This window comes from Lynx rufus, unplaced genomic scaffold (genome assembly GCF_022079265.1).
Source record: "Lynx rufus isolate CCGP_SWC_20201006 ecotype Redwood Valley unplaced genomic scaffold, mLynRuf1.p SCAF_14, whole genome shotgun sequence".
Lineage (NCBI taxonomy): Eukaryota > Metazoa > Chordata > Mammalia > Carnivora > Felidae > Lynx > Lynx rufus.
In genome coordinates, this window is record NW_025814828.1 from 32,606,659 (window position 1) to 33,183,374 (window position 576,716).

Sequence of the window (576,716 nt, forward strand, 5' to 3'; positions counted from 1 at the left end):
AGCTATGTATCCTGAGGCAAGGGAAACAAAAGCAAAAATAAACTATTGGGACTACATCAAAATAAAAAGCTTCTGTACAGCAAAGGGAGCAATCAACAAAATAAAAGGTAGATTATGGAATGGGAGAAGGTACTTGCAAATGACATATCCAATAAAAGGTTAGTATCGAAAATATATAAAGAACTGATACAACTCAACACCCAAAAAAACAAATAAGCCAATTAAAAATGGACAGAGGATGTGAACAGACATCTCTTCAAAGAAGACATCCAGATGGCCAAGCGACACATGAAAACATGCTCAACATCACTCATCATCAGGGAAATGCAAAACAAAACCACAATGAGCTATCACCACACCTGTCAGAATGGCAGAAATAAAAAACAAGAAACAACATGTGTTGGTGACAATGTGGAGAAAAAAGAACCCTCTTGCAACGCTGGTATACAAGCTGGTATAGCCACTGTGGAAAATGGTATGGAGGTTCCACAAAAAATTAAAAATAGAATTACCATATGATCCAGTAATCCACTACTGGGTATTTACCCCCAAAATACAAAACCCCTACTTCAGAGGGATACATGCACCATTATGTTTATAGCAGCATTATTTACAATTGCCAAACATGGAAACAGCCTAAGTGGCCACTGGTAGATAAATGGATAAAGAAGATGCAGCATATATATATATATATATATATATATATATATATATATATATATATAAAAGGGAATATTACTCAGCGTAAAAAAGAATAAAATCTTTCCATTTTATGAAAGTCTTTCCATTTTATGAAATCTTTCCATTCCATGAAACCATACGATTGGATCTAGAGGGTATAATGCTAAGTGAAATAAGCCAGTCAGAGAAAGACATATACCATATGATCTCACTCATATGAGGAATTTAAGAAATGAAACAAAAAAGCAAAGGGGAAAAAAGAGAAGCAAACTAAGAAACAGACACTTAACTATAGAGAACAAGCTGATGGTTACCAAAAGGGAGATGGAGGGGGTGGGTCAAAGACAGGATGGGGAGGGGCGCCTGGGTGGCGCAGTCGGTTAAGCGTCCGACTTCAGCCAGGTCACGATCTCGCGGTCCGGGAGTTCGAGCCCCGCGTCAGGCTCTGGGCTGATGGCTCAGAGCCTGGAGCCTGTTTCCGATTCTGTGTCTCCCTCTCTCTCTGCCCCTCCCCCGTTCATGCTCTGTCTCTCTCTGTCCCAAAAATAAATAAACGTTGAAAAAAAAATTAAAAAAAAAAAGACAGGATGGGGATTAAAAAGTACACTTATCATGATGAAAAAAATAAATAAAATAAAAATAAAAGTTCTTATTTTTAAAAAAGGATCTAATTTGGGGGATAATTTATTATACACAAATAGATAACCAAAACAGTGGTTAGGGATTTTTTTTAAAGTTCTCATCTTTTATAAATATATACTGAAATATTTACAGATAGGAAAATCATAAATCACATGGTTCAGAAACATCTGATCATCTGAGTCAACCTGGACTTCAAACAATACTAAGATGGCCGAGGCTAGGGAGTAAATTTCAGGAAGAAACTTTCCTTTTGCTTGTCTCAAACTGCCATCTTTGGTCAACTCATAGTGAAGGACAGATACGGAATTCACACCCAGGGCTGCTGACTCTAAAGCTTCTGCTTTTAACAACCCTTAGGCTATTTTGCTACTATTTTGTAAACTCTATGTCTGGATAAAAACTGCTAGAGAAAAATCCAGTGATAGTAAGGTGAATGCCTTATCTTTTGGCCTCAGTTCAGTAATATACAAGATACTTTTGGCAGTGTAGACAGGCAGGGGGTAACCTTTCTTCCAGCCAAACAAGTTGCTTTATATTAAGAGAAGATGTTTATATTCTTCAGTGACTCAAGCAAGGAAGTCCTCTCTCTTTATCCTGGATTGCATTTAACCTCTGGACACTCTGTCAACTAACAACCTTGGCATTTTAAAAGGATTATAATCTTTCTAACCTCTGCTCTCACAGGTTTTTTTGTTTGTTTGTTTTTGTTTTTAGTAATTCCCTTGAAGATAAATTAGCACTCTTTTAAGCATTTAATCTTTTTCCTTTCAGCAATTTCTGTTGGGGGCACATGTGAACATTTTTGTTTTATTTTCCCATAAATGTCGCATAACCTGTCAGATGTTCATTCCTGAGACATGGAATTGCTACATTTTAGACTATCTGGACTTCTCCATCTACCCTCAAAAAGGGTTATGTGATGTTGACTACTTCAGGCCATGGAGCTGATGCTTAACAAGGTTCAAAGGTGACAATCTTCTACAACCTGATGGGCTAGATATCTTCAGGGAAACAAAGAGAGAGGTAAAGAGAAGAATATAAATGATCCCTGACTTCCTGAGTTTGGCCAATGATCTGAACAGGATGACTCTGAGGGTAGGTGGTAAGCGGGTCATGGCCTTAGTGGTATGCTTTTTAGCTTCTGAGAAGGCTTCTTACCCCTACCTCACAAATGAAAGGATCACATAATACATTCCCATCAACTAAAAATAACATGTTTGACACATAGAAGGTAAAGTGCTTGGGCATCTTTTCTTTATTAAAAGCAATATTTGATTAAAAAAAGGTGTGAGTACTTTTTCTGTAACAGTGGGGCCAATGAAAGTTCATAATGAAGAGACAGGATTTCTAACATAAACTTTTTTGGCATAAGGCAGCATTTCTCATATTGCGTATTTGGGAAACATTTGGTCTGAGATACATTTATCTTTTAAAAAATTTTATGATCAATTAAGCCTGGAAAACACTTATATCATGACTCATTTCTTAGATATTTGCAATGCATAATATCGTATTATGGCTCTAAAAACTATTGCAATTCAAAAGGCAAGCTAAGTAACATTAGGTAGGAGACTACTTTTGCTCCAGAAGATAGAAAGGACCTTTTGCCTTTGGTAATTTCTGGATATTATGTTGAAGTGATAAACGGCGCATACTCTTTACAACCTAAGCACAGGAAATCATAACAAATGAAATTCATGTAAGAAAAATGCAAAATTTTATTTAAAAAAATTCCCAGAGTAGTGGTGGAAATTCCAGGGAAATCAAACTGGGATTTAAAGCAAGTTGAAAAAAGATATCCAGAAGAACGTTTTATAAGCAAATTGACAAGTAAATATGATCCAAATAGGGAAAACGGCAAAGTATAGGTTAGAAAAGGTCATGTACAGGGGCGCCTGGGTGGCTCAGTCAGTTAAGCGTCTGACTTCAGCTCAGGTCATGATCTTGTGGTTCGTGGGTTCATGCCCTGCATCGGGCTCTGTGCTGACAGCTCAGAGCCTGGAGACTGCTTCAGATTCTGTGTCTTCCGCTCTCTCTCTCTCTCTCTGCCTCTCACCCACTCATACTCTTGCTCTCTCTCTCTCTCTCAAAAATAAAAAAAATAAACATTAAAAAATTTAAAAAAAGAAAGAAAAGGTCATGTATAATCCAAAAATGAGATTTTTTTCATTGCCCTGTATTTTTTTGGAAATAAACAATTTTCTTAGCTTCTATCATGACTACTTAAATGCTTATCTGAAGGTCCCCAACACAGTAAGTTTGTACCAGAATATAAAGCAATTAACTGTTTCTCTCACTGATAAAGTCTTGCTTCCAAAAATACGTAAGTTAAATTAAACAATGTGCTTGGTGAAATATTTGATTCACATAGTGGGCTAAGGTGTTATCTTGTTGCAAATAATTATTAGAGTTTGCAGACCAGCATTTTAAGTAGCATTGTCCTGGATGATATAAAATATATGAACACAAAGATACAGGCTTGAAATTTAGACAAGTCCACTGTTTTTGTTTTTGTTTTTTTTTTTTTTTAGTTTGTATTTTTGAGAGAGAGAGAGAGAGAGAGGGACAGAGAGCACACATGCATGAGTGGGGGAGGGACAGAGAGTGAGAGAGAGAATCCCAAGCAGGATCTGTGCTGTCAGCACAGAGCTCCATGTTTGCCTCAATCCCACACACTTGTGAGATCATGACCTGAGCTGAAATTAAGAATCAGATGCTTAAATCCTGAAAAAGAAAACCAAAGATGGAGGCATCACAATTCCAGACTTCAAGCTGTATTACAAGGCTGTAATCATCAAGACAGTATGGTACTGGCACAAAAACAGACACTTAGATCAATGGAAGAGAGAACCCAGAAATGGACCCACAAACATATGGCCAACTAATCTTTGACAAAGCAGGAAAGAATAGCCAATGGAAGAAAGACAGTCTCTTCAGCAAATGGTGCTGGGAAAACTGGACAGCAACATGAAGAATGAACCTGGACCATTTTCTTACACCATACACAAAAATTAACTCAAAATGGATAAAAGACCTAAATGTAAGATAGGAAGTCATCAAAATCCTAGAGAAGAAAACAGGCAACAAGCTCTTTGACCTCAGCTGCAGCAGAGTCTTACTTGACATGTCACCAGAGGCAAGGGAAACAAAAGCAAAAATGAACTATTGGGGCTCATCAAAATAAATTGCTTCTGCACAGTGAAGGAAACAATCAGCAAAACTAAAAGTCAACTGATGGAATGGGAGAAGATATTTGCAAATGACATACCAAATAAAGGGTTAGTATCCAAAATCTATAAAGAACTTATCAAACACAACACCCAAAAACCAAATAATCCAGTGAAGAAATGGGCAAAAGACATGAATAGACACTAATCCAAAGAAGACATCTACATGGCCAATCGACACATGAAAAGATGCTCAACATCACTCATCATCAGGGAAATACAAATCAAAACCACAATGAGATACCACCTCACACCTGTCAGAGTTGCTAAAATAAACAACTCAGGCAACAACAGATATTGGCAAAGATGAAAAGAAAGGGGAACACTTTTGCACTGATAGTGGGAATGCAAACTGGTGGAGCTACTCTGGAAAACAGTATGGAAGTTCCTCAAAAAATTAAAAATAGAACTACCCTACAACCCAGCAATTGTACTACTAGGTATTTATCCAAAGGATATAAAAATACTGATTTGAAGGGACACATGCATCCCAATGTTTATAGCAGCACTATTGACAATAGCCTAAGTACAGAAAGAGCCCAAATAAATGCCCATCGAATGATGAATAAAGATGTGGCATATATATATACAATGGAATATTATTTGACAATCAAAAATAATGAAATCTTGCCATTTGCAACAATGTGAATGGAACTAGAGTGTATTATGCTAAGCGAAGTAAGTCAGTCAGAGAAAGACAAATATCATATGATTTCATTCATATGTGGAATTTAAGATACAAAACAGAATAAACATAAGGGAAGGGAAGCAAAAATAATATAAAAGCAGAGAGGGAGACAAACCATAAGAGACTCCTAAAAACAGAGAACAAACTGAGGGTTGCTGGCAGGGTGTTGGGTGGGAGGGAAGGGCTAAAGGGGTGAGGGGCATTAAGGAGAACACTGGTTGGGATGAGCACTGGGTGTTATATGTAGGTGATGAGTCACTAAATTCTATCCCTGAAAAAAATATATTGTGATTAAAAAATAAACATTAAAAAACAAAAATAAATAAATATAAACATAAATACATTAAAAAAAAAGAGTCTGATGCTTAACTGAATGAGCCACCCAGGTGCCCCTAGGCAAATACACTGTAAGTAAAATAATTCAGGTTACAGAAAAGCATGGTGCCATTTTTGAAAAATTTGTGCACGTGGTGTGTTTGTGTGTACATGTGTGCATGCATGGAATGCTGACTACAAGAATGAGCTTCAGGGGCGCCTGGGTGGCTCAGTCGGTTAAGTGTCCAACTTCGGCACAGGTCATGATCTCGCGGTCCATGAGTTCGAGCCCCGCGTCGGGCTCTGTGCTGACCGCTCAGAGCCTGGAGCCTGTTTCCGATTCTGTGTCTCCCTCTCTCTCTGACCCTCCCCCATTCATGCTCTGTCTCTCTCTGTCTCAAAAATAAATAAACGTTAAAAAATTTTTGAAAAAAAAAAAAGAATGAGCTTCAAAATAATAACTATGGTTAGTTTGGGGTGGTAGGATTTCAGGAGATTTTAGCATTTTATAATTTATTATACTGTTTGTATGTTTTCTACAACCATGCATCATTGCCCTCAGTATACCAGAAACTGCAAGGAATCCTTGAAATGTGGAAATTAGATGGAACAAAACAAAAGATGGAAATCACAACCCAAAATGCCCAGGATAGGAGTGCTAGAATAGCTGCTCCGCTTTCAGAGGTAGCAAATATCATGAATAACAGGAAGCCTGGAGTAAATGAAGAGAGTGATTAGTTGGGTACTACAGGAGGAACACATACTGTTGCCCATAGCCTCTTCCTACTCTCAATGCTTTGCAGTAGCAATTGAAGCAAAAGCTTTTAGATGAATGCAGTAAGTGTGGAAGCTCAAGCCAGGCGGTTGGGGACAGTGCCCACAGCCCACACCCAGGAAGAACAAGAAGCATTCAAACCCAGAAAACCAGCACTACACCAAAAATATGAGCGGACTCTCTCCAAATTCACTACCAGCTGGAGTACTAGCTGCCCCAACCCTGGCCCTATCAAGCTTTCTAAATTTGCACAGTAGAATGTCTAACAAGGAATCTCAAAACCAAACATAAGCACACAACAAAGAAACAACATCAAATACTTAAAGACTTAGTAAAAAGTGAATTATAAAAAGAGTTATATTGGAGGCAGTCCAAGATGGCAGTGTAGGAAGACCCTGAATTCAGCTCCTCCCATTGACACATTGAATCTACACCTAAACATAAAGCAAGTGCTCCACAAGTAGAACGAGGGCTGACTGAATACCTTCTGCACAGCAAATAGAGGAACCAGGCAGAGAAGAGTGGGAGAAAAGGCAACATAGTAACAATGGGAACCTCATCCCCAAAGTGATGCTATTACTGAGGCACCTGTGTACAGACTTGCCTGCCCTGGGACACAGCAAAATAATAGCAGTTTAAAGGGTAACTAGACCATAAATGAATGATATCCATTTACTAACCCTAGAGCATTTGCCAAATGGTGGAGGAGCTGTTGAAATTCTCTCTGAGGTTGGAGGCGCTGGCAAGTTCCAATGTTTATGCTTCATCTTCGCCTTGACAAGTGTTATGGAAGCAGGCTCCAGGCACTCTAGCCAGCCTGCTAGGGCCACCCTAGTAAGCCCCAAGTCCCTAGCTCACACCAACTCCAGCTGTCCCCCAAAGGCAACCCTCTGCCCATGCCAGCTCCCCCGCTCCCGCCATCCCACCAAGGCGACTCCAGTACTGCATGCTCCAGGACTCCCCTGTACAGTGTCGACCAAGCCATTTCACCAAGACTATCCCAGCACAAAATGCACTGGGACACCCCCAGCCCACACCCACTCCAGCTCCAGCCATTCCGCCAAGGCAGTCAGGCAGGGCATACTCTGGGACAACTGTAACAAAAGACAAAGATGGCATTACATGAGGATAAAAGGGTAAATTCCAGAAGAGGATATAAAATTCATAAATAATTATGCACCTAACACAGAAGGACCTAAATACATAAAACAAATATTAACAGACATAAAGGAAGACAGTGACAGCAATACAATAACAGAAGGGGCCTTTAACACCCCACTTACATCAATGGATAGATCATCCACACAGAAAATCAGTAAGGAAATACTGGCTTTAAGTGACACATTAGAGCAGGTAGATTTAATAGATACATACAGAACATGTCATTCAAAAACTATGGAACACATATTCTTTTCAAGTGCACATGTAACATTCCCCAGAATAGATCACATGTTAGGCCACAAAACAAGTCTCAATAAATTTAAGTAGATTGAAAGTATTTTAACACTTCTCCTGACCACAATGATATGAAACTAGAAATCAGGTACAAAAAGATAACCGAAAAAACACAAAAGCATGGGGACTAAACAATATGTTACTAAACAATCAATGGGTCGATGAAGAAGTCAAAAAATACTTTGAGACAAATGAAATCAGAAGCACAACTTTCCAAAACCTATGGGATGCAGCAAAAGCAGTTTTAAGAGGGAAGTTCACAGTGATACAGGTCTATCTCATGAAAGAATAATCCCAAATAAATATATAGCTTTGTACCTAAAGGAACTAGAAAAATAATAAGTTAGTAGGCTAACTTCCTTAGTTAGTATTAAAGAAATAATGAAGATCACAGTGGAAATAAGGGAAATGGACATTAATAAAACAATAGAAAAGATCAATGAAACTAAAAGCTGGTTCTTTGAAAAGATAAACAAAATCGATAAGCCTCTATCCAGACTCACCAAGAAAAAAGAGAGAGGGGAGAAACAAATGAAATCAGAAATAAGACAGAGTTATAACTGATACTACAGAAATACAAAGATCATAAGAGATTACTATGGGGGCACCTGGATGGCTCAGTTGGTTAACCATCTGACTTGGGCTCAGGTCATGATCTCACGGTTTGTGGGTTCAAGCCCGCATCGGGCTCTGTGCTGACAGCTCAGACCCTGGAGCCTGCTTCAGATTCTGTGTCTCCCTCTCTCTCTGCCCCTCTCCCATTCGTGCTCGCTTTCTCTCTCTTCCTCTTAAGAATAAACATTAAAAAATTTAAAAAAATAAGAGGTTACTATGAACAATTATATGTGAACAAATGGGAAAATCTAGAAGAAATGGGTAAATTCCTAGAAACACACAACCTTCCAAGACTGAATCATGAAGTAGTAAAAAATCTGAATAGATTACACATAATGAAACTGAATAAGCAATCTAAAAACTTTCTTAAAAAACAAATGCTCAGGACCATATCTCTTCACAGGTGAATTATACCAAACATTTAAAGAAGAGTTAGTATCTATCAAATTATTCCAAATAATTGAAGAGGAAAAAAATGCTTCCATACCCATTTTACAAGGCCAACATTACCCCAACACTAAACTCAGATAAAGACATCACAAAAAAGAAAATTACAGGCCAATATCCCTGATGAACATAGCTGCAAAAATCCTCAACAAAATATTAGCAACCTGAGTTCAAAAATACTTTAAAAAGATAATATGCTGTAATCAAGTGGGAACTATTCCAGGATGCAAGGATGATCTAACATCCATAAATCAGTAAATATGATATACTATGTTACAAAATGAATTATCAAAATTATATAATCAATTCAAGAGATTCAGAAAAAGCATTTGACAAAATTCAGATTTAATTTACAATAAAAATTCTCTACAATGTGGGTATAGAGGGACTAGGCCTCAACATAATAAAGGCCATATAAGCTAGGCCAGCTAACATCATGCTTAATGGTAAAAAGCTGAAAGCTCTCTCCTAAGATTAGCAACAACACAAGGAAGCCCACGATCACCACTTTTCTTCAGCATAGTATTAGAAAGCCTAGCCAGAGCATTTAGGCAAGAAAAGTAAAATTAAAGGCATTCAAACCAAAAAGGAAGAAGTAAAACTCACTATTTGCAGACTATGCGATATTATATAGAGAAAACCACCAAAAGAAAGATCCACCAAATAATTGTTGGAATTAATAAAGGAATTCAGTAAAGTTGCAGCACTCCCAGTCAATATACAAACATCTGTTGCATTTCTATACAGTAACAACAAATAGTCATAAAGAAAAATTAAAAGACCATCTCATGGGGCACCTGGGTGGCTCAGTCAGTTGAGCGTCAGACTTTGGCTCAGGTCGTGAACTCGCAGTTTGTGAGTTTGAGCCCCACATCGGGCTTGCTGCTGTAGCACAGAGCCTGCTTTAGATCTTTGGTCCCCCTCTCTCTCTGCCCCTTCTCTGTTTGTGCTCATTCTGTCAAAAATAAATAAATCTTTAAAAAAACCACACACACACACAATCTCAGTTACAATTCCATCAAAAGGAACAAAACCTAGGAATTAATTTAACCATGGAGATAAACTACCTGTACACTGAAAACTGTAAGACACGGATGTAAGAAATTGAAGAAGGTAAAAATGGAAAAATATTCCATGCTCATGTACTGCAAGTAACATTTCCATAGTACTTGAAATAATCTATAAATTCAATACAACCCCTATCAATATTCCAATGGCATTTTTCACAGAAACAGATAAACAATCACAAAATTTGTATTGAACCACAAAAGACCTAAAATAGCCAAAGCAATCTTCAGAGAGAAGACCAAAGCTGGAGGCATCACCCTCTTCAATTTGAGACTATACTGCAAAGCTATAGTAATTAAAACTGTATGATACTGGCATAAAAACAGACACATAGCTTAATGAGCACAGAAGTAAGTCCACACAGATATGGTCAATTAACTTATAACAAGGAAGCCAAGAATATACAATGGGGAAAGGACAGTCTCTTCAATAAATGGTGCTGGGAAAACTGGACAGCTACATACAAAAGAATGAAGCTACAACAGCATCTTACACCATATACAAAAATCAACTAAAAATGGATTAAACCTTGAATGTAAGATTTAAAACCATAATACTCATAGAAGAAAACATAGGTGGTAAGCTCCTTGACATCATCTTGGTGATGATTTTTTTGGATTTGACACCAAAAGCAAAGGAAAAATGTAGAAACAAACAAGTAGGACTACATCAAACTACAAAACACAGCAAAGGAAGCAATCAACCAAATGATAAGGCAACCTACCCAATGGGAGAAAATATTTGTAAATCACGTATCTGATAAGGGGTTAATATCCAAAATATACACAGAACTAATGCAACTAAAAAGCAAAAAACCAAACAATCTGATTTTAAAATGGGCAGAGGATCAGAATAGACATTTTCCCAAAGACAACATACAGATGGCCAGCAGGCATGTGAAAATATGCTCTATAAAACTAATCATCAGGGAAATGCAAATTAAAACCATAATGAGATATTCCCTCATGTTTGTTAGAATGGCTGTTATCATAAAGACAAAAAATAAGTTTGGTGAAGACAGAGAAAAGGGAATTCTCGTGCCACCAATCCTGTTGGTAGGAAGGTAAACTGGTGCAGCCACTAAGGAAAACAGTATGGAGGTTCTCAAAAAATTAAAAATAGAACTACCAATGATCCAGCAATTCCACTTCTGGGTATTTCTTCAAAGAAAATGAAAATAGAAGCTTGAAAAAAATATCTGCACTCATGTTTACTGTAGCATTTATAATAACCAAGATATGGAAAGAACCTAAGTGTCCATCAATGGATAAATGGGTAAAGAAAATATGATACACACACACAGACACACACACACACAGTGGAATGTTATTTAGCCAAAAAAAGAAAAAAGTTCTGTCATTTGTGACAACATGGATGGACTGTGAGGACATTATGCTAAGTGAAATAAGTCAGACAGAGAAAGACAAATCCCATATGATATCACTTGTATGTGGAATCTTAAAACACACACACACACACACACACACACACACACACACACATAAGCTCATAGATACGGAGAACAGATTGGTGATTTCCAGAGGTGGGGGATAGGGGATGGGCAAAATGGGTGAAGAGGGCCAAAAGTTACAAACTTCTAATTATAAAATAAATAAGTCATGGGGATATAATGTACAACATGAGGACAATAGTTAATAATACTGTATTGAGTATTTGAAAGCTGCAAAGGAGATCTTAAAAGATCCCATCACAAGAAAACAAATTTTTAATTATGTATGGTGATGGCGGTTAACTAGACATCTTACTAACCGTTAACTTACTGGGGTGATCATTTAGTAATATATACAAACATTGAATCCTTATGTTTGTATACCTCAAAATAATATAATGTTATGTCTATTAATTATATTTCAATAAAAAATTACAAAATGCAAGTAATAGCACATCTTTGGCTTGTTACAGAAATGCCATAAGGAAAACACCTAGATTATTGCCTGGTATATAAGAGATACCCAAATAAATATTTATTCTTGTTATTGATGTATTCTACTTTCTAAGAATTTATAGTCTAGTTATGGAGATGAGACTTTAAATAGCAAATCAAAGGTTGAAAAGGAGTTTAAGATAACAAGAGAAGAGATAGTATAGTGTATACTATTATAAATAAGTATGGATTATAAATTTTCTGAGAGTCAGAGAAAGCATAAACCTCAGGCCACAGTGTCCACATAAGGCTTTCCAAATGTGTGATGCTCCATAGCTATTATTTTTTTATGGACTCTAGACTTCTCTTTCTCCAGTTTCTGCCATCAGGTCCTTTGCATGGGTCTCAGGTTAAGGCCCAGCACATAGTATGTGCTCAGTAAGTGTTAATGCCTCTCAGGGCAGACGTAAATCTATCAAAGTAATTTCATTCGGTTTGATTTACTAAATATCTGTGCAAGCTGAAGTTAAAAAGGGCAGCCGTTTACCAACCTGGGGGAAATCCAGCAACACAGATTACACACATTAATTACCACTCTGCAAAGCTCTCTCTGGCTTTGATCCACTACCAAATGTGTCGGTTTTTGAAATGTTCATTAATAGAACACACATATGATCATGGCTTCGTTATGGCTCCACTTACATTGGTGCAAGCTGACACGGACATGGTAGGGGAGTAACAGTGAACTTGCACAAGTAAGTTTATAACCCACCCGAAATCAGAAAACTGCAGTGGGGCACCTTTTCATAGTTCACCAATGTAGTCAGTGGGTTTATTAGCTCATAAACTGGGAATGAATGTACAGAGGCTGTCAAATTGGTGCCAATTTTACACAACTCCAATTAATTTTCAAACCATAATGACTAGAAAAAATGAGAGTATGATGAAGTAATCGAGGGAAGAGAGAACAGGACTTCTCTTCCTCCCTTTTAAATGGGATTAATATGGGTTGTATAAGGTTTATGTGTCTCATATAACAGAAGTTTTACAGATGGGGGAGGAAGGGAGACTGCTCTGATAGACTGATGTCCACAACAAGTAGCACAAGAGAAGCGTCCTCAGAGTAGAGTCGTGGCCTATTTCCCCCAGGTTGGTAAACGGCTGCCCTTTTTAACTTCAACTTGCACAGATGTTTAGTAAATCAAACCAAGTGAAATTACTTTGATAGATTTATGTCTGCCCTGAGAGGCATTAACACTTACTGAGCACCTACTATGTGCTGGGCCTTAACCTGAGACACAAGTGATCAAAGCTGAGCAAGGTACAATCCCTGTCCCTGAAGCACTCACCATATAATAAGGGCCACCACCAAGAGAATAACCAAGGACACTGTGGTAACACCTATGAGAAGAGCACATTCAACTATATGAGGATGCCAATTAGGACATTCTAAGGATTGGCAAGTAAGGACGCCATGCTAGAAACCAACGGGCAACAGGCACCTCATATTCTAAAGAGAGCCACAAAACAAATGGAGAGACCTTCTGTCACCTCAGTGTTCTTCAAGGATTGCTTCCTGCACTGGGAACATAATGGACAAAGGTTTGATGGTAAAAAACAACAATGTCTGATATTTATATCAGAGCCAGGGAGTGAGAGAATATTAGGGTTCTTGGCTACAAACAACAGGACCCTCTCCAGATTGTTTTAGGAAAAGAGATTTATTAAAGGAGATAAGGCAGATTATAGATTCCTTGAGGTGGCTAGAGAATCAGGCTTGGAGGTTACACAGCTAGCAACTCATCTGCTGACAGGCAACACTTGCACGGAGACCTCTGCCAACTCGAGGTTCCATTGTCAGGCAAGGCCATTCTGTACTCCTCTTCCTTCCTTACAAAGCTCTCTTCCTAATTGGCCTTGCTTGACTGCATCTCATTGATAGGAGCTAATCTTGGGACACTGTAGTCACAATGGAAGCCAGAAAAGTGAGCTCTGGTTTCTGGCCTGAATCAGTGGGAAATCACCAACATATAGAAATAGTGTTCAAAAAATATCAAGTGTCCACAAAGACAGCCACTCCAGAGGGGTTTTTTTTTTTATGTTTGTTTTTAACTTTCAATGGTGAGATGTGACTAGCACTACTAAAGAGTGAAAATTTCTGCTGAAAATATCTCTAACAAACATACATCTCTTGGTGCATCTGGGTGGCTCAGTCGGTTAAGCAATCCAACTTTGGCTCAGGTCATGATCTCAAAGTTCATGGGTTCGAGCCCCATTTCGGGCTCTGGGCTGACAGCTCATCACCTGGAGGCTGCTTCAGATTTTGTGTCTCCCTCTCTCTCTGCTCCTCCCCCTACTCATGTTCTGTCTCTCTCGAAAATAACTAAACACTAAAAAAATTTAAATATACACCTCTTTGGTTTATATCACCTGCTTTTAATTACTGAGCAATTGCCACTGACAATCATTATAAGCCAGTCAGGAAGGAAATTATTGTGAGACAAAATTCATATTTTCCCTAAAATTAAAAAGAGAGGGGAATATAAAACTGGCAGTATACATATAATTATATTTTATTTATTATTATTATTATTATTATTATTATTATTATTATTAGAGAGAGTACAAGTGAGGGAGAGGGGCAGAGAATCCTTTTAAGTTTATTTATTTGAGAGAGAGTGTACACATGCAAGGGAGGGGAGGGAGAGAAGAGTAAGGGGGGGAGAAGCAGAGAGACAGAAGGAGAGAGAGAGAATCCCAAGCAGGCTCTGCACTGTCAGCACAAAACCAGATGTGGGTCTCGAACTCACAAATGTGAGATCATGACCTGAGTTGAAGTCAAGAGTCAGATGCCTAACTAACTGAGCCACCCAAGTGCCCCATGGGAGACAGAATCTTAAGCAGGTTCCACACTCAGTGAAGAACCCAATGCAGGGCTCGATCCCATGACCCTGGGTGGAATCATGACCGGAGACAAAATCGAGAGTTGGGTGTCCGACAAAACTGAGCCACCCAGGTACCCCCACATGTAAATATATTAATGCCAACTTACCACCTTAGATGAAACCGAGCAAAACAAGGAAACGCTAAAAGAAATTCTTCAGAGGAAGTGTTGAGGCTGTTTTGTTCTAAGGTCTTTTGGATCTTGCCAGAGTGTAGTCCCTGGGAGTGTACAGCCATTGAGGAAGGGGCTGAGGGTTGTTCTAGTTCTAATTCCCACTTTCCTCACATTCTTGGGTATTTAAAATGTTTCCATAGAAAACTGTGGTCATCTGTTAGGTGGAAGGGTTTCATCTGATTTGAGAGAAAGGTAAATTTTACTGCTAGCAAAGCCATCTAAATGTTAAAGAAGAAGGGTGGACAGCAGACCAGAGCCTCTGTTCAGTAATCCATGAAGAGTGTGTTTGTGAGTGGGATTTGGGGGCCTCCATCCAAAACCTTGTTTGGTCATTTTGTGTATTTTGACTTTTCATTGAAGTAGAGCATACATACAGAAAAAGGCACATACACAGCTCACTGAATTTTATGAAATAAATATCCATGAAACCAGTACCCAGATCAAGATTAAAAACATTACCTTCAGGCAGGCTTCATGAATGCTGACTTGTGCAGTTGCATGGGACCCATACCTACAAGGTCTCTGCACTTGATTTAATGCTCTACTGCAGCTGTCTTGAAATTCTTAGTAATTTTTAGCAAGGGTCCTATATTTTTCTTTTGTACTGGGTCCTGCAAATTATATAGCTGGTCCTGCTCACCAGCATCCCAGAGCCCCCCATCCTCATGCCTTTTACTAGTCACTAACCCTCCCTGTCACTGTTTTCAGATCCTGCTTTTCCACTTTATGTAAAAGAAACAATACAATGTGTGCTCTTTTGTGACTGACTCCATTTATGAAGCATTATGTTTTTCAAATGTTCTCACGTATTGTGTGTAGTTGTAGGTCATTTATTCTCATTGCCATATCATGTTGCATTGTGTGGATATACAATTTATTTATACATTCTACTGGTGATGGGCATTTGGGTAGTTGCCAGTCTGGGGATATTTCCTATAGTAGCACTGCTGTTCTTGTATATGTATTTGCTTATTTGTTCATGGTTTTAAACTAGGAAAATTTAATGTTAGGTATAGCACTTAAAAATATCTTTATGTATGCTTTTAGGCTGCCAGTTTTGGTAAAAGTATCCACGTTTAAATTAGAGAAGTAAATATTTGCTCAAAACAGTAAGATATCTGGTATACTCTGGACACAGTTTAAGATACGATACACACTGTAAGAGAATATTTGTGCACTACAACCACAGCAGACACAAAATTTTCCAGTTTTATCCTCTCAATTTATTTTTGCTATGTACACATCTTTTAATGAAAATATGAGTGATATTATGCAGCCATAAGAAAGGATGAAACTGTGCCATTTGTGACAACATGGATGGACCTAGAGGGTATTATGCTAAGTGAAATAAGTCAGACTGAGAGTGAAAAATACCATACGATTCCACTCATATGTGGAACCTAAAAAAATGAATAAACAAACAACAAAACGAAGAGCCAGATTTAAATACAAAGAAGAAAATGATGGTTGCTCAACAAATGGTGTTGGGAAAACTGGACAGCCACATGCGAAAGAATGGAACTGGACTACTTTCTTTCACAATACACAAAAATAAACTCAAAATGGATTAAAGACATAAATGTGAAACCTGAAACCATAAAAATCCTTGAAGACAGCACAGGCGGTAATCTCTCTGATATCACCTGTAGCAACATTTTTCTAGATGTGTCTCCTGAGGCAAGGGAAACAAAAGCAAAAATAAACTATTGGGACTACATCAAGATAAAAAGTTTCCGCACAGCGAAGGAAACAATCAACAAAACTAAAAGGTAGATTATGGAATGGGAGAAGGTATTTGCAAATGACATATCCAATAAAAGGTTAGTATCCAAAATATATAAAGAACTGATACAACTCAACACCCAAAAAACAAATAAGCCAATTAAAAATGGGCAGAAGACACAAATAGATACTTCTCCAAAAAAGACATCCAGATGGCCAAAAGACACATGGAAAGATGCTCAACATCACTCACCATCGGGGAAACACATTTCAAAACTACAATGCAATATTACCTCACATGTGTCAGAATGGCTACAATAAAACACACAAGGGACAACAAGTGTTGGTGAGGATGTGGAGAAAAAGGAACCCTTTTACACTGCTGGTGGGAATGCAACTGGTGCAATGTGACTGGTGCAGTCACAACGGAAAACAGTATGGAGGTTCCTCAAAAAGTTAAAAACAGAACTACCCTATGACCCAGAAATTGTGCTACTAGGTATTTACCCAAAGAATACAAAAATACTACTTCAAAGGTATACATGTACCCCTATGTTTATAGCAGCATTATCTACAATAGTCAAATTATGGGAAGAGCCCTAGTGTTCATTGACTGATGAGTGGATACACACACACACACACACACACACACACACAGGAATATCACTCAGCCATAAAAAGAATGAAATATTACCATTTGCAGTGATGTGGATGGAGCTAGAGAGTATTATGTTAAGCAAAACAAGTCAATTAGAGAAAGACAAATACCATATGATTTCACTCATGTGGAATTTAAGAAACAAAACAAATGAGCAAAGGGGGAAGAAAAAGAGACAGGCAAACCAAGAAACAGACTCTTAACTATAGAGACTACGGTACCTGATGGTTACCAGAGAGGAGGTGGGTGGCAAGATGGGGGAAATAGGGGATGGGGATTAAAGAGTACAATTATCATGATGAAAGAAAGAAAGAAAGAAAGAAAGAAAGAAAGAAAGAAAGAAAGAAAGAAAGAAAGAAAGGGAGGGAAGGAGGGAGGGAGAGAGGGAGGAAGGGAGGAAGGAAGGAAGGAAGGAAGGAAGGAAGGAAGGAAGAAAAAGAAAGAAAGAAAGAGAAAGAAAGAAAGAAAGAAAGAAAGAAAGAAAGAAAGAAAGAAAGAAGGGAGGGAGGAAAAAAAAACAAGAAAAAATGATGGTTGTCAGATGGAAGGAGGTCGGGTATGGCCAAAATGGGTGCAGAGGAGTGGGAGATACAGGCCTCCAGTTATGGAATGAATAAGTCACGGGACTAAAAGACACAGAATAAGGAATATAGTCAATGGTATTCTAATAGCATTGTATGGTGACAGATTGTAGCTACATAGTGCTGAGCATAGCATAATATATACACTTGTCAAATCACCATGTTGTACACCTGAATAACATTGCGTGCCAACTACATTCAAGTAAAAAATATAAAATATTTTTAAGTTAAAATTTAAAAAAATATGACATACACCTAAGCATGGAATTGCTGGGTGATAGGGCACGTGCATATTCAGCTGTAGTAGACATTACCAAGTTGTCTTCCAAACTAATTATACAAAAGTGCACCCCCAGCAGCAGCCTTTGCAGTTCACCTCCTCGCTGGGCCTTGTTTTAAGTCCTATGCTATGATGACATCTGCTGGTGGTTAGTGTGACCCTCTCACACCAAAGCTGTTAGATGTAGGAAATAACAGTTCTTTTTAAGATGTGAAGATTTTACCTTTCCCACCCTAGATCCAGTTGAATGCATTCATTTTTATGTTTCATGTTATGCATCTAGAGGGGAAAACTCAAGGGTATAAAGAATATGTATTAAACATGCACAGAACTTTCTACAACAGAGCCGCTATAGCACCAAGACCCATGGCGAGGGTCAGAAGAGGTTAACATAGGATTATAGTTAGATATTGTGCCCTTCAAATTTTGATCTTACCAAATTTTCCATGTTAAAATGTACTCAAGTGCTATTGGTAATTCATCAGATGTGTAACATATTTGGAGAAAGCCCGTTTACTAGGAATAGAGTAGTTGTTGAGGACTGCATGTTGAATAATATAAATATGTCCCCTTCCCTCTGGGAGCTTACTATCTAGCTGGCAGAGAACTATACAAGTTCTACTTAAAAGTGTGACCACTATTAAGATAGGTCCACATATTATTGGTTAAAGATGTACACTTAAGTTAGACTGCTGGGGTTTGGAGTCTGACCCCATGCTTAATAGCTTAATGGTATAAAGCAAGTTTTTTTAAACTACTTTGTATTTCAGCTTCTTCATATATAAATGGGGGATAATAACAGAACAGACCTCATAATGATTTTGTGAAGATTCAATGAGTGTAAATGTACTTAGCATTAGTGACCAACACATAAGTGCCATTTGAGATTATTGCCATTATCATCGTGTTTAGGGAAGTGTAGGGTTAGGGAAAGTTAGAAGAGGACAAAGACTGTATTTGAAAAAAAAAAGAGGGACGCCTGGGTGGCTCAGTCAGTTAAACCTCTGACTTCTGCTCAGGTCATGATCTCACGGCTCGTGAGTTCAAGCCCTGTGTCAGGCTCTGTGCTGACAGCTCAGAGCCTGGAGCCTGCTTCAGATTCTGTGTCTCCCTCTCTCTCTGCCCCTCCCCTGCTCGCTAGCTCACTCTCTCTCTCTGTCTCAAAAATAAATAAAAACAGTAAAAAAAAAAGTTTAACAACAACAACAACAACAAAAAAAAAAGAAATGAAGACTGCATTTGAATGTCTAGGTCAGGTAGGCTTGGGTTAAAAAGAGGGAAGAAGACAATTTCCTTGATCAAGTAATGTATATGAAACTTAACTAATTGCAAGCATTAGTGAAGGAATGGAACTCTGCATACCTTCTTAGTTCTATCTCTGTTCAAGTTATCCATTGCTGCATAACAAATCATCCTAAAACTTACTAGCTGAAGACAACAATTCATGCAGACCCTCATGGTTCTATGTGTTGATTCTGCTTAGCTGGACGTGTCTCACTTAGAGCCTCTTGTTTGGTCGGAATCAGATGCTGGCTAAGGCAAGAGTTTTCAGAAGGCTCTATTGGGAGGGATGTCAGAGATGTTGCACTCACAAAACTGGCAGTTGCTGTTTGGCTGTTGACAGGGAACATAACTAAGTCTCTTGACTAGAGCATCTACAAGTCCTCTACATGGCTTGAGTTTCTCACAGAATGGCAACGGGGTCCAGAGAGAAGGGTTTCCCCAAAGTGAGCATTCCAAGGGCCCAGGTAGAAGTTGCCAGGCTTCTGAGACCTACCTACAGGCCTTAAGTCCCAGAATGCCACTTCTACTATATTCCATTAGTTAAACAGAGCCAGCCCAGAGTCAGTGTGGGATGTGACTGCACAAGGCCAGGAATACTAGGAGGTGCATCATTGGGGGCCATCTTGTAAACTTGCTACCATTAGCAGGAATTCCTACACTGGAGGTGAAGTCAGAGTCACAGGCTGTAACTCAGACCCTATCAACTAGCTAATCACTCTGGGACTTGCCTTTCTCATTTGCAAGTTAAAGGGACTAGACCAGATGACCATTAGTATCCCTTATAACCCTATGATTCTCCATGTATTTCTCAGTCACTAAGTATCTTTTTATCCTAAGCCCCTTTTGTTTTTAGTCCATTTAATAACACTCACCATTTAATGAGGATGTTGTTTATTAGATGCTATTTGTAGAAGCCTACAAAATTTTGCAGAAGCAATTAGTAATTGGAATCAAATATGTTCTTTTTTTTTAAAGCATTTTTTACATGTTTATTTATGAGAGAGAGAGAGAGAGAGAGAAAGAGCGAGCAAGCAGGGGAGGGGCAGAGAGAGAGGGAGACACAAAATCTGTATCAGGCTCCAGGCTTCTGAGCTGTTAGCATAGAGCCTGATGCAGGGCTTGAACTCACCAACCGTGAGTTCATGACCGGAGCCAAATTTGGCTGCTTAACCAACTGAGCCACCCAGGTACCCCATCAAATATGTTTTTTATGGAAACCTCCAAACCACCTATTTTTTGTGTGCAGCCCTACTGTCTTATGCTACTAAAATTAAAAATTGTGTCAGATAAATGGTAGATAAATTGGCAGGGGACTCCTCAATTTTTATCATCATAATTAATTTTAAACTTTCACATGCATGCCTGAATCACTGATTCTCAGAATTCTGAGTGAGTTCCAACATTAGAGTGTGGCTGTTTATATTTTAAGTTTAAACTAACAAAATCAACATTTATCAGAAACATAAACAGGACTAGAACATAGCATTACGTAACTGTCTGCCAAAAAGTGCCATTTTTACAGAGAGTAGTATTTTCACTATTGAATGAATTGAGTTCATCATGTGCCAGTGGGGTGCCTCTGGAACTTGTTTCTCTTTATTCTGCCACCTCAGGTTCCCAACTTTTTGCCCCAAGGTTTGATTCACTTCTTTGGATGCAAGAGGCAGCCTGTGGATCTTCTGTAACCAAAGAAATCACTTCATGCTCAGCTTCTTGCCATTTTATGGACAGAAGACTACAGGTGTTCCTTTGAGGTCTGGCTACAATGTTCATCAAAAAAAAAATTTTCCCTTTACTGATGTCACAGCCTCAGAGCTGGAAACAATGAAAAGTTGGGTTTGTTTCCAGAATGCTTCTCTTAGACCAGACAGATACCATTATCATCACCTTCTTGTTTCCTTTCTCCTGTTGGGTAAACCCACTATACAGTCTCTACACAGAGATGTTTTTACTTCTCATAATGTCAGTGTCCTGAATCACATGTGCTGAGACTAGTTTAGATTCTGCCATGAAACTTTTCTAACGTTGTCCCTGTCTCCTTAGAATCTTATTTTGTAAGTTATTTTTTTTATTTAAAAAATGTGTATTTATTTATTTTTGAGAGACAGAGCACGAGCAGGAGAGGGGCAGAGAGAGAGAGGCAGACACCGAAACTGAAGCAGGCTCCAGGCCCTGAGCTGTCAGCACAGAGCCCAACGCGGGGCTCGAACTCACCAACCGCGAGATCACAAGCTGAGCTGAAGTCAGACGCTTAACTGACTGAGCCACCCAGGTGCCCCTATAAGGAAGTTATTTACAAATTTTGCTGTTACCACTTTCAAAGAAAACCTGTGTTACAGTAGTTTTTGGTTTGTTCGTTTGTTTGTTTGTTTAAACCAAATAAACTTTAGTTCAATTTAGTAAATGAGTGAGACTTGCAGGACTGCCAATCAGTAAACTAATTTCTCTAATACGGTATAATTTGGAATGCCTGCAACATTTCAGTCTACTTTCCTATTCCTAAATTGGGATGTGAAATTAAGGGCTAACGTATAAATCTTCCAGGATTTTAGACATCTTATTAAGAGAGAAGTTGCCTTCCTTTGCCTTCTGAACCATTTGCATAAAGGTACAACATATCCTGTGAGCCTCCTCACCAGTGCTCGCTCTCTCTCTCTCTCTCTTTCTCTCTCATACACACACACACACACACACACACACACACACACACACACACCACTAATGTATAATTTCAAGTTCCTGCCACCACTTTCAAACTCATTTGAAAAATTAAACTATTTTAGACACTCAGAAGTCCTTGATTATGACTATGGTTTATTATTTATAAACTAATACATACATGTTCATTTACCTGAAACAAAACAACAAATGGAACACCTGACTACCAAAATTTACTAACTCCAGAGACAATGTCAACTTCAGGGAGAAAGTTGGATGACTTCTCCAACTCACACCCAAAATTGACAGAAATAACTTCATCCTGATTATCGCCCTCAGGCTATTTAGAGCAAGCTGAGCCATTTGTAACGCTTAAAAATCCTACAAGCGTATTCTACCATCCATTAGTTCTGTTTTTATGATCAAAGAAATTTAAATGCAATGCTATAAACTTCGGAAGGGCAATTGTAAAATGAAATTTACATGTGGCAGTGAAGCTAAAGAAGTTAATGTCTAATATTTCATTGTGTTTGAGCAAAATCATCTTCTAATTTAGTTCAAAGTTCCATTCTTAGTGAAAGAACATTATCAACAATAAACAAATGCAGTTTACATTTCAAAGTGACTTTTTTACATGTAATTCTTATGTTTAAGTGGCCTCATTTTCACAGAAACAATAGAGGATGAAAAAACAAGCACTGATCTTGAAGGCCTCAATTAGACTCTAAGCACTGCCACACTTTGGCGGAGTGATTGTGGGCAAGTTCATCTCTCTGAGTCTGTTTTGTCACCTGCACACTGAGAGCATTGGACTGGTATGTTAGGTAGGACGTAAGTTATCTCTTTCTCTCATGTAGATGTCTAGGTACAAGCATCAGCGGGTAGTGTGGTAACAGGGCCCCAGAAGCCTCCCATCTTGCTATTCCCTTTGTAAGGCAATGTCCTCGCCTACATGGTCCACTACCATCTCTGCATTCCACCCAGCAGATAAAGGGAATTGGAAAGGGGAGAAAACTTATTACTTCAGTTCACATCCCATTGGTCAGAACTTAGTTACCTGGCCCAATTAGCTGCAAGAGATACATGGCATACAAGTGTTTGTACTGGGTAGCCTCGTGCCCAGGTAAATACTGAACTTCTATGAAGTGCAAAGAAGAGATAGAAAAAATATTGGGGGACAATTGGCAATGTTTACTTACCACAATAAGATAGCCTTTGAAGTCTCATCTAGGGCTACACTTCTTAGGTTCTAAGCTGTGATTTTTAGAGTCTTTGGATTTGTAAATTCTGCTCTTAGGAGATAGTTTATGAACTAATTAGGAAATAAAGATATGCTACTAACAGATGAAAAGTGGTATTTTATAAGAATATCAGCAGAGGGGCGCCTGGGTGGCGCAGTCGGTTAAGCGTCCGACTTCAGCCAGGTCACGATCTCGCGGTCCGTGAGTTCGAGCCCCGTGTCAGGCTCTGGGCTGATGGCTCGGAGCCTGGAGCCTGTTTCCGATTCTGTGTCTCCCTCTCTCTCTGCCCCTCCCCCGTTCATGCTCTGTCTCTCTCTGTCCCAAAAAAAAAAAAAAAAAAAAAAAAAAAAAGAATATCAGCAGACTTCCCACTGATATACATTGAGAAGACATGCCAGGCTTTCCCTCAAATGGTCACTGATGTGTACATTGAGCTACATGGATTTTCCAATACTTAAAGTATTCTGACTTACAAAAGAATTCCATATGATTCAACCTTAATATATTCATATGCTTCATGTAGAAGGAGTATGCCAAACACCTAAGGATAATTCTAAAATAACTGCCAATCATAGTTAAATAAGGTATGACTATTTCAAGAAAAATTTAAAAACTGGGTTCTTCATAGTATAGTTAACCCCTGAACAACATAGGTTTGAACTTCATGGATCCACTTATGCACGGATTTTTTTTTCTATAAATATATTGGAAAAATTTTTGGAGATTTGCGACAATTTGTAAAATCTCTCAGACAAACCATGTGTTAGGGACATATCAAAAATTCATAAAAAGGTAGGTTTACCAGGAATGCACTAAATATAGATATTAGTCTATTTTATCATTTACTATCATAAAATATATAAATTATAAAAAATGAACATTTATTGAATCTTATGCACACTTACAGAACATACATGGCACCATTTGCAGTTGAGGGAAATGGAAACAAATGTAAAGATGCAATATTAAATCATAACTGCATAAAAGTAACTGTAGTACAAATTGTACTACTGTAACAGTGTCACAGCCACCTCCTGTCGCTATTGTCATGAGCTCAAGTGTTGCGAGTATTCACTTAAAACACCATGAGCTATTAACTGTCTCCATGTGAGCAGTTTATCTCTCCAGTAAATTGTGTATCACGGCAAAAAGTGGCCTCTTGTGGTTCTCATGTATTTTTCATCATGTTTAATGCAATACCTCAAACCTTGAATAACAGCATGGGATCCATACAAGGTGGCACTAGTGATGCTGGAAGTGTTCCCAAGAAGCAGAGAAAAGCTATGACATTCCAACAAGTTGAATTGCTTGATATATACTGTAAATTGAGGTTGGCAGCAGCAGGTGCCCATTCTTTCAAGATAAATGAATCCAGCAGAAGGATCATTGTAAAAATAAAAAAGGAAATTTGTGAAGCCATGACTGCAGCAATGCCAGCAGGTGTGAAAACCCTGCGCTTTTTGCAAAATATCTCTATCTTGTATTGAAATGTAGCTTTTATGTAGGTACAGGGTTGCTGTAGGAAAGGCATACCTATGGATTCTAATAGGATTTGGGAAAAAACAAAGTCATTATACAACAACTTAAAGCAAAAGGAAGGTGAAGGATCTAAAGCTGGAGAATTTCATGCCAGCAACGGATGGTTTGATAATTTTAGAAAGGGGTTTGGCTTAAAAAACAATGTCAGGATAAGGGGCGTCCGGTGGCTCAGTTGGTTAAAAAATGTCAAGACAAGAGAGGAGAAGCAGCTTTTGCCGACAAAGAGGCAGCAGATGAGTTCCCAAACACCATGAAGAAAATTATTAAGGAGAAAGACTATCTGCCTGAATAGGTTTTTAAACAGACAAAAGTGCCCTATGCTAGAAAAAAAAATGCTTTATTAGTAAGGAAATGAGCACCAGGATTTAAGGCAGGAAGAGATAGGCTAACTACTGTTTTGTGCAAATGCAGTTATGATCAGGAGTGTCCTTATTTATAAAGCTTCTAACCCCGGAACCTTGAAGGGAAAGATGAACACTGGCTGCTAGTCTTCTACTTGTACAACAAGAAGGACTGGACAATGAGAACGCTTTTTGTAGACTGGTTCCATCAGTGCTTGCCCCTGAGGTCAGGAAGTACCCAGCCTGTAAGAGATTGCCATTTAAAGTTCTTTTGAGGGGCGCCTGGGTGGCGCAGTTGGTTAAGCGGCCGACTTCAGCCAGGTCACGATCTCGCGGTCCGTGAGTTCGAGCCCTGCGTCAGGCTCTGGGCTGATGGCTCAGAGCCTGGAGCCTGTTTCTGATTCTGTGTCTCCCTCTCTCTCTGCCCCTCCCCCCGTTCATGCTCTGTCTCTCTCTGTCTCAAAAATAAATAAACGTTAAAAAAAAATTTAAAAAAAAAAATAAAGTTCTTTTGATATTGGACAATGGCCCCGGTCACCCAAAACCCCATGAGTTTGACACCAATGGTGTCAAAATGGTCTGCTTGCCCCCAAACGCAACATCTCTAATTCAGCCTCTGGATCAGGGGGTCACAAGGACACTTACGGCTCATTGCACACATACACCACGGGAAGGATCGTCAACACTATGGTAGAGAACTCCAAACATCTTGAAGAATTCCACTACTGAAGATGCCATTGTTATGAGAGGAAAAGCCATGAAAACCATCCAGCCCAAGACAATAAATTCCTGCTCAAGAGAACTGTGTTCAGTGTTTTGCATGACTTTATAGGATTTATACAGAGCCAGTCAAGGAAATCATGAAAGAGATCGTGTCTATAACAAAAATGGTGGGGAGTAAAGGGTTTCAAGGTTTGGAACTTGGAGAAATTCAAGACCTAACAGACATCACCCCAGAGGAATTAACAGAAGACGACTTGCAGGACATGAGTGCTTCCAAACCAGACAATGCCAGACAACGAGGAAGAAATGTAGAGGTAATGGTGCCAGGACACAAATCGATGCTAGACAGTCTGGCAGAAGGGTTTCAATTATTCAAGACTGCTTTTGACTTCTTTTCTGACATGGACCCTTGTGTGTGTCCACACAAAAAGAACAAACCTTTTAGAGTCTCTAAAAGAAAAGAAGTGAGCTTCATTCGAGTCCAAGTTAGGGCAGCCGTCCGAGATACACAATCCTCACAAAGAAAAGAGTGCTTCGGGGAAGGCACACTTGGTGTAGGGTTATGTACTTTTCCTACGTAAAAAGTTACAAATCACCATAACATAAGACAGTCCAGAAAGTTATAGACCTTACTTTAAGCTTTTAGTATGAGCAGATCTGTATGACTTCAGTCTCATTAGCACCAGGGAGGTTTTACTCTTCTCTTTATGTTTGGAATGTTCTCTTGTAGGTCATTTGTCAACAAATCAGACCTACAATGTGTGCTCAAGGCAGAAAGAGCACCCACGCTCTGATGTTTTGCTAAATCATTCTGACCTTGGTAAATGTTAAAATATACTTCCATGAGACCCCATGAGCAGGACCCACAAACATTAAATGTTGAAAATTTCCTTTATTTTATCATATGATATAGGTACTTGTTTTGGAAAGCAAAATTACAAAAGGGAACACTGAAAGAAGGATTGGTGTCATACAGAAACAGTTTTGGAGACACGAAAAAGAAAAAAAAATGTCAGAAATTACGATGTGTTTCTGTAAACTTACACTGGGTGTGCCTGTGTCTCCTGCCTTCTCTTGCACCTCCTCCCTCTTTCTGCCTCTGCCACCCCTGAGACAGCAAGACCAACCCCTCCTTCTCCTCAGCCTGCTCAACACGGAGACCGGGATGAAGATCTTTACAGTGATCCACTTCCACTTAACGGATAGTAAATAATCACCATGCTGGGCACGCCTGGGTGGCTCAGTCGGTTGAGTGTCTGACTTTGGCTCAGGTCATGATCTTGCAGTTAGTGAGTTCAAGCCCCGCGTCGGGCTCTGTGCTGACAGCTTGGAGCCTGCAGTCTGCTTTGGATTCTGTGTCTCCCTCTCTGTACCCCTTCCCTACTCATGCTCTGTCTCTCTCTCTCTGTCTCTCAAAGATGAATAAACGTTAAAAAAATTAAAAAAAATCACCATGCTGTACAGTTAATAAACTTAGCTGTTGCATATGTGTCTTCTTGTGAAAATCTAATAACTGTACCACAAGAAAAGTATGTTTTTGTCATCATCATGATCTAAGCATTCATCATATAGAACACTGTGTGCGACAGTTGGAAGTGGACAACCTATCCTTCCATAGGCATATGGTGAGTGGTATTTAATATAAAAAGAATAGTGTGTTACTTTTCCTACTGTTTTATAACTTTGCTTTCAAAGAGTTATATTACCATACAGTATGCCTCCCCTCATAATTGGAGAAACTGTATCAGCCTATCATCACAGGAGGATTTTTTAAAATGTAACAATGTTTCCAATACTGTATCATGAATATGACTATAATACTGTACTGCATGCCATAACATTTTATAATGATTCACTCATTAGTGTATAGGCTAGGCTACCATAAGGCAATCCTATCAATTACACTAGGCTTCAAGGGAAACAAAAGCAAAAATGAACTACTGGGACCTCATCAAAATAAAAAGCTTCTGCACAGCGAAGGAAACAATCAGAAAAACTAAAAGGCAACTGACAGAATGGGAGAAGATATTTGCAAATGACATAGCAGATAAAGGGTTAGTATCCAAAATCTATAAAGAACTTCTCAAACTCAACATCCAAAAAACAAATCATCCAGTGAAAAAATAGGCAAAAGACATGAATAGACACTTTTCCAAAGAAGACATCCAGATGGCCAACTGACACATGAAAAAATGCCCAACATCACTCATCATCAGGAAATACAAATCAAAACTACAATGAGATACCATCTTACACCTGTCAGAAGAGCTAACAGTAACAAGTCAGGCAACAACAGATGTTGGCAAGGATGCAGACAAAGAGGCTCTCTTTTGCATGTTGGTGGGAATGCCAGCTGGTGCAGCCACTCTGGAAAACGGAATTCAGGTTCTTCAAAAAAACTAAAAATAGAACTACACTACGACCCAGCAATGGCACTAGTAGGCATTTATCCATGGGATACAGGTGTGCTGTTTTGAAGGGACACATGCACCCCCATGTTTATAGCAGCCCTATCAACAAGAGCCAAAGTATGGAAAGAGCTCAAATGTCCATCGCTGGATGAATGGATAAAGAAGATGTGGTATATGTATACAATGGAATATTACTCGGCAATCAAAAAGAATGAAATCTTGCCATTTGCAACTACGTGGATGGAACTGGAGGGTGTTATGCTAAGTGAAATTAGTCAGAGAAAGACAAATATCATAGAACTTCACTCATATGAGGACTTTAAGAGACAAAACAGATGAACATAAGGGAAGGGAAACAAAAATAATATAAAAACAGGGAGGGGAACAAAACAAAAGAGACTCATAAATATAGAGAACAAACCGAGGGTTGCTGGAGGGGTGGTGGGAGGGGGGATGGGCTAAATGGGTAAAGGGCAGTAAGGAATCTACTGAAATCATTGCTTCACTATATGCTAACTAATTTGGATGTAAATTTTAAAAAATAAAAAATAAAGTTAAATAAAAAAAAAAAGTCTGTAACATTCTGACAAGTGAAAACATTTCCAGATCACCACAACATGATAACTGCCTCACAATGACTGGTTACAACCATGTGTGAAATTCAATACTTAAAAAAAAATTTAGAGAAATTTCTTGTATTATTTCAAATAAAATCAAGTGGATTAAAAAAAACTACACTGGGGCGCCTGGGTGGCGCAGTCAGTTAAGCCTCCGACTTCAGCCAGGTCACGATCTCGCGGTCCGTGAGTTCGAGCCCCGCGTCGGGCTCTGGGCTGATGGCTCAGAGCCTGGAGCCTGTTTCCGATTCTGTGTCTCCCTCTCTCTCTGCCCCTCCCCCGTTCATGCTCTGTCTCTCTCTGTCCCAAAAATAAATAAACGTTGAAAAAAAAAATTAAAAATAAATAAATAAATAAATAAAACTACACTAGGCTACTGTAAAGCAATTGTTTTGCTGCTTCATTATCAGTATATGAATGATATACCCATAAACAAATATGAATTTCTTTTTCACATTATCTTTTCATTTTTGATGTCTAGTGCTAGTAATAACATCTAGCATAACCTTATGGTATTGAAAAATACATTTTTCTCTTATTTTCTTTTTTTTTTTTTTTAATTTTTTTTTTCAACGTTTATTTATTTTTGGGACAGAGAGAGACAGAGCATGAACGGGGGAGGGGCAGAGAGAGAGGGAGACACAGAATCGGAAACAGGCTCCAGGCTCTGAGCCATCAGCCCAGAGCCCGACGCGGGGCTCGAACTCCCGGACCGCGAGATCGTGACCTGGCTGAAGTCGGACGCTTAACCGACTGCGCCACCCAGGCGCCCCTCTCTTATTTTCTTAATAACATTTTCTTTTCTGTAGCTTACTTTATGGTAAGGATATGATATATGTGTTAAGCAACCATTTATGTTTTCTGTAAGGCTTCTGGTCAACAGTAGGCTATTAGCAGTTAAGTTTTGGGGGGGTCAAAAGTTATGCACAGTTTGGGGTGCATGAATGGCTCAGTCAGTTAAGCGTCTGACTCTTGATTTTGGCTCAGGTCATGATCTCACTGTCATGAGATTGAGCCCCCTATCGGGCTCTGCGCTGACAGTGTGGAGCCTACTTGGGATTCTCTCTCTCTCTCTGCCCCTCCCCTGCTCATTCTCCCTCTGCCTCAATAAATAAATAAACTTAAAAAAACAAGTTTTACACATATTTTTAACTATGCAGAGGGTTAGTGCTCCTAACCCCCCACGTTGTTGAAAGGTCAGTTGTATTTTTTTTTTCACCGACCCGTAATATTAAGACTCACTTTTATATAGCTCTTGTGTACTTGGGATGGAAATATGAAACTCTTAAGAACCAGTCTTCCTGGAATATATTTATGACTGGGCCAGTATTGCAAGATACTGGTCTTCTTAATATTTACAAAGGGGACCTAGAAATTCTTGGGTTTTTTTTTTCTTTTGACATAGCAAATATAAAAGAAATTTGAGCAAGCACTTCATCACCTCCATGTTTACTGGTATGAAGTCTGCAGTTTTATTTTTCCAATAAGAAAGGGAAAGCACAGCCCATGACCTTTTGCTGACTGCAGTGCATTGTTCTTTAGAGCCGTTTCTCATGGAACTTCCGATTTACATGAAATGATCTCTTAGCAACAATCACTCATCCAGAGTAAGACACTCTTTTTTTAATTTTTTTTTTTGTTTATTTATTTTGAGAGAGAGATAGAGCAAATGGGGGAGGGGAAGAGAGACAAGGAGAGAGAGAATCCCACACCGGTACTGCGCTGTCTCCACAGAGCCCAATGCAGGGCTTAAACCTATGAACCCTGAGATTATGACCTGAGCCGAAACTAAGAGGTCGATACTTAACAGACTGAACCACCCAGGCGCTCCATCTAAGTGCAACAAAGTTTTCATCTTTGAAACAGATCAGTTTGCCTTTCCAGTTATAAATACAAAAATTTTAAATGCACATTTAAAGGTCCCATGGTATTATGTGATTTAACAAAGAGTTCTCAGTTTTAAAGATACATAATGAAATATTTGTGGATAAAATGATATGATATCTCAGTTTCTTCAAAATAATAAGGGAGGAAGGGGAGAAATAATGCCATGAACTAATAATTGTTGAAGATGGAAGACAGGAACTAGGGAATTTATGGTAATATTCTACTTTTATGCACAATTGAAATTGACCATAATCAAGGAATAATTGTTTCCTCCTATCCCCCCACAGCACATATAGATAGAACAAAACATACTATTTCATGCAGGTATAGTGTCATCACAAAGTATTGCCAAAACAACTTTAAATGTTTATATTTATTGTTAAGGTCCTTATAGAGCACTGTTCTAAGGTCATAAATCTTATTTAAAATAAGTAATATAACTTGAGAATAAAATCTGCTTAGTTCTCCCGCACATTTATACACCTCATAAGAAATGAGTTTCTAGTATTTGTACCATTTTTTATAGATTACAGAACTTTCCCTGGTAGCCTTTTAAAATATTTATATACCACCATTGTTGGATAACTTAACATTGAGAAAATATTTTTCTACTCCTGACAAAAACAACAATACATAAATCTTTCCTTGTATGCAAAAATTACCTTAGACATTTGAAGAAAATAGAAGAGTGTGTACTTTTATTTTTATGTATAAGAAACATATGGTTATGCTTTTGGGGGAATTATTGATTGACAATATGAAAAATTATTTAAATTTAACTTCCAAAATTAACTTTACTCAAAACAATTCCCTTTGGCAATTAAGACTTCAAAAGCTGATGAGAGGCAATGATTTGACGTCCCACTTAAAAATGGAACTTTATGGGGCACCTGGGTGGCTCAGTCGGTTGGGCGGCCGACTTCAGCTCAGGTCATGATCTCACGGTCTGTGGGTTCGGACCCTGTGTCGGGGTCTGTGCTGGCAGCTCAGAGCCTGGAGCCTGCTTCAGATTCTGTGTCTCCCTCCCTCTCTGCCCCTCCCCTGCTTGCTGTCCAACTCTGTCTCTCTCTCAGATAATAAAAAAAAAACATTAAAAAAATTTAAAAAAATTAAAAAATGTAACTTTACAAGTTATTACCTTAAACAACAAATGTATCGTGTAGGTCATGGCTACTTAAACCATTTCCCAGTTTTACAAAGCAACAATTTTATTCCATACGGCACCACTGACTAAAAAAGTTAGCATTGAATTTGGAAACAATGAAATATGATTTGAAACTTGTCTCCTAACATGGAAGAGTCTAGAAAGTGTATTTTGTTTCTAATCTGTGAGCATAATTAAGGGATCCAACTGGTAAAATGTGAACCATGACTTCAGACTCTATGCAGCTTTTCTCCCATCTATTCTCTCCTCAGAGACAATATAGTTCAGGGTCCTCAATCACTACCACCACCCTTTTCTCCCTCCCTTCCTCTCCCCTAACACATGTTATCATGTGACATTTTCCTGCACAACCCCAGACCCAAAGTTTAAATTCTATGACACAGTTTGATGGTGATTACTGAAGAGAGTGCGGGCAGTTAATACCAAGGGTTTGGTATATGATCCGATAATGTGACTCATTTCCAGCATGTGGGCCCAGAGACTGACGGCTACTTTCATACATGTCCTCAATGACCTCATTCTCTACATACTTTTCATAGCCTTTTATCACATTTGCAAAAAGGTATGTATTATTAATCACTTTCATCAGGACATAGCAACATAACATATGAAAAACTACACACTATCCAACCAGTATTCCAGATGATATTAATGGCACCAAATTGATGTTTTACCCTATTTTGTACTTTTCTCTCTTTATTGACTTTAAAAGCCCGATCATGCCCGAAACCTCCTTTACTTGTCTCAGTAATCTTCTACCCATGAGTTCATCTAATGGTTTATTCAAGTCATGAATATTTTGAAGCTGCACACTCTCCTGGGAAAATATGTCCTTCACATTTCCTGTCTACTATGTAAAGTATGCATTGCTCTCTTTAATCTGAACGAAACTATCTTTTCTAAGCTTCCAAGGGTGACTCTTCACTCCATAATTTGAAAAACAAAGAAGCCTAGTTAATTTTCTCTATACACATTCAGGTTTCATGAGCTTCAATCCTGCACTCATGTTAGGGTCTATCTTTGAAGCGTTCTTACTTAGAAAACCTACTCAGTAAAGTTCTCCAGCCATTCAATTATACAAACTGCTGTCGCTGAAGGTGTTTCCAGCACTGCTAACAGTCTACTTGGTCTGTGATCAAAACTAAACAAGGAAATGTATGCGGAAAAAAAAATCAGTGTGCACAGACTCACTCTGCGTGCGGCTGCAGCCCCAGGTGAGTGCTTTCTCTGCCCCAGAAACATCCCCACGTGCTATAACCACCTTCACCTACCTGTTCAAGGGTGATGCAGCCATCTGGGGACACAGGGAGAAGAAGAAAAATAAATCAGTGTGGATTTCTGTTGGGTGCCAGGACATGTGGAAGTTTACATTTTGAGAGAGATGTTGCTTTGCCCCGACCAACACCAAGTCCAGAGCATATGATTTCATTCATTAGTCAGTTGGTTTGTCCATTTGTTAAATAATTCATTTGTTAAAAATCTAATATTTATTGAGCTGCTACTGTGTGTCATGCCCTGCTCTGGGTGTTGTTGAAACAATGGTGACCTTGCCTTCATGGCATTTATGGTATAGGTGGTTATAAGTATTTCTCTTTCTGAAAGAGAATTTAATTGGCTAGCACTCATGTATATTAGAGGGCTGTCTGTTAGAGGGCTGTTAAAAAATGCATAGCCAATTAATGAGGAAGAGGAAGAGAGGGAGCAAGGTTTACTTAGTATTAGTAGCAGAGATATCCATACATCGCTAAACTTCACGTCCAAAAGAGTTTTAGGTGTAAGAATACTCATGAGGACAAAAGAGTCACTTTTCTCTGAGTCCATACTCATAATTTTACTGTGTTTAAGGACTCCTTTAAAAAAATTTTTTTTTAACATTTATTTTTGAGAGACCAGGAGAGACAGAGCATGAGCAGGGGAGGGGCAGAGAGAGAGAGGGAGACACAGAATCTGAAACAGGCTCCAGGCTCTGAGCTGTTAGCACAGAGCCCGACTCGGGGCTCCAATTCACAAACTGCTAGACCATGACCTGAGCTAAAGTCAGATGCTTAACTGCCTGAGCCACCCAGACACCCCTAGGGATTCCTTCTTAAACTAAAACAAGATTCAAATCCACTACCCCTGCCCACACACACAGAATAAAGAGTAATGGTTGTCATAAGAAGGTCCATAATAAGGAAAATTTCCTAGTAAAGAATAATGTTTTGTTTTAGGGTTCCCTCAAGTACACCCTTGAAACAAAGATTTGATTCCAAGTAGTTTGTTTTTGAGATAACACCAAGAAACAATAGGAGAATAAAGAAGTAAGGCGGGGAAGGGAAAAAGTCTAATACAGTGAGTTCATGAGCACATTGCTGCTGTAGGCAACTGGGACTCAATCCTAATGAGGAGTCTCAGAGAGACTATGAACTATGCACCTAAGAATTATCCCTCCCATGACAAAGAACCTGGAGTATTTATGTACCAACTACAGTTCTTTCTTGTATGAGGGTAGTTCCTATGGGCATTAAATACTCCCCAGCCCTTCTGATCTGCCATACATGAACTGAGCCCATTCCTGGGGACAGAGAAATCTCTAAGGCAGAGAGCATAAAGAACTATCTTCAGATGACTTCAGGGTACGCCTGGGTATATGGGCAGTTGCCAGCAACAAATTTTAAAATAGATTTGTATTTTCTTAATTACAAGAGTATTTATGTATTAATGAAAATAGCAGTCCCTTGTGAGCCATTATATGTCATCAGACAAAGCTCTACCAAGGACTACAACCCAAAGGTTAGGACAACTGTCCTATATAGCTTGACAAACACATGTTATAAGAAAGTAGAAATATTTTTCTTCTTAAAAAATCATAAAGGAAAAAATCATATTGCATACTTATTTCTTTAGAAGATAATCCTATTCTTTGAGCCATTTTTGAAACCAATCTCTGCTTTCGAGGGTGTAAAATAAGATGTGGCACCTTTATGCAGGGCAGCCCCTACCACCAAGATTTTTGCTATTCACCATTCTCCTGTAGTGCTTCTTCCACACTCCTCTTTGGGTGAAACTGATCATTTGATAAGCAGTAGGAGGTCACTGGAGCCATTGCTAATCTAGAACTCTCCACAAGAAAGCTACCATCTCTGGCCAAATGTAACCGAAGAATAATCTGAAGTCCTTCCAGAATAGAAAGTACAACTGCAGTATGGGATACTTGAACTGCATGTGCTCAATCACAAAATAACTGCCAGGAGAGTATTAAGGACCAGTGATGATCTCCACTGCTCCTTGAGCTCATTTCTGCAAGAATTGAGCTTGAGTGTAATGGGAGCTAGTAAATGCTGAGAGCAGGCCATAAAATTTTTTTGCCATTTCACCCCCAAGCCTCACTCCTAGACTAAAAACGGACAGTGGGCACTTGTGAGCCATATTTCAAGTGTGGGTTTAGGTAATCCAAGTGGTAGGTATATGCACTAGGCAATTATTTGAGACCTATTACGCGCACTAAACAGTTTACAGGGGGAAGAGGGAAGAAAATATTGTCGAGACCTCACAAAATTACATTCTTGTTGAAAATAAGCATATACAGGGGCGTGTGGGTGGCTCTGTCAGTTAAGCATCTGACTCTTGATTTTGGCTCAGGTCATGATCTCATGTTTCATGGGATTGAGCCCCACATCGGGCTCCATGTTGGGCATGGAGACTGCTTGGTATTTTCTCTCTCCCTTTCTCTCTGCCCCTCCCCCACTCGCTCGCGTGTGCTCTCTCTCTCAAAAAAAAAAAAAAAGAAAAGAAAAGAAAAGAAAAGAAAAGAAGCATTCACAAAGATTCACAAATAGCAATGGTTATTAGCTCAACTGACCAAGGAACAACAGGTTGGGAACAGGGGGCTAAACAACTTTCTAGAAAACTAGTTTTAGTTCTACAAGGAAAGGCAATCCAAATCTCTTCTCTACCCTGACAATAAAATATCAATCTTCCCAAATGAAGGGTGGAAAGCCACTCCATACACAGAAATGGCCACCTATCAAACATGAACAGAGTACTGAAATCAAGAGTAACACAAAAGGGTGATGTTCTAGCCAGCACATGAGAGAAGAGCCCACATAACCTAAACTTCCCTCATCCCACCCATGGCCAAAGGCTTGGCAGCCCCCTCTGAGGAAAAGTATCCTTCATTCTCAAACTAGAGCCTTTCATGAGTTTTAAAAACTTACACTCATTTTCTAGTAGAAACTGAGCAAAGAGAGACTATTCTATGTGGCTGAATAGGAGAGACCTGCCTTGCTGAAGGTTAGGACAGTCCCAAGAAAGCTGGGGCAGGGGGCGTGTGGTGTTCCTGCGCTACTCTATGGAATCACAGCAGCTTTTCCCTGCCTGTGTCTGTACCTGTCTGTTCTCACATTACTTACGCTGGGAGAGGCCTCACGGAAGTCTATGGCCCAGTGCCCTGTTTATACCCCATTTATGAAAGGGGTGGCTCAGGTCACTAAGGGTACAGTTGAAACTCAGATCTGGTTCTAATCCAGCTTCCATGTCATCTTGGGCAAGTAATTTATAATCTAGGTTTCAGTTTCCTCATGCTGGAAAATCATAAAGAAACAATTCCTACCTCACAGAACTGTGAGCATTAGTGAGAATACAAAAATGTAAAAAACAATCCAAATCTCTCTGGCTTGTCAAGCACATTTTTTGTTCTTATCAAAGTCCAGGGCAGTTTGGTGGTCAAGGTGATGGGGAAATACTGTCCACATGTCATTCAAAGACTCAGGCTCCTTCCATACTGTGTATATGTCACAATCTCAGATCTTTTCCTCTTCTCGATTAAGCCAAAGGATTGTGCAGAGGGCTGTTATTAAACTACACCTGATGATGGCACATGCCATTTCCCCCCATATTCCATTAGCCAAAACTCAGAACAAGGCTCAACATTATTATATGGGAAGCTAGGCCATAAAGTCCAGTTATGTGGCCAAAAGAAAAAGGAAATGGGGTTTGATAAACATAGTTTCTGCCACCATAAATTTGTCTATTTTGGGATACTGTAAAGTATTAGAAATGTAGTTAGCTACAAATGTAAAGTTTATGCTTTAGTCATCTGAGTTCTATGTCTAATAATTGGTTTCAAAATCAGATTGGAAGATACAGTGGTTATTTTTGAGTACCCTAAAAATGAATGGAAAGGACTGTTCAAATTAGAGAGCTTTTTCTTTGGGGGTGAAAGCTTGAGCCTACAAGATATTGGAAACCATGCTCCCCACCACGTGGAAGAACCTAGTACAGAAAATTAGGCTTCTAGGCATAGAGAAACATAGACGAAAGTTGCAATAGGAAGAGAAGATTCTGGTGGTGATTCCTAGATTTGGTGATCCCCAAGGCTTATAGGAGATACCTCAGTGCCTTTCCACCAACTTCTCCTTTGTGCTTATGTTGGATTTATTTAGGACACTTGCAGCAACAGCATTCCTAAGAAAGACTAGCACGTTAACAAGAACAGATTGATAATATCAAATACTGGAAAAGATTTGGAGCAAATAAAATAGTTTTATGCTACCTGTGGGGGTGTAAACTGACACTACCACTTGAAGAACTGGTAACACGTCCTGAAGCTGTATCCTATGACCTAGCAATTCTAACCCTAAGTATATACCCAACAAAAATGTATGAATAGCTTCATCAAAAGTTAAATACAATGTTATTCTTAACATTCCCCAATTGGAAACAATCCAAATATCAATAATAGCATGATAGATCAATAAATGTTCATTGGTATATGAGTGGATAAAGAAATTATGGAGTGTGAAAAAATATATTCACACAGCTTTAAAAAGGAGATCCTGCTATTTGCATCAACATGGATGAATCTGGGGGACATATATTAAGTGAAATAATTCAGACACAGAAAGAAAAATAATGCATGATGTCACTTACGTGTGGAATCTCAAAAAGTCAAATACATAGAAGCAGAGAGTAGAACTGTGGTTGCCAGGGGTGGGGAGGTGGGGGACACGGGGAGACGTTGGTCAAACGTTACAAAGTTGTACTTATGTAGGATGAATAAGTCTAGAATCTAATGCACAGCATGGGGGACTATAGTTAAAAATATTCTTTTACATACTGAAAATGTTCTGACAGAGAGTAGATATTAAGTGCTCCCACCACACACACACAGACACACGCACACATACACGTGAACGCACACGCACAGGCGCACGCACACACACGCACAAACACACAGGAACTGTGAGGAGATGGATATGTTCATTAGCTTGACTGTAATAATCATTTCACTATGTATAAGTATGTCAAAACATCATGTTGTACAGCGTAAGCATATATATCCTTTTTATTTCAAAACTTTACAAATGTTTTAAAAAATTCTATAAAGAAAAATACAGAGGTTTTAAAGGAATAAAGATGTGAAATCTATCCCCCTCCAAGAAACTAACTTGTCGCATCTTCATAATCAATGAGAACGAAAAAACTATTGCTATGTACTACAACATGGATGAATTCCACAAACGTGCCATGAGTGAATGAAGCCAGACACACAAGAAAGGAAACACTGTATAATTCCATTTACGTGATGTTCAAAAACATGATAAACTAGTCTATGCTTTTAGGAGAAAGCTTTGTAGTGGGCATTCTGCTGAGCCACTCACATTTGCCTTTGAGACTAAAACGCTTACTCCTCAGAGCTGCCAGGCTGCGGGGCTGACCACCCTCAGCGGCCAGCCCTCTCTAGGAGTTAATCTCCCTAGACCAGAGAAAGCTCTTTTTCTTCAGGTCATGCTTTCTTTATGTTAGTGCACATCCAGTGATGTTTTACGTGAATGTACTAAGGTCCAGTTCACCGGGGCAATTTGGGGCAACTCTGCAGAGCCATCTCAGCTTCGAAGTACTCTGCGGGGGCAGCGAAGGTCTGTACTGTGACTGCACTGCGGCCCACCTCCTCCCTCTGTCCAATGCTGTTTCTTTCACTCCCCACATAAGCTTGATTGAAAAATCACTTCCTAATAAAGTTCTGGTGAGAATTCGCCATCTCAGAGTCTGTTTCCCGGGAAGGGGACCTGCAATATGATTACTCATTGCACCCATCCTAGGCCACCAGCTATGCTGAGCCTTCCTGCTGCCCACCCCGGGCTCAGGGGGAGGACACAGATGTCATGAAATGATGGAGAGGCCTGCTGAGCTCACGGGCACGCCCACCTTACCCATCCCCAGGTGAGTGGGAAGTGAAATAAGACATGGGCTTCTGGGGTATTGGAAATGTTCCAGTTTGAGATCTGCTTAATGGTTGCACGAGTATATCTATTTTGTGAAATATGTACTGAGCTTTGCACTTTTGTTTTTTTAATGTGTATTTATTTTTGAGAGAGAGGATGAATGAATGGATGAATGAATGAATGAATGAATGAATATGAGAGGAAGAGGGGCAGAGAGAGAAGGAGACAGAATCTGAAGCAGGCTTCAGGCTCTGAGCTGTCAGCACAGAGCCCAACACAGGGCTCGAACTCACGAACCGTGAGATCATGATCTGAGCCGAAGTCGGATGCTTAACCGACTCAGCCACCCATGCGCCCCTGCACATATGTTTGTGTACCTTTCTGTATGTATGTTTTATTTCAGTAAAAAGTGAGGAAAAATTAGACCCAAGAGGAAGAAAAAAACCTGAAACAAAACTATAATCCCAAGTTTACTACTCAGAAATGAAGACACTGAGCGAATGAAGGTTATTCAGCTAAATACAGTTGATTTCTTGTCCTTTGCAGTAGTTATATTCTACAAAGTCTCTGTAAACACTAAATTAGTGGACATTAAGCCATCGCTTCTAGAGGATATACAAGGTTAAATTGCTGCAAGTCTCTTTGGCCACAATATTTTTTGTCAAGGAGACAATACAAAACCTTGTTTTCTGTGTATTACTGTTTAAACATAACTTATTTTAACATATGCCATTGATTCACTAATATTGTACTCACAGTTAATAGCTCTGTAACTAATTCCTGATGAAGTTTATATAACACATGTATTCTCTGTAAGGCACATCACAGCCTTCTTGCACTTAGGAACACTAGATAGTCCTTCAGCACTACATTTGGGGGCCACTTTAACCAGCTAAATCACCAAAAAACCCACAAACAAGACAAAAAATTGGTGTAAAATAGACCATGAAAAGAACACTTGTTTTCAGTATGAAAGCTGAATCAAGAAGGCAGAGTGGGGGTTCCGGTTCAAGATGGCAATGTAGGAAGACCCTGAAACTCACCTTCTCCACAGAACACACCAAATTACACTTATTAACAAAATTCCTCCTGAAGAAGAAGTGAGGGCTGACTGAAAAGATACTGAATAACCAAAGACAGAGAGAATGGCAAGAGAATAATAAGAAAGATGAAGAAATGGTAACAAAGGGAACCCCCACCCCCAAAACACTGTGAATAGCAATGGGAATAGTACTGAGGGACCAGGAACAGATCCCTTTGTCCTTGGGTACAGAAAAAAACCTTCAGTTTAAAGGGACAACTAGGATATAAAATAGACAATTCTACAACTCTGCCAAGTGGCAGAGGAGCTATGGGAAAGCTCTCCAGGTCAGAGGGATTGGAGAACCACACAGTTTACATTCCCACCCCACCTTCCCTCCCAGCCTAGACGGGAGCAGAGTCTGGACGCCAAAAAGGGCTGAGCCAGTTGTCTCAATGACCTTGCAACTTCAGTGAGCTCAGGGTTTACAAGCCCACACCTGCCCTAGACATGCTGGGACACAGAAAAAAAAGCCATGGTTTAAAAGGGCTGAAGAAGGGAAGGAATGTTCGCTCCCCCTCCTCCTCAAAAGCTCAGACCAGAGCAGGGTCTGGCTCACAGTGAGCTTGTGACCTCAGTGAGCCCAGGATCCACAAGCCCACACCAGCTGCCCTGTGATGTTAGGGCATATAAAACAAGCTGTGAGTGTGTGTGTGTGTGTGTGTGTGTGTGTGTGTGTGCGTGCGCATGTGTGTGTATGTTTTAGCTTTTACTTTCATTTCTTTTACTTTTAAAAATTTGTCTTATTTTGCTTTTATTTTTTTCATTTTTCTTTTGTTTTTCCTCATTCTCCTTCCTCATCTTTTATTATTTTCTTTTTTCTTTTATTATTATTTTTCCTTATTCTCTCTGTAAAAAGACAAGGTTTAAAACAGTAATTAGCATACACAGCCAAAGCTCCAGCTAGCCAGCAAAAGTCGCCAATCACACACAGTCTGCATGGGGGACACCATATACAAGACCACTCCCTCAACTTTAGGAGAAGTAGCTGTTCCACATAACCCATAGAAATAAAACCCAGAAAATCAAGCAAAACAGAGAGACAGAGGAATATGCTGCAAAAAAAGAACAAAAAGAAAACTCAGAAAAAAACTAAATGAAACAAAGATAAGCAATATCCCTGACAAAGAATTTAAAGTAATGATCGTAAAGATACTCACCAAGCTGGAAAAAGAATGGAAGAACTCAGACCTTCAATAAAGAGAAAATATTAAAAAGAACCAATAAAAGTTGAATGACATAACAACTGAAAGAAAAAAAAACACACTACAGGGAATCAAAAGTAGATTAAAGGATGCAGAAGAATGGATCAGCACTCTAGAAGCAGATAAGGTAATGGAAAGCCTACAAGCTGAACAGCAAAAAGAGAAAAGAATTTTTAAAAATGAGGATTAAGAGATGTCTTGGACAGTATTAAGCAAACAAACAATCCCATTGTAGGGGTACCAGAAGAAGAATAAAGAGAATGGTGTACAAAACTTATCTGAAGAAGTAATAGCTTTAAAACTTCCCTAACCCGGGGAAGGAAACAGACATTCAAGTAAAAGAAGCTCAAGAGTTCCAAACAAGATGACCATGAGGACCTCACCATGGCACATAAAATGTCAGAGATTAACATAAAAAGAGAATCTCAAAGCACTAAGAAAGAAAAATGTTGCCTACAAGGGGAAAATAAGATTATCAGCAGATTTTTCAGCAGAAACTTGGCAAGCCAGAAGGGAGTGGCATGATATATTCAAAGTGCTGAAAGGTAAAATCTTCAGCCAAGAATTCTCTATCCAGCAAGGCTACCATTCAGAAGAGGAGGACAGATAAAAAGTTTCCAAGGCAAACGAAAACGAAAGGAGTTCATGACCACTAAGCCAGCCCTAAAGAGATATTAGGGGGGACTCTTTGAGTGGAAAGGAAGATCACAAATGAGAGTATGATAAGTAAAAAACCACAAAAGCAGTAAAAATAAATATTTCTGAAAAAATCAGTCAAGGGATCCATAAAATAAAAGGATGGAAAATATGACACCATATACCTAAGACAAGGGTGGGGGAAAGGAGTCAAGAATGGGTTTAAAGTTAAGCAACCATCAACTTAATACAGACTGCTATATGCCGAAGATATTATATATAAACCTAATAGCAGCCACAAATCAAAAACCAGTCATAAATGTGCAAAGAATAAAGAGAAAAGAACCCAAGTTATCACTAAATAGAGCCATGAGGGGTGAGAGGGAGGGGAGGGCGGGTGATGGGTATTGAGGAGGGCACCTTTTGGGATGAGCTCTGGGTGTTGTATGGAAACCAATTTGACAATAAATTTCATATATTGAAAAAAAATAAAAATAAATAAAGCCATGAAATAGAGGAAGATAAGAAAGAATCAGAGAAAATCTAAAGAAACAACCACAAAATAAGAATGACATGGCAATAAATACATATATACCAGTAATTGCTTTTTAATTTTTTTGATGTTTATTTATTTTTGAGAGACAAACAGAGCATGAATGGAGGAGCAGAGAGAGAGGGAGACAGAATCCGAAGCAGGCTCCAGGCTCTGAGCTGTTAGCCCACATGTGGGGCTTGAATTCACAAACTGTGAAATCATGACCCGAGCTGAAGTCGGATGCTCAACCAATTGAGCCACACAGGTGCCCCTCAATAATTACTTAGAATGTAAATGGTCTAGGGGCGCCTGGGTGGCGCAGTCGGTTAAGCGTCCGACTTCAGCTAGGTCACGATCTCGCGGTCCGTGAGTTCGAGCCCCGCGTCAGGCTCTGGGCTGATGGCTCAGAGCCTGGAGCCTGTTTCCGATTCTGTGTCTCCCTCTCTCTCTGCCCCTCCCCCGTTCATGCTCTGTCTCTCTCTGTCCCAAAAAATAAATAAATAAACGTTGGGAAAAAAAAAATTAAAAAAAAAAAAAGAATGTAAATGGTCTAAATGTTCCAATCAAAAGACACAGGGTGACAGGAGAAAAACCAAGACCCTTGTATATGCTGCCTACAGGAGACTCATTTAAGACCAAAGACACCTGGAGATTGAAAGTGAGAAATATTTATCATGCAAATGGATGTCAGAAGAAAGCCAAGGTAGTAATACTTATACCAGAAAAAATACACTTTAAAAACAAAGATTGTAACAAAAGACAAAGATGAACATTACATAATAATAAAGGGAACATTTCAACAAAAGGATATGATTGTAAATATTTATGCACCCAACATGGGAGTACCCTAATATATAAATCAGTTAATAACAAACATAAAAGAAATAATCAGTAGTAACACAGTAACAGTAGGGGACTTTATACTCCACTTACCTTGATGGACATATCATCCAAACAGAAAATCAACAAGGAAATAGTGGCTTTAAATGACACACTGGACCAGATGGATTTAACATACATATTCAGAACATTCCACCTAAAACAGCAGAATACACATTCTTTTCAAGTGCACATGGAACATTCTCCAGAACAGACCACATGTTAGGTCACAAAACAAGTCACAACAAGTTCAAAAAGACCAAAGTCATACCATGCATCCTTTCTGACCATAATTGTATGAAACTAGAAATCAACCACAAGAAAAAATCTGAAAAGAGCACAAATACATGGAGATTAAATAACATACTACTCAAGAATGAATGGATCATTCATTCAAGAAATCAAAGAAGAAATCAACAAGTACATGGAAACAAACGAAAATGAAAATACAATGGTCCAAAATCTTTGGGATATAGCAAAAGTGGTTCTAAGAAGGAAGTTCATAGCAATACAGGTCTACCTTAAGAAACAAGAAAAATTTCGGGGCGCCTGGGTGGCGCAGTCGGGTCACGATCTCGCAGTCCGGGAGTTCGAGCCCCGTGTCAGGCTCTGGGCTGATGGCTCAGAGCCTGGAGCCTGTTTCCGATTCTGTGTCTCCCTCTCTCTCTGCCCCTCCCCCGTTCATGCTCTGTCTCTCTCTGTCCCAAAAATAAATAAACGTTGAAAAAAAAAATTAAAAAAAAAAAAAGAAAAAAAAAAAGAAACAAGAAAAATTTCAAATAAACAACCTAACCTTATACCTAAAGAAGCCAGAAAAAGAAAAACAAAGCCCCAAACCAGAAGAAAGAACATAGTAAGTATTAGAGCAAAAACAAATGATATCAAAACTAAAATAGAAGAGATCAGTGATACCAGAGGGTGGTTCTTTGAAAAAAATCAATAAAATTGAGAATCCTCTAGCCAGATGTGTTGTGTGTACACACACACACACACACACACACACACACACACATAAACACACACGAAGGAATACAGTTTAGCTTAAAAAAAGAATGAAATCTTACCATTTGCAATGACATAGATGGAGCTAGATTGTCATGCTAAGTGAAATAAATCAGAGAAAGACAAATACCATATTATCTTCCTCATATGTGGAATTTAAGAAACAAAACAAATGAACAAAGGGTAAAAAAGAAAGAGACACAAATCAAGAAACAGACTCTTAATTATAGAGAACAAATTGATGGGAGCACCTGGGTGGTTTAGTCAGTTAAGCATCCGACCCTTGATTTCAGCTCAGGTCATGATCTTGTGGTAGTGGGATCAAGCCCCACATCGGGCTCCATGTGCTGACAGCATCTGCTTGGGATCCTCTCTCTTCCTCTCTGTCTGCCCCTCCCCTGCTTGTCCTCTCTCTCTCAAAATAAATAAACATTTAAAAAACGAGAGAACTTAACGGTTAGCAGATGGGAAGTGGGTGGGTGGGGATGGGTTAAATAGGTAATAGGGGTTAAGGAGTGCACTTGTGGTAATGAGCACCAAGTGATATATGGGATTGTGGGATCACTATATTGTACACCTGAAATTAATATAATACTGTATGTTAACCAATTAGAATTAAAATAAAGACTTAAAAAATTAAAGATGAGTTAATACCTATCCAAGCTATCCTCCAAAAAATAGAAGAATGAGGAAAGCTTCCAAGTACATTCTACAAGGCCAGCATTATCCTGATACCAAAACCAGACAAAGCCACCACAAAATAAGAAAACTACAGGCCAATATCCTTGATGAACATAGATGCAAAGTTATTCAACAAAATATTAGCAAACTGCATATAACATTACATTAAAAAGATCATTCACCATGATAAAGTGGGATTTATTCCTGGGATACAAGGGTGGTTCAATATTTGCAAATCAATCAACATCATACACCACTTCAATAAAACAAAGGATAAAAATCATATGATCATCTTAATAGGTGCAGAAAAAGCATCTGATAAGATTCATCAATGATTTATGATAAAAACTCTAAAAAAATGGGGTTAGAGGGAATATACCTCAACATAATAAAGGCCATCCATGAAAAACCCATAGCTAACATCATCCCCAATGGTGAAAAACTGAGAACTTTCCCTCTAAGGTCAGGAACAAGACAAGGATGTCCACTGATTCCATTTTTATTTAACCTATTACTAGAAATCCTATCCACAGCAATCAGAAAATAAATATAAATACGAGGCATCTGTATTGGTAAAGAAGTTAAGCCATCACTAGTCATAGATAACATGATACTGTACATAGACAATCCTAACAATTCCACCAAAAAACTACTAGAAGTAATAAATGAATTCAGTAAAGTGGTAGGATACAAAATTAATACCCATAAATGGGTAGTGATTCTATTTACTAAAAATGAAGTCTCAGAAAGAGAAACTTAGAAAACAACATCATTTACAGTTGCACCAAAAAGAATAAAATACCTAGGAAAAAACTTAGCCAAAGAGGTTAAAGACCTGTACTCTGGAAACTATGAAACACTGATAAAAGAAATTGAAGATGACACAAACAAATGGAAAGCTATTCCATACTCATGGATTGAAAAAATCAATATTGTCAAAATGTCTATATTACCCAAAGCAATCTATAGATTCAATGCAATTCCTATCAAAATACAACAGCATTTTTTTTTTTTTTGCCAAACTAGAAACATACTACAATTTGTATGGAGCCACAAAAGACCCCGAATAACCAAAGCAATCCTGAGAAAGAACAAAGCTAGAGGTATCACAATCCCAGATTTCAAGATATACAACAAAGCAGTAGTAATCAAAACAGAATAGTACTGTCACAAAAATAGACACATAGATTAAAGGAAAACCCCCAAATAAACCCACATATATATGGTCAATTAATCTATGATGAAGGAGGCAAGAATATACAATGGTGAAAAGACAGTCTCTTCAATAGATGGTGCTGGGAAAACTGGACAGCTACATGTAAAAGAATGAAACTGGACTACTTTTGAAGACCATACATGAAAATAAATTCAAAATGGATTAAAGACCTAAAACCATAGAAATCCTAGAAGGGAACATAGGTAGTAATTCCTTTGACATCAGCCATAGCGACATTTTTCTAGATACAAAACATTTTTCTAGAAACAGAAACAAAATCAAACTATTGGGACTACACCAAAAGAAAAAGCTTTTTCACAGCAAAGGAAACAACCTACAAAACAAAAAGACAACATACTGAATGGGAGAAGATAATTGCAAATGGTATTTCTGATAAGGGGTTAATAATTGAAGTATATAAAGAACTTATACAACTCAACAACAAAAAACCCCAATCTCATTAATAAATGAGCAGAGTACCTGAATAGACATTTTTCCAAAGAAGACACAGATTGCCAACAGATACATGAAAAGATGCTCAACATTACTAATCGCCAAGGATGTACAAGTCAAAACTACAAAGTTATATCACCTCATGCCTGTTAAGCTAAAATCAAGAAGACAAGAAACAAGTGGTGAGGATGTGGAGAAAAAGGAACACTTGTGCACTGTTGACAGGAGTGTAAATTTGTACAGCCACTTGTAAAACAGTATGGAGATTCCTCAGAAAATTAAAAATGCCATATGATTCTATTCATAAATGGAATCTTAAAAAAATGAATAAGGAAACTAAAAGCAGAATCAGAACTATAAATACAGAGAACAAACTGATGGTTGCCAAAGAAGAGAGGGGTGTGGTTTGGGCAAAATAAGTCAGGGGAGAGGGAGATACAGGCCACTAGTTATGGAATGAATAAGTCAAGGGAATGAAAAGCAGAGCATGAGAAATATACTCAATGATACTCTAATAGTGATATAACAGGTCAGATGGTAGCTATACTTGGGGTGAACATAATAGCATAATGTATAGACTTGTCAAATTACTAAATTGTACACCTGAAACTAATGGAACATTGTATGTCAACTATACTCAAAAATGGATAGATAGATAGATAGATAGATAGATAAATGGAATTCTGTAGTGGATATTCAGGAATGCAACTGACAAATGTAACCTCTGCTTACACTGCTTTGTATTAGTTAGAAGAGACTTATTATTCCCATTGATTGGTTTCATAATAAATTCATTTTATTAATCCAGAAAAGAAGAAGGCAGAGTGGGCATGTGAACTTGAGCACATCAAATTTTTTGCCACTCTGCATCTGTGAATCCTATAAAAGTGTCAAAAGTATTTAAGGTTATAAATTTTACTGAACAGTTAAATTCACAAATGATAGAATCTGTGAAAAATAAGGATCCACTGCTATTTGCAGAATTGGACTTCATATCCCGAGACAGATACCATAAAAGACAACTCTAAATGTTTCTAATGTGTTTTTTACCTTTAGAAAATGCTTAAAAGGAAAAAAAACCCACATAAAAATCCTCAATACAGCAAAATTTTATTTCATCTACGCATTTTCTATAATAAAGAGATTCGAAGATCAGTGCCTTTTAAGAAGCTCTTAGTACTTTAAAAACTATCCCTTTGAGAGAAAGACTGCTGTATGTATTGGTTATTTAGTGCTTCTGTAATAAATTAACACAAACTTCGTAACTTAAAAACAATGCAAATTTCTAACCACATGACCCAGTGATTCCACAAAGAAAACAAAAACACTAATTCAAAAACATATATGTACTTCTATGTCTATTGCAGCATTATTTACAACGGCCAAGACATGGAAACAAGTGCAGTTCCACTGACAGATGAATGGATAAAGAAGATGCATAAAAAGAAGTGGTATATATACATAATAGAATACTGCACAGCCATAAAAAATAAAAAGAATAAAGAGAGCTTGTCATTTGTGACAACATGGATGGACAAGAGGGTATTATGCTAAGTGAAATAAGAGAAAAACATATACCATGTAATTTCACTTATATGTGGAATCTAAAAATAACACAAACCGACTCTGAAATACAGAGAACAGATTGGTGGTTGCCAGAGGGGAGATGAGTGGGAGGATGGGTGAAACAGATAAACGCAATTAATAGGTACAAACATCCAGTTATAAAATAAAGAAGTCATAGAGATGCAAAGTGCACCATAGGGAATATAGTCATTAACACTGTAATAATGTTTTATGGTAACAGATGGGTAATTACACTTACATGGTGAGCACTGAGTATAGAATTATTGAATCAATATGTTGTACACCTGAAACTAATGTAATACAGAGGTGCGTGGGTGGGTCAGGTGGTTGAGCGTCTGACTCTTGATTTTGGTTCAAGTCATGATCCCAGGGTCATGGAATCAAGCCCATGTTGGGCGTCACACTGAGTATGGAGCCTGCTTAAGGTTCTGTCACCTTCTGCCCTTCTCCCCTGCTTGTTTGTGCTCCCTCTAAAATAAAATAATTATTTTTAAAAACAAAAAACAGGGGCACCTGGGTGGCTCAGTCGGTTGAGCTTCTGACTTCAGCTCAGGTCATGATCTCACGGTCTGTGAGTTCAAGCCCCACGTCGGGCTCTCTGCTGACAGCTCAGAGCCTGGAGCCTGCTTCGGATTCTGTGTCTCCCTCTCTCTCTCTGCCCCTCCCCTGCTCATGCTCTGTCTCTCTCTCTCTGTCAAAAATAAATAAACATTAAAAAAAACTGAAAACCAAAAACCAAAAACCAAAAAACAGGGGTGCCTGGATGGCTCAGTTGGTTAAGTGGCCAACTCTTGATTTTGGCCTAGGTCATGATCTTACAGTCATGGGATTGAGCCCTGCATCAGGCTCTGTGTTCAGAGCACAGAGCCTACTTGGGATAGTCTCTTTCCCTCTCTGCCCCTCCCACACTTGTTCTCTCTCTCAAAATAAATAAATAAACAAACATTTTTATTTTTAAAAAAGCACAAATATCTGTTTTAGTTCTATAGGTCAGAAGTCTGACACAGGTCTCACTGGTTAAAATCAAGGTGTAGGCAGGGCTTAACACCTTCTGGAGGCCTCTGGGTAAAATCTATTTCTTTGCCTTTTCTAACTTCTAGAGGCTGCCCAAATTCCTTGGCTTCCAGGCTTCTTCTTCAATCTTCAAAGTCATCAATGCTTCATCTATGTGACTATTCTTCTTTCATAATTGTATCTTCATCTGACCATAACTGGGAAAATTTCTCCCTTTTTAAGGACTCAAGTGATAATATTTGGCCCACCCGTATAATTAATACAATCTCCCTATTTCAAAGCTCTTAATTTAATCATATACGCAAAATCCTTTTTGTCATATAAACTGACATACTCACAAATTCCAGGGATTGGGGTGTAGACATCTTTGGGAGGTTATTATTCTGTCTACCACGTGCTACTTTATAAAAGACACTAACTTGACACAACCTGTAAGGAACTAAAGCCAAATAACTTGAACTTAAGCAGGTATTTTTTTCTTTGCAAGTATCATAGAAGGTTATGGTGCTACTTGAAGCTTAGTGTTTTCATGGTAATTGGGTCATGGAAACTACATAAAGTTAAACTTTTGCTCTCTGACAAAGTTTTATTAAAGCATTTACTGAAGTGAATTGGAACCTGAAAATGACTAACAGCCATTATATGTTTACAGCTGAGAGTAATCAAATTTTGGCTACTATCATTCTGTGCAGGAGGACTACATAAGTAAAAGAACTAGGTATGAAACTCTTACATTTTGGGGAGTTGTCTTAGGCAATTTTGCTGCAGGGAAAGCTATCTAACAAACAACTTTGAAATGTCATTCACACAGGTCTACAGAATTTTTTTTTTTAATTTTTTTTTCAATGTTTATTTATTTTTGGGACAGAGAGAGACAGAGCATGAACGGGGGAGGGGCAGAGAGAGAGGGAGACACAGAATCAGAAACAGGCTCCAGGCTCTGAGCCATCAGCCCAGAGCCTGACGCAGGGCTCGAACTCACGGACCGCGAGATCGTGACCTGGCTGAAGTCGGACGCATAACCGACTGAGCCACCCAGGCGCCCCTACAGAATTATTTTTGAAGGATTCAGCTGGTACTTGCTAGGCCTGGCTGTGGATTGACTTTGGTTGTGTTGGGTTCATGTCCACTCTACACGTCTCCTCATTCTTCAAGATGCCCAGGATATGCTCTTCAAGTGGTGGATTCAAGAAACATAAGAGGCCAAGTCCAAACATGTAAACACATTTACATTTTTTGGTCAAATTTGGCAAACCTTATGTCTTCTTACATAGCATTAACCAAAACAAATGACATGAGACACTCAAAATTATGAGTTAGGAAAGTATGCGGGCAGGGAAGGAAGAAATAATTGTGAGTAAATAATATAAACTGCCATAAGGGAAAAGAGAGTACAACAGAGTTTCAGGAGTGACATGGAAAAGGTAAATGGTAAAATTCTAGTCTCAGTCCATCTTGGGTCTCCAAATCTGTACCATGCCTAAACTGACTTATGGCTTCGATGATTCCAGTGACTGACAGCAACATCAATAAATCACTCATACTGGGAAATTAAGCAATTAATAGAGATGAGAATTCAGATTTTAAAAGCCAGTGACAGCTTTGTTCATACCACAAACCTAGTTTGAACAAATCAAGTGATTTTCCAAAAAGGCACTTGAAAATGTGAGTGTTGTTAGACTTCCATCTAGTGGCCACCAAGAGCCATTGTTCAAGATGGATGATGAGTAAAGAATGTCAAAGATAAATAAATGAATAAATAAATAGGTAAATATCAAGAATGGGGGGGGGTGCATTTTGAAGATTGCAGCAGAGTAGGAGAAGGACCCAAGGCTCGTATCATCACATTGATGAGGTGTAGGGGGTAATGGTGGGGTGGTCCAGAGCCAACAGCCAAGAAAGAATTCTTGAAGATGTCCTTGGTGCAAAAAGGTGATTTTATTAAAGCACGGGGACAGGACCTATGGGCAGAAAGAGCAGCACTGGGGTTTGAACCCTTCAGGTTGGGAGGGGGTCAGGGATAGAGTAAGTCTCTAAGGAATTTTGGAAGCAAGTTTTCTAGGACCTTGAGAGGCTAGGTGCTTTTAGGAAAACATCATTTATTACCATTTAGTAAAACATCAGTCATGAGACCCTTCAGATGTATATCAGGGGTCATAAGCTTGGAGTATGATTGCCAGCATATATCTTGGGGGAGTTGAGATAAAGGAAGTTTCCAAAGGAATTTTTATATGTTAAAGTAGACTTCCAGGATCTTCGGGGGTCAGGATCATGTTAAGCCAAGATTCTCTTTTGCCCCTAGCAAAGTGTCATCATCGAGGCAGCTGAGCTCCTAGAGGAAGGTCACACTGCCTGTTTCAAGGACTAGTCAAATGGGCTGTAGGCAGTAAGGGAATTTACTTTTTCATTTGCCTTAGTTTCCCACATCACCATGGCAAGCAGTTACACCCCTTTCCTCTGTTCTTAGGTAGCCAAGAGCATCCGAGGAATATCACACATATCTCAGTATCCCACCCGGGGGAGGGGGGGCGGGGTGCTGCTGTTAGCCTGTACTTTTCCCTCAGCTTGCCCCACACTCCCTCATCAGCATGAACACAACTAGATAACTATCAAATCATCATAAATACCCCAGAAATCGACCTGAAGACTGACAGAACAAACTCCACAACTAAAGAGAAAGAAGAAGTAACATCAAAGAAAGTAGGAAGTGCAGAAACATGGTTTAGGGGAGAAACAGATTGCAGGTGCTGCAGAGGGGAGGGAGTTGTGGTTGGGGAGAAGCGCAAGAGAGAGAGGAGCACACAGCAAAGGCACAAGGACAACGCCACTGGCTTGGAAAATGAGAGGGGCTGCATTTTTTGAGTTCTTGCAACCAGGGCCTAAAGCCTAGAGTTTTAAAGGTCAGTGGGCTTCCTGGAATAGAACCTGGAGGGCACTGCACTGCTCCTGGAGAGAAGGCAGGCAAACAACCTGGAGGCAGACAGTGTGGAAACAGTAATCTGAAAAATGCCTGGGACACAAAGAAGGGAAATTATTTGCTCTTCTTGGAGCATGACCCTGGGGGGCAGCATTCATAGAGACATCTCTCCAGGAAGAGGGAGCTGGCTGGTGCCATTTCCTGCCCCAACCCCCCAGCCATAAACACAGAGCCACCTGGGGGAAGCAGTGCAGCCCTGCCGCTGGCTGCCTAACTTGCTTACACTAAGCCCCACCCACTGTGCTCTGGCAGGATTGCCCTTCTCAGTCAAGCTTGCCTCAGGCCCAGCATGGTGGGCCACTTCCCCAGAAGGCAAGCACAGATCCCTACCCACACCATGTCACCTGACCAGAGAATTCTTCAGGGCCTCAGATCTGGTGGAGTTGGTGTTAAGTCTCATTTCACGAGCAAACCAAAGCACACCTACTTAAAACTCACGACATTCAGGCCAGGGGCCAAAAACTACTCACAGAAGGCAGGGAGAACCTGCAGATGACTGGCTTGAAGGACACAACAGCCAAAACACCACAGCATAGTGCATGCAGCACACACTGGAGACACTCCCTAAAGAATCATGCTCTGCACACTACAGAACTTCTTTTGTCTTGAGGCCATTATTTTCAGGAGCAGGATATATAACTGGCTTTTCTAACACAGAGAAGAAGGCAGAAACTTAGAAAAAATGCCAAGACAGAGGAATTTATCACAAATGAAAGAACAAGATTAGGTTATGGCCAAAGATCTAAGCAAAAGAGATATACGTAACATACCTGATGGAGAATTTAAAGCAACAATCGTAAGGATACTCACTGGGCCTGAGAAATAGAGGACATCGATGAAACCTTTACTACAGAGATAAAAGAGTTAAAAAGAGACCTTTACTACAGAGATGAAGAACACAATAAATGAGATTGGAAACAGGTTTGATGCTATAAAAAGCAGGCTGGAAGAAGTAGAGGAAAGAATTAGGGACCTAGAAGAAAGTATAAGAACCACATGATCCTCTCAATAGATGCAGAAAAAGCATTTGACAAAGTACAACATGCATTCATGATAAAATCCCTCAAGAAAGTAGGCTTAGAGGGAACATACCTCAACATAATAAGGGCTATATATGAAAAGCCCACAGCTAATATCATCCTCAATGGGGAAAAACTAAGAGCTTTTTCTATAAGGTCAGGAACAAGACAAGGATGTCCACTCTCCCCCTATTACTTAACATAGTACTGGAAGCCCTAGCCTCAGCAATCAGAAAACAAAGAGATATAAAATATATCCAAATCAGTAAGGAAGAAGTCAAACTTTCACTATTTAAAGATGACAAGATACTCTATATAGAAAACCCAAGAGACCACCAAAAAACTACTAGAACTAATGAGCAAATTCCATAAAGTTGCAGGATACAAAATCAATGAACAGAAATCTGTTGCACTTCTATACACCAACAATGAAGCAGCAGAAACAGAAATTAAGGAAACAATCCCATTTACAATTGCACCAAAAGCATTAAGATACCTAGGAATAAACCTAACCAAAGAGGTAAAAGACCTGCACTCTGAAAACTATAAAGTACTGATGAAAGAAACTGTAGATGACACAAAGAATTGGAAAGACATTTAATGCTCATGGATTGAAAGAACAAATATTGTTAAAATGTCTATACTAACTACCCAAAACAATCTACACATTTAATGCAATCCCTATCAAAATACCAATAGAATTTTTCACAAAGCTGGAACAAATAATCCTAAAACTTATATGGAACCACAAAAGCCCCTAAAAAGCCAAAGGAACCTTGAAAAAGCAAAGCAAAGCTGGAGGCATCATAATTGCAGACCTCAAGTTACATTACAAAGCAGTAGCGATCACAACAGTATGGTACTGGCACAAAAAGAGAGAAATCAATGAAACAGAATAGAAAACCCAGAAATGAACCCACAACTATATGGCCAATTAGTCTTCAACAAAGCAGGAAAGAATATCCAATGGGAAAAAGATGCTCTCTTCAACAAATGGTGTCAGGAAAATTGTACAGCTACATGCAAAAGAATGAAACTATACCACTTTCTTATACCAAACACAAAAATAAATTCCAAATGGATTAAAGAACTAAATGTGAGGCCATAAACCATAAAACCCTAGAGAAGAACACAGGAAGTAACCTATTTGACATTGGCTGTAGCCACCTTGTTCTAGTTATGTCTCCTGAGGCAAGGGAAACAAAAGCAAAAATAAACTATTGTGACCATCAAAATAAAAAGCTCCTGCACAGTGAAGGGAACAATCAACAAAACTAAAGGGCAACCTATGGAAGAGGAGGAGATATTTGCAAATGACATATCTGATAAAGGGTTGGTATCCAAAATATATAAAGAACTTATAAAACCCAACACCCAAAAAACAAATAATCCAATTAAAATATGGGCAGAAGGCACAAATAGACATTTTTCCCAAGAAGACATACAGATGACCAACAGACACATGAAAAGATGTTCAACATCACTCATCATCAAGGAAATGCAAATGAAAACTACAGTGAGATACCACCTCACACCTGTCAAATGGTGAAAATCAACAACACAAGAAACGACAGGTTTTGGCAAGGATGCAGAGAAAGGGGAACGCTTGTGCACTTTTGGTGTGAATGCAAACTTGTGTAGTCACTGTGGAAAACAGTATGGAGGCTCCTCAAAAAGTTAAAAATAGAACTAACCTCTGATCCAGTAATTACACTATTTACAGAATACACAAATACTAATTTAGGGGTGCCTGGGTGGCTCAGTCGGTTAAGTGTCAGAATTTGTCTCAGGTCATGATCTTGTGGTTCTTGAGTTCAAGCCCCACATTGGGTTTTCTGCTGTCAGTGCGGAGCATGCTTCAGATCCTCTGTCAGCCTCCCTCTCTGCCCCTCCTCCACTCTCTCGCTCTCTCAAAAATAAATAAAAACATTAAAAAATGCTAACGTAAAGGGATACATGCACCTCAATGTTTACAGCAGCATATCTACAATAGCCAAATTATGGAAATAGCCCAAGTGTCCATCAAGTGATGAATGGATAAAGAAGAAATGGTACATATATACAACAGAATATTAGCCATAAATAAGAATGAAATCTTGCCATTTGCAGCAACATGGATGGAGCTAAAGAGTATTACGCTAAGTGAAATAAGTCAGTCAGAGAAAGACAAATACCAAGTGATTTCACTTGTGGAATTTAAGAAGCAAACCAAAGGAACAAAGAAAAAAAGAGATAAGCCAAAAAACAGACTCTTAATTATAAAGAACAACGTGATGGTTACCAGAGGGGAAGTGGGGGGGGGATGGATTGAATAGGTGATAGGAGTGAAGGAGTACACTTGTGATAAGCACCAGGTGATGTATGGAAGTGCTGAATCACTATATTACACATCTGAAACTAATATTACACTGTATGTTAACTATACTGGGATTAAATAAAAACTTAAAAAAAATAAATATCTAGAACGTCTGTGGCGTGCAAGTCCAATTCAATGCATGTTAAGGACAGTATTTATAGACGAGGAATTGTTTCTTAAGGGTTTCTGTCCTCCACACTATACCTAGAACAGAGCCTCACAAACAGAAATTAATGAGAATTTGTTGGTGGATTTCATTCAGACAAGTTCCTTTTCCCTTATGGAACATAAAACCCTTTTTTGTGAATGCCTTTTTCATCTTTTCATAGTCTTGGGTGGTAGATAAGAAGCCATCATCATGCAAATTTGCTTCCTTCAATATTGCCCAAACATGAAAATAATAACTTTTCATGACAAATGACCTGTATAGTCACTACTCTGAATTTGATCTCCATCATATAGCCTGCTTCTTGGCTGATACACTGTTCCTTTTTTCAAATAACAGCCCTATTATAACTATATGACACATAATTTTTAAATGTGTACAATTCAATGTTTTTTTTTTTTTCAACGTTTATTTATTTTTGGGACAGAGAGAGACAGAGCATGAATGGGGGAGGGGCAGAGAGAGAAGGAGACACAGAATCGGAAACAGGCTCCAGGCTCTGAGCCATCAGCCCAGAGCCTGACGCGGGGCTCGAACTCACGGACCGCGAGATCGTGACCTGGCTGAAGTCGGACGCTTAACCGACTGCGCCACCCAGGCGCCCCATACAATTCAATGTTTTTAGTATATTCCCAGAGTAGTGCAACCATGACGACTATATAATTTCAAAACATTTTCACGTCTTCAAAAGAGGCCATGTACCCATGTGTACCCAGTAGAAGTCACTCCCCATTCCTCTTCCCTCCAGCCCCTGGAAAATACTAGTCTACTTTCTTTTTCCATGGATTTGTCTATTCTGGCATTTCATATAAGGGGAACCATACTGTATGCAGCTTTTGGTGATAGGCTTCTTTCATTTCAGCATGTTTCCAAGGTTTATCCTTACTGATGCACGTATCAGTACTTTGTTCAATTTTTTTTGTTGTTGAGTAATATTCCATAGTATGGATATACCACATTTTGTTTATCTATTCATCAGCTGATGGGCAATTGGGTTGTTTTCCGTTTTTGGTTTTTATGAATAATGCTGGCAGAACATTTGTGTACAACAGTTTGGAGGGACATAGGTTTTCAGTTCTCTTGGGATATAAACCTAGGAGTGGAATTGCTGAGTCATGTGGTAACATATGTAACATTTTGAGGGACTGCCAGCTGTTTTCTAAGTTTCACACAATTTTACAATCCCACTGGCAAGGTATGAGAGTTCCAATTTCTCCACATCCTCATCAACACTTGTTGTTGTCTATCTTTTTTATTATTGCCATCCTAGTGTGGGTGAAGAGGTTTCTCATTGTGGTTTTGACTGAATTTTCCTGGGGGCTATTAATGTTAAACATCATTTAATGTGATTATGGGCCATTTGCGTGTCTTCTTTGAATACATGTGTATCCAAACCCTCTGCTCATTTTTATTGGGTTATTTGATTTCCATTGCTTAGTTGTGAGTTTTCTCCCATTCTCTGCATTGTCTTTTCCTTATCTTTTGAAGCACAAAAGTTTTTATTTTTTTAAAGTTCTTTTTCTTTTAATTTTTTTTAATGTTTATTTATTTGAGAGACAGAGACAGAGTGCAAGCGGGGGAGGGGTAGAGAGCCAGAAGGAGACACAGAATCTGAAAAAGGCTCCAGACTCTGAACTGCCAGCACAGAGCCCAATGCAAGGCTCAAACAAACTGTGAGATCATGACCTGAGCTGAAGTTGGACACTTACTCGGTGTCCCAAAGTACAAAAGCCTTTAATTTTGCTGTAGTCCTATTTTTTACTTCAGTTTCTTATGTTTTGGGAGTCATATGTAAGAAACCAGTGCCTAGCCCAAGGCTATAAAGATTTACTCCTATCTTTTCTGTAAGTTTTATAGCGCTACCTCTTACATTTAAGTCTATAATCCATTTATAAGTTATTTTTTTGCATATGGTGTGAGGTAGGTGTCAGTCTATTTTTTTGAATGCAGCCATCATTTGTTACCCACTGAATGGTCTTGGGCAACCTTGTCAAAAACCAATTGACCATAAATGCATAGTTTTATTTCTGGGTCCTCAATTCTATTCCATTGATTTACATTTCTACTCTTAGACTAGTACTACACAGTCTTTATTAACATAGCCTTGTAGTAAGTTTTGAAATCAGGAAGTGTGAGTCCTCCAACTTTGTCCTTTCTCATTACCATATGAATTTTAAGTGTGGTTTAATTTTTTCAAAGAAAAATAAATAATAATAAAAACCCAAACGAATTGGGTGTTTTTTGTTTTTTTAGAGATGTGTTGAATCTTTTTTTTTTTTTAATTTTTTTTTCAACGTTTATTTATTTTTTTTGGGACAGAGAGAGACAGAGCATGAACGGGGGAGGGGCAGAGAGAGAGGGAGACACAGAATCGGAAACAGGCTCCAGGCTCGGAGCCATCAGCCCAGAGCCTGACGCGGGGCTCGAACTCACGGACCGCGAGATCATGACCTGGCTGAAGTCGGACGCTTAACCGACTGCGCCACCCAGGCGCCCCAAGATGTGTTGAATCTTTAGATTGCTTTGAAGATTTCCATCTGATTCTGGGTCATGAATATTGAATAAAGGAGTGCAAGAAAGTAAATGTTTCTTAATGCACGACCCCAGGTATTCTAGGAGTATAAATAATGTGCACAATATACAGGTATGACTGGATATGTCGGTATTTGATATATATGAGTTATTTGTTGTATAAACTCATGCTGAAGCTGTATTTTTAAGAATTTATATGAGATAGTCAGGGTTGAGAATAAACTGGTAAAATTAAAAAGATGACAGCAGGATTCATTTTGACTATGGAATAAATAACATTGATGATGGCAGGTAAGTTGTCATGTTAACAATATTAAGTCTTCTGATCCAGGAACATGGAGTGTCTTTACATTTATTCAGGTCTCATGCAGTTTCTTGCAACAATGTTTTGTAGTTTTCTGTGTACAATCTTGCAATTCTTTTGTCAATTTATTTCTTAGTATTTTCTTCTTTTTGATGCTATTGAGAATGGAATTGTTTTCTCAATTTAACTTTCAGAGTGTTCATTACTGGTGTTTAAAAACACAAATGAGGGTGGCTCAGTTGGTTAAGCGTCTGGCTCTTGGTTTTGGCTCAGTTCGTGGTCTCATAGTCCGTGAGATTGAGTCCCACATCAGGTTCCATGGCAACAGTGCGGAGCTTGCTTGGGATTCTGTCTCCCTCTCCCTCTCCCTCTGCCCCTCCCCTGCTCATTCTTTCTCTCTCTTTCTCTCAATAAATAAATAAACTTAAAAAAACACAATTGATTTTTGTGTATTGATTTTGTATCCTAAAACCTTGCTGAACTTGTTTATTAATTTTATAAATTTTGTTGTGGAATCCTTAGGGATTTCTATATGTAATGTGCAAATAGAAATAGTTTTACTTCTTCCTTTCCTATTTGAATGCCTTTTATTTCTTTTGCTTGCCTAATTTACTTGGCTAGAAACTCCAGTACAATGTTGAAGAGATGTGGTGAGATCAGATATCTTTGTCTTGTTCCTAATCTTAGAGGAAAAATTTCATTTCTGACCCCAAGTATGATGTTAGTTGTAGGTTTTTGTATATGTCTCTTTTAGGATTAGGAAGTTTCCTTCTAATCTTAGTTTGTTAGCTATTTTTATCATAAGAATATGATGGATCTTCTCAAATTCTTTTCCTGCATTTGAGATGTTGTTTTTGTCCTTTATTCTATTAACAAATAGTATATTGCATTGATTTATCGTCATATGCTGAAACAGCACTGCAAGCCTTAAATAAATACCACTTGGTTGTGGTATATAATCATTTGTATATGTTGCTGAATTCAGTTTGCTAATATTTTGTTCATAATTTTTACAGCTGTTCCTTAGCACTATTTGTGGTTTTCTTGTCTCGTTTTGATACTGTAACATTTAAAATTTTCCACTTTCCCTAGGTTGTTCTCTTGCTAAATAAATAGTTCTCCATTTTTCCTCAAATCACGCCATTTTCTGGATCTCTAGTTACTCACTAAAGAGAAAGAGAGTGAAACTAAGAATGAAGGAGAGACTGAAAGTAAAGAAAGGCAAACGTACTCTCAGCTATGATGGGCACATATGATTAATCTCTAAGTAATTTTGACTTGTTAACTAAATTCTGTGGCCTTATCACAGGTCTTAAGACAGTTGAATTGAACTCTCTAGAGCTCTCTGGACTCCATTTTGTCAAAAGAGAACAAAGTGACTCTGTCCTACACACACGCATTCACGCGTGCCAGCGCTAAACCACGACTATGACCACCACCATCACCACCATACCTCTTTTAAACTCATACTCTGTGCCAAACTTGGCCTGAGAAGAAACCAACATTCCACCTCTATAGAGTAGTAGCACTTATCTATTCTTTTTCACTTTTTAAATATAAATATGTAGTTACTCTCCAGTGAGAGGGCCAGCGCAGAGCCCAGTGAAATCATGTTGATAATTCTCCTCTCTCTCTCTCTGAACACTGTGACACAGATAAAAACAAATTTTAAAAAAATATCAAGGAAAATCTAGAAAGGAGTATTCTTATTCAAGGGCAATTTTAGCCTGCTTGTTGGATATCTATCTTGTTTCCTAGGGGTAGGAAGTTAGGAAGGCAACTGACAAAAAGAACATTTGATTTTGAATTGGCTCTTCTTGTTCAGTCACTTGGTTCTAGGCATACAGGTACAAGTCATTCAAAGGACAAAGCCTTGGGTAGCCACCTTAATTTACCCTGGCCAGGAACCTATCAAGAAGCCTCATTCTGCCCCATGGCTTTGATCCAGTATCCTTCGGCACCATACAGTATAAAGAGATTTCTCATCTAGACCTATATTCCAAATGACCAGCCCACCCACAGACCCCATAGCTGACCTGCTGGCCTCTCCATAGGGCCAATGCCTAATAAGAGTAGACATGCTTTACCCTTGCTTTATTCAAAGTTCTCAACATTTTGGTTTTGTCTCAGGCTACAAAATATTTCCTGACTTGTGACAAACTCTTTCTTACTTCTGCCTAATTGGACTTATCTTGTTCTTCATTCTTTTGGATTTTTTTTTCAACGTTTATTTATTTTTGGGACAGAGAGAGACAGAGCATGAACGGGGGAGGGGCAGATAGAGAGGGAGACACAGAATCGGAAACAGGCTCCAGGCTCTGAGCCATCAGCCCACAGCCCGATGCGGGGCTCGAACTCACGGACCGCGAGATCGTGACCTGGCTGAAGTCGGACGCTTAACCGACTGCGCCACCCAGGCGCCCCTCTTTTGGATTTTTAAGGTGGGAAGTTAGATAATTTATTTGAGACTTTTACTCTTTCCTAAAACAGGCATTTAGTGCTATAAATTTCCATCTAAGCATTGGTTTTAGCTGCATCTCAAAAATGTTGATATGCTGTGCTTTACTTACGTGGAGTTCCAAATAATTTTTAATACTTCCTGGTCTCTTTCAGTTATGGACTGTTCAGAAGTATATGTCTTAGTTTTCAAATATTTGGGGATTTTTTTAAGATACCTTCGTGATTTCTAGTTTAATTCTATTGTGGTCAGAGAACATATCTTGCATGATTTGAATCCACTTAAGTTTATTGAGACTTGTTGTATGGCCCAGAGTATGGTCTGTCTTGGTAAATGCTCCATGTGCACTCAAAAATAATATGCTCCTAAAGAATAAGTTTCTAAAGATTCCTTTCTTTTATGTCTCTATGATTTTTCTAAACATGAACATTATTTCTTCTTTTCGTTTCTTTTTTCCCTGACTATAACAAGTCAGAACTATAACAAGTAAACCCCACCAGTTGCCTACAGAGAGTAGAACTGTGTGTTTTTTGAGCTATGTGAATGCATTAATTATTTGAAAAATAAGCATATTTTTAAAAAGTAAAGAGTGGTAATTGAATAATGGGAGTGGACTAAACTCAAAGGCAATTATGTACACATACACAAGCCAGAATGAATATAGTTAGCGAACCAGAGGTCGTGAAGAATGCTTGGAAGATAGAAACAGGAGTTGCTTTCAGACTGATAACACCAGAGAAGCTAAAATACCTGCAGTAGAAAGTCAAGCACACTCAAAGAAGGCTCAAGAACAGAATCAAGGACCAGCAGAGGTCCTGGGTGGACTATGAGATTAAAGAGCTGATCTCTGAACAACAGATCTTCCCCCCACCCCCCCTACCCCCACTCTGACCTTCATCCAACCTTGCATTGGACAAAGCCACAGTGGCAAATGAACCACTTTGACTTCTTTAAACTACACTCCCATGACAGTGAGTTACTTGAACAGAAAGGGAAACCAAGTTAGCATAGGCGTTAGACAACTGAAGACCTGCAAAGCAGAAATGAAACAAAACAAAAGAATACTTCTACCTAGAAGAAAGATCTATCTACCCAAGCCTTTTGGTGTCAGAGAAATGCCATGCTTGGGCATTGGGGATAGTATCTATCCTACCTGTAAGCTCCATGACATCTACTCCCACAGGAGAAGACCACTCCCTGGTTGACATGCTCAATCCTCCCTATTCATAGGAGAAACTTGTTAGTGAAATGGACATCATGACTGTAAATCAGACCCATGCTAATTACCTAGGCTAATAAAATAAGTCATTTATTGCTAAATATGAATGTGCAAAGTTTGAAGTATTTCAAGAAAGTAAAAGAGATGATGACAAACACATGTATTTATATTTTACAAGAAATAGAAATTTACCAAAAAAGTTCAAATTCATATTCTTAGAATTTTGCAAGACAGTGGGTTTATAAAATAAGAACATGCTGCAATAGAAGGAATTGGAGAACAAAATTAAGTATTTGGGAAATAGAGATATTATCGCAAAATTAAAAGCTTAAACGCCAGGTGCTCAGTGCAGGGTGTCCCTGCCTCACATAGGCGCCAACTGAACCTGGAACAGAGCATGCGCGGCCCCGCCCCACCCCTTATCCCCCTTCCCCCAAACCGGAAACTCGCCCCCGTTTCCTGTAACGGATCCCAGCTCCGGTCCTGTCCCAGAGCTGCTGCCGCGTCCGAGCCCAACGGACGCTGCCTAGAGGTCTCCGCTGCCACTGAGTGCCTCTGGCTCCTCTCGCCATTCAAGCTGGGCAATTTTCGAGGCCGCCGTCGCCGCCTTGGGCCTTGCCGCTGCCCAATCCGGAGTCCTCACTTCGAAGTCACCTTCACCCTCGTCTTGGTGCCAGCGCCGCCAGCCATGGCCACTCCGCTGTTCTCTCAAGTGCGCCAGAACTACCACCTGCAGTGCGAGGCCGCCATCAACAGCCAGATCAACCTGGAGCTCTACGCCTCCTACGTGTACCTGTCCATGGCTTTCTATTTCAACCGCGCCGACGTGGCCCTGGAGAATTTCTCCAAGTTCTTCCTGCGCCAGTCCCACGAGGAGAAGAAGCGTGTCGAGAAGCTGATGCAGCTGCAGAACCAGCGTGGGGGCCGCATCCACCTCCACAACATCATGAAGCCTAACCGCGACAACTGGGAGAGCGGCCTGAAGGCCATGGAGTGCGCCTTTCATCTGGGGAAGACCGTGAACCAGAGCCTGCTCGACCTGCACCAGCTGGCCACCGTCAAGAACGACGCCCATCTGTGCAGCTTCCTGGAGACCAACTACCTGCATGAGCAAGTCAAGGTCATCAAAGAGCTGGGGGGCTACATCACCAGCCTGCGCAAGATGGGGGCCCTGGAAGATGGCTTGGCAGAGTACCTCTTTGACAAGCTCACCCTGGGCAACAGCGACAAGCACTGAGTTGGGACTGCCTTCCCATAGCCACAGGGTGCATGGTTGACTTCCCCTGGTCACCATGCCGAGCATGCATTTTGCAGGATTGCACTTGCAAAACGTTCCAGTTTTTTTTCTTCCAGTTTTGCCATAAATAAATGAAGTTATTTGGTTTCAATAAAGTTATTTGGTTCCTAAATAAATAAAGGTCTCTGGTTCATTCGTGTGTGCAAAACCCTAACCTTTTAAATTTTAAAACAGGTATCCAGGAGTCCCTCCACCCACCCATGCCTCATCCACATACAGCTCAGGATTTCCATAGATGAAAGAAGAAGTTATTCCATGGGACCACGGAAAATGCAAAATTAATCTTCCCATTCTAAACTATAGGCAGATGGGAGTTGGGTGGTGTGAGGTGGGGCCCTGGTGAATGTGGGTGGGTGTGCATGGGAAATTACAAGAAAAAAAAAAAAGATGGTGTAGAATTCATCATAGTGGTTTCCTCTAAGGAAGAACTGAAGAATGCGATAAGGCAGGGATTAAAGGGAATCTTCAACATTACACGAAGACTTTTTATTTACTAAAATACGCAAACAAAATAAAATAAAATAAAATAAAATACGCAAACATTAATGTTTGAGCTTCTGGGTGGGAACATGGGGGTCTTAGAAGCAGGTATGACAGAGCATCGTTTTTGACAAGCTCACCCTGGGCAACAATGATAATATAATTGAGCCTTTAGGCTCACTTTCCCATAGACATGGGAGTGACCTCCTAGGTCACCATGCTGGACACGCATAGTGCCCTTACAAAATATTCAAATGCAGTTTTCTCCTTCAATTGTACACTTTCTTCTCTCCGAGTAATAAGGTACCAAAAAACCCCACGCTACCTGATTAGAAGAGCTGAACAATATCAGGTCAAGGCTAAGGTCAAATTTGTGATATTGAATATGAAGTAGAATAAATCCCCCTAAATGTTAAGCCAGTGAGTCTGGCTGCTTTGAGGAATACAGAGGGTGAGGGAGAGTTGAAGCTGGGAGGCCAGTCAGGAGACATTGTCACCAGTCCGATGAGAGACACTGGTGGTTGAACAGGAGAGGAAGCTGAAGAAAAGGTGACTGAGACAAATTCTAGTTGCATCTGGATGATGCAACAAGATTTGCTTATGGACCAGAGGTAAATGAGAAATGGGAGAAATTATCTAGGTTCTGCTATTTGTACTTGAACACCTGACTTGATGGTAATGCTATTTATTAATCTGAGGATGTTTGCTGGGGAACATGAGGGGTGGGGAAGGCATGTCATGTAAAACCTGAGATGCCTATTAGATATGCAAGTGGAACTGCCATGCAGGGGGTCAGAAGAATGAATCTGGAGCTCAGGTGGGATGTCAGGTTTGGAAATACATAGGTGACATCAGCTACAGATGGTGTTGAGGTCATGGGACCAGATAAGCTCACCAGAAACAAGAGCATAGAGAATGTGGCACAGGCAGCCCCATGCCCAGTGCAGCTACCATTAGAGGATGGGTTGAGATGTTCAAACATCCAGAGGGCTGCTGGTCCCACCCTGACCATTACCTCATTCCACACTGTGACCATCTGTGCCCATTCCAAGTGTCCCCAAATCAGCCTGTTCCTAACCTCAGAGTGGCCTTTGGTTTCTGCTTTCAAGATGTAGTGAGAAGTTAGCCTATTATCTTGTCTTCATGGCTATGGGTAGAAAGAAATTATCTCTTAGTAAAAAGATTTTCCAATGAAGTGAAAAAGCTGCTAAGCTCTCCCCTTTTATAAACTCTTCCCTCTCGCAGTATACTCTGTTTGACCAAATGAAATCTGTGTTCATGTAAACCTTAAAGTTGTCCATGTCTTGAAAAAAAACACTCAAAACATTTTGTTTCTTCTATACTAGTGTAGTTTACAAAGATCAACATTAAAAATGTATATGCATTGTATATGATATTCAAAGATACATGGGTAGCTTGAGTCTCCTTAAAGCTAACAGATTGCTGTGAAGTTTTAGTAAAAAATGAACAAGTTTAGCTAATCAGTAATATCCTTTCACATTTTCCCATGATTGTGTTTTAACATTATCTTAAAAATGAAGATTATGGCCCTTCCAGTTTTGTTTCCAGAAAATGTTATTACCTCTTTTATTTTTGCTAGTCAAACTTGATCTTTCTCTGCTTGGTTTGAAGTTGTCTGCTCCCCCTGACATTGCCTGAGGGGTGTGTGTGTGTGTGTGTGTGTGTACATATACATATATATACACATAAATACATATGTATATACTTATATGTACATATATAACTGTTCTCTTCTAGATATGAGGAAGCATAGAGTGAGTATCAATATATGAGTTTTCAAAACTGGAAATTGACTGGGGATCTTTTCTACTTTCCGGTTTTGGAGAAGCAGTTGGTATAGTGGTTTCTTAACCTCACACTGCCTGGGTTCACATCCCGGCCTAGCCACTTACTAAATTGGGTGAATGTGGACATGTAATTTAACTTTTCTGTGCCTCCGTTTCCTCCCATGTAAAAGAGGGATAATAAAAGCATCAACCCCATCGGTTGCTGAGAAGATTAAATGAGTGAATATGTTTAAATGTTTCCAACAGTGGCTGGCACACAGAGTACACATAAGCCATCATTTATCACCACCACCTTCATCCACCTCTAAGTTCTTGGTGGTGTTCCTTTGGGGAGATGAGTCCACATCTGTACTTTGCCACTGGGGGTCGCTCTTGCATTTCAACCAACTGTGTCATTCTGAATACCGAGAAGGAAAAATCCTTGGTAGCTGCTTGGCTGTCAGGTGCCACCAGGAGTCAGGAGGGTAGATTGCTGTTTTCAGGCCCCAAAGTCAGGCCCAAGCCTGGAGGGGGGGTTGCTGTTTCAATCAGCCTTCCCTTTAAATCGCCCCCTAGAACATTTTTTGCGTATTCTTCCCAAACCCAGGTTGCCTGAGCCTCCTCTTTCCAATTTAACTAACATTCCACTCTTCAGAGATGGGAAAGAAAGGATGAAGTGCTAATCCTGATTCCACCATCATCTGGATATTTGAACCTGAAATGGAGTGGAATGGGTGGACTGGAAAAGGAGAATGGGCAAAAGGGCTACTAATAGCACAACAACTAAAATTGAAAAATCACTTTAGCACATAGGTGCTCAAACTTTGCTGCACATTAGAACTGTCTGCGGAGTGTTTAGAACTCTCAACATCCAGTCCACATCCCAGGCCAAATGTATCAGTCTCTGGGGCAGGACCTAGACATCCCAGGCATGAAAAACAGGGCAAACACCTTGCTACCCAAAGTGTGGTCCTCTGCCCAGCACGTCACTGTCATCTGAGAGCTTGTTAGAAATTCAAAATCTTAAGCCCTACCCCAGGCCTACTGAATCACAATCTAATTTTGGTGGGATGGGTTAAATAGGTGATGGCAATTAAGGAGGGCACTTGTTGTGATGAGCACTGGGTGCCATATGGAAGTGTTGAATCGCTACATTGTACGCCTGAACCTAATACAACAGTGTGTGTTCACTAACTGAAATTTAAGTAAAAACTAAAAAAAAAGAATCTACATTTTAAAGACCCCAGATGATGTATATGCACACTGAATTTTGAATAGCATTCTTGGCATTCATTTTGGAATCACCTGGGGAGCTGGAAGGTAATTCTGATGCATGGGTTTAAACAACTTACTGGGCCACACCCTCCAGTAAGTAGTGGACCAAGCACAATAAAAATGTACGCTAACATCAATTATTGAATCAACAATCATTGACCACACGCGTGCATGCACACATACATGCACATACAATTTTACCCAAATCTGCTCTTCTATCATTAACTGGTTTGTTTCAGAGTGTGGGTTGGCAAACTACAGCCTATAAGCCAAATCTGGCCCCTATGTGTTTTTACAAAGTCTTATTAGAACAGAGCTGCACCCATTCAATTATCTATTGTCAATGGCTGCATTTGCACTACAACAATACAGTCAGTAGTTGTAACAAAGACCATATGGCCTGCAAAGCCTAAAACGTTTACAGAAAATCTTCACCAGCCCATGTCTGATAGTAACTTGCCACAGGCCCTGGATTCATCTAAATCTGCCAGATATGTTAAACCTTTCACCTGCCTCTATGCATCTATGCATTTGTCGTTTTCTGTTTCCTTTTATTTTCTCTCACTTTCAATAAATATTCTAGAATGCTTTGGGTAGATACAATATTTTACAGTGTTACAAGTATTGCAATTGTCACCTTCCAGACTGACATCTTTGTGTATTTCAGCAAGTCAGCCTGTGTCCTTCCTGTGTCTTGAGTTTTGCTAGTCCCTCAATAAGCCTTTGTTAATTGAGGGCCATCAGTCATCCCGCTTCTGGGAGCATCAGAGTGGAACAATGCCTGACCAGCCTTTTTGACTGATTCTCCACAATCACATATTCATCACAGAGACTGCTTAAAGTGTACTCAGTTTTAAGTTATTGCAATCTATTCCAATCATCTTTCTTACTGTGAGGCATTTAAATTTCATTAATATGCAAAACTACTGCCTTGCCTAAGGAGGAATAGACTCCTTCCCTTTTATCTGTATTTCAGCATTTAGTTTTTGTAGTGTTGTGTTTGGTTTATAACTTATTATATGTGATATTAACTATGCCACACGCAACAAGGAGGTTTACTCTTTTTTTCTGTGGGATAATTCTCTGTGCATGATTTTCTTTCCTCCCAAAAGTTGAATTCTTCTATAAAGTTTATGGAGAAGTGAATAAAATATATTTTATATCTATAAATTATAAGATAAACCTAAATTAAAACATTCTAGGAAAGGAGCATCCATATTACTTGTGAATTTTTTGGCCAAACAGCCATTCTTTCAACAAATTATATTGAATTCGGTGATGTGTCCTGCACTATGCTTGGCACTAAGAATATAAGGTGACAACACATAGAAGTATGCTGGAAAAGACAGATACATAAGCAGATACCTTCAATCTATTTGGGTGAAATCTAAAAGAGGAGGAAACACAGAGCACTATGTGAGTTCAGGAGAGGAAAGAAGTCTAGATTTTACCTGGGAGAAAGGAAACTCACTGTGGAAGTGACACTGAGTCTTGAAAGATGAACTGGAGTTTTTCAAGTAGACAAAGGAGGAAAGGGTACGTCAGCTCTGTTCATTTGCTGCAAAGGAGCCAAGACAGAGGAAAAGGTTACAGATTCAGGAGTGTAAGGGGATACAGTTAATAAAAAAAGATCTAGACGAGGAAAAGAGAAGTGGTAGATTTACCTTACACAGGAGGAGGGACAGGTTTTTCTTTTAGGAAACTCTATAAAAACTCTTCTCTCAAAAGTAATCACTGACTTTGTAATTAATATCACCTTTGGTCTTTTTTCAGCACTTGTCTTGCTTAATCACTGTAACAATTAGCAGTGTTGACTAGTCCTTCCTTCCCTGCCTTCTCTTTTCATAATTTACTTAAGATCTATCTGTAAAAAAATATACAGACCTAACCACTGTTGGGGAGGGAAATTTTTCTTCTACTCTTCTAGTTTCAGTGGCTGGTCAAACAATTAAAATGACATAAGACAGATTAACAAGAGAAAAATAAATTTAATTTCATACCAATGGGACCTCCAAATATTCAAGGCTCAAAATGCAGCCAGATAATTGGGATTTATATAAAATATCAGAAAGAAGGAGGTCAGGAGTCTCGAAATAGAAAGAGGAGGAAGGCCGTTCACAGAAAGGCAAAGGAGATGTTTGGAAAACAAAGGTCACCCTGTTAGGCAGATAAATTTCTTAGGTTAAGAGGTATAGCTAGTAATATAGCTCTTTTCCTAGTACAGACAGGCAATGGAGTTAGAGGGGGAAGAGGTAAAGAGCTTTTCCTGAATCTGCTGGGTTTTGACTGCCTTTAGCACAAAATAATCCGTATACCAAAGAGGCATATTTTGGGATGAAAGATTCTGTTCCTCTTCCCCTCCTTTTTAGATTCTGCTATTGACCTTTTCAACTTTTATTTTATATACACTCCCCCTTGAGTTCAGACATATCCAGGGACAATATTGTTATCTCTCTCTCTCTCTTTCTCAGTCTATCTCTCCTCCCATATTCTTTTCTTGACTACGAGACTTGCACAGTTATATGTGAAACATCTCCCTATGGATGTTCCCAGAAGACTCAGACTCAACAAGTCCCCCAATGAACTCACTGTCCCTTCTCCAAACTCTCCCTAGATTTGCCAGACCTTCCCATAGTCTTACAGGTAATAAATTTCAGAGTCACCCTAGATTTCTGGCTCTTAGTCTGAACATATATTCCTCTCCTACCCAACAGCCCCCATCTTTTTAGGCTGTAATCATCTATGACCTAATAATTTCCCTAATCTCTGAACCTGTCAGGGTTCTTGGTGGCAAATCGGAAAATCTGATTCTGCCTAATAAAAACAGAAAAGACATTTGTTAGAAGGATGTCTAGAACATATTGGGAAGGATGTAGAACTTTACCCCGAAAATTGGAAGCATCATAGTATTAAAAAAAAAAAAACAGCAAAATTCAACGAGTAAATGTGAAGATCTAATTGGCTTATGAATTGATTCATGAATTGGGTAGCACCCCATCTTCAAGTAGAGGGGAGCTCCAAAGGGCTACAGAAAGGGAAAGGTTTTTAATGACAAGGAAGTCATAAACAGGAAAAAAAAGGAATATTTTGGGTGACAAAAGAAAAGGGTCTTAGTAGGTCAATGACCTTATCTTCCTTTGGGAGATGGAGAGGGCCCACGTGACAGATTACCTTATTGGTACTGACCAGGAAATTTCTGACTGATTAAGACTACATTTCTGAGGGAGGCTCAAAGTGTAGTTAAATTAGGTTTTAAGACTTGGTGTGGTGACTTGGCCTGTAGTTTTCTTTTTAACAGAAAGTGGAGCTTTGTCAACAGGAAAGGTGCTCAGACATTGGACTGCCCAAAATGATAACATGTAACATATAGTTCTTCTAACCCTCTTTTAGTAGATGCTGTTGGTGATTGGCCCAGATCAACTTGACCAGCCAGGACACCCAAACCTCCAGCTGTTTGTGAGTACTGCAGCTAACAGCATATACCTGTGATCCTCTCAGAAAGATTGGCCTTGACTAACTGGGGAAGCCAAGGACAGAGGCATAAAAGTTTGGACCCTTTGCCCTGTCTCTACAGTGAGATTTATACTCCAGAATCTGTCTTGTATCAAGCCAAGGTCAGATTTTACCTGAGATTATCCTTGCTTGGTTCTTCCTTGGCCCTATTCTTCTTTCTTTACTCCTGTACAGATTTCTCCTGAGTGTACTCCTCCAATAAATCCCTGTCTTAGGTTCTGTTTCCAGAGACCCCAACCCAAGATCTACCCTTAAACAGAGCTGATCACCTGTTCTCTTTTGTGTTACCAAAACTCCAACTTGATTTCTTTTTAATGGCACTTACTATGGTGTCTGACTTTTTCCACATGTGTTTATCTTTCAATACAGTAGGGGCCAAGGGCAGGCTACCCCAAGATGGGCCACTTTGGCATGAAGATTATTTTGAGTCACAAGCAATCAAAACCAGAAGATTTAGGAAAAGCTCTTTTACCTCCCCCTCAACTGCCTAAATGTACCAGGATATTCTTCTTTACCTAAGAAACTTACCTACATATTAGGGCAACTTTTGCTTTCCAAATACCTCCTCTCACCTTCCTGCTAATGGTCTTCCTCTCCCATGCATCTGAGATGCTTACCCCTCTTCCTTAGCTTAGGATGTCATATAAGCCTCATGTTGCCCATCTTTGGAATTTCATGTCTATGTGGATTCTCCATATATACAAAACTAAATTTTATTTTCTCCTGTTAATCTAGCCCATGTCAATTTGATCCTTGGTCCAGTTAGAAGGACAGAAGAAATTTCTTCCTCCCCAAAAACAGATTAGGGAATCCTTGAGTGCAGGAAATGCGTGTATTTTTTTCTCTCCTTAAGCTCTAGAATATATGTAATGGGAACTTTTAAAAATGGTTAGTCAGGTGAAACTAATTCATAATAAAGGCCAGATCACAGTGGATTAAAGAATGGATAGAAGTGAGATTGTGGAGACCATAAACATAGTGGTAGGCTATTCTTCGCAATGTCTAAATGTGCCTTGAAATGTCGTTAGTGGCTTACCTATTTCATCCCCCTACTAGATTATGGATAGTAGAGCAAAAACAAGTTTTTAGTAACTAGTTTCAGGCCAAAAGGATTTCTTACAAGACATAAAGCTCATGGAATCTAGTTAATTTCCCAAATGGGTTAAATATATTATTTCTTTCCTTCTTTGCTAGTTTCATTAATAGCTATTCAGAAAGGGTTCAGGTTTAAAATTTGACTTGGCAATTTGTTCCTTTCAAATGTCTGAAGATAAGACTGTGTAGCCAGGACGAAGGATTTCACACGCCCTTTTAGCATTTTTGAAGCCTATATTCCTTATCACTCAACTATTTTGCACAATCATTTCATATTTAGCAAATGATTCCCATTTTGTTACCATGTTGCCTCATTTATAGGAGTCTGTGTGTGGTGGGTATAGGAAAGTCATAAAGTTTACTGAGCATCCATTATGCAGAGAATACTCTTCTATCAATTGTTGGGGTCTAGAAGGGTGATAAAAAAAGAACAGAAAGAGTCTCTATGTTGAAGAAACTTAAGCTTATTAGAATTATGGCATACATAGCTTAGGATCACTTACAGAGGACTTTATCAACCAGTTTCAAGTTAATTAATAATTAATATTGAGCCTGTAGGGTTCAAGAGAGAATAGACTGATGAGATGATAAGCACCAAGTCAATCAAGAAAGGAAGTTTTTTTTGGAGAGAAATTACCTTCAAGTGTGCTGATGAGCCTCATTAAAAAAAAAAACAAAACTTTCTCAATATTCCTGTGTAGTCCCTGCTTTCCTTCTCATTTCTACTCTATAATCTCAAGACCTGATTCTGACCGTACTATACACAAACACTGGAACAAATTGAGTGTGTGGTGAATAGTCTGTATTTCAGGTTGGGAGTCTCACTGAGCTGCTGCCGCTTGCTGAGATGCCACGGGTCCACATTCTAGCCCTCATGTTTATTAATTCATGAATTTCTTCTTCTCACTAAACCCAAAGGTGAACAGGTATTACATGAGGGATTGGGAACCTTTTTCTGTAAGGTTGGGAACCTTTTTCTGTACATATTTTACAATTTATAGTCTTTGTCACAACTAGTCAACTCTGCTATTGTAGTGTGAAAGCAGCCACAGACAATATGTAAATGATGGATGTGGCTATTTTCCAATAAAATCTTTTTTTATGAAAACAAGCACCTGGTCAGAATTGTCACACAGGTTGTTGTCTGCCAGTTCCTGCTACATAAAACAGACTCACACCAATAATATTTCCGAAAGTCATTAATCACCTGCAGATAGGACTCACATATAACTAAGACAGATTACCTGCATAAAACATCAGAAATTAGCCACTGGGGCACCTGGGTCACTCAGGCATCCGACTCTTGGTTTCAGTTCAGGTCATCTCACAGTTCGTGGGTTCAAGCCCCATGTCAGGCTCTGCACTGAGAGTGTGGAGCCTGCTTGGGATTCTCTCTCTCTCTCTCTCTCTCTCTCTCTCTCTCTCTCTCTGCCCCACCCACACTTGTTCTCTTTTTCACTCTCTCTCTCAAAAATAAACAAACTTAAAAAGAAATTAGCCACTAATGTAACTAAACTACAAATTAGAAGGTTTCTTATTAAGCAATGGATCAGATAAATGGCATTGTTTTCTTGGTTTATATTCTCCCAGAAGTGACCTGAGAAAATGGTTTAAATGCAAGTATCTATTTAGCAGATAATCCCTGGGAATATCGGAAGGAAGTAAAGAAGTAAAACAGGGAAGAGAAGGAAGCCAGTAAAATTTGCACTGACAAACAAGATAACTAAGTACAACTACAGCATGCCTCAGCTTTATCCCAATCATCAGGCAAGGAAGCTGGGATATTTATCTAGCAACTGTGTCAGCCATTAGGTGAGGGTTGCTTCTGGGAAGGAGGAGGGGAGAAAGGGCCCCAGTGTCTAGAGAGAGACTTCAGGCAAAGCTGGAAGTTGAGTAGCATATATGGACACACTAAATGTCAAGTGTGTTATGAGTGGGACACCAACAGCATCTGCTACACCTGCTTTCTTCTAAATCATATTCATAATAAGGTAATATGAATTAATGAGTTAATTTTCTATTATAGGAATTTTTCTGAATAAATAGAATTGCTACTATAGAAACCAACCACCCCTGCCCTCCATGGTACTGGATAGGTATTAATGTATATTTTAAATAGCTAACCTCTGTTCTGAAATATTCCTCATCAGGCAACCATATTTATATAATCTTAACATGTAACATTTTAAAATCGTCATGATTATGGCTTATTTTTATTGGTGTATATTTTAATAGTTTTTTTTTTTTGAGAATTAGAAAAACACAGGGCTTGCTGACCAGAAGTGGACCACCACTTGCCCCACTCTCATTTGGCCTTGGTCTATGTGGTTCAGTGCGGTATGTCTACTGTGCTTCTATCTTTACTGTTAGAGGACACCAAAGGATGGCCCGTGGAAAAGGAGAAAGAGGATTAACAGAAGAAGAAAACTGGGCAATAATGCAAGGAAATGAGTACCTAGGAGTATCAGAAGCTGAGGGGTTGGACAGAAGTAGGGTGAGCAATAATCATTGCAGCCTATGGGAAAAAGATAAAAACAGACCTTTTCTGAGTCTTAAAATATATACATAATTTTATTTACAATCAGTGATAACAATAGCGATGGTGATGGGAGATTTGAGGGTATTCATTTTCTGTATCCATGGTTTGGGTTTTTGGTTTCTCTCTATTGCCCTTTACCAGAGACCTTTTTCTTTCTTTTGGTTTAGGGTGCTTGAGCTTATAGTTCCACATAGAAGGACTAGCTGTTTCTGATGATACACACACACACACACACACACACACACACACACACACACACACACATATATATATGTTACATATGTAACATATTTCAGGAGGACCCAAATAAATCCATGGTCACAACTCACAGCTGAATGCAAGGATAAGGAGTATTTGTCAGGTCATGTGGACCCTTAGGGGTTAACCAGGGAGAATTACTCTGGGGGCAACTAAGGAAAACTAGAGTGGATATGTACTCTCTGGGTCCACACCCCTGTTTTGAAACACAACCCTATAAAAGAAGGAGCTCCCTCATGCTGGCATATTCAGAGCAAAATAACTCTGCCTTGAAGCCAGCCAGCAGCAGTATAAGCCAATCAGTTGAGAGCACAGGTTTTGGCATCATACAGACCTGAAGCAGACTCCTCAGTTACTTAGCTCCACTGCATGGTATATTCATCCAGACATAAATAGCAATGCCTCACTGAGTATACCATGAAGAACCCACTATTATAAAAGTATTTGAGGGCAATGTAGACTTTCTTAAGATTCCATGGTAGAGATCAAAAGGGAATTTACATTATGCTACCCAATGCAATCAAATTTAAAAATTCTATTTAAGATTTACATTCTTTCAAGTCCCTTCTTAATCCTCCTGTTACAATGATTTTCTTTCTGTCCTGCCTCCATACAACGCCCACTGTCATTGGCTCCACATTCCTCATTCTCACCCCTACTTATTTTTTCTTCCATCTTGCTATGGAGTTGAGCGCCCTTCCAGCTTTCCAGCTCAGCAATCCAAAGGGTTCTCCAGTTAACAGGATTCATCCTCCTTAGAAGGCAAGTGGGACTATGTGTTACTAGTGGCAAGGTGTGGGGGGCATTATTTCTTATGTGTCATTTTTCTATAAAAGACTTTTCCTTCATAGGTATTTTTTTTCTGTGTTTCCATTTCATTAACTGAGAAAGAAACATGGGAGCACCACCTCCAGCTTCTTGTTCCCTTGCTCACTCCTCTCCAAGGGTGAAGGAGTAACTTTTCTGATTAGGGACACTAGGAAAAGGGGCATGGTAGATGTGTGTGGCAGCCATGGAAGTGTGCCACTCAGATCACCCTTCAAGAAAGAACTTGCTAGGGGGCGCCTGGGTGGCTCAGTCAGTTGAGGGTCAACTTCAGCTCAGGTCATAATCTCATGGTTTGTGGGTTCGAGCCCCACATTGGGCTTTGTGCTGACAGCCTGGAGCCTGCTTCAGATTCTTTGTCTCTCTTTCTGCCCCTGCCCTGTTTGTGCACCCTCTCTCAAAAATAAATAAACATCTAAAAGAAAGAAGGAAAGAACTTCTGAAACAGTTGCAAAAATGAAGTTAGTTGACAGCCCCCAGATTCTGAAGGCTATGCTTTTGGGCAGCCCCAACCAATGACCAAACATAGCAGGAATGCTAAGTCCTGACCATTTCTGTCCAATGTGAAACTCCTTTAACAGGTAGAGTTTGCTCTGGGGCTCCCTAACGGGTTGACTGACATTTTGTCAAATCTTCATTGAGATCCCAGGCTCCTCCCGCCCAATTCTGCTTCTTCCCCATTTTATCATTCATAGGATTTATAGCCAAGTTCTAAAAGCTTTTTGCATTTCTGTGTCTCAGAGTCGGCCTCCCAGAAGATCCAACTAACACAAGGTGGCTCTACAGTTCCTTTCCTCCCTCTCTCTCTCTCTCTCACTCATTCATTCAATTTGAGCAAAGGACTCATACACTCTTACAAACTCCATGTGCTGGATTCCCTAGGGAATGATTTCCCCCTGCAAGTGGAGAGTTGAATTCTTGAATGTGCTGTTAAGGAAGAGGTTTCAGTGGACCCATTATGGCCACACATTCAGTTTCATTCTATAATTCAATCTTAAAGTGACAAAGCTGACATTTTTAACTTCATCTGTTTGATTCTTGTGTCTTATGTCTCAATTAGTTTTTGACACAAGAAGGAAACAAAAAAAAGCTGATTTATTTATCTCAACTCTAGTACAAATAGAAAAAAATTCTTACATGTAATTTGGAACACTTGAATGATTTTCTGGAGGCCACATAGGGTATTCCTTCTGCTCTTTTGTAATAAATTCACTTTAAAAAATTCATCAAAGGCATGATCTTAAAAAGTGATGAATATTTAGCAGAGTGACAGACAAAATTTGATTAAGAAACTATTCCAAGAGTCACTTTTGTAGACAGACCTATTACTCCCTTAAGGATCTGACAATATAAAAATAGAATATCTGGACTATGAGAATGAGGCTTTCCTAGAATTGGTGTGTGTGTGTATGTGTATGTGGGTGTGTGTTTGTGTGTGTGTGTGTGTGTGTGTGTGTGTGTGTGTGTGTGTGTATGATATATGAACAATGGGGAAACTATTTGGTCCTATAGAGATTGTTCAGAAAGGGGCTTTAGCAGACAGACTTTAAGGGTGCTAGTCTTCTCATAATCACTACCTTTGGGACTACCCTGCATATAGCCTTTGCTAACATGTTGGTCTAGGCAGCCAAGGTTGTGCTGTTGCACCTCCATCTTCCCTGTAAGATGCCTAGCCCATTTTGCCTCAGTGCCTATCTGTAGAATCACTCACCTGGTGTCCCACCATTGCCCCTCAGCTCACCCAGAAGACTGTCTGCAGCTTCAGTGAACAGTTACTTGTTCTCATCATACTCACCAGAGACTTCTTAACTTGAGTGTCTATATTTTCCTGACTAAGGGCGTTCTCTGGCTACAGGAATGTGCTATGTCCACTTGTAAGCAGGCCAGAAGTACCAGGAAATGTAATGCCCTAGGAGGGACTCCCCATTAATAAAGGACAGAAATTGGTGGGTACATCCCCAATTTCCTCACTCTCTTGGAGGGGCAGTTCTGTAGTATGATCCATAGAGTCTCTCAGAGAGTACCCAGTAGAATTGAGTTCCATAGCAATAACCCACTTATTAACAAATCTATTACTGATTTTCCCTCTTTTCCCTCTCTCTGTTTCCTGGTATCACCCTGAAAATAACCTACTTCTACACAAACCCTTTTCTCAGGATCTACTTTTGGGAGAACTTAAACTAAGACACCACCCCTGGTCCTATCAGATTTTCTTCAGGAGATAAAAAAAATGAGTCAGTGAAAAACAGAAAGAAGCAGACATATGTAGTACAGATGAGTCAAAGAAATTATGGAGTTTTATGGTGAAGAGGTAGGAACTCTTATGTCTGTTTCCAAAAGGCCTAAATACAGAACCCATCACTAGTTACAAGTCCCGTGAGACCCAGTCCCATGTCCCATGAGCTTTCCTGCTGCTAGTTTATGTATGCTTCTGTTTCCTTGCAAGCTAAATAGACTTCACTTCACCAGAAGGCCATATGAATTCAAGCTTGTTCCAAATATGTCTCTTCGTATCAGATTATTTTCATTTGTAATGGAGAAACTGGGGCAGCTGGCAGGTTCATCACGAATGACAGTCCTTCTTAACCATAACATTCTAAAATGTGAGAGAAGCCCTGGTCCCCGTAGCAACTCATTATTAAATGATTTTGAAGTTTGGAAGGTAGGCCTGGAAACATTTCTGTAGAGAAGTACTTGGTTCATTTTATTTGATTCTTGTTAGTTTCCAAACAGGCCCTAAAGAGGATGGAATGTCTATTTGAAGGCCCATGGTCCCATATGATTTTACCTTTTTACACAGTCTGGTGATCACTAAATAAGAATATTTCTGGGGTACCTGGTTGGCTCCATTGGTTAAGCATCTGACTTTGGCTCAGGTCATGATCTCACGGTTTGTAGGTTTGAGCCCCTTGTGGGGCTCTATGCTGACAGCTTGGAGCCTGGAGCCTGCTTCAGATTCTGTGTCTCTGTTTCTCTCTCCCTCTCTCCCTCCCCCTGTCTCTCTAAAAAATAAATAAACATTAAAAAATTTTAAAAGAATATTTCTGTCAGGGCACCTGGGTGGCTCAGTTGGGTAAGCCTCCAACTCTTGATTTGGACTCAGGTCATGATATCACAGTTCGTGGGATTGAGCCTTGTGTTGGGTTCTGTGCTGGGTGTGGAGCTTATTTGGTATTCTCTCTCTCCCTCTCTCTTTCTGCTCCTCTCCCACTTGTGCTCTCTCTCTCTCTCTCAAAAAAAAAAAAAAAAGAACAAAGAAAAGAAAAGAAGCATTCACAAAGATTCACAAATAGCAATGGTTATTAGCTGAACTGACCAAGGAACAATAGGCTGGGAACAGGGGGCTATATAACTTTCTAGAAAACTAGTTTTAGTTATACAAGGAAAGACAATCCAAATCTCTTCTCAACCCTGACCAAAAAATATCAACCTTCCCAAATGAAGGATTGAGAACCACCTCCATACACAGAAATGGCCATCTATCAAACAGAAGCACCGTACTGAAATCAAGAGTAACGCAAAAGTGTGATGTTCTAACCAGCACATGGGAGGAGAGTCTGCACAACCTAAAGTCTCTCATCCCACCCATGGCCAATGCCTAAACCTGGACTGGATCTAGGAGAAAAAAAAGAAATGCCTGAAAGTCATTATTGTGATGATTGGTAAAAATTGAGAAGGACTGTATATTATATGATAAATAACACTGTATTGTTAAAAAACAAAATTCAATAAGTAAATTTGAAGATCTAATTGGCTTTATTAAATGCTTAATAAATAGGGCAGAATTCCATCTAGCAAGTAGAGCAAAACTCTGAGGAACTGTACAAAAAGGAAGATTTTTACAGGAAGGAGGGTGAGGCAATGAAGTTACTACCCAAAGAAAAGGTTTATCCCAGGCAAGGTAGCTTTGTCTTAGGAGGAAGAACAGGTGACCCTATCATGCAGATTACCTTACCAGTTTGGGTGGTTGGAGAAGGCCAATGTTTAGAACCAAGATCTAATTTATTTGACCCAGAGAGTCAAGAGAACACAACTCAAGTATATAAAACATCACCACATCTGACAGAATAACTCATTGATGCAGAAAATTCCTGACCTGCCAGTTAAAACTACATTTCTGAGGGAAGGTGAAATTGCAATTAGAGTAGGTATTAAGCCCCGATTTGGTGACTTGGACTAAATGGCACCATTTTAGGTCTGTGGCTTTCTTTTTAACAGTACTAATGTTAAGTTTCCTGAATTTGATATTTATGCTATGGTTTTATAAGAGAATTTCCTTGTCCTTAGGATACATATGGTGAAGTAAGCTGCATCCATCTGCCTCTTCAACCTGAAATAATTCAGCGTGTGTGTGTGTGTGTGTGTGTGTGTGTGTGTGTACATACACTGTAGGAGAGAAAGAAATTTTCTTCTGCCCTTCTAGTTTCTTTGGCTGGTATGGTTAAACTGAAATAAGACAGATTAACAGAAGAAAAATAAAAAAGAGTTTAATAACATGTACACCTCCTATATACATGGGAGAGATTCAAGAAAACTGAGTAACTCTCCAAAGTGGCTTAAGCCACACCACCTTAAATACCATCTCCTGCTAAAGTCAAAAGAAGATATTGGGGAAGGGGGAAGTTAGTTACAGAAGTTACCAAGCAAAGACGCATAATCAAGGGTAAAAGTTATTATGCAAATTTAGGTCATTGCCTTGTCCATTGAAAAGAGTTTCTAGAGACTGAGACCCCCTTTTACTAGTACAGAGAGGGAGACACACTTACAAATGGAGATTTCCCATATGTATACAAATGTCTCTTACAAAAGGGCAACATCTGCTAGGTTTTCTAAGATTCTCCTGTGTTAGCAGTTTCTTCTTTCTTTCTTTATGTTATTTTATTTTTTAATTAGAGAGAGAGAGAGAGAGAGAGAGAGCGAGTGAGCACGCCAATGGGGGACAGGGGCAGAGGGAGGGAGAGGGAGGGAGAGGGAGGAAGAGAGAGGGAGAGAGAGGGAGGAAGAGAGAGGGAGAGAGAGGGAGAGAGAGAGATTAAATCTTAAGCAGGCTCCACGCTCAGTGCAGAAACCAGCACAGGGCTCAATCCCATGACCCTGGGGTCATGACCTGAGTTGAAATCAAGAGTCATACACTAACCAACTGAGCCAGCCAGGTACCCTGTGTAGTTTCTTAAAAATAATTAGCCCAACTAAATTCTTAGCTTTTAATAATCACTCTAATGTAAATGGAATAAATGTTCCAATCAATAGATACAGGGTATCAGAATGTATTAAAAAAACCCAAGAGCCATCTATATGCTGCCTATAAGAGACTTATTTTAGATATAACTACACCTGCATATTGAAAGTAAGGGGATGGAGAACCATCTATTATGCTAATGGAGGTCAAAAGAAAGCCAGAGCAGCCATACTTATATCAGACAAACTAGATTTTAAGCCAAAGATTGTAACAAGAGATGAAGAAGGATATTATGTCATAATTAAGGGGTTTATCCATCAAGAAGATCTCACAATTGTAAATATTTATGCCCCCAACTTGAAAGAACCCAAACATATAAATCAATTAATAACAAACATAAATAAACTCACTGATAAAAATACAATAAGAAGAGACTTTAACAGCCCACTTACAGCAATGGACGGATCATCTAAGCAGAAAATCAACAAGGAAACAATGGCTTTGAATGACACGCTGGACCAGATGGACTTAAAAGATATGTTCAAAACACTTCATCCTAAATCAGCAGAATAAGCATTCTTTTTGAGTACACACGGAACATTCTCCAAAATAGATCACATACTGGGTCAAAAATCAGCCCTCAACAGGTACACAAAGATTGAGATCATACTATGCATTTTTTCAGAACACAATGCTATGAAATGAAATCAACCACAAAAAAAAGTTTGGAAAGCCCTCAAATACATGGAGGTTAAAGAACATCCTACTAGAAAATAAGTGGGTTAACCAGGAAATTAAAGAAAAAAAAATAAAAAACACATGGAAGCAAATGAAAATGAAAACATGATAGTCCACACCCTTTGGGATGCAGCAAAGGCAATCCTAAGAAGAAAGTACATATTATTCAGGCCTATCTCAAGAAGCAAGAAAGGTCCCAAGTACACAATCTAACCTTACACTTTCTAAAGGAGCTAGAAAAGGAGCAGAAAAAAAAGCCCAAATCCAGCAGAAGAAGGGATATAATAAATATTAGAAAAGAAATAAATGATATAGAAACAACAACAACAAAAACCTCAGAACAGGCCAATGAAACTAAAAGCCGTTTTTTTGCTAAGAATAAACAACACTGATAACTCCCCTAGCCAGACTTCTCAAAAAGAAAAGAGAGGGGACCCAAATAGATAAAATCACAAATGAAAGAAGAGAGATCATAACCAACACCACAGAAATGCAAACAATTATGAGAATAGTATGAAAAATTATGTATCAACAAACTGGGCAATCTGGGAGAAAAGGACAAATTCCTAGAAACTCACAACTATCAAAACTGAAACGGAAAGAAATAGAAAGTTTTAACAGGCCCATAACAAGCAAAGAAATTGAATCAGTAATCAAAACTCTCCCAACAAACCATAGTCCTGGGCCACATGGCTTCCCAAGGGAATGCTACCAGACATTTAAAGAAGAGTTAATACCTATTCTTCTCAAACTGTTCCAAAAAAATAGAAATGGAAGGAAAGTTTCCCAACTCATTCTATAAAGCAAGCCTTACCTTGATTCCAAAACCAAAGACCCCACTAAAAAGGAGAACTACTGACCAATTTCCCTAAGGAATATGGATGCAAAAACTCTCAACAAGACACTAGCCAACCGGATCCAAAAAGACATTAAAAGAATTATTCACCATGATCAAGTGGGATTTATTCCTGGGATGCAGGGCTGGTTCAATATTTGCAAGTCAATCAATGTGATACACCACATTAATAAAAGAAAGGATAAGAACTATATGATCCTTTCAATAGGTGCAGAACAAGCATTTGACAAAATACAGCATCTTTTCTTGATAAAAGGCCTCAAGAAAGTAGGGATGGAAGGAACATACCTCAACATCATAAAAGCCATATATGAAAGACCTATAACTAATGTCATCCTCCATGGGAAAAACTTAGAGCTTTCCCTCTAAGGTCAGAAACATGACAGGGAAGTCCACTATCACCACTATTGTTCAAAATAGTACTGGAAGTGCAAGCCTCAGCAATCAGACAACAAAAAGAAATAAAAGGCAACCAAATCAGCAAGGAAGAAGTCAAACTTTCACTCTTTGCAGATGACATGATACTTTACATGGAAAAACCAAAAGACTTCACCAAAAAACTGCTACAACTGATACACAGAATATAAAATCAACATATAGAAATTGGTTGTATCTGTATACACCAATAATGAAGTAGCAGAAAGAGAAATCAAGGAAGCAATCCCATTTACAATTGCACCAAAAAACCGTAAGATACTTAGGGATAAACCTAACCAAAGAGGTAGAAGATCTGTATGCTGAAAAATATAGAAAGCTTATGAAAGAAATTGAAGAAGACACAAAGAAATGGAAAAACTTTCCATGCTCATAGATTAGAAGAAAAAACATTCTTTAAATGTCTATCCAAAACAATCTACACATTCAAAGCAACCCCTATCAAAAGAACACCAGCATTCTGCATAAAGCCAGAACAAACAATCCTAACATTTGTATGGAACCAGAAAAGACTCTGAATAGCCAAAATAATGTTGAAAAAGGAAATCAAATCTGGAGGCACCACAATCCTGGACTTCAAGCTATATTACAAAGCTGTAATCATTAAGACAGTATGGTACTGGCACAAAAACAGACACATACATCAGTGGAACAGAAGAGAAAGCCCAGAAACGGACCCACAGATGTACAGCCAACTAATCTTTGACAGCAGGAACGAATATCCAATGAAGAAAAGATAGTCTCTTTAGCAAATGGCGCTGGGAAAACTGGACAGTGACATGCAGAAGAATGAAACTGGACCACTTTCTTACACAATACACAAAAATAAACTCAAAATGGATGAAAGGCCTAAATGTAAGACAGGAAACCATTAAAATCCTAGAGGAGAAAGCAGGCATCAACCTCTTTGACCTCAACCACAGCAATTTCTTACTAGACATGTCTCCAGAGGCAAGGGAAATAAAAGCAAACATGAACTATTGGGACCTCATAAAAATAAAAAGCTTCTGCACTGCAAAGGAAACAACAAAACTAAAAGTCAACTGACAGAATGGGAGAAGCTTTTTGCAAAAGACATATCAGATAAAGGATTAGTATCCAAAATCTATAAAGAACTTATCAAACTCAACACTCTAAAGAACAATCCAGTGAAGAAATGGGCAGAAAACATGATAGATACTTTTAGAAAGAAGACATCCTGGTGGCTAACAGACACATGAAAAGATGCTCAACATCACTCATCAGGGAAATACAAATCACAACCACAGTGAGATAACCACCTCATAGCTGTCAAAATGGCTAAAAGTAACAATACAAGAAAGAACAGGTATTGGCAAGGACGCAGAGAACGGGAATACCTTTGCACTGTTGGTGGGAATGCAATATAATATACTGTGCAATATATTATAGATGGGTGATGGGTACTAAGGAAGGCATTTGTTAATATGAGCAATGGGTGTTGTATATAAGTGATGAATCAATGAATTCTGCTCCTGAAACCAATATTGTACCATATATTAACTAACTAGAATTTAAATAAAAACTTTGAAAAAGAAAAAGGAGGGGCGCCTGGGTGGCTCAGTCGGTTAAGCGTCCGACTTCAGCTCAGGTCACGATCTCACAGTCCATGAGTTCGAGCCCCACGTCGGGCTCTGGGCTGATGGCTCAGAGCATGGAGCCTGCTTCCAGTTTTGTGCTCCCTCTCTCTCTGCCCCTCCCCCATTCATGCTCTGTCTCTCTGTCTCAAAAATAAATAAACGTTAAAAAAATTTAAAAAAAAAAGAAAAAGAAAAAGGAATAATTAGCCTAAAATAATCCTTATGGCTAAGAGATTTTTAGGGGGTGGCAAATTCTGCTCCTCTACAGTACATACACATACAAGCACATGTGGAAAAATGTTAACAATTGATATATCTAGGTACAAGGTAAAGGTAAGCAGTAATTTGTGTTTTATATGCGATTTTTCTGTAAGTTTTAAATTATTTCTCAGTAAAAAATTTTAAAATACCAATTTACCTTTTATTTTATTAAAAACATAGAAGTTTTAAATTTTATTTTATATCCAGTATAGTTGGCACACAGTGTTATATTAATTTCAGGTGTATAATATAGTGATTCAACAATTCTATACATTACTCAGCGTTCATCACTATAAGGGTACTCTTAATCCCTTTCACCTATTTCACACATCCTCCAACTTACCTCCCGTATGGCAACCACCAGCTTGTTCCCTATGGTTAAGAGTCTGTTTTTTGGTTTCTCTCTCTCTTGTCTTCTTAAATTCTACATATGAGTGAAATCATATGGTATTTGTTTTCTCTGACTTATTTCTCTTAGCATAATGCCCTCGCTAGCTCCATCCATGTTGTTGCAAATGGCAAGATTTCATTCTTTTTTATGGCTAATATTCCATTTAAATACCCTAATGTCACTGTGCAGTGGAAAGAGAATGGGTCTGAGGAAACTTAGCTCCATGAAAAGTAACTGAGCATTGTGAAATAAAGTCCCTAAATCATTCCAAGACTCAGTTTTCTATAAAATAATTGAGCTGGTCTAGACAATCTCCAGGATGACTTCTTGTTCTCATATTTTGCAGGACTTTTCTTCCCACATCTTTACTCTAAAAACACAAAGTCATAAACTATTTTTCAAGTGTATCTATTCTTTATTGATTCATTTAAATATAGCAGCCTTCTTCCTGAGAGCAAAACCACGAACCGGCAACAATGACCAGTTTCAATATAAATGTCTGGAAATGCAATTTAATGCATTTTAGAATAGAATTGCTCTAATAGGAACTATAATTAATTCAGAGGCATTCTCATAGAGTAATACTAGGTTTTTGGTATAGGTTCATTTCACCCTTAGAGTCAAAAGAACACAATTCAAGTGCATAAAACATCAGCACATCTGACACATTTTAATAGGGGAGATGCAATTTATATCCCACATAAATTAAAAAATGGCAGGAAAAATAATGAATAGTTTCATCAACAGATTATGACATTATCTGCTGACAATATTATCTGACTTGTAGTGATGCAATATAAGCCCGACAGCTAGCTGTAAGAATAATGAATCTGAGCAAAAATTGATTGTGAAATGTTCTTGGCTTAAACCTGGAATCACCATCCTGCTGACCTAAGAGAAATCTATGCAGTAAATCGCTTCAGGAGGCCTAAGGATCCAGAAAACTCTGCTTCTAAAGGGTAAAGCATCATTTTCATTTGGAGACCTACTTTCAGGTACTAAATTAAATTTTAGATGGCCTCAGCTTTTTCCTGTCTCTCAAAGACCCAACTCACAAATTTGTCATGTCTCTAGTTTCTGAAAGCTGGCAATGGTAGTCTTTTGTCAGATGAATTCCAAGGCTCGTTCAGCTTGGTTAGTTAATTACAGTCATTATCATGAAAAATACTAGGTCACATTAGTTCCATTTTTTGCTGAAGAGAGTAATGTGTGAATGTTCAGCCTGGTCATTTTGTATTCAGCAACTAACACTGGCTTTTATTGCTTGGCTGTGACATTGGTCGAGGTCAACAGCAAAGCAATGAGCAGGCAGGATAGAGTAACTTATGTCAGGAATGTGACAACTGTACAATGTTACAGCATGTTTTTTGCTTCAACACAATTGCACTGAGCTACTGCCCCATCCCCAACCCAGTCATCTTGGAAAAATGACTTGGTTTCTTTGTCCCTAAAATATTCTCTCTGTGAAATGGGGATACGACTTTATTTCTTGAAAAACAATGACTGAGCTATCTTCTTAGAACAACAAAGAGTTCCCACTTCAAAACGAATTGTGCATCTGGAAATGTAGGACCTTCCTTTTGTTCCTTCCCAAAGCTTCACTGAAACAACAGGAAAGGGAATTTTTCAAAGCAAGAAACCTGAAAGGATAAGTACAATAGGAGATAAGACAAGAGCAATAAAATTTGGAAATTGGAAAGCAGTCAATGACCTATGAAACCTGAGAAATCTGAATCCTAAACTGGCAGCAGGGAAAGCTGAGAACCAAAACGATTTATCTAGGAGCACTTTGAAAAGGCTAGGAATTGGTGATAATAGCTAATCCTGGAAGTTGGAGTATAGGTGGGACTGACTGCAGGAGGACTGCATGAAATTCTTTTTATTAAGCATTTTGAGTCCAGATCCTCTTCCCTATATGTAGCACTTGATTGCCCTGTCTGCATTCGGGCAGAAACTGGGGGTTGGTGGTGATTGGAGAGGACAGGATAGGCCACTCCTGGACTGGGGAACACCAAGTAAAGTTCAGGTCAGGAGTACTGCATGAAAAATAGGAGAATAAGTAAACATTTATAGACTGAATTTGATATGCCACTTCTCCCAGCTCTCTTAACTCCACACAGACTCTGCAGCAGTGGCAGCCAAACTTGTGCCTTCCAGGCAGGTTATTGGCTAATCCTTCTTTGTGGATCTAGACATCAGATGTCACCCAAGGGAATATGCCAATCATGTTACCACATTACTGTGTCACCCATTCTCAACAAAGACTACCTACTCCCATAGAATTTCCAGTTAGCCTTTTAGTACTTCATTCTTAAGTACGAACAGACAAATGGAAGAGAGTGATGTTCTGAGGAAAGCCTCTAACTTGAAAGACCTAGGACAAGTAAAACAAAACAAACATACAAAAAGAAAAGGGAGTGTGGGGGTGGGGGAAACTGAATTTGTAAGAAGAAAACTTTAAAGAAGAGAATTTTGTTAGTATTTTCAAAGAGAAGAGAATACTACATCCATGAAATAAGAAGGAGGTGCTAGTAAAAGAAACATTCAGAGAACTAAGAAAAAAGAATTTTAGAAATGAAAATTATGATAGAGAAATTAAAAGTTTGGAATACAGGGGCGCCTGGGTGGCTCAGTCGATTAAGCGTACGACTTTGGCTCAGGTCATGATCTCACAGTCCGTGAGCTCCAGCCCCGCGTCGGGCCCTGTGCTGACAGCTCAGAGCCTGGAGCCTGTTTCAGATTCTGTGTCTCCCTCTCTCTCTGACCCTCCCCCATTCATGCTCTGTCTCTCCCTGTCCCAAAAATAAATAAACGTTGAAAAAAAAATTAAAAGGCTTATCAAGTGCCCAGAAACTTTTATAAAAAATAGACCTACATCAAGGCATATCATAACTAATTTTCAGAACCCTAAGGACAGAGATGATCCTACTTGCTTCCAGAGAGAATAAACTGTTCATATTCAAAAGGCCAGAGATTAGAATGACTTCAGACCTCTCAACAACAGCCCAGTAGCTAGAAGGCAATGGGGAAATGTCTTCGAGATTCCAAAGGAAAATTATTCCTAAGCTAGAATTCTATTTAATTATCAATGAAGTGTCAGAGTAGAATGAAAATATCTTTGTACAAGCTAAGTCCCCCAAATTTACCTCTTTTATATCCTTTCCTAGGAACCTACTAGATGATGACTTTCAACAAAATGAGGAAATAAATCAAGGAAAAGGGAAATAAGGAAACTAGGAAATAGTGGGTGCAACTAAGGAAGCCACAGAAATTCACAGGCTAAAGGGTAAGGGGAGATCATAGAATAGCAATCATGTACCAGGAGTAGAGACCCAGCAGTCCAAATTAGAGGTGGTTAGAAGAATTTAGAGAGGTTATTCAAGATGTTGAAATGGAGGGGACACTGGATGTATCAAAAGTGTTAAGAAGAGATTTAGACAACTAATGGAGAGGTCAGGTTTGAGTTGGTAATAAGAATGCAGAAAATTAAGCAAGCAAACAGTGGCCATCATTAACTCCAGATAGAATAAAAAGTTGTAAAAATGGAAAAATAACCATAGTATTGTATGGGGCTCAGTTGTGAACAGCATTTACACAGTCAAAGAAAACACTTAATACTGAACTCACCCTAATTATGCTGTAACTGTATGAAGGTGGTAGAATAATGGGTGCATGTATGTGGTGGGTACTGGAAGGGTGAAACTGAGCTAAATCCTCATCTTGAGTCATGGAAAATCAATACATAACGCTAAAAACTTAAAACAGAGAAAGCAAAAAGCAAGTTATTTAAAGATATCAAACTAATTAGCTAAAATAATTAAAAACTGTTGCCGTTGGAAGGGGAAATAGGAAAAGGATTTGACTTTTCATACTCTGCAAATATAGCTTTGATATAAATGAAAACTAATTTATAAGAGAGAAAGGGGACATCAATAAGAATAATAATAATTAAAGCACATCAAATATGTTTAAGTTTATCCCAAAAAAACTCATTATTTTAAAAGTTGGAAAATAAAGGTAAAGAACTAAGCATCTATCTTGCTTTTACTATATACACTGTATGTCAAAGTAACCAAATAGTTGATGAGGGAAAATTTATGTTTTTAGAAGTATTCCAGCAATAAATGAAGAAGGAACAACAGAGTTGGAATATGATCATTTTGTGACCCTGATGATATAATGAATCTGGAAAGTGACCATCTGTGTCTGCTAACTGCATAAAAAAACAAGAAAATCAGACATTATGAACCTCATGATGGAAGTACACAACCCGCTTACAAATTATTCTTGCCGAAAATTAAAATTGAGCAAACTAAACCCCTAGAGAAATTTGAACACTGATGATATAAAGGAATTGTTATTTAAGCATGTAAATGATATTGAAGTGTTTTTTTTTTTATTTTTAAAATATAATTTATTGACAAATCGGTTTCCATACAACACCCAGTGCTCATCTCAACAAGTGCCCTCCTCAATGCCCATCACCCACTTTTCCCTCTCCCCCACCCTCCATCCCTAAAAACAAATAATCCAGTTGAGGTGTTTTTTATAAATGTTCTTATGTTTTAGTAGAGGGGTTCTTTTTTTTTAAATTTTTTAAGTTTCTTTATTTTGAGAGAGACAGAGACAGTGTGAGTAGAGGAGGGGCAGAGAGAGGGAGAGAATCCCAAGCAGGCTGTGCATCATCAGCACAGAGCCCAATGCAGGGCTCAAACTCACAAAACCGTGAGATCATGACCTGAGCCAAAACCAAGAGTCAGACGCTTAACTGACTGAGCCACCCAAGTGCCCCTAATAGAGGGCTTCTTAAACTTGATTGTACATCAGTATAAATGAGAAGCTAATTTAAAAACAGATTGCTTAGCCCCCATCCCCAGAGTTTCTGATCTGGTAGATCTTTGCTAGTGCCTGAGAATGTGCATTTCTGACTAGTTCCCATGTGATGCTGAAGCTGCTGATATGGGGACCACAAATTGAGAACTGCTGTTTTAGACATACATTCTGAAGTGTTTACAGATGCAACTATATGATGTTGGAAATGTGTTTCAAAATTATCTGGGAGGGAAAGAAAGGAGTAGGTAGAGGGTAATATATTAAAAAGATTAACCATGAATTGGTCATTGTGAAAAATGGAAGATTAAAACATGGAGGTTTATTATACTTTTCTCTCTGCTTTTGCATATGTTGGAAATTTTCTATTATAAAAAAATGTTTTAAAGGAAAGAAGGTAGAAAGGTAAAAAGACAACAAAATGAAATAAACTAAATAAAGCAAAATGTTTACAAGGATTTTCTCTGAGTACTTTCAGGTTTCTATAGAGCGACCATGTATTACTTTTGTCTTCAGAAAAACTAACAAAATTTATTCATGCTTTAAAAATGTCACCAGTCTGATATACTAATAGAATAAATAAAGGAGAGTTCAGCAAGGTTTCTGGACACATGGGCAACACACAAAAATCAACTGCATTCTTACATTCCAGCAACAAAGAGTCAGGGTAATTTCCAAAAAGGACTATCAATATTACCAACGAAAATATAAAGCTCCTTGGAAGGGATAAATCTAACAAAAGTTGTTCAAAAATTCTATGCCAAAAAATTTTAAATTATTGAAAGGCAATAAAGGTCTAAGTAAATGGAGAGAAAATTTATATATAGCAAGATAAGAACACAGTATTTTAAAGATATCTACTCCCCCATATTTATCAATAAACTCTATGCAATTCCAATCAATATTTCAACTGCACTTTTATGCTGATTTTAAAATTAATATGGAAGAACAAAGGACCAAGAAAGATTCTGAAGAAAAAAACTAAAAAGAACTTGCTTTACCAGACATCAAGACTTATTAGAAAGTTATAGTATCTAGTAAACAGTAGTATTGATTCACAAATAAACAGACAAATGGAACTGAATAGAAAGTTCAGAAATAAATCTGTGTGTTTTACAGAAACTTTATATATGACGGAGGTGGTATTGCAGTTTAGTGGGAAAAGGGTAAGTGGTTTAATAAATGGCATGGGGCAGTTGGTTAGTGATAGAGAAAAAACTGAATCCATACCTCACATCATATACCAAAAACGATTTCAGTAGATTGTGGTATTTAAAAGTGAAAAAGCAAAAGTTTAAACTTTTAGAAGGAAATTAGAAGATAATCTTTAAAATTGTTTTATGATTGGAGGTAGAAAATGGTTTTTAAATAAGTATCAACCATAATGGAAAAGACTGATAAAGTTTAATTACATTGAAATTAAAAATGTCTATGCATCAAAAGACACCACAAAACACTGACAAGACAGGCTGTGAGAAGGTTTTTATAGCACATATGACTAACAGGATTAGGTATCAGAATATATTAAAAGTTGCTACAAATAAATAAAAGAAAGACAAACAGCCCAAACAAAAATGGGCCAAAGATATGAACAAGCAATTCATAGACTAGGAAAATTCATTGACCAATGAATAGAGTAAAAAAGCAATAATCTAGGAGACAAATATTAAAGCAACCACAAGATACCATTATATATCTATTATATTGACAAAAAAGTTTGATGATGCCATGGGTTAAGTATATAAATCAATGCAACCTCTCAGTGCTGGTAGGGATTGTAAATTGCCTCAACCATTTTGGTTTAAAATTTGGCAATATCTAGTAAAATGTATGATCTTATGACCTAGCAATTCTGATCTTAGGTATACTCCCAAAAGAAACTCTCATACACAGAAATGAGTAGACGTTTACAGGGTGGTTTTTGTAGGAAAAGGAGCAAAACAGTTCTAATATTCATAGTGTAAACTGGATAAGTATATTGTGGTATAGCATGGTCATACAATGTAATACTATACAATGAAAGTTAATGAATTGGCGCTACATGTATCAATAGAGATCTCAAAGGCCTATGTTGATCCAAAAGTCAGTTACAGAGGAAATATACAGTATGATATCATTTGTATATAGTTTATCAACAATCAAAAATGTATATATACACACACATGTAAATTATACATAAGACATAAAGTATAAAGATACTAATGGAAATAATAAATACCAAATTTAGGGTTCTCACAACCTTTAGAGGGGGAAAAGACAATGACTAATAAGGATATAGTTTTAAAATCATCCAATTAAAAATAATAGTAAGGGAACGATTATAACATTATTTTCAAAGTCTTATCACTGATTATATACATGAAGGATTCAGGGAGTTTTAATGAAGTGACAAGGCCACCAACTGCTAGCCTGAGTAAATTGTAAAAAGCCATCACTAGCACCCTATCAAACAAAATAATGAAAGTTACTATTCAATTATTGCTAGCAATAAGAAAGATGATGATTCCTCCTTCAAACAACTTAGAGCAAAGCTGGTTGCACCTCTTCTACCAAAGGCTATTTCCATCTCTTGGCTTGTGCTATTTTTAAGCATCTATCAGGTCTTGAGCAATTTCTATGTATCTCTTTGGCAGCAGTCCCAACATCCAAATTAGCAACTAGATGTATGAATAACCAAGCAAGATAACAAATCGCCATGCGTTTTGAAGCTCAGCCCCATTTGTCCAAAGGGAAAGTAAAACCCAACCCACTAACAATAACAAAAATTTTTCTGTACCATAGCTTAGTTGTGCTGTCATTTATAGAGTTACATAATTTTCATATCAAGATTTCACAATAGGCCTTTGCTTTTAGAAGTGAGAGAGTAAGGCAGTGTAGTAAAAATTATTTAACTGAACTACTTAACTTCTGCTGTGACATATATTATGATAAACCACTCTGCCAACGAAGGGGAAAAATATGTCCCATCTTGGCTTACAAAAAGTAATAAAATACTAGATAAACAATAATAGAGGAATGCAGCCACTAAAAGTTATACTTTTAAATAAGTGCTTTTAATAAAAAATACAGTAATTTCACAGTTTTCTTAAAGTCAAGACACCCTGTGTGAAGGCATAAAAAATTATAAAAGGAGATATGTGAAAATATTATATATTTCTAGATGTTGGGTTATGGGTTATAGTTTTCAAATTTTCTACCATCAGCACATACTGCTTTTCTAAATGAAAAAATATTTTTACTAAGAATTCAATATTATAATGTATGTAAATGTTTAAAGGATACGCTTTCGGGGCGCCTGGGTGGCGCAGTCGGTTGAGCGTCCGACTTCAACCAGGTCACGATCTCGCGGTCCGTGAGTTCGAGCCCCGCGTCAGGCTCTGGGCTGATGGCTCAGAGCCTGGAGCCTGTTTCCGATTCTGTGTCTCCCTCTCTCTCTGCCCCTCCCCCGTTCATGCTCTGTCTCTCTTTGTCCCCAAAATAAATAAACTTTGAAACAAAAAAAAATTTAAAAAAAAAAAGGATACGCTTTCAATTCTAATTACTAAGTTATTAATATGAATGATTGAATATTGCAATATAAAACATCATTTGCATGTCTTGCTAATTTTTGTTTCAATATGTTAAGTATTCTATTCCAATCAGAAGTGATAGTTTTTCCATTTTACAAAATCATCTCTTTAACAAATGTTTTCTTTTCTGAACTGTGCTTTCTCCACATGTCACAAATACTCCTTAGTCATTTACCTGTGCATTTATAACTAATTATAGAGGCTCTCAATCTTTGCTGCTTATTGGAATCCCGCTGGGAATTCTTAAAAATTCCAATGTTCATGCCACACCCCTGACACATTAAATCAGAATTTATGTGGGTGGGAACCCAGGTGTCAGCATTTTGTAAAGCTTTATGGTGATTCCAACGTGCAGCTAGTGAATTAAAGTCTTATTACTCAAAATGGCCCATAAACCAGAAGCATCAGCATTACCTAAGAACTTATTAGAAGTACAGAACCTTAGGCCCCACCCCAAACTTACTAATTAGAATCTGCATTTTAACAAGATCCTTAGATTATTCACATAATGTTAAAAGTTGAGAAGTGCTGTTCTAGAGTCCTCAAATGAATGACTGAGGTTAGTAAGTCCAAGGTCACGAGTGTGACCTTTAGTTGCAAACCTTTAGTTTGTCTACGTCGGAAGTAGGTACGCAGTCACTAGTTTAATATTTATATTTTCTGATTTTAAGATCATGTGTACAGATAGTCTTTTGTGTCCATGAGTAGATGTATGTTTGTAACGACCTCCCAAAGTTAAGGAAGCCCTCAGTAAAAGTTAGCTAGTTATTATTATTATTCCTGCCTTCAAGTGGGCAATCTCCCTGACTAGAATGTCCATTTCCCTCCTTCCTCCCCTGGCAAAGGACAACATAGCATTCAAGTACCAATTCACTGTGGAGCCTCACCCTAACTATCCTCAGGTGAGGAGTCCCTCCTGCACGTGGCCTTCTGTGATAATTCATCTACTGTGAGACTGTGGTTGCTCTTACCCTGTGTGCTCTTACAGGAGAGGGACCACAAGTCCTTGAATTCCTAGGCCCTCCATAAATACATACATAATGAATCAATAATTGAAAGAGAGAATCATCTCCCCTCATGGAGATTTGCCAAGTGCATGGTAGAGGTTTTATTCAGGCAGAATAGAAAACCACTAGAAAGCATATGGGTTTCAAACTGATTGGGTTATGAGATGGATTTTATATGAAGCATTTACTATTTAAAGGAAAAATTTTAAATAATGCATTCTTTAAAGCCTTCTATAGACTCTTATTTCATATATATGGCTTCCAAGGAAAATTTCTTATTACAAGAATTGGACTTTTATCTGTTCTTGTGCATTAATTAATCTACTCATTCATTCAACAGTAAATCATTTTAAACATCTACTCTAAGGTATTATATGTTTTAAGGGCCTATATAAGGGCATAACACCATGAATGTATCACACCTTAGTAGGATTAAGTAGAAACAGCATCATATTATAATATCTTACAATAGGAGATGATGTATATTGTGCAATTAGGCAAAATAGCCTACACTTGCCATAGAGAGCATAATGATGCCTTTTTATGGGTTCTTCTGTGTCCCCACTTTAACTCTGGTGTGCTTTCAACAGCCAGGCTAACACCTGCCCCTCTTCTTCAGGAGGAGGACTCCCCTCAGGCTATTGGAAATGCTTTGCAATGATTGTGGATGTGGAAGTATGAAAACACAGCTTCTACACTTCAGGTTGGGACAACTACTAAAAAGTGTAACTTACACTCCAGAGCTCCCTCATGAAAACAGGTTGAAGCTACCTTTCATGTAATTTGACCTCAAATGGCACCCTTACTTAGCTTTTTCTCTTTTCCCTTTATACTTCTCATTATTGGTGCCTTTCTTCAGCTCCTCTCCTCCATACCACATCCTGCCATAGGAGCATGTCCTTAATAAATCACTTGTATGCAAATCTTCTTCTCAGGGTCTGCTTCACAGGATCATGACCTAAGGCAGATTTTGATACTGTATTTCTATATAAATATATAAACACAAAGAATTTTACACACTAAGCACCCTTTAACCTGTATTTTATTTTGCCTTTATCAACTATAGTCATTTATGTTTTTTATACATCTGTATTTCCTGCTGGGTTAAGGGGACCTTAAGAAGGGGAAATGTTTTATTCCCTTTGTGTTCCCTGTTCCCTTCCCTCCCCATCACCACATCTCATAGACAACTCATATATAATATAAACTAACTAACGTTTGTATTTTTTCAAACCACATAGGATACACATACATTTTATAAACATGTACATTAATTAAGAATAGTCAAAAAACTTAAACCATATGTTATTAACGGGGTTTTTTTTTCTAGGCAGGGAGAACATATATTTAAACACCTTATAACTTAAAAATAACCAAGTGAATTTTTTTAAATGAATTCATCATCAAAAGGATTTTAAAGTAAGAAATGGTAAAAATAATTACATCACTACAGAATCTCTCTCTTGGACCATTTTATGATTAATGACTACTAAAATTATTCAAATATAATCTGACACAGATTTTTCAAAAAGTCATCATTAGAAATAAAAGAAGCGATAAAAGGTTTCATCAAGTCTCTTGTGCCATCCAAACCAGTCCTACCCAATTCCTTTTCTGTTTCCCTAATATCCTTCAGCTAAGCCCCATTTGGACACTTACATGCAAAATTCTCACAGCAGGCAAATGAGCTTCACAACCTGGTTGGCCTGCAAAATGCCCCTTCTCATCACTTCCCAGCAATGACAGTCCCCAGAATAAGGGTAGCAGACCTTCCTAAGTCTGTTTGCTTTAACTCAGTTACCTGCAATGCCTTAGAATGTTCTTCTGATCAGGCACTTGTACAGTGGATTTTAGAAGACATCTTACTAGAGATAAAATTGATCTCCACCTTCAACCAATTTCCATGCAAATTAGGCTTGGCTAACCATATAGCCTGAAAAAAAAAAGCAGTTGCAGAAATTCCAAAGACCTAAAGTATGTTTCATCACCTGTCACAGGTGGTAAAGAAAAGTCATTTTTCCATAAGCTTCCCCATGCCTGAGTTGCTGCCTCATGCCAGCTCTTTACAAAAGTCAATTGTTTCAATGTGGCTGTTGCTGTTTTACTTCTTAGGTAAATCTACTTCATTTATTGTTATGGTTGGCCCTTATTGTCAAAAATCCATCCAGTGTTGGTGGAGAACATATCTCCTAGCATTAAAGCATGTGAATAGAGGTGTGACATTCTAAACAAATGCCAAAAATGACAGTGCCTCTGTGCCAGAGAAAAGTGTTTCTTGGTTTCTTTCAAGAATCACCCAAATCAGAACTGGTTGGGAGGGCTTGTTAAAAATGCAAATTCCTAGGACCCACTGAATGAACCCACATTTCTGGAGATAGAACCCTCCTTTTTATGGAGCTCTATCGGACCATCACCGACTGGCCCAGGAATGAGTCCATGACTTAAACAGAGCCATTCAAAGCTACCCCTTAGAATTTTATATTTGGTGCCCCTGGAATGGAAGGTCCATAAGGAGCAGGAATTTTGTTTTGTTCTCTGATGTATCTTTAGCACTTCAAATAGTGTTGATCACACAGTAGGAGCTTATTAAATTGGATACAGTAAATATCAGTTTCCCTTTGATGGTGAACATTGTGAATGGTGAAGCTACCATATTCCCCTACATTTGAAAGAAGGTTAGGATAAAGACAGAATGAGACTGTCCTAGAAATACTCAAGTCCATAATTCTAGTTGCCCCTGAGGCCTAGCTATCTCCCTGTTCTTCTCTTGGTTTTGTGAACCAATAAGTTGCTTGAATTTATTGTCCAAATTTGCTTGATTTGGGTTTTTGTCACCAACACCAAAAGTATTCTAATAAACACAGCCAGGATTTCAGAGTCTCTTATTTGTAAATTATTTTATTATATTGTACCACACTTTGGCAGAAACCAACTTCTGAAATTTTTAAAAATCTGAGATACAAAGAGGCTATTAAGAATACTTGTCTAGCGGCATAGGAGGACGCTGGGCTCACCGCGAGTCCTGCTGATCACTTAGATTCCACCTACACCTGCCTAAATAACCCAGAAAACCACCAGAGGATTAGCAGAACGGAGTCTCCGGAGCCAAGCGCAGATGAGAGGCCCACGGAAGAGGGTAGGAAGGGAGGCGAGGTGGTGCATGCTCCACGGACTGGCGGGAGGGAGCCGGGGCAGAAGGGCGGCCCGCCGGCCAAGCAGAGCCCCCGAGTCTGGCTTGCAAAAGCGGAGGGGCCGGACGGAGTGTGTTCCGACAGCAAGCAGGACTTAACATCTGGGAGGTTATAAGCTAACAGCTCTGCTCGGAGAACGGGAGGGCTGGAGGACAACTGGAGGGAGAGCTGTTGAGCCCCTGACGAAAGAGCTCAGCTTGGCGGGGAACAAAGGCGCTCGCCAGCGCCATCTCCCTCGCCCATCCCCCAGCCAAAATCCCAAAGGGAACCAGTTCCTGCCAGGGAACTTGCTTGCACCACGCAAACACCCAAAGCTGTGCTTCTGCGGATCCATCCCTCCGGTGGCGGGTCTGACTCCCTCCCGGTGCTGCAGAGCCCCTCCCGAAGCGGATCACCGAAGGATAAGCGAGCTGAGCCTGCCCCTCCCGCCCCTGTGCACCTTGCCTATCCACCCCAGCTAATATGCCAGATCCCCAGCACCACAAGCCTGGCAGTGTGCAAGTAGCCCAGACGGGCCACACCACCCCACAGTGAATCCCGCTCTTAGGAGAGGGGAAGAGAAGGCACACACCAGTCTGACTGTGGCCCCAGCGGTGGGCTAGGGGAAAACATCAGCTCTGACTGCGGCCCCACCCACCAACACAAGTTATTCAAGACAGCACAGGGGAAGTGCCATGCAGTCCTGCACCACTCCAGGGACTATCCAAAATGATGAAACAGAAGAATTCCCCTCAGAAAAATGTCCAGGAAATAACAACAGCTAACGAACTGATCAAAAATGATTTAAACAATATAACAGAAAGTGAATTTAGAATAAAAGTCATAAAATTAATCACTGAAAACAGTATAAAGGACAGCAGAGAATCTCTTGCTACAGAGATCAAGGGACTAAGGAACAGACAGGAGGAGCTAAAAAATGCTATCAATGAACTGCAAAATAAAATGGAGACAACTATGGCTCGGATTGAAGAGGCAGAGGAGAGAATAGGTGAACTAGAAGATAAAATTATGGAAAAAGAAGAAGCTGAGAAAAAGAGAGATAAAAAAAAAAATCCAGGAGTATGAGGGGAAAATTAGAGAACTAAGTGATGCACTAAAGAGAAATAATATACGCATAATTGGTATTCCAGAGGAGGAAGAGAGAGGGAAAGGTGCTGAAGGTATACTTGAAGAAATCATAGCTGAGAACTTCCCGGATCTGGGGAAGGAAAAAGGCATTGAAATCCAAGAGGCACAGAGAACTCCCTTCAGACGTAACTAGAATCGATCTTCTGTACGACATATCATAGTGAAACTGGCAAAATACAAGGATAAAGAGAAAATTCTGAAAGCAGCTAGAGATAAACGTGCTCTAACATATAAAGGGAGACCTATAAGACTCATGACCGATCTCTCTACTGAAACTTGGCAGGCCAGAAAGGAATGGCAGGAGATCTTCAATGTGATGAACAGAAAAAAATATGCAGTCGAGAATCCTTTATCCAGCAAGTTTGTCATTTAGAATAGAAGGAGAGATAAAGGTCTTCCCAAACAAACAAAAACTGAAGGAATTCGCCACCACTAAACCAGCCCTACAAGAGATCCTAAGGGGGATCCTGTGAGACAAATTACCAGAGACATCAAGAGAAGCATGAAACCTATAGACATCACAATGACTCTAAACCCGTATCTTTCAATAATAACACTGAATGTAAATGGACTAAATGCACCACCCAAAAGACATAGGGTATCAGAATGGATAAAAAAACAAGACCTATCTATTTGCTGTCTACAAGAGACTCATTTTAGACCTGAGGACACCTTCAGATTGAGAGTGAGGGGATGGAGAACTATTTATCATGCCACTGGAAGTCAAAAGAAAGCTGGAGTAGCCATACTTATATCAGACAAACTAGACTTTCAATTAAAGGCTGTAACAAGAAATGAAGAAGGGCATCATATAATAATCACAGTGTCTATCCATCAGGAAGAGCTAACAAATATAAATGTCTATGTGCCGAATACAGGAGCCCCCAAATATATAAAACAATTACTCACAAACATAAGCAACCTTATTGATAAGAATGTGGTAATTGCAGGGGACTTTAACACTCCACTTACAGCAATGGATAGATCATCTAGACACACGGTCAATAAAGAAACAAGGGCCCTGAATGATACATTGGATCAGATGGACTTGACAGATATATTTAGAACTCTGCATCCCAAAGCAAAAGAATATACTTTTTTCTCGAGTGCACATGGAACATTTTCTAAGATAGATCACATACTGGGTCAGAAAACAGCCCTTCATAAGTATACAAGAATTGAAATCATACAACACATACTTTCAGACCACAATGCTATGAAGCTTGAAATCAACCACAGGAAAAAGTCTAGAAAACTTCCAAAAGCATGGAGGTTAAAGAACACCCTACTAAAGAATGAATGGGTCAACCAGGCAATTAGAGAAGAAATCAAAAAATATATGGAAACAAACGAAAATGAAAATACAACAATCCAAATGCTTTGGGATGCAGCGAAGGCAGTCCTGAGAGGAAAATACATTACAATCCAGGCCTATCTCAACAAACAAGAAAAATCCCAAATACAAAATATAACAGCACACCTAAAGGAAATAGAAGCAGAACAGCAAAGACAGCCTAAACCCAGCAGAAGAGAAATAATAAAGATCAGAGCAGAAATAATATAGAATCTAAAAAAACTGTAGAGCAGATCAACGAAACCAAGAGTTGGTTTTTTCAAAAAATAAACAAAATTGATAAACCTCTAGCCAGGCTTCTCAAAAAGAAAAGGGAGATGACCCAAATAGATAAAATCATGAATGAAAATGGAATCATTATGACCAATCCCTCAGAGATACAAGCAATTATCAGGGAATACTATGAAAAATTATATGCCAACAAACTGGACAACCTGGAAGAAATGGACAAATTCCTAAACACCCACATGCTTCCAAAACTCAATCAGGAGGAAATAGAAAGCTTGAACAGACCCATAACCAGCGAAGAAATGGAATCAGTCATCAAAAATCTCCTAACAAATAAGAGTCCAGGACCAGATGGCTTCCCAGGGGAGTTCTACCAGACGTTTAAAGCAGAGATAATACCTATCCTCCTCAAGCTATTCCAAAAAATACAAAGGGAAGGAAAACTTCCAGACTCATTCTATGAAGCCAGTATTACTTTGATTCCTAAACCAGACAGAGACCCAGTAAAAAAAGAGAACTACAGGCCAATATCCCTGATGAATGTGGATGCAAAAATTCTCAATAAGATACTAGCAAATCGAATTCAACAGCATATATAAAGAATTATTCACCATGATCAAGTGGGATTCATTCCTGGGATGCAGGGCTGGTTCAACATTCGCAAATCAATCAACGTGATACATCACATGAATAAAAGAAAAGAGAAGAACCATATGATCATGTCAATCGATGCAGAAAAGGCCTTTGACAAAATTCAGCAACTTTCTTAATAAAAACCCTCGAGAAAGTCGGGATAGAAGGAACATACTTAAACAGCATCAAAGCCATTTATGTAAGGCCCACAGCTAACATCATCCTCAATGGGGAAAAACTGAGAGCTTTTTCCCTGAGATCAGGAACACGACAGGGATGTCCACTCTCACCGCTGTTGTTTAACATAGTGTTGGAAGTGCTAGCATCAGCAATCAGACAACAAAAGGAAATCAAAGGCATAAAAATTGGCAAAGATGAAGTTAAGCTTTCACTTTTTGCAGATGACATGATATTATACATGGAAAATCCGATAGACTCCACCAGAAGTCTGCCAGAACTGATACATGAATTTAGCAAAGTTGCAGGATACAAAATCAATGTACAGAAATCAGTTGCATTCTTACACACTAATAATGAAGCAACAGAAAGACAAATAAAGAAACTGATCCCATTCACAATTGCACCAAGAAGCATAAAATACCTAGGAATAAATCTAACCAAAGATGTACAAGATCTGTATGCTGAAGACTATAGAAAGCTTATGAAGGAAATTGAAGAAGATATAAAGAAATGGAAAAACATTCCGTGCTCATGGATTGGAAGAATAAATATTGTCAAAATGTCAATACTACCCAAAGCTATCTACACATTCAATGCAATCCCAATCAAAATTGCACCAGCATTCTTCTCGAAACTAGAACAAGCAATCCTAAAATTCATATGGAACCACAAAAGGCCCCGAATAGACAAAGTAATTTTGAAAAAGAAGACCAAAGCAGGAGGCATCACAATCCCAGGCTTTAGCCTCTACTACAAAGCTGTAATCATCAAGACAGCATGGTATTGGCACAAAAACAGACACATAGACCAATGGAATAGAATAGAAACCCCAGAACTAGACCCACAAACGTATGGCCAACTCATCTTTGACAAAGCAGGAAAGAACATCCAATGGAAAAAAGACAGTCTCTTTAACAAATGGTGCTGGGAGAACTGGACAGCAATATGCAGAAGACTGAAACTAGACCACTTTCTCACACCATTCACAAAAATAAACTCAAAATGGATAAGGGACCTGAATGTGAGACAGGAAACCATCAAAACCCTAGAGGAGAAAGCAGGAAAAGACCTCTCTGACCTCAGCCGTAGCAATTTCTTACTTGACACATCCCCAAAGGCAAGGGAATTAAAAGGAAAAATGAACTACTGGGACCTTATGAAGATAAAAAGCTTCTGCACAGCAAAGGAAACAACCAACAAAACTAAAAGGCAACCAACGGAATGGGAAAAGATATTTGCAAATGACATATTGGACAAAGGGCTAGTATCCAAAATCTATAAAGAGCTCACCAAACTCCACACCTGAAAAACAAATAACCCAGTGAAGAAATGGGCAGAAAACATGAATAGACACTTATCTAAAGAAGACATCCAGATGGCCAACAGGCACATTGAAAAGATGCTCAACATCGCTCCTCATCAGGGAAACACAAATCAAAACCACACTTAGATATCACCTCACCCCAATCAGAGTGGCCAAAATGAACAAATCAGGAGACTATAGATGCTGGCGAGGATGTGGAGAAACAGGAATCCTCTTGCACTGTTGGTGGGAATGCAAATTGGTGCAGCCAGTCTGGAAAACAGTGTGGAGGTTCCTCAAAAATTTAAAAATAGACCTCCCCTATGACCCAGCAATAGCACTGCTAGGAATTTACCCAAGGGACACAGGAGTACTGATGCATGGGGCACTTGTACCCCAATGTTTATAGCAGCACTCTCAACAATAGCCAAATTGTGGAAAGAGCCTACATGTCTATCAACTGATGAATGGATAAAGAAATTGTGGTTTATATACACAATGGAGTACTACGTGGCAAAGAGAAAGAATGAAATATGGCCCTTTGTAGCAACGTGGATGGAACTGGAGAGTGTGATGCTAAGTGAAATAAGCCATACAGAGAAAGACAGATACCATATGGTTTCACTCTTATGTGGATCCTGAGAAACTTAACAGAAACCCATGGGGGAGGGGAAGGAAAAAAAAGAGGTTAGAGTGGAAGAGAGCCAAAGCATAAGAGACTCTTAAAAACTGAGAACTGAGGGTTGATGGGGGATGGGAGGGAGGGGGGGTGGGTGATGGGTATTGAGGAGGGCACCTTTTGGGATGAGCACTGGGTGTTGTATGGAAACCAATTTGACAATAAACTTCATATATTGGAAAAAAAAATAGAATACTTGTCTAAGTTACATGCTAGTGTGTCGCAAAACCAGAACTAAATTTATATTGATCCTTCCTTCCTGGTGAAAAAGAATATAGAGATAAAACTTGGAAGAGATTGAGAGCTTTGAACTATTTTTACCTCTCCTGCTTTCCAATTAGCTTAACATTACAGCATAACTGACTCAGTGATCAGGGAAATTTTCAGCCACCAGGTACTTTCAGAAATCTCATTCTACTAAAGATAGAATATCTGATCATTCTTGTCTACTCCTGGTGGAGGAGTAGACAACTGTTTCCAACTGTCAATGGAAAGTGAGGGTAACAAGGGGACTGCTCCTTTTGATTTAATTCTAAAGAACTAGAAATTGATGGTGATGTAGAAGTGTTAGAGATCCGAAGAATATTGTTATCTTGTTGTCTTAGAAACTGCCTGACTTAGACCTTGGATATATCTGGATACAAATTTGGGAAGCAAGGATTTCAAAATTCTCACAGAAAAAAAGAGAAATAAACTCTCCTATAGTTGTGCTATAGGCATGGAGGTGAAAGATTAAAAAGAGTTTGGGATGTTTTGTTTGGCCAACATCCTTTACCTTGTGCTTAGAATTAAACACCTTAATTTCCACTGGAGAATCACTTCTCTTCCACTCCCAGAACATGTAATTTGGTCCCACACATGAGCATATGACTAGTGTGACCAATCAGGTTTGTTCTGGAATGGGCATGTGACCCATATCAAGCCAAAGAGAGTTAAAATTTTATTTGAAATTTATTAAGTTTGCTAACCTGTAGAACTGAAGCCTGTCTCCACTGTCAACTGGAAGCTATTTTGTCAGCACAAGGAAAGAGCCTGCCTAAGAATGAATCCAACCTAGGGGGTATAGTGCAGGGAAGTATGTGAGAAGAAAGAGGGAGACAGAGAAAGAGAGAGAAACACACACACACACAGAAATTAACATCACTATTTTAACATTTGGTTCTAGCCATGGCAGGATATTTTGGTTAAAACCCTTTGGTTAAAAGGATATTTGGTTAAAACCCTTTCATTGAAATTCAAGTAGAGAGGTTAAATTGGGTCCTGTCTAATACAGAATGAGTATCTAAAGAAACCAATGCAGTTACATAGGGAATTTTCTGAGCAACAAAAATTTTTTTAAATATAAAAACAAGATAAAGGAACTAACCAAATACAAATAAGTAGGAGTATCATGAAGCCTTAAGAATGGCATTAGCAGGGCACTTGGGTGGCTCAGTTGGTTAAGTGTCCAACTCTTGAATTTGGTTCAGGTCATGATCTCATGGTTTGTGGGTTTGAGCCCCATGTCAGGCTCTGTGCTGACTGCAAGGAGCCTGCTTGGGATTCTCTCTACCTCTTCCCTGCTCACGGGCACGCTATCTCAAAATAAATAAATAAACTTAAAAAAATAATGGCATTAGGAAGACACAGACAATTTAGGCTCACTAAGTAAACACACAAAAAGAAGACATGATTCTTTTTTAAAAATTATTTTCTCAGTAAGAAGATATAGGAAATTACAGGTGTATTCATTGGGTCATAACAGATGATAGAAGGAAAGCCCAAACTATTTCACTTCTATTATTTTCCATCGAAGAAAATTATTTTCAAATTGAAAAGGTTAGGACAACAAAGATCAGGAGAAAATACACACTCTAAACACTTATAGAGATTCAAGGTTATGCCCGTCTGAAAACAACTTTGACTGATTTGAGCAGAGAAGTGATTTATTAACAGGAGGTTGGGTAGCTCCTAGAAACTCTGGGAGGGGTAGAAAGCCGGACACAGAGACTAAGGGCCAGAGACATTGACCTAAATGACCCCAAAGAATAGCCTGTTGAAGATTCAGCTGTCCCCATCACTGTGCAGTGGATACTAAAGCTTCTGCCACAACTACAATGATAGTGGACATTACATGCTACGACTAGAACCCTGTCTCTCCTGTCCTGGGAACTCTGTCTTGATACAACTATACTTTCCACCTGAGACGTATCTCATAGCCACAGATTTTTGAGCATCCTTGGCTTCAATTCAAAGACTGAATGCACTGACAAATGTATCTGATTAGCAAAATGTAGTTTTATACTCACGTTCTCAGTGCAAAGAATGCTGGAGAAAATCTGAATCTGAATATGGCATTTTTAATTCTACAGGAGGACGTAGGTTCTGCCTCTCACTCAAACTCATGAAGTGTGGATTCCTCAAACAGAGGTTGAAATTCAACTCATGTGCAGCCAAAACAACTGGCAATACCCTCCACAGACCAGAGTTAGTTTGTTTGCTTTGAGGGGTTGATTCTTAAGGATTATTGACAATGGGAATTCCCAGGAGAACCAGAAGAATTTGGAAACCACTTTTTATGAATAATAATTGAGGGAATTGGCAAACTTTAGTCTGAAGAATGATCCATTTCCTATAGTACTGTGAATACTAAGATGACAGCATCACTTTTTCCAGGAATGTTGTCTAGTCCAAACCTCAGGTGCCCCACCCACCCAACTCTTCCATATTGGTCTGTTGCTAGAATTTTCCTAGGAGATAAAACTGGGATAATTAATTGGAGCTTGCTCATTACAGATAAGAATATTTTAACAGATGTCAATGTCCTCTCATGGCCTAACTCTAGATTCACAATAAGCTGCATTTCCAGGGAAATACTTGTAAAAAGGCCAGAGGATCATAGCTCCTAGCAGAGACTAATATATTGTAATGTATGGGCATATAGACCATATAACCATATAGGCTATATGGAGCCTACAATAGCATCCTTTCTCCCTTTACTCCTTAGTAATAAAACCCTAGTTTTATGTACAGTGGCAATACACCCGACTAAAAGACTATGTTCCAGTCATCCTTAAGTTAGAGAGGGCAATATAACTGAGTTCTGGACAATTAGAAGGAAGGAAAAATATCCTGTGGGATTTCAAAAAGAGCACCTTCAAAGGGCTAACTCAGCTTAGAAGAACAACATTTTGCCCTCCCTCAATTCATTCTCTTGCTGCAAGCTTGGAATTTAGACTTTGTGGCTGGAATTACAGTAGCCATCCTCAGCCATAAAGCGTCTCAGAAAATGAAAGCCATGTACTAAATACAGAACAGAAAGACAAAAGCACACCAGGCCCTTGGTGTCATTGTGATGTTATCTTATTACTCCTGCCTCTGTGCCTTGGGCTTTTTTTTTATTGTGGTTAAAAAACATGTAACAGGAAATCTATTCTCTTAAACTTTTAAAGTACAGCACAATACTGTTAACTATAAGCACAATGTTGTGTAACAGATCTCTAGAAATCTTCCATCTTGCATGACTGAAATTATACCCTTTGAACAACATCTCCCCATCTCCCTCCCTCCCAACTTGAGCCCCTGGCAATCACTGTCTACTTTCAATGAGTTCCACTACTTTAGATACCTCACATAGGTGGAATCACATAGTACTTGTGCTTCTGTGACTAGCTTATTTCACTTAGCATCATTACCTCATGGTTCATTCATACTGTAGCATATGGCAGGATTTACTTACTTTTAATGGTTGAATACTCCACTGTATTTATATATGATATTTTCTTTATCCATTCATCCCTGGAAGCACATTTAGGTTGTTTTCACCTCCTAACTATTGTGAATAATGTTGCAATGAATGTGGAAGTACAAATATCTCATTGAGATCCTAATTTCAATTCTTTTGGATAAATACCCAGAAGTTGACTTCCTGGATCATATGGTAGTTCTATTTTTAATTTTTTGAGAAATGCCATATTGTTCTTCATACAGTGGCACCATTTTACATTCCCACCAGGAGTGTGCAAGGGTTCCAATTTCTCCTGTTCCTAACAGGTGTGAAGTGGTATCTCGTGATTTTGATTTACATTTCCCTAATTATTAGTGATGTTGGGCATCTTTTTATATACCTGTTGGCCAGTCTTCTTTGGAGAAAGGTCTGTTCAAGTCCTTTGCCCATTTTTAAATTGGGTGTTTTATTTTGCTATTGAGTTGTAAGTGTTCTTTATGTATTTTGGATATTAACCCATTATCTGATATATGGTTGGCAAATATTCTCTCCCAATCTATAAGTCACCTTTTCATTCTGTTTTTTGTTTCCTTCACAGGTTTCCTGTGCAAAAACTTTTTTTTTAATTTTAGTCAACATACAGTGCAATGTTGGTTTCAGGAGTAGAATTCAGTGATTCATCACTTACATACAACATCCAGTGCTCATCACAATAAGCGCTCTTCTTAATACCCATCACCCATCTAGCCCATCTCCCACCCACCTCCTTCTATCAACCTTAAGTTTGCTATCATTAAGAGTCTCTTGTAGTTTGTTTCCCTCTCTCCTCTTCCACCCCTTCCCATGTATTCATCTGTTTTGTTTCTTAAATTCCACATATGAGTGAAATCATACAGTATTTGTCTGTCTGATTGACTTATTTCATTTAGAATATATTCTAGCTTCACCCACGTTGTTGCAAATGGCAAGATTTCATTCTTTTTGATGGCTGAGTAATATTCCATCATATATATATGTATACATATATATGGGTATATGTATATGTATATCACATCTTTATCCATTCAGCAGTCAGTGGACATTTGGACTCTCTCCATAGTTTGGCTATTGTTGACAGTATATGCAGAAACTTTTTTTTAAATATTTATTTTGAGGGGGGAGGGGCAGAGAGGGAGGGAAAGAGAGAATCCCAAGCAGGCTCCCTGCTGTCAGCACAGAGCCTGACGCAGGGCTTGATACCACAGTTGTGAGATCATGACCTGAGCCGAAATCAAGAGTCACTTAACCAACTGAGCCCCCACAGGCTGTGTGTGCAGACCCTCTGTACAGAAACTTTTTAGTTTGATGTAGACCCAAAGCTTTTGTTGCCTGTGCTTTTGGTGTCATATTCAAGAAGTCATGGCCAAGACCAATGTCAGAAAGCTTTTCTCCTAGGTTTGCTTCTAGGAGTTTTTATAGTTTCAGGACTTAAAGCCCTTAATCTATTTTGAGTTGGTGTCTGTGTGTTTTGCAAGACAAGTGTCACATTTCATTCTTTTACATGTGGATATTCAGTTTTCCCAAGACCATTTATTGAAGAGACTATCATTTACCCATTGCGTATTCTTGGCACACCTGTCAAAGACCATTTGACTATATATGCATGGGCTTATTTCTGAACTCTGTATTCTGATCCATTGCTCTATATCTCTGTCCTTAGATCAGACCATATTGATTTTTGATTACTCTAGTGTTGTGATATGTGTTGAAATCACTAAGCGTGAGGCCTTTAGCTTTGTCTTTCTTTCTCAAGATTGTTTTGGCTATTCAAGGCCCTTTGTGGTTCCATATGAATTTCAGGATTATTTTTTCTATTTCTGTAAAAAAATGCCATTGGCGTTTGATGGGATTTCATTAAATCTGTAGATTACTTTGGGTACTATGGATATTTTAACAATGATTGTCTTATGATCCGTGAACATAGGGTGTCTTTTCATTTATTTGCATATTCTCTAATTTCTTTCAGGAGTATTTGTAGTTTTCAGTGCAAAAATCTTTTGCCTCCTTAGGTAAGTTTCTTCCTAAGTATTTTATCCTTTTGATGCTATTGTAAATAAGGATGTTTTCTTAATTTCCCTTTTGGATTATTCATTGTTAGTGTAGAGAAATCCAACTAATTTTTGTATGTTGATTCTTTATTCTGCAACTTTACTGAATTCACTTACTAGTTCTAAAGCTTTTTTGTGGAAACTTCAGGCTTTCTACATATAAAATCATGTTATTTGTGAACAGAGATAATTTTACCTTTTCTCTCATTTGGATTCCTTTTATTTCTTTTTCTTGCCTAATTGTTTTGGCTAAGACTTCCAGTACAATGTTGAACAGAAGTGGCAACAATGGGCATTCTTGTCTTATTCTTGATCTTAAAGGAAAACATTTCAATTGCTTACCATTGAGTATAATGTTTGCTGTGGGCTTTTCATAAATAGCCTTTAATATGTTGAGGTGAATTTCTTCTACACTTAGTTTGTTGACAGTCCTTTCTATCATGAAAGGGTGTTGCTTTCTGTAAAATGCTTTTTTCTTCATATATTGATATAATCATGAAATTTTGATCCTTTCTTCTGTTAATAAGGTGTATCACATTTATTGATTTGGGTATATTGAACCATCCTTGCACCCCAGGGATAAATCCCACTTGATCATGGTGTACGATCTTTTTAATGTGATGTTGAATTCAATTTGCCAGTATTTTGTTGAGAATTTTATATCTATGTTCATTGGCCTGTATTTTTCTTCTCTGGTAGTGTCTTTCTGGCTTTGTTTCCAGGGGTAATGCTGGCCTCATAAAATGAATTTGGAAATATTTTCTCCTCTTCATGTTTTTTGAGGAGTTTGAGAAAGATTGGCATCATTTGTTCTTTAAATGGCAGAATTTACCTATGAAGCCATCTGGTCCTGGGATTTTCTTCGTTTGTGGATCCATTCAGATTTTCTATTTCTTCATGATTCCATTTGGGTAGGCTATATGTTTCTAGAAATTTATCCATTTCTTCCACGTTATCCAATTTCTTGGCATACACTTGTTCTTAGAAGTTTCACGACCCATTTTATTTCTGTGGCATCAGTTGTAATGTCTTCTCTTTCATTTCTGATTTTATTTATTTGAGTCCTCTCTCTTTCTTAGTCTAAAGGTTTGTCAATTTTGTTGTTCTTTTCAAAAACCCAACTCTTTTATTCTTTTTTTTCTATTCTCTTTTTTTTTTTTTGAGAGACAGAGCAGGGGAGGGGCAGAGAGAGAGGGGGACAGAATGTCTGAAGCAGCAGGCTCTGCACTGTCAACACAGAGCCTGATGCAAGGCTTGAACTCACAAACCATGAAATCATGACCTGAGCTGAAGTCAGACGCTTAACCAACTGAGCTACCCAGGTGCCCCTGCTCTAATCTTTATGATTTCCTTCCTTCCGATATCTCTGGGCTTAGTTCATTCTTTTTCTAGTTCCTTGAGGTGTAAAGTTAGAGTTTTTATTTGAGATTCATCTTTTTTAAGGTGGGCAGTTTTTGCTTCCCTATTTGTACTGCTTTTATTGTATCCCATAGTTTTAGTGTTTTATGCTTTTACTTTGATTTGTATCAAAATATTTTCTAATTTACATTTTGTTTTCTTTGACCTATTGTTTGTTCAAGAATGTGTTATTTAATGTCCACATATTTGTCAATTTTCCAGTTTTTCTTATGCTACTGACTTCTAGTTTTATTCCATTGTGGTTGGAAAAGATACTTGGAGTGATTTCAATTTTCTTAAATTTGTTAAAACTTGTTTTGTGACCTAGCATGTGATCTATCCTGGAGATTGTTCCATTTGTACTTGAGAAGAATGTTTATCCTGTTACTGTTGAGTGGAATGTTCTATGTATGTCTGTTAGGGCCATTTAGCCTATAATGTTGTCAAGTTCTGCATTTCTCATTTATCTTCTGCCTGGATGTTCTATACATTATTGAAAATGAGATATTGAAATCTACTCTTACTACTGTGTTGCTGTCAACTTCTCCCTTCAGTTCTGTCAATGTTTGCTTCATATATTTATATCCTTTCTTCTTGGATGCATATATAATTCTTATATCTTCCTGAAATTGGCCACTTTATGGTTATATATTGTTGTCTCTTGCAACACTATTTTACTTGAAGTCTATGTTATCTGGTATAAGTATGGACACCCCTGCTGTCTTTTGGTTACCATTTGCATGAAATATCCTTTTTCATCTTTTTACTTTCAGCTTATATGTGTCCTTAAATCTAAAACGAGTCTTGTAGACAGCATGCAATTGAATTTTTAAAAATCCATTCAGTCACTCTGTTTTCTTGAAGATTTTAATCCAATTACACTTAAAGTAATTATTAATAGGCAATAACTTGTTGCCATTTAAAAAAATTAGAATCTCACTTGTTGTTTTGTCCCTCTTCTCCTCTTTTGCTATCTCCGTTTGTATTTCTTTGACTTTTTTCCGTAGTAGCATCATTTCTCATATTCTTTTGTGTGCTTCTTAAAGGTATTTTCTTTGTGGTTACCATAAGGCTTACCAAGAACACCGTATAGTTAAAACAATCTACTATAAGATGACAGCAACTCAACTGCAATCAAATACAACAACGTTATACTTTTACTTCTTCCCCACCATACACTTGGTTATTGATGTAACAAATTACATTTTATATTGCATATCCATTAGTATATTTTATAGTTTTTATACTTCATATTTTAACTTCCATACCAGAGTTAAAAGTGATTCACACATTGCCATTTCAGTATTACAGTATGCTTTACTTGTCTGTATATTTAACAGTGAGCTTATATTTTCCTATGCTTTTGTGTCGCTGTTTTGCATCTTTTCAACTTGAAGGTCTCCCTTTAACATTTCTCATAAGGCAGTTCTAGTGGTGATGAACTCCCTCAGCTTCTGTTTATCTGGGAAATTCATTTAATTTTAAATGGTGGTGTGGCAAAAAAAAAAAAAAAAAAGGGAACATTTTGCCAGATAGAGTATTCTTGTTTGGCAGCTTTTTCTTTCAGCACTTTGAATATATTATTGCACTCCTGGACTGCAAGGTTTCTGCTGAGAAACCCACTGATATTCTTATAGGGTTCCCTTGCATGTGATGAGCCACTTTTTTTCTTGCTGCTTTCAAAACTTTGTCTTTGACTTTTGATAATCTCATTATAATGTATCTTAGTTTGAAATCCTTTAGTTTCCTCTTATTTTGTATCTTTTGGGCTTCCTGAATTTGGAAGTTCATTTTCTTACCCATTATTTGTGAAGTTTTCAGTCATTATATCTTGAAATAAGCTCTCTGCCCTTTTCTCTCTCTCTCTCTCTTCTCCTCCTAGGACTCTAGTAAAACACAGATTGGTCCTTTTTTTGATGTCCTGTAATTTCTTTAGGTTTTCGTCACCTTTTTTTTTTTCTCATTTGACTGGATAATTTCAAATAATCTTTTCTTCAAATTTGCAAGTTCTTTCTTATGCTTGTTCATGTCTGGTGTTGAATCTAAGGAACTTTTCAATTCAATTATTGCATTCTTCGGATTCAAAATTTTTGTTTGTTTTTATATTTTCTCTTTGTTGAACTTCTCATTTTGTTCATTCATGATTTTCCTGAGATCCTTGACCATCCTTATGACAGCTGTTTTGAATTCTTTGGCACGTAATTCATATACCTTTGTTTCTTTAGGGTCAGTTCCTGGAGATATGTTTTGTTCCTTTGGGCCGTTTTCCCTTGTTTCTTTATGTTCCTTATAACTTTGTGTTGGTATTTGCACATTTGAAAAAATAGTCAACTCTCCCATTCCTTACAGACTGACTTCATAACAGAGAAATACCTTCACCAATCAGCTGAGCTAGAGATTCTGGGGGCCTCTAATCCCCTTTTTTTTTTTGTGATGGTGTTTTCTTGGATTTGTGCATGTAGATTCCTAGAGAGATTTTTTTTTCCAGGAGCTTGTAATCTATTGCTCCCTCTGGTGTATATCTTCTATACTGTTGGTCCTCTGAAGCAGCAGCATGTTGCCCAGCTCTTTTTTTGTTCTCTGCAGCCCCAAGGCATCTAGAGTATGTATGCCAGTTCCTGTCTGTTTTCGGAGACAAGTGAGACGGAAATGCCAGAATGTCACATGCATACTCCACTCCACTCTCTCCAACTGAGGGAGAGGCCACCAAACTATATTAGCCTTTGTCTGCTGGGCCATGGGCCTTCTCGAACAGCAGCATGCCACACAGTTCCTTTTTGTTCATAGTGGCCCTGAGGCATCTAGTGTATGCTGGGCCCATCCACACTCTGAGATAGGCAAGGTAGAAGCCAGTCCCTCAGGGAGCCCCCCAAAATCCAGAATGGTGGAGACATGTTCCAGTCTTCTCTTCCCCCACTAAAAGAGAGGCTGCTGAGTTATGTCATCTCTGTCTATTGTACTGTAGTTCCCTAGGGCTTTAGCATGCTCCAGCTCATTTTTGTTCTCAGCAACCTCCAGGCACCTAGACTATGCCAGTTTCCCATCAGTGTTCCAAGACAGGTGAAACAGAAGCCAGTCCCTTGGGCAGGCTCCTAAAAGTCAGAACGTTGGATGTATGGTTTAGTCTTCTCTTTCACTTCCTAGGTAAACCTGGAGCTAGGAGTTTGCTGCATATTGCATGGCACTGTGCCAGGGAGAGGGGCTGTGGCCAGAGCGCACCACAAATGCTCCTATGGACTTCAGTGTCACTGGTTTCATGCCTGTCCTTGGGTGCAAAAACCTCTTAACTGGCTTTCTGAGTTCTTACACGGGGAATTGGTTCATATATTGTTGTGGAATCTATTTCCCTGGGAGGGAGGAAGGTCTGGGGCTTCTATTCTAGTATCTTATTGACATCACTCTGTATCTGTGAGTCTTTTAATAGGTGAGAGAAATTACTGTGCCTAAGTTTTAACATATTTTTCTTCTTAAGCAGCTAAATCTAATCCTAATGGATGCAGATAGATGCCTACTTTAGGTGGTAGGTAATATTATACAAAGTCTTAAAGCTTTATAAACATAGGATGATATAAATCTAAGATTCAAAGTATTTTTCTTCTCACAAATATTTTATGAAAAAGAAGTTTAAAAGAACAATGAAAATACATAAAAGTGCAGTTCTCAGGAAAGCAAATCCTCCTCTTTGATTTATTTTCGTTTTTACCCATAGGAAAACAATGGTTCTCATGCTGTTTTGGTTAATTAGGAAGAAAAGAACAGACATCCAGATGTTAATCCCTTAGCCAGCCTCAAACTCCACATTTTTTTGTGGGGGGGGGGGTCTGGATACTTAGTCTGCACCACAAACCAGAGTGAGCTTATACTAGACAAATGGCTTCATTTTATTTATAGTTAATCATTTGGTAAATGAAATAAAGCCCTTATAAGAGATAATAGACCTCAGATTTAAAAATAAATATTGAGACTAGATAAATATCTCTGCTTTTTCATGACATTTATCTGGCAGCAAGAACCTATTAGACTGTCATGATGTTCTATTCCATTGACTGATCTTCGGGCTCCCTTTTATAGAAGGCCAATCTTTTGGATGCTTTTACACTCATCATTTATATGTACTTACCTACTTATCTCTCCTGAATCCACTAGTATTCTATATCTGAATTCCAATTTTGTATGTCCCAGGCAAAACACAAAATCCAAATGCACAGTGGTTTTGACAAAAAGAGGCTAGGTGTCACCATCTGAATAAAAACCAATTTTACCGAGCAGTGGTGGCCTAGAGATTCAGTTATGTGAAGGTTCTAGTTGTGAATTTCAAGTAACTATGGTGAGCTACTTACCTGCATGTTAAATACAGAGATAACATTGACAACTTTCTGAAACATCTTAATTGAAAGAGAAAATATAATTAAGAGACTGAATAGACTTACTTTTTTCTTTTTTCATTAAGTTTGGGTTGTACAACTTCTAGCCAAGAATAAACACAATTTCTCTGTCAGTCTTTTCCAAAGTAGTTCAAATAACCAAAGCAACCAAAGACATCTTAGGGTTGTTTCAAAGTTGTGAGAGTTTGGGGAAGTAGGGAGAAAGTTTGGAAAGCTTCCATTGTACTTAAAAGATTGAAAACCAATGAGTCAAACATCCCCCTCATACAGCGCCCGCTTATCCTCCTTTGCACATCTGTTCTCCTCCATGGCTTTATGTCATATGTTTTTACTTTCCTGCCTACTCTTAGCCCTGCAGAACCAGATAGCTTTCAAAAAGATTAATTTTATTCTGTCTTATGCATCAGCAACAAAATTTGTCAACTTGAATCTTTATTATTAGCAATCACATCAAAGCTGAAAAAACACAGCATGATTTCTTTTTCTACCTTAGAAGTTGAATTTGTCACACTAAAAAAAAAAGAAATCTTTAGGCTTCTAAATGGAACATGTTTGACTTAGGAATCATTGAGAAAGAATAGGCAGCAGAACAAATAAACAAACAAACCCTCCCCCAGCAACTCTTTTCTAAGGAGAATCAACTTAGAAAAAGAGGAAGATACAAGAGGTTAGGTGGTAATCAGGCAGCAGGAACCCACTTCTTGAAGCAACTGCATGCAGAATAATAATGATTTTGGACAAATGCTAACATTTATTCAGAGCTAGACATCAAGATAAACCCTTTATAGGCATTATCCTAACCATCCTATGAGACAGATTCTCTTATTGTCACCAACTTATAGATAAGAGAACTGATGGTAAGGAAAGTTAAATTACTTTCTCAAAGTCACACAGTAAGATTTGGTGGAGCAGGAATTTGACATCAGGTCTCATTTCAACACCTCCACTCATTCATTGCTGAAGAGCTGTTCTCAGTCAGTTCTTGTTCTCAACCATTCCCCCAAACATGACTTCTAACAACCTTTCTAAACATTTTTCTTGCTTCCCTCCCTGCCTACCCAACTTCTCTAAACAAGTCAAAGCAAACTACTTTAAATTATCAAAAACGCCAATTAGTCCAGACTCCTTTCTTTTGTAAGTGACAGACACCCACTTGAACAAAAGGGACATATGGGATCCCATAACTAAACAGTTCTTCAGGTGAAGCCAGGCATAGGTGTACCAACAGTGTCATTAGGTCACACTTTTTATCTATGGCCCACTTTTTATCTACTGCTTTCCTCAGTGTGGCTTTAGGCTCAGCCTGCATTCTCCTTGCATTCATAGCATGGCCACAAGCAGCTGTAAATTTAATCCTGCTTTGGCAATCCCAGCTTTCCTGATGGTTCTAGTCTCTCATAACTGCTTCTCTGTGGGCAGGTCTGGGATATATGCTCACCCTTGGGGACACGGGAATGGCTTAGCTCCCTTCAAACTACATGTTATGGGAATGAGGAATGGCTGTTTCTCAAAGTAAACTCAAGATATTAAGGTATCATTGATAAAAGAAGGGAATGGAAGCTGGGTTGGCAAGCACAACAGACCTTGCTCTGAAGTCTAGCTGCATGCCTTTTCCCATATTTTCACTATATGAACCCATTTCCAAAGCTTACTCTCCACCTCTCTAATAAGACTGAAAGCCATACTCAAAAGTTTTAAAACTGAATTAGCCACTGGTCTCCTTCTCATACCTCATATCTGTTCTACTACCTATATCCTTTGACCTGGTGTATAGCACCTCCACTGGCCCAATTGGCCAGAGCAGAAACCAGCCATAATCACTGATTTTCTTTCATTTTTCTTCCTTACTCCCATATCCAGTCAGTCACCAAAGCCTGTAAATCCTACCTGCTTAATATCTCATGACTCCTTCTAAGTCTCTCCATCCTTCCTGCAACTGACCTAGCTCAGATTTCCTCATTTCTTGACTATTCGGCTTATCATTCTGATAAATCTTCCATTTTTCAAATATAGCCTATAAATTCCTAGAAAAAAAATCTTTCTTTTTTTAAAACTGTTTTTATGTTTGTTTATTTTTGAGAGTACGCACATGAGAGCGGGGGAGGGGCAGAGAAAGAGGGAGACAGAGGATCAGAAGCAGGCTCTGTGCTGGGCTCAAACTCACAAACTGTGAGATCACGACCTGAGCCAAAGTCAGATGCTTAACCAACTGAGCCACCCAGGCACCCCAAAAATTGATCTTTCTAAAGCACAGATATGATCCCATCACTCCTCCTTCCAATCATTCAGTGACTCCCTATTGTATGACTGCCATGGTCCCCAGTTTCCTCATTGTTAGAGGAAAGGATTAAATTGATGATTTCTTGGATCTTTTCAGCTTCACTATTCTGTTCACCTTTGCTAACCCAAAGCACTTAGCTTTCTTTGGCTATCTGGTAATGGATTTTTCTGCCTTTTGGACTATAGGCTGGGACCCCAGTTCTTTCTGGATATCACTCCTAATTATATCTCATGAGAATGCTGGGCCAAGTTATATTGAGAAGTCATTTCACATTGAGGACAACTGGAAAAGTGTGAGCATGAGCATTCCAGAGTCATAATCAGTATCAATTATCTAAGACATATCTGATCTTTTAACTACCACTTCTGCGTTCATGCAAATGTTTAGCAATTTTATCAGAGAAAAACTCTATATTTCTAACATCAGAACTTCTTTCAACAATAAGAACTATAGATGTAGAAGTAGAAATATTTTTTATCACAAGACAAAAAGCAGGAGTATTAATTAATTCATTATTCATTACCAGGTCATATTTGACACCTGTTGAACTATACCACCATAGGGGTTCTCAATCACTCCTCTCCTCCTAATCCTGAATATTAGAGGAAACCTTAAAAATGACTACATGTAGGAAACTGTTAAAATTTTCAAGTTAAAAAATTTACTCTGGCCAAAGGAACACCCCTATCTTCACTTGCCAATTTAAGGTAACTCTACAGAGATTCATCAGTTTAAAATAGAAGCATTTGTGTTTTAGTACTGCCCTGCACAGCAATAATTGATTATAGTGCATTCTAATCACATATCCACACACATACATTATAGTACCCAAAGGTATAATTGACACATATTTTTCTCATATCCAGTAAGGTAGGGTGTACATTATTACTTGTTCTTGACCAATGTGACTGATCACACTGGGCTGTCCCTCCTTCAGATAGAGTGATAGGTGACAGTTTACTTACTTGTGCCTGGTTCCTAATCTGCCATTACATTGTGTACTGGCAATCATGTTTGACATACAATAGCTAAAAAATGCTTAAAATGGATAATGCTGGATGTAGAGAAAAAGAGACAAGAAAGAAAATCAAATCTCATGTTAAAAATGCACATTTTTTAGGGCTGCTTGTAAGAGGAGCACTATCGAGAAATTGATCAAGAAAGCAGACAGCAAAGCTTAGCCATGAATTAGGGATTGGTGGAAGTTTTTGACATTAAGAAGGGTATCACAGACATCAATAAATACTTACTGTGCAAATATTGTGTGCCAGGCATTAATCTAGGTGCTGGGGATAAAGCAGGGAACAGAGACAGAAATTCTTGTCCTTCTGGGGATTACATTCTAGTAGAGGGAGAGATACAAGAAACAACATAAATCAGTAAATATATAGTTAGTAGATACTAATGGTTGGGGCAAAGGGCTGTAATTTACATGATAAGTTATAGGGGTGCCTGGGTGGCTTAGCTGGTTAAGGGTTGACTTTGGCTCAGGTCATGATCTCAAGGTTTTTGAGTTCCAGTCCCACACAGGGCTCTCTGCTGTGAGCACAGAGCCTAATTTGTATATTCTCTCTCTCTCTCTCTCTCTCTCTGCCCCTCTCCTGCTCATGCCCTACCTCTCTCTCAAAAATAAATCAACATTAAAAAATTTTAAATAATAAGTTGCAGAAGACTTCATTAACAGAGAGGTGAAGGGGCAAGTATATCTTTTGAAGAGAATTCCAGGAAAAGAAAACTGCAAAGAAAACTTTCAAAGTTTAGACTCGTACTAGTTAGTAGGTTTGAGGGCTATCAAGGCAGCCAATGTGGCTGGAACTGAAGGAGCAAGGGGAAGAAGAATTAAGAGGGTAAGTCAGAGAAGTAACAAGGGCCAGATGGCAGTGGACCTTTTGGGCTGTCATACAGGCTCTGGAGTTTACTTTGAGGGACAGGTACAACATTGACATCAATCAGAAGATAGGATCTGACTTATATTATTCCAGCTGCTATTCTGAGAAGGGGCTCTAGGGGGCAAAAGAACAGAAGCAGAAGTCTCTAAGGTTTAGGTAGCTGAAAAATCAGAGATGCATTTCCAAAGAGAAAGTAGTATAATGACTAGACATAGCACTGACTCAGCTATCTAAACCATTTCCATGATGCACCCTTTGAGCAAAAGTTTGGAAAACTTTCTGAAATTTTTTTTAATGTTAATTTATTTTTGGGACAGACAGAGAGAGACAGAGAGCGAGCAGGGGAGGGGCAGAGAGGAGACACAGAATCTGAAGCAGGCTGCAGGCTCCGAGCCGTCAGCACAGCTGACAGGGCTCGAGCCCACGAACCCCGAGATCATGACCTGAGCCAAGGTTGGCTGCTCAACCAACTGAGCCACCTAAGCACCCCATCTGAAAGTGTTTTTAAGGTGGTTTATACCCTAAGATGTACTAAACCTTAAGTGTTGAGATCTGACAGTTATAAAATTACTGATGTTTTTTCATATTCACCCTTAGATGACAATGATTTGCATAAGATAAACCCTTTGATTTTAATATTTTATTTCTGGATAGTTCTGCATCATTTTTATGTGATTTCCTTGACAAACCCACAAAAACTATTTTTCCATCCAGAGTTTTGCATAATCTGAATAAGGAAATCCTGAGGAAGCACTAGGAACTGGGCAACTCAGCAAGATCACAGAAACCATGTGTTGGGAGCTGCTCGTCAGCAAATGCTGCCAGAGATTCTGTAAAGATCAGGACAAATCTCGCAGATGAGGGCAAAATAATTGTCTTTGGCAAGATTTTGTATAGGCTGCATATTTCTTTGTGGGGTCACCGCTACTTCTAAAGAACCCAACTCAAATTATTATTTTGGGACACAATTTTCTGTGTGCCTGAATATTTCCTGTCTCCCTGTCCAGAGTTCCCCCAAATATTCCTCTCCCCAACTATCTGCTGCCCTGTTGCATGAGCACTATTGATTACAGGGGACTTTATGGTATTAGACAATGGGAAGCTAGCAAGATACTCTGGTTACCATTGCCGCATAACAAATTACCCTAAAACTTGGCAGCTTAAAACAACTATTTTATTTTGCTCCTACTATTGTGGGCCAGGAATTCTGGAAGGGCTTGGGATGGTGGTTCTCATGGAGCTTCTGTCATCTGAAGGTTCAACTAGACTGCACATCCAAGGTAGCTCACTCACCTTGGGTGGCTGGCAACCCAAGAACCTGTAAGTGGCCTCTTCATGTTATCTGCGCTTCCTCACAACATGGCAGCCTCAGAATAGTCAGATTCTAACAAGGCAGTTCAAGGCTCCAAATATGAGTGCTCCAACATAGAAGATGGAAGCTGCATCTTTTTTTTTTTTCAGCTTTGGATGTCATGTAGTATAGTTTCCATCACATTCTGTGGGTTATAAGCCCACTCAGATTCAAGAAGAGGGGGCACATACCCTACCTCCTAATGAAAGGAATGGCAGGGTCACATTGCGGAGGAGCACATGGCAGAGGAGATGTTGCTAAGGGCCATATCTGGAAGATGTAATCTCCCACACAGAGTTAGTAAAACCAGATTGTGTGAAGTCACTGGAAAGTGTACTGGCCACCAGACTGTGGAGAGACAAAGAAAGGAGGTAGAAACTGCAGAATGTTTACATTCTTACATTCATAACAGCAAAAAGGAGCCAAGAAAACAATGGGTAAACTTTCAATAAAGGCTTCATTCTGCATTCTACACTCCAGGTTACTTTGCTATGATGCTCTCATAGTAATTCGTTTACCATTTCACAAACTATTATTGGGTGCCCACTACATGTGCCAAGGACTATTGTAGACTCTTGGTGCATATGAGTAAATCAATGTAACAAAAAGCTGTATGCTCATGGAGAGTGTTTTCTAGTGGAGTCATGATATGAAAATAAAAACTACTGCTTACAAATTAAGTAAGTGGCAATTGGAGGCAAGGCCTCGTGTGGCCTAAAGAGATAGCTCTACCCTGAAGGATGCCCTGGACTGAAGTTTTGCCAGGTACAACAGACCAAGTGGTGAGGTCTTTGGGAAAGACATTTGTAGGTAAAAGGGTTAATGTGTCCTGTGAGTTTAAGAGGACTTCCGGATGCCACTAGCTTCCTGCTTCTCCCAAATCATGCTGTTTCACATCCATCTTGTGACCTTTGTTCTACTTGTTGGCATCACTGTCCAAACACCTAGGAACCCCAACACTTCACCCCACCCTGTAAACACACCCGTTGTCATGTACTTTGGAGTTCCATACAGACACCCTGTATTTTTCATGTGATTTGCTAATACATTAAGGCAGGTAAGAATGTGCCAGTCCTAAGACCAGACCTAAAGAAGTCTTGCATGTTTTCACTTGTGCTCTTGCCCCGGTGCCACTGCCATGTAGGCATGCTGGGGTTGGCTGGAGGATGAGAGACATGTGAACTAGACAGAGCCCAGTTACACCAATCACCCCAGGCAACAGCCAGCCCGCCCCCAGACACATGAACGAGCCCAGCCAAAATCCCAGATGCATGAGCAATGAACTTATTGTTACAGGCTGTAAGAGCTTGTGGTTGCTTGCCATGCAGCATTTTGGGGCAACAGAGGAGGTGATGCAACTGGGAAAAGGCAGAGCTCCCTCTCGTGGAGGCCTGCTTACAGTTTTATTTTGAAGTCAGGCGGCACGAATCCCTGCCATTGCTGCCGGGATGTATAAAAGGATAATCAAAGTCAAAGTTAACAGAGTTGCCTCTAGATTCATGACAAGGGGGAAGCGTGGAGAAATGAAGTGGAATAAGGCTTCATTTCTGCCTGTGAAGGTTTTCATTTTATGTCTCCTTGTCTGAAGGAACAAAAGTCACTCCTAAATGCTTCCTACGCCTGAGGGATGAGGAAGAAGCCCCACGGAGAAACTGAACATTCCAGTTGCTTCTTTGATACCTTTAACTCAGCAAGCTCCCTGCCTAAAAGTGGACTTAGCTTTTTTATTGTTATAATTAAAAATAAAACCTGTTGGGGCGCCTGGGTGGCTCAGTGGGTTAAGTAGCCCACTTTGGCTTAGGTCATGATCTTTCGGTTCGGGAGTTCAAGACTTGAGTCGGGCTCTGTGCTGACAGCTCAGAGCCTGGAGCCTGCTTCCGATTCTGTGTCTCCCTCTCTCGCTGCCCCTCCCCTGCTCATGCTCTGTCTCTCAAAAATGAATACACGGTAAAAAAATTTTTTTAAATAAATAAAAATAAACCTGTTTTGGCAGCGTTTTACAGGATGGATGGAGGCCATACCATCCACTGTGTGGACGCGTCAGTCCTGGCAGTAATCCTGGCACACAGAGCTCCTTTTCCAGAATGCATCAAGCAAGGACAGAGGGGCAGGCCATTTAATCTCTGCTTCCAGATCATTGTGACAATTAGCACTTTTGAGGAAAAAATTGCCTCCAAACAAAAACTGGCCTTTCAAGTAAGTTGCTCTCCCCACAAAGTGTCGGGAACGTTTCTACCAGTACCAGGAGACACTTATTCTTTTGTGTCCTGCACAGTCCCTATCCAAATGCAAATACCCCTGGGAGAGGAAACCTTTGGCCTTCACTTGTCAACACTTTGGGAAAGGAAGATTTTAAAACAGCTGAGCAAAAGAAAGGCAACTTGTTTGTGTAAGTGCTCATCTTCTTTCTCAGCGGACCACAAGCTCCAAGAGGCCTAGGACCATCTCTACTTTGTTTATCCATCTATTTCCACAGTCCAGGACACATAGGAGACCCTCAATGACGCCTGGTGGAAGGAGAGCAGGAGGGAAGAAACACAGGGAGGAAAGGAGGAAAGAGGTACCTAAGAACACGCAGAAAAGGGTGAAAAGGCCTAATTCAAATTCTCCCGCAGCATTTGCCTTTATATTACCTAGTTACTGATGCTTACTATGCATGCATGGGAAGGAGGGGTCTCTAGAGTAGGAGAAAGACAGAACCCCCTCTCTCTTACCTTAGCCTGGTGTGGGTCTTTGCATTTTTACTCCTGTACGCTCCGAGAAAGGCCACGCGACAACCAAGGCCAAAGGGGTTTTCCTATGGGGGCCTTCCACCGATTCCAGCTTGAAACGTGATGGCCCCAGCCTTTGGGATTGAAACATTCAGAATGAGAACTCCAAAGTGACCAAGATGAAAAAACAAGTTTCAGGAGGGCGCTCCGTTTTTTCCTAGTTCCCCCCCTCCCCAGCTCAGTGGCTTCTCAACCTTTACTGTGCGTGTGAATCACCTGGGCTCCTGCTAAATATGCTGATTTTGATTCAATAGGTTTGGGACGAAGTCTGAGCATTTTTAACACGCTCCCAGGTGGTGCCGATCTGCTGACTCGAGGACCACGCTTTGAGTATACTGGGGACTCGAGGTCTTTCACCTCCACCGCCAGGTGCGTGTGTACGCCCAGCCTCAGCGTTCCGGATCCGTGTCCCGCGCGTCCCTGGCCTTCCGCCGGGAAGGGAGGAGCCGGGGGCGGAGCGGGAGGAGTGGCGCGGGCCCCGCGTGGGTCCTGCCGGAGATCACCTCGGCCCCTTGGAGAGGCGGCCGAGCTGCGGCGGCGCAGGAGGGGGCGGGTTCGGCGAGGGCGCGGCCTCTCGGAGGGGGGCGTACGACGCGCATCCCCCGCGGCCGCCTGGGCCACTCGGGAGCTTCGCGGCAGCCGGGTGCCCCACTTGGCAACCCGCTCCGTGCTTCTTCCTCGCGCCCGCCTCCTCTTGTCACCTCCCGTCTCAGCCTCCTTGCTCCATCCCCGCCGCATCAACCGCCGGCCGAGCGCCTCCGAGAGCCAGAGGTGGTGCGCGGGGCTGCAGGGCGCGCCCTCAGGCGGACCCCGGCCCGGCATTGGGGGGCACGGGCGGCAGCATGGACACCAAGCGCTGCTTCGCCAACCGCTTCGATGACTACCAGGGCAGTCTGCTGGCGGGCCAGTGCGAGGAGGCGGTGGCACCCTTGGTCACCGCCACCATCGAGCGCATCCTTCAGGAGCTGCCCCCGCTCGGGGGCGGCGCTGAGGCCCGGGGGGCGGCGGCCGCGGCCAGCAGCTGCCAGGGAGGGCTGTACGGCGGCGTGGCCGGGGTGGCCTACATGCTCTACCACGTCTCGCAGAGCCCGCTCTTTGCCGGGGCCCGGGAGCGCTACCTGCGCTCGGCCAAGCGCCTCATAGACGCGTGCGCCCGCGCGGAGGAGTGGGGCGAGCCGGACGCCGACACCCGTGCCGCCTTCCTGCTCGGGGGAGCAGGCGTGTACGCCGTGGCCACGCTCGTGTACCACGCCCTGGGACGGTCCGACTACGTGCAGCCGTTGGGCAAGTTCCGGGCTCTGTGCGCCGTCTGCGCGCCGGTCTCCTTCCTGGAGTGCGGCTCCGACGAGCTGTTCGTGGGCCGGGCGGGCTACCTGTGCGCCGCGCTGGTGCTCAAGCAGAAACTCGCCCAGGAGGTAAGAGGCAGCCCCGGCCGCGGGGGGGCGCTCGCCGCCTGCCCGGCCCTTCCCGGGACTCCTGGCGGCGGGAGCAGCGCTCCCTGGCTCTTCTCTTGGTCACTCTGTTTGGCTCTGTCATTTCCTTAGTCTACAGAGGTTCATCTCCGGTGTTTGTCTTCCCTTCTCTCTCCTTCACTCTCTCATTTGTTGGGATTCCGCGCCTCTGCGCTTTGTTCGTGTTTTGCGCCGAATGTGGTGGCCTCCCCAGGTGCCTCTTTGCGCAACAGCTTCAGGGAGGCCCTTTGAAGTGAGAGAAGAAAAACTCGAAAATGAAAGGGATTTCCCTTTCTTTGACCCTCCTGCCAAAAAAGCTGAAGCACCCTCGAGCCTTAAGAGGGCTAGCAAAGTACTGGAAGTGTTGGGGGCTGGATATGCTATCATTGTTTCTATCGCTAACGTGGAGGTAAATTGCTTTGGCGACCGACCTCCCCCATTCCCTGCCCCCCCGGGTCTGTAATTCAGAATTCCTGCCCAGCTGAGGGTCTCCCGTGCTTACTGTTTGCTTACTATTCAGTTCATCTCAGGGCTCTTTGAAAATGTATATCTGATGGGGCTGTCCTCTTTTAAATACATAAATGCAAACAGAATTCTACCCCATTGTAATAGAATGTGCATTTTTTCATTTTAAAACGCGTAGTTAGGATTGTCAAGACAACAGCATACTTGACAGGGCAGGTTTTCTTAATGAAGAGCTTTCCAGTGGCTCCTTGAAGTGAATTGGATCTCACAACTACATATGGATTGTTTTGTTTTTTTTTTTCTGGATCCACTTTGAATACAGCATGTAACTATTAGAAAAGAATGTGCCAGTTCCTGTGGTGTAGGGGAAAAAAAAATCCTCCAAAGGATCATAGTAACTAGAACGGAAAGAGGCATTTCATTCATAATCCACTGGAGCCAAATATTGTTTTAGGGAGGAAGTGACACATTTAACTTGAATTTATTTGGGTGAAACAGGCGTTTGAAGAAAAGTTAAAAGTGCACAGAGTGTTTTAAAAGTGTAATTAGATAACTTCCAAGATAACAGGAAGACTTGATATTTTTTGTTTATTTATAGCAGGTGAGGTTGATCCAAGTGAGAAAAAAAATCACTAAAGACTGTGCACTGTGCTAGCAGGGCAGCAAAGATCTGTGTGACAAAGTTGTCTTGAATTCACTCTGCTTCTGAGTCACTGTATCTGCTAGCAGTTCCCTAAGGGCCCTTCCAATTGTATGAAACCTTTCGGAAGGCCACGGGGCTATTTACATATCATTTGCATTACATTTGCATCTGCTCCTCAGACCTTGCAGTCTGGTGGTAGGCAATTTTCAAATTCGGTTTTTGCTTCTTTCCTTTTCATGCCTTGGGGCCTTCTCTCCAGAATGGAGTGACAGAGTGGGAGACCCATCAGGTCATACAGGTGGAAACAGACCAACAAGGACTCCTTGCCCCAAAACTGGTGACCCAGGGCCAGTCTGAAACGCTGATCCAAAAAGACATTTATTAAGACCTCTCTTCTGCCTTCCTGCCAAGCCAGATGTATCTTTTTATACTAATCAATTTGAGGTGCTTTGGCCCCTGCTCCCAGGAGATAGAACAAGCTCTGAGGGTTAACATACACACACACACACACACACACACACACACACACACACACACACACGCGCGCGCGCACTCTTAACCTGAGCAAGGAAGCCAGTCTCCGTGCCAGCCTCAGCTGCAGTAATCTGAGAAATTCAGGCTTGAAAGGTGCAGGGCAGGGGCTAAGCATGCCTGGCTTGAAGCCCTTATGAGGGGAAAATAGAAATCTTCTGTCCCATCCCCATTCGCACGTCCTAGCCAGCATATGGCTTTGCCCTCAGTAGATGATCCATAAACCTTGATTAAATTGAGTTGTGGACTTCTGTCATTTCTCTCTAAAGAATCTGTTCTTCTATCCTGGGTTTCCTTCTTTTCAATGTCACTTATATGCACTTTCCTCTGGCAGTTCCCTCAGTTCTCACCCTAGTCTAGATCCTCCCCACACTACTTGGCACAGCCCTGGCACCTAATAAATAGTTGAACAAATGAATCCCCATTTACTAGGATTAGTGCAGTGTACTCTGGGCTGGATTCTCTCAAGAAATTGCATGTACCTCTGAGAAACCAATCTTAAAAGCACTTCATCATGTTATTTCCCCATTCAACATCCTGCGGTGGCTCCCTATTACCTTTTCTCCAGTGGCTTCCCATCTTTTTTAGAGCTAAGACACTTAAAATGGCTGACAGGGTCCCACATGATCTGGCCCCCCTGCATACCTCTTCCACTTTTGCTCACTCTGCTTCGACCACACTGGCCTTCTTGCTGTTTCAGGCATTTATTGTCTCGTGATATTTGTACTCGCTGTTCCCTTTGCGTGGAATACTCTTCCCCTAGCTATTTTTATAGCTAGCTCTCTGACCTTGTATAGGTCATTCCCTCATCAGTGAGGCTTTCCCTGTTCACCCTGCTTAAAACTGCAACCTTGTCCCCTGACTTCTGCCCTTTTCTTGTTTCATTTTGTTTATGTTCTTTCCCAATTAGAATATAAGCTCCGTAAGTGTGGAGAGTTTTTGTATTATTGCTATATTCCCATATTAAGGTGGCACCTGGTACATATTTAGTTACCTCAACCTTTCTTCTGGTATTATTGCAAATATTGTTTACTCTGTGGCTTGCTTTGCTACTCATTTTTAATGGTGACCCATTTATCAATATTTTCCTTTATGGTGGTGGCTTTTGGTGTTCCATTGATAGGAATCCTTTCCTACCACCAAGGTCTCAGCAAATCTGTGTTGACTGAATAAGTGAATACTGGTCTGTTAGAAATTTTTTTGGCGTAACCTTTAGACCAGTGTTTGTTGAACTTTAATGTTCAGAGGAATCACCTGCAGATCCTGTCAATAAAATACAGACTGATTCAGCAGGCCTGGCATTGGACCTGAGATTCTGCATTTCTACCAGGTCCCAGGTGCTCCTGCTGGTCCAGGGACCATGCTTCGAATAGCAAGGCAGTCCAGTGCTGCATAGGTTTTGGCGTTATACCAGTCATGCCTGCTAAGAGATAGCATAAGATACCTTTCTCTGAAGCTTGATCTATTTTTTTCTAAGGTTGTAGTTGAGAATACTGATTACTGTCTCCTATCATGCTCTTGTTGTAAGGATCCACAAGGGGAATTTCTCTCAGTACTTAGACACAGGAATAGTTGTGCTCTTCCTGGAAATTGATTGAATTTTTTAATCTTCAGAATATGTCACATAACTGACATGTTCCTCGCTTGATGGTGGCTACTGGGAGGCATATGGCAAGAATTGTCCAAATAAGCTTGGGTAAAGTGCCTTATCACATGTACTTTTGTATGCTAGTGTTTACCCGGGGGTTTATAATTTTTTTCTTTCTTAGTTTACTCTTTTCTGAATTTTCTTTGTTACATTTGATTTTATTGTTGGCTTTTATAAGATTCAGAGAGAAGAAAAAAATGTGTGTATATGCATGTAGAGAAAGACAGCAAAAGGAAGTGTCACTCTTACCAGGTAAGATATTTTTGTTCAATTTAGCTCTCCTGGAAATACTCAAGGGAAGTAGCTTTGATGGTTTGTTAGGCAGATATCCTTGAGCGATGGGACACTAAAGTCCTGTGAAATCACACCATAAAAATTTGTACTGGGTCCATTATGCTTTCCAGATTGGTGAAAATGTAGCAGGGAAAGGGAAGTTAGAAAAAAACGGTGGAGGGATAAAGGGAAGGCCTAGGGGCCACAGTTAAAATAATTTTGCCACTGGAGACCTTGGACAAATAATTTGACATCTCTGAGCCTCAATTTCCTTACTTGTAAAATGGATAAATGATAGCTTCCTCATTAACTTATTCTGTCGTTTATTCCTTCATTCCGTGAATGTCAGGTTTCTACATGTTCCAGGCACCTTGCTGGATGCCAGGAGTTAGTAGTGAACAAAAATCAATATAATTATGTTATCGCAAGTGCTCTGAAAGAACTTAACAGAAAATAACTGGGGGCGGGGCAGGAGAGGGGAGGGGTGCTGCTTGGCAGACATTAGCCAGGAAGATTTCTCTGTGGAGGTGATGTCCTGGCTCATCACTGAAGCATGAGAATGAAGTGGCTGCTTTAAGAGCAGGCATTCCACGCAGAGGAGACAGCAAGGACGAAGCCCCCAAGGTGGGAATCCGCTTGGAGATTTCACAGAAATGGAAGGCTGCCAGCATAGTGGGAGCAGAGCGAACAAGGACTAAAGGGATGGGAGAGCTCCAGACCAGGTAGGGGTGGGGAGCACGGTCAAATCAGATCCTGCAGGGCCAGGTCAGTCAGGAGTTAGCACATGCTTCAGGTGTAAACGGTAATGTCTGTATCCTCGTTACCTTTGAAAAAGATCACCCTAGTTTTCTGTATGGATAGTGGATTAAACAGTATTAAGAACAGTCATAAAGGGGATTGGTTACAGGGGTCCAAACCCCTTTTGTGCCAAGGACTCCTTTATAAATCTGGTGAAGCCTTAGCATTTTTAGATGGATAAAATTAACACGTAGGACTACAAAGGAAACCAATTACATTGACATCCAGTTACCAAAACATTTTTAAAATTGTGATGCAGTAGCATATGTGTTTCTTTATTAGCACATTAAATAACAATATTTTGCAGCAAGCCTAAGGATTGTGGTACCTTTGAAACAGTGATGAGGGTCAACGATGTTTCGAGCTGCATTCAACAGCTGCGGTGTGACAGGAATATATCTGTGATTTTATAGGTGGCAGAGTCACAAGTACTTTGGTAGTTTGTGGTCTTCATTTGTAACGAAAAAAAAATGCTAAATTGTTTAAATGAGATTTGAGAAAACCCAGATGTGATTTTATTTCCCCAACCAAAGGGAACTGTTCAGGAAGTTGCTGTGGTGACTCACTTTAGGTAAAGTGCCTAGGGTAGTGCTGGGTGTATAGTAGCTGTTTAATGAAATCAACGTTACTCCCTTTCGTATCTACTAACAGAAAATTGAAAGTGATTCTGAATAGCCCATAGAAAATTACACGCAGTAATTTGAAGGAATCTATCTTCTTGCCATGATTAAAAAAAATATGTATGTATATTGCTGGATTGTTAATTGGGTCCTTGGCTCACTCCTAAGGCAGGTGGTTGGCAGCTGTGTAAGTGGGGATGCTTTTAGCTGCAGATAATAGAATGTCCAGTAAAAAGTGATCTAAATAATGGAGACATTTATTACCTCACTTTCTTGTTTTTTAATTTTTTTTAACATTTTATTTTTTTTTTTTTTTGAGAGAGAGAGAGAGACAGAGCATGAGCAAGGGAGGGGCAGAGAGAGAGGGAGACACAAATCCGAAGCAGGCTCCAGGCTCTGAGCTGTCAGCACAGAGCCCGAAGTGGGGCTCAAACTCATGAACTGAGAGATCATGACCTAAGCCGAAGTCAGATGCTTAACCAAGTGAGCCACCCAGGCGCCCCTATTACCTCACTTTCTAAAGGGTGTCAAGCTAGGCCATTTCAGGTTGGTCCAGCAACTCGAGAAAGTCGTCAGAACTCCAGCCCTTTCCAACCTTTTTCTCTGCAGTTCTCAGCGTCTGAGCTATCTCTCTAGGGTTGTAAGATAGTTACTATCATTCCAAACATTATGTTCCCTTACACCTGAAGTAGAAAGGAAGGATCTGAGGCTTTTTTCTTTTTTCTTTTTTTTTTAATTGTATAAAACGTTTTATACTTGAAGAATTTCCCTTCTGTCTCATTGTCCAGCACTGGCCACTTCTGGTTTCAGGGGAGGCTGGGAAGACTAGTGTCCTCCATTTCTAACCTCTGTCATTGGATGAAAGTTCTGACCAGAAAGAAGAAAGGCAAGGGAAATGGCTGTTGAGTGGTTACCAAAATGTCTACCTCTTGACACCCCTCGGCAAGGTCTGTCTTATCACCTCCCGCTTCCTTGGCTATTGTGAATAGTGTTGTAGTGAACATGGGGATGCATACATCTTTTTGAGACCCTGTTTTCATTTCCTTTGGATAAATACCTAAAAGTGGAATTACTTGATCGTCTGGTAGTTCTATTTTTAGTTTTTTGAAGCACCTGTTTTCCATACTGTTTTCCATACTGACTGTATCAATTCACATTCTCACCAACAATGCACAAGGGTTTCCTTTTCTCCACATCCTTGCCGACACTTGTTGTTTCTTGTCTTTCTGATGATAGCCATTCTAACAGGGGTGAGGTAAGATACCATAGTGGTTTTGATTTGCATCTCCCTGATGATTAATGATGTTGAGCACGTTTTCATGTACCCATTTTGGCTATTGGTATGTCTTCTTCGGAAAAATGTCTATGCAATTCCTCTGCCCATTTTTAAATCAAGTTTATTGAATTGCTAGGAGCTGTTTATATATTTTGGATATTAACTCCTTCTTCAAAATATGGTTTGCAGATATTTTCTTCTATTCCATAGGTTGCCTTTTCATTTTGTTGATGATTTCCTTTGCTGTGCAGAAGCTTTTCAGTTTGATAGAGTCCCACTTACTGATTTCCGCTTTTGTTGCTAGTGCTTTTGGTGTCGTATCCAGAAAATCATTGCCAACACCAATGTCAAGGAGCTTTTTCTTTCTTTCATGTTTTACAGCTTCAGGTCTTATGTTTAAGTCTTTAATCCATTTTGAGTTAGTTTTTATGAGTGGTGTAAGATAGAAGTCCAGTTTCGTTCTTCTGCATGTGGTTATTCAGTTTTCCTAGCACCATGTATTGAAGAAACTATCCTTTCTCCATTGAATAGTCTTGTTCCCATGTCCGATATTAGTTGACCATGTATGTGTGAATTTTTTCTGGGCTTTTGATTCTGTTTCGTTGGTCTATATGTCTGTTTTTATGCCAGTACCAGACTCTTCTGATTACCATAGCTTCATAATCAGGAAGTGTGATGCCTCCAGCAGCGTTGTTCTTCCTCAAGATTGCTTTGGCTATTTAGGGTCTTTTGTGATTTCATATGTATTTTAGGATTCTGTTTTTTAGTACCGTGTTGACTAGCAGTGGTGAGCATGAGCACCCTTGTGTCTTGTTCCTGATCTTAGAAGAAAAGCATTCAACCTTTTATCATTGAGTATGATGTTAGCTGTGGGCTTCTCTTATATGGCCTTTATTATGTTGAGGTATGTTCCTTCTATACCTAGTTTGTTGAGAGTTTTTATCATAATTGGATGTTGAATTTTGTCAACTGCTTTTTTTCTGCATCTGTTGAGATAATTGTATGATTTTTATGTCCTACTAATGTGCTCTATCACATTTATTGATTAGCATGTGTTGAACCATCCTTGCATCCCAGGGATGAATCTCTTTTGGTTATGTTGTATGATCCTTTTGATGTGTTGTTGAATTTCGTTTTCTAGTATTCTGTCGCAAATGTTTGCATCTTTATTCATTAGGGATATTGGACTGTAGTGTCTTTATCTGGCTTTGATATCAGGGTAATATTCCTTCTTTTCAGTTTTTTGAAAGTGTTCAGGAAGGACTGATGTTAATTATTTTTTAATCGGCTTGGTTGAATTCTTTAGAACCAGTTGGTCCTGGCCTTTATTTGATGGAGGTTTTCAATTACTGATTCTATCTCTTTACTCCTTATTGGTTTGTTCAGATTTTCTATTTTTTCATGATTCAGTCTTGGTAGATTGTATGTTTCTGTGATTTCATCCATTTCTTCTAGATTGTCCATTTTGTTGGTGTATAATTGTTCACAGTAGTCTCTTATCCTTTGTATTTGGGTGGTGTCATTTATAATGTCTCTTCCCGATTTTATTTATTGGAGTCTTCTCTTTTTCCTTGGTCTAGCTAAAGATTTGCCAGTTTTGTTTATCTTTTCAAAAAAAAATTCTTAATTGATCTTTTGTGTTGTATTCCTAGTGTCAGTTTTATTTCAGCTCTAAACTTTATCACTTCCTTCCCTCTGCTAACTTTGGGCTTTGTTTTTTTTCTTCTTTCTCTAATTCCTGGAGGTTAGGTTGTTTGAGATCTTTTCCCCCCTGGTTTTTCTTAAAAATTATTACTGTCCTCTGGGCATCTGTGTGGCTCAGTTGGTTAAGTGTCTGACTTTGGCTCAGGTCATGTTCTCATGGTTTGTGAGTTCAAGCCCCATGTCGGGCTCTGTGCTGACAGCTCAGAGCCTGGAGCCTGCTTCGCGTTCTGTGTCTCCCTGTCTCTCTGCCCCTCCCCGACTTGTGCTCTGCCTCTCTCTCTCTCTCAAAAGTAAATACACATTAAAAAAATTATTACTGTCCTCATACTCACAAGGTAAAACCAAACAATTAGAGGATACAGAAGGATACATAACAATATGAACATCATTGTTAATGATTTTTTCTTTTTTAGACACATTCAATGTAAAATACCTATATCTTTATCCATCTACACAAATGATCATATTATATATATTCTAGAGTTTATTTTCTTAACGTACCTTGGACATCTTTACACATGACTGCATAGAGAGAGGTCTCATTCTTTATACTGGTTTGATTACATGGCTATACCATAATATAACCATTATTGATGGACATGAAATGGATTTAAGTTTTTTTATTTTTTTGCTGTCGAAACCAATGCCGTAAAGAACATACACAGATAACAAGCGTCTATACATACACGATACTTACATGTAATGTGCACCTACATACATGTCTTTTTATACATGTATCTTTGCCTTCTGTTGTGCGTATATACATGTAGGTTAAAATTTTTAAAACACAATTGCTCAAAGTTTACAGATACTTTTCATTTGCTAGAGATTATCAAAGCTGCTTTTCAGAAAGATTTCATCAATTTCCTTTCCCTCCATGAGTGTTTGGGAGTGCTGGTGTTTTCCTCATTATTTTTGACGTTGGGTTTTATCAGACTTTTAGTATATGACAGACTGATGGGTGGAAAATGAGGATGGAAGTTTCTAGGGTAGAAAATGAGTCCCCTTATTGTTCCCTTCAAACCCCACCAAACAGAATACATAGGCAGGATTTCACTCAGTCTGGATGTGAGTGGTCTCTGTTTCTAAGCAGCTGTGTACTGCACCCCACATCAGCAAACCCCTGAAGTCTGGCTCGATATGACGGCAAGTTGGGGAATGTGGACTTTTGTAGGCTGAGTCCAGTTCCTAATCGCCTGATCATAGACTGCCTAGGAAGTGGGGCACTTCTGTGGATTATAGCTTAGATCTTTTGTTACTCTTGAGCCAGAACCCTGTAACTGCTAAAACGATGTAAGAACAGTGATGGATCACTTACTGCTTATGCTGTTGTAAGCACTTTACATATTTTATGTTATTTTATACTACCAGCAATGTTATGACTTAGGTACCATTACACTCTCCATCGTACCCAGTCAGGAACCTGAGGCACAGAGTAGTTGTGGACGTTGTTCCAGGTTACACAGCTAGTCAGCGGCAGAAATAGGGTTCTACCCTCTACAGGCTGATTATCAAATCTGTGCTATCAATTAGTGCTTCTCACACTTTATTTTTTTATTATTTTTATTTTAGAGCCCAAATCTAGAGGGAAGAGAGAGAGAATATCTTAAGCAGGCTCCACACTCAGCTCTGAGCCTGATGCAGGGCTTGATCCCACAACCCTGGGATCATGACCTGAGTGGAAATCAAGAGTCAGACACTCCACCGACTGAGCCACCCAGGCGCCCCTTTGTTGTGCAGACTTTCATGTGCACACAGATCTCCTGGGGATCTTGTTAAAAATCAAGTTTTGATTCAGCAGGTCTGGGGTAAGGCCCAAGATACTGCATCTCTATCAGGCTCCCAGGTGGTATTGCTGCTGGCTCATTAAGCAGACTTGAGGAAAAGCTCCAACTCACTGTTTTTCTTCCAATTTTATGGGATTGCCTATGAACAGATTTGACCGAGTCCCCCAAAACTTCATGATTTTCATCATTTGTCTTTTGTACTGAAGATGATTTCCATAAATGCCAGAATATTAGCTTTTCAGTTTGCAGGTAATGCTTAAGGAAAACTACCCTGCCTTGGCCCATCCCCTTGTAGGTTTAAGGACTCTGTTAACATCTGTGAATGAATGCATGGATTTCCTTTTTTTTTTTCTGGTAATTATACTTTCATACTATATACCCCAAAGTTTTTTTTTTCTTAGAATTCCTTTAAAGGCTCAAATAGACCAAATTCCAGCAGTTTTAAATTATTTCATAATAATAGAAAAGATACTTTATTACAACATTTCCAGATGAGATAGAAAATATGATCATGATGCTCATGGAACCACTCCCATTTTAGAACCATCCAATGTAATTTACCCATGTGATGTATTGCTGCCCTACTCTAGTTCACATGGAAAATGCTAGACCTTTTCCCGTTTATTTTTTACGTTACGGTGATTTAACAAACCTACTCAGTAATGCAGATTTCCTTAGATAGAATTTATTCTTAGCTTTCATCCAGTAATCCACATGCCACTAAAACCTAAAATTTCCGTTTGTATTGTAATTATTTGGCAAGAGCATGGTTTGTAATTTTCTTATTAATGAATACATTGGGGAAAATGTGTACAGTAAAAATTCTTTTAAATGTATTGAATTATTCATTTGGCCAATAACTTAACCTCTCTGTGTTCTCTGAGGAGGTTGTTTTTATGGAATTTCACTATATTGATTGGCCTCTGAATGTGAAAGTGATAGATTGTATTAATTTTTTATTAACTTGGCTGTTTTCATTTTTGCTGGTTAATTTAATGAGTGATGTTTGTCATGTGACTGGCTCCTACAAAACACACAGTAGATTTCTTTCGAGTGTCAGGGAGTTCCTTTAATATCTCCACATGGTGATGGTCTCTTGGCAAACTGGCCAACAATCCATGATGTGGTCAAGTTAGTGTTTTTCTTCATGATTCACTTGTACTGACTGATCTCTGACCTGTATTCATTAATTAAGTACAACACCTTGGATGTGTGGTTTGTCCCAAAGAAAAAAAAAAACATGTTCTTGTGCATTATTTGTATATGTCTAAGTCCACTTATCTTCTCCTAATTGTTTTCTTTATGGATTTAGTTACTAGGGAAACCTACCAAGTTAACAGACTCATTACTCTTGGGGTGCTAGCCACTTGGACAAATTAAATTTTCAGGAAGTCATTTGATCCATCTTTTAGCAAGCTGAACAAAGAATTTGTTCTGTGTAAGATCATATTTCCTTTTCTGAATAGCTTTACCCATTCAACAGCCCAAAAATATAGGACTTTGACACGTTCAAGTGTGAGTATTGCTACCTGGCCCATAAAGAAGCTGTTTCTCAGATGGGAGGCAGTCTTACATACTTTATGGGTGAGAACATCATCTAAATTAGAGGTGGCAAAACAAATATTGGTCATAGCACTATGTGCAGTTACCTGTCACTGTGCCCATCTGCTGGCTCCATTGCTTTGCATGGAATGTATTTCCCTGTGCTCAGTGGTGTGTTGAAATCTAGTGTCCATGGCAACCAAAACATTACCAGTCTCAAAGCAAGCACTGTGGGGACCAGCTGAATCTCCACTTATACAATGACTTTAGGAGGGAGCTACATTCCTAGCAGACTTTACAGCTATCTAAGGCTGAATAGATCCAGTGCTCAACCAGAAAGGAAGTATTATTCTCATGCACATTCCAAAAATATAATCTTACTATTTGAAATGTTCTTTTCTTCATGAAGCAAAGAGAAGTGCACATGCATCACGAATCACAACTGCTGAAGTAGGTTGGTCTCTCAATGAAGGCATTAGAACATAGTGGTCAAGGGCAGCCCTTTCAGAGTCCAATAGCTGTGGGATTGAAGCCTGGCTCCACCACAGTACTTGGTTGATCTTAGCCAAGTTTCTTAGCGTCTTTGAGCCTGAATTTCCTCATCTGCAAAATGCGATCCAAGCAGCACTCACCTTGCAGGTGTGTTATGAAGATCCATGGCGGGGGGCACTTGGGTGGCTCAGTAGGTTAAGCATCCAACTCTTGATTTGGGGCTCAGTTCATGATCTCAGGGTCATGAGATCAACCTCTGTGGTGGGCTCCATGCTGAGAACTCCCCGCCCCCACTCTCTGCCTTTCTCCTGTACTCACTGGCTCATCTCCCCCTTCTCTCTCTCTCTCTCTCTCTCTCTCTCTCAAAAAGATCCACTGAGAATGTGCATGTAATATGCTTAGAGGGTCTGTTAGGCACAGAGTAAAGACTGTAAGTCAGCCATTATTAGTATTTTGAGTATTATCATCATCAATGTGAAGTGATACTCTGTGTTGGCTAAATAATATAGGTATGCTTTTTGGACATTGAGCCAGTCTGTCTAATATTCCCTGTGGTGGCATTCAGAGCCGCTGTGCCCCTCCTCCCCCGCCCCCAGTCACAGCAACAGACCTTTGAGATCTTCATACAGAGGCCATAAAGGGCTGGAGGGATATCTCTGCCATGCCATGCAGGATTAAGCTGAGCAGCTCAGAGAAATTGTGTGTCACAGTAAATTGAGTGGCTGGTCATCACCCCTAAGACCCGAACTTATGTGTGCTGCCCTCTGCACTTTACTTTCTCTGGGAAAAGGGCTGTCCTTTTCTTAAAATTTCAGGCTCTTTGTGGACTTATTCTAGGAATTGGCTTTCTTGTGTCTCTGATGTGTACTCCTCAGAGTAAATCACCTAATTGGCTTTCAGCGAGTGGAAATTGCTATGCAAGTGATGTTGGAATATTTCTTGGTCTGTTCCCCTAGAATCTGAGTGGCAGATTCAGGGAACTCTCTCTTGCTCTTAAGTTCTCTTCTTCTAAAGATCATTTGCTTGCATGGCACTAATTCAGAATTTGAGACGAATTTCAATAGTTGAATCTCTGGTGAAGTGACAACATCAAATGAGTTTTCCTCAGCAAATGTTCCAGATCATATATATTTGGTAGCTTGTTTCAGAAAAGGATTAATACAATTAAGGATTCTTTCAAGTGTTTCTTAAGCTTCTGGGCCCAGAAATTACGTTTTTCTTGCATTAATGCACTTTTCTATTTGCGTTTCAACACCATGTCACATAGGCTCACTGTCAATTCTACGAACTTAAATCAACCTTTTTCTCCTTAGCTCCCAACTCCTGTTTATATTCATTTATAACATAGTCTTAATATTTACATTGTTCTAATAATAAAAGTATGACTTCCTCCTATCCCTGATCATCGAGTGGTTATGTATGTTCATTAGTGGTGCTTACAATCTTCAATACTACCAACTGGCTCTAGGTCTTGGACTTCATCTTTATGGGGCTCTGTTATATTTTTCTCTGATCTGTGGCCTTAGGTCAGTATTTCTCACATGTGAGCATGCATTAGCCCCCCTGGAGGGCGTGTTCTAACACACATGGTTGGGCTCCATCCCACTTTCTGATTCTGTAGGTTTGGAGTAGGACCTGAGACTTTGCACTGTTAACAACTTCCAGATGCTGCTGCTCATTTGGAGACCACATTTTTAGAACCACCGCCTTAGACTATTCCCATAACCTTGAGCAGACCTCTCAGAAATGTGGGAACTAGGTGAAGGCATAGGGTGATAGCACCCCAAACCTTTAATCACCACCAGAAAATAGCTCAAGGACAGGACTTACTATATGACAGGCACTGTGATCAGCATATTATATCCATTTTAGGGGAAAAAAATTATGACTGAGGGAGGTTCAGTAACTTGCCTGTCATCACACAGCTGGTAAAGTTGTTGAACCCATGTTTGTCTGACTGTAGAGCTACTTCACTTCCAGGGCTTTAAGTCAGGTAAGACTTGTGCATGTTTTTCTACTGAAGAGGAGAGTGAGTTGTACCCAAACATTTGGAAGAATAGACTCTATGAAGCTGAAGTTGTTACTGAAGTTTAACTTAGAATTGAATAAAAATGGGGGCGCCTGGGTGGCTCAGTCGGTTAAGCATCCGACTTCGGCTCAGGTCATGATCTCGTGATTTGTGAGTTCGAGTCCCATATCCGGCTCATTGCTGTCAGCGCAGAGCCTGCCTCAGATCCTCTGTCCCTCTCTCTCTCTGCCCCTCCCCTGCTTGTGCTCTCTCAAAAATAAATAAAACCTTGGGGCGCCTGGGTGACTCAGTCGGTTAAGCGTCCGACTTCGGCTCAGGTCATGATCTCGCAGTCCATGAGTTCGAGCCCCGCATCGGGCTCTGTGCTGACAGCTCAGAACCTGGAGCCTGTTTTGGATTCTGTGTCTCCCTCTCTCTCTGACTCTCCCCCGTTCGTGCTCTGTCTCTCTCTGTCTCAAAAATAAATACATGTTAAAAAAAATTTTTTTTTAAAGAATTGAATAAAAATGGCAGTACAAGAAGGTGTTCTACAATTGTCACAAACTTCCAGAAGCCTCAGCTTTCTGGAACACTAGAAAGGTTCAGGAATGGAAGTTCTCAAAACCCATGGTGGTAGTGTGGGGGCTTGAGTCAGGTCTGAAATAGAACTAGCTGCAAGTAGCATAGCATGGTTAGATCTCTGGATCCTTTCCCAAACCCAAGCAACTAGATTATGGTCTTGGGCTAGTTCTCCAAGAGCTGACTCTGGGATGTAGATTGATGTGGAAGTGCTTCATCAAGAAAGTGTGTCTAGGAGAATCCAGCATGGGGGGGGAATGGGGGGTGAGAGTGAAGGACAGGAAGCCAAGCAAAGGTGTGATTTAGGTTAAGTCCCAGCTCTGTCTCCTCCTGTAGAGGAGCTCTGAAGTGTAAGTTACATCACAGAGTTTGTCCTGATTAGAGGCCCACTCTTACACCAGAAATTCACTGCAGCTGGGGATGTGGGCTGGAATCTCACAGGTATGTCCATTCTGTTGGCATATGGCCAATGTGGCTCTTGTAGCCTAAAAGTTGAACCCTGGAAGAAGGCTGCAGGTGAGGGTTGTTAGAAGCAAAACACATGGACCCTGGGGGGGGGGAGTGGATTCATAGATTCAGTGGAAAGGATCTGAGGGGATCTGGTAGGAACACACAGTTCCAGACCTCAGTAGAAGCCTTGATATTCACTTTCTTGACAGATTGAATTAGAGAACTCTAGGCTTTGAGGCCCAGGTCACAGTCAAGGGCAGAGATGAGGTACTTCACTGAAAATAGCAACATTACATGCTGAATGGTGAGACATCTCCCCTGCCCCCCACAACACGCACACACACACACACACACACACACCCTAGCCTCTTCCTTAACCCCCAGAACACTAGGAGACACACCCACCAAGTGGCAGACTGAAGGAGGGCTTATGGTTGTGAAACAGATTCAGCAAAAAAGAACCACAGATATTGGCATCTGTAGATGTATCCCCTCCCAATGACAAAGCAGTTACACTGCCTTGTCACCCTACAGTAAATCCCACCAATTGGCTAGCATTCTTCCCCACCCAGAGTTCCCAGTTAGCTTTTTAGGTTGAGGTTCTTAAATAGAACCTGTCAGAAGACCTTTGAAGAAAGCATCTGATGTGAAAGACAGTGATCATAACAGGAAAACCAAACTTGGAGTAAATAGTTAATATTGGGAGCAGAAGAAAATTTCCTGAGTGCCCAAATCTATAATTAATACTGTCAGAGAGGAAAGCGATCACATGTATGAAGTAAAGGCAGGATGTTATTGAAAGCAGTATTCAGAGGACAGAAAAAGAACTCTTTGAAATTAAAAATATAGCAGAAGTAAAAATAATTCAGTAGAAAGATTAGAATATTAAATTGGGGAAATGTTCCTTAAAGTTCAGGCAAAAGACAATGAGATTGATAAAAAGAGCAAAGACTGATTAGAGGAAGTCCAGCCTCTGTCTAGTAGTCCCAATAAAATAGAACAAAGTAGGGGCGCCTGGGTGGCGCAGTCGGTTAAGCGTCCGACTTCAGCCAGGTCACGATCTCGCGGTCCGTGAGTTCGAGCCCCGCGTCAGGCTCTGGGCTGATGGCTCAGAGCCTGGAGCCTGCTTCCGATTCTGTGTCTCCCTCTCTCTCTGCCCCTCCCCCGTTCATGCTCTGTCTCTCTCTGTCCCAAAAATAAATAAACGTTGAAAAAAAAAAAATAAAAAAAAAAATAAAAAATAAAAAAAAAAAAAAAATAGAACAAAGTAAATGAAAGGGAAAGATGATGAAAAAGACTCAAAAATAGTTTCAGGTGCAAGACCTGAGTTGTCAGATTTAAGGAGCCCAACAACATGTTGAATGGAAAAAGAAGAAAGCTGCTTTTTTTAAAAATGTAATTTATTGTCAGATTGGCTAACATACAGTGTGTAAAGTGTGCTCTTATTTTCGGGGGTAGATTCCCATGGTTCATTGCTTACATACAACTACCCAGTGCTCATCCCAACAGGTGTTCTCCTCAATGTCCATCACCCATTTTCCCCTCTCCCCCACCCCCCCCATCCATCTTCATATGGTTCTCTGTATTTAAGAGTCTCTTATGGTTTGCCTCCTCCCCTCTGTGTTTGTAACTGTTTTTTCCCCTTCCCTTCCCCCCATGGTAAAGAAGAAAGAGATTGTAAAGACTTCCAAGGAGAAAAAAACAAAACTGGTTCTGTAAAAGGATTAGCACTGGGCTTTGAATAGCAATTGAGGAAGCTACAAGACAATGGAGCAAGGCCTCCAAAATTCACAGAGAAAATTACTTATCAGCCAGAATTCTATAGCAGCCAAAATGATCAAGTATGAGAGTAGAAAAAAAATATTTGCAAGGTCTCAAAAACAATTAAAATATTTTTTCTTTCAAAAGCAATTTTTTTTCTTTCAAAAGCATAAGACCTAAGTACTCTAGGCTCACAGAATATATGTTAAAAGAATTTAGAGGCCAGAGGTTCCAAATAAACCAGCCACCATCTGGAACACTGCAACAACTTTTTAACTGGTAAAAAAAAAAAATTATTTTTGATCCATTGCAAAGGAGGACTGAACCAAGAAAGAGGACAATATGGGAATCTCAAAACCTGGAGCCCCAATGCAGGTGGAATCATAGGAAGCTCCCAGAGTGATGGTAAAAACAGCCCAAGATGACAGCTGGGCTTGAAGGCAGCCAGTGAGTACTGAAGCAGGGCTACAGCTGGAATGTTGACAAGAGAGGGGAAAAAATTAGGTGGCCTACCTGATGTGTTTCCATATACCTAAGGGAGTTTTGTAGGTCAGTTGGAAAGTTCAGGCATGAATTTGTTACAGGCAGAAAACACAACAACAATAGAAAAAGAAAAGACCATTATTAACCCTGAGGTGGGACCAAGTAGGAGAAAAGAAATGGTAATCACTGTACCTAGTTTTGCTCAGTGAGTGTCGATTGAACCAAATATTGTTTTGGCAAAAAATGTAATAAAACTATTTTGGGTGTTTGAGAAAGGAAATGTATGTATGGAGAGATAAGAGAGCTAAATCTTCATCTTCCATGTTAGGAGATTAATAGCACCTAAAATGGAAAATTCAGGAAATCGCTGTATAAGAAGAAATATGAAGATAAATAGGTAGCAAAAATACAGGTAATTGTTTGAAGTTTTTGCCTCAGGAGCAGAATATGGATGGAGAGGGGCGGGGCAGGAGCCTGATACTCCTTTTTAAAGCAATGCACGTGTATTTTTTTTTTTTTTGAGAACTCTCAATACCAAGAAAATAACTCTTTTTAAAATTAACCTTGTGCTTTTGAGTTGTGATCTCTCCATATTCTGTTCTGTTCTTCACATTTATGCTGTTCCTGCTCAATGATTCAAAAATGTGCTGAGAGACCGTGTATGGAATGTTACCTAGTAACGGAAATAATGTCATTTATAGGTAAATTTTGTCAACAAATATTTCCTCGTCAAAAATCTGGCTTGATCTATCCCTTATATCCTTAGAAGTCCTATTAAATTAAGAAATAATGGTGTTTCATTCGTTTGAATGGTCAAATAGCTTTGTGTCCGTTAAAATCTTCATGTGGTTCAATTTAAATAGTCGTGCCTTCCTTAAGCCTAAAGTATTGGCTTTATTAAGGACCAGAGCTACATTTGAGCTTGTACCCAGGAAGGAGGAGGAGGAGAGAGCCCAGTTAAAATAATTACAAGTGAAAAGATGATTAGAATATGATAAAGACTGGTTGAAACACTTATGTAAAGCAGAACAAGAATAAAGTGCTTCCAAGTCATTGCAACCAATAGTAACTAATAATTATATAGACCATTAAGTCTGCTCAGTACTTTTCACATAAGCTATCCCATTTAGTTCTCACAATATCTCTTTAAGTTAGGTATTATTACTACTACCATTTTCAGAATAGAAAATAGAAAACCTTGCAGAGAGGTTAAGTAGACTTCTCAAGGATAAAAGGTTGATAAGTAGGATAAGGATAACATTTCCAAGTCCAATACTTTTGATAGGAACCAACCAGTTGGAAAGAGACAAGAGGTAGAATCAGAGTTTACCTATAGGACTTAAGGCTCCCAATTGATAATGGACTGAATCTAGTCTGGAACTCATGTTCTCCTCTGAGGTCATTGTCTGCTGCTGTGGGCTGGCGGTACCATTAATGTTAAAATTCCCCATTCCCTAAATATACTAATCACTGTTCACTGAATGGCAGATCATCATTTCCATTCATGGAGAGAACCCTTGAAGGAGTTGGCAGAGCCCCTAAATCGGCCCTGGGGATCCAGGACTGAATTAGTTGCTCATTCCCACCCCCGGTTCCTCACAGCAGCTTGGAAAGTCAGAGACAGGAGGTGTCTGGAAGGCGTTCAGGTGCCAGTGAGATGTGCCCAAATAGAGCATAGTCCAAGAACTGGTAGTATGATGTTGAAGACCAGCATGGGCAATAACAGGTGAGGATGGAACGTAGATGGCAAATTGTGAGATAAATCATCCTTAGCAGAAAGTTTCTAACACCACATTTGTTATTTTTCTGAGTTTCTTTTGTTATTTTTCTCACAAGCCCTTTTTCTTAATCATTCCCTTTCCGTGGCATGTCGGGCTGCCCTTTTGGGTGTACCGTTCACTGCACATTTCATGTTTGTTTTCATCTTACACGTTTCCGAGGGAACCTTCCCTGCAGCGTACCTGGGGCAACTCCGAGCCGTTAATCTCCACTCCCTTCTTTCTACTACTGAGCCGAATAATAAGCACAATCCTGGCAAACAGAGGATTCTTAATACTTATTTACTGAAGGAAGGAAGTAATGCAGATGAAATGTTTTTAATTTCATAAAAGTAATAACCCCCTTTATTTGAAGCTCAAGAAGGAACAACCCATGTTTTAAAAGCAGCTCTTACCTAAATGTGATGTAGCTTTTATGGGTCTGACAGCAGAGCCACTTAGGATTAAATATTTGATGGACAGGATACTTGGTTACTCGTGAATATTGTCATATTTTCTCTCACAATCAGCTTTGTGACAGCCAGAGGATGGTAAAATTCTACCACTTTCACATTACCAAATGAGAAATTTACCCAGCTTGTGACAGTTTGGAATGATCCACTTCGGCATTTCTGGGCTGACACATAGTACTCTCTGATTGTTAACATTAGACCTTTTAGGAAACTATAATTTTGGACTTGTACAGTACCTGACATCTAAAAAGGTTTCTCTTTTGCTTTTTAAAATAATCTACTTTTATATTCATGTGGGTGATAAAACCTTCTGTATGTTTCTCAACCTTTATCTCCCCCCGTTGTAAGTTTGTTTTGTGCTTGGTAACCACTGACAGATGTAGACACCTGATCAGCTATTAGAATGTCTTTTTTGTTGGTTTTGAAGGACTTAAGCTTTTCCTGTAAAGAAGAAAATAACTTACAGCAGAGAACTGTCACTTTAATTGCATATGAAAATACTGTTACTTAAGCAGTTGTTAAATATTTATGAACCATGTATGTATAAGAGTGGAAGAGTGCAGGCACTTTCTGTAAGTATACTTTTACTATAGCTAAGAAATGAATGCCTCATCAAATCCTTGCATAGTGAATCAACAGATAGCTGAAGAGATCATTGAATCTAAGAAATTAGAAGGAAATATGAACCTGATTTTTTATACAGCATCCTATGACTTAATATTTCTCTTCAGCTTAGTGTGAGCTTTTAATGAGCAAGATGGTACCCGGTACGGCACAGCTGTTTCTGATTTCTGCTGTTGAATATAGACCAACGTGTAACTAACTCCCCATCAGCATTCGCAGCAGAGAAAAACCCTCAGTTCTTCCTCTTGGTGCTTGTGACTTCTTAGAGATTCTAAGTAAAACTGTGTCAAATGGCTTTTAACATTTAACTTTCAAGCTTAAAAGCATTCTGTGTTTTCCATCAGGCAAGCTGTGTTCCTGTCCAAATGTGAATCAAGGGCAGAACAATACCGCTTTGATTTTTGCTACTGCCTGGCATTTTGGTTTTTTTATAGATTTCGGGCCAAACGTGGTACCTTCTGAGGAGTACCTAGTTCTGAAGTTCTGTTCTCTGGCAGTTAAGATGCTGTGATGCCTTCAGTGTGTTCGCAGTGGATTTCGATTGCCAGGGATTTCTGTTTTTAGCTTGGTTCAGTTTCACCATAGTGTGTCCAGAGTAGATGTCATTGTAATTCTCCTACTTGTTTCTGTTGTGCTTCTTGTATTTGTGGATTCTTGTCTTTAATCAGTTCTGGAAAATTCTCTGCCATTGTCCTTTCAAATGTCACCTCTTCTCCATGTTTTAACAACTTTATTGAGAGATAATTCACATACCATACCATTCACACATATGGAGTACACAATTCCGTGGTTTTAATATGTTCATAGGGTTGTGCAAATATCACCATGATCAAATTTAGGTTTTTGTCACCCCAAAAGGAAACTTCGAGGCCAATTAGCAGTCACTCCTCCATTGTACACAACCCCTCCTCCTACCCCCACTGCCCTACACAGACACTAGTCAACTTTTTTGTCTTCATGGATTTGCCTATTCTGAACATTTCATTCATACAAATGAAATAATATGTGGCCTTTTGTGACTGCCTTCTTTCCCTTAAAAAAATGTTTTCAGAGTCTGTCCACGTTCTGGTGTGTATCAGTTCTTCCTTTTTATTGCCAAATCATTTTCCATTATGTGGGTACATTTTATTTATCCTGTCATCAGTTGATGGACATTTAAGTTATTTCCAGTTATTGACTACTGTGAATAATGGTTCTGTGAATATTCTTGAACAGGTTTTTGCTGGACATAGGTTTTCATTTCTCTTGGGTATATATCTAGGAATAAAATTTCTCAGTCAAATGGTAATTTTAACATTTTATGAAACTGACAGCCTGTTTTTCTAAAGCAGCCGCACCATTTTCTATCAACACCAGCAATGTATGAGGGTTCTAGGTTCTCTACAGTCTTGCTAACACTTGTTATTATCAGATTTTTTTTGATAGCCACGTCAAGTGGGTGTGAAGTGATATATAATTGTGGCTTTGATATATATTTTCCTGGTGACTGTGATTTTAAACATCTTTTCATCTGCTTATTGGCCATTTGCAAATCTTTGGAGAAATGTCTTTTGGCCCGTTTTTAATTTGTAATTGAATTATTTTTTATTAGCGAGTTGTAAAAGTTGTTACATATATTTGTGTTGTATATATATGTATATACATGTGTGTGTATATATATATATATTTTTTTTTTTTTTTTTGAGCGAGAGTGAGCGCGTGACCATGGGAAGGGCAGAGGGAGGGAGAGAATCTTAAGCAGGCTCCATGACCAGTGCAGAGCCTGATGTGGGGCTAGATCTCATGACCATGACATCATGACTGTGAGATTGTGACCTGAGCCAAAATCAAGAGTCAGACGCTTGACCAACTGAGCCACATAGGCCCCCTGATTATATATTTTGAATACAAATACCTCATCAGAAATAGGATTTGCAAATATGTTCTCCCATTGTGTGGGTTGTCTTTTAACTGTATTGATGAAGCACAGAAGTTTTAATTTTATAGAGCCCAATGTATCTACTTTTTCATTTGTCACTTGTGCTTTTGGTGTTCTAAGATGAATACCTTGAGTTCACGATGCTCCCCATTTTTTTGATACCGGGGCTTCTCTACCTTGGCTGCACATTGGAATCACCTGGGGAACTTAAAAATTCCTGAAGCTCAGGCTGTGCTCTAGAACAATTAAATGAGACTCTCCTGGAGTGGGGCCTAGGCATCAATGGTTTTATAGTTCCACAGGTGATTCCAGTGTGCAACCAAGGTAGAGAGCCAGGGCTCTGTATCCCTCTGGGATCGGAATGGATGTACAATATCTTTTGTATCACTTCATATTGCTTATCCTCTCTTTTACATTTGCCATTTAGCTATTTCTCTGTGTTACATTCTAGGCAACCTCTTCAAATCTATCTTCCAGTTCACCCGTTCTCTTGAGCAACATTTCACCTATTTCGCCCATCCATTCAGTTTTATGTCTGTCAATTTTGTTTTTCTTTTTTGTAAGTTCCAGGTGAGCCTTTCTTAAGATTTCATGTTGCTTGTTAAATTTTGTGATTTCACTTTTTTTAGAGCTTTTTTTTCTATTTTATTTTATTGATCTAATTTAATGTCAAACTGGCAAACATACAGTGTGTAAAATGTGCTCTTGGTTTCTGGAGTAGATTCCCATGGTTCATTGCTTATATACAACACCCAGTGCTCCCAGCAATAGCACTACGTGGAGCTTTTTTTTTTTTTTTTTTTTTTTTTTAAGTTTATTTATTTAGCGTGAGAGAGAAAGAATGTGAGAGCAGGGCAGGAGCAGAAAGAGAGGAGGAGAAAGAGAATCCCAAGCAGACTCCGTGCTATCCGCACTGAGCTCCATCTTATGAACTGTGAGATCATGACCTGAGCTGAAATCAAGAGTCTGATGCTCAACCGACTGAGCCACCCAGGAGCCCCAACCTTTTTTTGGAGCATTTAATGCATTGTTTTGGTATATAGTATCCGTTAATTTAAGTATTGGAAATCTTTGGTGGTCTAATTTTCTTGTTTGTTGTTTCTGCATATTGTCACTCGTGGTGGCTTGTTTCCTTGGGTTTTTACTCTTTTACCATGCACACATATTTGGTTGATTTTAATAAGTGGTGCCTAAACAGGATGCTTTCTTACAGAGATTTGTGTTTGTTCTTTCTGGGATTCAGGAATACCCCCAGCCTGGAACCACTTTGGCCTTTTTCCTGAGTTCCCAGCTTAATACAAGAGATATCAACATTTGCCCTCAAGGCAACCTTCCCTTGCTTATCACATATACTTCAGCTCATGTTTTTTGTTTTGTTTTACTTTTTTAAGGGGGACCTTGGGACTTCCCCTTATCGTATTTGAGCCTAACTATGTATTGGTAAATAGGTCTTGTGAAGGATATACAGTATTAAATCGATTATAAGACTTTGCCATTTATATGATGCATTTTTCTCATGTACCAGTGAGAAAGAGCAAAAACAGTCCATTAAACTGACAATACTTTTTTATTTCTTAAAGAGTTCTTTTTAGAGTCATTTTAACATTGACTTTTATCATAGATCACTCTTGTGTACATCTAGAAAAATATAAGCAAAATAAATTTGTTACAGTATTCATAAAACTTTCTCACATTCACACTCCAACAGGTCTGAATTACTGTCTCCTTTGACTCACTGATGTCTGTGATTTTTCAGCAAATACAGTCCCCTGTGCCATCAAAAGCATTGCAATGCAACATTTCTTAAAAGAGTGTTCTACTGGCATTTTTTTCCAAATAGTTGACATCCATTTTGGATGTTTTGATGCACATGCACGGACCACGTGAGCCAAGTCCTACTGCCTCCAGACAGAGAGTGATTTGGAGATACATTCTGGTTTCAGAGATGTTAAAATGTAGAAAATAGGTGCATCTTAGAATTGATGAAATTACGTTGTTCCTTTATTAAAAGGAAAGGCCTTTCTGAGTATTTAGAACAGTGCCACTCAAAGAGTATCTTGCAGGCCAATGCCATTCTGCAAATGTGTTACTGGTCTAAAAGGGTGTAAGTACAGAAATTGAGAGTATGCACTTAGGGACTTCTTTAGTAATTACACCAAAAACTTTTGTCGGTTGGATCTAATAATAAAAAAAAATGGACTTGTATGTAATATGTATTGTAATTTAATTTTCTGGCAGTGGATCAGTACGTTATTTTTTTTTTAATTTTTAATTTTTTTAAATGTTTTTTTTTTAATTTTTTACATTTATTTATTTTTGATAGGCAGAGAGAGACAGAGCACAAGTGGGGGAGGGGCAGAGAGAGAGAAGGAGACACAGAATCCAAAGCAGGCTCCAGGCTCCAGGCTCCGAGCTGTCAGTACAGAGCCCAATGAGGGGCTCGAACTCACAAACCGCGAGATAATGACCAGAGCTGAAGTTGGACGCTTAACTGACTGAGCCATCCAGGCACCCCAAATGTTTTATTTATTTTTGAGAGAGGGAGACAGAGTGCAAGCAGGGGAAGGGTAGAGAGAGGGAGACACAGAATCCGAAGCTGGCTCCAGGCTCTGAGCTGTCAGCACAGAGCCTGATGCGAGACTCAAACGCACGAACCGTGAGATCATGACCTGAGCCATAGTCGGACACTTAACCAACTGAGCCATCCAGGCACTGACGTATGTTACTTTAGAAATAGAAAAGCAAAATGGGTCCTTCACCACTAATACTCTGACTGGCATTGATCTTAATAGTTCTCAAAGTTTAGCTTCCAGCAAAATCACCTGGAGAGCTTGTTAAATAAAAGACAAGTCTCTGTGCCTTGGGTTAAGTGTGGGATGGGATGTGAGAATTTGTATTTCTACCAAGTTCCCAGTTGATGCTGATGCTGCTGTTCTAGGAACCTCACTTCCGGAAACACTGCCTTGGACCACCACACTGCTAGAAGCAGAAATATTTCCAGCTCGGTTTATAGGGCAAGAAATCCTGATGATCTCTTGGAAAATGCCTGCTTCCGGTGAACACTCTTAATTTAAAATAAGCTCTCTCAACTTGAGTTTCATCTCCTTTCCTTGATACACTGTCGAGAACACCACTGACTTAAGGGGTTACACAATCCATGGAGGCTGCGGGGTACATGTGATTTTATTTGATTAGATGATCACACTCTTAGTAGAGTAAAATGTGCCTTTTACTTTTTAAGCAAAGTGGTACCATGATTTGGGTATACATAAGCTCCCAGTTCTTAAATAATGCTGCGGACGATCTGTCAAAGCATTCTAGGGTCTGACCAAGTAGCACAAGTGCCCAGGATAAACCTTCGTGGTGGCATAGTGGCATAAACCAGACAGCACACCAGGCTTCTGGGATATTTGTGTTGCTTTGTTGAAGTGACAGGAGGAAGCATCTTTACGAGACGCCTGTCTTGCATATCCACAGCATAGCTCCTGGCAACAAGTGTCATCTTGAAGAATGTGTATTAACCTTAGAGACCTTGATAAATGACCTTTTAGGGGAAAATTAATATCTTCAGACCAGTTGAATATATTAATCATTGGTGCCATGGGCAGAGTAAATTTTTTTTCTGGCTGCCATGGCAAATAGTATAAACCTTTGCAGCGTCCACAGGCAACATTTATGGCCCACTGAATGTTAGACGCTGCCTGCCATTCGCTGGCATGGGAATACTTTACATCCCCTGAGTTCTGGTGTTGTAACGTGCTAGCAACGTTCTTAGAGTTTTAAACCAGTGTTTCTCCAACTTCGATGCATCTGAATCACCTAGATAACCTATTAAAGATCTAGGACAGGACCTGAGATTCTGCATTTCGTAGAAGCTTCCAGTGATGCCATTGTTCCTGCTCTGAAGACCACACTTTGAGTGGCAAGATGCTAAACACTTTTGAACCACCTCCTTTCAGAAGGGTACCCCTTCTTTCAAACTAGCAACTGGGGTCCTGGCATAGCTCTTCACCCAGAACGTTAGCCTCCTCACCCAAACTAGTCATTGCCCACATCCTTCTGTTCACTTAGAACATTCTACTTACTCTGTGGACAGTCTTCTCATCAGGAACCACTCCTTTTATGTCTGTGTCCTTTAAGGTCTTTTTGCTTTGGTCATTAAATATGTCAACTTTATTCCCATCAGAAAATGCTGTTGAGCCAAGAGTTGTGATGAGTGTCACCCTGAAGGTAACCCCACAGCATCATATCAAAGGAACAAACCCCCAAGTCCCAAGGAGAAGTGTAGGATGCAGGCTCTGTGCTGTGCCACCTGAGACGTCCTCAGGGCTATAGTTTTCACGTGCAAATCCAACTTAGTGATCAGTGGTGCATGGAAGTGAGTACCGCTTTAATAACATAGTTACATTGCTTGCTTTGGTCTTGAGGGGGGAATAGAAGTGATGAGAAGAGATATTATTAGAGTCTATGTGCAGCCATTGCTCACTGTGAGGCCCTCGTATGCTTCTGTTCCCAAGGAGCAAAGGACAGTATTCTAACAGGGATTATCTCAAACAAGGAAATCTACTCAGATCTGAACGTGAAAGCTGGATTCCTCTCCTGGCGGAATGTATCAGTGATGCATTTAGTTGTGGTAGCAAACCTGACTCACAGTGGCTTAGGCAGATGGGGTTTTTATTCTACCATGCAAACAAGTCTGCAGTTAGGTGGCTGCTGGCATGCGTGCGAGAGTTGGTGGCGTACCTCTTTGCCTTTCCCACCTGAAGGTTGCAGGGTCTGTGGTGAAGCTCCAGATACAATGTCTGTGTTCAAGGCAGGAAGCATAGGAAAGGCTGTCCTATGTCTGGACCCACCAGGGAAGCAAAATCTGTCCACCAAATCTCCAGCAAATTTCCCCGTCTGTCTGTTGACCAGAACTGTTGGCATGGCCACACAGAGGGGCCTGGGAAAGCTCGCGTTTATCTGGGCCACCTTAAAAGCTGTTGGGGTTCTGTTAGGGGGAAACAGACATTGGGTAGGCAACTAACCATATGCCATACCTAACGTAACCAGAAGCAAAATTTTTCTGCCCTCTGTGACTAAACTTTGCTCTTTTCTTAGAATCCGATATTCATTACTAGGAAATAGGAGAAGTGTATGCTGGGAGGGAGGCTTGGTACAGGGAAGAAACAGCCTTTCGACACCCAAACTTGATTCCTTCTGAGTCAGATACATATGCACATTGGGTTTTGAAGGAACAAATTACACCTAAAATTGAAAGGAATGGTAAACGGACATTGTGCACACAAAGTAGCTTGGAAATTCAAAAACAGAATTTCCAAAGTCATAAATATGGCAGTATCCTTTATCCTACAGTTTTATTAGCAAGTTCAAGTATTAAACAGCTTGTGTTGTCAGCTTAATGAATCCCTAATGACTCTGAAAGAAAACCTTGTACTATTAATTATAATTAGAATGCCTCTTGGGACCCTTCAAGATTCACTTCTTGATAAGGAGCAATCAATAAGGTGTTTGGATAAAGAATAAAGCAACCTGGAACATGAAAATCATGAGTATATTCCTTTTAAAAATGTTCCTTGGACATTGATTCTTAAATAATAAACATCTTACCAGTGATGTTACTGTGTTTGCTGTTGATTTTTAGACAACATTTTGTATCAAGTAGAGTTAATTAGACCTGTGTGAGATTATGATTTTCCACACTTTTGATCTGGGTAACTGCCTTTTCCCCCCTCTCCTTCTTCATTTAATCTTATTAAAATAATTTAGTTGCTAGAAGTTAACTCTTCTTTTGAAGACGAAGAAAAATGCAATTTTGAGGAGAGGGCGATGTATTTCTCTTGATTAAAAACATGGTGCGTATGTTCAAGATCAGGCTTTTCAGGTTGGCTTTGTAACATTTTGAAGGTGATTGCCTTGTTTAATCCCCTTTCTCCGTGATTTCTGGCTCTGAATTAGCTCAGACATTTTTATCTGTAGCCTGGTCACTGGATGAAAGGGAATGATGATTTCTGTCTTGTGCAGATTTTAGAATTTGGAGGAGAATAGTGAAATAAAAGGCAACGTTTAATTTTATTTTACTCATCTAGAGGAAATAGAAGTGTTTCACAGGCTCCTGTACAAAGTCTGGCAGGAGATGGTGATTGTGAAAAGATATGGGTGGGGCCTCCTTTACTCTGTCTCGAATCCGGAGATTAGTTCTTAGAATTCCCTTTCCTGCTTCCAAAAAGAGTATAAAATAGTTCGTGTCCAGGTCTAAAGGATGGGCAGGGTCTCGGTAGGATTATGTGGCAGAGATAGAACAAAGGAGAATTTCAGAGTTTTTCATGTACTCCTCTGAGTGAATGAACTCCCTGGGAGCTATGAACAGTGGGAGGCTGGGCTCTAATTTCACATCACATTGGCTCATCTGCCCTTTTGACATACTTGTAAGTGTTACCCCCTCTTTCGTGTTTGCACAGAACTTGGAAACTGCTTCCACCACGGCACTTGGCACTTTGGGTCCTGAGCTGTGCCGGGGCTGAGAGCTCCTCATGGGCAGACCCAAGAACTCAAACTCTAGGGGGCAAGGAGTCTGTGCTGTCTTATTTTCTGTCTTCCTTGGCACCAAATAAATAGATGCATGAATGGGGACGCCTGGGTGGCTCAGTCAGCTGAGTGTCCGATTTCAGCTCAGGTCATGATCATGGTTTGTGGATTTGAGCCCTGCGTCGGGCTCTGCGCTGAGAGCTCAGAACCTGGAGCCTGCTTTAGATTCTGTGTCTCCCTCTCTCTCTGCCCCCACCTGCTCGCTCGCTCTTGCTCGCGCGTGCTCTCTCTCTCTCTCTCTCTCAAAAATAAACATTAAAAAATTAAAAAAATAAATAGATGCATGAATGCAGAACTCCACTGTGATTGTTAGTTTTTATGTCATTTTATGATCCACATTTTCATTGGAAAGTCGGGCCTGCTTTCACTGTACTTATTCAACTTGTTTTGAGAGAATTCTCGGTATGACTTTGAAGGGTACTTGAAATATCTTGACCTTTTCTTTTCAGAGCACAGTGATTAGAGGGGATACCTTGTGCAGCAGTCAAGGGAAAAAATGGAGTTGAAGAGAATGAAAAAGGCGTTGAGGTTGATGGGCATGGACACATTCAGGTTTTGAATTAACCTTACACGTTGCCGCCTAAGAAACATGCAGTAAAATGGGCAGCTCTGTTGTTCTCGGGAGATGAAAATATTCTCTCAGCTCTGCACAACGAGGCTGTAACATTGAAACGCTGCCAGCCTCCCCACCGGGCAGCCTGCCCACGCTTCACCCAGGCACTGAGTTCTTTCTCAGCTGCTCTGGCGTCTGTGCCCTTCCTGCCGTTCCCCGCTTTGCCAAAGGCCAGCCTCCCTGAGCCATGCGAGAATCTGCCCTTTGTTGTACTTGAGCAGAGATCGTTTCCAACATTTCAATTGCTCTTCCCCTGGCCAGCCAGAGAGAGAGAAGCAGTGTGACAGCTGTTGGACTCCAAAGTCCAAATGGAAGGGCTGTTTGGAAGTTAAGCATCCCATCCTGGACGAGAGTGGCCTCCCTCCAGGTCCTCCTGGCTTCAAAGTGGTAGTCGGGTGGGCCTTTGTCCTAAGCGATACTGCGAGAGATTCCGCAGTGCTTTTAGCTCTGGAGCTCCTGTTATGAGTCATCTGGAGAATTCTTTCAGAGACACTCAAGCTTGGGCACGTGTGTCAGTTACCAATGCAAAACAAAACTACTTCACAACTTAGTGGTTTCTGTCTTGTTTGTTATTGCTCCCCAGTCCACCTGACAGTTCTGATCTGGGCTGCACTCAGCTGATGGTGCTGATATATCTGGAGTTAGCCGAAAATATATATGTACTCTGATATATCTGGAGTTAGCAGCTAGAACTGGCTGGTGGGGGATGGCCTCACCTGTGTGCCTTTCTGTTGGCCAGCTGTTGGCTGGAGCTATAGGGGTGACTGGATTCCAGGAGTGGGAGTAGAGACACGCGAGGCCTCTTGAGGCTTAGGGTAGAAAGTGGTGCTTCATCACTTCTGCTGCACGTTGACTAAAGCAGGTCAACCGGTCACATGACCGGTCCACTTTCAAAAGATAGACTGTTGGACTCCCTTCCCCCATTGCTGAGAGGAACTACAAAGGAAAATTGCAAGGGCGTGGATGCAGAGAGGGAAAGGCTTGGTGTCAGGCTTTGTAGTCTGTCACAGTGTGTGATAAGAGAGGCAGCGTGAAGCAGTGCGTTGCGCCTGCATGTGTGGATGTGTTTTCTAAGGGTTCTAGACTTCTGGGAGGCACAGGCAGGTGTGTGTGACAGAGAAGGTGTGGGGCAGGTGCTGAGTTTTCCACACACCCCCACAACCCCTTTTCCCTTAACAGGTCTCATTGAGGCTGCTACAGGTAATCACAAATACCTTTCTTCACCTCACAGGTATCAGACCCTTGATCCCTCTGCCCCTCTACGTGGCCAGTGCGAGGTATTAAATGTATGTAACTGCAAGGTGAGGCCTGAATGATGTGGTGGTGCTCAGTGACATGCCTTTGCTGTTTGCTGCTCACATGAAAAACAAAAAAGAGATAGCAGGTTTTTGTCTTTTTAGAAAAAGTATCTCTAGTTTTAAATTTTTTTAACTTTTAATTTATTTTCAATGAGTGAGCACAAGTAGGGAAGAGGGGCAGAGGGGGAGAAAGAAAATCCCAAGCAGGCTCCACACTAAGCACATGGCCTGGTGTGGGGCTCGATCCTGTGACCCTGGGTTCATGACCTGAGCCGAAATCAAGAGTCAGATGCTCAACCACCTGAGCCACCGAGGTGCCCCTGGATAGCAATTATTAATCCCAATTATTAAGCTATTATATGGTGCTTTGGACATAATTCTTACCTTAAGATTGAAATACAGTGACTCAGCACCTGAGATTTTCCTTCTCAGACCAATATAAATTCACATCCCACTTAATAGCTATGCACGTCCCTGGTATGTGTATTTTTGTATATTCACCTCACCCTTGACTTCCTCTTAGTTATCCTACTCTAATTTTTATTTCTGTTACCCTCATGGTGGCCTATGAGGCCCTGTATAATGGGCATCCTCCCTTCCTGGCCTCACCTCTCTGACCTCATCTCCTCCCTATCTCCCCCGGCTATCACTACTGTAGACACACCAGCCTCCTTCTGTTTCTCAAACACCTGGTCACACTGCCATGTCAGGGTCTTTGTGTGAGCTGTACCCTCGTCTAGAAAGTTCTTCCCTCACACATCACTTTGGTTAATATCCTTACCTCCTTCAGGTCTTTGATTAGATGCCACCTTTTCAATGAAACCTACACTGACCCACGTTCAATACAGTATACTCAGCCCCTTCACCACAACATCCAAACCTCCTTCCCTGCTCTACATTTTCTTCTTTCCTTAACACCAAGCACCTTGTAGTACACTAGATAATTCAGCCATCTATAGTATTAATTGCATAGTGTCTGAACTTCCTCCTCTTGGGTGTTGGGCATCCCCAAGACCACCCCAGGACCAATGATTCACTGGGAAAACTCAAAGGACTCAGTGTAATAGTTATAACCATGGCTATGATTTATTGTAGCAAAAGGACACAAAGCAAAATCTGCAAAGAGAAAAGGGGCCTGGAGTGAAGTCTGGAGGGGGAAACTGGATGCAAGTTTCCAAGGATCCTCTCTCAGTGGATCCAAAGGACATGCTTAATTTCCCTAGCAGAGAGTTGTGACAACACGTGTGAAGTGTTGCCCATCAGGGAAGCCCATTAGAGACCAAGCGCCCAGGGTTTTCACTAGGGGCTGGTCATGTAGGCACGCTCTTCCTGGCATGTCCCAAAACTCTAGCCTCCCAGAAGGAAATCAAGTGTTCCCAAATAAACTATATTGCTTGCTTGCACAAATAGTTTAGGCAGAGCAAGACACCCTTACTAGTCCTGGGAATGGTTGCCCAGAAATCCAAGTTCCCAAACGCCAGACGAGGGCCAGTCTTGGAAGCAGGCCTTTCTAATGATGGCAGTCTCAGGCCTGCTGTGATAACTCTTCTGTCCACACCATGCAAGAATATGAGCTCCTTGAGGACAGAGATCTTTGTTTTGTTCCATGATGTATCCCCTGGAACAGTGTTTGACACATAGTAAGTGCTCAATAAAACTTTACCAAACGAAGAGATGGAACCCAGACGCTTGAGTGGACTTTCTCTCCTGATGTACCCTAGTGAGGCTTTACCCGAACCGGCCGATGCCTATACTCCCACCCAAGGCAACTCCCTGTCCGGGAGGCTTGAAATACACTGAGCTTCCACATCCTAATTGAATTCTCTTGTTTCACGTGTAAGTCCATCTCCTCCACAAAGTGTCATTCTTATGATGGGCTCCTGCAGCGTAGGAGCTGGAAAGGACCTTCTCCCCCCACGAGTCCATCTGTGCAGGAGCAACGCGTGCAAAGCAGCCTGGTTAGTTGCTTAGTGAAGACCCCGGTCTCTTGATCCCATTTTGCCCCTTTAACCACATCTGCTTTTTTGCGGTAGCACAGTGCTAAGTAAATGTTATATTGTCCTTGAACATTGTTAGCTGGTTTGGACCAAACAGTGGCCCGGGTTGACCATTTGACTTGTGTCCAGTTGTGACATTTATGCAAGCAATGTCTTAGTTTCTTGTCTTAATGTTTATCCTTAAACGCAAAAGTGCCACGTTAAAGAACTTTTCCCCCCACACCATATACGTTTCCTTGCTTTTCTGTGTTTCCAGATGCCGAAACCATTTTTCACTGTGACTCTGTAACCTCTGTAGTTTACCTATTATCACAGACTCTTCAGGTAAAAACCTCATTTTTCATTTCCCGGTCCCTCAGTAATAGAAAGATTAAGCTAATTTCAAAACTACTTGTGTCAGGATTTCATCCCACCTGGAAAATCTATCTGTTTCATCAGAAGCTTGCTTGTCACATTCCGAAGGTTTGACAAATGGATGGAATGAATCATTTCTTGAGATTCAGCAAGAGGCTCCCAGCCCACGTTCTGTGTCTCCACTTAGGATTGGTCTCGGCTCAAAAATATCGAACTGAATTTATTAGCAGGAAAAGATGAAAGGTTTTCAAAAGGAGTATCATGGTACCCTCTTGCCATATAAATCGTACGTAACATTTGCTATCAAAATTAAGTTTTGATATTATTGCAAGAATGTTTTGAAATACCATTCCTACTGAGAGAATATGCCAGGTTGGCATCTTAATAACAATCCTACCAAATGCTGAGTCACTTTTGTACAGGAAAATATTCTTCTGAATGGAAGGGGAATTATGAATCTATTTTTAGGACAAATAAAAAATAATTGCACATCAAGGTTCCTGGACTGATCAGATGAATTAATATTTCTGGCTAAGAAATGATAAATTCTGAGGGAGATAAACTGTCAGGGAGCATTCACCAGCAACTTTAACAAATGACTTGATCTTGACAGAAACGTTTTAAATACTGCTTCTAGCTGTTTAAAGTATTTAGTCATTTTGACAAGATTGGGTTAGCCTTTCCTGAAACTTTAAAAAATCTGACATGAAAAAAAAAATGAAATCATATGCCATGACATTACAGTACTTGGCTAGTGCTCTTGAAGGCAGCGACCTTGTTACTTTCTACAAGTGGTAAGGACCTTAAAAGAAGTTCTGTCCCCAGTTCTTCATTCTAAAGGTGAGAAAACTGAGGTCCGGAGAGGTGCAGTGTCTTGACGAAGGCCACACAGTAAACTAATAGCAGAGTACAGAACAGGACTCAGGCCCTTTCAATTTCAGGTAACTGTACCATTCTGATCCAATTTTATGTTCTAAAGCAGTGGTTCTCACAACCCAGCAGGCCTCCAAATCACCTGGAGGGCTTGTTCATACACAGGTTGCTGGGCCTACTACAGAGTATCTATTTCCAGAGGTCTGGGCTAGGGGCAGAGAATTTGTATTTTTGTCAAGTTCTCAGGTGATGTTTGATGGTCCTGATGCCGTGACCATACTTGGAGAACCACTGAGTTAAGGGGTAGAGGGAATGGTCAGGAAACTAAGAATAAATGCAAAATTTTCTTGGGGTCGGGGCGGAGCGGGGGAGAGGAATGATCGATTTTAGCTAGTCCTGAGTATCTTTGTACTCAGACAATGGAAGATCTGTTAGTAATTTTATTTTTCCCATTGCACTTGTAATTATTATTAAATAAGGTTTCTACTGTTTGCACAATAGCTGGTAAATTGCTTACCTGACTTAGAATTATGATGCACTGGGTGCCTGGATAATGGGTGAAAGGGACCATAGCAAACCAATGCCAAGGAAAAGAAAATACCTAAGATCTATCTTAAAATATGGAATGATGGCTAATTGTAAACAACTCTTCAGAATCTAAGTCCTCACCAGGAAATCCTCAAATTGTCTTTATTCATGTTGAATATTCACATTCATGTCGGAAAAAGGAGAGCCAGAAGTGATGACTGAAAACAAACAAAACCAGGTAATTGAGTTGACAGAGGGAATTGAACTTAAAGCAGAAATTGGATCAAATTGCCAGAAATGCGCTTTAGGTGTTCCTCGGTGCTACAGAATGGGAAGTCTTCCGAATATTAAGATTAAATCTAAAAACTAAATTCGCTCAATAGATTCTAAGACACATCTTTTCATTAACAAAGGTTCTTTACTTATTTCCTGTTTTTGTCTTTTTCTTGCTATTCATTAGCTAGTTACATTTAAATGGATGCTTTATAATATGTTGAGACAAAATCAATTTTGGTGGTAGCATCCTTCCCTCCCACCTTCTTCCAGAAACCTTCTCCCTGCCAAAAAGAAACACATATTTCTCTGCCCAGAATCCCTCTTTATTGTCCCTCTAACCTTCCTTGAGTGGGTAAAAATTACTCCTTGCTGACCTAGAGGCTAAATCAAGGTTTGGGGAGAAGGGGAGAGAAAAGAGAGTGGGGGGGGGTGGAAAGGAAACCAAGTAGATTCTGGGACTTAAGAAATCTTTGGTGTATAAAAGGTTCTGAAGCAGCTGGAATGGACAAAGGGATTGGAGAATGGGGAAGGGGTTTGAGGAAGTATTACTGAGGGTTATGAATGGATTTCTATTATTGTACTTTGAAAGACAAGTAAAGAAAGGAGCTGCTTTTTGATGATCTGTAGCTGCCAAAAGAGACGTGGCTCCAGGATTGGACCACATGGGTCCTTGGATTTATTAGGTTTACCCAAAGTACCTAAGACTCATTCTCTGCTCTAATAAAATTTGTTTGCAAGAGGGAATCCAGGGAATCCGCAGAAAATTAGGTTTCCTAGGAAACTGGCCTGGACAGGATGAGGGGAACACTATGCCTGTCTCTTGGTTGACAAATATTTACAGTCACGTGGAAGCTCTTAGCGAGATGGGAAGCTTTCCCTATTGCTCTAGCAGAACTGGTGAAAGAGGTAGAGGTCTGGAGGTCCAGGAGAACACTTGAGACTGCAAGCTTCAGAATGGGGAAAATCTACTCTGGCTTTCAAAAAAGGGTTTTGATTAAACACTCTGAGTTAGCTTTCCATTCTTGGGAAACTATATCAGTTATCTACTGCTGCCTAACAAACTGCCTCATGAGACTCAGTAGTTCAGAACAACAATAATCATTTGTTTTGCTCAAAAATCCAAAATTTGAGTAGGGTTCATCTCACTAGAGATGGCTTGTTTGTTCTGTTATCAGCTGGGAGGGCTCAACTTCGGACTAAGGGGACCATTATTCAAGATGGCTCACTCACAGGGGTGGCAAGTTGGTGCTGGTTGTCTCTTGGGAGCTCATCTGGCGTTGGGAGCCTTGGTTCCTCTCCACATTGGCCTTTCCACAGACTGACTGCCTGGGCTTTCTTACACCATGGTGGCTGGATTAAGTGAGCACCCTGAGAATATGGCAGAAGTGCATGGCTGTTCATGAACTAGCCTTGGATGTCATATAGCGTCACTGCTAAAGTACTCTGTTGGTCAGAGCAGTCACAGTGGGCATTGAGGCTCAAGGGGAAGGGGAATGAAAAGGTTCTGGAAAAGCATGTGGATGGGCTGTTGTGGACATTTCTGGGTAACGTAGCCTGCCACACAGGGGAACCTGAGACATGCTTTAGGCTTTAAATTAGTATCTCCCTATTTCTCATCTTGTTTCTTTCCCCCCTTTTATCCCTGTAGACAGAATGCTTGGCCCTTACTAATAGTCTAATCCCAGAAACCGCCCCATTTTTTTTCTTGCATCTTTGTTTTAAAGGCCAGTTTTGGCCATTTTTAAACATTTTGGGCCACAGACCTGGAAAGGAGAGAATAAAAAAGAATTCAACAGGAAAAGCAGAAGTTGCAAGTGTTCATCAGTGGCTTTGCCAGCCAGCAGAGCCCCTCCTCACATGCCAAGAGGTCCATCAATTTGAGAACTTCACCTGTAGTTGCCACTATATTTATTGTAAATACTCCTTGTCTTAGTTCAGGTTCCCCTAAAGTATACCCTGAGACAAGGATTTGGGAACAAGTAGTTTACATGGGAGGTGATCCCAAGAAGCATAGTGAGGGAGTACAAAGTGAGGTCAAGGGGAGAAAACCAACAAACTGTGTGATGATAAGCAGGTTACTTGTAGGCAGCTGGGGCACAATGCAATGGGGACCTTTCAGAGCTGGTGTAGAAACACACCGTAGCATTGTCGCTTAGGAGGAGTGAGGAGTGTGGCGTGTTTGTCTACCAGTTCCTGTCCCTTATTAGTTGGGTGCATTAACTCTAACACCTCCAGCCTACCCCATGTCCAGACCAAACACACCCATAAAGCCAGGGAAAGGCTTCAGGCAAAGAGCACCAGTCTTTACACGATCTCCCAGGCGATTCGGCTGCTTCAGTCCAAGACAGAGAAGCAGAGTGCTGAATGCCAAGTAGTTTTCTCCCCTCTTACCAGCGACCCCCCTGTCCCTTGGCCATCTCCTCTGCTCCGTGGCTGTGGCCTTGTCTTTATCGTCTCCCATCCCAAACCATGGTTTGAGATGTGTTTGCTTACCTGTCTTACCATGATTTGTGTTCTATTCATTCCATCCTTCTCGTGGATATAGACCTAGTCATCATTTTAAGCATGAGGATAGGCCCTGCGGTCCCCTTCTGATGTGGGAAATTTGAGAGTTCCCTAAATGGGCCAGGTCAAAGTAACAGTAGTTCTAGATAGAGGGTGCAGGAATTGAAGGAAAAGACTGTGTTTTTAGGCCCGTGTTTAACGATGGGGCTCCCAGACCACCAGCGTAACTGGCTGTGAGTTCATACCGGAGGGCAGTTAACTGAGGAGCCTCACTGCATAGGCTTTGGATCGAGTGCCCGTGTTTGAATCTCAGAGCTACTCACTCGTGTGTTCCTCCTAGGCAAGTTACTGGAGCCTTCTGTGCCTTATTTTCCTCATCTGCAAAGTGTGTCATAGGATTGTTTTGTGGATTAGATGAGATAGGACATGAAATGCATTTAAAATGATGCCCAGCAATCACTAAGCATTCAGTAACGTTGTTGTTTTATTATTCTGGCCCGTATCTCAGACCTAGTGAATCATAATCTCTGAGGATGGAGCCTGGAAACCTGAATTTTCTCATCAGCCCCTGAAGTTTGAACACCACTGCTCCAGGCTGAGTGGTAGAGAGAGATCAGGTGATGTCAAGACAAGATTGATTAGCACAGTAACACCTCATTTCCCTAGAAGCTTTGGGAAATGAGGAGTTTCCTGTGAGTTCTCCAGATGGCTGATACTTTTCTCTTGCTTTAAACACGCAGTCTTAAAAGTTAAAGCTTGATGTGTTATTCATTCCGAAGTCTAAATTCTATTACATGCTTACGCAGAGAATTCTGTAAATAGTAATGTTGCAGCAATATTTTGGGGGTGACTCAACTTCATCAGACAGCCAGGCAGATAGTAAATATGTACTGACCACTGTGCTATGTCCCTTTGTTGTAGCAGGTACCGGGGATACAATGACAGGCAGGACCAAATCCCTGCCCTCAAAATGCTCACTGTCTAGTGGAGGAGAGGGCCGGCAATGGCAATGATACCGTGAGAGAAGTGATAGACCAGAAGGCTGTTTTGAGCTTTATCACAAGGATGTCCTAAAGGCTAATGAAGTGGGAAGGTCTGTGGCCCTCACGCTGGGTCATCTGAGTGCTTGGACCTGCTGGTGGACAACTCCTGCATCCTTGCCTTATTGTCAGTTGACACTCTTTGCTCTGTCAGTTTGTCTGCCTTCAAATGATGTTCCCGTCCTCATCTAATGCACTGCTTCTAATCTGCTATGAGGTGGAAACCAGATACCTTAAACTTGCTGGAGTGTAGACCTCTCAGAAAGGCCTTCTCTGACCTTGCCATCGAAAATAGCATGCCCCATCCCCCCCCCGCCCCGCTCCCACCCGCCCCCCGCCGCCACACACTGCAGCCCCTTACCCTGCTTGATTTTTCTTCGTGGGTATTTATCACAATCCCAACCTGATGATCTATCACACGTATTTGTTTCTGTTCTGTGGTGTGCATTTTCACTAGAATATAAGTGCCACGAGGGCAGGGGCCCTGTCAGTTTAGTGCACTTCTGTATCCAGCACCTAGAACATGGCCAGGCTCAGACGAGGCCTTCGGTAAATACTTCTTGAGTGAGTAATAATAGCAAATGAGTTTTTCTTTATTAAGGTATACCTTGCATACAGTAAAGTGCACCCATCTTCCGTATTCAACTCAGTGACCAGTGTCTACATGTGCACACGTTATAATGCCACCCAGACCAAGATACGGAGCATTTCCAGCACCCACCTAGCAGGCTCCCTCAGGCCCCTCCCAGTCAGTGCCTTCTCTAAAAGATAACTGCCCTACTACATTCTCTCACCATTGACTGTTTTTCTCCATTCTTGACTTTCATATAAATGTAGTCATGTAGCTGGTGCTTCTGATGTGTCAGCCTTCTCAACATTATGTCTGTGAGATTCACCCATGTTGCTAAGTGTAGTGGCAGTTCATGCTTTATTTCATTGCTCGTGATATTCAGAATAAATTTATTGCAATATATTTAACCTGGTCGGCTCACATGAGGGTTGTTTCCAGGTTTGGCTGATAGGGAAAATGAGTTTGAGGAATGGTCCTTGCAAAGTTTTGAGCAAAGGCCATAGGTTTTATGGCAGTTGTTTTGGATGGTTTCCTCCTTACCCCATTTGTCAGTCCTACATTTGTGCATCTGTCCCCTTTTTCCCTCCTACTTCAAGATTCTGATTTCTGCTTGGACCTGTGATGAATGTCTAGTACTAAATCACATCTGCAAAACCTCCAGTTGGCCTGGTAGAGAAAAAGCCACATTTCTGGTGGTTCATCCCAAGACATAGAAACAGAATGCTGATTATCCCATCTGATAGCCTTGTCTCTCTCTGTCTTTTGTCCTTGATCCTTGTTCACTTTCTGCTGATTCCTTCCACTAACTGGGGGCACCTTTGGGCCTGATGTGTTTTATAGCAGTGTGGCTCAACCATGGCTGCACATTATAACCACTTGGGGAACTTTAAAAATAATACCCATGCCTGAGCTTTACTCCAAAGCAATTAAATCTGTATCTCTGAGAGTAGAGCCTGGGTTTTAGATTTTTTGAAAAGCTCTCCAGACGATTCTCAGGCAGCCAAGTTTAAGAACCATTGCAGGACACACCTTGTCCTAGGAAATAGCGTAGATGTATAGCATCAGGTGAGCCCCTTTCCCCCAGTCGGGCAGAAGCGACTTGTTTCCACAAAACTTACCAGATCGTGCTCTTGTGAATGCTGTTCCCTTTATAAGTCTTGGGGAGCAACATAGGAGAACTTCTTAAAAATGAGGAAGCCAAGGAACATGGCTTTTTCTTCCACTATATTAGCCACTCCATGGTGTCCAGAGCAGTCTTAACTCAAGTTTGGCTCGTGAATTATAATTTAGATCAATCGTTTAAACTCCAGGCTGTGGCATGGATGCCTTGACTACCATTGAATGGGTGCTTCAGAAAGACTGTTACTGTGATTTTTTTTTTAATTTTTTTTTTAACGTTTATTTATTTTTGAGACGGAGAGAGACAGAGCATGAACGGGGGAGGGTCAGAGAGAGGGAGACAGAGAATCCGAAACAGGCTCCAGGCTCCGAGTTGTCAGCACAGGGCCCAACGCGGGGCTTGAACTCACCAAACGCCAGATCATGACCTGAGCCGAAGTCGGACGCTTAACCGACTGAGCCACCCAGGCACCCCTGATTTTTTTTTTAAATGAGTATCATGTGTAAACAGAATTAGTACCAATAGGTCCTAAGTGTCATGAGGTCAAGGTCTAGTTTTAAATCCTGTTTCCTGACAACACCCAACAGTATATTGTCCACTACAGCTAATATTTACCAAGTACTTTCTATTTATTTACTGCCCTCAGCATTTACAACTCAATCCTCACTGTAACGATAGTCTTACTGAATACTTCTGTGCTGTGTCCTTTTATAAGCTCTTCACGCATATTCATTCATTTACTCTTCTCAACAGAGTTTTTTTTTTTTATTGTCCCTATTTTACGGGTTAGGAAACAGAGGTAGAAATTGGTTAAGTACTGTTTTAAGGAGTCACAGATAGTAACTGGTAGAGCTAGGATTCAGGCAGTTTGAGCTCAAGAGACTGTTTTCTTTCTCTGTTTTTGTTTTAACATATTTATGAAATCTGTCCAAAAACGTGGATTAAAGAAAAAAATTACATTAAGAAGGACTCTTGGAAACTCAGCCTGTGATTTAGAGACGTTTAGACTTATTTTTATTCCAGTATTGTTAACATAGTATGAGTTTCCGTTGTACAAAACTTCCATACAGCATACCCAGTGTTCATCACACTGAGTGCATCCTTAATCTCCATCACCTATCCCACTCATCCGCCTGCCCACCTCCCCTCTGGTAACCATCAGTTTGTTCTCTGTAAAGAGTCTGCTTCTTGGTTTGTCTCTCTCTCTCTCTCTCTCTCTCTCTCTCTCTCTCTCTCTCTCTCTTTTGTTTGCTCATTTGTTTCTTAAAACCTGCATATGAGTGAAATCATATTGTACTTCTTTCTCTGGATGACTTATTTCACTTAACATTATACTCTCTAGCTCCATCCATGTCATTGCAGATGGCAAGATTTCATTCTTTTTGATGACTAATATTCTAGTGTGTGTGTGTATGTGTATGTATGTATGTGTGTGTGTCTATGTGTGTGTGTATGTATATGTATACACACACACACCACATCTTCTTTATCCATTCATCAGTTGATGGACACTGGACTGCTTCCATAATCTGGCTATTGTAAGTAATGTGCCCCTATAGATATAGGGGTACATGTGCCCCTTTGAATTAGTGTTTTTTTGGTTTTTGTGTGAATATCCAGTCATGTGATTACTGGATCTTAGGGTAGTTCTATTTTTAACTTTTTGAGGAGCCTCCATATTGTTTTCCACAGTGCCTGCACCAGTTTGCATTCCCACCAACAGTGCACAAGAGTTCTTTTTTGTCCCCATCCTTGCCAACACTTGTTGTTTCTTGTGATTTTGATTTTAGCCTCTGACAGGTGTGAGGTGATAGCCCATTGTAGTTTTGTTGTTCCTTTCCTTGATGATGAGTGATGTTGAACAAACAGTCCTAAAATTAATATGGAATCACAAAAAAAGCTCAAATAGCCAAGGCCATTTTGAAAAAGAAAAGCAAAGCTGGAGGTATCATGATTGCAGACTTCCAGTTATGTTACAAAGCTGCAGCAATCACAACAGTATGGGACTGGCACAAAAATAGACACATAGATCAATAGAACAGGATAGAAAACCTAGAAACGAACCCACTATTTTATGGTCAACTAATCTTCGATAAAGTAGGAAAGAATATCCAGTGGGAAAAAGGCAGTCTCTTCAACAAATGGTATCGGGAAAACTGGTCAGCTACACGCAAAAGGATGAAACTAGACCACTTTCTTACACCATACACAAAAACAAATTCAAAATAGGCTAAGGGACTAAATGTGAGACCTGAAACCATAAAAATCGTAGAAGAGAGCTCAGGCAGAAATGTCTTGGACATTGGCCCCAGCAACATTTTTCTAGATATGTCTCCCGAGGCAAGGGAAACAAAAGCAAAAATGAACTATTGGGGCTACATCAAAATAAAAGCTTCTGTACAGTGAAGGAAACAGTCAACAAAACTAAAAGGCAACTTAGTGGATGGGAGAAGATGTTTGCAAACGACATATACAGTAAAGGGTTAGTATCCAAAATATATGAAGAACTGATATAACTCAACACCCAAAAAACAAACAATCCAATTAAAAATTGGGCAGAAGACACGAACAGTCTCCAGAGACTGTTTTCTTCTCTATCCAGTGCTTGTCAAATTTTAACGTGCATAGAAATCACTTGGGGATCTTGTTAAAATGCAGATTCTGGCTCACTCGATCTGGGGTGGTGGCTAAAATTCCACAGTTCTTACAAGCTCCCAGTGGTGTTGATGCTGCAGGTTCATGGTCCACACTTTGAGTAGCAAGGACATACTCTATGAGATCATTTCTATTACTGTCTCCATTTTCAGGTGATTACTCTGAGGCTCAGAGATGATAGTGGTTTCACCAGCTTAGCAAATACACAGTGAAGCTGTAATTAGAATTCACACAGTGGGTTCTCAAAGGTGATTGTTAACCACTGAGCTGGGGTATTCAGTAAGTGGTTCTTGAATGAATAAGTAAACTGACGTTGGGTGCTGGCTCCAACAGATCACCCCTGTAAATTCAGAGGCTAGAATGTATTAAATAGAGCCCAGGTAATTTGTCTTATGTCGGTACCTTTTAAACCTTGGAAATGAATCTATCAGCTTTTATCTTGACTACATTTTCTTCGTACGGCCCAAACAGGTCAGTTCACCACTTCCCTGTTAACAAAGAGGAAACAGCACAACAAATTTTCATTGGGGATATCTTTCTGTGGGACTTTTTTTTTTTTTACCATTGCCTTTGCTTTTGAAAAAGTGACATAAACCTGGCATCCTGCTGACAGGAATATTTCTTATTCAACTGTCTGAATGGCTTTATCCATTCAAAAATAATGCTGTTATTTAAGGTTTGGTCATCAGCAAAGAGATTATTTTCCACTTTGTGGATGAAAGGAAATATTTCCTTCAGTAGCCTTGGCCCCCACACTCAGTGCAATTGTGTGGTGGATGAGATTCAGGCTCCCACCCCCCACCCCCCCCCACCCCCACCGACTCTGTCCTAACACCATAGATTTTCTTCTTCATGAGGGGCCTTCTGAGAACCAGGCCCATCAGAAAACAAAATAAGAATCAAATTTAATGTTCCTTGCGACGATTCAACCATTACAGGTTCCAGGAAGAACTCTCTCTGCACTCCCACCGTTCTGGATAATGTTTTCTAACCAGATAATGCATATATGTGACAAAGAGGTTTTGCCTGGAGGCAAATTTATTTACTTATTAGATTATTTTAAGTGGCACTTCTAGGCTTAGAGAACCAGAGGGAACAAAGTGTATAATATAAAATTTATAACTCCTAAAAATACGTGACTTCAAGCAACAGAAACCGGGTGAAGTTCTAGCATCTCTACATTGTAATGGGGTCCAGGGTTAAGAAAAGGACTCTTGACTGCATTTTACTGACTAGAATTCTGAACCTGGGCAGAAATGTCAGTTGAGGCAGTAACTTGTCTCATATTTATCACTGTTGGGAATAAGAAAGGTTAGGAAGCTGTATTCACTTCACTCATTCACTCCATTCAGTTACTCCGTAAAGCTTGTAAGCTAGGTACTCTGGAGGTACCAAGGAGCATGAAACATGATCCCTGCCCTCAAGGAGTTTGCAGAGTTACTGGGGATACAATACAAAAAGAGGTTAACAGGGGGTGTGTGACAAGGATAATAGAAATAGTATTCCGTGTCTTACAGCAGTGCTTCCTCAAACGGTGGTCCTGGACCGCACATCTCCATCATTTGAGAACTTGTTTGAGATGCGTATTCTTGAGCCCCACCCCAGAACCACTGAATCAGATGCTCTGTGGTTGGGGCTGAGGGATCTGCATTTCTAACAAGATCCTAAGGTGATTTATATGCCCATTAAAAAAAAGAAAAGCTGTTTTTAATGCTCAACATTTCCTAATCATCTGAGAAATGCAAATCCAAACTATAATGAGATGTCACCCCCCCACACACACACACCTCACATTCTAGTCACAATGGCTGGAATCGAAAAGACAAGAAACACCCAGTGTTGGAGAGGATGTGGAGAAAAAGGAACACTCATGCACTGTTGGGAATGTAAACTGCTGTAGCCACTGTGGAAAACAGTATAGAGGTTCCTCCAGAAATTAAAAAAAAAAGAACTACCATATGATCCAGTAATCTCACTACTGGGTATTTACCCAAAGAAAACCAAAACACTAATTTGAAAAGATATATACATGCTATATTTATTGCAGTATTATTTTACAATAGCCATGTTATTAGAAGCGACTTAAGTATCATACATCGATAGACAAATGTATAAAGAAGATGTATATATATGTGTGTACATGTATTAATGTGTGTGTATATGTATGTATATATATATATATATATGTGTATAACGAAACATAACTCAGCCATAAATAAGGATGAGATCTTGGCATTTGCAATAGCGTGGATGGGGCTAGAGGGTATAATGCTGGGTGAAAGAAGTCAGGCTGAGAAAGACAAATACATGTGATTTTGTTCATATGTGGAATCTAAAAATCGAATAAACAGAAACACACCCATAAATAGAACAAACTGGTGGTTGCTAGAGGGGAGGGCATGGGGGGTGATGGGCAAAATGGGCGAAGGGGAGAGGGAGGTACAGGCTTCCAGTTATGGAATGAATAGGTCATGGAGATGAAAGGCACAGCATAAGTGTAGTAAATGATGTCATAAAGCATTGTACAGTGACAGATGGTAGCTACCCTTGTGGTGAGCATAGCATAATATAGAGACTTGTCAAATCACTCTTGTATCCATGAAACTAAGGTAACATTGTGTGTCAATTAAAAATTTTAGAAGCACTGTTTTAAAAGACCACTTCTATCAGAGGTGGAACACATTAAGGTCTTGTCCTCATGGGCCTATAATTTAAGAGAAAAGTAAAATTTGAATATGAATAATCAAATGTGATAAGGAACATTCACAGCTGTGACTGTAGGCACAAAGAAGATGGAAGTTGAGAAAAATTTTGCCTGGTTGGCATGTGGAGAGATCTCTCCGTGTTTCCTGGAAGAGGCTTGGGAGGATGGGCAACCTATGTTAGGAGAGCATTTGGCTATTACAGATAACCTGATTGGCAGTGAATTGAAGACGAGGGTTTCTTACACAAGAAGTAGTCTGGAGGGGCGCCTGGGTGGCGCAGTCGGTTAAGTGTCCGACTTCAGCCAGGTCACGATCTCGCGGTCCGTGAGTTCGAGCCCCGCGTCAGGCTCTGGGCTGATGGCTCGGAGCCTGGAGCCTGTTTCAGATTCTGTGTCTCCCTCTCTCTCTGCCCCTCCCCCGTTCATGCTCTGTCTCTCTCTGTCCCAAAAATAAATGTTGAAAAAAAAAAATTAAAAAAAAAAAAAAAAAAAAAAGAAGTAGTCTGGAGGTGGGTGGCCTCCAGTGCTGATTCAGGTATTCAAGGATGTCAGGGTTCTGGGTAGGTGTCTCTGCAGCTCTCTTCTTTTTTTTTTTTAATTAAGGTATAATTACCAGATAACTTTTTTAGGTGTACACCATGAGGATCTAAATTGGTATATATTTCAAAATGGTCACGATAAGTCCAGTTTATATCCATCATCATACATAGTTACAATTTTTTCCTTGTGATAATTTTTTAAGATTTACTTTATTAGCAAAGCTTTCAAGTATACAATACAGTATTATTAACTATAGATGCCATGCTGTATGTTACATCTCCATGACTTATTTATTTTATAACTGGAGGTTTGTAGATTTGACACCCTTCACCCATTTTGCCCACTTCCCATACCCTACTTCTGACAACTACTATTCTGTCTCTGTATCTGCTTTTTGTTTTTGTTTTTGTTTTTTTTAGGGGGTGGTGGTTAAAGATTCTACATATAAGTGAGATCACATGGTATGTTTCTCTTATTTCACTTAGCATACTATATCCCCAAGGTGCATCTTGTTGCAAAAGTGTAGGTCTCTTTTTTTTCCCCTTGTGATCCCAAGATGGCTGTTCTAGCTGAGAATCACATCCTTATTCAACTGTATTCAAATGCAAGAAGCTGGGATTTGGGTGTGGGGGAGATGGGACAAAGAATTCTCCTGATTTCCTATCAAGAAGGCAACTGCTTCCTTGGGTTTCTCAACCAACCTCCCCTTTGCCTCATTGACCAGAATTGGGGCCTATGACCACCCTCACCAGGGGCTGGTCTACCTTCTATGGTGTTTAGGAGTTCTAGCTCAATATTAAAGTAGAATTGGACTTCTTTTTGCGGGGAACAAGTATTTTTAAGTGGCAAAGCTTTTGGGTAGTCCAGCAACACCCTGTGGCACAGGAGGACATTAGTTGGTGGAATCCGGAGTAAGGGCATTCCCAGGAGAGGGAAAGACATTAAGGCAGGGAGGGCCAAGTGTGTATGAAGAATGGAAACTAGATAAGCTTCACTGAAGGGGTCTTACAAAGGCATTTCAAGGCATTTATCTTTAATCTGTGGAACCCTTTGTTTAATTGGAATCATATGTGGCAACCCTATTCGGAAAGGAGAGAAAAAGAGAAAAGTGTGGCTGCTTTGGTCAGAAGTAGGATGGGAGACTGGAGCCAGCCTGCTCAGCCTCTGGCCTACTCCAGCTGAGAGCTCTGCCCCCCCCCACCCCCACCCCCGCCTTTTTTTTTTTAAACTGAGATGTAATTGACATACAGCGCTATATAAGTTTAAGGTATACAGATAAGGGTTTGACTTACATATATTGTGAAATGATTACCATGGTAACTGTAGTTAACATCATCTCATGTAGATACAGAAAAAAAAAGGAAAAAATGTGTTTTTTTCCCCTTGTGGTGAGAACTTATAGGATCTATTCTCTTAGCAACTTGCAAATATACCATATAGCCGTGTTAACTCTAGTGATCATGTTGTATCAAAAGGGCTTTTTGAAGGCCAAACTGAAGAACAATGCCCCAGACACTGCTACTTTGACCCTACCACACCCAGGGTTCTCTGGGGCCCTCTGTCTCCTTGGAGGAGGAGGCCATGATGCATTCAGCAAGGTCACCATTTGGCCTCAGGCTGGAACTTCACAGGTATCTATGCAAAATATAGCGACCCAGGCTGGGGATGTGTATTTAATGGTATTGCTCTTTGCAAATACCACAGGTGGCCCTGCACCTCTCAATCCTATTCCTGACACTGAATCGCTACAACAGAAGTTAAGGAGAACATCATGGGAAAACAACCAGTGGAAGGGGAGTACTATTCCTTGTAAGAAGTGGTTCTGCTCCTCACCTCTTGCCTTTACCACCCTGTATTCATTTCCTAGGGCTGTTGTAACAAAGTACCATGAACTTGGCTTTATAAACAACAGAAATTTATTGCCTCATAGTTCAGGAAGCCAGAGTCTAAGATCAAGGCATCAACAGAGTTGTTTCCTTCTGATGGCTGTGAGGTACGATCTGTTCCAAGCCCTTCCCCTACCTTCTGGTGGTTTGCTGCCAGTCCTTGGCATTGCTTGGCCCCATAGATCTCTACCTTCATCTTCACGTGGTGTATTCCCTCTGTGCCTTCACACTGTCTTCCCCGTGTGCATGCCTGTGTCCAAATTTCCACTTACTGTGCAGACATGGTCATGGTGGATTGAGGCCCACCCTGGTGGCCGCAACTTAATCATCCATTTCTATATAAGGTCACATTCACAGGTACTGGGGGTTAGGACTTCAAACATCTCTTTTTGGAGGGATACAGTTTAACCCGTAACACATCCCATATTCCAGACCTTCCACTTCTCTTTCTCTGGGGACTCTCCCTCCCCTTCTTGATCCCGGTGGCCACAGTCCAGTCATTTATTCTTATACCCATGGCATTTACTAGGGAAGGTGGGCTCTTGCAAGGAATATTTCATCCTCTTCTGTTTGAAGAGATAATTGTGTAAGATTAATGCGTGAAAAGAGACACTGGGGCTAAATTATATACCTGTATTCAATCTTGTGCATGGGATCCTAACTTTGAATTAAAAAAAAAGTAGAAGCGAAAGACTCAATAATTATAATTATTACCACTATTATCATTTATAGAGTGCTTTCACACAGATTCTTATTTGGAACTACAGTCCTTTCTGCCAATGATGAAAATCCCTTTTTCCCATCCACTTTTACTCCATAATAAGTTATCCTCGAGAGTATTTTCTGACAGGATTGTCTGCAGAAAACCCTTTACTTAGAGATGTAACCGGATCTGCCTAAATTTAGCAGAGTTCATGCAACACTGAGCTGAAGCCCAAGTAAGGGAAAATGGAGAGAGATAGTAAATGAGACACTGAAGAAATAAAAAGTGGAATTAAAAAATCATTATTCTTTTTTTTTTTTAAGGGCACTGACACAGGGGATTAAAATTTGGCTGAGCCATTTTTAGATTATATGGTTCTATTTGGTAACATACGTTATTATTAAATCTTGAAACTTGCTAATTAAATAGTAGTTATTAGTGACAAAATCTGCCCTTGATCAAGGAAGCAAAAAGGAGAACTTACTCTGCAGCCTGTGGTCTCTGCACTTTCTTGCATTCAACCGTGTTGTCAGATGCTCTGACCATTTCCTCTTACTCAGTGGAGATTTCCTGCCATTCCATTTTTCCTGGAAATGGAAGACAGCTGAACAGAACCTCCGTTCACCCCTCCCTGTACTCAGACTTTCATTGTGTCATTAAGTCTTCTCTCTCTTTTACCCCAGTCTATCAACACACTCTGTTCATTTTTCTTCTTCAGAGTACTTTAAGCATGACACTTGGCCATTGCTCACACTGTCATTCCCACCTAGAATGCTTTTCCCTCTTCATTTATATATCCCTTCTTCTGTCAAGATTTAGCCAAGGAGAGAGCTCTGGGGCAAATAGAAAAAGGCATAAAATAGGGATGTCTTCAGGGTGCCTGTGTGGCTCAGTCACTTCAGTGTCTGACTTCAGCTGGGTTCATGACCTCCCAGTTCATGGGTTGGGCCCCCATGTTGGGCCCCGTATCGGGTTGCACGCTGGCAGTGTGGAGCCTGCTTGGGCTTCTCTCTTTCCCTCTCTGTCTGCCCCTCCCCTGCTTGTGCTCTCTCTCAAAAAAAAAAAAAAAAAAAAACAACTTAGAAAATGGAGGGGGGCGCCTGGGTGGCTCAGTCTGTTAAGCCTCCCACTTTAGCTTGGGTCATGATCTCATGGTTCGTGAGTTTGAGCCCCACATTGGGCTCTGCACTGGCAGGATGAAGCCTGCTTGGGATCTTCTCCCTCTCTCTCTGCCTGCCTCTCTCTGTCTCTCTTTCACTCAAAATAAATAAACGTTAAAAAAAAATGGGGATGCCCCCAGGAAGGCAAGTAAACAGATCCTTAGGTGACACAGCTTGGTTGCCTTCTCTTTTTCTCTGTAGCCCTCCTATTCGGCCATGCCTGAAGTGCTCATCATTATTGACCAGTTGGAGTTTTCTGGAACTCTGCTCTCCTAAGACCCAGCTAACTGCTCGGGTGAAATACAGAGTGTGGGAGTCTGCAAAGGATGACAGTCTAAGGCAAAGGAGCAGATGACTCTTGAGGTCTCTGATGTGGAACAACCACTACAACCAACAGGAGCACACATGTAGATTTGGGTACTACTTGGGCTACTGGAGGATAGAATCCTTCCTAAAAAAAGAGAAGGAGGCAGATATTTGGGCCTGTGATGGAGTCAGTGATTTCATCCCCCCACTTCCCATCAGGTCTTGGGAAATGAACACTATCTCCAGTCTCCCTAGACCACTTTGGTGGTCTCACTGAAGCTAGGACACGTTGATCTTCTTGCCTGGCCTGTGCGGATCTTAATTGCTGGCGGCCCCACGTCCAGAACCACAAATCCCAGCATTATTATGGCTCTCCTACTTTCCACTGCCACTGGGAATTTGCAAATGGGGCCAAGACTGTAGGAATAACCATGAGACCATGGCCAATATGGACAGATTTAGCTATATTCCCTATACCTTTAGACCAGTGACAACAGATGTTGAAATGTGACAAATGAGCTTTTGTGTCCAGAACAATCATTTGGATCCTTGGTTATTCTTTAACATCAAACCCCACATGCCTGACTTAAAGGAGTGTCCTTGTCAAAGCTGAGAGGCCCTTGCCATCATGTGCACTCTTCTAGTACATTCCTGGAATGACCCAAAAGGCTGAGGAGGTGACGGCAAACTCTTAGCTCACAACTTTCTAATGCTGATCCTCACCACTCACAACCTTGTTTCTGTCACATCAGTCACTCCCCCATCTCATTTAAATCCAGATTAAGGAAAGCTTTTAATACAAGATTTCAACATTTCTAAATTAGACCGAGCTGGCTTTAGATATCTCAGTAACAAGTACTTTTGTCTTTTTCCTCTCCATTATTTTGCTCCTCAGACGATCTCTGCAGCTCTGGTAGGTATTTGCATAGCCCTCAGCCTCTCGTCCAGTTATACATCCTTTGAGGTCATGCGCTGTGTCTCTTATTATTTTTTGTAGAGACGCTACACAGGGCTTGATACCGCTTTTGCAGAACATGCATATACTGTTCCTTGACAAGTAAATTTAAGATAGTTGGTTGATTCTGAAGATCAGTTATGTAGTCTCTCTCTAGCTGTAGGCATTAAGTTCCACAAAACCCCTCTGCTGAAGGAATTTCTGGGTGAAGGTCACCTTCATGGTGGATCGATAGCAGCCTATAACAAATATTTTCACATTCCCTGAAATCAAACATTAAAAGCAGCTTTCTAAACAGAATACCAGTAACATTTTATCACCTTAAATTAGTATTTGGTGGGTTTTTTTCTATTTTCCTCAGCTCACTTGAGAACTATGTTTTTGTTCCTCCAATGTCAATAAAGTGATTTGTTTCAATTTGTTGCAGAAAATACTCATTTGTTAAGACAGCTTTGGACCGAGTCTAGTCCTGTGTCTAGAATTTCTGATTTTATGACTTGAAATTGTTGACTTTGAACTCCAGGTGGTCCACCTTAGTGAACCACTATATCCCAGCAATAGGGAGGCACTTGGAAACTTGAGATGGGAAAAGTGATCTTGGTGTGGATCCAGCTCAAACCTTGTCCCCACTCCCCCCTTCACTGCCTTACCACGTGATAACAGATGATCAGCCGAGGGGAGAAAGGGAGGGTCCTGGTCCTTGGACCCATAGCTCAGGCCAAAGCCGTCCTATCAGCTCTCCTCTCACACTTGTCTCTCAGGTGCCCCCTGAGGATGGCTTACAGTTCGGAGGCCTAGGCTGATTCTCCTCTTCCTTTGTCTTCCCCAAGACATCCTTGCCAAGCTTCTGCTCCTCTTTACCATCTGTTTTACCTCCTGCTTCTCAGTTCCCTCTTTATTCGAGGAGCCCCCCCCACCAACAGCATTGACCTCCCAATAGGTATTTCCTAATATCATACTTCTTAGAGCAGTGAAGAGGTGTCATAATTCTATGTATGGAAGAGGAACTTCAGTTGGAGGGAAACCTGTGTAGTCATAAAGGAGAGTTTATGTTAAGTGTGTAGACCTTGTGCAAGTCCTCACCCTGCTTCTTTGGTCTGAAAGCAGGAGAGGTTCCCTGTTGCCTCTGTGTCCTTTCCCAAACAGAGTGTGATACTGGAGATTGTGCAAAAATATGGACTTTGGGTCAAATATTTTCTTTGCAAACTCTAACCCATTCTTGGAGATTCATACTGTGCCGAGAAATCCTATGTTGGGGGGAAAAACAAACCTTTTTTAACCTAATATTTAGGTTATCTCATATATGCTTTAAGCTTATTTTGAGAGAGTGAGAGAGAGCATGAGTGGGGGAGGGACAGAGAGAGAGAGAGAGAGGGAGTGAGAGAACCCCAAGCAGGCTCCGTGCTCTCAGTGCAGAGCCCGATGTGGGGCCCGAACTCACGAACCGTGAGATCATGATCTGAGCCAAAATCAAGAGGTGGGTGCTCAACTGACTAAACCACCCATGCACCCCAGTTATCTCAAATATTTAACTGCAAGGGCCAGGACCCTCCCTTTCTCCCCTCTGCTGATCATCTGTTATCACATGGTAAGGCAGAATTTTGGAAGCATGTGGGTAACACATGAATTGTACACTTCGCATGGCTTCCAGGCCTGCTGCAAAGTGGACTGAGCTCTGTTCAACCTGAATGTTCCCTCTCCGTCTTTAACAGCATGGGGTGCTATTCCACTGGTGTCCATTTTCTCAATTTGCTGGCATTCCACCTCTGTGCCTTTGCTCACGCTATTTTACTTACCTGGATACTCTTACCTTTAGGCATAGCTTATGTTCCAAATCCTGTGTAAAGCCTTCTCTGGCTTCTTTTTTCTCCAAATGCCAGGAACTTTGCCTTCAGTACTGCATCAATTAAAACCCAACTCCGTCTCCACGACAAAACTGTACATTCCCATAAGGCATGCCCATATCACATCCAGCTGCACTATTTCTCCTTAGCTGCTTTTAAGGATGTAAGAAATGCACTAAATGCCTCGTCATTGATTGACAGGTGATGAGGATATTCATTTGACCATGGAAGTAGCACCTTTTAATAGGCAGGTTTTGTGCTGTCTTCTGTTGTTTTGATTTTTTGGGGGGTTTGTTTTGTTTTGTTTTTTACATTGAGTGCACTTTCCTTACCCACGTACAGTGGAGCTACTCTGCATTTACCCCCAAAAAGGCCCCCCACACACTTCCATTGTATTTTAAGGAGAATGATTGTTATGGGTTTTTTCACCCAATTTGACAAAAGGGATTGCTTTCAAATTTCATAACGGCTCAGTGCCTCAGAAACACTTTAATCCTCCTGGACCAGTCGTGCCGTAGGTGTGACTCGAGGGTCTTTTCCCTTCGGCCTCTCCGCAGAAGATGAGCCATGAAGATAATGCAGACCTCATCTTTCCTGTGTCCTGTTATGTAAATAACCGTACCTCCCTTACTGACTGAAAAACTGTCATTAGTTTCGTTTTCAGGTCATTCTCTGTCTACTGAATGAAATTCAATAGTCCTTGAAGAGTCAGCCTTCCACAGTCTAATCACTAGATCATTGTTAAAAAAAGTTTTTGCATTGATTTTTCTAGAGTAATAGGAAGGTTATTAGGCTTTCTTTTCCCTGTGAACCTTTAGGGACTGTTCAGTTATTCCATTTATCGGTATTAACTAGACTTTCATTTTAAAAAGTATTGCATGCATTTGGTACACACACACACATACACACACACACACACACCCAAGTGTAAAAGGGGGTATATAAAATGAGAGAAAAGTCTTCCTCTCATCTCAGACTGCCAGTCTCCAGGTCTCATCCCCAGGTGCAAACAGTGTTACCTCTTTCTTGTGAATCTTCCCAGAAATACTCTGAACATCTCCACACAGATGGATGTGTGAGTAGAGGATGCTACAAACATTGACATACACCCTACTTTTTAAAAACTTATTTATTTATTTTGAGAGACAGAGAATCCCAAGCAGGCTCTGTGCTGTCAGTGCAGAACCCAACCTGGGGCTCGAACTCATGAACTGTGAGATTATGAGCTGAGCCGAAATCCAGAGTCGGACGCTTAATCAACTGAGCCACCCAGGTGCCCCATGCACCCTACTGTTTTAATCCGACCATGTATGTTGAAGAACTTTTCATGTTAACACATACAGATCTACTTTGTACCTTTCGTGGCTCAACAGTATTTCATTGTATGTGTGTACCCTCTTAACAGGCATTTTGGTCGTTTCTAGTCTTTTGCCTTTGCATATAGTGGTGTAGTGTATTATACCTATATCTTTGCATGCCTATAGCTAAGACAGTTTTTCCCCAATGTTTTATTTTTTCCAGTTTTATTGAGATATAATTGACACACATCACAGTATTAGTGTAGGATATACAGGGGTGCCTCAGTGGCCTAGTTGGTTAAGTGTCTGACTTCAGCTCAGGTCATAATCTCGCAGTTTGTGAGTTCAAGCCCTGCATTGGGCTCTGGGCTGACAGTTTATAGCCTGCTTCAGATCCTCTGTCTCCCTCTCTCTCTGACTCTCCTCCACTCACGTGTGCGTGTTCTCACTCTCTCTCAAAAATAAACATTTTAAGAATTAGAATATACAGTATAGTAGTTTGACTTACATATACTGTGACATGATTATCACAATGTTTAATTAGCATCCGTCATGTCTTATTGATACAAGAAAAAGAAAAAAAAAAGAAAAAGAATTTTCTCTGTCTTAAGAACTCTTAGGATTTACTCACTTAACAACTGTCCTGTATATCCTACAGCAGTGTTAGCTGTAGTCATTATACTGCACATTACATCCCTAGTACTTATTTATCTTCTAACCCCCTTCCTCCAGGTCCCCCACCCCCTCCTCTGGTAACCATAAATCTGATCCCCTTTTCTATGGAGTTTGTTGGGGAGGGTTGTTTTTTTGCAGGGTGGGGGTTACATTCCACGTGTAAGTGAAATCACACAGCATTTATCTCTGTCTGACTTACTCCCATAGCTTAATACTCTCAAGGTCCACCCATGTTGTCACAAATGGCAGGATTTCCTTAATTTTTACGGCTGAATAATATTCCGGTGTCTATACCATATACCACAACTTCTTTGCTATTCATCTGTCAGTGGACTTTTAGGTTGTCTCTGTGCGCTAAGACAGTTTTTGATCAGTGTTGCCAAATTCCCTTTCAGAGAGGTATCACGTATTTACCTCCCGCCTCGGTAGCGTATGGAGTGCTTGTCTCCCCGCCAGTTACCTATGCTATAAATTTATTTACTCGTTTCTGCCACTCTGCTAGATTAAAAATGGTATCTTAATTATAATTTGCATCTTTCTAATTGGAAGATAATTTCTGCATAAGTTGGAAGTCTTTTGCATATCATTATATGCAGATTCCTTTTTTATGTCCTTTTCTGTTTTTCCTTTGAATTGTTGCTCTTTCTCGGTTTGTAAAATGTAAAATATTAGTATCGTCTGTCGTATATTTGGCAACGTCTATGAAATCCTTCCTATGCATTTTCTTCTACCACTTTTATGATTACTTTCTAAGTATTTAAGTATCTTATCCATCTGGAAAGTATTATAAGCAATGATTGCCAAAACAATTCTATGTACATCATTACAAGTTCCAGGAGAACAGAGGCAGAGGTTTTTATTAGCTGTTGCACACCTAGTGTCTGACACCTGTATTTAGTATCAGCTGTGGCCACAATATAATGGGTAGCACATTTCTGGCATTTTCTTTGTTCTTCTTATCAACTTTCTCTGACCTGAAGTTCGTTTTCTTTGTTCTTCTTATCAAAAGATTTCTCTGACCTGAAGTTTAGGAGAGTAAGTGTTCATACCACACTTTATTGAGGTATTAGCAGTTGGGCAGCAACAGTATAGGTAATGGTGGCGGCGAGGGAGTCATTGTCAACCTTGTCTCTATTGCTTCCTCCTTCAGAGTGCTCAGGGCTGGTGGTACCCCAACAAGTGTATCAGCCTACATATAGCACCTTCCTGGCATTGCCATGTGAGGATTGGTCCCGTTTGAACTGCCTCTGGAGGAGAACCCGCTCTACCGTGTACCAGTCAAACTGAGTGCACTGGGGAGAAAGGGCTGTCCTAGTAGATTCTTTGGAATGCTCTTAGTAACTACCTGGGAGTACCATGTGCAGATACCCCTGGGTAGTCACAAATGGAAATTCACTTCTACCATTAGCTTCGAGTCTGGACTTGATAGCCAGGTAGGGCTGGGTAAATTTCAACACACTACTATTTTAAAATACGTAACAAACACCTTTAAATCTCAGTGGGTTGTGACAACGAACATTGGTTTGTCCTCACTCGTGGGGTAGTTCTGTGTGGGTTCCGGTTGGCTCCATGTGTGTCCTCATTCTGTTGGGGTTATTGGTTGCCTGGAGGGTGATCTCATGGCACGAGCAGAAGTGCAAAAGGGCAAGCCAAATCATGCCACCATACTGGGCTCACCAAGATCAAGTTGAAGGGACTTCCACGTAGCTTCTGCCTATATATAGATAGAACACAACATAGGGTACTAGTAAAGATAATGGACTTTGGAGCCTGACAACACTGGGATGGCAGATATTGTTGAATGGCTATTCAAAAACCCTTTATCTCCTTTTTCTTCCAGGATGGTGGACCCTCGTCTCCACAGTAGAGGCTCATAATGTCAGATACTTTTCCAGCCTCGCTTGTAGTGTAGGAAGCCATGTTACATGCTTCTGGCCAATGAGACATCAGGAGAGTTCTTCTGCCCCTGGGAAATTACTTTCCTGTTTGAGTAAGCCATTTCTCAATACCCTAGTATTCTCATCTGCAGGCAGGGGCTAGCTATAGTTCGCATTGTTGTATTACTAGTCCAAGTTACTTTGTAACAAACCATCCCAAATTTCAGCAGCGTACAATAACAAATACTGATTTTTCTTGCGGATGATCTGCAGGAGGTGGAGTGGATCTGCTTCAGGCTACGGGTAGGGTTCAGCCCAACTCCATGTATTTCAGGACAAGACAAACTACAGGAGCATGTGTGAAGCTTCTACTACGTCACTAAGATCCCTTTGACCAAAGCAGTTCACCTGGCCAAGCGCATCAGTAGGGCAGGGAAATATGCCCCGCCCGCCATGAGAAATACTGCAGTTACATAACAAAGGTACGGATGTATAATCCTACTACAATAGAACAAGGATTTAGAACAAGAATCCAACCTTCCCCCCTTCTTAGGTGTGTGAGCATAGACAAATCACTAGTTTCTGAGAACCTTAGTTTCCTCATCTCAGGATGGCATGGGGCTCTTTTCTCTGGGAGGTTGTGAAGGTTAAATGTAAACCATGTGCTACAGGAGGCCCTTAGCCAAAGTTAGCCCTGCACCCCGCCCCTCCCCCCCCACCAAACTCAGTTTACGAAATGGGTTCCTCCCAGAACACAAGTATATGATTGAATGCTGGTGTTCCATGAGGTTGATGCATGGATGAGAAGTCACCGAAACAAAAAGCTCCCTGAGGGAGGCAGCAAAGTGTTCATTCGTTAAATAAGCATTCATTGAACACCTGAAGTCATTATCTCAAGGTCATTGTCATGCTTTCATGCTTCAGTAAACTGTAACTTTTTCTTTTTCTTTTCTTTTTTTTTGTGCGAGGTGAGGGGGGGCAAATGACCCTTCACTGACTCTGAGAAGAACATATGACCATTGTTAATTCAGGGTTGATTTTGGCTGTTTCATAGGCTCCCTCTGCTGGAGTAAAACGGCATCTTTTTTTTCTCAAGATGAAGTCCCTTTCCCTTTAATTGAAAGCAAATGTAATAAGCAATTTGCTGCATCGCTCGACTGGCTTTTCATATAGTGTTTCTGCTGCCATGTCCTAAATTTACCTGCCACAGAGCTGTAACACCAACCGGCACTTCTTGCCTTTTCAAAACAGAGCCTTACAGAAACCACTGATTTTAAAGAATTTACCCGAAATGTGAATTGTTAATAATCAGGTTTGGATTTCCTGTGAGTAATGCCCTTGTTACTTCCATTCTAACCTTCTCAGTTCTAGAACATCTGGGAGTATTATGGGAAGGCTGTGACGGGCCTATTTGGAGGTGCTTGCTAAAAGGAAATTAGCCTGAGTCACCAGGTTCATTATGTAGGTAGACTATAATTTTCTAGAGAAAAAGTGAGGATTGATACAAAACCAACACTTTCCCTGGCAGGGGTAGCCACCCTGTCTTGGGACACGCATGTTTTCAGGGCTATCAAAATAAGTTTTTATGCGACTTTATTTTTAGGAAGCCATTATTCATTGCTTAATGTTTACAGAGTTTCACTTTATTTCTGGCTTGGCAGTGTGCCAAATAGGCTCCTTTGCCTTTGTCACCTCTTTATCTTTTTAGAGTTACTTTGGGGATTTAAATGATGTAGTAGGGTATTCAGTGAGTTCTGAATTGATTGATTAAAAGCAGCTTCTATGTGGTGGTGTAGAGGGGAGTCTTACAGTAGATGCTGACTCTAACGTACGGGAGGTGCTGTTGGCACATCCATTGCTGCCGTAGCCCAAACCAGTGTTCCCTTACAGCTTTGAAACCCAAAGTATGGTCTGGCATCACGTGTGGACAGATTGGTTAAAAACGTAAAATATCAAGCCTTATCCCAGACCTGCTGAATCTGACTCTGCACCTGTACAAGATCTCCAGGGGATTGTTATGCACATTAAAATTTGAGGAGCACTGGCCTAGAGTAAGGGGAAATCGCACAGTAATGCCACCCCTGAGGTATGCAAGATAGTGCTGGCACCTCAGAATCGGCCATAGCCAGAAACAACCTTACTCCTGCACTCCACTGAGGTCTGTGACTAACACCCACGGGCCTGGAGCCAGCTCCGCTCACTAGCTCTATAGTGCCGGGCAGTGAGCCCACACCCCCTGCCCTGCAGTCAGCGTTTACTGTCCTTGTTGATTGGTGCTTGCAGACTTTGACCTCATGGACTCTGACTTCCAGGACCTACCCCTCTCCCTTCCACTGACTTAGCTGACTTTCCTAGTGATTTATCACAGGTCTTCTGTGGCCCAAACTCCTACTTCCCAGCTGGGATGTCCCCAGGCCTAAGTGATGACACATGTTGTTGTTGAAACCGTATTAAAAGACCCCATGAGTCATCAACTAAACCCTTAGTCATAACTTTTAAAATCTCAGACGATCGAAATTCAACTTGAAGTACCTTACTTTTAAAAGAGGGGCACCAATAGGGATCAAATACCATGCCATGATTTCTGGGATATTCCTGCTCCAAATGCATACCTCGAATCTGATCATGAGGAACACTGTACACATCCTAATTGAGGGATGTGCAATAAAATAAATTGCTTGTACTCTTTAAAAATGTCAAAGTCAAGAAAGACAAAGGCTGAGGATCTGTTCCAGATAATGAAGTCTAAAGGACATGACAGTCAATGCAATGTGTGATTCTGGATTGGATCCTGTAACAGGAAAAAAAAAATCCTTAAGGGGAATTATGTGGGAGTATTAGAAAAATTTACACATGGGCTGTAGATTAATAGCATTGTATCAGTGTTCAATTTCCTGATTTTGCTAGTTACACTGTGGTCAGATAAGAGAATGTCCTTGTTTATGGGAAATATACACTCAAGTACTTTGAGGTAAAGGAGCATCATCTCTGCAACTTACTCTAAAGTGCCCCCTGAAGAAACAGAACGAAAAAGCAAACATGACAAAATGTTAACAAAACATGACTGCGCATAAATAGTATATGGGAAATTTTGTACTATTCTCATAATCTTTTGGAATTCTATACTAAAAGTTTACAAAAATGGAGTTTTACCAACAGAATACTGGGGGACTTCACAGAATTAAAGGAAGTTATGTAAGACTCGGGGCAGCACGGGTACCTTCAGAACCAGAGGTGAAGACTTGATGCCAGCTGAGCAAACTCTGATCTGGACCAACTTCTTTAACAGGGTAATGGAAACCTGGAAATTCAGAGTAAGAAAAGGGTTTTTAAGGTCCTTTAATATCTCCCATTTCATGGATGAGAAACCCGAGATCCAGACAGCAAAAGTGTCTCGCCCAAGGATTGGCAGAAAATTAACAGTTTCCAACTGCAGACATTTACAACTCCTTTTCTTATTGGTTGATAAATGGATCCCTAAAGTTTGTGCTTTTCCTCATACTTTTAAGTTAGAACACGTTGAAGCAAAAAAAAATTAACATAAATGAAACTTGCGCTGTATGTGAATTTATGTTCTATGAACAAACATCTAAACAAGATTCCCCCTCATGTGTTTAACCTCTCCCCCCAATTTTACCTTTAAATGTGTTTATGATATTTAAACATAAAAAGCAGTGGTAATAGTCTTTTAACACATTTTATTTATATGTGAAAATCAGCCAGAAGATTTGAATTTCTCCACTTATCATGTGGGCGAGTACATTCTGTCCTTTTCCATGGCATTTTTCTCACCTCATAGAATACGTCATCTTCCGGTTGAAAAATAACACTAATCTAGACTCGGTTCTTGGAAATGTCCCCGTGATTTGGAGAAACTCTGATTGCAGTCCATTTGGAAAGGATAATCTCAGGCATGTAGGGACACGTAAAAGCCATCTAGTCCCACCCATTCCTTCTAAAGGTGAAAACTGCCTGCAGTTGGTAACTCAGAGACTCTCTCCCTTCACTTCCTGCACCTGCTTCACACTAAGGAACGGATTTAAAATGGAATAGTATCTATTTATGTATATTGAAATAATTATCTTCGACATCACTTCTGAAATAGCGGTATAGTTAGAGAAAACAGAGCTCCTTTAATCATCCTTCCTATAATCCTGTATTATCTGTATAGAAGAGGCATTTGTGTAGTGGTTGGATAATGAGTCTGGGAGCCGATAAACCTGCCTTGACCAATTACCTCCATGACAGCTTTTGAAATAGAATTCAAATCCTAGCTGAAGGATCCTACGTGATGGAGTGCAAAATTGAATATATATATATACAGTGGCTTAGTGTGTGGTGAGAAGCAATGAATTAAAACAGAATTAAGTATGCTTTCCATCACCTGTGTTCAGACACGATCATGAATGGCTAACATAAATTTTTCAGAGAATATGGATTCCAAAATTCACTATGGTGACAGACACTGTTGCCTACTAGATATCCATTTTCCACACCATCCTTACTAACAGAACTGTAATCTTGTTTGACGTAGCATTGTTCTCAGATAATTACTTGATTTTCCAACCTCTCTGTCAAGGTGGCTAAATCAATCAGTACTAGCTAATAATAATGTCAATGTAAGTCTACTCAGGAGTTCTGGGAAACCTTTTCCTTTCCTGATTATTTATATATATATATATATAAAGAAGAATGGATATGAGTGGTGCCGCCCTTCCCCATTTCTTCCTGCTTTGGATATAAACATGGTGTCTGGAGTTACAGCAGCCATTTTGTACCTTTGGGCCAACATGGGGGAAGGAAGAAAGAATTGGGACATTCTGGCTAATTCCCAGTAATCACTGATTCACAAATCACTGATCACAAATCACTGAATAGTATCAGCAGCCCACCACTTCCAGACTTTGTTATATGAGAAAAATAACCTTTTATTTGATGAAGGCACTGGAAGTCAGGTTTTCTAAAAATTTAACTTAAATACATCACTGATACAAGTATTGTAGATCCTTCTGAGGAAGTCTAGCTAGCTCAAAATAACCCCAGTTCTCTGTGAAAACCCTATCCTGCCCCCTCTCTGACTGGACTTTTGCACCCATGTTGAGGCAGTTGGGGTAAATGTACCTGGCCGAGGCTGAGCCAATCACATTCTCTCTCAGGAATTTGAAATTGGGTTTCATTGGTTCTACTTGATCTTGCAGTGTGGCTAAATTTGAGGAACGTTATAAAACTAGGAAGCCGGTATGTGTTGTGGTGTGATGGGAGGTCATCGTCAGCCATAGAGAGGTGGAAAAATGGGTCTGTGGAAAGTGAAAGAGCGAGGCAGAGACCAATGTCACCAAGACGGAGAACACTACCTGGGGCCTGGTGCACTTCTGGGTCCAAGTATTAGTCCCTTCATAGGTTTGGCTGCCTATTCCAGGAGCGGCTCCAGCTTCCTTCCAGACAGCCAAGCAGCCCTTAGAGAAAGAAGTGAAATCCAGCCTCCACATTTTGGTCACTAAGCCTTGACTGCGGGTTGCATCATCCCAGAGATAATGTGCTTCTTTATGCAATTCGTTTGCCAGAAGGGAGCGCACCATTTTTAATTTCATACAAGATTTAAGAAAGCCCTTCTTCAGGATAGCTAGTAAGGTTAGTGTCTTATAATCAAAGGATCTTGACATTCAGACAAAATGTATTAACAAACAGTTAAACCATTTGTTCTAGTGTTGGGCAAATACGTTCATTGTTCAATACCCTGATTTATTTTGCTTTTTAAAATGAAAGCATAGGGCCACCTGGGTGGCTCAGGCGGTTAAGCGGCCGACTTCGGCTCAGGTCATGATCTCGCGGTCCGTGAGTTCAAGCCCTGCGTCGGGCTCTGTGCTGACAGCTCAGAGCCTGGAGCCTGCTTCAGATTCTGTGTCTCCCTCTCTCTGACCCTCCCCCATTCATGCTCTGTCTCTGTCTCAAAAATAAATAAAAACGTTAAAAAATAATAAAATGAAAGCATAGTTTCCATATAGCAACATGTACAAATCCTAAGTGCATAGTTCAATGATTTCACTGTATAACTCGCATACTCACTACCCAGGTTAAGAAAAGGAACATTTCCGGGGCGCCTGGGTGGCTCGGTCGGTTGAGCGCCTGACTTCGGCTCAGGTCATGATCTCACGGTCCGTGAGTTCGAGCCCCGCGTCGGGCTCTGGGCTGACAGCTCAGAGCCTGGAGCCTGTTTCAGATTCTGTGTCTCCCTTTCTCTCTGCCCCTCCCCTGTTCATGCTCTGTCTCTCTCTGTCTCAAAAATAAATAAACGTTAAAAAAAAAATTAAAAAAAAAAAAAGAAAAGGAACATTTCCATCATCCCAGAAAGTTCCTCTATCCCAGTTAGTACCACTTGCCCCCCCCCCCAACATACACACAAAGGACACAGGGAGGTAACCACTCATCTGTAGCACTGTAATTTGTTTTGTCTCTTCTTGAACTTCATATAAATGGAATCATACAGCAAGTACTCTCTTGTTCAACATGTTCATGAGATCCATCCATGTTGTTGCATGTATCAATAATTTGTTCTCTTTTTGTGGAGTAGCATTCCATAGTGTGAACATACAATTTATTCATTCATTTTAGGATGTTTCCAGGCAGGTCTTATGAATACAGCTTATGAGAGGCGCCTGGGTGGCTCAGTCGGTTAAGTGTCTGACTTTGGCTCAGGTCATGATCTCACGATTCGTGAGTTCAAGCCCCACACTGGGGTCTCTGCTGTCAGCACAGCACTCTCTCTCACAAGTATCAAACATTAAAAAAAATGACTAAAGCTTATGAATAAACTCTTATGAAGAAAGCTGTTGTGGACATTCTTATACAAGTGGACCTGGGTACTTATTTCCCTCCGACACTGATGTACTATAGAAGAAGTCCAAGTTATACATCTTACATGGTAAATATATCTATTTACGTAGATCTGTAGATACATATCTCACATGCATGCACCTGGATAAATTTTGTCTCTAGTTGTTCCTTTATAGTGTAATTGGGAAACCTTATTTTGTAAGTACCTCTTCATAATTATATTTTAATGTACCTACCCACTTTACATATTAAACATGGGGCTACACTCTCAGTATTATGGGGATTCATGCTTTTTATTTAAAAATTGCTAGGGGCGCCTGGGTGGTTCAGTCAGTTAAGCGTCCCACTTTGGCTCAGGTCATGATCTTAGAGTTCATGAGTTCAAGCCCTGCATTGGGCTCTGTGCTGACAACTCAGGTTCTTGGAGCCTGTTTCAGATTCTATGTCTCTCTCTCTCTCTCTCTCTCTCTCTCTCTCTCTCTCTCTCTCTCTCTGTCTGTCTCTCTCTCTCTCTCTGCCCTTTCCCTGCTCACACTGTCTCCCTCTCAAAAATAAACATTAAAAAAAATTTAAAAATTGCTAAATGGTCAGTAGGATTTTGTGTTACAACTAATGAAACAAATTTATGGGGAGGGTACCTGGCATTACACTTATAATTAAAAGTCTAGTCTGCGACCAGGTATAGATACAGCAAAGCTACGTGAACCACATAAGACAGTTCTTTGTTCCAAACACCTGTGCAATTTGCAATACTAAATAGTACTGGATTTGCAATGCAAAGCCCTATAAAGCAGTGCCTGTGTCCCAGCATCATGAGTGGGGCTTTTTACAAAATGTGAGTGTCCAGTCGTACCCCACCTCCCATAAAATCTTGGTCTGAAGTGGGGGCTCTGTTTTTAAATCCCTTCATATAATTATATGCTATATAGTAGCTGACCAGCTCGCCATTTCTTTCCTATGTCCATCCTTAATTCTGGTGATTACCCTCAGTTGAACATCGGTGACTGTGAATGGCTTTCATTTCCTGTTACACTTTCCCCAGGCAACATGAGATGAGGCACACAATTTACTAAAGATATTTCTTTATGAAGACAGCGACATTAAAATAATAACAAATGATGCAGAGTGGCCGAATAAGACCCGTCTGGGTTAATATAGAGCACATAATTTATTCAGACTAGAATATCATCTCCACTGATGGCAGGGAGTTTTCCCTCTTGTTCAGTGATATTCTTCTGGTGAGCCATCGGAGGGCTCAATAAATATTTACAGAATAAACCCTGTATAAAGCAAGGATCTTAGTTCTAACTTATGAGGTTATATATCCTGCTTTGCTTAGTACTGGTTATATATCCCAGCTGCTCACCCCAGCTCCGTTAAGGACCAGGAAAAAGCCTCCCTAGGTCTGTTGATTAGGCAGCAACCCACTTGGAATTTGTGGGAGCTCAAATCTAACGAGGAGGACTTGGGGACCTTCTTGTCCTTAACAGAGGAAAGATGTCGATTTACTTCATTCTTCTCTCTTCATCCACAGAGCCAGCTCCTCCTAAGATTCTCTATTCCTTCTCCTTCCTTTAGGAGTAAAATGAAAATCGAAACTAACCACGGAGACTCTTTTCTTTATCATGGCCACCTGATCCCTAACCAGGGATGATGGTGGCAGCTCCTTTCATGCCCAGGTCACCCAAAAGGTCCTTTTTCAATGTATCGTTTATGTAGAAAGTGATTCTAACTGAATTTTATAGTCTAGCTCTCCTAAGATCGCTGGCTAAAACTTTCTGACTGGAAACCAGAAAACAATAAACCAGAATCACTTTCCCTTTCAAGTACCTGAAAACACAATGTCAACATAACAAAAATACTTTGGACATGATCACACAAAGGGTTCTCTACCGAAGTGAACACAAAGGGAAGAAGGAAAGTTCTACACGTATGTATAAATCATACAAATCATGAACCAGAAAGGTTGTGAGTCAGTAATGTCGTTTTATAGATGAAAACCATGAAGCAAGAGAAGTTAAATCACTTGTTCAGGGCCATATAATGACAAAGGCAGAAATTCTGAATTTCCCAGCCATGGTCAGACACCCCACCTCACCCCCACCACACCGGCTTTAGGTTTCATTTTTGTATACAGAGATGGTAGCACTTATGGTCAAACCCCCACTGCATCACACTGGTTCCTTTAGCCCCAAGGAACAGATTTACTAAAATGTATTTTAAGGTATTGGGGGAAAAAAGAAAACAAGATCTAAGCAATTTTAAAGAACTCTGCCTTCCCTCCCCTGTTTCTCTGACCTTCAGGGCACCCATCACTCCTGCGGGCCCACGTCAAAAAGCTTGGGGAAGGAAACCCTTTTAGCTTGTTCTGTCAAAAGCATCTAGGTAAAAGAGTGAGCCCTAAAATGTCACAAATTGTTCAGATACTGTTCTTCTAAGGCCATTTTTGTGAACAGCTCTCTAAAGGGACAAGGTAGGCAGTAATCACTTAAGTTGAGGTGACAATGGTTCCTGGAAAAGAAGATAATTGCTTCACAGCACTTGTTGCTAAGGCTCTCATGCACTTCCTCCCTGTCTTCCCGAATCGACCTTGAGGATTGGGGGACCTGCTGTCATGGTGGCGGATTGGAGAGTGCCCATTGTCTCTGATCTGGAGCAGGATACGTTGAAGGAGAAGGGAGATCGCCCAGGACAATGGTAGCAAAGGTGACCGTTTGTTTTCCAGGCCTGACCTCTGGGCTCTAGGACAGCACTTAAGAAAGATCAATCACAACTTTGTGAGCGCAGCCAGAACTGGAAGCTGCATTTGCATTTGTCGACTTAGACAGTCAGCCTCACTTTAAAGAGCTGCGTGGCCAGGGTTTCTGTAGAAACAGAGGTACACGTGGGCAAAAATTGCTTCGCCAGGAAATGAATGCTAGCAATGCTGTTAGGTTGGCACTTTATGGCTACCCAGTTGATGGGAGTGTGGCCGTTAAGTCACCCAATGAACAGTGACTTTTAAAAAGGGAATAATTTTTCCCTCCTAACAAGAGTCTGGAGACGGGTAGTCCTGGTTGTGGTACAGATGCTCAATGATTTCCAGGAACTGCAGGATCTTTTTTCCTCCTCCATCATTTGCATGTTGGCCTTTGATCCATGTGATCATTGCCTCAGGATGCAAAATGGTTGCTGTCGTTCTAGGCCTCACACAAACATCCAAAGCACCAAAAAAAGGAGAGGCAGGTAACAGCCAAGTCCATCCACTTTATTTTCATTTATCACGAAATAATAAGCTTTCTAGGAAGCTCTTGCCCCAGCAGATATCCCCATTGATCAAAATGAGGCTACATAGCCAAACCTAGCTTCAGGGAAGGCTGAGAACTGAGTATCTGGCAAGAGACAAAAGGATTGAGATGATTGGCTGAGGCTGTTCACTATTTATAACCTGAAGCTAAATACAGTTGTCACTCTAATAAAATTGAGATCTAGTTATCAAGGAATAAGGGGGAGAATGGATGCTTAGTAGCTAACTAATGGTGGAAGGCACAAATATGTAATCAGAATTTCCTATTTGGAAAGGCATTTACTATATACTATTACTATATACTATATACTATACTATTACTATTTACTATATACCTGATTACACTCAACTACTCATCTCTATTTTCTGTACTCTCTAGCACAGTGTCATGCACCCAGCAAGTACTTGAAAAAATGTCTGTTGAACCATGATTTGAGAACATTGCAATGATATATTCATTCAGCAGTGGCTTAGAGAAGGGTGTGATGTGAAATGTCAACTATGCATCCAGCCTTAATAACATACGTATGTATGTATGTACGTATGTATGTATGTATTTAGGTGATCTCTACACCCAATGTGGGGCTCGAACTCACAGCCCTGAGATCAAGTGTCCTGTGCTCTTCCGACTGAGCCAGCCACGTGCGCCTCATTCACTTTAGAGGCATCAAGAGGCCAGGGACTATAATATTCAAGTAATCAGTGCCAAGAGGCTAAAACAATTTCTAGTTCTTTAAGCTTTCTACTTAGGAAGAAAGTACATAAGAGAATATGCATCTTGATAACATACCTAAGATAGAGGACAGGTTAAATATGCATTAAGATCTCACTGCAAAGGACCTTTGGCCTAGCCTGTAAGAAATGAAACCACTGAAACATACCATCTCATCCACATCCCAGAATTAGAGCCCAAATAAGCATAGATAAATTTGTAAATAGTTGTCATGAATCACAAAATAACAAAATTCTATTGCCAAAAGCACATTAAAGACCATTTTGGAGCACCTGGGTGGCTCAGTCAGTTAAGCGTTTGACTCAATTTTGGCTCAGGTCATGATCTCACGGTTGTGACATCGATCCCGGTGTTGGGTTTTGCGATGGGCGTGGAGCCTGCTTGGGATTCTTTCTGTCCCTCTGCCCCTCCACCACTTGCACACGTGCACTTTCTCCCACTCAAAAACAAAAACCAAACCACCAGCTTAACTCCTATTTTTTCACATGAGGAAACTGAGGTCCAGAGAGGTTACATGATTGGTCTAAAGTCACATAGTTAGTGAGAGACTTGTCTAGAAACCAGATAAACTTGAGAGGTATTTTACAGAAGCAAAGAAACATGGTTTGGGGTAAGTGGGACCCTGTAAGCTCAAAGTTTGGGGATGAGAAAAATAAATACACACACATGAAGGGCCATCCATTACTAGTATATCAATTATATATTACAACAACTTAGGGATGTGAGCTGACACAAGCTGGTCCTTGGGTGGAGCCTGGGGCTGAGTGGTGAGCAACAGCAGGGTTATTTTATGATACAGATTCTGAGCACAGACCCCCCCCCCCCAGGCCTATGGTACTGAATGGTGGGAGTTGAGTCACTAATTAAACTTTGGATGTCTGTTTCAACTATAGCTTATGTATCAATTATAGCTTATAGCTTATAGCCTGTTTCAATTTATAGCTTATGTGTCGTGCATATGCTTAATGCCAGAAATTGTGCTAAGGGTCTTTTGTGGAGTCCTTGTAGCAATGCAGTGAGATGGGTAGGTCTTACTTTTGCTGCTTTTTCCAAACGAGTAAACTGAGGCTTAGAAAGTACAGCAGCCCCCCCCCACTTATCCACAGGGTATACATTTTAAGACTCCCCAGTGGATGCCTGAAACCATAGATAGTACTGACCCCTATATGTACTATGCTTTTTCCCATACATACATACCTATGATGAAGTTTAATTTATAAATTAGGCACAGGAAGATATCAATGACAAAACTAACAATAAAATAGAATTAAAACAATACATTGTAATAAAACGTATGTGAATGTGGTATTTCTCAAAATATCTTACTGTACTGTACTCTTGTGCTGATGTGAGATGATAAACTGCCTACATGATGAGCTGAAGAGAGGTGAATGACACAATCGTTGGGCGTCTGGGTGGCACAGTCGGTTAAGCATTCGACTTTGGCTCAGGTCATGATCTCATGGTTCGTGGGTTCGAGCCCCGCATCAGGCTCTGTGCTGACAGCTCAGAGCCTGCTTTGATTCTGTGTGTGTGTCTCTCTCTCTCTGCCCCTCGTCTCTTTCTTAAAAATAAATTCACATTAAAAAAGAAATTAAGGAAGGTAGGGGTGCCTGGGTGGCTCAGTCGGTTGAGCATCCAACTTCGGCTCAGGTCATGATCTCATGGTTTGTGAGTTCAAGCCCCGCATCTGGCTCTGTGCTGACAGCTCAGAGCCCGGGGCCTGCTTCAGATTCTGTGTCTCCCTCTCTCTCTGCCCCTCCCCCACTCTCTCTCTCTCTCTCTCAAAAATAGACATTAAAAAAATTTTTTTAAATGACACAGGCATTGTGACTTAGCAATAGGCTGCTATTGACCTGATGACTCATCAGAAGGAGGATCACTTCTTCGGGACGGAGTTTGCCCAAGGGTAACTGAAACCACAGGAAACAAAAGCTCAGATACAGAGAGCCTGCTGCGGAAGTAACTTGCTTAAACCCACCATGCTAGAAAGTGCTGAAGCTAAGTCTGGAACTCTGGTCTGTCTGATCTGAAAGCCCCTATGTTTTCTTATCATTCTGTGCTCCTTCTTTTGGCTCAAGAGCCAGACCCCTTCAATGCCTCGGGAACCAGAGTTTGGAATCCTGAGGAACCTTAGAGGCCACCTAGTACAGTGCTGTTCACTGGATTGTTTCCAGACCAGCAGCATGCCCACTACCTGAGAACTTGTTAAGAATATAAGATCTCAGGCCCCAGTCCACAGCTATTCAGAATGTCTGCGGGTAGGGCCCAGGAGGCTCTGTTTTAGCTAGCTAGCTAACTAGGTGATTTTAAAGGCACACTAAAATTTAAGAAGCACTGGGTTAGTAGACAGATTCTAGTCCAGTCTCTTTATGTTAAAGATGAGGAAACAGAGTTGTGCTGACTTAACCATGGTCACTGTAGCTGTGTTGGATCTCAAGCCCAGACCTCCTGAATCCTAGTCCAGTGTGCTGTCTGCTGTGTTCTTTAGTTTCTCTATTACTGTCCCACAATATGTGCATTGGTTCCTGTCCTGGAAACACCGGATGAGGTTCAGTAGACCTCTGACCTGACCTAGTATATCCACTCATGTGGCATATCTGCTTTCTCCCTTCCACTCCTCTGTGATTCAGACCAAAGGTGTTTATCCAGACCTGGGACTATCTTCTGTTTGGGAAGTCTTTTCTTCCCTTTAGCTCTTCTCCTGTCCTCCTTTTCCTTCTTCATCATGTATTATTATTATTATTATTATTATTATTATTATTACCTTGCTTTTGAAAACCATTTTACATTCATTCAATATTTCATAGCAGTGATTCTCAAATTTTACCATACTTTGGAATCACTCAGGGAGCTTTAAAAATACTGATGCCTGAGTCTCACATCCAGACAGTCTGATGTAATTGGTTGGGGGTGTGGCCAGGCCTTCATGATTTTTAAAAGCTCCCCAGGTGATTGCAGTGTGCAGCCAACCACTGGCAACTGCTTTTTTAGGAGTCTCACCATGACTGGAGGAGGTAGGTGGGGCAAGTGTTTGTGACCCCCTTTCCATAGATAAGGAAGCTCAGGCTCTGAGACATCTGGTGTCTTGCCGAAAACAATGAAATCACCTAGTGACACTTGGTGGCTTACCAGGTACTTATAATAAATCTTTAAAGCCAGCTGTCAGTCTGCAAGAATGGAGTAAAACCTGTTTTTCTTTTCTGGTTCCCAGTGTTTTTTGGGCTTGTGTTTCCTGACATGAGAAGGGAAAAGACACAACTTTGCAATGGCATCTGGGACCAAATGTTTATAACTGAAATTCCCTGTTCAATGCCTTTAATAACTCGAAGATAATCATGAACTAGCGCACCCCCCCATCCCCCCTGCCGTTCATCACCCAACATAATAATGGTCAGAGAACATCAGGAAAACCAGATGGAAGAGACTTGCTCATTCTGCACCAGCACATGTGCCCCATTTGGAGACCAATTAAGAAAATAACAAACCTGGCCACATTGGCTAAGGGAACTCTCCACTGGGGTTTGCAAATTTGAGCACGTGTTTCCCATGCATGGTATATTGGAAGAGAATTTCCCATTGGTGTTTGCTTCTCTTTTCTGGGTATCCTGATCATTTAAATTATGGTGTGCAGTGTTCTTGGCTGGTGCTCCCTTTTATTTCCCTGGATGTCCCTGGGAACTTCCTATAGTTCCTTCAGTCTAATTTCTTTTTTTTTTTAATTTTTTTTTTCAACGTTTATTTATTTTTGGGACAGAGAGAGACAGAGCATGAACGGGGGAGGGGCAGAGAGAGAGGGAGACACAGAATGTGAAACAGGCTCCAGGCTCTGAGCCATCAGCCCAGAGCCCGACGCGGGGCTCGAACTCACGGACCGCGAGATCGTGACCTGGCTGAAGTCGGACGCTTAACCGACTGCGCCACCCAGGCGCCCCTAGTTTCTCACCCTTCGCAGGAGAGATCGTCTGCTGCAACCAGCCTCTCTGTTCCCATAATGCCTTGCTCCTTCAGGTGTGTTCCCTGCACCAGCAGCCACAGCAACAACATTACCACCTGGGAGCTTATTAGAAATGTAGAATCCCGGTCCCATCCCAGACCCACTGACTCAGAATCTGCGTTTTAACAAGAACACCGAGTAATTGGCACGTGGTGGTTTGAGAGGCGTTGCCCTAATACCCAGAGTTTTTCCCCCATCATCCCGCAGTTTAAAATGCTCTCCCTCCTGGCTACTTTCATTTATCCACTTCCTAATTGTCCTTCAAAGCTTAGTTCGGATCCCTCTCCATCTGTGAGTCCCCCAATATATATTCCCTCCACCTTACCGCTATAGGTCATGACTTTTAGAATTTGAACCAATATTGAATGTTTCGTTATTTAAATAGTTCAGGTATTATTAGCCTAATTATTAAGATTACTTCTCCCCCCGAAGTGCCTTGCACAGGCTTTGCACAAACATGAATTGTTCGGTTCATCAAGATCTATTTCCTGCTTGAAAGCTGTCCTTAGCCCTATCCTTTCTCTTTAAGCTCCTTCTACCTTAAAGGAGCTTCCCTGAGTTTTTGTCCCCTCAGCACCTGAAGTAAATCTCCACCCACTCCAGAGATTTTGTGAAGCCCTGGCTCTTCTCTGTAACCTAGTGGGTTCCAACCAAACCACAACTCCAAAAAGTCATACAAAATAAAAAACAAACCAAAAAACAAAAAACAAAAAACAAAAAAACAAAAACCTAACCAATTGTGGATATTGACTTTCTCCAGAAAAGTTTCCCTAACTTTTTCATTTGAAATTATTTGGACTGGGCATTTTTAAAAAGAAGTTTCCTTTTGGGGTTGGGATGTTTTTCCTGCCTTACGATGGTGCCCATGGGAAACTTAGGATTGTCTCTGGCTCTCTCGTGGGATGTGCCATGAAGTGTTCTCTCTTTTACTGGCCCCAGACCCTGAGGCAAGAGACACATCTTTGAGGCTACCATCTCCCCAAATTGCAGGAGGGAGCAGGGGGCACATATCCTAGCTACCTATAAATCCCAAGACCTATCCCGAGGATTGGAGGCTCTCTCCTGAGGCTTGGCACAAGGGGGTGTAGGAAGGAGAGCAGGAGCTCCAAACGAACTTTGAACTTCCTGGTTTCCTTTCTGCGTCAACTTTTCCTACCGTGAACAGCTTTTAGTTCCATCTTGACCCTATATGTCCTTCAAGTCTACTGTTTATGGTATCAACTTAAAGTTCAAAAATACCCAGGTTCTAACAACTCAAAAACCTTTTCCTCAAAGCTGTGGTCCATGGTTATCAAGTCCTTTTAATGTTCACAGGTGGTCAAATGGCTTGTTTCTTTCCTCTGGGAAGAAGCCTCTGCCAGCACATATGGTAGTCAAAGGATTGGAGTCAGATAAATTGCTGATGAAAACACCAAAATTAATATAAGATTTAGTCTGCTACATATTGGTGTGATATAGGAGTGGCTTTCTGCATTCCATGTAGATGGGCAATCACACACTCAGGACGTTTTGGACTGTTGGTTACTGACATTGGCACTGGCTGATCTCTAGCCATAGCAGGACTGCCACTTCAGAGGGCCTGTGGGTAGGACACTTGCCCTGGAAAGATGTGTGTGGTGAAGGAAGCTATCTATGGCTTTGGTTCATCGCATGGATTTCCTTAATGAAAATCTCTCCTCCACATGGAGGTGGTTCAACCACCGCACAACCTTCAGGTCGAGCCAGGAAACATAGCGTGGGCCTTATTGTTCTCTGTCTCTTCAATCTCAGAGTCCAGCCCAACAGGACTAGTTCACAACAGACACCTGTTTGAAAGCCAGTGACGGGCATCAGCTAAACTAATGAAACTGCTTAAATCAAACCACAGCTGACTTGCTTTGTATTTTTGAGATATTGTAATTTATTTTAATTCAGTGTAAAAAACAATTAAAGAACCAAATCCATCCAAGATACCAGTACACACATAGGCCTTAGGTGCTACAAATACAGGAGAGGGAGTTTGGGTTTGTTTTGGTAAATGCCTAATGGGCAGGGAGCCCCTTTTCTTCCATCCCGTCACTCCCCCTCCCCCCACCGCCCCACCCCACCCCGAAATGTCACTTCCTCATTCTGGGGCCTCCGCATCTCAGAAGCACAGTGGCCATCTTCTCAGAGGTAGAATGTGTGCTCACGTGGGCGTTCCTGTGTGTCAGGTGCAGGGATGGAAGAATGCCGGAGGAAGCAGACAGATGTGGTCATGTCTCTTCTTTCTGTGCTGTTTGCTCAGGGGGAAGAAAAAGAGCACACTCTTCATCTGTGTTCCTCCTCCACACACCTTTAATGAGCACTGTTTTCAGTTTTTATTTGCTCATCAATAAACCCAAGGGTAGGTCTTGTCTGTTCCCAGAGATAAAAAACTGCATGCATAACTGGTCTTTATCCAGCCAAACAAGCACAGTTTCTCTTTGTTTATCACAGTGTTTCAGGGAGATAAGAGGAAACCACCCAGACATGATGCACAGACCCAGGAGGTTTTGAAATCCTTTGTAAACTCATGCTCTATTCTGAGCTGTGGATTAGTGATGGAAAGAAAGGAAGAGGGCATCACATATAACCTAAGTTGATTTTGCTCCTAGTTTTAAAACAAGCAGGTGAATCCCCCCGCCCCCCCCCCACACACACGCAAAGAGACAGAGAGAGGGGAGAGAGAGAGAGAGAGAGAGAGGAAATCATTAATAAATGTTCAACTGAGGAAAGAATAAGCTGATTCAATTATTAGCACAGAAGTAAAAATAGGGAGAATTTTAGTAATTCAAATGAGAATATACCCCGAAAACAGTGGACCTTTTTCCTATCACAAAAACTTTCTGTCTTATGGATTCATACCAATATTGGCAGACAGGATCTAAGTTCAGTTGAAGAGCCACATATATTGCCAAGAAAACGTGGGCTGGGACAGGTTAGAATCCTATTTTAAATTTTTTTCTAATGTTTATTCATTTTTGAGAGATCAAGAGAGACAGAGAGTGAGTGGGGGAGAGACAGAGAGAGAGGGAGACACAGACTCTGAAGCAGGCTCCAGGCTCTGAGCTGTCAGCACAGAGCCCAATGCAAGGTTCGAACCCATGAACTTCAAGATCATGACCTAAGCTGAAGTTGGACACTTAACCGACTGAGCTACCCAGGTGCCCCAAGGTTAGAGTCCTATTAAGTCCATGCCTTTTGAGGCTCTTGCAGGTTTCTGAGAGCAAGGCAGCCTAGAGGGGTTGATGTGAGACTGGTGATGGAAGCTATTAAGTAGAGTAACACTAATAATAAACATAAGATCAGTTGGCACCGATAGAAAGGCACAAAGGAAAAGATGTTTTTAATAGCAAATGAAAATTTGGGGTAGCAATTTGAGTAGATGCAGGAAATCTCCTAGGAAATCATCTAGGAGAAATTTGCTATTGAGCTCTGGAAAAACCCAAGGTTGAGCCCTGAAATGATGGTGGGAGTGCCTGGGAGGATAGAATCGTCAGGAATTTAAGGCAGAAAGGAGAATACCCAAGAGACAAAGATAGGTAGCTAATGGAAGGAAAACTTAAGTTGAAAGCCACAACACCATTGCTTCAGAGCAACCAGATAGAAAATGAGGAGATAGTGAAGTCTTAGTGAAGCTGAATGGTGCTTCATGGTCTGTGACACATATTCTGCATTACTGTCTCTTTCCACCCTTAGGCTCATGAACTTAAATTGCCCTATGGTAGACTTTTGACTATATCTCATCTCCAGTTCTGGATAGTGAATTCCCTGTAGGGAAAGTATATGTCCCAGGCTTTCTAGAATTTCCCCTATAATACCGAGTATGGGGCCTCACTGGAATAGTAGCTCAGTAAGTGTTAATTGGCAGAATTAATTAGTTAATGAACAGCCTCCTCTTTAAGAAATTAATTAGGTAATCCCAAATTAAATGCTAGATTTGAGGAGCCAAAACCTGGATTATATGTTACCCTTCTCATGTTGAATAAGTCAGAGGAGCAAAACCCTGCAGAAGGAAAGAGAGAGAGGAAGAGAGGAAGGAAAGAAGGGAGGGAGGGAGGGAGGAAGGAAGGAAGGAAGGAAGGAAGGAAGGAAAAGAAAGAAATCATTAGTACTTTACTTCAGAAGGAATCAGTGAGTATAATGCTAGATATTGGGCAAAAAGATTTGAGGTGTGAGTCTTAGGAGAGAGGCCAAAATGGAATGGACTTTTCCTTGATCCTTGATTCATTCAATCAGGCCAAGGCTGAACTTTAGGTGATTTTTGGAGGGGTGGGTGTGGAGGTGAGCAGTGGCCATGGTTACTCTGGCTAGTAATTTTCTGCTGCAGGTTTGTGTTTTTGGAAGGTTGACTTTGTGAAAGCAGAGGTCTTGTCTACCTTGTTCGCTGTCATACCTCCAGCATCCAGAACAGCTCTCTTGCCATATAGTAGGGACTTAAGAAATAATTGGGGAAAGAAGAGAAAAAGGGAGGGCTCTGCTTTTCATGCAAGTAAACCTGGCACTTACTCGCTCCCTTATGGGTTACCAAAGGCCCCCTCAGGTTCTGTGTTAGCAATCAAAGATACCAAAAAGGTGAGATGCCACAGTCTTTGCCCCCAAATAAGTGATCGTCTAGTGGAGAGAGAGGGAGGGAGAGACAGAAACATACCAGGTGGTAAGTGCTCCTCCAAAGAGTCATGGTAAAGATAGAGTGGGCCAAAGGGAGCAGGGAGCATCTCATCTGCCCTGAGGAAGAGTGGGCAGCAGAAAACATCTCAATCCTGAGCAGAATCCTAATAAACTCAACGAGGCTTTGTAGGCTTGAGAACGTTTTAATCTCTATAGTCCTAAAACGGACTGTGGGTATATTGAGTCAACTATGGAAGACGGCGAGTCATTGCATTTTAGCCATTGTCTATTCAGGGTCATTTTGCTACTGAAAGTTATTTTGCCTTGGTGCCCACTGGACTTTGGTTTCATTCCGGGAATGCAAAGGCTACAGTGAGTCTGTCATGCGGCAGCGTCTCATAGAATTGTGGCTTTATAAGCGCAGTCTAAATGACACAGACCGAAGGCCCATTGTCTGGTCCAGACCTGCACCGCACACTGGGAGTAACAGCTTTGTTAAGCATGATGGGTTAGGCCCAGTCTTTGTTCTTTTCTGAGCACTTTCTCGTTCCAATGACAAGGATTAATGATACAACCACTGTAAAGTGGTCTTTGCATTTTATAAAAGCCTTTAGCAATAAAAGTGCGTGTTTCCCCATCAACACAGCAAATTTCCTGAAGAGGGTGGATAAACTTGACAACAGAAAGAGCATCGGTTGTTTGAAAAAAAGTTCTGGCTGGCGAAGCTTATTTACGCATAGGAAAAGGATGTGTGGGGTGGGGGGTGGATATGCTGATGAACTCTTTAACAAGAAAATCCAGAGTCTGAGGAAAAAAGAAGATCCTGATTGGACTTCTGCTTCTTGATTTCCTTACACAGGTACTGAGCCCAGCACAGATCAAATCAATTTGCCAGGCGATTCTGGACTCTGGGAAGCAGTACGCCATGAAAAAAAGGAAGCCATTCCCTCTGATGTACTCTTACTATGGAACTGAATACTTGGGTGAGTGAAGGTGTTGTTGGCAAAGTCCTGTAGGAAGAAGGGAGTCCCTGATACCCGCACTGACTACAAACTAGATTTTTTTGGGGGGGGGGGGCATAGGTCATTCCTCTTCATTTCACTAGAAACACTTTAAAATGCCACTTGAAAACAAATACTGATAGATACTACAAATCACAATTGAATGTTTGTTTTCATAGCTTGACAGAAGGGCAGCTATTGTAATGATTACTTTTACTAAAGACTAAAACCTTTATTCTAGATCGTGAGTTCATTGGCTGAATTTCACTGAAAGTTTGTGAACAGTTTATACACTCATTGCCAATAGTGCTAATGCACAGGGAAACACAATGAAGCCAGTAACAGTTTCAAGTGTTTAATGCTAGTGGGTTACTAACAGACTGCTTACTGAATCACAACGGCCCCTTTTGAGCTAGAAGGCATGTAAAGTGAAAATTACTTACTCCCCTTTTGAATCTTTCAGTGGCTCCCTGAAAGAGAGTCCTGAGCATGACTCGCAAGGCCATTTGTAGATTCCTGTTCCCTTCTCCAAACTCAGGCTTTATCTCCCTCCCTTTTCTGGGTCTGTGCAGCGTAATCTCCTCCAAGCCAAGTGTTCTCATATCTTCAGAATCTCTGTGCCTCTTCCTTTTCCCTAGAAGGCCCAGCCTCCTCCGACCCCTTCAGTTCTCTGTAATACTTCTACACAGACTTCAAGACTGATCAGACATCACCAGAGCTATTGAGAAACTTGGTGCTTTTGGAAAATGGGTCTATTGAATCCTCTCTGGAAAAACATTCACATGTTTCAGGTTTTGCCCTGAAGCAAAATTGGTCTGCCAAGTGTGGTCACCCTGCCACACTTATATTGGAGCCCTTATCACATCACACTCTATTTAGTGGCTTACCTGTCCGACCGCCTCAGCCGGCTTTGTGCACCTTCAGGATGTGGACTTTTGCTTACTTATCCTTGTGATCCCTGGTCGTTTACCAAGAACCTGTGCCTAATGAGGGTAACCAAATGAATGAGTGAATAGCTGATGAACAACTTTAGCAATGAGCATATGGACTGGGAGTTCTCTGAGAGACTTCTCAAAGAACCTTTAAGTTCCTGACTGAGTTTCTCTAGAATCAGACCTTGAGACAAGGATTTGGGTATAAATGGCTTGACCCTAGAAAGTGTTGATAGAGGAATGAGGAAGCGAGAGTACAGAAAAAGGTTAATAGAGGATGTAATAGTGAGCAACTGTGGATAACTCAGGCTTGGTCCCACTGGGGTCCCTGAAGGCTGTATAGAATGTGCCTCAGAATTATCCCACCTAAATGATGAGGAAACTGGAGTATTCATCCACCAACTCCCTGCTTCATGGGTTGAGGGGCTGCTCCCAGACCTGCTAATTCCCTAGGACTTCCACCCTGCTCCTGTGGGCTGGGCATACCCCTGTGGCCAGAGAAAGCCTCAGGCAGAATGATAAATGCTTCAGATGGAAGGTGAGGAGGAGGATAGGTGCACCAGAATGGTGAGTGTAGACGAGGTGATGGGCAGGACACTGACAGTGTCTGCTAGAGTTCCTTAATAGAACTATTCTTTCCATTTTTTCATCTTTTTAGAGAAATTAACATTCTAGACATTTACATGTATAGCACAAACCAGATGGCTATCTGATGCATAAATATTTTCCTGGAAAGTAAGCTTTTTTTCCCCTAACAATTTAAAAGCCATTGAAAGAAAGGCACCTTCAAGTATTACAACTGAATTTTAAGAAGAATCGTCTTTGACGGGATAAAACTGTAAGGCCTTTTTTGGGCAGTCAAGAGTTCCGAGGGCCTGAGTGCAAAGAGAAAGCTTCACAGTTACAGAGTTGAGTTTAAAGAACAAGCCCTCCAAATATATTGAACCCAGCACCTCCCACCAACCAGCATTCTACTCATTAGGAATGAGTGAAAACCCTGCAGGGCTGGGCTGACTTTTACCTTTGTTGAGCTAGCTCCTTCTCCGAAAGCAGGCTCAGGCCTTTGCTAGTATAGTACCCTATGCTGGAACTCCTAGGAATTCTTCAAGACTTGCTCAGATGACACTACCTGTGTAGACAGAACCTCAAGTGCCCCCTCAGATCCTCCCATGGTTCTCTGTTAGCTCCTGGTACACATCTCTCATAACAGCATTTATCACTTCATATTCTATTTGTCTATTTATGAGTCTGGCTTTTTCACTGTACCATATGGGGAGGTCTTCAAGAATCAGACCAAGTCACATGCATCTGTGTACCCCCAGGGTTTAGACAGTGCCCGATATACAGTGCTAAATGTGAAGGATTAAGTAAATTAATACCCGTTATTAGTGTTTAACTTTACAGAAGAAGGGATTTAGTCTGTTTTGTTCATTCATTTATCTTCAACACCGAGAACAGTATCTGGTACGTATTAGGTGCTTAATTCTGATGTGTTGAGTGAATGAATGAATTTTTAGATACCTAGAACAAATTATTTTTAAGCACTGTAGGAGGATTTTCATAAAAGCTATTGGTATGTTAATTACAAAGTTTAAATTTTTTTAATGTTTATTTGTTTTTGAGAGAGAGAAAGACAGAATGCAAGCAGGGGAGGGGCAGAGAGAGAGACACACAGAGGATCTGAGGCAGGCTCCAGGCTCCGAGCTGTCGGCACAGAGCCTGACGCAGAGCTCGAACTCAGGAACCGTGAGATCATGATCTGAGCCGAAGTAGGATGCCTAACTGACTAAGCCACCCAGGTGCCCCACCTTTCGTTAAAAATTTTTTTAAATTACATTTTATTTTTTTATGTTAATTGAAAAGTTTAAAAAAATCTTTTCTCTAAAACAGGGGTTGTCACTAACTATTTTTCTATAAAGGGATAGACAACAAAGATTTTAGGCTTTGTGGGCTATATGTCTCTGTCACAAACACAGCTCTGCCGCTGTAGCGCAAAAGGAGCCATAGATAACACACAAATGAATGAACGTGGCTCTATTTCAATAAATCTTTATTTACAAAAACAGGCAGTGAGTCAGATGTGGCCTGCAGGCTGTAGTGTGCTGATCCCTGTTCTAACGTATGCTCCCCAGAAGCCTAGTTCTTAGGAGCTTTATTATTATATGACTGTGTGTGCTTTCACATAATATTGCCATTCATTTTTTTATACTCTGTCCTTTCACTAAACAAAATGGGCTCTCTTCCCAGTTGTGTGAATTAATTATGCTTTGTGTGTTGATATAGGAGCGGCTCATGGCCTGTCGTCCATTCTCCAGATGCTTCTTTCTTACCACGAGCACCTCAAGCCCTCAGATCAGGAGCTGGTATGGCAGAGTGTGGACTTCCTCATGGAGCAGGAGCAGAACTGCAACTGGCCACCTGAGCTTGGCGAGGCCATCGAGAGGGAGAATGAGCTGGTGCACTGGTGCCATGGCGCCCCAGGTCTCACCCACGCTATTATCTGAAAACATTGCCTTTCACTGGGCTTAGCCAAAGAGAGGTGTTTTTCTCTGAGAAGTGACGGTATTTCTCATCTATGCGATGACTACATGAGATTGAAAGGTCAAGATGAAACTTGTCAAAGCTAAAAAAGTCTTGATCCGTAAAGGATCTCCAGGACTGATCGTGTAGTTTTAAAAATACATGATCAGTGTCTATTTGTATATAAATTAAACTAGCACTGTCCAATAAAATATAAGATGAGCCACATATGAAATTAAATATTTAGTAGCCTCATTAAAATGTAAAAAGACACAGGTGAAATGAATCTCAGTAAGATATATTTTATAACCCAACATACCCCAAGTATTATTTCAACATGCAAACAATTTAAAAATTAAGCTGTTTTATACCTTTTTCATACTAAAGTCTTGGAAACCCAGTGCATATCTTATACTGATACCCCATCGCAATTCTGACTAGCCACATAGAAAGTACTTAATAGGTACATTGGACAGTGTGGATCTGGAGGCTGCTAGTTCAAAATGTGGTCCCTGGACCAGTGGCCTGGGCAACATGAAGCTGGTTAGAAATGCAGAGCTTCAGGCCCCACCCCAGACCCACTGAATCAGAATCTGCACGTTGAAGATCCCTGCGTAATCTATATGTGCATTAAAGTTTGAGATGCACCATTCTATAATTCTTCAAATGAGGATTTTCATCATTACCTCATAAAAAGTCTAGAGAACTGAGAAGCCATTTGCAGTGAACTCTCTGGAATTGAGCCTAGAAACTTATCAGACTCCATCTTTTCTTTCTCTTTTTTTAAAAAAATCCCATTACACTGTTAGGCCTTCTGAGAAGGGGCAGTTTGAAATAAGTTAAATTCAAATAAATCAATTAATTTCAGTCGAGTGGCCAGGGGAGAGATTTAAAATAGCAAAATAACACAAAAAGTTTGGATTAGGAACAGATTTAATTTTCAAGGCTATGCTTCAATGCCGTGAGCACAACTGTAGAATATATTAGATTTCTCTGTAGTTTGTTACCTGATTTTTATTACTTCCTTTCCCCTCCTTCTCTAATTAATGTTCTTTAATCCCACTGTAATTCGGTTTTTTTCTTTGGTCCTGTCTCAGTTCAATAATAACATAAGTTTTGGCTCATTGGCCAGATTTTCTCTGCCGGCCGCATTTACCTAAGGAAGGGACTTCAAAGGCTCCTGTGTGTGCTTGTACCAGCGCCAGGCATTGTGCATTATGTCCAAGCTAATTCCCGCTGGTGGTAATTTGAGTCCATTTCTTCTTGCTTTGAACTTTTTGGAGAAAAACACGGTTGTTGACCATTCTGGAAATGCTCTCTCTTCATGTTACGCTCAGCACTCCACTTCCCATTTCCCGTGAATCATTTTGAGTGATGGTTTCTGGATATCCGCCAAGCACCCCCAGAATCCTTGAATTTTGGAGGTGTCCCATGTTAAATATAGAATATTTTAAAGGGACTCAATGTGCTGGTAAGAGCCCTATGAAGCATGGGAAGATAATCCATTAAAACAAGTGACTGGGTCAGTTCATTGATGTGGGTGTCTTACAGGGCACTTATTTCATCCTCTTTATATGCCACATGCCTTCTGTCTTTGTAAATCCGGTGCTGTAACAGTATAGCGTAGGATTCATCACCTTGGGGACTTTATTTGTCCTCATATATCATTCACGTTCAGTGTCTTGGTAAGATTAAATATAGGCTGCAGAGCAAAATCATTTAACCCACGTTTTCACTGGACTGCCCCAAATAAATCAAGTCACAAATGAATAAAGAACCAATTGGGGCCCGTTATTTATGCCAACCTGCACTCCCAATCAAGGGTATTAGTCTTCCTTTTATGAAATGTGCCCAAAACAGCATAAGAATGATTATAAATCTGATAAGTACAGGTTAAAAACCATCAAGATTTTTCTGAATTCAGCAACAGTACGCTCTCCCCAAAATTCTAAAACAGATGACTTAGAAAAATAATTTTCACTTGTTCGAGGAAAATATTTTTGAGGCTAGATTTATGAACAGCACAGATGGTTTGGGGCAGCAGGCTGATTCTGTGATTAAAAACCTGCCAGAGATAATCCAAATGTGGAATTTCATCAGTGATACCTTATCTCCCCCTATAATTGTTTCCTATTGACTGTCCTTCACCCCACCTCTACAGGTGACAGACAGCCTTAGTTACCATGTATGCGGTGTGGAAGTAGTTCTTGACTCGAAGTGAATAACCTTGGGTTCTAATTGTAGCTCCAACACTAACCACTAAATGACCTTGAGAAAACGCTTTGTGCCTTTTGTGCCTCTGTGTCTTCATCTGTGAAATGAGTGTGTTGAGATTCCTATGACCTCTTCATAGCCTTAATGATTCTGAAATGCAGGATGAGAGTCATTTACAAAATCATTAAAATAAATGCTGTGGCTAAAATAAACTCTGGATTGCATTATGTTATGTCACTACTGTGGTGACACTGACAGTGCATTTCCTTTACTCTGTGTGAAACACAGGTGTGGCTCTTTTTTAACATCATTTCACAAGGGCTCCTGAGTATGTGACCTTGAATGGAGAACAAGGGCTTGTGCAGTGCAAGCGTCTTTGGTCACTAAACCTTGTCGTGCGCTGTATAATGCACACCTCTGTGCAATTACGGACTGCACAGCGGACTTGGGTGGTGATTCTCCAATGTGTTGAAACTATGCATGCCAAGTCGAGCTGTCACAGGGCTCTGCTAGATTGCACGCTTGCACAGGTTTGGCTTCTCAAGCCATATTTCTTAAGTAATGATTTCTTCCCCCCCCCCCCCACTTTGTGTTTGGTAAACACATAATCGTCGCTGACTTAGGTTTCTTATCAGTGCTCTGGCGACAAAATGACACGGTTCCTATCAAAAGCAAAGAAACCCAACATCCTTCCTTTTAGATTAAGCAGCCTTACTTTGGATTTCAATGGGGTCAGGTTAGAATATGTTTAGAAGTCTTCTAAGGTCCCTTCCATGTACCATTCTGTGATCCAGGCTGCAGGAAGAGGCCCTTTGTCTCTTGCCAGAACCATAGAATCAATAGCTATTAAGCTGCCTTGGGCTAATACATCCGTTGGACCGTATCAGCCCTTCTTGTTTCCACACCTCATTTCCGCTTCAGGGTTGGCCTGTACCGGGGTGGGAAATGAGACGTTCTAAGGTCAGCAGACATTTGTGGAGCCCCTGCCATGTCAAATGCCATGCCACAGACTAGGGGAGCAAAAACGGATGGGATGGAGTTCCTGCCCTTGGGTGGTTTGCACTATCCTAGGGGAGCCAGGCATATAAACAGGTAATTTTAATATGATATAGTGTAAGTGCTAAGATTTGTATAGGGAATGACGGGAACTCAGGAGAGGGATTCCTGGTGCCCCTCCAGGTTTAGGGAAGGCTTCCAGGAGGCAGTGATGCCTGAGGTAAGTTGGCCAAGCCAGGAAAGTTGGGAAGTGTGTTCCAAGAAGAGTCATTCAGAGGCTTGGAACCACATAGTGAAGGAAGGGGAACTGTGGGTGGTTTGGTTTTACTGAAGTGAAGAGCTTCAAGTAGGTAATGGAGGAGAAGAGGAAGAACAGAGTCACAAAGCTCAGTCACAAAGGGCTTTCTGTGTCTCACCTGGATACCAGCTTCACCTGGTCCTGAGGGGAAGCTGAGAAGCACAGATTACACCACAGAGTTGGTCCATCTTGAGGCAGGAGAGCTGACCTTTGGTATCCCTGGGTCAGCCAGTCATTGGCTGAAATCTGCGGGGCTGGTGGGCATATAGCATAGCCTCCCATTTGACTGAGGGCAAATCTCCCAGGAAGAGGGCAGCTGTGAGCTTTATTAGTGGCCAACTCCTAGCAACTGGGAGATGGGGCGCATGCCAGTAAGGTCAAGGGGATCCAGCAGAACACCCAGGGCTTTCAGTTCACCTGGCTAATACCTCCTCATCTTTGGTAGTCAGGCTAGATTGTGTCCCTCCCCCTAGTGGGCCTTTCCTGCCTCTAGGTGTGGGTTAGGAACCTCCCTGTGTGCTTCCCCTCACATAACCTAACGGGTGCCTCCAGTTAGGTTATAAACACTATGAAGGCAGGGGCTATTTAAAACCTGGGACACCTACTACTGTACCTGGCATATGGTAGCTACTCAGTATCTTAACAGCCACCAAGTCCTGTGAGCCTTTCATTATTTAGCCTCTTTGCCATCTTTCTGCCAACATGATCAGCTCATAGCTACCCCATTGTACTTCTGCAGGTCTCTCGACACCACTGTGGGACATTTTGTCTGTAATGCTAATCCTGTCATTAAAAATAAAAACCGGGGCGCCTGGGTGGCGCAGTCGGTTAAGCGTCCGACTTCAGCCAGGTCACGATCTCGCGGTCCGTGAGTTCGAGCCCCGCGTCAGGCTCTGGGCTGATGGCTCAGAGCCTGGAGCCTGTTTCCGATTCTGTGTCTCCCTCTCTCTCTGCCCCTCCCCCGTTCATGCTCTGTCTCTCTCTGTCCCAAAAATAAATAAACGTTGAAAAAAAATAAATAAAAAATAAAAACCAACCAATCAGCAACAAAACACTGCACTGCTGGTCTTCATGTGGGTTTTTTGTCCTGGCTCCAAACCTTTGCCTTGTTGATCTCGATGCCTAGAATGCTCTAACTCATGTTGGGCCTGGAGTTGCCTATGCATTCTACAAAGTCCTGAAGAAATCCTACTTCTTCTTTTTTTTTTTTTTTTAGTTTTATTATTTAGAGAGAGAGAGAGAGAGAGAGAGAGCACAAGCAGGGTAGGGGCAGAGAGAGAGGAGAGAGAGAATCCCAAGCAGGCTCTGTGCTGTCAGCGTGGAGCCAGACTCAGGACTTGAAGTCACGAACCATGAGATCATGACCTGAGCTGAATCAAGAGTCGGATGCTTAACTGACTGAGCCACCCAGGTGCCCTGAAAACCCGACTTTTATCCTAGGCCTCACCCAACTGTCTCCCTCAGGGAACTTCTACTTTTCTGATCCCAGTAGTGTTATTAACAGCATCATTCATTTTATGCTCCAACAGCATCATGAACTACATGTCCTATTACGTGTCAGTCACATGTACAAATTTTTCTCTCCCTTTCTAGACAGTGCCTTCCTGAAGGTCAGGAATCTTGTTTACCATTTATTTTATATTACCCGGGGCCAGGACTGGCTACATAATTTGGAGGGCCCAGTACAAAGTGAAAATGCAGCCAACTTTTAAAAAATGATTATTCATTTCAAGGTGGTAACATGCCCATGAAGCAAGCCCTGCCTGGGGCTATATATACAGTAATCAATGAGCGCTTACAAATGAATGGATGCAAAAAATGAATAAATGTATAAATAAGTTCAGTTCTTTCAAAATCATCTTTCAGCTGGTGGGAGACACTTTGTTCCTAGAACTGAAGAAAGACAATGCTATAGGTGACCATTGTCAGTGATTCACTGGAAAGCCTTGGCTGAGGAGAGCCTGTTGTTATATGCTAAACATAGGAAGTGTTGAAGGATAATTTCTAAAAAGAGATTGAAATCATGACTCATACAAATATAAAATAAACATACGTCAATGATTTTATTTAGCTCATTAATTAATGAGGGAACCAGAAAGGTGTTACAGTTGGTTTCAAAGGAAAATCCAAGGAGCAGACGTACTTCTGCCTATTAGGAATGCTGACATGAGTTTGCTTATTAGATGCAAAGCTGGCTGCTTCTGAGGGAAGTCAATCCAACCTCTACCAGACAGAATGTGTTTTTTAGGAATAGGAATTATTTACATTGCTATCAGTTTCCTACAAGGTAATTTCTAACTCCACAGAGTTGTAAAATAGCCTAGTCAAAATGCAATGAAAAGCAGAGATAACCCTAGTTGAGATAGCTGCGAAATTCTAGTCTTTCTCACTTTATGTAGGAGAAAGGTAGAGGCCATTCAGGAGAGAGAGTGATCTTGCGTTACTAATCTCCTCTCTGAATATGAGCACCTGGAACTTGGGGGAAATCGTTTCTATTAATAGCTGTCACTTCTCTTGTTTCTGTTCCTGCCCGTGTAATTGAGATTGCCTTTGTTGAGGAGTTTTGAAGGCAAGTGTCTTGCTTTGGAACAATTGAGTAGGGAAGGACTGGCTTCACAGCTGGATTAGAAGTCTTAGCCAAATCGTTTGGAATCATCATTGTTTCTGGAAGGACTCCCAGTTTTGTCTTAAGAAAAGGTGTATAGTTATAAGTACTTTAACATTACAAATTCTGAACCCCTGTGGGGGAACAGCAGACTGTGTAAACACTTAGCCATTTCAAATAGCCAGCTTTACATAATGCTTACCAGAGTATGCATCATTAAATATTAATCCATTTGTAAATTACGGATTTTATCACTCTATGTACTTGTTGCTTTTTCTCCAGGGGCCAATACCACAATACCATTCAAACAACTTAAACTAAATTTTACAGGTAAAATTCTAGAAGGTTCTATAGCATTGCTACTCAAAATGTGGTTCCTGGAAGGGCATTTGTTAGAAATGTGGTATCTCAGGCCCCTCACCTCAGACCTACCAGATTAGGATGGGTATTATGCACTGGTGATTTGTAAGCCTTTTATAGTTTGAGAAGTTCTGCTCAATAGCATCAAGCCCAAAAGTCACCTCTGATGTCTTTGATGTTTTCACAGGAATTGCCTACCTGTTTGCCAAAGCTTATCTCGTTTCCAAAAAACCACAGTACCTGGACACATGTATCCGGTGTGGGGAACTTACGTGGCAGAAGGGCCTGCTAAAGAAGGGGCCTGGCATTTGCCACGGTGTGGCTGGCAGTGCCTATGTCTTCTTGCTGCTGTACCGGCTCACGGGAAACTCTAAATACATCTACCGAGCCCAAAGGTCAGCTTCTCTGCACATGTATTTTTTTTTTCCTAAATGACATGTATTTTTTTCCTAAATGTTAATCTAATTCATATTCTGAATAGGTAATAGGGTCACATAGTTTGAGAAGCGAAAAAAGAAATACATCAACTGTGCACTCCAGCAACTCGGTTCACTTCCCAGGTGACCATCGGTGTTACCAGTTTCTTAATGATCTTCTCAAAGATATTCTGTGTATATAAGCGATAGGTGTACTATATATAGAGTTTTGTCTTTTTTTTATACCAGTGGTAGCACCTTGCTATCTTAGCGGTTACCCTAAGTACATAAACGACTCTTCATTTTTATTGTTGCATAATATTACATCATATGATGAACCAGAATTTAGTCACTGGGTCCCATGGAGAGGGATATGTGGATTATTTCCAATCTTTTGCATTACAAATAATGCTATCATGAGTAACCTTGTGTTTATATCATTTTGCATGTGTATGGGTATATCTGAAAGATAAAGCTCTAGAAGTGGAATCACTGGGCCAAAGGGTGTGTATATTTGTGATTGCTCTTTTATTGCGGTAAGAACATTTCACATGACATCTATCCTCTTAGCATATTTTTAAGTATATGATACCATATTGTTAGCTATTGGCACAGCATTGCAGAACAGATCTCTAGAACTCATTCACCTTGCATAGCTGAAACATTATGCCCATTGAACAATAATTTTCCACTTTCTCTCTGCCCCCAGCTCCTGGCAACCACCATTCTATGCTTCTATGAGTTTGGCTATTTTAGATACCTCATATAAGTGTCATCATGCAGTATTTGTTTTTTGTTTTTTGTTTTTTGTAACTGGCTTATTTCACTTAGCCTAATGTCCTCATTTATCATTTAGAACGGTGTCTGACACATAACTGCGATGTAAGTGTTTGCTGTTATTATTACTAAGAATTAGAGTTCTATCATTCCAGATATTTCTCTATGCACAAATGCATGTTTGTATACCTGTGGATATCTACCTATCTATATATGTATATATTAATAAGATCCTACTATTACGTATGTATAATAATACTATACATACTGTTCATAGATTATAATTTTAAATGAACAATTTTTAAGGGATATCCTTTGTTTTGGTTTGTATAGATCTATATCTATCTCATTGTTTAAATGACTATATAGTTATTCATTAAAGATGTACCATGATTAATTTAACCAGTCTTTAAGTAATGGACACTTGGTACCTGTGCAATCTTTACTAATAGCAGACAAAATTGTCCCATGTATCTAGTGCATACATAGCTATGCACTTGTGCAAGCATTTCTTGTCAGAAAAATTTAAAAATTGAAGTCATTAGACTCATAGGTCTCTCTAGCCTGTTTTTTTTTTATCTTTTGCCCATTTTTTCCTATTGTGATGCTTATATTGAGAATTGTAACTCTGTTACAATATATGCTGTAAATATTTTCCTACTTTGCCATTTGTCTTTCTACTTAGCTCATGATCTTTGGCCAGACCAAAATTTTAAATATTTTTCTTGTCAAACTTTCAAGATTTCTGGATTTTGTGTTAAAAAGACCTTTGCCACTCCAAGATTACAAAAATATTAATTTACATTGACTTTTACTACCTTTGTGATTTTAACTTTTAAAAAATAAATGTATACCTCCTTCACCCATTTCTCCGACCCATTTAAAAGTTATCTTAACTTTCAAATCTTTGATTAATCTAGAACTTACTTTTTTTTTAATGGTGTTATCTGGGTATCTATCTTTGTGTTTTTTAATGAAAAAACAAAACTTTCCATTAATATCTGTTGACCAATTACCTGAATGATTTGAAATGCCAATTTTATCGTAAACAAATTTATATAAACAAAAATTTATATAAATGTTTGTTTCTGGACTTGCCATATTTTATTATTCATTTGTTTCTAGTTTTTCTTAGCTATTTTCTCTCATTTTCTCTTCCAATTGTATTTTAGAATGAATTTTCAAATTTCAAAAACTCCTGTGTCAATTTGACTGGAATTTCAATAAATTTATAGTTTATTTAGTGAGAATTAACATCTTTAGAATGTTGTTTTTCTATCCAGGAATATGGAATGTTTTCCCTTTATTTAAATTTTCAGAAATATCATTTGGTAAAGCTTTGATCTTATGAAGAACGTCTTGCATGTTTCTTGTTAATTTTTATTCCTAGATATTTTCTGTTTTCAGGTTTGTGAGTAAAATCTTTTCCTGCATTATATTTTCAGGTCATTTATTACTGCTATTTATGAAAGCTTTTTAAAATATGCATATTATTGCAGTTTAGCAATCTAAGATATACTTCTTGCCTATAAATCTACATGTATCTTATAAACATCTTGGTTTTGATAGATATAATGATATATCTGGCCACCTTTCTGAACTCCATTACTATTTCTATGAGATTTTCATTAGAGTCCATTGGGTTTTCTAAACAGACACACATATTTGCAAGTAATTATAATTTTGTTACTTCCTTCCTCATTTGTATACTCCCCCTCCCACCTTTTTCTATTGCCTGGGTCAGAATCTCTATAACAGTGTTCATTAATAAGAGTGATAGTAATGCTGATTTTATTAGGAATGCTTCTGTGTTTCACCCTGACGTTCGAAATTTATCCTTAGGATGTTCATGTCAGATCATGACACTCCTCTGTTCAGGATAATCCAGTGGCTTCTCATATGCCTTAGAGTAAAAGCCAAAGTGTGTCCTCTGAACGAACGGCATTATAGGATCTCGCCTCCCATTACCTCTGTGACATTATCCTCTACTCTTTTCTTTCTGGTTCTTTCCACAGTGGCTTCCTTGTGATTCTTTTAAGATACCAGGTGCAACCTACCTTGTGGTCTTCGAAGTGTCAGTTCCCTCCACCTGTAATGCTCACTTTCTACATTTATCTCCCATCCCCCTCACTTCATTCAAACCTTCACTCTAAAGTCGTTTTCTCAGAAAGGCCTTCCCAAGCCAACTTACTTAATATTCAGTGTTAAAAAACATGATATATTGGGGCGCCTGGGTGGCTCAGTTGGTTAAGCGTCCAGCTCTTGATCTCGGCTCAGGTCATGTTCTCATGGTTCATGAGTTCAAGCCCCACATTGGGCTCTGCGCTGACGGTGCAGAGCCTGTTTGGAATTCCGTCTCTCCCTCTCTCTGCCCCTTCCCCACTTGCTCTCTATCTCTCTCTCAAAATAAATAAATAAACTGTTAAAAAAAAAACCATAAAATATCCTCTATGATATTTGCCTGTATGCACTGAGGGAAAAATACTAACGTATGTCAGTCCTCCATTTGAAGCTTCATTGTTCAGGAATTCTGTTAACATATTTTGATTCATGGCTGCCTAATCTGTTTGGTTGCAGCCTGACCCTTTATTTCCTAAATGTAGAAAAAGAAAGTGATTTGGGACTCTGTCTAGACTAATGCAATATCACCTTTGGGATAGATTTCATCAGAGATTGTCATGCCCTAGAAAGCCTATTAAAAAGGGCCAGAATGGGGCATCAGGGTGGCTAAGTTGGTTAAGCATCCAACTCTTGATTTCGGCTCAGGTCATGATCTCAGGGTTGTGGGATCAAGGCCCGTGTCATGCTCCACGCTGAGTGTGGAGCCTGCTTAAGATTCTCTTTCTCCTCCTGCCTCTCTCCCCTGCTTGTGTTCTCTATCCCTCCCTGAAATAATAATAAATAATAATACTAATAATAATAAGGGCCAGAAGAACCACTCTGTTTTTCTGGTAGACCAGTCCCAGCTTACAGAGTCTTAGTTATAAGGTTCTGGGGTCCAGGGCCCTTCAGACAGCTTCCATTTCTCACTTATAGGTAGAGCCTGAAAATGTGCAGGTAATATCTGAATATTTGGGGGTCACTGCATTTAATGCTTTAGTGTACTGAAATTTCCACGTCATTATAATTCAAAGTTAAATATGTCATGGCCCAAATTGGGGAAACTTGCCTAATTTTGGCAGTTCCTAAAACAGTAATGTCAAACAATATGTACCTTTCTTTAATAAACATTACTTGGTCATCAGTTGAAATTTATAGTTGCAAAAAAAATAGATGATAATGATTTCAGATTTTTCTATCATTATTTAATTATTCAGGTTTTCTACCTCTTCTTGAATTAATTTTGGTAGTGAAGATATCTCTATGAAAATACTTAGTTCATATGGATTTTCAAATGTTTTATGTAAAGCTTTAACAGTAGAGTTCCATGGTATTTTAAATTTCCCATATCTGTGATTATATGCCCTTTTGCATTCCTAATGCCTTTCCTTTCTGGTCAGACACCAGCGTTTTGTCTAGTTGTTCATCCTTTCAAGGAACTGAGTTTTGGTTTTGTTTATTGATTCTTTTTGTTTTTCTTTCACTGCTTATTTCATTACTTTCTGCTTTTATTTTGATTTTTCTAGTGTTCTTTTCCTTTATTTTCTACAGTCAAAAAGGTTAATTAGAATACCTTACACCTTTCTAATAATAGCAATAATAACAATAATAAAATCCTCACGTGAATGAATTTTCCCGAGTTCAATTTTTGTCATAATCAATAGGTTTTGATATGTAATGTTCTCAGTGCCTATACTTCTTTTTAGTTCTATAATTACCATTATGACTTATATTTTCACAGAATTTTTTAGAAAAATGAATTTGTTATTTTGAATTTTGCATCAGTGTGTAGATTTTGAAACAGTCATTATCATTTTAATATGATAACGCACGATACCGTTCAGAACACACTGAAACTGCTACTCTCATACATTTCTGGTACTCTTATAAATTGCTATAAGGCATTTAGGAATTATTTTGAAAAGCACAAAAATGTTTATCATATTATTTTTAAGTAAAAAAAAATGTAGGAGACTAAATATTGTACCGACAATAATTTCAATAATAAATAAATCAAAGCTGAGGGGAAAAAAGGTCAGAAGGAGAAAGAGAAAAATTAAAGTATGGTGGAATGATAGTCTCTGTTTTATAAATATTCTGCTATGTTTATGTGAAGAACGATATATCGAATGCTTGTCATATGCTCGGAGCCTAATATATGGTATCTTTAATCTTGGCCAAGAATCTTTTTTTTTAATTTTTTTAATTTATTTTTTTTAATATATGAAATTTATTGTCAAATTGGTTTCCATACAACACCCAGTTCTTGGCCAAGAATCTTACAGAATTCTGCAACTTCACCATTTTAAAGTCAGATTAAGAAATTTGCCAAAGGCCGTATAACGTGAAATTATCAGGGTTGAGTATCTCAACCCCAAATGCTTCCTTTTTCTTAGTCTAGGGTTTGTGAATTTACTTGAGAAAGTATTATGTGTCGAACTGAAATGTCGCATTGTCTTCAACTCTGAATGTGTGTAGTAAGCCACAGGAGAATTAGCAGTGGCTGTGACTCTCACCAGTAGAAGTCATAGATATTCTCACATCATATGACTCTTGTTGCAGATATTATGAAATATATTTGACTCTCATTGCTACTTGGAAATGTCAGCAGCTATTAGACCTGCTACTAGATCTTGTTATTTAATGTGTTAATAAAGAACACATACATTATTATTCCACAAATTTGCTTTAAAAACTTCTGCTAACTGTGCCTTAATATAATGAATTTCCTTGGGGATCCTATGCATTTTGTTTTCTGAATTTGAAGACTTTCTTCTGGAAGGAGTCCAGACTGCAAAATGATCTGTGGCACTGTAAAGGTTATGATTCCTTGAAGCTATACTTTGAAGTTTCATTGCATAATTACAAATTTTGAATTAACTCTTAAGAGGTGTCATTATTCTACTGTTTAAAATCTTGAACCCCATTTAAAAAGTACATACTCAGGAAAACAGTTGGTAGAAAAATTGTACCAAACAGAATTGCAATGTGTTTCTTGCTGATTTATTTTAAGCTGCTCTTGATAATTCCAAGAGCCCTAAAAAAGATCAAATAAGTAATTATGCTTTGCAGGGCCCCTCCTTACATAGTAGCAATAATCTAAATTTATGGCAGTTTCAGCTCTCAGGCCTTACCAACCCGTGAGTTCCAGCCTCTGAATCGGTGATTGTTTGTGTTGTTGACAGAAACCAATAGAGCAGGTCCCTAAAGAGATGACACAGGTCACAGCATTTTCAAAGCTGTAAACTACTAAAAATGTTACTCATTATAAATAATTTGGATAGGATTTGTGGCAAATACAGGTAGAAGAAAAAGGATCTTTCATGGAGAATCTAGAGGCCAGTGATTTAGTTTTAAGGCAGATGTCCTAAAAATAATCTATCTTGTAGCTGAGTTTGCTATTTGATGTCATGATTATAAAATGTTGCTTGCCTTTTCCCATTTATCTTACTCCTTTGTTTGCCCAAAGCACAGATTGTATAAAACCTTGCCCATTTATTTTCACAGCCTCTGCTCTCTGTCACATATAAATGAAACCCAGCTCAGAAATGATATGCCTGCAGAAGCACAGCGTATTTACTCTTTTAAAGGAACAGTCATATATCAGCTTGCTTCTATTCAAGATAAATAAAAAATATGGCTATTTATCTGTCTCTTTTACTTTTCACTATTGGATGACAGAAGGAATGAAGTCCTCAGAAAATACCAAACTGCTCTGCTTTGCAAACTCTGACAATAGTTGAATTTGCTTGTCAAGATAATTTATTGTGAAACATACACAGTGATATAATGGATCCTGTTTAAAAAAAACAAAAAACAAAAAACAAAAAAAAGCTTTCTTGAAATATTATACAGTTCCAGAAAGAAAATGGTGCTAAAACTTTAACTTATCAGAGAGGAGGAAGAAGCAATCCAAAACTAATAATATGTTAAAAGTGTTCATATTTTCTTCTTCTCTTAGGTTTGCTGAGTTTTTATTTACCGAGGAATTCAAGGCTGGTTCTCGGGTCCTTGAAAGTATATACAGCTTGTATGAAGGCTTCTCCGGGACGGTGTGCTTTCTGATCGATCTGCTGCAACCCAATCAGGCGGAGTTCCCTCTCTTCAGCGTCTTTGTCTAGAAGGCTCCATCTCCCACTGTGGCCCTGCAGAAGGTCCCTGAGATTTCCCAAGCCTACCCGAGGCAGTTTCCACATAAGCCACATTCAATGGTATCACAACCATGAGCCTTAACATTGCCGCCCGGAAGGAAGGGAGGGAGAGAGGGAGAAGGCAGGTGAAGGCAACATGATGCTAGACTTAAGGGAGAACGGTTTGAGAACGTGCAAAATAAAGACACCACAAGTCCTCTAAAAACTGTAGAGATTTAACATTTCAGGGAGTAGATGTGAAACCTGAGATCAGAGGAAAAAGGGAAAGAGAAATCATGGTTTTCAGTTATGGCATAGAAAACAAAACTGAAATGTGGACTAGGGTAATAAAATGGCAATACCTTTGCAATTGGAAAGAGAATTTGACCATTTATGGGTGCCTTCCACCCCTAAATTCAGAAATAAACACAACCGAAAGCTAAAATAATTGCCCAGCTGAAAATTGCTAGCTAGGTGGGATGAAATGTCAGGTTGCTAAAGGACAAAAAAGGAAACTCCTGGTTGTTCAATCCCTTTACTTGTTGAAATTCATGATTTTTACTGAATGGAGAAGTTTGCATATGAATCTCTATTTTTAATCACTACCCTGATCACTTTAAGGGAAACATATCATAACTTTTTTTAAGATTTTATTTTTAAATAATATCTACACCCAACACGGGGCTCAAACTCACAACCCCAAGATCAAGAGTCGCACGCTCTTCCGACTGAGCCAGCCGGCCACCCTGAAATATATCATCACTTAGTTTAAATCTTGAAATTCGAAGTTTCTTTAGGCCTTGCATCTCTTTTCCTGGTTCCTTTTTCTTTCCTAAAGCTCAATTAGAATAGTAAAACTCATAGGCTAGCAAATACTGTGACAAGTGTTGCTGTCAAGTGTTTTTCTCAATTTGAAGCGTGGGCTGTGTATTGTCTATTGTTAATCAATATTAAAATGCTTGTGTAATCCCTATGAAGCTATCAGCTGAATTGTAAAATACCCTCGTGGTAAAAATCACTCACTCGTCTCAAAGATCAGGGTAGCCACTACAAAGGTATGTCATTTCTGCCTTTGAAGGAATACTGTGTCCCCTGGGACAGGCAGACCCTGGCTGAAGAAGGGACCTGGTGATGGTGAAAAGAACATTGCTAAAGTTTCTGCTATTAGATTAACACATGAGTAAACTCCCTGGCTAATCACCTTACTTTCCAAGACACAGGCTCCACTAGAAACTGTCTACAGTACCCACTGAGCCAAGTTGCCATATTAAATCCAACGCTCCTGTAAACACACAGAAGTTGTAAAACTACTTCAGGTAAATAGGGGTTTGCAGAACACTGTAGAAGCATTTGTCAGATGAGAACACACACTGACCCTTTCCTAATACTTGGCCACTGGCAATTTCATATATCAGAGGAGGGAATTGTGTACTGTATAAGATTTAAGAATTATTGAAATAGTCATTAAATATTTGCATATGTGATAGATGTAAAAAATATATATATATACATATTCTACATCTATCTCCATGTAAACCTAAACACTAAGTTCAGTTGTTCCTAACTTCTTGATTTATAAACTGAGAGGAGTTGGGGATATTCTGTTGCCTAAGAATGTGTGTGTGTGTGTGTGTGTGTGTGTGTGTGTGTGTGTGTATGTGTGTGTGTGAGCACGCGCTGGCATGTGTGTGTGTGTGTGTGTGTGTGTGTGCTGTGCGTGTGTGCACGCTCATTTTTCTGGGAAGAGGTTCTCTAGCATTCATAAGATTCTCAAAGAATCTGTGGCTGAAGAAAGGTAGGAGGTACCTTTGTATATTTTAAAACTGAATGTTTACACTCAATCAGAACAAGGTTGGACAAAATGGTTCGAAAAGCATGCACCTTTTTTGTTTATTGTTTCCTTTTCATATCCTCAGATATAAATATATAAAATTGGCCTCAGTTGTTCATTTTTGAAGATACTCAGGTTGGAGCAGCACCACATAAATAACAGCTTTCAGATGACTCCCAAAGTTGGGTTCTAGAGGTTCTTTCCTGAATAGTCAAGGCCTCTCAGAAAGCCTTACGTCAAAATGCCTTGTATGGAGTAGTCTCCTTTTGAAAGGATGGTGGTATTTGCTTTTCAGCATCTGTTGTTTTTTTTTTAATGTTTATTTATTTTTGAGAGAGAGAGAGAGACAGAGACAGAGTGCAAGCAGGGGAGGGGCAGAGAGAGAGGGAGACACAGAATCTGAAGCAGGCTCCAGGCTCTGAGATGTCAGCACACAGCCTGACACGGGGCTCAAACTCACGAGCGGTGAGATCATGACTTGAGCCAAAGTCGGATGCCCAACCGACTGAGCCACCCAGGCGCCCCTCAGCATCTGGTTTTAAATTCATTTCCTTTGGCTGGAAGTAATAAGCATCCTATATACAGGGCTTAATGGAAAACATGCTTTTTTCATCATCCAATAACCCCTTGAGGTGATTTAGGCCATTGATCCAAAATCTCACAGCCAGGAAGGGGCAGAATGAGGATTCACATCCAGGGTTTCACTTCACAAGTGTATTTATTCAGTATCCTAGACTAGAATCTGGGGATATAGCAATGAACAAAAGTACCCCTGGAAGGTACCTTCTGTTTCTGTTTGCTGACCCTTCTACTATTCATCCGTGAGACCTTAAACCTAAAGCACTCAGAAGTGATCATCTAGTTCAACATATCAGTTTCATTGCTAGGAACTTCAGAACAATTGGACCCATTCCTGCCCACCCACCCTTTTAAGGTCTAGCAGGGTAACTATGACATTGTGCAGACCCTTATGAAATGACAACCCTTTAGGGTGTCGAATCCAAGCAAAGGCCATGTTCGAGTGTGTCTTTATGAATTGACACCTTGGTAATTTAGAAACAAGGGTAAGCTTGTTTAGCATTTAAACATGCTGAAAGTTTTCATTTTCCTGAAAGAGTAGAATTGTAGGTTTAGGAAGATCCTCTTCTATCTTGTTTTCCCAAGAAGTGGGGAAAAGACCTTTCAGTGTTGCTGTTGAAAGCATGACATGGCACTTCTTATTTAATTAACTAACTTATTCCCTTCTTTTTTATTATTTTTTTTTAAATTTTAAAAATTTATTATATATATATATATAGAGAGAGAGAGAGCGCATGCGATGGGGCGGGATGGTGGGGGGACGACAGGGGCAGAGGTGGGGAGAGAGGGAATCCCAAGCAGGCTCCACACTCAGCGCAGAACCTGATGCAGGGCTCCATCCCATGACCCTGGGATCATGACCTGAGCCAAAATCCAGAGTCTGACACTCAACCAACTGAACCACCCTGGCGCCCCCAATTTATTCCCTTCTAAGCAGTAACACCCTTTTTTGAATAAGTGCTTAGGCAGGTTGCCTCGTGAAGGCTACAGGGGCATTTTCACCACCACTAATGTAACTTTAATATTAGTCATTATATGTGGCATGGACAATTGTAAACCCAGAAGGTAACAGTGGAAATATTTGAGGATAGATTGAAAGAATCTCCCAGCAATGGGGAGACTGCATTATACTTTAAGAGTAGGAAGTTTTGAAAAATATTACAACTCTGTGTATTTTGTTTCATCAACACAATTACGTATCTTCTCTTCCACACATACCCCCAAATAGATATTTTGCCCAATCCCATTTCAGTCATCAGTTTTTACTTTTTTGCTCTGTTTATAACCTAATAACTGAGGTTTGACAAACAGGTTTTTCAGCATTTACACCCCCGTGATTCTTCAGGTAACTGACTGCACTATTAAGATAATAGTATTAACTTTCTGATAATTCGAGAAACAGTCATTTTCTTGGTCTGTGTTAAATTGGAAACTCTTTCATGGCAATTTATAACCTTAACTTCCTTTGACACACTAAGATTGTAATCAAGGTAGTACTCAAATTGTTTCAATTTCTGTAGAGAGCAAATCTCAATAATTTCAATGCAACCAATGTAAGCTTGTGATTTATAACCATGTTAAGGAAACGAATAAAAGGAAAAACATTAGTAATGCAAAGAGACCTCTCCACCTCACAGGATTCTCATGAGAGGTGTCGGTGATAAAACGAATATCAGAGAGTTTTGTAATAGGCAGTTAATTTGTATATTTTAAAGGGAAGCTGTATTTTCAGTACCTACTATGTGCATAGAAAATCGTGCTCAATTTTGACTTCAAGTAAGCATGTCAGCCACATGGAATCTCCCCATGGATGCAGTGCTTGGGGTCTGGATCACATGATGGGTAAAAATGAAGTGCATGTTTTTTATATTCTAGAACCAATCCTGACTATACTATTCGTGCCTCAGTAGGTTCTGGTTCACTGGGGCTTAGTAAATAGGAATAGGCTGGTTTAGCTCCGGAGCTCCTTTTAATGCAAATATTTATTTTGCTTGCTGGAAGCAAAGGATTACAGTGCCAGAAAGGAGCTGACAGGCTAACTCAGCAGAGCAAAAGTGAACTGGAAAATAAAGTATTTTTGGTGGAGTTTGGTCTGCAGTGTAATTCAGGACTCAGAACTGTGCAGCATATAGCGATAGAAATATACTCTCAATTACATATAAGGCCTGCCTTTGGGGATCTGGGTTATTTATTCAACACAGTCCTGGATTAATAGCTAAATGACCAGCCTCAGATTCGCCAAGCCCATGTTATCTTGGCATAAACTTGGCAAGGAAAGCAAATGATAGGGCAGCCTAGCGGTGGGTGGGGAAGGCTTGCTGGAGCTGGGCATCTCAGTGTGAGTTGCGGATGTACTTTCAATGCTAAGAACCAGTCATCTTACTGGTTCTATTGCTGCTGGGTTACTGGTGGGTTCATCTTACTGGTGGGCTCTATCGCTTCCTGGGACCTCTACACACCCCCACCTCGATCTTGATTCAGCAACTTCTTGTTCTCCCTTTGGTCTTTAAATAGTACATTCTGATGTTTATTTTTTCCTGTGTGCTTAATCATGTGACCTCCTTTTGCCTGGGAGGGCAGGCTTTCTCCTTATCTCTTCCATCCATGTCAGTCAGTTCATAGTTAAAAGCTGCAGGCTGAATAAAGCTGGACTCCCCTCTGGACAGAAGGGGAAGCTTCTGACCTTGAGGTCAGCCACAGCAGGAGTTGGGCCCACTGTGCAGTCAGGTCACAGGTCCAGGACGGCTCACCTTAAGTGCAGCTGTGCAGGAGAATAGAATGGCAGCCGCATTTATCCTGCTTCTCCTCCATAAAGAAGCCTGGTCATTTTATTTGTACTGTTGTGAAAAATGCCATAGTTGATGCTACATTAAGTATCTGGGCCTCCTGTATTATCCTAAATCTCATGGTGGGAGGGCGACCCTCTCTCCTGTTTCTTTAACACAAAGTACTACTGAATTGAGTGGATAATGTCTTTAGGGTTAAAAAATAATTTTAAAAAATTAAAAAAAATTTTTTTAATTTGCTTCAAATACTGAACCTTGTCATTTCCACCTAGATTAGACTCTTCCACAAACGGCAAAGTCCCTTATCTGCAGAAATTCCTGCATCTTCCTTTGCCTTTGTACCTGTTACTTAACACCTCTGAACTGAATTTGGAAAATCACTTAAAATGAAAACCAAATCCTAGTTTTGTTCTTTGGAGGGGTTTGTCGGTGAATAGTGTGGTCAAAAGAGCAGACTATCCTTTCTTTTGTTGTCTTTCTTCTCCCCGTACAGTATTGAGGAAGAAGGGAGAGAGGAAGAAAAGATACAGGAGGCGAGGCTTGACTGTCAAGGACTGTGAAAACCCGGTTTACAAGCCCTTCCTGTTTGTTTCCTCTTTGGCTTTTCTTAGTTGTACGTGGGTGTGGGTGTAGGTGTGTGTATGTGTGTGTGAGAGAGGTGGGGGGAGGGGGACGAGAGGGAGACTGACTTAGGGAGAGTCAGTATCACATATGATATAAAACCCAACAGTTAGCCGTTAACTGCCTTCTAATAAATTAACACATAATTAACGAGGGCGCTAGTTATACTTCTCATTGTCTATTTTAAGCATTCATTTTCATTAAAACTTCTGCCAGGTTAAAGCCATTAGTAGCCAACTGTAGAAGATAACAGGAGTTTCACAAGTAGAGCCGCAAATGTGAGTTACACGTAATTTTAAAATTGTCTAGTGGCCGCATTAAAAAAGTAAAAACAAAAAGATGAAATGAATTTTAATAATGTAGTTACTTTACCCCAGTAGATCCAAAATATTATCATCTCAACACAGAATCAGTGTGCAATTAGTAATGGGATATTTGACTTTTCTTGTATGGAGTCCTCAAAATTTGGCATGTATTTTATGCTTACTGCATATCTCGAATCAGACCAGCCACATTTCAAGTGCTCAAGAGCCACATGGCCACATGTGGGTTGGCTACCATATTGGACAGTGCGGGGCTGGCATCCCACCTCTGTTTCAGGATATTGAAAAAGTCTCCCTGCAGCTTATGTATGTTTTTGTTGTTAGGAGAGAAAAGTGGAAACAAAATCCTGCACTGCATGTTGTTTGAGTACTGTCGTGTTTCCTCAAATTTGGGACACTAGTACCAAGAGCTGCCCTGGGAGAATGGATTCTGTGATTAAATGTTAGGAAAGTTCTATTCTTCTACCCCCTTTTGGAGATTTATATGGTGCATTAACATATCACAGACTGAGAAAACTCTCTGTTGCCCAGCCGTCACTATAAAAATGTGGTTAGTCTGGCATGGTACGTTTATGGTATACTTATAAATTTTCTTCTTTCTACGGAGGAGTTTTAATACTCTTCCCCACCCCCTGGCCCATTAAAGATACCAGAACGATGGTTCTTTCCCAGACTATTAATCCCTATTAATTATCTTGCCCTCACAAAGACCTGAGGTCATTCTTTACTACACTTTGGGGGACAAGAATTCTGGAAATTGCCACAAGTGTCTCCACATAGGAAAAAATTTGTGTCTTCCCCTCTTTCTCCACTCTTCCTGGAGCCTATCTCTACTTATGCTTTGGATTTAGAATCACCTGAGAGCCAAGATATATCTTGTTCTAGAACCACCTACTAAAATTGAAACCAGCAGATGGCTTTAATGTCTTGCACATGGACCTAGATCTTCAGAAGGTACCCAAATACACACCTTCCTCTCATTCTCTCAATTATGAGCCCTCTAAAAAGATGAGGGTAGAAACATCTGAATGTGAATATGTGTAAACACAGAATACAGTTTCTTAAGTAGAGGAATACCGTTCCTGCTATTGCTTTCTTTTTCTATTTTGTGTGTGATGTTCATTTACATGCTTTAATGTGTACTGTTTTTGTAAAGTGTGTAAAGTAGCTGTTAGCAGTCAGTTTAAAGAACATGTAGACGATACTTAACAGCTGTCAATCTTCAGCAAATTATCTTCTTGCCTTTGTTTTAGTGGGACCTCTGATGCCGCCCCATAGGTTTCGTTTTACTATCTGTGCTTACGTGGCAATTACCAATTATTAACTTCTGTGGCTGAATTTGGTCCAAATTGCAGTAACTCTTACAATGTCGATGTATTCAAATAAGATTGATTTTAATGATCAGTTTTGTCTCTGTTTCTTAGGACGTTAGTATTTCAATATGAGAAATGTCTTCTGAAGTTTTATATAGACTCTCCAGGAGTAGGAGTGGAACATTCGAAATGCAACCGTTTGGTTTTAGAATCTGTCTGATAGAAGGACAGCCCCTTCTCTAAAAGGGTAACAGCTTTCCCAACTTTGAACATCTGGGGGAGCTCTAGTTGGAAAGGAAGTCTGAATTTTAATCTCATGGATTTAATGGCGCTAAATTAACATTTTTAAAATGGATTTTGTAGAATCCAATTATTAAGGGAAACACTTTGCAAAGCCATATAATGGGGGAATAGTCAAGCACCACATGTTAGTTTTGGAGTGTGCGTTTACCAAGTGAATAGAATTTACTTCACCAAAAAGATCTTTTGCACAATTCACAACACTTACAGAAATATGATTGTATCATTGGAGGAAAAATTCTCACCCTCCTAATGATACATTTCACATTCTCTAGTAAACTAGCGCAATTCCTTATTATTTTAGGGGATACAAAAGAATAATCTGTCACTAGACTATAACTGCTTATTCCTAATTGTATCTAGGAAGGAATACATACTATTATTTAAAGTAGTATTGAATTTTAAAGAACTGATCAATAAATTATTATTAATAAAATTGTACTTTTGCAATACATTTGCCTCAGCACAAATGCAAAGTTAACATAAAATTATAAAAAATACACCAAATAATATAGATTAGTTGTTATCACTTTAAACTCCTAATTTCTATTAACATTAAATCCAAGTTATCTGTTGTATATAACTAAAATTTTGGAAGTCTTGCACACAAAATGAGAGGCTTCTTAAAAAATGCGTTTTTGCCAAAAACAGGTTCTAAGACCTCTTGCTAACTATTATATTTCTTTAGGGGTACTTTGAGGCGCTTTCAAAGACATATCTTTAGCAGATAGGTCTAAATTTAGAGCAGAACATTCTGTTAGATATTTTACTATATCACAAAATGTTGTAGTACTGTATTTTATAATGAAACCAAATTCTCGAGTATTCTGGTATGTTACATATTATTATACCAAAAAAAACCCACTTTCTATAAGACTATTATTATGTACATAGTATTTTTAAAAATGGGTAGTTCAGTCCCAGGAAGAAAGTAATGCAATACATGACATTAAATTGATCTTTAGTCAAAATCCATTTAGGTATTACAGGGAAAGAGCAATCATAAGCTCGAATGTATACATTATTCTCAAGGACAAAATGGTAACTGATAATGCATAAAGACACGGTCACTGGGGCAAGTTAGCTGGTGTGCACGCTGAGAAGAATCAACTTGCAAATGCTCATCAGATTTTAGCTTTTCGTATTGGTTGTTCCTGGAGGGGGAAGTTCGGTTGATGTTGCCTCCCCTTTACGTGGGGGGTTTTCTCACAGCTGCTGCATGGTATAATGAAATCTCTTTAGAAACAAGATTGAGTCAGAAGCTTAGAGATGCACCTTACTGTTTTAAAAACTGCTGTTACAATGTTCTAAACACTGTGATCTTTCCAAATGTGTTTTCTGTATTAGTTTTGTACTGTAGACAATAGTTCATCATAAACTGGACTCTATAGTGTTTAAAGCAATGTTATTTATTGGCTTATCCTTCCCCATATTTATGTACAGTCTACTTAATCATATGAAACCTGTGATAATCCTTTGCCTTAAAATAAAATCCAATGCTAAATATTGAGTGCGCTCGAATTAATAATTCTAAGCTACAAATTAACTTCTCCCTTAAAGCTTAAGACAGTGTCAAATAAAATATTACACAAATATTCTGCGGAGTGTTGCTGTCTATTCTGTATTTGTGACTGTGTATGTATCTTGATCCAGGGCATGGTGGCCTGCTGGGTTCTATAAATAGATATTAGTAATCCTTTTAGAGAATGGGCCTGCTACCTCTCAGCTGTCGGCTGAATCTTCCTCTTAACCCTTGTAAATAGATTTTCCTATGCCACACAAGAATGAAGAAAAACAGTCCTGTGTGTTCTCTTCCTGTACCATTTTTGTCTTGATTTCTTCTGAATGTTCATATTCTATTTGTGTTGACAACATTTTCCTAAGTAGAAAAATGCCAGATATGCCTTATGATTGATGGAATCACCTAATTTCAGCAGGGAAAGGAACCTTGTCATTATTAAGGTCTGATCCCTTATGGAACAGGTTAGGACCGGAGTTCCAGAGAGATTTAGCGGGTTGCTTAAACTCTGAGGGACAAGGGTGGGCTGAGCCCATCCCGACATTCACAAGGTTGTCACAAGCTCAGTGAGTGAAAAGGAATTATGTTAGTCCCGGCCTGGCACACACTAGCAAGCAGAGGTATGCCTTGGGCTAGAAAACCATTTCCTTATTAGGTCCTTGTTTTCACTCTGTGTTAGTCATAGTTAGAAAGGAATACATTTTGTAGGCAGTTTTTCTGGGAGAGAAGGTAGTGGCTTCGAAGGATTGTCTGATGCTCCTTCACCACTGGATGCAATGTTTTACACCACTGTGTCTGGAAGACTGAAGGGCACGCTTATTCGGCCCATTGAAATGGTGAATCCTGGGTACATGAGTTTACACTTGTACTTTGAAAAGCATCTCTGTGGTCTGGTTATTTTTAAGTGACCGGAAACGCTGGTCCTTTGAGGAATTAGGCGTTCCCCAGGCCCACAAAATAGAGACTGGGATGTAAAGGCATCTGGGCCCCATTGGTTGCAGTTTTTCAAAAGGGATGCGATCCGGAGCTGGGCACAAGGGCTCTAGGACCCAGAGGCTGAGCGCGGGGCCAGCTGGGCCCGCCGCAGCCGTTGGGGCTGCGGCAACAGCGGTCTTGGGACGCGAGTTCGCGGCTAGCCTGAGGTCGGTCGCCGCAGAGACGCAGCGGGCACCGCGACGCGCGGGCGGCGCACCGTGCGCGTGGGCGTGTCTCAGCGGGGCCGCGCTCCCCGCCCCACCCCGGCCCGGCCCGTCGCCCCGTCGCCCCCAGGCCCAGCTCCAGCGCCCCGGCCTCTGGGCCAGCCCCGTGCCCTCGGCGGGCTGCGCGGAGCGCGGGAGAGTTCGGGGCCGGGCATATGTCCGGAGCCCCTCGGGCAACCGCCGCCGCCGCTACTGCGTCCGCTGCCGGTGCGCGCCGCTGACGCCCGGAGATGAAATTCCCGGGCTCCGTGCTGGCGTCCGTGTTCCTGTTCGTGGCCGAGACGACGGCGGCGCTGTACCTGAGCAGCACCTATCGCTCGGGCGGGGACGGCATGTGGCAGGCGCTGACGCTGCTTTTCTCGCTGCTGCCCTGCGCACTCGTGCAGCTCACGCTCCTCTTCGTGCACCGCGACTTCAGCCGCGACCGCCCGCTGGTGCTGCTGCTGCACCTGCTGCAACTCGGGCCGCTCTTCAGGTGCGTGCGGGTCCCCGGCCCCCTCCCCCACTGCCCTGGCGGAGGGGGCGGCCTTCCGGGAGGAGCGGGTGGCTGGACCCGGCGCCGGGCCCAGGCCGGCCCGCCCTGCTCCTGGGCCCCACAGTTCCAGTCACGCGAATGCGACGGGATCCGGGGAGAGTGGGAATAAAGCTGGGGCGGACCGCGTTCCTGTTAGGTTCTCGCCTAGGGCATTGCCAATATTCAACTGCACTTGACCAACAGAAATGGCAATTGCATGTGGTTGGACCTCATGAAATGCAAGCCTTCTCTGGGGTCGGGTGGGCTCTGGCAGGATTGGCTTGTGTCGTGACAAACCCTTGAGAAGTGTGTGGGCCAAATCGCCTTTAGAGCAAAAAGCGTGTGCAGATTCTTTAATTTGCCAAACACGTGGAGTTTACTGTGTGCTGGGCACTGTTCTGAGCACTTTGCAAATATTAATCTACTTCTCATACCGAGTTCTAGAAATCCACGCATCGTTCTCTTGGTGTAGAAACGTACAGGGTTGTAGACATGCCTTCCGGCCTTGCCTAACTTAAAACACAGTCGTTGAAGCTGGAACATAGTGTGCCATGAAGACAGAAAGTTGCAGTGCGTTAAGAAAAACTATTAGTGACATTTCTGGAAATTAATCTTTATTAACACAGAGCAAGTAGACTGCATGGTAATGAGGTAGACTCTGGCAGATCTAAGGACCATGAAGAGAGGTTAAAATGTGTTGTTTTGACGGCTTTCAACCCTGTAGGAAACGCAAAACAAAGGATTTTTATCTGGATTAGAAAGCAGTTTCTAAGACTGAATTTAGACACAGGTGATAAAGGAATTGGAAGAGCTAGAAAGGCCACAGCTCAGCTACCAGAAAATTCAGCTAGCCAGGAACCTTTCCTACCAGGCACTATCTCCCCACCCCCACCCCACCCCCAACACACACACACACACACACAAAAGTCCAGTGGCAAGATAGATTTCAGAGAGCCCTATTATAAAACTTCGCACCTTGTATTAAATACAGCTATCCCCACCGACACTCAACGATACTGACTTGGGGTTCACACACAATCAGGGCAAACTTGGTTAACAAGTTTCCCAGCTTCCAGAAGCCACAGAATCCTAGAAGGGAAGAGAAACCGGTACATAAGCAGGACTAAGGCGTTGCTACTGCCATCTAAGAGCAAGAGAAGGGTTGGGGGGTGGTGGGAAAGGGGAGAGAGAGAGAGAGGAGAATTTTTAAAGTCGTGCCGTTTGGAGCCATTTAGTGAGGAATTAGTCGTCTCTGGCCAAGTAGGCTACAGCATCCTGACTGTAATCCTGCTCAGTAAAATCAATGGGATCTGATTTTGGGCAAGGCGCTCATCATTTATTAACCTCACCTGGGAAAAGAAAACTCACTGCTCACGTTTAAATGAAGTGACAGATAAAGGGGGACTGATGTTTCTCAGGGCTCCTTGTGCTGAGTGGTTTGGTAGGTACTTATATCCCTCAGTACATTGAATCCTCACCTTGAAGTAGATATCACTGTTCCCATTTTATAGATGAGGAAAATGACACCCCAGGCCACATTCACAAGGCTTCTTAGAAATGGAGTTCGGTTAATTATGTTCCCTGCTCTCTGTGAAAGAAAGCAGAAGATTGTGGAGTACGTTTTACCAGTAACTTCCATCTTAAATTAAGTAAGTTTGGTCATCTTGGCAAAATTAAAAAAAAAACACACAACCTAAATAGCTATCCGGGTGAGTGATCTCTACCATTACTGCCATTTAAAATATTTCTGAATACGAAGAGTGATCCAAGACAAAGCTGATGACATAATATGTATAAAAATAGGATGGCACATATAAACCTGAGCTCCAGGAAATATACCAGGTTGCAGAGAGTGGTAATTTCTGGATGATGCATTTATGGGTGGTTTTAATTTTCTCCTGAAAAATATAGAAAAGTGCATCATTTTTTTTCATTTATTTTATACTTCTCTACATTTTTCAGGTTTTATAGTAAAAATATTTCAACTTTATTTAAAAAAAGTTTGGTGCTTTGAAGAGATAACTTCTCAGCTATATAAAAAGTTGCAACACCATAAAAAGACCTCTGTTGACAGAAAATTCTAAATGAGTCATTATCCTCTTGGGGGAAAAATAAAATAAAACAGAAAATAAAGCAACAAACAACCTCCTTCTATCAGCAAGGACTCTCTCATTCTAATGCTGCTGATTTATTTCAAGGAGATCTTGGACCCATGATCCTAGAGCTGAGATACACAAAATGTGGTTCCAACCCTCTTAGCTTCCAGATTATGTGAAAAGCAATTTGCGGTTGTATATTAGCATGACTTAATATCTTATTGGGAGTTTTTCCTGCTGACAGTTTGATTCTTTTATAACTCCAAGATGTCAGCTTTACTTAAAGATCAAAATTATTTCCCCCAGAGACAAAGGAAAGTCATGGTATGTTTCTTTACCATCTTTATTGATTTGACTTAGTAATACTTTGAAATTGCTTTTGGAAAAATTAGCTCTGTTTATTTTTGGTTAGGTACTAACTAGACAAACTCAGGTGCTTTTCAGGTGAGATGTTGTTTTTGAGTTCACTCAATCCCACGTTACACTGTAATGATCATGGGCTGAAGACTAAAAACTGGGCCCCGCTCCTTCTTTCCTTTAGAGAAGCACTAGGAGAGGACCATAGTTCATTTATCAGTCTTCTATTTAAAACTGTAGTTGCAGTTTGTCTGGTTGTTTCCTTATTAAGGCTGGGTTTGAATGATATGAGCAGTGAACAGTATCTTGAATTTCTTTTTTTATTTTAAGGGCAGTCTTTTGTGAATGATAAATAGATAATCTGGAAAACCAAAGGGGGGGGAACTTCATAACAACAGAATTTATCATTCTTTTACAATTATGTTAATTTTATAAAATTATTGGGAGAAGGAATAAATATAAACAAGTTTCAAGTGCAAGCAGTTTTCCCCATTTTTGTTTACTGGTAAAATGAGGGGAAAATGGTACATGAAAAACTGGGTTTATAAAAATGAAAGCTGTGAATTTCCAGTAATTTTGTATAGAACATTGCAAAATGATTCACCATAGTATTTCTTTCTGTAATAAGCTTTCACGAGACTTTATAAAATAATAGTCTAATTTTGAAGAACTTTTTTTTGTTTGCAAAGTGCTTTTACATACAGTATATAACTCCATCCACTGTAAAACCCTGTGCCTTAATTGTCATTATCTTTTTTGTTACAGTTGAGACATTGAGGCTCAGGGAGATCATGCAAGTGGCTTTTCAAAGGTCACATGGCACTTTCTGTTTACCCAGTTTGATTCTTGTGTCACGTCATAGAGCATGTACATGTAGGAAATAACGTGGTGTGTAGGAAATCATAGTATTTCTTTTGAAAACGTGTTTTTTATTAACTGCTTTAGGGGGTCTCCAGTACCACAGGTTATTTGCGCAGACACGAACAAGCATGGTTTCAGCTAAGGAATAAACTCCTTCCACTGTGATGCCTGAAAATGGGATAAAGTGAAAAAAATGGATCCGCCTACTGATTATCTACATTATGGGCCGGCAGACTATGCCTCACAGGCCAAATCCCCCTACTGTCTCTTTTTGTAAATAAAGTTTTATTGGAACACAACCGTGCCCATTCATTTAACGTATTGTGTATGGCCACTTTTGCACCACGGTGGCAGAGTTGAGTCGTTGCAATACAGACTGTGGCCTGCAAAGCCTAAAATATTTACTCTTTGTAAATACTTTACAGAAAATGTTTGCCAACCCTTGGTCTATATGATACTGAAAAGCAACCTTGAACAATTTCGATGAAAATACTTAACTTACAGCTGTATTGAGACCATCTCTCAAGCAAAAAAACAATTTCTTTTTGGAGTAATTAGATGAGCCTTGCAGAGTTCCAAGAAGAATGGTAGTTTGTTTCTTATCAGTTTTCTTAACCAGGTAGTGACAAGTAGTGAAGTCTCAGCATCATATACAAATTTATCAAACACTTACTATGTGTTTAAAAAAAAAAGTCTGTGCTAAGATAAATGTAGTGATTGGGAAATACAGTGGGTTGTGAGGGTGTCCATCTGGGCTTCAGGGCCACCTCTGTGATTAGCCATTCTGGGACTTTCTGTTGTCTACCAATGGATACACTAAGGTTTCAGTTTGTCAACAATTCTGCACATGCTTTCTGTTTAAAATTTTTTTTTCAACGTTTTTTATTTATTTTTGGGACAGAGAGAGACAGAGCATGAACGGGGGAGGGGCAGAGAGAGAGGGAGACACAGAATCGGAAACAGGCTCCAGGCTCTGAGCCATCAGCCCAGAGCCTGACGCGGGGCTCGAACTCACGGACCGCGAGATCGTAACCTGGCTGAAGTCGGACGCTTAACCGACTGCGCCACCCAGGCGCCCACATGCTTTCTGTTTAAAACAGCACCCTCAACATCAAGAGAATTGCTTTCTCCTCTGAACCTTCATTTTCATTCATTCACCTCTTAGTATGTGCTGGTGTTTGGTTGGTTGGTTAATGTTTAAAAATTCTAAGCTTGATTTTTTTCAGGTGAAACATATTCATTGTTTAAAGGACAGAAGAGCAGAAAACAGATAAGCACAATTTACAAAAACCCTCTAATTTGCCTAAAGAGAACAATTTTTAACATTTTCCTGTATGTACTTACTAATATTTTTATAGTGGTAAGCTGGCAAACTCTCTCTTGGGGAGAAAAGCCCTGAATTGCAGTGTTTGCTGATTTCTGTGATGAAAATATTCCTGTCATGGCCTATTTCAAGCTACTGGTTTTCTTTTTTAATGTTTATTTATATTTTGAGAGAGAGAGTGTGAGCAGGGAAGGGGCAGAGAGAGAGAGGGAGACAAAGAATCTGAAGCAGGCTCCAGGCTCCAAGCTGTCAGCACAGAGCCTGACGTGGGGCTCAAACCCACAAACTGTGAGATCGTGACCTGAGCCGAAGTTGGATGCTTAACTGACTGAGCCACCCAGCCAGGCCTCAAGCTACCAGTTTTTTAACAACAGGCTCACATGATTCCTAACCACTTAACAGTTTGTTGAGTCAGTATGAGCCAGTTCAAGCACTCTAGTGTGTATGTGTATGTGTGATTTATATATATTTTTATATATGTAATTTTCTTTTTATAAAAAATGGAATTTTCTATATATATTCCATTCTAATTTATTCCTTTCACTTATCAAATATAGTAAACATTTTTATGCATTAGTACATGTGTGTCTATACCATCAATTTTAAGGACTGGGTAATACTTCATTGAATACATATATTATGACTTATTGAATTATTTTATTTGGGGACCCTTAGAGTATTCCCAGAACTGCCATTACAAATAATGCTATGATTCAAATTCTTGCATTAGGCTTTCTGAGTTAATTTATGAGAAATATTTTATAAACTGAAAGTGCTATATAAATATTAGTTGTATACATTATTATCCTCATTAATATATGTGCCATTTTCCATTTAGATTGTGAACACGTCGGAATGAGGCAGGGGTACCCCAGCTGTCTTTGCATTCCCCACAGCACTAGCAGAGTATGTCTGCATTCATCACATATTTGAGAATTAAGATGATGGTCAGTTTATTCTGTCTTCTCCTTGTTGTGTGAAGTTGCTAGGCCTCAAACAGTTCTCATAGATTGGAGGTTTTGCCCAGAGAAAATTCAGTTAGATTATCTGGACTTGAACTCATAACCTGAATTTCATTATTTTCAGTTGAACAAATTGGCCCAGGCCATTTTACCTGTTTTTATGTATTATATTAAGGTGGCGGTGACCCCATTGGACAAAATGTAGCAGACAAACCTGCTTCCCCTGCTCCTTCATCCCCCTCTCTCTCCCTCCCTCTCCCCCCTCTCTCCCTCCCTCTCCCCCTCTCTCTCCCTCCCTCTCCCCCTCTCTCTCCCTCCCTCTCCCCCTCTCTCTCCCTCCCTCTCCCCCTCTCTCTCCCTCCCTCTCCCCCTCTCTCTCCCTCCCTCTCCCCCCTCTCTCTCCCTCCCTCTCCTCTCCCCCTCTCTCCCTCCCTCTCCCCCTCTCTCTCCCTCCCTCTCCCCCTCTCTCTCCCTCCCTCTCCCCCTCTCTCTCCCTCCCTCTCCCCCTCTCTCTCCCTCCCTCTCCCCCTCTCTCTCCCTCCCTCTCCCCCCTCTCTCTCCCTCCCTCTCCCCCTCTCTCTCCCTCCCTCTCCCCCTCTCTCTCCCTCCCTCTCCCCCCTCTCTCTCCCTCCCTCTCCCCCCTCTCTCTCCCTCCCTCTCCCCCTCTCTCTCCCTCCCTCTCCCCCTCTCTCTCCCTCCCTCTCCCCCCTCTCTCTCCCTCCCTCTCCCCCTCTCTCTCCCCCTCTCTCTCCCTCTCTCTCCCCCTCTCTCTCCCTCCCTCTCCCCCTCTCTCTCCCTCCCTCTCCCCCTCTCTCTCCCTCCCTCTCCCCCCTCTCTCTCCCTCCCTCTCCCCCTCTCTCTCCCTCCCTCTCCCCCTCTCTCTCCCCCTCTCTCTCCCTCTCTCTCCCCCTCTCTCTCCCTCCCTCTCCCCCTCTCTCTCCCTCCCTCTCCCCCTCTCTCTCCCTCCCTCTCCCCCCTCTCTCTCCCTCCCTCTCCCCCTCTCTCTCCCTCCCTCTCCCCCCTCTCTTCCCCCCTCTCTCCCTCCCCCCCTCCCCCCTCTCCCTCTCCCCCTCTCTCCCTCTACCCCCCTCCCTCTCTCCCCCCCTCTCCCCCCCTCTCCCCCCCTCTCCCCCCCTCTCCCCCCCTCTCCCCCCCCTCTCCCCCCCTCTCCCCCTCTCTCCCCCCCCTCTCCCCCTCTCTCCCCCCCTCTCCCCCTCTCTCTTCCCCTCTCCCCCTCTCTCCCCCCTCCCCCCTCTCCCCCCCTCTCCCCCCTCTCTCCCCCCTCTCTCCCCCCTCTCTCCCCCCTCTCTCCCCCCTCTCTCCCCCCCTCTCTCCCCCCTCTCTCCCCCCTCTCTCCCCCCCTCTCTCCCCCCTCTCTCCCCCCTCTCTCCCCCCTCTCTCTCCCCCCTCTCTCCCCCCCTCTCCCCCCTCTCTCCCCCCTCTCTCCCCCTCTCTCCCCCCTCTCTCCCCCCTCTCTCCCCCCTCTCTCCCCCCTCTCTCCCCCCTCTCTCCCCCCTCCCCCCCTCCCCCTCTCTCCCCCCCTCTCTCCCCCCTCTCTCCCCCCCTCTCTCCCCCCTCCCCCCCTCTCCCCCTCTCTCCCCCTCTCCTCCCCCTCTCTCCCCCCTCTCTCCCCCTCTCTCCCCCCTCTCTCCCCCCCTCCCCCTCTCTCCCCCCTCTCTCCCCCCCTCCCCCCCTCTCTCCCCCTCTCTCCCCCCCCTCCCCCTCTCTCCCCCCTCTCTCCCCCTCTTCCCCTCTCTCTCCCTCTCTCTCCCTCTCTCTGCTTCTCCCCCTCTTTTTCCCTCTCCCTCTCCCCCTCTCTCTCTGTCTCCCTCTTCCCCCTCTCCCCCCCCCAAACAAACAGCTGTGCACCTTCTTTATCCCAGGAACAAATGAACAAAGGTAATGGTCATAAAATATGTCTACTTCATACTCACCAGAGAGGCTCTTGCACTTCCTTTCTTACGTCAAGTTTTATTATTTAAAATTATAAACATATTCTTGTTGCCATAGTTGCCTCGGGTGAGAGTACAAAGTTAACAGCATTCAGTAAAATAGATGAAGCCATAAAATCTTTCGGCAGCATTATAAGGTGGTTATAGAAATGCGTGTTTGGAGAAAAAAACATCCTTTAGCAATTTTTAAACCTAAGGCCACAAGCATTTTTCTTATTCCTGAGAAAAACCCATTTTCCTTAGCATTTTATTATGAAGATTTTCAAATATACAGAAGACAACTTGAAAGCATTGTACCGTGAACACCCAAGTACTCACCACCTAGGTTCTACAGTTAACATTTTGCTTCACACATCCATCCATTCTTCGATCGAGTCATCAATCCATTTGCACGCACACGCGTGTGTGTGCGTGTGTGCGCACTTCGAAATAAATCACACATCAGATTGGTATCCATATCATTACCTAGAGAGCAAAATCTAATCTTAGAAGCCAGGTACTCAGTCTAGAAAGGTGACTTTTTAAGGCTCCATCCCTAGGGCAGGCTTATTCCATAAGTAAGTAAGTACTTATTCCGTAAGTAAGGGGGACAGACCTCCAGGAATGATTGACTTTAGTCATGTCCCATAAAGGTTTATGAGAGCAGAGAGCTAGGTAGTATATTGCAGTCTTTTAGGGAAGTGCTAGATGGCAAGCAGCTTTGTGCTAGGGGATCTCCCAACCATAGCTACTGCCTTAACGGAGGCAATAAGGGGCATCTACTGGATGTGGAAATATACATACACACACACACACATATATACATATATGTATATGCACACACATACGCAAACATACATGCCCATATACTGCATTGTTTCCGTAATAGTGTGGCAAAGTAAGTATTACCTCTGCTTTATAATTGAGAGGAAGGATTCAAGGGTTAAAGGAATTGCCCAGGGCTGCACAGCTAGTAAGGGTCATGAAGGAAAATAGAACATTCTTCTCTGGCTCTGGAGCCCATTTCCTACTTGGTTTCCTTGCCTCACTGGCCTTTGGTGTCATCTCTCATTTAGGTTCACACTCATTTCCAGTTGACCTGCTGGAGGGCCACAAGAGGACTGCCTGCTTGCTTAGAACTCCTTGGAGTGGATGATTCTAGAGAAGGGGATATCCTTCAGAGTAGCCAAGTCAAAGCCTTGAGAATCTCAGCAGGGTAGCTGAGAAAAGACAGAATCCTGTCTGTCTCTGATTATCGTGACTTGATGATTTGTTTCCAGGTGTTTTGAAGTCTTCTGCATCTATTGTCAATCAAGCCACATTGAAGAGCCTTATGTCAGCATCACCAAGAAGCGACAGATGCCCAAAAATGGCTTCTCAGAAGAAATCGAGAAAGAAGTGGGCCAGGCAGAGGGCAAGCTCTTCACCCACCGATCTGCATTCAGCCGAGCATCAGTGATCCAGGCTTTCCTGGGCTCTGCTCCCCAGCTGACTCTGCAGCTGTATATAAGCACCCTGCAGCAGCACATAACTATTGGAAGATGTATGTATATATATTTTTTTATTTCTGCCTGCATTTGGTGATCAAAGTGGGAGGTAAAACACAAAGTTTATTTTGTTTCAGGTGAAATTCAGGTGAATGCACATGCATGTGCATTAAATTCTGAGTCTGTGTTCCAATTACTAAGCTCAAAACTTAGTTAAAATAATAAGTGTTTATTTTGCTTATGACTCTGCAATTTGCACAGGGCCCAGAAGGGCTCACCTGTGCTCCACTGTACATTAGTTAGGGTGGCTCAAAGATGAGGGGCTAGAATCCATCGAGGGCTCATTCACTCACATTACTTATGGTTGATGCTGACTGTTGCTGAGAACCTCAGATCTTGTCCATTTCATCTATCCATGTGGGCTAGTTTGGGCCTCCTCACAGCATGGTGGCTGCTTTCAAGGTCAGTGTCCTGGGAGTGAGAAAGGGCAGGTGAAAGAGTATCACTTTTTGTGATTCCACCCTTGGGAGTCATGTGACATTACTTCAACTATGTTTTCTTTGTTGAAGCAGACAGGCATCCCATCGAAGTCCAAAGGAAGGGGAGGGGAGGAAACTTTGGTTCTCGATGGAGAATGGTAGAGTTCTAGAAATTCATTGCTATGACCATTTTGGAAAAATACAGCTTGCTGCTGGCTGAAAATAACACCTGCCAGAATCTGGGCCTCTGGATTTTGCCTCTGTCATTCAGTGATAGTTCTAAACCAGCTGAGACCCTTGGTTGTAAGAACTCTGTGATAAATGATGGATTCAAGAGCACTCTGTTATCTTCTTAAAGTTGTAATACGTATATCAGCATTTAAATGAACACAGTTATCTAACCTTTGGACTATTCTCACATTATCAAATTGAGGGCAGGTTTTGGTTGAGCCAGATTTAAATTTTTTTAACATTTATTTATTATTGAAAGACAGGGAAACAGCATGAGCATGGAAGGGGCAGAGAGAGGGAGAGAGACAGAATCTGAAGCAGGCTCCAGGCTCTGAGCTGTCAGCACAGAGCCCAACGCAGGGCTTGAACCCTCAGACGGTGAAATCATGACCTGAGCCGAAGTTGGACACTTAACCGACTGAGCCACCCGGGGGCCCCAGGTTGAACCAGATTTTAAGAAAACCTCTACACGCCTAAGACACAAGTGAAAAACTTTGATATGCAGAGGGGAAATAACTCCTCCCAAATATTAATATTATAGGTAAATGAAAACCAGGTTTCTGGGAAATTTTACTATATAGATAAACAAAAATGAGTTAAAAGCCTTAATAAGCTGAAAAAATATGTATTTACGGTAACACTGAAATTGAAATTTTAAAAAATAAATCACTTACTAATTTTACTTCCTTAAGCATTAACTTCTTTCTGCCTGTATTCTAGGCTAGATGGTAAAATGGCTTAATTTATGGCTGGGTCACAGGGTATTTGCATATCACAGCTGTCTCCCTTATTTAGGTTACCTCAGTGTGACTATGATTCTTAAAACATATCAGGCCCTTAAGTTGAGGTTTTGAACCTTGGTATATTAACATTTATGTGTAGCCCCCCATAGCTCCAGATGGACAGTAGGTACTCAATAAATTTAGCAGCATCCTTTCTCTAAAGACTTATACCTAGAATGGGCATTGACCAAGGTGAGTCCTCTACGTGCCACTATACCCTTTTCCCAGTTCATTTTTTCTCTGTGTGACAGGGACACAGCAAGAAACCAGATGTGGTGATGGCCTATTTGATTTTTACAGGTAGATCCAGTATTTTTCCTCAGGGTTTTGAAAATGAAGATTGTCTTTGTTGACCTAAAGGGGCAAGCTCAAAATCATAAATATGAGTTTATTTGGGAATAGCCAAGGAACTATAATTTGGGACACACAAACTATAGCAAGCGACAGGCAAGTCTGCCCGAGTAGGCTGTATTTCTGGGCAGGGAATGTAAAGAGGGGAGAGTTCACTTGGAATCTGTTAAAATCAAAACAAGTAGAGACCAGCGTTAAAAATTACCCAGGCAGACAAAACCAGTCCAGCCATACAAACAAAGCTCACCTCAGGTCATTTTGCAAGACCAGGTGACCTGGGTCCTATCTTGTTCATGCCTCTGGAAACCATAAACAGAACTTTCCAAGGCTGATATGAAGCAACCCCTGATGACTTCTCTATCATTTAGGAAAATTCCAATATTACCAATTTTTTGTTTTGTAAACCAGGCATTTACGGGAAAGCAGTCTGTCAGTCCTTAATTTTGTTTTCCTTAGGGCACATGCGTGAGATTCTCCACTTTGTATCCTCTGACTGTTTTCAGTTGAAGTTTTTTCACATTTCCCCTGTTTGGTCAAGATCTTTCACAGAAAATGTTACTGATCAGTTATGTCCTTCAGGTGTATTTGTTACCCTTTGTCAACAGTATAGTTCTTTATGGGTGGATTGTATGGAGCTGAGGAGAGTTGCCCTCAGGGGGCTTTTCCCATGGAGCTGAGGACCATCCCCCATTGTTTTTCCTCACAGAGCTGAGGAGGACCCCATCCTCAGGTGTCTCCTCCCACGGAGGAAGGAAATGGTAGGGAATTTCAGTGGCCTCATTTGAACAATAAGAGGATTGAAAAAGGAAGCAATCTCTATTCTGTCCCTTTAAGGTGAATGGTTTAGTTTCTATGGTCATTTGAGTTTCAGGAAAAGCTTTTTGAAAGGAAAAGAATTGTATTTTGTACATACATTTGGGAAGAAGACATTTTCTTATTAATACAAAAACAGTAGAAATTTAATTAAAAAGATTAAACTGAGGACAAAAAGCCCAATGACAGCTAGCGATTGAAATGCACTTCTCAGTTTCCCCAACTACCTATGTTTAATAGATCTAAAATGTCCTGAGTTCCGGGAGTGTAATGCCCGAAGTTCCGAAACCTCCCACAAAAGTCCACCAGAGTCGTAAGTCAAAGCCAAGCGGCAAGGGTCGTTTATTGCAGGTTCGAACCTGGTCCTCTGCGCACTCGTCGCCGGTGACGCAAGAGGCCACGATCAGGGTTGGTACAGCGTTTTTATAGACAGAGACAAATAGCACAGGGGAGGTTTCAAATTATGAGGGGCCTGATTAGTTGATTTTAAAGTAAGGACATTTGTTGTTCTCTGATTGGGCGTCCTTTGTCTGTCCTTTGGCGGGAAGGCTTTGTCCGTTACTTGTGGCGGGAGGAAAAAAAGGGGGAAGGGGGAAGGGGGTAGGTGAGGAATGTGTTAAGCAAGCAGGTTTACAGAAGCGAGAAATGCCGGTTAGTTTATGTACAATCACTCATTCCATTACATATCAGACTACATTTAGGAAGGTTTACAACCCATTCTACTACACAGCGGGTTACATTCAGGAAAGGCCTCACAATGCTTGTAGCAAACAGCAAGCAAAACAGACTTCTCAGCAATTGTATTTCTTATCAAAGATCCATAATAAGCAGAAAAGAGAACTTTAGCTTTAAACTAAGGCAGGGCTGTCATTTGGATTTAAAGCTGTTCTTTTCATTCCCCCCTTTTCCTTGTGCCTAAAGAGCCAATCTTGGATCTTCAGTTTTCTATTTGTAATGTCTCGAGTGGTTGGTACTGAGTTCGTAAGACCATTAATTGTACAGCATTGAACCTGTCTTGGACAAAATTAATAATTTTGTTTATGATGCAGGGGCCTAATGTGAGAGCGAGAAGTAGGATGGCTACGGGCCCGAGTAAAGTAGAGAGCAGGGTAGTTAACCATGGGGACGCACTGAACCAGGATTCAAACCATCCTGCCTCCTGTTCTTTCTTTTTTTCGCTTATGTCTCCGCACGTATACCCAGTCTCCGGGTCGGTAGTGATGCGGCTCAGGAGGGGGCCCGGTCTCGTAAATGGCTCTCAGTCTGGGCCAAACTTTCTGGTGGGTGCGCTGGAGTTCCCTCAGGGAAATAAGAAGTTTATGATCATCAAATTCAGTTAACACATTAGACTGTAGGTTGGGAATTATAGGGGGGGGTATTCCATACATGATTTCAAAGGGGGTTAATCCCAGTTTGTAGGGGGAATTTCGCACCCTGAACAGAGCGTAGGGGAGTAAGACTACCCAGTTAGCGCCAGTCTCCATGGTCAATTTAGTTAAGGTCTCTTTTAGAGTTCTATTCATTCTTTCTACCTGTCCTGAGCTTTGGGGTCTATATGCACAATGTAGTTTCCAATCAGCCCCAATAAACTGCGCTATCCCTTGTATTACCTTTGAAATGAATGCTGGTCCGTTGTCTGACCCTATTAGGGTAGGGAATCCGTACCTGGGCATGATGTCTTCCAACATTTTCTTTGCTACTACCTGCGCAGTCTCATGCTTGGTGGGGAAGGCCTCTGTCCATCCTTTGACCCTGATGTACAAAGCTGCTGCCGTCAGTGAACCAGGTAACCTCGGCGTCTGGTAGCGGGTGATCCTGTAAATCTTCCCAAACTCCATGAACCTGTGCCAATATCTCAGCGCAGTCATGGAGGGGGGTATCCAAGTCCGGGTCTGCCTTCGCGTTGTGGGTCGGGGGATGCGGAGGACGGTTTCCTTCCGTGCATCAGTGAGCCATCGTTGGCCTTCTCTTAACAGATACCCCAAGTAGGTTACCTCGGATCCAGATCCTCGTGAAGTGCCTCATCGAACAAGGTGGGTGAGTTTTTAAATCCTTGGGGGAGCCGGGTCCAGGTGAGTTGCCCATTTATGCCTCTCTCAGGGTCGGACCACTCGAAGGCGAAGAGCTCTTGGCTTTTGGGGGCCAGAGGCAGGCTGAAAAAAGCATCTTTTAAATCAAGGACAGTATACCATTGTCTTTCTGGGCTGAGGGCACTTAGGAGGGTATAGGGGTTGGGTACTGTTGGGTGTATGTCCATGACTCGGCGGTTAACTTCTCTCAGATCTTGTACCGGACGGTAGTCCGCACTGTTAAGTTTTCATACAGGCAGCAGGGGGGTGTTCCAGGCTGAATGGCAGGGACGCAAGATGCCTAAGTCTAGGAGGCAACGGATATGTGGCGTGATGCCATTTCTGGCCTCCATTGACATCAGGTATTGTCGGACCCGAACTGGATCTGCCCCTGGTTTCGCCTCTATGAATAGAGCTGGGCGATGTTTAGCCAACCCCATACCCACGGTTTCAGCCCATGCTTCTGGAAACTGCTGGAGCCAGGGCTCTATGTTTTGACTTTGTGAGGGTGGCCCCTGATGGAGTCCATATTCATCTTCTAATCTTAGAGTAAGTATGGTAATGGGTTGGTTGTGAGGGCCAGTCACTTGGGGGCCCCCTGGCGTAAAATGAATCTGGGCCCCCATTTTAGTGAGTAAGTCTCTTCCAAATAAGGGCATGGGCTGTCGGGGATGACTAGGAAGGAATGGGTGACCTTTCCATTTCCTAGGTCCACAGTCCTCTGGGTGATCCAGGGATATTTTTTTTATTCCAGTAGCCCCTTGGACCCAGGAAGATTTTTCAGAAATTTTTCCATGGGGTCTGATCAAGACCGAATGTTGTGCCCCTGTGTCGACTAGGAATTGAACTGGGTTCCCCTCCACTTGTAGCGTTACCCTAGGTTCGGGGAGGGGATCCGAACCCCGTCCCCCCTATTCTGCATCTTGAGTGAAGAGGGCGGGTGTGGTTTTTGGCTGCCACGGTTTTTGATCATGACGTGGCTTTTTCCTTTTACGGCATTCTCGGGCCCAATGGCCTTTTTCTTTGCAATAGGCACATTGGTCCTTATCTAGGGGCTTTTGTTTATCCAGGGGCTTTTGGACAACAGCGGCCAGGACTTTGGTCATTTCCTCGGTGGCTTTAAGTTGCCTGTCCTCTGGAGTCTCTCTATTATTATAGACACGCTGGGCAATGCGGAGTAAGTCCTGAATCAGTTTTCCCTCCAGGTCCTCTAGTTTCTGGAGTTTCTTTTTAATATCAGTGGCTGCCTGATTTACAAAGGCCATTACAACAGCAGCTTGATTTTCGGGGGCCTTGGGTTCATGGGGGTATACTGTCTGAAGGTTTCCATTAATTTTTCTAAATAAGTGGCAGGGCTCTCTGTCTTACCTTGTATTACTGAATACACTTTTGCCAAATTAGTGGGCTTGCATGCAGCAGCCCGGAGACCCGCCATTAGAGTCTGGCGATAAATGCGCAGCCGTCCCCTACCTTCTGCTGTGTTGTAGTCCCAGCCATCCTGTGGGGGTCGGGTCAAGGGAAAAGCTGCATTAATGAGATCAAGGTTAGCAGTGGGTTGGCCATCATCTCCAGGAACCAGCTTTCTTGCTTCCAATTGAATTCTTTCTCGCTCCTCGGTGGTGAACAGGATTCGGAGGAGCTGCTGACAATCATCCCAGGTGGGTTGATGGGTAAACATAATGCTGTCTAAGAGACTTATTAAATCTTTAGGGTTGTCAGAAAATCGGGCATTCTGGGTTTTCCAGTTATATAGGTCACTGGTAGAGAAGGGCCAGTATTGAAGTCGGGGGTTCCCCGTATCATCGGGAGGCCCTATTTCCCGTAAGGGTAAAGCTACGGTGGAGTCAGGAAGGCGGAGTCCTGGCTCATGTGGGGCCCGCCTACGGGTACGTCCAGCCGGCCTTTGGACTTCACCCCCACTAGGCATGGGCGTGGGTTGAGCCTCCCTATTCTCTAGTTCTCCTATGGGCTGGGCTATGGGAGGCTCTGCCAGCGCAGCAGGGATAGGGGCAGCTTGCGGAATGAGAGGAGGAACCCGGTAAGGGGGAGGGTCAAGGGAAAGTAAATCTTGGTTGTCGGGGAGAACAGGGGGTGCAGTTGGAGTTGGCGGCTTGGGAGGGTTGATAGGTTTAGCCGCTAGAATTTTGCATGGCCCTGTTGTTAAAAAAAGAGGCCATCCAGGGAGGTGGGTTTTCTACTAAATCTTGCCACAACAGAATATAGGGAATCTGATCTGAGTGACCTTCTTTCCCTGGTAGGAAAATTTTTGATTTTACTTTAAGGACCACAGGGAGGCAGAAGGTTCCCTCTGTAGGCCAATTGACCCCAAAGGTGGGCCATTCAGAGCGGCAATAGGTGATCAACTTCCTTTTGTGAATGTCTAGGCTTAAGTTGTGTCCTCTAGCTTTTACGTCCCTGAAGTTGGCGAGGAGGGAGAGAGGGGTGCTCTGCGTTTGGCCCATGTTATGATTCTGAGGAAGAGGAGAAGAGAAGGGGGCGCGAGCAGCACGGACGGGGGGGGGGGGGGGGGGAGGGGGGGCGCCGCTGGCCAGGGGGCGGGAGGGAAAGCCGCAGGGAGCTGAGGAAGGAGGAGAGAGGAACAAAGGATGGAATAATTCTGATCAGCCGAGAAAACACTTAATTCCAATAAAACATCCGACCCATGAAAGAAAAACAAGAACTAACAAGATTCTTTCACAGGGGTTCCAACTTTCTGGTGCCGTCTCAGCCAGCCCAACAGAAAGGGTTATGGCTAGGACGGCGGTAATTACAAGGGCCCAGGGGTGACAATACATTTAGACTGACATAGAAGCACTCGTGTACTTGCCCGTCCGCGTCCCTCACGGGAACTTAGGTGCCTCTTAGCATGGGCGGGCAGGTATAAACCCCCTGCTTGGATCAAAATAAATTTTGACCACCTTAAGCCGTATGAGGATCACCGCGGAAGTCGGGTTAGAGCCCACTCGAATCCCGTAGCTTATGCCGTGGGACTACACATAGGGGAAGTCAGGCGCGTGCCCCTGACTCCCAACAAACATTCCAGTCGTTTTAACAGACAGACACACAGACACACATCACATCAAAATACGGGTAACAATTGGCATGCCTAGATGGTTTTTCTTTTAGACGCCTAGAGATATTTCTTAGCACTCTGGAAGTTCATAGAGAAAATGAAAGTATTTAGTTCGCAGGCGCGTTGGACGTAAGCAGCCCGCAGAAAAGAATCCTGATGGGCCAAAAAGGCCCCCCGATGGACCAAGAAGGCCCCCAGATGGGCCAAGAAGGCCCCCCAATGTCAGTGGACGTCTCCAACTGACCCCAGCCGGGTGCCCTATAGCGCGTCCGCCAGGGTCACACCAGCTTCCAGACAGAACCAGTTCTCCAGAGAAGAAACACAGATCAGAGAGAAAAGGAAGAACGTTAGAGCCGGCTTACTTACGGATCGGAATCAGATACGACCCGTTGACCAGAAGTCTGGTGGGCTCGGGGGAGATCTCGGTGGGACCTCCAAATGTAATGCCCAAAGTTCCGAAACCTCCCACAAAAGTCCACCAGAGTCGTAAGTCAAAGCCAAGCGGCAAGGGTCGTTTATTGCAGGTTCGAACCTGGTCCTCTGCGCACTCGTCGCCGGTGACGCAAGAGGCCACGATCAGGGTTGGTACAGCGTTTTTATAGACAGAGACAAATAGCACAGGGGAGGTTTCAAATTATGAGGGGCCTGATTAGTTGATTTTAAAGTAAGGACATTTGTTGTTCTCTGATTGGGCGTCCTTTGTCTGTCCTTTGGCGGGAAGGCTTTGTCCGTTACTTGTGGCGGGAGGAAAAAAAGGGGGAAGGGGGAAGGGGGTAGGTGAGGAATGTGTTAAGCAAGCAGGTTTACAGAAGCGAGAAATGCCGGTTAGTTTATGTACAATCACTCATTCCATTACATATCAGACTACATTTAGGAAGGTTTACAACCCATTCTACTACACAGCGGGTTACATTCAGGAAAGGCCTCACAATGCTCGTAGCAAACAGCAAGCAAAACAGACTTCTCAGCAATTGTATTTCTTATCAAAGATCCATAATAAGCAGAAAAGAGAACTTTAGCTTTAAACTAAGGCAGGGCTGTCATTTGGATTTAAAGCTGTTCTTTTCAGGAGGTTGGCCAGCTTCGGCTAGCAGGTTGATAATGTCCTTCATTATTTTTAGTTCTTGTGTTATTTTCCCTGACTTACTGACATAAAGACAACATTCTTCTCCAAGTAGGACACAGGTTTCCCCTGCTGAGTAATGAGGAGGCTTAGGGCCCTGTAGTTTTGTAGAATTACTTCCGCAAGGGTATCCATTTGGGTCTGTTGCTATATTCAAAAGCTTGGACAGAAGCATTAAAAGTGGTGGGCATGACTGTAGAAAGATTGCGAATTGTTTTGTTTTGTTTAATTTTGCTACTTCAACCCAAGGAAGAAAGTCTCTGGAGAAATCATGCCAAAACCTTTTCTGTCCACTGTAGGGTCATATGTAGGCATCCAGCAATAATTATAACCTTTCCAGTTCTGACATATCCTTTAAAGTTGATTAGAGAAAGATCCTACATTAGGTATATAAGCAGTAGAGGGAAGAGTTTCTCTGATTTTGGTATCAAGGGTAAGGCAGCAATCCCTTCCAATTGAGGGTAGGTGTAGACTATGTTTCTTCCACATAAAAAGAAATACCCAGTGTCTTCTAAGGATAAGGCATAATTGGGTCCTTTTGCCCAGATTCTTTTCGCTGGTATGAAAGAAAAGATCTCAGGATCAGAAATAATCATTTATACAGAGCACATGATAATCTGTTTTACTAGCATTATGGGGATGGTTACATGAGCACCTTAAATTTCTATAGACCTGAAGTTAACAAATGAGCTGATCTAGTATAATAAGATTTTGGTTGGGATCTGGAAGATCTCTAGGGAAATAGTAAGTTGAATTAAGTTTCCATCTTTTACCAGATTTTTGGTCAATTCCCAATGAATTACCATTGAGTGGGAGCACATTAGCTTCCCATTTTCCCATCTTACTGCATTTTTATTGCCCTACCATAGAGGTAACTTAATAGGGAAGATGATATACTCTTCTGGATTCCAACAAGGAGTGCATTCATATTCATCTGGGTCACATAAAATAGTATAGTTATAAATATTGACTGGGAAATATCTTAGAGTTCTGCTATTCCTGTCATTGTTTTTGAAACAGCAAAAGATTTGGGATAAGAGTCCAGACCTGAATGAGAGTATCCCCTTATGAGTAGAGGATACCCAATGGAAAACCATAATATTTTGTGCCAGTTTTCCAGAAGGAAAGACGTGTGGTTTCAAAGGTACCAAAGGAAAATCCTACACCTTTGCCAGGTAGGTTTTGCCATCCTTCTAAAGATAGTGCCCAGACCACCAGTTCAGGCTCATCATGAGTATTGTTTACTCTTACACAAATCCAGAAATCAGTAACTTTAGCAGAAGCAGAGAGTTTTTGTAAGGTGGAGCTAAAAGGATTTATTAAAGCTAACATAAAGGATAATAGGGAAGCTCAGGAAAAAAAAAAAAATGGAAGGCCGGAATGACATGATTAAACATAGAGTAAGAAGAGAAAAAAAAAAAGAAAGTTATACGGGCCTGGTCCATGCATCTTGTGCATGCTGTCTACTTCTGATGCCGTCTGCTTCAGTTCTTGACATTTTCAGTGTTCGGTCACCAGATGGTGTGCCAGCCCATTCAGATTTGGGGGCTTTTTTTTTTTTTCAGATGAGACACATGAATTCAAGAGTATTCCTTGAAATTTGGCTGCTCAGAGGTTAGTTATTAACACCTGGTAGGGGCCTTTCCAGTGACATTGAAGGCAGTCTCCTTAGAGATACCTTTTCTAATAGATGAATCTCCAGACTGTAAGGTGTGATATTTGATATCTTCATCTCCCAGGAGTGTGCCATGATTATTTTCTATAGACTTTATCAGGTCTTTGTAAAACTGAAGTACATCTCTCCCTCTATTAGTTGTAGGTCCAAAGAAGTCAGGTCCAAGTGCATTGGCCACTCTGTAATTATTTCACTAGACCAAAATTTATGTATCCCAAATAGAGTAGATAAGAACCGATGATAGTGCTTTTGGCCAGGGTATTTGGAAGCTCTCAACTTATTTAGCTAATTGAGTTTTAGTTACTCAACTCAAACATTTGTATGTTTGACCAGTCCTGAAGGCTGAGGATGGTAACATGGCAAAACACAGCTGCAGAACTGGCCAGGGAGTATAGACTTATTGAAGTATTTGGCTGACACCGATAGCCTTTAGATTCCCAATTTTATTTTTCCTTTTCAAGGGCCATTTGTTGTATTGCCCTAGTTAATTCTCTTGGGTTGTCACTAGAGGAAACAGTTTTCTGGAACATGACAGAGGTTTGGTCTATGGATCCCATAAGAATGGGGTTTTTGCAGAGACATCAGCAAGGTGGTTTCCTTTGGCTTCCAGAGAGTCAGACTTAGAATGACCAGGGACTTTAATAACAGCCAGAGGTTCTGGAAGGAGTATAGCATCAAATAAATTTTGGACATAAGGACCATTTTTAGTTTTGTCTCTGCTAGAAGGAAATCCTATTGTTTCCATAACATTCAACATCATAGGCTACTCCAAAGGCATATTGACTATCAGTATAGATATTTATGCTTTTACCTTTAGCTAGGATATGTGCTTGGGTAAAGGCGTGTAATTTGGTTTGTTGGGTGGAAGTGGCCAAAGGCAAGGGTGCAGACTGACCTCAAAAAGAGTTGATATTGTATACTATTTACCATTTTCATTTTAGGGAAAAGCCATGAGTAAACCATGAGAAATCAACATTGGCCAAGGGGGGGGGTTCTTGTAAGTCGTCATGATGAGTTAATAGGTGATTCATCTTAATTAAACAGTGATGAGGGGTTTTGTCTATGGGTGAAGGAAGAAGGGTAGCAGGATTGAGATTGTTGCAATGAACAAGAGCGATATGAGACGTGGTTAGCAAGAAAATGTCATGAGAAGTGAGATGGCTTGCTGAAAGGCATTGTGCATAATGTGAGTTTAAGAGAGCTTTGACAGCATGAGGTACAGAGATGATCAAAGATGATCCATTGATAGTGTCCATCATATGATTAGGAATGCATTTGGTGCAAGGGACAAACACTTGACTATAGGGTTAAACAAGCTGCGGTCTATTTTGCTTATCTAACAAGAAATTAGAAGGAGGCAGTTGCTGGCATTATTTCAGCTGCTCATAACAGTAAAGTTGATGTCCCTGTGATTGTTTTGGCTTTCCCTTGGGCTGCTACTGTAGTGCCAACTATTATAGCTGCATTCAAGGCAGGAAGAAGGGGTGAAGGCAGAAGGGTGAGTATATTTCTCCTTTCAATAGTAGGTAAAGCTTTCCCCCAAACCTCCCTAATAGACTTTATTCAGGTCTCATTGACCAGAATTGGTCACATGGTCACCTAGGTGCCAGAAATGCTAGGAAAGTTGAGCATAGGAATGATTTCCCCCATTGGCTGAGACCAATATTCCTCAAATTTCCCTGACGATTATTAGAGTCACCTGGGGCAGGAGGCGTGTGAAAAATATACAAATTACCATTTGCTGAGTCTGGGATGGGAACCCAAGATATGTCTTTTTATTTTATTTCTATTTTGTTTTTTAAACAAACATTCCAGGTGGTTTTTATAATCAGCAAAGTTTGGGAACATAGGCCCATTGCCACCCAGACAAAATTGTGTTTTCTTAAAATAGGAGGGGAGGAATGGATACTGAGTAGGCAGCTGTGTCCACCACACCATGTAAATGAGGTTTAGAACAATAGAAGTATCCATTCTTGACAGGGTAAGGACATAAAGTCCATCAGAACCAGACCCTATTCAGCATTCAGTCTATAACCATCTCTCTGATTCTGTGCCCACTGAGCAAACACCGATGAATATGGCATCAGCAGATCTTGGCCTCGGGGAGAGAAAGTAGAGTTGGCCAAGTAGTCCCCTGGAGAGTTTTTCTAAATTGCAATATAATTAGAGGCACCTGGTTGTCTCAGTCGGTTTAGCCTCCCACTTCAGCTCAGGTCATGATCTCCCGGTCTGTGAGTTCCAACCCCGTGTCGGGCTCTGGGCTGACAGCTGTGTCTCCCTTTCTCTCTCTGCCCCTCCCCTGCTTGTGCTCTGTATGTCCCTCTCTCAAAAACAAATAAATATTGGAGCGCCTGGGTGGCTCATTCGGTTAAGCATCCGACTTCAGCTCAGGTCATGATCTCTCGGTCTGTGAGTTCGAGCCCCGTGTCAGGCTCTGGGCTGATGTCTCTGAGCCTGGAGCCTGCTTCCGGTTCTGTGTCTCCCTCTCTCTCTGCCCCTCCCCCATTCATGCTCTGTCTCTCTCTGTCTCAAAAATAAACATTAAAAAAACTTTTTAAAAAAAATACTTAAATTTTTTTTTCTCCTGTTCATCATGTGGTCAAGCACAGCCCCCTGCCCCCTGCAGCCCCCTGGACTGTCATAGACTGCTGGTCAGAAGTTGCCTAGGCAACGTCGACAAAGAGATCAGAGGAGCTGGGTTGCCATCCCAGTTCACCACTTTGTGGCCATGTGATATGGGACACTCCTCTGTTGCCTCTAAAAAGCACTTTCCCGTGTGAAATGGGGGTAATAAGGGTTCCCCCATCTTTGGATTTTTCCAAAGATTAAGTCATTGCATGCCTGTCAACTGGCGCATAGCACAGCGCCCGACACAGGGTGCGCCCTGAGTGCATAGCTGCACATCTCTCCCTTTCTGTAGACCACATGCTTAGGCGTGCTTCCCCAGGTGCCCCTGGCCTGGATCTCACGCGATGGCCAGGGGCCTGGGCCACTGGCTGTGAGACCGCAGCCTGCTGAACCTTGGGGAGAGACAGAGTGCCACGCAGAGGAAGCAGCCAGAGGTACACCCAGGAACCAGACAGGCCTCAGCCTGGTTTCCTCTCTGCTCCCCTCTGCCTGGGGACTCACCCTCTCTCTGCTTCCTGCCACCATCTTTTAAAGTGTGGAGTTGGCTTAGCCTTTACCTACTTCATAGGAGTGTCCTGACAATAATAGTGTCAGGGTTGTGTTTAGAGCTGATTTGAATATGTGCTCGTACAAATCCAAGAAACTTTGCTTGCTCCACAATGCCATTCAACCAAATAGTTACAGAAACCTCACTGTCAAGATGTCTGCCTTTCCAAGTTGTGATTTATTGTAGAGAGCCAGGAAGCCCTCTTTGCCTTAGCCAAGCTCAACTGTTACCCCTGTGTTCATTTGAGTAGCAAGCAGGTATTTCTCTCTCTCTCTCTCTCTCTCTCTCTCTCTCTCTCTGTCTCTCTCTCTGTCTCTGTCTCACAGTTGCAGGTGGAGATTCGCCTTCACCTGGTTACAGGATAGCACCCACATTGCCACCTCATCCCTGAAGTTGAGTTTCTTTGTGACCGGGGCATGGTTTCTCATATTTCAGTGTCCTTCAGCCAACAGGGACTGCCTCCAGGGTGGGTCATGCCAGAGAATCAGTCATTATGCTAAGATCTTGATACGTTGATTAAATAGCTGTCTGATTTTTAGAAGCAGTTGATTTGGCTCATGGCTTTGGCTTGTTTTAGCACAAAATAGTCTCCTGGGTATTTCACCAGAAGCACAGCTGAGGAATTCTTTAAAGGCTGGAGATGTGAGAGTAGATGGATAATCCATGTCTGGTTAGGAGACCTGTGTGGTCAGGTGGTAACCTTACAGTCCATGCAGTAGTCCACACTAATGGTCTCTGTGACACCTGTAGGGAGCCAGACTTCCTGGGCACCTTCAGACTATCCAGCATCCAAGGTGGAATTTGGAGGTGGAGCTTCAGTGACTTCGTGTTGGCAAGCCATCTTCAGTCACGGGGGCTTTGGACAATCGGGCAGAGCACTACTGCCATCCCTTTAAGAACTGTGCTTCAGCTGTGCTTGTGGATTTCACAGGAAACGGGGGGGCCAGGGCCAGTACAGGATGGCTGTAAATGCAGCCCCTGCCAAATCCCCCTCCTACATGTGCACAGGAATCCTCCACTCAGGGGAGGCAGGTGGAGAGGGGGAATCACTGCTCCTGGGAAAGAATGAGCCACCAAGTTTAGGCCCTTTGTGCATTTCAAAAAAGTAGGAGGTGGAGGATGGTGAGGAAGGATCAGCTCTAGCTTGGGCCCTGGAGGGAGGACACCGTTGATGACCAGTGCCCTGTTGGGAATGGGAAACTAAAACCAGAGTGAGTGTGGTCCGGGGCTGGGGGGTGTGTAGCTGCCAAACTAGGTCTGGGATCCAAAGGTGTATGAGGACAGGCTGAGGTCAGAGACGGGTCAGCACAGCAGAAAACATAATGTGTGAGAAGAGATGAGCCCAAGAGTTGAGTCTGGGGGAATCTGGAAGGTTGTGTGGGCTCGGGGTTGGCATGAGCACAAGGCATGGGGATTAGGCTGGGCTCCCACTGAGAACAGCCTTTGGGAACAGAGACGTTTGAAGGCCCAGGCTCCCTTAGTTCCTCAATCTGACATCCTACAGGGTGTGGCCAGACATCCTACAGGATGTGGCCAGAATGCAGGTAGCAGATGGGATCATTAGGCCTACAGTGATGTATTTACAGGAAAATTAATCAGCTGCCAGCATTTAAAATAAAGAATTTTTAACATAAAAACCTCAGTCACTGGCTTCTCGGGTGAAGTCAACATGTCTGCACACACGTGTTTATTGTCACATGAAGATGTCTGGCTGCTGTCCCGTGACTACTGGGCCTCTCTGGTTTGCCACAGTGCTCACCCTTCGCCGTTGTATCTCATGTATGACCCACGTCACTCCTTTACAGTACCGTCCCGTCTCTTAAAGTTGCTTGAGTTCGTTATCCTCACCATCCTAACACCAGTTTTCTGAAGGGTAAAGTTCTCTCCTTCAATAGATTAGAACAGCACAGTGCTCCTCACAGTTGTCTTTGGCATGGGGCCAGTATTTTCTGTTGTTCAGATAGATGGTGAACTGATATGTGGTCCTATTTTCCTAGGACTAGAATGGAGTTTACATTTGAGTCTTCACTCGAATTCAGCAACATCTGAACTAGTATATACTCTGTTCAGCAAGAAGAGTCCACTCACTTAAATGTTGTGGCAAAACCCACGATTGCTGTAGAGGTTGCTAAATGCCGACCATTTCCGAAGCGGTCGTAGCTGATCAGTAACATAATTTAATGATCTACATCAGTCCCTAAATCACATTTGAATAGCACTGTAAGAGTGAATTTATTTTATCTTATTCTTTAAGGAGTATGGTTTCAAATCTAGGAAAGGCCTCGAATAGGACCTGTATTTGATGTTTCATTTAGTGTTTCTGCTTCAGAGTCCTTCATGAACACAGAAGGCTGGTACGTCATGTATTTAGGGTTTTGAAATCGCTGCGGGGAAAATCTCTCCCAACTGCACCTTTTTAAACAAAATCGAAAGGAAACCGGTTGGCGGCAAGGAGGCAGGTCAGGTAGTGTCGTTGTGGGACGCTTGGGTTCTGCCACATAGGATGAAAGGAATTCACCAACTCGACTGTGGAGGAGAGAGCTTTCATGACATACTGGGACAGAAGAGTGCCAGAAGAGGGAGGAAAGTCAGGTTCTGGTCTCCCACGGGTGTGGTTTCCTTGGGGGCGCATCAGCTTCCACAGCTATAAAATGAGGAGGTTGGACAAAATTGTTTCAGAGGTCTGCTCAAGGTGTACAATTACCAGTCTGAGCTTTTCCCAAGAAAAGTCTGTACTGACAGTGGGTAAGTGGGGCACAGAGGACAGGAATTATTTTTTAGGGTGTCCATTTTACAGCTGAGGCCACTTTGGCCCAGAGCTGACCCTCAACTCTCCAAACGTCACGTGGCCAATGGGCAGAACAGTGAGTATGCCAGTCCTGTTCTCGTACCTGTTGTTGGGGCTCCTCTGCTACTATAGCCTGAGAGATGAGCCTCAAGAGAGAAAGTGTGTAATACTCTCCTCTGGGATAAAGAAGCTACTCTCTTGGATACAGAGATGTCGGGGTTTGTTGGATCTCTGGGTAAGCGCGAGAAACAACTCTCAAGAACTTTTACTTGCATTTATTTCAGAAAGGGTTAGGATCAAGGACTGATTTTATGGTTCAGGCCTTTCAATTTGCAAATCCAGGTCTTCTTCCACTGGGCATTGTAATAGTTGTGTCATGAACCCACCCCCTCAAATAAGGTGTTTTTGAGATTCTCTGTCCACTGACATGGTCTTAAAGGTGACTATGTGATGACATCAGAAGCCTGTGCTTAAGAGTTTATTCTTGAGGTGTCTAAGTTACTGTCCTTTTTTATGGTTCTGAGACCATCCTTAGTTGCTGAAGGCAAAATCTCTGGGCTGTGGATGGCTTATAAGGCCTTCAGGGAAGCATCAGTGTAAATCAAAGTACAAACTGGAGGAGACAGATACTTATGGCTGAGATCAACTTGGTGATAATTCTCATAAGTAAAACTCTTGTGGGAGGGCATAACAATAAAAGTACAACTACAGGTGAAATTACCTTTTTCTGTCATATGTAAAAGAAAAGGCAGAAAAGAGTTTTTGACTCAGTGTCTGTAAGCATAATGATGTTACCCTTTTTCAGAAAAGTATGGAATCGGTTCTAGACTTATGGATTTTAATAAAATCCCCTTGGTGCATTAGAATTCTCCAGAAAAAAAAACTGAACCAATAGGATATATCTATATCTATATCTATATCTATATCTATATCTATATCTATATCTATATCTCTGCATGTGTGTACATATACATGTGATTGGTTCATGTGGTTATCTGATCTAACAAGTCCTAATTCTGTAAGGCAGTCCAGCAGGCTGGGAACTCTGGCCAGATTTCTACGTTACAGTGTGGCCAAATTCTTTGCCAAGAAATCTCAGTTTTTGTTCTTTAGACTTTCAACTGATTGTGTGGTGGTAATTTCCTTTCCTTATAGTCAACCGATTGTAGATGTTAAACTCATTTAAAAAGTATCTTCACAGCAACACGTAGACTTGTATTTGGCCAGATGAGTCGGCACCATAGCCTAGCAAAATTGACACGTAAAACGTAACCATTATAATAGGTAGGTCTGATGTGCATCCTCAGTTGAAAAGCACTGGCCTAGAAGATGCTAGATTGAAATTTTATAAGGAAGATTGCAACCAAATATTTAAAAGTAATAAATGATGTCTGATAATACTATAGTGTTGTTGCCTAAATCACTGGAGAAAACCCCACCACGACTCTGATAATCAGAAACATCTCATGGATAGTGAGACCATTGACAAATCTCTAGAGACTTCCCGTACAATATATAAGATTTTAAACACTTACATTAATATTTTCTCTGTTAATACTTAACAAAGAGAAGTCCAAGTACTTGTTTTGATTTGAGAATTTTCTGTGCAACTCATCAGTAGTAACATGTGCGGTAAATCCAATCATTTCTAGCACTTCTCTTTTTTTTTATAAAGTGAAAAATCTTTATGACTTTCTGGGGACCCTGTGAGAAATCAGTTTAAAACCAAAGACAGTTTTAAGTGCAAAAGATAATGCAAAGTATTATTTTCTTTCAGTCTTCATTTCAGATTGTATTTTGGGAATGCTAAAATCAAAAGTTGCCTAGACGTTTGCATGCTTAAGGTAGAATCATGAGAGCCTGAGAACATGAATGGTTGTAGCTTGGCTGTCTACTAATTCAGTGTCAAGACAACACTTAAGTAAATGTAGACAAGTCCTTAAAACTTCAGAAATGCAGAGCTATTATTATTTTGAAGAGAATACTCACAAGCATGTTGAAGTCAGAACAAAGGAATATTCTGGTGAGATACGGAATCTGCTACTTGGGCAAACTATGTATAGAGTAATATGGTAGGGTGAAATAAGGCTTTCTCAAATACTCAGGTCCTAATCCCTAGAATGTGGGGATGTTACTTTCTCTCTTGCAGATGGGACTTTTAGATTCAAGTTACAGATATTGAGGTGGGAAGATTATCCTGGATAATTGTGGTTGGCCTGAGAAATCAGAGTGCCCTTATATAAGGGAAGCAGAGGGAAATTTTAATACATAAGCAAAAGGCAATGTGACAACTGAAACGAGATGCTGTATGGCTGGCTTTGAAGATAGAGGAAGAAGTCATGAATAAAGAAATGCAAAGAATTCAGCTCTAGAAGCTGGAGAAGGCAAGGAAATGGATTCTACCTTGGAACTTTCAAAGGTCATGCAGCCCTGTTCACACCTTGCTTTTAACCTGGTGAAACTGATTTCAGATTTATGACCTAGAAGAGAATCAATGTGCATTGTTTGCAGCCACCATAGGAAGCTAATACAGGTGAAAGGTAATCTTTTACGACCACTTATTAAGAACTAACACTGGGGCACTTGGGTGGCTCTGTTGGTGAAGCGTCCAGCACTTGTTTTTGGCTCAGGTCGTCATCTCACAGTTCATGAGTTATAAGCCCTGTGGTGGGGACTGTGCTGACAGCGTGGAGCCTGCTTGGGATTCTCTGTCTCTCCCCCTCTCTCTCTGCTCTTCCCCTACTCACTCACTCTCTCTCTCTCTCTCTCTCTCTCAAAATAAATAAATAAATAAACTTTAAAAAAGAAGATGTGACAAACGCTGTAAGGAAACTTAGCCTTTTTCACAGAGAACAAACTAAATTCTGTGATTGCTTCAATATAATATTTGTGTTTTCTTAATTTATTTTTTATTTTTTATTCTGAAGTCAGTTAACATACAGTGTAGTCTTGGCTTCAGGAGTAGAACCCAATGATGCATCTCATACATATGACAGCTAGTGCTCCCCCCAAAAAGTGCCCTTCGTAATGCCTGTCACCCATTTAACCCATCCCCCTACCCACCTCCCTTCCATCAACTCTCAGTTTTCTGTATTTAAGAGTCTCTTAAAGTTTTCCTCCCTCTCTGTTTTTATCTTATTTTTCCTTCCCTTCCCCTTTGTGCATCTGTTTTGTTTCTTAAATTCCTCATATGAGTGAAATCATATGATATTTGTCTTTTTCTTACTGACTTTGCTTAGCATAATACATTCTAGTTCCATCCACATTGGAATCTTACCATTGGTAACATTTCACTCTTTTTCATCACCCAGTAGCATTCCATTCTGTGTGTGTGTGTGTGTGTGTATATGTATATATATACACACTACATCTTCTTAATCCATCAGTTGATGGACATTTGGGCTCTTTTCATGCTTTGGCTATTGTTGATAGCGCTGCTATAAACATTGGGGTGCATGTGCCCCTTCGAAACAGCATACCTGTAGCCCTTGGATAAATACCCAGTAGTGCAATTGCTGGCTTGTTAGGGTAGTTCTATTTTTAATTTTTTGAGGAACCTCCATGCTGTTTTCCAGAGTGGCTGCACCAGTTTGCATTCCCACCGATAGTGTAAAAGGGTTCCCCTTTCTCCACATCCTCACCAACATCTGTTGTTGCCTGAGTTGTTCCTGTTAGCCATTCTGACAGGTGTGAGGTGGTATCTCATTGTGGTGTTGACTTGTATTTCCCTGATGATGAGTGATGATGAGCATCTTTTCATATGTCTGTTAGCCATCTGGATGTCTTCTTTGGAAAGGTGTCTGTTTATGTCTTCTGCCCATTTCTTCACTGGATTGTTTTTTAGGTGTTGAGTGTGATAAGTTCTTTATAAATTTTGGATACTAACCCTTTATCTGATACGTCGTTTGCAAATATCTTCTCCCATTCCATCAGTTGCTTTTTAGTTTTGTTGATTGTTTCCTTTGCTGTGCAGAAGCTTTTTCTCTTGACGAGGTACCAATAGTTCATTTTTGCTTTTATTTCCCTTGCCTCTGGCGACATGTCAAATAAGAGGTTACAGCCCATTTCCTCCTCTAGGATTTTGATGGTTTTCTGCCTCACATTTAGGTCTTTCATCCATTTTTAATTTATTTTTGTGTCTGGTGTAAGAAAGTGGTCCATTTTCATTCTTCTGCATGTTTCTGTCTAGTTTTCCCAGTACCATTTGCTAAAGAGACTCTCTTTTTTCTACTGGATATTCTTTCCTGCTTTGTCGAAGATAAGTTGGCCATATATTTGTAGGTCCATTTCTGGGTTCTCCATTCTATTCCATTGATCTATGTTTGTTTCTCTGCCAGTACCATACTGTCTTGATGATTGCAGCTTTGTAATATAGTTTAAAGTCTGGGATTGTGATGCCTCCAGCTTTGGTTTTCTTTTCTTTTCTATTTTTTTAAATGTTTTTTAACGTTTACTTATTATTGAGAGACAGAGCGAGACAGCATGAGCAGGGGAGGGGCAGAGAGAGGAGGAGACACAGAATCTGAAACAGGCTCCAGGCTCTGAGCTGTCAGCACAGAGCCCGACGCGGGGCTCAAACCTACGAACTGTGAGATCATGACCAGAGCCGAAGTTGGATGCTTAACCGACTGAGCCACCCAGGTGCCCCTGGTTTTTCTTTTTCAACATTACTTTAGCCATTTGGTGTCTTTTATGGTTCCATACAAATTGTAGGATTGTTTGTTCTAGCTCTGTGAAGAATGCTGGTGTTATTTTTTTTTAATTTTATTTTTTTAACTTTTTACTATTTTAATATTCATTTGTTTTTGAGAGGGACAGAGGCAGAGCACAAGTGGGGGAGGGGCAGAGAGAAAGGGAGATACAGAATATGAAGCCGGATTCAGGCTCTAAGCTGTCAGCACAGAGCCTGACATGAGACTTGAACTCCTGGACTGTGAGATTATGACCTGAGGTGAAGTTGGACACTTTATCAACTGAACCACCCAGGTGCCCCTTAAAAATATTTTTTTAGAGTTTTTTATTTTTGAGACAAAGAGAGAGGGTGAAAGAGAGAGACAGAGACAGACAGATACAGAGCGCAGCAGGGGAGGTGCAGAGAGTGAGGGAGACATAGACTCTGAAACAGGCTCCAGGCTCCGTGCTGCCAGCACAGAGCCTGACATGGGGCTTGAACTCACGGACCATGAGATCATGACCTGAGCCAAAGTCAGACACTTAATTGACTGAGCCACCCAGGCACCCCAGAATGCTGGTGTTATTTTGATAATGTTGCATTGAATGTGTAGATTGCTTTCAGTAGTATCAACGTTTTAGCAATATTTGTTCTTCCAGTCCTAGAGCATGGAATGTTTTTCCATTTCTTTGTGTCTTCTTCAATTTCTTTCATAAGCTTTCTATAGTTTTCAGTGTACAGATCTTTTACCTCTTTGGTTAGGTTTATTCCTAAGTATATTAAGGTTTTTGGAGCAGTTTATAAACGGGATCAATTCCTCGTTTCTCTTTCTGCCGCCTCATTACTGGTGTATAGAAATGCATCCGATTTCCATACATTGATTTTATATCCTGCGACTTTCCTGAATTCCTCCAGCAGCTCTAACAGTTTTTTGGTGGAAACTTTTGGGTTTTCCGTGTAGAGTATCATGTCCTCTGTGAAGAGTGAAGGTTTGACTTCTTTTGTGCCAATTTGGATGCCTTTTATTTCGTTGTCTGAATGCTGAGGCTAGGTCTTCCAACACTAATATTTGATTCTGAAGGGTCCAGGAGCTCTTTGAAATTCTTGGGAACAAACTTATTAGAACTGAACCAGATTTGGAAAAAAAATTTTTTTTAATTTTGTTCCTTTTCAGATTCTCTTTTTTTGCAAACCTCCCGTAGCATTCTGTGTGCATTCAGGTTTTGTCCTTCAAATTTGTCTGTTACATTCTGAACCAACATGCCATTTTACTCCATAACAGAAACATTCTGTTTTAAACAAAGAAACAAAAAACCCATGTCATCTTGAAACTCCTAGTGGACTCTCACTCATGTATGTTAGTTATAACTTTTAAGCAAAATCACTTGTATTTTATTGTGAAAACTACAGGGTGAATAATTGTGAATTTCTTTCATGTTAGTGGATTTAGCAGATTTCATGAACACACCTATCCCAGAATTACTCAGCCACATACTTCTATAACTTCTCACTGTGGCAGAAATGACCATGGTCATGGGCAGGCTCAAAAATAGAGCCTCTTTGTAGCCTATGCAAATAAGAAGCAAAAATATACGAACTAGAATTATACTTAGTTATCAGTGTTTCAACATTCTGTCTTAAAAATTATCTAGGCATCTATGGGATGCCTGGGTGGCTCATTCAGTGAAGCATCCAACTCTTGGTTTCGGCTCAGGTCATGATCTCACAATTCATTAGAGTCTTGCATAGGGCTCTGTGAGCCTGCTTGGGGCTCTCTGTCCCTCTCTCTCTGCTCCTCCCCCACTTGCTCTCTCTGCCTCTCAAACAAATAAACATTAAAAAAATTAGGTATGTATTGAATGCCCATTAACTATCAGTCCAAAGTTATGCATTATCTAGAAATCTTAAAAATTATCTTCTCGTTGACATACTATGAAACGTGATTGCTTTGTAGAATGAAGTTTGTCCAACCAGTGATTCAATTTGGTTAATTATAAATTTATATACATATCATAATCTTAAACATAAAATACATTAGCACCAGTTTATGTGATCAGTAAAAGTTTATAAGTTTAGGAAGAACATACCTGAGTAGTAGATAAATGCATATTTGTGTTATAGTTAACACTGATAAAAGAGAAAGGACTTAGTTGTTTTCATTAAATCTAAACGATTGAACTAGTCCTGTTTGCCAAAGATTTACTTAAATTGAATTTGATATCTTAAAATAGTTGTGATTTAGTTTCTGGGAGAATATATATTGTTTAGATCTACCTCATTTAAAGTATCATAGTGCGGTTTCCTTATTTTCAAGAAAATTTGGAAATACTCAATGTGTGTAAGCAATTATTTATCTAGAAATGCAATTTAAGAACAGAGCTCCCTTAATTTAAGAGATTTTATAATCTGTTAATATCATCCAGAGGTAGGAAAACATTGTACACTCACACAATCAAAGGTGAAGAGCTTTGTGTACTAAAGACAGAGACATATGGGCCCAGACAAGTAGAGCTTATAGCTTCCATCCTATAATTTCAGGCATATGTCAAGTATAACACAGAAACAGCAAATCTCATCAGTCCAGATATCAAAAAGCTCTTCTCCCCTCAGAGAGTATTCAGTTCTTAATGGATTTGAACAAAGACTGGAAAATGAGGTTGTGTTTTGTCTTTCACCCAAAAGAAACTAGATCTCTTTGGACTCATTTTGAGAGATTTCCACATGGTCAGATCCTAAAACCAAACTCTGAACCATTTTTTTAAAAAATGTTTATTGTGAGAGGGAGAGAATGAGTGAGCAAGCAGGGGAAGGGCAGAGAGAGAGGGAGACAGAATCCCAAGCAGGCTCCATATTGCCAGAGTGGAGCCCAACGTGGGGCTTGAACCCGTGAACCCTGAGCTCATGACCCGAAACAAAATCAAGAGTTGGATGCTTAACTGACTGAGCCACCCAGGCACCCCGCCCCCCCCCCCAGTCATTTTGGTTAACGATAAAAATAAATTATTGGCTGTAAATGAACAAAAATGAAACAGAAACACAAAGTTAGCAGAGAAGGAAATTAAAATTATTAAAAATTTAAATTAGAAAAAATCAACAAAGTGCTCTTGGTGCTTTGGATTCACCTAGAAGAAATGAGACACCCCTGGGTATTAACTGAGAATGAGGTACACTTTTTTGTCTTTGAATTTTATCTGGCTCTGACAGGTGAATCTAGTGGGCATATCACTGTGACCTCCAAAACAGTTAGAAGATATTTTCAAAGAGAGTGAGTGAACTCATGACCTTTATATCGATGTAACATGAAAATGTGTTAAGAGTCTTCACTGATGAGGAATTGGCGGATATTGTAACCAATCCAGAAGAGAATCCAAAGAACGTAGAAATATTGATAATCTTTAAATGTGTCAACGGGGGCAAAATTGGGTTTAGTTTGGACCCCTACTGGACAAAGCATTCAGTATGTGTGTCCCTGACCAGCAATTTACAAAGGGCTGTCAAAGAGCTCAAAGACCATGGAAGGCCAGACCAGGTAACCTGGAGGGGAGTGTCCTCAAGACAGAGCACTGTGTCAGTGGAAAGGTTCCCGTTCTTGTTTGTAGTAGACTGTTGAGGGCCAGGAGAAAGAGTTCCCTCGTAAAGAGGGTCCAGTGCAGTCAACAGGGAGACCAGGTTTCTGTCATGGATGTTTCCAGGCCAGTCCTGAGCAGGGCACAGTGACACCAGCGACACCAGTGACATCATAATGTCGGAGGTGTCATATAAGCAGCTCCCTGACCGGTGAGGGGCACACTTGGTAGGAGTCGGCGCCGACATCCTGCCACCCTCGGGCCAGCGGGACGGTCAGGCTGGGCCGATCGGGTTCCAACCCAGCACGCGGCATGTCTGGGAGGCGCCGCCGCCGGCACCGTCGCAGACGGAGGAGGCACGCGGTGTCCCGCTCCAGGAGAGCCGAGCTGCAATTCCCGGTCAGCCGCGTGGAGCGTCTCCTGCGAGAGGGTCGCTACGCCCCGCGCCTGAGCGCGTCCACCCCGGTCTTCCTGACCGCCGTTCTCGAGTACCTGACGGCCAACATCCTGGAGCTGGCGGGCAAGGAGGCTCTGGACAGCCACAAGATGCGCATCACCCCGGAGCACGTGCAGCGAGCCCTGGGCAGCAACCAGCACCTCAGGGGCCTCCTCGAGAACAGCACCTCCCCTCGGGGGGATGGGATGCCCCGAGTTCGGAAGTGGTGATGCCCGCGCCCCCTCGTCCGGACCCCGAAGCCGCCCACAGATGAGGGAGGCCTGGCCTTGTGTCTGCACGTGACATTAAAGGAGTTAACTCCAGGGCCGTGCCTCTGACCGGTGTCTGTTTCTGTCATTCGGAGGTAGCCGGAGGTGTCTGTCAGACATCCGGGAGGAGACCTCCCACGGGAGGTGGAGGGTGGACGGGGCGGTCAGTGTGGGATGCTGGACGCGGGCATTTCGGGGAGCGGTTTCGCTGGGGACAGTGCGGGAAGCGGCCCTGAGGGAGTAGCGGGTCAGGGGGAAGAGACTTCCTCACTGGCGCTGAGCCAGTCCAGGCTTGTGAGGCCAGGAGGCTGGCGGGGTGGGGGTGGCTCTCCCAGGCACGTTGAATGCCCAGAAGGAGGGTGGGGGCTGAAGACCACGACTGAGGTGCCACAGGCCTTATTCCCGACCGGAGACCATGTGGAAGTCAGGAGGTGATGGCAGTGGGGGTGGGTGGAGAGGGTGGCATAGCAGCCGACACGCACTTAACGGGCCAGGGCTTCGCGTGAAGATTGAGGAGCGACGGGGAAACCATGAAGAGGTACACGTAGAAGGAACTATGCTCAGGTTGGTTTGATGGCCTTATACCCCGCCTCCTTCCAAAAAAGGGCTCGAGGTAGGGATTATTAGCTAGTGCTGCGGTACTCTGTGGAGTATACCCTTCTGCCCTCTCTCGCGGACACTGGTCACCCGTATAGTACTATGAAAGGTAGCATCTGGCCTAAGACATGCGATCCTAGACGTTCTTTTTAAAACCATTTGTTGATGTTTCTCTATTTGGAGAGAGAGCATACAGGGAAGGGGCTGAACGAGAGGGAGAGGGAGAATCCCAAGGGAGCTCCCTACCACCGGCGCAGAGCCCGATGCGGGGCTCGATCCCAGGAACTGTGAGATCATGACCTGAGCCAAAACCAACAGGCAGACCCTTGACTGAGCCTCCCAGGTGTCCCAATCCTATGAAGTTCTTCATGGTTATTGTTAATAGATTTATTTAGAAATATACTCCATTATAAACTCCTGTAGTAATCTCATTCTCCATGAAACACCTAACCCGTCTACGATCATATACTTGATGGAGCAACATAGAGTTATCAGTGGCTGAATACGTGTTTGGAGAGGTACAAGTGTGTTCCGTGTAAGTTCTGTCCCAAGTGCTGGACTCGGGAGGACATACAGTTCTTACAAAGACTCTTGTGGTGTTTTGGGTTAAAAAGAGTTGTCACGTCAAGTGTTCTGGCAGTCTTTCCCCTTCCTGTGACTGTCAACATTTAATATTTTCTCCAGTTCATCATGTGCTCAAGCCCCCCCCCCCCCCCCGCAGCCCCCTGGACTGTCACAGAGGGCTGGTCAGAGGTTGCCTAGGCAGCGTGGACAAAGGGATCAGAGGAGCTGGTTGGCCATCCCAGTTCACCACTTTGTGGCCATGTGATGTGGGACACTCCTCTGTTGCCTCTGAAAAGCACTTTCCCGTGTGAAATGGGGATAATAAGGGTTCCCCCATCTTTGGATTTTTGCAAAGGTTAAGTCATTGCGTGCCTGTCAACTGGCGCATAGCACAGTGCCCGGCACAGGGTGCGCCCTGAGTGCGTAGCTGCACGTCTCTCCCTTTCTGTAGACCACATGCTTAGGCGTGCTTCCCCAGGTGCCCCTGGCCTGGATCTCACGCGATGGCCGGGGGCCTGGGCCACTGGCTGTGAGACCGCAGCCTGCTGAACCTTGGGGAGAGACAGAGTGCCACACAGAGGAAGCAGCCAGAGGTACACCCAGGAACCAGACAGGCCTCAGCCTGGTTTCCTCTCTGCTCCCCTCTGCCTGGGGACTCACCCTCTCTCTGCTTCCTGCCACCATCTTTTAAAGTGTGGAGTTGGCTTAGCCTTTACCTACTTCATAGGAGTGTCCTGACAATAATAGTGTCAGGGTTGTGTTTAGAGCTGATTTGAATATGTGCTCGTACAAATCCAAGAAACTTTGCTTGCTCCACAATGCCATTCAACCAAATAGTTACAGAAACCTCACTGTCAAGATGTCTGCCTTTCCAAGTTGTGATTTATTGTAGAGAGCCAGGAAGCCCTCTTTGCCTTAGCCAAGCTCAACTGTTACCCCTGTGTTCATTTGAGTAGCAAGCAGGTATTTCTCTCTCTCTCTCTCTCTCTCTCTCTCTCTCTCTCTCTGTCTCTCTCTCTGTCTCTGTCTCACAGTTGCAGGTGGAGATTCGCCTTCACCTGGTTACAGGATAGCACCCACATTGCCACCTCATCCCTGAAGTTGAGTTTCTTTGTGACCGGGGCATGGTTTCTCATATTTCAGTGTCCTTCAGCCAACAGGGACTGCCTCCAGGGTGGGTCATGCCAGAGAATCAGTCATTATGCTAAGATCTTGATACGTTGATTAAATAGCTGTCTGATTTTTAGAAGCAGTTGATTTGGCTCATGGCTTTGGCTTGTTTTAGCATAAAATAGTCTCCTGGGTATTTCACCAGAAGCACAGCTGAGGAATTCTTTAAAGGCTGGAGATGTGAGAGTAGATGGATAATCCATGTCTGGTTAGGAGACCTGTGTGGTCAGGTGGTAACCTTACAGTCCATGCAGTAGTCCACACTAATGGTCTCTGTGACACCTGTAGGGAGCCAGACTTCCTGGGCACCTTCAGACTATCCAGCATCCAAGGTGGAATTTGGAGGTGGAGCTTCAGTGACTTCGTGTTGGCAAGCCATCTTCAGTCACGGGGGCTTTGGACAATCGGGCAGAGCACTACTGCCATCCCTTTAAGAACTGTGCTTCAGCTGTGCTTGTGGATTTCACAGGAAACGGGGGGGCCAGGGCCAGTACAGGATGGCTGTAAATGCAGCCCCTGCCAAATCCCCCTCCTACATGTGCACAGGAATCCTCCACTCAGGGGAGGCAGGTGGAGAGGGGGAATCACTGCTCCTGGGAAAGAATGAGCCACCAAGTTTAGGCCCTTTGTGCATTTCAAAAAAGTAGGAGGTGGAGGATGGTGAGGAAGGATCAGCTCTAGCTTGGGCCCTGGAGGGAGGACACCGTTGATGACCAGTGCCCTGTTGGGAATGGGAAACTAAAACCAGAGTGAGTGGGGTCCGGGGCTGGGGGGTGTGTAGCTGCCAAACTAGGTCTGGGATCCAAAGGTGTATGAGGACAGGCTGAGGTCAGAGACGGGTCAGCACAGCAGAAAACATAATGTGTGAGAAGAGATGAGCCCAAGAGTTGAGTCTGGGGGAATCTGGAAGGTTGTGTGGGCTCGGGGTTGGCATGAGCACAAGGCATGGGGATTAGGCTGGGCTCCCACTGAGAACAGCCTTTGGGAACAGAGACGTTTGAAGGCCCAGGCTCCCTTAGTTCCTCAATCTGACATCCTACAGGGTGTGGCCAGACATCCTACAGGATGTGGCCAGAATGCAGGTAGCAGATGGGATCATTAGGCCTACAGTGATGTATTTACAGGAAAATTAATCAGCTGCCAGCATTTAAAATAAAGAATTTTTAACATAAAAACCTCAGTCACTGGCTTCTCGGGTGAAGTCAACATGTCTGCACACACGTGTTTATTGTCACGTGAAGATGTCTGGCTGCTGTCCCGTGACTACTGGGCCTCTCTGGTTTGCCACAGTGCTCACCCTTCGCCGTTGTATCTCATGTATGACCCACGTCACTCCTTTACAGTACCGTCCCGTCTCTTAAAGTTGCTTGAGTTCGTTATCCTCACCATCCTAACACCAGTTTTCTGAAGGGTAAAGTTCTCTCCTTCAATAGATTAGAACAGCACAGTGCTCCTCACAGTTGTCTTTGGCATGGGGCCAGTATTTTCTGTTGTTCAGATAGATTGTGAACTGATATGTGGTCCTATTTTCCTAGGACTAGAATGGAGTTTACATTTGAGTCTTCACTCGAATTCAGCAACATCTGAACTAGTATATACTCTGTTCAGCAAGAAGAGTCCACTCACTTAAATGTTGTGGCAAAACCCACGATTGCTGTAGAGGTTGCTAAATGCCGACCATTTCCGAAGCGGTCGTAGCTGATCAGTAACATAATTTAATGATCTACATCAGTCCCTAAATCACATTTGAATAGCACTGTAAGAGTGAATTTATTTTATCTTATTCTTTAAGGAGTATGGTTTCAAATCTAGGAAAGGCCTCGAATAGGACCTGTATTTGATGTTTCATTTAGTGTTTCTGCTTCAGAGTCCTTCATGAACACAGAAGGCTGGTACGTCATGTATTTAGGGTTTTGAAATCGCTGCGGGGAAAATCTCTCCCAACTGCACCTTTTTAAACAAAATCGAAAGGAAACCGGTTGGCGGCAAGGAGGCAGGTCAGGTAGTGTCGTTGTGGGACGCTTGGGTTCTGCCACATAGGATGAAAGGAATTCACCAACTCGACTGTGGAGGAGAGAGCTTTCATGACATACTGGGACAGAAGAGTGCCAGAAGAGGGAGGAAAGTCAGGTTCTGGTCTCCCACGGGTGTGGTTTCCTTGGGGGCGCATCAGCTTCCACAGCTATAAAATGAGGAGGTTGGACAAAATTGTTTCAGAGGTCTGCTCAAGGTGTACAATTACCAGTCTGAGCTTTTCCCAAGAAAAGTCTGTACTGACAGTGGGTAAGTGGGGCACAGAGGACAGGAATTATTTTTTAGGGTGTCCATTTTACAGCTGAGGCCACTTTGGCCCAGAGCTGACCCTCAACTCTCCAAACGTCACGTGGCCAATGGGCAGAACAGTGAGTATGCCAGTCCTGTTCTCGTACCTGTTGTTGGGGCTCCTCTGCTACTATAGCCTGAGAGATGAGCCTCAAGAGAGAAAGTGTGTAATACTCTCCTCTGGGATAAAGAAGCTACTCTCTTGGATACAGAGATGTCGGGGTTTGTTGGACCTCTGGGTAAGCACGAGCAACACGAACTTTTACTTGCATTTTATATCGAAAAGGCCAGATGGGTTAGGATCAAGGACTGATTTTATACAAAGCAGAGGTGTTGTTCCACTGGTCATTGTAATAGCTAGATCATGAACCCAGTTCCTTCTCAAATAAGGCGTTCTCAAAATTCTGACTCTGTCCACTGACTTGATGTTAAAGGTTGATTATACGATGGCATCAGAAGTCTGTGCTTAAAAGTTTATTCTTGAAGTACCTTAATTACTGTCCTTTTCCACGGAGTTCTCCTGTCTTTAGCTGATCATAGGGCCTTGAGGGAAGCATCCATCAGAGTAAATAAAAAACTCTGAGAAGACAACAGAGACTTAAAATGTTTGTGGGTCACTTGCGACTTGTGACAGTTTTCACAAGTGCAAAATCTGGTAGGAGTATATAATGAAAACAGTACAAGTGAAGGGGAAATTTTTTGTGACATGCAAAATAAGATAATACAGCCAATCCAAAAAGACTTTTGGAGATAGTATCTACAATGCATGATGATTAAACCTGTTTTCAAAAAAATCTGGGGTAGATTTTAAATACATGTATTTTAACAAAGATTCACAGAAGGGTTGATGTATGTCCTCATTTTGAAAACACTGGTGTAGAAATTTCTACTAAAATTTGAAAAGGAAGGTTGGTACCATTTTTTTAATGTACTGAAATTATGACTAATAACACTAATTTTGTTGCCTAATGTCATCAGGGAAAGCCCCAACTGGACTCTGGTAATTAGAAACATAGACCATAAGGGTGCTAATAAATCTCTAGCGACTTTGCATACAGCAGAGAACTAAAATATTGATATTAATAATATTTTCCTTATTCAGATTTAATCTATGGACAGCTGAATACTTCTTTTGATTTGATTTTTTCTTATACAACTAATCAATACTAACATAGCAAATAGAGCTAAAGTTTTCGAACACCTCTTTTTGTAAGGCAAAGGAACAAGTCTTTATTACTTTTTTAAGGACCTCTGGAAAATCTCAAAGAACGTTTAAAGTACAAAAGACGTTAAGTTTTATTTCATTTTTCATTTTGGAATCTGTGTTGGAAGGTAAAATTGAAGTTTCCAGGACATTTGAGAATTAAGATGGGATCATAGGTGCCTGAGTGTATGAATGATTATAGCTTGGCTATTTATTAATTAAAGTAACAGTACAATATTTAAATGAAGATACAAAAAATGCAAGTTTCTTTTACTTTAAAGAGAACAATCAATTTTCTTATGATAAAGTAATAAGAAAGTGTTACTGTGGTGAGATATGGTATCTCCCCTCTTTGGGTGTAGATTATATAGGAGGTGAGGTGAGAGCCTGAATAATGGCCTGAGGGATATTCAGGTTCTAATCTCTGAAACCTGTGAATGATAACTCACAGGTTTATATGGCAGAAAAGGATTTTGCCGATAAAGCCAGATGGGAAGGCTATTGCAGATTTCGTGGTGGACTCTTAATGCAATCACAAGTGTCCTTGTGAGAGAGAGGCAGGAGGAGGTTTGATGACAGAGGAAGAAGATAACCTGAGGACTGCTGGCTTTGAAGCTGGAGGAAAGGGCCAGCAACCAAGGAATGCAAGGAATTTGGCTCTAGAAGCTGGAAAAGGCCAGGAAAGGGATTCTCTCCCCTAGGGCCTCTGGAGGAAGCATGGCCTGCTGACACCCTGATTTTAGCCCAGAGAAGCTGATTTCCGACTTCTGAGCTCCAGAACTGCAAGAGTAAATATGTATTGTTTTAAGCCACAAAGTTTGTGGTAATTGGTTAGAGCAGCCATAGGAAATTCTGGAACAAGTGATTTTGCTTTGGACAGAAACATTCCCTTTTTGGCACTTAATTAAAATCAAAATAAGCGTGTGTCATTATCTTGAGACTCCTAGTAGAGTCTCAGTCACATATAGTCTCATTCATATTTATTAATTATAGCTTTTAGGCACTAGTACTTCACAGAGAAAACAAGGGGGTGGATAATTGTGAGTTTCTGTCATTTTAGCAGAGCTCGAGAATACACTCAGCCTAGCTTTCATTTAGCCACACGATTCCCTTATACGTTTCACAACATGGCAGAAGTGAATATACGTTCATTTTCAAACCCAAAGATATAGCCTCTTTGTAGCATATACAAATAAGAAGCAAAAGTATATAAATTAAAATTATGCCTGTAATGAATGTTTTAGTTTTCTTAGAAATGATGGAGGTGTCCATTCAGTGTCTACTAATTATTTCATAATATCAGTCAAAGGTCTTCAGTTATCTAAAGATTTTGGAAATACTTCTTTTTTTTTTTCTTTTTTTTTTAACGTTTTAAATTTATTTTTGAGAGGCACAGAGACAGAGTGTGAGTAGGGGAAGGGCAGAGGGAGAGGGAGAGGGAGACACAGAATCTGAAGCAGGCTTCAGGCTCCGAGCTGTCAGCCCAGAGCCCAACGTGGGGCTCAAACTCACTGACCTGAGATCATGACCTGAGCCGAAGTCAGACGCTTAACCGAGTGACTGAGGTGCCCCAGTGGAAATGCTTTTCAAGATGACATACTATAAAACCTCATTACTGTGGAAATACTAGTTCATTAGAACAATGATTCAGTTTGCTTAAACATAAATTGATGTTTTTGTAATCTTAAATATTCAGTAGGTAATTCTAGCCTATTTGATTATAAACCTGTGTAAGTTTAGCAAAAATATATACCCAAGAGGCAGAAAAATGTATGCTTGTTTTATATTCCATGCTGATAGAGAAGACATAGTTGGTTTCATTAAATCTCAAATATTAGACTAGTTGAAATTGTCAAATATTTACATCAATTCCATGTGAATTTGAATTCTTAAAATATATTTTAAACACTTTGCACGTTTCAGATACTTAATTTCCGTATTGTAGGAAATATTTGTTATATTCAGTGTATGTAAGCAATTACTTATCTATATATGCCAATCAGAACAGAGCTCCTTTAATTTAAGAAAGAGACTTTATAATCTAATATATTAATACCATCCAAAGGTAGGAAAATGCTACACATTCAGCAGAATTAGAGGTGAAGGCATTTCTGAACTAGAGATATAGAGACATACAGCTACAGAGAAATAGCTTCAATTTTATGATTTTAGCCGTGGATCAAGAGTAAACACAGAAACAGAAAATCTTCCCAGTCCAGATTTCAAAAAGCTGTTTTCCTCCCAAAGGTCATGAGATTCTGAATTGATTTACGCTTAAAAAAAGAGTAATAAACAAAAAGACTGACAAGCCAGATTCTTTGTTGCCTCTCGCCCAGCAGGGACTAGATGTCTATAAACCCTAAGTCCATGTAGAGAGATCTCCAGATGGTCAGACCCCAAAACCAATTCCCATCCATTTTTGCCAGCCATAGGGAATAACTTAATGCTGTAAATGAACAAAAACGAAACAAATCCATGAATATTGGAGCAGCTTTTAAAAGACAGAAAAAGGTAGAGCGAACACAGTTCTGTTGGCACTTTGGCTTCACCTAGAAGTGCCAAGAAAAGACACTGCTGGGCTTTCACTGCCCACACAATACATTCTCCATGAACAGTTTACCTGGCTCTCGCAGGTGAACCTGTGGGCCACCTCATTATGAGTTTCAAAGTGTTTAAAAGATATTTAAAAAAAAAAAGGTAAAATCGTGTCACTCACAGAGACATGGGTACATGTTAAGAGATGTTATGACCTATGGAATGGACAGGTGTTAAAAACCAGTTCAAAAAAGAACAAAGGAATGTTGGTTAGGAAGGCTGAAATAAAGAAGTCATTGGGACCGAAACTGGTTTTATTTCATTGTGAGAGGGGACACAACTGAACCTCCTCTGGACCACGTCCTCCTCATTTGTATCGCTGACCTGCCAGCCTGTATCCTGGAGCTGGCAGGCAACCAGTCCTGTGGCCGTCACCTCGCAGGACGCCGAGAGTCGGCAGTGCCAAACCTTGAGCTTCTCTAGGGACGGGACAAACTGTCCAATTGATGACCGGTCCCAACTCAGGAAGAATTGCTGACCCCTGTGTTCTAAAGCCTGGCGAGGGCCCTCCTGGCAAGCCACTGGCGAGCCCACTCACAGTTGAGGGAGCTCCGTGCTACTGCCATCAGCAAATGCTACTAAACAGTTTAACTCCGTGGGTGTACTTCTGCCTCCTGTCACTTTCTGCCATTTTGATTTGGAAGTGTCTGTGTGGGGGGCATCTGAGAGAAGGTGTCCCATAGGATTTGAAGATGTAGCCTGCAAGCAAAAATGGGTATATAGCCCGGAAAGGTAAATTGGGGGCCTGTAGCAGGCTCTTGGATACTGTGAGTCCCTTGTCTTTGGCCTTCTTGATTTTAGTGCAGCTGTGGGGAAGAGCTCCACATGCATTGCCAGCATCCCACATCAACCACCGACTACAAGTCCGAGGACACACTGTGGCATTTCTCTTTTTTCTGCCTCAAGGTTTTCTCCTGTGCCAGAGAATGTAGCTCAAGCATGAATGAGAAGTGTGGTGGAAGGTAACACTTAATGGAGCTACCTCCAAACGAAAGGAGACAATAGTCTGTGGATATACCCTCAGTCTCTGTCCTTAAGATGGATAAATTGGGGTCTAATCTGTATGGTCCTCTGTGGATCCCCAAAGAGAATGAGCCCCATTTGTCGCAGTGTTAACCAGTTTAATGCCGTCTTCATTAGTCCTGCTGCCTTTACTCCTTCACTGTTTCAAAGGCTTAGCTCCCAGCTGAACTGCCTGCATCCAAATGCTTGCCTCAGGCTCTGCTGCTTGAGAATAGTCATCTGAATAGAGGTGGTAATTTGAACCACAGCAGGCCAGGCATGTACAGCTGTGGAAAAAGCAGCCAGATTCCTTCAGGGTACAAGTTCTGTCAGAGGCTGCAAAGGAACAGAGGGGCAAGTGTGTTTGAAGTTTGTGCACAAGAATGAATGAGGTTGTCCACCGAGGATTCTTAGCTGGATGAGGGGAAATAGAGGATTCATTTGGTTTGAATGCTTGATAAGAATATAAAAAAAGTTGTAGTGATTCTTAGACAAGTGAGTTGAATGGGTAGAAGGTGGTGATTAGCATAGAATGTTTTCAGTTAGTGATTTCAGAGGTGTTTATTGTGTCTTGAATTCCTAGGAAAGCACTCTTAATAACTCATCCCTTTCATATCTGCTGTATTTGGGGAAAAGAGGCTAGGGTTCATCAGTCTAATTTTATGATACAGTTGTTTGAACTTTGGTAACCTGACACAATTGCCATCATTTTAATCAGGTCACTTCCCAGAGATGTGCCTTGGCCAGACACACTGTCTAGCTTCAGGAAAAAAAAAAACAAACCCATAACGTGTCACCTGTTTCTGAGACCAGCTGTGTTTTATGAACTAATCTAAAGATAATACTTTTAATTCATACATTCTTAGAGGCTTATGGGAGGGATGTTGCAGTATAGCTCTGTGTGTGTATGTGTGTATGTAGTGCTTCATATGATAAAAGTTTATAAATTTCTGCCACAACATCTCCTCAGTTTTTTGCATGTCTACACACACACACAGGCACTCACATGCACACACATACACAAAATACAAAACTTCAAAAGGAGTCTGAAAGGAAACACTGAAATGTCAAATAGTTGTCTTAGGATAGTGAGGGTATGGGCCGTTTTTTCTTCTTTCCATTTCTTTGTGTTTTTCATGCTTCCTCAAGGAACATTTATTAGTTTTTGTTGGGGGTGGGGAGAGTGGTCAGGCATGATCTACCGGGCTAGCCACAGGTCTTTGTCTTACTCATTTGTGCAGGCCCAGTTTGGCATATGTGCGTTCTCAATATATAGTCAGCGAATGGTGAAAAGTAAAGAGCAGATCAATTATATTAATCTCATTTCTACAGATAAAAAGGCAGAGGGTATCATTTAAGACATTGCAATTACAAATGATAGCAGACCCACCTAAATGTGTCTTAAAAATAAATATATACATGTATGTACGTGTTAAAATATGTAATTTTTATATTTTTATTATATATAAATTTTTATATAAATAAATTTTATTATATATAAATAAATTTTTTATGTATATAAATAAATTTTTTATTATACCTCACCTGATACAGAGGCAGAGTGATCCCATGGTTGGCTGATTTACTGGCACAGCAATGTCATCAAGGACCTAGGCATTTTCCATCTTTGTGTCTGTTTCCCCTCATGATTGCAAGAGGACTATTTATGATATATTGCCACAGAGCAAACCACCACAAAAGTTAGTGACTTAAAATAACCATAGTTATTTTGCCCATGAACTTGTAATCTGACAAATCTCGGCAGAGTCCACTTCACTCTGTTCCATGTGGTATCAGCTGGAGCAGCTTGACTGAAGGCTGGGGAATCCACTTCCAAGATGGCTTACTCACATGGCTGGCAGTTTGGTACTTTGTTTTCTTTTGATTGCTTAGGTGGGGCTGAGGGCTGGAGGCCTTGGTTCTTTTCCAAGTGGGCCTCTCCTTGGCTCCCTCAAGGGATGGCATCTAGGTCTTAAGAATGAGTGTTCTGGGGCACCTGGGTGGCTCAAGTCGGTTGAGTGTCCAACTTTGGCTGAGGTCATGATCTCAAGGTTCCAGAGTTTGAGCCCTGCATCGGGCTCTGTGCTGATGGCTCAGAGTCTGGAGCCTGCTTCGGGTTCTGTGTTTCCCTCTCTCTCTGCCCCTCCCCCACTCACCTACTGTCTCTCTCTGTCTCTGAAAAATAAATAAATGTTAAAAAAAATTTTTTTTTAAAAGAATGAGTGTTCTAAGAGACAAAGTGGAAATTTTCTGCTTTTTAATGTGTTCACCCAGAAAGTGGCGGAGTCATTTTTGCTATATTCTATTATTTAAGCATTCACTAGATCTCAGATTTAAGAAGAGGAGACATGGACCCTACTCCTTGATGGAAAGAATATCAAAGAATTTGAAGGGCCATGTTTTAAAACTCCTACAGGTTGTTATAGATCTAGACATCACATATAGGCATGACCAAGTCCGAGAGAAGAGAATGGTTTCTTCCTGTGTGCTTTTTTCTGTTGAGGGGGGAATACCTTTTCATCCAGCAGAATTCTACTCTGGTTTCATTGGCCAGACATGGGTCAGGCTAAACCAGTCCCTAACCATAGTAATAGAGAGTTACAGATGCCTCTAAGGTATAGATACCTTGTCCCTACAAAGCAGCTGGGTGGGGCCTGGAATAGATAGATCAACTTCATCTAATTAACCCAGTGAATATACCATGCAAATATCATTGTTTCTATTTGTGAAACAAAAACATTGTAGGAGACTAGTCTATACAAATCTTGATTTACTCCAGGAGCCAAATGTGTGAGCATCTTCCTTGAACATATGGGAGGGTGAGCATGTAATCAGAACTCTGTCTTCAAGGAAGAAAGGAGGAAGAATACCAATTAAGAGTAGGAGGCCCATCGTACCTGCATCACAAGGTTCAGGAGGTTCAGGGGCCCAAAGCCAAGACTGAAACCCATGTTTTTGGATGCTTGGCCCATTGCTAGTCTTTTAGCCAACACTGCTTCTCATGGAGATGTAGAATGTTAAGAAGTAGATAGGGTTTAAGAGGTCATCATGTCCGACTTTGCACTCTATCTAGAAATCCCTTCTTTGGTTTCCCTTAAAGGTGGTCCACCAGCCTCTGCTGGATAGCTTTCAGTACTCAAAAGGCACCGTTGCATTGCTAAAACTTTCTTGTTAGAATGTTCTTTCTTATATAATAAGTTAAGTGGGACTGTTCCTTTCCCCTCCCCCAAGAAGACATCAGGCTCAGGTGCTGTATGTGCCACATTCAGAAAAAAAAAAAAAAAAACACTAAGAATTGGCCAGATTCCTTTTTTCAGGATTTTCCAACTGTGACAAACCAGCCCTCCAACAATGAACCCCCACATCCCCACCCTCAGCTTCTATAAGGAAATAGCTGAGGGTAGGGGTGAGAGAAATAGGGGTTTCTATAATATACATGCCCTCACTTCCCCTCCCAGAAGCCACCTAAAATGAGGTTTTCAAGATGAAGAGTGTTCACAACATGGGTAACCAACCACTGCATTTCCTGCCTTCTAAGCTGGGAACCCAGAGGCCCACCCCACTTTTGCTCTCTTGAAATTTCTCGTTGGTGTATACCCTGTAGTTAAAGATTATTCATGAGCCTAGAGACTGAGGCCTGATTCTCATTTGTAGATTGCTGAAGGTGGGAGACTTGAGGGAATAGCCTGGGGTGAGTAGAGACCAAGGTGCCTGCCATATGTCTGGAAAGGGGACAAGAGGTCTCCTTGGTATCAGCTAGCTATTATAAGTTACAGACTACCTAAGACTTAGTGTTTTAAACAATAAGCATTTATTGTTGCTCATTAGCCTACAGGTCAACTGGGCAGTTCTGGTCTGGGCCAGGCTATAGGCTTAATCTTGGCTGAGCTTGCTCATGAGCACACACTCAGTCTGGGTCATTTGGGAATGACTGACTGATCTGGGATGACTGCACTTGGAATGGCTCACTTACATGTGGTCTCTACCTCCGTAGCAGGCTCTCCTGGTGGTTGCAGGACTCTGGGAAAGTCAGAGCATGTAGAGCTGCAGTTTCTTGTGATCTAGGCTCAGAACTGGGGCACTGTCACTTCTTCCACATTCTGTTTCCACAAACCACAGTTGAGAGGAGATTGGGGGGGGGGGGGAATAAGTCCATTGCATGATAATACCCCACCAGCTGACACTACTAAGTAGAGATTTTCACTTGTATTGTATGGAAATCAACCTCTTTTAATCTTCAGCCCCATGGTTAGACCTGATTTTTTTTTCCCACTACAGCAACACTAACACATCTACTACCCCTTACTAACATGCCAGATCTCCAAATATTTACAACTATCCTGACTCTGTTTTCTTTTTCATTCTCCAGATCCTCCAGTTCTTTCTCTAATGGAAGGCTTTGTAGCCATCAAGGTTATGGTACTTGAGATACAATCTGGCTTGGCACTTTTTTCTTAAAACATGGCATTCATAATTGTGTATGATGTTGCAGACTTATTTCAACAAGAGCTGGTAGCAGTGGGACTATGTTTCATTTCATTTTATTTAATTTTTCGGCTTTAATCTGAACTCTTATTTTATTTATGTGCCCAAATGATGTAGCTTTGGGAGGAACTGAATGATACAGTTGTTTTATATGGATAGATATAAATTCTCCCAGGTTTTTTTTTTTTGTTATATGAGAGCAGCTAAGCCAAGATTTGCGCATCTTGTACCTATACAGTGTATTTCTATATATCATATATAGAAATATAATATATAAACATATATTTATTTTTGTTATATATTTTTTATATTTATATTTTTATATAAATATATAAAGGTAGGGCTTGATATTTTTTCTTGTTATCTTTGCTTTTCTTGGATTCACACCCAGCCTGTTGAGATGATTTTGAATCATGACTCTCTTAGCTCTCTCATAGCTGGTTTTGTCCCAGCTATATGTGTATGTCTTCAGTCCTTGACAGGAATGTGAGACTAGGACAGCCCCAAGGCCAAGGTCCTGCACACTCCTTGACAAATGCCCTTTAGCCTGAAGGGAAGTAGTGAAGAATATGAGTACAGATTGCTTATTCAGCTGCAAATCCCATCTAACCACTCATATTAGCATAGGAGTTTTCTGTGACTTTCCCCCAAGGACGTCACGAGGGCTTTTCTGGGGGGTGCTTTTTTGTTGTTTTTCTGGAGACCTGCTAAAAACCACACACGTGTCTGTAATATCCACCCACTTATTAACCACAGATATTTTTTCTTTGTACATTAGTTCAAAATATTGATATTGTAAAATATTAAGGCATAGAGACAGGACTAGAAAATAATATAATAAACACACACATACCTCCTTGCCTACTTTATCTGATAGTCACATGAAATATTTGCTTCAGAATTATCTTTTTGTCTCTTTAAGAAATAAAATATTATTAGTATAATCAGGGCACCCTGTGACCCTTGTCATCATTTCAGAGTTTATCATTCTCATGCATGATTCATAACTTAACTATATTTGTACTGTATCCATAAATACTATGTATTGGTTTTGTAGGTCTTTAATCTTTATCACACTGCAAACATCATTCTAAAATTTGTATTTTTGCTCAACATGATATTTTGAGAACTATGCCGCTGATGAATGTAGTGCTGGTTTATTTCTTGTGTGTGACTTAAAACTGTTCTATCGCAGGCAACAATTTTCTGTAAAGGGACAGATGGTAAATATTTTCGATTTTGCAGTCCATCGTGGTCTGTGTCTTATTCTTCATTTTTGTTTGTTTTTACAACCCTTTAAAAATGTACAAAACATTCTTAACTCATGAGCTATACAAAAATAAGACCTAGTTTGCCAACCCTTGTTCTACCATAGGACTCTAACACTGTTTCTACATTCTCCTTTTGATTCGTGTGTCCTCCTAGGTCTCAGTTTCCTTTACAAGGCAGAAGAGACAATGGCTGCCTTGCTTACTTCCTTAGGAGGGTAGGAAGATAAGTCAGATAATGGATTTGAAAGTGCTTTGAAATGTTACAAAGGCTGTTTTATTCCTTTCCTCTCTTCTCTTCTCCCTTCCCTTTTCTTTCTTTCCCTTCCTTTCTCTTTCCCTTTTGTTGGCCTAAGTAGGTTCTGAATTAAATTTCCTTGAAGAGATATGGGAGCTCATGTGAAATTTAGATGGTCAAGACACCCATGAAGAGCATGAAGACGCTATGGGGCAGCTAAGGATTAGGGAAGTCTGAGCCCAAACAATGTAGTATTATATTCTTGCTGGAGGTTTCTCCACAGCTCTGGGGCATCACTGCTGGGAAATTCAGGGGGCACTCTCCTTCCAGGCAGCCTCGAAGCTGGAACACAGTTGGTACTTTGTTGAAATCCTCTGAGACTAAGGTCAGAAGCTTGGGCTCATAGCCTATTCTGCTATTGAATAGTGTCACCAAGCTGACCTCAGAGACCTTTTGTCTCTTAATTCATAAACTGCATCTGTCAACACAGGCTTCACGGGATTGTTGTGAAAATTAAATAAGACGAGCAGAAAACATTGGCTTGTGGTACAAGCCCTTGGTTAAGATGCTCACCAGAGGTTAATTTATCACTGTATCACTGATTGTTTCTTTATGGAGGGTCCCCTTTTAGGGAAACTACACTAGATAGCAAGTCTGCAAGGGCTGTGTGCCTACCCTTTTTTTTTTTTTTTTTTTTGGTATAGCATTGGTAACTTTAATGGATTTTAATGAAATTTTTAACCTTGTAAAAGGTGATTCAAGTAGCTTGGATTCCATGTTTGGCTCCTTCTCTGGTCTTGATGCAAAGCAGTGATGAATCAGTTTTTCTTCATGGGAAGGTATTGCTAATGAATTTAATTTCTTTAATAGATAGACAGCTATTCAGATTTTTCATCTCATCTTGTGCCACTTTTGGTAAGTTGTATTTTTCCCGGAATTTATCCATTTCACCTAAGTTACCAACTTTATTGGCAAACACTGTTATAATATTTCCTTATATATTTAATGTCGGTAGTAATATCCCCTCATTTCTGATAGTGGTAATTAACATTCTGTCTTTTTTTTCCTTGGTCATTCCAGCTAAGGGTTTATCAGTTTTGTTGATCTTTTCTAAGAACCAGCTTTTGTATGTCTACCTTTAAAACTATCCTAAATTAAGAACTTTGAGAAAAATGTGCATAAATAATAGCATTCCTCATACATTACTGCAAACACCTTTTTAAAAATGCCTTAAGCACATGTTTAATAGCACTTAGCCTGGTGACAGGCCATGTGGACATACTAGAGACTTTTTTAGAAAGGGAGTTGAATTCACATTTTTATTTCTCAGGTGTGATAGCCTCAACCCTTCCTCATCCTCTGCAGTCAAAGATCACCCTGACTACTGAATGGGGGAATAAAAGGTTGGCTCAGTAAGGGCTGGAGATTTGCAGATGGGCAAGGGGAACATGTAGAAAGAGTCAAACTGGCTTCCATGGCTATGTTGTAATGTGGATAATAGTCACTGGTAGGGCTGGCCCTTCTATTATTATTATTAAGGCTGATTCTTCAGTTTTTCAGCATGTAGGAGACCGAGAAAGATTTAGAGAGCCAAGCTTTATATTTCCAGAGATAAGTAGTTTTTAATGCTTGCTTCAGATTGGAAGCTATTTCTGGTATTTCTAATTGTGCCTCAAGAGACCTAAAAGTAATTTGGACTCAGCAGCTAGAATGAAATTGAATTTTCTCTAGGGAAAATAATATTAAACATAAATTCAAAGCATCTTATAATAAGGTTATTATAGTGGCACATGTTCATTGTGTTTAGGAAAAAGATAACAAACTTATGATTTTGGAACTTCCGAGAATTGGCTACTTTGAGTTGAACTTAAGGACATGGCAGTTGTTACTGTCTGCTTCTGTGAACATTTTTTTAGTTCTTTTGCTGTTTGTGAACCAGGATCCAAATGTTAGGGTTCATTAAAGGAAGCACAGATGTGCGTGTGAGTAAAGCAATGAATATCTAGAAAGAATCTAGAAAACTTGCTAATTCTTTGATTTCAAAGTTGTCTTATTCATTTTTAAACCTCTTAGAAGTACGTTTGAATTATTTTAGTTAATGTTTAGTAAAAAGGATGGTAATACATTGAGCGAAGAGTTGGTTAACTGATCTCTTTCAAAACAGGAGTGGCTGGCAGAACAAATATGCCGTGGAACTCAGTGAAACAGCCCAAAGGGAATGGAGGGGCGCCTGGGTGGCTCAGTCAGTTGAGCATCCGACTTTGGCTTAGGTCATGATCTCCTGGTTCGTGGGTTTGAGCCCCGCGTTGGCTCTGTGCTGACAGCTCAGAGCCTGGAGCCTGCTTCGGATTCCCTGTCTCCCTCTCTCTCTGTCCCTCTCCTGTGTGTGTGCGCACGCTCTCTCTCCCTCTCTCCCTGTCAAAAATAACATTAAAAAAAAAAAAGGAATGGAGATTTCTGAGCATTTGATATTCCAGTAAACGTGGGCCGTGCAGAAACCTATTTTGCTTGTGTATTTTTCAGCCTTATGTTTGTTACCTTTCTGCCTTTCTTTGGAGAAGACCCCATATATATGAGAAACATTGTTGAAGGATTGAGATGGTACACTGTTTAGAACATGTTTGTAGCATATGATTTGGTAAATGAAGAAGATATGTAACCACTGGCTTGAATACATTATTTTTTATTTAATAATAAATCCTACTTACCACCTAATTTCTTCAGGAAATCTCTATTGAACACCCACTGTGTGCCAGACACTGGACTTGGTGCCAGGCATCAATGAACAAAACAGGATCTGTGTTTTGGTTCAGCGTGTATTCTGTTAGAGATGTGAATTTGACCTATTTCTCTTTTACCTAAAAGTGGAGCATTGCTTAATTGGCAAATTGGTTAAATATGGGCTAATTTAGGTTAGTGGTTATTTTAAATTTTAGTTACTAAAAATTTTACTTGCATACGTTCAAACTCCTCAGATTGTACCCATTAAATATGTGCACTTCTTAGTATATAAATACACCTCAATAAAGCTGGAAAAAATTATTATAGTCTGTTTTCTTCTTACCCTAAAGTTGATTTAGGTGGACTGCGTTGACTTTGCTCCAGTATGGAAGTTGCTTAAACCTCTGCCCTATGCTAGATGTCTGATTTGTACCACATAATGCTCTCATCAGCCTGTAACCAGATGAATTTATTTGGCGATTGCAAATCCAACAAAGAAGTGATATATATAGTATTTTTCTACACCAAGGAGCATTCTCAGCTATATTCACTAGAGTATACATAGCTGCTATAGCAATCTAAACAATGGTCTGTATGATTATGTAATGGTGTATGTCAGTGTATAAGACAATACGAAGTTTCGTAAGACTTGGGGGTGGGTTCATATCCATTCCTCCTAAATTGAACTCACCTCCAAATACAGTGGGGTAAAAATGCTCTTGTATATCACCAAGACTTTTCATCCAGGCTTGGCTTTTGCCTAAGTGTAGGCTTTGATTTTCCTTTCTGGGTTCTGTGACCACAAACCAGTGAAAGTTACTTAGTGCTACTCAGTGGGAAGCACCTCCCCCCTAACCCCCCCCTGCCCCCACCATACAAGAGGTTCACTGGAGGATGGCAATGCTGTTTATATATCTTCTCAGGTTTCCTTCTAGAGCCTGTGTTTGAAGAATCTGGCACAGGACCTTCAGATTCCACATCCATATCTCTGCAAAGTAGGTTTTGGTAGTACAGCTTAGAATTGAGGGCACTGAGCAGGTACAGACACACACAGAGAACTGAGGTCTTCTTTGCAAGGTCCAAGCCATTTATTTATCCATTTTTTATTATTTATATTCTACCTATTTCTAAAGGTTTTTGTGTTATTTACAACCATAAGCACATATAAAATGAGTCCATTAAACAAGAAGAACCGAGGGGCACCTGGGTGGCTCGGTCAGTTAAAGCGGCCAACTTGCCCTCAGGTCATGATCTCACAGCCCGTGAGTTCAACCCCACATTGGGCTCTGTGCTGACAGCTCAGAGCCTAGAGCCTGCTTCAGAGTCTGTGTCTCCCTCTCTCTTGCCCTCCCCCACTCACGCTCTGTCTCTATCTCTCAAAAATGAATAAATGTTAAAAAAAAAATTTAAGAAAAACAGAAAAGCATTTGAAAACAGGGAAGGGAAGATAGATGGGGGGGGGGAATTATACTGAAAATTATTGTGGGAGTTTAAAAAACTAGTGGAGGTAAGGATGTACGTGCAAACATTTGTGTGTTCAAGTGTTGGCAAAGCAGAAAATGGAAGAGAGGGTCAAGTGGCCATGCCCATTTATTTACAAAGTTCACTGTACATGAGTAACTGTGTTTTAACACGGTTTGGTGTGTCTTAAGCCATAGTTGGGAAGGTACAGCAGAATGTAGAACTTTCGTCTTGACGTTCTGAATGATCTTGCTACCATTTTGCTGTTAGATAACCTGATATAGGGGCCAGTGCAGGAATCAGGTACTAAATTCCTTTGTCTGGCTATAGAGGGCAAGGGTTTTCTTTGATGTAGCTAAACTCACTGATGTCTCTTCTGTCTGCCTGAGGTAGGATGGTGAGGAAGCTGGCAGGGCAGATAGAGGAGCCTGCCTCACTTCTTTCCGATCATTTGTTGGGCCTTGGGAGGCGATTTCCAGAAACCAGCTTAGTGCAGTGAGACCTACCCACTCCCGGGTGCCTGGACAGCATGATTTCAGGAAGTCTTTATATAGAGAATACTCATGTAATAGAAACTAGATAGTAAATTTGGGCTCAGTGGAAGCAAGGAAGAATTGGACAGCTCCCCTAAATACTCTGGAGGCATTCTCCACACTCCTTGAGGTCCTGGGCAGATTCTCGACGCTTGCCTCCCACTGGTAAAAGAGATGAAAAGTGAAGCTAAGGCCACTGCTAGGGAAATGGAGCTACTATATTTATTTAGGCAGAATTGCCTACTGGTTAAGTCCAAGACTCTATAGAGCAAGACTGCCTAGGTTTGAATCTTAGCTCTGCTAGTTGAGTGATTTCTGGGAAGTTATTTAGCGTCTTTGTCTGTTTTCTCATCTGTATAATGAGGATTATAAGAGTATTTACTTTATAGAATTATAAGGATGAAGTGATTAGTACCTGTAATGTGCTTACACTAGTCCCTGGCATGAAGTAAATGTACAATAATTTTTTTTTTAACATAAAAGAGATGAGCTGGAGGAGATTTTAGCATCCGGTTTCCTTAGGCAAGGAATCAAAATATTTTGGGAAGAAAAATAGCAAAATCATTCAGAATCTCTGAGAATTGTAGACAGTAATGATCACATCACGTGTGCTGCGAATGATGGGCCATAATATTTGTCCTGACAATTTTGAGTACTCAACAAGATATAAATATGTATTGAAAGTCCTCAATTTCTGACTAAACATCTGGAAAACTGGCAGATGTTCAAGTGAGATTTTGGTAACTGCAAAGTCTCAGTCACTAGAACTTTGAAATGTATTTTCCAGTATTAGGATGTCATTCTGGTTACATCTGTAGAACCAGTTTTGCTATAGTGAGCAAAGTAGGGGTTTGAACCATATTTTCTACTTGGCATTTTGCCAGGATAGGGAAGAAAACTTTCTGAAACAACTTCATTGCAATAATGAATGAGTAGTTTTTTGCCCTTTAAAAATGCAGTCTAGGGGTACCTGAGTGGCTCAGTTGGTTAAGCATCCTACTCTTGATTTCAGCTCAGGTCATAATCTCACAGTGGTGAGATCGAGCCCCATGTCAGGCTCCACACTGAGCACAGAGCCTGCTTAAGATTCTCTCTCTCAGAGAAAGACAAATATCATATGACTTCACTCATATGAGGACTTTAAGAGACAAAACAGATGAACATAAGGGAAGGGAAACAAAAATAATATAAAAACAGGGAGGGGGACAAAACAGAAGAGACTCATAAATATGGAGAACAAACAGGGTTGCTGGAGCGGGTGTGGGAGGGGGGATGGGCTAAATGGGTCAGGGGCACTAAGGAATCTACTCCTGAAATCATTGTTGCACTATATGCCAACTAACTTGGATGTATATTTTTAAAAAATAAAGAAAGAAAAAGGGGAAAAAAAAGATTCTCTCTGTCTCTTTCCCTGCCTCTGCCCCTTCCCCCACTTGCACGCTCTCTTTCTCTCTAAAAATAAAAAAACTAAAAATTAAAATGCAGTCTAATAAACATTAAGTGGCTAGTAAGTATAATAAAATATATATACATATGAGTGAAGCTTGATGAATTATCACAAAGGAATGCACCCGTGTAACCCTCTATCCAGGTCACGGAACAGAAGAGTACCCTTGTACCCCTTCTCAATCACTTTCCCAAGCCTCCTTCCCAAAGGGTAACCAATAAGCAGAAAGCAGGCTTCTAACATCACAGATTAATTTTTCCTGTTTTTAAACATTTTGTATAAATAGAATCAGGCCTAGCTTCTTTCGTTCAACACTGTGAGGGTTGTTTATGTTGTGGCTTGTGGCACAAGTGTATTCTGTAGTGTAGCTGTGTAGCATTCCATTGTATGAATATATCACAACGAGTTGATACATTCTTCTCTTGATTAGTATTTAGATTATCTCCAGATTGGGATTATTATTAAGAATAATGCTGCCGTGGGGCGCCTGAGTGGCTCAGTGGGTTAAGCATCTGACTTTGGCTCAGGTCATAGTCTCATAGTTCGTGAGTTTGAGCCCCGTGACGTGTCTGCACTGACCACCATGCAGAGCCTGCTTGGAATTCTCTCCCTCAGTCTGCCCCATCCTTGCTTGTGTTCTCTCTCTCTCAAAATAAATAAATAAATAAACTTAAAGAGTAATGTTGCTGAAAATAGCCTTGTACTTGCCGTTTAGTATATGTATATATGCAATTCTGTTATGTCTGTACTCAGGAGTATAATTTGCTGGACTGTAGGGAATGCCGATGTTTAGCTTTAGTAGAAACTGTAAAACTGGTTGTACCATTTTACATTCCTACAAGCAGTGTATAAGAGTTTCACTGGCCAACACTTGCTTTTACTTTTAGTTATACAGTGGGTATATAGTAGTGTCTCATTTTACTCTGAATTTGCATTTCCTGATGACTAATGAGCTTGAGTTCCTTTTCAGGTCTTTAGTGGACATTTTGAGGGGTGTGTGTGTGTGATGTTATTGTTCAAGTATTTTTGCTCATTATAAAAATTGAGTTGTATTTATCCTTTTGGTACCTCTTCAGGCCTTCCTGTATCTCCATGTTTCCATGTGTGGGGTCATTTTCACTGGGCCTGAAATACCAATGCCATTATTTCCTTTAGAGCGGGTCTGCTAGTGACACATTCCTTCATTTTTGTTTTGTCATAAAATGTCTTTGTTTTACCTTCATTTTTGGGTATGGAGGTCTATTAAAGGTTATTTTCTTCCTACCTTGAGATTCTCATTATTTCTTTTCAAATGCCAGTGTCTGTGTTGCCTCTTTGAAGTTAATCTGTTTGCTTGCTTGCTTGCTTGCTTGCTTGCTTTTTAAGGTTTTCACTTTGACTTTAGTGTTTAACAGTTTTGACATAACTTGCTTAGTTGTAGTTTTCTTTGTATTTATCCTATTGGGGCTTAGTTTTAGATTTCGGCATTTCGGGAAAATTCTTAGCCTTCTTCACTTTAAATATTGCTTCTGACCCCATTATTCTCTTCTCTCTCTCTCCCTCTGACATTTTCACTGGCCCAAACGTCTCTCATGCTTTTTGTTTCTCCATTTTCTTCTGACTTGCCTTCTGCTTAGTATTAATTATCGTTATAGCCATTTCTAATCTCTTAAACCCACTTGTTGATTTTTAAATTGTACTTAATTGTGTTTTTCAGTTCTATAGTTTTCATTTAAGTTTTTAAAATAGTTTCCAGTCTCTGATAAATTCTCTATATTCTTATATAATTTCATAAACATATTAATTACAGATATTTTTAAGTCAGTGTCAGATCATTCCAATATCTGTATTTACCGTGGGTCTTTTCATCATCTATTTTCATTCTTGGATTTTGATCAATTTTTTGTTTTCTTGTTGGCATGCCAAGTTATTCTTAATTAAATGTTAGTTATTTGTATTAAAAAATAGAGATAATTTGAGGCTCTGAATGAATTCTCTTTCTCCAGGAAGGTTTTACTTTTGTTTATAGCAGGTAATTGGTGTAGATACAGATCAATGTGAGTCAGTTACAACTTGATTTGGCTGAATTCTGTACTCCAGTCTTTGTGAGGGCTGATCTATTTCTGGTCACCTTTACTCCTCTCATCTAGTACTTTGGGTTCCCACCAGAAAGCTTTGGGTGTAAACCAGGATTGTTATAGGGACAGAATGTCAATGTTTGCTCCCAAACCCACCAGCTTTGAGAGACTGCTGAAAGCTGTGTTCAGATTCTTAGTCTCTTGGTACCCACTAGCATATGAGCAAATGTCTTGAGGAGAAAAGCAGCTTCAGAATTTTTTCTGGAGACTTTTCTGTTCTTTGAGATCTTGACCCCAGAAATATTCACTGCTTTGGTAGATCTTTGATGCCTTTGAATGGATGTTTTTCCAGTTGTTCTTGGCAGAAATATTGGGCCAAAACAATCTAGTCTACCATTCCAGCATGAAAATCCTCATTTTGCTTTTTGATGCGCCCCCCCCCTTTTTTTTAGGGAATTAAAAAAGCATGAGATGACAGAATTGTGCTTTTTAAAAAAAATGCTCATTGATGGCTCTGGGTCAGCCTAATATATTGTTCTTAAATTAGTCTGTGAAGATCTGGACTTTGAGTTTTGTTAAACTTTTTGGGATGCATATGGGCCTGTGTGAAATGTGTTATGAGTTTATTCTACAGTTAGGAACCAAAGGCAACTAATGCATTATTGGACAAATGACCAATAAGCACATAAAAAGATGTTTGGCATCATTAGTCATCGGGAAAATGTAAATCAGAATCACAATGAGATACTACTTCACACATCCTTCGATTCTAGGATGCCTAGAATTAAAAAGTTAATAAAGATTCAAGTCAGTAATAATAACAAATACTGGCAAGGATGTGGAGAAATGGGAACCCTCATACACTGCTGGTGGGAATGTAAAATGGTGTCATTGCTTTGGAAAACAGTGTGACAGTTCCTCAAACAATTAAATATAAAGTTATATGACCCAGCAGTTCTACCCCTATGGACTGAAAAGAACACACTTGTATATGAATGTTCATAATAGCACTATTCACAATAACCAGAAACAATGCAAATTTACATCAGTTGATAAGTGGATAAAAAAGTAGTATATCCATTGAGGAGGTCACCTGTTGGGATGAGCACTAGGTGTTGTATGGAAACCAATTTGACAATAAATATCATATTAAAAAAAAAGTAGTATATCCATACAATGGAATATTTTTCAGCCATAAAAAGGAATGAAGGACTGATATATGCTATAATATGGATGAACTTTGAAAACATTATGCTAAGGGAAAGAAATCAGTCAGAAAAGACATGTATTATATGATTTCATTCACATGAACGTCCAGAATAGGGAAATCTATAGAGACAGAAAGTAGATTAGTGGTTGCTTGGGCTGAGTAAGGGAGAGGTTTTAGAGAAATGATAGGTAAAGGATACAGGGTTTCTTTTTGAAGTCATAAAAATGTACTAAAATTGACTCTGGTGATGGTGGCACATATCTACGGATTGACTTTTTAAAAAACTCACTGAATTGTACACTTCAGATTGTGAGTTGTATGGAATGTGAATTGTATCTCAATAAAGCCATCGAAACAAAGAAGCAAAGCAGTATTTATTGTAGCAACTGGGGAGGGACGGTGGCAGATGTGGGTACAAGCTCATGGTGATGATGATCTCTCATCATTAACCTCTTCATTAACATTTTGTTAATCATTTGTCAGGGCCTGGGTTGGAATTAAAGCAGACCACTGGGGAAAAAAATAAAGCAGAACACTGGGTTCTAGAATAAGTGGTCACAGATCACTCCAGGGAATAAGCTATCAAATCCTTCAAGAACAGTGATCTAGGTAACTGGCCAGGAAAACCCAGCACTGCCAAGATAATCCAGAATGGTCCTGGTTTTGGTTGGGCCCCATATGCTGAAGCAGTACTTGACTTTCTTAGTTAGGCCTGTGGTCAGAGAATATTGTACTGTTCCTATATCTCCCTGTTTTGCAGGCCTGTCATGTACCTCAAAGAGAATTTTTTTAGAATGTAGACCTGAAAGACATTTTGTAATTTGGATCTTATGTCCCAGGAAATGTTAGAAACAGGTGCAACTTCTTGATTGTAAAAGGCACATGGAAGCAGACGTATTTGCATAGGAAGCCCGTAACCACAGAAATCACCCTCTGGTAAGGGGCTTTGAGAGTTTTCATTGCTCACTTTAGTTATATCTGTGAGAGATTTGGAGCTTAAATTCCTTATTCAGTGGTGAAAAAGGCTGTTCACACATGGTGCAATTTTGAATTCACTTATTCATTCTTTATTCAACATACATGTATCAATTACCTGCTTCGTGCCAGTCACTGTGCTAGGTGCTGGTGATAAAAATCTGTAGGAAACAGTAGCTACACCTAGGAGATTGCACTAAACCAAAGATATCAAGTATTGCGATAAAGGCATGAATAGGTGGCTGTGAGATCCCAATAAAGGGGCAGTTCATTGAGCTTGGAAGAGTCTTGGAAGCATTTAGCACAACTGAGTGAATGTAATTGAATAAAGGCTGAGGAAAAGCATCACTGATGAGTTCACACTTTAACTGCACCTTGAAGAACAAGTAGGGTTTATCCAAGCAAAGACAAGAGGAAGACAGGGGACAGAGCAGCAAATGAGTTAGGACTCTGTGGCAAGAACCGTATGAGACTTAACAAATGACAGAACCAGAAAAGAAAGCGGAAAACATTTAGAGCAGCACTTCTCAAACTGTAATGGTCACACAAATCACCTTAAAAATCTTGTTAAAATACAGATTCTGCTTTACTGGGTCTGAGGTGGAGCACTCCTTTTTTTTGTTAAAGCTTATTTATTTTGAGAGGGGGGGAGAGAGAATCCCAAGCAGGCCCCACATTGTCAGTGCTGAGCCCGATGTGGGGCTCAGAGTCACAAACCGTGAGATCATGACCCTAGCCGAAACCAAGATTTGGACACTTAACTGAGCCGCCCAGGTGCCCTTGAGCTGGAGCACTTCTAATAAATTCCCAGTCGGGGTCTGGGCTGCTGGTCCATGAGCCATGCAGAGCAGCCAGAGTTTAGAGATCTACTCGGCTGTGATGGGAGAGGAAGGTAAAGAGTCCTACTTAATATGCAGATTTCTGGGTAGCGTGATCTGGGTTGTTGGTCTCATGGGCTGTTAGAGGAAACATCAGAGGAGTTTTCAGGGAAATGGTTTGTTCTGTTTGTGGTTTTGTTGTTGTCCGTGGTGTCTGTTTTGAGGCACCTATAAGATATCTCGGAGGAGAAATCTAGTAGGCCCTTGGCTAGAAGGGGAACATAAAACCACAGTTCCTGAGGGGAAGAGAAAGATGTGGCAGTGAATGAAATTGAAAGGAGGCTGCAAGGAAAGCGAGAGGATGAGTAGGAGCAAACAGTGAGAAGTTTCCAGGAGGTGCGAGGAAACAACGTCCAGTGTTACAGGGAGATCAGGAAGGAACAAGGCCAGAATCCAGACTGCAAGAGGTTGAGGATTAAAGAGTGTTTTGATAAGAGATGACTCAAGAGGATTGACTGAAAAGTTCAAAGAGAGTGTAGTGGTAGAAAGAAGTGCAGGGGGAAGGAGGGGGTCCTTTCTCTCTCTCTGTCTCTCTCCCGCACCCAACTCTTTCTTCCCTGCCCTCCCTCCCTTGCTTTCTCTGTTTCCATGATTACAGAAATTTTGCAACATACAAAAAGATTGAGAAGATACTATAATGAACCTCCCTGTATCCATCACATAGTTTCAGCGATCATGCCAGTTTTTGCAAAGGAAGGATGGTTTTTTAGATGCAGCTGACTCAGGCATATTCATACACTCAAGGAAAAGAGCCAAGATAGAGGGAGCAGCTGGAAACTTGAGAAGAGAAAGATGATAACTGGAGCAAATTTTGGAGGAGGAGGCGAGTGGCGGAGTGCAGCACAGGTGGAGATCCTGGCTCCAGATAGTAGGAAAAGCACTTTGTCTACTGAGCTGAAAGCAAAAGAGCTAAAATCGACTACCTTCCAGAAATCTGGGTAAAATTCCAATTTCCAGAAGCTTACTGTGCTAACTCCCTCAGTTGCCCTCTGCCACTGTACCCCACATTCCTTCAGGCTGCCTCAGGTCCTTCCTCGAAGTCATTCACTAATGCTGGGGGAAATCTCTGTTCGGCCTAAACTGTCTTGCAAGTTGAGTCATTTTATTGAAGATCCAGTGTCCATGGAGAGTAGTCGCATCACAGAGAGCAGCCATTTAGTGGCTTCCATCTTGGGAGCAGCCTCCGTTAACTCTCCAGAGCAACAGAGAAACCATTCCCTTTGTCTCCCAAATAGAATTCAGTTCCCCTCCTAAGGGGAATCCTGGGGAATAAAATGTTCTAAAGCACTTAACATAGAAATTCAGTTTTTTTTGTGTCAAGTCAGGAAATGAGCAAATTTGTGCCTAATAACAATTTCTTTCTCTGTGAAATAGGAAAAGAGTCCATTTGGAAGGAGATTACTTGGCGGGAATTGAGTGGGAAGAAGCTTTAGAAGTGTGCCAAGAGTTTGGCGTATTGCCACAGCCTTCTATTCAGCTTTGCCTAAAATGATGTCTTGCCCTCTGACAAAAGATGAGAACAGCAAAACGTGCCCCCTACACACACTCATAGGAAATGAGAATAGGATTATTAGGGGATGTTAGATTTCTATGAAATGCCACTTAAATGGGCATGACTGCCAGCTGATCCCTTTTTGTTGACTGTGGGAAGATAAGGTTGGGAAATGGCACCAGGGAACTTTTCTTCATTTAAGTCTGAGTAAGTAAGTATTTGCATGTGCATCACCCTAGCCATTCATTAGATAACAGCTTAATTCTAGAGGTAGAAATGTGCATTCCAAGCATTCTGTACTACTAGCTTCTGTCTTCCAAGTGCATCTCTCTCTCTTCCTCGACCCCTTTCCTATCTGTGAAATTCTGCAGTGAGCAGTCAGCAGTGGGAGTGATGATTGAGGTCAGTGATTTCAAGACAGTGTCTTTGCATTCTCAGAAAGCTTCAGTGGGTGATTGCTACTGAGAGCCGATTGAGTAATGATTGGCCAATTCTCTTCATAGAGAAATAAGTATAATTTGGAAATAATTGACTTAACGAGAAAAATGGGTAAATGCTTAAAAAATTATTTGAGTCATTGCATTAATAAATAATTTACAGGACCAAAAATATAACAATATAAATACTGTATGTGTATGAATACGCAATTTGCATTTTAATTATTTACGCTTAGCTCATCTTCTGCATATGAAGTATTTTTCTTACAGTGGAAAAAACATAAGCACTGAAAGAAAAGGATTCACTACCAGGTCCTTAGGGTGTAGAAATTTGTAAAAATATAAAATACATAAAACATAAAAATACATCGCCAGTATCTGCTGCTTTACAATGGTCCAGTGAATTAGCCTCTCAGGAAAAATAATTGAGTCCAATTTCTTTCTGGTCTACCCCTGGGATAGTGTTTCCATCTTTTAAGTTTGATTAGTAGATCACAGCCTTTCCAGTGAATGATTTTGATGATTTAAATCACTGCCAAAAGACTATGAAAAAAGTTGAGCCTCTGAGTAAAATTCAGCTTCTGCCGGGCATATAAGTACCGAGGCATCACAGCTTTTGCGTCCACCAAATATAGATGTTTTTTCCATCAATTCAGAACTTAAATAAGGAAAAAAACCTTTATTCCTGTGCATTGTAAATTATGCATTTAGGTCGAGGCAATTATGTTTTGTGGACATTGCACCTTAAGGAGCAGGCACAGAAGGTATTATCTCAGTTTTATGGGTGGGAAAACAGAGCCCAAAGAGATTGTATTTCCCTAGTGTGGCCTGGCGGGATAAGACTAAAACCAGAGCCAGACTCTTGGTTCCTGACTCCAAGCCCTGCCTCCAGTCTCTTCTTGCTGCAATATTCGGAGGTGGTGCCAGCCTGTTAGTAAGTGATTATATTTCAGTTTTGACCATACAGTTTGTGTTCACGGATTGGCGGCACATTTCTGAGACCGTAGCTCACAGCCATAGTGTCACACTCTCGAACACGGTACCATGTCCCATTTAAATGAGCCACATCTTGTCTCCCCAAACTTCTGCTTTAGATAAACTGGATAAACCCATTAGCCATAGGTCATTTTAAGAAGTAGGCAACTAGAGGGACGCCTGGGTGGCTCAATTGGTTAAGCGTCTGACTTCGGCTCAGGTCATGATCTCACAGTTCCTGAGTTCTAGCCCTGCATTGGGTTCTGTGCTGCCAGCTCAGAGCCTGGAGCCTGCTTTGGACTCTGTGTCTCCCTCTCTCTCTGCCCTTCCCCTGCTCACACTCTCTCAAGAGTAAACATTTAAAAAAAGAAAAATAAATAGGCAGCTAGAGCTGAGAATTCTTGAGATACTAAGGCCTTTCAGCCCAAGACAAGATTCTCAGTAATGGGGAGGTTCTCATTTCTTTGGCAATCTTGCAGTCATATTCTTAAATGTAACTGAAGAGTAAAGAAAAATGAGCAATCTGTAGTCAGTGTATAAATTTAAAAGGTCCTGCAGATAGAGAGGAACTCACTGAGCAGTTTATTATTGAGTCTTTTCTGTTTGTGTACCTACTACTGGTATATGTTGAGAGGCATGAAGATGACATGTCAGACATGGTCATTCTCAACTCCTCAGGAGCTTATAAACTGATTGAGGAAACAAAGAACACCATGTAAAGGATTCTACATATCCAGGCAGAGCAAGATGGGGTTAGGAAGGTGTTTCAACTTGAGTTGATCCTGAAGCGGACCCTGAGACAAGGGTTTGAGTGCATGTGTTTTTGGAGGAGGGTGTAAGGAGCATGGGAGAAGGGAATGAGGCAAGGCAGGGCAGCCAGTAAAGGGAGGATTATCAGACAGCTGTCATCATGGGTGACTGGAAAGTAGCCCTGTGAGGAAACACTGGTGAATAGTATAGAACACATACCTCGGAGTTACTCTACGCAAGGGGTGGGGGAGCTAGGGTAGTTCTATTCCGGCTCTTACCGGATAGGCTAGAATTGGGTATTGAGGGCTCTCCAGGGAGCATTGATCCCCTGGCACTTAAGCACCCCCAGCACTGGGGCAGAGCAGCCTCCACAGCCCTGGGAAAAGCCCTTAGGCACAGTGAACAGATAGAGCTGGAAGTCAGCCTGTGAACATAAAAGAGAAGGATCCAAGGAATATGGGTTAAGGAACTGACAAAAGTGTCTGTGACAGCAGGATTCTTGGTGCAGGTGAGACTCGTCAGTGCTCTTTCTCTCCTCTCCTCAGGTTTCTTCATGGTCCTATCCCTGTTGTCCATTGTGTATGGAGCCTTGCGCTGCAACATCCTGGCCATCAAGATCAAGTATGATGAATACGATGTCAAAGTGAAGCCTCTGGCCTATGTCTGTATCTTCCTCTGGAGGAGCTTTGAGATTGCCACTCGAGTCATTGTCCTGGTCCTCTTTACCTCCGTCCTGAAGGCCTGGGTGGTGATGGTTGTACTCATCAACTTCTTCAGCTTCTTCTTGTACCCCTGGATCCTCTTCTGGTGCAGTGGCTCCCCATTCCCCGAGAACATCGAGAAGGCCCTCAGTCGGGTGGGCACCACCATCGTACTGTGCTTTCTCACCTTACTGTATGCCGGTATCAATATGTTCTGCTGGTCAGCTGTGCAGCTGAAAATCAACAACCCGGACCTCATCAGCAAGTCCCAGAACTGGTACCGGCTACTGGTGTACTACATGCTGAGATTCATTGAGAATGCCTTCCTCCTCCTCATGTGGTATCTTTACAAGACCGACATCTACATGTACGTGTGCGCACCTCTGTTGATTCTGCAGTTGCTCATTGGGTACTGCACAGCCATCCTCTTCATGCTTGTGTTCTATCAGTTCTTCCACCCTTGCAAAAAGCTCTTTTCCTCCAGTGTCTCTGAAAGCTTTCAGGAGTGGGTAAAGTGTGTTTGCTGTGACTGTAGGCAGAAGAAAGCCCATGAGTCCGTAGGAAAAACAGATCTGAGGCCAACCGAAGACAGAGATGAGACACCTTCTAGCAGTAAAATAAGTTCTGTGCCCAGCCAGATCTTGAATGCTGACGAGCTCTGCTCTGCCTAACAGGACCTGAGTCTCTTGGGGTTCACACATACTGTTTTCTGGGTTGATCCCTGTTCTTCATACAAGTCATGAGCCCTGCACAGTTAACAAAGAGGGGGGTTAGCTCTCAACTCCTTGCAGGCTGCTCCCCTTTAGAGAGCTCTTGGACATGTGGGAACTATGGAGAGAATCCAGGGAAACCCCTGAGTGTTGGAGAGGCAGCCTAAGGTAGCACCATTGGTAGTTGACCTTGTTCCCCCAGGCATTACTGGCCTCTTTGCTATCTGAGTTGGGATGGCTAGCTCTGTCAGGTAGAATGAGGATAGGAGCTTTCTTGTTTTCTAGGTTTTGTTTTGAGCTGCTGGTGTAGGTGGCCTGTTCCATTTCCTCCGAGCATAGCTTTCACCCATGAGCTGTCCTCATGACCAGAAGGTTTTGTCATCAGCAATATCATACTTGTCCGAGTTTTCAGAGAGGGCTCTTCAGGTTTGCTTTTTGAATGGACAGAGGTTCCATTTTTATCTCATTAGGGCTCTTTGTACATAACCAGCTGTAGCCACCTTGGCGTGCTATCTCTAATTGATTCAAAAGTCTAGATTTGGAGACTATTCCCAAGGATCCATGGATGCAAAGAATTTGCGTGGAAACCCTAGAATTTTAGGAAAGTTTCATTCTTTCGAAGTGCTGAAGAAATTCTGGATTAAGAGGGTTGCTAAAACATCAAAATGATTGAGGCTTTTGTAAGCAGAAATCTTACTTTCTCAGGATGGTTGAAGATAAATAATCCTGCTGGAAGATAGGTTTAAACCTCTTCAAGGTTCAGTCCTGTCCTAACAATTCTGGGAAATTTCTAGTAGAATTTGCTAGGATTTGCCTTCTTAATGAAGAAGAAAATAAAATTCACACTCTTCTCTTTCCCCTCTTCCTTGCCTGTCAGAAGAATTTTAGACAAGAGTTACAGTGGCTGACTTAAATTTTTCTAGAGAACTCCACAGAAATCTTTCACCAAGTGCAGCTGTGTAGGGCACTTTAGTTTTCATTATTTGAAGGAAAAGGGTCTCCTCTCCCGAAGGTAGGTATTGGCTTCACAAGTTTTTAAATTATAGGAAGAGATGAAATGACCAGAAGATCTTTGTCTTTACCTTAATGTATCTTGATTTGGCATGATTCTGAGTTATTTGAATGAGATCTCCAATTGTATGCTCCTATACTCTCCTGTCTCAGGTATAATTTCTCCTTTAATCTGGAACCGTATTTGTTCCATAAAAGGATAGTGTAGCATATCCTCAGTTGTCTTGGGGAAATGCCTGGATCTAGTGCCATTATCTTTACCGTAAAAACCTTGATGATGAACTATCTGGAAACAGGTGACCTGTCACTGACTAGGCTGGACATAGCAGGTCAGTCAGGGTTGATGGGTCTAAGGACCCCTGATGGCTGAACTTGCTGACCCATCCAGTTTCTAATAGGCAGTCTGTCAGGAGACAGGTTACAAATGGTGAGTTTGAGCAGGAATTATGATCAGAATGAGACAGGGATAGGAAGGTAGATTCTTCCAACCTTGGTTTGGAAGCCTGTCTCAAGAACTGTTACAAATCTGAGCCTTCGAATGCATTTTAAATCATTTTAATGTAGAAGATAGCTAAGCATCGTGAATGACCCCAAACCAAACTAATAGTGATGGTCTGTCAGACTCCTATAACCCAATTACAAGCCACATTTATAAGGACAAAGAGGTTTGGTAACGAAATCAGACATTTTGTCATCTTTAACCCTTCATATACAGATATTCCTGCTTTGGGGCATGTATGTCCATTCACTTTGGGGGAGAGAAAGCACTGGGTTTTTTTTTCTGTATGGTGAAAATTTAAGTCCTGGTGAGCTGAGAATTTTTGTTTTAAAATTATTTTTATCATACCTCCGAAATGGTAAAAATCATAGTTCAGACTACAGAACTAGGTTGCCCTAAAGACAGACAAATTCCCTCCCGTGCAGAGAGTTAAAATGTGTTTTTCATTATAATTCCATTTTTAAAACTTTCAGTGCTTTGTCTACTTAATTGCATGCCATAACTTGTCATGATAGCTGCTCCAACTGAACCACTATCATTTGGCTGAATGGAGGTGAAGTATTTCATTGAAATAAGATCATCCAAACACTTTTAGACTTTGTCTCTTCATTACTGGGGACAGCACAGTGTAGAGGTTGGAACCTCCCCGTCTAGCCCTGCAAGTTACTAAATTGCCGTATGCCTCAGTTTCTTCACCCACCAAATTTGGAAGATACATTTGCCCAGCCTACCTCACAAGGTTGTTGGAAAGATCAAATTAAATAATAGATGTGAAAATGCTGTGAAAATATTTTAAAGTGCCATGCATATTTAAGGAGTTGTTATTATAGTCATTCAAGTCCATAAACAGGTTATTATTATGTTTTTACTGTTAGAAAAGAAACAAGCAGTATCATCCACGTGAGCGGCTTGAGTGACTACATTGGCCTTTGACCTTATGGAAGGGCGAGTGTAAATGGTCTTTATTCTTAGAACTCAGCAGCTGCCCTCTCTCTTGGCTCCAGTTGCTCACAAAAATTAGCAGCCAAACACATGGTACTCAGAGGAGGAAGACCCATTGAAATCTGAGAAGTGCTTTTGCTGATCACGAGCTGATCATTTTTGTATCTTTCATCTTTCATGAAGGACCTAGTAGCTAGCGTCTTTTGACAACTGTCCTTTACAACTTGAATGCCTGATCCTGTTAGATTTTGGCTGAATGTGGGTTTCATCTTTTCAGCCTTGTAAATGGGAAAATAAACATCGAAATCGTCATATATAGCATTTCCTTGGAAATCACCTTCGAACATCAGTGCTGTGGTTCTGAGTGTCATGTGTTGCTACTTCAGTCGATAAACTGTGGATGTGAGCTTCTGCAGGCTGCTTCTCTGCAGCCATTGATGCTAATAAATATTGTTTATGTTTCTTCATATAATAAATTAATTTTTCAATTTCCCCTTGTGTTTCATTCCTTATACGGTCCTTTCATGGCTTTTTGATGTCAGGGATGATTTCAAAAACAGAAATTTGAAAATGGTGTTGTTGTGATGAATTATGGTTTCACAACCTCACCTGGAAATTCCTTCTGTAGCAAGGGGAATTTGAGAGTGCTAGGATTCTGACTTACAAGACACCAACGGCTCATGGAATTTTCTCTGTTTTATAAGAACTTACTCCTGTTGAAGCTGCACTGCTGGCTACGAAGATTCTGCTCAGCTGTCTGTTGATCGCTGTGTGTGATACAAAAAAAAGAGGCAATACAAATCTCTTCACGACAAACATAAATGGTATATGGATTCAGAAATCTAAAGGGGTGACTTGATATTAACATAAACAAGTAATCAAATGTAAATGACATTCCATGGCTGGAAGAAAAACTTGTCAGTTATTGAAGGGGTCATTTCAGAGCATGAGATAGACATGGATTCATGTGTATCTCGGTAATTCCTTTTCTTCTGAAGATAGCCTTGCAGTTTGGAAAGACGTAGCTATAGGATAAGTCTTTTGGAAGAGAGCTCTTGGCATTAAATCAACCCCTTGAGAAAACTGAATGTCAGCAAGCATAGTGTTTAAGTAGGTCAATCTAAAATTGCTTCATTTGGCGTTTGTAAATGTTTCATTTTGAAATGACTTCAAGCTAATAGAAAAGCCTCAAGAATACTGCAAGGAAGTACTTTACATCTTTCACCCAGGTTCACCTATTAGCATCTTGATGTGCTTGCTTCGTCATTCTCGCTTTCTCTCTTTTGCCATTTATTCTGAAATGCTTCAGTGTGTATTTCCTAACAGCCAAGGCATTTTCTCACATAGCCATGGTACAGTGACTGGATTTGGGAAATTTAACACGGATACAACACTGGTATCTAATCGAGCATACATATTCCATTTAACAACTGTGCCAGTCACTTCGTTTGTTTTCACAAAGCTTCCTCCACAATGTGTCTACTCAGTCCTCTTCTCTGAGGGTCTCTTGATTTAAAGTTATGAGTAAGTTTTACCTTCCCTCTGAACACTGGGAAAACTGCAGACTATGAAAAGCTATTTGAAGAAAACACACGCATTTATATCAGTACCGAGTAATAGCTTAAAACCATACATTTGGGTTGTTTACTGGTAAACTGGGTAATTTTTTTCAGGGGTGTCCATTTTAGGCAGCAAGTGTTGCTGCTTAATATGTGAGCCTGTAGTTCACTCCCTTCCCCCACCCCACTGTGAGAGTTCTGTTCTGCAGTTTTTAGGTGCAAGTTTGTAAAGATTAGGAAGGAGATGAGGGAAATATATGTTATTCTTCTGTGGCCATATTTCTCTGTGTGCTCTCCTTCCAGGAGACTATATTTATTCTCTATGAATATCTTTCCAAATGGGAAAGAGCTCAGAAATGTCATACTGTAATTAAATGAGTAACATTTTGGGATGCCTGGGTGGCTCGGTTGAGCGTCCGATTTCGGCTCGGGTCATGGTCTTGTAGTTCATGGGTTTGGGTCCCATGTTGGGCTCTGTGCTGACAGCTCAGAGCCTGGAGCCTGCTTCAGATTCTGTGTCTCCCTCTTTCTCTGCCCCTCTCCCCCGCTTATGCTCTGTTTCTCTCTCAAATAAACATTTAAAAAAATATTTTTAAATGAGTAACATTTGGGGCCTTTTTTCCCCCCAGAAAAGGGCACTTCCCAATAACAGATGTTTGTACAGAGCTGGGAATTCAAAAACATCCCCAATCCTTTCGTTCCCAGCACACAATAAACCCTATCAGACTAGGCCCTTAACCTGTGTAAGAAGGTGTGTCTGTCGCAAAAGCCTGCCCGAGGGCATGCCCCACTCCTCCTTGTCACCCCCTTCTCACGGTTGTTTCTCTGGAAATGATTAGGCCAAGGACATCGAAAAACAGTGTTGGTTTAAGCAGCTTTTGGAAGCCAGAACACCTATGAGGAATAGATAGCAGTATGCAGCAGCATCGTTTTGCAGCAGGCCAGCAGAAAACATCCCACCTAGACTCCCCCGCAGCACACACCCCCATGCGATGTGATTTGCCTCCTCCCAAGGAGAGATTCATCCAGATAGATCTTGAGATTCTGCCTGTACTTCTGTTCCCTCCCTGCCTCCCATCCTGAATTAATTCTTTCTCCCCGAATGATGGGTTCCTGATTGAAACCTGATTAGCCTGCTTCCCAGAGCCCTGGGAATATCATCCTCCTTAGACATCTGCATTATGCATACTGGTTTAATTTCTTATCAGTCAGCTTCCTATTTTAATTAGCTAAACTTTACAGTTAATGAGTCAGGTTTTCAGGAGCGATAGCACTCAGGAAACAAAACAGGATTTAGAAAGTCTGTGTTGGAGTAGTGCTGTAAGACCATCCCTGCCAGCACCCAATGCAGAGGAGAATGGTTCTCTGGGGTCACCTTCTTGTTAGCAAGGTGACTTGAAGTTGGGAATTTTTTAGAACAATGGTGCCCAGCAGTAGGGCTGCAGACCTCCAAGAATTGGACAGCCTCCTTTACACTAATGAGAGATGTTTGCGCATTAACTAGAGATGTCTGACACACACTTGTACGATTAATTTTCAAACCAGTAGGGATGCTGTTGTGAGTGATACAACAGGACCAATTAAATGTGTTGCTGTATTTCAAGTAACTTTGTCATTATCCTCTCCCCACCCCAGCCACTACCGTGAACAGGTATTAAAAATCCAAGGACTATCAGGTGGGGGTGACCTTAAAAGACCTCCTTTGAATTGGCAATGTTGGGAATTACTACCCTAGAAGGTTTGGTTTTTTTTTTTTTTTCCTTTTTGCTCTGCTGGAATATTTTCTCAAGGGCGCTTATCCTCTTTTCTTTTGAAAATGAGGGTAGTTCACATGCAAATCACTTGGCTTCTCTCATTTGCAGTTTGATTCAAGAGATGAGAAAATATTTTTATTTTTAAAATGTAATGTGAATGTTCTACCTTCAAAAAGTAAAGTATCCCCCTTTTACACAAAGTAGGTCATCAAGGTGAAATGCTTTTACACTTTGAAAGCGCTAATAAATGTGTATATTAACATAATAACCATCACAATAATGAAGTGATTTCTCTGCATTCTTCAATTCACCTCTCAATTCACCTCCTTGGCCTTATTAGGAATTATATCAAGGTGGTTTCAGCTACAGTTTGTGGAACACCTGATTAAAAGTGGCTTAAACAACTGGATTTTGCTATCTGACCTGACAAGAAGTTTGGAGAGAGGTGGTTCTGGATTCCAATGGGCCCAACAGCCTCAGGCCCCAGAGGCTTTCCAGCTGCCTTTCTGCCACCTTCAACCTGTTGCTTCATCATCTATATGTCTCCTTACAATTGCAAGATGGCAACCTGAGCTCCAGGCATCACATGTACACAACTGGATCCAAAATTAGGGGATTTCCCTTTGGTTACTTCTGTTGTTTCGGGAGAAAAATCTTTCCTAGAAGCCACGCAGCATACACAATAGAACTTCCCAAATTTCTTATTGGCTGGGGTTGAGTCACATCCCCACCTCTAAAACTGCCTCCAGGAGCGCCTGTGTGGCGCAGTCGGTTAAGCGTCCGACTTCAGCCAGGTCGCAGTCTCGTGGTCCGTGAGTTCGAGCCCCGCGTCAGGCTCTGGGCTGATGGCTCGGAGCCTGGAGCCTGTTTCCGATTCTGTGTCTCCCTCTCTCTCTGCCCCTCCCCCATTCATGCTCTGTCTCTCTCTGTCCCAAAAATAAATAAACGTTGAAAAAAAAATTTTTTTAAACTGCCTCTGGCAAGGAGAATGGAATTACCCTAGTTTCCTATGACTGCACAGCATTCACCCCTAGGGGCTAGCAAAGGGACCACCACCCATTAGCTCATGGGAGGAAGAATACCCCAGAAAATAGGGTTCTGCTAGCAATAACAAGTGGAGGAAATAGCCATTGGCTAGGCAACCTGTGGTGTCTTTTTAAAATTGAAGTATAATTAACATACAGCGTTACATTAGTTTCAGGTGTACAACATATTGGTTCAACAATTCCATACATTACTCAATACTTATCCCAGTAAGGGGAGTCACAGTCTGTCATCCTGCAATATTATTGGCTCTATTCCCTATGCTATACTTTTCATTTATGTGACTTTATTTGATAACTGGAAGTTTGTACCTCTGAATACCCTTGATTTCACCCATCCCCCCATCCACCTCCCTTCTGGCAATCACCAGTTTGTCCTCTGTATTTGAGAGCCTATTTTTGTTTGTTCAGTTGTTAGGTTTTTTGTTTTCCAAGTATAAGTGAAATCATATGGTATTTGTCTTTCTCTAATGTATTTCACTTAGCATAATACTTTCTAGCTCCATCCTTGTCACAAATGGCAAGATCTCATTCTTCTTTATTGCCAGGTAGTATTTCATTGTATATATGTACCACATCCTCTTTATCCATTCATCTATCAGTGGACACTGGGGTTGCTTCCATGTCTTGGCTGTTGTAAATAATGCTACAATATACATAGGGGTGCAAATATCTTAAAAAATTTTTTTAATGTTTATTTTTCTTTGAGAGAGAGGGAGAGAGCATGAGCAGGGGAGGAGCAGAGAGAGGGAGACACAGAATCCAAAGCAGCCTCCAGGCACTGAGCTGTCAGCACAGAGCCTGGCATGGGGCTCCAACTCAAGAACCACGAGATCATGACCTGAGCCGAAGTTTGACACAACCGACTGAGCCACCCAGACGCCCCTCTATTTTTAACTTTTGAGGAACCCTCATACTGTTTTTCACAGTGTTTGTACCAATTTGCAATTCCACTAACAGTTCACAAGTGTTCTTTTTTCTTCGCATCTCGCCAATACTTGTTATTTCTTGTCTTTTTGATTCTAGCCATTCTGACAGGTATAAGGTAATATATTATTGTGGATTTGATTTGCATTTCCTGGATGATTAGTGACGTTCAGCATCTTTTCATATGTGTTGGCCACGTGTATGTCTTCTTTGGAAAAATGTCTATTCCGGTCCTTGCCCATTTTTTGATTGCATTTGTTTTGGTGTTGAGTTGTGTAAGTTCTCGTTGACATTTTTGAGAATAAAGACTGCTAAGCTGATGAACTGGGGAAGAATGCGAAAGCCCCCTATGCCCCCTTTCCAAAGAAAAATCCTGCACTTACCTCATCTCCTTTTGCATTGTATGTCCCTGGTAAAGAAGCTCTCTGGAAGAAGTCATATATTGAATAAATGGTAGCAATTCCAGTAACCCAGTTATTCTGTGAGAATGCGTACTAGTGGAGTTGTCTTAATGGCACAAGATTGAAATTGTGGAGCTGTGTGTGTCTAGAAGGAGCAGGAAGGAAAACTCTTCTCAGCTGTGGAGAATCAGGAATCCCAGAGGTTAGATAGGGAAAATCAGATATTCATTAGTTGCACGGATATTTAGAGTGCCCCTGTGTGCCAGATGCTGCACTAGGCACTAAGGGTAGACTGGTGAGCAAGAAACTACTCTGGTTTTCAGGACTCAGAGTCTATTTGAAGAGACAGATATCCAGCCTGGTGATTTCAATGCACAGAGGTAAGAGCTATAAGGGAGGTATACCTAGGAGGTCCTAGGGACAGAGATAAGGAGCCCGGATCTGGTCTTGGAAGTTCAGAGACAGTTCAAGGAGAAAGTGACATAAAACCTGAGACCAGAGGTGAATTTAGCCTGAAGTCTATAAAGCTTAAGCCTCAGGATCCCCAGTGAATGCTGGGAGTTGTAGCATGTTCCAGGCGGGAAGGAGAAGTCAGGATGCAATTGGGAAGCACATCTACTAAGCATTTCTGCCACATTGTCTGAAGAGATCACAGAAGGAAGGGACCTGAATAAGTAATTTGCTGTGATTTCTTTTTCATTCTGAGTACTCTTTCATCTTGTACTGAATTTAGAATTCATATTTTTTAATCTTCTTTTTTTCAAAGCCTCTCCCCAGACTAAATTATCTGTTTCAAGTACCAAACACTTGGATCTACCCCTGCTTGAGATCTGAATCCTGAGAAGGTGTTTGCCTGATGAAGGCACTGGAAAGAATGTTCCTGGTAAAGGGGACAGCATGTAGAAAAGCCTGGAACTAGTACAAGGGACATTTATAACAGCAAACAGCCTGTAAGGTCAGTGTTGCTGAAGCACGGGGGAGAGGTGAGATTGGAGAGGTGATCAGGAGCCATACTGTGAGAGGGAGAAGAAATGATAGTGTCAGCGTGAGCCAGGCCCACACACGATCGCTTCTGTTCCTCACAACAATCCTATGCGACAGTTACTACAATTATTTCCATTTTGCCGAAGAGAAAGCTGACACTAGCAAGATAAAGGAACTTCCCTGTGAGATAGCACAGTAAACAGCAGGGTTGGGTGCCAAAGCCCACGTGTTTAATCAGTAGACTCTCCTGACTTCCTAAACGTTGCCCAATTTGCAGACGTGGTTAGGTCTGGCAGATGTCAGAGACCGAGGAAAGAAGCGAGCCTGGTGGCATTTCCCGGGGCGCCCTGGTATGGAGGCCCAAGAGCCCTTACTCAGTAGGGAGGAGCTGTTTCTGCCCAGGCATCAGGCTGGGGGCCGAGACAAGGCGCCCTCTATAGCTCCCAGCGCTGTAGCCATGCTCTGAAGAGCCGTGAGGAAGTCACTGGGCTCAAACCATGAGGGTCCCAGAGGAAAGAACTCTGGGGTGGAAATCCTATCTTCTACAACACTATTCGTGCCCAGGGCCACTCTCCTCTTTCCCTGGAAAAACTGAATAGGACTCACCTAGGGACAACTAATGAGGCAGAACACACATGAGCCTACAACCTGGTCGATCAAGTCTTATTTTTTTGTTCTTTGGAACCAGAAAAGTTGCCACCGTTTAAATAGATAAATTAGAAAAAATTTTTTTCTTCAAGCTGACATTTTAGGAGGGAGACTAGTAAGTGCTCACATTGTGGAGGAAGACAGTTGGGTTCAGGGGTCATAGTTACATGGCATTTGATGGTGTCGGGCCAGGGAACAAGAAAGATTTCAATCCCTACACATACCATTCACCTCTTTCTTCAGAGTCCTCGAGGATGGTGTTCCTGAGAGAGAAAAAAAGGAATATGTTTTCTTATCTCCTCCAACCCTGATGCAGAACTCTAGTTAGCTGGTCTGACACATCTGGAGGGATCCTTTTCCCCACATTAGAAAGGTTTAAGTAGCTTCAGTGTTTAATAGCAAGCTATACGACTTACCCTATGTATTTCCTCTCACTGCCAATACTCAACTCTTGGAATTACAAAGACCAACAGGACGGAAAGCTCAATCACGTGGTCCAGAGGCCACATCTTTACCTGGAAAGGAGTTCATGTGCACTAACCCTGGTCCTGAAATCTGACCAAGCAGCTGTGGACATCTTGAATCCGGAGTTGCAGAAGGAGGCAGGGTGGACTTCAGCTGCCGGGTTCACATATCTCTAACACCGTGGATTACAGGGGAAGGGAAAAAAGATCCCAGTTCTCAGCCTGAATGGTGACCTCACTTGTTAGGTCTTGGAACTCCTTGGGATTGCTTTACATCCACACCTCTTACCTGAATTCATTCTCTACCTCCTCTGGGGAGCTGATCCTGAAGGACAGGAATGAGCAAGGTTTCTATTAGTTCCCAAAGAACTACTGAGGCAAGGCGGGACTCTGTACCTGACAGGGCTACCCGAGACTATAGGAGGAAACAAACATTCCATCCCCAGGGCTCTGATATCATCGACATGCTTCCAAAGGAAACTAAATTTTATGCTAAAATGTCATCTCCTTAGATAGTGTGCTTATTCAGCATCCAATACTAGTGACTGCCGTGATTTAAACCAGCATTGACCGGTACTGAGCACTTAAAATGTTCCTAGTCCAAATTGAGATATGTTGTAAGTGTAAAATACATCAGATTTCCAAGAGTCAGTACAAAAAAAAGAATGGAAAATATCTTATTAATAATTTTTATATTTTATTCCATGCCAAAATGATGATTTTTTTGGATATACTGGGCTAAATAAAATGTATTAAATTGATCTCACCTCCTTCTAGTTACTTTTTAAATGTGTCTATTATGAAGTTTAAAGTGTCATACGTGGCTGGCACTTGAGGTTCGTGTTCCATTAGCTATTTGTATAGATACATTGAAGACCTGCTTTTCTCTGAAGAACGCTAAGTACACCAGAAAAATGCCAGATCAGCCAGGTCTACACCTTGGATAACATGTTCCTCCCTTTGTGTGAGTAAAATTGTATTTATAGTAAAAACGGGTACTCCTCACTATTATTTCTGCATTCAAAGAGAGTGCCCTAAGCGTTGGGGAAAATGTTATTCTTTATAGTGGTTCTCAAACTTGGCTGCCAGTTAGAATCACCATGTGTGTGGGGTGGGTGTGGGGGGTGGCTTTTAAAATTTCTGAAGTCAGGCTACACCCAGACTAATTAAATGGTGATGCCTGGGAGTGGGACCCGGATACCAGGGCTGGGTGTTTTGTTTTGTTTTGTTTTGTTTTGTTTTGTTTTGTTTTGTTTCTGTTCCCCGGGTGATTACAATGCACCTGGGCTCTCCAGCCTTCCAGAAATCTTGCTTTATAACCAGAGGTAGGTATCTGGGGCTTAACAACAGGTGAATCTTTAATCAGATATATGCGTCTAAAGGTATCAAAATCACTGGTTTCCCCATACTGTGCTCAGATGTCCAAATAAAATGTATCTTTTCAATAGGACGAATCTGAACTTCCTCGTGATTCCCGGTACCCATTTGGCACACACACAGACAAAATACCCACAAAACCTTGCTAAGCTTGGCATCTCTGCTAAATTAAAATCGCTTTGGACTAACTGGACATCTTAGACTTAAAATGTTCTGTCCTTCAGAATGCCTGCCCTGCCCTCCTCCTTTACTAAGATGGCAGTGCCCAAGTGTGTGGGAGAGAGACTGTGTGACCTCGCGGCAGAGAACCTAATGGACGGAGGCTAGTCCTGAGGCCAGGTCAGGCCAGTGTCAGTTCACACCTGTGTCCTACACATTCTTCTGGAGTCTGCTGCTGAGGTCTGTAGCTGGCAGGGGTGAGAGGGGGAGGGGCTATCCTCTACTCGCTTCTTTGGCCTTCCTTGGCTCACTGTGAGCTGCAGACCTCACAGCCCATACAATTCTCCCTCCTTTGGCCTTGGGGACTGGGCCGTTCCCTACATGGAAGAGGGCACATGGAAGGTTTTTGGCCTCAGCCTCGTATCTTACCTCCTCTGGATGAGGCTGGGCTTCTGAATGCCTACAGCCACACGGCAGGGCTAGTCCCTGCCCTCTGTCTCACTGCACCTCTCCTCCTCCTTGGTAACACATGATCAGGTGGGGGCCCAGACAAACGTGCCTGCAAGAGTCACCAATGGGAAGAGAAGCAAAAACTCCTCAACCTGAACCTTTGTTGTTCTCTCAATTGATTCACTATGCCCCTTCCCAGGCTTAGGTCCGGGACTGCTGTCAGGATGCAGCAGGGCCCCTCTGCCCATAATCACCCAAGGGCCCACTGCCCACTTCCTCTCCCGCATAGCCTGGCCTTCTCTGGGGCAGCAAGTCTCCTGCTCTACACGCCCGGGGCCGAAAGAGCGTCCTCTCAGCTCTACAAGAGCCGTGTGGCCTCAGCCCTCTAGGATTTGCTCTGGATGTGCTCAGTGAGAGCCAAAGGAACTTAGAAAACCATTCTCTCTCATGACAAAGCCTGACTTTCATGATCATGTCTTAAAAAATCTTTTTGCCGACTTCAAATGGAAATACTCTGCTTTCCTCTCTCCAATTCTAGCCCATAGTATACCCCTTAATCCCCACATCCCAGGCAGATGCTGCTGCCTCAGGCTGACTAAGGACAGGGTCTGCTGCACGGAATGCAAAAGGAAAAAGTCTGTTAATACGCAGTTTAAGATATGACTATCACTCTTATCACAATCACGTAGGAACAGTTTACTGAGTGCCAGGTCCTGTTCTGTGGACTTTACACGAATCATATCATCTTAATCCTGATGGCAGCTTAATGAGGAAACAGGCACAGAGAGGTTAAGTAACGTGCCCAAAGTCACACAGCTGGCCAAGTCAACCAGGGATTGGAATCTAGACTGGCTCCAGAGTCTGTGCTCTTAACCATCGGGCCCTTCCTTCCCTCCACGTAGCCCTTCCCCCTCTGCAGCTCTTCACTTCTTCCCTTGGGAGACACAAAAGTGACAAGCTGCCAGGAAGTATTCTTTTCATATAAGGAAACCCAAGCGGTGGCACTACTGACATGCCTTTTGGGAAGAGTTGGAGTTAAAAAGTAAATAAATGCAGGAGGGAAGACAACTTCAATTGTGTTTACTATCAACCACTAAACCCCCCCCCCCCAACAGTATTTCATCTGTCTCTGTGGAGTCCGAGTCCTCTGCTTCAGGCTCTTTTGAATTCCAGACACTTCAGGTAACCCAGAGTTGTTTATTATGCAACGCTCCCATCCCTCCTTCCTCGCTCACTCATTCCTGCTCCTTAAGTTCTGCTGCTCATCATGGATACTCTCCCCTGCACAATTTACAACACGTTCTGATGCGATTATATATTGCTTTCTGGTTGCGCCCTCCACGCGTGTTTTATTTCCCTACCTTGACTGGAACTCCTTGAGGGTGGGTGGGCATCCTATATCAGATTTGTAGCCCTCTCGATACCTAGAGCAGTAGGAAGTGCGGAGGCGGGGCTTGGTAACTATTTGCGCAATGATTCGCTTGAGAAAAGATCAATTATCTCTGTGCCTTCATTATTATTTCAGCTCCTTTCCCTACTTGCTTACTCTTCAGATCTTCGAAAGTGGCCTGCAATCGCTGGGTTCCTGTATGTTTCAAATATATGCGTTGGGCTGTGTGCTGAACTGCCTGGGTTAGAATGTTAGCACTGACACTTCTTTCCTGAGCGACTTTGGGTTGGGTGTATTCACCCCTCTGAGTCTCGGTTTCCACAAATGTAAAATCAGGATACAATTGTATCCTGTGACATCCGGAGTAAATGAGCAACACACATTCAGCACTTAAGACTAGCGCCTGGCGTGGGGTAAATATTCAATAAATGTCAGCTATACAAAAATAGATGCGTTTTCTTCATTTACCTTTTTTAAAAGTTTACTTATTGTGAGAAAGAGAGAGAGAGAGAGAGAGAGAGAGAGCAGTGGAGGGGGCAGAGAGAGAGGGAGAGAATCTTAAGCAGGCTTCACTCCCAGCGCAGAGCCCTGCTCCATCTCACAACCTTGAGGTCATGACCTAAGCCAAAACCAAGAGTCAGCCACTTACCTACTGAACCACCCGGGTGCCCTCTTCATTTAAATTTTAATGTCACTTCTGCTACCCTCTGGTTTCTAGGCCCCAAGCACACATTTACACTCACATGGTGAAGCATGATATTGTAAATATTTTAAAGTTTTTATTCATTCACCCCTTTCCTTACATTTTTCAAATACGGGATTTCCACATGGGCTCCTCGACACTCACATTCGCCTTGGCCACCAGGTGGCGGCGTTTGTTCAGCCAGATACGGAGCAATGGAAGTCCCCTTACACAGGAGCCCAGCCTGAGCTTAGCCTGCTGTTTCAGAAGTCGCACACGTTCTGGTTTGTCTCCCTCCACATCCTGTCATGGGCTGTTTCTTTCCTTCTGCTTCATTTCCTTTATACTGCTTGACCCACCTGTGTTATACATCTAACCACCTCCTCAAATATGCACCTTGTAGACTGTGGCCTGGCAGAGACACGGTTGAGGCTTGTATACCACCTAGCAAGGTGCCTACCAGAGATAATACTTTTAAAAAGAGCCGTTTTGAAAATTCTGGAAAATTCTATATGAAATCACCAAATATGAAATCACTAAAGGGGCAGGAACGACAAGTACTCAACTGGTCTCTCCACTCCAAACTCGTCACTCTATTCCCAGCCCCCAACAGGCTAAGATGACCAATTCTTATGTCTTATTGCCACCCTGACACTTACAATGACCTCAGAGTCCTTCTCAACACTGCTCTTCAGGAGGTTTCCAGTGAATAACAGGCCCGCAAGACAAACCCATATTTGCCATCCCAGGTAGGCCCAGTTTCTGAATTTGAGAGTGTAAATGTTCAGTTCCCAGGCATTACATCCTGCACTTAGCTGCTTCCCAGAGCCTCTGCCTAGACCTTTGCACCATTTCTGTTCCCCAGCGACAAAACATTAATAACGGCAGTTATCATCAATGGGCCCGTTCTTCCTGCAAGGCGTTAAGTGATTCACATGCATCATCTCATTTCATCTTCAAAACAGGGCTGCGAAGTAACAGTTACACGTGTGGAAACCATGGTTGAGGTTAAACAATTGGTCCAAGTCACACAGCCAGGATTTGGAAGAGCCGGAGTCGAGTCCAGGCCATCTGAAATTAAAACCCTTCCTCTTAACCTCCTACTCCCTTGAGGTCTTGCAGGACATCACATGTCCCTGCTTCAGCAGCCAAGAGTACAAGAGTGCCTGCCGTCACCCTTGTGCCCACCCCACACCCACACTCCCCAGATGTCACTCTCCCTCACCATCCGTGGCTGACAACTGCAGAAAAATCAGAGTTGGCAACTTGACCTGCCACTCCAGAAAGGCTGTGGTCCTTTAATCTAGGGTCTCATCTCCAGCAAGCTGGGAAAGAGCCCCCAGAATACCCAGAGGCAAGTTAATACAATGGCAACAGGTAGCTGGACATAGGGTGAGGGAGGCAACAGGATCTGCAGTGCTGAAGGAAGCCGAGTGAACTTGGAAATGGAGGGGAAACAAAGGGTGGCTTGCAAAGAGGCATGCTGATTCAGGGCTGAGGTTTGGCTTCTCTGAGTAATTCAGTAACTCGTCCACACCTTGGGGAAGGACTAGCTCCTGAAAGGGCCCGTAAAGAAATAAAGAGATTATCCTCTGAGGGGCTGTTGACGTGAGGGACGGGGTCAGCTCTTTTGTAGCCTGGGTGCGATAGGTTGACAGACCATTTCTTGGACATGATGCTTTCTACAAAGGCTGGTGACAGATTCCACATTCCTGCTGCTTTCGGTTGTATGCTGCATTTACGTACCCATTCTGGCGAAGAAGAGAGGAAGAAACAGATTGCCATGAGAGTTTGGGTTCTTTACATGGTTGATTTTATCAGCCTGAAAAATGGGGAGTCGTGGAAACCGTGCAAGGCTTGTTCTGAAGAGCCCACTAGCCTAGGGTTGCCATCCATATCTCTTATAACTTACATTCCAGAATTCTTCTACCTGTGGCTTCCACATTCATGGCCACAACGTTGGCCACCAAGGGAACTGAAAGTCCATTTAATGTTATTTTTAACTAACTTAGACTTTGAAACCCAAAGCCACATTTTTTTTTTAAAGGAGACCCTAGAATTGAATACAAAGGAAAATATAAAAGGGCATTGCACGTATCAAGGCAATTGTTCTTTGGGGAAAGTTTCATTTCCATTCTATACATTTATGAGTATACTGAGTCACAATACAAAATGTATTCTTATTGTGGCTGTGGTGAGAAGTGTTTGGAAATCTCTATTAACCCAATTCTCACCTGGGCAGAATGGAAAATCCTCCTTTTTTTCAGAGAAGGATAATATTTGTAATAGTCAAACACTGGATACAACTCAAACAGCCACCAACAGAAGAGAAAAATAAAGTGTGGCATAATACACATATACATATACAAAGGGAATTTTATATATACAATAAAGAAAATGAATGAACTATAGCTATATGTAATAAAATGGATGAGTCTTACTAATGTTATTTTGAACATAAAAACAAGAAGAAAAAAAATGCCTACTTTATGATTCAATTTTTTAAATGTTTATTTATTTTGAGAGAGAGGGGGAGAGCACAAGTGAGGGAGGGACAGAGAGAGAGAGACAGAGAGACAGAGAGACAGAGAGAAAATCTCAAGCCTGCTATGTGCCGTCAGTGCAGAGTCCGAGTGGAACTTGAACCCACAAGCCAAGAGATCATGACCTAAGTCGGTATCAAGAGTCTGACACTTAACCGACTAAGCTACCCAGGAACCCCTATGATTCAAGTTATATGAAAAATTTTTAATATTTTATTCTTGAGACAGAGAGAGAAACAGAGTGTGAGTGGGGGGAGGGGAGGAGAGAGAGGGAGACACAGAATCCAAAGCAGGCTCCAGGCTCTGATGCGTTAGCAAAGAGCCTGACGTGGGGCTCAAACCCATGAACTGTGAGACCGTGACCTGAGCCAGTCAGATGCCCAACTGACTGAGCTTCCCAGGCACCCCTGTTCACTTTAAAATTATTAGTTAAATTGTCCATTTACGGTATATGCACTTGAAGACGTGCATCTTTCATGATTTTTAGAGATTTTCCAAAAGTGATCAAATTGGTACCTTTAAAATGTACATTTTTATTAGTTGCTGTAAAACATCTGGTCAATGAAAGGTTCACAGAAGCGATTATACACTTAAATCATACCAGGGGCTGTTAGTGTTGTCCAATGGAAGTTTCAATGATAATGGAAGTGGTTCTACATCTGGGCTCTCCGATGCAGAAACCACTAACTACATATAGCTACCGAGCACCTGAAATATGGTTAGTGCAGCTGAGAGATTCAATTTTAGATTTTATTTAAACTTACTTATTTTAAATCTAAAGACCCACATATGGCTAGTGGCTACTATGTTGGACAGCAGTGGTCTAGACCCATTTGTTTGGTATAATCAAAAGTACTAATGCTTTGTCTTTAGACCAACCTAAGTTTGAATCCTACCTCTGTTACTACCACCGTGACACTTTAGGTGAGGTACCTGGCTTTTCTAATCTTCAGCATAGTCATTTGTAGAATGGGGATGAGAAGTACTTCTTCTTTCGAGAGAGAAAGAAAGAGCAATCAGGGGAGCAGGGGAAGGGCAGAGGGAGAGAGAGCTAGAATTCTAAGCAGGCTCCAGGCTCTGAGCTGTCAGCACAGAGCCCACTGCAGGGCTTGAACTCATGAACCATGAGATCATGACCTAAGCCAAAATCCAGAGTCAGACGCTTAACCAACTGAGCCAGGCGTCCCGAGAAGAACTACTTCTTAATCTTCATATGAGCACCGTATTAAATTAGTGAATGCAGACCACCTATCACAGACCCTGCCAGTAATTGATGTTCAAGAAATGTTGTTTTCCTTCCCATCCCTATGTGGCCATCTTGAAATTGGGTGACCTTCAAATAAGGACTGGGTGAGAAAATTCAGATAATGCAATGTCCTCGACTTCTCATCTCTGACGGCAATCCCAAGCACCCACCGGCAGGGCAGTAGCATCATCATTGTAGCTTTTTCACAGAGCTGCTTCTATAGTTCAAACTCCAAAGAAACGTTTCTACCTACGTTGCCAAGAAGAAACATGTGTTCAAATGCCAGCCCAGCTCTTAAATATAGAGAGAGACCACCTGCTCCCGTGAATTGTTTTGTTTTGTTTTGTTTCATAGACTCAACAGTTTACCCATTTTATCTTTACAGAACAGGATGCATTATTTATTTCTTCCCTCAGCGAATAATTTTTCAGGGGTTTTCCCTTTTAGTATGAATATTATATATTATGCTACTATTATTACATATTATTGAAACTAAATTTAGAGACTTTTTTTTTCAACGTTTATTCATTTTTGAGAGACAGAGACAGAGCACAAGTGTGGGAGGGGGAGAGAGAGAAGGAGACACAGAATCTGATGCAGGGTCCAGGCTCTGAGCTGTCAGCACAGAGCCCGACGCGGGGCTTGAACCCATGAACCATGAGATCATGACCTGAGCCCAAATCGGATGCTTAACCGACTCAGCCACCCAGGCGCCCCTGAAACTAAATTGATATTGTCTCAACATTTTTTACTTTTGTGTGTTTCTAATGTGTCTTAACATATGACCAGAAGCCTTGACAAATTTGCAGTGTTTTATTTTATTTTATTTTTGAGAGAGAGCCTGAACTGGGGAGAGAGAGAGGGAGAGGGAGAGAGAGAGAATCTTAAGCAGGCTCCATACACAGAATGGAGCCCAACGCGGGGCTCGATCTCATGACTATGAGATCATGACCTGAGCCAAAATCAAGACTCGGACACATAACTGACTGAGTCCCCAAGGCACCCCAATCTGCAGTGTGTTAAAATGGAATTCTCATTTACAAATGAGATGGGATGAATTGTATTCCTCCCCAAATTCATTATGTTGAAGTCCTAACCCCCAGGACCTCAGAATGTGACTGTATCAAAACTTTATCAAGTCTTTAATGAAGCAGTTAAGTTAAAATGAAGCCACTAGGATGGGCCCCAATCCAATCTGACTGGTGTCCTTATAAGAAGAGATTAGAACACAGACACACACAGAGGGAAGAGCATGTGAAGACAAAGAAAATGGTGGCCATCTAGAAACCAAGGAGAGAGGCTTTGGAATGAAACTAACTCTGCTGAGACTTTGATCTTGGTCTTCCAGTCTCCAGAACTGTGAGATGATAAATTTCTGTTGTTTAAGCTCCCCAGTCTGTGGTGTTTCGTTATGGAGGCCTGATACATGATCCCTTCCTCCCATGAGGCTTCACAATTTATAGATACTCAGCCTGATATTTTTTATCAGATACCTCAATTCAATTGCTGCAGTTTATATTAAAATGTTCTGGTGGTTGAAATTGGTTGCACATTTCTATGTGAGCCAATAATATGAGGCAAGTCTTTAAAAAGGTAGCACAGTTGGTCTGAGATTGCACCATAGACATGCTGTCTTTAAAACATAGGCAGTCAAGAGGGTGCCTTGGTGACTTAGTCAGTTGAGAGTCCAACTCTTGATTTCAGCTCAGGTCATGATCCCCAGGATTGTGGGATTGAGTTCTGCATCAGTCTCCACACAGAGCATGGAGTCTGCTTGGGATTCTCTCTCTCTCTCTCTCTCTCTCTCTCTCTCTCTCTCTCTCTCTGTCTCTGTCTCTCTCTCTCTCCCTCTCTCTCTCTCTCTCTCTCTCTCCCTCTGCCCCTATCCCCTGCTCACTCTCTGTCTAAAGTAAAATAAAATGAATATCTTAAAAAAAACATAGACAGTCACGGTCACCCTTCATTCTTGACAAGTCACACAACACCTAGAACATTTTTCTCAATTTTGTGCACTACACTTATAAGGAAGGTAAAACTCATGCATTGTTGAGCATTGCACTGTGTGCATTTGTACCCTTCATTATCCCACCAACCCAGTGAGGTAGATATTAATATCCTTCCATTTTTTAGATGAGGAAGCTGAGACTAAGAGAGGTTAAATAGATTGACTAAAGTCATATAGCTTTAAGTAGGGAGTCTGGATTCAAACAAATTCTATGTAATTTCGTAAAACCCCTTTTCAACTAGAGGAGGGCCTTCATTCTGGGTGACTTCAGTGGACCCAGACCCTGCCTCACTCTTCCTTCACCTGCTCATTCAGAGATCTTCACCCCGACTCTGCTTCAGCCGCCCTGTCCCATAGCCATGCTCTGAAACTGGTCATCTCTCGGAAGTATACCTGCTCTAAAGTTCCCATCCCAGACATGACCCCTTAGATCACTACTTCTGCTTCCCTCTCTTCCTCATTCCCTCACACCCAAGGTGATTGTCTCAACTTCATCAAAACCTTTGGTTTCTCTTTGATTCTTTGACTTTGCCTTCCTCCTGCATGTTCACTTCCTGGTGCTCTACCCATCTTCACTTCTACCATACATCATGTCAGCTATCTCTTGCATGTGTCCTCAACTCCCTCACACACTGTCCTTCTGTACTACCCATCAGGCAAAACCCAACCCTGATCACCTCAACCACCTTCTTCCTCTACACTTGCACATAAGTTGGTAAGGAGAGCTATGAAAATTACCCACAGATGCATACCACTGCTGATTTATGATCTCAGACCCAACTGGGTTCTTAACTCTGCCTTGAAATCATTTTGTTTTCTTTTTTTTTAAATTTTTTAATGTTTATTTATTTTTGACAGAGAGATAGAAAGAGAGAGCATGAGTGGGGGTGGGGCAGAGAGAGAGGGAGACCCAGAATTCGAAGCAGGCTCCAGGCTCTGGGCTTTCAGCACAGAGCCCGACATGGGGCCCGAACTCATGGAGTGTGAGATCATGACCTGAGCCGAAGTCGGATGCTCAACCAACTGAGCCACCCAGGCGCCCCTAAATCATTTTTTTTCTACATCCAAGCCCTATGTTTGAACAGCAGCCACAAAACTTGAAAGCTTTCTTCATTTTCCTGAAATGTCCATTAACCACTTCATTTTCAACAGAAAACCTTTCCTGTTCTTTCACAAAGAAAATGGAAACCACAAAGAGGAAGTCCTTCAAACTCCTGCCACCAACCCTACAGACCTTTTTGCATCTGCACTCTGTTTCCCTCCTTTTATAAGAGAAGAGTCCCTCCCCCACCTACCTAAGGCTCCTTCCATTTCCGTCCTTCCCTATACTCAGGAACCTTGCTCTATCAAAGATCCTCCAAGTGTAGCCTCTCCCTTTGTCCTAGCTCCTTCTCAACAATACTTAACAAGCTCTTAATTAAAGACTAAATGAAACCAAATCCCTCTGGTGTCCACATGTCTTCTCGATGACAGCCATGCTATCTCTTCCCTATCAGAGCCAGCCATTTTGACTGATTGTTGACTCCAATCTTTCATCTCAACCCACTAACATCTGGCTCCCCTTGTTGCTGTCTACCGAAACCTCTTACTGAGGTTACTAATAACTTACTTATATTGCTAAATCTGGGCTCACTTATTATTCTGTATCATACTTAATCTCTTGGCATCAAATGACTGGTACCTGAGACTCTAGTGGCTGCCAAGCTTCATAGTTGTACGTTTGCCCTAATCTTCTCTGACTGCCTTTCCTCTTCTCCATTTCAGACTCATTCTCTTCTACTGTCCTTCAAACCAAAGTCTCCAAGAAGTATCTTCCCTGAGACTCCTTCTTTCTTACTGTTACACTCTCCTATGACCTTGTTTACCTTCTGCTTACTTATGATACCCACACCTATGCTTCCACCCAGACCTCATTACTGAGTCCCACATTTATACATCCAACTACCAGCCAGTGCTTCCCTTTGGAAATCTCTCTTTTCCAATCCACTAAACTCAGTCCTGTATAAAACTGAATTTCATTACCATTCTCTACATAATGGTTGTTTTTCCTGGCCATTTTCTCCATATGGCATTACCGTCAACCCAGCTGCCCAAGCCAAAAACCAGAGGGCAGCCTTGACTCCTTCCTGTGCCTCAGTCTCATCCAACTAATTCCTCAGTCAACAAATCCTGGCAATATTACTTCTGAAGTTTCCATTTCTCTCCCTTGCCATTCTCTCTAGTCTATTCTAGTCTAATTCACATCACTACTGTCTCTCACAGTGGTAGTATAGTGCATATTTGCTGTATTATTTGAGAATATTCAATTCTGCTGTAGAAGACAAGAAAATGAACGGGATGGGTGAAATTCATACAATGTGTTAGGCAGAGATCAGTATCTCAGTTGGCCCAGACTGTCATAATAAAATACCATAGACTGGGTAGCTTAAATAAGAGAAGTTTATTTTCTCACAGTTTTGAGGCCTGGAAGTGTGAGATCAGAGTGCTGGCATGATTAAACTCTGGTAAGGCCTCTCTTCCTGGCTTGTAGATGGCTGCCTTATTGTTGTGTCTTCACACACAAGGTGTCCTTGGGGTGTGTGTGTGTGTGTGTGTGTGTGTGTGTGTGTATAGAAAAAGAGAGATCTTTTTCTCCTCCTCTTTTCATAAGGACACCAGTCCTATCAGATTAGGGTCCCACTTGTATGATCTCATTTAACCTTAATTATCTCCTAAAAGTCCTTTCTCCAAGTACATTCACACTGGGGTTAGAGCTGCAACATATGAATTTTGGAGTGACAAAATTCAGTCCAAAACAAAGAGTAAGTTATTAACCTGGAAGACATGTGATGTGAGATAAGTATAGTATGTGCAGCAAATGTGTATGAACATAGAGAGAAAAGGATGGAAGGAACAAGGAAATACTAGTCCTCATGATATGTATGAAAAATATACCCAAGGTACTCGAGGCATACTATTTTACATGAGGATTATGAGGGATTCCGTGTTTGTGAAGTCTTATGTTGGCCACCCACTGGTGACATCATCCTGGTCCCGTGTGTCCTCTTCCTACAAAATACAAATGAAACCCTCAGCTGTTCAGCAGACTTAGTGACAACTCTAGCTGTGGCTTGGTATACTTGTCTCTGCATCTCTCAGAGGAAGTGTGTGCTGCTGGTCCTAGGAACTTTCTGTCTGTCGACCGCTGGCTCAAACTTCAGTTCTAATGCTCATAACCACACCATCAGCAGGGAAGGCTGATGCAGCAAGAGACAGATAGACAGAAGGTGTGCCCACTGCATATTCCAGGATTCTGGAAGTGTGGTTCTGCTTGCTTGCACCCTGTGCTCAGTATGGCAACCTACCTCATCTCTTCCCCTTGCCATTTGCTGTGTGTTTTACACTTTGTCTGATAAACTCTGTGATTCAAGCTTTTTCATATGGTCTGTGGGTCTGTCTTTTCTGCGACCTCTGGGATAGTTTGCCTGGTGGTGTACTTGGAGGCCACCATCATATTAAGGTAGTTTCCCACATGACACGTGGATTGTGTTAATGGCCTCAATTCCTCACCCCTCCCTATGTGCACACCCTTTATAATGTGACTTTACAGCTCCTCCCAAGAAGGGATGACATGTATTTTTTTTTCTGCCCTTTGGACTTGAGCTCAACCATGTGGAGCACTTTGCCCAATGGGATGTTGGCAGACATGATGCTAGCAGGGGCTTGAAAAAGTGCTTGTCTGCCTGGGCTTGCTCTCCTGCACTTCTTCCATGACTATGAGAAGGATGTACCCATATTGTCCCTAGGAGGAGGACAAAAACCACAGGGTGTGGAGTCACAGTCAGCTAAGCCCAGTCTAGATCAGCTGACCCCCAACTTGCCCAGCCTAGATTAGTCATCTATCAACTGATCCACAAGAAATAATATTGGATGGAGTTTTAAGCTACTAAGTTCGGGGTATTTTCTTACACTGTATTAGCCAATTTACATACTCACTGAGGCAAATTCTGGAGCCTCCTAACTTTTATTCTGTCTATAGTGCTCCTTCCTGATCCATTTCCTATTGAAGTCATAGTACTCTTCTAAGACACAAATCGAATCATCTTATTCCCCTTCTTCAACCTTTCAGTGTATCTTGACTTTACCTTTAGGATAAATTACAAACTCCTGCATAATATGACCCCTGCTCATTCATCTCGTCAGCCTCATTTTTGGCATTACCCTCCTCTCTCTCTTAGTTTCAAATACACTGAGCTATTTGCAGATCCTTAGCTGAGCCATATTCTCTGTTGCATCCAGGCCTTTGAGCATGTCGTCTTCTCTACAGGAGGCATGTATTAGTTTCTTAGGCTATAACAAAATGCCACAGATTGAGTGGTTTAAACAAAAATGTATTGTCTCATAGTTCTGGAGGGTAGAATTCCTAAACCAAGTGGTCAACAGGCCCATGGTCCCTCTGAAGCCTGTAGAGGAGAATCCTTCCTTGCCTCTTCCTAGCTTTTAATAGTTTCTGACAATTGCCAGCCTTCCTTGACTTGCAGCTGCAGCACTCTGATCTCTGCCTCTATTGTCACATGATCTTCTCCCCTCATGTTTTCACATTTATTTATTTATTTATTTATTTATTTATTTATTTATTTATATTTTACAGAGAGAGAGAGAGAGAGCATGAATGGGGGAGAGGGGCAGAGGGAGGGAAGGAGGATCTTAAGCAGGCTCCACGGCCAGCACAGAGCCCAACACAGGGCTCAATCCCATGACCCGGGGATCATGACCTGAACCAAAATCAAGAGTCGGACACTCCACCAACTGAGCCACCCAGGACCCCTTTCACATCCTTTTTTTTTTTTTTCCCTTTTAATATAAGGACACCACTCCCTGCATTCAGGGTCCATCCTACCCATGTATGACCTTATCTTTTCTTTTCCCTAGCTTTATTGAGATATGATTGACAGATAACATTATGTAAGTTTAAGGCATACACCATGATTATTTGATACATGTATATATTGAAAAAATCATTACTAAAGGGTTAGTTAACATCTCCATCACTTTGCATTGTTAACATTTCTTTTTTGTGGTGAAAGCATTTAAGATCTAGTTTCTGAACAATTTTCAAGCATATGACACAGTATTGTTAACCATTGTCACTATGCTTCATATTAGATCCCCAGAATTTATTCATCTCAGAGCTGGAAGTTTGTACCCTTTGACCAACGTCTTCTCATTTCTCCCAACCCCCAATATCTGGCAGCTGCCATTTTATTCTGCTTCTATGAGTTAGACTTTTTGAGATTCCACATATAAGTGAGGCTATACAGTATTTGTCTTTCTGTATCTGGTTTATTTCACTTAGCATAGTTCCCTCCAGGTTTATCCAGTTTGTTGTTGCAAGTGGTAAGATTTCTTACCACTTTTTTTATGGCTGAATACGTTTTCTTTATCCATTCATCTGGGCCATACTTTATTCATACTTTCTTGTTTCTATGCATGCCTTGTAATTTTTTTGCTAAAAACTGGATATTTTGAAAATTATGGTATGGTGACTTAGAATCTCCCCCATTCCGGGATTTGTTGTTGCTTGCTATGGGTCGCAGTTGTTTAGTGACTTTCCTAAACTGCTTTTGTAAAGAATGTATTCTTTGCCATGAGTGGAATATGAGGTCTCTTTCCTTTAACTCAGAAGTCAGCTACTTATTTGACAGAGATTTCCTTAAACACATGGAGCCAAATTTAAAGAGAGAGAGAGAGAGAGAGAGAGAGAGACAGATAAACAGACACACACACACACACACACACAGAGAGAGAGAGAGAGAGAGAGAGAGAGAGAGAGAGAATATACTCTGTAGGTCTTTGAGGATTGGCTCTGTGTTGGGGCGGTCCTTCAACCCTTAGCCAAACCATTTACAGTTCTGCCTTAACATTCACTTCCTACTTGATCAGAGCCTAATGATCAGCCAGAAGTGGAAGCTTATGGTTTTCTTAGGTCTTTTCTGAGCATGCTTCCTGCCCTGGATGTGTGTGTGTGTGCATGGCCTTCTAGTTTCCCCAGTCTACACAGCAGCTTGTCAAAACCCTTATTCCCCAAATAATCTCACACTCCAACGTTTCCTGCCAGGCTGTCAGTGTATCTATTGTTTACCCTGTCTTATGTTTTGCCCCAGGTGGAAATGGATTTCCTTTCAATGTCTTTGAGGAAGGACCTTTTCTTAGCCACTTCACTTTGAAAGAGCTTTGATTTAGGGGAAACAAAATTAAGCACCTTGTGTCGGTCCCTCAGGGAGCCCCCAGATAGGTCAAAACGGACAAATGTCGATCCTCAGGAACAAGGTCTGCTCTGATCCCTCTACAACCCAGTACCTGCAAAGGGAATGCAGTCTGCTCTCTTCAAGACCACTGCCACATAGGGGCAAGGGGATTGGACAAGGACAAGGGAAAATGCCACAAAGCTCTCCTACCATGTTTTAGTGACCATTCTCTTAAACATTTGCTCAATTGCTATAACCCTTTCATTATCTTCCAGAGTTCTGATAAGGTTTATCCTGACAGTTTTTCCCAGGTTTTCTAATGATTCTGGGGATGGACAGACCTCTGGATTTCCTTACTTGCCTATATTAATCTTCTCAGGCTGCCATAACAAAATATTCCAGACTGGGTGGCTTAAATAACTTAAAAGCATTTTGTCACTGTTCTCGAGGCTAGAAGTCTAAGATCAAGGTGCCATTATGGTTGATTTCTAGTGAAGTCTCTCTTCCTGGCTTGTAGACTCCTGCTTTCTAGCTACACCCTCAGAAATGGCCTCTTTGTGCACATGCAGAGAAAGAAAGAAGTCTCTGGTTGGTGTCTCTTCCTCTTTTTACCAGGACACTGTCCTATCAGACTAGGGCCACACCCTTACAACCTTGCTTAACCTTAATGACCTCCCTAATGGCTCTATCTCCAAATATGGTCACATTGGAGGTTAAGATTTAGACATATGAACTTTAGAGGGACACAATTCAGTCCATAATACCACCATTTTTGCTGACGTCATCCCTGACTTTATTATTATTATTATTATTATTATTATTATTATTTATTAAAACAAAAAGCTTTTCTAGTAGTGATTTGTCCCCTGCGCCCTGGAAAATTCTATTTTAAGGCTACTTGCAAGGAGTTTGGGGAAGTTTGGGAGACCTAGTATTTGTTTTTTCATTCTCTATATTAGGAGGCAGCAGGGGAGAAGGAAGTTGAGAAAATCTTTGGAGTAGTCAAAAACAACACCTGTTATGCTGGTATTTAACATACTAAATTATCCTGGAGAAATGTGAAGTGAATACAGCCAGGGAGTACCTCATTTTGTTCTGGGCTTGCATTACTCATGGTGTCCCTTTGATTTCAGCTCTTTCATTAATGATAACAATTTTATACAGTCATCTGAGACCCAAGCATTGCTCATCATTGGGCCATATTGCTAGATGATTTATGAGAGTTTTTAGCATCTATATTCCACATGTGTGCCATATTTCCATGGAAACTGCCATTTTTTAAAGTTTTTTAAATTTATTTTGAGAGAGAGAATGAGCAGGGGAGGGGTAGAAAGAGAGAGAGAGAGAGAGAGAGGGAGAAAGAGAATCTCAAGCAGGCTCCGTGCTGTCAGCACAGAGCCTGATGTGGGGCTTGAACTCATGTACAGCGAGATCACGATCTGAGCCAAGATCAAGAGTCTGACACTCAATCAAATGAGTCACCCAGGCGCCTTGGACACTGCCATTTTTGATGAGCAAGTTTCATTTTTAAGCCAAATTAATAGTTTTAAATTTGAATCACACTCACAGGACTGATAGTTACTCAATTGTACATGTATAAATGTAGATATTTAAATTTCAAAGGCAATTGAAGAAATTTTAAATGTCATTCATAGTCTTTGAATCTGTTTTTAAAATTGTGGTTTCATTTCCAGCGAAATGTTTGCCTTTGTTCAAAATTGTTAATCCAGTGAACCCAGGGAACTTTTTTAGAACAGGAAACGTGTGTGGTCTCTGAATTATATAAAAGTCTGGCTTCAGTCTGCATATCTTCACTTCCTTGAACTGACAGCAATATTTACATTTTTAGCCTGTAGTTTCAAGTTCAGTGTGTGCAGATGTCTTCCCATATCGGTGAGAAAATAAAACCCTATGATTCATTTGAACTCTTGGTTGAGTTTCGTAGACTTCTTTAATTACTGAGATCTCAGACTCAAGAAAGCAGTTTAGTAAATCTCACAAATGACCATAACTTAATACTCTCACTGCATTTAAATAAAATAAATATTTATTATCTGCTTAATCTTTTTTACACATGGTCCCGGAACTAGCAAAGTTTGAAAGTACACACGTGGGAAATTCCCATTCTTGATCTAGCTTATCTACAATGGATGAATTTACTTTGCTAACTCAGAAGTTATTCTCCTAATGATTGTTGCAGTAAGTATATATACATACTGTTGATTGTATGTGATTTCATAAGTGGCAAATGAATGCTGCTGTCCTGTATATAATCACGTTCTGCCGTCTTTTTCCCCTTAGTATGCAAATCACTACAGTTCAAACCCCAGACCATGCCTGCAAGTCCTGTGTATTTTCCCAAATACTTCTGGGGATTTTCAGACGTTGGTATCCTCCTGGTTGTCTCCTGCTGCTCCTGGGGATCCTCTGATCATCTCATCAGGACTTCTCTCTACTCCCTCAGCCCCTCTAGCCTCCTTCACCCATGGCCAGCATCTGCCTTATCCTCCAAGATGACCATTAAATCAAGCTGATTCTGTGTTGTGCTGATTAATCAGCTCTAGTGAAGACACACAAACAACACAAAAGAATTACAGTATAGGAAAAGGAAAACAAGCAGTTATTATTGTGTGTCCCTGTTCTCTACGATCGTCACCCTCATTGGCCATGTCCTCTCTGTGGCCAGACATTCTGTCCTGTTCTGGGACCTAGTTGTCATCTCTGTGAGAACCACTCGTATCCACCATGACATTCTCTTTCACAATCTCCAGTGTAAGTTTGAAATCAGATAACACTATAAGTTTCTCCACACAAGAATGTCACCCTTTCATTTTACTGCGCTATGCAGTTTAGATCTTTCCTGACTCCACCGCTAACACCTAGACCAGGCAGTGTCTTTGAATTACCAAAAAGCCCACCAAAGTGTCTTCCCTCACAAAAGAACAGCATCTCCCCAAAACATACTCCGCCCTCAACTGCCAGAGAAATCTGTACATGCTGAAGAGAGCTTCAAATGTCCAATTTAAAAAACTTTTTTATTTGAAAGTAATTTCAAGCATGCAGAAAAATGACCAGGATAGTACAAAGAAATCCGGTATGCTCTTGACCCGGATTTATCAGCTATTAATATATCACATTTACATTATTCTCTCCATATTATTTTTTCTGAACTACTTGAGAATAAATTGCCTATGTTTAGTCTTAAACACTTTCGTGTGCATTTCCTAAGAGCAGGCCCATCACCAGTAATACAACAGACCAACATCACGTGCCTCCTGATGTGATACACTGGGAAGGACACACATCACTTCTAGGATATTCCTGCCCCACATGCATAACCTAAATCTAGTCACGAACAAATCTCAGACACACTTCAAATGAGCAGTGCCCCTACAAAATAACCAGGCTGCATGCTTCCAACATGTCAATGTTATGAAAGAAAATAAAGGCTGAGGAACTGGTCCAGATTAAGAGAGTCTGAAGATCCATGACAAGTGGATTCCATGCATGATCTTAGATTGGATCCTGTACTAGAACAGAAAGAAAATGTTGGTAATTGTACTGTGGTTATGTATCCTAACAGACGTTTGCGTGTGACTGTACGTGTTTATGTGAAACATCGTCAGTTTCTCACTAGCAAGCAGTAAGACCCTCTTAGTTTTGTTAGGCCAAACATTATTTGCTGAAAGTATTCAGGGAGCTAGACTTTAGGGTCATGTGAAATGCATACACCTTTGCTCTTGGAGGGAATCCTATCAGCTTGCCAGTATTCTGGGATAGCTGACACTTGAATCTCTCAACTAACACTTAAATTACTGGTTAACATCTTCGCGAGGATGAACCTTTGCTAACTGCCCAGGGTGGGACCGTGAGAGCTCACATAAATTCTGGGGCAGGGGAAAGTGATGGAGAAGACAGAGAAGAGCTCTCCCCCTTTCAGGTCCAGGTGAAATAGGCAGAAACTGATAGTAGGGACCTTACGCTTGTTGGTCAACAAACCTCAGGCTTAGTTCTGTATACGTGTGGTTCCTCCACGAACCTGTCAGTGACATCCAGGCTGTCAGAAGGGGACTAGAAACCAATGACTATTCTATCAGTCTTGTGACAAAGAGTCATGTTACGTGTTGCAAACAAAAGCAGGAGAGCAGAGTTCAAGTCGGGGTTTTGGGTTGGCAGCTGATACTCATGAAATGATTTTATTATTTATGATGAAGCCCCGGCTTTACAAAATGCTTTTGGTGGCTGAAATAAGAAGCAGTGCAACAGCCTTCTCAGATTTACATCTCAGCTCTGGCACCAAGTAGCCACATGACTCTGGGCAAGCAACTCATCTCCCCAGTGCTCTCCTCTCTCATCTGTAAAATGATGTGAGAGTTTCCTGCTGCTGCTACAACAAATTACCAAAAGCCACCTGGCTCACAAGAGCACAGATTTGTTTTCTTACAGTTCTGGAGGTCAGAAGTCTAAAATCAGTTTCACTGGGCTCAAAGCACAGTGTCGGCAGCCCTGTATTCCTTCTAGAAACTCTAGAGGAGAATCCATTTTCCTGCCTTTTACAGATTCTGGAGCTGCATTCCTTGGCTGATGGCAAGCATAGCATCTTCTCTCTGGTCTCTGATTCATTTCTCACATCCTCTATCTATGCCTCTGAGCCTCCTGCCTCCCTCCAATAGGGACCCCTATGATTACATTGGGCCCACCCAGAATAATATATGCTAATTTCCCCATCTCAGTCTTTAATCAAATCTACAAAGTCCTTTTTACCACGTATGGTAATATATTCACAGGTTCCAAGGATTTGTACTGTTGGAGAACGTGATCAAAAAAGACGTGACTGCTAATTGACCGATGAGCTGAACCTGGGCACTCAGAGGCTCCTCACCTCCTGCTCTGTCCTTGGACTGTGGGTTCCACCTGCTTTTCCTGCTCCCAGAGTCTGCTCCAAAGACAAAGCCTTGAGATGGTGATGTAATGTTGAAAACACCTGCACAGTATACGTGACTGAACCCAGTTAGGGTCTCTTTATATAAACTTTTAAGATTTGGAGGACAAGTATGGGAATCTATTCATCATGCTGCCACCCAAGACAAGCCTCATATGGAAGTTCCCTTTGCTTATTATTAAAATCCCACCTACTGACATGGTGAGGACTGCCTCTTTCTTCGGTCTTGTCCTGCCCTCTGCATACAGGGGCTACTTTCAGATTATATCAGAAAAGCTCCGAGAGGGTTGTGAACCTACAAGTACCTAAATATCTTTGATGGGAGGACCACTATTCATCCTACTACAAATGGATATGAACATTTTTAAAATAAATGAGGTAAATCACATAAGGCATTTGACACATATAAAATGCTTTTGAAGCTATTGTTAAAATAAGTCTGTAAAAATTGATTTTTTTCAAGAAAGACAATCATCAATTTACTACAGAAGGCATACTGAAAAGTTTTCAATCCAAATCAATGCTTAGTGAGAGAATATATGTGATCTTTCCTCATTTTCTTCCTTATTCTGAATAATTAATGTATGCAAATCACATTTTAATAAAGAGTTAAAAATATAAATCTTCAGGGCACCTGGGTGACTCAGTCAGTTGGGTGTCCGACTCTTGATTTCAGCTCAGGTCATGATCTCATGGTTCATGAGATCGAGCCCCGCATCAGGCTCTGCACTGACAGCACAGAGCCTGCTTGGGATTCTCTTTCTCCCTCTCTGTCTGCTCCTCCCTGCTTGCACATGCACTCTCTCTCTTTCTCAAAAATAAATAAATAAACATTTTTAAAAAATTTAGTCTTCATCACTAGACACTTTAGCTTTCTATTAAATGAAATGCCAGCTAATAGCATGTCTGCAATGCCTTTAATGACCTATATCACTCCCTGAATGTCTCTTCTGTTATTTTCTCCCTCAGATGAGATAGAACATCTGGATCCCATTCTAGCAGCTGTATTCAACTTTCACTTACCTTTGAGATTATGGTTATGGAGTAAAAGAGGGTTTCATTACACCATGCTTTAGTAGACAGCCTTGTAGGTGTACGTAAACTGTTTTTTAAAAGCAGGAAGTGGAAGGCATAAGAGACTCTTAGAAACTGAGAACGGGCTGAGGGTTGATGGGGGGTGGGGGGGGAGGGGAGGGTGGGTGATGGGTATTGAGGAGGGCACCTTTTGGGATGAGCACTGGGTGTTGTATGGAAACCAATTTGACAATAAATTTCATATATTGAAAAAAAAGTCATTTTTATCTGTCCAACTTTGGATTAGGTCATGATCTCGCAGTTCACGAGTTCCAGCCCCACGTCAGGCTCCATGCTGACAGTTCAGAGCCTAGAGTCTGCCTCTCTGCTCCTCTGTGCTCATGCTCTGTCTCTCCTCTCAAAAATAAATAAAAACGTTAAAATAAAAAATAAATAAATAAAAGCAGGAAGTGGTAGTGGTGGGAATTAATGGCTTATGTAACTGGGTTGAATACTATAACATGGCCACCAGGTTGAACTTCAGGAACAAAAGGTTAGCTCTCTTGCCATCAGCACATACAACACTGACTGTTTCAGTGAAGAGAGCCATCTTGTCCAAAAGCATTCTGAGTCATTCCAGTTTCAGATCTCTCCACAGGGTTGCTGAGGCCTTATTGTGACCACACACTGGTAATTCAACTTCCCCATCTGCCCCCTCCAGCATTCTTATTTTTCCTTCCTTTCCATGGGTGTTTACCTCCAAAGAAACTCTGTAATTAAACTCCTGAATACTAAGCTCCATGCCAGGAAACCCAATCTATAAGAATAACTAAGATGTCCAGGTGTCTCAGGCAGGTCTGACCTGGGAATTCAAACATTGTCATCATATCTGCCTCCAAACTTCTCCATCCTTCCCTAGCTTCTGATTTGATTTTGTTTGTTTTGGCATAATTCTTAGTCATCTTCTTAGCCCAAAATAGTAGAGATAGTCTATGGCAGCAGCCAGCATACATCATTCACAAGGATAGAAAAGCCTCACTTTCTCTGCTCCCGAGTCCCTAACAATTCCCTCCTGACCCTTCTTTGGGTCAAGTGCCCACCCCATGGGACATACACTGTGTCCAGGAAGATGAAGTCCCCCCTTCGGTCATCCTTATTAGGCAAGGAAAGTGGGGCCACATAACTCATAGAAGCATATAGAGTAGGAGCATGGCAGTTCTCAAAAGAATAGCATACACAGCAGAGAGAAAAGGAACAGAAATCCATTTCTCATCATCACCAGGAGCAAAACGCATTGGGAATCTTGGCGTGGTACCACACCTCCCTTTCTTCAGCAATTTCACATATCCTTCTTGGAATACATTAGGAGCCTAATTTATTAGCCTAATCTAATTTGAAAAATCAAGAAGGATTTATACTCAGGATGCACAGCTAGGGAATTTCCTAGAGACTGGGTCTGCTTATCTCCTTTTTTGTCTCAGCAAGAGGTGTCTAGGATTTCAATCGCATCTGAGGGTGTTACTCATGACTGCCTACTGGGAGGGTGAGTACTTCCTTGTATTCACCACACTCTGGCTTGACACTAAGAGCTTAGGAGACAGTGGAAGCTAAAGTGGCTGGGAGAAGATACAGAGGCTCAATTTTCTTTATTCTCAGTATCCAGTCAATCCCAGGCAACCATTACCTGTTGCTTCTTTATCAAACCCTCCATCTTTCCAAGAGTGGAGCACATTACAATTTACTTGAACAATGTTCTTAAAAGAGAAGGTACTTTCCATAAAGGAAAGCTTTTACTCTCTCTTTCTCTGTCTCTCTCTCTTTTTTTTTTTTTTTTTTTTTTTTTTTGCAACTGATCTCTCTTCTTCCAGCTGTGAAACTGATTAAGGGGGAAAAAAGCAATAGGAGGGAATGGTTGATTACCCATGGAAAATATTCTTTCTCTTTTGAATTTTCTCTCAAATTGTGGAGGGAGAGGAAGGGAGTTGGAAAACGTTCAAGAAACAGGTTTATGTGAAACAAAGAACATCATTTCCTGGTATATGAATATTCATGGTCCCCTTCGCATTGCTTCCCCAGCAGAGCACAGGCATCAGGAGGTAGATGAGAAAATGTGGGAGAAACTTGAAGATTCAGATGGGATAAAGGAAGGCGAACCAGCAGGCTGGGAAAGAGAAAAGGGGAAAGAGTAGAGAGAAGATTTTGATAAGTTTCAAAGAGCATGATGGAGCCACAGACACCCGGTGGAGGAGTCTGAGAGAGGCAGAGAGGGGGAGAGCAGGTGTTTAAACAGCTTATTCCTCATTGCCTCACCTCTTTAATTACATGAGTAAAAGAGTACACGCCTGAATTACATTTTTTTTTTTGTCTCAGGCAAAGTCCAGTCAGAAAAACAAACCACCACATTTTAACGCAGGGAATTTCATACCAGGAATTTGTTACATGGATGATGGGAAACTGCAGAATCCCAACATGGGTGTGGAGGCAACATAGAGATTAACATCTACAGGAAGTGGTTACCACCCTCAGTGTTGGAGGGACACCGGAAGGAGGTGGTATAACTCAAGCCCAGAAACCAGGGCCATCTGGCAGGCTAAAACTACGGTGGCGATGGCCAGCAGGAGCTCATGCCATAGAGGGAAAGGCTGACTGGTAGCAGCCGGAGCCTTCATGGAAATGCAGCCACTTCAGAGATGCCACTTGAAGCAGAAAGCTGGCGGGAAAAACACTTTGGCTTCTCTCCTGCTCCTCTTCCTCCCGTTTGGCCGACCACACCGGAAGCCAGAGGGCCAAGGAGCCCAGCAGATAGAATTCTGAATTGCTCCCTGAAATGGAGCAGAGCAAGGAAAGGGTAGGGAATAGATCTCAGAGCAAAGAAGCAAAGAAGTGGCCCGTGTTGGGGTTGTCTAACCGTGTCTCTTTGAATCCACCTCTGTGGGCAATGGAATCATGCAGCCGTCTGTCCTTTACATGGGTTACTCATGATCCAAGAGCAGTGGAAAAGGTCACAGTTTAATACCTTTCCTTCAGTATTAAGTGAAAAATAATGTTACTTCACTAATGGTCACAATTCTGTAGGCTGTCTCAAGTGGTTCATAAATAAACAACCACAGCGGGTCGTGCTTCTCTTTTGGTTCCTCTCACTCCCGTATGCCTCCTGCTATTTCTGCTTTTACCTCTTCATTAACTCTAGCTGTCGTACAACCACCTTTGTGCCGTTGGTCAGCTTTGATCTCATACTGGGGTTACCACCCTACCCTCCTGTCTCTTTCGTGTCCTGAAGACAGAGTAGTAGTCAGGAAAAATGCTAAATCTGGCTTTTGGCATCTGCCCCATCTGATACACCTTTGTTTTGACCCTATTTACATAGCTAGCCTGCAGGATGCCGTGTCTGCCTAGGAATACTATAGTCACCCAAACGTTTTGCTATATTTGTTATATTTTTACTTCCTGTATTTGTATTTGGTATGATGTGGGATGAGGTTGACAGAGTTAGGCTTTTTTTTTTTTTTTTTTTTCCTGGTATCTGGTTAGAAGTGTTGCTAAATTGCTTGGATTGCAAATCCCAACTTTACTATTTCCTAATTGCACGACCTTGGCCAAGTAAGTTAACTGCTCTGGGTCTCAGTTTCCTCAGCTGTAAGTGTACTTATACGAATAGAAACTACTTTAGGGGCTCCTGGCTGGCTCAGTCGGTAGAGGGTGTGATGCTGGATCTCCGGGTTGAGTTTGAACCCCACGTTGGGTGTAGAGATTACTTAAAAATAAAATCTTAAAAAAAAGAAACTACTTTTTTATAGGGATTGAAATGTTATAATCAAGTGAATTTATTTGCATATTGAATTATATGTGTGTGGGGGGGGTCTGTGTTTACACACACGTATGTATCAATTCATATGTACATATATGTTTGTCTATATATGTATGTGTGTATATATGTGTATGCACACATACACATATGTGTCTTAGAAAATTGGCACGATGTAAGTATGCTATAAACATCAACCATCATTATTGTTATTATTCTTCTCAATGAGACTGTAAAATGCTGCTCAGCCTGTCAAAAGATATTTAATGATTTTTACCCAGCACAGAGTCAGGGCTTGTTAAAAATTGCTACTTGATAACTAGTTGTCAAAGTTAATTCCGTGTGTAAAATCTGTACCATCATTGTACTGATATTTGTCTCTCAGTTGTGGAAATTGGTTTCGTTTCCTACTATATTTAGTTATGACTGGATTATTACAGACCCCTTTTCTGCAGTGTTTTTTTTTTTTCTTGTGGTTTAAAGATTTAAAGTTCTTATGGAAACAAGATTTTCAGTTGACCAATGATTAGCTAATTTCTGATAATAGAAAAGGAAACTGATTGCCCCAAGGCTGCTGTTTTCATTTCCTCATGGGAAGAAGAAGCAGAGCAGAGAAGAAGGGCAGACACACAAAGCATTGATCCTCTGTCACCATGGGGAACTGGGTTGAAAATGAGGGACTCTCCATCTTTGTCATTGTAAGTACCCATGAGAGACAAATGAGAAGTTCTCGAACTTGTCTGGGTTCTCTCGGAAAATGAAATAGGGCAAAACTTTTTGTTTCTTTGTCTTGTTTCTCTGAGAAATTGTGTTGAAACTAATTTACTGTGTGAACATACTTCTAATCTGTAAGCCATAAGCCGGACTGAGTGCATTCTTCCAAACTTATTAATGGAAAGAATGTATCTGGGGGCTCACTTCACCTACTTTATTTCTTGAGTCTTTGGGAGTACTAAATTAGCCAGCATCTCACTGAGGGAGTAGAAGACATTTCATGCTAATGATCTCCGAGTCTAAGTTGTTTATTGGTATTTACTCAGAGGCAAATTTCTCTACTTTTTATGTGTTTATACCACTTAAAAATGGGTAATCGTAATTTTACACCATTTTCCAAATAACAGGTACAAGACTGGCTCATGTATGGAAAATTGGCCTTTATTCAGTAATTACACCAAAAATAATTGAAGGTCTCAACTTTCTTTTTTTAAAAAGTACTTTTTCTCTCTGATGTAAACTTGAGCTGTTTACGAGGTTTATAAAAATTCAAGGGAAAGTAATTGAAATAAACTAGACTCATATATACAGTGCATATACGATATATATTATATATATAAATCAATATAATCCATCTCGAGAAACAATTTTTGTAGGTGAGGATATGGCTAATTTTCAAATAGGCATGTTAATCTCTTTAGTTTTTTAACATAACAAAGATGAACTATTATTTTAAGATGGCAGTCTCGGAAAAACAATCACGGGCAATTGGGAAGACAGAAATGTGATTTATAGATAGCCTTTCCACTTGATCTTAGCCAAAAGGCCGAGAAGCGATATATAAATAGCCTTTCCAAATAGCCAATGGAAGTATTATATAGATGTTAAAAAGAACACCTACGACTGGAATTTTTGAAAGAATTTTTCATGAAGTAAATACTGAGTCTTTGAGTTGTACACACAGAGAGGAATTAGTGGCATAAATAAAGTAAAAACAAGAAATATCACGTCAAACAATTAGGCCAAACCAACGTTCTAATGCAATATAGAATTCTTCTGAGGACTCAGACCTGTTAACTTGATTTCTTACCACCATTTTAAGAACAGATTACTCCTACAGAAACCAAGTTCATGTTTATACTTTTAGTTCCTACCAGAGTTTTCCCCAGGAGATGGCCTCCTTCTAAATTACACACTCATACACCTGAAAATAAAGACACAGCTTGGAAAGCAAGAGTAAGAATGACAAGGTTAGGTAATGGAGAAATTGTTTTAGTACGTTCTTCTTAAAGAGAGATTGTTCTCAAGCACCTATGGACATTTAATAGCGTCAAAGCACAGGTAAGAAAAGATCACTATAGAGCTGAAGGTAGAGGACTGGGCAGTGTTACCATGTAGTCAGTTCTTGGGATGAAATGAGCAGTCAAAATGTAGAAGGGTCTCTTTTTTTTTCCTTTTTCATCCCCAAAAATGCCCTCCTTAATGCCTGTCACCCATTTAACCCATCCCCCCACCTATTGCCCCCTCCAGCAGCCCTTAGTTTATTCTCTGTATTTAAGAGTCTCTTATAGTTTGCCTCCCTCTCTGTTTTTATCTTATTTTTCTTTTCCTTCCCCTATGGTCATCTGTTGTGTTCCTCAGATTCCACATATGAGTGAAGTCATATGATATCTGTCTTTCTCTGACTGACTTATTTCATTTAGCATAATACCCTCTAGTTCCATCCTCTTAAAAAAAAATCCCATGCCCCTCACCCCCTCATTGATGCTTAATATCCCCTCTTTCAAAAGTTTGGCAAAACTTACCAAACAGAATTAAAGACTCCACATTTTAGCTGGTGTGACTCTCACTAGCTGGGGGTTGGGATACCGTGTGGGGGAGGGAGGCACCCGTGAGAGTAGAACACGACGTCTTACCGATGCGGGGGACAGCACAGTAACATCTTCCTTTCCCTTCTTTTTTTGAGAAGACTCACCTGCCATTATCTATCTGTCTAAAGCTAAGAAGAAAAGAGGAGGCAGAAGAACAGAGGGGAGATAGATTGATAACAACCTGGTGTACTGGCCAGTAGTAAAACAATCATGGGTAACAAGACAAAGTGGAAAGGTCAATTACAAGGTGTAGAGGCACTGTTGTGGGCAAGAGCTGGCTTTCAGCTGGCTACACCCAGCTTTCTAACCACCTTTGTTGAAGGCTAGACTTGGGGAAGCCCTGACCCTGGTCTGACACTGATCTTATGTGAAATCTGCCCAGTGAAATGTGGAATCTTTATGCAACTATTTCTCTTTGTGCAGCTAATATGGCTGGGGATGAACGTCTTCCTCTTTGTCTGGTACTACAGAATCTATGCGTTGAGAAGGACATTCTTTTACACTCAAAAACTTCTGGGGGTAAGTATAAGTCCCATCTCATGCAATATTGACTGGCTCATGTTTCTAATCAAAGATTCTCGTTCATATTCCTTTCAACACTTTAAATGTTCTGACCTACTCGAACAGCACCATCAGCATTGCCCCCTCCATTGCAACCACCTGGGCAAGAAGCTTTAGGCCTTCCAGCGTGGGAGAAACAAAAAGTGTGTCAGAGAGTCCCAGTGGCATCCCTTCCCTCCCAAGGACTGCTGTGCCACTGTTTAGCTTAAAGAAGAAATCTAATACCAACTCTGGCGTGGCAGGCAAGGTTGGAGAGATCAATCCAAGGGTGACATGGGTGGGACAAGTGAGTCTTCCCGTGTTCTTTAAATCATCTGATTCCTGACACTTTTGTGCATGGAGAGCCCTGGGCCTGGTAGCATGTTGTGAAATTGTCTTCAGGAAATAAGCCTCTCCCTACAGATGCAGACTTTGAGGAACTTGCCCAAAGGTCGCTTTCACTGACTAGGCCAGCAGAGGAAGGCCCCCATCTTTCCTTGGATCCACTGGCATTCTTGATTTCCTTGATCTGCCAGGGCTCTGCTTCATGACACATGAAGATAATTACGATCACAGCTGCCCCCACAGGAAATCATTTCTTATATCATGCTGAAACCATGAATTCATTACTTAATACTAATGATAATATGTATTATATATCACTTGTATAAATAATTATAATACATAATCATACTACGCTATTATAGCTATTGTTAACTTATTCACATTGATACTGAGGAGGAGGATTTCCCTTTTCTTCCCTCTCCAAAATAGGCAACTTATTTAGGCATCACAAAGAACAATTATAATGCCAAAGCATTACAACATACCAACCGAGGTTACTTCTGAAGTGAGTCTAAGTGCCAAGAAAATCTTTAGAAAGCCCCAGTTTCTATACTGAACCCTAATTAATGACACACATGCTTAAGTACTTAGGGGAAAGTGATGTCTGCTACTTGCTTTGAAATGCATCAAAACTAAGCTGTGTTGATGGATAGACAGAGGGGTGGGTAGATGGATGGACAGATATGTGATAGTGGAATCTGGGAGTTGGGTAAACAGGCAGTCATTGTGAAATTACTTCAAATTCTCTTTATGTTTGAAAATGTTCATAGTAAAATGTTGGGGTGGGAGAGAAGGGCCAGATTAAAACAAAGGATCCCAGCAGGCCCTAAAGGTAAACTCTTAGCTCTGAAGGACCTTCCTCCTCAGATAATCTGATACCTTTCCCCACTCCCTATCCTGCATCTTCCAGATCGCACTGCCATTGGCCAGGGCCCCTGCAGCCTGCCTGAATTTCAACTGCATGCTGATTCTGCTGCCAGTCTGTCGAAATCTGCTCTCCTTCCTCAGGGGTTCCAGTGCGGTAAGAGCAAACATTTACAAAGTTGAATTTTGAAGTTTGAAGAAAAGCAAACTAATGGTTTGTGAGGATTCCAACCTCTGTACAATATGCATGAGCCAAGCCATGCCTGATTCTCCATTTTATTTGTATATTCATTGTTGATGGAGCTCCCCAGGACAGCCATTTAACTTGGAATAGACGTAAAAACAACAACCCACCAACCTACACCTCAAGAAGAGCAATAAAACACTTGCGCATGTGTGCACACACATACACACACACACCAGACATCTGTAACATATTACGGGCTTTGTGATGCTGACATGGGATTTGGGAATTGATCTTACAGTGCCATGTTTTTCAAAATTTTTAAGTCAGAGAAAATCTCTTTGTGGATAGCGTCCCAGGCAGATGGAATCAATGAGTGATGAGTATAATGAGGGCGACTAAGAGGTGTCAAGTCCATGGAATTGAGGAGTTCAGAGCTTTCTAAATGCTCAGGGAGTTTTTTTAACCCTCACTTCGACAAGTTTGCGAGCCCCTAAATGTACTATGCTAGAAGAAAGAAAAGATTATGTAAGAATAAACTGTGTAACCTATAAAATGTTATGTGAATTTATTATTATTATTATTATACAAAGATTAGAAACAAGGCACTTATAATCTACTTAGATCTGTGTACTCAAATAAATATGATACAAAGCAAAATATTATGGGTTCCACAAAACATTAGACGTAAGGGGCTATATTTATTTGGTAAAGATGGCAACAAATATGGGCATATAGGGATAAAATAAGCACTAGGAGATGTAAATGAGAGAGAAAGACATCCTGCATGGAGAAAATGGAATGGGCCAAAGCACAGAAAATAGTGAGGAAATTATATTCTTGAAAGCCCCATATAAGCATGACATGTGGCTTCTCTTTGGATTTCTTGGCTATTCCTGGCCACACCAAACAGTGTAGCTAGGAAAAGTTAGGGATTGACGTCTTGGTGGGACCCATTCTACTGGATCATTAGTAACTAATAGCCTCTGTCTTTCTTCTTAATAAAATGTCTATGTTTTATATTAACTAGCTTTAAAAAATCTCTTAGGTAGAGATAATTTATAGAAGAGACCAGGGAGCAATCCACTTTGATGGGGATGTAGGGATTGTAAAGGGCAGGTGTCTGAGGTAAGGCAGCAGAGGAGAGCTGGAGCTTTGCTGGTAAACTAGGACGTTAAATGTATAGCTGAGAAGTTAATACTTAATTTGGCAATCACGGAATATTTGGGGGAAGGAAAGTGATCTAAACTGTCGATAACAAGTAGAATTTGCCTTGAATTCTGCCTTGTTTTTCCTAGTCTTACTAAATTTGCTGGTTGATTTATAAAGATAAGATGAGCAGGACACAGCTAACAGTAGACATCGATTACAAGGGTTTCTTTGTTTTTTATTTTTTTAATGTTTATTTATTTTGAGAGAGAGAGGGAGAGAGAGAGACAGAGCACAAGCAGGAGAGGGGCACAGAGAGAGGGAGACACAGAATCAGAAGCGGGCTCCAGGCTCCAAGCTGTCAGCACAGAGCCCAACATGGGGCTCAAACTCACAAACCGTGAGAGTCAGACACTCAACCAGCTGAGCCACCCAGGCGCCCCTGATTACAAGGATTTCTAAATAATATTCTCAATCACAAAGGTCAAATTCCATTTGATTTCAAGTTCTATCAATGAGCCACCTAAAAACTACAGTGCTTGGTGTATTGTAGGTACCCAGTGAACATTTGCTAAATGAAACTCATGCACTGTAACTTTTTGTTTTTAGGAAGGCACGATTCATTTTTGTAGCCTTCCTCTTAGCCCCGTTTGAATACTCTCTATTTACAGGAAGTAAATCCTGAGAAACAGGCAAAGTTTTCACCAGGAAGGCCCATTAAGAAATCCTTGTTACCTCACAGGCCCAAATTGCACTGCCATTGAACGGCCATGACCCATGAAAAGCACATGTCATAATGGCTGCATTTGGGCTTCTTGTGGTCCAGGAGGGAAGATCATCATGAGGGTCTTCTAAAAGTATATATAAAAGTATATATAAAAGTATATAGCAGCACTCTCAACAATAGCCAAATTATGGAAAGAGCCTAAATGTCCATCAACTGACGAATGGATAAAGAAATTGTGGTTTATATACACAATGGAGTACTACGTGGCAATGAGAAAGAATGAAATATGGCCCTTTGTAGCAACGTGGATGGAACTGGAGAGTGTGATGCTAAGTGAAATAAGCCATACAGAGAAAGACAGATACCATATGGTTTCACTCTTATGTGGATCCTGAGAAACTTAACAGAAACCCATGGGGGAGGGGAAGGAAAAAAAAAAAGAGGTTAGAGTGGGAGAGAGCCAAAGCATAAGAGACCGTTAAAAACTGAGAACAAACTGAGGGTTGATGGGGGGTGGGAGTGAGGGGAGGGTGGGTGATGGGTATTGAGGAGGGCACCTTTTGGGATGAGCACTGGGTGTTGTATGGAAACCAATTTGACAATATATTTCATATATTGAAAAAAAAAGAAAAGAAATAGAGTAATATTTAATATACTAATAATATTTAATATATTTGTTAATTATTTAATAAATAAATTTATTTATAAAAATAAATAAAATTTCATGATTATAATAATTGTTTATTAATATATTAATATGTTAATAATATTTAATATATATTAAATAATAGAGTAATATATACTCTAAAAGTATATAGTAATTGACCAAGCCTGTCAACTGCTGACTTGTCAGTCAACAAATATTTGTTAAGTGCCAGCTATATTCTAAGCACTGGGGACACATGGTGAGTAAAGAGTAGGATATGAATGAGCCATGAGCTCAAGGAGCTTAGAGTTTTATGAAAGAGAATAAACACGTGATTTCAAAGTTAGAAACAGTGATGTTCTTATTTATTACATATGCTACTGCCACCATCCTACTGGACATTAGTGTCAGCTCCTTTGCCTGAGTTCTGTAGACTCAAGGCTGGCTTTTGTAATTTCTCCCAAATTTCACATAAACGTCTAATTTAGGTGAGTTGAGTTCATGGCATGCGTGGTAGGACCAGGTGTACACAAAATAGAACTTTTATGTTTCCGTAGCGGTCAAGTTAGAGAAACTCATGTTATACCCCATTAAACATGCACTTCTTTTTAGTTCCATTTCTCACTTAAATTTTTTTTCTCTCTTAAAGTTAGAATGGAGCATAGAAATCTGCTGAGATGACTCAGTGATCTCCCTTGCACTTGAATGTTAGCTTAGTGAGATCGGGCAAGGCTCTAGGTGACAGTAACAGAAGAGAAACTTCCCTTTAGAAGTCAATGGCAAAAGGCCAAGAGGTAGTTCAGTGAGGAAGCCACGGGACATGACGGCAGCTTGGGTAATTAGGAGGCGGCTGGTGATAATTCAGAAGTGACTCAAAAGAATAAGAATGATATCTTTGTAACGAGGAGGGACAAAAAAGCCCTGGGCAGTCACAGGCAGCAAAGCCCTTCCTTCTCACCCCACCAACCAACCGCCTTGCTCCCTTTTCACAAACGGTAAGAAATTGTATCTGGAAGCCCCATATAAGCATGTCTTGTGGTTTTTCCTTGGGATTTTTTTTTTTTTTTTTTTTTTTTTTTTTGCCATCCTGAGATACCATAGAGGGTAACTTGGGAAAATTAGGGATTGGTGCCTTGGTGAGACCCATTCCTGTCCTGGCCCATTAGTGACTAATGGCCTCTGTTTTTTCCTTTCATGAGATGTACATGTTTCATATTAACTAGCTTTTTAAATTAAAAAAAGAATTTATAAGTTTATTTATTTTGAGAGAGTCAGAGACAGCATGAATGGGGGAAGGGCAGAGAGAGAGGGAGAGAGACAGAGAATCCCAAGCAGGCTCTGCAATGTCAGCGCAGAGCCCGATGCAGGGCTCAGTCCCATGAACCGTGAGATCCTGACCTGAGCCAAAATCAAGAGTCTTTCACGTAACCTGTCGAGCCACCCAGGCACCCCTTTATTAACTAGCTTTTTTTAAAAAAAAAACACTACCTATTAAGATCAGACTATTACCGAATGGACCTTTTTATCTCCCAAGCACATTTCTGCATTGTTCTGGCATTCAATTTCATTTTCTGTAACAGTCAGATGCTCAAGCTGATAGGGGGCATGAGAATCTATGGTTGCAGATTTCTCATGATCTATATTGATGATGATAAAGGTAGAACTCTGTAGAGACACTGTAGAGGCCACTTCAAAACTACTTTCCTTTTCTTCCACTTCAGCATGCAGGAGCCAGTGCATTTTCCCCCAAAAGTTTCAAAATAATTTGTCAGGCAGAAGAAAAGCAAGCAGCATGGCAAGTATAGACATGTGGGTAAATACCTCTCTATAGGTTTATAATAATCATCTTAGGTTCTAGACTAGTGAAAATGTAATTCATTTAACCAAATAATTACCAAGGGATTTTTTTTTTACAGTATATGATATATTGCTCTGTATATAGGAAGCTTACTCCACAGCTGGGGAGCCAAGCCCTACTCACTGAAAAGTTAAATCATGATACAAGAAAACCCTCAAATATTTATAAAGCACTTCTCAGTGAATCTATGAAACAGATCTATGGGGAAAGAACTACGATAAATATATAGGCAAGGAAGTTAGAAACTGAGCGTATTATTCAATGTCACATAGCTAGGTGTTAGAGCAGAGATCCAACATGGGTATATCGGATGGCAAAACTTGCTCTCTGAAATGTAATTCAGTACTGGTTTCTGATCCCGCTAATTGCCATTCTCTCTGTCTTAGGACTCCAATTTGTCTGCCATCACCCCAGTAAGGGCTATAGTAATTATCTCTTACTATGTGACAAATGTCCACAAATTCAGTGGCTTAACACAACCGCCATTTATTAGCTCACAGTTCTGTAGATGAGAAGTTCAGCACCCTGCAGGTCTGCAGGTGGTTGGGTTCTCCACTCAGCATATCACAAGGCAGAAGCCAAGGTGCCTACTGGGTTGACTTCTCAAATGGAAATTCTGGGTTGAAATCTTCCCAGCTCATTCTTGTTGGCAAAATACAGTTCCTTGCAGTTGTGGGACTGAGGTTCCTGTTTCCTTGCTGACAGTCATTCAGGGGCTGGTCACAGATCCTAAATGTCCCTGTATCCCTTGCCATGTGGCCCCCCCTCCATGTTCAAGCTGGCAACATTGCACCAAATACTTCTTGTGCCTTGAATCTCTGAATTCTTCAGTCTCTGTGTTCTAGACCCAGATTTAAAGGGTCATGAGATTGGTTCAGGCCCATCCAGATAATCTTTCTCATAAGGTCAACTTGGGACTTTAATTACCTCTGCAAAGTTCCTTTTGCCATATAATGTAACAAACTCATAGGAGTGACGTCCTATCATATTCACAGGTCAGGTTCCACTTGCACTCAAACGGAGGAGATTATATAATGTCATTGGGGATCATCTTTGAATTCTGCCTACCTCGAGGACTTTACGATACTATGGAGGAACCTAGCGATTGGGAAACAGGAAAAATATATTTCCTTAAAATTGTAAAGAGGGGCGCCTGAGTGACTCAGTCAGTTGGGCGTCTGGCTTTGGCTCAGGCTATGATCTTGTGGTTTGTGACTTTGGGCCCCGTGTCGGGCTCTGTGCTGTCAGCCCAAAGCCCACTTCAGATCCTCTGTCTCCCTCTCTGCCCCTCCCCTCTTCTCTCTCTCAAAAAAATAAACATTAAAAAAAAGAGAGAGGACACCTTCCTTACCTCGCCTTGACCCAGTAGGGTCACTGTAAATAGGCATCAAAAAATTCTTTAAAAAATTTTAAGGGGCACCTGGGTAGGTCAGTCTGTTAAGCATCCAACTTCGGCTCAGGTCATGATATCACAGCTCATGAGTTCGAGCCCCGCGTCGGGCTCTGTGCTGACTGCTCGGAGCCTGGAGCCTGCTTCCGATTCCGTGTCTCCCTCTCTCTCTGCCCCTCCCCAACTTGCGCTCTGTCTCAAAAATAAATCAACATTAAAAAAAGATTTTAAAAAATTACATTAAAAATTTTTAACAATTTTTCACTAACAGAAATATAAACTAAGTGATCTCCAACAGGAAACCCTTATTATGAGAGCCCGAGTTACTGCCCAGCTCCACCAATGGACTCTTAGTCGTAGCTGATGCTGTTGTGTCAAGCAACAGTTAGTGTTCCACTAATATTCCCTCCCCACTTCTGGTTCTGCAGCTCATGGGGCAGCTGCCTTCTGGAAGCCCCAGTCATTCTCTGCCTCAGAATTTTCTTGTAGCCTCTCCTGGGGCAAGCCTGAAATGCCAGGGAGTTGATGCCTTGGGACTAGCCCTCAGCCAGTGACAGATAGGAGTTGTTGGGTGAATACCTAAACTTTGTAATCCCTCGGGTAAAAAAGGAAAAAAAAATCCTCTGGGGCATTTTCTACACAGTCTCTCAGAGTCCTCGGATCAGCAAGACTATGATGACATGATATATGTTTTGATATGATATAATATGATATGATATGATATATGATAGTGGTAGCTGATCTGATTAATATACCCTTCACTGGTTTCCTTTTCTTCCTAGTCTCACTTCCCCTGACATTGTTTTCTGCGATCACCTTGCAGCTGAGTACTTACACTTAAAATTCTCGTCTTGGGTCTTTAGACACATAGAAAAATAGTGGCGATATCTTTGCAATTGGTTTAGTGGAAAAGGGTATGAATGTTGAAGAAAATAGACTTGGATCCCAGACAGTGTTGAGACTTAGCTTTAGGTTTTTTATCTGTAAAATGAGGATAATGATCCTTATCTTGTTGCCACTGAATGAGGTAATGATTTTGCGTAAACTGTCTGGCTCACAGAAAACATTTGATAAAACCGAATTCTTTGTTGCTTTCTCTGGAATCCTCAGTATCTTCCTCACTGCAATCCCAAGAACCTGTTGTCATGTTCCCATGCTCTCTGTAGATGTAGCTAACTGAGAGATAGTGGAATAAGCACAATTTTCCACACAACCACATTCTTTTCCTATAAAATCAGAAAATTTTATTGAAAAATAAGCAAACCAAAAATTAAACATCTTTAGAATAAATTGAATGTGTTTAGAACCAGATGCTTATAATACCTAAGATTGTGTTTGGCACTCGGCTCTTCTCAAAAGGTTCTTTGTATCTCTGTGGCAGTACGTTTAGACTTGAGAACAAAACAGCCAGAGCGAGCATTTGACCGGTTTCTAGGAGGACAAAGCTTTGACTCAACCATAAAGCAGGGTGTTTCTTTTTCTACTTTGGGCATTGACCTGAATCAAGATTCACACCCACATCTTCTAACATGCATCAGTAGGACAGTTACGCCAGAGTACTGACCAAAATACTATTTTTAATGTCAGACTAATCATGCAAGGTACGAAATATCAGAATACTGATACTTCTGGCATCCGATACTCTGGATTGAAATCCCAGCTCTGCCACTTATTAACTATGTGACCTAAGGCAAGGTGACCTCTCTACGCCTTTTTTCCTAATCTGGTATATAGTGATAAAAATGGTACCTCCCTGATAGGATTGATGTAAGAATGAAAAGTGTCAAAATGCATATAAAACACTTAAACCAGCTCCTTGCACAAGCTCTTTACAAATATTAGCTATTGTTATTTTTGCTATTATTATTTGTTTAATGATATCTCCTTGTGATGTTTATCAACAGAGGCAGGTGGAAAATTTTTTCTCCTCCCATAGTGTATGTCTTAGAAGGATGTTGTTCTCAAACTATTCACTTGTTCTAGAACTGTTCACTTGTCTGTGTCCCCATTAGACTTTCAGGGTTATGTGAAATGCATACACCTTTTCTCTTGGAGGGAATCCTATTAGCTTGCCAGTATTCTGGGATAGCTGACACTTGAATCTCTCAACTGACTAACACTTAAGTTACTGGTTAACATCTTCTTGAGGATGAACCTTTGCTAACTGCCCAGGGTGGGACCGTGAGAGCTCACATACATTCTGGGGCAGGGGAAAGTGATGGAGAAGACAGAGAAGAGCTCTCCCCCTTCAGGTCCAGGTAAAATAGGCAGAAACGGATTATAGGGACCTAAGGCTTGCTGGTCAACAAACCTTAGGCTTCTTGGGCTGAGATGGTTGTGCCTGTGTGTGGTTACTGCAGGGACCTATCAGGTATGCCACTTACCAGCTGTTTGACCTTGGGAAGATGACTACACATATCTGAGCCTCAGTTTTTTCATCTGTCAAATGCGTCGAATGACATCGTTTTTAGGGTGGTTGTGAGAATCAAATGAGATGATATGTATCTACTTCCTGGCGCATGGAAAGCCTTCTTGTTACCAATTACTATTTTGTTCTTTTCCCCTTAATCAAAAGTGCTGCTCGACAAGAATTCGAAGACAACTGGACAGGAACCTCACCTTTCATAAAATGGTGGCATGGATGATTGCACTTCACACTGGTAAGCTTATTAAGATATTTGAGACTGCAAAGAAAACTTGGAACCAGAGAGTTCCCTCTACTCCTAGATACCTTTTTTAAATTTGTTTTTTATTTATTTCTAATTTTTTTAATGTTTATTTTTGAGAGAGAGAGAGAGTCAGAGTGTGAGCAGGGGAGGGGCAGAAAGAGAGGGAGACACAGAATCCGAAGCAGGCTCCACGCTGTGTGCTGACAGCACAGAGCCCGACACGAGGCTTAAACTCATGAGCCTTGAGATCATGGCCAGAGCAGAAGTTGGATGTTTAACCAACTGAGCTACTCAGGCGCCTCTAGATACCTTTTTTAAAATAAGAGATCAGCCTTTTTAGGTAGATCAAGTGGTGATTGGATATGTTGTATTTTTTAATTTTTTAAATTGAAGTATACATACAATATTATAATACATACAACATATACATATACAATACATATAATACATACAATATTATATTGGTTTCATGTGTATGACATAGTGATTTGACCATCACATACACTATAAAATGCTCACCATGATCAATGTAGTTACCAATAACACAAAGTTATTACAGTATTATTGACTGTATTCCCTATGCTGTACCTTATATCCCTGTGAGTTATTTGTTTTATAACTAGAAGTTTATATCTCTTAATCTCCTTTACCTATTTTGCCCATCCTTTCACCCCCAACCCCTCTGGCAACCACCAGTTTGTTCTCTGTATGTATGAGTCTGCTTCTGTTTTATTTGTTTGTTTGTTTTGGTTTTTAGATTCTATGTATAAATGAAATCATACGGTATTTATCTTTCTCTGTCTGATTTATTTCACTTAGTATAATATCCTCTCTAGGTCCATCCATGTTGTTGCAAATGTCAAGATCTCATTCTTTTTTTATCGCTGAGTAATATTCCATATATATATACATGTATGTATATATATGTATATATGTATGCACATACGTGTGTGTGTGTGTGTGTGTGTGTGTGTATATATATATATATATATATATATATATATATAATAGCGTCTTCTTTTATCCATACCAGATGGTTGAATTTGATTTTTAACTCTGCTATCGGACACTTAAGTTGCTTCCATAGCTCAGCATTGTAAATAATGCTGCTCTAAACATAAGGGTGCATATATCTTTTCAAATTAGTGTTTTCATTTTCTTTGGGTAGAATCCCTGGGTCAGATGGTACTTCCTTTTTGTTTTGTTTTTTTTTTGTTTGTTTGTTTTTTTGAGGAGCCTCCATGGGGTTTTCCATAGTGGCTGCACCAATTTACCTTCCTGCCAAGATATGCTGTACTTTTTGAATGAATTCTGTTAAAAAATATTCATCACTCTTTCTTTCATCCCACTATTAGGATTTATTCAATTCCTAAAACTTTTTTTATATTAGGCTCTTCTGACAAAATCCCAACGTCTTCACCCTTTTCCACTCTTTTTAATATAAAAAAAAATTTGTTAGTTCACAAACGAGAGCTTTTATTTATCCATTACAAAAATACTAGGTTAAACATTTAGATTTATGGATTTCTTGCAGTAATGTGCAGGGGCCACAACCCATAAGTTGAGAAGATATCTTATCTTAAGGGTAAGGTAGCCCTTATCAGCTAAGCATCTTCTTTATTATTATTGTTATTATTATATATAATAGGTATACATATGTATATATGTATGCTATATTATGTGTTGTTATTATTATCATTATTAAAGTGGTGGTGTTGGCATAAGGGATGCATCTGGAACCATTACCAAATCTCCACTAATTCACTTAATAAAGAAGGGCTGTGCCAGGCGATAGGCATGCACACAGGCACGGTGATAAACAAAGGAGACTTTTATTCTGCCCTTAAAGAGTCTGTCCCTAATTTGAGTAAAATAGGCTTAGATTGCAGGTGTTTAACTGGGCGTCTCTTCTCCTATTAGTAGATCATGAAGGCTTTCTGTGGCAAACAAAATGGCTCAAAAGCAAAATGCATGATAAAATCTTATTAGAATGTAACATAGTGTAATGGTTAAGGGCATAGATTTGAGTGCCAGATTGCTTGGATTTGATTCTTAACTCTGCTACTTCCTAGCTTGGTGATCTTGGGCAAGATATTTAAGTATTCTATGCCCCAGTTTCCTCATCTGTAAGATGAGGTGATGATAATCGTCCCTACATCATTGGATCAATATAAGGATAAAGTAATTAAAGGCATGTATAACAGTTCTTGGTACCTAGTAAGTTGTATGTAAGTGCTTGTTAAGTAAGGAATGCAATTTTTAAGAAGATATTCACTGTTATGGCCATTGGTTTATATCAGATCAATAAAATTTTGTTATCTTTCTGGAGTAATGTCAGAGTCAGGTGAATGGGTCCGCTAAAGGCATATATTACATGAGAGTCTTCCTGTTTGAACATAAATATATCAGGGGGAGAGAGGCAAAGAGAGCACATCCAAATATCCTCAGAGACCAGGGTTATTTTGTAGAATCTCAGAACTTGATTGGATCTTTAGGATGGTGTCGTTTAGCACCTTCATTTCACAAATGAGGAAACTAAGACCAGAGGCGTCAAGTGATTTGTGTATGATCACACAACTATAGAGTAGCTTACTGACTAGAATTGTCTTGCCTCTGTGGCCTGGAGACCCAGTTCTTATTTGTGAGTGTCTTGGGCCATCCCTGTGTCTCCTTATAACTTATCATAGAGTCAGGGGCTATAGGCAGAAACCCAGCTCATAATAAAATTGTGCATACCCTTCACCCTGTTTGTTTCTCTTCTCTGTCCTCTTCAGCGATTCATACTATTGCACATCTGTTTAATGTGGAGTGGTGTGTGGATGCCCGATCCAACAATTCTGATCCTTATTCAATAGCACTCTCTGACCTTGGAGATAATCCTAATGAAACTTACCTCAATTTTGCTCGAGAGAGATTCAAGGTAAGTCTCCTATTTCCTGATTCAGATGTTCCCTAGACCATTAAAACTGAGGACTAGATTTCAGTGAGTGAAGAACCGCACTTGGCCAGAACAACAACAGTGACAAAAGTTGACTATCAGGGGGACAGTTCTGTAGTTTCTAAGAACGTGGGTACAGAGGAAATGTCTCCCACACTCCCGACCCCACGTGTGGAGGATCTCTAGAAGTTTTCCAGCTCCTTAAGCTCACCTGTGGAACCCGGAGTAACTCAGGCTCACCCATGACAATGCCCACCATCAAAGAAAGACCGGAACACACATCCAGTCAAACAAAGTTGGGCTTATTACCTACTGCGGCAAAAGAGGCCTTGCACCATGAGAAAGTCTGGGACATTCCGGGAAGGTGTTAACAGAGGCTTGCTAATAGAGGACGTGGACTTGTGTAAGGTGGTTCTGGAGGGGTTTAAGAAAGCAAAGATCTGCTCTGGATCAGGTATGTTCAAGAATTGGGGGTCTTTCTAGGATTGGGTATATTAGGAATGTTTCTCCAGGAGGCAGAAGGAATAGAATGGGGCTAAATCTGTAATCGGTAAAGAAGCAGCAGTCACTTGTGTTGTTGTCCTGGCTGAGACATAATTCTGGAGTGGTTTTATTTTTGTCTCACTCCACCACAGTCACAGAATGACCTCGTCTGATGCGGGTGTTCTATGCACTTGGTTATGTGAAACAGGGAACACTCCAGCCTCGGTGTTAGTACGAGGCTGGCCACTGACTGACAGCTGTCAGAGACGCTTTTCTTCTCTCTTGCCTACAACATCTGAGGGGTGGCCTATGTCTGCTAACCACCATTCCGTGAGAAGCCAGGTGCACTGGGAGTACTCAGCAGTCTTCCAGGGGCAGCCCTTTGGGGCATCCATGGCAAGCCCTGCTTCCCTTCCAACAGTGGCTAAAGCTTCCTACACTCAGAGGGAGAAGCTCCAAGTAAGTCATCCTCATGTGCTCAATGGCTTGGGAGGATGGCCGAGTCAAATTACTATACACCCAATTGCAAACGTGTTTCCTTGTGTTTAGCAGAGTATAAGAAAAGCCCCTTAATTTTGCAGAAATAATTCTCCTCGGGCTATCATGAAGAAAATACTTGCATCAAAGAAAACAGAAATTCTTTTTCTGTAATGTCTGGGATAATTTTCCTTTTGTGTTGTCCGTTGTTTGCACAGTGATGTGTAAGGAAGGCAATGTGACCATACTAGGTGGGCTGACACTGTCATGCTCTGCCTGGATTTCTCTGGACCACTTTTACTCTGTGCTCCCACACCTTTCTGTGTGTTTTCACTTTTGATTTCTGAGACCTGCGTTTCTTCCTCAGAGGACCACTCTGGGGCTATTGGAGTCCCTTTGTCCACAAACTCAGAGAACTGAAAGGGCCTGATGGCTACCTCTCTGAGGGCAGCCCTAGCCAAAAACTGATGGGGGCAGACCATGAAAGCCCATCCTCCTTGTCTTGAGTCAGGATGAACTCTGATGTGTGACTGAGTGTCCACAGTTCCTCGGCAGCATCAGGTGGGAGCTACCCTCTATATACAAAAAAAAACAAACAAAAAACAAACAAAAAAAAAAACAAACAAAAAAAACAGCCTGCGATCACCCTCCTTCTTTGACTTGTTCCTCTTTTGTGATCTATTACCCATCTTCTGACCAGTCTCTTCCTGGAGCACATGCACCCTCATCTCAAGGTCTACGTGCTTCAGGGGACCCCAGCCTAAGACGTCAGGCATGTCCAGAATACATTTGCAAAAAAAAGTACTGTGGTCCTTTCCAAACCAAAGGGAGAAAGCGCTTCAGACCCTTTTAGGGCATCTTCTACTTGGCTGATTTCCTTTATTCGATCCTCCCTTACAACTATTTCAGTGTATCAGTTAGTACTTCCCATGATACCTCAGCCACGTAAATGTTTTCAAATTGAGAAATATCTATTCCAAGTCTGTATCTCGCTCTAGAGAGGGAATACCTATGGCCCTATACACTGGAAAGTTTATAAATAGGTAGTCCTGCATTTGAGAGCCTACCAGTAATGTGTGTGTGTGTGTGTGTGTGCGTGTGTGTGCGTGTGTGTGTGCGTGTGTGTATTTTACAGAATCCTGAAGGAGGCCTATATGTGGCTGTGACTCGGTTGGCAGGCATCACTGGTATTGTCATCACACTGTGCCTCATATTAATTATCACCTCCTCCACCAAAACCATCCGGAGATCTTACTTTGAACTGTTTTGGTACACACACCATCTCTTTGTGATCTTCTTCATCGGGCTCGCCATCCACGGAGCTGAGTGAGTGTTTAATTTCCACCGTCGAGTACTTTAAGTCCTTCAGTTTCCAGGTGTGATGCTGTTACAGGCACAGTGGCCTCCTTGTCTACGTGTGGTCAGCCTGTCTGCTGATAGAATATGAGGGGACAACAGGGGTCAGTTTGAGAGAGACCACTCCGCAACATTTTAGTTTCTTCTGCCTGATTCATAGCTATTATTTCTTTAGTTATTTAATAGTAGCTATTATTAATGCAGTTATTTCTAGCAAGCTTGAAAAATGCACCAAAGTTTGAGTGTCTTTGCAAGTGTATAAGGCATGTTAAGGGTGCTGGAGGGGTCTTGGATGTCTGCAGTGATGTTTCTTATGGTTTAATTGCTAGGAAATTAGTCCAACTCCCAAACTTGAGGGGCTAATGATTAAGCAGGTGGAAGCGTTTGCTGTAGTTCAATGAGTTTTGATTCAAGCTGGACATTTATTGATTGCCTACCATGTTTGAGGGCTGATCTCAGGTACTGTGGGGGAATACTAGAAGGAAAATTACATGGTTATTGCCTTCCAGCCTTCTAATATGATAAAGGTAAGACCTCTCTTCTATTGAGCACTTGTTATAGACATGAAATGTTTCTTTTAGGTAGAGATGCTCTCACATCCCCATTTCCTGGGGGAGATTGTAGACAAGGAAACAGACTAACAGAGGTAAAATATGTAGCCCAAGTCACCCTGTTTGTAAGTGGCACAGCTGCTCTAAGGCAGGCTGTGACAAATACTCTCATAGAGACTCAGTGCCTGCATGTGTGGTTGGGACAGTTCCCTTATTGGGAATCCTATTTAATATCAGGTTTCCTTTTTATGCTATTTCACACCAGCTGGTTCTCACACCTGCACACAAAAGTAGGCGTGGGGAAGTTCCCTGGTGGGTCTCAGGCTCTATAGCTAAGCATGAAGGGAGTAGATACTCAAGGCTCAATGACTCTGCTGAGAGCCAAGTTGGCCTAGAGGTGATTAAGACCTGAGTGTGAAAAGGGGAAGGGCAGGAAGGAGCAGCACTGAGCAACTACTTGTGTGCATTCTTAATCCACTTGCTGACTCCGACCCCTGATCGGCTCTTAAGCACCGGGAAATCTGTGTAGTCAAAGAATCTCTTGACTTTCTTAAAGCAACTGAAAATCTTTAAATGGGATGTGGTCATAATCCAGCTGTTTCAGAGAATCCTGGAGAAAACAAAATGAATCTCTCCCCATCTCTAGTTTAGTAATTCCGGCACTTTATGCTTGTACAGTTTCTCAACTATACATTTTCCTTTGGAGCAGGCAGAGGAGACGGATTTACCCCACTCTCCATCTGAACAGAATCTGCTATGTACATTGGTTGGCTGATTGCTCACAGTCTCCTGGCCAGGCAGAAGCTGAGCTAGGATTAATATCCAGGTTTTCTGACTTCTGGTCCTGGCAGTGAGAAGACGGGAGAATCCCCTCCCCCCCCCTTTTTTCCCTCTCACTTACTCCGCATGTGAACTTGGGCATTAGAAATTTTGATAGTTATCATTTGTTAGACTCTTACTTTGTGCCCGGCATTTTTTATGCATCATGCCGATTGATTACTAAAATAAACCTTTAATTAGGTATTATTATTACCTATTTTATAGCTAAAGAAACTGAGGCTTGGAGGAAGTTCAATAACTTCCCAAGGCCACCAAACTAGCAAGCGGTAGACGTGGGATTTGAAACCAACGCTGTCTGACCTAGGCCCAGAAGGGTTTTCTCCAAATCATTCTGCTTCTAATTACTAGTTTCTCTAAGCTTCGGTGTTCTCATATGTAAAATGGGGGTGCTAATACTTACCATTCAATCTTGTTATGAGGGTCAACTGAGATAATTTGTGTACAGTGCCTTTCCCCAGGTCTGGCACAGTAATTCTCTGCCCCCAAACGTAAGGACAGAAAGGGATGGTTAACAGCCTTGAATTAGAACAGTCACAGGAGCCTCTGCTTGGCTCAGTCGGCTAAGTGTCTCACCCTTGGTTTTCGCTGAGGTCATGATCCCAGGCTCGTGGGATCGAGCCCCGTGTCAGGCTCTGTACTGGGTGTGGAGCCTGCTTAGAATTCTCTCTCTCTCTCTCTCTCTCTCTCTCTCTCTCTCTCTCCCTCTCCTTCTGCTCCTCTCCTCCTCTCTCTCTGTCTCTCTCTCTCTAAAAATAAGTGTTAAAAAAACCATTTGCAGAATGTACCAAGTGGCACAATAAAGTTTAGCTCCCCCATAGAAACTATTGCAAAGGGCCTTTTGTGCCTCTATTCTCACATATTCTGAAGACCCTGCAATTTATGTTCCTCGAGGTCAGGAACCTGACTTACCTGACCTTGTGCCTCCCTTCCTCTGTTCCCACTAAACCCACATTGTCTTGTGTGTTAGCAGTTGCTCAATTAGAGTTTATGGAATTGAAATGAATGGGCTGTGAGCACTTCAAAGGGCACACCATTAGTGCCGACGTCTGTGAGAATGTCATAATCTCCACACAGTCTTCTTAAATTGATAAAACTTTTTGGTTCAATTTAGGCAATTTGGGTTCAACCGATGAAGCACTTGGACTAAGCCTCAAAGCTACTGTGTATGAGTGTATGGACTGTCAACTACACAAGGGTGCCTGTCCTCAGGGCATAAAATTAGCCCACGCTTTGCTGGCCATACTCTTTGCCTCTAGTACTGCCCTCTCAGAGGGGGCGTCTTTTTCTAATTTGCACCAAGGTACTGTATGGGCTACTCATTGCTCTGTTAGATTTACGGTTTTCCTGTTTCCGTTTGTTTATAAATGAAAGTAACACTCAAAACGGAAGCACAGATGCTCCCTTTAAGAAAACACATATTAATGATCCAAAACTTACCCTGTATGATGTTACCTATACTTTGTGCCATTGGACATATCTTTTTTCTATTGCTGAAGAAGACATATTTTCTTTCCCTTCCTCAAATCTATTCAGAGGGGTCAATAATATATTACTGGTAAATGGAAAGTACAGGATTCATATTAGAATACTTGAAATATGCCCAGAGTCTCAAAATACTAAGAGCTTGATTTCTTGCTACTAAACCATCCGGACTTACATTTCCTCCCCAGGCGCATTGTACGTGGGCAGACCCCACAGAGTTTAGACCAACACCATCACGAAATTTGTGAGAAAAAGATCTCAGAATGGGGAAAAATAAAGGAATGCCCAATCCCACAGTTTTCTGGGAACCCTCCTATGGTATGTACAATTCATTGTTACTTTTACGGTTTCTTTACCAACCATCTTCAAACTGTGTCTAAGAAATACGTACAAATGTCATAGAGCTGTCCATTACGAAGGCCATGGAAGTGTTAGAATGTTATGTGTCTAGTTTTTTCTGCTACACTTATTGTCTAGAATTATTTCTTGAAAAATAAGGATTGCATTGGTCTGTTCTGAACATCCTGATCTAAAACTTGAAAAAGGATTGTTTTTGAAAGTGCTGTTGGGGTTCAAGAAATTCCATCTCTTCTCTTCTGGATATGAGGCCATGATAGCAGTTAATGATTTCCAGAGGGATTCCATTCTGAGCTGAGTTGGATGACTCAGATAGTCACTTAGAAGGAGCTATGAGCCTCTTTGGATATAAGGTTCCTACCAACACCCAAAGGCTTTGCGTATAGAGCAGGAGTGTGGCAAGGGTGCCCATGGGAAAACATGCAGGAATATTAACCCTCTGTTCAGACCTCCTGTTGGGTGCTCTGCACAATTCCATTTTGTGTATTCTCAATATCTCTGCTCCACTGAGTGAGAAGTGGGCCCTGTGTTCTTCATATCTTTTCTTCCATTGGCAGGCAGTATACTCTATTGGTTATCATGCTAACCGTTGGTATAAAACTAGGCAAAAATCAACATCTGTATAGGGCTTCTGGACAGGATTATAATTTTTTTTAAGCACAGTGTAACAGAAAGGCAGATGTCCCATCTCATTTTCTCCTTAATTTTTTCTACTTTCCTACTATAACAGTTTTCTTCCTCTAAGACACAGTATGCTGTCCAGGGACTTAACATCTTGAAGCAACCTTGCTCATTAATGAAAGCACCAGACGTCTCAATGCACTGCCCCTCTACATACAGACATCAATAGAAAGGAAAAAAAAGGAACTGTATTGCAGGCCCTCATATGGTTTAGGGGAAGACACATTTCCTTGAAGACAGCTGGAATCAGAGTACTACCTTAATAGGCATCTACCTCAAAGGAGCTTCTGGGTTTCTGGGATTAGAGGCAATGTCCGAGACCTGGCTCCATTCAGTGGGGCCCCATTGTGGCACCCAGGAAATAGATGGATGATGCTAGGATGTTTTTTTTTTAATTTTTAATGTTTATTTATTTTTGAGAGAGAGGGAGAGAGAGCAGGGGAGCGGCGGAACTGGACAGAACTGGAAGCGGGCTCCAGGCTCTGAGCTTTCAGCACAGAGCACGACGCAGGGCTCGAACCCATGAACCGTCAGATCATGACCTGAGCCGAAGTCGGACACTTAACTGACTGAGCCACCCAGGCGCCCCAGATGTCAGGATGTTTTAAAAACCTGTCCCATGACGGGGCACCTGGGTGGCTTAGTTGGTTAAGCATCCAACTCCTGATTTGGGCTCAGGTCATGATCTCACAGTTCTGTGGGTTCAAGCCCCGTGTGGGCTCTGTGCTGACAGCATAGAACCTGCTTGGGATTCTCTCTCTCTCCTCCTCTCTCAGCCCCTACCCCGCTCTCTCTCTCTGTTAATAAACATTTAAAAAGTTTAACAAATTAAACAAAAAAAACCTGTCCCTTGAAAACAAAGGCCAGCAGCAGAATATTTCTAACTTTCGGGGCAGATATTCAGGTGCTCTCAACTTCCAATAACAAGTTTCTTCAAAAAATTTAATAGAAAGACCATATGTGAGACTTTGGAATTTTTTTTTCTTTCTTGGAATCCATTCTGGAATGCCATCTTTTTAAGTAATGTTGCCTTCTAAAGCTCTTGGCTATTTCAGATATTAAACTAGGAACCTAACTGACTGCCCCCCAGGATGGATCTGTGTGTCCTAAAGGTTTTTATCATAGCCAATAATAGTACAGGGTAACTCCAGTGTTATGAAACACTGGAGTTTCTGACCAGAAGGGGATCTAAAGAAATCTAAAAGTCTTTGGGCTTATCCCTATTCAGCAGGTATATTGCATAGCTCTGAGAACTTACCAGGATATTGGAGAAACAGCTGCATTCTTGCATAAAATTTCTTATCTTGCAAAAGATTAAGCTTTGACTGCATGGCTGAGAGAAAGCAACTTCAACGTTGCATTGAAAAATATGGTGTTGTTGAAATGGTATCCTTAAGAGAAACATTAATTCTGAAACCAACCTTGCTCTGCTGTAAGGTTATTGCAACTGCTGTTGCAACACGAGGAGGAAATCCAATTCTTTTGGACAGTTCCTCTTGGGAGAGTTTCATACTGTAGATGAAGTTCCCCAATGTGGCCAAGGAGAATGCTCATTTTTATCGACTCAAAAATTTGCTTTGATTTTAGATATTTTATGATGTGTTCTGTTGTACAACAGATTTACTAATCTAATATCAAATATTTAAACAAGCCTACAAAGATTAACTTGACTTCTACAATGTTTTGTCCTCATGAATCTTGTATTACCTACTACCCCTTAACACATCCTGTTTTCATTTTTTGCTCCAATTACAGACTTGGAAATGGATTGTTGGTCCCATGTTTCTGTATCTCTGTGAGAGGTTGGTACGGTTTTGGCGATCTCAACAGAAAGTGGTCATCACCAAGGTATTGTCTGGTTTACGAATTACTAATAGCATCTAACTATATCATGAACAAGTTTACCCAAGTTCTCTATATCATTGGTCAGAGCTGTCTTTCACCCGGTTTCTTTCAATTAAACGTAGGGTAGAGAGAAGACCTATAGTTAATTTCAGTCAGTGTGCTTAGCTTGATAATCAAGTGGTTGGACCTTTTAACTCGGGGAGCTACAAGTTAACATTTTCTGTTGAAAAATAAAGCCGACTGTTTTGTGTGCATGAATCTCTCTCTCTCACTCTCTCTCTCTCTCTCTCTCTCTTTCATTTTGTGTGTGTGTGTGTGTGTGTGTGTGTGTAGAGGGGAGAAGCATACAGTGATGATGTGAGCAGATTAAGAGTGAAGAGGCAAAACACATGAGTTCAAGAGGGCACACACTGAGCCTTAAAATACTCAGATGTTAAAAGAACCAGGGAGCCAAGGGCAGGTCTGACTGAGGTTGAGATAGCATTCCAAGTCTCCCTTTATCTCCTTTTCTGTGCTGTGTATGTAATCATAGAATATCAGAGTTGAAGAATCCAAAGTCTCAAGGAGGTTAGTAACTAAACTGCATCTAGAATTGAGTTCATCAACACCAGGTACAAGGTGGCCTTTTTTCCCCATGCTTCTATGCTGCTTCTCATTACTAACTATGTAAATATACAACTAATTAAATAGAAATAGAAATTCCTGCTTATAGCTTCAGGAAACAACAGACAAAGCTAGTTTTATCAAATAAAATTTAATTCGACTCAACAATTGTTGAACAATACAGTTCAACAAATGTTCCATCCTCCACCCAAGCTTTTCTTTCTTGGCACCTATGGAAGGCCAGAGTAAAGTTAGTCCAGCTGGCCTTAGAAATCGTGAAGTATAGGAAGCGACAGCACTTCTCCTTTTATGATACTTCTATTGTATTATAAGAAAAAACCCAAAGATGAGCAAAAAGAGCTGCCACAAAATTTTCCTTATTAGGCCAGACCTGACTAAGCAGACAAGGATTTCCCTTAAACATATTTCAAAGACAAACTTGTTTTCCTGTGGAGAAAATATTCACTTTCTTCTTATAAACATAGATATTCATTTTCTTCTCAAAAAAGAAAAGAAAACAAACAAGATGTCATCCAAAAGTATTCCAGTGTCAATTCTGTCTACTGGTACAGTTTATTTAGTTCCATCCCAATTTCGCCTGTGGTATCGAAATTGCAACAGGGTAAAAAATGTTTTCACCATACAAAATTGCAACATGGTGAACATCATTTTCAAAATAATTTTCATAAATTTTTATTTTCTGTTTTCAAAATGAAGCATTGTGGCTCTTTGTTTCAGTGAAGAAAGGAAGTCAGTTACAGCTTATCATTTAACATCTTTTTAAATCACAAGTTTTGGAAATGTTTCCCAATGTGTATCAAAAGGATTTCCCACTTTACTCCTCCTCGCTCACAGAAAGGAAAGTTTCACATTATCAGTCAACATTTGGGAAGCTGCTGTTTTGTTTCTATTGATTTTTCTTTTCCTTGATGTCCCTTGTTTTTTAGTTGTACATAGAAAGTCCTAGGTATCTCAAGAATTGTCCCAGAAATATATTACTTTCTGTACTGTAATCACAGCTTTTGATTGTGTTTTTTTAAATTATTTACCAACTCACCAGTTGATGGATGTCTGGACTGTTTCCAATGTTTTGCTCTTATAAACAAAGCTGTCATGAACACTTGTATACATAGAGAATGAGGATGGCAACGGGTGGTTGGGGCCTGGCTTTGGGAGAGATGGATGGTATACTTCCCAGGTAGGTAGAAATGTAGAAACAATGCGTGGAATCAGGCAGATTCAAGGTGTGGCTCAGGACAAAGATAGACTAGTACCTTAGGCTTGGTTTGGGGGATGTTACTATACTACTAGCCAATGGGGTCTCCTTCTTCTATCCAGCTGCCAAGGCTCTCAATCATCCCCTGGGGAGGCAGGAAGACTGAGCAGGAAGACATCTCTTCTTCCTGTTTGTAGTTACCTGCTTTGACTTCTTGGAGAAAAAAAATATCACAATAGGCTGGTGTCTTAAGTTAGATTCCCTGGCAAAGAGTCTGAAACAGCGAACTGCATACAGAAGGTTTGTTGAGGCATAGTCTCAGGAAAGGAACCTGCAAAAGAAAAGAAAGTCAGGACGAGGGAAGAAATAGCTGACCCTCAATGAGGTCGCAACTGCAGCCTCAGCTGATGCTACAGGGAATGCCAGGGTTGGGATGACTCTTGGGAGTTGTCCCAAGTTGAGGAGAGGGGCTCAACTTGTTTTGTTCCGTAGGTGGTCACTCACCCTTTCAAAACCATCGAGCTACAGATGAAGAAGAAGGGATTCAAGATGGAGGTGGGACAATACATTTTCGTCAAGTGCCCCACGGTGTCCAGGCTGGAGTGGCACCCTTTCACGCTGACCTCCGCCCCTGAGGAAGACTTCTTTAGCATCCATATTCGTATCGTTGGGGACTGGACAGAAGGACTTTTCAATGCTTGTGGCTGTGATAAACAAGAGTTTCAAGATGCTTGGAAACTACCTAAGTAAGTACAAAGTGTGTATGTACGAAAGTGTATGAGTTCAGGGAAAATGTCACTAAATAGCTCCTCTTTTCCCGTCTCTCACTCTACTATCTGTTGGGTCCGACAAAACACACAAGTTCTACAAATATAGGCAGCTATCTCTGTGTTCCCCATTGTATGTGTGTGGTGTGTTTATGCGTATATCTATAAGTCTTGTGTGAAACATAAAATATTTGAATCAAACATTAATAACAAATATTCCCAAATTCCTTTAAAATGGGTAAGGGTCAAGGCCAAGTTATACTAACTTTTCTAACAAAGTTATAGTGTATCAAAGATGTTCTTAAAATTTAATTGATATATGTTATTTGAGGGTAAATGCCACATATTATTCACTTTGTCCCCTCCTTCCCACATGCCTGAGACGGTGCTGGGCACTTAGTAGATGCTAGAGAAAAGCTTGTTGATTCACTCGATGAATACACAAGTGCAAATTGAAGATATTAAATTTATAAGATGTTATGACAGAAAATTCTCAGTTTACCTCAGGGTGTGATGTAAACAGGAATCTCGTGCGTGCACGTGTGTGTGTGTGTGTGTGGTAGGTGAAGGGTGTGGAGAGATGAAAAAACACCCTTGAGAGTTATCAAATGTTTTCAGTTAGCTAAAACTTCCTTTTATTACTTCCAACCACACTGTTGACATCAGGTTCATTACTTGAAAGCTATTTCAGAAAAGAAAGTGCCCCATAGATACGTCGTCCCGGTTCGATGTGACATATTGCACACACCCCCAGTGAAAACCTGTGCCCCATCCTGCTCTGAAGTGCAAGATAGCCCCGTAACCATCTCCTCACACGCCTCCTTCCAGGATAGCTGTTGATGGGCCCTTTGGCACCGCCAGTGAAGACGTGTTCAGTTATGAGGTGGTGATGTTGGTGGGAGCAGGGATCGGGGTCACACCCTTCGCATCCATTCTCAAGTCCGTCTGGTACAAATATTGCAATAATGCCACCAATCTGAGGCTCAAAAAGGTAAGTTCTCTCATTTTTCACAGGGCTCAGATAAGGTCGTTAGGTTCTGCCTAGTGAAGCCTGAGAGAGACTTCACTCTCTGCTGAGTGAAGGGCAGAGGCTGGCAGAGACCAAAGGAAGTGAAGACAAGTTCTGCGTGGTTGCAGCGAGACCGACTTCTCATAAAAGGGCGATTTGAGAAGTTAAATGTGCTTTCATAGAAGCAGGTCTATTATCGAAAGCAATGTACTATGCTCGTACAGCGTTAGTAGAAATTCACAAGAAACGAAGATGCGACAGAAAGTGTTCACAACCCCAGTCCAGTAGCTATTGTTTTTGTGTATTCTCTTCCAATATTTCCCCACAAGTTTACATACTCCTGGAAAGTTGTACATATACCTTCATGTCCTGCTTTAGCAGAAACATATTATGGTGTTTTTCAGTGATGTCACAGGCTTTATAATGATCCTTTTTAATGATTCCTCCGTGTTCCATTGAGAGGATATAGAAAAACTTTTCTATCATCCTGTGTTAGACATTGAGGTTGATTTCATTTCCAGTCCCCCAGTACTTTTTAGTTTGCAAGGGGAGGGCAGGAGACATGTCCTTTCATGAAACGTTTACTTTCTTCTGGGCAGCTCCTCAGAATAAATTCCCAGGGCATTTTTTTGGTCACATGTAAATTTGGTTTCCTTGCCTGGTAAAGGACACCCTTGAATGAAACGTGAGTCATTCTAATAACTATAGAGGTAACCTCTAATAGGGACATGGAGTGTACCTTGACTTTTCATTCTCCCCTTTCTCTCTTTACTGTATGGAGGAGGAACTCAGGAATGCCTGATCCTATTGTGCACAAAGGAAGCCAGGGATCTGGGGTGGGTAAGGGCAGACCTAGAGGGAAAGTGGGGAGCTAATGTTTTTTCCTAAGTCATGTACTTCTGAGACCAACCTATTGATTTACTGCCCCGCCAGTGTGAAGGCCAGCACAGGTTCACGCGAGCTAGCTTACAAAATGTCCAGCGCTTTCTGAAAACCTATGTTTCCAGGCGTTCTGAGCAGCAGGAAAAAGTCGAGTGGGGGGAAGAGCAGAAATCCATATATTAGTTGTGATAAGGCCTATTTAAATCTAGACTGCTTCATGATCTGTGGCTCTTGCAGATATACTTCTACTGGCTCTGCCGGGACACGCACGCCTTTGAGTGGTTTGCCGACTTGCTGCAGCTGCTGGAGACCCAGATGCTGGAGAGGAATAACGCCGGCTTCCTCAGCTATAACATCTACCTCACCGGCTGGGATGAGTCTCAGGTGAGGGCGACGTCCCAGATCTCAGGTCCTTCCCCCAGTGTCCAGGGCTGACTGACTTCCCTTTGGTTATGGGAGTATTTTGTGTACCGTTTTTACCAAGAACTGTTGATGGATTTCAGTGATCCAGCCTGTCCACCCTCACTCAATATCCCCACGTGTTCAGACTAAGGAGCCTAGATTCAAAGTTAGTATCTGAGGAACAGATCAAAGCTAAGGAACCTACAAGGGAATAGGTGCTATGACTTTGACTGTATTAAAGCCACATTCCTACCAGGGGACTCAAACCAGGTGGACAAGATGATCCACCTCTCTTTATATCTCTCTATATATATCTCTACCTTTATATCAGTATACACACACACATATTCCTCTAATTTTATGTTTATGTGTGTTTTTCAATATACACAATACATTTAATAAGTAGTAATAATAACTGCTCATAGTTATTAAGCCTATACTATGTGCTAGGTACTTTTATTAGTGTTTAAATAGATTGTCTAATTCAATCCTAACAACAGCCCTATGAAACAGCTACTGTTATTATTCATACTTTATAGGTGAGAAAACCAAAGCCCAGAACAGGTTAGGTCATTTGTCCAAAGGTACTGAACTAGTAAGAGGCAGAGGCAGAATGTTCCAGAGCCTGCACTCTTAACAACTCCCAGGAGTTCATGATTATCATTTATATTTGATAATATATTGAAATATAGTTAATGAAGATGATATATATTGTGTATATATCTATATATGTATGTATGTATGTAGCATATATGTATGTGTGTATATATATATATGTGGGTATAGTATACTATGTAATGCATGAGACATAACACATTATACACACACACACACACACACACACAAACACGTACCCCTCCCTCCAGGCACATTGCAAAATTTCATGTTTGCAATGAAAGCATTCTACAATTTATAAGACAGCCCCTGCAACAAAGAACTATCTGGCTTCAAATGTCAAAAGTGTTGACATTGAGAAATTCTGAAACAAATTAATGATTCCTAGGGGGTAACATCTTTCTAAATAAGCAAACATTAATTACTTGGCCTGGAAGCAACAGAAGCTATCCCCCTGTGTGAGGAGCTAAGGCAAGAGTGTCTGCCTATCACTGGCCAGTGTCTCTACTGGCCATAGCCACACACTGGCGCCTGGTGTTTGTGAAAACTGGTTTCTCATTTGGGTTTTGGTGTATTGTTTATCATAGACTCTCTGGGTCTTAGATGAGTCTGGTTGCAAGTGTAGATCCAGAGACACATGACCATGAAAAGTGCTGCTCTAGAAAAATGGGATTTCGCAATGCCACTTCTGTAATTTTAAAAGCAAAACAACAACAAATATTTGATCAAAATGAGACCGGGGGAAAATATATAATATATAAATCACTTGGCAGTTTTATTATTTAAAAACTCACGCACCATTTTTTAAATGGGAAATGTATTTGCATTGAAAACAATTATTTTGCTTTACAAAACTGGTCTCTACAGGGTTATGAAACCAGACTGGCCACCCTTCTTAGCCCATCATCCATCCCCTGTACAGTGAATTTAAAATCTGATTTAAGTTTTAAATACATTTAATTAACCACTTTTATGAAAAATATTTGTTGTTCAAACTGAGGCTCCCTAGAAGGGTGGCAGAAAACAACATGTGACTGTGTGTGTACACACACACACACACACACACACAGACTAACTTTAGACTTGATTTGTTGTCTCATTGTGTTACCAAAATATCAGTGCATTTTAATCTGTTTTAGTTCTTAGCAATTCTCCTAAAGGTCTGCCCTTCTAGATCGTAAGTTACCTGAGGAGACCCAGTTTTTTCATCTTTGTTTACCTTCTAGCCTTCAACTATATATATATATATATATATATATATATATATTCAACTATATACATATATATATATTCAACTATATATATATATTCAACTATATATATATATATTTAACTATATATATATTCAACTGTATATATATATTCAACTATATATATATATATAGTTAAAACGGATAGTGAAACCTCATTTGTGAGATATGTAAAGATATCTGTGGGTTTTTTTATAGCATGTCTCTGCTTTGTGAATTCATGTCCTTTCCTACAGGCCAATCACTTTGCTGTGCATCACGATGAGGAGAAAGACGTGATCACAGGCCTGAAACAAAAGACCTTGTATGGACGGCCCAACTGGGATAATGAATTCAAGACAATTGCGAGTCAACACCCAAAGTAAGGAGTCCCCCACCACAGTGTTCTTGAGGCCCATGGCCTGCCTACAGCAGCAACTCTCAAACACGGCTCGATTTGTGTGCTCTGAAAACCAAAACACCTAGGTTACTATCTTCACACCCAATAAAATTTTCTAGATATGTATGACTTTACAAGACAGTGTTTAAATCACATGAAAATTACCTGGAGAATTATTATAAACAAAGATGATTGGGCCCCCCACCTCCACGTTTCTGAACCCTTTTCCTCCTAAGAAGGGTCGTAACTTGGTTCTTTTCTTTCAGCTCCTAAATTTCACCAGTGTATCTACTTCTTCTAATTTAATACGATTCATACTTTTATTATTAAGGAGACACCATCCCCACTTTCAGTTTTAGTTTTGGGGTCTAAAATCATAAGTTGATAGACATCCTAAGGTCCTTTCTGCCTTCATTAAAGCTTTAGCCGTTCTGAAACTTTGAGGGGATCCTCTATCTTACTAGAACTCACGATAAACTCAAGAATCACCACGAACACACCCTTCAGGCCATTGCTTTGTACGCTTTAATGAGCATATAAATCACTTGGGGATCTTTTCACAATGCAGATGCTGATGTAGTAAGTCTGGGGTGGGAGTCGAGAACCTACATTCTTAAAAAGCGGACTAGGAGGGTACTGGTATGGAACCACACCTTGAAGAACGAGACTTTAGAATCTAAAACACAGAGAGATGAATCCCCACCAAGCTGTTGGCCGAGTTGGTGAACCTAAAGCAGATTTGTTCCTGATTTCAAGATGCTGGAGACGGTTTGGGGACATAGAGCCCTGAAGTGAAGTAGCCCACAGACTCACGAATTCACCACCATTTTCTCTGTGGTAGAGGTCTCTGTAAACTCTACTTGAATGTCATTTCCAGGGCGGTCAACTGCCTTTTGAAGCTGTCGCCACAAACAGGGCTGAACCACTCTCCTGCAGGGTAATCTGAACTCTGCCATTAGTGGAAAAGACACAGGGGCAGAGGGAAATAAGAGATTCCCCCAGGTGCTTTGTAGTCTATCTCATCCAAAAGCCTAAAACGGTTTATTTTTCCTTTCTTTCCCCAAAGTACCAGAATAGGAGTTTTCCTCTGCGGACCTGAAGCCTTGGCGGAAACCCTCAATAAACAGTGCATCTCCAACTCTGAGTCTGGCCCTCGGGGAGTGCATTTCATTTTCAACAAGGAAAACTTCTAACTGGTCTCTTCCACGAGAAAATCAGTGAGGATTATGCTGCCAAGTACCCAACCCAATAATGCTAGTTGATAATGTAAGTTCCCCCCTTAAAAAGAGAGAGAAAATGAAGTTACAATGTGCAGGTTTTCCCTGAAAGGGATGTCAAAGATGTCAAAGATCATTTGATAGTGGTAATTTGCATTTGTATGGGGCTTTATGGTTTTCAGAGCACTTTTACAAACTGTATTTCATTTTTCACTCACAGTAATGCCAGAGAAAGGTAGGACAAGGATTCCTGGACTCAGTATTTAGGATAAAAAAAAATAGGGACTCGAAATGGTGAAGTAACTTCCTTAACATTATGAAGCTTGGACCTAGTGCACGTCGCTCCGGGTTTTGTGGTCTTTCCATGATACCAGGCTGCCTTAAACTAAGAACTGGGACAAATAGGTATGTGATATGCCCATCTGCTTTTAAAAAGCATCTACCCCTTGTTTTATTTAAATACACACACAAAATGTCTCTTATTTGTGTGGCTAATGTTTTATTGTCATATCATCATCATCATCATCATCATCATCACCATCAACAAATTTATGCTCTAGAAATGAAAATCTCCAGCTTTACTGTGTAGCTATTGAATTCACACCCCATAGAATGTTCTAGATATCCATGAGTTCAAGAGAGAGCCTCTAAATCACTGTTAGTGTGGCCAGAAACAGTTGTTTTTTTTCTTAGAACTGCTTCTATTTCTGGAAACTAAAACAGCTTTATTTGCCCCACCCTCTGAAGCCACAGATATTTAGAACTACTTTGGTAATGAGGAAGGAAGAAAAGAAAGCTGGGGGAAGGGCACAAGACTGGTTTAGGAGGAAAGGGTGAGGGAAGGGGGAAGAGAACAGGAGAATGAAAGAAAGCAAAAAAGTTCTCACACTGGTCACTTTGCACCCTAGATTTCTTTCTTTTTTTTTTTTTAATTTTTTTTTCAACGTTTTTATTTATTTTTGGGACAGAGAGAGACAGAGCATGAACGGGGGAGGGGCAGAGAGAGAGGGAGACACAGAATCGGAAACAGGCTCCAGGCTCCGAGCCATCAGCCCAGAGCCTGACGCGGGGCTCGAACTCACGGACTGCGAGATCGTGACCTGGCTGAAGTCGGACGCTTAACCGACTGTGCCACCCAGGCGCCCCTCCACCCTAGATTTCTTAGTCTTGTTATGTATTGAATGTAATTGAAGGAGGCTTACACATAATTCATTTTATTTTGATTACATGTGGTATTGAATCTGAGATTCTGGTTGCAAATTTTGACACTGGATGGGCATATGCATTGGACTGGGATGAAGTAGTAATAACTCAATTGTTCCTTTGGGCTCCCGGGACATGCAGGTCACTGAGGGCTGGTCCCGACAAGTCAGGCTTGCTGTGAGAATGTTGCCTCCCCAGAATGTCCCAGGAAGGTTTTTACTTACAGAAACTTAGGTCCAGCCTGTTCATACTGAAACCCAGGTATCACTTGATTCATTCACCAAATTTTTATTGTGCTATTTACTATGACTCAGGCTCTGTGCTCATAGTTTCAGTTCTTTATACCAATGTGTGAAGAAGCAATCACAGTTCTGAAAATTCTGAGAATCCTGGCCGTCTCTAACCCTGTGGCATGAGTAAAACCAACTCCATTTGTTGCTCTGAAAATATTTCTCCAGGGTTTTTTACCTTGATACCAGAATAGTTACCAAAACAGAGAACCCTGTCCTGTGTTATCCTGGTTATGAGATGAAAAATGAAGTGTAAAAGTGCTCGCCATTACCATATTCTTCTCCCAAGCAGCTAGCTGCCAGCTGCCAATACAGCTTTTTCAGCTTTTAGTATTTAGCGCTTAGCAACAGGTACCAAGAGGATGATTAAGCATTGTTTTTAATCTCAACGCTATGAAGGCTTCTCTGAGTTCTCCTGCTTTTGCAATATTGCATTTATGAAATTTGAATACTTGTAGGTGCTGTATTTGAGTACTTTGGTGGGGAGGGGGGGCTCTGGGATATAATCCTAGGAAGAACTGTTAAAACCGTGCTCAACTATTAAAATTGATGAGCTTCTGTTGGTGTCTGTGTTATTGATCTTCTTCATATTAAAGGGTGGATTCAAACAGCAAAGATTTGCTCTGTCCCAGTGGGGTTGGGAGTCTGTTTTTGCACGTGACATGCCAAACATGTCATGATTTATGGGTTGGGAAGGGAAAACTGGGTACTGAGTTCTATTGCTCATGTCCTAGGGACCCTCACAGCACTGGTAGGAGACAATACAGTGTCACCTCACCTTGTGGAAAGAATCTCTCAAAGACAAAGAACCCCTAGTCTGAGCCCCACATCAGGCTCTGTGCTGACAGCTCAGAGTCTGGAATCTGCTTCGGATTCTGTGCCTCCCTCTCTTTCAGCCCCTACCCCCCCCCTCAAAAATAAATAAACATTTAAAAACTTTTAAGAAACGCTGGTTAATCCAATTCATGTTAATTTTTATTACTTTTATTTATTTATATTTATTTATAATGTTTCTTTAGCTTTATTGAGGTATAATTGACCAATAAAATTGTAAGATATTTAAAGCATACCACATGATGATTCACCAAAGAATGTTTTTCCAAAGAACAACTTTTACCTATATAACCACAAGGCAGTGAACAAATCCAAGAAATTTAACACTGTCATAGAACTAACGTTTACTCTCTAGGCTATGTACAAGTGACGTTGTATCCTCAGTGCACTGCGTTAGAGGGTAGCCATTGTCAGTTGGTCCTGTTATTGATGGTATTAAGTTTGATCACCAGGTTTCTCTGTATAAATGGAAAGGTTTCATTTTACTTCTGTAACTAGTAAGTCACATTTGGGGAATACTTTGGGACCTTACAAATCTCATTTTCTCCAATAGCTTTTACCCAGTCGTTTTAGCATACATTAATGAAATTTCACTGAATCAATTTTTACAACGATGGTTAAAAATATCTGTATTCTGAAACCTCAGCAATCTGCCAATTTCTTTTCTTTTTTTCCTAGATTTTTTTGAGATATAATTGACATATAACATTATGTAAGTTTAAGATGTACAAAGAGTTGATTCAATATATTTATATATTGCAAAATGATTACCACCGTAGTGTTAGCTAACACCTCCATCTCATCACATACTTACCAATGATTTTTTTTTTGATGAACACATTTAAGATTTAGTCTCTTAGCAACATCCAAGTATACAATACAGTATTATTAGCCATAGTCACCATGCTGTGCCTTAGATCCCCAGAACATTTTTATCTTGTAACTGTAAATTTGTACACTTTAACCAATATCTCTCCATTTCCCCCACACCCCAGCACCTGGTAACCACTGTTTCTCTGAGTTTGGCTTCTTTAGATTCCATATATATATGAGATCATACCGCATGTGTCTTTCTTTGTCTGACTTATTTCACTTAACATAATGCCCTCAAGGTTCATCCAGGTTGTTGCAAATTGCAGAATTTCCTTCTTTCTCATGACTGAGAAAGAAAAATGTTATTCCATACACAATGGAATATTATTATATTATTATGTATACAAATATATATTTTATAATATTATAAATAGTATATATAAATTTAAATATATATAAGTATTATATATATATATATATATATATATATATATAACATTTTCTTTATCAATTCATCTGTCGATGGGCACTTAGGTTGTTCCACATCTTGGCTGTTGTGAAATCATGCTGCAGTAAACACGGGAATGCAGATATCTCTATGAGATACTAATTTCAATTCTTTTGGATATATGCCCAGAAGTGGGATTGCTGGATCATAGGGTAGTTCTGTTTTTAATTTTTTGAAGAACGTGCATATTGTTTTCCACAGTGGCTGCACCAATTTACATTCCCAGCAACAGTGCACAAGGGGTCCCTTTTCTCCCCACTCTTGACAAAACTCGTCATCTCTTGTCTTTTTGATGATAGCCATTCTAACAGGTGCGAGGTGATATCTCATGGTGGTTTTGATTTGCATTTCTCTGATGATGAGTAATGTTGAGAACCTTTTCATGTACCTGTTGCCCATTTATATGTCTTCTTTGGAAAACTGTCTATTTAATTCCTCTGCCAATTTTTTAAAATTTTTATTTATTTGGGGGGGGTGGGCAGAGATAGAGGAGGACAGATGATCTGAAACAGGCTCCGTGCTGACAGCAGAGAGCCCGATGCAGGACTTGAACTGACAAACTGTGAGACCATGACCTGAGTCAAAGTCAGACACTTAACTGACTGAGCTACCCAGGTGCCCCCTCTGCCCAGTTTTTAATTGGATTGCTTGATTTTGCTACTGAGTTTTAGGAGGCTCTTTATATATTTTGGATATTAACCCCTTATCCAATGTATGATTTGCAAACATTTTACCCCATTCAGTAGGTTGCCTTTTCATTTTGTTTGTCATTTCCTTCACTGTGTAGAAGCTTTTTGTCTGTTTGATATAGTCCCACTTACAAATTATTGCTTTTATTGTTTGTGGTTTTGGTGTCATATCCAGGAAATCACTGCCAAGACTAACATCAAGGAGTTTTTTCCTTATGTTTTCTTCTAGGAGTTTTATGGTTTCAGGTCTTACAGTCATGTCTTTAATCCATTTCAAGTTCATGTTTGCGAGTAGTGCCAGATAGAATAATTTCATTCTTCTGCAAACTTATCCAGTTTTCCAAGCACCACTTACTGAAGAGACTATCTTTTCCCCTCAACTGAGTATTCTTGGCTCTCTTGTCAAATATTAGTTGACCATATATGGGGGTTTATCTCTAGGCTCTCAATTCTGTTTCATTGGTCCATGTGTCTGCTTTTACGCCAGCACCATACTGTTTTGATTACTATAGCTTTGTAGCATACTTTGCCTCTAACTTTGTTCTTTCTCAGGATTGCTTTGGCTACTCGGGGTCTTTTGTGGCTCTATACAGATTTTAGAAATGTTTATTCTATTTCTGTGAAAAGTGTCATTGGTATTTTGATAGGGATTGCATTGAATCTATAGATGGCTTTGGATAATATGGACATTCTAACTATTAATTCTCCTGATGCATAACACAGGATATCTTACCATTTGTCTCTATCTTTTTCAGTTTCTTTCATTCAATTCTTGTAGTTGTCAGTATACAGATATTTCACCACCTTGGTTAAATTTATTCCTAAGGATTTTATTATTTTTGATGCTATTGTGAATGGGAGCATTTTGTTTCTTTTTTAGATCTTTTGTTGTTAGTGTATAGAAACACAACTGTTTTTGATTTTTGTATCCTGCAACTTTACTGAATTCATTGATTAGTTCTAGCTTTTTTTGGGTGGAGTCTTGACAATTCTCTCTATGCAAGATCATATCATCTACAAACAAAGACAATTTTAATTTTCCTTTACTATTTGGATGTCTTTTATTTAATTTTCTTGCCTGATTGCTCTGGCTAGGACTTCCAGTACTCTGTTGAATAGAAGTGATGAGAGGGGGCACCGTTGTCCTGTTCCTGATGTTAGAGAAAAAGCTTTCAACCTTTCACCATTGAGTATGATATTAGCTGTGGGTTTGTCAATGTATGGCCTTTATTGTGTTGAGGTAATTTCATTCTATACCCAATTTATGAGAATTTTTATCCTGAAAGGATATTGAATTTTGTCAAATGCTTTTCTGACATCTATTGAGATGACCATATGATTTTTATCTTTCTATTAATGTGATATATTACATTTATTGATTTGTGTATATTGAATAATCTTTGAATCCCAGGGACAAATCCCCCTTGACCATGGCATGCAATCCTTTTAGTGTGCTGTTGAATTTGGTTTATTAGTATTTTGTTGAGAATCTTGGCATCTGTGTTCATTAGCCTATAATTTTTTTTATCTTGTGATGTCCTTATCTGGCCCTGATATCAGGATAATACTGGCTTCATAATATGAATTTGGGAATGTTCCTTTCTCCTCAATTTTTTGGAAAAGTTTGGGAAAGGTTGGGGTTAATTCTTCTTTAAATGTTTGGTTGGATTCACCAGTGAAACTATCTGGTCCTAGAGTTTTCTATGTTGGGAGGTTTTTGATTATTGATTCAATCTCCTTACTCTTTTTTTTGGTTTGTTCAGATTTTGTATTTCTTCATGATTCAGCCTTGGTGGATTGTATGTTTCTAAGAATTTATCCATTTCTTCTGGGTTATCCAGTTTGTATTCTCTCATGATCCTTTGTATTTCTGTGACATCAATTATAATGTCTCTTTCATTTCTGATTTTATTCATTTGAGTCCTATCTCTTTTATTATGAGTTAGTCTAGCTAAACTTTTGTCAATTTTGCTTATCTTTACAAAAATACCAGGTCTTAGTTTCATTGATCTTTTCTGTTATTTCTCTGGTGTTTGTTTCATTTATTTTTGCTCTGATCTTTATTTCCTTCCTTCTGCTAACTTTGGGCTAGCAGTTTGTTGTTCTATTTCTAGTTCTTTGAGGATTAAAGTGAGGTTGCTTATTTGAGTTGTTTCTTAATGTAGGCATGTATTGCTATGAACTTCCCTCATAGAACTGCTTTTGCAGCATCCCATAACTTTTGACATATTGGGTTTCCATTTTTGTCCGTTTAGGGATATTTCTTGATTTACCTTTGATTTCTTTTTTGATCCATTGGTTATTCAGGAATGTGTTATTTAATCTCCATGTATTTGTAAAATTTCCAGTTTCCTCCTGCTATTGATTTCTAGTTTTGTACCATTGTGGTCCGAAAAGACACTTAGGATTTCAGTCTTCTTAAATTTGCTAAGACTTGTTTTATGACCTATCATTTGATCTATCCATGGCATCAATAACTATGTGGTCCTTAGCACTGTGAGGAGTCTTCAATGTCTGCAAGGGCTGTTGGGGTTCGAAATAGCACCTCCAGTTCCAGTAGTTAAAGATCAGGGTAGGCAGTGATGGTGTCCAGAACTGATGGTATAATACACACACTTGACTACAGGGGCAAGCTGCAGGTGCCTATGTAGTGGCTGGGGTCAGTTGTAGACACACTCGTAATGATGGGCACCAGAACAGGTAACAAGGACCGGGGCCAACTATGGGCTCACTAGCAGCTGCAGAGGACCTGGATGTTGGTGTGCTCTCCTATGGTTGCATACGCTCCTCACAGGAATGCACACTGCAGTGGAGGCTGGTGACAGGTTCAGGCTGGGAGTGTACACATATAAAGCCAGAGGGGTTAGTTATAGGTAGGCATGGTGGTGCCAGCCAGTGATGGAAGATGGGGCTTGATCCGGGTCCACAAGCAGCTGCAAAGGCCCTAGTTGTTGATGCAGCACCCATGGCTGTATACTCTTCCCCTGTGCTTGATGGCTGCAGTGGAAGCCAATGACTGGTGTCAGGCCAGTGGTGGGCAGGTACACAGCTGAAGGGGCTAGCCTTCAGATCAAGTATAGTAGTGGGGTCAGCTAGGGGGTCCTAGACTGATGTCTTGAATTTGTACAGCTGCAGAAGCTAGAGCTGGCTGTGAGCATGGCTCCTGGGCTCTGGTGGGGATGGGCAGGGACTTCGGTGGGTGCGTCTCAACACTTGTCCAGCCACAGAGACTTCAATGGCTGCAGGTGCTGGTCCCAGGCTCTGGTAAGGATGGGAGGGGGAAGGGAGCAGGAAAACTCAAGCAGCCAGCATCAGCAAATGAATATCCTTGGGGCAAAAGTTAGAGAGATGTGCACGGGGTCCATGGCAGCTGTGCTGGCCTTTGGCCTCATCAATGGCAAAATCTACTGAGTTCTTCTGCAGAGCAGGTCTCTATGAACAATGGCTGCTGCTGTGTGTTTGCTAATAACAGCCTCTGTTTTTCTTCCATATTCTTAGCTGGCTCAATACATCTCAACTTTGCAGGTCTGGGTGGGGTAAAGGTGAAGCGGAACCTTTATGCAGTGTCCCAGAAGGCTGGGGAAGCTGGTCACTTAGCCCACTCTTCGGATGAGAGAAACTGTTTCTAACTGGGAAGTTCCTTCTTGGTGTTAACAATGGTGGCCTGGGAGATGGGATGATGCAGGCAAAATGAACTTGTTTTCCTTCTCTTGTTGTGTTATTAATCTCAGTTTTTTTGTTCAACTGTGTTTCTAAAGTGTCCTAAGTGGACTCAAGAGCTCTCCCAGAGCTGTTTTTGTTCATGGATAGTGTCTAATTAGTACCTCTGTGGGGAGGAAGGCTGGGGAGCTGGCTTCTCCTATGTTACCATTTATTCCATGTAACCTAATTTTTACTTTCAAATTAAAATAAGATAGGACCTATCAAGAAATGAAAGTATCTTTCTTGGAGTAAAGAAGTCTCTAGGATGACTCAATAATATGTATAAAATTGGGGCACCTGGGTGATTCAGTCAGTTAAGCCTCTGACTTCAGCTCAGGTTATGATCTCATGGTTCATGGGTTCGAGCCTCAAGTTGGGCTCTGTGCTGACAGCTCAGAGCCTGGAGCCTGCTTCAGATTCTGTGTCTCCCTCTCTCTCTGCCCCTCCCCCACTTGTGCTCTGTCTCTCTCTCTCTCAAATATAAATATACATTAAAAGATTTTAACAATATGTATGAAATCTACTTTTTGGTATTTATTTTATTTATAACGTATCTCTACCTGGCAGAGACTGGCCAACTATTGTACATTGCATGAATGTTTGCATGTATGTGTATGTGTGTGTGTGTGTGTGTGTGTGTGTGTATTATGAAATAAAATTGTATGAGGATGAAGGTAAGTTATAAAGGGATAGAATTTCACAACTTTAAGTGTTGTTGGGTGAAAAATAAATTGCTCATGTAGGCTAGGTTGTCTGACCCCTACAGATTTCTAACAATTTAACAAAAGATCCACCAGGTGGCCTGAGATTCTTTTAAAACTGTAGTTTTTGTCATCTTGATGAGGAATCTCAACAATTGGATATTCCAATTAATACTCATTATTGCTAACAGATTAGAAGTTTTTAAGGAAGCAGTTTAGGGGCGCCTGGGTGGGTCAGTCGGTTGGGTGTCCGACTTCGGCTCAGGTCATGATCTCGCAGTTCATGGATTGAAGCCCCGCATCAGGCTCTGTGCTGACGGCTCAGAACCTGGAGTCTGCTTCAGATTCTGTGTCTCCCTCTCTCTCTGACCCTCCCCCGTTCATGCTCTCTCTCTGTCTCAAAAATAAATAAACGTTAAAAAAACTTTTAAAAAAAGGAAGCAGTTTAAAGTATAAGAAGAAACTAAATTTTGATGCATACTGGGTTGTGGAAAGATTGTATGTGAACAGCAGCCACCGTGAGTTTATTTTCATAATATTGCTCTGAGAGCCAATGACCTGGGCACTGTGCCTGTCTGACTTTTGAAAACAGCCCAAAGTATTGTAGTCTGAAATTTATCCATCAGAGAAGACTGCTTCAAATATAGTAAGCTTGATTTCTATGAAAATCAGGCTCAAAAGTTCTTCATAAATTTTAGAATTACATTAAAATATTAAGTAATCCCTAAGGGTACCATTATGTTAGATCACTTGATTGCTAAACAGTGCTTCCTGTTTTTAGTCATGCAATTCCCAATTAAGTAACAATAAAATCTCTAACCTTCCCACTCCCATGGAAACAACTAAACATCACTCCTTCAAGTCAGATGGGGGGAAATTCAGGGCATAATGAAGGAGTCATCTTTGTCCTTCCTAAGAGATTTGAGAGCAAGTTTCAGAGCTCCTTGCACAGGTTGATTTAAAAAAATCACGCTACCTAAACATCTCCTGAGGTTAATTAATGTGTCTGTGTTGGCTAAAGATCACCAGGGCACACCATTCACATGGTGGTTATTCCAGATCTAGCTACCGACGGTTCACAGAGCTATCTGATCATCCTGTTTTCCAGTTGGAGGCTCTGTATCACCCACAGCTAGAATATTAAACTCAGACATCTGTGTTGACAACTTTCTGCTGCATTTATCACCTGGCGTTTCATTCTGCTAGGGCAACCGTGCCTGTGACTTACTGAGATCAAAGGCAACAGTCAGCTGACCACTTCCAACTCACAATGGAAGTAGGCTGTAAAACACCCTTTAAGATCGTGAGTTGTTGCACTTTTTTCTTTTGTAGCAAATGTTCAGCAAACTTTACTTTCCCTTTGGTATATATAAACATGCATTTTGAGACATCTTCTTCTTTAAGGTATTGCATATCAAAGGCAAAGGGATGGGAGTAGGGAAAAATGAAACATGAATAGGTGGTATCAGCATTAACTAGAAGGAGTGAAACGAAATGGGGAATGTTAAAATAAAATGGAGTGGCTTTTTCCTTGCTTTCAAAAACATAAATAATGCTAACATTGATTGCAATTTGACCCCAATTTTCTACTTCTCTCTGTATCTATGTCTGTTGCGATGTGACTTTGCAGTTCCTTCCATCAAGAGAGGGAGTCTATTTTGCTCACTCCTTGAATCTGGGCTATTCTTGTGACTTGTGCTGACTGACCAATAGAATGCAGCAAAATTGATGTGTGAATTCCAGAGTCTAGACCTCAAGAAAACTGGCATGCTTCTGGTGTCTTTTACTCTTTTCCCTTTTCTATGATAGTGTGTCCAAGCTAGCTTGCATGAAGGGAAACATGTAGGGCAGAGCAAATTCAGCCTAGCAGTGCCCACCAAGACCCCAGACAGACATGTGAGAGACAGCCCAAGATTCACAGAACTGTTCAGGCAACTATAGCTGACTGCAGGTGCATAAGTGAGCCCAGCTCACACCAACAGAATCACCCAGAGGACTTGCAGATGCTCAGAAACATAAATTGTTGTTGTTTATTTTTTTATTATTTAAAATTTTTTTAATGTTTATTTATTTGTGTGTGTGTGTGTGTGTGTGAGAGAGAGAGAGAGAGAGAGAGAGCAGGGGAGGGGCAGAGAGAGAGGGAGACACAGAATCTGAAGAGGCTCCAGGCTCTGAGCTCTCAGCACAGAGTCCAACACAGGGCTCGAACCCACAAGGTGTGAGATCATGACCTGAGCTGAAGCCGGACGCTCAACTGACTGAGCCACCCAGGCACCCCAATAGTTGTTGTTAAAAGCCTCTAACTTTAGGGTAATTTGTTATGCGACGAAGCTACTGATATAAATAGTATCAAAACTTGATGAAAGAGATGGAGGTTCCAGTACAAGAGTTTTAGGTGATTATATTCATGCTTACATTGCATGGCAAACTTTTCTGGAATTACCATAAAGAATATATTGGTTTTACTTTGAGGAAAACACTGCATCTTCTGAATTGTCATGACTTATGTGGAGTTATGCTTGCTTTGAAAATCCCAGGGCTCATAGAACCTAAAGGTATTGCCATCTAGAAAATATAGGTAATTCGTATTAGACAATTCTACCCCAATAACTGGCGCATTGTTCACCATGTAGAAATAAGCTATCTGGCAATCTTATTCTCTGAAATAGAAGTAAAAAGTGGGGATGAGGGCAGGAGGAAGTGTCTGAGCAACCAAAATTGAACTTAAATCGACAAACAGTACATTAAACTCTGATAAAACCAATCAGAAACTCAGAGCTGTTTTTAAATTTGCCATAAGAAGCTTAGTGATCTCGGTCCCAAATCCATACTTAATAAGTGGTTGGAAGAGAATGACTACGTTGTGGGTGCTGGCTTTTACAATGCAAGAAGGCAATACTAACATACAGCCATCTGGGGCACGCGTGTGGCTCAGTCAGTTAAGCATCCAACTCTTGGTTTCAGCTCAGGTCATGATCTCATGGTTTTGTGAGTTCGAGCCCTGCATCGGGCTCTCTGCTGGCAGAGCGGAGCCTGCTTGGGATTCTCTCTCCCTCTCTCGTTGCCCCTCTCCCACTCATGCTGTCCCTGTCTCTCTCAAATAAATAAAATAATTAAACAATTTAAATAAAAAAATTAGAAGTGGTGAGTTAAAGAAGAGAGAAGGATTTCTAGAGGTAGGTATACACACAATCGTAACAAGAGACATTTGAGACAAGAAAATCTAAAGAAAGAGCAAAAAGGAACACTACAAACAGACGCAAAAACTCAGAAGCACAGCAGTCTGGGGTCATTCGGTATAACGGAAAAGAGTCCATATACCCCAGCAGAACCTAAGAGCGTCATTGTACTGCCTTTCTTTCTTTCTGTATTCATTCATTCATACATACATTCAACAAATGCTATATATCCTGAGTTTTTCTCTGGTAAGTGTATTATCCAGGACCTCAAGAGTTGAGAATATTAATTAGAGCTTACAATTTGGTACAATAATGTGTGTAATGGCAATCATGTTTTTAACAGTCCATTCACAAAAGGGCTAAAACATGTGGAGTCAGCTAAAATATTCATGAGTAATGGTTAAGATTTCTGCCCATGTTTAAAGGTAAATCCTTAGTCATCTGGAAAGTTCAAGAATTGAGAATGGCTTGTGCCAGGGTGTTCCCAGATGGCTTAAATTTTGTATTAGTGTGTCTGATTTTTTGGTAAATTTTGCATAATTAGTATGTCCATTTCCAGTACAGTAATGTCCAGATTTCTGGGGGAAAGGAAAGGAGAACTTGTGTAGATTCTACCTAAATAAGGAAAATTTGTTTATAAATTAATTTAAAGATAAAAATAAAGAATTAGTGGGGCGCCTGGGTGGCTCAGTTGGTTAAACCTCCGAATTCGGCTCAGGTCATGATCTCGCGGTCCATGGGTTCGAGCCCCGCGTCGGGCTCTGTGCTGACTGCTCGGAGCCTGGAGCCTGCTTCGGATTCTGTGTCTCCCTCTCTCTCTGCCCCTCCCCCACTCATACTCTGTCTCTCAAAAATCAATAAACATTAAACAAATTTTTAAATAAATAATTATCTTGCTTTAAAATCGGGGGTGGGAGATAGAAATTCTGTGACATTTAAGGCATTAAAAGAAGAAGAATAGAATTTTATTTTTCGAAAAATAACTCCTTAAATCTTATGCTGGAAGTGAAAAATACAGGATATACAAACAACTGTTTCACTTTCCTCTTTCTTAGTGATATTTAAAAAGCACAATTAGTTATTTTCAGAAATGAAGAAGTTTTGACCTGCTGGGTATAGGTCTGCTGCAGGTGGTATTGATTGCTTTGAGAGAGCAGAGAACTCTAAATTTGTCTCTAAAAGTTTGCACTGGCTAAATGAATCAAAAACATGCCTCACACTTAGAAAAAGATAGTCCTGTTACACAGTCATGAAACGCACAAGTCACATGGCAAAGACAGCTTCAACTATGTAATAAACATTTAGACACTGCCAGTTCAAGATGGCAAACTGACCCTAAGCAATTTTCCTTCTCTGTGTCCCAAGGCTCTTAAAGTGCACTTAAAAAAATAATAGATAACCCATGCAAAAGACTGGATGAGGACCTCAAGGGATAAAAAGTTTCAACATATTCCTAGAAATTGGATAATTGGTGGAGAAATGATAATTCATGACTTGGGAGGAAGGAAACCAAACCAGAAGTATCTGAGGAGGTGCCCTACTTATCCTAAAAAAGGCCAGAGAGTTTAGGGACGTGGGAATACCAGACATAAAGGAGGAGAATAGTGACATGAAACTGAAAAAAGTACAGTCCATTATCTAATCTATGCAAGTTCCAGAAAGACAGTACAGAAGTAGCAGGTGGGAGAAAAGTATTAAAGAAATTAGAAGATAATTTATCTGAGCTAATAACACAAAGCATCATATTGATGGGGTCCATTGAATAACCAGTGCATTATACATTATATATAGTTGTATATATAGTTATATAGTTATATATATACATATAGTTATATAGTTATATATATATAACTATTTTTAACTTTGAGCTGAGTTGTGTGCTAGGATTATTTTTCCTTCTCTATGGAGATCTCTATCTCTATCTCTATGGACGATAACACTGGAAAGGGAATATTCCTAGAATAATGCCTAAATGAATTACCCCCATTTTTTTTTGAATCTTCCCAGTATATTCCTATCTGTTTTCCATTGGTCAAGTTCACTTCAAGGGAACATGACCTTCTGTGATATCTTGATATAATAAGAAATATCTATACTTTGGTCTTCATTCCAGGTTTCTGGCCAGAACTCCTAAAATCTTTGTAATTCCCTAAGCAATAAAGGTGCTAGAGGTATCTTTTGATCTAGCATTTGGTCTTTGACCCAGTTCCTGACACACAGCTCCTAAATTTCTTGGAATTTCCTGAGTGATAGGAGCACCTTTGTTTATAATGAAGTGACTCTTGATGGGTTCCTGGATAGTTTCAGGATGGAGGCTGGTCCCCTGAAAGACCAAGCCATGATTAGAAGCTTGGAACTTTCAGCCCCATCCCCCATTCTCCAGGGAAGGGAGAGGGGCTGGAAACTAAGTTAATAATTGATCCTGCCTATGTGATGAAGCCTCCACAAAAATCTCTGAAGTACAGAGTTTATAAAGCTTCCAGGTCACTGAACACATCAAGGTGCTGAGAGGGTGGCACACGCTGAGAGGGCGTGAAAGGTCCTCAACCCCTCCCATGTACCTTGCCTTATGCACTTCTTCCACCAGGCTGTTCCTGAGTTGTGTCCTTTTATAATGAACTTGTCATATGATAAGTAAATGGTTTTCCTGAGTTCCCTGAGCTGCTCTAACACATTATCAAATCTGAAGAGGGGGTCATGGGAACTCTGACTTAGAGCCGATCAGTCTGAAGTACAGATGACGACCTGGGACTTGTGACTGTCATCTGAAATGGGAGCAGCCTAGTGGGACTGAGCTCTGAACTTGTGAGATCTGAGTTAACTCCAGGTAGTGTCAGAACTGAATTGAATTGTAGGACACCCAGGTGATGTTGGAAATTTGGTCAGTATGGAACAATGTCCACACATTTTGTGACCAGAAGTGAAGTAGTGTTGAGAGGAAAAACAGTTTTTCCTTTTCATCACCCCCAAGACACACACACACACACACACACACACACGCACACTCTTGGGTTGCATTATCCAGCCATTATTCAGTACATGTCAGGAACTAGATCTCCTGTGATGTGTTGGGACAATTCATTGAAGTCTGGAAGAAAAGGAGCAATCCCACACAGTTGGGGCTCTGTCCAAGAGTGCAAGTAAGGAGGCATTTGAGGGGATCTAAGAAGAAGCACACAGTTTGTGTCCTTTAACCCAGCTAAACACTCAACTATGAGGCAGAACAAAAATATTTTCAGACTTCCATTTCTTATTTTTTATTTTTTTGTGGGGGAGCACATGCATGCACATGCATGGAGGCAGAGGGAGGAGAGAGAGAAGATCCCAAGCTGGCTCCACGCTCAGAGCTCAGCACAGAACCCAATGCAGGACTCAATCCCATGACCCTGGAAAATCAGGAGCCCAACGCTCAACTGACTGAACGACCCAGGAGCCCCTCCATTTCCTTTTTTTAATGTATTGATATATGACATATGTAAAGCAAGGTATATAATGAACACTAATCTTAAACGTACAACTCAATAAATCTGTGCATGTATAGGTACCTGTGTAACATCACCAAGATCAATATACAAAACATTTCTGGAACCCAATTTTCATCATGCCCCTTGACAGTCAATACTCTGCCCACTAGAGGTAACTACTATTTTGACTTCTAATATCATATATCTGTTTTGCAAGCTCTTGAATTTCATATAATAGAATCGTGTAGTATATGCAGTTTTCTGTCTTTCACTCAGAAATATTCCTGAGATTCATCCATTTTATGGGAAGAAGGAATTTGTTCTTTTTTCATTGTGGTATAATCTTGAATTGTTTGACTCCACTCAAATTCATTTATCCATTCTCCACTAATAGCATCTGGTTTATTCTCAATTGTTGGCTGTCATGAATAAAGCTGTACAAACATTCTTCTATGCCATTTGTAAATAAATGCATTCATTCTCTTGGGAAAATACGTAGGAGTCAAATTCCTGGGTCATAGGGTAAGTATATGTTTGCTTTACTAGACACTGCCAGACTTTTCCAAAGTAGTTGTCCCAATTTATACTCTTACTAGCACTATGAAGCTACAGTAATTAAAACAGTCTGGTATCAGAACAAAAATAGAAAAATAGGCATATATATATATATATATCCAAATTCATATATATTCAAGTTAATATTATACATTATATTATAGCTATATATTGTGCCATTGCAATTAAATCAACATAAAGAATGGTCTTTTTTTTTTTTATAAATGCTTCTGGAGCAGTCATATATCCATATAGAATAAAATAAAGCTAAACCTCTACTTCATACCACATTTCAAAATTAGACAAAGCATAGACTTAAGTAGCCTTAATTGAAAGGGTAACAAACAAAACTTCTAGAATAGAACAGAGGCAACTATATTTATGATCTTGGGGATAGGCAAAGATTTAATAAACAGTATACAATGGTTACTAAACATAAAAGAATTAAAATTGGACTTTCTAAAACTGGGAGCTTCTGTTCATCAAAAAGCATTAATAAGAAAATGAAAAGACAAGTCACAGCCTGGGAGAAGATGTGTATAATACATATGCCCATAAAGGACTCATATTCTGAATATATAAAGAACTTATACAGATCTATAATAAAGAGACAAAAAACATGTAAAAATGAACAAACCACTTGGACAGCCACTTCACAACAAGACATAGTCAAATAACCAATAAACATGAAAAATTATCAATATCATGAGCCCTCAGGAAAATGCAAATTAAGATCACAAGGCAATACCACCTCATATCCAACAATACACCTAAAATGGAAAAGTTTTGGTGTCAATGAGGGGGCAGAACAGTTGGAACTGTCAGATGTTTTCAGAGTTTTAGGTATACTAAAATTAACCTCCCGTAACTCTTTCTTGAGAAGTTACTGGACGCTGTAGTTTTGAAAAATGAGGAAGTAACTAAAAGAAATGAGGAAATAAGATCTAGAGAGCAATGTGTCTAACCCAGGGAAGCAGAGAAAGAATGCCCCAGGATGATGGCTGTGCGGAATTTCAGGTTGAGCAGCTATTTCAGAGAGAAGCAGGAGAAAAGAGTACTCCCACAGTGATCTCCAGGAAATAAAGAAACATGATGGAATGAGCAGGGATAGAGAGAGCTGGCCTTCTCGAGCATATGGTAAAAACATTTGATAGGAGTGTTAAAAAGGGGCGCCTGGGTGGCTCAGTCGATTAAGCAACTGACTCTTGATTTCAGCTCAGGGCATGATCTCAGGGTCCATGAGTGTGAGCCCTACTTGCTCTGTGCTGACAGTGTGTAGGGGCTGCTTAGGATTCTCTTTCTGCCCCTCCCCGTCGCACGCATGGGCTCTTTCTGTCTCAAAACAAATAATAGACATTTTTTTTTAAAAAAGGAACCCATTCAAATATCAGTCTAGGAATATTCCCTTTGTGGTACAGTCATGAGCTTAGATCCATGGAGAAGGCAAAATAATCCTAGCACACAATTCGTATATATATAATTGTTACATATTATTTTGACATAAATATGTCATAATGGTATAAGTGTCGTCCATCTGTTTTAAATTTTAGAATTCATTAATAGGCAAAGCACAGAAGAATTAGCCGTGGTTAAAAAATGGAAAGTAATTAACCTTGACAGTATAAAATTAAAGGTACAACAGAAGGGGTGGAGTATTGGGAAGACGTGAGGGAGAAAAGGGATATGCCATCAGGATATGTAGATATGCCCATGGGAAACCTTTTGGAGGAATTTCACGTGCCCAGATGTGGCACAGGAATCGCTGAAAGATACTAGGTTGTATGGGAAAAATGGACAGATGATGGGAGGAAATGTCCAAATGCTCTCACCTCTTGGCTGGTGTAAGGTTCTGGAACTGTGACCCAAATTCCGTGGGTGACAGTGAAGCCATAACTCTTAAGAGGCTAATTAATTTTACTTCTATATAACAGAAGGGGCTTAAAAGAGAAATTAACTTTTGTTAGGACATTTATGCAGTATTGGAAACATCATAATGGTACGTCGATAAGAAATTATAGCGTATCCACATGCTGGAATACTTATAAGACAGTCATCTAGGTAGATCTATATATATGATCCCATTAATGTAAAAAAGCGCCTCTGTGTGTGCAGGTGCATGGCCAAGGACTGGAAAGATGCACACCAAAATATTGATATAATAATCTGGGGAAGTAATAGAATGGATTTGGGGTTAGGTGAAAGGGAATTCTTGCCTTTATATTTTGTTATATTTTATGTTGTTATGTTATGTTATTTTGTGTTAGTTTTTTAATATTTTAATGCTTCTTCACAAGATCGGAGTGGTGCATAGTTATTGTTGACAAAACATTGCCTGTTCTGAATTCTGGTGGGGTATGCAATTCCGGCCAGCCCGTCTTCTGTCATTCCTCTTTTAAGAACCCTTCAAAGTTTCCTACCGCTTCAGGATAGAGGCTCACATGTTTCACATGACTTGAAAGGGACTGTGTTTACTTCTTTGGCTTCCCTGTACCTAATATTAAGGGTCCTGGAAAGTGCCATCCTACTATGTCCCAACAAGTAATGCTGGACACTTGGAGAATAGCACTAGTTCACGATCCTTTTTGTATGCAAAATACACTCAGCCCTTGCCCAAAGTTGACAGCCCCAAAGGCCTCCCATCCTGTCACAGCATTAAGCTCAAAGTCCAGGAATGTTCACTGAAACCCGAGTTACTATAATTTCGACTTGCAAGACAGTCAATTCTCAGTGAGTAGCCAACAACGACGTTACTCACCTTATGTTTTCCATCTTTCCCACCCAGACAGGTTTCACAGATACACGAAGTTCTTCCCAAGTGACTAGAGGCAACATTTCTTTTAAAACAATGTTTTGCGGGGCGCCTGGGTGGCGCAGTCGGTTAAGCGTCCGACTTCAGCCAGGTCACGATCTCGCGGTCCGTGAGTTCGAGCCCCGCGTCGGGCTCTGGGCTGATGGCTCGGAGCCTGGAGCCTGTTTCCGATTCTGTGTCTCCCTCTCTCTCTGCCCCTCCCCCGTTCATGCTGTGTGTCTCTCTCTGTCCCCCCCCAAAAAAAATAAACGTTGAAAAAAAAATTAAAAAAAAATAAAACAATGTTTTGCCTCTGCATAACAGATCTGCACTTTTTCAACCTTCAACATCTGTTTCTTTGCCACCCACCAACAGATCACCATGTGAAAGTCACTAATTTTAGGTTTCGTTACAGTATGCCCTACTTCCGATCTCAGTTTCTGTGTCGGTCAGTCAGGATTAGGTTATGTTGCAGTAACAAACAACTCCCAATCTCAGTGCTTTAAAGAGATAAAAGTAAAAGTTTACTTTTTCCTGTACTACTTGACCACTGCATGTCAGTTGGGCATAAGAAGAGGCTCTGTTCAACATTTTCCTCCCTTACAGACCCAAGCTCGGGCAGGCCCCATCTCCCTGCTTCTACTATGTGCAGAGGACTTTATATGCTTCATCTCATTTAATCCTCATAGTTATTATTCCTGCTTTTCAGAGGAGGAAATTGAAGCATAGAGGTATTAAGCAATTTTCCCAGTGTTACACATCTAGGAAACAAAGGAGTTAGGATTTAAATGTGGATGATGTGTTTTCCACAAAACATAACTACTACCCTGTATCTTCATAGAGCAATGACGATCAAGGTAAATGAATAGAGATACCAAAATTCACTGGGATGCAGGGCGGAAGTTTACTTCAAAAGATGATCTTGCTAGAGAATTCTCCTTTCAAACCTAGAATTTTGATTAGTGACGGTATATAAAAGTACAATTAGGTTATGATGTTAAATAAACAGTTAACACTGAAGATAATGTACACCTATTTTAGTAATTCCATTTACTTCAACAAAATGTTTAAAGCATAGTCATTAACTAAAGTGCAGTATGGTTTCCAGATATAGGGCCACTGAGTCTGGGAGTGCTTGTGATTATCTAGAAGATTGGATGTGAGAGTGTAATGGTGATGAAGCGGGGGGCGGGGAGCGGGGAGGGGGGAGGCTGAGGTAGATGGTCAGCCTAAAGCAGAATTATAGGTGGAAAAAAACCACTCTGAATGAGAAAGCTGGATTCTTTTTTTGTTTTCTTTTCCTTCTTCCTTCCTTTCTTGTTTTTTGTTGTTGTTGTTGTTGTTGTTTTCAGAGAAAGAGCAAGTGCGCACAAGCAGAGGGCAGAGGCAGAGAGAGGCAGAATCTTAAGCAGGCTCTGCCCTCAGCATGGAGCCCAACACAGGGCTCGATCCCAGTACTCTGGGATCATGACCCGAGCCCAAATCATGAGGCGGTCGTTCAACCAACTGGGTCGCCCAGGAGCCCTATAGATTCTTCTTATTAGACTTGCTCCAAGAGCTGAACAGGGTGTGCTGGAGAGGAGACTTCTGAATACAGCTCTTGGTGATATGTCCCTTTGTCTCCTGGTGCAAGGTGAGAGTTCAGTTGTCTGTCTCTCGTGGAGCTCCAGGAACCTAGGAACTGAGAAAAGAACACAGAAGTCCATCATATTTTGAGGTCAAGTATGAGAATTGTCTCCAACACCCGGGAAAGGAGGACCATCTCCCTACCTAGCAAGCATTGGACATGGCAGAAAAGTCCACCGATACCAGTGACGCTGAGTCGGGCAGCACCTGTAGCCACAGCTGCAGAAGAGATGTCACCCTCCTCGTTAGCGCGTGACATGGTGGGTCACACTGTCCTTCTTATAAAACTTCCTTTCCTTGAGTTTTCAGGAGTCCACACTCTTGCAGTTTTTCTCCTCCTTCCCTGCCTACCCCACAGTCTTTCCCACTGCAGTAAAAGGAAAACTCCATTTGCTTCGGCCACGACTGTAACCTGTCCCCGACCCCTCTTTCTCTGAAATGCCACAGGCAATTTATGATCAAATCCTGTCAAGCCTACCTTCAAAAGGCTTCCAGAATCTGACCACCTCTCATCCCCTCCACTGCCACCATCCCAGTCTGAGCCCCCATTCTCTCACCTGACCTACGGCAACGGCCTCCTCACCGGGCTCTTTGCTTCCACCCTTGCCCACCTACAGTCTACTCTCAACACGGCAGCCACAGTGTCCACATCACTCCTCTGCTCGAAACCACCAGGGCTACATCATCTCACGCACAAATGGCCCTACGCGATCGAGTCCCCTGTGACCTATTTGGTCTTGTTTCCCATCACTCTCTCCCTTTCTCACGCACCTCCAGCCACACTGGCCACTTTGTCGTCCCACAAACATACCAAGATTGGTTTCACCTTGAGATCTTTACGCTTGTGGTTCCCTTTGCCTGCTATGCATCTTGTCCACAAATCTGTGTGACTCACCCCATCCCCTCCAGATCTCAGCTCAAATATTCCCTTTCATAGGGAGGTCTGCTCTCAACAATCCCATGGAAAACATCAGCCCTGCCACTGCCACCTCCTTGAATCACTCCCTACCACCCTCCCCTGTGTGACAGCACGCCAACCGATGAGCTTATGTGCTCCTTGCACGCTGACCTAAACCCCGGTTTGTAGCAGAACTAACCTACTTCCCTTGAGATCCTGCGGACCACTAGCCTTGAGGAACAAAGGACCAAGAAGATACAGTCTTTCTGGAAGATACGGTCTGACTGCACTCAAACAGCCACCGCTGACCCTGGTATCCTCAATAAGAGACACCGGGGAGCCTCGATTACTGGCAGAATGGAAGAATCTGGAAGCGTCCTAAGGACAAATGATTAACTGCTGAGCACCAGCTTCTCCTGCTTGTAGCCCCATTACCATTTCCTGTGCCTTCCCCTTTAAAAACCTCCCGCTATGCCCGGAAGGGGGACCTGGTCTTTGGGATCTTCGTCTGCTGTTTTCCCAGGCTGCCAGCTTCCTGAATAAAGCAACCTCTCCTCTCCGACCATCACGTGTCTCTCAAGTACTGACTTTCCAGTGGCGAGCAGCAGGACCTGCGTTCGGAACCTCTGTCTGGTAACACGTGCATTACTTCTTATTTATTATGACTTCTGTAGAGCAAGTATTACTGTCCGAGCACATTTGTTTATTGTTTGCCTCTCCACTGGAATGTAAGCTCCACGAGGGAAGGGTTTGGTTTGATCCCCCAGAGCCCGGAATGGTGTCTGACACACAGTGAACATTAAGTGAACATTTACTGCAGGAGTCACTGACGTCAGCCTGGGTTGCATGTGGGAAGAGACCAGGAAAGGAGAGTAGGTGTTGGGAGGTTGGTAAGAGGAGGCCAGGAAGGGCCACTGAGGAATACAAATGAGATACAGCCAAGAGACCTCGAATGGAAGAGAAAGACTCGGAATTCCCGTGATTTCTCTGAGGAAGAGTTGCTATAAATCAGACTGCCAGTATTTCTCCTGCTTATCTACTTGGAGGTCTGGAAAACGTGCGTTCCAGGGTGATGATGGGTTTAAAGTTTGACAGACTTGAATCATTTTAACAAGTGGATACATTTTATAGGCAAAGCTGGACATCTATGGCTAGACATTTTGGGTAAGAGATCAAAGCCAGCAGAGCCATTGTTCGAACCTCAAGGAAAGCACAAACTTTCAAGTTCACAATCAGTACTTAAACAGTGGCATCCTTCTGTCCCCTGGTGGCAGCACAGCTAAACTGCACAGGGAAGTAAATGTCTTAAAGAGAAGACCAAACAAGAATTTCAATATTCTATCTTTCAAAGCCTGTACCAACCCTCAATGTGCGCGCATGTGTGTATTTGCTTGGGATAGAGCCCTCCCGGTGTTTTTCCTCCGGGAAACCCGACCATACTTCCTTACTCGAGTGATTTCAGCATCAAAGGCGACAAGTTTAGTGGAAGACATTACCCCGCCAGCTAGGTTTGGATGTAGACCTCACCGCACCCTCTAATCCAGGCCCTACACAACCTCCCTCATAAACCTTCCGCCAAATGTATTTGTAGAAAGAATTTCTGTCGGGGCCGGGAGGTTAGCAGAGGCAACCTCAAAGTCCCCTCCAACTCTGGGATTCTCTGACTTTATGATGAGCCATTCTCACTCTATTCCCTTCTTAGTCCATGAGTCTGGGCATCCCTAGCTTTCCTTCTTCCAACTTCCACTTGCTGGAGCCATCGGCATCCCCTTGGATTCTTCACCGTGTGCTTCTTACTTCTGCCTAATAACATTTACTTTATTTAGTTTATTTATTTGCTCCTGAGTTTGTTTTAAGGGCCGGCACAGGATGTCCACGGGAAGGAAAATTCCCTCCTGTATGCAAATATATTTGCTTGCTATTTTCAAGCCTGAATTGTTTTCTGTCTTAAGACAAATGATTATTTTTCCCAGGTTCATGAGTTCAAGTCCCACGTTGGCACTGCACCGATAGTGTGGAGCCTGCTTGGGATTCTCTCTGCCTCTCTCTGTGCCCCTCCCCTCATTGTACTCTGTCGATCTTTCAAAAATAAATATTAAAAAATTTTTTTAAAATATTTCCCCAATTTTATTAATAGTCATTTGTATGTATTCAGTTTTATGTGAATTTTATGACATGTAGGTTTGTGTGTCCACCACCGGAATCAAGATACTTTTATAACCACTTCTACCTCCCTCCTGCCCACTATCTCTACCCTCTGGCACCAACTAATTTATTCTCCAGTTTTTAAAGTGTTGTTTCAAACATGTTCTATAGACGGACTCACACAGTATGTACCGTTTTAGGATTGACTTTTTGACTCCACACAATTCTCTGGAGATTTACGCAAGTTCTCGCATCAATAACGCATTCCTTTTGTCTAAGTCCTATTCCATGTACCTACCACAGTTGGTTAAACCACCCACCCCATTAAAGGACATCTAAGTGGTTTCTAGTTTCTTTTGCTATTGCTATTAAAACTGTCATGAACATTCCTGTACAGGTTTTTTAAGTCACCCTATGCTAGCGATTCTAAGCCAGACCATTCCCATCAACCTGCTCCCTGTCTTACTCTGTCCACCACAATCGCTGCCGACACCATTTTCAGCATTGCTGCTGGTACTGATGCATGGTCGGTCTTCCCTGGATTGGAGGGTGTAGAAAGAGGAGAGGGCAAGCTGTGCCGAATGTTCTGCCAATCAGAAAACTTGTCCTAATCCTTGACCAGATTTCTGCTTCTTTGCTCCCTTTTCCTTCTGTTGACTAATGCTCCTTATTTTCGGATCCACAATTCAGAGGGAACTACTTTGCTTGACTTAATGTACCCTAGCCATCTTGTGGATTAAAACTCAGTGTATGGATAAGCCGTCATTGGGTCAGGGGTTCACGCCAATGCGATTCATTGCTGTTCCTGGGTAAAGAACATCTACTTTCTCAAATTACAAGGCGGGGTAATTTCATCTGTAGGCTGTGCACTTTCTTGTATGTGATTTCTGCTAACAGGCAGTCAGTGGGCCATGACTGCCATGTCTGGTATGTGTGGAAGATTCTCTAGGTAGACTAGGTACCTATCTTCCCCACAAAAATAGCAAAAATCAATAAAACACAAAATGTGGACGTTTTCAGAAATGTTCTTTAAGCTGGTAAAATGAACTTCGAGACAATAAGATATAAAATTATCTGTCAACTAGGGAAAAGTTAGGTGATATATATCAAAAAAGGAATACTTTAGTTTTGGAAAAGTTGATTTGTGGCCCTTCTTTCTTTTAATAAAGAGAGTACAGGTTTGGTTTCCTGATAAGGTCCCTCTGAGTCCAAGATAACAAGAACACAATATGTAAAAATGCTTTGTGTCCCACTGTTTGTAACTGAGAACAATAAAAAGAAAAAAGTTCTCAGATCCATTAATGTCTGATTTTTTAAGTGGCTGGGAAACACTTCTTACTCTACTGCAGAGGTTGGTAAGCTCAGCCAGCCGGCCACCTGTTTTTGTAAACAGTTTCACTGGACCACAGTCACATCCATGCATTTCCCCCATGATCTATGGCTGCTTTCATACGACGACAGCATGCTTGAATGGTTGCAAAAGGCCTGCAAAGTCTCAAATATTTCACTTTTTCCCTTTACAGAACAAGTTTACTTTGATTATTAAGAAACCATTATTCTAACCCTGATCCTTTTTGGGTAGTATTCTGCATGAGCATTAACTTTCAAAGCCTATGTTAGCGCATGCAGCTTAACCCAAATTCCTAGCCTACAAAATTAAAGGTCAGTACACACCAAAATCTAATCATTTTCATGCAGATTTTCTCCATAAGGTATTACAGGGGATGAAAGCGAGTCGACAGAACTTTCATTAAGTAATAATACTGGCTCATGTAAAATGGTGCCCTGAGAAACCCAGACTGAAATATCTCAAGGTAGAAGCTGGTGTTCATAAAAAAAAATTACCTAAAAAGATGAAGCCTTCAGGAAAATATAAAGATATGTATTTCAGGGGCGCCTGGGTGGCGCAGTCGGTTAAGCGTCTGACTTCAGCCAGGTCACGATCTCGCGGTCCGTGAGTTCGAGCCCCGCGTCAGGCTCTGGGCTGATGGCTCAGAGCCTGGAGCCTGTTTCCGATTCTGTGTCTCCCTCTCTCTCTGCCCCTCCCCCGTTCATGCTCTGTCTCTCTCTGTCCCAAAAATAAATAAAACGTTGAAAAAAAATTAAAAAAAAAGATATGTATTTCAGCATGAATAAAGTCAGGTTTGCATTACTGGATAAGCCCGGGCATCAAATTCCCCGACGGGGTAAGGCAGAGCTGCAAAGAAACCTCCCCACATAGTCTACACTTTTATGGGATCCCAGAGCGGGGATAGTTGCCCACGTTTTGTCCTATAGGGAAGATACGTACCATACCAGTGGTGCCGCAAGTGTCTGTTCAAAGTCCCAGCTTTGTCTCTGAGATCTTTAGAAACCACTTTGGAAACAGACACTCTTCATGAAGCAATGGGGGTGATGTCTAAATAGTCCTGGATTGTCAATATATCCTACACATCCAAGGATGACATAGAATGGCATTAAGTGGAACTTCAATGAGAATTACAGGGTTTGCAACTAGACATGGTGGGCTAGAATCTCCTGGACCACTTAAGTTAACGTATATTGGTGATGGCCATCTAAATCCTGTAAGAGCTGAATGCGTAAGATCCTTTTATAGGGAACTTCACAAATATGCAAAGCTCAATTTTACTGAATCTTTCTGGCCGCAAAAATAGCTCCACCTTCTGGATTTTAAAATAAATTGCTCTTGGGTACATTGTAACACGTGGGGTGAAATTTTCAGTTCATGTCTCAAACTTTGCTTTGGTGTCTGCTATGTGACCGATCTACTTCCTTTGTCATAAAGAGTCAGAGTGTTCTCCCACTTTTAAGAAACGTATTGAGGGGGACACCTGGGTGGCTTAGTTGGTTAAGCATCCAACTCTTGATTTCGGCTCGGGTCATGATCTCCGGGTTCGTGGGATTGAGCCCCACGTTGAGCGCTGCGCTACTTGGGATTCTCTCTTCCTCTCCCCCTGTCACTCTGCCCCTCTCCCCTGCTTGTGCTCTCTCTTTCAAAATAAACATTAAAAAAGAAACTTATCAGGAGCAGACAGGTTTTTTGTTTGTTTACTCAAACTTTGAAAATATAATCTGCACTATCGTAAGATTACTTTAAAAATGTGATGATGACTGTAGGTGGTGAAATGCTTTCAGTGACTCATAATTAGATAACACCCAGCTTGGGAAGAAGAGTAAAAAAGTACTTTTTACTAGAGAAAACGTAATGAGATGTTGCCATCAACTTAGGGCAGCATACTAGCACTTTACAAACATAAAATTGCAGCTTTACAAAAATCCGACTTAGTACTTAGATTTGAATACCCTAATTTTATATACTTAAAGTCTTTAATTAAAAATAAAAACAGCAACAACTCAATTGCAAGTTGACAAACAGGGCAAAATTCCTGGCCAAAAATAGTCATTAAAAGCTAACACATAGTTACAAAATGTATTTTACGTTGACTTTTTAAAAGTGAAATTTTGTGTTAAAATCATAAAATATAAGGCCTAGAATAGAAGCTATTAATTATGCTGTAACGTTGCATACTGGCTTCGGGCTGCTATTTTACTGGTATTTACTCTGTATGCCGTATCTATGTGGTCTGACATTCCTTATTCCTTCTTCCTACTGAGAATTTCCTAGAGTGAGGACGGTGCCATTTCTTTAACTATTCAATGATCATACAAGAAGCAAAAGTACAGCACGGGAAGATAATCTTTATTATATTTTAAATAAAAACAGAGCAGATAGCAAGTTCACGAGGTATTTTTGATTATTATTCCTTTAAAATCAGGCCTCAATAACAATAATCAAAAGCAAGCCTTAAATGCACAGATATTTTGGTCACTATTATAATCTTCAAGGGCACAAAAGCCAGCAGCGCAAAGTAAGATGAAGGTAATGGCTATGAGAATTTTTGACGTGCCAAAAATGTAGCTCCCCACATGAAACTCTACCCTTGTATTTTCTTAATGTTCTTCTTAAACATTGTACAATTACTGTTACACAGCAACATATCAAACATGCACATAGTATTCCTACAAGAATACTATGTTAATATTGTCAGTATTAATACTAAGCCTTTCCTTCCCCTCAAAATGCAATGAATCATGGTTCTCCTCCCTATATATTAGTGTTAGTGGTAATATGCAAAATTATTTTTGTTTTCCGGGCTAAATAACCAGATTGACTTCGCGTTTGGTGACCAGCTGTGTACCCTAATTTTTCATCTTTTATCTTCTTACTAAATTTAACTACATTTTATAAGCCCTGAGATATTCATTAACCTGCTAATGATTGTATACTTTGAATTTATACTTTATTCCACTCAATTTGAACCTCATGTAAGAAGTATTTAAATTATTTACAGATGGTTGTAACTAAAGCAATGACAAAATTTGCTACCTGTCTAGTTATACTGCTAGTAAGGCCTTTAACTAAGAGTTGCATATTTTATGCGCTTTTTTTTTTAACTTGCTGGAAGCAGTTCTTAAAATGACATCTCTAATTCTCTGTCAGCATTAAGTGCTTTTCATTTTGCTTACTTCTACATGGACAATCAGATTCCTTTTCTTCTTGTAAAACAATTCTTTTTTTTCTGCCCTGAACAGGTTAGTTGTTCAACTGAACAGGTGCCAAAAGGAACTCGGAATTCGCACAATACATTGAGAACTATAATGTTAACAGAGAAATATACATATAATAGGAATTCAATAAATTTTAGCTCTACATGAAATTAGTCCATTGTAAGGCAGCTGTTAGTGTCATGTACTTTTCATCACGAGGTTTGTTTCACCACGGAATGCAAGTTACCAGATTTAATTGGTCCTCACATGTAAATCTAAGAGTTTGAAATTTAAAAAAACATTTTGACAATCCTCAGAAAAAATAAACAAGTCAATGATGGCTGTTACTGTAATAATAGCTGGTACGGAAGAAAACTATTTTCCAGTAAATTAGATGTACAACTAAGGAGAAATCAAAAACTAAGAAGTGTTAGCTAATTATCATTTTCTCCACATTTATCTTTGCAGCATTTTTTTGTTCATATATTTATCCCTGTTAACTTCTCTGCTGAAAGAGAATTTTATTATCTGAACAGATTCCCCCATCTCCTTACGCACATGTTAGTGAAAAGCCGGTGTAAATATAAGATTGTATTTTCATGTCATGCCATATTTGTTTTTGTTTTTTGCCAACATTAAATTTTTCCCATGTAAATGATGCTGTGTAGAATGAGCTAATCTGCCAACTTACTATGAGATGGCTTTTGCTTAGAATATTCAGTTTTTGTTGAGAGCTTTTGAAGCATATTGCACGCTTGTCATCTAATACATTAACAATAACTATTACTCTTTTTAGAAAGGATACACTGACAAATTCTTAATTTAACGGCTTTGGCCGGACATTTTTACTGTGTCACAGGACAATAGCAATGGCAAAAACATTGACAATACAGTTCATGGTTCGGTTCTCCCATCTCACGGTACAGGTTCCTGAAACACACACAAAAAAAGACTTTGAAATATTCGCAAAATACTGAAATTGCCAAAATATTGAATATTACTAAAATATCTCATTGGTTTTAATATCTTATTTCCTGCAATTTGTTACATCTTCACATTTTGTATTTGTCTGAGGCATGCTTGTTCCTAGGTACCTAGCAATCCGGTTGATAGCCTTTTCAAAATTTAATTAGAGATAAATAAGCGTTTGATAATAAGTGCACTGTGTGGCTTTACTAGAAGTTGGATTTTGTGTGAATCAGCTTAAGGTCTCTTACCATCAGATGTAGTATCCCAAAAACATGAACTGGCTGTGTGAAAGCCATATGCACTCCTCTGGACCACCGCACAGGTCACTAAAAATAAAGTTGCAGAATGAGAACACTTACAAGCAAAGGAAAAGATATGTAAGATCTGAGTGTTTGAGTTCAGGCTCTAAAAGCTGTAAAATAATAGAAAACAAACCTTCGCTGAATAGATCAGAAAAAATAAGTCCTCTTGACTACCGCCAGGATTTTGCCTCTACTGGATCCAGTCTGTTGCCCATTGCCATAACTACTGGTGATTGTAGTGCAGGAAAAATCTGGGCCAAATCAGGTGCCTCATTCCATGGGCATAATCCAGACACAAAAATGAAGGAAAGATGACACTGGCTCAACAATTACTGTGTGGCCCTTCACAGTCCTACACAGAAGGAGGCACAGAGCTACTGACAGGAAAACACTGGGGCCGAGTGAGCTTCCCTGGAAAGAGGTAGCTGATGCAAATGCAAAAGGTGCTGCTGCAAAGGACAAGTAGGTGGTTGCTTTTGAGTAGTGAAAGATCTCCATCTTTTAGGTATTACCATATATTATCTTTGGATGCATAAGCCAGAAGCCCTTCATATCCTATTAGGATTCAACTTGTGTATCATTCATTTACATGCTCTAAATTCAGAAAAGACCATGAGGACATAGGGGAACAGACTAGTGAGGAAGGACATGGATACTTACCGATATATTTATAAGCTTTTCCCAGCTTAACCAAATGTGTTAAGGACTGTTCCACGATGCTTGCAGTCCATTGGTTGATGTTATTCTGGTTATAATCTTCACCTCCCAAGACCCCATCTATACACTAAAAGGGCAGAGGACAGTTAAAGACATATACAAATCCCAACAAAAGTTTATTCATAAACATTTATAACCCCCAAAAGCATCTTAGAAAATATGCATCTGGTAAATATTATGCACTGCCTCTGTTTTAGAATTTTCAACGCATATTTCCTGCACATATTATCTCACTCTGTGAGATACTATGGGCCATGTAAAGATAAATATGACATGGCCTCTGTTGTAAAGAGCTAGCAGAGAAGCTAACAAAAGAAATCTGTAGCCCAAGAAAGACTAATCAAAGATGATAAGTTACCTCATAAAAGGATTATGGAGGGGAAGTGGAGACGAAGAAAGGGTGATATTAATTGGTTAAAGAATGGCTTTGAAACAGCTGGGATTTGAAGTAGGTTTCAGATGCTAGAAACAAAGGATGAGGCTAATTTAAAAACAGAATTCTCATGTGTAATAATTACATTTTCATTTATATTATGTAATTAACTTAGCTAGAAAGCTCGCACCTCCTGCCACTAAAAGTAAATCAACAAAGAGCACTTTTCAGGTGCTCTAGAACAAGCCAGTTAAGTAATTTTCTAGTGCCCACTCACATCCACTTCTGATATCTGACAAAGAGTGCTGGTTTAGTATCACAAGCTTAGTTGTAAGGTTGCTTCTGCCACCTAGTCACTGTGACCTTTTGTCAGTGACTTACATGCATTATATCCACATCCAGAGGTATCTCACAACCTCTTAGAGCCCCTATTTTCCTAATCCTGAAAGTAAAGATAACGGCCTCATCTTATCAGGTTGTTGTGAGGATGGGGTAAGATCATGAATGTCAAGTGCTCAAGCACAGTGACTGTGACAGAGTAAGCACATATGCAATGTTAGAGATCACCCTCATCATTATTGCTGCTGCTGTTTTATTTTTTCTGGCTTCATTAAGATGTAAGTGACATAGGGGTGCCTGGGGGGCTGAGTCGGTTAAGCGTTCAACTTCAGCTCAGGGCATGATCTCGTGGTCCGTGAGTTCGAGCCCCGCATCAGGCTCTGTGCTGACAGCTCAGAAGAGCCTGGAGCCTGCTTCTGATTCTTTGTCTCCCTCTCTCTCTCTGCCCCTCCCCCACTCATGCTCTGTCTCTCTCACTCGCAAAAATGAATAAACGTTAAAAAATCTTTTTTAAAGATGTAATTGACATAAAACATTATGTAAGTTCAAGGTGTCCAATGTGATGATTTGATACACAATAATTTGATACACGTACATACTGTGAAATGATAACAGTAAGTTTAGTTAACATATCCATCTCCCCATGTAGTTATCACTTTTTGCCTTCACGGTGGAAACATCTAAGATCTATCTCAGCAACTTTCAAGCATACAATACAGTATTGTTAACTAGAGTCTTCATGCTGTACTACATAGTTCTAATACATGATTCTGAACTATTAAAATATGGCAGGATTTTCAGGTGCCTGTCTGGCTCTCAAACCTTGAGTTGATCTAGCTGTACAAGGCCAGTTCTGGGTGAGCTTGTGCCCTAGAACATTCAGACAGGCGAGGCACTGTCTCAGCATGGACTGAGGAGGTGCTCAATGTCCAGAGGGCAAGCCAACCTAGCCCAGACTAAAGGCAGGTAGGGCCTGTTAGGACACAGACCTAACCACCATACCTACAATACAAGGTTGCCTTCTGGGCCAACTCATTTTTTTTCTAGGATTTGGCACAGTGAAAAATGACTCAGGACTATTAAGTGTTTATAAATACCTTACCCACAGTATAGTCTGGATGTGATATGACTATAATAATTCAAGTTCCTCTGCCAGAACTGATTCCCAAATAGAACTTCTTGTCTGTTTGCCTACTAGGAGGACCAGATTTCACGTTTCAAATAATTTTCTTAAGATTTTGATTTAGCATATCAGTGTCTAGAAGATGTTAAGTGATTATTTTTCAATTATATTGGGCTAAAAAAGCATATTTCTACAGTCTTTTGACATATACAAATAGCTTACAGACATAAAAGTGTGGGCGTGTGAGATACACATACACACATACTTTTATAGCATTAACATTTAAAATAATATCTGGCCTACTGGAATACAAGTTCTTCCATTCAAAAGACAGACCATCAGTTTTAGAAAAAGGAGACCAGTGTTCTAGACTAGTACTGCAACATCACTTTCAGAGTTAGCCCCAGGATGCCTGATAGTATACAACAAAACATAGAGGTACCCCTATAAAGAGCAAATATTAAAAATCTTGTTTTAATACTAAGGTTTATAACTTTGTACTTAAAGTCAACAGAACAAGCTTCAAGATGAACAAGATGTGTAACTCACCTCTTTAACAATATTGTGAGCTTCATCAACATTGAAGCCAACCTAAGAAGGGGGGGGAACAAAAGATACAGCTGCTTTCAACACAGACTTCCTTTTATTTGTAGATGTGATGACACACAGAATACCCTAGGCTGGCCTGGACAGGTGTTAGTGACAGCAGACCACAGCGGTGAGGGGTAACATCATGTCTATGGAGGCTGCTAATCCCACCTAGAACACTTCTAAAACTTCTAAAATTGCAGAATGTGTTCCCCACCCACCTCCCTCGAGATTTTGATTCATTAGGTCTGGGGCACAGCCTGGGCAACCATATTTTTTTTTAAAGAGCTTTAACTGGTGATTTTGATGAATGCCCTAGGATTGATAATGTTTGTATTATAAAGCTCAGGAAATCGCAGGAGGAGATAAAGATGTATACACAGACATCAGTATATAGGAAATGGCTACAGCAAAGTGAGAATGAGGTGGTCCATGAGAAGAGACTGATTAATAGATGGTTTTCAATTTTTTTTTTAACTTATGCTGGGCAACAACGTGGCTTTCCTGAATTAAAGATAATGAACATGGTTGATCATTCTAAATTAATGTCACTTTAATACTATAATAGGTCTGGCAACTTAATCTTTGCTGTGGAGTGGCTTGATAGAATTCTGAGTTAAAAGCAACTATTAATGACATCCAAGTGTCCTAGAATAGAGAACTCGGCTATGTGATAAGATTGTAAACTAAACCAAAACTCTTCAGGTAATACATGAGTTGTTTCCATGGAGACAAGGTGCTTTATGACATGACCATTTCTGTAAGTCCCACTATGAAACTTAAAATTAGTTCAAAAAACAATTCTGGGGATAGGTATCATCTCAAGCACAGATTTAAAATATTTTCAAATCATTTAATTACACCACAGACTTCCCCAACAACAAAGGGATAAAAATATTCTAAACAATTAGGATTATGAAAACAACTCTCACGTTTTGACCCTATGAAAATGATCATTTTATCTTAAGATAAGGTCATTGTCTATTTTGAAAAGTGGCCTACAAATTAAATGATGTTCCTTTCACTTCAATTTGGAAGGTCAGTAAATCATCAGGTAGTACTGGGTACCATGGTGACACATGTAATTGTATTTCTCTTTATATTTAGGAAGTGCAGCAGTACAGAACCCTCTTGGGAGTCAGGAGACTAGCACTTGTTGCGGGGTATGTCTGAGAGTGAAATTGCTTGTGCCTCAATTTCTAAAATAAGAATACTTTCCCACTAACCTACATCACAGAACGAATGAAGTTAAATATGGTTGTAGCTTCTGCGCAGTGTCACATCCCAAAGACGGATGAACCAGAAGCCCCTTCCACGGGTCTAATAACACACTATTTTCTGTGGCACCTCCTCCAGGTGCCTACTTTTATCTCACTGCACCATTCACCTGTGGCTACCATGGGACAGAAAATGTCTTTGTCTATTCTGCCCTTCAGACTTGTCACAGGTTATTCTGGGATCCGACAGGCCTCATCCTCCTAGTGGTTAAGTGAAGCCAGAGTTGTAGGTGTTTGCCAGAGGCCTGGGTTCAAATGGAGCATCTGTCATTCCTGGCAGCTTTGACTCTGGGCAAACCACTTAGCCGCCATGAACGTCAGAGTCCCTATCAGTAACAGGAAGGTAACAACAGACACCATGGAGTTCCGGTGAGATGCCTGGAAGCCCGAGACAGCAAGCAAGGGCTCGTAATCCATGAAGCACCTCCTTCCAGTCCACCCAGACGAGGGTGCCGGGCAGGGGGGCTCTGCCACCTGCTTTGGGGACGCCAAGGGGCAGAGGAAGCCGCCCGGCAGACCGGTTTCTAAGGCCCGTCTCGCAGACGGGCGGCGCCCGACACCCCATCCCCACCCCCCACGCACCCCGAGTCCGTCCTTCCACCCCTGGGTCCCGGTTCCCCCGCCCGCCCCGCGCGCTCTTAGCCGCCCCTGCCACCCCGTCTCAGCCCACCCTCAGGACTTCGGGGTCGGTGGCCGGGCCGAGCCAGGCGGGGCGGGTCCCGGCCCTGAGGGGAGGACCTGGGCCCGGAGGGCGCCGCACCCCAACTCTCGCGGCCGCCTGGCGCCGGAAGACCACCCGGCGGAGACTCCGCGCCGAGGCGGGCGGGGGCGGGGGTCGCTCGCGGGTGGCCGAGGGGCGGTACCTCGTCGCAGTGGCGATGGTACTCCTCCATGGTGGCGCGTAGTCTCCTGCGGGGCGGAGCGATGGGCTGGTGGAGATCCGCGGCCGCGCACTGGCCTTCTAGGAGACTCCGCCCCCATACGTGTTTCGGGGCGGCCCCCATGAGAGCCCCGCCTTCGTGTAGAAAAGGCACGCCCTCGTTGGGAGCATGGACAGGGTTCTGCGCGATGGGAGGCTTCTGTCCCGTTGCTTCCGACCTCTCTGGAAACAAGAGGTGGGTGTTAAAGAGCTGGAAACTGTGACAGTGTGATCAGATGGGGAGACCTAGCGTCAGTCTAGAGTCCACAGTGTTGTTTGAGTCCCCACTGCTGTATTTATGTGCACGTATTCATGTCATTACCATCTAGCCAACAATTGTAGGTAATGTAATAATGGACAAGCCGCTTTGATTTGTCCACTTACTAGCTCCGTTACTTGGGTGAATTGACCTCCTACAGCCTCGTGTGAAAACTTAAATTTATACCTATTTCACGGTTGATTGTGAGGATCAAATGAAACGCTCTGTACATAATTCCTAAAAGTAAATGCTCCTATGCTGGTCCTCCTCAATGACTATGTGAAAAGAAATATGTGATTTCTAGGACACAGGGTGCAAATATCCTGAATTAAATTCAAGATTTAGCAGAACAATGATTACATTTATCTAAAAATTACTAACTTCCAGATGATCTTAAGGACTTCCTCATTTAAACTTCTAATAACCCAGCAGGTTTGTTTCTGGTACCATTATCCCATTTTTCAAGAACAAACTGAGGTACAGGGAGTTTAAGTAATTTGCCAAACTTTACAGATCCAGTAGGTAATAGAAGGATTTAAACTCAAGTAGTCTGGTGGTATCACCCAAGTTCTTAACCTAAATTAGTTTTCTATTGCTTCTATAACAAGTTATTATAAATTTACTGGCTTGAAGCAGCACAAACTTACTATACAGTGCTGGAGTTCAGAAGTCTAAAATGGGTCTGCAGGACTATGTTCCTTCTGGAAGCCCTACGCCCAAATCTATTTACTTGTCTTTTGCAGCTTCTAGAAGCTGCCTGCATTCCTTGGCTCGTGACCCCTTCCTCCATCTTTAAAGCTGGCAATTTAGCATCCTTTCTCCTCTCTGACCTCTACTTCCATCCTCCTACCTTCTCCTTCTGTCTCCCTCTCAAGGCCTTAACTTAATCATATCTGCAAAAGTGCCTTTTGCTACATGAGATAACATATTCACAGGTTCCAGGGATTCAGATGTCAGCATCTTTTGCGGGGTGGGGTGGGGGAGTGGGCACATTACTCAGCTTACCTCAACCGCTATTCCATTTTACTCACTAAAATCAAAATTGGAAGGTTCATTAGTAATCTAGTCAAACTCTCTTATTTTACAAGTAAAACTGGAGCTCAGAGAGGTGCAAGTAACTTAGACAAGGGTACATAGGGTATTAACTGGACCCCTGGGCTTCTGAATCTCAGGCCCTTCCATCTCTGCTCTCATTTTATGAACTGTTTACTTGATAATGTGCAGTTTGTTACTGGTTCTCCTAAACTGTGGCTCATGTCAAAGCTGCTACAGAAAAGCTGCATTTGTACTTCATAGAGGAGGAAGACTATTTCTCCTGTTTCAGGATATTTTGTATACCAGAGTTATTATACTGAAGTCATTGCAATATGGTGACAGAGATTATGCCTACTTGTTTTGTGGCTGATAGTCCTTCAATTTCAAATCACAGAGAAACAGCTAACTCCCATAAGAAACCTTTTCTAGAATTAGTATTTATTTCACTTCAAAACTATTCTTCATCTTTGAGAACCAGAGTTCATTTTTCAAGTTTTGAGGTACCACTTTGGGAATGAAAAATTCTGTATACTTGAATAAGACACTTAAAATCACAGTTATTAATGTTCTCACTAGGAGACCACCATATGTTATGTAAATGTTGAGGGAACTCTCCAATTTGTAATGCTAACCCTGCTTTGCTGTGGGTTCCGTTTCAGGCATCTGCTTCTATAATCCTTTTGTTTCTAGTATGTGAGCTACTTTGAGTCAAGATTTTCACACAGTACTGTTTTAAGGCCTTTATAATATCTGGTCCCAATATGATAACATGAATTTTCTTCCATAGCACAAGCCATTATTACAAAGGAAAATTGCATGGTAATACATTTCTCCGAATTATCAAGAGTAAAATGCTAATTTTTAAATTGCTTTATTTAGGGGCACCTGGGTGGCTCAGTCGGTTAAGCATCCAATTTCAGCTCAGGTCACGATCTCATTGTTTGTGGGTTCGAACCCTGTGTCAGGCTCTGTGCTGATTGTTCAGAGCCTGCTTCGGATCCTCTGTCTCCCTCTCTTTCTCTCTGCCCCTCCCCTTCTCACGCACACGTGCTCTTTCTCTCTCTCCCTCAAAAATAAATAAACATTTAAAAAATTGCTTTACAGGAACACTTGGTGGCTCAGTCGGTGAAGTGTCTGACTTTGGTTCAGGTCATGATTTCATGGTTCGTGGGTTTGAGCCCTGCATTGGGCTCTGTGTAGACAGCTCAGAGCCTGGAGTCTGCTTCGGATTCTGTGTCTCTCTCTCTCTCTCTCTCTGCCCTACCCCACTCACGCTCTCTCTCTCTCTCAAAAAGAAACATTAAAAAAAATAAAAAATTGCTTTACTTAGAATGAAAATGGTTCAACAATGGGCAGGAAATAGAAGATATAAATGGAGAAGTTACTATGCTCATATACACTTTCTCTCAAAAGCTGGTCACCAATGTAGATGTGTGAGGAGAAATGTCCTACCTATGAGGTAGGAAATGTCCTACCTATTCATTGCTCTGCTATGGAATTAGTCTTTGGAGGATTGAAAAGAACAGGATTTGAACCTTGGCTGCAAATCAGAATCATAGGAGGAAGTTTAAAAAATTATCTAGATTAGACTCCACCTCCTGAGATTCTGATTTAATTGCTCTGGAGAGGAGGCTGGCATCAGTAATTTTGCAAAAGCTTCCCCCCTACCCCCGTGATTATAACATGCAGTCAGGGTTGAGAACACTTGGTGGAAAATCCTTTCTTTCCCCTTATGGAAGTCATTAAAACAAGGTAAGATCTCCTGGTAAGATTTAAATACAGCTCTGCAGGAAGTTAGAACAACAAATTATATTAATTCTTGGAGCTTTTTTGTGACCTGTGATCTGGTCATTCATTTATTCATCAAAGGTTTACTTAGTACCCACTGTGTGCCAGGCATTGTGTTAGAGCAGTGGTTATCAATCAGGGGAGATTTTTTCCCCTTCCAGGCTCCTGCAAACATTTGATAACATCTGGAGACATTTTTTGACTGTCATCATTAGAGTAGATGCCACGGGTACTGCTAAACATCCCACAATGCATAGGACAATGCCTCACAACAAAACTTATTTTACACACAATAATAGTGTTGAAGTTGAGAAACCCTGTGTTAGATAGGGGTGAAAATAGAGACAGGAAAAATTCTGTGTCTCTATGGCATTTATATATATTTTTATGTACATATGTATATGTGTGTATAGGATGTCAGGTAGTTATAAGTGTCACAAAGATGATTTAAGCAAAGTAAGGGAATAAAGTATGATGGAGGAGAGGCTATTTTGGGTGAGGTGATAAGAGAAGGCTCCTCTGAAAAAAATATTTAAGCAATCGTTTGAATGATGTAAAGAAGTTAGATGGGAACTTGAAAGTTAGATGAGATAGGAAGGGAATGGTCCTAATTTCAAAGTGAAACCAGTTATGGTTTCTAGCTACATTCAGCCCTTGGAAGCATGAGCGGAAGAGTAGGATCAACCAGGGTTGGGGTTTTTCCAGGTGATTTTAACTGAGGAAGAGAGGATCATGGGATTTGAACGCATTTTCAGAGGAGGGTCTGTGCTAATAGATCACGGATTCCAAGTTGGGTAAGTAGCAATGAACAGTGAAAAAGTAACAGGGTCCTTGCCTTCAAGATCCAAATGGGGTCAGAGAATTGCTTCGGTGAGGGTTTTAGAAGAAGTGATATGGGAAGAAAGAGAGTGAGGGTCAGAAAGTTGGATGATTGAAAAGAAAATATTTTTGAGGCCAAGATCCAAGAAGCAAGGAGGATCCTTTCCTACTTGGTGCCTCCTTTATATCGTACTGTGGGCATGGAAGCCGGGTGGGGGTGTGTGTAAGTGAGTTACTAGGAGTATAAGAAGCTTTGTATTGGTGTCACAGCGAGGGGACAGTGTGCTTATCAGCTTCTCTGGCTTTTATTTGATGCCTTCCTTTGGCTTTTTGGTATTTGAGGTCGTCTCAGGGGACATGAGTGAAGAGGGTAGCTGAGTACAAAGCCTAGTGTACTGTACCACGATTAGCACATTGGCTAGAGGGAAGTAAACAGGAACCAGGGAAGAAACAGAAAGACTTTCCTTTACAGGTTGATGCCTTTCCTGCAGACTCATAGATTCTATATGAGATACGTAGCTTATGTTTTTTCCTCTATTTTCTGTCCTTGTCTGTGCCATGATTTTTTTATTGTGATTTACTTCTTGTTCGTGTAGCTAAAGGTGAAATTACATTTATGTCTCTGGTACGCTCTGCTTGTTCACACAGTCGCGAGACAGTAATAAGAATGTTTTGGGCTAAGGTTTAGAGGATTCATTTATTTGTGTGTTTTGGCCCCTCCTCGTGCCATTTCTAGCAAAGGTGGTAAGGTCTGAACCATTTGTTGAACTAAAATTTAAAAAAAAATTTTTTTTCAACGTTTATTTATTTTTGGGACAGAGAGAGACAGAGCATGAATGGGGGAGGGGCAGAGAGAGAGGGAGACACAGAATCGGAAACAGGCTCCAGGCTCCGAGCCATCAGCCCAGAGCCTGACGCGGGGCTCGAACTCACGGACCGCGAGATCGTGACCTGGCTGAAGTCGGACGCTCAACCGACTGCGCCACCCAGGCGCCCCTAAAATTTTTACTTATGTCATGGGCAACCCATGCCCCATCTCAGGCACAAATCACAAACTTGAAGCAAATCTCAGGACTCAGAATATTTCCTTGCATCACAGAGGGGAAACAAAGTTTCTTATTTAGCGTCTCTCTCTTTTAGTGGAAATGCTGACCTTTTGATTCAGGGTATGGAATCTGACCCTATTGTCTATTATAGTGCTTTATTGCCTTGAAAGGAACCATAAACTGGTTAAGAAATAAATGTACTTCATGAGTCAGTTCTGTACTGATTCACAGAAAGAACAGGTGCAAGGAAACCTATTAAGTCTCACCCAGCTCTTAATTTCTGTGATTCTTCTAAACCATGTCTCATAAAGGACATTTCTTGATGATTTTGAAGAACTGAAATAAGGTATTTACAAGCATCAAAATGCCTTCATTAAGTTTAGTCATTTTGCTCTTCAAAAATCTACATCCTTATCAGAAGAAATAATTCACTGTCCAGGTTTATGTGATAATGAACCTCTTCATAGTCAAAGAACATTATAAATATTTATTCATAGACCAGATGAGAACCTTTAAAGTGGTTAATTTTAAAGCAAAGCAACTTTTGTACAGGGAGAAAATGACACTGAATATGAACAGAATGAGCATTTGTGCCGTGGTTTCCACATAATAAAGCATTTGCTAAGCACTAATGCTAATCATGTATGTTTATTCAACACATGATCCGTCCCTGGTTTTCAAACGCATAATCAAATATAAACATATATAGATTGACCTCAGTTGACACTAAGGGATTGTGCATATACTGTATTTCTCATTGTAAGAATCATCATTATATACCATCCTCCTTAGATAAAGATACGGATGATACAGATGTTGAACAATGTGCTGAGGCAGTATGATTAAACACATTTTCTATTCCTCTATTCTAAGGTATAAAAATTAGGGTTCAGGGGCGCCTGGGTGGCTCAGCTGGCTAAGCGTCCAACTCTTGATTTCGGCTCAGGTCATGATCTCATGCTTTGTGAGGTCAGAGCCTGCCTGGGATTCTCTCTCTCCCTTCCTGTCTGCCCCTCTCCCCCTCAAAATCAACAAACAAACTTGAAAAAACTAGGCATCAGAACTGATGGAAATATTCAAGGCTCAACTGTCTCTTTCCAGACACAGACAAGGGCATGAAGAACAAAAAAAACTGTTCAGGAAGGGTTTTCTGCCCACTAGGTTTTACCTCTGTTTCACCCCTAGTTAATGTTTGATGGAATGGCAGATTCAGAGCCTGGAGACTGCCAGTCATTATGGTGAGGACATCAGGTACCAGTGTCAGGAATTTGTTCAGATGTGAAGAAGGCCCTCACTGGGGGGGTTTGCACTAGGGACATATCTCTTGGAGGCATTTTGGAGTTTGGTTTTTGGCTATTTGTTTTAGGAACCACCACAGAGTGAAAAAAGCTGTGATTTTCTTTGATTCTTTGTTGCTAAACATTTGACATTTGAATTGATCCAACTCACTTGCCTTTTTTTCTCCCTAAATCCAGACTGGTAGAAAATGTCCCTCAGCAAACCAACTGGGGCCTCCATAACTCTGTGGCACCCACCCACAGTGGAGTTTTCACAGCAGCAGGGGAAACCTCTGATAATCCTCTGGTGTGCTCAGCTCTGGTTCTCCACCAAGACTATTACAAACATTCTCTCACTCTCCAGCCCTGTGAATCCAGAACTTTCCTGTCACTATCTGCATTTTCCTTCCTGCTTCACTGAGAAGTGGAATCCATCATATAAGGCCTCCTTTAACTCCTTGCCCACTGACATAAGAACACATATGAATGCCTTGCTGTTCTTTGCTTCTCTTAGATGTGGTAATCCCAGTTCTTTGACACTTATTCTTTCTTTCTTACAGACTATGGAAAGATATTTTTCTTCTTTATCCTTTGCTTTTCATCTCACTCCCTCTAGGGCTTATTGTAACTGCCCACCTGTTTGTCTTGTATCTCTCACTCAAGTGTAAACCTCCTGACTAGGGACCAGGTCTATCCTGCTCCTTGTTATATTTCTAGAGTGGAGATCAGTGTGTGATTCAGTAAATGTTTTTGTTTTCTGATGAATGAATGAGAGCTAAGAGGCGTGTGTGGTGGGGCAGAGTGGTGTTATGGAACCAGAATGTTCTATGGTTCAATTTCAATTATTTTGTTCCTTTTGAAGTCCCCTATGTTAATCTTTACTGATAAGTTGTCTTTCGTCAACAAAGCAGTGGTATCAATGGAATACTTACCTGTAGTTGCTCGTTTACTTCTAGGTCAACAGTCTATGTTCTTGACCACTTGTCAAGTTTATGGCATTCATACTGTGCCATGCTACCAAAGGACTGCTAATGTGTAAATTTCTCAGTAAATTATTTTTCAGAAAGTTCAGTAATAAAAACTCCTCGAGAAGGGGAAGCTGCAGGAGAATATGTTTTGATAGAATTATACTTACTTATTCCTTCATATTTACTGGAGCATTGCATAGTACATGTGAGATACCAATGACATGGTTGGACATAGTGTGTTTTTCCCAAAAGAAAAGCATTCATCCGTTTACATATACACGGAAAGTGAAGGTCAACTTCAAAAAACAGTATGTCATCCACTAGGGGAAAAAATTATTTAAGGCCTATCATTTAGAGTTTATATTTGAGGTCAAAATAAAATGAATCATTCACTTCCACCTATCACACACCACATTGTGAATTTTTCTTAAGAGAAAGTAGGAGGAAAAAGCAGCATAAAATCTGTTTCTATGTCACCTTTATCTCTGAAGCCTGAAACAAATTTCGGTGCTTTGCCTTTGCCCAGTAGACTTTGATTTTTTTAAACTTGTAATAAAATTAAATACATATTTTTATTTTGAATAACTATATCAACAAATGTTCTTAGATAGCGTGCTATGTTGTAGCACTAGCCTGGACTTTAAGGGATGGGGGAAGCAGGGAAGGTGATGCTTTAGCTCAGCTGACTCGTGGAAGAGGGCAGATGGTAACCAGGCTAAGGGCAGTGAAACTGCCAGGAAGAAGTAACAGAATGTTCAAAAGCATGAGGCATGAAAAAGTACAATGTATGCGGAAGACTACAAATGCTTCCATTTGGCTAGAGAAAAGGTACATGTGGAAATATAAAAGTGAGAGTCCTGCATATAGCGGGGGGGGGGGATATGCAGGGTGTGGAGAAGAAGGAGCACAGACGTTGAAATACTAGGAAACATTCACATCTAAGAGATGGGCAGCAGAAGAGCCCCCAAAAAGACAGAAAAAGCAATTAAAGAAGAAGTGGTATCACACACTGAAAAACCCACAGGGCGGTACAGTAGGTAAATTACAGTAATGAGTAGTTTTTCACCCCTCCTTATACCTATTCCTATTATTATGTAAATTTTCAGTGCCCTCCCACTCTGACTCTAGGTTTGATCATATGATATACTTTAACCAATGGAATGTTAGCAGATGTAACCCAAACATATTTGAAAAGCAGGTTGTACAATTGGGCCTATATTGTTGCATCTCTGGTCTGGGAAGGACTAGCCCCAGTAGCTCATTGGGCACAGCAGAAGGATAAACCACCACCAGCTAAGCCTAGCCTAAATCAACCAACCTGCCCCTGATCTGCATACTTGTGTTGAAATAATCAGTTATTGTTTGTTTTTATTTTTGTTTTTGTTTTTAGTTTTATTTTTGAGAGAGAGAGAACCTGAGTGGGGGAGAGGGACAGAGAGAGAAAGAATCTTAAGCGGGCTCCATGCACATCTGGCTCAATCCCACCACTCTGGGATCATGTCCTGAGCCAAAATCAAGAGTTGGACACTCAACTGACTGAGCCACCCAGTCGCCCTTCAATGATTGTTGTTTTAAGCCACTAACTTCTGGGGTGGTTTGTTATGCAGCAAAAGCTGACTAATACACAGTTTCAAAGAGAGAGTGATCACTGGTGTGGAATGCCAGAGAAAGAATTATGAATTGAATTAAGTGATTAGAAGGATTCTGCTGACTGTAATCAGAGCTGTTTCAATGAAGTGGTGTGGTCAGAGGATTTGACACACCTGCAGAGGATTTGAAAAATATAAAGATAACACAGTCCACCATTTTGTGGTGATAGACTGCGAATGCAGTGTGGAGAGATAGAGGGCAACAGCTAGAGGAATATGGATAGTAGAGATGTGAGTGCTTTTATATGCTCAGGAGACAGAATCAGCAAAGAAGGAGTGGTTGAAAACATAGGAGAAATAGGGAATGACCTATGCAAAGTGATCCCTGAGCGAGTAGAAGGAGATGATCACTAACACAAAGAGGAAATCGCCTTGGTTAGAAAAAGGGATTCTTCTCCACTGAGCTGGGAAGAGAGAAATAAGGGTTGGAAAAAAGATAAGTTTCCAGGAAAGAAGGGAGAAGAGAAAGGAAAGTGAAACAAGTAGTGCCCATATTACGGTTTCTGTATAAGTACAAAAGGGTTTTGGTTTGGGGACTTTGCAAAGTCACATTACAAACAGTGAGAAGAATGATAAACCTTAATTGCTGCTATTAGGTGAAGAGAAGAAAGACTTACTCCAGAATTGAGTAAAGCTCAGGATGTTCTACCAACTAAAGCTGAAGATAAGCTTATACCGGTAAGAATACATGCTTGTATGCTTTCTCTGGATAGGCTTTGTAATTCAGGTCTAGGGGTAAGTGGGAAGTTGGAGGGATTCTAGTTTGGAACACTGCAGGGCAGTGTGATAGAAGGCAAGATATACTGAATAGGAAAGGAAGTCGTGTCAGTACAACTGTGTGATACAGCCATGAGCAACAGAAAATCTTTCCATATGTAATAGCTTAAGTAAGTAAGAGATTAGTTTTCTGATACAACAAAAAATCCTGAAGAATGGATCTAGAGTCATGGTGTAACTCCAGTGTCATCATTGTAACATCAATATATTGTTCTTCTTCATCCTTGTCACATGGCTTTGATCTTTGTGGGTGCAGTATAGCTGCTGAACAATTGCATCGTTACATCTGAGTTGCAGGCAGGAAGGAGGAGGGAGTCAAGGGCTTTCTTTTAACGAAGTTTTCTTCAGGAAGGGAAGCATTCCGCTGTGACTTCCCATAACCTCTTTGGACATAATTGTATCACATTGCAACCCTTGTTGCAAAGGAGACCAGAAATTCAAGGTCTCAATTTTCCAAACTCTATTGTACAGGGAGGCTCAGGGAGGAGGGGTTTGATATTGAAGTGAACTTAATGTAGAGTGTCTGCTACAGAAGTGGGATCAAGAAAGAGCTGACACACTGCAAGAAAGCGGAGAAACCAAAGGTAGAAACGTTCAACAAATTTGAATATCAGATATGGTGAAGATAAGAGAAGGTTAAGTGCTATTAGAGGTTAAAAATTGTGGGGTGAAGGAATTTAGGGAATGAGAGGTGATCATTGAAGAGCCCATGAGGGGAAATGTCCTTCAAATTCAGAAGGTTACAAAAATTAATGCTAGAAGGAATCTTCCATATGGATATTGACATTTCTCAAAGAAATGGACGGACTTGGGGCTTGAGTAAAGTACAAAGTTACTATTGCTAATAAAGAAAATAATATCCTTTTCTGTATATTACATCCATAAAGAAAACAAGTTCTGTTGCACATGTTTATTTTTTTCAATATATGAAGTTTATTGTCAAATTGGTTTCCATACAACACCCAGTGCTCATCCCAAAAGGTGCCTTCCTCAATACCCATCACCCACCCTCCCCTCCCTCCCACCCCCCATCAACCCTCAGTTTGTTCTCAGTTTTTAAGAGTCTCTTATGCTTTGGCTCTCTCCCACTCTAACCTCTTTTTTTTTTCCTTCCCCTCCCCCATGGGTTTCTGTTAAGTTTCTCAGGATCCACATAAGAGTGAAAGCATATGGTATCTGTCTTTCTGTGTATGGCTTATTTCACTTAGCATCACACTCTCCAGTTCCATCCACGTTGCTACAAAGGGCCATATTTCATTCTTTCTCATCTGTTGCACATCCTGCAAGAAGTCAGGATGACTCCCAAGAAAATCAGACAGCAGGTTCAAGAGCAAGTTAATATTAACTGATCATGTCATTAGCTATTGCTCAAGGTAATACCTTAAACAATAACCATCTATAATGTTTTCAAAGTCTCTTGATTGGCTTGGCGACCTGTGTTTTGCCAATGTGGGTGGTGTCAGTTTATTTCAGCTTACCTCATTCATACATCTCTGGTCAGCTGTCTGGTCTAGGGCAGCCTCAACTGGGATGACAAGGCTCTGCTCCCTGTGCCCTCTCACCTTCCATCAGGTTAGCTGGGACTTACTCTCATATAGAAGAATGAGTCCAAGAGAGAAAGCAGAAGGATGCAAGGTTTCTTGCCACCTAGGCTCAGAATTAGAACAGTATCACTTTTTCTGCATTGTGTTGGCAAAAGCAAGTCTCAACTTGGCCCCCATTCAAAAGGTGGAGGAAAGGACTCCACCTCTTAATGGGAGGAGCCGAAATAGCACGACGCAAAGGGCATAGATACAGGAGGGGGAGAATCGGAGCCATTTTTGCGATCAATCTACCACATTGTTTATTTCGTTGAGTCATTTATTGAAATTCATGACCATGATAAATCTGACTGTATCTACTTCCTGAAAATAAGCATAAATGCTTACAGCTTGACTAAGTGGCTTCTCTTAGATTACTTAGACGAGATGGCTTGAAATGGGAGTAGGTGGTAGTCATAAATATGAATGGCCATAAGCCACTTAGAAGTTTGAATAGTTCTTTTTTTTTTCCAGGTTGAATTGCCAGCTCTAGTAGCTACTATGCATACTGAAATCTTTTACCATTTCTCTCATCTCAGCAGCCATGTAATAATGTACAGACTCACCATTGAGTTTCTTGGCTCTCATGTGCCTAATTTATTAAGCCACTTGTTAGAACACTGGTGAAGCTCAGTTATAGCTTTCTGTCATTTCCACGAGAGTGCTGAGAGAAGGGAGAGAACTTTTTGTAAACCCAGTGATCCTTCACACATCTGACACAAACAATATCAAACCTGGTGTTCTCGAAGCTGTGACTACCAAATGTTCTCCTGACTGTTCTCCAGTCAGAGCAAACACACGTCCATCTGTGTCAGCGCAGCTCATTCTCTCCCTTCCTCTTCCCCTCTCCTCTCGTCCCCTCTCCAAGTTAGCTCTGTGTGAACACAGGTTTAGGAAAGAGTAAAAGCAGAACACTGGCCTGCTTTCCCTGGATGAGTGAGTTTCTCTAACAATGACGCTTCCAAATGCCACAAAGAAGCTGTTGTCAGGTTGTGGGACCAGAGTGGGAACCCAACTCCCTCACCAATTGTTCTTTGATGCATCACTTCAGGAGCCATGAAACAGGGGAGATTTAAGAGCAGGAATAGCACTTCACAGAGTTCACTGAAACAATTTTTCCCTTGAAAGTCACTTTATTTTTGGTGGTACTTTCCATGCCAGTGTGTTTAAAATGTCACTGAATCAAGCTTTTTATTAACTTGTCAGTGTATCCAAAGTGTTCCACAGAACCTCCATGGGGGATTTTCTTGTCTTTTAAACCTACACATTGCCACATAGGCTTTCCTCCCTAATTAGCATTGACAGGTTCTCTTTAGTGGAACTATCCCACTCTCAGAGTACAAGAGGGAACGTGTGGGTGGAAATAGATTTGGATCATTTGCTAGACATGGAAAGAGAAACCAACAGTGCTAATGGCATATGGCTGTGAAGGGAATATTGAACGAGTAAGTCCAGGGCAGTGAAGTCATACAAGTCAACAGTGGATTGAGGTAATAACACAGGCTGCTCATTTCAAGAGAACTGGAACATCTTGGATGCTCTGGGGACTGACATTTTCCCCAACTCAGGGTCACATTACTGAGTCCACAACCTTAGTTCACATTGTGGAATCGGAGAGTGTTCTGTGGCTACTATTACTCAGTGTGTGGAAGTCTCGGCTAGTCAGTTTCTTGGTGTCTGGGTGTTTCCCAGAACACACCTTCCTTGATTCCGCTGATTTGTATGGCCCTGCACTCTGGATGCCCATTTGGTTTCCTGCCCTTTTCCCCATTCCAATGTACTTAAATTTTGAAGAGATCATGAAAAACCTTCATATTACTAGAAATTCATTCACTTAGCCTCAGGTAACATCCAAATTCGTTTGATACCCACAGAAATAGGCTAGGAACCTGTTAGGTAGTTTTGGTAGAGTCAGCCCTATTCTTTTGCCCAGAAGACTCCCATCTTTGTAGCATGATTTTGAGATGTTAGACCCTGCCTACCACTCAGACATTTATATGAACAGCTTTCAAGCAGACCCCAGGTTCCTATTATTAAAGAATCATTTTGACCAGATCTAAGTTTAAAATAAAATCATCTGCAGTTTCCATTCAAATTCCATATTGTACCCAAACATGGTATTAAAAGTTAAGATCGTGTACTGTCAGGCCTCTGGTTTCAGCTTTAACATGTAAATAGCTTGGACATTGCCACCATCATCCTTATGACAAGAAAAAGCTGAAATAAAAAATCAGTGATTTTTCTTGGACCCCTCAGAGAACTTAGGTTACAGGGCAAACCACCACCCCCAGAGAGAGGTGAATCCAGAGTTACAGCTGAGATCTGTTTACCTAGAGCAGAAGTGGCTACAGCCATAAACTCGTAGGAACACTTACATGGTAATTTTGAGGAACTGACAAGAGGCTGAGTGTGGACCAGCAAGAAATTCCTGGGAATGCAGTCTTGTGGGGGGCCCACACATTTTGGGGATTTATCTCCAAGAACTCCACCAGTTTCTCATGGTGAAGAGCTGAAGAAGATCCCCTGATAGCTCTGACAGTGAAAGGGGAAAGAGTAGCCATTGTGAAATATGCCCAGAGTATTCTCTGTGACAAAGGCCTACTCTGCGAAGGGAGTGACTTTACCAGAGTCTTCTCCCACTTTGAGGAAGGGCATTTCTCCTACTCCATTCCAATCTGGACTTCCTTTCTTACCTAAGAGGAGAAAAATAAAGCTAAGAAATGCTTGTGAAGGCCACAACCCAGGGACATAGGCCCATTAAAAGAACTGAGATTTCATCAAAAGCTTAGAGAATGCTTTTGCTCGCCAACACCTTACTAGCACACCAACAGGGCTCCAGTATAATTATGGTGGATTGTAGCCGAAAGAGCAGCAAGGAGACTGTCTGAGGAGGAGTACTTACGGAAACCCAAAGTCAACAGGGGAGGCAAAAACAAGGACACTGGAGGAATTTGAAGCCTCTAGCCCCTGCAGCTACAGCGAACATTAAACAGAGCCCAACTTCTAGCCAGATTAACACGAAACCTCACACAAAAGGCCTATTTGCCAGAGTGCCTATTATCTAGATAGCACGTCTGGCTTTCAAGAAAAAATTCAAGCTATGTTACAAGGCAATAAAAATCACAGTCTGAAAAGACAAAACAAACGTCAGAGCCACACTTGGTTCTGACACAGATTTTTGAATTATCAGCCAGTGGGTTTAAAATAACTATGATTAATATGTTAAAGGCTATAATGGATAAAATAGACAACATACAAGAGCAGATGAGTAATTTGAGAGGTGGTAAGTCTAAGAAGGAGTAAAAAGAATGCTAGGAAAAAAAAGCATTGTAATAGAAATGAAAAATTCCTTTGATGGGCTTATCAATAGACTGGACATGGCCAAGGAAAGAATTATTGAGCTGGAACATAGGTCAGTAGAAACTTCCCAAACTGAAGTGCAGAGATAGCACTCTGTTTGAAAACCTTCAGCAACATATAAAATAATAATTTTCACTATAATTATACTTACTAAGCAATTTAAGCAAATTATATTTACTAAGCAATTAAAACAAATTTTGAAGAAATACGAAATTGTGTAAGGATCATGCCTTCCGATTGAAAAACTGTATTGGTCCATAAAATGTTTCCATAACTTGATTACTCATAATGAACTAATTTCAAAAGAGGAGGAGGATTTCTAGCAAAGGTATTAATTAGTGTTTTATTTGAGACAACTGGAATTATTACGGAAGCAGCCTATGCATATTGCTTCAGTTGTTTTAGTAGAAACTAAATAATGATGGCTTTAACAAGAAGGAAGGTTTATTTCTCTTCCATATGAAAGTCCAAGCTGATAGAACAGAAGGATAAAGAAGCCCTGGTAAACAGAATTATCAGGAGACTCACATACCTTTCTTCCTGTTGTTCTACCAACCCCTTGGGTATTTTCCTCATCTGCAGATTCAAAGGAGACTCATCATCACCATGTCTGTTTTAACCAATGGGTGAAAAAAGGGAATATGAAGTAGGGGCCAGGTATCTCCTTTGTATCCTAGAGATGCACACTGGCACATGGTAGCCACAACTAATTTAAAAGTGGAGGTTTCTCGTACTAAAAATAAAAAGAAAGAATGAGTACTGGATACATTTAGCAGTCCAGGCCACAATCCATTCTCTGGCCACCCAAGGATTCATGAATACCACTTTCTCCAGGGAAAAAAACACAGCCATGTGGTTACCTTATCTAACTCAAGACTCAGCATCTCTGGGTGATGCACAGTTCTTTTTTTTAAGTGTTATTTAAATTCCAGCTAGTTAACATACAGTGTCATATAAGTTTCAGGCATACAATATAGTGATTCAACACTTCAAGGTGATGCATAGTTCTGTTGGGTTTGCATGTAACTTCTCATGTTCTGGTAACCTTCAGACAAATAATCAGCCTTGTCACCGTCCAATATAACATGGTGAGGAGGGATAGGATAACCACAGTTATAGCTTTTATTCTGGAAAGAGGAAGAATGGGAAGAACAAGACACTCATCATCCATGGCAGTTACCAAATTCTGCTGCACAGATACTGTGGGAAGTTCCTACCCAGGCAGTGGAGTGCCACCAGGTTCTACTCTGGGAGTGACTCCCTTGTCTCTTATTCTGGAGGGCTACATTTGAAATGGGTATCAGAAAGTATACCCTTCCAGGGGGTTGCAAAATTCTTTATATCTCAACTTCTGCTGGTACATATTTGAGGGAGTAGGGGTTGTTTTAGGGTTTAAAGAGGTTTTGTCATTATAATTCTACCAAGAATGTCAGAAAAGTGCTAGTTTATTTGCTTTCAGTCAATTCCATGCAAAAGTAATCAAGGACAAGTAGTTCTTACATTCGCCAGCACTTTTGTTTACTAGCCTCTGTACTCAACCCTTGTCACCTTCCTCAATGATTTTTTCTTCTTCCTCAACATAATGGTGGTGGCTACCTTGAAGTTACTTGCAGCAGTGAAGGCAAAACCCTTAATCTGAACTTTCCTGCTAGTCTAGCTCCTATCGCCTGACAGAGAACAGTCACATGAGATACTCGTGAGAAAGGCTTTAGAGCCACAGTTTCATCTCAATGGTGTTGGGAATACGGAAGCAGTTGTTACTCCAAAGGTACCAAACCTCCAATTATCCAATTTTCAATTTAGGTAGTAGACTACAGGCTGAAAGCATCTCTTGGTGGAACTGTATCTCCTTTCACCTTTGCAAATTGGTTAACCCTTGACTGTGTTCAGTTCTTGACTGTAGTACTCTGCTAAAAGAAGCCAAGGAAGACCAACAAAGTGAGTTTTGTTAACTGCTTTCCCATAAGCTACAAGCTCACTAGGCAAGTGGCGTGCCTTTTGATACACTGACAACAGTTTTACCAAATGTTTGCTATGACATAACAGGGGTCACCATCTATCCAGACCGCGTTATCTGTTTACTGACTGCCTGCTTCCCAAAGTGCTAAGCAAATGGCACATATTACATATTCTGTTAAGTCAGCCCTGCTTCTGGTAGCAAATTCGGTGTTAGTTTGTTTGGGCACCTTAACAGAGATCAGATAACAATGATCTTTTGCAAGACAGACAATTTATTTCTCCCTCACAGAAAAGTCTGACCCGGGAGGTAGACTGAGGAATAGGGAAACTGCTCTAAAAAGTCATCCAGGAACCCAGATTTCTTCTTTCTTTTTGTTTTACCAGCCCCTTGAATGGTGTCTTCATCTGTTTGGTTAAAAGTGACTTGAGGTGCCTGGGTGGCTCAGTCAGGTAAGTGTCCAACTCTTGATTTCGGCTCAAGTCATGATCTCCCAGTTCATGGGAGGGATCCCCACTCTGGGCTCGGTGCTGATAGCATGGAACCAGTTTAGGATCCTCTCTCTCTGCTCCTGCCCTGCTCATGCTCTCTCTCTCAAAAAATAAAAAGAAAAGAAAAGAAATTTAAAAAAACACTTAAAAAAAATAAGTGACTCACCACCACTTAATCTGTATTCTGGACTGCAGAAACAGGGAAAGGGGAAGTGGAGGGCAAGAAGTTTCCTTTTAAGAATGTGACAAATATTTCACACATTTCTTTCATTGGCTGGTGTATGAGAGCTGTCTCACGCAGCTTGTACCAGCTTGTGAGAGGCAATTGTTAAATCTCCAAGAATTTTGCAAGCTGGTGGCTAAACACAGCCGTTATTAAAAATTAAATTATATAAATTTACCATCAAACAAATTGTATTTTTAAAAGGCAAACATTCAAAGCTTTTCTTTTCTTACCTATTTTACTACATTGTACTATTGTCTGTGCTATCACTGCTATTTGAATCTATGTTACCTGTATGGCAGCAACAGTCTATAATGGTGCTACTGCTGATTTCTTCCCAACTCTGCATTCGGTGACCTTCTATCTTGAAATCAGATGTGGTGGGAGTGTTTACACCATAGACATCACCAAATGCTGCACATCAAGTCTCCTCTTCCCATACCCCGACCCCTGAGAGCTGGTGGTTCAAGATTTACTGACACATCGTTGCTTCCATTATATCTCTTTGGCCAGCATTTCCTGACTTGGCCACACTAGCTGCGAGGGAAGCTAGGACGTGTAGTCTCTAGCTGGGTGGCCATAGGCCCAGCTATAACTCAGGGATTCTACTGCAAGGAAGGAGAGAATGCAAATTGAAGGACAATAAGCATTCTCATGCTTTGATGTAGAAGAACTAGCTCTAGGCAGGTTTTCAGGACTGAGATCCACTCTGTCACTGGTTCCTTAGTAGAGGTGGTAATAAACTCAAAAGAGAGATTTTAGTGCTTGTCTAGTTCACCATGAAGGATTTAGTGAAAATTAGCAATTTCAATTTATTGTAGAGACTGGGCACATGAAACAAGCCTCGCTGCACTGTGTCCAGTTCCTAGAAAATGCAAGACAATCTAGAAAAATATAAATAAATCTATAACTGTGCCAGAAAACAAGAAAATGAGCCCTTTTTACCTCCAGAAACAATGAGGAATCACTGAGGGGAAGAACAATGATACAGGATTTAAGAATGTACCTAAAACCCAAAATATGTCGGGGTGAACTCTACCCCTGGCTCCACTTTTAAGGAAATCCAAATCAAAACAGTGAGTATACTCAGATAGAAAAGAAAGTCTGTACTTTTGATTTGCTAAGGAAATGGAATGTAGAGGTACCTAACCTCTGGTTCTCTTCCCTTCCTCAAAGCGGTTCCTTATAAAGGGCGAGTCTTGTTTCAAAGTTTTAAGTCTGGGGGCACCTGGGTGGCTCAGTCGGTTGAGCATCCGACTTCGGCTCAGGTCATGATCTCACAGTCCCTGAGTTTGAGCCCCGTGTCGGGCTCTGTGCAGACAGCTCAGAGCCTGGAGCCTGCTTCGGATTCTGGGTCTCCCTCTCTCTGTGCCCCCGCCTCAAAAATAAATATTTTAAAAAATTTAAAAAAAGTTTTAAGTCTGTAGGTATTTTTTTCTGCTGATATGCCAAACTCTATATTTTAGTCCTCAATGGAGACTCCTAAGGCAAGAAAAGATATGAGCACTGACTGGATGCAATGCTTGACTTGGGTATTTGTTTCCAGAGTGAATATCCATGCAAACTGTTTGCTCTTCCTACATTCAAGTATAATGAAGATGTTTGGACTATGTAATATGGTCAGAGATGTGTCTTGTGCATATATAACTTATATTAAATGAGCATTCTATCCAAACATTTTATCTTTTAAATCATGTTAGAACCAAGAACAAAAAAAGCCAGAAGTAAAAATATTCCAGGGTGATGGATATTAAACTATTTACTTCCTCCTCATAAAGAAGAAAATAAAATAAAAATGGTGGGTGTCTGTTTTTAGCAGCATTTTCCACAGGAGATCAGAAAAGCCATTACAGGGTCATGAATGAATTATTGGTGTTTGATGATAAGAATGACTAGTGCTTCCATTGATTTAACACAGCTGGAAAAGGCTGTGCAGATAAACAATACTTGAGGATGTTGGACCTCTCAGTTCTGGCAGGAAAGAATATAAAATTATAAAGTTATTTTAATTTTTTTAATTTATTTTTTTATAAAATTATTTTTAAATGATGTATCTATTTCTCACTTTTTGATCATTGGACACCTTCTTGTAATAATATTGAGTCCCTACTATATGTCACATGCCACTAAATCTTAAACTAAGCACAAAGATGCCCTCAAGGCGCTTACAGTCTAGAGGGGAATAAGAGAAGGGTGCCTGGGTGGCTCAGTTGGTTGAGCATCTGACTTCAGCTCAGGTCATGATCTCGCAGTTCATGGGTTTGAGCCCCACATTGGGCTCTGTGCTGACAGCTCAGAGCCTGGAGCCTGCTTCAGATCCTCTCTCTCTTGTCTCTATCTGCTTGCACCCTTCCTCTCTCTCTCTCTCTCAAAAATAAATTAAAAAAAAACATTATAAATAATAGAGGGGAATAAAGGATATTTCAGCTCAAATTTTTATAAAAATATTGAGAGCAAATACATATTGACTGTTCCATTTTTATTTTATTTTATTTTTTGTTTTTGAGTGAGCTCATGAGTGTGAATTGGGGAGGGGCAGAGGGAGAGAGAAAATATTTTTTTAAATTGTTTTTAATGTTTATTTTTGAGAGAGAGAGAGAGCATGAGCAGGGGAGGGGCAGGGAGAGAGGGAGACACAGAATCCGAAGAAGTCTCCAGGCTCTGAGCTGTCAGCACAGAGCCAGACGCGGGGCTCGAACTCACAGACCGCAAGATCATGACCTGAGCCGAAGTCGGACACTGAACTGACTGAGCCACCCAGGTGCCCAGTAGAGAAAATCTTAAGCAGGCTCCACGCTTAGTGCGGAGCCTGACTTGGGGCTCCATCCCATGATCCTGGGGTCATGACATGAGCTGAAGTCAAGAGTTGGACACTCAACTGACTGCGCCACCCAGGTGCCTCAACTGTTCCACTCTTAAAACAAGTGCTCTTTCTCAACAAGTTGGGAATGCCCAAGTTAGGAGATGTGTGGTAGTAGGCAGGAGACCTGTAATTCCTCAATTTCCTCAGCATTCAAAAAGCACAGCTTAAATGCCCTAGTTTAGAGGGAGAGAGAAATCCTTTATAATAAGCCCACTTTTCCCCTAAAGAGGTTAAACTGGGAGAGGAAGGAGAGAGGACAGGACTGAGCTAATCATTTTCCACAGACACTTTGAATCTTGCTGTTGGCTATGACAGGATCCATTTTAGTGATGTATATGGATTCCCAGCTTTTCCTCCTCTCTCACCTTTTGAGAATCCCAGGTTGTTGGAGCATGGCCGCCACAATATTAAGTGGAGAGAAGGATTAGACAAAGTGAAAACACTAAGTTGATTTACATAGGAAAGGGTAGAAAACTACTCCCAGAAGACGAGAGTAGTCTGGAAAGGCTGGAGATGTATATGAGAGGCCCTGGAGAGATTTCAGAGAGAGAGGGGGGAGCCAGGCGTGGGGGGTGAGGGGGAGTTACCATAAATGAATGAGCAGAGGAATGTTTCAAAGAGGACATGAGCGACGTCTCGCAGCGTGGTGAGGTATAGTTCCTCTTCACCACTCATGAACAGACGCCAGGAAATGCATATGTAGATTTACAAGGTGCTGTAGAGTGAGACGTGTGTTTTTGTGTGTCCGTTTTTTTGTTTCGGATGTCGCACCACGACACTGTGGGCCTTAAGCAAGGGGTAAGAATGGTCACACATTCACTGAAGATAAAGGGGAAAGGATTCTGTCCAGTTGGAAACACAATATCATTTTACTGTAGGCAAGAGTGAAGTCCTTAATATGTCTCCTCCTTTCCCCTTCTATTTTCACTTATCTGTCATTCCCCTGGCTCTAGAGGTGGGGGAGTGCAAAGTGCTGTGCACCAAGAATCAGTGGTTGGGAGTTGGAATTCTTGGATCCACTCCTTAGGCCATGGGACAAGTCACTTCATCTTTTGGAGCTTCCATTTCCTCGTACGTCAAATGGGTGCGACAGCACTTGCTCTGCCTGTGTCCCAGTGTTGCGTGAGTTAAAGTGGGAAACCTCCCTGCAGAGTGTGATGGGCATGTAAGAGATGGCCTTCTTCGCTTCCTTTTCCTGAGGGCTTTGCTGTTATAGTCTCCTCTAACTTATTACTTGGTAATAAGTAATTACCTGCCCTTCCTTCCAACAGGTAGTTGCATCCTTATAGAGAGGACTTCTAAAGATTAAATATGCTCTGAAGCACGATGAAATGGTAGAATTTCAGCTCAAAACAAATAGTGCTGAGAGGTGGAAGTTGAGGCTATTTTTTTATTTATTTTTAGTTTCTTTCTTTTTTTGTTTTGTTTGTTTTTAGAGAGAGAGAGTATGAGTGGGGGAGAGGGGCAGAGGGAGAGAGAGAAAATCTTAAGCAGGTCCCATGCTCAGTGCGGACCCCAACTCAGGGCTTGATCCCACGACTCTGGGATCATGACTGAGTGGAAATCAAGAGTCAGACACTCAACCAACTGAGCCACCCAGGCGCCCCATGGCTATTTTTCAAATATATCACATAGGTAGCTGTCTTTCTCACTTGAGGACAAAACTAAACAGAGTACTTCAATGTCTAATGTCTCCATTTCAAATTTAATTTTGCATTAAAGTATGGTACCAATTTTCTAACCCCCACTCCTCTCAGTCCCCTAGTCCTGTTTTCAGCCTTATGTGACAAATTGACAGGCTTTCTCAGGATTTGACTTTCCAGAGCATTACTCTCAGTAGGTATAGAGAGAATTAACATTAGGTTGCTTAAGTTATGTCTCTGCCACCTAATACTGGACTATTTACTGGAATTGAAATAGAAGATTAAATTTAGATGAAAATAAGTAGCATAATTTAATAATTCCCCCCCCCCCCCGACTTAAAAGTTCATGCTCATGGACTGGATTGAACAGTCCACTTTTATACTGGAAATGCCATTTTTGAAACAAGAATAGCTCACATTGGATCTTCTAAGACAAAATAATGTTATATTGGAGGGGAACGGGAATGGGGAAATTTCTGAGAAAAAAAGTCCAGGAATACAAAACATAAGGTGTAGTGGGAATTACAAGAAGGTCTATCTTTTGATAGTTTTCTAGCCTTCAAAAATGAGAATGTGGGGCGCCTGGGTGGCGCAGTCGGTTAAGCGTCCGACTTCAGCCAGGTCACGATCTCGCGGTCCGTGAGTTCGAGCCCCGCGTCAGGCTCTGGGCGGATGGCTCCGAGCCTGGAGCCTGTTTCCGATTCTGTGTCTCCCTCTCTCTCTGCCCCTCCCCCGTTCATGCTCTGTCTCTCTCTGTCCCAAAAATTAAAAAAAAAAAAAAAAACTTTGAAAAAAAAAATTTAAAAAAAAAATGAGAATGTATGACTTTAAAAACCATGAGACAACTAATTCCATTAAAAATTAAATTCGAGAAACATATCTACTTATATAATTTGCAGACTTCACTGATGCTCCTAGGATTACTGGAACAATAACTGGCTTTACTAACTGGGCCACTTCCTTAATTTTCTGGATGAAGTCATTGAGGTCAGGGAGGTCTGGTGCCTTGCCCAAGCTAAGCTCCCACAGAGTACGTTGGCAGATCTGGACACGGAATTCGGTTTTCCTAGTGTCTTATGCAACGTGTATTCCACTCACTTGTCCATCTTTTTTTTCAAGCACGGGACTTAATTGTTATGCCTCTAGTAACCATTTACTATGGGGACATCTGGTGATCCCCCATTGGACATCTGGCGTCCACAATTCTAAGTCTGTATTTGAGCAAATGGAACAGAAGGAACAAAGTGAGGGATTCTCTCACTATTTTTAGGAGAATATCTGGATGGTATCCATGATCTCTCCTTAACCCACAGAAAATGCACAGGGTCCACTTGTCCATCTTCATAGGCTATGAAGGCAGGAGATGCGGCAGGCTCTTTGTTACTTTTCAAAAATGTTGTTAAATATAGCTGTATTTTGCAATTCAAACTATCCTGCACAGTGATAAATGCTTCTCTACTATAAATAAATGTCAAGATAGAAGATAGGAAGGCAGGGTATGGGGCAACCGTCTCGCTAGCCTATGTGTGCCATGTGCCCTGGGAGTGTTACTGAAAACTCAGCCTAGAGACTCTTCCTCTAACCCTTTCAAAGCTCATTCTGTGTTTTGTCTTGTTTTTAGTAGGCCTCATGCCCAGTGCAGACCCCAATGCTGGGCTTGAACTCACGACCCTGAGATCAAGACCTGAGCTGAGATCAACAGTCAGTCACTCGGGGCGCCTGGGTGGCTCAGTCGATTGGGTGTCTGACTTTAGCTCGGGTCATAATCTCGCAGTTGGTGGGTTTGGGCCCTGTGTTGGGCTCTGTGCTGGCAGTTCGGAGCCTGGAGCCTGCTTTGGATTCTGTGTCTCCCTCTCTCTCTGCCCCTCCCTGGCTCACGCTCTGTGTTTCTCTCTGTCTCTCAAAAATAAATAAAAATGTTTACAAATTAAAAAAAAAAGAGTCACTTAACCGACTGAGCCACCCAGGCGCCCCTCATTCTGTGTGCTTTTATGTATTTTTTAAATTTATTTTTATTAAGTGTTTTTATTTCTTCTGGAAGAAAGAGTGCAAGTGGGGGAGGGGCAGAGAACGAGGGAGAGAGAGAATTCTAAGCAGGTTCCGCACTGTCAGCGCAGAGCCTGATGCGGGGCTCAAACTCACAAACTGTGAGATCATGACCTGAGCTGAAATCAAGTTATTAACCGCTTAACCGACTGAGCCACCCAGATGCCCCCTGTGTGCTTTTAATACTCATTTATAATTCCCTTCTTGATTAAGATTTTGAAGACTGAAATCTAGAAATTGCCAAATAAACCCACCCAAAGCAACACAGCCAGCAAAAGGGCAGATCTGGGCTTGAAGTCAGCTCTGACCCTCTAACATGAGACTGTAACCACTTGGATTCTAAGGTCTTAGAAAGAAAAGAGAACGGCTCCCCTGCTCTTATCCCATAGTGGCTTTCTTTAGTTTTCAGAAGCAATGATACCATAAAGAGGGAGGCCTCGGGGAGTGAAAATCTCCAATCGGACACTTGATTGCAAGGATTGTGGGTTCCCCTAAAAGGCCTGGAGTTATGAGCAGGACTGAAGAGGACATACACTGCTGCTTTTGTGAATGCTGCATCAGGGGAAACTTCGATGCCCTTCGATGTTCAAGGAAAAACATCAGACTGGTGGAGGATAATTAAGCAGCAGCCAGGATTACTGAGCAGACTCTGCAAGTAATGGGGCTATTTCTGTGTTGGTAACAGGAACCGTAAGCAGCCTGAGAATGCTCCCTGTGGATTGCTGAGGTATCATCAAGCTCCACAGGACTTCAGTTCGCAGCGTTTGGCTTGTTGCAGATTGTTTAGTGGAAGTATGCTTCTTTATCATAAAAATCCCTTGTGATGTGGGGTAGCCCAGGCACTTCCAGGTTTGGGAGTTGGTGCCAGCCTACTGAGTAGCTTAATGGAGACAATTCTCTCTAGGGTCATACCAAAACAAACAAAAACCCAAAAAACAACAAACAAAGAAAAGAAAGGAAAAGTTAAGTCAATTCGTTTACAACAGATATTACTAATCCTAGAGATATTTTTAGATGTTACATAGGCTTTTCATAACAAGGTCATATGAAGCCAAGTACCTCCTGGATATGGCATGGGCTTGTATTAGGGGATAATCATACAAAGAGTGTTTATTAGAAATATTGAAAAGCAAAGTGCAATTTGCCTAATAATAGCCTACCCAGTGGAAAAGAATTGCTTAAACTTCTCTTGGGTGCTTTAATCTCAGTTCTGACAAAATGAAAGCCTGTTGTCAATTTAACAGTTCCTTGGTTTTTAGCTGAAAGAAAATCGAAATGGAGTGCTGCTAATGCTTGAGGTAAATGTGCAGCCTTGCAGGGCTGGAATTAACTTGTTTTCCAAATACATAAAAATATATCATAATTATACTTCATTGAGATTTTTTTCCTGCATTGTTTTATCTTCATTACGTTTCACTGTTGCCTGCCTGATGTCACCAGACCTGTTGTTTGTATATTGGCCTTGCCACTCTTAGAGAAAATTAAATGGGAATCACATGTCCTCTTAAGTTTTGGGTTTTTATTTTGCTCTGTGTAACAATCATCCAAACTAGAATTAAAATGGTCAAAAGACTTAAATAGGCATTTCTCCAAAGAAGATATGCTCATGACCAATAAGCACATGAACAGACACTCATCACTCATCATTAGGGAAATGCTGGGGCGTCTGGGTGGCTCAATCAGTTAAGTGGCCAACTATGGCTCAGGTCATGATCTCACGGCTCGTGAGTTCGAGCCCTGCGTTGGGTCCTGGGCTGACAGCTCAGAGCCTGGAGCCTGCTTCAGGTTCTGTGTCTCCCTCTCTCTCTGCCCTGCCCCTCCCCCCCCGCCTCAAAAATAAATAAACATTAAAAATATTTTTAAAAAATTGAAACCGATCATTGGGGAAGTGTTAATCAAAACCATGACGAGATACCACCTCACATTCACTAGGATGGCTACAATTGAAAAAAAAAAAAAACAGATAATAACAAGTGCTGATGAGGATGTGGAGAAATTGGAACCCTCAAAGGTTGGTTAAACATACAGTTATCATATGATCCAGCCATTCTACTCCTGGGTATATACCCAAGTAAAATAAAAACGTATGTCCACACAAAGACTTGTACGTAAATGTTCATAGGTGCTTTATTCATAGCAGTCAAAAAATGGAAACAACTAAAATGTCCATCAGGTGATAAATGGGCAAATAAATTGTGGTATGTCCATATCACGGAACATTATTAGGCAAAGCAAAATACCGTTGACCCTTGAGCAACATGGATTTGTTGCATGGGTGCACTTATATGCATATTTTTTTCCTATAAATACAGTGCAGTACTGTAGATGTATTTTCTCTTATAATTTTCTTAATAAAATTTTCTTTTCTCTAGTTTACTTTATTGTAAGAATACAGCATATAGTGCGTATAACATACAAAATATATGTTGATCGTGTTTGTGTTGTCGGTAAGACTGCCGGTCAACAGTAGGCTATTGACTACCTTTCGACTCCCCCCAAACCTAAGTTTTTGGGGAGTCAAAAGTTACATGCAGATTTTCAATTGTGTAGGGGTTGGTGCCCCTAAACCCCAGACTGTTGAAGGGTCAACTGTAAATGAATAAAGTACTGACACATGTTACAACATGTGTCGTAAACCTTGAAAACGTTATGCTAAGTGAAAGAAGCCAGACACAAAAGACCACGCACTGAATGATTTCATTTATGAAATGTCCAATATAGGCAATTCTGTAAGGACAGAAAGAGATTATTGGTTGCTTATAACTGGAGGATTGGGGAAAAGTGGGAAGTGAGTGCTGATGGTTATGGGGTTTCTTTTCGGAGTGATGAAAATGTTCTAAAATTGATAGTGGGGATTACTGTACAACCCTGTACACTTTAAATGGGTGAATTGCATGGTATGTAAACATATCTCATATATATTAGATATTTATATGCATATATACATGTGTGTATGTACTTGAATAATCCAAAGAACTTTCTATGGGTATATATTTTGAGGCAAATATCACAGGTTTACTTAGTTTTTTTTTTTAAGTTATGTATTTATTTTGAGAGAGAGAGAGAGAGAGAGAGAGGGAGGGGAAGAGAGAGAGGGAGAGAAGACGATCCCAAGCAGGCTCTGCACTGTCAGCGCAGAGCCTGATACAGGGCTGGAGCTCACGATCCATGAGCTCATGACCTGAGCCAAAATCAAGAGTCAGACACTTAATCGACCAAGCCACCCTGGCACCTCTCATAGGTCTACTTATAAGGAAGAATGACATTATTCTCTTTATCCCTTGTGGGCCTGTTGACAACACTCGGCAGCTTTCTGCCAGCATCATCTTACACTTTCTGGGCATGTGATAGATGCAGGGGAAAGGAAATCTTAGAGTGAGGAATGTCTAGGGGGAAACGTCTGCATGCTAAACTTCCCCCCAATTCGTCTCTTTCATCTCTTTGGAGAGGTAGGAAGTGAGTGAGCTATATGAAGCAACTTCTGTCGTGGTTTAATCCAACAGCTGTATTCGAGCGCCTTAATCAGCATTGCATTGAGGCAGGAACTGTGGGGAGACACAGACATAAGGGACGGGGAGATTCTTCTCTAACCAGTCAACAGTACACGAGTGGATGGAAGTCAACTATTGATCTGAGAGCTAAATGTAATACAAGCCCGAGATATACCAGGAGTCTGAGTACCACAACAAAGCATAGGTTGCCCTCAGGCTAGATAAATAACAGCAAAAGGGCATAATTCTATTTGGTAAATGCAAAGCACATGGCATCGGAGCCAGTCACATGTTAAAGCAGTTCCTGAAACATACTGATTGTCAGTGCGTGTCAAAGGTTTTATTCAAGCTTATAGCAAGAAAAGGTGAAGAATCTTTCTGGAATGGGATTCTTTAAATTATTGTTTGAAGTATAACATACACACAGTTAAGTACATCACTCTTAAGTGTACAGCTTGGTGAATTTTTAGTTGTGTAGCCACAATCCAGATTGTGGTACAGAACATTCCCACCACCAGAGAAATCTCCCTCATGCCTCTTCCCCATCAACACTGCTTTATCTTATGTAGGCCACCACTGATGAATCTTGCCTGCTCTTGAACTTCATGTAAATGAAATTATATCATAGGTTTTCTTTTGTGCCGGGCCTTCTTTTGCTCTACAAAAAAATGCCTGTGAGCTTCATCCATGCTTTTTTTGTGGAGCAAGAGTTGATTCATTTTTATTGCTGCGTGGTATCCCATTGTATGAATAAGCCACAGTTTACCTGTCTATTTAGGTGTTCTTGGACATTAGAATTGCTTCTGGTGTTCCACGATTAGAAATAATGCAGTTGTGGGCGTGCCTGGCTGGCTCAGTCGGAAGAACATGTGACTCTTGACAGTAGACTATCAAGACTATAGATGTGACTCTTGGTAGTTTGAGCCCCTCATTGGTTTTAGAGAGTAGAGATGACTTAAAATTAATTAGTCAATGAATTTTAAAAAAGGAAAGAATGCAGTTGTGACCCTTCTTGTATGAGGTTTTTGGTGGAATGTGCACTACTTTCTCTTAGGTACACGCCCAGGAGTGGAGTTGCTGGGTCACAGGGTTTGCACAAGCATAGTTTTTGGAGATAATGCCAGAAAGTTTCCCAAGTGGTTGTACACATTTCCACTCCTCCCAGCAATGAATGAGAGTACCACTGGGAGAGATATTTTAATAGGGTGAGCGTGTGGTTAGATCCTGATGTTAAACTAGGTAGTAGAAAGAAGGTCTGGCTCTAGGATACAGACAAGAAAGATGGTTGGCTGTGCGGTTAATGTATTGTGAGCATAAATTTCACTTCCAAGATAGGGCTCTAAATCTCGTTGACACTTATCAGAAAAGTGCCCAAACATTTTTATCAGAGATATACTTTCCAGGAGAGGTTGTTAGTAACATCCTCAATAAGTTCTGGCCCAGTCCACCTTTGCTCAGGTTTGAGAACATTTTTGTTCCCATAGACCTAAGTTCAATGCCAGGTATGCCATTTAGTAATTCTATGACTTTTGGCAAAATAACTTCTTAAACTCTTTGTGCCTTTGTTTCCTTAGCTGTTGGATGGGGACAAGAATATCTACCACAGAGGACTAGTCTAGGGTTTTCATGCCCAGCATAGAGCAAGCTTTCAATGAATTCTAGCTTTCCCCACTCCCTCATTCCCTCCCTCTCTTTCTTCCTTTTTTTTCTCTTCCTTCCTTTCTTTTTCTTGGAGAGCTCAAGTGAATTTATAATAGTAGTGACAACATTGTGCCTTTATAATATCTTAAACAAATATGTCCAGGGTGATACTGAGGAAAATGAGAGGGTGGAAGATGGTTGGAGAAGAGAAAGGAATAAAAAATGTTGAAGGGCAAGAAATCATGTCCCCATCCTAAAAATAAAGTTCTCCATAATATACCTGCCATGGGACTGGGGAAGTGGCCAGCAGAATAGAACACCTGATATTTTGAAAATTAAAGCTCACTGTCTATATCAGTATTAAGCACACACATATACACACTAGAAAACAGACTGATTCAGCCTTAATGGCAATGAACTGCCATCAGATTTGCACTGTACTGAAAATATGTCCATATGAAAGTATATCAAAATTAAAATCTCATTTGCATATATAATATCAGTTAGAGCAAATGTTCATTGCATGATAATGCTCCCTCCAGGAGAGGCCATTAGGTTGATTTGCATTCATTTAAATGTTCTGGCGGATGTTGATTTTGTCTGTGCAATTGCTAGGGTAGTTTATTGTGCTACTAAAACAGTTACAAAATTGCATAGAAGCTAGCTGTAACATACAAATGTGGTAACTGATGGGCAGACTGTAATGAAAACTTCTCAGGTAGAGGCACCTGGGTGGCTCAGTCAGTTAAGCATCTGACTTTGGCTCAGACCATGATCTCATGGTCCGTGGGTTCGAGCCTCACGTTGGGTTCTGTGCCTGCTTAAGATTCTGTGTCTCCCTTTTTCTGTGCCTCTCCCCTGCTCGTGCTCTGTCTCTCTCTCTCAAAAATAAATAAGACATTTAAAAAAATCAAACTTCTCACAGAAATAGACACCCTTTCTTCAGTGTGAGCAAAGAAACTGAAACTAATTTCCTGACACAAATCTCCCCCGCCCCTTGCACCACCACCCCCAACCATGTTATGCTTGTGGCAGGAATTCATGAATGAATGGCAAGTCATTTTTACAAGAAGCAAAATAAATAAGTTACATGCTATGTTAGAAGATGCAGTAGATTGCAAGCATGGCCACAAATACCTCCCATCCCTGTTTGAGCACGCTTTTACCATGTTGTTTTGTGGTATGGCTTTGCAGCTCTTCTTACCAAGAACTGGAATCTATTTCTCAACCTCTTAAAAATCTAGGCTGGCCATGTGACTTGCTTTGGCCAATCAGACATTAGCAAAGAAGACACACAAGCCAGGTTTGAAAAGTGCTAGCTCATTGCAGCTTACTCCCTAACTGCTCTTTGAACCCTGAGACCACTATGGGAATGAATCAAAGAAAGACTGCTAGAGGATGAGAAAGCTACATGGAAGAGATCAGAGGTTTCTGAGCCTGCCAACCACGAGAAATGTGAACGGGGCCATTCTGGATCATTCAGCCATCAGCTGACCTGCCAGCTGAGCACAGATGCACGCGCTAACCCAGAAGAGATCAGCTGAATCAGTTTAGGATAGAAGACCTGCCCAGCCAACCCTCAGTATCATGTGCTAAATAAAACGGCTGTTGTTTTAAGCCGCTAAGTTTGTAGTGTTTTGTTATGCAGAAGTAGCTAACTGGTACTGAAGGTTGTAAATACTTCAGAGAAAAATAGAGCAGAGAACGAGAGAGTAGAAGTGTTCATGTGTATGGGTTTGTGTGTGTATGGGGGTGGTGGGAATGACTTGTGATGTTAAATAATTTTGTCAGGGAAGGCTTCGCTGAGCAGATGACATTTGAGTAAACATTTGAAGTAGAGAAGTGATTCTTGTGGTTGAGAGATGAGAATAGCAAGTAGGAAGTTCCTGATGCATAGTGTGTCTGGCTTTTTTGAAGAAAAGCAAGGTCAACTGTAGGAGATGAGGGCAAAGAGGTCACAGGGGACCAAATATTCTATGAAGTTCCCTATTCAAATCTAGGAAGAGGATTCTAATATATAGGAGGTGGTGCCCCAAAGGCTTGCCGTGTCTCATATGAGACCATGCTAATCAATCAGTCCAGAGGTAAAAAAACTAACACAAGCTGAGCCGATCAGTTTCTTCCTCCTGGAAATGTGAAACTTGGGATACAGAGACCCAGAGGTTGGGAGGTGTTAGAGTTCAAGTCACCTTCCTGTCTGAACTTGAGGCCCAGGATCCACAGCCAGTACTAGCTGTTGAATTTCTGGAGCTGGCCTGCTTCTTTTCCATTTGAGGCTCGGGAGCTAAACTTGTTTTTGAGCCTTTGGAATACCCCTGAAGGATTACAATGCATTGGCTCTTACACTCTATCTTTTTTTTTTTTCTTCAATAAAGCAAAGTTAATTTCGGTTGCTTGCAAATAAAAGAGCCTTAACTAATATAATCATCTGTGATTTCTTTCTTGTTGCTTAATATATGCCTTCTCTTCTGAAATGGATTATTCATTTCTTAGAGACAAGAATAATTTCTTCAATTTATTTTGTATCCTTCCTCTACCCAGCTGTGCTTATAGGACAAGATAATGACAGCTAAGCATTCATTCAGTGTCTATAATGTGTCAAGCACTGTGCTAAGTGCTTATATAAATTATCTTATTTAAACTTCACAGTAACTCATGAACAATTTCTCTGATGATCTCCATTTCTACCCAGAGGAAACAGATGCCAGAGAGGTGACATGGCTGATAAATGGTTAAGTGCGGATTCAAACCTGGGCAGTTCCATTGCAGAGCCCACATTCTTTCAGGACCTAGCCTGTACTTGTGTATGGATTAGCATGTACTTGTGTATGGATTCATTGAAGAGTACTGAGTATCCACAAAATCACCTCCTGGGATAATCAACTGGACTTCACCTTCCAGGCAGGGCTTCTGCCAAGTCCATTCACTGTGGGTAGAGAGGCTTCATTCTAGGAACTCACTCTCAATGACAGGCTAGGTGGTATGATGTACACACTCCAGAAAACCATTCCTGCTCAGAAAGTGTTCCTTATCCCAGGGCGCCTGAGCAGCTCAATTGGTTAAGCATCCAACTTCAGCTCAGGTCATGACCTCACGGTCTGCGGATTCAAGCCCCTTGTCGGGCTCTGTGCTGACAGCTTGGAGCCTGGAACCTGCTTCAGATTCTGTGTCTCCTTCTCTCTCTGCCCCTCCACCTCTCATGCTCTGTCTCTCTCTGTCTCACAAAAATAAATAAAAGGTTAAAAAGAATTAAAAAAAAAAAGTGCTCCTTAGCCCATCAGGGCCAGACATGACATAAAGGGTCACATTTGGGGTTAAAATTCTTGTTAAGATGGAAATAAGTTATGCAAATGTGAGTGTGTATAACATGACATGAATTCATTAACGCACATCAGTACATACTAATTTACCAAGGGGGGGAAAAACACCCCTGGGAGGGCAGGGCCTGTGTCTACTCATCACTGCATCTCAAGTGCCTCATGCCCTACCTGTCACACAGTAGGTACTCAACTGAAAAATGTCCAAATGAATGGGATGAAAGAAAAGAGTTAGACATCAGAGAATCAGCGTCTAGCTGGGATAGTTCAGATACACGCAATGACCCATTCTTGATGGCTGTATATGCATCTTACTATATGAGTTTTACAATTCTTTTGATTTGCAGGGGTTTCTGTGTTGGAGATTTGCTGTGAGCTTAGATGAGGCCACTCCCCTGTGTTTTAGAGGTAGGTCTCCCAGGAAGGATGGCATAACAGTTTGAGTTAACGATCCAGACTGTCACAGAGGAATGCAGTAGAACAGCCATGATCACATCCTTTGACTCTGGTTTGAGGGCAGAACAGACACCCATTGGATCAGCCATAGGGAGCTGGAAGGCAGATGAGAAACCAGTGCAGAGAAGTTGTCTGGTGCAATGGGGAAGAACACTGGGGTAGAATGGTTCAGTGACTCCAATTCCTTCTCCTTTCCTGTCCAGATGCTCTTAACCATGTAACTGCAGTACCCTCCCTGGATGGGGTGAACTCCCCTGTCCCTTAACTTTAAGTTCAGCCTAAGGGCTTTATTGGGCCAATGGGATGAGGTAGAAATGATGCCGTGCCAGTTCTCAGCCTAACAAGAGACTTTGCGTGTTTCCCCTTGTGTCTTACCTTTCTACTAACCATAAAGAGAGTGTGCCACGCCGGCGCCAGCTTTGTAGTTCCAGATGGTAACAGACTCAACAGAGTAGAGTCACCTCCAACCGAGCTCAGCCTAAATCAGCTGACTCTCACCTAATCCACAGATATATGAGAGTAAATGATTCTGGTTTTAAGCCACTGACATTTGGGGCAGCAGTTTGTGACAAAGTCTAATTGATACCAGCACCTTACTTGTGAAAAATAGAACTCTCTGGCTCTTTTGCTAACTGGCTATGTGACCATGGACAAAGTACTTAAACTTTCTGAGCCTCAGTTTCCTCATCAGTAGAGTGGGCATGATAACACCTACCTTATCTTTTAGGGCTGCTAAGAGGAATATCAAAGATACACGTAAAGATCTTAATAAATAAATAAATAATAGAGTCATGCTTTTTCTTACTGGAGATAATTGATTCTCTCTACAATACTTCTTACGTGCTTTTTTTTTCTTTCTTGGTGTGTCATAGGGTTCTCATTTAAAATTCCACATTGTCTCAACTGTTCTACCCCGTGACAAAGTTTTAATGAGGAAACACGGGGCCTCTGGGGCCCATGATGTTGGTGGGAGCAGCTGGCAGATTGAAAGAACTTCAAGAGGAATAATGAAACTCAAGTGAACAAAATCAGTACCTCCCCACTTGATGGCTTTTCTCTGGTGTTTGGTTTACTGAGAAACCATTCCCTGCTACCTAGAGGGAGGATATGGAACCACCTTAAACGACACAGCTGTCCTTCATCTCCTGGCCGCCCTTGGTATGAAAGGCCTAGAGTTGAACCAGAAGATAAAAGGAGGTACAGGGAGATCAAATCTCACCAGTCATCCTAACCTGAGACCTCCCAACCCCAATGGTACTACATTCAGTAGGCTGGAAATGCAGAACTGCCCAATCCTTAGACCCAGACAATCCAGCCACCAGCTACTGCTCCGCCTCTGAGCTTACAACACATTCTCTCTCCCCACCTCATTTTCTATTTAATTATGTGCTGCCCCATGACACCAATGTGCTACTCCATAATTAAGAGCATGTTATTTCAGTGCCATGCGGTTTCATTGTAATTTTACTTTTCACACTTTTTCTTTTATGTTGGGTACTGATAGGAATAGAATATTTCCATGACCAAACAGATTTACAGATTTACAGTCAGCTTGTGAGAGTTTAATGTCAAGATATTATAGAACTACCTATCAGGGAAGAAATGGTTCAGTGGAATCAGACTTAATGATTAATCAGGCTTTTCAGATTTAAAACAAAAATCAAGGAACACATCAAGCAGACTTTGTATAATTTACAGGTATTAGTAAGTACATAGGAGAATCCTTATTGCATAATATTCATTATTTGTTCTATTTTTTGGGGGGGGAGGGAGAGAGCACGAGCATGGGAGGTGCAGAGAGAGAAAGAGGGAGAGAGAGAGAATACTAAGCAGGCTTCATGATTAGCATGGAACAATTAACGTGATTCATCACATCATTAAAAGAAAGGACAAGAACCATATGATCCTCTCAATAGATGCAGAGAAAGCCTTTGACAAAATACAGCATCCTTTCTTGATAAAAACCCTCAAGAAAGTAGGGATAGAAGGAGCACACCTCAAGATGATAAAAGCCATATACGAGCGACTCAACACTAATATCATCCACAATGGGGAAAACCTGAGAGCTTTCCCCCAAAGGTCAGGAACAAGACAGGGATGTCCACTCTCGCCACTGTTATTCAACATAGTAGTGGAAGTCTTAGCCTCTGCAATCAGACAACACAAAGAAATAAAAGGCATCCAAATCGGCCAGGAGGAGGTCAAACTTTCACTCTTCGCAGATGACACGATATTCTATATGGAAAACCCAGAAGATTCCACCAAAAAACTGCTAGAACTGATTCATGAACTCAGCAAAGTTGCAGGATATAAAATCAATGCACAGAAATCGGTTGCATTCCTATACACCAACAATGAAGTGACAGAAAGAGAAATCAAGGAATCAATCCCATTTACAGTGGCACCAAAAACCATAAAATACCTAGGAATAAATCTAACCAAAGATGTGAAAAATCTATACACTGAAAACTATAGAAAGCTTATGAAAGAAATTGAAGAAGACACAAAAAAATGGAAAAAGATTCCATGCTCCTGGATAGGAAGAACAAATATTGTTAAAATGCTGATACTACCCAAAGCAATCTACATATTCAATGCAATCCCTATCAAAGTAACACCAGCATTCTTCACAGAGCTAGAACAAATAATCCTAAAATTTGTATGGAACCAGAAAAGACCCCGAATAGCCAAAGCAATCTTGAATAAGAAAACCAAAGCAGGAGGCATCACAATCCCAGACTTCAAGCTATACTACAAACCTGTAATCATCAAGGCAGTATGGTACTGGCACAAGAACAGACACTCAGATCAATGGAATAGAATAGAGAACCCAGAAATGGACCCACAAACGTATGGCCAACTAATCTTTCACAAAGCAGGAAAGAATATCCAATGGAATAAAGACAGTCTCTTCAGCAAGTGGTGCTGGGAAAACTGGGCAGCGACACGCAGGAGAAAGAACCTGGACCACGTTCTTACACCGTACACAAAAATAAACTCAAAGTGGATGAAAGACCTCAATGTAAGACAGGAAGCCATCAAAATCCTCGAGGAGAAAGCAGGCAAAAACCTCTTTGATCTTGCCCGCAGCAATTTCTTACTCAACACGTCTCCAGAGGCAAGGGAAACAAAAGCAAAAATGAACTACTGGGACCTCATCAAAATAAAAAGCTTCTGCACAGCAAAGGAAACAATCAACAGAACTAAAAGGCAACCGACAGAATGGGAGAAGATATTTGCAAATGACATAGCAGATAAAGGGTTCGTATCCAAAATCTACAAAGAACTTATCAAACTCAACACCCAAAAAACAAATAATACAGTGAAGAAATGGGCAAAAGACATGAACAGACACTTCTCCAAAGAAGATATCCAGATGGCCAACCGACACATGAAAAAAATGCTCAACTTCACTCTTCATCAGGGAAATACAAATCAAAACCACAATGAGATACCACCTTACACCTGTCAGAACGGCTAACATTAACAACTCAGGCAACAACAGATGTTGGCCAGGATGCTGAGAAAGAGGATCTCTTTTGCATTGTTGGTGGGAATGCAAGCTGGTGCGGCCACTCTGGAAAACAGTATGGAGGTTCCTCAAAAAACTAAAAATAGAACTACCAGCAATGGCACTACTAGGCATTTATCCACGGGATACAGGTGTGCTGTTTCGAAGGGACACATGCACCCCCATGTTTATAGCAGCACTATCCACAATAGCCAAAGTATGGAAAGAGCCCAAATGTCCATCACTGGATGAATGGATAAAGAAGATGTGGTATATATATATATATATATATATATATATATACACAATGGAGTATTACTCAGCAATGAAAAAGAATGAAATCTTGCCATTTATACCTACGTGGATGGAACTGGAGGGTATCATGCTAAGTGAAATTAGTCAGAGAAAGACAAATATCATACAACTTCATCCATATGAGGACTTTAAGAGACAAAACAGATGAACATAAGGGAAGGGAAACAAAAATAATACAAAAACAGGGAGGGGGACAAAACAAAAGAGACTGGTAAATATGGAGAACAAACTGAGGGTTGCTGGAGGGGTTGTGGGAGGGGGGATGGGCTAAATGGGTAAGGGGCATTAAGGAATCTACTGAAATCATTGCTTCACTATATACTAATTTGGATGTAAATTTTAAAAAATAAAAAATAAAGTTAAATAAAAAACTTTGCTGGTCCATACAGAATAGGCTCAATGATATTAAAATAAGTCCTGCTTTCTAGACACTAGGAGTTAGGCAGTTGAACACACATACACACACACGTGCATGATGCACACAGTGGGGAGGCTTTATCTCCTTTATTTTTTGCCATATTCCTAATGCCAAGAATAGTTCTTGGCACACAACAGGCAAATATACACACAAAAATTTCTTGAGTACCTACAACATGCCAGATAGTGTTCTAGGTACTAGGGATACAACATTGATAAAATAGAAATGCATGTTTTGTGGAGCTTATATTGAACATGTAGGAGACAGAAGATAAATAAATGAGTACAATATTTAGTATGTTAGATGGGACAAGAACTATGGGGGAAAATAAAGCAGGAATGGAGGATAGAGGGTGCTGGGGTTAAGTGGGAGAGTCATTGTTTTAAATCAGGCAGTCAAGGGGCACCTGGGTGGCTCAGTCGGTTAAGCAATTGACTCGTGATTTCAGCTCAGGTCATGATCTCATGATCATGAGATCAAGCCATGCATCAGGATCCACGTTCAGCATGGATTCTCTCCCTCTCCCTCTGCCCCTCCCCTGTTGCTCTCTCTCTATCTCTATCTCAAAAAAGTATTAAAAATAATTTAAAAATAAAAAAAATACTTTAAAACATAAATAAATCAGGCCGTCAAGGAAGACCTCAGAGATAGAGGACCTTTGAGGAGAAACATAAATTTGAGAGAGTGAGCCCTGATGATATCCGGGGGAAGAGAGTTCTAGGCAGAGGGAACAGTCAGTGCACCAGCCTTGTGTGTGGATGGAATGGGAAGGAGGCCAGGTTGAATACAGTGCAGTGAACTAGGGAGACTATGGAAGAGGATGGGTTTAGAAAGATGGTATGGATTGGGTCATGTAGGGACTTAGGGATGATTATAAAAATCAGGTTTTTACTCTGGAGACAGACAGTGGTGAATTTGCAACAGATAAATGACATGTCTGGAATTGTAGTTTTAAAAGATCATTCCAGCTACTGTGGGAGAATAGATTATAGGAGGCAAAGGGCAGAAGCAAGGAGACCAGTTGGGCTGTTTGTAACAACACAGCAGAGATGATGGTGGTTGGACAAGGACATTAGCAGCACAAGTTGTGAGAAGTGGCCAGATTCTAGATGTGTTTTGAAGGGTAGAATAGACAGGATTTGCTAATGGATTGGATGGAGTATGAGAAAGAGAGGAATAAAAAAAATGATGTAAGGTTTTTTGGTTCAGTATCAATATAAAGAGAGTTGCCATTAAACAAGATAGGGAAGACCTTGAAAGGAAGACCTGGGGGAAATATCAAGAGCTGGATATTGTACAGGGTAAGTTTCATATTCCTATTAGTCATCAAGGTGACTGAGGGTAATCAGCAGTTTCCTGGATGGGGTCTGCAACTCAGAGGAAGTTTTCAGACCAGAGACATGAATCTGGGATTCATTAACAAATGACTAGAGTTTAAAATTTTTTTAAATGTTTAATCTTATTTTTGAGAGACAGAGAGAGACAGCATGAGTGGGAGAGGAACAGAGAGAGAGGGAGACAGAATCCGAAGCAGGCCCCAGGCTCCGTGCTGTTCAGCACAGAGCCCGACTCAGGGCTCAAACCCACAAACTGTGAGATCATGACCTGAGCTGAAGTTGGACACCTAACTGAGCCACCCAGGCGCCCCGCAAATGACTAGAGTTTAGAAACACAAGACTGGATTAGATCACAGGTGCTTGATAAATATTTGATAGTTGGTAAAAAAAAAATATGTATATATACACACACTATCTCTTCTGTTAGAACACATTTTCCATAAAAATGAGCTTATATGCAATTGCAAATAGGGGAGCAATGTCAATATAATGTGGAAGTTGTATTGGAGTATAATTATAATCTTCAGCAAGAAAGGAAAAACGACTTAACTTGCCTGCTGCACAGTTGGGAGCCTTTTAAGCTTTATTAAAAAAAAAACCTTACAGGTGAGGATCTGCACCCAAGACTTCCTCCCCAGGAAGGTACACCCCAGCCTTGCATGGTTCTTGCATCAGACAGATTGCACCCCCTACTGTGCTCCTCTTAATAGTAGCCTCACTGTCTTAGAACTGTGCTTCTATCTGTATCTCCTCAGCTCTATCAAGGCAGAATTCTCTCTATTGGTTCCTTAAATGTTTAATATCCCTGGAGGCAGCCTTTAACCATACCAAGGTGTGTGTCTGAGGTGTCAAAATTATTACCTGAGATATTCATCTTTTTCTTATTTTATCAATATTCTGCTAATAATGTTGTATAAGTTCTGAGTGTTCTACCCCAACTTGAATTATTTTCTATTAGTCCTATTAATTTTAGTGTTATTTTACAAAATGAGATTTTTTTCAGGGAATTGACTGTATACATGTAGTTGACATATTACTTTTGCCACATCTTTCCTAGCATCTTTTCCTATAGGAACTATAACTTCCCCCTCAGGTAAGGCTGTCAATCTATTAATGATATCCACCCAAAAACAATCAGGGATAGGTGCATCACCCATGATAGCCAATCAGAATACCCCACCAACCTGGCCATGGTGATTGATCCAAGGACAGGCACATGACCCAGGACAGCCAATCAGACTACACTACATACCTGACCCTGGTGAATGGTCCAGGGCTAGGCATATGACCCAGGATCATGAATCAGAATACACTACCTACCAGGTCATGGTGATTAGTTCTAGGATGGACCTATACCCCAGAGAGACAATCAGAACACCACCCATCTGGCCATGGTGACTGGGCCAGGGATGGTCACATGACCCAGTAGCCAGTCAGAATATACTACCTACCTGGCCATGGTGATTGGTCCAGTGATAGTCACAAGATCCAGGAGGGTCAATCACAATACATAACCAACTGGCCTGGAGATTGGTTCATGGAGAATCATGTGACCCAGGATAGCCAATCAAAATACACAACCTACTGGTCATGGTGCCAGGGATATTCACATTACCCAGGGGGAGCCAATCAGAATACACTACCTACCTGGCCCAGGTGATTGGTCCAGGGTTCAGCAATGACCCAGGATAGCCATTCAGAATACACTACCTACCTGGCCATGGTGATTTGTCCAGGGGTAGGCACATAACCCAGGAGAGCCATTCAGAATACGCTACCTACCTGGCAATGGTGATTTGTCCAAGGCTAGGCACATGACCCAGGAGAGCCAATCAGACAATATTACCTTCCCTAACATGGTGATTTGCCCAGGGATAGGCGCTTGACCCAGAATAGTCCTATGAGCATACATTAACTACCTGGCCATGGTGATTCGTACATGGTGATAGGCATATGACTCAAGAGAGCCAATCAGAATACAGTACCTACCTGGTCACAGTGATTGGTCCAGAGATCAACACATGACCCTGGATAGGCACTCAGAATACACTGCCTACCTGGCCATGGTAATTGGTTCAGGGGTAGTCACATGACCCAGCCAATAAAAATACACAACCTACGGGGCCATGGTGAGTAGTTTATGGATGGACACAACCCTGGATAGCCAAACAGAATTCACCACAAACATGGCCATGGTGATTAGTCCAGGTATAGGCATAAGACCCAGATAGTCATTCAGAATACACTACTACCTGACCATGGTGATTGGGCCAGCAATAGTCACAAGATTGAGGGGGCAAATCAAAATACACAGCCAAGGGCTGGTGTTTGGTCCAGGGAGAATCACATGACCCAGGATAGCCAATCAAAATACACAACCTACTGGCAATGGTGAGTGGTCAAGGGATATTCACATGACCCAGGAGATCCGATCAGAATATACTACCTACCTAGCACAGTGATTGATCCAGGGATGGCCAAATGACCCTGATAGCCAAACAGAATACAATACCTCCTGGCCACAGGATTGGTCCAGGGATAGGCACATGACCCAAATAGCCAATCAGATTACACTACCTACCTGGCAGTGGTGATTTCTCCAGGTCAAGGCACATGACACATCAGAGCCAATGGGAATACATCCTGGCCACAGTGATTGGTCCAGGGATAGGTACATGACCCAGGATATGCAATCAGAATATAAGAACGACCTGGCCTAGGTGACTGGTCCAGTGCTAGCCACATGACTCAAGAGAGCCAATCAGAATACACTACCTTCCTGGTCCTGGTGATGGGTCAGGGCTAGGCACATAACCCAGAAGAGCCAATCAGATTATACTAGCTAACTTACCATGATAACTGGTTGAAGGTAGTCACATGATCCAAGATAGCCAATTAAAATTCACCAACTACAGCCATGGAGATTAGTCCAGGGATAGGCACATGACCTATGAGAGAGAATCAGAATTCACTACCCCCTGGCCTTGATGATTGGTCCAAGGATAGCCACATGACCCAGGATATCCAATCAGAATACACTACCTACCTGGATGAGGTGATTGGTCCAGGCCTACACACAAGACCTGAAAGAGCCAATCGGAATACACTACCTACCTTGCCACCGTGATTGCTCCAAGGGTAGTCACATGATCCAGGATAGCCAATGAGAATTCACCAATTACGTGGCCATGGTGATTAGTCCAGGGATAGGCACATGACCTATGAGAGCCAATCATAATACCCACCTCCTGGCCATGCTGATTGGTCCAAGGATAGGAACATGACTCAGGACATCCAATCAGAGTATACTGCCTACATTGCCATGGTGATTGGTCTAGGGCTAGCACATGACAAAAGAGAGCCAAACAGAATAAACTACCTACCTGGTGCTGGTGATTGGTCTAGGGCTAGGCACATGACCCAGGGAAGCCAATCAGAAAACACTACATACCTGGCGCTGGTGATTGGTCCAGGGATAAGCACATGACCCAGGAAAGCCAAAAGGAATACACTACCTACCTTGCAATGGTGATTGGTCCAAGGGTAGTCAAATCATCCAAGATAGCCAATCAGAATTCACGAACTATGTAGCCATGGTGATTAGTCCAGGGATAGGCACGTGACCTATGAGGGCCAGTCAGAATTCACTACCTCCTGTCCCTCGTGATTGCTCCAAGGTTAGGCACATGACCTAGGACATCCAATCAGAACACACTACCTATGTGGCCAAAGTGATTGGTCCAGGGGTAGGCACATGACCCAGGGGAGCCAATCAGAATACACTTCCTACTTTGCCATGGTGATTGGTCCAAGGGGAGTCACATGATCCAAGAGGACAAGTAGAATTCACCAACTATGTGGCCATAGTATTTAGTCCAGGGATAGGGACATGACCTATGAGAGCCAATCAGAATACATTGCCTCCTGGTCAAGGTGACTGGTCCAGGGATAGGCACATGACACAGGATATCCAACCACAATACACTCCCTACCTAGACAAGGTGACTGGTCAAGGGCTAGCACATGACCCAAGAAAGCCAATCAGAATACACTACCTTGGGGCGCCTGGGTGGCTCAGTTGGTTGAGCGTCCGACTTCGGCTCAGGTCATGATCTCCCGGTTTGTGGGTTCGAGCCCCACGTCAGGCTCTGTGCTGACAGCTTGGAGCCTGGAGCCTGCTTCGGATTCTGTGTCTTCCTCTCTCTCTCTGCCTCTCCCCTGCTCACACTGTCTCTATCTCTCAAAAATAAATAAATGTAAAAAAAAATTAAAAAAACAAAGAATACACTACCTACTTGGTGCTGGTGATTGATCCAGGGCTAGGCACATGACCCTTGGGAGCCAATCAGAATACACTGCCTACCTTGCCATGGTGACTGGGCCAAGGGTAGTCACATGTTCCAGGATAGCCAATGAGAATTCACCAATTACATGGCCACAGTGATTCGTCCAGGGCTAGCCAAATGACCAAGGATATCCAATCAGAATACACTACCTACATGGTCAGGTGATGGGTCCAGGACTAGCCACATGACCCAAGACAGCCAATAGAATACACTACCTATGTGGGCAAGGTGATAGGTCTAGGGCTAGCCACATGACCCAGGAGAGCCAACCAGAATGCACTACATACCTTGCCATGGTGATTAGTCCAGGGATAGGCACATGACCCAGGAGAGCCAAAAGGAATACACTACCTACCTGGCCATGGTGAATGGTCCAAGGGTAGTCACATGATCCAGGATAGCCAATGAGAATTCAGCAACTATGTAGCCATGGTGATTAGTCCAGGGAGAGGCACGTGACCTAGGAGGGCCAATCAGCATCCACTACCTCCTGCCTCTGGTCATTGGTCCAAGGCTATCCACATGACCCAGGACATCCAATCAGAATCCATTGCCTACCTAGCCGAAGTGACTGGTCCAGGGCTAGCCACATGACCCAAGAGAGCCAATCATAATACACTAGCTACCTGGCCCTGGCGATTGGTTCACAGCTAGGCACATGACCCCGGAGAGCCAATCAGAATACACTTCCTCCCCTGCCATGGTGATTGGTCCAATGGTGGACACGTGATCCAGATTAGCCAATAAGAATTCACCAACTAAGTGGCCATGGTGATTACTCCAGGGATAGGCACATGACCTGTGAGTGCAAATCAGAATTCACTACCTCCTGGCTATGGTGATTGGTCCAGGGGTAGGCATATGACCCAGGATATCCAACCACAATACACTCCCTACCTAGCTAAGCTGACTGGGCCAGGGCTAGCACATGACCCAAGAAAGCCCATCAGAATACACTACCTACCTGTTGCTGGTGATTGGTCCAGGGATAGTCACATGACCCAGAAGCACCAATCAGAATACACTTCCTACCTTGCCATGATGATTGGTCCAAGGGGAGTCACATGATCCAGGATAGGGAAAGAGATTTTGCCAACTTGGTGGCCATGGTGATTAGTCCAGGGATAAGCACATGACCTATGGGAGCCAAACAGAATACACTACCTCCTGGCTATGGTTATTAGTCCAGGGATAGGGTATGACCCAAGGTATGCAATCAGAATAAACTGCCTACCTGACTGAGGTGATTTGTCCAGGCCTAGCCACAAGACCCAAGAGAGTCAATCAGAATATACTATCTTCATGCCCAAGGTGATTGGTCCAGGGCTAGCAACATCACCCAAGAGCACCAATCAGTATACATTACCTACCTTGCCATAGTGATTGGTCCAAGGGTAGTCACATGACCCAGGATAGCTAATCAGAATTCACCAACTATGTGGCCATGGTGACCAGTCCAGTGTAGGCACATGACCTATGAGGGCCAATCATAATACAGTACCTCCTGGCCTCAGTGATTTGTCCAGGGCTAGCCACATGACCCAGAATTTCCAATCAGAATACACTACCTACCTGGTGCTGGTGATTGGTCCAGGGCTAGGCACATGACCCATGGGAGCCAATCCAAATACACTTCTTACCTTGCCATAGTTATTGGTCCAAAGGGATTCACATGATCCAGTATAGCCAATCAGAATTCACCAACTACATGGCCATGGTGATTAGTCCAGGGATAGGATAGGATCTATGTGATCCAATCAGAATACACTACCTCCTGGCTATGGTGATTGGTCCAGAGATAGGCTATGACCCAGGATACCAATCTGAATACACTACCTACCTGGTCGAGGTGATTGGTCCAAGTCTAGCCCCAAGACCCATAAGAGCCAGTGACAATACACTACCTTTGTGGCCGAGGTGATTGGCCCAGGGCAAGCAACATCACCCAAGAGAGCCAATCAGAATACAGTACTTTCCTGGACCTGGTGATTGGTCCAGGGCTAGGCACATGACCTAGCAGAGCCAATCAGATTATACTAGCTAACTTGCCATGGTGATTGGTTGAAGGTAGTCACATGATCCAGGATAGCCAATCAGAATTCACCAACTAGTGGCCATGGTGATAGGTCTAGGGATAGGGACATAACCTATGAGAGCCAATACCATACACTACCTCCTGGCCAGGGTGATGGGTCCAGTGCTAGCCACATGACCCAGGACAACCAATCAGAATACACTACCTACCTGGCCCTGATGATTGGTCCAGGGATAGGCACCTGACCCCAGCGAGCCAAAAGGAATACACTAGGTACCTTACCTTGGTGATTGGTCTGATGGTAATCACATGATTCAGGACATTAAATCAAATTCACCAAGTAGGGGCCATGGTGATGAGTCCAGTGATAGGCACATGACCTATGAGAGCCAGTCAGAATACACTACCTCCTGGACATGGTGCTTGGTCCAGGGCTAGCCAAATGGCCCAAGACAGCCAATCAGAATACACTACAATGTGGCTGAGGGGATAGGCTAGGGCTAGCCATAGGACCCAGGAGAGCCACCAGAACACACTACATACCTGGCCATGCTGATTGGTTCAGGGGTAGGCACATGACCCAGGAGAGCCAAAAGGAATATACTACCTACCTTACCATAGTGATTGGTCCCAGGGTAGTCACATGATCCTGGATAGCCGATGAGAATTCACCAACTATGTGGCCATGGTAATTAGTCCAGGGTTAGGCACATGACCTATGAAGGTCAATCAGAATCCACTACCTCCTGCCCCTGGTGGTAGGTTAGGGTTAGGCACATGACAGGACATCCAATCAGAATACACTGCCTACCTAACCAAAGTGACTAGTCCAAGGCTAGCCATATGACCCAGGAGAGCTATCAGAATACACTAGCTACCTGGCTCTGGTGATTGGGTCAGGGCTAGGCACATGTCCCAGAGGATCCAATCAGAATATACTTCTACCTTGTCATAGTGATTGGTCGAAGGGGAGTCATATGATCCAGGACAGCCAATCAGAATTCATGAACTAGGTGGCCATGGTGATTAGTCCAGGGATAGGCACATGACCTATGAGAACCAAACAGAATACACTACTTCCTGGCTATGGCTATTGGTCCAGGGATATGCTATGACCCAGGATATAAAATCATAATAACCTCCCTATCTGGCTAGGTGATTGGTTCAGTCTAGCCACAAGACCGAGACAGCCATCAGAATACACTACCTACGTGGTGGAGGTGATTGGTCCAGGGCTAGCAACATCACCCAAGAGAGCCAATCACAATAAACTACCTACCTTGCCACGGTGATTGGTCCAAGGGTAGTCACATGATCCAGGATAGCCAATCAAATTCACCAAGTAGGGGCCATGGTGATGAGTCCAGGGATAGGCACATGACCTATGAGAGCCAATCAGAATACACTACCCCCTGGCTATGGTTATTGATCCAGGGACAGGGTATGACCCAAGATATGCAATCAGAATAAACTACCTACCTGGTGGAGGTGATTTATCCAGCCCTAGCCACAAGACCCAAGACAGCCAATCATAATGCAGTACCTCCTGGCCTCAGTGATTGGTCCAGGGCTAGCCACATGACCTTTATTTCCAATCAGAAAACACTACCTACCTGGCTGAGGTGATTGGTCCAGGGCTAGCCCTATGATCCAAGAGAGCCAATCAGAATACAATACCTATGTGGCCAAAGTGATTGGCCCAGGGCTAGCCACATGACCCAAGAGAGCCAATCAGAATATACTACATGCTGATCCTGGTGATTGGTCCAGGGCTAGACATGACCCAGAGGAGCCATGACCCAGAAGAGCCTATCAGAATACACTTCTGACTTTGCCATGGTGATTGGTCCAAATGGAGTCACATGATCCAGTGGGCAATCACAATTCACCAACTATGGTGCCATGGTGATTAGTCCAGGGATAGGCACATAACCTATAAGGGCCAGTCTGAATTCACTACCTCCTGTCCCTGGTGATTGGTCCAGGGATAGGCACATGACCCAGGATATCCAATCAGAATCACTACCTACCTGGCCGAAGTAATTTGTCCAGGGCTAGCCACATGACTGAAGAGAGGCAATAAGAATACCCTATCTACCTGGTCTTGTTGATTGGTCCAGGGCTAGGAACATGACCCAGGAGAGTTCATCTGAATACATTACCTACCTTGCCATGGTGATTCATCCAAGTGTAGTCACATGATCCAGGATAGTGAATCAGAATTCACCAACTACGTAGCCATCATGATTAGTCCAGGGCTAGCCACTTGACCCAGGGGAGGCAATCAGAATACACTACCTACCTGGCAATGGCGATGTGGTCAGGAATGGACACATGACCCATGATAGCCAGTCAGAATATACTACCTACCTGGCCACAGTGATTGGTCCAGGGATTGATATAAGACTCAGGAGAGTCAATTAGAATACACAACCCACCTGGCAGTGGTGATCATTTCAGTTTTGGACACATGATCCAGGATAGTAAGTCAGAATATACCACCTGACTGGGCATGGTCCCTGGTTTGTGAATAGGCATATCATCCAGGAGAGTCAATCAGAATACAATACCTACTTTGCATCAGTGATTGCTCCGGGGATGGGCACATGACCCAGGACAGCCAATCAGAACACTACCTACCTGTCCATGATTTTTGGTCCAGGGATAGTCACATGACCCAAGATAGCCAATCATAGTACACTACCTCCTGGGCCATGCTGATTAGTTCAGCGATGGACACATGACCCAGGATAGCCATCACCCAGAATTTACCACCTACTTAGCCATTATGATTGGTCCAGGGATAGCCATATTACCCAGGATAGCCAAACAGAATACAGTACCTATCTGGACATGGTGATTGGTCTAGAAGTAGCCACATGATAGAGGAAAGCCAAGCAGAAGACACTGCCTGCCCAGCCATGGAGAGTGATTCAGGGATAGGCACATGACCTAAGATAGCCCATCAGAATACCCTACCTCCTGGGCCATCGTAATTAGTTCGGGGATGGACACATAACCCAGGATACCCAATCAGAATTCACTACCTACCTGGCTATGGTGATTATTTCGGGGATGGACCCATGACACAGGAGAGCCAGTCAGAATTCACCACCTTCCTGGCCAAGGTGATTGGTTCAGGGATGGACACATGACCCCAGTTATCTAGTCAGAATACACTATATACTTGGCCATGGTGATTGTTTTAGGGATAGGCACATGAACCAGGATACCCAATCAGAATACACTACCTACCTGGCCATGGTGATTATTTCAGGGATGGACATAGAATCCAGTAGAGCTAGTCAGAATACACTACCTACCTGGCCATGGTGATCGGTCCAGGGATCACACATGACCCAGGATAGGCAATCAGCATGTACTACCTACCTGGCCCTTGTGATTGTTCCAGGGATATCCACATGACCCAGTATAGTCAAACAGAACACACTTCCCACCTCGCCATGGTGATTGTTCCAGAAATAGGCACATGATCCAGGAGAGCCAATCAGAATACACTACCTACCTGGCCATGGTGATTGGTTTAGAGATAGGCACATGACCCAGAATGGACAATCAGAATACACTACCTACCTGGCCTTGGTGATTATTTCAGGGATGGACACATGACTCAGCATAGCTGGTCAAATTCACCACCTTCCTTGCCATGGTGATAGGTCCATGGATCGCCACATGACCCAGGATAGCAAGTCAGAATATACTGCCTACCTGGACATGGTGATTGGTTCAGGGATGGACACATGATCCAGGATAGCCTATCAGAATATCCTACCTTCCTGGCCATGGCGATTGGTTTAGGGATAGGACATGATCCATGAGAGACAATCAGAATTCACCACCTACCTGGCCATGGTGATCGTCTGGGGATGGGCACATTACCCCCAATAGCAAATCAGGATACACTACCTACCTGGCCTTGGTGATTATTTTAGGGATGGACACATGATTCAAGCAGGTCCAATCCCTGCACCTTTGTTGGAGCTATCAGGAAGTTCAACCCTTAACTCTGGAGCTGTCTTTGATACTATCTGCCTAAAGAATGATGCGTCACAAGATATAAAGGAGACACAAATTAAGAATTCAAAGTAAATTATTCATCTTGTGTGTATTTCTATTATTATTTCCTGGAAAACTCATAGTCTTTTCTTCAAGACTCAGTTCAATTGTCATTTTCTGGTGAAATGTTTCTTGACCTCTCCCACCTCCCTCATGGAGGTCTGTGAATTCTCTTCTCATTCCCATAGCACCTTGGTTTTTTTCCCTATTACAGCATTGTTGAGTGACTTGTTTATTGTCTTCTCCTCCCCTTCACCCACTCCTTGTTGTATGGCATTCTTGATGGTAGAGACTTTGCTTTATTCATCTCTATAAACTCAGGTCCTAACATAATGTCTACTACATAGTAGGTGCACAGTAAATGTGAGTTTGGTGAATAGGTTAAGAGACTATTCTAGTAATACTTTTGGTTGATCACCTTGCACGGAAAGACACACTGTTTTGGACACACACACACACACACCATATTTTGCAGGAATGTAGGATTTTTGGTAGGTAAGAATTTTGATTCAAGTACCTAACAGCTTAAAACAAAAAAGCATCAAATGTTCTTCCTTGAGATTACACTTGAAAATAAGATAGTAAGAGAGAATGCAGAGTAGGGGAAACTTTAGCAAAAGAGGAGAAATAACTTTGGAAAACATGACTTTATAGACTTAGAGAGTAGAGGTAGAGAAACTGAGGGTTGATATTATTCAGGAAAGTAGTTGTAGATAAGGAAGAAAAACAAAGTAAATAGATGGGAAAAGATGGAAAGCATAGAGGAAGACATGAAAGGCAGGGGTAGGAAGGTCCTGGATGTTAGACCTTTGAGCTTTCAATAAAGATTTATTTTCCACTGTGTGTCAGGCAGCATACTAGGTTATTGGGACATTGAAATGAATGTCATGGTGCCTTCCCATCGTGGGGAAGATCTAGGTTTATAATGGTGGTAAGAAAGCAACGGGAGGATGAGAAGGGGTGTGTGTTGGGGGGAGATTACCCACTTTTATCAAAAGTCAGTAACCTTCCGTTCTGGACAAGAACACAGGAAGTATGGCTGCTGAAATGCTGTCTTCAGGCTGGGAAAATGCTCCATTCTCTCCCCATTCTTCTTTCTTTCCCTCTGAATTCTGTAATCCTTTGCTCTTGCTAAAACAAACAGGATTCTTATTCTACATGCTCTTCCTCTCAGTTTGGATATGATGGAGACCATGGTCTCATCACCCCTGTCCCCCCAGCTCAACAAGATAACCTCTCAGACAACTGTCAGGTCCCAAGGCAGATTCCCAGTCCCTATTTGTTGGAGATTTTACTTCTATAAGTCTTGATATTCTGTTCCGCCGTGACTGTCCCAAGTGAAGCTTGCATATGGTCTCTGCTACTCTTCCCAACCTGAGTCAGATTAGGAGGGTGCCCCCTGGCACCAGAGTCCCATCATCCACACTGCACTCTTCCAGGATCCCAGAGGATCTGAGAGGGGAGAGGCTGACAGCCACCTGTGCGAGGTAGGGGACTCCAAGCAGGTGGGAATAATTTGTGCATTGGTTGTGGTGGGCAGTAGGGGGACCTTGGACATAGACACCAACTGTGGGAAGGTCTGGGCATTGCTAGCCCAGCTGATAGGAGTAAAGTGTGTCAGATGAGCAGCCCTGGGTGCACGAGTCTGCAAAAGTCCGGGGAGAGGCAAGACTGATGGAAAAGGATACACTTGGGATCTCTAGGAGCCAGCTGCACCTGTCTCTAGGTTGGGTGGGTTCTGGCGCTACCACAAGGGGGAGACCGAGGGTGGCGGGGGTCGGAGGTTGTGGTTAGCAGATAGTCGATAGTCGCGGAGCCGGGCAGGCTGGCAGAGCCTGAGGGAGGGCTTTGACAACACCTTGTCCAGACGGCGGCGTGTGGAAGGTGTGTTGAGCTCACATGGGCAGCCTAAGGGCAGTAGGTCCTGGGGTGGCGAGGGGCAAAGGAAAGCGGAGACCCACCCCGGAGGCACGCGTCCTGCAGCAGCTGGTGGTTGTCTGGAGGGGCGGGCTGTGCTTGAGGCGGCTCTGGCTGGAGGCCCCTGGCGCGGCCGCCTGGGGGCGTCGAGCAGAGGGCCCTGCGGAAGGGGCGGCTGGAGACCGCCTCCCAGCGCTCCGACCGGGTACCTGGAGGGGCGGGGAGGGAGAGGGGCGCGCGACGGAGAGGCGGGCGCCCGGCGCGTGAGTCACTCCGCTCCCCGGGGTGCGGAGCGGGACATCGCCTCCCGCCTGGGATCTGCATTTCATCTCCAGCTTCAGCGACCAGCCGCCTTTCCGTCTAGGTGAGGGCCAGGTAAGTTTCTCGTCTTTTGGTGCCTCAGGCTTGGGTGACTCGGGTGGTGTTTGGGGGGGGGGGGATGTCTCCCAGTCTGTATCTCTGTCTGCCTTTGCTCCCACCCTCGGGCTCTCTCCATCGGAGACAGAAAGTTAGATTTTTAAAACGCAACAGAGGCTATCAAATCCATGCTCAGACCCCAAACAAGCCAAACTCTGGGGCCATATTCTTAATTTCCAGGGTACCTTCAAAGGTCCGGATGCGGCGTTTACGGGGCTAGGAATGTTTGGTTTGTTTCTCGTGTTTCCCTCCTCCCCCACTTTCTTCCTGGGTGATTCTTAGAGGTTAGGGGGGTGGGAGGTGGTAAGAGAGCTAGAGGGCTGAGCCGGAATCCTTTGCCAAGGCGGTTTCCTCATTCTCGGCGAGGTGGCAGATGTTTCACTGTAGCCTGAGTTGGGATCTTGGAACAACCCTCCCCAGCCCAGGACGTGCTGCATATCAATCTCGTCACCACTGACTGAATCAAAATGTTCCGGAGGCACAATTCATGTGAATGTCACGATAATGTTGAAACAATTCATTTAGGACTCTATTGAATATTTTATTTTTAATGTATTTCAGGAACATTTTAGGAAACTGCTGCTGGTCTTATTTTCAGAGATGCTTCAAAACCTATTATTTCCCTTGCGAGAAAATCAATGAGGACCTATTCTGTTTCTTATGAGGATTTAACAATGCAAAGCTACATGTTAGTTTTCCTTTTTCTCTACCAGTGTGGGTCTGTGTGTGTGTGTAGGGAGGGGGAGGGTTGCTTCCACCAACTGCCTTTAGAAAAACCGATGCGGGGAGGTCACATCCCTATTTCTCTACCATTAACTGCAGGTGTTTCTGTGATTATTAAATAGGTACTAATTATTGCTGTCGTTTTTGCTTAAAAGTAGCAGAGGAGAGCATCTCCTGGAATGCATGCATTTGTGGCTCCTGTCGACAACTGATTGCTTTATTATCAATATTGTTTGGTTTGCTGCAATGTTAACAGGTGGTCTTAATTCACAGCCCAGAATTCTTCTGTGCTGCGCAAACATCCCTGCTGATAGAGGAGGAAAGTGCTTACCCTCTTTCCCCCCACCCCGCCCCCCACCAAACCTGGTCTTTATCCTGTTTTGTGGGAGAAGGATGGGTGGGGAAGCTTTTCTGGCAGTTGATTGAGTAGCCCATCCTAAATTGCTCTTTCCTGAAATGTCATTTGGTCTACAGTCTGTGATTATAGCAAAGAATCGCCTCCTCCTCCCCAGGAAGGAAAATAAAACTTCACGTGTTTAGTCAAGTCACAGGAATAACTTTTTAGAGTTGAATGGAAGTTTTCATGATTCTCTTTTCCAAAATTATTTATGGGGAACCCCCCCGCCCCCCCACCAAACCTTTCTGATACTGTGACTCCTCTCCCCTGCATATCTCTGTCTCTGTGCTTACCATCCTGTGACTCTTGGTTTACATACCAGTCTCAAGATAGTAAAATTTCTTGGGAGGCAGGGGTAAAGTTTTATTCATCTTTATATCCCTGGAGTCTACTAAAGTGGAGGTCTGTTAAAAGAATGAATGAATAAATGAATTCAGCAGTTCAGACTGGGTTTACCTTTCCACCTGGGTATGCTTTCTCTTCATTCCTAGAAGATATTCCTTCTCATTCAATAAATCTCAAAATGTGGGGCCTCAGGCCACACAGTGTTCTAAATAAATGAGTTTGACACACATGGAAGACTATATATTAATTGTGATTTTTTTTTTTCTGCAAGAGAAAAGCCAACTACAGGTGGCTTTTACAAATAGAGAAGCCTGACAGCAGGTGATTACTGGAGTTGGTGGCCCAAAGGTGTTAGGGTTCTGGATCAATGCCTTACTAAGCTCATGGCTTCAAGATGGGTCTAACAACTCCACACATTACATCCTTACTCCATGTTCAAAGGCAGGAAATGGGTAGTGGAGAGGGGTACAATAATTTCTCTCATATGACTTTCTCTTGCCAGAGAAGAAATATCTTTTCTCAGCAGAATCTCTCTTGTATTTCATTGGCCAGAACTGGGCTCTATAGCAGTTCTTAATGGTGAGAGAGGCCGGGAAAGCGAGTATCGGGCTTTTTAGCTGCTGTCATGGAAAGGAGGCCGGGGAGAGGGAGGTTAGAGATGGCTTTGGGGAGCTAACCGGCAGATTGTGCTAGTATGTCATGAAAACGGTTCTATTTTAACCAGTGACGGGATTAATGACTGGTCCAAGTAAAAAATTAAATATTAATCAGTGTAGCAAGAGCACATTCAGAACAGCCCCTGCTCCTGCCCCGCCAAGGTGTATGGTGTTTTAAAGGTGCTAAATAATCACTGTTGTGGAGCACGTTAACTTTTAGAGACTGCAGGTAGAAAAAAAAAAACACGCGTGTGTATGTGTGTGTGTGTGTATGTGTATATATACATATGTACGTATGTATATGTGTATATACGTATACACATACATACAGCGTATACGGTTTCCATCAGGTAAGGGTCAGATCCTCCAGTTCCTGGAACAGAGTAAACATTTAGTAGATACTTGTCTAGTGAGTTGACTGTAGAGTTTGGGAGCTTCACAACCTCACATGGCCCAGTAGAAAGGGTTTAGCAAGAAAAACCTAATTAGTGGTTTGACACCTACACCCTGAAATGCTGGTTTACATAACCTTAGAGTCTTTCATTTGGATCTGAGGAACCCGGAGGGCAACTTAGAGGGGCAAGAAGAACGTAAGGAGAGGTAGTGGGTACTGACAGTTTAAGTCAACGGGTTTTCTGTGGGGGCCTTCCCTATACCTGTGCTGAGGAAGATTTATTACAAAAAATGTTCAAGACGATCCTAGCCCCAAAATGTTTAAGCTGATGCATGAAATTAAGAGAGCATAGATGACTGCCCGCTTTGATTCTTGACTCTCTTTCACAGTAGGAGTCCTGAAATATTTACAGAAGGACCAGGTTTGGAGACCTACTGATGGGACATCAGTTAAGCAAGTGTCAAGAGATTGACATTTAACAGTTGAAGGACCCTGGGCCTTAGATTTTTCACCAGTAAAAAGAATCAAGCACACCATCGGTGGTTCTCAAACTTTGTTGCACTTAAAAAATCACCTGGAAAGCTTTTAAAAATCCAGACTTAGGGGCTAATCCCCAAACTACTTAAATTGGGACCTCTGGGAGTGGTACCTAGCTGTCAGGATTTTAAAAACTCCCTCAGATGAGTCCATTATGCACCTGAGTTTGGGAACCGTATTAGTTTGTGAGAGCTACCATAACAGAGTACCCCAGACCAGGTGACTTAAATAAGATTTTTTTCCCCACAGTTCTGGAGGCTAGAAGGCCGAGATTGAGGTGGAGGCAGGGTTGACTTCCTCTTCTTTTTTTTTTTGTATTTAAATTCAAGTTAGTTAACATCCAGTGTAGTATTGGTTTCTGGGGTAGAACCCAGTGATTCATCATTTACGTATAACACCCAGTACTCATCCCAACAAGTGCCCTCCTTAATGCCCATCCCCCACCCACCTCCCCTCCAGCAACCCTCAGTTTCTTCTCTATTTGCGAGTCTCTTAAGGTTTGCCTTCTTCTGAGGGCTCTCTCCTTGACTTGTACATCACTGCCTTCCTGCTGTTTTCACATGGTCTTTCCTCTGTGCACGTCTGTGTCCTAATTTCCCGTCATAAGGACACAAGTTATATTACATTAGGGCCCACTCATTTGACCTAATTTTGCCTTAATCGCCTCTTTATAGAGGTCCTAGCTCCAAATAACAGTCATCTACTGAAGTTAGGACTTCAACATGAGTTTTGGGGGTGAGGACACAATTCACCCCACAACAGGAACCACTGGACGGATACGGCACTTCTCCAGCTTTAATGTGCATACCAGTCACCTGAAGACTTTATTTTTTATAATTTAGATTCCAATTTAGTCTAGATGGGGCCCAGGATTCTGCAGCGCTAACAAAATCCAGGTGATACCAATATAGATACTTGAACGCAGTTCTAGTTAGATCGGTGGTTCTGAAGCCCTACCAGGCATTCACATCACCTGGAGAGCTTGTTAAAAACAGATCACCGGGTCCTGGCCTCAGAATTTCTGATTCCGTAGGTTTGGGGTTGAGCCCAAGATTTTACACGTCTTTTTTTTTTTTAAACAATTTACATTTCTAAGAAGTCCTCAGGTGAAGCTGCTGGTGTTGGTCTAGGGATGATACTTTGTGAAGCACAACATCGGTGGTTCTCCAACTTTGTTGCGCTTAAAAAAAGAAATCACCTGGAAAGCTTTTAAAAATCCAAAAGCTTTTAGCAAGATCTCTGACATTTTGAGACTTTATGGTATTGGATGAGTCTGGTTCATTACATCATTGTAGGTGAGTTTGTGGTATTTGCTCTAATTGCTGATAGTATTGTACTTGTGCTTTTGCCAAGCTTAATGACTTTGCTCAAATGACAAAGGATGAGGAAATGGGAGAAAATACTATAGTGAAGTCTCCCTCAATCTCTTGTACAAATGGAGGTGAATGAATATGGAGACTATACATCAGCCCATTTGTCTCCATTCATGTTTCTTCTCCAGTCACAGAGCTAAATTGCAGCTTGCCCTTGTACCAGCTCCAAGATAATTTTACAAGGCTGGTTCCTTGTGATTTTTTTTCAAGGATTAACTATTCTGTGGATGGAGCAATCTCGAGGGGCATTGCAAATTTCTCCACACACATTTAATACAAAATTCGAATTTAATCACATTTTTTTTTCTGCATGAGACCCAACAGTGAGCTACATCAAACAATATCCCCCTCTCCAAAATAATTAAGAGATGGGAAAATAATTTGTCTTCTCTTCGAGAGCTAAGTCAGTAAAGTTCACATTCTGTGGATATTGTTATTCACTTGTGGGAGTAAAACAAGAGACTGTAAATATGAGATTAAATGGCTTAGAAACATCTAAAACCTTAAGCTAGTGATTTGGGTATATCAAGAATGTGATTTTATGTTAGAAAGTAGAAATCTACCAAAAATAACAATAGCTATACAGACAGCCTCCAACTTAGCAATGGTTCAACTTACGATTTTTTGACTTCATGATAGTGCAAAAGCCATACACACTCAGTAGAAGCTGTACCTTGAATTTTGAATCTTGATCTTGTCTCAGGCCAGTGGTATGCAGTGTCTCTCCTGATGCTGAGCCACGATTCCCAGTCAGCCATGCCATCACAAGGGTAAACGACCAATACACATAAAACCATTCTGTTTTTCACTTTCAGGACACTGCTCAATAAATTACATGAGCCACTCAGTGCTTTATTATAAAGTAGGCCTTGTGTGAGATGATCTTGCCCAACTGTAGGCTAATGTAAGTGTTCTGAACACGTTCCAGGTAGGCTAGGCTAAGCTATGGTGTTTGGTAGGTTAGGTGTAGGAAATGCTTTTTCAATTTACAATATTTTCTTTTTTTTAGTTTTTTTAAGTGTTTGTTTATTTTTTATTTTTTTATTTTTAAAAAATTTTTTTTTCAACATTTATTTATTTTTGGGACAGAGAGAGACAGAGCATGAACGGGGGAGGGGCAGAGAGAGAGAGGGAGACACAGAATCGGAAACAGGCTCCAGGCTCTGAGCCATCAGCCCAGAGCCCGACGTGGGGCTCGAACTCACGGACCGCGAGATCGTGACCTGGCTGAAGTCGGACGCTTAACCGACTGCGCCACCCAGGCGCCCCTTAAGTGTTTGTTTATTTTGAGAGAGAGAGTATGAGCAGGGGAGGGGTGGAGAGAGAGGGAGACACAGAATCCGAAGCAGGCTCCAGGCTCCGAGCCATCAGCACAGAGCCTGATGCGGGGCTTGGACTCGTGAACCGTGAGGTCATGACCTGGGTCGGATGCTCAACCGACTGAGCCACCCAGGTGCCCCAGTTTACAATATTTTCAACTTGTGGTTTTATTAGGATGTAGACCCATCATAAGTTGAGGAAGATGTATATTTTTTGTTGCTGACTGGGATGTGTTAAGTCATTGTTCCCATAGTATCTCATTTAACTCTTGTAACCGTATCAGATTATGTGTGTCAGATGTCTATTGCTATAATAATGTGGTATAGCAACCAACCACAAAATCTCAGTAGTATATGATAATATGCTTAAACACTTACCGCTCATGTGTCAGGATCAGCTGGGGGTTGGCTAGATTGCTTTGCTGGTCTGGGCTGGGATTGCTCACGTGTCTTGGGGTTACCTGGATATCAGCTGATCTAGGCTAACCTTGATTGGAGTACCTTGTGGCCCGGCCTCTTTTTCACATGTTTCTCATCCTCCAGCAGGCTTCCAGTCATGTTCTCAAGGCAGTAGCAGAGGCAGAAGTGAGAAAAAGTGGAAATATACAGACTTCTTGAGGCCTAGACTCATAACTGGCATGTCACACTTCTTCCTTATTGTGTTGGCCAAAGCAAGCACATAGTCATGCCTGGAGTCAGAGTGCAAGGGCCCTGTGGAGTTACATGGCAAAAGGCATAGATGGAAGGAGGGGTGAAGAATATGGGTCATTTTTTCGATAAACTATCCCAGAGGAAAAAATAAGGTCCAGAGATACTAAATAACTTGTTTAGATTGCATTATTCATAAGAGGTGAGCCAAGCTTCAGAAACAACCGTGATGCCAAAGCTTAGTACTCTTCCCTTTATACCACATTGCTTTTCTACTTCTTCTTGTACCGTTTAGAAAAAAAACAATGTCAACAGAAGGTATGAGGTTAGCCTAGAGGATAAAAAAATTATCTTTGTTCATTAAGTCACAATTGAGATTTTATACATATGTACACACACAAGTGCACCCATATGTATGTGTATATATGCATATTCTATTTGATTAATTTCAAGAATTTTATGTTTTAATTTTTTAATGTGGTCTATTATGTCTCTAGATGAAACAACTAAAATATTTCCGTTTCAAACTTAAAAATGGATTCCACTTGCTGCCCCATTTCCTCTGGGGCTGTCCTCAAAAGAATGAGTCTTGCTAAAATATTTTCCATACTTAGGACATTTCCAAAGTTAGGCTGGGCATATAGGGCCTGTGTTCAGAATGACTTTGCTGATGACCTGTTTTGAGTTTACCTTCAAGGATTTCACACATTTTTCACATTCCTCATGAGTTTTGCCAGCAGTTGGTATTGTGGCTCCCAGCACTGTCTAGGGGAAGAGGTTACCTGTTATGTTTCCAGCCTGATTGTCCGACCCGCCCAATTACACAAGGTAGGTTGTAGAGATGGATGCAACAGGCTGTCAGGACCCGATGCCATTTCAACATTTGAAGTGTATAATAAATTGTATTTCTCCTGATTTCATGCTCAGCAGTCACTCTTATGATTCCCCGTGTTCATTGCCTTCAGGGAGAGAATAACCTGGTCAAGCTGTCTGGTCTGCCTGAAAGTTCTATTTCTCATTGTAAATTACTAAGCCACCACTCTGGCTTTAAACACTTATGAGTATTGTCGGTGTGAGTCAGCATCCAGCACCTTCTAGCCTGAGAAATGCAGAGACACTGATAAAAATCAGTTTTCTGGAGTTAGGCCGCTCAGTGGCAGGCCTGATGATGGTGATTCACCGAAGCGAATTAACTAGCATTTATTAATCATTTTCTGCATACCAGGCACTGTGCGGTTTTATTTGTATGATCTCATTTAGTCCTCGTAACAACTTTGTGACTTAGTACTTTTCTTTTTTCCAGTTTACAAATAAGACTCATTGTCCTTTCTCACCATCTTCTTTAGTGGCAGAATCTAGTTTTATTCCTGCTGGTGATGCTTCCAGTGAACAGTCTCCATTAGCCAGCATCTCTGGCACTGAGGCGTGATCCTACGACTGAGTTCTGCCCCTGAGATAATTGTTGTGTTGTGCAGGACTTCTGGGAAGCCTGTGTGAAGAGAGTTGATTTGGCTGGGAGGAAGGCCCTTCTATACTTTGTTTCCTCCAGCTACTGGCCTGGAATGCAGGCATGTTAGCTAGAGACCTCTTGGACGATGGAGTGACTGCTTGGATGTACGCCAGCATTGAGGTTCTTAGGAAGGTAGAAGGAGGAATCGGCCTGTGATGGCATCATGGAGCCCCTGTGCAGCTCCATTCCAGAGATCCTTGCCTACTTTCTGAACATACTGGTGTTCTCTTAGCAGAGAAAAAAAGTAGGAATGGCTACTGGGTAGGCAGTGGACTGTGTTTACACACCGTGTGCCAAGTGCCTAATATTTGAACTGCGGTAGATACACGTGTTTTGAGTTCCATCTCTGCTGCTTATTAGGTGTGTGTATTAGGTACATCTTGTGCCTTGCTGTGCATCCTTTCAGCCTGCCTTTTAGGCAAGCCATTGGTTCAATAACCACATTTCATGGGAGTAACCAGAGAGTACCTTGCCTTAGCCTCACTTTCTACCCCAGGACTTCTTTGATATTTCAACACCAAAGCTTGTTGGACCCCCCTGGCACCCAAGTATATGTATTATGGGATGTGAGGGAGTTAAAGACCCAAAGAGTCAATATTTGACCAGTCTGGGATGGGAGCCAGGGATAAATGTTCCCTTCTTACATTCAGATATTTCTGAACTGCGTTTTAGTACTGTTTACTTCTAAGAGATTCTCAGAGGGTCTAAGCAGGGTTAAGCCCCAGTTGCCTCCAGTTGTGGTCAACTCAGAAATATACTCCTGGATTTATTTTCACGTTTCCTATTTCCTTTCCCCACTTACCTACCTCTGTTCTCTAGAATCACTTTCCGAAATAGACTACTTGCATTCAAATCCTTGTCTCAGGCTTTGCATTCCAGGGAGAAGTCAGGGTAAGACATTGTACTATCTTCAATGAAGCTCTACTGATAAAACTTTGGTACTTGCTGACATTTTTATGCCCCTGTATGACGAAGTGGTACACTGTCTTTGGCATACAAAGATGATGATACATTATGAAATCTGATAGTATTAAGTGTTTGGTATGGGAATGGATCAGCAGGAGTTAACATACCTCGTTGATGGGAGTGCAAATTTGGTAAAGTCATTTTGGAAAAGAAAACTTGACATTCCCTTGCAGAGTTGAATATCCACATGCCCTATAGCCCAGAAATTTTATTTCTGGGTATAACCCTTAGAGAAATCTTTCTGCATGTGAACCAGGAACTCTCCTTAGGAATGTTCTTAGCAACATGGTTCGTAATAAAAAAAAATGCTGGAAAAACCTGATTTTTCACTGATGGGAAAATAGATAAATTTAAAAATTTGATATTTCACAATAGAATAAAAATGAATTAACCACAATTATATGCAAGAATATACATGCATATTAGAAACAATTGAATAAATAACCAAATCACCAAAGCCTTCATGCGGTTGGGCATAATTTTTATAAAGCTCAAAAATAAACAATACTAAACAGTACGTTGCAAGGAATCCTATGTATATGAGAAACTGTAAAGCAAGGTGAGCCCAAAATTCAGGCTAGTGCTTTCCTCTGATGGGGACATAGGATAAGGTAGGAACATATGGTAGATACATTGGCATTTGTAGTACTCTAGGTCCTGAATGGGGTGACAGGGTCATCGAGACTCATTAGTCTTTAGAATTTATTAAAATTTTTTTTTCAACGTTTATTTATTTTTGGGACAGAGAGAGACAGAGCATGAACGGGGGAGGGGCAGAGAGAGAGGGAGACACAGAATGGGAAACAGGCTCCAGGCTCCGAGCCATCAGCCCAGAGCCTGATGCGGGGCTCGAACTCACGGACCGCGAGATCGTGACCTGGCTGAAGTCGGACGCTTAACCGACTGCGCCACCCAGGCGCCCCTAGAATTTATTTAAATGTGATATAGATTCTTTTGTATGTATCACATATTAGTAATTTTTATGAAGTGAAACCACACCAACAAGGATGCTGTACTGACAAAGCACGGCCTCAGTGAAAGCCTGCTCTGTTCTTCAGCGTGTGAGGGATTTTTTTCCCCTTTGTGTTCTCAAGTGCATTATAATAAACTAGAATGGCAATGCACAAGATTCGGTTTTCCTTATGGCCATTAAGGGTCACGTCCTCTAGTATATTTAGAAAAGAACAGTTTGTTGTGTCCTCTTGCCCCTGCGTCCACTTGCCTGTGGCTCCTATGTATCCTGAGGTTCCCCATTGCTCTTGACTGTGCATGATCCAACTGCCATTTTATTGCTGGTCTCAGTGCAGCACTCAAGGGCTACAATCTCCCTTGATTCTATGGTGTGTGTGTGTGTGTGTGTGTGTGTGTGTGTGTGTGTGCGCGCGCGCGCGCATGTATATGTGTATGTATTAGGAGGTAGTATTACGGTAGGGAGTGAGGAGGCTATTAACCCGATAGTTCTCTTTATAGCTTCAAACTTCTTCCTTTCCTTGACAATGCTACCACACAAAGCTGTAAGGTTGTAGCAGATTTTACATCCTAGGCTAGGATTTATAACCTTGAAAACGTTTTTGTGCCATCAACCCTTTGATGAAACTTATGGCCTTCTTATCAAAATGTGGCTTAAATACATAAAATCAAACACTGGATTACAAAGGAAACAAATTATATTGACATACAATGACATACAATGACATACAACTTTGTGTTATAGTAACATGTATTTATTCACTTACTAAACAATCTAGTGGTGAGTCTAATGACCATCCAAAGTTTAAAGTAGTGATGGGCAGGGGTGCCTGGGTGGGTCAGCTGGGTAAGCATCTGACTCTTGATTTCGGCTCAGGTCATGGTCTCAGAGTTCCTGAGGTCGAGCACCACGTTGGGCTCTGGGCTGACGGCGTGGAACCTGCTTGGGATTCTTTCTCTGCCTCCTTCCCTGCCCCTCTCCCGCTCACTCTCTCAGAAATAAATAAGCATTAAAAAAATATTGATAAGCATAAAGGATATTTCTCAGTATCTGCAGTAACTAATGTGACATGAAAAATATCTGTGGTTTCTATTGGTGACAGTCATAGGTGCTAATGCTATTGTGGTTTGTTGCCTACATTCATATTTAAAAGAAATAACAAATTTCAGATAGAGATTAGTGAACATAAGAAGTGTTTCTTCCCATCCAAGTTCATGGACCCTTTAAATTCTATCCATATGCCCTTGGGGTTCCATGGACCGCAAGGTGAGAACCTTGCTCCAAGCAAACCAAAGAAAATTACAACAGATGAGGGAAGTAATTTTAAAGTGAATACCCAACATTATCTAAAGCAGAGTCCTCAAGAAAAGCCCTTAACTCTAGTCCTTCGTGGGTGTTGAGGGAGGCATAGTATGTCCCAATTCCCATGCTTATTTCACAGACCTTTGAGAGGAACCTGCTCTTCAGTGCCCTCCACGCAAGTCTTCATACTTCCTTTGGAAGTCCTGCCTCTTTCTCAGAGGAGGTGGTCTTCCCCTTGGATTTATCGGTGTCCCGTCTCTGTTTTCCCAACCTTCAAATACAGTCTCCAGTGACTCCCACACAACAATGTAGGGCGGGCTGTGGCTTCCTGAGTATTCTCTCCTTTAAGGCCTTACAGCTGTGGTGAATTACAGCAAGCAGAGCCTGTGCACCCCTCTTAACTCTCCAGTAAAAACACTTATTCTCAGAGATAGCCCAGTCTTAAAATATAAGGAAAAAGAAGCATTTTCTTGACTACTCCATAAATTAAAAAGCTGCCCGAGTGTGTAGTGAACCTTGTATTGTACGATTATTATGCAGATCAGGGATAGTTCTTTATTCATCCCGCGGCCCCTTTTAAATGGGCTCATTACTGAGCTATAGACCTTTTAATGTCGGTGCCCCGAGCTACACAAACACCTGGATCCCATTTGAAATTTGTGTTTGTACAGCCTGATTAGGCACTTAGATTATGTCATTAGTATCCCCCACAATACCTACTGATTGATTCATTGATTTATTATTTTAACTGTTTTTTCTGTAATTAATGATGAATTTTTAATCAACTTTGTTTCTTGGGACAGTTTTGATTTACAGAAAAATCGTGAGTATATACAGAGTTCCCATACACCTCCATGGAAATTCCTCCGTTATTATCTTACAGCAGTATGGTGCGTTTGTTACAGTTAATGAACCAATAATATTATCTAAAGTCCATAATTTATCCAGATTCCTTACTTTTTACCTAATGTCTTTTTTTTCTGGAAAGTTCAGAATCCCATCTAGGGCCCCACGTTACATTTTGTCATCATGTCTCCTTAGCCTCCTCTTGACTGTGATAGTTTCTCAGAGTTCTGCTTGTTTATGATGACCTTGACAGTTTTGAGGCGTGTTGGTCAGGTGTTTTTAGCGTGTCCCTCAATTAGGGTTTGTCTGATTAGACTGGGGGTATGGGTTTTGGGGAGGAAGACCACAAAGTTGAAGTACCTTTCTCACCACATCCTGTCCGGGGTACATACTGTCAGTATGACTTACCACTGTTGATGTTGACCTTGAGTGCCTGGCTGAGATAGTGTTTGTCAGGGTTCTCCATTGTAAAGTTGCTCTTTTCCCTCCTTTTTGATACTGTCCTCTTTGGAAAGAAGTTACTATGTGCCCTGCACACTTAAGATATGGGGGTTATGCTCCACCTCCTTGAGGGTGGAATATCTACATAAATTATTTAGAATTCTTCTGCACAGGAAAATTGTCTCTTCTCTCCCATTTACTTATTTATTCACTAATTTGTTTATATTAGTATGGGCTTATGGTAATGAATTTTTAATAAAGTAATAATCCCAATATTATGGCCAGTGGCATGAATTTTTCTAACTGTGGTTAGCCCAATAGTTTCTAAGCCCCCCCCCAAAAAAGAATAAAACCATTGGTTACACGTGAATTTTTTTCACTCTTTGTCTATATTTCCATTTTTTGGTCAAATGTTTAGCTTAATTCTTAACCAAAAGAATAATTCAGTAATTTGGTAAAAAAAAGTTCAACCATTAAAGAGCACACAGTTAAAATTTAGACTACTTTTCACCCCATACCTTCGTATCTCTCTTCAGTGGCAACTCCTGTTAACTGTTACTGATATTTTTCCAGAAATTTTGTGTATATCAACATCTATTTATTCTTCTTTAGACTAGAAGAAAAGGGTCAGAAGAGGGATAATGAAAGAGAAGTAAGAAAGGAAGGGCAGGAGCAGACCAAAGATGATTAGGTCAGTCATAGAATTCCTAATGCAATCACTGTATTTTCTTGGGAAACGGTTGATTTTTCCAACTTTTTTTCTGGTGGAGTTTTGTCCCATGTGTGCATTTTAACCACTGATTATCAAGAAGTGTGGCTATATCAAGCTGCTTAGTTTAAAACAACCACATTCTCTCTGCCTAGTTTAAGCAGAAGAGTTTATTTGAAGGCATTAGGTGGTAGGGTGTTTCTGGCCCCAATTTTCCCCACCTCTACCCATGCCTTTGGGACATGTGACTTTGTGGTTTTTCTCACTAGGGCAGAATATCTCTATGTCTCTTCAGTCTGAGGTTGACCAGTCTGAGGTGACTTGACCAATGAAATGTTAGTAGATACGTGTATAGAAGCTTGTAAAAGCATTTGAACGTTTATGCTTTTGTTCTTACTTGTCTGTCATCTGTGAGAGGACATGCCAAGGCCAGCCTGCTGGCGGCTGAGCGACATGTGATGTAGAGCCAAGTCATTCCAGTCGTCCCAGTTGAAGCTATCCTACGCTGGCTCACAGCCAGCTGGCCCCCAGACGTATGGGTGAGCTGAACTGCAGCTGGCCACAGACACACAAACCAGCCCAGTCCAGCCTAGCCCATCTGAACCCTGCAGATTCATGGGCTAAATAAGTGCTTATTTTTGTATGTCACTGAAATTTTGGGGTCCTTAGGCAGCATTACTGTGGCAATGAGTGACACAGGTAATTGACAGAATCCGTGGGAAGGCCCGAAACCTGGTTTGGATGTTACTTGGCCAGGAGAAGTGCCAGCTACCCCACAGGATGTTTCTAGCAGAAACTTCACTCCTGCTGCCTCATAGTCCTCAGCCCCTATGATGCTACAGAATAGAAAGAACCTTCACCAGTGTTCTTCAGAGGAGCCAAATGCCTCCGACCCATCACTTTTACGAATCACCAATATCCCTGACAAAGTTTATTTCCTCATTTCAGTCTTCCTGTGGTACATCTGAGGGGTAGAATCTGAAGCACACCTGGAATGTTAGCTGTGAGGGAGTCTGGAAAATGTGCTTTTTGACTCTCTGGCCTCTGCAATGCAAGGAGGCCTGCTAGAAGGGGGTGGGAGTAAGTGTGAATGAGTCCCTCTCATTCTCTGTATCTGCGACAGAGGCATAGAGAAAAGAACTCAGTGTCCTGATCCTCTGATTGTCTGCCATCTGTGCATGGGGACACTCAAGGTGTGGACTCTCCCAAGACTTGTAGTCTCAAGGAGAGGAACCTTGGACCCTTTAACTGCTCCATACCAGACTTGCTATGGCAGTTTAAGCTCTAGGAAAGCAGTTTGGTTCTGATATTGGTGACTGAAGGTACTCCCTGCCTTTTCTTTGACATCTGGCAGAGTAGCATGTGAATAATTCCAGGTGAAACAACACTTTATTTTAATTTTATTGGACACTGTAAACAACGAGTTTGGCCAAGTTTCCCCCTCTCTGTAATGAGTGAAAAGCCACAAGCAAAGGCATGTAGAAAATCCTGTTCATGCTCTTGTGTGTGGAAGATGTAAAGGAAGAAACCCATCCCTGTTTCTGTTCACCCTCTATACTCGTGTGCCAAGTCCAGTGACCTAAGTGTCCCAAATATCTAAAGGGTGACAGCACAGGGCTGATGGATTTTAAGCTCACCCTAGTCCTCCAACCCCACTCCCCACCACAAGTGAGAATGGCCCTCTGAAGTTTCTGGTCTGGGTCACGTGGCATTAACTGATTGATAGAAGACATGTCCACTAAATGAAAAGCCTGTGGGTGCATGTGTATTTATCTGTAAAGTGGCAGTTGTGAGATTGGCCACGTGAAGCCTTTGTTTATTTTTATTCTCTGAAGATCTTGTTCCAGCTAAACATTTGTTGAAATGTTTTGGCGACGTTTTTGTGTTTTAACTTAATAGGCAAAACCATGCTGTTGCTAACATTGCAAAACTGAAAGATGTCGCATTTGTGTAGTATTTTAAGGAGGTATTTTGGGATATCTGCGTGAAAATTATTCAGCTGTATTGCCAATATCTGGATACTTGACTGGTTACTAGGAAAAGTAGGAGCAAACCCATTGGAATGTACGTATGCTCAGAATTGCAGATAGACTATAAGCATTCCCGACCATGACAACATGACCAGAACATTTTCTTGGAGGAGCACAAGAGGTTCTGATATTGTTAAGATGCTACTTGGCCCATATAACTTTGTACATTCAGTCATTTGGTTTAATATGCCTTGTGTATGGATGGAGAATCTAATATGGGCTTGTAATGCACTCAGCTAACTAGGAGTTTGTGGTAGACTTTCGTAATTTTTATTTTCTGAAGTGAATTTCCTTGTAGGTCACCAAGCATATCTGTGACAAGGTCTAAAACTTCTGTTCACAAAGGTGCCAGACTTGAATCAAGACTTAGGCCAGGAGAAAGCGATCTCCACAGATCGGCCCCACCTGCACCCCTCATGGGTGGTCCCCTACTCACCTCCCTATAGAATCTTCTCCCCCAGCCACCTGGTATAATTGTTGGTCACCAATGATATATATTTTTCTACTTTTGTCTGTACCTTTTAACCTGCCTAGAGGATGTCCCTGGCCCTCTTGATACATCTTTGGTCTACTATACGCAGGCTGGCCTAGACTGAGGTAAAGCTTAGCTATAAATCCAGAATTTTCCTGGTTTGCACAGCCTTTGCCCACTGCTCCCTCCTCTGAACTTCTGACACATCTATACTCTTGGCATCTAGGTTGGGCATTTTGTGCCTTCACGATACCTCCTCACAGTTAAAATGTTAGCCTCTAGAGTATACAACAGCTGACCTGTAATTCTGTGTATCCTCAGCCCCTACATCAGTGTTCATGCAGATATAATCAGTGCTCAGTTGATGGCATGTGAAGCCGGGAATCCCCAAAACAAAGCTATAGAGTTTGGGCAGCAAAAGTCCTTGCATTTCCCTAGAGCTTCCTGCACTGGCATTTCTGACTTCACCCTTATTTTCAAAAGGGTTCTATGATCCCTTTGTTACAAAGGGTCACATGATTTGTTTATTGCCTCTTTCCAGTAAGGGAGAGGAAAGGTCTTTCGTCTCGCTGGTCTTTTGTCCCAAATGCCTCCTTATGGTGCTCGCTTCGGCAGCACATATACCAAATGCCTCCTTATGCTTTCTGTGTATGAGGTACTTAAACAGTGCGGCCTTTGGTTTGTGGGCCTGGCCGATGATCTCATTTAATCCTCACTACAGCTCTAAGAGGTTGGTGCAATTATTATTCTTGTTTGGAGATGAGGAAATTGAGGCATGAAGGAGTTAAGTAATCTAATGTCACAAGCTCTTAAGTGGAGGAGCCAGGATGTGTGCTGGGACATTCTGGCTTCCAGGTCTGTGCTGTTAGCTTCTATGCCACACTGCCTTTCTGGATGCCTGGTTGGTGTCCATTCGATGAACCTGTAAACCTCCAAGTTTCCTGAGTTAGAAAGTTTAAACAAATGGAAGATATTGCTAGTCTAGGAACTTGTGTTATTCTTATTGTGCTACCAAGAATCATAGAACATCCACTTGGTGGAAGAACTAAATGGTTGGATGTTAAGTATGATACCCTCCTAAAGCCACAATATACATATTGTGAAGGCTTCAGAAGCATCCATGTCATTAAGACCAAACCTGGTCTGTAAGTAAAGGCAGAACCAGGATGTGAATCCTCACCAAGTAAAATACCGAGGTTGGAATTCTGTTGCCACTTACTAGTTATAGCATGGCTGTGTTACTTGACCTAACATAGCACTTATTAATACTAAATAGGCGTCAACTATTATTTCTATACTACAATGTTTCCTCAGCCCTGTGTCCTTCCTAATAACAAAGCTCAGTCGGATAAGTGTCCAACTCTTGATTTCAGCTCAGGTCATGACCTCACAGTTGGTGAGAGGTTTGTGAGATCTAGCCCCGTATCAGGCTCTTCACTGACAGCACGGAGCCTGCTTGGGATTCTCTCTACCTCTCTCTCTGCCCCTCCCCTGCTCTTGTGTACGCACGCACACGTACACACACACTCTCTCAAAGTAAATGCATAAACTTAAAAAAAAAAAGGCAGTGTAATTAGCTTTCACATCAGAAAGCTGCCTCCCTCCACCTCACTGAATTAAATAAGCGTGTTTGTAAATATGTCAGGAAACAGTGACGATGAACGAATGGATACCTAAGAAGTCAAGATGGGAAGGGTGACTTTGTTTCCTTTGTTAGTAGAATGACAAGTTGGAAGGAAAAGGAGTGAGTCACTCTAACATTGAAATGCTACCAACTTGGGATTTGTTTTATTATTTTATGACTGTTTCTTGTTTCCTGTTGCTATCATTTCCTATTCATTGGGGGAAAAAAACAATCCTTTTTTGGCTTTTTGAATTTCATAGCTGAGACATCCTCTTCAAAACACATTAGCCAGACCTTTCCCCCTCCCCACCACCTCATCACCATCTCAAACACCAGAAATCAAATTTCCAGAATTGTCCAGGAGTACTGGATGTGCAAAAATGTTGGCATGTGCTTTCTCCTTTGGGTGTATTTCCTATGAAGGGTTCAAAGGGGGGTTATTACAGGGGCCTGAACATTAAGGGTGTTTGTGGCAATTGTCATGTCCCCTCTCTTAAACTGATGTTGGGTGGAGAGCTTCTAAGGTGAAGATTCTCAAATTTTCTGCAACTATAAAAGCCAAGTATTGGGGAAAAAATTTCAAATGACCATAAAGCAAAAATATTAGGACCCAACAGTTGATGATCCATTTTATAGGGGAGAGTTGGAAGTAATAACATAAGTAGATCTTACCCTAGGGAACGTGTGGATGTACTTTACGGAGTGTTTAAAGACAAATTCATTCTGTGCCGTGCTTTACCCGGGACTCCTGAATGCATTTTCTTTCTGTACACATTTGTTCTTACATCATGTGTCTTCTGGCAATGTCCTTATTGCCCTTGGAAACCAAGGCAATTCTTCTATGATGTAATTCAAACGTGTCTAAGTTTTTCAGTCCTCAGAGACTGATGGAAGCCCAGCATTACCTCTCCCTTTAATAAGCCAGGAACATGGTTTTTTAGGATGCTGGGAGTCAGTTTCCTTTCCCACTATGCTTGAGGGGCCCTATCATTACACGTGTCACAAGTGTGTCTGGATGGTCTCTTGTCCCCTCACGTCGCTCTGCACACATTCCAGCTTCTCTCTCAGTACCTCTGCCGCCTATGACCTGAGCCTCCGTGCTGCTGCCTCTCCCTGATCCATCCCATCCCTGCCTACAGACAGGGTCTCTTTCTTAAAACCCCACTTACAAAAGCTGTCTGGTTTAAGGCTTGAAGATAACATCAGGGAAGTACCATGCAGAAAGAAAACTTTTATTAATTTTTAATTCCATATAATTAACATACAGTGTTAAGTTTCAGGTGTACAACGAAGTGATTCAACACTTCCATACAGTACCCAGCGCTCATCGTGATAAGTGTGCTCTTTAATCCCCATCATTTATTTCACCCATCCCTCACTCCCTCCCTGCTGATAACATCTGTCTCTTCTCTGTAGTTAAGAGTCTGCTTCTTGGTTTGTCTCTCTTTTTCCCCCTTTGTTCATTTGTTTTGTTTCTTAAATTCCACCTATGAGTGAAATCATGTGGTATTTGTCTTTCTCTGACTTGACTTATTTCACTTAGGAATATCCTCTCTGGCACCATTCATGTTGTTTCAAATGGCAGTATTTCATTCTGTTTTATGGCAGAATAACACTCCACTGCGTGTGTGTGTGTGTGTGTGTGTGTGTGCGCGCGCGTATCTCACATCTTTATCCATTCACTTATTTATGGACACTCGGGCTGCTTTCATAGTTTGACTTTGTAAATAATGCTGCAATAAACATAGAGGTGCAGATATCCTTTCATTTTAGTGTTTTTGTATTCTTTGGGTAAATGCTCAGTAGTATGATTACTGGACCGCAGGGTAGTTCTAGTTTTAGCTTTTTGAGGAACCTCCATACTGTTTTTCCACAGTGGCTGTACCAGTTTGCATTCCCACCAATAGTGCACAGTGGTTCTTTTCTCTCCACGTCCTTGCCAACACCTGTTGTTTCTCGTGTTTTTGATTTTAGCCAGTCTGACAGGTGTGAGATGATAGCTCATTGTGGTTTTGATTTGCATTTCCCTGATGATGAGTGATGTTAAGCATCTTTTTCATGTGTCTCTTGGCCATCTGGATGTCTTCTTTGGTGATGGGAACACCTGGCTGGCTCAGTCAGTAGAGCGAGAGACTCTTGATTTCACAGTATTGAGTTCAAGCCCACCTTGGGCATAGAGATTACTTAAAAAAAAAAAAGTAAGAAGTCACATCTTTGAATCTGAGGGTATAAAAGCTTTATAACATAGTTCAAACTTGCTTTATCATGAGGCCTTCCCTGACTCCTCCCTGTAAAATAATAACATAGTACCTCTGACCTCTTTTGTACTTTATTTTTTTCTGGTACATATCATCTGAATTATTACATATTTACTTATTTGCTGGATGTCCACCCTGCCCTCACCCTGAATAGAATGTATATTTCACAGGAACAAAGCCTTTGCCATTTAGTTCACTGCCGGATCCCTGGCACTTAGAACAGTGATTAACATATAGTCAGCACCTAATAAATATTTATGAAATGAATGATCGTAGGGATTCAGACAAATTTTAATCAAAGGACATTTAGTTCTTTTTCTTTCTATTGGCTTTTGCGCTAGCATGGGAAACTTTTTGGCAAGTGAATTGACACATTGGAGACAAGTTTTGTTAAGTCCGTCACGTGTGTTAGTAATGGTCATCTATAAGCTATTTGAAATTTCTCCCTGTGTGTTATTTGCTTGCCTCCAGAATCCCTCTCTACCCAGAACTTTATCAGTCTTTGTCAACTTTGGTAATTTATTTCCTGCCAGGGTATCCCTGATTGCACATTTGTAATTTCCAGATCTTTGTTTCTTGTCTCTGACTCGGTGGTTCCTGTATAATAGCTGCTGTGTCTCATTTTCGCCAGTAGATGCCAGTATCTGATATGCCTTAGTAGGGATAGATCTACCACTTATGGAGGACTTTTTTCTGGAAAGTGTTCTGTATTTTGAGAATTCAGAAAAAACAAAAACGTTTTCTCTGTTTATAGGAAGCCTGTGTTGAAGCTAATTGATCTCTCTGGACGAGGAATATGAGCTTTGAATTACCTAGAATACTAGACCCCTACTTGACCGAAATCTCTTTCTTAACCAGTAAACAGTGGGACTCATTTTAACTAATTGTACTTACACTTAAAGAGTTATTCCGTCCTATCCTAAATGCTACCTTTGAATTCAATGCTTAATTAGCATAATCTACCAAGAAACCCTCTTCCTAGCACTTAAAGACTACTGATGGTAACTCTTGGTGGAATATTCCGTGGATTCCTTTACTAGCATGAGTTCCTTGGCTGGCAAGGATGTTTTAAGCTCTGGTATTCTTTGTTTTATAATCTGACACTGACATGAGTTAAACCCTTAAGTTCTTTTCTTTTACCATTGAAATATTTGATGAGATCCAGAAACAACCTGGCTTGTGATACAGACTCTCATAACTTAATTTAATTTCATTTATTTAAAAAAATTTTGACATTTATTTATTTTTGAGAGACAGAGAGAGAACGCCAGTGGAGAGGGGCAGAGAGAGGGAGACACAGAATCTGAAGCAGGCTCTAGGCTCCAAGCCCAATGGTGGGGGTGGGGCTCGAACTCACAGACCCTGGAGATTATGACCTGAGCTGCAGTCTGATGCTTAACTGACTGAGCCACCCAGGCGCCCCTCATAACTAAATTCTAAAACTTCTGACTGTTCAACTACATTTCCTCATCTTAAAATCTTCCAAAGGATGGCAAGAAGAGGAAAACGCATGCCAATATAAAAGGCACAAACCTGTTTCCTTGCTCTAACTCTTCCCAAGATAACTGGTATCCTGTCTTACTAGGACTGGTCCTTAAGAGAGACCAGAGCAGGTAAACAAAGGCAGCCCAGACAAATAAAATGCCTGTTTGGATGTATATGAGGGAGATAGTTGTATTCAGTGTTACTAACCTGGCAGAGTTAATTCAGAAGTGCTCTTTATGTGTTTTCTTGTGCTTCCTCCGGAGTCCACTCCCCAGGATCAGTCACGCCGTGCTAACTTTGATTGGAAGTGAAAGCAAGTCTGAAAATACGGCTAATCCTTAAAACACCTTCAGAATACTTTCCAAAATAGTGACAGAGAAGACACAATGGAAATGCTGAGATGGTGTGGGTCTGGTTTAAACCTTGCGTGAGCTGATTATAGAAAGGGAAATTTGATTTTATTACTTAAACATTTACAAATGTTGCAAAGAGGAAGTGAAAGCATTGTATATGGCCCAGAATTTTCCCCTGAGTTTTTGACATTTCCGTGCTGTGTTTGTTTACCTGTCCACTGCATGCATACAGGGGAAATAGCCAAAGTTTTGCGTAACCTGAAACTAACACAATTTAATTGGCCGCCTTGAAGAAAAAGATCGCAGAATAAATAGTTCACATATGCAGTCTGACTAGTCTCCCTGCCCAGAGGAGGAGGCTTCTCTCACCCACATGCTCGCTGTGGTCTCCAGCCTAGTACAGTCCTTTACACCAGGGGTCGACAGACTACCTCCTGTGCCGAATGTGGCTCACCTCGTGTTTTTGAACTGGAACTTTGCCACAGCCGTCCCATTAGATACTGTCTGTGGCTACATTTGCGCTACAACGTGTGAGTTGAATAACTGCCACAGACAACATACAGACTTGGAAAGCCTAAAATATTTACTCCCTGGCCAGTTACAGAAAAAGCTTGCCAACTCCCGCCTGACACAGTGGCTGTGGGTTCCATCTCCGCTTTTCTCTGAACCGATTCAAGAGGATCTAAAAGAACCATTCAGTTTAAAAAAAAATTTTAGTCATCTCATTTCTTATTTGGAAGTTAGAATTTAAGTTGTAAGTTAATATGATACAATATCATCCTACCTACTTAATTGTGCTTTAGAATATACGAAGCTGGACCAAACTGCTATTTTATTTTATTTTTAAAAGTTTTTAAATGTTTGTTTATTTTTGAGAGCGAGAGAACGAACGAGGGAGGGGCAGAGAGGGGGGAGACACAGAATCCAAAGCAGGCTCCAGGCTCTGAGCTGTCAGCACAGAGCCTGACACGGGGCTGGAACTCAATGGACCTTGAGATCATTACCTGGGAGCCGAAGTCCCACTTAACCCACTGAGCCACCCAGGTGCCCCCTCCCACCCCACCAAACTGCTGTTTTAAAAGCTACCTGCAGGTAGAAGCTATTATGCATAAAAATGTGAAGTGCTGTCTTCTTTGGAGTAAGGGCTTTGTCTCTGGATTCTTATGCTGTTAATGGACTTTTCTCCTTTTAACTTCCTTTAAGGGAAGTGAGTTGGGGGGGTGGGGGGTAGGAATTTCTGGGACAGAGTACAAAATGGAGATCTATTATCTTGAGTAGAAAGAGGCTTTCCTCCCCAGCAGCAGGATACCGTCCGGACTGGCTAAAGAGGAGGGTGTCGGTGTGAAACCCCTAGGGAAGGGTGTGATCTGGGGGCTCTAGAGAAATAGGTCTACAAACAACTTTTAAGGTTTTCCAGGGGCGCCTGGGTGGCTCAGTCAGTTGGGCGTCTGACTTCGGCTCAGGTCATGATCTCCCGGCCCATGGGTTTGAGCCCTGCATAGAGCTCTGTGCTGACAGCTCAGAGCCTGGAGCCTGCTTCGGATGTTGGGTCTCCCCCTCCCCCTCTCATGCTCTGTCTCCCAAAAATGAATACATGTTTAAAAAATTGAAAAAAAAAAACCGATTTTCTAGATTTGTGTAGAAATTCCCCCTCTGTTTATCACAAGGCTTCAATAAAGTTAGTGAAACAATGGTATCTATTGTGCTTTAGTAAAAAATGGGCAGGACTGTGTCAATGGTTTGGATCCAGTATTGGTGAAGTAGGTGGAAGTGAGGAGAGCAACACATAAAGGAGAATTGAATGGAGCAATGACAAGATGGACAGAGAGGGTCCGGGGAGGATTAAAGAGGTGATCCTAGCAGGAGCTAAGGCAAGTGGCCACCTTTGGGGGGAACTCAGAAGCATTTGAGAAGGGAACTGGCTATTTTCTTTGGCTAAATTAAAAGGGATCTCAGAAAGCTGGAAATCGAGAATTGCACACATAAAGCACTTTCAGATACAGTTATTAGAATGGCTTTGGTGTTACAACTGAGAGATATGAAAAATGTGACTGATTAGGTTTTGACCCTTCTAAAGAGGAAAAAAAATGACCAGAATTCAGAATTCCATTGGGCTGCACAAAGATTACCTGAAGAAAGTTAGCTGCAAAAATAATTGGAATTCAGTGTCGACTTCTAGGGAAGCCAAACAGATAAATTACTTTAGGATGAAACCTGAAACCAGCAGAGACCGGTCCCCCTCAAAAAAGTAGGGAGAGTCTCCTGTTTCTTTTTTTTTTTAATTTAATACTTATTTATTTTTGAGAGAGAGAGAGAGACAGCCAGAGCGCAAGTGGAGGGGCAGAGAGAGAGAGAGCGCACCAGGAGGTAGTGAATTCTGATTTGCACTCACAGGTCATGTGCCTATCCCTGGAGTGATCACCATGGCCACTTAGTTGGTGAATTCTTATTGGCTAATCTGGATCATGTGTCCACCATTGGACCAATCACCATGGCAGGGGAGGAAGTGTATTCTGATTGGCTCTCCGGGGTCATGTGCCTAGCTGTGAACCAATCGCCAGAGCCAGGTAGCTAGTGTATTCTGATTGGCTCTCTTGGGTCATGTGGCTAGCCCTGGACCAGTCACTTCGGCTAGGTAGGCAATGGATTCTGATTGGATGTCCTGGGTCATGTGGATAGCCTTGGACCAATGACCAGGGGCAGGAGGTAGTGGATGCTGATTGGCCCTCCTAGGTCACGTGCCTCTCCCTGGACTAATCACCATGGCTACATAGTTGCTGAATTCTCATTGGCTATCCTGGATCATGTGACTACCCTTGGACCATTCACCATGGCCAGGTAGGTAGTGTATTCCTTTTGGCTCTCCTGGGTCATGTGCCTATCCCTGGACTAATCACCATGGCAAGGTATGTAGTGCATTCTGGTTGGCTCTCCTGGGTCATGTGGCTAGCCCTAGACCTATCACCTTGCCCACATAGGTAGTGTATTCTATTGGCTGTCTTGGGTCATGTGGCTAGTCCTGGACCCATCACCTGACCATGTAGGTAGTGTATTCTGATTGGATATCCTTGGTCATTTGGCTAGCCCTGGACGAATCACTGTGGCCATGTAATTGGTGAATTCTCATTGGCTATCCTGGAACATGTGACTACCCTTGGACCAGTCACCATGGCAAGGTAGGCAGTGTATTCTGATTGGCTCCCAAGGGTCATGTGCCTAGCCCTGGATCAATCACCAGCACCAAGTAGGTAGTGTATTCTTTGTTTTTTTAATTTTTTTTACATTTATTTATTTTTGAGAGAGACAGTGTGAGCAGGGGAGAGGCAGAGAGAGAGAGAGGAAGACACAGAATCCGAAGCAGACTCCAGGCTCTGAGCTGTCAGCACAGAGCCCGACACGGGGCTCAAACTCACAAACCAAGAGATCGTGACCTGAGGTGAAGTCAGAGCCTTAACTGATTGAGCCACCCAGGAGTCCCAAGAGTCAAGAGTCTCCTGTTTCATAGCAGGTATAAAAAAGGCTAACAACATCTAATAAGGCCTCACAGGGTGATTACCCCAAAGCTTGGATCCTGTATCCTGACAACCATGCCTGTCTTCTGAGATGGTAACCCCAGTTTGACTAGTTGGTAATCTCAATATGCTTAAACATTATAATTATGATATTAAGACAAACAGTTATCCTTAAATGTTCATGTTTTCCTCTTATAAGTTAACAGTTCCCCAGCTTTTTAGCTGGGCCCACAGATGTTCAGAATAAAGATTACATTTCCTAGCCTTTTTTGTAGTTAAATTTGATCACATGAATGCAGTTTTAAAATTTTAATTCTAGTATATTCACATACAGTGTTAGGTTAGTTTTGGGTGTACAATATAGTGATTCAACACTTCTATACATTGCCTGGTGCTCATCACTACAAGTGCATTCTTAAACCCTATTACCTATTTAACCCATCCCCCCATCCACCTTCCCTCTGGTAGCCATGGGTTTGTTCTCTGTAGTTAAGAGTCTGTTTCTTGGTTTCTCTCTCTCTCTCTCTCTCTCTCTCTGTTTTTCCTTTGCTCAATTGTTTTGTTTTTTAAATTCCACATATGAGTGAAATCACATGGTATTTGTCTTTCTCCTACTTATTTCACTTAGCATTATACTCTCTAGCTCCATCCATGTTGTTGCAAATGGCAAGATTTCATTTTGTTTGTGGGTAATATTCCATTGTATGTATATACCATTTGTTATTTTCCATTCATCGATCAATGGACACTTGGGCTGCTTCCATAATTTAGTTATTGTAAATAACGTTGCAATTAACATAGGGGTTCATGTATTTCTTTGAATTAGTGTTTCTGTTTTTGAAACGGAAACACTGTTTTGGAGTAAATACCCAGTTGTGTGATTAATGGATTGTAGGATATTTCTATTTTTAACTTTTTGAAGAGCTTCCATACTGTTTTCCTCAGTGGCTGCACCAGTTTGCATTCCCACCAATAGTGCAAAAGGGTTCCTTTTTCTCCACATCCTTGTCAACACTTGTTTCTTGTCTTTTTAGCTACGATAACACATGTGAGGTGATCCCTCATTGTAGTTTTGATTTGAATTTCCCTGATAAGCAATGATGTTGAGCATCTTTTCACGTGTCTGTTGACCATGTGTATGTCTTCTTTGGAGAAATGTCTGTTTATGTCTTCTGCCATATTTTAATTGGTTTATTTGATTTTTTGCGTGTGGAGTTGTGTAAGTTCTTTTATATTTTGGATACTAACCCTTTATTGGATCTGTCATTTGCAAATATCTCCTCCATTCAGTAGCTTGCCTCTTAGTTTTGATTGTTTACTTCGCTGTGCAGAAGCTTTTTATTTTGATGTAGTCCCAGTAGTTTATTTTTACTTTGATTTCCCTCATCTCAAGAGACATATCCAGAAAAATGTTGCTGTGGCCCATGTTAGAGACATTACTGCCTGAGCTCTTGTCTAAGATTTTTATGCTTCAGCTCTCATACTTAGATCTTTAATCCATTTTGAGTTTATTGTTTTTTGTGTGTAAGAATGTGGTCCAGTTATATTCTTCTGTACATAGCTGACCAGTTTCCTAGCACCATTTGTTGAAGAGACATCTTCCCATGGATGTTCTTTCCTGTTTTGTCAAAGATCAATTGACCATTTATTTAGTTGTGGGATTATTTCTGGGGTTTCTATTTTGTTCTATTGATCTATGTGTGTGTTTTTGTGCCAGTACCATACTGTTTTGGTTAGTATAATTTTGCAGTATAATTTGAAGTCTGGAATTGATATACCTCCAGTTTTGCTTTTCTTTCTGAAAATTGCTTTGGCTATCCAGGGTCTTTTGTGGTTCCATATAAATTGTAGGGTTGTTCTAGTTCTGTGAAAAATGTTGTTGGTATTTTGATAGGGATTGCATTAAATCTGTAGATTGTTTTGGTTAGTGTAGACATTTTAATAATAATCGTTCTTTCAATCCGTGAGCATGGAATGTCTTTCCATTTCTTTGTATGGCTTTCAATTTCTTTCTTTAGAATTTTATAATTTTCAGAGTACAGGTCTTACACCTGTTTGGTTAAATTTGTTCCTACGTATCTTATTATTTTTGGTGCAGCTGTAAGTGGGATGATTTTCTTAATTTCTCTTTCTGCTATTTCATTATTAGCATATAGAAATGCAACATATTTCTGCACATTGATTTTTTATCCTGTGATTTTACTGAATTTATCAATTTTAATAGTTTTGGGTGGAGTCTTTTGGGCTTTCTATGTATAGTATCATGCCATCTGCAAATAGTGAAAGTTTTACTTCTTCCTTACCAGTTTGGATGCTTTTTATTTCTTTTCCTTGTCTGATTGCTGTGGCTAGGCCTTCCAGTATTATGTTGAATAAAAGTGGTGAAAGTAGACATCCTTGTCTTGTTTCTGACCTTTGGTGGAAAGTTCTGTTTTTCCCCAATGAGTTTGATGTTAACTGTGGGTTTTTTGTATGTGGCCTTTATTATGTTGAGGTATGTTCCCTTAAAACCTTCTTTGTTGAGGGCTTTTATCATGAATGGATGTACTTCATCAAATGCTTTTTCTGCATCTATTGGAATGATCGTATGGTTTTTATCCTTTCTCTTATTGATGTGATGTATCACATTGATTGATTTGCAAATATTGAACCACCCTTGCATCCTGGGAATAAATCCCACTTGCCCAGTTGATCATGGTGACTGATTTTTTAAATCTATCTTTGGATTCAATCTGTGAGTATTTTTGAGGGTGTTTGTATCTATATTTATCAGAGATATTGGTCCATAGTTCTGTTTTTTGTTGTCTTTACCTGTTTTTTTTTTAATCAGGGTCATACTGGTCTCAAAATGAATTTGGAAGTTTCCCTTCTTGTATTTTTTGAAATGGTTTGAGTAGAATATGTATTAATTCTTCATTAAATGTTTGGTAGAATTTGTGTATGAAGCTGTCTGGTCTCGGACTTGTGTTGGCTAGATTTTTTTTTTTTATCACTGGTTTAATTTCTTTGCTTTTAATTGGTCTGTTCAAATTTTCTATTTCTTCTTCAGTTTTGGTAAGTTATAGGTTTCTAGGAATTTATACATTTTTTCTAGGTTGTCTAATTTGTTGGCATATAGTTATTCAGAATATTCTCTTACAGTTTGTATTTCTATGGTGTTGGTTGTTATTTCCTTTTATATGTGATTCTGTTTGAGTCCTACCACTGCTTGATGAATCTGGCTAAAGGTTTATCAGTTTTGTTGATCTTTTCAAAGAATCACCTCCTGGTTTCACTGCTGTGTTCTTTGGTGTTCTTTTGCTTTTGTTTTTGTTTCCATATCATTTATTTCTGCTCTAATCTTCATTATTTCTTTACTTCTGTTGGTTGGGGTTTTGCTCTTTTTCTAGTTCATTTAGGTGTAAGGTTAGGATTTTTTTTTTGAGATTTTTCTTCTTGAGGTAGACCTATATTGCTTTAAAGTTCCCTCTTATAACTGTTTTTGCTGCATCCCAAAGGTTTTGGGCCTTGGTGTTTTCATTTTGTTTGTTTTCATGTGCTTTTTAATTTCTTTGATATCCTGGTTGATTCATTCATTGGTTAGTAGCGTGTTATTTAACCTCGATGTATTTGTGATCCTTCCAGATTTTTTTTTTTTTTTGGTGGTTGATTTCTAGTTTCATAGCATTGTGGTCAAAAAAGATACATGGTATGACTTTGATCTTTTTGAATTTGTTGAGGCTTGTTTTATGGCCTAATAAGTGATATATCTGGAGAATTTCCATGTGCATTTGAGAAGAATGTGTATTCTGTTTTTGGATGGAGTTTCTGAATATATGTGTCGAATCTATCTGGTCCAATGTGTCATTCAAAGGCACTGTTTTGTTGTTGATTTTCTGTTTGGATGATCTGTTCACCAATGTAAGTGGGGTGTTATAGTCCCCTACTATTTTTGTATTACTGTCAATTTGTTCCTCTATGTTTGTTATTAACTGTTTTATGTATTTGGGTGCTCCCATTATGGGTGCATAAATACTTATAATTGTTATATTTTCTTGTTGGATTGTGCCCTTTATTATTATATAATGTTCTTTTTTGTCTCTTTTTACAGTCTTTGCTTGATCATTTATTTTGTCTAAGTATTGCTACTCAGACTGTCTTTGACACCCATTTGCATGATAAATGTTTCTCCATCCCCTCACTTCCTATCTACCTCTGTCTTTAGGTGTGAAATGAGTTTCCAGTAGGAGAATAGAATGGGTTTATTTTTTTTAATCCTCTCTGTCACCCTGTGTGTTTTGATAGGAGCATTTAGTCCATTTACATTCAAAGTGATTATTGATAGATATGTGTTGATTGCCATTTTGTGGCTTGTTTTGTGGTTTCTCTGATTCTTCTTTTTCTCCAAGGTTTGGTGATTTTCTTTAGTGAGTCTTTTGGATTCCTTTCTCTTTAATTTTTGCATATCTGTTACTGATTTTTTTATTTGTCATTACCATTAGGTTTATATATAACCTCTTAGGCATATAGCAGTCTATATTAAGTTTATGGTTGCTTAAGTTTGAACCCATTCTTTATTCTTCTTCTCCCCTGTTTTAGATATATGATGTCATAATTAGAGTGAAAAACAGCATCCTGGCAGTCACTAGAAGGGATACAACAGAGTTGGAATACTTTCAAAGCTGCATTTCCAGAGAATTATGGAAATTATTATATTATCTGGTAGTTCCCTGGAGAACTCCATTCTCAAGGCTGTCCTTACTTGACTTGGGGCTTGCCCAGCCTGCAAAGGTTTTTCTTCAGAGCATTTGTAAAATATCAGAGGCAGTTGTTGAACCTTGCAAGCTATCTACGGTGGTAGATAACATTTGGGGCAAGCAGTAGGCTAACCAAAAAGCTTAAATGGAAAAACTGGTAAATGAGATGTCTGTAGGGAACTTTGGAAAACTCTGACATATTTGTGAAACTCTAGAGGCCATGGACATATAGAAGGCTATATACATGCCCAGGAAAAACTTGAGAAGACCGTAAGCTCTTATGTCTGACTAGCCTTGAGATACTGTGTAAACAGGAAGTAAAGGCTAAGGCAGAGCTGGAAACTGTCCATCTGAGTATTAAAGGCATGCTCTAAGTGCACATAAAGCCCCTCAGCAAAGACTAGGAGACATTGGTTTTAGGTACCTAAGGAAATTTCTGTCTAATCATTAACTGAACACTAAGCTAACAAAGACCTTAGTAGCAACACTTGAAAAAGAATAAAGAATTCATAGAGTTAGTTTACAAAAGTCACTAAACAAACAACAGATCCTGGGAACGGGGAGAAATTGACTTCCAGAGTTGCCACATTATATTATTTAAAGGTGTCCAGTTTCCAACACAAGTTATGAGGCATGCAAAGAAAGAAGAAAGCGTGGCCCATCCACAGAAAGAAATGTAGTCCATAGAAACTATCACTGAGGAAGGCGAGATGTCAGAGTTACAAGACAAAGACTTGAAATAAGCTATTTTAAATAAATTTAAAGAACTAGGGGTTCCTGGGTGGCTCAGTCCAACAGTTAACTGTCCAGCTGTTGATTTTAGCTCAGGTCGTGATCTCACAGTTCACGGGATCCAAGCCCCACATCAGTCTCTGTGCTCACAGTGCAGAGCCTGCTTGGGATTCTGTCTCTGTCCCTCCCCTGCTTGCACGCTCTCTCTCTATCAAAATAAACAAACATTTAAGAAATAAATATAAAAAGAATTAAAGGAAACCATGTCTAAAGAAGTAAAGGAAAGGCATTATTCTTGTTTGCACAGTGGCTCAAGGCTAGTCAGACATAAGAGCTTAGGGTATGCTCCATGTTTCCTGAGTATGGGAATATTGGCGAGAACAATGTCACACCAATAAAGAAAAACAACATTAAATACAGAAATTATTTATTTATTTTGATTTAGTTTAACTTTATTTTTTATTTTTTAAAATTTACATCTAAATTAGTATATAGTGAAGCAATGATTTCAGTAGATTCCTTAATGCCCCTTACCCATTTAGCCCATCGCCCATCCCACAACCCCTCTAGCATCCCTCAGTTTGTTCTCCATATTTATGAGTCTCTTTTGTTTTGTCCCCCTCCCTGTTTTCATATTTTTGTTTCTCTTCCCTTATGTTCATCTGTTTTGTGTCTTAAAGTCCTCATATGAGTGAAGTGCTATGATTTTTGTCTTTCTCTGACTAATTTCACTTAGCATAATACCCTCCAGTTCAATCCATGTAGTTGGAAATGGCAAGATTTCATTCTTTTTCATTGCTGAATAATACTTCACTGTATATATATACCACTTCTTCTTTATCCATTCATCCATCAATGGACATTTGGGCTCTTTCCATACTTTGGCTATTGTGGATAGTGCTACTATAAACATGGGGGTGCATGTGTCCCTTCAAAACAGCATACCTGTATCCCGTGGATAAATGCCTAGTAGTGCCATTGCTGGGTTATAGGGTAGTTGTATTTTTAGTTTTTTGAGAAACCTCCATATTGTTTTCCAGAGTGGCCGCACCAGCTTGCATTCCCACCAACAATGCAAAAGAGATCCTCTTTCTCAGCATCCTGGCCAACATCTGTTGTTGCCTGAGTTGTTAATGTTAGCCGTTCTGACAGGTGTAAGGTGGTATCTCATTGTGGTTTTGATTTGTATTTCCCTGATGAAGAGTGAAGTTGAGCATTTTTTCATGTGTCGGTTGGCCATCTGGATGTCTTCTTTGGAGAAGTGTCTGTTCATGTCTTTTGCCCATTTCTTCACTGGATTATTTGTTTTTTGGGTGTTGAGTTTGATAAGTTCTTTGTAGATTTTGGATACGAACCCTTTATCTGCTATGTCATTTGCAAATATCTTCTCCCATTCTGTCGGTTGCCTTTTAGTTCTGTTGATTGTTTCCTTTGCTGTGCAGAAGCTTTTTATTTTGATGAGGTCCCAGTAGTTCATTTTTGCTTTTGTTTCCCTTGCCTCTGGAGACGTGTTGAGTAAGAAATTGCTGCGGGCAAGATCAAAGAGGTTTTTGCCTGCTTTCTCCTCGAGGATTTTGATGGCTTCCTGTCTTACATTGAGGTCTTTCATCCACTTTGAGTTTATTTTTGTGTACGGTGTAAGAACGTGGTCCAGGTTCTTTCTCCTGCGTGTCGCTGCCCAGTTTTCCCAGCACCACTTGCTGAAGAGACTGTCTTTATTCCATTGGATATTCTTTCCTGCTTTGTGAAAGATTAGTTGGCCATACGTTTGTGGGTCCATTTCTGGGTTCTCTATTCTATTCCATTGATCTGAGTGTCTGTTCTTGTGCCAGTACCATACTGCCTTGATGATTACAGGTTTGTAGTATAGCTTGAAGTCTGGGATTGTGATGCCTCCTGCTTTGGTTTTCTTATTCAAGATTGCTTTGGCTATTCGGGGTCTTTTCTGGTTCCATACAAATTTTAGGATTATTTGTTCTAGCTCTGTGAAGAATGCTGGTGTTACTTTGATAGGGATTGCATTGAATATGTAGATTGCTTTGGGTAGTATCGACATTTTAACAATATTTGTTCTTCCTATCCAGGAGCATGGAATCTTTTTCCATTTTTTTGTGTCTTCTTCAATTTCTTTCATAAGCTTTCTATAGTTTTCAGTGTATAGATTTTTCACATCTTTGGTTAGATTTATTCCTAGGTATTTTATGGTTTTTGGTGCCACTGTAAATGGGATCGATTCCTTGATTTCTCTTTCTGTCACTTCATTGTTGGTGTATAGGAATGCAACCGATTTCTGTGCATTGATTTTATATCCTGCAACTTTGCTGAGTTCATGAATCAGTTCTAGCAGTTTTTTGGTGGAATCTTCTGGGTTTTCCATATAGAGTATCGTGTCATCTGCGAAGAGTGAAAGTTTGACCTCCTCCTGGCCGATTTGGATGCCTTTTATTTCTTTGTGTTGTCTGATTGCAGAGGCTAAGACTTCCACTACTATGTTGAATAACAGTGGTGAGAGTGGACATCCCTGTCTTGTTCCTGACCTTTGGGGGAAAGCTCTCAGTTTTACCCCATTGTGGATGATATTAGCGTTGAGTTGCTCGTATATGGCTTTTATCATCTCGAGGTGTGCTCTTTCTATCCCTACTTTCTTGAGGGTTTTTATCAAGAAAGGATGCTGTATTTTGTCAAAGGCTTTCTCTGCATCTATTGAGAGGATCATATGGTTCTTGTCCTTTCTTTTAATGATGTGATGAATCACGTTAATTGTTTTGCAGATATTGAACCAGCCCTGCATCCCAGGTATAAATCCCACTTTGTCGTGGTGAATAATTTTTTTAATGTATTGTTGGATCCGGTTGGCTAATATCTTGTTGCGGATTTTTGCATCCATGTTCATCAGGGAAATTGGTCTATAGTTCTCCTTTTTAGTGGGGTCTCTGGTTTCGGAATCAGGGTAATGCTGGCTTCATAGAAAGAGTTTGGAAGTTTTCCTTCCATTTCTATTTTTTGGAACCGTTTCAAGAGAATAGGTGTTAACTCTTCCTTAAATGTTTGGTAGAATTCCCCTGGAAAGCCATCGGACCCTGGACTCTTGTTTTTTTGGGAGATTTTTGATTACTAATTCAATTTCCTTACTGGTTATGGGTCTGTTCAAATTTTCTATTTCTTCCTGTTCCAGTTTTGGTAGTGTATATGTTTCTAGGAATTTGTCCATTTCTTCCAGACTGCCCATTTTATTGACATGTAATTGCTCATAATATTCTCTTATTGTTTTTATTTCTGTTGTGTTGGTTGTGATTTCTCCTCTTTCATTCTTGATTTTACTTATTTGGGTCCTTTCCTTTTTCTTCTCGATCAAACTGGCTAGTGGTTTATCAATTTTTTAAATTCTTTCAAAGAACCAGCTTCTGGTTTCATTGATCTGTTCTACTGTTTTTGTTTTTTTTTTTTTCGTTTTGATAGCATTAATTTCTGCTCTAATCTTTATTATTTCCTGTCTTCTGCTGGTTTTGGGTTTCATTTGCTGTTCTTGTTCTGGCTCCCTAAGGCGTAAGGTTAGGTTGTGTATCTGAGATCTTTCTTCCTTCTTTAGGAAGGCCGGATTGCTATATACTTTGCTTTTATGATTGCCTTTCCTGTGTCCCAGAGATTTTGGGTTGTGGTGCTATTTTCATTGACTTCCATATGCTTTTTAAATTTCTTCTTTAACTGCTTGGTTAGCCCATTCATTCTTTAGTAGGATGTTCTTCAGTCTCCAAGTATTTGTTACCTTTCCAATTTTTTTCTTGTGGTTGATTTCGAGTTTCATAGCATTGTTGTCTGAAAATATGCACAGTATGATCTCGATCTTTTTGTACTTAGGGCTGATTTGTGTCCCAGTATATGGTCTATTTTGGAGAACGTTCCATGTGCACTGGATAAGAATGTATATTCTGCTGCTTTAGGATGAAATTTTCTGAATATATCTGTTAAGTCCATCTGGTCCAACGTGTCATTCAAAGCCATTGTTTACTTGTTGATTTTTTGATTAGATGATCTGTCCATTGCTGTGAGTGGGGTGTTGAAGTCTCCTACTATGATGGTATTACTATCAATGAGTTTCTTTATGTTTGTGATTAATTGTATATATTTGGGTGCTCTCACATTTGGTGCATAAATGTTTACAATTGTTGGGTGTTCTTGGTCTATAGACCCCTTGATTATGATATAATGCCCTTCTGCATCTCTTGATACAGTCTTTATTTTAAAGTCTAGATTGTCTGATATAAGTATGGCTACTCTGGCTTTCTTTTGTTGACCATTAGCATGATAAATGGTTCTCCATCCCCTTATTTTCAATCTGTAGGTGTCTTTAGGTCTAAAGTGGGTCTCTTGTAAACAGCATATAGATGGGTCTTGTTTTCTTATCCATTCTGTTACCCTATGTCTTTTGATTGGAGCATTGAGTCCATTGACGTTTAGACTGAGTACTGAAAGATAGGAATTTATTGCCATTATGATGCTTGTAGAGTTCGAGTTTCTGGTGGTGTTCTCTGGTCCTTTCCAATCTTTTGTTGCTTTGTGTGTGTGTGTGTGTGTGTGTGTGTGTGTGTGTGTTTGTGTGTGTATAATTTTTTTTTTCATCTTTTCTCCCCTCAGAGAGTCCCCCTTAAAATTTCTTGCAGGGCTGGTTTAGTGGTCACAAGCTCCTTTAATTTTTGTTTGGGAAACTTTTTCTCTCTCCTTCTATTTTTAATGACAGCCTTGCTGGATAAAGAATTCTTGGCTGCATGTTTTTCTGATTCAGCACACGAATATATCCCCCCACTCCTTTCTGGCCTGCCAAGTTTCTGTGGATAGGTCTGCTGCAAACCTGATCTGTCTTCCCTTTTAGGTTAGGGACTTTTTTTCCCTTGCTGCTTTCATGATTCTCTCCTTGCCTGAGTATTTTGTGAATTTGACTATCATATGCCTTGTTGGTCGGTTTTTGTTGACTCTAATGGGAGTCCTCTGTGCTTCCTGGATTTTGATGTCTGTGTCTTTCCCCAGGTTAAGAAAGTTTTCCCCTTTGATTTGCTCACATAACCCTTCTACCTTGATTTCTATTTCTTCCTCCTCTGGGACCCCTATGATTCTGATATTGTTCCTTTTTAATGAGTCACTGATTTCTCTAATTCTTAAATCGTGCTCTTTTGCCTTAATCTCCCTCTTTTTTCTGCTTCGTTATTCTCTATAAGTTTGTACTCTGTGTCACTGATTCTCTGTTCTGCCTCGTCCATCCTTGCCTCTCCCGCATCCATGCATGATTGCAGCTCAGTTATAGCATTTTTAATTTCATTCTGGCTATTTTTTACTTCTTTTATCTCTGCAGAAAGGAATTCTAATCTATTTTCGACTCCAGCTAGTATTCTTATTATCGTGGTTCTAAATTGTGGTTCAGACATGTTGCTTGTGTCTGTGTTGGTTAAATCCCTGGCTGTCGTTTCTTCGTGCTCTTTCTTTCGGGGTGAATTCCTTCATTTTGTAATTTTGAAGGGAGAAAAGGAATTAATGAAGTAGAAAAATTGAAATTAAAAAAATATTAAAATTAAAAATTAAAAACACACAAAAATCGAATAGATGATGCTAGATCCTAGGTGTGTTGGTCTGGGTGTAGAAAATGGTTTGACAGATTAGAGAAACAAACAAAAAAAAGGGGGGGAGAGAAAAAAAAGGAAATCGTTTGAGAATTTGAAAAAATGAATACACTAAAGTAGAGTGAAATAGTAGAGAAGATAGTAGAAAAAAATATAGAAAAATATTTTTAATAAAAATTAAAAAGAAATAAAATGAAAAAGAGAAAAGACAAATGATTTGAAAATTTGAAAAAGTGAATACACTGTAGAAGACTGAAATAAAATGATGGGAGTAAGATAGAATTTGAAAAAATTTACATAAAAGCAAAAAATATAGTTATAAATCTTAAATAAAATATTTTAAAAGAAATTTAAAGTAAAAATGAAGTTTTTCTCTTTCTGCATTCAAGAAAACAGAAATGAAAAAGAGAAAAAAGAAAAAGAAAAAAAGGAAAATGTTTGAAAATTTGAAAAGGTGAGTACACTTAAATAGACTAAAATAAAATGATGGAAGTAAAGTGGAATTTGAAAAAACACAAAAGTAAAAAATATAGTAATAAAAATTAAATACAGATATTTTTAATAAAAATTGAAAATAAAAATGAGGTTTTTCTCTTTCTGTATTAAAGAAAAAGAAAAGAATTGTAAAAGAGACAAAGGAAAAAGAGAGAAAAAAAATTGAATATATGAACCTGCTAACAGATTGAAGTAGGACTGAAATTGCTTCATTTTCCCCTAGAGGTCAGTCCATGTAGCTCTTTATAGCCCATAAATTAAGCCGGTGGTGAGGTTTGTGATCTTGAAGAGCAAAGTTGGCCCAGTTGGGCAGGGCTTGGTGTAACAGCTCCACTCTCCCCTAGATGGCGCTGCTAGCGTACTGGGGTGGATTGTTGCAGGGTTCGTCGGTGTGTATGCGCATGCGTGGGAGCGGTGAAAATAGCGTCACCCAGCCACCCAGTCTGTTCTCCCGGATCAGCGTGCACCTGTCCTCTGTCTTCAGCTCTCGTCCTCTCCCTGCTTTTCCACTCTCCGTGACCAGGCCCCAGGCAGTACCTGTCTCCCAAGTTTTGTCTCAGATGCGGCTGTTTTCCCCTGGCCCCTTACTTCTGAAGGACTGTGGCTTTGACCCACTCTGCTCCTCTGTGGGAGGGTCTCACCGAGCAATTGCTGAATGAGCAATGGCTGAGTGTCCGCTGCACCCAGGAATGCCCACTGGACCCTCCCGTTGCTGGTGCCCTGAGACTGCGGCCAGGTGCCAGCCCGTCCCCCCAAAAAATTGCGAGACAGTGTAGCCTCAGCATTTCAGGGACCACGGAAAATCACAACACACATCTGACACCAGGCTTCACCCTCAACAACCTTGCCCCAGCACCAGTGAATGTGGCTGCCTTCTGGGGTCTGCTGGGACCAGGTGGCTTCAGTAGTCTCTACCAAACGTCCTTCCAGCAGAACCACTTTTCCCCGTGTGGCCCGAGAACCTCCCAGACCCTACTCTGTTCCTGGGGATTCACCTTTCCCACCAGAACACCGCCAGGTATCGAGCTGAGGAGTTGCAGCCTTTGTGCTCCCCGTTTACAGTCTTAATGGAATTTAAATCCTCTCCTTTCTCCCTTTTTAATTTAGTGCCTGTGGCTGTTTCCAATTTTCCACTTTTTCTCTAGCTGCTTTTGAGAAGGGGTGCTTTTCCCATATGCTCCCCCCTCCCCAGTCTCCGTCCTCTCTCTGCCCGCAAAAGGGGTTCCCTACCTTTCAGGGCTTCTTGCTCCCCAAATTCAGCTCTTCGTGTCATGTACCTGCTGAATTCTGTGGTTCAGGTTGTGCAGATTGTTGTGTGAATCTTCTAATTGGTTTTCTAGGTGTGTAGGATGGTTTAGTGTTGGTCTGGCTGTATTTCATGGATGCGAGACACACAAAAAGCTTTCCATGCTGTTCTGCCATCTTGGCTCCTCCCCTAGAGAAATTATTTAGAAAAAAGAGAAGCAAATAGAAATTCTCAAGTTGAAAAGGACAATGTGTGAAATGAAAAATTCACTAGAGGTGCTCAGCAGTAGATTTGATCAAGCAAAGGAAAGAATCAGTGGTTTTGAAGGTAGGTCAATTAAGATTATCCATTCCGAGGAGCAGAAAGAAAAAAACAATAGAAAAATTAACAGAACGTAAGAGATCTGTGGGATAATATCAAGCATACCAAACTATTCATAACATTAGTCCTAATAGGAGGGGAGAAAAAAAATAAGCAGAATGTTGGAAGCTATAATAGCTTAAAACTTCACAAGTTTGTTAAAACACAAATCTACATATTCAAGAAGCTTAAAAAATTCCAAGTAAGATACGTTCAAAGATATCTATATCTAGACCCATCAAAAACTCTCAGTGGACAAAGACAACACCTTGACAGCAGCAAGAGAAGCCAGTCATCACATACAGGGTGTCCTCAATGAGATTAGTAGCTGATTTCGTATCAAAAACCATGGAGAGTAGAAGGCAGTGGGATGCCTTCTTTTAAAGTACTGAAAGAAAAAGACTGTCAACCAAGAATTCTGTATTCATGAAACTATCCTTTAAAAGTGAAGAATTTAAGCCATTCTCTGATAAAACAACAACAAAAACAAACAGAGAAAATCTGTCAGCAGACCTACCCAGCAAGATAAATTAAAGGGAATCCTTTGGACTGAAACAAAAGCACACTAGTCAGTTTCTCAAATCCACATGAAGAAATAAAGAGCACTGGTAAATGAACTCTGCAGGTAAGAATATAAAAGACAACATAGGTATATTTTTTGTTCTTTTTTTTAAATCTCGTTTGATTAAAAAGACAGTTGTGTAAAGCAATGCTTGTAATTCTGTGTTGATGGGCCATGTACACAGGTGTAATTTGTATGACAATAATAGCGTAAACCATGAGGAATGGAATGGAGATAAACTGGAACAGTTTTGTGTACTATTGTAATTAAATTGGTATTAATCTGAACTAGACTGTTTTCAGTCAAGAAGGTAATTGTCATTGAAGGATCAACCACTAAGAAAATAACTCCAAAACATAGCAAAATAAATGGCAAGGGAATGAAATAGTACACTGGAAAATATGTTTGAACACAAAGGAAGGCAGTAGTGGAGGGAGAGAAGCACAAAAAAGATGTAAGATACATGGAAAACAGGTAGCAAAATGGCAGGTATAAATCCTACCTTATTAGGAATCATGTTAGCTATATATGTATTAAACTCTCAAAGTGAAGAAATTGGCAGAATGGATAAAAGAAAAACAAAACAAAACATGGTCCAGGTGCACCTAAGTGGCTCAGTTGGTTGAGCTTCTGTTTCTTGATTTTGGCTCAGGTCATGATCCCAAGGTCATGGGATTAAGCCCTGTGTTGGGCTTCACTCTAGGCATGGAGCCTGCTTAAGATTCTCTCTCTCTCCTTCTGCCCCTTCCCCCCACCCCACTCAAATTTTAAAAAATGGTCCAACTGTACACTGGCTACAAGAGACACCCTTAATATTCAAGGTCACAAATACGTTAAAAGTTAAAGAGTGGAAAAACCATGCAAACAGTAATCACAAGAGAGCTGGAGTGACTATTATCAGTTGAAATAGACTTTACAACAAAATTGTTGGTAGAGACAAAGAGGCAACTTTTATCATGATAAAAGTGTCAATCCATCAAGAAAATTAAATGATTCTAAACAAATATGCACCTAACAACAGAGGTCCAAAATATGCACCTAACAACAGAGGTCCAAAAGCATATGTGATGGGAGGTTTTGTTGTGGTTATCTTTAGAATACGTAATCTGCTACATCCACATAGATTAAAAATTGGAAAAATGACACCACTTTTAGAATTCACATTGTCTTGTTCGAGTCACAGCCATCTAGTTATCTGTTATGGAAATTAATGAACTGATTACCCGAAAATTTCAAGATCATTTATTAAGCCCAAATTAGCACCATTAGCAATGCAGAGTGTATACAGTTCATATGACTTCAAAAAGAAAACGCTCTTGTGTCTAGGTTTGTCATCCCTTGTACGTCAGTCTGACTTCCCCGGAGGTCTCATTCCCTGTACAGATAGCTAGATATTGAGGGCTGTGGATGATTTACTAACATCCACATTATGGGGAACAAATTATGGTCTCCTAGGAAGCTGAGACTTCCTTTATTGGACATTTGAAATGCTGTTCTTCACTCAATAGTGGACACAACCCATGTTGAACTGGTGAATTGTCACCAAAAGAGGACGGTAGGGGAACCTGGATGGCTCAGTTGGTTGAACGTCTGACTCTTAATTTCGACTCAGGTCATGATTCCAGTGTTGTGGGATTGAGCCTCCACGCTTAGCATGGAGCCTGCTTGGGATTCTCTCTCTGTGTCCCTGTGCTCCACCCCCCCCCCATGACTTCTCTCTTTATATAATTTTTTTTAACGTTTATTCATTTTTCACAGAGTGTGAGTGGGGAAGGGGCAGAGAGAGAGAGAGAGAGAGAGAGAGAGAGAGAGAGAGAGAGAGAGAATCCGAAGCAGGCTCCAGGCTCTGAGCTGCCAGCACAGAGCCCAATGCAGGACTCAAACCCACGAATTGTGAGATCATGACCTGAGCCAAAGTCAGATGCCCAACAGACTGAACCACCCAGGTGTTCCATGCCTTCTCTATTTAAAATAAAATAAAATTAGGGGCGCCTGGGTGGCTCGGTCGGTTGAGTAGCCGACTTCGGCTCAGGTCATGATCTCGCGGTCCATGAGTTCGAGCCCCGCATCGGGCTCTGTGCTGACAGCTCAGAGCCTGGAGCCTGTTTCAGATTCTGTGTCTCCCTCTCTCTGACCCTCCCCCGTTCATGCTCTGTCTCTCTGTGTCTCAAAAATAAATAAACATTAAAAAAAATAAAATAAATAAATAAAATTAAAAAAAAAAGAGGACAGTATATGTTAAGATGTATGTTAATAGATGTAGTAGTAGGCAGGTAGGTGGACTTTCTGCAAGTGACCCCCAAGATTCCAGTTCCTAATCTCCAGGATCTGTAAATGTAGATAGATATCACTTGTGTGAGACTATATTGTGTCATATGTCACAGTTGATCTTAAAAATAGCAGGTTGTCAGAGTGAACTTAACCTAATTATGTGAGCCCTTAAAAGCAGGGAACTTTCTCCAGCTGGTATTGGAAGAGAAGGGAATGTCAGAGATTCAAGACATGAGAAAGATTCAACACACCATTTCTAGCCTTGAAGATGGAGGGAACCACTTCATAAGAAAAGCAGCTGACCTCTAGGAGCTGAGAGGAAACCCAGGTGACAGCAGAAAGGGAGTGGGGACCCTAGTTCTACAACTGCAAAGGAGTGAATTCTGCCAACAACCTAAATGAACTTTAGGTTGAAGCAGATTTTTCCCAAGGCCTATAGATAAGAGCCCAGCTCAGCCTTTCCTCTTGAGATACCCCAGAGCAGAGAACCCAGATTAGTCCCCCAGACCTCTGACATAAAGAACTGTGAGGTAAATGGTTGTTATAAGCTTCTTGGTTTATGATAATGTGTTACGCAGCTGTAGAAAACTAATACACTGGACCAACAGAGCACCAGTGTAGAATCCTGTTATTTTTTCTTCCCATGGTCACGTGAATGAGGTACACACTAGATGTTGTATAAAGCACTCCAAAGATGTCTGTGACAAGTGTTGAGTATCACAAATTCAGGGATCTCCCCAAAACCAAAGGAAAATCTGTGCATTTAATGATTTTCACATATGTGATAGTTTGTTTTTTTTAATTATTGATTCAAAACATTGTCTCCCATTATGGAAGGTAATTGAGGTATAATCCTGCCTGGGGAATTTATTGACTGAGGCAATATTAATGTAACGAATGACTGGGAAAACATGACTGTGAGAAGGGTCTACCTGTCTATGCACATAATTTCCACCTTATTCTTACAGCAGCAAGTGGTGGTAAAATGTATTTTCACTGATCCTGTAAAATTTAAAGGGCTTGTTTAGGGACATTTTTGAATGCATATTTTTGGAGGCTTCTTTGGAAAGTAAGTGGAGAGGTTTATTTAGAGACATCCTTTGTTGTGATATTTTCCCTCATTGAAAATGTTCCTGTACCAAGAAGAGGTGATAAAGATTGAACTATTGGTCATTCTGCAGCCCCGCCAAAGTAGCAAATCTTTCTGCTCTCAGGTGCTGCATCTGGCCAATAGTAGCAGCCCCACCTTGCATTTTGGTATGAAACAACCCATGGCTGACTTTAAAATGCTTAAGCAAATCCTTATTTACATTGAATTTTTCGTTCCTGTGTATCTCATTCTGTTGTTCATAGAGTCAAATGCTTTAAAGCTTTGGTTTGAATAAAAAAGAAACGTAGGGGCTCCTGGGTGGCTCAGATGGTTAAGCATCCAACTTTGGCTCAGGTCATGATCTCCCGGTTCATGGGTTCAAGCCCTGCATCAGGCTCTGTGCTGACAACTCAAAGCCTGGAACCTGCTTTAGATCCTTTGTCGCCCTCTCTGTCTCTGCCCCTTCTCCATTCACACTCTGTCTCTCTCTGTCCTTCAAAAATAAAAAAAAAATATCAAAAAATTAAAAAACAGAAACTTAAAAATACATGGAACTGAAATTTTCCATTTCTCTCGTTCTTTCTCAATCTCATTATCTCCCCCTCCCTTTTTCTCTCCTCCCCTGTCCCTCCACCTCTTGCCAGAAGGCTTTAAACTGAACATAACTCTCACTTGGACTTTCCCCATTTTGCCAGCTTATTTCAGAAATTTTCAAAGATTAAATATAAGTTACTTTGAAATCGGCACACATTTTGGCGATAATCCTTTCATCCAAAAGAAGGTTGAACTTTTGAACAGTTCATTTACTAGGTGATGGCACCTATTCAAATAAGCCTGCATTTACACAAGCATTTTTTGGCGTGAAGTTTTGAGGTTTAGGGATAATTAACCCATTCCATGAGAAAAATCCATTTCCTTACTAATGGATTGCTCTCTTAGATACAGTTTTATTCCTCCGGCTTCTTTCCATGTTTTATTCCTCCAGCCTTCCTCTGCTGTGTTGGTTCTTTTTTTTTTTTTAATATAATTTATCAAATTGGCTAACATAAAGTGTGTAAAGTGTGCTCTTGGTTTTTGGGGTAGATTCCCATGGTTCATTGCTTACATACAACTTCCAGTGCTTATCCCAATAAGTGCCCTTCTCAATGCCCATCACCCATTTTTCCCTCTCTCCCCGCATCCACCCTCAGTTCTCTTTATTTAAGAGTTTCTTATGGGTTGTCTCCCTCTCTCTCTGTACCTATTTTTCCCCTTTTCCTTCCCCCGTGGTTTTCTGTTAAGTTTCTCAAGATCCACATATGAGTGAAAACATAATGATATCTGTGCTTCTCTGACTGACTTATTTCACTCAGCATGATACCTTCCAGTTCCATCCATGTTGCTGCAAATGGCATGATTTCATTCTTTCTCATTGCCAAGTAGTATTCCATTGTATATATAAACCACATCTTCTTTATCCATTCATCAGTTGATGGACTTTTAGGCTCTTTCCATAATTTGGCTATTGTTGAAAGCACTGCTGTAACCATAGGGGTACATATGCCCCCATGCATCAGCACTCCTGTATCCCTTGGGTAAATTCCCAGTAGTGCTATTTCTGGGTCGTAGGGTAGATCTACTTTAAATTTTTTGAGGAACCTCCCCACTGTTTTCCAGAGTGGCTGTTCCAGTTTGCATTCCCACCAATAGTTCCCCTACTCCACATCCTTGCCAGCATCTGTAGTTTCCTGAATTGTTCATTTTAGCCACTCTGACCGGCATGAGGTGGTATCTCAGTGTGCTTTGATTTGTATTTCCCTGATGATGAGTGACATTGAGCATCTTTTCATGTGTCTGTTGGCCATCTGGATGTCTTCTTTGGAAAAGTGTCTATTCATGTCTTCTGCCCAATTCTTCACTGTATTTGTTTTTTGGGTGTTGAGTTTGGTATGTTCTTTATAGATTTTGGATCCTAACCCTTTATCCCATATGTCATTTGCAAATAGCTTTTACCATTCCATCAGTTGCCTTTTAGTTTTGTTGATTGTTTCCTTTGCGGTGCTGAAGCTTTTTATTGTGATGAGGTCCCAATAGTTGATTTTTACGTTTAATTCCCTTGCCTTTGGGGATGTGTCGAGCAAGAATATGCTGCCCCTGAGATCAAAGAGGTTGTTGTCTGCTTTCTCCTCTAGGCTTTTGATGGTTTCTTGTCTCACATTTAGGTCTTTCATCCATTTTGAGTTTATTTTTCTGTATGTTGTAAGAAAGTGGTCTAGTTTCATTATTCTTCTACATATTGCTGTCCAGTTCTTGCTATGTTGGTTCTGATATAGAAACTATCTGGGGGGAAGATGTTATAGGGCAGAGGCAAGACCTGACTCAAGATGGGACCAGGGGAGGGGTACCTGGGTGTCTCAGTCAGTTAAGTGTCCAACTTTGGCTCAGGTCTCATGGTTTGTGGGTTTGAGCCCCACGTCGGGCTCTGTGCTGACAGCTCAGAGCCTGGAGCCTGCTTTGGATTCTGTGTCTCTCTCTCTCTCTCTCTCTCTCTCTCAATCTCTCTCTCTCTCTCTGCCAATTCCCTGCTTATGCTCGCTCTCTCTCTCTCTCTCAAAAATAAATAAACATTAAAATTTTTTTTAAAAAGATGGGATCAGGGGAGTCTTGCTAGGAGGACAACAGGAAGCACAATGACAGTCTTAGATTATTTCATGTGCTGTACATTGTCATCCTAGGCATACTGGCTGAATTCCATCAATTACAGACATTAATGCACTCAGTGAAGTCCTAGAAGCCTGTGTTCCTGGTGAAAATTTCCTCTCTGAAGCATCTGTTTGTGCAAAAGATAAGATTGCTACATTGCCAAAGCTTCGTGTTCAAAATTACATTTATTATGTTTCATCTTGGTTATAATATCAATGCCTCTAGAGGCAAGGAAGGTAGACAATATATTGAAGATAGTGGGGACTGTGATAAATTGAGAGCATGTATTCTATTTTAAGCCTGTCCTCTGGAAATGTAGGATGCTTTTGCAGTAAGCAGCTTTTTACATCTGAGGTGAATACTGGAGGGATATGGACACCACACTGACAGCTTCTGCTGTGGTCCCCAAACCTTTTATGAGAAAAGGCTAAGTTTTATTACGTCAGTCATCATCATTGTTAATGCGAATGATGAATTCCATGATCAGAATGGGGTAAGGGGTCTTAGGTGGTAGCGCGTGTATTACATGACAAAACTGTAATGAGCCACTTTTCATTTTTCCCCGGGACTGTCCCAGCACAAACTGGGTGGATGAGGACTTGGTCCCAGTTACTGCTGTGCAGTGAATCCCATAAGCATGACTTCCTAGCAGATAATCCCTGAAGTTGAGCTTTACTAGTCCCTCTGACACTTAAATTTAATAACTTAGTGATTATAAAGCTCTATTTGAATATTGTTTCAGAGCATAATGTATTGTACACTTGATTTCAAACAGAAACTCCACTGTATTCAGTCAACAAATTAATCTAATTCTACCAGCAATTCATAGCAACCACATAAACTGCCAGCAGGAACCAGAAAATCTTTCTACAGTAAGCCTCTGTTAGGCAGCATCTTTCCCTAATTCTTTATTTCCAAAAACAGCCTTGAAGAGTGGATACAGTTGCCTCAAGGAATAACTTCTTTCCTCAGTCATTTACCCACTGTTGGGGTTTAGTCAGGTTTTTCAAGTAAGCCTCCTATCGTTGTCCAATTGTACCTTCTCAGAAATCTTTCTCCAGAGTCGTCATATAACATTATCAAAAAACCTAGGAAAATACAGTGGACATACGTATTTATTACTGGCTTCCTGCAGATTTCCCAGTCCCATTTCTTGCATCCAGGTTAATATTGATGTAAAAGATTATGTCCTTGTCCAAATTATATAATCCATTATGTACCTGCTCTTCACTCAAACGACTTATTTGTGTACTCAACATGTACACCTTCTAAGAGAGAACTAGTGAGGAAAATGAGATCACAAGGAACCCTTGGTTTCAATCAAAGTTTACCAACTGATCCAGTGGTTAAATCTAGCTCATAGGAGTATTTTGTTTGTCTTGGCCATTGCTTTTAATTTTTATGAAATAATAGCAAACATTTATAAATAGGGGAATTTCATATAAAATCCTTATTTTTGCTTCCTTTTTCAAAAAATCAGAGGATCTAGCCAATGTTGGTCTCAAAAATCTGCATGTTCTTCAGTGCTTACCTCAGATACAAAAGGCTGCTTATTGCAAATACTTGGTATTGTCTGACAGATTGTGTTTGAGGGCTGGGCAAGAAAGCAAGCTTGCCTTGTGAGGGCAAGGTCCCTAGAGGTAGCCTTCAACCAATGACAGGTGGGTTGTTGGTGGTAAAAACAGCCCAACTTCTTTGTTGATCAACTGAGGTATCAGAAATGTTGTCACTATTCCCCAGTATTCTCCAGAAGGATTGAGCCCTAGTTGCCCACTGTGGTGGGTAGCTGCCTTGATCAAATACCCTTTATTGGTTTTCTTCCCTTCCTTATCTTCCCTACTTCCAAACTAGTGTTTACATACTTCCCAAACTCAAATCTTTGTCTTAGGATCTGATTTTGGGGAAATCTAAACTAAAGAAAGCTGCTTAGTGCTTCAAAATTCATTTTGACCAAATTATATGTCGTGCTAAAGAATACTCATTTACAGTTTAGAATCACTTTGCAGCTTTAAAATAAAATGAAAGTCTGTAAAAGACTTCCTGTACTTTTTATACTTACTGATGTTAAGCCAATGCAGTGCATGGCTGTAGGGTATAAATCACTGTGAATGCATTCAGTGAGGTCTCTGGGATACAGGAATCCTACTTGATGACAGGAGAGCTATTAGTGTAAGGTCTACATCACCAAGGATGAACACATGAATGTGATAATGTGGAACAGGTCCTTGGCACAGAACAGGGATTGGAAAAATACAGCCTATGGAACAATCATCAAAACTAAAAGACAACTTACTGATTGGGAGAAGCTATTTGCAAATGACTTATCTGATAAAGGGTTAGTATCCAAAATATATAAAGAACTTCTACAACTTCACACTCAAAAAACAACCCAATTAAAAAAAATGAACAGACATTTTTCCAAAGAAGACATACACATGGCCAACAGACACATGAAAAGTTGCTGAATATCACTCATCATCAGGGAAATGCAAATCAAAACTACAATGGGATATCACTTCACACCTGTCAGAATGGCTAAAATAAAAAACAAAAGCAACAAGTGTTGATGAAGATGTGGAGAAAAAGGAACCCTCATGCACTATTGGTGGGCATGCAAACTGGAGCAGCCACCGTGGAAAACAGTAAGGAGGGTCATCAAAGAAAAGAGAACTACCCTATCACCTAGTAGTTGAACTACTGGGTATTTCCTTAAAGAATATGAAAACACTCGTTTGAAAGGATATCTGTATCCCTATGTTTATTGCAGCATTATTTACAATAGCCAAATTATTGAAGTAGCCCAGGTATCTATTGATAGATGAATGGATAAAGAAGATGTGGTATATATACAATGGAATATTAGCCATAAAAAAGAATGAAATCTTGCCATTTGCAACAACATGGTTGGATCTAAAGAATATAAATCTAAGCAAAGTAAGTCAGTAGGAGAAAGTTGCCATCTGATTTCACTTATATGTGGACTTTAAGGAACAAATGAACAAGAAAAAACAGACAACCCAAAAAACAGACTATTCACTATGGAGAACAGAGAGTTACCACCAGAGCAGAGTTGGGTTGGGGTTGTGTGAAATAGGTGAAGGGGATTAAGATTACACTTAGCTTGATGGGCACTGAGTCATGTATAAAATTGTTGAATCACTATATTGTACACCTGAAACTAATACAAACACTGTGTTAGGTAATGGAATTAAACTTGAAAACTTAATTAAAATGTTCTTGGGGGAGAAGATGTGGTATATATATACAATGGAGTATTACTCGTCAATCATAAAGAATGAAATCTTGCCTTTTGCAACTACGTGGATGAAACTGGAGGGTATTATGCTAAGTGAAATTAGAGAAGACAAAAATCATATGACTTCACTCATATGAGGACTTTAAGAGACAAAACAGATGAACATAAGAGAAGGGAAACAAAAATAATATAAAAACAGGGAGGGGGACAAAACAAAAGAGACTCATAAATATGGAGAACAAACTGAGGGTTGCTGGAGGGGTTGTGGGAGGGGGGATGGGCTAAATGGGTAAGGGGCATTAAGGAATCTACTGAAATCATTGCTTCACTATATACTAACTAATTTGGATGTAAATTTTAAAAAATAAAAAATAAAATTAAAAAAAATTGATACAACCACTTTAAAAAAATGTTCTTGGGAGATAATCATCAAAAAATAAAAATGCAAATGGTCATGAGGAGAAAAACCTTTTACTTTTTCTTTTATATTTTTCCTGTTTTCCTACCTGGAAAATGGGGAGACATGATGAGTGGAAGTGCAACAGCCTCCTTGTGACCATAAGGGTGAAAGCCATTCACACCACATGTGGTAAGGCAGGAATATCAAAGGAGCATGGGTGCTTGAAAACAATATGGAGCCTTCCAATACCGTGGATTGCCTCTCCCTAGACTGTGTGTGTGTGTGTGTGTGTGTGTGTGAAAGCCACTGTTTGGGGGGTTTTCTTTAGCAGCCAAGTATAATACTGATTAATAAATCCCTTCTATTTGTTTTTTAAAAAAATACAGCCCATGGGCCAAATCTGATCTGCTGCCTATAAATAAAGTTTAATTTTAACTTAGCCGTAGGTCATTTGTTTATACGTGGTCCGTAGCTGCTTTTGTATAACAGCAAAGTGGAGTAGTTGTGACTGAAATCATATAGCCCACAACACCCAAACTATTTACTGTCTGGTTCTTTTTGGAAATAATTTTCCAACCACTGATATAGAATACTTTACAGTACTTGTATAATATTTTAATTTTTAAAAATAAGCCAGTAAGGCATTTAATTGGTCATGGTTTGTTCTCACTACCTCATACCAAAAGATGGTTTAATAACCTCACCCTGAGTGTGTCTGCAATGGCTGTAAAAAATAAAGTGGAAATGCAGCGTTGAGCATGGCTTTTTGGCGAATTAAAACACTGAATATTAATTTCCACAGAGTTAACGAGTACAGATATGATCTTGTAAAGATGCAACATGGTGATAGGTACAGTGAATGCCTAAGAATATGGATGTATGTGTATGTCTGTATTTAATATTCTGTTTTGAAATACTTAATCCAATAGAATAACTGTAAGAATCCTACCATAAATACTCATATGCATTTGACCTAAATTCACCCATATTTTATATTTTACTGAATTCCTCTTAGGTGTCTCTCAAGAATAAGGACATTCTTTTTTGTATATGCCCACAAAACATTTATCAAATTCAGCAACTGTATCCTTGAGAAAATATATATAGTCCATTTTCAAATTTAGTTGTCCCAATTTTGTCCTTTATAGCAACGCATCTCAAATATTAGCATGCATCAGAATTACATGGCAGGATTATTAAAACACAGATTCCTCCTGGGCCTCATCCCTAGAGATTCTGTATAGACGATTTGGGGTGGGATTCGAGTATTTTCTATGATTACAAGCTCTCAAGATTTGATCAAAATGCTGCCAGCTCTATAGCATCCCATAATACACCTACCAACCCATCTCTCAAATCCAGGCCACGTTGCATGTCGTATCCTGTTTGTTTGTTTGTTTGTTTATTTATTTATTTATTTATTTGTGTTTCTGTTCATTTCTGAGAGAGAGAGCGCAAGTAGGGGAGGGGCAGAGAGAGGAGGACAGAGCAGGCTCCAAAGCAGGCTTTGTGCTGGCAGCAGAGATCCCATTGCAGGGCTGGAACTCACAAATGGTGAGATCATGACCTGAGCTGAAGTCAGATGCTTAACTGACTGAGTCACCCAGGTGTCCCCCCAAGCCATTCTTTAAATTGCCTCTTTTGAGCTTTGACTGGCTTTCTTTCCAAGTCCTGAACTTTCTCAAGAGCATTTGCAGGAGTGACTGCAGTCTTTGGACTCGTTGGCCCGCATTCAATTTGTTCATTTGTTGCCTTCTCCACTTTAAGATCTGAAGTTTGAATGTGAAAGGGCGGGAAAGAATGAGATTTCCAGGCCATTCTCTGTGAAAGTAGGATTCTGTATAAAATAAACTCACAACGACTTGCCCTACGTTGCCCTTTTTATGTTCTGTTTCAGTAAATCATGATGATAAGAAAATGCATTATATATTTAGTGAATGAAAAGCTAATGTTTATTTCAGGGTAAAAACAATGTAAAAAAGAAGCAAAATCTGAAACTCCTACATCACATTAAGAGTACAATCTCATTTATTATATTTATACTATTTTCATGCTAGCCATAAAAGTGTCAATAATACATAGGATGTAATGAAGACCTCAATGCTATATGTCTTTTTCTTCTGATTTGGTGAAGCCAGTGGGTCCTTTAGTTTCCTTGAAGCTGGAACAGTTCCTCAGTCTTGCCTTTCTTTGTTTTTCATGAGACAGACTTTATTTATTTATTTATTTATTTATTTATTTATTTATTTATGAGACACTGAGGGGGTTGGGAGGAGAGAAAGTGTATGGGGGGGGGGAGAGAGAGAGAGAGAGAGAAGCAGTCTCCATGGTCAGTGTAAAGCCTGATGCGGGGCTCAATCCCACAACCTTGGGATCATGACTTGAGCTGAAATCAAGAGTCAGAAGCTCACTCAACTGAGCCACCCAGGCACCCTGATACTGACTGACATTTTTAAAGAGAACATGCTATTTTTCCCCCCTGTAGAATATATTTTAGTTTGGATTTTTCCTGATGTTTTCTCATGATCAAACTTAGATAATGCAATTTTTGGTAAAAATGCTAAAGAAATGTTTTTAGTTTGTCCCCTTTGGTGGTGATTTAATTTTGATCACTAGGTTAAGGTAGTGTCTACCTAACTTCTTCCCTGTAAAGGCATGGTTTTTACTTTATAATTAATATGTAACTTGTGGGGAGATAGCTTAATTCTGTTCTCCAATAAACTTTCATCCAATTTATGTATGATTCTTGTCTGAATTATCACTATATTAAATTGCTAAATATTGATCTTCTAATTTCATCATTCCCTCTGTATTTCCATTTTATAGTAAAGAAAAGCTTTTCCTCATTTCTTTGCATTTTATGAAATCAATATGAACAAATGGTCTCATTTTATTCAATGGGTTATAGTCCTTTGTTTTCATTCATTTTTGACACTCAAATTGTCTCCAATTTGACTAGAGCCAGTTCTTGTGTCCTTTTAACATGGAGCCATCTGTTTTTTGAGTATTCTAGAAAATGAATCATAAAATATTTTATTAATGTGTACATTTTTAAATGTTTGTTTATTTTGAGAGAGAGAACACACAGGCAGGGGAGCGGCAGAGAGGGAGACAGAGAATCTCAAGCAGGCTCCATGCTGTCTGTGCAGAGCCCGATGTGGGGCTTCAACCCACAAACCATGAGATGATGACCTGAGCCAAAATCAAGAATGAGACGCTTAACTGAGCCACCCAGGTCCCCTTTAATGCATACATTTTATCTGTCACTAAATACTTGCTGTGCCTTGAGCGTTTCTCCAGTATTTGATGTCAAAAGGTATGCAAGGGTAATACTAAGACATCCCTTCTTCCCCCAAGTAACTAAAATCTCACTTAATATAGTAGTACTAACATAGATAAAGCAATCAGAGACTAATTTAAGATGGTATATAATCCAGTTTTAAGTTTATTGCTTATTTCTAGTTAATTACTTCCTCCTAAAACTGATTCATACACTTACAATACCAACACATTTCATCATTGCAAAATAGGAAACAATCAATCCTTAGTCTGTAAGTAAGGATTATACTATACAGGAGAGTCATTCAGCAAGATACCTAAGATTTGTCTCTCTGCCTTCAGTGTATAAAATGCAAATTTTAATATAGTTAGACAAACGATTCCAAGTTTTACAGTGTCATATATCACATAAATTTGGGGAGTGCTATCTGGTATAGTAGGTGTCTGGCCAATTTTGTGGTTAGCTAGCTAATTCTTGCAACCAGTTGGTTTTATCCATCCCATCTCTTTTGTATTTGTCATCCTTTTGTCCCTCTGAAGTTTTTTGCAGAATAGTTTATTGTGATCTGCCTTCCAGAATACTAATTGGCTCCCATTTTGTCTGTCTGGCAACACTCATCTATTGAATTCTTCATTTTGGCTACTGTAATTTTTTCCATTCTAGAAATTCTCTTTCAAATATGCTACTGAATTTAGAGTTTCCAGTTCTCTCCTGAAAATTTCAGTCTTTTATATTTTTTAACATCATAAACATATTCATTTTTCGGATCTGGGTCTGATGTTAACTAGACCTATTGTAATGATCATTTCACCAAATATATAAATATCAAATCCTTATGTTGTACTCTTGAAACTAACATGTTATATGTCAATTATACCTCAATAAAAAAGATAAAATAGTACAAGTCTATGACTTCCAAACCTACATGTCATGTAAAAAGCTGGGCACCTCTATCTAGGTTCTACATTTGAATTCGGTTCTCCTGTGCAGAAGGTATTTTACTTGACTGACTTGGCAAATGGATCTTGCTATTGTCTAGTTCTTTCACTTTAAAAAAAAATTCTAGGGCTTTTCAGTAGATTACAGTCTTCCTTAGAGTTAATGGTTGAAATAGGGCTGCACAACAGCATTTATAGAGGAGGTCAAGATAAATTGTTATTCGGGAAAGAAAAAGAACAGTGGCAGAAGGAATTTTAAGTGGCACTGAGTGTGCAATAAAAGCTCTGTGCATATCTAACAAGGCTGCAGTTGATAGGTTGCTTAAACATGTCAAGTGAGCCAATATATCAGAAAGACAAATTCTCCCCTGTCCTGAGGTATGATTGCAGCATGGGCAAATGGGACCAAAGAGTCATAACATCAAACTGTCACAGTGATGCATAACATCAAGGATGTTGTGTTACCTCGCAGTGCTTGCTTATGTTCCAAATGTGAACTGAACAATAATCCTAATGATAAACATTATTTTGATGAAGTGGTCAGTGATGTGTATCCTTTCTGAGTTAAAATAATGAGAACATTTCAAGGCAACGTCTTTTTCAGGACAAAGGAAATAATTCTATATCTTAAATATGAAGTCTGTGGATTTTTTTATCTTTTGAAATTATCTAGGCAAGTTCTAAGTGCTAAGTGTGGATCTACGTAGATAGGAAGATGATAAAAGATGCAGTTGAAACTTCTACTCGTTTGCCTATTACACAGTGGGAAGAATAAAACACAGTGTTGGGTTTTTGTAGGGGGAGGGGAGCTCAGAGCTAATTCAAATAAGACAAAAAATTGTGTGGTTTTTTCAAAGTCATCATAGATGTCAGAGTAGTAGAATACCATCTTCTAAGATAAAAAGAATACTCCATAAGTCAGGTCATGACTGCAAAACTCTGTTAACCCCTCTCTCTGCTGATCCCCCCCTTCTAAGAAAAGACATCTCTGATAATTATAATATCTAAAGGTCTGTGGCTCTGTTTCTATTGTGTGATGTTTCCACTGGATTTTAATCTTGAACAAAAGCCTCAATTATTCTTGTTTGAGAATCCACATTTCTAACAATGGTGCTAAAAGAATCAGTTTTTTTCCTGGAGAAAAAAATGTATGTGTCAAGAACGGATGGTAGAATTATAATGGAGTAGGATTATACTCTATAAAATTTCAGTCAAACGTAATGGTTAAGAGTGAGGGGGCTAGATTCGTGCTGTGTTCAGATCTCAGCTTCTTTACTTAGTATCTGCCAAGTCTCAGTTTCCTCATCCTTAAAATGAAATAGTAACAACACTTATTTTATAGAGTTGTCATAAGAAGTAAAAGAGGTAATACATATAAAATATTTAGCCCCAGTGCCTGGCAAGCACTCAATAAATGTTAACTATTATTATTCTTAGCTATTCAGAGGAGAGAGTCTCAAGTTTTGCATGTAAGAAGTATTTGAGATGGCATTGGAAAATACATTCATGTATTCATTGATTTATTCATCACTTATTTGATCAGTATACAAGAAATATTTGTTGAAAGACTTTGAGCAACTGGTAGAGAAGGTGAGCTGAATCTGAAAGGGAAGGGTGAAATTGTAAAGATGTTAAGAGTAAAGGGTGGCATAGAAACAGCCAAGGCAAAGTGGAGAGTCAGCATGATTCATATGTGGGATAACGGGGAAGATCAACCTGGATGGAATGTCCCAGAGAAAAAGATAATCTACAGAAAAATGAAGGGCAAGTGTATGACCTTGTAATGTTCTGTAATTATCTCATGTACATTGCTGCTTCTGGGTCATTTTCTTTTATTCCCAACTTAGTCCTGTGATATTAAGCTGATTACGTGTACATTAATGCAAGCAGGTATCACCTATCAACTAAATTAAAGGGCTTTTCCCCCTGACGTAATAGATACTCCTTGAGTAATCTGGGTTTTTTTTAATACATTTTTTTTAAATGGTTCTTTCTTTTTGAGAGAGGGAGAGACAGAGCTTGAGTGGAGGAGGGACAGAGAAAGGGAGACTCAGACTCTGAAGTAGGATCCAGGCTCCTAGCTGTCAGCGCAGAGCCTGACACGGGACTCGAACTCACAGACTGTGACATCACGACCTGAGCTAAAGTCAGACGCTCAACCGACTGAGCCACCCAGCTGCCCCAAGATACTCCTTAAGTAATTTGAAAGGCTCAGTTTCATTGAAGTATTTAGCTTGTGTGCCTTGTGTCATTCATATGCAGTGATTAGCCTGAGAGCCATTTTATCTGAAACTACCACCAGGAGAGCCTGTTACGGTACATATCGCTGAGCCTCATTCTGAGAGATGTTGATTTCTCAGGTCTGTCTGGAGTGGAATCTGCATTTCTAACAAGTTTCCAGGTGGTGCTCCAGCTGCTGGTCCTGGGACTACGCTGTGAGAGGCACTGTGCTAATGACATCGAGCTGTATCAAGTACTGAACTTGATAGAATTAGATCATGTTTTCTTTAGGTAGAATAATTTTCTAAAATCTATATTTAGTTGTGCCTCCTACCCATGGAAGTCAATTATTTGAAATAACTTAGAGGAAAAAAAAAACCTTTTCATTTATATTTTATGTTAGCCATTCCCTTACTGTGATTTTGATTTTGATGATCTTGCTGTTAAGGTTAACTGTTTTGGGAGGCCTAAGCTACCATTAAACTCCATTAATGCTATAAATTTTCTCATGCTTCAGAGAGATCCCATTGCATTATTCATCAATCTGAATGGGTTGAGTGGGAGCTTTTCTACAAGTGATTTTTATAATAGGCCTTTCAAAAATGTAAGCATGGTTTCTTTCATCAGTGCATTTTTGCTGCTCATAGTATGGCAACATTTTAAATAAAACATATGCAGATTTTAGGGCTTTTTCCATTATGATCATGTATCTCTTTAAAGGAAAATACACATCGCTTCAGATTCCTGTTAATTTTACGTGCTGTCTCCTCCTACCTAAATGAGTCACACCAAGATTTACATGCCACTCTTTCTGACAAGTACCTGAAAGTTGAAGTAATTTTCACACACTCTGTCTCCTTCTTCCCTCATAGTTCTTGGATGCGTGAGCAGGAAATTACTTTGAATGATGAGAAGAATTAGGGGGAGGATTCACCACATGGCATCCATCCACTCACCTCCAGTCTTCTCTGTCAGTTCCGTCCACTTCCCCCTTGCTGGGCCTCACGTTATCACTTTCCTCAAATGAAACTAACGTGAGACTTTTGCGTGTAGCCGACTTCTAAATCTTGGTAAGAACAGGGAAGGGAGTGGTAACAGCCGAGCCCAGTACCATAAATATCTTACAACTGACTCTCATACCCCTGTGTTCTCAATTCCTTGGCTATGCCCTGTCATGGGGAATTTCTCCTTCGGCTTATATTACTTACATCAAGGCTGCTGCTTTTCTCTTTTCCCTGTTCCCATCCTGACTTTCCTTCTTGCAGGCCTCCCTCTCAGCCACCTTAATCTCTCTTCGTCTGTTTCACAGGGTAATTCAGCTCTCTCTCTTCTGGCTCTCAAACTTTGAGCAAGGGCCCTTGTATTTATCCTTTAAAAAAGGTAGTCAGAGCCCATCATCCAAATATTTTTCTTAACAGACAAGCTCTCCACCTCCCTGGTGATTTGGATCATTGCCCTAGAGAGGAATAAGTGGCTGCAGTGAGTATAATTTTCAGTACCACTTAAAAAACAATTCTGCCACATTTGTTAAAGGGAAGACAATAGGGCCACTTGCCGCTGAGGGTATTTCGGTGGCTTGGCACAAGTTTGGAAAAGAAAACTAAGGTGAATTAGGAAGTGGACTACTGGCTTAGAAGTCCGATTCCTGGTCCTAGCTCTGCTTTTATTTGGCAGTGCAGTCTTTAAAAAGCCACTTCACGGCCTGTGTTTCTTCATTTGTAAATTGAAAGAGTTGGGTGGTGTTCTGCAAGCTTAAGCAGAAACCTAAAGACAAAACCGATTCACAGTGACTCCTACTGAAGTAGGAGAGGGGGCCAGACCCACCCCCTTAATTCTTCCTCTTTCCATGGCCCCCTGAGCTCCCTCACAGCACAGTTCTGAAAACACTGATCTACATGATTTTCATCCACAGTTGTTCCCTACTGTTCTCGTGTTTCTGACCAGAATTCACAGTTTAATATAAAGCTCCTTGTGAGTAGAATGAGGATGTAGATGGAAGCCTGAGAGAGAAACTTTCCATGGCCTGGTGTAGCTGAGGAATTTGGTAATTGTCTCATGTTCAGTCCTGAGTTGTTTGTGGCTCTGGGCTGAGCTGTAACCAAGTCTCCTTTGTCCCCATCTTATGTACTCATGATACATAAGTTAAAGGTAAGTCAGTCAGTGAAAGACAAATACCATATAATTTCACTCGTATGTAGAATTTAAGAAACAAAACCAACAAAGAAAAACAAAAGACAAACCAAAAAACAGACCCTTAACTGTAGAGAACAAACTGGTGGTTACCAGAAGGGAGGTGGGTTTGGGGGGGAATGGGGGAAATAGGTGAAGGGGATTAAGAGTACACTCATCATGATGAGCACTGATTAATGTGTAGAATTGTTGGATCACTATATTGTATACCTGAAACTAACATAACATTACCTGGTAACTATACTGGAATTAAAAGTAAAATATATATATATATATATATATATATATGTATATATATGTATGTATGTATATATATATGTGTGTGTGTGTGTATATATATGTATGATCTGTCACAGATCTGGCCAATTTTAGAAAAGATGTGCCTGTTGAAAAATATTTTTCTAGAAAAAGAGATGGGTTTATTTTGACTGAGGTTTGATCTTTGGTATTTGACAATAATTGATGAACATTTTATTGTCTGACCATCCCTGTGCAGTCAGTGATGTACTTACAGAAACCCATTTGACCAGTAAGTCACTCCATGAAGAAAATAGCAATCACTTTAGCCTCTGTAGCAGTGATTGGTGATGTTCCGCAGAACTGCCCAGTCCCTTAGGCACTTGATTTCTATTCACCTGTAAAGAAGTCTCCTGCACTTGCCAGAAGCCCGTGTCAAGTGGGCGCATGGGGCAAAGAATGGAGAGGCAGTCCCTGGATTCCAGCACAAAGGAAAGTGAGCTAATGCTGCCAGGCACAACTCAACCAGTGGTGCATCGGAGTAGGTAGATTCGTGTCCTAGCCATAGTAGCCATGGTGGTGTTATTTTGAGGCAAGTTCCTGCAGTTTCTTCTAGTATCCCAGGAGGGACTGAGTTCCATTTGCCCACAGTAGTAATATATGCGCCTCTTTCTCCCTTCCTTTGTCTCACTTTACCTGTTGCCTCGCTTTTGTATCCTGGGATTACCTTCCAAATAGTTATCTGCCCCCACCTTTTTGCCTCAGGGTTTACTTTTAAGAGAGCCCAAATTAAACTAACTTTCAGTATGGTACCATTTCAGATACTAAGTATTAAATAGGTAGTACTCGATGTATTTTGAATTCTGCAACCACTGCTAATTTCATGTGTGTGCTCTTGTTTCAACAAGTCCTGTTGTGTTCTTGGTGGCACAAGCTGAAGAGAAGCAGGATGTGGTTAATTCTATATTTTTACTGAAGTATAATTAATATACAGTGTTATATTAGTCTCAGGTGTACAATGATTCAACAATTCTATACATTTCTCAGTGCTCATCATGACACATGTACTCCTTAATTCCCATCAACTCTTTCATTCCCCCACCCATCTCCCCTTTGGCAACAACAGTTCTTTCTCTGTGTTTAAGTGTCTTTTTTTTGTTTGTAGTTTTTTTCTTTGTTGGTTTGTTTTGTTTCTTAAATTCCACATATGTGTGAAATCATATGGTGTGTGTCTTTCTCTGATTTAATTCACTTAGAATCATATATACCTGTCGTTCCATCCATGTTGTTCCAAATGGCGGGATTTCACTCCCTTTTATGTCTAAGTAGTATTCCGTTTTATGTATATACCACATCTTCTTTATCCATTCATCTATTGATGGAAGCTTGGGTTGCTTCCCTATCTTGGCTATTGTAAATAATGCTGCAGTTAAACATAGGAGTGCAGATATCCTTTGAATGAGTGATTTCCTATTCTTGGGGTAAATTTGCAGTAGTGGAATTACTGGATCCTATTAACATATTCTATTTTTAACTTTTTGAAGAACCTCCATACTGTTTTCTACAGTGGCTGTACCAGTATGCATTCCCACCAACAACGCATGAGGGTTCCTTTTTTCTTCATCCTTGCCAGCACTTGTTATTTCTTGTGTTTTTGATTCTAGCCATTCTGACATAACATAACCAAGTACCATAACATAACCAAATTCCTCAGCTACGCCAGGCCATGGAAAGAGAATATGGTGATAGTTAATTGTGGTTTTGATTTGCATTTTCCTGATAATTAGTGATGTTGAGCATCTTTTCATGTGTCTATTGGCGCTAGGTATGTCTTCTTTGGCAATATGTCTATTCAGGTCCTCTGCCCATTATTTAATTGGGTTGTTTTTTGGGTGTGGAGTTATATAAGTTCTTTATATATTTTGGATACTAACCCTTGATTGGATATATCATTTGCAAATACCTTCTTTCATTCGATAGTTTGCATTTTTGTTTTGTTGAAGGTTTCCTTTGCAGTACAAAAGCTTGTTCTTTTGGTATAGTTAAAATGCTTTAATTTTGCTTGTTTCTCTTGCCTCAGGAGACAGATCTAGAAAAGTGTTTCTACTGCTGATGTCAAAGAAATTACTGCCTATGTTTTCTTCTAGGAATTTTATGGTTTCAGATCTCACATTTAGGTCTTTAATCCATTTTGAGCTTATTTTTGTATATGGTGTAAGAAAGTTGTCCAGGTTCATTCTTTTGCATGTAGCTGCCCAGTTTCCTGGCATCATTTGTTGAAGAGACTGTCTTTTCCCCCATGGTATATCCTTGACTCCTTTGTCATAGATTATTTGACATAAAAGCATGGGTTTGGAGGCACCTGGGTGTCTCTGTCAGTTGAGCATCCGACTCTTGATTTTGGGTCAGGTCATGATCCTAGGGTTGTGGGATTGAGACCCGCATTGGGCTCTGTGTTGAGCATGGACCCTGCTTAAGATTCTCTTTCTCCCTCTGCCCCTCTCTCCTGTGCATGTGCTCACTCTCTCGCTCTTTGTCTCAAAAAAAAAAAAGCATGTGTTTATTTCTAAGGTGTCTATTCTGTTCTATTATTGATCTATGTGTCTGTTTTTGTGGCAGTACCATACTGTTTTGATTACTACAGCTTTGTAGTATATCTTGAAATCTGGGATTGTGATACCTCCAGATTTTGTTTTTCAAGATTGCTTTGACTATTCAGGGTCTTTTGTGGTCCTATATAAATTTTAGGGTTATTTGTTCTAGTTCTGTGAAAAATGTTGCTATTTTGATAGGGATTGCATTAAATCTGTAGATTGCTTTGAGTAGTGTGGACATTTTAACAATATTGTTTCTTCCAATCCATGAGCATGGAGTATCTTTTCAGTTGTATCTTTAATTTCTGTTATCAGTGTTGTCTAATTTTCAGAGTACAGATCTTTCACCTCCTTGGTTAAGTTTATTCCTAGGCATTTTATCATGTTTGGTACAATTGTGAATGGGTTTGTTTTCTTAATTTCTTTTTCTGCTACTTCATTATTAGTGTATAGCAATTCAATGAATTTTTGGGTATTGATTTTTATACTGCCACTTTACTGAATTCATTTATCACTTCTAATATTTTTGGGGTGGAGTGTGTGTGTGTGTATGTGTGTGTATGTGTGTGTATGTGTGTGTATGTATGTGTATGTAGTATTATGTCATCTGCAAACAGTGAAAGTTTTACTTCTTCCTTACTGATTTGGATGACTTTTATTTCTTTTTGTTGTCTGATTGCTGTGGCTAAAACTTCCAGTACTATGTTGAGTAAAACTGTTGAGAGTGGACATTCTTGTCTTATTCCTGACCTTTGGAGGGGAAACTCTTTGTTCTTCTTCATCGAGCTTGATGTTTGCTGTGGGTTTTTCATATATGGTGTTTATTATGTTGAGGTATGTTCCTTTGAAACCTACTTTGTTGAGAATTTTTATCATGAATGGATATTATACTTTGTTTTTTCTGCATCTATTGAGATGATCATAAGTTTTTTATCTTTTGTTAATGTGATGTATCACGTTGATTGATTTTCAAATATTGAACCACCTTATATACCTGGAATAAATCCTAATGATTGTAGTGAATGATTTTTTAAATGCATTGGTGGATTCAGTTTGCTATTATTTTGTTAGGGTCTTTGCATCTATGTTAATGAGAGATATTGGCCTGTGTTTTTCTTTTTATGTAATGCCTTTTTCTGATCTTTATTTATATCAGAGTAGTGTGTCATAGACTCTATGTCTAAAGTTCTCTCTTTGCTGGCAAGAGAGCAGATGCAGGATTAAAAGCGAGAGATGGCTGATGTCTGGGAAAAGACAAGAGCCCCAAATAAGGGTCCTTGCTCCATATTTATTACGATGAGAAGGCTTACAAATGTGATGGGTGTGCACAAAGAGACAATGAATCTGTGAACATTAACTCATGGGCATGAGGGAAAGGGGATTTTGAAGATATACAGTATTTAGAGTTTGGGTCAATATAAACCAAAATCCTGGCACCGGGAAGATGGGCAGATGGTTGTTTACAGCAGACAGGAGGCGCTGTGTCTGTTTATCTTAGCTAGCCTAGGGGATAAGACAGAGCAAGTAACCTCAGGGTCAACAAGGCACCTTTCTTTTGCTAATCAGCCCCACTCTGGGCAGCATCACCTGCAGGCAGTGGCCTATAGCCCTATTTACCTGTTTACCTAATTTGGTCTTTCCTTCCTGTGAAAGCAGCTTTCTGCTATAGTATTAAGTTGGGGGGTGCTTTTGCTCTGAATACCTAATCTTGCTTACCTCATATGCCTTTGTATTGGGGCCTTTGCCCCTCCACTACTCTATTCTGGAGGCCTAATCTTGTCTACCCAAGCTTGGGTGAGAGCATCCTATGGCTTTGTAATTCTTTATGCCTTGTTAACCCATTGGTGCAAACCCAGGGAATTTCTAAGCTTATTCCCCACAGTAGTGCTGCCCTCAAAGAATGAATTTGGAAGCTTACCTTTCTGTTTTTTTGGGGATAGGTTGACAAGAATAGGTATTAACTCTTCTTCAAATTTTTGGTAGAATTCACCTTTGAAGCTATCTGGTCCTGGACCTTTGTTTGCTGGGAGTTTTTCGATTACTGATTCAGTCTCATTGCTGGTAATCTTCAGATTTTCAATATTTCCTGTTTGTTTTTGTAGGTTATATGTTTCTAGGAATTTACCATTATTTTCTAGAACAAATAGTCCAATTTGTTAGCATCTAGCTTTATATAATATTCTTTTAAAATCCTTTGTATTTCTCTGGTGTTGGTTGTTATTTCTCCTCCTTCATTTCTGATTTTATTTGAGTCTCTGTTTTTGTTCCTTGATGAGTCTGGCTAAAGGTTTATCAATTTTGCTGATTTTTTTTCAAAGAACCAGTTCCTACTTCTAATGCTCTTTTCTATTGTTTTTTTTAGCCTCATTTTCATTTATTTCTGCTCTAATGTTTATTATTTCCTTCCGTCTACTGTTTTGGAGTTTTGTTCTTTTTCTAGGTCCTTTAGGTGTAAGGTTAGGTCGTTTGAGATTTTTTTCTGTGTTTCTTGAGGCAGACCTATACTGCTGTAATCTTTAGCTTTTGCTACCTCCCAAAGATTTTGGACCATTGTGTTATATTTCTTTTTCTCTGTGTATTTCTTTTAAATTTTTTTTTTATATCTTGGTTGTCCCGTTTATTGTTTACTAGCTTGTTATTGACTCCCCATGTATTTGTGTTCTTGCCAGGTTTTTATCTTGTGATTTTTAGTTTTGTGCTATTATGGTCAGAAAAGGTGCATGATATGATTTCAGTCTTTTTCATTTTGCTGAGACTTGTTTTGTGGCCTAACATGTGATCTGTTCCAGAGGATATTCCAAATGCACTTGAAAACAATGTTCACTCTGCCGTTTTTAGATGGAAAGTTCTGAATATATCTGTCAGGTCCATCTGATCCAATATCATTCAAAGCCACTGTTCTGGATGATGGATCCAGTGATATAAGTTCAGTGTTAAAGTCCCCTATTATTGCATCACTGTCAACTTCTTCATTTATGTCTGTTACTAGTTGCTTTGTGTATTTAAGTGCTCACAAACTGGGTGCACAGATATTTTTTTAATGTTTATTTTTGAGAGAGAACACGAGCAGGGGAGGAGCAGAGAGAGAGAGGGGCACAGAAGATCCCAAGTGGGATCTTTGCTGACAGCAGAGAGCCCAGTGCAGGGCTTGAACTCACGAACTCCTGAATGGTGAGATCATGACTTGAGCTGAAGTCGGACACTTAACTGACTGAGTCACCCGGGGGTCCCAGTGCATGAATATTTGTATTTGTTATATACTTTTGTTTGATTGTTACCCCTTTTTATTATGCAGTGTCCTTCTTTATCTCTTGTTACAGTCTTTGTTTTGAAGTCTATTTTGTCTGACATGGTAGGGTAATTCTGTTTTTAAAAGAATTATAAATTGATGTGGATATGAGTTTATGGTTTCAAAATTTACCATTTTAGTTCCTGGAGCCAGTTTGTTGAGTATTTTTAATTCAGGGGAAGTAATAATATGATACAGCTTTATTTTTGCCAGTTAACTGTCCCCAACTGTGTTGAAGTTTCTTTCCCATAGATCAAATACTACCATTATGATATCTTAGCCAGATTCCATAATTCTCACTCTACTCTGCATTCCTGGGAAGATTCATTTCATTTCAGAGATTTATTTCCTTATCATTGGCAGGGTAGGGAATAATCTACCCTTGTGAACACTCCCTAAAAGGACTGACAACCTTTCTCTATTCTGCATATTGTTCTAATATTGATTGAGAGAGCAGGAAGGTGTTGGTTGATGGTGGACCTGTCCTGGGACCCTTCAGTAGGCCTGAAGGGAAGAGGCTGGCCTCCGCTGTTATTGGTTCACTGGTGGCTCAATAAACGTAGAGTGTGCCTTCAACCTTGGGCCTTAAAATCCCATCTGCATCCTGTTATATTTATTTACTCTAACAGTAAACTAATCTTTATCTTCTGAGTTCACATTAGGAAACATGTTATTGGGATATGTCAGTCTGAGTTTTAGAGATTCATAGGTATGTTATACTTGTGAGTCAATGTGAGCTGGCTGAAAAGGGAATGACAGAATCAGAAAGCATCAAAAATCATGACTAGAATAAGACCACTGCTGGTATGAGTGGTGAGAACTACAAACAGGGTAAGAAAAAAATCAGGGATATTAAGGCTTAAAAATTGAAATAGTAAAATGTTTGAACTATGGACTTACTTGAAGGATGATGGGCAAAGGTGAAATAATTATCTCCAGAAAAGTTATGTTAGTGGCAGCAGGACCTAATAATTGGATGTGGGAGAAATGTAACAAATTCAACCAGGAGAGTCATTACAGCCTCAGCTTCTCTCTGATATTTGGATCATTAGAATTGTTCTCGGAAGACATACAATAGGGAAGAATTACTTTTCTTAATGGAAAATTGATCTCTTCCCTCTTACTTCAAATGATTCCATCTCGGTCATTGTGACACAAGCTCTTCTGCCAAAGGTAGCTTTTCTTGTGTTGGAATTTTCCAAATAATGGCTACGTTCCTTCCCAGTCTGCTCGTCATCACTCCATTGCCCTGGTCCCTCTTCTGTCCCACTTTTCTCTTTTCTTTACTTCCCCCTTTACTTCACTCTCTCTTCATTCTCCCTTATTCTTCAGGGACTAAATTAACTGCCTTCCTATTACAAGGTTCAACCCTTTTCTGGTAATCTCTAATCAGTTTTATTTGTGATTGCTTTGTGACCTTTGCTTTGTGATTGCTCTGTGCATCATAGGACATTTCTTATTTCCTTCAGAGAACTGATAACATTTTAACTGGGAACATTTCTTAAATGGACAAGCCCTCCTCCAAGAGGTTTCAATTTTCTTATTTTCTTGAACTTATTTCATCTAAATCCAAAGTAATTTCTCCCAATTTTATCCTATTAAGTGGTGCTGGGGGGACAATAATGATAGGGAAAACATATAGGAGAGTAGTAAAGGTTAAGAAGAACAAGAAGTATAACACGAGCTGCTTTTGTTTACTACAAATATTAGTTATTCTTCTGGAATTTTAGAATCTAAAAACATCACTGAAATTCATTCTCTGCAATATCATTTTGACTAACTGGTGAATCCCCAGATTTTTTGCTTCTCAGTCTGGCAGTACTTTATACAATATCTGTCCTCTTCTTTAATTCACACAGGCATCTTGATACTTTTTTAAGATTAAAAATGTCCTGTGAGGTCTGGGTGTGTTGGAGTTGTGAAACTGTTACAGCACCAGGCTGGAACGCTGGTGGAAAAACCAAGCGGCACTTGGAGATCTTGGTGGATTGGAGATTTATTTAACACCGGTGGGCTCAGAGGAGACCGTTTCTCCAAAGATCTGAGCCCCGAATGCAAGTGGGGAGGGTAATTTATAATTGTCAGCTTCCATATCTATGGGAGTTTTCATGCATGCAGCAAAGGAAGAAGAACGCAGAGGAGGGATCTCTAAGCTAGAGACCAGAGTTTGTTTTAGCCCCATTGGCCATCTTTGGCATACTTTATTCACTTCTCCAACATTCCTCCCTTTGATGCCTTAAAAAAACACAACTTTTAGTAGACATCACCTTTCAATTTTACAGGTTGGTACTCTCGGAAGGCTAAGATATGTGCTGTAGTTTGGTGAGCAACAGTGTTTTCAGTAAAACCACGGCATTCAGTATACAGAGGTCGATGGATACAACTAAAATTTTGGAGAGGAGGGGACCACCAGGGCAGGAAGCCAGGATGCCCAAGCTGTGAGATCCCATCCTTTCTATTGATTGATACTTTCCTGTTGTCTATGTTGAATTCCTTCCTTGAGTTCCTTAACCTTAGTTGTAACTATTCCTGACTGGTTTATGAAATAGCAACATTCCTCCCCCAGAAAGATGCAAGTCCCTCCTTTTTCTGAAGTGAGGAGGTCGAGGGCTCGCCTGTTTTGGAGGGTCACTGCCGCCAGAGAGTTTATTTGGCTTTGTAAGGTTACGAGACAATCTGCCACCCATTCCATGTCTTCGTTTAGCTCTTGAGATAGTCTATGGCATAGTCCCACGGATGAACCTATGCCCCATTCCAGTTCCTATTCCTGTCGCAATTCCTGCTCCTATCAGAACAGGTAGCAGGATTGCCCATTTAGTCTGGGACTTGGGGCTAAAGGCTGTTAGGAACTGATCTTCAGTGTACACGGATATCTCTGAGGTTAGGAAGATGGAATAACATATCTGAGTCCTGTTGGCCTCTAAGCATCGGTAGGCCGAATTAGAACACAGATAGAACACCCCAAGGGTGCAACATAAGGTTGTAGTCCTCATTAAGGTTGTATTTCTTCTGCGTAGAGAAGTACCATTCATACCTTCAGGGACTGTACAGATTAGATTGTCGGCATTTGTGAAATGGATCCCAGTGGCCAGGGGTCCAATTAAGACAGAGGTGTTGGTTTTGAGATTTTCAGGAGCTTCCCAGGTCAAAGGGATAGGAGTGGCTAAGTAAGCCCTTTGGCTGAGGGGCAAACACATCCAGCAGGTTTGAGTGTGATTATCTATTTTATGGAGGACTTGTGGAGTAGTATTGGCCCAATGCTGGAGTAGGGAATTGGTAAGCATCTGATTGAGGGCTGAGAGGTTCAAACCCTGGTAGGCTGCCAGGGGAGTGGTCGCCTTTATGCCTTGTATTACCCTATCTTGGGTATCCTTTATAACCTTCTGAAGGTCCCTGTCTTGCACCCCTCCCCCATCTGAAATCCCCCATTGAGGAAGGTAAGTGTAGCAAGTTCACTTCCCTCTCTGGAGGCCCTTGTTGTGACATGGGTTCCTGACATTTTGGGTTATCTCCACGGTCCAATACTTAGTCCTTGAGGCAACGGGTGACTGACAGAGAGTGGGTGTTTTTCCCTTGTAGCAATCTTTGTGGAGGGAGGTGAAGGCACTGAACGCCCTTGACGCCCTTATTGTCATATAACAATCGTGGGGGCAAAGTGGTTAAGCGACAGTTGTGAGGGTGAGAGAGGTTATAATATGCAGGCAATACTGAATAATCCTCCTATCCAGAGGTGGTATGTGAGACCCAGAATGCATCTTTTGTCTCATGTCCAGCTTGTTGGTGCAGTCTCTATCAGCCCAACAGTAAGAAGTAAGATCAGGGCTATGACACCAGTAAGGAGCAAGGGATGGCAGAATTGCATCCAAACTCCTGGACTAGGTTCACATGTTGATTCCACAAGCTTCTGCCTCACACAGGCCTTCCGGGATGTGGCTGGAGCAGGGCTGGAGGTCTCAGGGGCCAGTTTCCCTTTTGAGGGTAAGTTTAAGTGGATCACTTTGCCAGTTTGTGGGTTCTTCTGAGTTGGCCTTCTTAACTCTGGAGTGATGGACCCATGGGATGATACCTGAAACTTCAAGTGCTGTAGGAGTTGTTAGAATAACAGTATGAGGCCCAGTTCACCGTGGTTTAAGAGGTTCCCTCTTCTAATCTTTGACCCACACAGTCTCCTGGCTGAAAGAGGTGAACGTGGGTCCCTAAGGACATTGGGCCCCTCTCTATGGTATATCTCTGTAACTTGTTTAGTACTGCCCCCAAGGTCTGGAGCTGTTCTCTTATTCCCTTGTCTCCAATCTGGTGTAGGTCTCCTGGGAGTTTTCCTAAATGTGGGGGGGGGGGGTCGCCCATATAATAAAAGGGGAAAATCCTAGTGCCCCAGGCATGCATCAGGCACACAGGACGGCCAGCGGTAGTAAATCTGGCCATAGGAGATTAGTCTCTTGGTGGAACTTAGCCAGGGTGTCCTTGAGGGTGCGATTCATCCAATCTACTTTCCCTGAGCCCTGGGGTCAGTAAGCAGTGTGCAGTTTCCAGGTAATGTTGAGGGACTCTGTCAGGGTTTATATAATCTCTGCCACAAATGCAGGTCCGTTATCACTGTGTATAGTTAAGGGTAGACCAAACCGAGGCACAATCGCCTGTAGAAGAGCTGTGGCCACCTCACGACTTCATTCCAATCTGGTCGGGAATGCTTCGACCCATCCCAAATATGTGCAGATTATTACAAGAAGGTACCTGAACCCTTTATTTGGTTGTATGTCGGTAAAGCCCACCTCTAAGTCTTCGAAAGGGGCGGCCCCCATCCTTTGTGTGCCAGGCGGGGGCGGTGGGGCAGACCAAGCATTGTTTTTGGCACACGTTACACGTTGTTCACTGGCAGCTCGGCATGATGCCGGCAGCTGGCTGATATCGGAGTTCTTTTTGAGGAGGGCCTTTAGTGAAGTTTTCCCTAGGTGCATGAGTTGGTGACATTCCTTCACTAAGTGTTTTCCCATAGACGATGAGACAGAGATGTGTCCATTTGGCATGACCCACCATCCCTCTTTGCTTAGTGTGCTCCCTTCTGTCGAGGCCCAACTTCTTTCTTCGTTTGTGTACTGGGGTGGGGAAGCTTCCCTCTAGGGTGCAAGAGTCATAGTGTAGGTAGGAGCTTCGCCTGGGTCACCACAGGTGGCCACTCTGGCTGTTTTGTCGGCCAGGCGATTTCCTTGAGTTAAGGGGTTGTCTCCTTTCTGATGTCCCTTACAGTGTAGGATAGCTACCTTGTCTGGCAGCCGTACGGCCTCAAGAAGCTTTAGTATTTCTTCCTTGTTTTTGATAGTTTTCCCTGCAGCAGTAAGGAGGCCTCTTTCTTTATAGATGGCCCCGTGTACATGCACAGTAGTGAAGGCATACCGGGAATTAGTGTAGATGTTAAGTCATTTACCTTTGCTAAGGAAGAGGGCTTGGGTTAAGGCGTATAGTTCAGCTCGTGTGCCCACCGTCCTTCTGGCAAGGCCTTGGCTTCCAGAAATTCAGTGGTTGTGGTTACCACATATCCTGCTCTTCGGCTTCCCTCTTGGAAATAGCTGCTCCCATCACTGAACAGGGTGATCTCCGGGTTTGTTATCACCTGGTCTTGGAGGTCCAGGCAGCTGGTGTAGACTTCATCCATTACTTTGGAACAGTCATGGTCGGGTTCTCCCTCCGTGGGAAGGAAGGTGGCCAGGTTTAGTGTTCTTACTGTTTCGAGAGTGACCCTTGGGTTTTCATAGAGAAGGCCTTGGTATTATGTCAGCTGAGAATTGGAGAGGAAACGATATCCTTGGGTGCTCATGGGGGACATGACCATATGTGGGACCTTAACATTAAGTGTTTGTCCCAGAGTGAATTTGTCTGCCTCCTTGATGAGCAGGACTGTGGCTGCCAGCGCTCTGAGGCACGGTGGCCATCCTGCAGCCACAGGATCAAGTTTTTTTTGACAGGTAGGCTACTGGCTGTTGCCAAGGCCCCATGCTCTGAGCACTCCAAGGGCTATTTTGTCCTTTTCATGTATGAAGAGGTTAAAGGGCCTTTCTATGTCAGGCAGACCCAGGGCTGGGGCTCCTCCTAGAGCCAACTTCATTTCTGTGAAAGGGGCCCTTGCCTCCTCAGTCCATGTGAGGGGCTCCTGGTCTGGCCCTCCCAACAGGTCATAGAGGGGCCTATGGCTGAGAATCCAGGAATCCAAATGCAACAGAATCCTGTGGCCCCTAAAAATTTACACAAGCCTCGTTTTGTTTGGGGCTGTGGCAGTGTGGTGATAACTTTCTTCCTTTCAGGTCCTAGTTCTCTTTTTCCTTTTATGAGGAGAAAGCCTAAGTATCGGGCCTGCTGCTGACAAATCTGTGCCTGTTTCCAAGAGGCCCGGTACCCCGAGTAGAATAGGAGCTGCAGGAGGGCCTTGGTACTTTTCATACAGTCTTCTTGGATGTCGCTGGCAAGGAGGAAGTCGTCTACATATTGGAGGAGGACACACCCTGTGGTTTCCCTTGGAAAGTCAGCGAGGTCTGCAGTTAGTGCTTCCCCAGAAAGAGTGGGTGAGTTCTTGAAACCTTGGGGAAGTCGTGTCCAGGTCAGCTGCATCTGGCGCCCTGTAATGGGCTCAGTCCATTTGAAGGCAAACAATGGTTGACTTTGAGGAGCTAGGCAGAGGCAGAAGAAAGCATCCTTTAGGTCGAGGCATGTAAACCATCTGGCTGACCCCGGAATTTGGCTGAGGAGAGTATACAGGTTCGGAACCACTGGGTGTAAGGAAACAGTCACTTTGTTAATGGTCCTCAAATCCTGTACCGGTCGGGATCCTCCTTCTGGCTTCTTGACTAGCAAGAGCAGGGTATTCCAAGCTGATTGGCACTCAATTAGAATACCTGCTTCTTTGATCTTGGTCAGGTGCTCCTGTATACCCATTCTAGCCTCAAGTGTATGGGGGTACTGCCTTTGTCTCTGAGGTTGGGCTCTAGGGATCAGGTCAACAATGATGGCGGCCCAACTCCAAGCTAGTCCAGGTGGACTATCTTCAGCCCATACAGAGGAGAATGTAAGCCTGAATTCTGAGGGGCTACAGGGTAAGGCCTGGGCACAGAATAGTCTCCATTCTTCTTCCCTTGGCAGGGTCATCGCCAAGACCAGGGTTTCCTTCTGCCTTGGTTTAATTGGAGGCTAGTGTGTCCAGTGGGTTCAAAAGTTATCTTGGCCCCAAGTTTGGAGAGCAGATCCTGGCCCAGGAGAGGAATCAGGCAGTCAGGTAAGTAGAGGAACTCATGCCAGACCTTGTGGCCCCCAAGTTCACATTGTCAAGCTTGACAGAAGGGCTGTTGCATTGCCTGTGTCCCAGTAGCCCCAAGTATGGTTGCTGTCTTTTGGCTTAAGGGCGCCACTGGGGAAGGAACAATGGAGTATTCAGCCCCAGTGTCAACCATGAAAGTTATTCTTTGGCCTCCTACCTTCATTTCAACTGTTGGGTCATGGGGGCCAAGAGAGAAAGAGCCCGGTCCCCCTCAGTCCAATTCTATCCCAGCTAGACTGACAAGGTTCTTGCCTCGAGGTTCCTCCCAATATCGGCTGGGTTTTGAGGGCCCCTTCCAATTTGGACATTCATTCTTCCAGTGTCCCTTCTCTTTGCAGTATGCACATTGGTCCTTTGCTAAGGGGGCTCTGGGCTTCCCCCCTTTTGGTGGTTGGGAACTTCCCATCTTTGCAGCATCTGTTTCTTTTAGTGCTGCTGCGGGAAGGGTGGCCTTCTTTTTTAGTCTTCTCTCTGCTTCTCTTTTGGCTGCAACTTCTCTGTTCATGAAAACTTTATTGGTGACCTCTATCAGCTGAGTTATATTCATCCCAGCAAAGCCCTCCAACATCTGGAGTTTTCTTCTGACATCTGGGGCAGCCTGTGCCGCAAAAGAGGTATTAACCATTTGTTGACTTTCTGGTGTCTTGGGGTCAAATGGGGTGTATACACAGTATGGTTCACATAATCTTTCATAGTCTCCAGGAGACTCCCCAGGGTACTGTGTGACTGACAGTATTTTAGTCATGTTCATGGGCTTTTTGGCTCCAGCTCGGATTCCCTGAAGGAGGGCTTCCTGGTGTCAGATGTGGGCTTGTCGTTCTTCTGTGGTGAAATCCCATGTTGGAAATTCTTCAGGCATGGCAGCTTGAGCCCAGAAAGCAGGGTCATTAATCCCCGGAGGTGTGTGATCTTCTAGGTACTGTCATGTTTCTCTCATTCTTCTTCTTTCTTCTGTATTAAATGGAGTTTGTAAGCCCCATGCTAGGATTATTGTTCGGCTGTGTACTCGTTCATAATTTGAGTTTGCAAGACAGAATAGTACTGATGAAGTTAGTCCATGGGCGATTAAAAGGGCTGTTGCTCCTATATAGCTCCATGGTGTTTGAATGACTGCTACGATAACTAGGGCCATGTGGCTCACCGATGAGTATGCGATTAGAGATTTTAGATCTGTTTGGCATAGACAGAGCTTGTTATAATTATTCCTCATAGGGATAACATTAGGAAAGGATATGCCATTTGGTTTGTCATAGGATTAAGTAATACTGTAATGTGTATTATCCCATATCCACCTGGTTTTAATAGTATGGCAGCAAGAACCATTGATCTGGCAATAGGGACTTCTACATGTGCTTTGGGTAATCAGAGGTGTAGCCCATATAGGGTTTTTTTTACTATAAATGCTATTATGCATGCTAGTCAGAGAAAGATATTGGACCAAGTGGCTGAGATTGGTTTAGCTCGGTATTGAATGATTAGGAAATTTAAAGACCCTGTTGTGTTTTGGATATATAGTCGTGTGACTAGTAGGGGTGGCGAGCCTACTAGAGTGTAGAGTAAAAAATAAAGGCCAATGTTTAGTCGCTCTGTTTGGTTACCCCATCGAGTAATGATAATTAGGGTGGGGATTACTGTGGCTTCAAATAGGATATAGAATATGATCAATTCTGTAGCGGTGAAGGTTATGATTAGGAATAGTTGCAGGAGAGTGAGTTTTGTGATACATAGTTTTTTTCGGGCCAAAGTTTCTTTTGATAGGTGTGATTGGCTGGCTGTAAGTATTAGTGGTGGAAGTCATACTGTTAGTGCTAATAGGGGTGCGGAAAGTAAGTCTGAGAAAAACAGTGAGAAATTAAGGCTATTATCACCGAGCTGATTAAGGTAGGTGAGGCTAATGAGGCTAATTAGAAAACTGTAAACTGTTGAGTAGATTGAGATTATGTTGGGTTTTGATAATCATGTTAGTGGGATTAATATTTTTTTTATTTTTTTAATCTTTATTTTTGAGAGAGAGAGATAGAGACAGAGTTTAAGTGGGGGAGGAACAGAGAGAGGGAAACAGAATCCGAAGCAGGCTTTAGGCTCCGAGCTGTCAGCACCGAGCCCGATGCGGGGCTTGAACTCACAAACCATGAGATCGTGACCTGAGCTGAAGTCGGATGCTTAACCGACTGAGCCACCCAGGTGCCCCAGTGGGATTAGTATTGTAGTGGGAATAATAATTTTTAGCACTGTAGGAGGTTTAGGTTTTGTATGTAGTTCCGTATGTGTTCGATACTATGACTAGGAGAGATAAGCCTAATGCTGCTTCACAGGCTGCAAATATTAGTAAGATAATAGGAGTTACAGTGGCTAGTGTAAAGTGGTTATTTAAGATTACTATGGTTATTATTATAAAGAGAAGAGGGATGGTATCATACCTTCTAAGCTTAAGAGGGAAGATATTAGGTGGATCAATATATTAATAATCCTATGAGAGATATAATAAAGGCCAGGAAGATGTTAATGTAGACTATGGACATTTGATAATTATAGAATTAACTACAATCTAATAAGTCAAAATCATTTATTTTTGGCTTAAACTAATTATCATTTTCAGTTCATTCTAGTCCTTTTTGGGTTCATTCATAGGCTAGACTTGCAGCTAGTAGTGAAATTAGTAGGAGTGCTATAGTGAGCATAGTCGATAGGTTGTTTGTGAGGCTCAGGGCAGGGGTATCAACAGTGCTATTTCTAGGTCGAACAGTAGGAATGTAATGGCTACTAGGAAGAACTTTATGGAGAAGGGTAGGTGGGCAGATCCTATGGGGTCAAATCTGCATTCATATGGACTTGCTTTTTCTGCATAGGTGTTTAATTGGGGTAATCAGAATGCGATTAATACGGGTAGTGTGGATAGTTGGTAAGCAGAGTTAGTATTACATTTATTATTCCTTTTTGGATTATACCAAAATTGGTTGATTGGAAGTCAACTGTACTAGGTAATACTAAAGGAATAGGATCCTCATCAATAAATAGAAACTTACAAGAATAGTCACACTACATCTACGAAATGTCAGTATCAGGCAGCAGCTTCATATCGAAAATGGTAGTTGGATATGAAATGATATTTTAATTGGTGTAGGAAGCAGACATGAGGAAAATAGAGCCAATAATCACATGGAGTCCATGAAATCCTGTGGCCATAAAGAAAGTGGATCCATAGACCCCGTCTGAGATTGTGAATGATGCTTCACAGCATTCTGAGGCTTGAAGTAGTGTCAAGTATATCCCTAAAGAGATTGTGATGAATAGGGCTTGAAGTATGTTTTCGGTTACCTTTTATTAGGCTGTGGTGAGCTCAGGTGATTGCTACTCCGGAAGCTAATAGTACGGAAGTGTTGAGTAGTGGGACTTCTAGGGGGTTGAGCAGGGTGATACCTGTAGGTGGCCAGCAGCCTCCTAATTCTGGGGTCGAAACAAGGCTTGAATGATAGAAGACTCAGAAGAAACCTGCGAAGAAAAACACTTCTGAAATAATGAAGAGGGTCATCCCATACTGTAGGCCCTTTTGAATGATAGGTGTATGGTGGCCTTGGAATGTGCTTTCTCGGAGGATGTCTTGTCATCATTGGTATATGGTTAATAAGTTGGTTGTTGTTCCTAGAGTTACTAGTGATACTGAGTTGCAGTGAAATCATATTGCTAATCCTGAAGTTATTAGGAGGGCTGAAAGAGCTCCTGTGAGTGGTCCTGGACTCTGGTTAACTATGTGATGTGCATGGGTTTGGTGGTTCATTAAGTATTGTTGTGTAAGTATAGGCTCACTAACAAGGTGAAGACATAAGCTTGAATAAGGGCTACAGCAAATTCAAGGATTGTTAGTAAGACAAGAATGATAAAGGTGATCAGAGTGATAGAGGTGCTAATACTTATTAAGGCTAAAGTAGCCCCTCCAATTAGATGAATTAACAGGTGGCCTGCAGTGATGTTGGCTGTTAGTCGTACAGCTAAGGCTATCGGTTGGATGAAGAGGCTAATAGTTTCAATAATTACAAGCATAGGAATTAAAGGAAGAGGCATCCCTTGGGGTAAGAAGTGAGCTTAGGATGCTTTTGTTTTATAACAGAACCCAGTAACTACAGTACTGGCTCATAGAGGGATGGCCATGCCTAGATTTATTGATAATTGAGTGGTAGGGGTGAATGAATGTGGTAATAGGCCTAGTAGATTTGTTGAGCCAATGAATAAAACTAGAGATATTAGTATTCGAGCTCAGGTCTGTCCTTTGTGATTGTGGTTGGCTAATATTTGCTTTGATGTCAGTTGAACCAGTCATTGTTGTAGTGAAATCAGACAGTTGTTAACTAGTCGATTGGGTGAGGGAAACAGGATACTTGGGAATATTACAATTAGAATAACAATAGGTAACCCTATTATTGTTGGGGTAGTGAAAAAGGCGAATAGATTTTCGTTCCTTTGTCTTCTTAGGGATTAGGTTGTTTTAGCATTATTGCAGATTTAGGTTCTGGATTTCATGGATATGAGTGTTTTGAAAATTTTAGTTGAAATATAATGAACAGTGTTATAATTGTTGATATAATAGTGATAAATCAGGTTGATGTATCTAGTTGTGGCATGTCATTAAGAGGAGGCTTAGGGGGCGCCTGGGTGGCTCAGTCGGTTGAGCATCCGACTTCAGCTCAGGTCACGATCTCGCGGTCCGCGAGTTCGAGCCCCGCGTCGGGCTCTGGGCTGATGGCTCAGAGCCTGGAGCCTGCTTCCGATTCTGTGTCTCCCTCTCTCTCTCTGCCCCTCCCCCATTCATGCTGTGTCTCTCTCTGTCTCAAAAATAAATAAATGTTAAAAAAAAATTTAAATAAAAAAAAATAATAAAAAAAAGAGGAGGCTTAGACTCCCAATCTTTAACTTAAAAGGTTAATGCTTATTTAGCTTCTTAATGATTTTACAGTATAGATGCTGATCATTTTTCGAAGTATGTTAGTGGAACCAATTCAAGGACAATAGGTATAAAATTGTGGTTTGAGCCGCATATTTCTGAGCATTGGCTGTAATATAACCCAGGCCGTGTGCCCATTAGGGTTGTTTGATTTAGTTGGCCTGGGATGGCATCAGTTTTTAGGCCTAGGGATGGAACAGCCCATGAGTGCAGGACATGTTTTGATGAGATTAGTATGCGGACAGTCATTTCTATTGGCAATACTACTTGATTATCAACTTCTAGTAGTCGGAGTTCTCTGGCTTTTAACTCTTGAGTGGGAATTATATAGGAGTCAAAGTTTAAGTCTTCATAATCAGTATATTCATAGTGTCAGTATCACTGATGTCCTATAGTTTTCACAGTTAGGGAGGGGTTGTTGATCTCGTCTATCATATATAGGATTCGTAGAGAAGGTAGGGCAATAAGAGTTAAAATGATGGCTGGCAGAATAGTTCAGATAGTTTCTATTTCTTGAGCATCTATTGTGCTTCTATGTGTAAGTTTAGTTGTCAGTGAAATAATATAGAGAACTAAGGAGCTGATTAGGAATACAATTATTAATGCATGGTCGTGAAAATGAGGAAGTTCTTCTATAATAGGGGATGTAGCATCTTGAAAACCTAGTTGAAAGGGATATGCCATAGAGATACAAAGGATTTAAACCTATAATTTAACTTTGACAAAGTTATGTAATTTTTTTTTACTAACACCTCTTTATTGAGAAAGACATAGTGGTTATGGTATTGGCTTGAAACCAGTTTAAGAGGGTTCGATTCCTTCCTTTCTTATTTTAAGGACACATAAGTTGGCTCCTCAAATGTGTGATATGGAGGAGGACATCCATGCAATCATTCGAGATTAGTTGTAGTTAATTATATTGCTACTTCTCATTTAGATGCAAAAGCTTCTCAGACTATGAAGATTATTAACATTACTGCTATTAATGAGATGAAAGAGCTTATTGAAGAAATTGTATTTCAAGTTGTGTATGCATCTGGGTTATCAGAATAACATCGAGGTATTCCTGACAGTTACAGAGTAACTGTTGACAATCTTCCCAAGTCTGTCAGTGGGTCTGGAAGAGGGACTCCGTCAAGTCGGCCATTGCTTGTGACTTTTCAGAGTATGATGGAGTGTTGTGCTTCTAATTGAAGAGGTTGGTTGTAGAGAACGGTTGATAATACATCATGGAACGGCTGGGCTGGACTATTCTGTCCTCATTCTGTCTTTCAAGCTCTCTCGTCTCCCTTACAGGCATTTGGAGAGCGTTAGGTCTGGGTCTGGGGCGCAGTCTGGCTGCTGGCTCCTGTGGGGGAGGGTTCCCCAGGTCCAGGAGGGGTGGGGAGATGAGCAGCGGCCGAGAGACAGACGGGGGAGGAGTTTCAAGCTCAGGGGCAGGGGTGATGGAGCTTGAGGAGTCATAAGGAGGTGGAAAGACAACATCTTCTGCGTCTCCTTTAAATATTAGAGGAGTGGTGGGTCACCTCTTTGGCTTCCTGGGTGAGCCTCCGGATATAGTGGCTAAAACCTTTGCCTGGCTCTGCTTGCTAAAGATGAATAGCACCCAAGGCAGGGGATTTCGGGCAATTTCAAGCCAGGAGTCAATGTGTGGAAATTGATCAGGGTGGCCTGGATTCCCAGTGACTATTAGCCAAACCCGCTCCACTATTTGAACATCTAATGTCCCTTCTGGGCACCATACTACATTGAATATGGGCCATTATAGTTCGCAAAAGGCCCTTAACTTCCTGGGTGTCATTTTTACCCCGTAATTGCCTGAAAATCCCTTTTTAAAATTTTTGAGCATGACCTCTAAAATTGTAGGCTTGCTCTGTTTTGACTCCATTATTAATTTCTTCCTTGTGTTCAGTGCTGCAAAGACAGACGAAGGGAGGGTATCCCCTAGAATGAGAGGACCAATCAGATACTCCACTGGTCACATTCCCGAGGAAACTTTAGGTGAGGATTGGCCGTAGTGGACTCAGCTTTGTGACTTGCGATCAGAGTCTGATCCGATACTACTGTAGACTTTATACTCTCACCATGACACAGGAGAGCCCACTCAGACTTTGTAGACTTTTGGGGACCTTAAGGGTGCCCATCCATGGAGCCACAAACTCAAACTCGACTGGCAAGCCTGGCCGAGCTGCACATTCACACACACACACACACACACACACACACACACACACACACGAGTCTATTACAGTCCCTCCTCGAAAATTTTCTGCCTGTGAGACCATTAAGGCCTCCTGGGACTGAGCAGGTCCCCCTTCCACTCTTTTGGGTGGGCCTGAGTACTTTGGGGCCCCAGCCTTACTGGTTCCGATGTCACGTCCAGGTCCTCACCTACCAGGTATCTCGGAGCAGGGCTGGCCCGAGGTGACCGAGTAGGAGACTGCCAAAATTCAGGCAGGGTGTGCCTTCTCCCTTGCGATCCCTTACTCTGTCACTGCCTCACCGTTCTTCCAAACCAGTGGCAACAATGGGCCAGCATGGTTGGGTTTCCCTGTCAGGGAACCAAATATGTTACGGAACCAGGCTGGAACACTGGCGGAAAAACCAAGCGGCACTTGGAGATCTTGGTAGATTGGAGATTTGTTTAACACCGGTGGGCTCAGAGGAGACCGTTTCTCCAAAGATCTGAGCTCCGAATTCAAGTGGGAAGGGTTATTTATAGTTGTCAGCTTCCATGTCTGTGGGGGGTTTTCACACGTGCAGCAAAGGAAGAAGAATATGAAGGAGGGGTCTCTAAGCTAGAGACCAGAGTTTGTTTTAGCCCCATTGGCCATCTTTGGCATACTTTACTCACTTCTCCAACAAAACACGTAGTGAACTTCTGTGGAATTCATTCAAAGAGGTTTTCATGTTTTGTCTTTATTTAAACCATGAATATTTATTAAATTTCTGAAGCAGAAATAAAAACATGAATAAGACAGCGTCTATTCACCCCAAATCCACAGTTGGATAGGAGAGAGATTTGCAAACCACCACAGCCTCAATTTAGTTGCTGCTGCTTCTTTTTCATAGGTAAACCCTTAAGGTCTCTGTTTAGTCTCAAGCATATCATCCGGTATGGCAGGCACATTTAGTTTGCTTCCTAGAGACCATTGCCAATTCCTTTCTTCTCTGGCCTACTTCCACTATAGAGGCTGAAAAGCCTGAGACTCACTTTCCTCTTCTCCCTTGTTAGTGAAATATAGGGGAAATTTTTCTGAGGCTTCATGGAAAACCTGTACCTTCTGATAAAAGGAATAAGGTACATGAGGACAGAGATCTGTTTTGCTTAATTTCTATCACATTCTGCATTTGAATGTTTTCTTTTTATTGTGATGCTTGAAACTGGGAAAGCTATCTTGCAGTCAGGAAGTAACCAGCCAATGGACCAAACTCCATATGCCAAGTATGGTCAAACATAACAATAGAAAAAGAGCCTAGATCTTTGGTGACGGGGTGAGCCAGCAAACCAACTTGACACTGCTCTACCTTAAGTAGTTGACGTCACTGTAGTTTTTTATTACTGTTGTTGATTTTGTCATTGCTGATTTTGTTGTTCCTTGCTGCCTGAAGCATTCCTCATTCATCAGTCTGGAGAGAGTTACTTTGGCCATTAACATTTCAGCTTTAGTGAGCTTAATTTCTCATACCTTTCAAGGCCAGAGCAAAAGAGGTACATTCTGACTGTGGTTAAGGGGTAGAATATGATAGAGGCAAAATAAAAAAATGATCACCGTGGTGAAGGACAGTTATCAGGCACTAGGGAAGAAAGTAGTACCATAAGGACAAAGAGAAGGAGAATAAGAGTGAATTCTGAATACACATTTTGTACTCATAATTGCACCTGGTACAATCCTGAGTACATTAAAAAAGAATGATTTCACTAATGTGGAATTTAAGAAACAAAAGAAATGAACAAAGAAAAACAAACAAACAAAAACCAAAAAAGCAGACTTAAATTTAGAGAACAAACTGGTGGTTGCCAGAGGGGGTGACTGGAGGGATGGTTGAATTAAGTGAAGAGAATTAAAAGTACACTTATCTTGATAAGCACTGAGAAATATGCAGAATTATTGAATCATTATATTATACACCTCCAACTAATAGAACACTGTATGTCAATTATACTTAAATAAAAGATGTAAAGAAAACAACAATGTAGTGTAAGTTTATAATTTATTCTTTACTATTTATCACAATTACATGCAGGTTTTTTTTTTAATTTTTTTTAACGTTTTATTTTTATTTTTGAGACAGAGAGAGGCAGAGCATGAACAGGGGAGGGGCAGAGAGAGAGGGAGACACAGAATCTGAAATGGGCTCCAGGCTCTGAGCTGTCAGCACAGAGCCCGACGCGGGGCTCGAACTCACGGGCCGTGAGATCATGACCTGAGCCACTCGGACGCTTAACCGACCGAGCCACCCAGGCGCCCCTACATGCAGGTTTTTAATTCCACCCTTGATCCATCCTGTTGTATAGATGGTAGTTTGAATGATTAAAGCATGGAAATCAATTTTATGACTGCTCTTAAGTACAGATCATTAGAAAAGAATATCAGTTGTAAAAATAAACGTGGTGACTTTTATTCATTGCTGTTTTGGGCTATTGATTATTCATGGTAGCAACCTTTTTTTAAAGTTTTTAAGAGGTTTTCACTCAATGCCTGTTTTAAATCCTTGAGGAATGCCATTTTAATGAGGTTGGAACTTCAAAAAGTTTAGATCACTTCTCATTAGATTCAGTTATATGTACCTTTCTCTTGACTTTCATCCTTTTCTCTACTTAAATACCAGTTAGGGCTCTGGCTGTCCTCTTGCTCTTGGATAAGCTATATGCTGGTGTGAGTTTCTGTTAACGCCTCTTCTACTGTATTTCTCACTTAGAGAAAACTTAACAAATGTAAATTTAAAAAAATAGCACTATTTTCTGTTTATGTATTTTAAGGGATAATTATTTGCTCAAAATATTTTCAGAGGAACTGTTTTAGGTGGGAAGGTTTTCAAATATCATTTGATAACATTTGAATTACAACATTTCAGAAGCCTTAGTTAAAGCAGAGTAGATCTTTATTTACTTTTACACTTCTGAAGCTTTTGTATATCCTTCCACTTGTCAGAAGTTATATTTAGAATTTTGTTTATAACCAGGAGGTATGCAATGCTTTCCTGTAAGAAATTCAGACCAGTGTGTTGCCATTTTGGTGGCTCTGGTAGTGATTGAAATTACCTTAATGTGTGATGTGTATTTAGTTGGTCATCGTAAAGAATAGCTTGCTCAAGAATAGTTTTATTACAGAAGTTAATAATTCAACATGTACTGAATACTGACTTTTGACTAAAATAACTACTTTTTTTTGAGAGCTTTTTAGGGTATGAGAGTGTAAAAATATTTGGAAACATACCTTGATTTTGTGTGGTAATTTTCAGGTGTATCGAAGTTTTTGAATTATTTAATTAGTGGTATACATGTGGATATTGTGCATCCAACATGTAATACTAATTTTACTTTTATAACAATTACCAAAGTGGACCCTGAGGTAAAGAGCCTGAGTAGAACAGTAACCATGGAAGAAATTAGAACAGGTAGAAATTGACTGGATCTGAGCAGATAAACAGGTTTTCAAAGGAAAAAACAAGTTATGAATCCATAAAGTAAAAGAAAAGTCATTGTGAGTAATCAAAAATTTTCAAGTTTAGTACATCAGTATACACCAAAGAAAACGGCATCTAAGAGGTCCACTTCTCTTAACTTCTTACTAAGTAATTTCTTAGATGTGAAAATAAATGAAAACTCCCGGGCTTGGAGCTTTTAGAAATAAAGAGAAAGATTTGAAAGCTATTTAAGTGGTAGGATTTATAGATGTATTAGGTTTCTCTAGAGAGAACAAATAGGAGATTTTATATATATAGATGTGTGTGTGTGTGTGTATGTATGTGTATATATATATGTGTGTGTGTATATAATACACATATCTGTGTCTCCTATTCTGTCTCTATACACATATATGTATGTACATATTTTATTATATATGTGTGTATATGGTTTATTCTAAGGAACTGGCTCACGTGATTATGGAGCCCAAGAAGTCCAGACCCTGAAGAGCCAGTGATACCCTGAAGTTCCATTGTCAGTCCAAAGGCCTGAGAACCAGGAAAGCAGATGGTGTAAATTCCAGTCCAAGTGCAAAGGTAGAAGAATGCTTATGTTCTAGCTTGAAGAGTACTAGGCAGAAAGAATTCTTTCTTACACCGTCTTTTATTCTATTCAGTCCTTCAATCAATTGGATTACTCACCTTGGGAAGGGGTTATCTGCTTTATTTAGTCTACCAATTCAAATGTTAATCTCATTCGGAAACCCTGCCACATATTCATCCGGAATAATGTTTAACCACATATCCAGACACCTGTAGCTCAGTCAAGTTAACACTTAAAATTAACTGTCACATAGGACTTAGTAACTGATTGGTAAAGGAAAGTTTGAAATCTAAGTGAGATTCCAAGTTTCTGAATGGGGCAGCAGGGTTGATTCTATCACTATCTTGCCTTCATATCACTGATATCAAATCTACTTTAAGAGCCTAGGTGATATATGGATTCATTTCATTGGTAATTTTTGAATCATGTATTATTAGCAAGAAAAAAATCTATAATTTGAGGTTAGGAGAAGAATATTAGAAGAGTGCTTTAATAGAATGTTTTATGTATTTTATGTAAATATTTTTTATGTATCTTACCAAACTATTCACTCATCCCTTCATTGTTAAATATTTGTTGGGCACCTTATATGTACTCAGCTCTGCCCTAGAGCAAGACTCTCAATTAAAACATGAGTAAGACAGTCTTCCCTCAAGGGAAAGGTAGGTTGATCGGTCATTACAGTGTGGGGAAGTACAGATGAATACGTACAGCATATTGTGGGAAGCACAGAGGAGAAACACGTAATCGAGGATAGATAAAGGTCCAGGGAATATTTTCTGGAAAGATACTAGGCAACCATAAGCAATGTTGCTATAATGTATATTGCAAGATGGGAATGAGAGTGATGAGTATGAAAAGGTTAAGTAGGGGCTAGACTATGAATGTCTTGTTTAATATGTTAAGGAAATTTGACTTTGTTGTATAGGTGATAGGGACTTATTAAAGGGTTTTTAGAAGATGAGAGAAGAGTTAAAATGGGCAGGAATGGTCAAAGTTCCATATAGGAAGATCTTTTGGTGTCTATGTAAATCACGTACTTGACGAAGACAGGATTAGACATAAGGGAATCAGGTCAATCTATTGGAGTAGTTTAGAATTAAAGAGGTAAAGGTTTGAATGAGGGAAGTGAGAACAGGAATAGAGATAGACCCTGGATTCAAGAAATGTTTAAATCATAGATTCGTAAAACCTAAGGACTGTTGGAAGGTGAAGGTCCAAGTGAGGCATAAGAATCAAGGATGAGTTTAGATTTCCACTTTGGATTAATTCAGTATTGTGATCTAAGATAGAGAGGGGAAATTGTGTCAATCAGCTAATGTTTCATAACAAATTACTCTAGAACCCAGTGGCTTAACACAACAATATTCTTCCTCATTCTTCTGCCATTTGGTTAGGAATAATTGTCCTAGGCTGGGCTTGTCTGAACTTTGCTCCAAGTTGCAGATTGGGTCTGGATTTTGCCGACCCAACTCTCCTCTTTTTTGGACCTATAGGCTAGCCAAGGAATGTTCTTTTGACGGCAAAGGCAGAAGCATAAAAGCCCATGTTCATTCACATGGTACATGTCAAACGCCCTGGCTGAGTTATATTTTTAAATATTCACTTGGTTAAAGCAACCTACATGAGTAAGACCAAAGTCAAGATGTGAGGAAGTATGCTCCATCTTTAGTGGAGGGAACTTCAAAGTCATGGCCAAAGGCATGGATAGAGGAATGAAGAATTTGGGCTGATAAATCAACACACTGATGCCTACGTGGGTTATGGATATAAGGAGGACAAGACTGGAAGTTGGGACACTATTGCTGTATGTACATCAGAGGTGATGAGGCCAGGGCAGCAGCAATAGGAAAGGAAGAGAGATGGTAGATTCGAGAAATGTTCAAACACTGGAGATTGTTGTAACATGGAGGCCGGATTCAGTGGGAAGAGTCAAAGATGACTCTAGGCTTCTAGTTTGTCTGACTGAGATATACAAATGATAGTGATGGGTTCAGTTTAGAAAGCATTGGGTTTTAGGTAGGATGATTGTGTGCTTTATCATTCAAATCAGGATACTTTTGAAAATGTGAAAGATTGCTATTAATAATTATGCCACAAGGGAAAACCTTTCCTGAGACTGACTTCCAGAAAACTTGTTGATAATCATTCTGTAGTAAGTAATCAAGGTGAAGTGTTGTTCTTTTGTTTTGTTTTGTTTTGTTTTTAGCATCAAGTTGATACTTGAATGTGAAAGACCAGGGAGAAATCTGGTCTGGTCATAAAGACTTGGGATCACCAGCACATAGTGAAATGTTGGAAAGCCAGAGCCCAGTTGAAATCATCCAAAGGAACATATATAGAGTGAAGTGAATAGAATGAGGAGGATAAAAGGTTGCAGTAGATGTTGGATGGGGAGCTTGAGAACAAGTAAGAATTGGCTTAAGTCAAAGGGGAGAATTGAAAGGATCAAATAATCATATCAGAACAGCCAGGGTCAGAGCTGGCTTTAGGGTACAACTTAAACCAGGAATTAGAACATGGTAAAGTTTTTTTTTTCTCTCAGACTATCTATCTATCTATCTATCTACCTATATTGGCTTTTTATTTATTTATTTTTTTCCCCATCAAGTTGGGTGAGCCTTTGACGCTAGAGCCATGGTCTCAGGCAGCTTCAGGCTCATACTCCTTTAGCTCCAAAACCATTAAGAAAAGAGCTTTTCCTTGCTAGCTCCAGATATGAAATAATCCTGGAGGAAAACTCTGATTGGCCTAGTAATAAGTCACGTGCTCATCCCTGTACCAATCAGTGTGGCCAGGTGCTATGATTGGCAGCCCTGCCATAAGCTCAAGGAAAGGGATGTTTTGTTACCAGAAGAATGAAGAAAGATGTACTGGGCAGAAAGAAACAACTGATGTCTTCCACAGTGGAGATGGGATAGTATTATAGAGACACAAAGGTCAAGGGAGCTGCAAGTCTTAAGAAAAAAGAAGTAAATATAACTTGAAGTGCAGTGAACAGGTACAAGAATACAAAGACTGACCTCCTATTGTTTTTGACAATTGGGATTCATTATTGCAATTGCAGGAGAGCAGTGGGGGTAAAAGTCAGATTATAGCAATTTGAGAAGTGACTGGGAGTTGGATTGGATTGAACACAGAAGGTATAGCCCAGCATTTCAGTAAATTTAATAAATGTGAAAAGAGACAAACTGCCCAGTAGATTGATGGCAGTGTATAGTGTTTTAGACTTGTTTATAGGCTACGGTTTAGTAATAATGGGTTAAACTGGATAGGTTCAAGTTAAGAAGAGCACACTTGCTGGAACAAGGCTGTGGAGGAGGGATGAGAGGATGAGGTCAGGGACAAAGAGGTGAAGAGACTAGATTTAAAAAGGAGGGAGGACATTTGATCCTCTGCACCTAGTGAGGAGGTGCAGCTGAGTATGGGCACAGATAAGTTAAAAGAGGGAAGTACGTTGAGAGCTGTGTTCTGAGAGGGAGGATATCAGAGCCTCAGTAGTGAGCATGAGAGGGGCACTGGAAAAGCCATTGGTGGTACTGGCTGCAGGAACTAACCCACGAGGAGGAAAAGCGTTCACAGGTGATTCTGAGGCCTAGCTGATTTGCAGACCATGAGCTTGTCTTAGTACGAGTCTATAGGGCCAAGTGATTTTCTCCAGTTGTCCATGATGTGGACATGAAGAAGGCAGTTTGATCCAGGGTTGGAACTTTAATGAAGTCACATAAATGGAGACAAGATGTTCTCAAGGAAACTTAGCAGTTTTAGAGGCAAATGCTAGGTCTTAGGAATAAACAAGAACAAGACGGGAGTTTTTGTTGTTGTTCTCGTGTTTTATCATGGTAACTGTAGACCTCTCCACGAGACTGCATTATAGTTTATCTTTGCTTTGAATTTCTGTTGTGAAGAAGAGTTTGTAATTGTCAGACCATGGTGGGCTTAATTGAACCTTAGCAGATGTTTCACGATTTGCAAAGCTGATTTCATGTGGTGTTTCATGTTGTGTGATGTTTCTGATAGTTATCACCTTCCTCCCCAACCCCCACTACATACAGATAGGTGGACATTATAGCAGCATTACGTGCAAAGCCCTCTTGGTCAGTATCACTCTGAAGCTATTTGGAGTTGATCAAGTACATGTAACCAGTTAAGTGTCAGGACCTAACTTCCGGTTTCCAAGTTTCAGGTCATTATGCCATATGAGAAAAAGAGGTTTATCAAAACTGTAACAAATAAAACCTTTATTCAGTGATACTAAAAGTCTTAGAGATCATTGAAACAAAGTCTTACCAGTAGCTGGAAGTATTTTGTGGCATAACATAAAGAACATGGATTCCCTTGATAACAAATGCCATGTCCAGGGCGAATGAGTCTTCCCCTATCTGAAATTGGGGTTACAGCTTTTTCTTACATACTTCACAGTGTGGTTATAAAAAAATCAAAGAGGGAAAGTAACAAAAACCTTTTAAAATAGTAAATGAGATGGTAATTTATTGAGTAATTTTTTTTGCTGACATCATTATATTCATTTGGCATCATATAGATTATTTTGAAACTATTGATTACATATTAGTCTCTTGCCAGGAAGTTGGAGGAATAGTATAAATTGGTTACCCACTATATGTAACTTTGTTAAAAAATACCTTAATTTCTCCAGACTTCTTTTAATTTATTTAACAGATTTTAAGATTTGAGAGGCAAGGATTTAATCTATTTACTGTATTTGCAAAATTAGTGAGGTGGATGACTAGAATTATCTGTTAACACCATCTGTATCACTTTATCCTGGAAAATAATTAGTTTGACATCTTTTGTTTGTTTCTGTCCTTACTGTTAGGATTAAGAGATGCTGGCCTCAAATTTTTTAAGTATTGGGGAATTGCTCATGTCTTCATTGTTGAGACTAACGTTTAGCAGTAATTTCCTAACAGGTGTAAGGAAGGGCTTAGATTTTAAGTAAGTGAATTTATGATTAATTTTCCCCAAAGGATGCTATGAATTGGCTCAATGGCTAGTTCCTCCCTAGGGACTTGAGGTCAAGGTCAGATTTTCTTAAGGACCCTTTCACTCTCCTGCACTGAATCTCAAGGTTACAACCTGAGCATTGGTATGTTCTGGAGCTTCTTCTTTTAAAAAAAAAAAAAATTTAAATGTTTATTTATCTGTGTGAGAGGGAGATACAGAGCACAAGTGGGGTGTGGTGGAGAGAGAGAGGGAGACAGAGAATCCAAAGCAGGCTCCAGGCTCTGAGCTGTCAGCACAGAGCCCGACGCAGGGCTCAAACCCACGAACCGTGAGATCATGACCTGGGCCAAAGTCAGACGCTTAACTGACTGAGACACCCAGGTGCCCCTCTGGAGCTTCTTGGTTGTCACCACAGTGTGGTCATGAGAGGAAGAGTAGACAAATGCAGAATTTAGTCATTTCCTTGTGGCCTGTTTCCCACGGTGAACCATATTAAAAATGAACACAGACTCACATTGTGTTGATTCTCCCAAGCCAGTTCTGCTGGTTGAACTGTGTGGGAGAGGTACAAAATGTGACTGTGTGGAATAATCTTACAATTTCAAGTCAGACATGTTATTTAATATATAGTCTTGGTTTAAGACCCAGAAGAAGAAATGATGTACTTGTAGCTAGAGAGCTCAGAGTTCCTGATTCTTGTTTATGCTCAGTATAATTTGGGGCACTTTCCTAAAAATCTGTTCTTAAATCAAGTCATTGTAAATGGAATAGAGAAATTTACTGTTAAAGTAAACCAAGTGTGAAACTTGTTATAATATATATAATCACTTAAGGTAAATGTCTAAATTTTTATATATCAGGTTTTCTTAAATTGAGATTTTTTTTCATTTAGATATGTAATTTTAACTTAAGGTACATCTATTTTTATTATATTTGAATTGGAGAATTTCTTTTATCTAAAGAATGGTCCACTTTGTAAATTACAATGAGTTAGCGCTCATAAATTCCTTGTTTTTAACAATAGGTTTTCACTTTAGGACTATGTTGAAAGCTATTTACACTGAATTTATTCATAACCAGCTTTATGGTAATCTTGAATGCTGTTTTTCAAAGAACTGTAACATCCTAAAGATTCAGTACCCTAAAATTTGCATTTTTTAAGAAAACCAAACAATCAAATAGTTTCTTCAGATGGAACCCATACATGATTGTTTTAGAAAAACAACTTCATTGAAGCATACTTTACATACAGTAAAATTCACCAGTTTAAATTGTACAGTTTGATGAGTTTCAACAAGTGTATTTAGTTATTTAATCAGCACAAACAAGATAATAGAACATGTCCATTACTTCAGAAAAGTCCTTCCTGCCAATTTGCATCAGATCCCCTCCCCCTAGCCCCTGGTAACTACTGATTTGCTTTCTCTCATAAGTTTGCCTTTTCTAGAATTTGATAGACATGGAATCACACTGTATGTGATTTTTTGTGTCTGGCTTCTTTCACTTTATATGCTTTTGAGATTCATCCTTACTGTTATTTGTATAAGTGGTTTGTTCCTCTTCATTGCTGAGTAGTATTCCATTGTATAGATCTATCACAATATGTTTCTTCATCGGTAGAGGGACATTTGGGATGTTCCCAGTTTGGGGCTATTATGAATAAAGCTGTTATGATAATTTGAATATAAGTATTTCTGTGGACATATATTTTCATTTCTCTTAGCCAAATACCTCCTAGTAGGATTCTGTGTCTTATGATACTGTAAGGCTGAGCATTAAAAGCCCAATTGTTTTTCAAAGTAGCTGTACCATTTTTAATTCCCAGCAGCAAAGTGTGAGAATTCAATTGCTAACATATGGTATTGTCAGACTTTTTAATTTTAACCATTCCTGTAGGTTTGTGGGAGGATCATATTATAGTTTTAATTTGTTTTTCCACAGTGAATAAGGGTGTTAAACATGTTACCTTGTGCTTATTGGCCGTACATAGAGCTTTGGTGAAGCATTTGTTCAAATCTTTTGCCCATTTTAAAAAGTTAGTTGGTTGTTTTTTAAAACATGTTTTGGATATGAATCCTTTATAAGCTAAGTGTTTTGCAAATATTTTCTTCCAATGTGGCTTGCTTTTTCATTTTCTTAAAAGTATCTTCCTAAGACTAGAAATGTTAGCATTTGATCAATGTTTTTTCATTTTGTGGTTCATGCTTTTCATGCCCTAAGAACTCTGCCTAACTCAAGGTCACAAAGATTTTCTTTGATGTGTTTTTCCAGAAGCATTATAATTTTAGCACTCATATTTAGGACTATTACCCATTTCCAGTTAATTTTTATATATAGCATAGTGTGAAGTTTGAGATTAATTTTTTTCCGATATGGGTATATAATTGTTCACCATTTGTTGAAGACTATCCTTTTCCCACTGAATTATCATGGCACATTTGTTGAAAAGCAGTTGAGTGTGCATGTGCGTGCATGCGTTTGTGTGTATGTGTGTGTTGGGGGATTCTGTTTCTGGACTCTCTAGATCCCTAGTGTTTCTGAGCTGTGAAAACTTTGTAAATATCTCATCTTCACCATGTTGTTGACTCTGTTCTCTATGCTGAGTCTGTATCTCATGTATATTTCTGTCATTGAATCATTTGTTTGCATAGTTATCTTTCCTAGTAACCTGTGAGCTTCTTGAGGGCAAGGACGGTGTCCTCTTATTCGGTGTTCTCACATGCTAACATTGGGCACGTAATAGGTATCTCGATGTGGTTGTTGGATTAAAATAAACAGAATATGAGTGTAATTTTTACCTATATGAGTGTAATTGGTGTTACTATTTTTTTAATCTAAGCAAATATTCTCACTTCGTTAGTTGTCTAGAATTGATACATAGCACCAGTGTCCGTGTTTTTCCTGACATCATGTACAGCTTAATTTTGACCCGTCGGTTGCGGTTTTCTTCTTAGAATCTGTTCTTTGTCCTGATAATAAAAACAAGTCATAACTGTTAGGGTATGTCAGTCACTGTACTAACTGCCAACATGTCTTCTCTCATGTAATGTTCAGAACAAACCTGTGAGGTGGTTATTATCATTATGTTTATTTTATAGATGAGGGATCAGAAATAAGGTAATTAACTTACTCAAGGTCACATACAGGATCAGTGGCAGAGAAGATGCAGGTATCTCTTAATTTAAACACCACACTGTAATCATTGCCTGGCTTCATCCAGGAAGGTTCAGTTGTAAATTAACTTTCATCTGAATTAAGTGTTGTCAGTCCTCAGGGCCTGAAATATGGCACAGTTTCCTTGATAAAAAATAAGGTGCTGAATTTATTGTCATTGAATATACACGCAGTTATTTTCTCAGGCAAAGTTAGTCATTTCAGATCATATTTCTCAGTAAGTAATATCAAATGTCTTTTACAACTTGCTCAAGATATGACAAAGTGTTATGATGTGATATTTAGCCTGATACTTCCCCTTTAAAAAGACATTGCTTTGTGCGTGAAAGCTGTTTGTCCTCCTGATTCTGGTTTGAAATACAAATGCCACCGGGCCAAGTCCCTCCTAATCAGCTAATTGCTTACCTTAGACTTTATTAACCGAAACTAGAAGTGGGATATGCATCTGTGTGGAGAGTGGAGCACTTTGGGAAGGATGGATCTTACAAAGAAATAAAAGAAGCCTTAAAGTATTTGTAGTGTGTATGCCCCATTTTCCCAACTCTAATCCAAGTCCAAATCCCAACCCTTGCCACTCCAATTTTTCTGCTAGGCATGAGTTTCAAGGCAATGTTATCTAATCCCAGGACTGGTGCTCCTTCCCCCATCTCTAATTTGAGAAGTTCTTGAATCTTTCTCCCCTTCTCAATATGCCGCCCATCACCTTTGAGAATTTCTCAGCACCTTTACCTCACCAGTCTCTGAAGTCTGGCTTTGTGGTAACGCGTTCGTTCTAATACTTACGATGGTAGTATTAGGACTATCCAAAGCTAACTAAATAAGCATTCACCATCTTCTATTAGCCTCATATTACATTTATCTTCTTTAATCCTTACAACTTTGTGAAGCAAGCTCTAGTAAGACCTTCATTTTATACATTTGAGAAATTTGAGGCTTACATGGTTACATGTCTTGCCAAAGGTCGCAGAGCCCTTAAGTGGTGGAGACAGGGCACGAACCTAGCTTTCTTTGTTGGAGGAATGAGTACTTTTAATTACTACCTCATAATGTCTCACAGAAACCTCCAGTAAAAGGCCCCAGAAATGGATCTGGGACCAGTTTTTGAGCCAAACAGAGCATAGCATTATAATAATCATAACTTACCAGAATGTATCATCCATTCTTGTTCATAAAATACTGTTATATTCATTATCTGGATATGATTTATATGCTGATATTGTTTTTTTAATGAAGTTACATTTGCAGCTTAGCAGTGATGTTAGGAAGACACTGGGGAATTAAGGAAGTATCTTCTGCAAGAGCTAGAAGAGGAAGCTGATAAGATGACCTTGGGTTGAGTGACAAGATCAGTTTCTTTGCAATTACTTTGATGGGATATCTCCCTGCCTTGATTTGAAATGACTCTACTCAGCTTTTTGACTAAATGATAGCAGAGGGAACTTGAGAGATAATAATTTAATTAAATTTATTTCTAGCCTTTTTTTTTTAATTTTTTTTTTTCAACGTTTATTTATTTTTGGGACAGAGAGAGACAGAGCATGAACGGGGGAGTCTAGCCTTTCTGATTCCGAATGTGTCAGTTGATTTAGAAAGTTTTGTCTGGGACAGATTCTCATGTCCCAGCACATTTGTATGGTTCCACCTGAAGGTTAAAGGATGAAGTGGATGGTCTGTGACAGGACTAAGATTCAAAACAAAACACTGCTAATCATTTAGAAGTCCTGTGTTCTAACCCTGACCTTTCATTACCTACCTCTGTCAGCTGCAGCGAGTGTATCTCTGAACCTCACTTTCCTCACCTACTAAAAAGATGATTAGGTAATAACTAAAGGCCCTTATACCTCTAAAATGTTTTGAGTTCTAATATATTCCTAGCGTTTTCTAAAGTTACCTAATCTTTATTTGTAGTAGATGCCTTATAACAGTACAGCAGTGCTGAAGAATACTGTAGAACAGGGATTCTCAAACGTGTTGGCCTTGGACCTGTTAAACATTATTGAGGACCTCGAAAAGCTTTTGTTTATGTGGGTTCTATCCATCAATATTTACCAGATTAGAAATTAAAGCTGAGAAAAATTTTAAACATAAGAACACAAAAACACCTGTTCCCTTAGCTGTCAGAGTGATGGCAGCATTGCAGGTCATATGGCCTCTGGAAAATTCCACTGTACACTTGTGAGAAAATTAGGGTAAAAAGCAAATAAAATTTTGGTAGTATTATGAAAGTAGTTTTGACCTCACAGACTTGGGGGTTTGGGGGATCTTTGGGGGTTTTTGGATCACATTTTGAGAAATGCTGCCATAGAACTTGTGTATTTAATTTCTTTATGAATGAAAGCAGATTGATGTTTAGATAATCCAGTTTGCTATATCTGCCCCACATCCATTCCTGGAAAATTTCCTCAGTTGTGGGTTAATGTATTAACAGGCTTTGTTCAAGAACTATTTTATAACACTGCTATTCACTTATTCTCCTCCTCTGAACATGAGAATCCAGACCTCAGTTGTTGGTTGGATCCAAAGGTGGAGACATTTTGTTTGTTAATACTTAGAAGAGTTCCTTTAAGATTTTGTAATAATAACTGAAGGATTAACTTGAAAAAGATTATCCCACACACTGTGGGATAAACAAAATAGTACACACTAAATAATTTGAGAAAAATGTAGATACAACAAATTAGATATAATATAGAGTATGGTTCTAGTATTAACTTCCAGTTATACTGTACTAGAAATGGGTGAAACCAACAGAATATAAGAAAAATGTCACTTTGTTTCATCCTAGGATTTTCTTGTCTTTTAATCATCTAAGCTCTAAGTCATCTACTAATCCTGTGTTGTGAATACCCCCACCCCCCCTCATTGGACTGTTCACTTTTGCATATAAAGGATTTTCTATCAGTTTGAGAGGATTCTCGTTCTTTGTAACTGTAATTTCAAACTTGAATTCCAGAGTTTTCTCCAACTGTAATTTTATTCTATGTTTTTCTTAATATGCTATTATGCAAATTTGTTAATGTTTAAATGTAGTGAAGCTCACTGCCCTTCAAAATTAGGTGCAGTGGGTTACTGGGGAATGACCTCCACTCTAATGGGATGGTAGAGAGGTATAATGGTACATCATGGCTTTTTGTTGGATAAAAGCACTCAGAATATCCCTGATAAAAAGGCTTCTCCAATGCTGAGTCAGTGCTGTTAATTTCTTTGTCATATTATTATCCTTCCTTAGTGGATATTTTTGATGACCCATAGCACCTCAATACCTACTATTATTCCTCTACAGGCCACAGGTTTCTTACTATAAGCATGTGTGATTCTCTGGGAGCTTTTTCTGGCTATAGATAGATGTATGGTTTGGAGTATAGCAATAGCCAAAAAAAATCTCTACAGACTTAAAGCCCACAGAAGCAGCTCAACCAATGATGGGTAGGCGTTGGTGCATAATACCTCAGCTCCCTCACTTTCTGTTGAGACAATCCTGAGTCATTTTCTGGATGGTCTCCTATATATCTCCAATGTAATTGAGCCCCAGTTACCCATAGCAGAAGCCAGCTCATTAATGTACCTTGTATTGGTTTTCTTCTCTTCTCTGACTCACTCCTGGTGTTCCCCTGGATCACCTCCCAATTTAACTCAAAACCATGCCTCAGATTCTGCCTTGAGGTAATCCTAAACTAAGATGCACCACCCCAAACCTCTGGTTTTCTCTCTTTAGTGTTCCATGTCCACTTATGGACTATCCACATCAATAGTTCTTGCTCCATATAGCACTAGTGCTAATTTTAAATCCAGGGCTCATCACCGTTCCATGATAGCAGCTGGAGCTTATAGTCACTGATGTCCTGGTAAATGTTTAACAACCTGCTCTCCCCATAAACTCCCTCATTTGTAGCTTTTGTTGATTACTGTGGCATACATAATCCCACTATGGCTGATTTCAAGCTACCAATATGTCACTGAATGTGAGGTTGAGAAGAGATGTGCAGAGTTGACTCTAGTGGGTCCATAAAAGCTGGGTTTAGCACATCATTGCTTACTGGGGTAAACTATCATGAAATGGGGTGCCTCAAAGATGAGCATTTGACAGAATTTTTTAATGCTAGAGTGTAAATATCAGCGTATTCCTCAGGGTATAGATGAGGACTCTGAAGGCCAGGGGAGGGAGGGATCTGTGCATTATCTAAAACAGACCAAAAATCAGGGCTTTGTGGTTTTCGTCCATTGGTGCAGATGACAAGGAGCAGAGAGTTGGGGTCATAAGGGATAACAAAAAAGATCCGGTTCTCCAAGTTCAGTGATAATGGTGAAATGTGTGTTGAGGGTGTAGGATCAAGTAGGAGATAGGGTTAGGTAATGAAAAATGTGACTGGTGCCTTAATAGGCTGTTTTTCTACTTTCCATACTTCAGCAGGTATTTACTGATTGCTTCTGATATGCCTGGAATGATGTTAGGTACTGGGAATTCAACACTGAACAAAAGAAAACAGTTCCTGTTCTCCTACAGTTTAGTAACAATAAAGATGTTAAACTAGTAACCACAAGTATAATAAATATTAAGAAAATAGAAATACAAGATGTTCTGTATTAACAGAGACCTAACCTAGTCTAGAACTTCAGAGGAGGAGGATTCTTGGGAGAGCTAATAGAATAGAAAGACTGATTTGCAGAGCTGGATTAAGGGCAGAAAAACAACACTGGAAATATGATGAGATAAAGAAGATTAAAAGAATGCTCATATTACTGTATATGATTGTAAGGAATATTTAATTTGCTATTTGGTATGGGGTAGGTTTGGGGAGGGAGAGATGGGGAGTCATTGACTGGATTTAACCAGGGAAACAGCATGCTTTCATTTATGTTTTCAGAAGGATCCGTCATGACTGTGGAGTAGAAAAGGATCCAAGCTTGGACTAAACCAGGAGAGTCACTTTGGTATCATTAGGATCCCACAAATATTGATGGCAGTGATCATTCCAGTAATTCCATAATGCTTTGGTGGTTTAGCTTAACAATTTGATCGGTAGATATAACATGAATAAAATCTTTGTAGTACCCTAGTAGGTATCTGGCCATAGAACCTATAATTTTTAAAAAAATAGTAAAAATGCCAGACATTGTTCTAAGTGCTTTAAAAATACTCACTCATATGAGGACTTTAAGATACAAAACAGATGAACATAAGGGAAGCAAAAATAATATAAAAACAGGGAGGGGGACAAAACATAAGAGACTCTTAAATATGGATAACAAACAAGGTTACTGGAGGGGTTGTGGGAGGGGGGATGGGCTAAATGGGTAAGGGGCATTAAGGAATCTACTCCTGAAATCATTGTTTCACTGTATGCTAACGAATTTGGATGTAAATTAAAAATAATAAGTTAAAAAATTAACTCATTTAATATGCACAACAACCCTACAATGTAAGATCTCTACTTTTCCTTATTTTAATAAACTAAAGCACAGAGAAGGAACTTATGCAAGCTTACCTAGATAATAAGTGGTAGAGATAGTATTCAAACCTGAGCCTTCTCATTCCAGTGTCTGAATATTCTCCACTGTGCCATAATCACTTTTGGTATTTTACCATCTATGTAGGTAATTAGTTGTAACAAATTCAACAGTTCTATTCCCTTACTGAAATTCTCTTCAGCTCTGTTATTTGCCAGTTTGACTATAGTTGTTTTATTTTTTTAAATGTTTACTTTTGAGAGAGAAAGAGCAAGCAAGGGAACGCATAAGCAGGGGAGGGACAGAGAAAGAGAGAGGGAGACACAGAATCCGAAGCAGGCTCCAGGCTCTGAGCTGTCAGTGCAGAGCCGGATACGGGACTGGAGCCCACAAACTGTGAGATCACGACCTGAGCTGAGGTTGTATGCTTAACTGAATGAGCCACCCAGGCACTCCTGACTATAGTTGTTTTATAACTGTGTTACTTGGCTGAAATAATTGAACCTCTTATTCAGATAATCAGAGTCAAATACTCTTTTTTCCTCTCTTATGTAACAAACACATATGTGATTGATACTTATTATGGAGCAAGCCCTGTTGTAAATTCTCCACAAATACTCATTGTACCTCAAGAGGCTTATAATATCATGTCTATTTTACAAGTGGAGAAACTGAGACATCAAGAGTTTAAATAAGGCCAAGGTCCCATAACTAATAGGCTAATTGGGGATAAAACCTAGGCAATCTGGCTTACATGGCATTCTTTTGACCTCTAGACTGCAGTTTTTCTTACCTAGAAGTTAATGCAGCCTAATCCTAAACAAGTTTGATTGTTGAATGGTGAGAATGGGTGTTTGACCTTTCTAGACAAAATACTTTGAATTCTTCTAATCTTTCCTGATGGTACATTTTGGCACTTAGGTACACTGGTATTTTCAGTTTGAGATAACAAAGACGTTAATGAAGTGAAATCAATATTCTGAACTTTTAATATAAACTATTTGAAAGTTAATTCTATAGCCTATAATTGTTTTAAACTTCCCGGAGACCCCAGGATGGAGGAACCATTATAAATGCTCCATAATTTGCTTCTTGATTGATTGATATGTCTTTGATTTCCATATTAGAACTGATATATTGACAGCCTGCCTAATTTGAAGTCCTATCACATGAATAACAATAAAACCTCTATTTTTTATTAGATATAGCTAAATATGAATTGAAATGACTTTTATTAAAATTCTTTTCATATCAAGTAAATATGCTAGAGAATAGACATCATCTTTTAAAGATTTGTATCTAGGGGCGCCTGGGTGGCTCAGTCAGTTAAGCGTCCGACTTCAGCTCAGGTCATGATCTTGCGGTTTGTGAGTTCGAGCCCCTGACTATAGTTGTTTTATATAGCGTCGGGCTCTGCGCTGACAGCTCAGAGCCTGGAGCCAGCTTCAGATTCGGTGTCTCCCTCTCCCTCTGCCCCTCCCCTGCTCACTCTCTGACTCTTTCTGACTTTCAATAATAAATAAACATTTAAAAAAAATTTAAAGATTTGTATTTAACTTTTGAATGGAGCTATAATGGTTTATAGTGAAGGAAAATCATTTACCAGTGTCATCCATCAAATTAGCTCCTCATCATTATTATTTCTTGAACAAATAAATATGTGAAGCAAGTGCAAATCTGCATCATGCAATTCTGTGTCTTGATTGGTTCGGGTAATAAGACTATCACTTTAAATAATATATGTAGTTTGGGGAACATATTTAGATGCATAATCTCTTTTGAGCTTTTCTGACTTTCTGTACCGCTTTCACTTCACTGACGTAGTCTTTCCTATCTCAAACCGAAACTCCAGGCATTGCCGCAATAACCAGAGGGGACGTGGCGTGGGGGTGTACTGTAAATATGTCAGGTTGAGCTTCAACTCAGTAAAATGCAACCCTCTAAGTGCTATCATAAAGGATAGCATGACTCATAGTATTTTTACAGGTGACTAATGCTGCACAGATGTGTGATTGTTTGGTGATTACAATGACAAAGAATGACTTTGCCCCTTTCCTGAATTTAATGTACCTCTTCCTTCTCCCTACTCCCCTTGACCTTGATAATAAGATCTACTTTGACTTTATAGCTGTTTTCATTATCCACATTCTTAAAATGGCCTCCTGGCTGGCTTTTGTTTTTCCTGTGGTTATTGTTGAACTACCCCGTGGAAAAAAACAAGCTGCTTGAGTTGAAGAACCATCCAAATCTTTGGGGGAAAGGCACCCAACTGAGATCTCCTGGGTCATTTAATTATTTAGCCAACAGTATTGAGAGCACTGTAAATTCTTGGCATTGGGCTTGGCATTAGATATTCAAAGATGAGTAACATTGATCCAACCTCAAAGGGCTCTTGGTCTTTGGGAGTATGTGAAACCAGAGTGAGAAGTTCTTGAAATTGATATCTGGCTGTTTTACTCATCAGCTGTCTTTCATGCAGAAACTGAGCAGTAAGAGAATTAATAGTTATTAAATATTTAATATAAACTACACACTTGATATGTATTCTTATTTAATTTTTTCCTACTTTGTCAAGAAAAGTATAAATATGCAAATTTCACAGATGAGGAAACTTAGGTTGCAGCAACTGAGATTTAAAAAGTATAGACATTCCATCAGTGGAACAAATGCTATTTTGTACCCTAGATGAGCATATAACATCTTACGAACATCTATATGCTAGGATGTGAGTTGGGAAAATGCATAGCATCTGAAAGTTGGAACTTTAATGACCTTAAGTTCCTTTTATATTAGTACAGTTTACATCATCTTCCATTTCGAGGCAGAGAGTCGACTATTTCTAGCAGTTCCAGTGACAGGAAATGCATATAATATTTGAGATAGTGCATCTCATTTTTGAACTGTCACAGTAATAATGAGCAAACATCTAAGTCATAATGAGGAAACATCTAATACCTGTGATTTCTACTTAGGGATCCCAGTTGTGTCACTAAAGAAACATAAACTTTCCTAATTAAGCAAATCCTTTTTGTGTATGTCCTAAGCGTGAATTGAACACAATTTTTGGTTTTCACAGGAAGAAAACCTGCTGGTTGTCTAGATTTGCAGTATTTTGGCTCCTGAGATAGTTTTTTTTTTCTTATTATGCCTTGTGAACTTGTTTAATGTCAGTAGATCCCAATCTACTTTTAGCATGCTGACAAGGATCACATTTCTGAGCCTGGGCTAAGGATGAAATCCTTGAGATATTTTTAACAGGGTCATGACTGATGCTTTAGGAGATCTCTCATTAGCCAGGCTATTGGGACTCTGGAGGGAACTTACCACTCTGACCTTGATACAGGAAACACGAACATTTTATGATATTCCTTCTCCATGTGTTGACTTGGTTAAACACAGAATGCTATGGGAACAATTAGGAGGGCAGTTGGCTCACATTTGGTGGGAAACATTTTCCAGGATCAGCAGATATTAGAACTAATTTTAAAAGAGGAAGAGTTAGGGGCACCTGGGTGGCTCAGTCGGTTAAGCGTCTGACTTTGGCTCAGGTCATGATCTCGCGGTTTGTGAGTTCGAGCCCCACCTTGGGCTCTGTGCTGACAGCTCGCAGCCTGAAGCCTGCTTTGGATTCTGTGTCTCCCTCTCTCTCTGCCCCACCCCCACTTGCTCTCTGTTTCTGTCTCTCAAAGATGAATAAATGTTAAAAAAAAAAATAAAATAAAATAAATAGGAAGAGTTAGCCAGGCAAAGTTGGCTAGTTGGAGTGAGGGATAGGGCATGTCCTAAGAGAATGAACACTGTGATAACACTGAGGCATGAGAGAACATGACATGTTTGAGCAGTTGCAAAGGATTCAAGATGACTTTTGAGTTTAATGTTTAATTTAACTTTATAATTGATGTTCAATAAACTATCCATTTAAAGTATGTAATTCATAAAATTTTTTATTAGTATTATATGATTTATAACATAATGCACATATTTTATTGTACGGGTCTTGGGTTTTTTTTTAAATTGTGGAATAAAGTACATACCATGAAATTTACCATGTTAATTATTTTAAAGTGTGTGTTAATGTTAAGCATATTCACATTGTGGTGCCCAGTGTCTCTTGAATAATAGTAACCCACACTCATTTAATCATAAGACTTTAACAAGAAAAATAATGTAATATTACCCTTTATATTTTCATAACACTTGTATTGAAAATATATTGGCAATGAGGACATTGATCAAATGGCACTCATATATTGTAATCATTTAAGCAAATTTATTTTTCTCTATCACCATCCCACTAAACTCAATGGAAATATAAGCATACCTCAGAGATATTGGGAGTTCAGTTCTAGACCACCACAGTAAAGTGAATATCATAGTAAAGTGGGTCAAATTAATTTATTGTTTTCCCAGTGCATATAGAAGTTATGTTTAGTGGCATCTGGGTGGCTCAGTTGGTCAAGCGTCCGACTTCGGCTCAGGTCATGATCTCGCAGTTCGTGGGTTCAAGCCCCGCCTCGGGCTCTGTACTGATAGCTTGGAGCCTGGAGCCTGCTTCAGATTCTATCTCCCTCTCTCTCTGCCCCTCCCCTGCTCACACTTTGTCTCTTTCTGTCTCTCAACAATAAATAAAAAAAAATTTTTAAGAGGTAATGTTTACCCTGTACTGTGGTTTATCAAGTGTGAATACCATTATGTGTAAGAATACAGTGTATATGCCTTAGTTTAAAAAATACTTTATTGCTAGAAAATGCTAACCATCATCTGATCTTTCAGTGAGTCATCTTTTTGCAAGTAGGGGGTCTTGCCTCGATATTGATGGCTGCTGACTGGTAAGGCTGGTGGTTGTTGAAGGTGGGGGCAACTGTGGCAATTTCTTAAAATAAGACAACAATGAAGTGTGCCGCATCGATCAACTCTTCCTTTCGTGAATGATTTCTCTGTAGCACGTGATGCTCTTTGATAGCATTTTATCTGCAGAATTTCTTTCAAATTGGAGTCATTGCCCTCAAACTCTACCACTGCTTTATCACGTCAGTTTATGTAATAGTCTAAGTCATTTGTTGTCATTTCATTATCTTCACAGCATCTTCAGATTTTTTTCTCAAGAAACCAGTTTCTTTGCTCATCCATAAGAAGCAACTCCTGATTCATTAAAGTTTTATCATGAAATTGCAGCAGTCCAGTCCCATCTTCAGGCTCTAGTCCTAATTCTACTTCTCTTGGTGTTTCCCTCACATCTGCACTTACTTCCTCCGCTGAAGTCTTGAGCTTCTCCAAGTCATCTATGAGGTTTGGAATCAACTTCTTCTGAACTCCTGTTCATGCTGATATTTTGACCTCTTTCTATGAACCTTTGCTGTTCTTCATGGCATATAGAATGGCAAATTCTTTCCAGAAGGTTTTCAACGGATTTTGCCCAGATCCAACAGAGAAGTCACTATCTATGGCAGCTATAATCTTACAAAATGTATTTCTTTTTTTTTTTTTTTTAATTTTTTTTTTTCAACGTATGTTTTCCATTTTTGGGACAGAGAGAGACAGAGCATGAACGGGGGAGGGCAGAGAGAGAGGGAGACACAGAATCGGAAACAGGCTCCAGGCTCCGAGCCATCAGCCCAGAGCCTGACGCGGGGCTCGAATTCCCAGACCGCGAGATCGTGACCTGGCTGAAGTCGGACGCTCAACCGACTGCGCCACCCAGGCGCCCCACAAAATGTATTTCTTAAATAATAAGACTTGGAAGTCAAAATTACTCCTTGATCCATGGGTTTGAAGAATGGGTGTTGTGTGATCTGGCATAGAAACATGAATCTTGTTGTATGTCTCCACCGGAGCCCTTGGGTGACCAGGTGCATTGTCAATGCGCAGTCATATTTTGAAAGGAATCCGCCCCCCCCCCCCCCGCCCCACATTAGGTCCCAACAGTGGGCTTCAAATATTCAATAAACCATGTGTAAACAAATGTGTTGTCATCCAGGCTTTGTTCCATTCACAGAGTAAACTGAGAGCAGGTTTAGCATAATCCGTAAGTGCTCTAGGGTATTTGGAATGGTAAATGAGCAGTGGCTTCAATTTAGAGCCACCAGCTGTATTAAGCCCCTAAGGAGAGTCAGCCTGGCCTTTAAAGCTTTGAAGGCAGGCATTGACTTCTCTCTAGCTCTGAAAAGTCCTAGATGACACCTTCCAATTTCAACTATGTTGAAAATCCATTGTTCAGTGCAGCCACCTTCATTGATTATCTAAGCTAGGTCCTCTGGGTACCTTGCTTGCTGCTTCATCGTGCACTTTTATGCTCTGGAGATGGCTTTTCTTAAACCTCATGAGCCAAACTCTGCTTGCTTCCAGCTTTTCTTCTGCAGCTTCCTCCCCTCTCTCAGCCGTCATAAAACTGGAGAAGGTTAAGGCCTTGTTCTGGATTAGGCTTTGGATTAAAGGAATATCGTGGCTTGGATCTATACCGCTGAAACTTTCTCCACATCAGCAAGAAGGCAGTTTCACTTTCTTATCATTTGTGCATTCACTGGAGGAGCACTTGTAATTTCCTTCAAGACCTCTTCCTTTGCATTCACGACTTGGCTAACTTCTTGGCACAAAAGGCCTAGCTCTCAGCCTCTCTTGGCTTTTGACAGGCCTCCCTCGCTAAGCTTATAATCATTTCTCACTTTTGATTGAAACTCAGAGACATGAAACTCTTTCTTTCACTTGAACACACAGAGGCCACTGTCGGAGTATTGATTGGCCTAATTTTAATTTCTGTATGGTTGCGTGTCGATGGAGTAGTAAGAACACACACACAACATTTATCGACTAAGTTTGCCATCTTATATGGCTGTAGTTTGTAGCACCCAAAACAGTTGCAATAGTAACATCAGAGATTGCTGACCACAGAGCACTATAACAAATACAATAATAATGAAAAAGTCTGAAATATTGTGAGAATTAACAGAATGTGACACAGGACACGAAATGAGCAAGTGCTTCTGGAAAAATGGCACTGATAGACTTGATCAGCCTAGGGCTGCCAAAAACGTTCAATTTGTGAAAACACTTGTCTACAAAGTGCAGTAAAGTGAAGTGCAATAAAAGAAAGTATGCTGGTAGTATTTTTCCTTGTCCCAAATGAAGTCTGAACGGGCTTCACGACCTTTTTCATCACTTAGAGAAAACAGAAAATCTTGCGGTCACTACGAGGCCGTGGATGCAGAATAATTTAATAAATTATTTGTGTCCAAGAAATTAGCAAGTAGGGCAGGCCATAATTAAAATGTAATTCCTTTGATTCTGCGTGTGATATTCTTTCCGACACACTTTCCTAACAATATATGGCTCTGAGGATAAATCTGAAAAAACGAGCAGTAAGCAAAGGTGGTTGTCTCTGGCTTCTGAAGATGGTTCTTGTTGGTTGGGGAAGGATTTAAGGAGTTGATTTTTATTGCTGCATAAAATTTCATGATATAAGCATAGTAGTTTTCAATCACTATTTTTGAAAAACTAATTACTGTGTTTCAAATATTTTGCCACATCAAAAAATGTTGCAGCAAACATTTTTTTTGCTTAGATCTTATACCTGTGTGTAGGAGTTTCTTAGATAATTGATCACAGAGTTAAAATCCTGGGTCACAGGGGATGAAAATCTTCAGCATTTAAGATATTGCCAGGGTGCCTGGGTTACTCAGTAGGTTGAGCGTCCGATTCTTGATTTCAGCTCAGGTCATGATCTCACAGTCGTGAAATCAAGTCCCACATCAGGCTCTTTGCTGAGCCTGAAAACTGCTTAAGATTCTCTCTTTCTCCTCCTCCCCCACCCCCATCTCTCTCCCTCTCTTTCAAAAATAAATAAATAGAGGCATATGGGTGGTTCAGTTGGTTAAGCGTCTGACTTCAGCTCCGGTCATGACCTCGTGGTTTGTGAGTTCGAGTCCCGCGTCGGGCTCTGTGCTGGCAGCTCGGAGCCTGGAGCCTGCTTCGGATTCTGTGTCTCCCTCTCCCACTCATGCTCTGTCTGTGTCAAAAATAAATAAACATTAAAAAAAAATAAATACATACATACATAAAGTGTCAGTGCTTTAAAAAAAAATATTGCCAAATTGCTTTTTAGGAGTCTGTTACTATCTTTAAAAAACCCTTTAAATGTTCACTAATCTGATGGGTATGAAATGTACTTCATAGTCCTTTTAGTTTGCATTTCACTGATTGTGACTGATATATTAGCTCAGGCTGCCATAGCAAAATACCACAGACTGGGTGGCTTAAACAACAGAAAGTTATTTCTCACAGTTCTGGAGGCCGAAAGTCTGAGATCAGGGTGCCAGCGTGGTCAGTTTTGGTGAGAGCTTGCAGATGGCCGCCTTCTTAGTGTGTCCTCACATGGCAGGGAGAAAGAGAACAAGCAAGCTCTCTGGTGTATCTTTTTATAAGGGCACTAATCCCATCATGACGACCCCACCTTCATGACTTCATCTAACTCTAATTACCTCCCAAAGGCCCCATCTCCAAATACCATCATATCCGGGACTAGGACTTGAACAAAAGGCAATTCAAAAGGGTTTGATCCATGTATACACCCATGAAACCACTGCCACAATGAATTTACAGACTATTTCCAGTTTCCTAGGGCCCCTTGTAGTCTATCCCTCCCTCCACCCCTGGCCCCAGGACAAAGATGATCTACTTTCTATCTCTGTGGATTAATTTGCCTTTTCCCAAATTTTATATAAATGGAATCCTACAACATGTACAGCTCTGTGTCTGGCTTCTTTCACTCGGCAAAATGATTTTTTGAGATTTATTCATATTGTTGTATGTATCAGTAATCGGTTCCCTTTTAATTGCTGAGTAGTATTTCATTATATGGATATTCCGCATGTTGTTTATCCATTCACTGGTTAACAGATATTCACATTATTTTCACTTTGGGACTATTGTGACTAAAACTGGTATGAGCTTTCATGTACAGGTCTTTTTGAGGTCGTATGTTTGCATTTCTCTTTGGAAAATCCCTAGGAGTGGAATGGCTTCCCAATAGCAGTGTATAACAGTTCCAGTGTTTCCCCACCCTTTCCAACACATGATATTATTGTTGCTGTTGACTTGTTATTGTAGTCATCCTAGTGGTTATATAGTAGTATCTCATTGTAGTTTAATTTGCATTTCCCTAAAATGCTGGATATATTATAAAGATTCTAGATAGGTTTTCATGTGCTTATTGGTCAATTATGTATCTTCTTTTAAAAAGTTCTTGTTCAAGTCTTTTGCCCATTTTTAATTGGGCTGTTTTCTGATTTTTAAGGCATAACATGTTTTTGTATATTCTAGATAGAAGTTCTTTCTCAGATATATGTATTATATTTTCTCTCATTTTTTAGGCTTACCTTTTCATTTCCTTAGTGGGATCCTTTGATAAGCAAAAGTTTTTAATTTTGACAAAGTTCGATTTATCTATTTTTTTAATGGTTTATGTTTTTGGTGTCTTATCTAAGAAATCTTTCCCTAAACTGGCATCACAAAAATTTTCTTCTAGAAATTTTGTAGTTGTAGCTTTCGCATTTCCATCTGTGATCCATTTCTAATTTATTGCATATTGTGTGTGTATATACACACACACATCATATATTATTATTTTACACATGTATACATGTACACATGTATCACAATACATTGTTATATTCATCATATGTAATATGATCTGAAGTAATATATATTACATACTGTATTAATATAGTCAATATAATGTAAAATTAGTAATAGATAATATATACTATAATATTACAAATATAGTATATATCATATTAGTATATATGTTTGTTTAGATCACATATATGACATATATGTGTATATATACAAACCTTATCAGATTTGAGTGTGTACATATATATGTGTATATATATATATACATATATATAACATTTGTATATATAAAAATCCATGATATTTGTATATATATAAATATCCATGATATAAATATATACTTTCATATATTGTATATATAAATATCCATGGTATCATGGATATTTATATATACAATATATGAAAGTATATATTTATTTATATATATTTATATTTATATATACAAATATATATACACACAAATATATATATATATATATATATATATATATATATATATATATAAATAATCGGATAAGATTTGTTTTTTTATTATAGGTAAGGGCTGAAATGTATTTTTTCCCATATGGCTACCCAGTTGTGCAGGCACCATTTGTTGAAAAAGTTACCCTTTTTCCATTGAATTTTCTTGGTGACTTTATTGAAAATCACCTAACCATATATTTCAGGTCTGTTTCTGAACCTTTAATTCTGTTCCATTGATGTGTCTACCATTTCATCAATAGTACACTGTCTTTATCACTGTAGCTTTAAAATAAGACTTAAATCAGGCAGTGTATGTCCTCCAACTTGAAAATTGCTTTGGGCTATTCTCTATCACTATGACTTGAGCATGTGGTGCTGTAGGGTGAAATGCAAAAGATTAAAGCCGAGAGTTAGGTTAGGGCCAGATAATGTAGACTATTGTTAGGGTATAAAACTTTGTCCTGAAAACAGTGGAGGAGAAATAAAGAATTGTTAACAGAGGAGTAACATGGTTATACTTGCATTCTGGATATCATTCTGGGAAACCAGTGGGACATATATTGAGGAGATAACGATTAATGACTGAAAGACTAATACCTAGGCCACTTCACTAATAGAGGAAAGAGATAAGGATCTGCTTTAGGGCATTGAAACTAGAACAGTGCTGTCTGATAGACAACAATAGACAATGATGGTGATGTTCTAGAGCTGCTCTACCTGATACAGTAGTCACTGGTAACATGTTTCTACTGAGTTCTTGAAATCTCACCAGTGAGACTAAGGAACTGCATTTTTATTTTAATTAATTGAAATTTAAGTGGCTACATGTGGCTAGTGGCTACTGTGTTGGACCATGCAAAGCTCAAGGAAGGACTGGACTTTAGAGATCATGAGAAAAAATATAAAATATTTTATCACTGATAGAGGTCAGATTAGGGGATGAGGATAAGAGAGAGAAAAAAGTTAAAGGTGACACCTAAGCGTCTATACTGTAGTGAATTATTTAACATCTGTATTATCACTAGAGTATAAACTTAATGAGGGTTGGGATTGTCTGTCTTAGCCAATGTTTTATCCTTAGAGCCTTACACTAGACTAGTCTATAGCATAGTCTAGCATATAGCAGGCACTTGGTGAATATTTGTTGAAGGATGAACGAAGGGAGAGAGGAAAAACAATTTGTTAAGGCATTAGCCACATTCAATATGATAAGGGACTAATATGAGAAGAAAATTCAGGAAGAAGTAAATAATAATATCTTCTGTTTACTGAAGATTTACTGTGGTCAGGCAGTGCTTAAATACTCCTACCTCCATTGTATCATTTAATCTGCACAGAAGTCCTGTCAGTCAGATATTATTCCCATTTTACAGACACAAAGACTGAAAATTGAAAAGTTAACAAAACCAAATAAAGTGACTTCACTAGGTGGCAATTATAATGAGGTTAGTTTGGGCCAAGTTGTGGGACAAAGAACTGTAGCTCCAAGAAAGAAGTTTGGGCTCCAGGTACAGATTTTGGAATCGTCAATGGAAGATGTTTACTGAAACATGTGAATGGAAATGTTTGCTCAAGAAGAGAGATTATAGAATGAAAATAGAAGTTTGAGGGGAGAGAACCCTTGAAAGGAAACTGAAAAGTACTGAGGAAAGATGTATGTATGTAGGAGGAAACCCAAAAGAGTGTCATTGCCCAAAAGACAAAGGAGAGGAAAGGTTGAGGAAGGGGAGGGCATGGCCACATCTCACAGACTGGAGAGAAGTCTAAAGAGGTAAGGACTGACATGGTCCATGTATCTCATGAACTCACCAACTAGAAAGTCACTGGATTTGTTGCAGAAAGTTTCCTGAACTGATGGAGACAGTAGATTTCAAGGACCAAGGAATGGATAGAAGATGCAATGATAGAAAGTGAAAACCTTTGTTCATAAGGATAAAATGATAAGATGGTACCCAGTGATGGGACTGCTGGTTTTCAGTTTTAAGAAGGATGATATATGGGGCGCCTGGGTGGCTCAGTCGGTTAAGCGGCCGACTTCGGCTCGGGTCATGATCTCGCGGTCCGTGAGTCCAAGCCCCGCGTCGGGCTCTGTGCTGACAGCTCAGAGCCTGGGGCCTGTTTCAGATTCTGTGTCTCCCTCTCTCTGACCCTCCCCTGTTCATGCTCTGTCTCTCCCTGTCTCAAAAATAAATAAAACATATTTAAAAAATTAAAAAAAATTTAAAAAGTCTTAAAAAAAGATGATATTTGAGCAAGGCTATTGTGGTTGAAGGGGAGGTTGAAATGTCAAGGTGAACTCTGACGATGTTATTGCCAGTAATGCTGTACATTTTGGTTGGTGGACCAGTGCCAGTCCATGAATTGTGAGTTACTGGTCTGAGACATGATAAATAATGGAAATGAAAAATAAACATTTAGAAATTTGTAGAGCTACTTGACTGTTAATTGATACCTAGTGAATCTAAATATTAAAAAACTAGAAGCTTGTATTTTGTTTATCTTTGGTCACTGTTGCTTTTCTGATTCACTTTCATTTTGTTTTACAAAAACATAAACAAGAAGATTGGTCCTTGGTGTATTGGATATTTTTAAATAGGTCCTTCATCACAGTTTGAGAACCACAATTTAAAAAGAAATCCAGGGAGTGGATGATGAAGCAAGCACAGCGTACTGTTCACATAGGAGACCTGGTTGAGAGGTATATAGGAATTATTGGTATTTTAAGAAAAGTTCTATAAATTTGAAATTACTTCAAAATAAAAATTTTTCAAAGCCTTTAAGTCTAATGAATGTAGATAACATACCAGGGGATTAATCTTAAGCAAAAGAGTAGGCAACTCTTCTACCAAAGTTGAAAGGTAGGAGGGAAATATGAGCATAGGTTTCATTAAGTTTGTATCTGTGGCACAAGCGTCCTAAGACCACCCCTGCCTGGGATTGGGGTGGGGTCTCTTCTCTCTGTGGAGTAGGAGATTGTTTTTGCTGAAAGGAAGTATCTCAACTTTCTAGTCCCAGAGGCTGACCCTGAGACTGGGTTTGTGTGCAAGTAGTTTATGTGGAAGTTAATTCTAAGGAGCACCATTAGATAATTAAGGAAGTGAGAAAGGAAAGAGAAGTAAGCTGATAAAGTGGGCGTTCTGGAACAGCTTCCAGCCATGGGCAACTGGGACTTAATCCTGCTGGGAAATACTAGGGAACAGTACCAAACATGCATCACAATTCTCCCATCTTAGGGGAAAGAGAATGGAAATATATATCCTCCACTCCCATATGTTACTGGCTGAGAACTGTTCTCAGGGGCATTCACTTCCCTAGGCTTCCAGCCTTTCCCAGGCCAATTGAGAGGAAGGCTTCCACTTGAGAGTGGCAGGTGCTGCCATTACCCCAGTAGGGTAATTCTGGGACATACTGGGATACTGGGGGTTGCAGGGTTTTTTGGAGGCACTGACAACATCTGCTACGATAAGATAGGAAATGCAGGTGAGAACATGGTTTGAAGAGAGTGAGAAGCTAAAAAATGGTACTAGTGGGAATGAGCAAAGGAACCAGTTAAGGAACATGTGATTAATTGGCATGCAGGCTTGAGACCTTGGTGAAGGTTGGATTTACCATGATATCCATCCTCCCATCGCTATAACCATGGATCATTTATAGAAGGTGTGATAGCAGTCAAGGATGCAAATGTTATTTACCTTAGCAACTGCATAAACCTAACAGCACATCTCACCAAGATTTTGGACCAGAAAAACATTTGCTCCTATCTTTTCAGATGAAGTACCCTCAACCTGGGTCTTTCCCCTATATCTGTGTAGGTTGCTGGTTTTGTGACCCTCAATATAGAAGTTTACATCTATATTATCCCATTGCTTTTAGGATTCCCAGTCTTTAGATATTAGTAAGTTCCACAAAGTAACAAGGACAAATCTTCTTCAGCACTGGAGCCATGTGCCAAACCAGTATGTAGTAGTGGGTATTATATGAAAATACTATAATTCTTGCCCTGAGAAGCTCCGAGACTTGCAGGGACAGATAAGAAGAGATGTAGAGATTAACAGGGCACAGTAGATTGAGTGGTATATAGTAGATGCTTAATTAATACTTGCTGAATGACTGAAGGAAATGTGATCCAGTGTACTAACTGCTCCTCTTGTCATGATAAGCTTATCCTCCAAGTTGTTGTCTAGGTTCTTGATAAAATGATACAAAAGGGCATGTTCTTACATCAAGTCAGCAACTATGAACTTAAATTGATTTCAGGGAAAGATGGAGGTATTTGCCATCATATGGTAAGAAGTTTTTCTTAACTCTTGTATAAGCAGACTGGCTAAAACAAAACAAAACAAAACAAAAGCACTTGGACTCACAGTTTCCAAATTTGTTTTTATGGGAGGGGAGAATAAGGCACATGAGTCATTTTCATTTCTATCAACTAATTATCCTGTGATTATTGAGCCATAGAGGTCACACTGCTTTTTCTATGGCTATTAAATTTAACAGAGAAGCATCATTTAGGTCTCAAGGAATCTAGCTCAGTAGTGATGATATGTTTAGGATCTGGAAGTGATAAATATCTCACCTTGCTACTTCCCTATAATGCAAGTCATTGGTGCCTTGATTTTAACTATTTTGCACTTATTTCACTAAGTAACAATTCTTAACCGTCATTTGCATATAAGACTAGAAACAGGTACAGAAAAATTGTAATTCTTGCTGTGTCTCCAAGAGTTCAAAATATTTTGTTTACCAACATCCTTTCATTCTTAACAAAATTTTCACTTTATTTTGAAAAAATACTCAGTCAACATTATTTAGCACTGATGGTATTCATAAAAGTGTGTTAGAGGCAAATTATAGTAGATGAAGAAGGGAAGGTCTCTGCCATCAAAAGTTTCAGAGCCTTGCAGGGAAGAGAGACCTGTAAACAGGCAAGAACAGTGATTTAAATGTCATCATAGACCCGGAAAAGAAGATAAAACCTCTGCTTAGAGAGGTTAGTGGAGACTTTAAGAGGGCATCACGTTTTACTTGGTCTTAGGGGATGGGGAGAGCATTTTGTAAATATCAACGAGAAAGAAGATGGCTTGGAAGTTGGGAAGGGAAGGGGAAAAATGGAGGTAGGAAGGACCTTCCAGGCAAAGGGTAAAGCAGATATACAATCGGAAATCTTGCGGGCCATGGAATATTCTGGGAATAGATAAGCAGAGGCAGAAGCATAGGTTCCTGTGGAGAGGAAGAGATGGGGAGAAGAGGCTAGAAAGGTGGGATGGGGAGAGATGATGAAAGTGCCCCATGGGATGTGCTACGAGCTTTGTACCTTGCAGTGCAGCAGAGACTTCACTGTAGTGGACCGCTGTTGTGAATACACAGATACGGGATGGATTCTCGCCCCAAACTTGGTTAGGATGCAGAGATCAGTGATATGTCTCTCATTTTCTCGGTTTCTCTCTGCCTCTCTCTCTCTCTCTCTCTCTCTCTCTCTCTCTCTCTCACACACACACACACACACACACACACACACACACACAACCACATACCCTCCAAGATGGTATGAACAGATGTATCACACACATAATGAGACTTTCTGGATAGAGCAGGGTAGCTCCAAAATTGGTCCCAAAATGGCTAGAGAGAGCAGGGAGAGAAGACTGGCTTGGGGGTTTTGTGGTGGCTGGGGAGTGGGCCCAGGGTGAAGGTTCTCGTGTATAGAAACCAGCCTATGGGGTTTGAATCTCTCACAAGCACCAGAGGAAGGAGTACTCAGTCTTTCTTATAAGCTTGCCAACTTTGGGGCAGAAGAGGGTAGAGCGAGGCTTAAAAGCTGTCAGGAAATATATTACCTCTTATGCTTAGGAAAGACCAAACTGGATGTTTTTGAAGCAACTTTCTGAAACTGCTCTTTTAGAAATGTGAACCAGCCCACCACTGTGGTCTGTTATCACTAAATCACTATTGGTTTCTGAGTGTTGACCTTGCTGGCTTTCCTGTTGACTCAGGACCTAGAGGTCAGCAAGTGTGATTGCCTGAATAGTTATTTCCCTCATATTGGAAAATTCTGACATTTTGATATATACTTCAGTTTTTTAGTTGTTATAATTAAGGATCTCTATAGATCAGGGGTGCCTGGATGGCTCAGTTGGTTAAGTGTCTGACTTTGGCTCAAGTCATGATCTCGTGGTTCGTGACTTTGAGCCGCGCATCAGGCTCTGTGCTGACAGCTCAGAGTCTGGAACCTGCTTCAGATTCTGTAGCCCTCTCTCTGCCCCTCCCCCACTCATGCTCTGTCTGTCTCTCTCTCTCTCTCTCAAAAGTAAATGAATGTTAAAAAAAGAAGATCTTTCTAGATATAAAATTATAATTCCCTAGGAGTCAGAAAGTTAACTGCAAATTTGTCTATGGTGTATTTATGTATTATTTTTATTTTAAAATAAACCTTTTGTATCACTATCATTTTTTAAATCTTACACTAAGATACATTTAAACAAACTTTTATTTATTGTTTAAATTTAAATTTTAGTTAACATACAGTGCAATATTGGCTTCAGGAGTAGAATTCAGTGATTCGTCACTTACATACAACACCCAGTGCTCATCACAACGAGTGTTTCCTTAATATCCATCACCCATCTAGTCCACCTCCCACCTACCTCCCTCCATCAACACTCTGTTTTAATTTTTTTAGGTTTATTTCTTTGAGAGTGAGAGCGAGAGACAGTGTGAGCAGAGCAGGGGCAGAGAGAAAGAACGAACACCCCGTGGCTTGAACCCACGAACTGTGAAATCATGACCTGAGCAGAAATCAAGAGTCAGACGCTTAAGTGGCTGAGCCACCCAGGTGCCCCAACCCTCAGTTTTTAAATAAATATTTATATCCTTTGGAATACCACCTAACATCCTCTCCCATACCCCAGAGGTACTCACTCTAAACGTTCAACTTTAAATAACATATGTAAGCCTCAACTCTTCCTCTGTGTATTTTTTTAATTAATTTATTTTTTATTTTTAAATTTTAGCATAATTATTATACAGTGTTAAATTAGTTCCAGGTGTACATTATAGTGATTTAGCAATTTTCTACATTACTCACTGCTCATCATGATGAGTGTGCTCTTAATCCCCTTCACCTATTCCACCCCTCCTCCTCCTCAACCCACCTCCCCTCTGGTAATCAGCAGTTTGTTCTCTGTAGTTAAGAGTCTGTGTCTTGCTCTCTTTTTTTCCTTTGTTCATGTTTCGTTTCTTAAATTCCACATATGAGTGAAATCATATGGTATTTGTCTTTCTCTGACTTATTTCACTTGGCATTTTACCCTCTAGATCCATCCATGTTGTTGCAAATGGCAAGATTTCATTTCTTTTTTATGGCAGAGGCCAGTTTAGCTTTTTAAACAATTAGAATATATCGTGGTGGAGAAGTCAACTGCCAGGCTATGAGAACACCAGGATGTGTGCTCTTGTAGGTCAAGAAAAGAAACTCTGTGATGTTATCACAGAGTTGATAATGCTATGGGATTCTTTAGCTGTCTTTATTGGAAGATTCTGTTGATAATTAGAAGTGATTAATTTCCTGTTCAGTGACTGTGACTTTTTGTTGGTATTATGGGTGGGGTATATTTCTGACTCTGGATTAAAGCAAGGAAATTCTTAGATGAGACTACTCACTCCTTTCCCTCTTATTTTCTCTGTCAAGCCTGATCAAATGTTTGGGGAAGGAGGATCTTACTCTACAAATTTAGTTTTCATAAAATGCTATTTTCAAATGTAGTATTTGCTCTGCTTAGTTAAAAGTAGATTGTCAATCTTACTGTTTTATGTGCCCCTGAATTATGAGAGTACTTTTTTCTGTCATGCAGTAAATGGCCAGTTTTTCTTACTAAAGGATTACGCTTTATTTAAGCCTCTCCATAAGTCAGATTCTTCCAGTATGACTCATTTTATGAGAATTATTTTTGGAAACTGCAGGCTGAGTGTTTTTCAGTCCATGGTATTATTTACCATGTAAGTGATTTATTTCACTAAGTCCCTATGGTGGTTTCGACTGCAGTGGAGGGAATATTCTGGATTCCACATGAAATACTGGGAGGCTGGGGTTCTAGTGGCTCCAGTGTTGACTTATGTGGAGCACCCATCTATTGCTACAATAATGCTTTGTAATCTACTAAACCTTAGTAACTTAAAAGTCACAACCAGAGTTCTGCTTCCAGCAGGAAAGTGAAACATCTCTGTAGACCAATTCCCCAGAAAACTGGTGAAAGTCATTTTTAAAACAACCATTTAAAGTCTTTGGAAATGGGGGTATTCTTGGAGAAGATGGTGGTGTAGGAGGATGCGGGGCTCACCGCGTCCTGCTGGTCACTTAGATTCCACCTACACCTGCCTAAATAACTCAGAAAACCGCCAGAAGACTAGCAGAATGGATTCTCTGGAGCCAAGCCCAGAGAGGCCCACAGAAGAGGGTAGGAAGGGCAGAGAGGCAGTGCGGGCTACACGGACTCGCGGGAGGGAGCCGGGGCGGAGGGGCGGCCCGCTGGCCAAGCAGAGCCCCTGAGTCTGGCTGGCAAAAGCGGAGGGGCTGGACGGAGTGTGTTGGGACAGCAAGGGGGACTTAACATGTGGAAGGTTATAAGTTAACAGATCTGCTCGGAGAACGGGAGAGCTGGAGGACAACGGGAGGGAGAGTTGTTGAGCCCCGGACGACAGAGCTCAGCTTGGCGGGGAACAAAGGTGCTTGCCAGCGCCATCTCCCTCGCCCATCTCCCAGCCAAAATCTCAAAAGGAACTGGTTCCTGCCAGGGAACTTGCTTGCACCACGCAAACACCCAATGCCGTGCTTCGGCGGATCCATCCCTCCGGTGGCGGGTCTGACTCCCTCCCAGTGCCACAGGGCCCCTCCCAAAAAGGATCACCGAAGGATAAGCGAGCTACGCCTGCCTCCTCCTGCCCCTGTGCACCTTGCCTATCCACCCCAGTTAATATGCGAGATCCCCAGCACCACAAGCCTGGCAGTGTGCAAGTAGCCCAGATGGGCCACGCCACCCCACAGTGAATCCCGCTCTTAGGAGAGGGGAAGAGAAGGTACACACCAGTCTGACTATGGCTCCAGCGGTGGGCTGGGGGCAGACATCAGGTCTGACTGCAGCCCCACCCACCAACGCAAGTTATGCAAGACAACACAGGGGAAGTGCCCCGCAGTTCCGCACCACTCCAGGGACTACCCAAATTGAAGAAACAGAAGAATTCCTCAAAAGAATCTCCAGGAAATAACAAGAGCTAACGAACTGATCAAAAAGGATTTAAACAATATAACAGAAAGTGAATTTAGAATAATAGTCAAAATTAATCGCTGGGCTTGAAAACAGTATAGAGGACAGCAGAGAATCTATTGCTACAGAGATCAAGGGACTAAGGAACAGTCACGAGGAGCTAAAAATGCTATAAATGAGCTGCAAAATAAAATGGAAACAACCACGGCTCGGATTGAAGAGGCAGAGGAGAGAATAGGTGAACTGGAAGATAAAGTTATGGAAAAAGAGGAAGCTGAGAAAAAGATTAAAAAAATCCAGGAGTATGAGGGGAAAATTAGAGAACTAAGTGATGCACTAAAGAGAAATAATATACGCATAATTGGTATTCCAGAGGAGGAAGAGAGACGGAAAGGTGCTGAAGGTGTACTTGATGAAATCATAGCTGAGAACTTCCCTGATCTGGGGAAGGAAAAAGGCATTGAAATCCAAGAGGCACAGAGAACTCCCTTCAGACATAACTTGAATCGATCTTCTGCATGACATATCATAGTGAAACTGGCAGAATACAACAATAAAGAGAAAATTCTGAAAGCAGCTAGGGATAAACGTGCTCTAACATATAAAGGGAGACCTATAAGACTCGTGACCGATCTCTCTACTGAAACTTGGCAGGCCAGAGAGGAATGGCAGGAGATCTTCAATGTGATGAACAGAAAAAATATGCAGCCGAGAATCCTTTATCCAGCAAGTCTGTCATTTAGAATAGAAGGAGAGATAAAGGTCTTCCCAAACAAACAAAAACTGAAGGAATCTGTCACCACTAAACCAGCCCTACAAGAGATCCTAAGGGAGATCCTGTGAGACAAAGTACCAGAGACATCGCTACAAGCATGAAACCTATAGACATCACAATGACTCTAAACCCATATCTTTCTATAATAACACTGAATGTAAATGGACTAAATGCGCCAACCAAAAGACATAGGGTATCAGAATGGATAAAAAAAACAAGACCCATCTATTTGCTGTCCACAAGAGACTCATTTTAGACCTGAGGACACCTTCAGATTGAGAGTGAGGGGATGGAGAACTATTTATCATGCCACTGGAAGTCAAAAGAAAGCTGGAGTAGCCATACTTATATCAGACAAACTAGACTTTCAATTAAAGGCTGTAACAAGAGATGAAGAAGGGCATCATATAATAATTACAGGGTCTATCCATCAGGAAGAGCTAATAATTATAAATGTCTATGCGCCGAATACAGAAGCCCCCAAATATATAAAACAATTACAAACATAAGCAACCTTATTGATAAGAATGTGATAATTGCAGGGGACTTTAACACTCCACTTACAGAAATGGACAGATCATCTAGACACACGGTCAATAAAGAAACAAGGGCCCTGAATGATACATTGGATCAGATGGACTTGACAGATATATTTAGAACTCTGCATCCCAAAGCAACAGAATATGCTTTCTTCTCAAGTACACATGGAACATTCTCCAAGATAGATCACATACTGGGTCGCAAAACAGCCCTTCATAAGTATACAAGAATTGAGATCATACCATGCATACTTTCAGACCACAATGCTATGAAGCTTGAAATCAACCACAGGAAAAAGTCTGGAAAACCTCCAAAAGCATGGAGGTTAAAGAACACCCTATTAAAGAATGAATGGGTCAACCAGGCAATTAGAGAAGAAATTAAAAAATATATGGAAACAATGAAAATGAAAATACAACAATCCAAACGCTTTGGAATGAAGAAAAGGCATTCCTGAGAGGAAAATACATTGCAATGCAGGCCTATCTCAAGAAACAAGAAAAATCCCAAATACAAAATCTAACAGGACACCTAAAGGAAATAGAAGCAAAACAGCAAAGACACCCCAAACCCAGCAGAAGAAGAGAAATAATAAAGATCAGAGCAGAAATATACAATATAGAATCTAAAAAAAACTGTAGAGCAGATCAACGAAACCAAGAGTTGGTTTTTTCAAAAAATAAACAAAATTGATAAACCTCTAGCCAGGCTTCTCAAAAAGAAAAGGGAGATGACCCAAATAGATAAAATCATGAATGAAAATGGAATCATCATGACCAATCCCTCAGAGATACAAGCAATTATCAGGGAATACTATGAAAAATTATATGCCAACAAACTGGACAACCTGGAAGAAATGGACAAATGCCTAAACACACACACTCTTCCAAAACTCAATCAGGAGGAAATAGAAAGCTTGAACAGACCCATAACCAGCAAAGAAATGGAATCAGTCATCAAAAATCTCCCAACAAATAAGAGTCCAGGACCACATGGCTTCCCAGGGGAGTTCTACCAGACGTTTAAAGCAGAGATAATACCTATCCTTCTCAAGCTATTCCAAAACATAGAAAAGGAAGGAAAACTTCCAGACTCATTCTATGAAGCCAGTATTACTTTGATTCCTAAACCAGACAGAGACCCAGTAAAAAAAGAGAACTACAGGCCAATATCCCTGATGAATATGGATGCAAAAATTCTCAATAAGATACTAGCAAATCGAATTCAACAGCATATAAAAAGAATTATTCACCATGATCAAGTGGGATTCATTCCTGGGATGCAGGGCTGGTTCAACTTTCGCAAATCAATCAATGTGATACATCACATGAATAAAAGAAAAGATAAGAACCATATGATCCTGTCAATCGATGCAGAAAAGGCCTTTGACAAAATTCAGCAACTTTCTTAATAAAAACCCTCGAGAAAGTCGTGATAGAAGGAACATACTTAAACAGCATCAAAGCCATTTATGTAAAGCCCACAGCTAACAGCATCCTCAATGGGGAAAAACTGAGAGCTTTTTCCCTGAGATCAGGAACACGACAGGGATGTCCACTCTCACCGTTGTTGTTTAACATAGTGTTGGAAGTTCTAGCATCAGCAATCAGACAACAAAAGGAAATCAAAGGCATCAAAATTGGCAAAGATGAAGTTAAGCTTTCACTTTTTGCACATGACATGTTATTATACGTGGAAAATCTGATAGACTCCAGGAAGAGTCTGCTAGAACTGATAAATGAATTTAGCAAAGTTGCAGGATACAAAATCAATGTACAGAAATCAGTTGCATTCTTATACACTAATAATGAAGCAACAGAAAGACAAAGAAACTGATCCCATTCACCATTGCACCAAGAAGCATAAAATACCTAGGGATAAATCTAACCAAAGATGTAAAAGATCTGTATGCTGAAAACTATAGAAAGCTTATGAAGGAAATTGAAGAAGATATAAAGAAATGGAAAAACATTCCATGCTTATGGATTGGAAGAATAAATATTATCAAAATGTCAATACTAACCAAAGCTATCTACACATTCAATGCAATCCCAATCAAAATTGCACGAGCATTCTTCTCAAAGCTAGAACAAGCAATTCTAAAATTCATATGGAACCACAAAAGGCCCCAAATAGCCAAAGTAATTTTGAAAAAGAAGACCAAAGCAGGAGGCATCACAATCCCAGACTTTAGTCTCTACTACAAAGCTGTCATCATCAAGACAGCATGGTATTGGCATAAAAACAGACACATAGACCAATGGAATAGAATAGAAACCCCAGAACTAGACCCACAAACATATGGCCAACTCATCTTTGACAAAGCAGGAAAGAACATCCAATGGAAAAAAGACAGTCTCTTTAACAAATGGTGCTGGGAGAACTGGACAGCAACATGCAGAAGATTGAAACTAGACCGCTTTCTCACACCATTCACAAAAATAAACTCAAAATGGATAAAGGACCTGAATGTGAGACAGGAAACCATCAAAACCCTCGAGGAGAAAGCAGGAAAAGACCTCTCTGACCTCAGCCGTAGCAATTTCTTACTTGACACATCCCCAAAGGCAAAGGAATTAAAAGGAAAAATGAACTACTGGGACCTCATGAAGATAAAAAGCTTCTGCACAGCAAAGGAAACAACCAACAAAACTAAAAGGCAACCAACGGAATGGGAAAAGATATTTGCAAAGGACATATCAGCAAAGGGCTAGTATCCAAAATCTATAAAGAGCTCACCGAACTCCACACCTGAAAAACAAATAGTCCAGTGAAGAAATGCGCAGAAAACATGAATAGACACTTCTCTAAGGAAGACATCCAGATGGCCAACAGGCACATGAAAAGATGCTCAATGTCACTTCTCATCAGGGAAATACAAATCAAAACCACACTCAGATATCACCTCACGCTAGTCAGAGTGGCCAAAATGAACAAATCAGGAGACTATAGATGCTGGAGAGGATGTGGAGAAACGGGAACCCTCTTGCACTGTTGGTGGGAATGCAAATTGGTGCAGCCACTCTGGAAAACAGTATGGAGGTTCCTCAAAAAATTAAAAATAGACCTACCCTATGACCCAGCAGTAGCACTGCTAGGAATTTACCCAAGGGATACAGGAGTATTGATGCATAGGGGCACTTGTACCCCAATGTTTATAGCAGCACTCTCAACAATAGCCAAATGATGGAAAGAGCCTAAATGTCCATCAACTGATGAATGGATAAAGAAATTGTGGTTTATATACACTACGTGGCAATGAGAAAGAATGAAATATGGCCCTTTGTAGCAATGTGGATGGAACTGGAGAGTGTGATGCTAAGTGAAATAAGCCATACAGAGAAAGACAGATACCATATGGTTTCACTCTTATGTGGATCCTGAGAAACTTAACAGAAACCCATGGGGGAGGGGAAGGAAAAAAAAAGAGGTTAGAGTGGGAGAGAGCCAAAGCATAAGAGACTCTTAAAAACTGAGAACAAACTGAGGGTTGATGGGGGGTGGGAGGGAGGGGAGGGTGGGAGATGGGTATTGAGGAGGGCACCTTTTGGGATGAGTACTGGATGTTGTATGGAAACCAATTTGACAATAAATTTCATATATTGAAAAAAAAAGTCTTTGGAAATGGTCTTAAGGGCATACACAAATGAAGTATGTGTTCAAGAAAATCTGTTAAAACTTCAGAAGTCGCAGTGAGCCTGTGATATCTGAACTGATACCCATGCCATGTCACTCCCCTCCTAGCTCAGCAAAATGGAAACACTCCACTTAAGACTGTGCAGCAAAGGACACAGGGCTCTTTCTCCCTCCAACTCCTACTCCTACTCCATTCTGCCTCCAGCTACTTGTTGCCAAGACTCAGTTCTGGGCAAGTATGGCTGAGAGATGGGGGCTTGCTTCTTCCTCCTAACCCCCCGTCATGGGATGTAGTCTCTACCTTGGATGTGGCATCACTGAGTATACTGTGACCTGATCACGTATACAAGTACCGTGATATACAGTGAGAGGCAAGGTGAGAAGAGCCGAGGCTACTTTCCCTCCATAAGGGTTCAGCTCCTAAAGGAAGAGTGTCACTCAGAAAAATGTCCTTTTGTCCCCACCCCCATCACCAGAGCCATGTCTCAGGGATTGTTGCCCTGGAGGAGAAGTGGACCATAAAACAGAGAATGCTGAGGGGTGCCTGAGTGGCTCAGTCAGGTAAGCAGCTGACTTCGGCTCAGGTCATGATCTCATAGTTCATGAGTTTGAGCCTCGTGTCGGGCTCTGTGCTGACAGCTCAGAGCCTGGAGCCTGCTTCAAATTCTGTCTCCTTCTCTCTGCCCCTCCCCTGCTCACGGTCTCTCTCTTTCAAGGATAAATAAACATTAAAATAAAATTTTTTAAAAAATTAAAAAGAAACAGAGAACGCTGAATTCCTTACCAAAAGAGCTGATTTCATTTGCATCAAAGTATGGAGAAGGTTGAACTTACGGGCACTCTCAAAAACAGTGGAGGTTGTGATGAAAGGCTACTGGGAAAAGATTTGTAGATTAATTGGAGGTACAGATGAAACTGTAGGCTGGCTAGTTTTCTGGAGAGTGGCTGAGAAAGAGGCACCTGGGAGGAGCCCTCCTGGGGACAGATCAGATCTTAAACATTGACCTAAGCAACTGATCTTTCAAGAGAGCCTGGGTTTGATTAGATCAGCCTGTGGAATAATTCATGCTTCAGAACATTTGTTAAATACAGTAGAACAATCAGCTGGTAACTAGTGGAGCTTAACAGTTGGTTGTGGTCGGAGAAGGAGACGGAGAGAGTTGTGCCAAAACCAATGGCATCCCAGGGTGACAGGAGTCACACCCACACCTGCAGCCCATGAGGAACCACATAAAAGGTTTCACAACGTAAGGGGAGGCTGCCGACTGCCCTGAAATAATCCAGCCAGTTACTAAACAATTCAATAGAGACATAATAATAGGCACTTGGTGGTGGAACCAATACTCAGAGTTACTATATTATCTAAAATTGCCACTTTCAAACAAAAAATTGTGGGACACACACAGAAACAAACAAACAAAAAATATGACCCACATACCGGAACAAAAGCAGGCAACAGAAACTTGTGAGGTCAATCAGATGTGGCATTTAAAAGAGACTTCAAAGTCCCTCTAAGAAATATGTTTAAAGTCCTGAAGGGAACCATGATTAAAGAATGACAAAGCTGCATCAAACAGAAAATGCCAGTAAAGCCAGAGAAATCATACAAAGGAACCAAATGGAAGTTCTGAAGCAGAAAAGTACAGTGACTGAAATGGCAAATTCATTAGAGGGCTGACTGGTAGATTTGAATTCACAGAAGAAAGAATTCAAGAGATTTTTTCAGTGTGAGGAGCAGAAAGAAAAATGAAGTTTTTCAGACTGAAAGCAAGCAACTGCAGGCAGTAATTCAAATCCATAACCCTTCCAGATAAAGCACTGGTTAAGGGAACTATGTAATTTTAAAAGACAATAGAAATGCATATTTGTTTTCATTTCTTTTTTCACAGATTAAAAAAAATTGTATAGTGTATCATGCATAAAAGATAGAAAAATGTAATATATTTTCCAAGAACAGCACACAGCAGATGGGCGGAAGCAAAGCTGTATTGGGTTAAGAAAAGGACTAGAATGCGTAGGAACAAATGAAGAGAAATATAAATGACAAATAAGGAGGTTAATAGAACAAAATCTCTGTAACTCTACGTTTGCTTCTTCTCTCAGCTCCTTTAAAGGCACAGAGACATGACATAGTATAAAGTAATAATTCTTTCAACGTGTTACTGAGTTGGTAGAATCTGCAGTTTTAATATATAACAATAATACCACAAAAAGGAGTTGAATTGACTTTTTGTCCTTGCGAAGCATCCAGTCTAGTGGGAAAGACAGTTGCCCAAAGAAATGTGTAATTCCAAATTGTCATGGATGATCTAAAGCAGAGTTTATCACCCTCAGCAGTACTGACATTTTTGACTAGAGAACTCTTTCCTGTGGGGCAGGAGGGAAATTCGTGGTATAGTAGGATATTTAGCAGTATCCTTGGCCTGTACCCCCTAGATGATAATAGCACACAATGGTTGTGATGCCATAAAGTATCCCTATACATTGTCACATGTCCCCTACAGGGCAAAAGTATCCTCATCTAAGAACCACATTACCTTAAAAATGTACATTAAAAATAAATTTAAGATACTGGGTGCCTGGGTGGCTCAGTCGGTTGAGCGTCTGACTTTGGCTCAGGTCGTGATCTTGCAGTTTGTGAGTTTGAGACCCGCGTCGGGCTCTGTGCTGACAGCTCAGAGCCTGGAGCCTGCTTCAGATTCTGTGTCTCCCTGTCTCTCTGCCCCACCCCACTTGCATTCTGTCTCTGTCTCTCTAAAAAATAAATAAACATTAAAAATAAATTAAGATACAATAAAAGGATGTAACTTGAGTAATGAAGGAATCGAGTAATCAAGGAATATCCTCTGACGAAGCGACAGCGAGACTGAGAACTGGCACAAGAATATGGAAAGGTAGAGATGAGGCAAGAGAAAGAACATTTCATAAAGATGGGAATGGGCTAATTCCTAAGCTGTCAATGTATTAGAGGCCTTTTAATAAAAGTAATGTAACCAAACATGAATGCAAAAGAGGATGGGGGTTGAGATGACCTTGTACCCACCCACAAACAAGGAAAAATTCTGGACTTTAATAGACTTCTTGGAACTTGGATCCATCTCTCGTATCTGGATGAACATGAACATGATTTTTGTATATACAGTAAAACTTTGGATTATGAGTAACTTGTTCTGTGAGTGTTCCACAAGATGAGTGAACATTTCTAACAAATTTTAACTTGGTCAATGAGCGATGCCTTGCAATACGAGTAGTACATGATGCTGAACGTCACATGATCGCAACTGAGCCGTCGTTCTTTCTCTGTCTCTCTCTCTCTCTCTCTCTCTCTCTCTCTCTCTCTCGGTGCGGCATTGTGGATGATCATCTCCCATGCTCGGATGCTTGGTCTCAGGCTGTGCTGTTTGATGGAAATCCGTGATTTTTCAGAATGTTGGAAGTTGCCCACAACTGGCACTGGTGTATTTTTTGTCACTTCAAAGCACCTGTGGACAGTCCTTTGCTTTTCCATACAAGAGTAAGCTTAGGAATGCTTTGCTTCATTCTAGGTCAGGCTGCCTGCAGATATAGACCCTTTGCTCTGCTGCTTTATTGCCAGTTACATTAAATACAGTATATGACATTATATTATGTCGTTATATATGACAGTATATTAAAATTTTTATGTTTATTTTTGAGAGAGCACAAGTGGGGAAGGGGCAGAGGTAGAGGGAGACATAGAACCTGACGCATGCTCCAGCCTCTGAGCTCTTAGCACAGAGCCTGGTGCGGGGCTCAAACCCGTGAACCGTGAGATCATGACCTGAGCCGAAGTTGGCTGCTTAACCAACTGAGCCACCCAGGCACCCGACAGTATATTAATTATATATGACAGTGTATTAATACTGCACTGTAGTCAACATCCGTGTGAGCATATACAATGGCCCCCATGCAGAAAAAGATGCTATTGAGCCAATAGATAGCAGTGATTCCATTAGTGATAGTGAAAGTCATCCTACATTATAATTCTCTTCCTCACACCAGCCACAAAGGCTTTCAAAGGTAAGTGCAGGTTAATTTGTTTATTTTTCTTTATATTTTGTAATTTATTTATTTTTTTCTATTATAATGTTGTAGTCAGTTTTACACGAATATTTTTGGGTTGTGGAATGAATCATCTGAGTTTCCATTATTTCTTATGGGGACATTTGCTTTGATATACAAGTGCTTTGGGTAACAGGCCTGTTTCTGGAACAAATTAGGCTTGCAAACCAAGCTTTGCATGACAATTTGGAATTACACATTTCTTTGGTCCTCTGTGTTTCCCACTAGACGGGATGCTTTACAAGGACAAAATAGTTGTCTGTTTTGTTTGCCGTTAAAGATCTAGCATCTCCGTGCTTGCTACCAGGTAGCTGCACAATAAACATTTGTTCAATAAGAGCAGGAAGGAGGTAAGGATGGAAAGGAAAGACTTTATAAGGAAAGTATATAAACATTACTGTGTAGAAGATGCTGTCAGGGTCCTGCCCATATCATCACATCACATACCAATTAGATACATATTTGCCTGACTTCGAAATGTTAGAGCCTGCATTTTTTTGGTAAAGGTTTTTATTAGGCTTTCAGAGCTCACTGCCCAATAGCATGATAGTCCAGAATGCTGGGGCAATATCTTCCCTTGGAAAGTGTATCTTCTAGTGTCCTCTAAAGTTCTTCAATGCTACTAAGCTGATTAATAGTGGACATTTGCTTGCTTCCTTCCCTTCCCTGTCTCATTGCCCCACTTTCCTATTAGTTTCCTGGGAATACTCACCATGGTAGGCTAAAAAATGGCCCCCAAAGATAACCAGATCCAAACCTCTTGAGCTTGCAAGTGTTACCTTATATGCCAAAAGAGAATTCACATGTAAGATTAAGATAAGGATCTTGAGATGAGAGATGATTCTGTATTCTCTGATAGAATCCAAATGCAAACACACATGTCCATATAAGAGGGAGGCAGAGAGGGATTTGACACTGAAAAAGGAAATTTGGCCACTGATGGAAGATGCCACACTGCTGACTGTGAAGATGGAGGAAGGGGGTACAGACAAGAAATGCAAGGAATGTGGCTTTGGGAGCTGGAAAAGTCCAAGAAACAGGTTTTCCTCTAGAACCTCCAGAGGGAGCATGGCCCTGTTGGCAACTTGTTTTCAGCCCAGTGGCACTCTCGTGGACTTCTTACCTCCAGAGCTGTCCGAGACTAAATACGTATTTTTTTAAGATTTATTTTATTTTTTTAGGGAGAGTACATGAGCGGGGGAGAGGGACAGAGGAGGAGAGAGAATCCCAAGCAGTCTCCACACTCCACACAGAGCCCGATCCCAAACCCTGGGATCATGACCCGAACTGGAATCAAAAGCCGGATGCACAACCGGCGGCCCATAAGTATGTATTCTTTTAAGTCACCAAATCTGTAGCAATTCATTAGCAGCCATAGGAATCTGATACAGATTTTGATAAAACGAAGTAGTTTGCTGCCGTAATGAATATCTAAAAACGTGAAAGTGGCTTTGGAATTGGATAATGGCTATCAGCTAGAATAACTTCGAGAAGTATGATGGAAAATCCTAGGGGCGCCTGGGTGGCGCAGTCGGTTAAGCGTCCGACTTCAGCCAGGTCACGATCTCGCAGTCCGTGAGTTCGAGCCCCGCGTCAGGCTCTGGGCTGATGGCTCGGAGCCTGGAGCCTGTTTCCGATTCTGTGTCTCCCTCTCTCTCTGCCCCTCCCCCGTTCATGCTCTGTCTCTCTCTGTCCCAAAAATAAATAAAAACATTGGAAAAAAAAATTAAAAAAAAAAAAAAGAAAATCCTAGATTACCTTGAACAGTTAGTAGAAATGTGGATATTAAAAGTGTTGCTGGTGAGAGCCCAAAAGAAAGTAAGGAGCACAGTGGAGAAAATGTGCATTGTTGTAGAGAAGGCCTAAGTCATCGAAGACAACCTATTAATGGAAATATAAGTGTCAAAGGTGTTCCTGGTAAAGGTTTAGAAATGAGGAACATCATAATGGAAGATGGAGAAGAGGGGATTCTTGTTATGTAGTGGCAGAAATCTTGGCTGAATTTTGTCCTGCAATTACACGGAAAGCGGAAGTTGTGAACAATTAGTTGAAGATTTAGTTGAGCAGATTCCCAAGAAAAGTGTTGAAGGTGTGCCCTCGTTTCTTCTTGCTACTTATAGTAAAATGCTAGAAGAAACTAAATTGAGGGAACTGCTCTTAAGCAAAAGGGAACCAGGACTTGAAGATAGGAGCAATTCTCAGCCTATCTAGATTGCAAAAGACATTAAAAGGAAAAGATTTATGTCAAGAAAGCATCCTGTGGAGATAAAAATCAAGCATGTAGCTAGACATCTTTGAGGGATCAAAAGATCAGAGTATTCAATCATACAGAGGGCTCTTTGAAGTGATATGGGGTGTGAATCATGGGTAACCTCCAGCCATCTCAGCAGAAGCAATGAGTTGGGATGGCATATTCCTGGAGAGAACTGTGAACAGGTCTCCTGTTTAAAGACAGGAATCCCCAAGGCACAAATGGGAGACTACAAGACTTTTGAGTATGTTGAATCAGCAGAAACAATGCCATCTTTAACTGAAAGGATAGATGAAGAAATAAAAGAAGGCTATGGAACTCCAAAAATTTGACAAGAGGAAAACAAGGCGATAAAACTACTCAGCTATAAGCATGTGCTCCATTCAAAATAAAGGAAAGATGATTTTGAGGACAGAGCCATGGTTGCAGGTAAAGTCATGTGACCAGAGGGAGGAGCCTGAAGCCACAAAAGATAATTCCCAGATTGAAACCTATGTAGGTTTGTCTCCTTGATCCCCATTGCTTGGATCAGAGACTCCTCTCTTCCTTCTACTTCTCTCTTTTGCCACGAGAGGGTATATAACTGTTATCAGCTGTAAATGAACCTAAAAGAAAGCAGAAACACAAACTTAGTGGAGAGGAAAATTTAAATGAGAGAAATGAGAGGCAACATCTCTTGGTGCTTTGGCTTCCCCTAGGACAGCCAAGAAGACAACTGGGGTTAAACTAAGCCCAAGGTACACTTCTCTTTCTCAACAATGTTTACCTGATTCTGACATATAAACATCCCATTATGGTTTCCAAAATGATCAAGGGGTATTTCTCAAACAGTGTAAAATCAAGACACTAATACAGATATGAAATAAACATGTGTTAAAAGATTCTGTTTAATCAGTGAGGGAATGGGAAGAGGTTATAACAGGTTCACAGAGAATCCAAGGATGAGATGCAGGAAATGTAATCAAGAATATTTAAATCAATGTATAAATTGAGGCAAAAGTGGTCTTATTATATCATGGGGGGGGTCAATGTAATGTCTCCTAGATAACACATTTTACATATTTATCACTACCTATAACAAAGGATTATAAAAGACCTCAGAGACAATAGAAGGCTAGAATCAGATAATGTGGAGTGGTGTCCTAAGACAGAAAAGTTTTCCATTG

General features: G+C 40.9%; 6 protein-coding genes and 1 non-coding gene across 10 annotated transcripts; 6 read left to right on the forward strand and 1 right to left on the reverse strand.

Moving 5' to 3' along the window:
* The first annotated feature begins 33,204 nt into the window (after positions 1-33,204).
* Positions 33,205-33,331, forward strand: LOC124509724 (small nucleolar RNA SNORA77). The gene has a single exon (XR_006961502.1). It is a non-coding gene; the product is annotated as a small nucleolar RNA SNORA77 (small nucleolar RNA).
* Positions 33,332-63,236: 29,905 nt separating this feature from the next.
* Positions 63,237-63,785, forward strand: LOC124509679 (ferritin heavy chain-like). The gene has a single exon (XM_047076388.1). It carries the CDS (start codon positions 63,237-63,239, stop codon positions 63,783-63,785), a length of 549 nt encoding a protein of 182 aa, XP_046932344.1.
* Positions 63,786-123,887: 60,102 nt separating this feature from the next.
* On the forward strand, positions 123,888-219,538 carry LANCL3 (LanC like family member 3). The gene is made up of 5 exons (XM_047076389.1): positions 123,888-124,460; positions 201,015-201,138; positions 204,372-204,569; positions 211,269-211,476; positions 218,336-219,538. Exons 1-5 carry the CDS (start codon positions 123,888-123,890, stop codon positions 218,493-218,495), a joined length of 1,263 nt encoding a protein of 420 aa, XP_046932345.1. The 3' UTR covers positions 218,496-219,538.
* Positions 219,539-229,027: 9,489 nt separating this feature from the next.
* On the forward strand, positions 229,028-327,251 carry XK (X-linked Kx blood group antigen, Kell and VPS13A binding protein). Of its 3 annotated transcripts, XM_047076064.1 has the most exons (6): positions 229,028-229,450; positions 238,301-238,563; positions 242,875-242,949; positions 243,140-243,196; positions 294,936-295,458; positions 326,900-327,251. In XM_047076064.1, the coding sequence occupies exons 1-6, from the start codon at positions 229,206-229,208 to the stop codon at positions 326,955-326,957; spliced, it is 1,221 nt and encodes a 406-aa protein (XP_046932020.1). In that variant the 5' UTR covers positions 229,028-229,205; the 3' UTR covers positions 326,958-327,251. The 3 variants fall into 3 exon arrangements, with proteins under 3 accessions (XP_046932020.1, XP_046932018.1, XP_046932019.1); XM_047076062.1 differs by lacking the exon at positions 326,900-327,251 and having other exon boundaries at positions 229,031-229,450; positions 294,936-298,745; XM_047076063.1 differs by lacking the exons at positions 242,875-242,949; positions 243,140-243,196; positions 326,900-327,251 and having other exon boundaries at positions 229,035-229,450; positions 294,936-298,745.
* Positions 262,783-264,065, forward strand: LOC124509442 (histone H2A-Bbd type 1-like). The gene has a single exon (XM_047076065.1). It carries the CDS (start codon positions 263,617-263,619, stop codon positions 263,968-263,970), a length of 354 nt encoding a protein of 117 aa, XP_046932021.1. The 5' UTR covers positions 262,783-263,616; the 3' UTR covers positions 263,971-264,065.
* Positions 327,252-327,326: 75 nt separating the features above from the next.
* Positions 327,327-365,161, forward strand: LOC124509440 (cytochrome b-245 heavy chain). Of its 2 annotated transcripts, none has more exons than XM_047076059.1 (13): positions 327,327-327,432; positions 334,882-334,977; positions 336,254-336,364; positions 344,737-344,821; positions 347,605-347,750; positions 349,864-350,054; positions 353,146-353,275; positions 355,751-355,843; positions 358,152-358,405; positions 359,255-359,417; positions 360,555-360,701; positions 362,821-362,945; positions 364,030-365,161. In XM_047076059.1, exons 1-13 carry the CDS (start codon positions 327,373-327,375, stop codon positions 364,154-364,156), a joined length of 1,728 nt encoding a protein of 575 aa, XP_046932015.1. In that variant the 5' UTR covers positions 327,327-327,372; the 3' UTR covers positions 364,157-365,161. The 2 variants fall into 2 exon arrangements, with proteins under 2 accessions (XP_046932015.1, XP_046932016.1); XM_047076060.1 differs by lacking the exon at positions 327,327-327,432 and adding an exon at positions 332,467-332,571.
* A 26,093-nt stretch (positions 365,162-391,254) lies between these two features.
* DYNLT3 (dynein light chain Tctex-type 3) lies at positions 391,255-398,728 on the reverse strand. The gene is made up of 5 exons (XM_047076066.1): positions 398,675-398,728; positions 396,496-396,537; positions 394,055-394,178; positions 393,341-393,418; positions 391,255-393,053 (listed from the first exon to the last, which is right to left on the reverse strand). The coding sequence occupies exons 1-5, from the start codon at positions 398,702-398,704 to the stop codon at positions 392,977-392,979; spliced, it is 351 nt and encodes a 116-aa protein (XP_046932022.1). The 5' UTR covers positions 398,705-398,728; the 3' UTR covers positions 391,255-392,976.
* Between the last annotated feature and the right edge of the window lie 177,988 nt (positions 398,729-576,716).

Excerpts from the sequence above, each read along its gene's own strand:
- DYNLT3 (XM_047076066.1), bottom strand. The coding sequence starts at position 398,704 with ATGGAGGAGTACCATCGCCACTGCGACGAG. Across the intron at positions 396,538-398,674 it reads ACCATCGCCACTGCGACGAG|GTTGGCTTCAATGTTGATGA; the intron begins GTACCGCCCCTC and ends CCCCCTTCTTAG. Across the intron at positions 393,419-394,054 it reads AAAAGCTTATAAATATATCG|TGACCTGTGCGGTGGTCCAG; the intron begins GTAAGTATCCAT and ends CTTTATTTTTAG.
- XK (XM_047076062.1), top strand. The coding sequence starts at position 229,206 with ATGAAATTCCCGGGCTCCGTGCTGGCGTCCGTGTTCCTGTTCGTGGCC. Across the intron at positions 238,564-242,874 it reads GCACATAACTATTGGAAGAT|TCTCATGCTTGGTGGGGAAG; the intron begins GTATGTATATAT and ends CTACCTGCGCAG. Across the intron at positions 242,950-243,139 it reads TGCTGCCGTCAGTGAACCAG|ATACCCCAAGTAGGTTACCT; the intron begins GTAACCTCGGCG and ends TTCTCTTAACAG.
- LOC124509442 (XM_047076065.1), top strand. The coding sequence starts at position 263,617 with ATGTCTGGGAGGCGCCGCCGCCGGCACCGTCGCAGACGGAGGAGGCAC.
- LOC124509440 (XM_047076059.1), top strand. The coding sequence starts at position 327,373 with ATGGGAGGACCACTATTCATCCTACTACAAATGGATATGAACATTTTT. Across the intron at positions 334,978-336,253 it reads ACACTCAAAAACTTCTGGGG|ATCGCACTGCCATTGGCCAG; the intron begins GTAAGTATAAGT and ends TGCATCTTCCAG. Across the intron at positions 347,751-349,863 it reads TTGCTCGAGAGAGATTCAAG|AATCCTGAAGGAGGCCTATA; the intron begins GTAAGTCTCCTA and ends TGTATTTTACAG.
- LANCL3 (XM_047076389.1), top strand. The coding sequence starts at position 123,888 with ATGGACACCAAGCGCTGCTTCGCCAACCGCTTCGATGACTACCAGGGC. Across the intron at positions 201,139-204,371 it reads CTATGGAACTGAATACTTGG|GAGCGGCTCATGGCCTGTCG; the intron begins GTGAGTGAAGGT and ends GTGTTGATATAG. Across the intron at positions 204,570-211,268 it reads CTGGTGCCATGGCGCCCCAG|GAATTGCCTACCTGTTTGCC; the intron begins GTCTCACCCACG and ends ATGTTTTCACAG.
- LOC124509679 (XM_047076388.1), top strand. The coding sequence starts at position 63,237 with ATGGCCACTCCGCTGTTCTCTCAAGTGCGCCAGAACTACCACCTGCAG.